The sequence below is a fragment of the Pseudophryne corroboree genome, chromosome 10, assembly GCF_028390025.1.
Source record: "Pseudophryne corroboree isolate aPseCor3 chromosome 10, aPseCor3.hap2, whole genome shotgun sequence".
In the NCBI taxonomy this organism is placed as follows: Eukaryota; Metazoa; Chordata; class Amphibia; order Anura; family Myobatrachidae; genus Pseudophryne; species Pseudophryne corroboree.
In genome coordinates this window covers 195392173-195968888 of record NC_086453.1, presented here as the reverse complement: position 1 = coordinate 195968888, position 576716 = coordinate 195392173, and the positions used below count along the sequence as shown (strand labels likewise).

General features: G+C 46.2%; 1 protein-coding gene, 1 long non-coding RNA gene and 1 pseudogene across 3 annotated transcripts; 1 reads left to right on the top strand and 2 right to left on the bottom strand.

The window, feature by feature from the left end:
- Window positions 1–6229: 6229 nt before the first annotated feature.
- On the bottom strand, window positions 6230–7654 carry LOC134965263 (WD repeat-containing protein 82-like; annotated as a pseudogene).
- Window positions 7655–276324: 268670 nt separating this feature from the next.
- Window positions 276325–576459, top strand: LOC134966347 (collagen alpha-1(XII) chain-like). 2 transcript variants are annotated; one of them, XM_063943018.1, is made up of 15 exons: window positions 276325–276412; window positions 276674–276918; window positions 407263–407829; window positions 431543–431821; window positions 489445–489720; window positions 490390–490662; window positions 520790–521065; window positions 521695–521967; window positions 541153–541428; window positions 542419–542691; window positions 545431–545703; window positions 553310–553579; window positions 554600–554872; window positions 560727–560996; window positions 574973–576459. In XM_063943018.1, the coding sequence occupies exons 2-15, from the start codon at window positions 276831–276833 to the stop codon at window positions 575011–575013; spliced, it is 3708 nt and encodes a 1235-aa protein (XP_063799088.1). In that variant the 5' UTR covers window positions 276325–276412; window positions 276674–276830; the 3' UTR covers window positions 575014–576459. The 2 variants fall into 2 exon arrangements, with proteins under 2 accessions (XP_063799088.1, XP_063799089.1); XM_063943019.1 differs by lacking the exon at window positions 276325–276412 and adding an exon at window positions 276448–276562.
- LOC134966348 (uncharacterized) lies at window positions 487687–562641 on the bottom strand. Its single transcript, XR_010188628.1, has 3 exons — window positions 562586–562641; window positions 506638–506729; window positions 487687–488446 (listed from the first exon to the last, which is right to left on the bottom strand). It is a non-coding gene; the product is annotated as an uncharacterized LOC134966348 (long non-coding RNA).
- Window positions 576460–576716: the final 257 nt, after the last annotated feature.

The following is a 576716-nucleotide window of genomic DNA, read 5'->3' as shown; positions in this document are numbered from 1 at the left end:
CCATAAAACCTACTATCCTACATATATAAATTGATTATGGAACACTAACTTGGCTCTAATGCCTGTTTTATAAAAGCATAGGACATGGATTTAGGTGAAATTGAGAATCTGGTGGTTTAGGTTAGTATGTGATGCAATGATGTTGGGAAGAATGTATGGCATGTATTAAAAAGCTGGTGGACAAAGAGACTTGTGAGGAAAAGCTGGTGGGCAGAGGGATACTGTATGTGAGGAAAAGCTGGTGAGCAAAGGGACATGTGAGGAAAAACTGATGTGCAGAGGGACATGTGAGGAAAAGCAGGGGGACATGAGGAAAAGCTGGTGGGAAGAGGGACATGTGAGGAAAAGCTGGTGGGCAGGGGGACATGTAAGGAAAAGCAGAGGGACATGTGGAAATAAGTTGGTGGGCAGAGGTACATGAGGGGAAAAGCAGAAGGATGTGAGGAAAAGCTGGTGGGCAAAGGGACATGTGGGAAAAAGCAGGTGGGCAGAGGGACGTGAGGAAAAGCAGAGGGACATTTGAGGAAAAGATGGTGAGCAGAAAGACATGTTAGGAAAAGCTGTAGAGTTAAGGGGCATGTGAGGAACAGCTGGTCGATAGAAGGGGTGTAGTACGGGTGACCGGCGGTCTCCTGACCGCCGGTCACCTTACCGACGCCGGGATCCCGGCAGCATACCGACGCCGGGATCCCGGCGGGGAGGGGCGAGTGCAGCAAGCCCCCTGCGGGCTCGGTGGCGACCTGCGGTCGCCACGGGTTCTATTCCCACTCTATGGGTGTCGTGGACACCCACGAGTGGAAATAGTCCCTGTTGGTCGGCATGCCGACCATCGGGATAGTGAGCCGTCGGGCTCACGGAGGAGGTCATGTGACTGTCGGTCAGCCGACCGGCGGTCACATGACTACCACCCCGATAGAAGGCATGTAAGTTTATGGCTACTCGTGCCTTTGACTATTCCAATCTCTAAATATACGACTTCCTTATTGAAACACTTGAACGATGCAGCTAAAGTACTCACACCATCCACTGAAAGTTAGTTTTTATTCTATTGATTAAGGAATGGTTCCATCAAATTCACTTTTATATGTAAATAGGTGATATACTTATATTAGTGACGGATAGATATTCAGGGAAAGGTTTTATGGTAAGACAGATCCAGGGAAAGGTTTTATGGTAAGAAAGATCCTGTAACTGTAGCTCATCACTAAACTGTACAGGTCTGGTGCTACCCTATCTCCCTGTTCCCACTTCATTAATCCTCTGATCCCTAGACCAGGATTTCCCAACCACGGTCCTCAAGGCACACCAACAGTGCCGGTTTTAGTGATATCCAGGCTGCAGCACAGATGGTTAAATCAAAATAACTGAGCTACTAATTTAAGTCACCTGTGTTCAAGCCTAGATATCACTAAAACCTGCACTGTTAGTGTGCCTTGAGGACCGTGGTTGGGAAATCCTGCCCTAGACCCTTGTCCTTTTCCCTTTCCTAATTCAGTGTCAGTACAATTTGTACCATTCAATCTTGTTTTTACTTATATCTTATTATACAATATATACTGTTTGGTTATGGTTTCATGTGTTTGTATACCATTAACTCTGTCATCATCAGCAGGGACGGATTGGGAGATAAAAGTGGCCCTGGAAAAATTTCTAGAAGTGGCCTTGTGGGTGGCACGAAATCAACTGTAGGCGGGGCCAATACCAAAGTAGGCGGGATTACTGCTTTAAAATGTAATGTAGGCGGAGTTTCACCAACAAAAGACAAAGCATGTCATAGTAGCTAAACCTAACACATTAAAAAGTTTAGATGGTATTGTGTTGTAGCAGAAGTAGTTAAGAAATTAAAACTGGGGTGACATTTACTCCTGTGCACACTCACTAAATACATTTTAAAGCAATTCTAGCTACTTCATGCTATACTCTATTACAGTGGTTCTCAAACTCGGTCCCCAGGACCCCAAACAGCTCACGTTATGCAGATAATCATGCATGTGAACAGGTACAGATGGAGCCACGCTCATCTAGGCTTCTCTGCTGCGCCTAGGTGCACCATGGTTTATTAGCATAAGCCTTTCATCTATTGTTCTCAGCTGCAATACAATACAGAGAGAACAATACAGCGGGGGATTAAGTCATTACAGCAGGTGATTAACTCCAACTGCCCTGGCTCAATTAATCCTGTTAAAGGCATAAATGAGGAGGGCTTCATCTGTATATTAATTACTCACTAAACACATTTTAAAAGATGAACAGGTGGAGCTAATTATTTCACTTGTGACTCTGCGAGGAGACCTGGAAAAGATGCACTGTTTGTTGTACTGAGGACCGAGTTTGACAACCTGTGCCCTAGGGTACCATGATAGAAAGTTTGGGAACCACTGTGTTAAGGCATTTTAAAGTGAAAGAGAGAGTGAGAGTGAATATGGGGGGTCATTCCGAGTTGATCGCTCGTTGCCACTTTTCGCAATGGAGCGTTTAAGGTGCGCAGTGCGCATGCACTAAGTATTTTAGCACAAAACTTAGTAGATTTACTCACGTCCGAACAAAGAATTTTCCTCATTGAAGTGATCGGAGTGTGATTGACAGGAAGTGGGTGTTTCTGGGCGGAAACTGTCCGTTTTCTGGGAGTGTGCGGGAAAAACGCAGGCGTGCCAGGATAAAATGCGGGAGTGTCTGGAGAAACGGGGGAGTGGCTGACCGAACGCAGGGCGTGTTTGTGACATCAAATCAGGAACGAAACGGCCTGAACTGATCGCAATCTGTGAGTAGGTCTGGAGCTACTCAGAAGTTAAGAAATTTTCTATTCGCAATTCTGCTAATCTTTCGCTCGCTATTCTGCTAAGCTAAGATACACTCCCAGAGGGCGGCGGCCTAGCGTGTTCAATGCTGCTAAAATCTGCTAGCGAGCGAACAACTCGGAATGACCCCCATGATTGGGAGAGAACGGACAGTCCTGATATATAGATGGCTATACCAGCCGGGATGATTGATAGGCAACCTTTGCTGGTGTCTTCTCTGCGGTGTTTGGCTTCCCTCTCCCACATTTGTGATACGGTGTGCAGTGGTCATGGTACAGCTCCTGCTGCATTTGCTCTGCCTGACTCTGCTGGGTGCTGGAATGCACTATGGAGCGCACAGTGGTTTCTACCGGCGCTCGGGGTCTCCGCAGTCTTAATTTGCTTTTACTAAGGTCATGTACTTAATTTGCGGACCATTATTAGGCGCTGCATTATTACATTTATTAGACGCTGCAGTCCTTGTTCCAGCAGCCCTTGTGAACTGCGAGACCCGGTACAGGTGTCTCTTTCAACCCCCATATTGCCGGGCCTCAAAATAGATCATCCCCTCCTTTAGAACTAAATAACTCCCCTCTCTTCAGACAGATCATCTCCTTAGCGTAGAATTGTCCCCTAGGACAGATCTTCTCTCCCTAGCACAGAATAACAAGTTAGATCATCTCCACTACAGAATATCCCTCATCATTGCCACCTTACACACACACACAGGTCAGTGCCAGCCTACACACACACACACACACATTGGTCAAAGTGGAAATTTTGAAGTGGGGGTATGAAAAAGTGAAGGTTGCAATTATGCGCGCCCCTTCGGAAAAGGGCCGTGGACACTCAAAAGGGGGCATCCTTTAGTGTAGTTTACCACACCATATACACATTATGCACCCCATAATACTATCATTATGCCTCTTTTACTATCTAGTACTGGTGCACCTTTCACATTATACCACACAGAATCAGCCGAAATTCACATTATGCCACACAGTAAGAGCCAAAATTCACATTATAGCACACGGTAAGAGCCAAAATTCACATTATATCACACAGAATGAGCCGAAATTCACATTATAGCACATGGTATGAGCCGAAAATTCACATTATAGCACACAGTATGAGCAGAAATTCACATTACACCACACGGTATGAGCCGAAATTCACATATGCCATGTGGTATGATCCACAATTCAGGGACAGGGAGAGTGACAGCAGGGACATAGGGACAGGGAGAGTGACAGAGACAGTGACAGAGTGGCAACAAGGACAGTGACAGAGAGAGTGACAGCAGGGACAGGAAGAGTGACAGGGACATAGGGAAGCAGGGTAAGAGTACATGAGCAGCGGAGGGGGGTGTAGTCTGCGGTGGTGCGGAGTTGTAGGCCCTGGGAAGTGGAGGAGGACGTGGGCGGCGGCTGTGAGGAGGACATGGGCAGCGGCGGCGGTGTGCAGGATGTGACCAGAGGCAGCGGTGAGCAGGACGTGGCCAGAGGTGGTAAGGGGAATGGCAAGCTGCAAGCGGTGCCGGCGTGCGTGATGACGTCATGAGGAGTGACGTACAGCAACCGGCTTCCTAGCTGAGAGACTGTCAGTACGGGCCTGGCAGCGGCGGTGTTCAGGCAGGTGTGTTTGAGACAGGCTCATGGAGTTGGTGGAGGTGTAGGCGTGACTGCGCTGCTTGGTGCCGTGGAGGAGCAGGTATGGATGCCAATGTGTCTCTATCATGTCAGTGGATGAGATAGGGATTCGGATGTACGGCTCTTCTTGATGTCACCCTATTGATGACCCCGTCGTGACGCCACTGATTAAAAACTTTCCACATTCAACTGGCAGATGAAACAACTTGCAGTCAGCCAAGGAGGGATAGCAGAAAGCTGATATTGAGGTGCGCAATCAAATTCAAGGCAGGTCCTCCCATTGCTCCCTGAAGTAACGGCAGCACTGAGCATAGCAGCTCTTTCTTTATCCTCCTCCCACTTCTCCCTCCCAGAGTCCCAGCAGTGCAAGCGGCAGCGTAATGACGTCACGGGACCGGCGTGCATGGATTACGTACGGACCCGGCTGCGGTGGAGTCTTCCAGCAGGGGTGGAGGGGGTGGGGTGATGTTTGAGTCAGCAGGGGGGAGGGATGCGATTATAACTGTGCCGCGGCGGATGGAATCTTCTTGTAGGCGGGGGTGTATGATTTTGAGTTGGCGGGGGTGCGATCGTAACTGTAGTGCCTGGTGCCGGACAGCAAAGAGAGCACTGCAGTTACGATCGCACCCCCGCCGACTCAAAATCATACACCCCCGCCTACAAGAAGATTCCATTTGCCGCGGCACAGTTACGATCACACCCAACCACCCCCAGCAGGTGCGAGTGCGCCGCGGCCGGGTCCGTGCTGTCTGACACATTGACAGTGTCAGTGACAGTGTCATGAAGGGGAGCAGCAGGTGCGAGGTGTGCGGCTCTTGTTTGGTGTCACCCCATTAAAGGGTGACACCAGGTGCGGGCCGCACCCGCCTCATGACGCCTCTGGATATTATTATGATTTGAGGATGAGACAGGACAATTTAACCAGTTTGCAGTTTCCTTTCTCTCATGATCCACTGAGCAGAGGCTGACAATGAGCGAGGAATGCAACATGCGGGATAGGTCACATTGTAGGAATGCCGCTCCAACCACCTTGTGGTTTACATTACGCAATGCATACATTTAATAAGACTCCCAGATATATTATACCTCACACCTCATACTCCCAGACATATTACACCTCACACTTTGAAATATTATATAACATCTCATACCCACAAACATATGACATCTCATACCCCCATACAGAATATTACACCTCATAACCCCAGACATAATTGTACACCTCACACCCGAAAACAACACTTTACACCTCATACCTCCAGACGTAACATTACACCTCATACCTCATATCTAGAATCAGGGGCAAGATAAAATCTCAGTTTGGCGCCCCTAGCTCCAGGCCACTTTAGACAGGTCTCTTGCACCTGTATGGAACTCTATGGAGCAGCTGGGAGTGGCCCCTTGTACACATTTCACCTGGTAGAGCCCGTTATACACATTATGCCAGGTAGAGCCCATTATACACATTATGCTAAGTGGAGCTCATTATACACATTACACCTGGTAGAGCCCATTATACACATTATGCCTGGTAGAGCCCATTATACACATTACGCCTAGTAGAGCCCATTACACATGTTACACATTACGCCTGATAGAGCCCATTACACATGTTACACATTACGCCTGGTAGAGCCCATTACATATGTTACACATTACACCTGGTAGAGCCCATTATACACATTACGCCTCGTAGAGCCCATTACACATTACGCCTGGTAGAGCCCATTACGCATATTACACATTACGCCAGATAGAGCCCATATATACATTACGCCTGGTAGAGCCCATTATACACATCTGCTAGTTAAGTGCCTCCTCCTCATTGTTCATCTCCCTTCTGCTTCCCCAATGCAATGCAAAGGTCATGAACTTGGGAATGAACTGTAAGCAGGTGATGGATCCGGTGTGCTTGACATCCAGTACGGACACTTTCATGCTGCTTTCTCCATTCCATACATGGATCTTGCCATCTTTCGACCCGATCATAATGAACTGAGAATCCAGGGTGAAAGAAGCTTCTAGTGTGACCGTTTTACTGTTGTTATAACCCCCAAAGGTGTGTAGCACGGCCCTTTAAACTCATCAACCAGCCTCAGGAAGCCGCCATTGGTAAAGAGAATTAATTTTCCATTGTTGATAAATTTGAGTGACGTCCATTCGCAGGTGCGGTCATAGGGGGTCATTCCGAGTTGTTCACTCGCTCGCAGTTTTTAGCAGCCGTGCAAATGCTAAGCCGCCGCCCATTGTGAGTGTATCTTAGCTTAGCAGAAGTACGGACAAATGCATCGCAGAGCGGCAGCAAAAAAAATTGTGCAGTTTCAGAGTAGCTCCAGAGCTACTCAGCGCTTGCGATCACTTCAGACCATTCAGTTCCAGATTTGACATTACAAACACGCCCTGCGTTCTCCCAGCCACGCCAGCGTTTTTGCGAACACTCCCTGAAAACGGTGAGTTGACACCCAGAAACGCCCCTTTCCTGTCAATCACTCTGCAGCGGCCATTGCGAGTGAAAAGCTTCGCTCGACCTTGTATGAAACTACATCAGCTGTTGTAAAAGTACTTTGCGCGTGCACATTGCGCCACATGCGCAGAAGTGCCATTTTTCCACTTAATCGCTGCGCTGCGAACATTTTTAGCTAGCGATCAACTCGGAATGACCCCCACAGTTCATCTTGAAGGTGGCAAACGGACCCTTATCAAAAGAGCGAAGATCATACAGATTCACCATCTTGGAATTAACTCCTGCAGCAAAAATAAGACCCTTTGGATCAAATGTGCACACTAGCTTCCCCTGTAAGTGCATCAGACCCTGACAGTTGGGAGACCGGAGGTCCCACAGGCGGATAGTTTTATCCAAGGACCCAGAAATAAATGCATCGTCCACCGGAGACATAGATAACGCAACGGCCCTTTTATTGTGGCCGGGAAATAACGCCTATATTTATTATCATGAAGAGAGCTGGTATCATCAATTTTGTTGGAGCTATAAACCACGGTATTTGCTGCATGTGTGTATCGGATGAGATCCACACAGTACTTCTTGCTGTACAGCGTCCTCTTGGCCATGCCCTCCTGGCAGTCGTACAGCACGATGGAGTCGTCGTCGCAGCTGGAAATGACTGTCTCCCCACCAGGACTGAAGTCAAAGCAGTTGATCTTATCGGAGTTCTTGCGGAAAATCTTTGCAACCCGGAAACTGTGCAGCATGTTGTCGGTCAGCTTCATGGCTGCCCCAGGGGTTAGGGTGATGCGCCCCGATGCAGAAGGGCCACAGAATATGGGGGTGCAGGCAGGGGTGGATTGGAATCTAAAACCAGCCCTAATAGGGGTGGGGTCTGTTGGGGGGGTGGAGTCTGTCAAGTGGGCAGGATCACTGCTCAGAAGGCCTGAATACAGGCATGTATGTAAAGTGCGCGCAGCAGGTGCGCTGCAAGATTTTAGGGGTGTGGCTTCGTGGGGAAGTGCGTGGCCACATAATAGTGCCAATTCACAATACACCACACAGTAGTGCTGCTTATACACATTGCACCAGGTAGAACCTCCTATACACACTGCACCAGGTAGAGCATGTTATACATATTGCGCCAGATAGAGCAAGTTCTACACTTTGCGCCAGGTAGAGCACGGTACACACTTTGCGCCAGGCAGAGCACGTTATACACATTGCACCAGGTAAAGCACATTATACTGTACACATTGCACCAGGAAGAGCATGTTATACACTTTGCGCCAAGCAGAGTCCTTTATACAATTTGCGCCAGGCAGATCACATTATACACAGGTAAAGCATATTATACACATTGCACTAGGTAGAGCACGTTATACACGTTGTGCCAGGCAGAGCACGTTATACATTTTGCGCCAGGCAGAGCTCGTTATACACTTTGCGCCAGGCAGAGCACATTATACACTTTGCGCCAGGCAGAGCACATTATTACACATTGCACCAGGTAAAGTACATTATACACATTGCACCAGGAAGAGCACATTGTACACTTTGCGCCAGGCAGAGCACATTATTACAGATTGCACCAGGTAAAGCACATTATACTGTACACATTGCACATTATATACATATTGCACCAGGCAGAGCACGTTATACACATTGCACCAGGTAAAGCATATTATACACATTGCACCAGGTAAAGCACGTTATACACATTGCACTAGGCAGAGCATGTTATACACATAGCACCAGGCAGAGCACGTTATACACATTGGACCAGGCAGAGCACATTATACACATTGCACCAGGCAGAGCACATTATACACATTGCACCAGGTAGAGCACATTATACATGTTGCACGTTAGTTATTATACATATTGCACCAGTTAATTGTACAGTACTTACTGACTGTCACACAACTGGTGTGTGACGCAGTCAGAATTTGCTGGTTGCTAGCTCCTGCTTTGCATGCTAGCTGCAGCAGCCACGAGTCCATTGTGCAGTGTGCTTGCTGTGATGGCCTGAGCTGGAGAGGAGGCTGAACACATGATGCGGCTGGAAGGGAGGCGGAGCCGTCAGTAGTGACCGACGGCTCAGAATACTATGCATTATGGGGAGGAGGGGTTGCTGCGCATGCGCAGAAGCTCACACGGCGGCAATTTTCAAAGTGCTTCACTGAGCTTCTGTGCATGCGCAGAAGCTTTCAGTGAACGCTGCCGTGATCGCGGCTGGCGGGCAGCCAATGAGGGGATGACCGAACGGCCAAACAGAATCCGGTCCGGCGTCCCGGCATGCCAATCCGCCGCTGGGAATAACTTTCCTGATACTGCAGCTCTCCCTGGCACCCAGCCCACACTGTAGAGTCAAGGTGCATACACACGGTGAGATTCGGGCTAACCCTGATTCTCACTGTGCGATAGGGACTAGGGGGGTCACTCCGACCTGATCGCATGCTGCAGTTTTTCGCAGCGCAGCGATCAGGTAACTACTGCGCATGCACCGCAATGCGCAGGCACATCGTACGGGTACAAAGTGGATCGTTGCTGAGCGATGGATTTAATGAAGAATCCGTTCGCACACCCAATCGCAAGGAGATTGACAGGAAGAAGGCGTATGTGGGTGTCAACTGACCGTTTTCTGGCAGTGGTTGGAAAAACGCAGGCGTGTCCAGGCGTTTGCAGGGCGGGTGTCTGACATCAATTCCGGGACCAGACAGGCTGAAGTGATCGCAAGGGCAGAGTAAGTTCATACCTACTCAGAAACTGCACAAAATGTTTTTGCAGAGCTCGGCTGCACAGGCGTTCGCACACTTGCAAAGCGAAAATATACTCCCCCGTGGGCGGCGACTATGCATTTGCACGGCTGCTAAAAACAGCTAGCGAGCAAGCAACTCGGAATGACCCCCCAGGTCGGTATCGCAAGCACATAATGAATGTGCTTGCGATACTGACTATGGGGGTCATTCCGAGTTGATCGTAGCTGTGCTAAATTTAGCACAGCTACGATCTTTAACTCAGACATGCGGGGGGACGCCCAGCACAGGGCTAGTCCACACCGCATGTCAGTGCTGCCCCCCCGCAGAAGAGCAAAGGCATCGCACAGCGGCGATGCCTTTGCACTTCAAGAGTAGCTCCCGACCAGCGCATCGGCATTGCATCAGGATCGCAAGGTGACTTTCACCTTGCGATCTGCACTAACTTTTCTTCCGATTTTGACTATACAGTCAAAACCGTAAGAAAATACCTCACCGTGTGTACACACCTTAAGACACAGATGAGCTAGAGTCACCGCCACTAACCTATACGCATGCTTCTGTCCGAGGATAAGGTTGCACCTCCATTTCCTGCAGGCTATTGGTTCCTTGTCCCCAATGGCTGTATGGCTCCAGGATGACCCCGTGCAATTAAATGGCTTATACGGCTCTGGACGCCTGGCCACTCAGTCAGTGCCCAGGCTGCCCCTGGTCATTACGTTGACGCAGTGGCGTAAGTTTGTCCCAGTTGCCCGGAGGCAAGAAAAATATTGGTGCCCCCCATACACTTATATATATATATATATATATATATATATATATATATAGGGGGTCATTCCGAGTTGTTCGCTCGCAAGCTGCTTTTAGCAGCTTTGCACACGCTAAGCCGCCGCCTACTGGGAGTGAATCTTAGCTTCTTAAAATTGCGAACGAAAGATTCGCAATATTGCGATAAGACATCTCTGTGCAGTTTCTGAGTAACTCGAGACTTACTCGGCATCTGCGATCAGTTCAGTGCTTGTCGTTCCTGGTTTGACGTCACAAACACACCCAGCGTTCGCCCAGACACTCCTCCGTTTCTCCAGCCACTCCCGCGTTTTTCCCAGAAACGGTAGCGTTTTTTCACACACTCCCATAAAACGGCCAGTTTCTGCCCAGAAACACCCACTTCCTGTCAATCACATTACGATCACCAGATCGAGGAAAGAACCGTGAGTAAAATTCCTAACTGCATAGCAAATTTACTTGGCGCAGTCGCAGTGCGAACATTGCGCATGCGCACTAAGCGGAAAATCGCTGCGATGCAAAGAAATTTACAGAGCGAACAACTCGGAATGACCCCCATAGAGAGAGAGAGAGAGAGAGAGAGAGACAACAGATCCGGCACTCATCAGTAAATAGCTGCTGGTATACGTGCTCCGGTGCCCTTCTTCCAGACCTTACGACTATATATGCAGTGGACATCAGTAGTGGCGGCAGTCAGGAGACGAATAACTACTTATTCATCTCCTGAGTGCCGCCACTACTGATCTCCACTATATATATATATATATATATATATATATATAGATCTATGTAGGGGTCCAGCCACACACTACATAGATCTGCTCAGTCCCTCACAATGCTGATTATTTCTCTGACAATTAATTTGCAAGTGACATATCCAGGATTAGAACCCACAACCTATTACACTGGAAACATGCACCTTACTGATGGAGATATCTGCTCTTGCATAGGAAGTATGAGAATTCTAACTACAGTATATGAAGTTACTTGTAATTGTCTGAGAAATAAATTCATATACTGTAGTTAGAATTCTCATGCTTCCTTTATAGGGGCAAATAGCTTCATCAGTAAGGTATCTGCTTCCAGTGTATCTATAATAAAGAGGGTGTGATTTGTAATGTGTAGTGACTAGTGGGGAAGTCGGCTACGGAAGAGATACCGGCTGCTGTCATTTAACTTAATTGATTAATGTCGCTGAACACATGTAACAGGAGGAGAGGTGCCCCCCTTCAAAGCAAGAGCCCGGCGGCAGCTGACTCTGTTGCCTCCCAGAGTTCTGCCTTTGCGTTGACGGCAGCACTCTTCATTGCTACTGTTCCGGCTTTAATTCCGCAACTCCGGCATCACGCTTCATTGCCATGGCTTCCTGCTAGCATGAGCTTCTGCGCATGTGCAAAAGCTCTGATCATGGCAGCAGCAGCCGCGTATATATGAACCGGCCAAAGTGTGGGGGGAGCACGGCCGCTGGAGTTAGCAGGGAGGGGGGGGCGGCCGACCAGTGGACTGTCCCGGCATCCCGGCGCCCCAATGCACCGCTGGGTGCAGGTATACAGGGGATAGAGGGGTGCACCTGAGGTAATGGGAGGGGGACCGAGGACGGGGGGTTATTGGTGCACGTGGGGGGAAGTGAAGGGGCACAGTGGGGGCAGGATATGGGGGCACAGGGAGAGAGGGGAGGTGTTGGGGCACAGGAAGAGGGAAAGTGTTTGGGCACAGAGAAAGGTGGAGGTACTGGGGCACAGAGAGAGGGGGGAATGTTGGGGTACAGATATGGGGGCGCAGGGAATGGCCTGAGCAGTAATAAGATTCTTCACACTGGCCCTTTCCTGGCTGTCAGGCACTGTGTGGTGACTGGTACGCACCCCTGGGGCCGATGGCTGGGGGTGACTGAGCTCGGGTTCCCGGAGGCCGGCACACGGGTACAGCAGTGACCAGCCAGCATCTCGAGTTGGCGCCTCCCGCCCGCGCTCAGACGCTGCAGGAACGAGGTGGGGGCGGAGCGCACGGGGAAGGCAGCTTTAGCACTGCCCGTTGTGTACAAGCAGTGCCGGACTCACCGCTGCTAATACAGCACGGGCAGCGCTGAAGCTGGTGGATGCGGGTCCGGGTGGACTGGATGGCGCCTCTCTCATGTTTTGGGGGGAGCGAGCTGCCCCCTTGCCCCCCCCCCCCATTCCGACGCCTCTGTCTAGAATATATCTCTCCTGACAGCGGCCACAGCGCTCACAATCAGCCTGGTGATGCGGAGGGGTGGTGGGCTGGCTCTCCTGATAGGCCACTTGAATCTAGCATCAACCCTCCTGATAGCGGCCAATGGCCGCGGCTCCCACAGGCAGCCTGGTGACACGAAGCGGAGGGGAGGGTGGGGGGAAGAAGGGCGGGCCGGCTCTCCTGATAGCGGCCAGTGGCCGCGTCTCTCACAAGGAGCAGGGTGACGCGAAGGAGGGGCGGTCCGCCTCTCTTGATAGCGGCCGCGGCGCTCAGAATGTATAAGCAGGTGAAGGGGGTGGGGCCGTAGAGGGCAGGCGGCCGCACACTACAATCTGCCCACCGGGATAATCCCCTGTAGCAGCCATTGCCAATCCGGGCCTGATCATCAGTATCTAAAATAAAGAAAATATTTTTAAAAAATATGGTTAATGGTGCTGCCAAGACTCACAGCTAAGTTACCACAACTGTGGTACTGAGACAGTTAACTGGAAACTCTGTACACGTATATCTGGAAAATAAGAGCAAATCATCAGCCAAGCATACAGCTGTTCAGGAATAAAAAAAAATACAATTGGCTTTCATTAAAAATAATGTGTTTTTCTCTGAATGTATAGATGCTTTGCTGTAGTGTAAATGCTGCTTGTAGTTGACCCTAAGCACACTCTTGGAAGTTGTGTTCTCCATCTAAAACAATGTGTAATTATAGCAATTGGCCAGCTCTCCTCTGCTGCCTTTATGGCTAATCCCAGATAAAGAAGCATGGTTCTTTCACAATTCTGCATTGTGGAGAAATGCACAGATCTCCCGTCTTGGCAGTTTCTTTTGTGGTGTTATCACTTTGAGAAAGGTTTTGCTGCTGAAAGACTTGGCATTTATATCAGTCTTTTACATCAGTTTCTCTACTGCAGCAAATAAGCAGTAAATACTTTCTACAGCCAGACCTTTAGAAGCATTACATGTAATCGCTGGATTCTGGCAGCATTTATTAGCATTTTACAAAGACTAGACTATGCTTAGAAGACAAATAAGTAGGATATCTGTAGCCTAGGCTGACTGTACATCTTATACATCCATATCTTCACTTGTTATTTTAGAGTAGTTAAAGATACCCCAAAGCCCAAGTGCAATGTTTATTGTAATGTAATGCGGGTAAGGCAGTGGCGGGGTATAAGTTTCTTCTGCCGTGTGTGCCCTTCTGCTGCCGAACCTCCCAGCAAATCATTAGTAATATTATGATTTAGTCATGAATTTCCTGACTATCTACAATTATTCTTCAAACTTGACAAATAATAATACTTAAGAAATAAATTGAAAGTTCTCATCTGGAGATTATGGTGGTGTATTATACTGGACATATGAAGGCAGAGATTAACATTAAGGTAATTAACAGCAACTGGTTAGAATTGAAGGACTCACCATCATGTGGCCTACGGCACCCTATGTCGGAGATCCCTGGCCAGTTACCACCCCCTAAACTGCGGCAACATGCCTCTTTTCATAAATGGAGACCATTGCCGCCACCAGACAGCAGTAGACTGTCAATTACTGACAGTTTACTGCCATCCTGCATTCTGTGTCGCAGGACCCATTTGCGGCACAGGGCACATCTCCAACCACATCTGAATAAGGCCCATTATGTCCAGGTGCGGTTAAATTGTTTGATGTTAATTACTGGCTATAAGACTGTGTAAATCCCAACTAACCTGCTGGACAGGTAAACCTAACCCTAATCTCTAAACCTACACCTAACCCTAACCCTATTGCTAAAGTTGACATTTTCAGTATGTCAACATTTCATATGCTGACATTCTGTCCGTGTTCACATTTTCCAGATGTTAACATGGTAGATGCACTGGCGTATTTATAATAGGTGCGGTGCACATGGGCCCCTGAGTCCGGGGGGGTGGGGGGGGGGCTGCAACCATTTTATTGAATACTCACCCCTCCGGAGTCCTGCACCGTTGTCAGCTGCGCTATTAAATCAAGGAGGCAGAGAGGAGGGGACCCAAACAGAGGAGGCTGCACACGGGCCTCCTCCTCTCTTAAAGCGCCCCTGGTTAAATGCCAACATTTTAGCCTTGTTGACGTCATAACTGTTAACATTCTTGTTGTAAGAGCAGTGCGTTACTGCACGGACTCCAGTCTTCCTGTTTTCCAGGGAGGCTTCAAGCCCTATGCCAATATGGCCACTGAGATCTCTACTAAGCATGTGCAGGAGCCATCTTGAGATTGTGTAGAATTACATGGTGGGAGACAGAAGTTTCCTAATTAGATCCAGAAAGATCTGTGATTACCTGCAATCCACAATGTTTTCCAGCATTCCTGCACCGCCCACTTCTTCTGGCTCCCTCAAGTACCATATCCCCAACCTTCTTTAAACATGCTAAACTAACCAATACTAAAGAAACCATCTCTTAAGCAATTCTCCCTCCTAGCCTCCTAAATATTTGAATGAATTGTGTACAACCTACTGTACCTCATTTTCTCTTCTCTTATTCCCTGCTCAACATATACAATCAAGCTCCCATTTCCAACATGCCAATGAGACTGACCACACAAAGGGATCAATGTACTACTTACAGCCTTAGGTGGTTATATAACAGAGCCCAAATTTACAGCAGGGACATGCGGTGAGACAATGGTTTAGGAGGCACTGTCTAGCACCAGAGCCAGATTTACACACAATATATGAGCCAAAGGGTACATCTGGGCATTAAACACAGGTTCAGCAGTATAAACTCCTGGAAATTTGATGAGTTTTGATCTGAGATGAGCGGAAAAGATGGACAGGTGAGGCACTGCCTCACCTGCCATAGACTTTTTACTCCAGAGTTTTGGCAATAAAAATTATTAAAATAATGCAATGAAGATATTTCAAACAAATTCTTTGTATTTTTCATATACTTTATACAGTACGGATGGTGTAATGGTTAGCATTACTGCCTCACAGAACTGAGGTCATGGGTTCGATTCACACCATGGCCCTAACTGTGTGGAGTTTATATATGCTCCCCGTTCTTGCGTGGGTTTCCTCTGGGTACTCTGGTTTCCTCTAGAGATGAGCGGGTTCGGTTCGTCGAGATCCGAACCCCCCCGAACTTCATGTGTTTTTCACGGGTCAGAGGCAGCCTCAGATCTTCACGCCTTGCTCGGTTAACCCGAACGAGGCCGAACGTCATCATCCCGCTGTCGGATTCTCGTGAGATTCGTATTCTATATAAAGAGCCGCGCGTCGCCGCCATTTTCACTCGTGCATTGGAGATTGAACAGAGAGGACGTGGCTACGTTCTCTGCCTGAAAAGCTCCATATCTGTGCTCAGTGTGCTGCTAATATCTGTGCTCAGTGTGCTGCAAATATCTACGTTCTCTGCCTGAAAAGCTCCATATCTGTGCTCAGTGTGCTGCAAATTGCTGTGCTCAGTGTGCTGCATTTTGGTGACCAACAGTATATAGTTGTACAGTACAGTAGGCCATTGCTGTATCTTGCAGCTCTGTGTCACTGCAACTGCAAGTATCCATTCCATATCTGTGCTGCATTTTTGTGAGCAGTATATATAGTAGTACAGTGCAGCATTTTGGTGACCAACAGTATATAGTTGTACAGTACAGTAGGCCATTGCCGTATTTTGCAGCTCTGTGTCACTGCAAGTATCCATTCCATATCTGTGCTGCATTTTTGTGAGCAGTATATATAGTAGTACAGTGCAGCATTTTGGTGACCAACAGTATATAGTTGTACAGTACAGTAGTCCATTGCTGTATCCTGCAGCTCCGTGTCACTACAAGTATCCATTCCATATCTGTGCTGCATTTTTGTGAGCAGTATATATAGTAGTACAGTGCAGCATTTTGGTGACCAACAGTATATAGTTGTACAGTACAGTAGGTCATTGCTATTGATATAATAATATTACTGGAATATAATTTCACACATCAAAAAATGGAGAACAAAAATGTGGAGGGTGAAATAGGGAAAGATCAAGATCCACTTTCACATAGTGCTGAAGCTGCTGCCACTAGTCATGGCAGAGACGATTCAATGCCATCAACGTCGTCTTCCAAGGCCGATGCCCAATGTCATAGTAGAGAGCATGTAAAATCCAAAAAACAAAAAGTTCAGTAAAATGACCCAAAAATCTAAATTAAAAGCGTCTGAGGAGAAGCGTAAACTTGCCAATATGCCATTTACGACACGGAGTGGCAAGGAACAGCTGAGGCCCTGGCCTATGTTCATGGCTAATGGTTCAGCTTCACATGAGCATGGAAGCACTCATCCTCCCGCTAGAAAACTGAAAAGAGTTCAGATGGCAAAAGCACAGCAAAGAACTGTGCGTTCTTCTAAATCACAAATCCCCAAGGAGAGTCCAATTGTGTCGGTTGCGATGCCTGACCTTCCCAACACTGGATGGGAAGAGGTGGCTCCTTCCACCATTTGCACGCCCCCTGGAAGTGCTGGAAGGAGCACCCGCAGTCCAGTTCCTGATAGTCAAATTGAAGATGTCACTGTTGAAGTACACCAGGATGAGGATATGAGTCTTGCTGGCGCTGAGGAGGAAATTGACAAGGAGGATTCTGATGGTGAGGTGGTTTGTTTAAGTCAGGAACCCGGGGAGACACCTCTTGTCCATGGGATGAATATGGCCATTGACATGCCTGGTCAAATTACAATAAAAATCACCTCCTTCAGTGTGGAATTATTTTAACAGAAATGCAGACAACAGGTGTCAAGCCGTGTGTTGCCTTTATCAAGCTGTAATAAGTAGGAGTAAGGACATTAACCACCCAGGAACATCCTCCCTTATACGTCACCTGGAGCGCATTCATCAGGAGTCATTGACAAGTTCAAAACTTTGGGTGACAGCGGAAGCAGTCCACTGACAACTAAATCCCTTCCTCTTTTACCCAAGCTCCTGCAAACCACACCACCAACTCCCTCAGTGTCAATTTCCTCCGTAGACAGGAACGCCAATAGTCCTGCAGGCCATGTCACTGGCAAGTCTGACGAGTCCTCTCCTGACTGGGATTCCTCCGATGGATCATTGAGTGTAACGCCTATTGCTGCTGGCGCTGCTGTTGTTGCTGCTGGGAGTCGATTGTCATCCCAGAGGGGAAGTCGGAAGACCACTTGTACTACTTCCAGTAAGCAATTGACTGTCCAACAGTCCTTTGCGAGGAAGATGAAATATCACAGCAGTCATCCTGTTGTAAAGCGGATAACTCAGGCCTTGGCAGCTGTGTTGGTGTTAGACGTGCGTCCGGTATCCAGCGTTAGTTCACAGGAACTTAGAGAATTTCTTGAGGTAGTGTGTCCCCAGTACCAAATACCATCGAGGTTCCACTTCTCTAGGCAGGCGATACAGAGAATGTACACAGACGTCAGAAACAGACTCACCAGTGTCCTAAAAAATGCAGTTGTACCCAATGTCCACTTAACCACGTATATGTGGACAAGTGGAGCAGGGCAGACTCAGGACTATATGACTGTGACAGCCCACTGGGTAGATGTATTGCCTCGCGCAGCAGGAACAGCAGCAGCGGAACCAGTAGCCGCATCTTGTAAATGCCAACTCGTTCCTAGGCAGGCTACGCTTTGTATTACCACTTTCCATAAGAGGCACACAGCTGACAACCTCTAACGGAAACTGAGGAACATCATCGCAGATTGGCTTACCCCAATTGGATTCTCCTGAGGATTTGTGACATCAGACAACGCCACCAAAATTGTGCGTGCATTACATGTGGGCATATTCCAGCACGTTCCATGTTTTGCACATACATTGAATTTGGTGGTGCAGAATTTTTTTTCAAAATGATGGGCGTGCAAGAGATGCTGTCGGTGGCCCGAAGAATTGCGGGCCACTTTCGGAATTCAGCCACCACGTGCCGAAGACTGGAGTACCAGCTAACACTCCTGAACCTGCCCCGCCATCATCTGAAGCAAGAGGTGGTAACGAGGTGGAATTCAACCCTCTATATGCTTCAGAGGATGGAGGAGCAGCAAAAGGCCATTCATCTGCCTACGATATAGGCAAAGGAGGGGGAATGCACCTGACTCAAGCGCAGTGGAGAATGATTTCAACGTTGTGCAAGGTTCTGCAACCCTTTGAACTTGCCACACGTGAAGTCAGTTCAGACACTGCCAGCCTGAGTCAGGTCATTCGCCTCATCAGGCTTTTGTAGAATCAGCTGGAGAGATTGAAGGAGGAGCTAAAACGGAGCGATTCCGCTAGGCATGTGGGACTTGTGGATGGAGCCCTTCATTCGCTTAACCAGGATTCACGGGTGATCAATCTGTTGAAATCAGAGCACTACATTTTGGCCACCGTGCTCGATCCTAGGTTTAAAGCCTACGTTGTATCTCTCTTTCCGGCAGACACAAGTCTGCAGAGGTTCAAAGACCTGCTGGTGAGACACTTGTGAAGTCAAGCGGAACGTGACCCGTCAACAGCTCCTCCTTCACATTCTCCCGCAACTGGGGCTGCGAGGAAAAGGCTAAGAATTCTGAGCCCACCCACTGGTGGTGATGCAGGGCAGTCTGGAGCGAGTGCTGACATCTGGTTCGGACAGAAGGACCAGCCAACAATTATTGACATGTCGTCTACTGTCACTGCATATGATTCTGTCACCATTGAAAGAATGGTGGAGGATTATATGAGTGAAAGCATCCAAGTAGGCACGTCAGACAGTCCGTACGTATACTGGCAGGAAAAAGAGGCAATTTGGAGGCCCTTGCACAAACTGGCTTTAATTTACCTAAGTTGCCCCCCCTCCAGTGTGTACTCCGAAAGAGTGTTTAGTGCAGCCGGTCACCTTGTCAGCGATCGGCGTACGAGGTTACTTCCACAAAATGTGGAGAAGATGATGTTCATCAAAATTAGAGATGTGCACTGGAAATTTTTCGGGTTTTGTGTTTTGGTTTTGGATTCGGTTCCGCGGCCGTGTTTTGGATTCGGACACGTTTTGGCAAAACCTCCCTGAAAAATTTTTGTTGGATTCGGGTGTGTTTTGGATTCGGGTGTTATTTTCCAAAACCCCTCAAAAACAGCTTAAATCATAGAATTTGGGGGTAATTGTGATCCTATAGTATTATTAACCTCAATAACCACAATTTCCACTCATTTCCAGTCTATTCTAAACACCTCACACCTCACAATACTATTTTTAGTCCTAAAATTTACACCAAGGTCGCTGGATGACTAAGCAAAGCGACCCAAGATAGCGGCACAAACACCTGGCCCATCTAGGAGTGGCACTGCAGTGTCAGACAGGATGGCACTTAAAAAATTAGCCCCACACAGCACATGATGCAAAGAAAAGAGAAAGAGAGGTGCACTGTGGTCGCTGGATGGCTAAGCTAAGCGACACAAACACCTCAATATCACAGGAATTATTTGTTCTAATCAATGGTATTATTGGTCCAAATCACTGGAAGAAAATGACAAAATCACTGGAGTTATTCGTCTAATCAATGTTATTATTGGTCCAAATCACTGGAAGAAAATGACAAAATCACTGGAATTATTCGTTCTAATCAATGGTATTATTGGTCCAAATCACTGGAAGAAAATGACAAAATCACTGGAATTATTCGTTCTAATCAATGGTATTATTGGTCCAAATCACTGGAAGAAAATGACAAAATCACTGGAATTATTCGTTCTAATCAATGGTATTATTGGTCCAAATCACTGGAAGAAAATGACAAAATCAATGGAATTATTTGTAAACATTTGTAGAAAGTCGCTGCTTTCTGATTACAGAAATGCTCAGATATTCCTGCGAATCCACAATCCCTTCCCAGAGGAAAAAGAAATTGAGAAACCGTTGTTTGAGAACGTTTGTTCTCTTTCCCTTACAAAGGAACAAACCACTTTCCAAGAAGACTGACGTTTTTGGGATTATGGAGACATAATGTTTTTGAATATAAATCCTAAAGCAGGTGGTGTATTAGAGCAAAAGAGTGCAAGAGACCAGCCATGCAGTTTCTGAAATATTATGACAAAATGTTACTGTATTTCATAAGCACTCATTCTTAACTCTGCTAAGTATTGTTTGGTACACTGTATCTGGCGTCCATGAGGTAGTTGTCCATTATTTCAGCTTCCATTGACCTTTTTGAAAGCGGTAGAAGTTCTAGATTCTTTTTTTTTTTTCCCTATTTTTAATTTTCTCCTGCACAGCCCAGTAAAATGTTGCAATGTTAAGTACTGACTTGTGCCTTCTGGGGGTCCACTTCTTCACCAAACCCAGCCAAATCTCATCCTAACGCTCTGTTCCACGTTCTCTATGTACCCCATCTGTGTCACCCATGTCTGTCTACCCCTCCCCTTTAGATTGTAAGCTCTCACGAGCAGGGCCCTCTTCCCTCATGTGCTTATACTTTGTCTTACTTTAATAATCTTCAACTGTACCACATCCAGCAGTCTTCTGCCACCTGCTACTTATTCCAGTGTCATCTGCTGATGTAACTATGTTTATTTACCCTGTACTTGTCCTATACTGTCATCAATTGTAAATTGCTGTTTTCCTGTTTGATTATTTATGTACTCTGTAATAGGGCGCTGCGGAACCCTTGTGGCACCATATAAATAAAGGATAATAATAATAATAATATAGGGTGAATAATCCCCAGGTGTATCTCACACATCACACAGTACAGTATATAGGGTGTATAATCCCCAGGTGTATCTCACACATCACACAGTACAGTATGTAGGGTGTATAATCCCAAGGTGTATCTCACACATCGCTCAGTACAGTATACAGGGTGTATAATCATCAGGTGTATCTCACACATCACACAGTACAGTATATAGGGTGTATAATCCCCAGGTGTATCTCACACATCGCTCAGTACAGATTACAGGATGTATAATCACCAGGTGTATAACACACATCGCACAGTACAGTATACATACTGGTCACAATAATGCAGCAGATATTGAGCACTGATCAGAATACTAGACGTGACACAGAGCTGCAAGATACAGCAATGGCCTACTGTACTGTACTATGTGTATACTGCTGGTCACCAAAATGCTGCACTGTCCTACTATATACTGCTCACAATAAAGCAGCACAGAGATAGTATACTTGACACAGAGCTGCAAGATACAGCAATAGCCTACTGTACTATATATGTATACCGCTGGTCACCAAAATGCTGCACTGTCCTACTATATACTGCTCACAATAATGCAGCACAGAGATAGTATACTTGACACAAAGCTGCAAGATACAGCAATGGCCTACTGTAATGTACTATATATGTATACTGCTGGTCACCAAAATGCTGCACTGTCCTACTATATATTGCTCACAATAATGCAGCACAGAGATAGTATACTTGACACAGAGCTGAGCACAGATATTTGCAGCACACTGAGCACAGATATAGAGCGTTTTCAGGCAGAGAACGTAGATATTTTCAGCACACTGAGCACAGATATTTGCAGCACACTGAGCACAGATATTTGCAGCACACTGAGCACAGATTACAGAGCTTTTCAGGGAGAGAACGCAGCCACGTCCTCTCCGTTCAATCTCCAATGCACGAGTGAAAATGGCGGCGACGCGCGACTCTTTGTATAGAATACGAATCTCGCAAGAATCCGACAGAGGGATGATGACGTTCAGGCGCGTTCGGGTTAACCAAGCAAGGCGGAAAGATCCGCGGCTGCCTCGGAACCGTGTAAAATAGGTGAAGTTCGGGGGGGGGGGGGGGGGGTTCGGATCTCGAAGAACCGAACCCGCTCATCTCTAATCAAAATTAATTATAATCAATTCCTCCGTGTAGACATTCACCATCAATTGCCTCCAGAAAGTACACAGGGACCTGAGATGGTTGATTCCAGTGGGTACGAATTAATACTCTGTGAGGAGGGGGATGTACACAGTGAAAGGGTTGAAGAATCAGAGGATGATGATGAGGTGGACGTCTTGCCTCTGTAGGACCTCGGTGCAAATTTTAGGACTAAAAAGAATATTGTGAGGTGTGAGGTGTTCATAATAGACTGGAAATTAGTGGAAATTATGGTTATTGAGGTTAATAATACTATAGGATCAAAATTACCCCCAAATTATATGATTTAAGCTGTTTTTGAGGGGTTTTTGGAAAAAAAACACCTGAATCCAAAACACACCTGAATCCGACAAAAAAATTTCAGGGAGGTTTTGCCAAAACGCGTCCGAATCCAAAACACGGCCGCGGAACCGAATCCAAAACCAAAACACAAAACCCGAAAAATTTCCGGTGCACATTTCTAGTTTCCTCCCACAATCCAAAAATATACTGGTAGGTTAATTGGCTCCCAACAAAATTAACCTTAGTGTGAATGTGTGTGCGTGTACATGTGATAGGGAATATAGATTGTAAGCTCCACTGGGGCAGGGACTGATGTGAATGGGCAAATATTCTCTGTAAAGCGCTGCGGAATATGTGTGCACTATATAAATAACTAGTGATGTGCACCGGAAATTTTTCGGGTTTTGTGTTTTGGTTTTGGATTCGGTTCCGCGGCCGTGTTTTGGATTCGGATGCGTTTTGGCAAAACCTCCCTGAAATTTTTTTGTCGGATTCGGGTGTGTTTTGGGTTCGGGTGTTTTTTAACAAAAAACCCTCAAAAACAGCTTAAATCATAGAATTTGGGGGTCATTTTGATCCCATAGTATTATTAACCTCAATAACCATAATTTACACTCATTTTCAGTCTATTCTGAACACCTCACACCTCACAATATTATTTTGGGTCCTAAAATTTGCACCGAGGTCGCTGGATGGCTAAGCTAAGCGACACAAGTGGCCGACACAAACACCTGGCCCATCTAGGAGTGGCACTGCAGTGTCAGACAGGATGGCACTTCAAAAAAATAGTCCCCAAACAGCACATGATGCAAAGAAAAAAAGAGGCGCAATGAGGTAGCTGTGTGACTAAGCTAAGCAACCCAAGTGGCCGACACAAACACCTGGCCCATCTAGGAGTGGCACTGCAGTGTCGGACAGGATGGCACTTCAAAAAAATAGTCCCCAAACAGCACATGATGCAAAGAAAAAACGAGGCGCACCAAGGTCGCTGTGTGACTAAGCTAAGCGACACAAGTGGCCGACACAAACACCTGGCCCATCTAAGAGTGGCACTGCAGTGTCAGACAGGATGGCACTTCAAAAAATAGTCCCCAAACAGCACATGATGCAAAGAAAAAAAGAGGCGCACCAAGGTCGCTGTGTGACTAAGCTAAGCGACACAAGTGGCCGACACAAACACCTGGCCCATCTAGGAGTGGCACTGCAGTGTCAGACAGGATGGCACTTCAAAAAAATAGTCCCCAAACAGCACATGATGCAAAGAAAAAAAGAGGCGCAATGAGGTAGCTGTGTGACTAAGCTAAGCGACCCAAGTGGCCGACACAAACACCTGGCCCATCTAGGAGTGGCACTGCAGTGTCAGGCAGGATGGCACTTCAAAAAAATAGTCCCCAAACAGCACATGATGCAAAGAAAAAAAGAGGCGCACCAAGGCCGCTGTGTGACTAAGCTAAGCGATACAAGTGGCCGACACAAACACCTGGCCCATCTAGGAGTGGAAAAGAGATTACTCTGCGCCAAGAGACACTAAATCGAACCACAGTGTGCAGTCTGTCATGTGTAGTAATTGACTCAGTAAGACTTCAGATATATGTAACCACTTTTATATTTGATTTATTAAAAATAACAAAATTGGACACACAAATAACATATACTTTGTAACAATTGGCTATTCTCTATGAAAGCAATGTAAATAGTATACAATATGTTTAAAACTAACTTGTTGGCTCTGTTTGGTTTAAATTATATTACTTAACACTGGCGTTCCAGTGTCAAATTGAGTGAAAAAGTCCCGCAATGTAATAACGCAGTCTCTTGATAAATAGCTTACAGAAATTGCAGTGTATAATTACCCATGTGCTGGTTCCTGGAATAATTAAATGCAGGGTCCGTTTTGTAGAATGATGCTCATATGCAGGTAATCAGTATGGTATGGAATTACCGTTCCAAAAGGCAAAGCACACACTGGTTGTTTAATTTATCAGGAAGCCTCTAGGGTTATTTCCACGTCGCGGGTAATAGACCTCACAGCGGAGGACAATGGCATATACCCGATGTAAGCAGGTGGAATCCTGGATGTAATTGAGGCAACTGTAGGCAGCCGTGAGCGGTGATCAGCGGATGCCCGCCGGCTTTGATGATGGTAGAAAGCCGTAGACGGTAGACGCAGCGGGAGACCGCCGGCTGGAAACACATGCAGGAAGCCGTAAGCGGTGATGTCAGCGGGTAGTCGCCGGCTGGAGCGCCCGGCGTGCAGCGTGTAGAGGTGTGCTGAGACTATAAGGAGCCGTGAATAGGCTCGATGGGCAGGTTGGACCAAATAGAAAAACAACGTGGAGTGGGCGTCAACGCGTTTCATCTCCTAGCAACTGGAGACTTCCTCAAGATGGAATCTAGGAGTGGCACTGCAGTGTCAGGCAGGATGGCACTTTAAAAAAATAGTCCCCAAACTGCACATGATGCAAAGAATAAAAGAGGCGCTCCAAGGTCGCTGTGTGACTAAGCTAAGCGACACAAGTGGCCGACACAAACACCTGGCCCATCTAGGAGTGGCACTGCAGTGTCAGACAGGATGGCACTTCAAAAAAATAGTCCCCAAACAGCACATGATGCAAAGAAAAAAAGAGGCGCAATGAGGTAGCTGTGTGACTAAGCTAAGCGACCCAAGTGGCCGACACAAACATCTGGCCCATCTAGGAGTGGCACTGCAGTGTCAGACAGGATGGCACTTCAAAAAATAGTCCCCAAACAGCACATGATGCAAAGAAAAAAAGAGGCGCGCCAAGGTCGCTGTGTGACTAAGCTAAGCGACACAAGTGGCCGACACAAACACCTGGCCCATCTAGGAGTGGCACTGCAGTGTCAGACAGGATGGCACTTCAAAAAATAGTCCCCAAACAGCACATGATGCAAAGAAAAAAAGAGGCGCACCAAGGTCGCTGTGTGACTAAGCTAAGCGACACAAGTGGCCGACACAAACACCTGGCCCATCTAGGAGTGGCACTGCAGTGTCAGGCAGGATGGCACTTCAAAATAATAGTCCCCAAACAGCACATGATGCAAAGAAAAAAAGAGGCGCACCAAGGTCGCTGTGTGACTAAGCTAAGCGATACAAGTGGCAGACACAAACACCTGGCCCATCTAGGAGTGGAAAAGAGATTACTCTGCGCCAAGAGACACTAAATCGAACCACAGTGTGCAGTCTGTCATGTGTAGTAATTGACTCAGTAAGACTTCAGATATATGTAACCACTTTTATATTTGATTTGTTAAAAATAACAAAATTGGACACACAAATAACATATACTTTGTAACAATTGGCTATTCTCTATGAAAGCAATGTAAATAGTATACAATATGTTTAAAACTAACTTGTTGGCTCTGTTTGGTTTAAATTATATTACTTAACACTGGCGTCCCAGTGTCAAATTGAGTGAAAAAGTCCCGCAATGTAATAACGCAGTCTCTTGATAAATAGCTTACAGAAATTGCAGTGTATAATTACCCATGTGCTGGTTCCTGGAATAATTAAATGCAGGGTCCGTTTTGTAGAATGATGCACATATGCAGGTAATCAGTATGGTATGAAATTACCGTTCCAAAAGGCAAAGCACACACTGGTTGTTTAATTTATCAGGAAGCCTCTAGGGTTATTTCCACGTCGCGGGTAATAGACCTCACAGCGGAGGACAATGGCATATACCCGATGTAAGCAGGTGGAATCCAGGATGTAATTAAGGCAACTGTAGGCAGCCGTGAGCGGTGATCAAAAAAAAAGTCCCCAAACAGCACATGATGCAAAGAAAAAAGGAGGCGCACCAAGGTCGCTGTGTGACTAAGCTAAGCGACACAAGTGGCCGACACAAACACCTGGCCCATCTAGGAGTGGCACTGTAGTTTTCTAGCGAGAGGATGAGTGCTTTCATCCTCATGTGAATTTGAACCACTAGCCATGAACATAGGCCAGGGCCTCAGCCGTTCCTTGCCATTCCGTGCCGTAAATGGCATATTGGCAAGTTTACGCTTCTCATCAGACGCTTTCAATTTTGATTTTTGGGTCATTTTACTGAACTTTTGTTTTTTGGATTTTACATGCTCTCTACTATGACATTGGGCATCGGCCTTGGCAGACGACGTTGATGGCATTTCATCGTCTCGGCCATGACTAGTGGCAGCAGCTTCAGCACGAGGTGGAAGTGGATCTTGATCTTTCCCTATTTTAACCTCCACATTTTTGTTCTCCATTTTTTAATGTGTGGAATAATATGCCAGTATCAATAGCAATGGCCTACTACTATATATACTGCGCACAACTGAAATGCACAACAGGTATGGATGGATAGTATACTTGACGACACAGAGGTAGGTAGAGCAGTGGCCTTCCGTACCGTACTGCTATATATAGTATACTGGTGGTCACTGTGTCAGCAAACTGCAAAACTAAAATGCACCACAGGTATAGAATCTAGATGGATAGTATACTTGACGACACAGAGGTAGGTAGAGCAGTGGCCTTCCATACCGTACTGCTATATATACTGGTGGTCACTGTCAGCAAACTGCAAAACTAAAATGCACCACAGGTATAGAATCTAGATGGATAGTATACTTGACGACACAGAGGTAGGTAGAGCAGTGGCCTTCCGTACCGTACTGCTATATATACTGGTGGTCACTGTCAGCAAACTGCAAAACTAAAATGCACCACAGGTATAGAATCTAGATGGACAGTATACTTGACGACACAGAGGTAGGTAGAGCAGTGGCCTTCCGTACCGTACTGCTATATATACTGGTGGTCACTGTCAGCAAACTGCAAAACTAAAATGCACCACAGGTATAGAATCTAGATGGATAGTATACTTGACGACACAGAGGTAGGTAGAGCAGTGGCCTTTCGTACCGTACTGCTATATATGCTGGTGGTCACAGTCAGCAAACTGCAAAACTAAAATGCACCACAGGTATAGAATCTAGATGGATAGTATACTTGACGACACAGAGGTAGGTAGAGCAGTGGCCTTCCGTACCGTACTGCTATATATACTGGTGGTCACTGTCAGCAAACTGCAAAACTTAAATGCACCACAGGTATAGAATCTAGATGGATAGTATACTTGACAACACAGAGGTAGGTAGAGCAGTGGCCTTCCGTACCGTACTGCTATATATACTGGTGGTCACTGTCAGCAAACTGCAAAACTAAAATGCACCACAAGTATAGAATGTAGATGGATAGTATACTTGACGACACAGAGGTAGGTAGAGCAGTGGCCTTCCATACCGTACTGCTATATATACTGGTGGTCACTGTCAGCAAACTGCAAAACTAAAATGCACCACAGGTATAGAATCTAGATGGATAGTATACTTGACGACACAGAGGTAGGTAGAGCAGTGGCCTTCCGTACCGTACTGCTATATATACTGGTGGTCACTGTCAGCAAACTGCAAAACTAAAATGCACCACAGGTATAGAATCTAGATGGATAGTATACTTGACGACACAGAGGTAGGTAGAGCAGTGGCCTTCCGTACCGTACTGCTATATATACTGGTGGTCACTGTCAGCAAACTGCAAAACTAAAATGCACCACAGGTATAGAATCTAGATGGATAGTATACTTGACGACACAGAGGTAGGTAGAGCAGTGGCCTTCCGTACCGTACTGCTATATATACTGGTGGTCACTGTCAGCAAAACTCTGCACTGTACTCCTCCTATATAATACTGCTGGTCCCCAGTCCCCACAATAAAGCAGTGTGAGCACAGATATATGCAGCACACTGAGCACAGATATGGAGCGTTTTTCAGGCAGACAACGTATAATACTGGTGGTCACTGGTCAGCAAAACTCTGCACTGTACTCCTCCTATATAATACTGCTGGTCCCCAGTCCCCACAATAAAGCAGTGTGAGCACAGATATATGCAGCACACTGAGCACAGATATGGAGCGTTTTTCAGGCAGACAACGTATAATACTGGTGGTCACTGGTCAGCAAAACTCTGCACTGTACTCCTCCTATATAATACTGCTGGTCCCCAGTCCCCACAATAAAGCAGTGTGAGCACAGATATATGCAGCACACTGAGCACAGATATGGAGCGTTTTTCAGACAGAGAACGGATAAAACTGGTGGTCACTGATAAGCAAAACTCTGCACTGTACTCCTCCTATATAATACAGCTGCTCCCCAGTCCCCACAATTAAGCAATAAGCACAAATATTTGCATCAACATTAATAAACGGAGAGGACGCCAGCCACGTCCTCTGCCTAACATTTCCAATGCACGAGTGAAAATGGCGGCGACGCGCGGCTGCTTATATAGAATCCGAATCTCGCGAGAATCCGACAGCGGGATGATGACGTTCGGGCGCGCTCGGGTTAACCGAGCCATACGGGAGAATCCGAGTATGCCTCGGACCCGTGTAAAATGGGTGAAGTTCAGGGGGGTTCGGTTTCCGAGGAACCGAACCCGCTCATCACTATAAATAACTGGTAGTAATAATAATACAGTCAAAACACTGGCACAAAAATTAGTATGACAGGAAAGGCTCTGCCTCATCTGCCTCATCCCACCGCACGTCACTGATTTACAGTAATAGATTCCAACACTAATTTAAAGTGGCAATCAGTTATTGAGATTTATAACTGATTGTCGGTTTAATCCCGCAGGTTTCATAAAATCAGCACCTATTACTGTACATAACAAGCCAAGTGTCACTTCTCCATATTTATATTCCTGGACATCTATACTACTTCCACATACCTCCCAACATGACCCTCTCCAGGAGGTTCAAATTGCTCTGCTCCTGGATTTCCCTCTTAATGTGTGATTGCCATCACCTCTGCTGAAACGCCTTTCTTATCCATTAACCTATTCAACACAGTCCGGAAGCAGAGCATTTTGTCCCTCCTGGAGAGGGTCATATTGGGAGGTATGCTACCAACAACATTGATCACAACTCTTCTCCTCCACACCATTACCTGTGGGTGCCTCTGCCCCACCCTCTGCCCTTACACATGTGTGCCTCTGCCCCATCCCATGTGTGCCTCTGCCCCTATCTGTGGTAGACTCTGCCCCTACCCGTGTGTGCCTCTATCCTTACCTGTGGGTGCTTCTGCCCTTACACGTGGGTGCCTCTATCCCTACCCATGTGTGCCTCTGCCCCTACCTGTGGGTGCCGCTGCACTTACACGTGGGTGCCTCTGCCCCTAGCCATGTGTGCCTCTGTGTAAATTGCTCCAGCCATTCGAGTTATGCCGAAAACTATGGATTTGAACATGTCACCTCCTTCCCACCCCCACCCCTAGGGGTGCTAGGGGTGTCTTACCCCCAAAGTATTTTTTTCAGATTGTAAGTCATATGTTTACAAAGTTTGGTGTAAATGGCTCCAGGCATTTCAGAGTTATGCTGGAACATATATACATACATACATACGTTTTTATATACTGTAGATATAGATATAGATAGATAGATAGATAGATAGATAGATAGATAGATAGATAGATAGATAGATAGATAGATAGATATCCATTCTCGCCACCACCATCACCCAGACACACATGTCCATCTCGCATCTGCAGAAGGTTATTATATAGCAAAATTGGTAATACTAAGCTTGACATGTAATCAGAAAGAATAGCTGCATCTACTGAAGAATGCTAGACTGTAATGTGATTATTTCAGCACACAAATAAGCAATTATAACTAATGTACAAATGGCTCAAAGAGAAATCACAAATCTCATTTAATGGGACATGATTGACTAGTCACTGAATATTTATGCTCATGAGATAATTTACAGAACAAATGAGACCATGGACTTGCACAAATATTTCCCATTTGTTTTAGGACTTTAATAATTGTACTTAAAAAAAGGAGATGATGCTGTCCATTCAGAAACTGTACAAAGCTATTACTGTTGTAATTTGTCACAGCGCTTTCATCGAGCATCGCATAAAATGTGAATAAGAAATACATAGTTTAGAAACCAGACATTCCTGTAGTATAGAGCCACCATGTGAGATGATCTTAGGAAATAAACCACAGAAAACATTCCTTCAATGCGTCAGGCATCCTTTAAATGTTTTCAACTTGTTTTTCCTGTAAACAATAAAAAATATATGAGGATGACATTATTTGTTGTAGTATAATTATTTAAGAAGATATCAATATGTAATAAAAAAAATTTTGCTCTGTTTATGATTAGTTATTCTGTTTTGCATTCTACCATGGTCGTGTCTGACCGGCAACATGAAGTGAATTTACAATAGATACGTCCAACGACTCAACAGATAAGTTATTTTTAAGTATAATTGCGTTTTTTTAATCATGGGTGCATGGGGGCCCACAGCGCACACACTGCACCCATGTTGTTTTAATACTTACCTTTCCGGAGTCCCGCGACGGACACTGCACCTGCTGCAGCCACAACAGCCGTGACAAAAATCACACCAAAAATGGCTGCCGCACATGCGCAGTACAAAATTTGTCTCTGGACCGTGGCAGGCACCATGTTTCCAGAGACCTGCGCATGCGCAGTTGGCTCCAGCACAGTGCCAGAGCTTGCGGAACTGTGGAGGAGAGGGAACCCACCCAGAGTCTGCACACAGGGCCCCTCCTGTCTCATAATGCCCTTATATAAACAATTAAATAAAAGTAATTAAAGGTAATGATATAAAGGAGAGATGAGCGCACAAATTTACCCAATCCGAGTAGAACTGGGCCGGGATTTGGACCTCACCACCATGTCGGATACTGAAACGAGGCAAAATGTTATCTTCCCGCTGTCGGATCTCACAGGTTTTAGATTCAGGAATTTCATGGGCTGACCGCTGATTGGCTGAAAGAGCCATTCTCATGACTCTCAGCCAATAGGTTGCCTGTATTCTCACCCACCCAGAGACTGCTGCAGCCACAGTCCACACACAAGCCAGCCATGGCAGGCACTGGGAGAGCGCTGTGTACATTGCAGCTCCCGGACCATCATCATCCTCACAGACACCACTGGAAGCATTTACCATCGGGAGGCCCCCTCCTGCCTGCTGTCTCAGTAAGTGCACTTTTACATGGCTACAGCTGGCATGTCTACCCACAATGTTATCCAACCTGCACTGTATCCAAACCACACTTTATCCGATATACACTGTATCTGACCCACACTGTATCCAACCTGCACTGTATCCAAACTGCACTGTATATGACCCACACTGTATCCAAACTGCACTGTATCCAACCCTCACTGTAACCTGCACTGTATCTGACCCGCACTGTAGCCAACCCGCACTGCAACCTGCAATGTATATGACCCACACTGTATCAGACCCACACTGTAACCCACACTACATCAAACCCACACTGTATACGACTCGCACTGTATCTGACCAGTACTGTATAAAACTTGCACTGTATGTGATCCACACTGTATCTGATCCGCACTGTGACATGCACTGTATTTCACACTGTATCCAACCTACATTGTAACCTGAACTGTATCCAACCTACACTGTATCCAACCTGCACTGTGACCCACACAGTATCCATCCTGCAAGTCTTCCACGCTGTATCCAACCTACACTGAAATCTGCACTATATCAGACCCACACTGTATCCGACCTGCACTGTATTCACCCTGCACTGTGACCCACACAGTATCCATCCCGCAAGTCTTCCACGCTGTATCCAACCTACACTGAAATCTGCACTATACCAGACCCACACTGTATCCGACCCGCACTGTATTCAACCTGCACTGTGACCCACACAGTATCCATCCCGCAAGTCTTCCACGCTGTATCCAACCTACACTGAAATCTGCACTATACCAGACCCACACTGTATCCGACCTGCACTGTATTCACCCTGCACTGTGACCCACACAGTATCCATCCCGCAAGTCTTCCACGCTGTATCCAACCTACACTGAAATCTGCACTATATCAGACCCACACTGTATCCGACCTGCACTGTATTCACCCTGCACTGTGACCCACACAGTATCCATCCTGCAAGTCTTCCACGCTGTATCCAACCTACACTGAAATCTGCACTATACCAGACCCACACTGTATCCGACCTGCACTGTATTCACCCTGCACTGTGACCCACACAGTATCCATCCCGCAAGTCTTCCACGCTGTATCCAACATACACTGAAATCTGCACTATACCAGACCCACACTGTATCCGACCTGCACTGTATTCACCCTGCACTGTGACCCACACAGTATCCATCCCGCAAGTCTTCCACGCTGTATCCAACCTACACTGAAATCTGCACTATACCAGACCCACACTGTATCCGACCTGCACTGTATTCACCCTGCACTGTGACCCACACAGTATCCATCCCGCAAGTCTTCCACGCTGTATCCAACATACACTGAAATCTGCACTATACCAGACCCACACTGTATCCGACCTGCACTGTATTCACCCTGCACTGTGAGCTCATTCAGGTGCGGTTGTTTTTGCTGCTGCTGTTGCTATCTTTTAAAGTCCCATTTGCGATTATATGATAATATGGGCAGAAAATAACCTGAGCATGGGGAAACCCACTGCAACTGCATAATTTCTGTCCAACTACATACTGTACAACTGCTCATACATCAGTACCATTGTCGCAAATCTGAGTGCCCCTAAAGATGTGCAGGCTGAGTTACTCTCCTGGGATGCTGAGGGCTCTCCAGTAGCAAGTAAGATCGCAACTGCTAATTTATGCACTCCCAAAAAACGACATCTAAACAGCCATGACACACCTGCGTTTGGCTGACCACCCGCTGTTACCACCCCCCAAACGCTGTCTTCCTGTCACTAAATTTATGACTAATTCCTTGTTACCACCATTATAGCAATTTAAACGCAGCGTGCGCACTGTGGCTCAGACACACACACGCTAAGAAAACACGACCAATGTTCATACAATAGGAGCTTTGTGACCGCGCCTGAATGAGCCTCTGTGTGTCCCGCTTTGTAGCCTGCTAAAGACTTTACTGTTTGTCCCAAAGCATTCTGCACTATACTCCACACTGTATCTCACAGGTACGGAACACTGTTTTTATGGTACGGGACATTTGGGGGAGCTGCTCAACAAAAAGGCTCATCAGTGGCCCAGGGACCCCAGAAAATAAGGTACAGATTGGGCACTGAGAATAGGCATGTGCTGGGGGCATGTGCACTTGTGAAGGGGGCATCCACGTCTGCTGTTGATATTTTACACATGGTTTATTGTTCTTTCCTTTGCTGTTTAACTACTACTATTTTTGAGCAATGATATTCCACACACGATTCTTAGTAAAGTTCTGTGTTGTATTGTTTTCTATTGAAACTACTTGTGACTATTTGATTGATTATTGCATGATTGGTATGGGATTGCGGCGGTCAGGAGATTGGCGCCAGGAACCTGACACCTAGTGTCTCCTCGAGGGCTTGCTGCACGCACCACGCTTCAGGCCTAGTGGTGGCCTTAGGTCGCCACTCTTTTATATTCCCCCTCGGGTGGTGGCGTGGACCACCTCCCGAGTGAGAAAACCGGGCCTTGGTCTGGATTCTGACCGTCTGCATTTCCCTGACTGTCAGGATTTCGGCAACAGTATCCTGACCACCAGGATCCCGACAGCCAGTAATTTAACCGCATACCGCTAATGCTAATACATTACTAATTTACAGAAGATTTTTAAACAGAAATTACTGCCGTGTGTTTGTGCCGCTGCTCTGTTGCTTAGTTTACCCAGCCAGGCTTTGGCCTAAGTTGATGAACAATATTGTGAGCTGTGAGTTGGTCAAAATTGACTGTAAATTACTTGAAATGAATGTTATTGAGGTTAATAATACTGTAATAGGGCCCAGGTTTTATGATTTTAGCCATTTTATAAGTTTTGAAAAAAAAAGACAGATCCAATACCAAACCCAAAACACTTGAAGGCGGTTTTGGCAAAACCTATACCAAAACCCAAGACGAATTAGAACCAAAAGCAAAACATGGGGGTTGTGCAGATCTCTAATATAAAGGTGATTTAGGGAATGTGCATAGGAGCACTTTTTATCTACTTGGGGATGCAACTTAACTGTTACTTAATTGGATTAATTAAATGAATACAAAGAACAAGCTGACTGTACACAGGAGTAGTTATGGCCATTTGATTTGCATGTATTGTCCAGGATCATCAAGAGATTAAAGGCTCCCAATACTAGGCCAGGACCAAATCAATTAATTTATGGTCAAAATTATAGGAAAAACCAGTGCTAGTGGCTACCAATCATACAACATGTGGACGATCAGAAGCACAATTGTACACCACCACATAACTAACCCTAAGGATAACAGATCAGCACAATGTACTTTTTTAATAAATGTATTAATAAAAAACTTTTTCCCTAGGGGTGCCATGAAAAAAAATGGTGATACTCTAGGGCATCGTGATTCAAGTAAGTTTGGGAACCACTGATATACTGTATATCCTTACTATTTCTGGACCATGACTAAGTAATTACCACAATGTCATATACATGATTACATTATCTAATTATAAAAAGAATAAAGACTTTTCTCCATCCTCTTAACAGGAGGTACGGGTTGTTAATATTTAAAACAAAACAGCGGAGAAACTGTCAGACCTCCACTATTTCACTTTGCGCTGTGCAAATAGTGTGTGGAAGTGGTAGCAAACAGTGGGGTCTGGGCAATTACTCAATTTAGAGAAGAAACAATAATTTAGCAATGCTGGAAAGTACCCTTAACACCAAAGGTATCAAAAAGGGTACAAATGGAGTGGGCGCAGAAAAGTTCTTAAACCACACACCATGGAAACACCGGCATACAGCAGTCCAACCCTGAATCAGGACGAATGTCCTGACCGCGGGACAGTCCTTCTAAACTGTCACTGTTCCACAAAATCACTATGAGGGTTCCTAGGTGCAGTATTCATAAAAATGAATTAAGCAAATATATTTTTTGCAGATCTGTTGTTACCGTGGAACAATTGGAAAGAGGCAATTACTGTATATTCAATTGATCACTTTCTTTGGATATTCCTGAAATGAGCCACCAACAAAAGTTTGCAAAACTTGAGTATTTTCCAAGACACTATAGAATAGAAATCTCAACCTCCAGCAATTCTGTTACTATCACTAATACACTGACCTGATCACAAAACGAATGTCATAATGTTTACACTTAATTTCCCATTAGCATAAACTGTACTCCTACAATCCCCTTTCCTGCGAGTCAGCTGTGAGCAGTAGAAAACTGTATAATTAATTGTCACAGCGGTTTCAAAGGGGATGGAGCTGAAGTTTCATCTAATCTCACTGACGCTTGATCTGAGGTTTTAGTTAGGTCAGGAATAATTGCTGATTTCTTGCTAATGGCCCCTGGGTTACATAAAGCAGTTAAATCGGACAGACTCTATGCTTCAAGTGCAAGCTGATTAATGACTGACCCCTGGGGACACAGCCACAGGTAAAGACTTTTACTGTGATTTATACACTGAACAGCACATTAAATACGATATTCTAACTCTGGCAATTAAGGTTACAAACCCAATGTGATAAAGTTATGCCTTCAATATACATTTTTTATAAAATTAAACAAATGCAAAAAGGTTATTTATATACCAATAATTATATCAATGAAAGAGCATATATCAGTATTTTCTGAGTGTGTAATGTGTGCTGCTGTGCACTGTTTTGAACGCTTCCTGGGGCCGATTCAGACCTGAGCGCTAGGCTGCTTTTCTTACAGCTTGCGATCAGATCTGAACTGCGCATGCGTATGCACCACAATACGCAGGCATGACGGACCGCAGCAATGGGGATCCCCGGCCAGCGACGGGATGGTGTGAGATTTCCGAACGCATGGGCGCCCGCAAGGAGATTGACAGGAAGAGGGCGTTTGTGGGTGGCAACTGACCGTTTTCTGGGAGTGTTTGGAAAAACGCAGGCGTGTCCAAGTGTTTGCAGGGAGGGTTCCTAACGTCAATTCCGTCCCAGACAGGCTGATGTGATCGCAGCGGCTGAGTAAGTCCTGGGCTGTACAGAGACTGCACAAAATCAGTTTGTGCAGCTCTGCTACACATGTGATCGCACACTTGCACAGCTAAAATACACTCCCCCTGTAGGTGGCGACTATCTGATCGCAGCAGTGCAAAAATCGCTGCCCAGCAGTCAGGTCTGAATAACCCCCATCCCCTCCCTGTTAGCAGGTCAGACCAGTAGAAATCCGACAAAAATACAATTTAAGAGTACTGAATAGTACTGAGCCATGACTTAAATATTCGCACCATGAATGGTTCTGGTAACCAGGGGCAGATTTAGGGGTGAGGGCACCCCTAGGCACAACAGTAATGGCCTCCCCACACCTGCCTAATGTTATTATGTTTATCTATATATAGAAATGTGAAAGCATGCATGCATGCACTCACTCACTCACTGACTCATCACTAATTCTCTTACTTCCCGATATGTTAGGAAGCTGAAATTTAACATACTGTAGGTATTCTTCAGGTGGGGAATAGGAAAACTGCTTAATTAGAATTTTAATAAACCTCCCCTAAGGGGACGAAAATGGTATTGACATATTGACATCGATACCGATTTGGATTGCACATCCTGTGGATAGAGGGCTTAATTCAGACCTGGTCGCAGCAGCAAATCTGTTCTCTAATGGGCAAAACCATGTGCACTGCAGGGGAGGCAGATATAACATGTGCAGAGAGAGTTAGATTTGGGTGGGTTATATTGTTTCTGTGCAGGGTAAATACTGGCTGCTTTATTTTTACACTGCAATTTAGATTTCAGTTTGAACACACCCCACCCAAATCTAACTCTCTCTGCACATGTTATATTTGCCCCACCTGCACTGCACATGGTTTTGCCCATTATAGAACAATTTTGCTGATGCAATCAGGTCTGAATTAGGCCCAGAATGTCATAAACTACAAAAATGGTCTTGTCACTTTTTACCGTATCTGCTACGGGTGCTCCTCAGGTAACGCCAAGAAACATGGATTAACATATACTTACATTAAGACGTCTCAATTTTACATCTCTAAAGATTTACCAATTTTTTAACATTTATATTTATAACCGTGAAAATCAGAAACTTCTGTGTGAAGAACGGATAGAACAGCTAGTTGGTTATAAGCCCTCATTTAATGATAGCCAATCTAACAGAATAATAAAAAAAACTACGACATTTTATTTATTTTGAATTATGTATACATATATACAGGGGTGTATCTAGGGGTCCGAGCGCCCCAGGCAAAGTAAGGGGCTGGTGCCCCCCTCCTATACACATTTGGAATAAGGTGTGAGTATTGGAAATGGGGCATGGTCTTGTGGGGGAAGGGCGTGGACACAATAGTACTTCCAATTCAAATTATGCCACACAGTAGTGTCCCTTATTCACATTACACCGCACAGTAGTGTCTCGTATTCATGTTACACCATCCCTCCCACCTAACCCACCTTTCCCACAGCCTGACCCTAACCCGCCCCCCTCCAGCCTCTCCAGTGGTGCCTAACCCTAACCCACCCTTCCTAATCTCCCTCCCTGCAGCCTAACCCTAACCCTCCCGCCCTCGCAGCCTAACCCTAACCCTCCCAAGTGGCTTGTCAGTGGAGACTTTGGCACCAAGTCGATCCGGATTTTGGCATTCTGCATCGCTATCTATGTTGGGATGCCAGCATCAGCATTCCGAGCAGTTTCGGGATGCTGGCGTCAGCTTTCCGACCGCCGGGATGCCAAACGCCGGCATCTTGACTGCATCCTGAATGAAATGCTAATGAGATGCTGTGAGATGAGCCTTAAATGGACCCAGCCATTAACCAAACACCATTAGTTGGATGGTAGAAGTGCTTCCTGTTAGAAAAAACATCAGGGTGCCATCACTTCCAAGATAAAATGATCAATTATACAATTAACTGATATACATTTCCTTGAATCTGGCCTTGAAATAGGTAAGATTTGTATTTTCTTTATTACACTCAACAAGTTAAAGTTTTCGCTTACCGGGAGCTCCCAGCAACAAAGGCTGCTGGGAGCTGTAGTTTATTTTGAGTCTGATTACAAGTGCGGTACTGTCAGACCCCAGCGCCGCTCCAGCAGTAACAGACTCTCACTAGGTACAGTCTGACAGTACTGCTTTTCTATCCTTTGGCTGCGGGTGGCACAGCTAGGAGGCGGTCCCTCCTTGCCTGGCGCCCCTGGCAAGTGCCATCCTGGCAAATAGGTAGATACACCCCTGCATATATACATACCTCCCAACTTCTGTGACAGTTGAGGAGGGACACCAACGCACGCCTAAGGTCCTCCCATCAATTGACTGCCCCCGAAATGAGTGTTCTCAGTAAAGGACTTTTGTTTGTGCCTACTGTGTGATTGAATGGCTTACAGTGGTAGGTAGAGAATGTATTATTTATTTATTAACAGTTTCTTATATAGCGCAGCAAATTCCGTTGTGCTTTACAATTGGAAATAACAATGATATAACAAAACTGGGAAATAACAAATAGTCATAGAGGTAGGAAGACCCTGCCCGCAAGCTTACAATCTATAACTAGTTGTCCACCAGATTCCAAAGGTTCTTGGTAAGCTGTATAATATGGTCACACAGCAATGATGAACCGGGGTCTGGAGTAAGGGAAAGTGAAGAATGAGAAGACATGTGAGGATATGTGTGGACTGTGCAGAGTGGATGTAATTTGATAGGACAGTTTCTGAAAGTTATGTGAATTTGATACACTTGCCTGAAGAGGTGAGTTTTCAGGGAACGCTTGAAGGTTTGGAAACTAGAGTAGAGTCTTATTGTGCATGGTAGGACATTCCACAGATTGGGTGCAGCCCAAAGTAAGTCCTGCAATCGTGAGTGGGAACGAGTAATGAGTGGATGAGAAACGCAGATCTTGTGAAGAGCGAAGAGGTCGGGTTGGTAGATATTTTGAGTATAAGCGAAGTGATGTACATTGGTGTACTTTGGTTAATGGCCTTGTGTATGAGTAAAAGTATTTTATATTGAATACAGTAGAATACAGGTAACCTATGGAGGGGCTGAGAGAGTGGCTCTGCAGACAATAAACGTCTAACGAGGAAGATTAGCCACGCAGCTGCATTCAGAATGGATTGTAGTGGTGAGAATCTCGTTTTGGGAAGACCAGTTAGGAGACTATTGCAAAATGTGGAAGATAATGAGAGCATGGATTAGAGTTTTAGCAGTGTCTTGTGTAAGGTATGGTCATATTTTGGATATGTTTTTTAGATGCATGTAACATGATTTCGAGACCGATTGTGGGGAACAAAGGATAGTTCAGAGTCAAGTATGACACCTAGGCAGCGAGCTTGCGGGGTAGGGTTGGTTGTCGAGTTTTCAACAGTGATAGAGATATCAGGTTGGTAGCTACTATTGGCCGGTGGAAATATAATTAACTCTGTTTTTTAAATATTAAGTTTAAGATGGTGAGATATCATCCAGGATGAAATGGCAGAGAGGCATTCAGTGACACGGCCCAGTACAGATAGAGACAAATCAAGGGAGGATAGGTAGATTTGAGTATTATCTGCGTACAGATGATACGGAAATCCAAAAGAGCTGATTATTTTACCAAGAGATGAGGTATAGATTGAGAAAAGCAGAGGACCTAAGACTGAGCCTTGCAGTACTCCAACTGAAAGAGGTAGCGAAGAGGAGGTAGATTCAGAGAAGCGAACACTGAAGGAGCAATTAGAAAGTAGGATAGGAACCAAGAAAAGGCTATGTCTTTAAGATCTAGGGATTGTAGTGTTTGTATGAGAAGAGAGAGATCAACAGTGTCAAAAGCAGCAGATAGTATAATTGAATAGGCAATTAAAACTGCTTGAATATTTTCAAGACCCTAGAGGCAATGTTTATGTACAAGGTGACGTACAGTGTGATACAGGTATGCCACCTCAAGTAAGGAAATTGCACCAAATATCTAGATTTAACCCATTATCTAATAATGTGGCTATAAAGACATTTAATAGACTATTGTATTGTAGTGTATCTACTGAAGTATCAACTCGGGTATCTACAGTAAATCTAAAATGTACAATAATTTGAGTGATGAGGAATTTTATGTTCTGTGTGATTTGTCTCAATACTCTGAAATTGTTATACGCCCTGCCGATAAGGACGAGGCAATAGTTATTCAGGACCTGTCTGACTATAGACAGGAAATGAAATGTCAATTGAGTGACCTGGAAGTATATTGTTTATTAGAAGGTGATACCACACTAATTTTTTATAAACGATTGAGGGATAGACTACAGCTTGCCGTCATTGATGGGCACACTACTATGGAATTGATGTTAGCACTAATACAGGACCACCCAGTGGTACCTGTACTGTATTGCTTGCCCAAAATACATACAGTAAATCATCTAGTAATCCTCATTGCAGCAAGAAAATAAGAATTTACTTACCGATAATTCTATTACTCATAGTCCGTAGTGGATGCTGGGGACTCCGTCAGGACCATGGGGAATAGCGGCTCCGCAGGAGACAGGGCACAAAAAGTAAGCTTTTAGGATCACATGGTGTGTACTGGCTCCTCCCCCTTTGACCCTCCTCCAAGCCTCAGTTAGGTACTGTGCCCGGACGAGCGTACACAATAAGGAAGGATCTTGAATCCCGGGTAAGACTCATACCAGCCACACCAATCACACCGTACAACTTGTGATTTGAACCCAGTTAACAGTATGATATCAACGAAGAAGCCTCTGAAAAGATGGCTCACAACAATAATAACCCGATTTTTGTAACAATAACTATGTACAAGTATTGCAGACAATCCGCACTTGGGATGGGCGCCCAGCATCCACTACGGACTATGAGAAATAGAATTATCGGTAAGTAAATTCTTATTTTCTCTAACGTCCTAGTGGATGCTGGGGACTCCGTCAGGACCATGGGGATTATACCAAAGCTCCCAAATGGGCGGGAGAGTGCGGATGACTCTGCAGCACCGAATGAGAGAACTCCAGGTCCTCCTTAGCCAGAGTATCAAATTTGTAAAATTTTACAAACGTGTTCTCCCCTGACCACGTAGCTGCTCGGCAAAGTTGTAATGCCGAGACCCCTCGGGCAGCCGCCCAAGATGAGCCCACCTTCCTTGTGGAGTGGGCATTTACAGATTTAGGCTGTGGCAGGCCTGCCACAGAATGTGCAAGTTGGATTGTGCTACAGATCCAACGAGCAATCGTCTGCTTAGACGCAGGAGCACCCATCTTGTTGGGTGCATACAGGATAAACAGCGAGTCAGATTTTCTGACTCCAGCCGTCCTTGAAATATATATTTTCAATGCTCTGACAACGTCCAGCAACTTGGAGTCCTCCACGTCGCTAGTAGCCGCAGGCACCACAATAGGCTGGTTCAAGTGAAAAGCCGAAACCACCTTAGGCAGAAACTGAGGACGCGTCCGCAGTTCTGCCCTGTCCGAATGGAAAATCAGATATGGGCTTTTGTACGATAAAGCCGCCAACTCTGATACTCTCCTGGCTGAAGCCAGGGCCAGTAGCATGGTTACTTTCCATGTAAGATACTTCAAATCTACCGATTTGAGCGGCTCAAACCAATGGGATTTGAGAAAATCCAAAACTACGTTGAGATCCCACGGTGCCACTGGAGGCACAATCGGGGGCTGTATATGTAGTACACCTTTGACAAAGGTTTGTACTTCAGGCACTGAAGCCAATTCTTTCTGGAAGAAAATCGATAAGGCCGAAATTTGAACCTTAATAGACCCCAATTTGAGGCCCATAGACAATCCTGCCTGCAGGAAATGTAGGAATCGACCCAATTGAAATTCCTCCGTTGGGGCCTTCTTGGCCTCACACCACGCAACATATTTTCTCCAAATGCGGTGATAATGTTGTGCGGTCACTTCCTTCCTGGCTTTAATCAAGGTAGGAATAACTTCCTCTGGAATGCCCTTTTCTTTTAGAATCCGGTGTTCAACCGCCATGCCGTCAAACGCAGTCGCGGTAAGTCTTGGAACATACAAGGTCCCTGCTGAAGCAGATCCCTTCTTAACGGTAGAGGCCACGGCTCTTCCGTGAGCATCTCTTGAAGTTCCGGGTACCAAGTCCTTCTCGGCCAATCCGGAGCCACGAGTATTGTTCTTACTCCCCGTAGCCGTATAATTCTCAGTACCTTTGGTATGAGAGGCAGAGGAGGAAACACATACACGGACTGGTACACCCACGGTGTTACCAGAGCGTCCACAGCTATTGCCTGAGGGTCTCTTGACCTGGCGCAATATCTGTCCAGTTTCTTGTTGAGGCGGGACGCCATCATGTCCACCTTTGGTTTTTCCCAACGGTTCACAATCATGTGGAAGACTTCTGGATGAAGTCCCCACTCTCCCGGGTGGAGGTCGTGTCTGCTGAGGAAGTCTGCTTCCCAGTTGTCCTCTCCCGGAATGAACACTGCTGACAGTGCTATGACATGATTTTCCGCCCAGCGAAGAATCCTTGCAGCTTCTGTCATTGCTCTTCTGCTTCTCGTGCCGCCCTGTCTGTTTACGTGGGCGCCTGCCGTGATGTTGTCCGACTGGATCAACACCGGCTGACCCTGAAGCAGCGGTTTTGCCAGGCTTAGAGCATTGTAAATCGCTCTTAGCTCCAGTATATTTATGTGAAGAGACGTCTCCAGGTTCGACCACACGCCCTGGAAATTTCTTCCCTGTGTGACTGCTCCCCAGCCTCGTAGGCTGGCATCCGTAGTCACCAGGACCCAGTCCTGTATGCCGAATCTGCGGCCCTCTAACAGATGGGCACTCTGCAACCACCACAGAAGAGACACCCTTGTTCTTGGTGACAGTGTTATCCGCTGATGCATGTGCAGATGCGATCCGGACCATTACCTTGGTAAAGACCCGAGGTGCCATGGACAAACCAAACGGCAGCGTTTGAAACTGATAATGACAGTTTTGTATCACGAACCTGAGATACCCTTGGTGTGAAGGGTAAATTGGGACATGCAGATAAGCATCTTTTATGTCCAGGGACACCATGAAGTCCCCTTCTTCCAGATTCGCTATCACTGCTCTGAGTGACTCCATCTTGAACTTGAATTTCTGTATGTACAGGTTCAAGGATTTCAGATTTAGAATAGGTCTTACCGAACCGTCCGGCTTCGGTACCACAAATAGTGTGGAATAATACCCCTTTCCCTGTTGTAGGAGGGGTACCTTGACTATCACCTGCTGAGAATACAGCTTGTGAATGGCTTCCAATACCGTCGCCCTTTCTGAGGGAGACGTTGATAAAGCAGACTTTAGGAACCGGCGAGGGGGAGACTTTTCGAATTCCAACTTGTAACCCTGAGATACTACCTGCAGGATCCAAGGGTCCACCTGTGAGCGCGCCCTATGTGTGCTGAAAATCTTTAGTCGACCCCCCACCGCCCCTGAGTCCGCTTGCACAGCCCCAGCGTCATGCTGAGGGCTTTGTAGAAGCCGGGGAGGGCTTCTGTTCGTGGGAAGTAGTTGCTTGCTGCACCCTCTTACCCCTTCCTTTGCCTCTGGGCAAATATGACTGTCCTTTTGCCCGCTTGTTCTTATAGGAACGAAAGGACTGCGGCTGAAAAGACGGTGTCTTTTTCTGTTGGGAGGTGACCTGAGGTAAAAAAGTGGATTTTCCGGCTGTTGCCGTGGCCACCAGATCCGATAGACCGACCCCAAATAATTCCTCTCCTTTATACGGCAATACTTCCATATGCCGTTTGGAATCTGCATCACCTGACCACTGTCGCGTCCATAAACTTCTTCTGGCAGATATGGACATCGCACTTACTCTCGATGCCAGAGTGCAAATATCCCTCTGAGCATCTCGCATATAAAGAAAAGCATCCTTTAATTGCTCTATAGTCAATAAAATACTGTCCCTATCCAGGGTATCAATATTTTCAGTCAGGGAATCCGACCACACCACCCCAGCACTGCACATCCAGGCTGAGGCTATTGCTGGTCGCAGTATAACACCAGTATGTGTGTATATACTCTTCAGGGTAGTTTCCAGCCTCCTATCAGCTGGATCCTTGAGGGCGGCCGTATCAGGAGACGGTAACGCCACTTGTTTTGATAAGCGTGTGAGCGCCTTATCCACCCTAGGGGGTGTTTCCCAGCGCGCCCTAACCTCTGGTGGGAAAGGGTATAATGCCAATAACTTCTTTGAAATTAGCAGTTTTCTATCGGGGTTAACCCACGCTTCATCACACACGTCATTCAATTCCTCTGATTCTGGAAAAGCTACAGGTAGTTTTTTCACACCCCACATAATACCCCCCTTTGAGGTACCTGCAGTATCAGAGATATGCAAAGCCTCCTTCATTGCCGTGATCATATAACGTGTGGCCCTATTGGAAAATACGTTTCTTTCTTCACCGTCGACACTAGATTCATCTGTGTCGGTACCTGTGTCGACTGACTGAGGTAAGGGACGTTTTACAGCCCCTGACGGTGCCTGAGACGCCTGGACAGGTACTAACTGGTTTTCCGGCCGTCTCATGACGTCAACTGACTTTTGCAGCGTGCTAACATTATCACGTAATTCCATAATTAAAGCCATCCATTCCGGTGTCGACTCCCTAGGGGGTGACATCACCATTACCGGCAATTGCTCCGCCTCCACACCAACATCGTCCTCATACATGTCGACACACACGTACCGACACACAGCAGACACACAGGGAATGCTCTTATCGAAGACAGGACCCCACTAGCCCTTTGGGGAGACAGAGGGAGAGTTTGCCAGCACACACCAAAGCGCTATAAAAATGTATATAAACAACCCTAAAAGGTGTTGTTTCTGTTATATGCGCTTAATATATAAAAATATCGCCAAAATATGCCCCCCTTCTCTGTTTTACCCTGTTTCTGTAGTGCAGTGCAGGGGAGAGTCCTGGGAGCCTTCCTCACAGCGGAGCTGAGCAGGAAAATGGCGCTGTGTGCTGAGGAGAATAGGCCCCGCCCCCTAAAACGGCGGGCTCTTCTCCCGGAGTTTGCGATATATGGCAGGGGTTAAATACATCCATATAGCCTCAAGGGCTATATGTGATGTATTTTAGCCATAGAAAAAGGTATTATACATTGCTGCCCAGGGCGCCCCCCCCAGCGCCCTGCACCCTCAGTGACCGCTGGTGTGAAGTGTGCCGACAACAATGGCGCACAGCTGCAGTGCTGTGCGCTACCTTATGAAGACTGAAAAGTCTTCTGCCGCCTGTTTCCGGACCTCTGGACCTCTTCAACTTCGGCATCTGCAAGGGGGGTCGGCGGCACGGCTCCGGGACCGGACTCCATGGCTGGGCCTGTGTTCGATCCCTCTGGAGCTAATGGTGTCCAGTAGCCTAAGAAGCAAATCCATCCTGCACGCAGGTGAGTTCACTTCTCTCCCCTAAGTCCCTCGTAGCAGTGAGCCTGTTGCCAGCAGGACTCACTGAAAATAAGAAACCTAAAAAACTTTTTCTAAGCAGCTCTTTATGAGAGCCACCTAGATTGCACCCTGCTCGGACGGGCACAAAAACCTAACTGAGGCTTGGAGGAGGGTCATAGGGGGAGGAGCCAGTACACACCATGTGATCCTAAAAGCTTACTTTTTGTGCCCTGTCTCCTGCGGAGCCGCTATTCCCCATGGTCCTGACGGAGTCCCCAGCATCCACTAGGACGTTAGAGAAATAGTATTTTTCATCCTGTGGCTTCTTACAGTATTTAGATGCAGTTTTACAGTCTGTGATTGTAAACCATCCAAAATATTTACTTGATACTACATCTTTTCTTAACTAACTTGGAGATATTGGCGAGTTACCTTTTGATAGCTTTTTATGCAGTATTGACATACCGAGCCTTAACACTGGATTACCTAATTCTACAGGGTTAGTGGTAGTACTCAAATTAATCTGTGATAATCCACTATATTTGGGACCTAATGTGGATCTATTTTTAGATCTATTGGAAATGGTACTTACATGTAATTTATTTTTATTCAATGGAAAAACAATTTCCTACAAGTGTCCGGCTGTGCGATGGGCTCGAATGTGTCCCATCATACGCCAATGCTTATATGTTTATGGAGGAGCAGGACATTTTCTTTGACAACCACCTGTTTGCTGATAATATCAGCTTCTATGTGTGATACATTGATGACCTGTTTGTAATTTGGTTAACAGCAGGCATATGTTTGTTTCTCTCATTGAGGCACACAACACTTCAGAACATCCTGTCAAATTTACATTCACCATAGATGCACATACAGTATGGTGAACTTTTTAGCCGTCCGGGTAACCATTAACCAGGTTAGGATTAGTGCAGATCTATATCACAAACCCACAGATCGCAATACATTTTTACATGCTTAGAGTTGTTATCCAAGAAACATGAAATTTGGATTGCCTTACTCGCAGTTCCTATGGGCTGTGCGGATTTGTAAGGATATTATTAAAGCAAATTAACATATTAATGACATGATTGTTAAGTTCAGGGCAATAACCTTCAGTTATTATTGTGAGCTAAAGAAAAAAAACATTAAAGACACTTAGAGCACAATTGCTTTAAAAAAAGACAGGTAATGTGATCATCCCCCATTTACCATGGGTGAAACACTTTAATGTAGCGAGTGATGGCATTAGACAGGCGGCAAAGAAATGGTGGCCTTTAATAGCTACTGATGTTTACCTTAATTTATCTAACCACACTATTATGCCATGCTATACATGTGGAAAGAACATTAGGGCTGGGTGCTGAGTACTGACATCATGGGTATCCATTTAAAACAAAGGGGTATATTCAATAACTGTCGGAAGCTGCCGTCTTGTCGGAAAGACACAGCTTCCAACAGTTTTAGGCCGGAAGGGGTTCCGACCTATTCATTACAGCCCCGTTTATTCCGACAAGTCGGGAAACCCGACTTGTCAGAATGCACATTGATCGGCTGCTTCAGCCGCCGATCAGCGTGCATTGTCGGAAGTGGGGCCAAACCCGACAGGATTTAGCCCCGTTTCCGACAATCTCCATCCAACTTTAAGAAAAGTCGGATTGAGATAAGTGAGCTGAGACCAGGAGACGGGGGAGCAGCGGGGAGAGCAGGGACCCAGCGGCAGCATCCACCTAGCTCCAGCAAGCGACATCCCGCTTGATGGAGGCGGGTGGACGCAGCCGTGAGCCTCCGCTGCTGCAGCTGCTGCTCCCCCGTCTCCTCCTGCCCTCCGCCGTCTGCACCATCTCCCCCGGGTGGCTGCTTTCAACTCCACCCGCCAGCCCGCCTTTACCTCCCCCCAGGGGTGCCAACAACAACTTCTCCCGGCTGGCCGGCCTCATCTCCTCCCAGCTGTCTGTCAACCGCTCCTCCCGGCGGGATGTCCGGCCCTCCTCCAGGCGGCCCGTTAGCACCTCCTCCCGGCGCGCCGTTAGCACCTCCTTTCGGTGGCCTGATAGCACCTCCCCCCGATGGCCCGACAGCACCTCCCCCCGACGGCCCGACAGCACATCCTCCCAACGGTCCGTCAACACCCCCTGGCTCCGCAGACAGCTCCCTCCCCCAGGCACCGCTGACAGCAGTAGCGGACCATGACAATGGGAGCGCCCAAATCCGACAGTCGGATTTGGCCGCTCTTTTGAATAGAGGTTGCCGGGTCCATTCCGACAACTGCATGTCGGAATGGACCCGACTCTTATTGAATATACCCCATAGTCGTTTTGACTATTTATCTGGGCGCACCACCAACCTAGTGCCAGAAAGTATATATTTCCCACACATGGCCTTTATGTTGGTTATCAGTATTATCCATTGAACTATATGTGTAATAAGTCCTGTGCGATTTCAAAATACCTCTGTTTGCTCCATCTTTTATTAGCTGTAAGGGTCCATTCATCAAATGCAGCAACAACAAAAAATTGTCCCTTACTTATTTACTAGATGACTTTTCATTTGATTTTCAGGGCACAAATCACATCTGTGTTTCATATGTCTGTCAGGGTGGAAGGTAAATCAACATACCTTTCAGCAATCAATAACTGTCTTAAAAACTGTGATATAAAAATGTTGATTGCCAGTCCATCTAAGGCTGTAATTCCCACTAAAGTTACATCTAGTGATATATTTTCTGAAGGCCCAAAATAATAGGAATTTAATTATTTAATAGGTGGTAGACCATCATCAATATTCATTTGACATGACCTTGGTATGACTATGGTCTCTGTTGGTCATACTTTTATGTTTTGCAGTTATGCAAATCTTTTGTAGAACCACCCGAGGTTTTTAAAATAGCACTGCAAGTATTGTATTTTCCTGTTTGATTATCAAGCTGTCAAAAATTAAACCAAATAGACATCTCACAAGTATCTTTTTTATGATCAAGATACAAAGTTGGCTTTATTGTGATGTTGAACAGAGAAAGGAGAGATAGAAACTCTCTTTTTTGGGGGGACACTCTTGTCTAAGGATAAATTGGAATTAGTTAAAGCTTTACTTTTATTGGTAATAATTAGAATAGATATATAATTGCCTCTCAGGTAAATTTCACATGAGGCATAATAACACTAGAAGTTTCTAGGGTTGGTGACAATATTAGGAATAATAATGAGAAATTTGAGTTCAATTACTCGATTCAATACATATAGGCAGTCTTATATAAATACATTGACAGTCAAATACTGTTATAAAACTGTCCGGAACCTGAAAAATAGGTAATACTGGCCAGTATGTTTCGATATAAAGAATTTAATCAATTATAGGTCAGAGCAGATTCTGCAATCCAAAAAACACAATGTGCATAACATATGCAGTCAGTGACAAAACACATGAGAGTGGTCTATGCAGTCCGTCTCTGAAACTAGGATGCTAATGGTTAACAGATTCCATCTGTGCGGTAGCATTCAAAGATGTGTTACTGAACTAGGTAGTAATGTGTCACTGTGAAAACATGATCTGATACAATACTGCTATGGAGAGGGGATGATAAACAATTCAGAATCATTCTCATGGATGGATATAATGTATTTCCTTATGTGTCCATATAAGTAAACTTAGCAGTGAAAAAATGTTGCTGATGAGTTTGGAATTAGAGATATATCCACCATATTATAAAATATAATAAATAGTATAATTAATAAATAAATAAATAAATATAATAAATAGTGCAATACATTATTGCTTATTATTTAAGATTCATATGTATCTGCCACAATATGACCTTGCATAGGTACACTCTGGGGTGACAGGAAAGAGTCACACTATGTATAGGCTCCATAGAGCAGCTGCTGCTCTGTCATGTGCCAAAATAGCACTGGTGACTGAGTGAGCACTGCGCAGTGCGCACCCTAGTGTGAGTATCTAGGTGCTGGGTGGTGGTTAAGATGAGATCAGGCTCTGGGTGGCTGCCTAGATGATAGTGTGGGGACTCTCTTGTGCACAAACGAGTGCCCCAGGGTCAGAGGCATATGCTTCACCTGTTGCTTCTTCCGACTGAAGATATACTGATAAAAAAAGGAGATTAGCTATTATACACTTATTTACATCCTTAAATAAGATATACATTATGCTAATAATAGAGAGCTTCAAATACTAAATGATAGAAAACCTTATTAGCTCCCCTGTATTGACAAAATGATAGAGCAGATGACAACCAATTGAAATTGAGGGTGCGGTATATAAACCTGGAATGGCTGACAATGGGGTAGATGCCTTGAAAAAGCAGCTTGATGTGAAACGTATGTAGGTGTTTCCAGAAGCTGCTGCATACTTATATCATCTAAAAATGCAAATATATATCTTTATCTTTATACCTTAGATGTGTGCCATATCTTATTAGCAGATACAGTGTAAGCAGGGATGCACATACCATAAAATACAGGTATGACTGGGTGTCAGAATTAGCAGCCTTGCTTCATATGACCTCAGACTGAAGTTAAGAGCCAGAGACGGAGGGAGCTGGCGGCATACCTGTTATTTTTGCAAACTAGCCACTACCATGTTACACAACATAGATGGTGTCTAGAGTGTGAGAAGTGTTTCTCCAATAACATTTGAAAATGTATGATTGAGCACAAATATTACTTGCAATCAGTGATGTGCGGTAAGGTGAGGCAGAGCCTTTCCTGTGAAAATCCAGTATACGCCAGAGTTTTGACTATATAAAGTATAGAGAAAAATACAAAGAATACAATAGAAATATCTTCTTTGCTTTATTCTAATAATTTTTATAGTTAAAGCTCTGGAGTAAAAAGTCTATGGCAGGGGAGGCACTGCCCATATTTTCCGTACATCTCTGATCAAAACTCACTAAATTTCCAGCAGTATATACTGCTGTACATGTGTATAAAGCCCTCATGAACCATTTGGCGTGTATATTGTGTGTAAATCTGGCTCTGGTACCTCCTGAGCCAATGACTTCACCTCACGTTTCAGCTTGCAATACACTTGGGAGTGCACATTTGTGTGTATACATTCTATTGAGCAGCTGGCAAGGATGAACTGGCAGAGTATATGGACCCGACGCATGCCAGTATTAGTAGAATGAAGAGCTAGCACTAATTAATAAGTAAAAACATTTTAAAACACTCCACACAATTATATCAGACCCTTGCATGTGTAACATAAAGATATAAAATAATGTGAAAAATCCCTTTTTTAATGTTAGGCTCAGATTGACACACCTGCTGCTTGCAATCCACATCATATGTCTGAATGTATGTGAAATCATTGCTATTACGCTACCAGGCTCAGATTGACACACATGCTGCTTGCAATCCACATCATATGTCTGACTGTATGTGAAATCATTGCTACTGTATTACGCTACCAGGCTCAGATTGACACACATGCTGCTTGCAATCCACATCATATGTTTGAATATATGTGATGTGTTTCTTGTCATTTCCTATGTATGTGATTGAATTTATTGTGGATAGTTAGAATAGATTTTGTCTGTCATTTCAATCAGGTGACCAAATGTTCAGAGGTAGGCCTGTTCTTAATCAGAGACAGTATTTCTTTAGATTCAGTTAAGGGGTCAGCTTGCTGGGGGTAGCTTGCGTGGAATTTAATAAGTGTGGAATTAAGAAGTGTGTTATCCGAACAGTTAAAAAAAAACAGTTCAACAAACATTGAGCAACATCAAGGAAAGGTAACTTACTTTAACAACTTATTCCTACACCACTTAACCCAAAATTATCTCACAAACGACCACAGCATGTTCATCAAACTACTATTTCTTATTAGAGATGAGCGTGTTCGGTTTCTCTGAATCCGAACCCGCCAGAACTTCATGTTTTTTTTCACGGGTCCGAGCGACTCGGATCTTCCCGCCTTGCTCGGTTAACCCGAGCGCGCCCGAACGTCATCATGACGCTGTCGGATTCTCGCGAGGCTCGGATTCTATCGCGAGACTCGGATTCTATATAAGGAGCCGCGCGTCGCCGCCATTTTCACACGTGCATTGAGATTGATAGGGAGAGGACGTGGCTGGCGTCCTCTCCGTTTAGAATAGATTAGAGAGACACTTGATTTACTAATTTTGGGGAGCATTAGGAGTACTCAGTACAGTGCAGAGTTTTGCTGATAGTGACCAGTGACCACCAGTTTTATTTATAATCCGTTCTCTGCCTGAAAAAAAGCGATACACAGCACACAGTGACTCAGTCACATACCATATCTGTGTGCACTGCTCAGGCTCAGGCCAGTGTGCTGCATCATCTATTATCTATATATAATATTATATATATCTGTCTGACTGCTCAGCTCACACAGCTTATAATTGTGGGGGAGACTGGGGAGCACTACTGCAGTGCCAGTTATAGGTTATAGCAGGAGCCAGGAGTACATAATATATTATATAGTGAGTGACCACCAGACACACAGTGCAGTTTATTTAATATATCCGTTCTCTGCCTGAAAAAAGCGATACACACAGTGACTCAGTCAGTCACATACCATATCTGTGTGCACTGCTCAGGCTCAGGCCAGTGTGCTGCATCATCTATATATATTATATATCTGTCTGACTGCTCAGCTCACACAGCTTATAATTGTGGGGGAGACTGGGGAGCACTACTGCAGTGCCAGTTATAGGTTATAGCAGGAGCCAGGAGTACATAATATTATATTAAAATTAAACAGTGCACACTTTTGCTGCAGGAGTGCCACTGCCAGTGTGACTAGTGACCAGTGACCTGACCACCAGTATATATAATATTAGTAGTATACTATCTCTTTATCAACCAGTCTATATTAGCAGCAGACACAGTACAGTGCGGTAGTTCACGGCTGTGGCTACCTCTGTGTCGGCACTCGGCAGCCCGTCCATAATTGTATATACCACCTAACCGTGGTTTTTTTTTCTTTCTTTATACATACATACTAGTTACGAGTATACTATCTCTTTATCAACCAGTCTATATATTAGCAGCAGACACAGTACAGTGCGGTAGTTCACGGCTGTGGCTACCTCTGTGTCGGCACTCGGCAGCCCGTCCATAATTGTATATACCACCTAACCGTGCTTTTTTTTTCTTTCTTTATACATACATACTAGTTACGAGTATACTATCTCTTTATCAACCAGTCTATATATTAGCAGCAGACACAGTACAGTGCGGTAGTTCACGGCTGTGGCTACCTCTGTGTCGGCACTCGGCAGCCCGTCCATAATTGTATATACCACCTAACCGTGGTTTTTTTTTCTTTCTTTATACATACATACTAGTTACGAGTATACTATCTCTTTATCAACCAGTCTATATATTAGCAGCAGACACAGTACAGTGCGGTAGTTCACGGCTGTGGCTACCTCTGTGTCGGCACTCGGCAGCCAGTCCATAATTGTATATACCACCTAACCGTGGTTTTTTTTTCTTTCTTTATACATACATACTAGTTACGAGTATACTATCTCTTTATCAACCAGTCTATATATTAGCAGCAGACACAGTACAGTGCGGTAGTTCACGGCTGTGGCTACCTCTGTGTCGGCACTCGGCAGCCCGTCCATAATTGTATATACCACCTAACCGTGGTTTTTTTTTCTTTCTTTATACATACATACTAGTTACGAGTATACTATCTCTTTATCAACCAGTCTATATATTAGCAGCAGACACAGTACAGTGCGGTAGTTCACGGCTGTGGCTACCTCTGTGTCGGCACTCGGCAGCCTGTCCATAATTGTATATACCACCTAACCGTGGTTTTTTTTTCTTTCTTTATACATACATACTAGTTACGAGTATACTATCTCTTTATCAACCAGTCTATATATTAGCAGCAGACACAGTACAGTGCGGTAGTTCACGGCTGTGGCTACCTCTGTGTCGGCACTCGGCAGCCCGTCCATAATTGTATATACCACCTAACCGTGGTTTTTTTTTCTTTCTTTATACATACATACTAGTTACGAGTATACTATCTCTTTATCAACCAGTCTATATATTAGCAGCAGACACAGTACAGTGCGGTAGTTCACGGCTGTGGCTACCTCTGTGTCGGCACTCGGCAGCCCGTCCATAATTGTATATACCACCTAACCGTGGTTTTTTTTTCTTTCTTTATACATACATACTAGTTACGAGTATACTATCTCTTTATCAACCAGTCTATATATTAGCAGCAGACACAGTACAGTGCGGTAGTTCACGGCTGTGGCTACCTCTGTGTCGGCACTCGGCAGCCCGTCCATAATTGTATATACCACCTAACCGTGGTTTTTTTTTCTTTCTTTATACATACATACTAGTTACGAGTATACTATCTCTTTATCAACCAGTCTATATTAGCAGCAGACACAGTACAGTGCGGTAGTTCACGGCTGTGGCTACCTCTGTGTCGGCACTCGGCAGCCCGTCCATAATTGTATATACCACCTAACCGTGGTTTTTTTTTCTTTCTTTATACATACATACTAGTTACGAGTATACTATCTCTTTATCAACCAGTCTATATATTAGCAGCAGACACAGTACAGTGCGGTAGTTCACGGCTGTGGCTACCTCTGTGTCGGCACTCGGCAGCCCGTCCATAATTGTATATACCACCTAACCGTGGTTTTTTTTTCTTTCTTTATACATACATACTAGTTACGAGTATACTATCTCTTTATCAACCAGTCTATATATTAGCAGCAGACACAGTACAGTGCGGTAGTTCACGGCTGTGGCTACCTCTGTGTCGGCACTCGGCAGCCTGTCCATAATTGTATACTAGTATCCAATCCATCCATCTCCATTGTTTACCTGAGGTGCCTTTTAGTTGTGCCTATTAAAATATGGAGAACAAAAATGTTGAGGTTCCAAAATTAGGGAAAGATCAAGATCCACTTCCACCTCGTGCTGAAGCTGCTGCCACTAGTCATGGCCGAGACGATGAAATGCCAGCAACGTCGTCTGCCAAGGCCGATGCCCAATGTCATAGTACAGAGCATGTCAAATCCAAAACACCAAATATCAGTAAAAAAAGGACTCCAAAACCTAAAATAAAATTGTCGGAGGAGAAGCGTAAACTTGCCAATATGCCATTTACCACACGGAGTGGCAAGGAACGGCTGAGGCCCTGGCCTATGTTCATGGCTAGTGGTTCAGCTTCACATGAGGATGGAAGCACTCAGCCTCTCGCTAGAAAAATGAAAAGACTCAAGCTGGCAAAAGCAGCACAGCAAAGAACTGTGCATTCTTCGAAATCCCAAATCCACAAGGAGAGTCCAATTGTGTCGGTTGCGATGCCTGACCTTCCCAACACTGGACGTGAAGAGCATGCGCCTTCCACCATTTGCACGCCCCCTGCAAGTGCTGGAAGGAGCACCCGCAGTCCAGTTCCTGATAGTCAGATTGAAGATGTCAGTGTTGAAGTACACCAGGATGAGGAGGATATGGGTGTTGCTGGCGCTGGGGAGGAAATTGACCAGGAGGATTCTGATGGTGAGGTGGTTTGTTTAAGTCAGGCACCCGGGGAGACACCTGTTGTCCGTGGGAGGAATATGGCCGTTGACATGCCAGGTTAAAATACCAAAAAAATCAGCTCTTCGGTGTGGAGGTATTTCACCAGAAATGCGGACAACAGGTGTCAAGCCGTGTGTTCCCTTTGTCAAGCTGTAATAAGTAGGGGTAAGGACGTTAACCACCTCGGAACATCCTCCCTTATACGTCACCTGCAGCGCATTCATAATAAGTCAGTGACAAGTTCAAAAACTTTGGGTGACAGCGGAAGCAGTCCACTGACCAGTAAATCCCTTCCTCTTGTAACCAAGCTCACGCAAACCACCCCACCAACTCCCTCAGTGTCAATTTCCTCCTTCCCCAGGAATGCCAATAGTCCTGCAGGCCATGTCACTGGCAATTCTGACGAGTCCTCTCCTGCCTGGGATTCCTCCGATGCATCCTTGCGTGTAACGCCTACTGCTGCTGGCGCTGCTGTTGTTGCCGCTGGGAGTCGATGGTCATCCCAGAGGGGAAGTCGTAAGCCCACTTGTACTACTTCCAGTAAGCAATTGACTGTTCAACAGTCCTTTGCGAGGAAGATGAAATATCACAGCAGTCATCCTACTGCAAAGCGGATAACTGAGTCCTTGACAACTATGTTGGTGTTAGACGTGCGTCCGGTATCCGCCGTTAGTTCACAGGGAACTAGACAATTTATTGAGGCAGTGTGCCCCCATTACCAAATACCATCTAGGTTCCACTTCTCTAGGCAGGCGATACCGAGAATGTACACGGACGTCAGAAAAAGACTCACCAGTGTCCTAAAAAATGCAGTTGTACCCAATGTCCACTTAACCACGGACATGTGGACAAGTGGAGCAGGGCAGGGTCAGGACTATATGACTGTGACAGCCCACTGGGTAGATGTATGGACTCCCGCCGCAAGAACAGCAGCGGCAGCACCAGTAGCAGCATCTCGCAAACGCCAACTCTTTCCTAGGCAGGCTACGCTTTGTATCACCGCTTTCCAGAATACGCACACAGCTGAAAACCTCTTACGGCAACTGAGGAAGATCATCGCGGAATGGCTTACCCCAATTGGACTCTCCTGTGGATTTGTGGCATCGGACAACGCCAGCAATATTGTGTGTGCATTAAATATGGGCAAATTCCAGCACGTCCCATGTTTTGCACATACCTTGAATTTGGTGGTGCAGAATTTTTTAAAAAACGACAGGGGCGTGCAAGAGATGCTGTCGGTGGCCAGAAAAATTGCGGGACACTTTCGGCGTACAGGCACCACGTACAGAAGACTGGAGCACCACCAAAAACTACTGAACCTGCCCTGCCATCATCTGAAGCAAGAAGTGGTAACGAGGTGGAATTCAACCCTCTATATGCTTCAGAGGTTGGAGGAGCAGCAAAAGGCCATTCAAGCCTATACAATTGAGCACGATATAGTAGGTGGAATGCACCTGTCTCAAGTGCAGTGGAGAATGATTTCAACGTTGTGCAAGGTTCTGATGCCCTTTGAACTTGCCACACGTGAAGTCAGTTCAGACACTGCCAGCCTGAGTCAGGTCATTCCCCTCATCAGGCTTTTGCAGAAGAAGCTGGAGGCATTGAAGAAGGAGCTAAAAGGGAGCGATTCCGCTAGGCATGTGGGACTTGTGGATGCAGCCCTTAATTCGCTTAAAAAGGATTCACGGGTGGTCAATCTGTTGAAATCAGAGCACTACATTTTGGCCACCGTGCTCGATCCTAGATTTAAAGCCTACCTTGGATCTCTCTTTCCGGCAGACACAGGTCTGCTGGGGTTGAAAGACCTGCTGGTGACAAAATTGTCAAGTCAAGCGGAACGCGACCTGTCAACATCTCCTCCTTCACATTCTCCCGCAACTGGGGGTGCGAGGAAAAGGCTCAGAATTCCGAGCCCACCCGCTGGCGGTGATGCAGGGCAGTCTGGAGCGACTGCTGATGCTGACATCTGGTCCGGACTGAAGGACCTGACAACGATTACGGACATGTCGTCTACTGTCACTGCATATGATTCTCTCAACATTGATAGAATGGTGGAGGATTATATGAGTGACCGCATCCAAGTAGGCACGTCACACAGTCCGTACTTATACTGGCAGGAAAAAGAGGCAATTTGGAGGCCCTTGCACAAACTGGCTTTATTCTACCTAAGTTGCCCTCCCACAAGTGTGTACTCCGAAAGAGTGTTTAGTGCCGCCGCTCACCTTGTCAGCAATCGGCGTACGAGGTTACATCCAGAAAATGTGGAGAAGATGATGTTCATTAAAATGAATTATAATCAATTCCTCCGCGGAGACATTGACCAGCAGCAATTGCCTCCACAAAGTACACAGGGAGCTGAGATGGTGGATTCCAGTGGGGACGAATTGATAATCTGTGAGGAGGGGGATGTACACGGTGATATATCGGAGGGTGAAGATGAGGTGGACATCTTGCCTCTGTAGAGCCAGTTTGTGCAAGGAGAGATTAATTGCTTCTTTTTTGGGGGGGGTCCAAACCAACCCGTCATATCAGTCACAGTCGTGTGGCAGACCCTGTCACTGAAATGATGGGTTGGTTAAAGTGTGCATGTCCTGTTTTGTTTATACAACATAAGGGTGGGTGGGAGGGCCCAAGGACAATTCCATCTTGCACCTCTTTTTTCTTTTCTTTTTCTTTGCATCATGTGCTGATTGGGGAGGGTTTTTTGGAAGGGACATCCTGCGTGACACTGCAGTGCCACTCCTAGATGGGCCCGGTGTTTGTGTCGGCCACTAGGGTCGCTAATCTTACTCACACAGTCAGCTACCTCATTGCGCCTCTTTTTTTCTTTGCGTCATGTGCTGTTTGGGGAGGGTTTTTTGGAAGGGACATCCTGCGTGACACTGCAGTGCCACTCCTAGATGGGCCCGGTGTTTGTGTCGGCCACTAGGGTCGCTAATCTTACTCACACAGCTACCTCATTGCGCCTCTTTTTTTCTTTGCGTCATGTGCTGTTTGGGGAGGGTTTTTTGGAAGGGACATCCTGCGTGACACTGCAGTGCCACTCCTAGATGGGCCCGGTGTTTGTGTCGGCCACTAGGGTCGCTAATCTTACTCACACAGCTACCTCATTGCGCCTCTTTTTTTCTTTGCGTCATGTGCTGTTTGGGGAGGGTTTTTTGGAAGGGCCATCCTGCGTGACACTGCAGTGCCACTCCTAGATGGGCCCGGTGTTTGTGTCGGCCACTAGGGTCGCTAATCTTACTCACACAGCTACCTCATTGCGCCTCTTTTTTTCTTTGCGTCATGTGCTGTTTGGGGAGGGTTTTTTGGAAGGGACATCCTGCGTGACACTGCAGTGCCACTCCTAGATGGGCCCGGTGTTTGTGTCGGCCACTAGGGTCGCTAATCTTACTCACACAGCTACCTCATTGCGCCTCTTTTTTTCTTTGCGTCATGTGCTGTTTGGGGAGGGTTTTTTGGAAGGGCCATCCTGCGTGACACTGCAGTGCCACTCCTAGATGGGCCCGGTGTTTGTGTCGGCCACTAGGGTCGCTAATCTTACTCACACAGCTACCTCATTGCGCCTCTTTTTTTCTTTGCGTCATGTGCTGTTTGGGGAGGGTTTTTTGGAAGGGCCATCCTGCGTGACACTGCAGTGCCACTCCTAGATGGGCCCGGTGTTTGTGTCGGCCACTAGGGTCGCTAATCTTACTCACACAGCTACCTCATTGCGCCTCTTTTTTTCTTTGCGTCATGTGCTGTTTGGGGAGGGTTTTTTGGAAGGGACATCCTGCGTGACACTGCAGTGCCACTCCTAGATGGGCCCGGTGTTTGTGTCGGCCACTAGGGTCGCTTATCTTACTCACACAGCGACCTCGGTGCAAATTTTAGGACTAAAAATAATATTGTGAGGTGTGAGGTATTCAGAATAGACTGAAAATGAGTGTAAATTATGGTTTTTGAGGTTAATAATACTTTGGGATCAAAATGACCCCCAAATTCTATGATTTAAGCTGTTTTTTAGTGTTTTTTGAAAAAAACACCCGAATCCAAAACACACCCGAATCCGACAAAAAAAATTTGGTGAGGTTTTGCCAAAACGCGTTCGAACCCAAAACACGGCCGCGGAACCGAACCCAAAACCAAAACACAAAACCCGAAAAATTTCAGGCGCTCATCTCTATTTCTTATTTCAATTCATGGAATTCTCACCAAATTTAACACATTCTACACTCACCCTAAAAGTCACCCCTCTGTGCACATTACATCTTCTATTCTCCACTCCCCTCTTCTAACCACTCATGAGCTTTATACTTATTTCTCTGCAAGTCCTTTGACAACCACAATTGGCCACCAGAATAAACACTCGCAAACATCCACCAATATTTATCTCACTCTTCTGCTGTTATTAGCTGGTGACATATCTCCAAATCCAGGCCCCAACCACCTGTCCCACTCACACTCAGCTGTCTCAAAACAACATAGAAATCCATCTAACCTCATAAATATCACGTGTCTCCCACCCCCCTCCAAGTTACTAAAATGTGCCTTATTGAATTCACGCTCTGTTTGTAACAAATTAACATCCATCCATGACCTCTTCATATCTCACAACTTTAATCTGCTGGCTATTACAGAAACATGGCTCACACAATCAGACACTGCCTCCCCTGCAGCACTGTCACACGGTGGTTTCCACTTCACACACACATATAGGCCTAATAATAGTAAAGGTGGTGGGGTTGGAATCTTACTGTCACAATTTTTCACATACACTGTTCTACCTTAGGTTCCATCACTCGCATTCACATCATTTGAAGTGCACTCTATCAGGATTTTCACCCCCTTCTCTCTGCATGTTTCAGCTATCTATCGCCCTACTGGGCAACCCAAACACTAATTTCTAGAAGATTTTTCTGCCTGTCTCCCACTCTTCTTATCCTCTGACATCTCCACCATCATTATGGGCGATTTCAATATAGCTCTTGACAGTCCACAATCTGTTCATGCCTCCAAACTTCTCTCTCTAACCTCCTCTCTTGGCCTCACCCAATGGTCCGACTCCTCTACTCAGCAGGAGGGCAACTGCATTGATCTTGTGTTCACCAGGCTCTGCTCAGTTTCTGAATTCATTAACACTCCTTTCCTTCTCTCTGATCACAACCTGATCACCTTCACAATCTCTTCTATTACTTTAAGGTCTATTACACTAAAACCAAGCAAGCCTCCTTTAACCCGCAGAAATATTAACAATATAAATTTTCAACAACTTTCCACTTCTCTGCAACAACTTCTCTCACCAATCTCTACATTTACCACACCTGACACTGCTGTATCCCACCTGCACCAGACCTGAGAGAGTGCCCTTGATGAAGTGGCTCCAGCTACCCATCACACTCCACGTAGGCTTAGATGCCAACCATGGCACTCTAAATCAACAAGACACCTACAAAAACTGTCACATAAAGTAGAACACCAGTGGTGTAAATCTCAGAATCCAAGTGACTTTCTCACATATAAGACTACCCACCACTCCTATTGTCAGGCCTTGGACACTGCCAAATAAACATATTTCCATTCTCTCATCTCTTATTATGCCACCAACCCCAAGCGACTTTTTAATACATTTAAATCACTTCTTTACCATCCTTCACCTCCCCCACTAGCTACTATCAGTGTACAAGAACTTGCTTCCTACTTCAAGGATAAGATTGATAAAATCCAAGATGAAATGGTATGCTCTAACTCAGCCAGTGACCTGCTCAATTCCCTACCTGAACCCTCTGGCACTTTCTCTTCATTTGATCCCACAAGTGAAGATGAAGTATCAACACTCTTTTCATCCTCCTACACCACTACCTCTTCTCTTGATCCTATACCCTCAAAGGTCAGTAAAACTTTGTCTCCTGTGCTTATCCCAACCTTAACAAAAATCTGTAATCTCTCTCTCTCTCTCTCTTTACTGGTATCTTTCCCTCTCTGTTTAAACATGCAGTGATTACTCCCATTCAAAAAAAACACAACTTTGACGCAAACACACTCTCTAACTACCGTCCCATTTCTCAGCTACCAGGTCCCTCCAAGCTACTTGAGAGACTTGCCTATACTTGCCTTACACACTTTCTTAACTCCCACAACTTATTAGACCCACTTCAGTCAAGCTTTTGTGCCCAACACTCCACAGAGACGGTACTGACCAAAGTAGGGAATGACCTAGTCACTGCTACAGTAGATCAAAAGGCCATTACACACTACTTATTCTTCTAGATCTCTCTGCTGCTTTTGATACTGTTGACCACTCTCTTCTCATACAAACACTACAATCCCTAGGTCTTCAGGACACAGCGCTCACTTGGTTCTCATCCTACCTATCTAATAGCTCTTTCAGTGTTCCCTTCTCTGATTCTACCTCCTCTTCTCTACCTCTATCAGTTGGAGTACCGCAGAAGGCTCAGACTTAGGTCCTCTGCTGTTCTCAATCTATACCTCCTCTCTTGGTAAACTAATAAGCTCCTTCGGATTTCAGTATCATTTGTACGCTGATGATACTCAAATCTACCTATCCTCCCCAGATTTATCACCATCTGTATTGGATCATGTCACTGGATGCCTGTCTGCCATTTCATCTTGGATGTCATCTCGCCACCTCAAACTCAACATTTCCAAAACAGAATTAATTATTTTCCCACTAGCCAAGAGTAGTTACCAACCTGATATCTCCATAACTGTTGACAATGCAACTATCCACCCTACACCACAAGCTTGCTGTCTAGGTGTCACCCTTGACTCTGAACTGTCCTTTGTTCCACACATTCAATCTGTCTCTAAATCATATTACATGCACCTTAAAAACATATCCAAAATACGTCCTTATCTTACACAAGACACTGCAAAAACTCTAATCCATGCACTCATCTCCCGCATTGATTATTTTAATAGTCTCCTTACTGGTCTTCCCAACATATGCTCTCACCACTACAATCCATTTTGAATGCAGCTGTGAGGCTAATCTTCCTCGCCAGACGTTCTTCGTCTGCTGAGCCGCTCTGTCAATCCCTCCATTGGTTACCGGTATTCTACCGTGTTAAATATAAAATACTTTTACTTGCATACAAGGCTATTAACCAAACTGCACCATCATACATCTCCTCACTCATCTCAAAATATCTCCCTACCAGACCTCTCCACTCTGCACAAGATCTGCGTCTCTCATCCACATGTATTACCTGTTCCCACTCAAAATTACAGGACTTTACCCGGGCTTCACCCACTCTGTGGAATGCCCTCTCACGCACAATAAGATTCTCCTCTAGTCTCCAAACCTTTAAACGTTCCCTGAAAACTCATCTCTTCAGACAAGCCTACCAAATTCCAGACCCACCCACATAACCTTCAATGCTTCCCTATCCAGTTACATCCTCTCTGTACAGTCCACATAACCTCACATTTTGTCTTCCAACATTGCTGGGTGATCATATCATACAACTCATTAAGAACCTAGCAATCTGGGGGACCATTATGTAACAACAGGTAGCATCTATCCTTGTGTATCAATGCCTATTTCCCTATAGTTTATAAGCTTGCGAGCAGGGCTCTCCGACCTCTATGTCTGTCTGTCTTTGCCTAGTTTTGTTCTATAACTGTTGTTCTAATTGTAAAGCGCAACAGAATATGCTGCGCTATATAAGAAACTGCTAATAAATCATAAATAAATAATATTAGGTGATAATCTTAACAGGGATTAACTAATATGTCTGCTCCTATTGATATCAGGACCTAAGGATATTTTTTTCAAAATAACAGTGGTATAAGGTCCTAGAAAATAATGATGATGATAAGAAGAAGAAGAACACTACCTTAAATTGATAGTGCCAAATCATTATTCCAAACTTTGCCACTGATATGAACTCATCCTATAACATAAAATGCTAACGCTACTACTCACCTCTATGGGAGGGAATTCAAGTGTTTTGTGTGCTGGCGGCTATTAGATGGCGCCCAAGTAGCAATTCACATATTGCTCTGTTCAGGCGCGCACAGCCACCAGCGCTGACATTACTGTTATGTTGTTGTGTCACGGACTGGTAACTAGTTGACTATAATAGAATATTCATTTGAAACCGTTCTGATACAAAAGGCTGACTGAACAACCACATTTATTTGATACATTTAAGCACTGTGTGTAATTTTTATTACAATGTTGTAATACAAAAGAGCTATGATCTAATCGAGCAATAATCTAATGTGTCTCACCGAGAGTGAGAAAAACAGACAAAAGTCAATTCTGTGAATACAAATTTATTAAGTTGCTCACAAGATATTTATTAAGTTGCTCAAAATATATTTTGATACGAGAATTACAAGGCATATAAAAATGAATTTGCATTCATACAAAGACTATTATGTCTTTATTGTTAAATTAATATAGTAATAAGAATTCAGCCTCAGTAGATTGAGAAGATTTTTAATAGACATTTCTGTTTCTTTATCACTCTTCATTTTAATACATTTAACCTTTGGCTGATATATTATATATATAATTTTAATACATATCAATAAAGTTATCATTTTTAATAATATTGTTATTTGAGTAAGGTTATACGTTTTAATATTTTTTAATACAAACAATTTATTTTAAGACGTTATTATAACTGTATTAAATAGTGAACTTTCTATTCCTCCCTGTCATAATAAAAAATGAAATATTTGAATGATACAGTAGTTTCATGTTGTAAAGTGAATTATATCATCACAATTATCTCAAATCCATAGCGGGGAAAGTCTGAATATCTCCCAAAGCAGACATTGCCCACACTGCTCTCTATTATTCTCTGTTTTATCTGTGATGGGATCTTGTAAGAGAGCGTGCTAAGAAAACGTGTCTCACTGAGAGAGCAGGTGCTGGCAACCTGAAATCTGGATAATATTTGTTCAAAGTCCCTGAATTCCTTCATTTAATGTAAAAGTTATTCCTTACAAAGCAGGGAGAGAGTGAAAATGCAGACAAATAGAACTCAGGGATCAAAAGATTGTGCAGTCAGGGTAATAAAGGACCACAACAACAGCACACAGGTTAACCAAAAGCACAAGAATATTATAGACTTCAAGAGAACTGTCCCGGATTTAAAAAAAATTCACTTCATTATTCTACAAAATATATAGGCAGTAGTTCAAAGCATGGAGGAGCAATATTAGTTTATCTACTGTTATAGGGCAGAATAGAGTTGGATACAAGTGGAAAACGCAGACTGATATTGCAGAAACATGCACACTTACTGTGCTATCAAAAGCAATCACTGACTGTACATACATCGGCCCATGCATTCACACATGGACAGCGACTGCAAGTGTGTACAGATTGATTTGTCTGTTGTCTAGACAACTGTTAAGCTCATTTGTAGCATGCAAGATGGGATGCCTATTTCAAACATGTATTTTGCACCCAGCATTGGTGCAAAAGGCATTTTATAACAACACAGCCAGGGCCAGACTGCCTATCTGGCACTTTTGGCAAATGCCACTAGGGCCAATGTCCTGATGGGCTGGTACAGCCGCACAGAGGTATGTACTGTCCAAGCAGTGCAACCTCCCGGTGCTCTTCTCGGCTGTCCGGCACCTGGAGACAAGAGCTGGCTAAGCATCTCCGCCTACCTGTGCTCTGCTCGGCTGCCCGACATACACAAACATGGGGATGTGCCGCGATGCCATGCCCTGTGAGCCACAGCCACACCCCCTTTCGATCGCCACTATGCCAGGGTCCTTGAACAGCCTTAATCCATCCCTGAATACAGCTAGGTAGTGCTTGGCATTGAAATAGTTGCATTTAAGTACGATCAGAGGTGGCCTGAGACATCGGTGGCATCGAGTAGGCAGCCACCTAGTGTCCCGATCCTCAGGGGATTTCGCCTGTCACAGCTGTATTATGAGGGTTGGGCACATGCCCCATGCCTCCAATTCACAGAGTCCTCTGTATCTAGTTGTCTCACTGGATTGATCAACTACAAGACTCATCGCTACTCACTGAGCCATAGCCAACCAGTGCAGGCTCATTGTACAGAGACTGGCCTTGCCATTTACAGAGAAGAGGGTTTTTCCACTAAAGAGCACAAACCACAATAGTATTGCAGACACTGAGAGACTGAAAATGTGAGTAATTTAAAAAGTGACCACAGAGCAGTATATTTTATACACATTGTAGTGGTAGTTACATATGTATTGTAGCAATCATAATGGATATGGAAATGGAAAATGAGCATTTGTTACACATTGTGGGGGTTATATATGTATGTTTCACTAATAGTTATATACCTGGTCCTGGGTACTGGATTTATACTAAGGGAACAATGGAAAAGGTGATGAGACTCACAGACTGGTATCCTTGTGCCATTCAGAATTAAAACTGCCTTCCTGTGCAATTATAACAATTCCTTTGCTACAATCCAAAGTACATAGTAAACTATATGCAAACTAAGTTGCAAAATTGATGAAATAGCGCACAGCATGGGAATTGCGCCAAACATCTCACGCCATAAGGTGCAAAAAGGACATGTATAGGAACACATCTGTAATTTCCTTTCTAAATTCTAAAGCATGCTACCTGGGAGGACATTCTTTAAAGCTATTTATTCCTCCATTTTAACCATTACTTTGCCAGAGCACAAAAAATTCCATATTAATAACAAACACCAATTTATCTCAACTGGAATTTAAAAAAAAATTCTCAAAAAAATATAGTGGCTTCTGAGTACAGTCATAGGCAAGCGACTGAAGCAGTGTTACTGATTTAAGCCATTCAAGACATTCACCAATGTAGGGATCTTCTGATAATAAACCACCAATCATCATGGTAGGTTCTACCCAATCGGTATGAAAGAAGCCATCATACCCAGCAAATGTAAGTCCATACAGTTTATTATTGTGTTTGGTGGCAGAGAGATAAGTAGAGAATGCTCCTTGTCCATTACGGTACAACAGGACATAATCATAATGGCCCCCCTGGTGCATCCTCCTCCTGCCTCTCGGTCAACATGCACGGCTATGAACTATGTGTCTGTAAGTATTTTGCCCATGGAAATGTAAAATTTGGCCAGCAGATGACCCCCGGCCCTCTTCTGCCTAGCTCCCATCACTGCATATTACTCCTAGGCCAAGGGGTGGATTCAATCAGCGTCGAAGAACCCTCAGAACTTCTTACCATAATGTAATGCAAACAAAAACAAGCAAGGTTTTCCTACCATAATAACCTCCTATGCTGCTACACCCCCTTCCTTTTCATCTTTTCCATTCATAAGGAGGTGCAAGTGCCATATATGGGCAAGTCTGCTTTGGCACATATGTGTCTGTCTCTTTGTGAAGAACTTGGATGTCTTTTAAACCATGACTGTTAGGGTGCCCTATGGACCAAGTTTTCTGGGTTACACTGAAACTAGATCGCAAGGCGTCCAAAAGTTATGGGTGTTAAGATAAGTGTCACGGTCCAGCGGATCAGGTTCCGGGCGTCCCGGTACTTACCCGTTCGGATGCTCTGGAGCGGTCCCTCCGGAGGGGGTGCAGGCTACTGGTAGTGGTCTCAGCTTGCAGGGAGGTCTGGGAGGTCAGGAGGCAGAGGCAGCAGCATGTGTGAGTGCAGCTTCCAGCTGCAGAGTTGTGGTATGGGCACTGCCATCTTGGAAGGGTCACCTGACCCAAATCGTCCAGTGACCAGCCAGACTTGCAAAATCAATGAGAAACAGCCTGCAGGTATAACCCTGTGCCTTTCTGGGCCAGAAATCGCCATTGCAATGTCTCTCACACAGCCTTGTGTGTGCTAGCTAATCTGAACTCCACAGCCTTGCTTCTATAGCATTCCGATCCTGGAATTTTTCCAGTTCTCTGGATTTCCTGGTCACTTCGGCACACTAGCTGATCCTCTGGTTACCTCCGCTCCCTGCGAACCTCAGCTCCTTCCGGTCATCAGCCGACCTACCTTCGGGGTCCTGCCAGGTGTTCATGCTCGGGCAGCCGGGATCTGCCAAACCATTTGCTTAAACGGAATATCTAGTTACAGGTGCAGCAGTACTTTCATAGGAGACATATGAAAAAGACCTTTATTCAGCCTGCCTGGCTTATCCTGTTAAAGGTTAAACCTAGTCTGAAGCTGCAACTCCGACTTCCCAAAACGCAAGTCCCTTGACAATAAGTGAGGATTAAATAATAGACAAAGCATTCAAGAAGTAGAAGTTAACCTCAGAATGATAAACCAGATTTTAAGATTCAGTGTGAACCATGAATGCTTAAAAGAAGATACAATGACATAAGACACAGAGGAATTGAAAATGTATGTTGGCACAATGATCAATGCAGAAGCTAATGGCTTTACTAATGAGAAGAGATTGGGATACATAGTCAATGGTAGTGAAGATAGACGTTTCGGAAAGAAGAAATCAGGTTTATGCAGAGTGCGATGGACAGAGATTCTGTTTGTAAATGTGAGTTTACCTTGTCAATAACATACAGTAGGCCCTCATTCTGAGTTGATCGCTCGCTAGCTGCTTTTAGCAGCAGTGCAAACGCTAGGCCGCCGCCCTCTGGGAGTGTATATAAGCTTAGCAGAAGTGCGAACGAAAGGTTAGCAGAACAGTGCTGACATTTTTTCAAGTACTTTCAGAGTAGCTGCAGACCTACTCCTTCCTTGCGATCACTTCAGTCTGTTTAGTTCCTGCTTTGACATCACAAACACACCCTGCGTTCGGCAAGCCACTCCCCCGTTTCCCCAGGCACGCCTGCGTTTTTAGCTGACACGCCTGCGTTTTTTAGCACACTCCCGGAAAACGGTCAGTCACCACCCAGAAACACCCACTTTCTGTCAATCACTCACCGATCAACAGAGCGTCAGAAAAGCGTTGCTCGACCTTGTGTGAAACTGCATATTTTTTGTGTGAAAGTATGTCGCGCGTGCGCACTGCGGCGCGTATGCATGCGCAGAAATGCCGATTTTTAGCATGATCACTACGCTGCGAATAATGGCAGCTAGCGATCAACTCAGAATGACCCCCATAGTTAGCAAAGGGCTGGCTGCTGACTGGCTAACAGACAGCCCACTCAGGCAATTAGTGGCCTATTACCATGGTAGTATAGAATAGAACAGAAGTGACTTAACTCAAGTGGGTTCCTTTGCTTGCTGGAGAAGAACTATATGTATACAGTTACACATATAGCTCTTCACAGTCCAGATGGATCGGGAATGCATTTTTTTATTTATTTTTACAGCCATGTGGATGCTACTGGAGAGTACTGGAGAGGACTGACTGTCGCCTTGGACTTCTACTGGACAAGGGGACCGACTGGTGCCAGGGACAAGGTAAGTACTGTATGTATACTGTGTATGAGTGTGTGTGTAATAAAGTGCTACTGCAGTTGGAGTTTGTTTGTGTGTGTGTGTGTGTGTGTGTGTGTGTGTGTGTGTGTGTGTGTGTGTGTGTGTGTGTGTGTAATGTAGTTATTCTAATATTTATTATATATGGGGACTATAGGTACCAGCGGGCCCTTAATGCCCATCATGCTGGCACTTGTTATTCTTCCAGTCTGGGAGCGGCTTGCTGAGACCTGTAGTCCCCCTGTAAAGGACAGTATTAGTTTTCATCTAACTTTTACTGACTGCTATAAACCCTGCACCCACAGCCCATGGGTGCAGGGGGTAACCCGTAGCTTCAGCCCCGGCCTGGGGTAGACTCGAGAAGGGAGACTCCTTTATTTGGGTACCCGCTTCCAGAGGAATCCCTGGCCTGGGCTAACTACAGTAGTTGGTGTAGGGAGGGGGGGTTTAATGCTTTGGCTGAGGTGACCCCATCAAGCTGTGGAATTGCCTCCCTGCTACTCAAGCCTGGTGCTGGTTCTAAAAGTACAGGGGACTCCTACCCAATTTTTTCCCTTTTTTTTAGGACCGGCCAGATCTGAGAGCCCAGTGCTGGTTCAATAAATATGGAGGGACCCCATCACATTTGTTTTCCTGTATTTTTTGAACCAAAGCCTGTTTTTTAGAGCCTTGGGCTAGTTATGTTTGTAGGGGGACCCATGCATGTTGTTTTCAGTTTTTTCTAATGGTTTGTACACACGGTGAGATTTTTTCTTTAGATTTTGACTATATAGTCAAAATCGCAAGAAAAGATAGTGCAAATCGCATGGTGTTATGCCACTTGCGATCCCGATTCGATTCCGATGCGCGGTCCCGCCAGGTCGGAATCGCAAAAAAAGACAGACTGTGCAGGCAAGTCAATCCTTGCTAGATCAGTGTACTATCTACTTCAACTCACATGTCAATTAAATCTCACATAAACCAAAATCTCACATAAGCCAAAATCATAAGCACACATAGGCCCTCATTCAGAGTTTTCCGCTCTGTAATTTTCTTCGCATCGCAGCGATTTTCCGCTAATTGCGCATGCGCAATGTTCGCACTGCGACTGCGCCAAGTAAATTTGCTAAGAAGTTTGGTATTTTACTCACGGAATTACGAGGTTTTTTCATCGTTCTGGTGATCGTAGTGTGATTGACAGGAAGTGGGTGTTTCTGGGCGGAAACTGGCCGTTTTATGGGAGTGTGTGAAAAAACGCTGCCGTTTCTGGAAAAAACGCGGGAGTGGCTGGAGAAACGGGGGAGTGTCTGGGCGAACACTGAGTGTGTTTGTGACGTCAAACCAGGAACGACAAGCACTGAACTGATCGCACTGGAAGAGTAAGTGTCGAGCTACTCAGAAACTGCTAAGAAATTTCTATTCGCAATTTTGAGAATCTTTAGTTCGCAATTTTGCTAAGCTAAGATTCACTCCCAGTAGGCGGCGGCTTAGCGTGTGCAATGCTGCTAAAAGCAGCTTGCGAGCGAACAACTCGGAATGAGGGCCATAGTCCATATCTCAAGAAAAGTTAGTCAAAATCGGTGGTGCTGGGGTCCAGGAAGTTCAGGGGAAATCGCAAAGTGAAAATCGGGCATAGCAAGTATCTCACCGTGTACACACCAGGGCCCTCATTCCGAGTTGATCGCTCGCAAGGCGATTTTAGCAGAGTTACACACGCTAAGCCGCCGCCTACTGGGAGTGAATCTTAGCTTCTTAAAATTGCGACCGATGTATTCGCAATATTGCGATTACTAACTACTTAGCAGTTTCAGAGTAGCTTCAGACTTACTCTGCCTGTGCGATCAGTTCAGTGCTTGTCGTTCCTGTTTTGACGTCACAAACACACCCAGCGTTCGCCCAGACACTCCCCCGTTTCCCCGGCCACTCCTGCGTTTTTTCCGGAAACGGTAGCGTTTTTTCCCGCACGCCCATAAAACGGCCTGTTTCCGCCCAGTAACACCCATTTCCTGTCAATCACATTACGATCGCCGGAGCGATGAAAAAGCCGTGAGTAAAAATACTATCTCCATTGTAAAATTACTTGGCGCAGTCGCAGTGCGAATATTGCGCATGCGTACTAAGCGGAATTTCACTGCGATGCGATGAAAAATACCGAGCGATCAACTCGGAATGAGGGCCCATAAGTCTTTCTTTACTTTTATACAGAGAAGCAATGCACAGATTACACTGATCTGTGCAAGCTTCTCAAAACAAACTGCTCAGGTGGACATCTATTGGAAAAGTGTATTTTGTCTTGGGTTTGCTCCGTGTTTATAAACATGATTCTTAGTAACATTTCTGTGTTGTATTTTTTTCTATTGCAAGTACTTGCGAGTTTGCACTATGATTGACCTCTATTTGCATATTCTCTCGTGTTTTACTTCAAATTGTGATTTTACTCCTTAAGTAAATCTCTGAGTTTGAAAAAAAAGCTAAACACCCCTGAGAATGCAATCTTGGGGCAAACAGGAATCATAGTAATGCTGAGAGAGAATCAGAGTACGAGTGGACTGGGAGTGTGAGGGAGAGCTCGAGTGAACTGGGACCGAGTGTGAGGGAGCGTTCGAGTGGACTAGAAGTGTGAGGGAGAGTTCGAGTGGACTGGGAGTGTGAGGAAGAGTTCAAGTGGACTGGGAGTGTGAGGGAGAGTTCGAGTGCACTGGGAGTGTGAGGGAGAGTTCGAGTGCACTGGGAGTGTGAGGGAGAGTTCATGTGGACTGGGAGTGTGAGGGTCCTGGGGACAGTTGTAATAGACTTTCTTGCTGTTGCATGCTTGCAGCAGCACTTTAACAGAAGGGGGTATTTTTACTAAGGTACCGATTTTGGCCGAGATTTTTTTTTTTTTTTCAAAGAGTCATCTCGAGAATTTACTAAACACAAATCTTGTCAGTGATGAGAGCATTTGTATTTGTTTTACCGGCAGAGTTCACAAATACGAATGAATACACCATCGGTCAAACACGCCTGTTATTTTATACAGGTCAAACACGCCTGTTATTTTATACAACTCAATAATTTACTAAGAATTCATATTCACAATCACTGCCGGTAAATGTTCGAATTTGTAAAAAAAAACAGTTTTCAAATAGACCTGCTTTTTGGATACGTATTCTGATAGGCATGCACGGACCAGTGAGATCCATGGGGGGTCATTCCGAGTTGTTCGCTCGGTAAAAATCTTCGCATCGCAGCGATTTTCCGCTTAATGCGCATGCGCAATGTCCGCACTGCGACTGCGCCAAGTAAATTTGCTATGCAGGTAGGAATTTTACTCACGGCATTTTCATCGTTCTGGCGATCGTAATGTGATTGACAGGAAATGGGTGTTACTGGGCGGAAACAGGCCGTTTTATGGGCGTGTGGGAAAAAACGCTACCGTTTCCGGAAAAAACGCAGGAGTGGCCGGAGAAACGGGGGAGTGTCTGGGCGAACGCTGGGTGTGTTTGTGACGTCAAACCAGGAACGACAAGCACTGAAATGATCGCAGATGCTGAGTAAGTCTGGAGCTACTCAGAAACTGCTACGAGGTGTGTAATCGCAATATTGCGAATACATCGTTTGCAATTTTAAGATGCTAAGATTCACTCCCAGTAGGCGGCGGCTTAGCATGAGCAAATCTGCTAAAATCCGCTTGCGAGCGAACAACTCGGAATGACCCCCCATGCATGCTTATCTGTGGGAAGGGGTGTGAAAGTGTTAAAAATCACAGAAAAAAATTGCGTGGGGTCCCCCCTCCTAAGCATAACCAGCCTCGGGCTCTTTGAGCCGCTCCTGGTTGTGAAAATAAAGGGGGAAAAATGCGTAGGGTCCCCCTCATATTTAAACAACCAGCACCGGGCTCTGCGTCCGGTCCTGGTTCAAAAAATACAGGGGACAAAAGATGTAGGGGTCCCCCGTATTTTTTAAACCAGCACCGGGCTCCATTAGCCAGAGAGATAATGCCACTGCCGGGGGACCCCTAAATCCCCCCTCTTCCCCCTCCAGGCACCCAAGGACCAGGGGTGAAGCCCTAGGCTGTCCCCCCATCCGTGGGCAGTGGCTGGGAGGCTGATAGCCTTTGTGTAAAAATAAAGAATATTGTTTTTTGTAGTAGAACTACAAGTCCAAGCAAGTCTCCCTCGCAGCTGGTACTTGGAGAACCACAAGTACCAGCATGCGGGGAAATAACGGGCCCGCTGGTACCTGTAGTTCTACTACAAAACAAAAACAAAAAAACACAAGACACACACCGTGAAAGTAAAATTTAATTACACACACTTACACACTCACGTACTTACCTACATCCAACGCTGCGATTCCTGTCCACTTGTCCAGTAGAATCCACGGGGTACCTTGAAAAATAAAATTATACTTACTACCAATCCAGTGTAGATCTGTCCTCTTCTTTCTCGACGTAATCCACGGACTTGTTTAAAATAATACACTGAAAAACCCGATCCACGCAACTAAAGGGGTTCCATGTCAGAGGCGCAACTAGGGCTTTTGGAGCCCAGGGCAAGATTAATTATGGCGCGCCCCCCCCCCCCCCCCCCCCCCCTGAAAAAAAAACCTACAAAGGAAAGTATGTGCACACGCCACTGGCACGCACTGAAAAAAAAATGGCCAACATGACATTCCAGCTGTTTCATGTCATACTGGGAACATACTTTTCAATTCTACATGCACCTTACCATCATCATTTCTTGCACAAATAGGTGTCACTGTATATAAAGATGTCAGGTGTGTATGTATAGATGTAGGTGCAGTGGTTGAAGTGTAATTTTTGAAGTGGGGGTATAGAAAAGTGAAGGGAAAAGGAGGCGTGGCCACTCAAAAGGGGACGTGTCATTCAGTGCTATAAGTTCACATTATAGCACATAGAATAAGCCGAAATTCACATTATAGCACACAGAATGAGCTGAAATTCACATTATAGCATACAGAATGAGCCGAAATTTACATTATAGCACACTGAATGAGCCGAAATTCACATTATAGCACACAGAAAGAGCCGAAATTCACGTTATAGCACAAAGAATGGGGTGGTCTTCTGTATGCCGGCGGCCGGGCTCCCGACGTCCAGCATCCCGGCGCCGGAATCCCGACCGCCGGCATACTGACATTTATTCTCCCTATTGGGGGTCCACGACCCCCCTGGAGGGAGAATAAATAGCGTGGCGCGCGTAGCGCGCCACCGTGCCCGCAGCGTGGCAAGCACAGCAAGCCCGCAAGGGGCTCATTTGCGCTCGCCCAGCTGTCGGTATGCCGGCGGTCGGGATTCCGGCGCCAGTATGCTGGTCGCCGGGAGCCCGGCCGCCGGTATACACTACTACACCCAAAGAATGAGCCGAAATTTACATTATAGCACACAGAATGAGCCGAAATTTACATTATAGCACACAGAATGAGCCGAAATTTACATTATAGCACACAGAATGAGCTGAAATTCACATTATAGCATACAGAATGAGCCGAAATTTACATTATAGCACACAGAATGAGCAGAAATTTACATTATAGCACACAGAATGAGCCGAAATTTACATTATAGCACACAGAATGAGCCGAAATTTACAGTATAGCACAAAGAATGAGCCAAAATTCACGTTATAGCACAAAGAATGAGCCGAAATTCACGTTATAGCACAAAGAATGAGCTGCAATTTACATTATAGCACACAGATTGAGCTGAAATTCACATTATAGCATACAGAATGAGCCGAAATTTACATTATAGCACACATAATGAGCCGAAATTTACATTATAGCACACAGAATGAGCCGAAATTTACAGTATAGCACAAAGAATGAGCCGAAATTCACGTTATAGCACAAAGAATGAGCTGAAATTCACGTTATAGCACAAAGAATGAGCTGAAATTTACATTATAGCACACAGAATGAGCTGAAATTCACATTATAGCATACATAATGAGACGAAATTTACATTATAGCACACATAATGAGCCGAAATTTACGTTATAGCACACAGAATGAGCCGAAATTTACAGTATAGCACAAAGAATGAGCCGAAATTCACGTTATAGCACAAAGAATGAGCCGAAATTCACGTTATAGCACAAAGAATGAGCTGAAATTTACATTATAGCACACAGAATGAGCTGAAATTCACATTATAGTATACAGAATGAGCCGAAATTTACATTATAGCACACAGAATGAGCAGAAATTTGCCGAAATTTACATTATAGCACACAGAATGAGCCGAAATTTACAGTATAGCACAAAGAATGAGCCGAAATTCACGTTATAGCACAAAGAATGAGCCGAAATTCACGTTATAGCACAAAGAATGAGCTGAAATTTACATTATAGCACACAGAATGAGCTGAAATTTACATTATAGCACTCAGAATGAGCCGAAATTTACATTATAGTACACAGAATGAACCGAAAATTAAAAGGGAAAGTGACAGCAGGGACATAGGGACAGGGAGAGTGACAGAGAGAGGAGTGGGGAGGGAGGCAGGGGGGTGTAATGTTTGGGGAGGCAGGGGGGGTGTAATGGGTGGGGAGAGAGGCAGGGGGGTGTAATGGGTGGGGAGGGAGGCAGGGGGGTGTAATGGGTGGGGAGAGAGGCAGGGGGTGTAATGTGTGGGGAGGGAGGCAGGGGGGGTGTAATGTGTGGGGAGGGAGGCAGGGGGGTGTAATGTGTGGGTAGGGAGGCATGGGGGTGTAATGGGTGGGGAGAGAGGCAGGGGGTGCAATGTGTGGGGAGGGAGGCGGGGGGGTGTAATGTGTGGGGAGGGAGGCAGGGGGGTGTAATGTTTGGGGAGGTAGGGGGGTGTAATGTGTGGGGAGGGAGGCAGGGGGTGTAATGTGTGGGCAGGGAGGCAGGGGGGTGTAATGGGTGGGGAGAGAGGCAGGGGGTGTAATGTGTGGGGAAGACGCAGTTGTTGGTGCTGCACTACATCACTACATCCCCCCCATATGCTGAACTACATCACTACACTATATCCCCCTAACTATACAATCCACTACACTAAATCACTGCAGTACACTACAGAGTAACATTAAAATTATCCCTGCAGGATAACTTCCCAGCTCCTCAGCCCTCTGGAGCTCCAAAAGGGTAGAACGAGGGGATCTGGTCAAGATCCCGGCAGTTGGGATGCCGGCTGTCAAAATTGCAATGCCGGAATCCCAACACTTGTCAGAATGTTGGCGCCGTCATACCGATCACATTTGGGCCAGGGGAGGGGCAGGGGGAGGTTAGGTTTAGGATGTAGGGGGAGGGTTAGGCTGCGGGAACGGGTGGTTTCATATTGGCTGCGAGGAGGGGGGTTTAGGCTGCGGGAAAGGGGGGGAGGTAGGTATTCTATACAGTGGGATGCCGCCGTCGGTATTCTCACCACCAGAATTTCAGCCCCAACCCAGAATGAGGGCGCAAGGAGGTTTGAGTAGAAGGAGGGGGAGCAAATTAGAATTGGGGTGACAGAATGAAGGAGAAGGAACAGGAGGGATCAGTTTAGAATAGAGTGGCAGGTGAACATTCTCCTTAGCAAACAGACACAAGGCAGCGTCCACTCATAGAGCAAAGAACTCAGGGTCACTCACTTGCAGGTGACTCCACCTCCGGCATTATACACCGGGGGCCGGGGAGAGCTGCGACACCATAAGGAACGGGCTCCTTCCTCTCCTGGCGGCTGCTATGATGCTGTTGTAAGAGAGGCTGCGGTGCGTGTGGTGGTGCCTGCTGCCGTACAGGTGTAGTTTTGGTACTCACCAGGCGCCGCTCTCTCTCACCTTCAGGTACCGGAACCTTCAACGGACCTGAAGAATCTTTCGCCGGACCCGGACACGATGACCTAGGAGGAAGGAGATTGCTGAGTACCGTCCTCCTAACCGTGGACCGAAACGCCCTCCGGAGCCAAGGAAAATAGTGCTTTCGGGCTAGGTGAGGGTCATCCCAGGCGTCCGCCTCAGAGCCCGAATTTCACCTATTGGCACTCTCGCACCAGGTGTGCAAGGCTCACCGTTCGCCCTGAAGGAAGGGAGACAGATAGGGACACACAGAAGGAACACACAGACCGATGTTACTCACCGTCCTACGTCTTGTACTCCGATCATCTCCACTTACAGGTCCCTGTAGGGAGGCAAAGAGAGAAACAGCCGTGCAGGGCCTAACTCTAATCTAGAGTGCGTCCGCTACACTAACTGCATAACAAAGCCCTCAAACTGGCTCAAGTGAAAGTGGTGCAACACAAACTATGCACAAACTCTATAACAACATTTTGCCCTGCACGGTAACAACACACACATCGGAGTACAACATAAAACGGTGCTGTCCCTTTAAATCCCTACCGCTGGAAAGGGGGTGGGCTCCACACAGCCTGCCCACCTCCTGTGCACTTCCTTCTTATAGGCTCAGGTCAAACGGACCGGTCTACCTACCACCTCAGCGTGGCCTGGGCCTAGTGCCCGGTGCCACCTTTATTCACCCCGGGGCAATTATTCACTGGGCCTAGCGCCCCCTATTTGCGCACGGACCCGAGGCCCGACTGTACCCACGGGCCTAATGCCCGCCTAACTCGTCCCTCGTGGGGTGACCTGGGCCTGGTGCCAAGGGTCACCTTATATTCCCCAACTGGCCAAAATACCCTAGGGCCTAATGCCCTCTAACGTCTCACAGGCCTATTGCCTGATGTGCCCCCGGGCCTAGTGCCCGCCTACTGCGCTGGGAGAGGGTGGCTTGGGCCTAACGCCCGAACTCCCTAATTAATGTGGTCGGGTCTGGGTGCTTGGGCCACGGGCCGGGGGGAACCCCGACTGCGCGTGGCCTTGGACCCAGAGAGCCCGACTCACTTGTGCCCACGGGCCGGGAGGGCCCGACTGTATGCCCACAGGCCACGGGCCTAATGCCCAAACACCTGGTGGTCTAGGGAGGATGCGGCCTATAGGAGGGTGGTACAGGCCCAAGGCCGCTTACCCGGATCGTTGGGAGAGGCTGCAGAGGGGAGCTTCGTCAGCTCTTTTGCTTCCCTCTCTCTGCAGCACTCTCCGCCGATACTCTGCTGCTGGGCCGCCGGCTCCGCCTCTTCGTCCTGCCCCGTCCCGTCTTCTATCTTCTTCCTCCGTCCCGTGGTCAGTCTTCTCCGGCGCCGCTTCTTCCGCCGCCGCTGTTCCTCTCTGGGCATATTCTGGAGCTCTTCTCTGCTCCGGCTCCGGCGCGCAACTGACTCCCCCCACCGCCCAGTGCCTGATATAAGCCGCTGGGAGGAGGCGGAGCCATGACGCCGCGGACTCCTATTGGTCCGCCGCGACGAGAAATGATTGGCCCGCCGCGGCGACTCCTCATTGGGCGCCAAGCCGCGAGCAGCGATTGGCTCGCGTCCGGCGCCCATTTCAAATCCGGAGGCGCTGATTGGAGGAACTTGGATCCTCTCGGATCCTCGTTCCTCCATACCCCGGCCCGATCGCCGCGCCGCCGCTCGCCTCACACTGTCATGGCAACCGCAGTGCGCCAGATGACCACGTTCCCGGGAAGAGGGGGAGAACCAGTGGGGGGGGGTTTGTCCCCTCGCCTCCTCCCCTCCCACAGCCGTCTCTCGCCTCGCTGCCTGCAGCCCCCACAAGACGTCTTTATTTGCAGATGCTGGAAAGCAGCACAGCCGCCACGCTCCTGCATGACTGACACGCACGGATCTGTGTCAGGCCAGCAGGTAATGTCCTCCTATTCTACCTGATGCCGTGCTTCCGTGCGGAACAGAGGGTGAGGGAAGGAGGGAGATCACACTATAGTCTTCATGGTCTCCTCCCCTTCCTCTGCAGTTGGGCAAGGAGGGTGATTGACAGCACAGGAGAGCGCTGCTGATTGGTCAGAGCGCGTCCTGATGAACCCAGCATTTTTTTTATTTTCGGGTCCCCACCATCGCTTATGGGGTGAAATATGCTTCGTCTTCCCGTAAAACACTGCCCAACAATACGAATAGCATCAACATCGGAAAACACGAATTACTTCAACTTGGAAGCTTAGTAAATTACATGAACAAAATTCAAAAAGTTGTAAAAAAACCACGACCGATACTAATCGAGATGAAACTCCCACCAAATCGCAACAAATACGAACCTTAGTAAATATACCCCCTGGACTCATCAGGACAGGAGTTGTAAAAAAAAAAAAAAATCACACTGACATTGCCAGGGACTGAGGCAGTCTTTGTATTAGAAAAATGAAAAACCAGCTTACCACAAAAGAATTGTATTGAATTTGCATTGTGGTGCACTGAGTGACTAAATAGAAAAATAATATATAAAAAAAGAGCTATTATATCTACATATCTACAGTTTGTATATTATAATAATTGTTATTATTATTATTATTATTATTATTATTATCAAACGTTTTTCATTTGAACTTCAAGGCGGCACTAGTACCATTGTGATGTTGCCTTGTGCTTAACAGCAGCAAATCAAGATAAAAAATAATAGATGTTAAACTGTCTCTCTGGTATCTTAGTAATACCATTCAATATTACTATAGACTCTACCTATGAACTATAATCATAATAACTGTGTGTAAAAAAAACACATCAAACAAACTTTTTCTTGCATACAGCATTTCATAGTGTGGCAATAGTACAATTGTGGAAATGTATAAGTGGACTTAGGGGATAATTCAGATCTGATCGCTGGGCAGTGATTTTTGCAGTCCTGCGATCAGATAGTCACCGCCTACAGGGGAAGTGTATTTTCGCTGTGCAACTGTGCGATCGCATGTGTAGCAGAGCTGCACAAAGTGATTCTGTGCAGTCTCTGTGCAGCCCAGGACTTACTCTTCCTGTACGATGGAATCCTGCTGATCGGGGCCGGAGCTGACATCACACGACCCTCCTTGAAAACACCTGAGTCCGCCTTCGTTTTTCTGGACACTCCCTGAAAACGGTCAGTTGCCACCCACAAACAGCCTCTTCCTGTCAATCTCCTTGAGAACGCCTGTGCAAATAGATCCTGTGCATCATCCCGTCGCAGGGCACCGATGCCTGTTCCAGTTGTGCAACGCGCCGGTGCAGTGCGGTGCATACGCACAGCAGCGATCAGATCTGAATGACCCCCTTGGAGCACTGTTGTCTGGGGCTTAATAGTAGCAAATAAATATAACAAATAAAACATAAACTACAACACCTACACAAGACTAAGAGAGTGATTGTGTGGGTACACTTAACTTTCCAACACAAATTTATATGCTGAAATAAAAAAAATAATGATGCATTATTTTGTAAATTGATGTGAATAGCAAGAATTTGACCGATAGTTTGAGTCACTTAAAGATGAATCAGGGAAATGGACTGGAGGAGATTAGCAGAACTGACCTTAACATGCAAGTGAGATCTTGTTAAAATCCTGAAACAAAACTAAATAGTACTGTATTTGCTCTACTGATATCAGAGACAGATTACTTAAAGTGGGAGGTGGTCAAGATCCTGCTGGACAGGATCCCGGCGGTCGAAATACCGATGCCGGAATCCTGACCAGCACAATCCCGACTTATTCTCCCTCCGTGGGTGTCCACGACCGCAAGGGGCCGTGTTCCGCTCGCCACCCCTGTCGGGACTGTGTGGTCGGGATTCCGGCGTCGGTATTTCGACCGCCGGGTTCCGTCCAGCGGGATTTAGTACTGATCCCCTTAAAGTAGCCCTGGAAAAAACTCTGAAAGTGGCATCATACAGGTGACACCAAATAAACTGTAGGGTGGAGGGGAGGGAGAGTATCCCAAACATAGGCGGGGCAAGCAAATCTGAAGCCCTGGCCACAATACAATACAGAGACTGCAAAACAATAAATACATCATCCACATGACCGCCATGGCGTTGTCAGGTTCTGAGCTTGTAACGTACCCAGAGTTTGGGCAGCATGGCAGGGCTGGGTATTACTAGAATGAATGAAACAAGGAGGTTGAATGATACTTTGCCTCATTAAGTTACTGTATACCAATATGGAAATGGTAGATGCTAGAATCAAGTGGGCTATGGGACCTTTTCCGTCTAGGGGAGGAGTCACAACACAAGGGGGAGGAGCAAGGCCAGCGGGATAGTTACTCTACTATCCACGCCACCAACTATTACCTTTAGTAATCAGGTGGCGAGCGAAGCGAGCCACCGAGCCCGAAGCGTGGCGAGCGTACTTTTCGGGTACCCTGTTCACCCGTAGCTCCTCCCCCTGGTGACGTGTCTCCTCCCCTAGATACGTCAGAAGGTCCCTTCTCCCACTCCGAAATAGAATCAACCATATGGAAATGTTGCACAGGTATACAGTATCTGCAGGATGCAGACAGCACACTGGTGCTGATAGAAGCAATGATTACAACAGAAGCAGGTGGTAATTGTAGCTGCAGAATGGTGAGTGCCAATGCGGGCTGAAACCACAGAAATGGGAGCACAGGTAGATAATGAAGATAACTTTTACAGAGACTGGAGCTCAGGAACTGAAAACTGCTTCTGCCACCGGGGACCTGGAGCCCTAGAAGACTTGTTTTCGTGACAAAATACAGATTGCAGGGAGCAGCTTAATTAGGGAGCTCTCGCAATTGAATGCATGTGTAAATCATGTGCAGTATAGGAATGCTATGGATTGCTGGAAGTACTCTGCTGACCTTAAGCACAATTGCACTGCCCTTCTGCGCTGGACCACAGCTACAGGAGACTCTTGACATGACCGTCCAGCTGATATGCACAAGTTAGTGAATTGGAAGCGCCTGATAGGGCAAGAGGTTTTAATTTAAATTTAATTTGTTACAGCAGTACAGACATCATCCCACTGGCTGCCAAACAGTACAGAGTGCATATCAGTGACTGTCATACAGTACACAGAGCACCTACATGACCTTGATACAGCAAGGTCAAAGCATGGGATAATGGATGGACAGGCAGAATTGCATTGTGCCAAAAATTTACTTCTGGTCTTATTCCACTGGTAATTTCATGTACCCAGAGAAACTCCAAAGGAAAAAAATAATTTACTAGGTATCAGGTAAAACAGTGAGGGATGTCAAAATCTGATGTAACCATTAGGACAGTCAAATATAGACATCAGTTCATTGACCAAAATAGGGATGATTATATTACAAAATGCATGGGCTATATTTACTATATGGAGCATTTCACAGCTGCTACAGTACGTCTTTGACGATTACAGCTGCTGAGCTTAAAGGGACTGTTATATACTGTATACACAAATCACACCTGGTTATGTACTGTATTAAACCATACTTGCCTACTCTCCTGGAATGGCCGGGAGGCTCCCGAAAATCGGGTGACCCTCCCGGCCCCCCGGAAGAGCAGGCAAGTCTCACGATTTGAGGGGTCCCCCCTGCCCGTCCGCCCACTTTGTGTGTAAAGTGGGAGGTCCGGGCAGTCGATGACGCGATTCTTGCTGAATCGCGCCATCATAGCCATGCCCCCTGCAGTGTAATGCCGGTGATCGCGGCATTACAGAGCGGGGGCGTGGCTTAAAGGAGGCATCACCGTAACCCCGCCCCATCCCACCCTTGTTCCGCTCCCATCCCGCCTCCGGCCGACCCCCTCCTTACGTCACAGCGCTCCCCGGCACGCCTGTTGAGCCAACCTGGCTGCTCTCTCCCGCAGAGAGCAGCCAGAATGTCGGTAAGTATGTATTAAACATAATTGCATCTTTAAACCAAGTGGTCAAAACTGCTGAAGAAACAACAACTTTAAAAAGCGCTGCATAGTAGATTTAACCCTAGTGTGACTAAAAACGAAAAACTTTGGATTTGACAAGAATAGAAATGAAAATGAAGGTGACCTCAAAGCAAATGACTTGTAGCAAAGGTCTAGTGGTGCATACACACGGTGTGATGCACTCAATGCCCAACACTGACTATGCAATGTGGCCAGAACCCGGAGCCACCGACATAGTCGATGTTGGGCTGCCTGCACAGTCTATTTTTTCTTGAGATACCGATCCTTCGGGACTGTGCATCGGCATCGCAAGTTGTGTACACACGGGGGGTCATTCCGACCCGATCGCACGCTGCACTTCTTTGCAGCCGTGCGATCGGGTCGGAACTGCGCATGCACGGCGGCTGCATTGCGCATGCGCGTTGTTGCCCAGCGACGGCCATAGGACAGACATGAACTTATATAGGTGCCCCCCTGCCGGGGGTATTGGACTTGAGCAGACTGGAACCACAATGACACAGAGTGACAGGGAGTTCAGCTGTGACTTCTGAAGAAGCGACATTGTACTGGCAATTTCGTATTTACAGGAAGCCATCTTTACAGCACTGAGTAGGAGTTTATTTGATGCAGCGGTCAGCTGATCTTGGAGCGGCATCTGTATTGGCTTAAGGAATCAGCTGACTGAACCTAACATGGCCATCTCCAGATTTGGCTTGGGCCCAAAGCACGAGGAAGCAGGGCCATCCTAACAGCAATGCACTGGGGCCCCTACCCATCCTCCAGCAGTAGGGGTGAGGGGTGCTATCAGCGGCACCTTTGATGTTCCGCAGGCGGTAGGGGGTGTTCTATCTTTCGCTCAGCATGTAGGACCTGGAGCAGTAATTTCTGCTAATTACTCCTTCACTGCACAGATGGGGTGAGAGGGACAACTCTAAACTGTAGAATGGGGAACTAGGCTGAATGAAGGGGACCCTGGTACATGACTTCCAGGATGGTACGGGGTGTTTAATACGTAGGGGAGGGGTGGATAGTGGAGTGGGCTTAATAGTCATCATTTTCCAGTGGGAGGGCAGCTTGTTTGACTGCAAATATCTCCAGTCCCTGGAAATAGATTTCTTAGCTTCGAATAGGATTAAAAAAAAACTAGAGAGGTACTAGGTACTACTTTCAGGAGGTACTAGGGACTTGAGGATCAGAGTTCAGGAGCCAGAGCAATCCACCAACAAAAGTATAAAACAGCAGAGTGTGGAGATGGAGCTGGGACCACCTGCTTGTAGACTGATATCTCTGGTTCTGGGCATAGTAAAGACAAGCTGCCTGTGTCCACCAAAAGGGGAGAGTCCCAGCTTTTGTAGAATATCCTCAAAAAGACTCTACGTGTGATGTTAGTGTATTAGAATGCTTAATATTTGTAGACACTCCCTTACTAACATGTGTAAGCCTGAATCTTCAGTGATGGTCCCTGGGACCAGGGGGATGCTGGGAAGTGGGTGGTCCAGTGTGCAGTGTGCCTGGAGTTGGTGATAGAATAAACAGCACAGCAGTGAACTCACATGTCTCTATGTACTGATGACTGGATTTACAAACATATGAACAAAACATGGTGTCAGAAGAATTTTAACTTGGACTGCTAGTGCTCTCAGAGTGTGAAAGAATCTTGCAGAAGTCTGTAAGGCTGTGATACTCAGTGTCTGCAAAGCCTGCCGTGTGCTGCTATCTTCAAACAGTGAGTAACCATGGATAAACTAGCTCCTCCAACTGGCATGCTGATGTCTGGTAACTTGTCTGAAAACTGGAAAAGATTTAAGCAAAAGTTTAATATATATCTTGCTGCATGTGGAGCTGATTCAGAGGCTGACAAAACAAAGGCATCCATTTTCCTCCATGTGATAGGAGAGGATGTGCTGGACATTTATAAAAGTTTTCAGTTTGCTGAGGGGCAGAATATGGTACTATCTTCTATAATGCAAAAGTTTGAAGATTACTTTGTGCCAAGGAAAAATGTGACATATGAAAGATATAAGTTTTTCACATGTGATCAGAAGTCTGTAGATGGATTTGATCAGTATGTTACAGAGCTGCAATCACTCAGTAAAACCTGTGAGTTTGGTGATTTAAAGTATTCACTGATTAGAGATCGTGTTGTCTGTGGAATACCTGATAATGGACTCAGAGAGAGACTGCTGAGAGAGCAAGACCTAACACTAGACAAGGCAGTGACTACGTGTAGATCTGCAGAAATAACTAGATTTCAAGTCAAAATGTTACACAAGGAAGTTGATGCTAATGTCCATGTAGTGCAGAAAACAGAGCCATGCAAACCTCCATTCTCAAGAATGAAGCAGTCTAAGCCACAGTCTAATAAGGAAATGTGTAGTAGATGTGGAAATGCTCACAATCCTAAAATGTGCCCTGCTTATGGTAAAACCTGCATGAAATGTGGTAGACTTAATCACTTTGCCAAATGCTGTAAAATGAAAAGTAAAACAACCAACGTGCATGCTGTTAAACAAACAGATGAATTCTTTGTGGATTGCATTGAACTTTGCAGTGCAGATAAGAAAGAATGGATTGTCCCTTTAACTGTGAACGAGATTGTCATTCCCTTTAAGCTTGATACTGGCGCGCAGGTGAATTTAATATAATTTCAAGACTATAAGACTTTTAGAGTAAAACCTAAAATTCATCCAGCCAAAGTGAAAGTTACAGGGTACACTGGGGAGGAAATTCCTGTGAAAGGTACATGCTTAGTGACACTGAAATATAAGGGACAACAGTTTAAAACATCTCTAATGATTGTGGATAAAAATGTGCAACCGATTCTAGGATTAAGTTCCTGTGAGAAACTAAGCTTGCTAAAGAAAGTTTTTATGGTGACATCACAAGTAGAAGATGACTGCAAATCGATGTTTACAGAATACAGAGACTTGTTTGAAGGTCTAGGTTGTTTGCCTGGAGAGCATAAAATAAATATAGACACGCAAGTTTCTTCAGTGATACACCCCTGTAGAAAAGTGCCGTTTGCGCTGAGAGAAAAACTGAAACAAGAGTTAAATCACATGGAAGCCTTGGGTGTGATACAGAAAGTTGATGAGCCTACTGAATGGGTAAGCTCCTTAGTAATTGTTGAAAAGAAAAATGGACAACTCAGAATATGTCTAGATCCCAGAGATTTAAACAAAGCTATTAAACGAGAACATTTCAAACTACCAACCAGAGATGAAATCATGTTGCAACTTGCGGGAGCAAAATGGTTCAGTAAATTGGACGCATCTTCAGGATTCTGGCAAATGAAGCTAGATGAGGCCAGCTCAAAGCTTTGTACATTTAATACACCAGAAGGTCGATACAGATTTCTTAGACTACCATATGGAATTTTGTCTGCTCCAGAAGTATATCACTGTTAGGATCTCCTGCTCTGTGCTGCCACGTCGCCATGGCAACCGGGAGGCAAGTGTTAGCGAAGTAACCTGAGCGCAGCTGATACTCCAGTCAGGGATTTACTGTGTAGTGGTTACAGGCTCTGTGCACGGCAGGGAATCCGGCGCTGGTTTTGTGCTCACAGTCTGTGAGGTCTGAGTGGGGCGTGGACAGCACCTGCTATATAAACCATCCTCTCAGGCTAGGCAAATGCTGCTGAATCTTTGTTTGTTAGTCAGTTCCAGAGAGTTAGCTAGTACTGTGTGACTTTGTATTTACTTGTTGCTTACTGCGAATAGGCCTTGGGATTCGGTACTTCATTCTGCCAATCCGGACCTAGCAGTAAGACTGGAGTCAGTTGTTTGACCTGCTGGGGTTCTTTTGCTATTCTGTGAACCCAGCAGGTTTGCGGCTGTACTCTCAGACCTGCTTGCTTAATCCTCCCTCACTGTGCAGGGCGTCCAGGTGTCAGTTTAGTGGCAGTAAGCTGAACCTGTGCCCTGCAAGTGGGGGTTAGGATTGTGGATACTCTCCTTGTGTCTATATTTCTATCTCTGACCAAGGAGTTTATTCCCACACCCGTTGGTAACCCTTTGGGGTTTTTTCTGTTGCTCTTAGCAACATCATTTCAGGTGCTCCACGTGTTAAATCACTACACATCGCTTCATTGTCCGCTCTATTCCATCTGAGCATTCCTGACACTAGGGAGACACCCAATTCCTGAGCCTTTGGGCTTCTCCGTTCACTTTGTGTTTATTAGTTATTCCATCACCTCCTGTGTATGTTATGTTATACTGTCTGTGAGTTCGTTTGCTTCGCTTCCCTCTCTGTTCATACACCGGTATACTCCTGTTAGCACTGGTGTGCGTAACATATTCAGCAGCCCTACTCCTGTTGAAATTTTGTGGGAATATGGAGCATACCCCTCAAAATACTTTGCAACAGGTGGTCGATCAGGTGCAGGTCCTGACTCGACAATTTAATGAGATGTCCATTAAAATGAACACCCCGCAGGCCGCTAGCGGAGCTCCCGCAGCAGCAGCGGGAAGTTCAGGGGTTAAGGAGCCGAAAGTAAATCTCCCGGATCGTTTTTCTGGAGATCGCTCGCAGTTCTTTTGTTTCAAGGAGAGCTGTAAGCTATATTTCAGGCTTAGGCCCCAGTCTTACTACAAGGAGACCCACAGGTCTGGGCATATGGGTTACAGCCTGACTGTCCGTCGCTTAAAAGTGTTGATGCTTTTTTTACGGCACTGGGCATTTTGTATGATGACCCTGACAAGATGGCTTCAGCCGAGGCTCAGATTACGGTTCTTAAGCAAGGGCGACGGCCAGCTGAGGTTTATAGTACGGAGTTTCGGAGGTTGGCTCATGATACCCAGTGGAATGACCCAGCCCTGAGAAACCAGTACCGAAGGGGCCTTTCTGACCAGATAAAGGACCAACTGGTACAATATCCCTCGCTTGATAGCTTAGATCAGCTCATGCAGTTATCCATCCGGGTGGATAGACGGCTGAGAGAGCGTAGGCTTGAAAGGGAGACCACAGTTTCCTTTTTTCCCAAGGGAACCTCAGACTCTGAGGAATATTCAGAGGAGCCTATGCAGATTGGGGCTACTCGCCTCTCCTCGCGTGAGAAGACGCGGAGGAGACAGCAGGGTTTGTGTTTGTACTGTGGGAATAAAGGTCATGTTGTAGTATCATGCCCAGAAAAACCGGAAAACTTCAGGGCCTGAGGGTGATGGGAAATATCCTGTCAGGCCAGAAGTCAGAATTTCCTAAAAAGACTTTTCTCATTCCGGTGACTTTGGAGATCCTCGGTCAAACTGTCAAGACTGAGGCCTTTGTTGACAGTGGGGCCGATGGGGTTTTCATGGACCGTCAATTCGCCCTGGAACACTCTGTTCCCTCAGTACCTTTGGCATCAGAGATTGAGATCTGTGGGTTAAACGGGGAACCATTGTCCCAGGGTAAAATTACCTCCTGCACCAGCCAAATTCCTTTGTTTATTGGAGCCACACACTCTGAAAAATTGTCTTTTTATGTGACTGTCTGTGGTTTTGGGGTTACCCTGGTTAAGGGCCCATAACCCTCAATTTGACTGGGTCTCTGGGGAGATTCTTAGTTGGGGTAGTGATTGTTTCAGGAGTTGCTTGAGCCTTCCAGTCAGGCTCTCGCAGCTAAGTTTGCCAGAATTGCCAGGATGTTATGCAAATTTTGCGGATGTGTTCTCCAAAAAAGTTGCGGAGGTACTACCTCCCCATCGCCCCTATGACTGTGCCATTGATTTGTTGCTGGATGCTAAGCTTCTCAAGAGCAGGTTGTACTCCCTGTCATGTCCTGAGACTCAGGCTATGGCAGAGTACATTCAGGAGAACTTGGCTAAGGGATTTATCAGACCCTCACAGTCCCCAGTTGGGTCGGGGTTCTTTTTCGTGGGTAAAAAGGACGGTTCGTTGCGACCCTGCATCGACTTCAGGGAATTGAACCATATCACGATTAAAAACTCGTACCCACTGCCTCTCATTTCGGTTTTGTTTGACCAGCTTCGTACTGCCACCATTTTTTCTAAGATTGACCTACGCGGTGCTTACAATCTAATCCGAATAAGAGAGGGGGATGAATGGAAGACTGCCTTTAATACCCACTCAGGGCACTATGAATATTTGGTGATGCCTTTTGGGCTCTCTAATGCCCCGGCAGTCTTCCAGGAATTCATGAACTATGTGCTCAGGGAATATTTGGATAGATTCTTAGTTGTTTATCTAGATGACATCCTAATCTTCTCTCATTCCCTGGAGGAACATCGGAAGCATGTACGCTTAGTCCTCCAGAAACTCAGAGACCACCAGCTTGGGGCGAAGCTGGAGAAGTGCGAGTTTGAAGTCCAGCAAATCGCATTTCTAGGGTATATTATCTCCTCAGAAGGTTTCCAAATGGAGGGTTCTAAGGTACAGGCAGTCCTGGATTGGGTGCAGCCCACTAGTTTGAAGGCGCTTCAGCGTTTTCTGGGCTTTGCGAATTTTTATAGACGGTTTATCGCTGGATTTTCGTCTATAGTGGCGCCCTTGGTGGCACTCACTAAGAAAGGGGCGGATGTTGCTCACTGGTCTTGTGAGGCCAAAGCGGCCTTTGCCCGTCTCAAAAGGGTATTTGTCTCAGCCAAGGTGCTGCGACACCCAGATCCAGAGCGTCCTTTTGTGGTAGAAGTGGATGCCTCTGAGATAGGTATTGGGGCAGTGCTCTCTCAGGTGGGGGTGTCTGATAATCGCCTTCATCCCTGTGCTTACTTTTCCCGTAAATTTTCGTCTGCCGAGATGAATTATGATGTGGGTAACCGGGAATTGCTGGCTATAAAGGATGCACTCGGGGAGTGGAGACACTGGCTTGAGGGGGCTAAGTTTGTGGTCTCAATTCTCACCGACCATAAGAATCTGGCATATTTAGAGTCAGCGAAGCGGCTCAATGCCAGGCAGGCACGATGGGCTTTGTTTTTTGCTCGCTTTAATTTTTTGATAACATATCGCCCTGGGTCAAAAAACATCAAGGCTGATGCGCTCTCGCTGAGTTTTGCTCCAGTTCAAGAGACCACCGAGGAGCCATTGCCCATTGTGTCCCCATCATGTATTAAAGTGGGCATTACCCAGGACCTCTTGTCATTAGTCCTTAGAGCACAGGAGCAGGCTCCTCCAGACCTTCCGGTAGGTCTCTTGTTTGTGCCTCCTAGGTTAAGACAGCGAGTGTTCCTGGAATTCCATGCCAAGAGGTCGGCAGGGCATCCGGGTATTGCCAGAACTCTGGAGTTGCTGTCTGGGGCGGTGTGGTGGCCCTCGGTGGCTAGGGATGTGGATCAGTGGGTTCGGGCATGTGACGTTTGTGCCCGAAATAAAACTCCTAGAGGGGTTCCTGTCGGCCCATTACATCCACTCTCTATTACGTCTAAGCCATGGACCCACATTTCCATGGATTTTGTGGTGGACTTGCCCAAATACTCGGGGATGACAGCCATTTGGGTTGTCGTTGACAGGTTTTCGAAGATGGCGCATTTCGTTCCACTGGTTGGGTTGCCATCGGCCAGACGCCTGTCTGAGTTATTTATGCAGCATGTTGTGCGCCTCCACGGGTTGCCACTTGATGTGGTCTCTGACCGTGGATCCCAGTTTGTGGCCAAATTCTGGAGGGCATTTTGTTCTGATCTCCAGATTTCTGTGAGCTTGTCGTCAGGCTACCATCCACAGTCTAATGGGCAGACTGAGAGGGTGAACCAGTCCTTGGAGCAGTTCCTCAGGTGTTATGTCTCCAAGTGTCATACTGACTGGGTTGCTCATCTGTCCATGGCGGAGTTTGCCTATAACAACGCGGCTCACTCTGCTACAGGGATCTCTCCCTTCCTTTGTGTGTATGGGCATCATCCTAAGGCCAATTCTTTTGACCCCCTGGATTCCACGTCTGGTGGTTCCTCTGTTGTTTCGGTCCTTAGGGGTATTTGGAGGAAAGTGAAGAAAGCCCTTGTGTCTGTGTCATTAGTGACCAAAAGGGTTTTTGATAAGCGGAGAAGACCCTGCAGCTTCAAATTAGGAGACTTCGTCTGGTTGTCCACCAAGAATTTGAAGTTGAGACAGCCATCTCATAAGTTTGGCCCCCGGTTCATCGGCCCTTATAAGATCACCAGGGTTATCAATCCGGTGGCATTTCAGTTAGATCTGCCCCGTTCATTGGGTATCAATAAAACATTTCATTGTTCCCTTTTAAAACTGGCGGTTAGTAATCCTTCTTCCAGTGGAAGACCTTCTCCTCTTCTGATACGGGGTCAGAGGGAGTTTGTGGTTGAAAGGGTTCTTGACTCTAAGATGGTTCATGGTCGGCTGTCATTTTTGGTGCACTGGAAGGGGTATGGCCCGGAGGAGCGGTCGTGGGTGCGCAGTTGTGATCTTCATGCCCCCAGACTGATACGCTCTTTCTTCTCGCAGTTCCCCGATAAACCCGGTGGTACGGGTTCTTTGACCCCTCGTCAGAGGGGGGGTACTGTTAGGATCTCCTGCTCTGTGCTGCCACGTCGCCATGGCAACCGGGAGGCAAGTGTTAGCGAAGTAACCTGAGCGCAGCTGATACTCTGGTCCGGGTTTTTACTGTGTAGTGGTTACAGGCTCTGTGCACGGCAGGGAATCCGGCGCTGGTTTTGTGCTCACAGTCTGTGAGGTCTGAGTGGGGCGTGGACAGCACCTGCTATATTAACCATCCTCTCAGGCTAGGCAAATGCTGCTGAATCTTTGTTTGTTAGTCAGTTCCAATGAGTTAGCTAGTACTGTGTGACTTTGTATTTACTTGTTGCTTACTGCGAATAGGCCTTGGGATTCGGTACTTCATTCTGCCAATCTGGACCTAGCAGTAAGACTGGAGTCAGTTGTTTGACCTGCTGGGGTTCTTTTGCTATTCTGTGAACCCAGCAGGTTTGCGGCTGTACTCTCAGACCTGCTTGCTTAATCCTCCCTCACTGTGCAGGGCGTCCAGGTGTCAGTTTAGTGTCAGTAAGCTGAACCTGTGCCCTGCAAGTGGGGGTTAGGATTGTGGATACTCTCATTGTGTCTATATTTCTATCTCTGACCAAGGAGTTTATTCCCACACCCGTTGGTAACCCTTTGGGGTTTTTTCTGTTGCTCTTAGCAACATCATTTCAGGTGCTCCACATGATAAATCACTACACATCACTTCATTGTCCGCTCTATTCCATCTGAGCATTCCTGACACTAGGGAGACACCCAATTCCTGAGCCTTTGGGCTTCTCCGTTCACTTTGTGTTTATTAGTTATTCCATCACCTCCTGTGTATGTTATGTTATACTGTCTGTGAGTTCATTTGCTTCGCTTCCCTCTCTGTTCATACACCGGTATACTCCTGTTAGCACTGGTGTGCGTAACAATCACAAAAAGATACACATGATTTTTGAACATATTCCAGGTGTTGAAACAATGATGGATGACATTATTGTCTGGGGATCTACAAAGGAAGAACATGATTCTAGATTGAGACAAGTAATGGAACTTGTCAAGAAAGTGAATCTAAAGCTAAACAAGGACAAATGTGAATTTGGCGTGAATATACTTACCTTTATGGGCGACGTGGTCTCGGATCAAGTTGTAAAACCAGACCCAAGGAAAATATCAGCCATAGTGAACATGGAACGTCCCAACAACAAAGACGACGTCAGAAGATTCCTAGGAATGATTACTTACTTAGGAAAGTTTATTTCTCAACTCTCTGAATGAACAGCCTCTCTTAGATGGTTGTTGGACAAAGATAACGAGTGGATGTGGTCACATGAACAAGAAGAAAGTTGGCAAAACTTGAAACAGATCATTACAGAGCAACCAGTGCTAAAATTCTTTGATCCTGCGAAAAGAATAAGAATTTCAGCAGATGCTTCGCAATTTGGCCTAGGCTCAGTGCTGTTACAAGAACATGAGGATACATGGCAACCAGTAATCTATGTATCAAGAGCACTGACAAGTGCTGAAACAAGGTATGCTCAGATACAGTGCCGGCGCTAGCCGCTCAGCAAAGCCTGCAAAGCAGGGAGGCGCTGCACTCATGAGGCGCTCTCCCTGCTCTGCTACTACCCTTTGCTGCTAGCTGGTGCTGCCCGCGCCTGTCACACTGACAGGCAGCAGCGGCGCCGGCAGCATATACGGAAGCTCTTCATTGTTTTACGTATCACGGAGCTCACCTCTTCCCTCTTGTCCGGCTCCTCCCCGCACCTTCTGTAAAGCTGAATAACAGGCCGGCAGCAGTGTCACCCCCACCCCCTTCCCTCCCCTTGTCAGTATAGACACAGCAGTCTGTCTCCGCAGTGCCCGCCCCCTCCCTTATCCCCCTTCTCTCCCCTCCCATCAATGTAATTTTTGTGGCCCGGGCACTTTTAATTTGCAGCCATATACTATACTGTGTGCTCAGCCTCATAGCAGACCTGGGCAGCCACCTCCCGACGCTGAGCCTGCTTCCTGACATTGGGCAGGAACAGGATGTCATGTGGTGCACATATGACTGCACGACTCGAGGAGCCTTCAGACGTGAGAGGAGCAGCCCAGCCCATCTAGCAGCCAGCCATGCCATACAGAGAAGCAGAGACTCAGGTATACTCTGCAGCTGACACACTGTGTGTGGGGGTGGGGGGGGGGGGTATATAAGTGTGCTGGGGAGGTGGATGTGGATATAAGTGTGTCCTGGGGAGGGGGAGGTGGATATAAGTGTGTGCTGGGGAGGGGGAGGTGGATATAAGTGTGTGCTGGGGAGGGGGAGGTGGATATAAGTGTGTGCTGGGGAGGGGGAGGTGGATATTATTGTGTGCTGGGAAAGGGGGGTATATTAGTGTGTGCTGGGGAGGGGGAGGTGGATATTATTGTGTGCTGGGGAGGGGTGGTATATTAGTGTGTGCTGGGGAGGGGGAGGTGGATATTATTGTGTGCTGGGGAGGGGGGTATATTAGTGTGTGCTGGGGAGGGGGAGGTGGATATTATTGTGTGCTGGGGAGAGGTGGTATATTAGTGTGTGCTGGGGAGGGGGAGGTGGTATATTAGTGTGTGCTGGGGGGTATATTATTGTGTGCTGGGGAGGGGGGGGTATAATAGTGTGTGGTGGGGAGGGGGAGGTGGTATATTAGTGTGTGCTGGGGGGTATATTATTGTGTGCTGGGGAGGGGTGATGGTATAATAGTGTGTGCTGGGGAGGGGGAGGTGGTATATTAGTGTGTGCTGCCCGTGGGTGTGCATGCATCTGTGATCCCTAGGATCGCATGGTGTGTACACTCCCTCAAACAGGACGCAGCTTACGATGTGGCCACATCTGTATTTGTAGGAGGGTGCCAAATTTATAGTTTGCAGGAGGGCGCCGAACACCTTAGCACCGGCCCTGCTCAGATAGAAAAAGAACTTCTAGCGATCACATATGCATGTGAGCGATTTCATCAGTTTGTATATGGTCAAACATTTACAGTGGAAACTGACCACAAGCCATAGGTAGCTATCATGACTAAATCATTGCATGACTGTCCCATGAGAATTCAACGAATGCTTATCAGACTACAGAAATATGATGTACACTTGCTGTACTGTCCCGGCAAATACATGTACATTGCTGATACACTTTCTCGTACTGTGGACAAAAGTGAAGGTTCCAAAAGTCTGATGGATGAAGAGATAGAAACCTATGTTAATTTGATCGTAGCTTCTCTACCAGTGTCTCTTGCAAGACAAGAACAGATTAGGAAAGAAACTGAGACAGATGACACAATGAAAGTGTTGAAAGATATCATTCTGAAAGGTTGGCCAGCAGAAAAACATGCGTGCCCGCTGTCTATCCATGATTATTGGATGTACCGCAGTGACCTTACAGTTGTCGATGGTATTATTTACAAAGGCAATAGGTTTGTCATACCTGTACGACTAAGAAAAACTATGCTGTTCAAGACACATGAAGGCCACTTAGGAGAAGAAAAATGTTAGCGGAGAGCGCGTGAAGTTATGTATTGGCCAAGAATGAACCAAGACATAGCACAGACTACAGCTACATGTGAATTATGTCTTACGTATAGACCAAAACAACAAGTCGAGCCACTGAGTCCTCACGCAGTGCCAGAGAGACCGTACCAGAAAGTTGGCGCAGATTTGTTTGATTGTAATGGGAAAACATACATTGTCGTGACTGATTATTACTCTAACTACCCTGAGGTGAAGACACTACATACAACTACTAGTAAAGCCGTAATCAATTGCATGAAGTCAGTCTTTGCAAGGCATGGTGTTCCTATGGAAGTGTTCACTGACAATGGTCCTCAGTTTTCCAGTGCTGAATTTAGACAATTTGCTGATGAGTGGGAATTTGTCCATACTACGTCAAGTCCCCACTATCCATGCTCAAATGGGTTGGTGGAACGTTCAGTAAAAACTGTAAAAAGTCTCATGAAAAAAGCTCAAGAAGGTAAAGAAGTTTTCTACAAAAGTCTTTTAATCTACCGCAGTACACCTTTACAGAATGGACTTTCTCCTGCACAAATGCTGATGGGAAGGAGGATTAGAGCAAATCTCCCGATACATGATGAACTGCTTAATACACATAACTCAGCGTTGGTCAGACTGAGTAAGGAACGTCAACAGGCGAAACAGAAACTGTTCCATGACAGGCTAGCAAAAAGCTTATCTGATCTAAAATCGGGTGACCAAGTCCGTCTCAGAGATCACGAGACAGGTATTTGGGTGCAGAAAGGTATTGTGCAAGCACAAGTAGCACCAAGATCTTATACTATACGTACAGAGCGTGGAACGGAAGTAAGAAGAAATCGGGTGGATTTAAGATCTCAACCTAACCATAATGAAGACAACATGACTGAAGAATACCCTTCATCTGACATGTATGATGATCCTGATGGTGAACAAACCACGATTCTAGAAAGGTCCAATATGGTCGATGAAACGCAGACTGTGTATGAAAGACCCAAAAGGGATATATGCAGACCTGAGAGACTCATTGAAACGTGTTAGATGATGTTCTTAATATGACGTTGTTAATTGTTGCATTGAAGTGTACAGGGCTTATCTTTAAAGAAAAGAGGATGTGATGTTAGTGTATTAGAATGCTTAATATTTGTAGACACTCCTTTACTAACATGTGTAAGCCTGAATCTTCAGTGATGGTCCCTGGGACCAGGGGGATGCTGGGAAGTGGGTGGTCCAGTGTGCAGTGTGCCTGGAGTTGGTGATAGAATAAACAGCACAGCAGTGAACTCACATGTCTCTGTGTCCTGATGACTGGATTTACAAACATATGAACAAAACACTATGTCAGACAGAACCCTATACAGTATATCTGGCTTTAAAGAGCAATTAACAGGCTATGATGCGGACCACTGCTTTGAAGTCGGATATCTAGGGTTCTCCATGGACGATTTAAAAAAATCTGGTACCTCTGGAAAGATGGGACCATCACCTATCAGCCTCGGGCACTTATACACCTGGGGCCCTTGGACGAGTGCCCATTGAACCCATACAAAAAGATGGCCCTACCCAAACACGCCCATCTGACTGCCAAACAGAGAAGCGTGATTCATCACTCCACAGAACGTTTCCACTGCTCCACAGTCCAGTGTCTGTGTGCTTTACATCACTCCATTGTACGCTTGGTATTAGACTTGGTGATGTGAGGCTTGCATGCAGATGCTCAGCCATGGAAACCCATTTAATTAAGCTCTCGCTGCACACAGTTGTGCTTACATTAATGCCAGTGGAAGTTCAGAACTCTTCAGCTCTGTAATCAGTAGTTTGTTGGCGATGTTTACACTCCATGCCCCTTAGCAGTCGCTGACACTACTCTGTGATTTTACGTTGTCTTCTGCTTCATGGCTGAGTTGCCCTGAACTCTTTCACTTTCTAATAATATCACTAACAGTTGACCATGGAATATCCAGCAGGGATGAAATTTCATGAACCATCTTATTGCAAAGGTGGCATCCTATCACAGTACCACGCTTGAAGTTACAAATGTTTGCAAATGAAGATTGTGTGGCTACAGTAGGTGCTTCATTTTATACACCTATGGCAACAGTTCTGATTGAAACACCTGAATTCAATAATTAGCAGGTGTGGCCAAATATACTTTTGTCCATATAGTGTACAGTATATATATTGTGGTGAGAGCTGTTGTCTCTCACCTGAATTACCCACATTCCTGTGGGAACAGCTCCCTCCAAATTAAGATAAAGTAAAAAATGTGCAGTCTGCACTAGCAGTAGACGTTTGGAATTCTGTGTTTTCCAAGCTGCACAGCTACACAGATCCAGTCTAACTCCTCAATGAGAGATAGGGAGATTTAAAACTCTCATACAGCCAGTGTTATGTGCACTGATGCTACACAGCAGTCAGTATGTAGGCTAGAGTCTCCTTAGTGCCAGGGACTGATGATATTGGCTGTGCCAGAGGAGCATAGGAGAATGTGGTAGCAGACTGGTCATTAAGCACTGTAGTGCTGGGACATTTACCTTTCACCTGTTTGTTTGTTTGTTTGTTTGTTTGTTTGTTTGTTTGTTTGTTTGATTGATTGTTTAATATGCCTGTTTGCCTAGGCTAAGGCTGCGGCCACACATAGTGGCCAAGCGGGTCCCGCTGCTTGGCCACAAGTAGACTGCATATGGGCTCCTATGCAGGCACCCACACATGTGAGGCAGTCCCGCCACCGGCATCTCCGACAGCAGCATGCTGCGGTTGGGCGGGATGACAGGACGGCAGGATTTCACAGTGAACACATATATTTCAGTATATGTGTTCCCACAGTGTGGCTGTGCCACACTGAATCCTGTGTGTCACTGGTCGTATCCTGTTCTGCGGGATCCCACAGAACAGGATCCGTGTGCACACAAACCCCCCCTCCCGGTAAAGCGGGTCCCATTCAGCGGGACCCGCGTGGCCGCTATGTGTGGCCCAGTACTTATATCTATGCATGTTAAAGTGCAGTGTCTGCTGCTATCAGGGCCATAACTACGTGTGGTGTCAGGTGTGCCTGGCACACAACGCAGCCACCCTGAGGGTGCAACTGCCCGCATCCCAATTCATGGGGCCCAGAGTCTACGGCATTGTAATGAGTCAGACTGACTCATTACAAGCCGCCGGACGGCGCGAGCATTCAAAGGGGAGATGTTGTTTTCCGGCAGTGTGCCTGACTCCTGAGTCCTGACCCCCGCTGTCTGCTTCCGCCTCCTGACCCCCCACTGCCTGGCTCCTGCCCTTACACGCCGGCTGCCTGGCTCTTGCTTTATAACCCCGGATCCCGCAGCCCCTCTCTGTCGGCCCTTCTCCCGCCTCCTGATGCGCCGGCTCCCGCACACAGAGGCAGGCTGCCCGGCTCCTGCTTTGTGATGCCTCGGGTGCACGGATCCCGCAGCCCCTCTCCCACCTCCTGACGCGCTGGCTCACGCACGCAGAGGCAAGCTGCCCAGCTCCTGCTTTGTGATGCCTCGGCTGCACCGATCCCGCAGCCCCTCTCCCACCTCCTGATGCGCCGGCTCCCGCACACAGAGGCAGGCTGCCCAGCTCCTGCTTTATGATTTCTCGGTGCATGGATCCTGCACCCACACTTCGGCTCCCGCCTCCTGACACACTGGTTCCTGCAGGTCCAGCAGCATGAAGAGCCACTGGTGAGAACAGAGGGAACTGACAGGGGAGAGTGCCAGGGCAGGGATAGAGTAGAGTATGTATGTGGCTGTGTGTATCTTTGTGTATATATGAGTACATGTGGCTGTGTTTATATGTGGCTGTGTGTGTGTGTGTGTGTGTGTGTGTGTGTGTGTGTGTGTGTGTGTGTGTGTGTGTGTGTATATACATACATGCATATGTATGTGTGAGTGTATATATACACATATGTATGTGTGTGTATATATATGTGACTGTGTGCACTGTGCATATATGTGGTTGTGTGTGTATATATGTGGCAGTGTGTATATGTATATATGTGGCAGTGTGCGGGGGAGGGCGGCACCTTTGTCTCTTTCGCCTCTGGGCATCTGATATGTACTAACGCCCCTGGCCTGCCGTAATGTGTAAAAAGGAGACTCTGCCTGACGTAATGTGTAAAAAGGAGGACTCTGTCTGTCGTAATGTGTAAAAGGAGTATTCAGCCATCCGTAAAGTGTGTAAAAAAGGGACTCTGCCTGCCATAATGTGTTAAAAATAGACTCTGCCTGCTATAATGTGTAAAAGAGGGACTCTGCCTGCCGTAACATATAAAAGGGGATCCTGCCTGCTATAATGTGTAAAAAAGGTACTCTGCCTGCCGTAATGTGTAAAAAGGAACTCTGTTGCCGTAATGTGTAAAAAAGGTACTCTGCCTGCCATAATGTGTAAAAAGGGGACTCTACCTGGTGTAGTGGCACTACTGTGTGGTTTAATTTGAATAATGGGGACTACAGTGCAGCGTAATATGAATTGGTATTATTTTGTGGCCAAACCCCTTTCCCATAAAGCTATACCCCTATATATTTATTATATGTAAGGGGGGGGGGGGGCGCGCTGATGCTGTTTCTTGCACACAGCGCTAAAATGTCTAGTTACGGCTCTGGCTGCTATTATAGACACTCCTTCACCATGAACCTGCTTGCCTTGAGTCCTCAATTCTACAATTCTAGCCACCTCCCAGTCGCCACCCGGGAACACATTTCAAGTACGTTTCTGATACCATCCATCTCAATAGCAGCAGCTCGTTTGTGAATACAAATTGTGTAACACATGTACCGTAGGGGATTTTAGGCACACGCAGTAGGAGAAAATAGCTGATCTCCGTGTATATCGGTATTGTGTCATACTCAGAATCAGGCTCAATGGCTGCGGCCCTTAAATATCTGAATAAAAGCAAAACTACAGATGTAGCCACACTGATAATGGTTATCTCTAAGATGTGCACGTGCTACATTTGCACTGAATGGGGCAACTATGGGGGTCATTCCGAGTTGTTCGCTCGCTAGCAGATTTTAGCAGCATTGCACACGCTAGGCTGCCGCCCTCTGGGAGTGTATCTTAGCTTAGCAGAATTGCGAATGAAATATTAGCAGAATTGCGAATAGAAAATTCTTAGCAGTTTCTGAGTAGCTCGAGACTTACTCCTTCACTGCGATCAGCTCAGCCCATTTCATTCCTGGTTTGACGTCACAGCCACTCCCCCGTTTCTCCAGACACTTCCGCGTTTTATTCTGGCACGCCTGCGTTTTTCCGCACACTCCCAGAAAACGGTCAGTTTCCGCCCAGAAACCCCCACTTCCTGTCAATCACACTCCGATCACTTCAACGATGAAAATTCTTTGTTCGGACGTGAGTAAATCTACTAAGTTTTGTGCTACAATACTTAGCGCATGCGCACTGCGTACCATGCGCATGCGCATTTTTGCCTTAATCGCTCTGTTGCGAAAATCGGCAGCGAGCAAACAACTCGGAATGACCCCCTATATACGCAGCCCCAATACGCAGATCAAGAGGACCTGATGAGCATGGCTACATCTGTACGAGTATGAGCAGAGGGCGTAATTCCAAGTTGATCGCAGCAGGATTTTTTATAGCAATTGGGCAAAACCATGTGCACTGCAGGGGAGGCAGATATAACATGTGCAGAAAGAGTTAGATTTGGGTGGGTTATTTTGTTTCTGTGCAGGGTAAATACTGGCTGCTTTATTTTTACACTGCAAATTAGATTGCAGATTGAACACACCCCACCCAAATCTAACTCTCTGAGCAAAGTAAAGGCCTGTAATCCCCAATCAGTGCACATTCTCTCAGGGACACCATTACAGTACATCTGGCAAAATCACCTAGATTTATAATTCTTAGTTGCAGGAAAGTTGGTAGAAACTTGATTTAATATGCATAGTTAGTTACATCATCATATTATACCATGGGGAATTGAGAAGACTTTCTAGTGAATATATTACTATTACTTTTTGTTTTATCTGCATTTCCCACTAGACATGATCTTGTGGTCTCTGAATTAAAACAGGCAATAGAGAGATGTATGAAACTGACGGGATGAGGCATCCAAGTGACTGGCTAATTAGAAGGTAGTTATAAAGGACTGTCATTTACAAAAATGAAAGGCTTCTGCTGATTATATTTCCCACGGTTTTCCTTACAAAACAGCTAATCTAACAACTGCAGGAGAATAAGAAAATAAAGTGAGAAAGCTGTATTGTTACTCAGTTCTATGGCTGTATTGTGGCCTGGCTATTATGCATACCTCTCGCTAATGGAGTATAAAACAGGGTAATTATAAAATATCACTTTTCATTCCTAGCTGGAACACCATGAAAGGGAACTGCTCATAAAATTGGTGAACTTGTGCACTACACATCAAGCCTTTTGGATTTGCCTGCTTATCCTGTAGCAGTGCTTATTTTCAACTGTTGTTAAGAATGGATACACAGAAACAGAAATAACCAATCGAATTGGAAGGGGCGCTCAAGCTGTGGCTCCAATTAATAGGTGTTTAGCAGCTGTCTAGATAGGCTAGTCACACCTATATCATCATACAAACAAGAATAACCAAAAAATAAGACAGCGCTGACTGAGATGGATTGTCAAAAAATTACAGTGTTATTTAATGATTAAAATTACAATAAAATAGCAAATAAAAATAAATAAATAATCTCACTGCACTGATGAGCTCATAGTCACCATACATATGATGTTGTTCACTTGCCGCTCGGTCTGTGTCACCTTCACTGGATATCTACCACCGCTTGGACCTCTAAGGACTCCGCAAAATAGCGCTATTTGCACCCATATCCACTAACAAGGACCGAATACTATGACTACCACGCATTACTGGTGAGGACCTTTCTGTTGTATTGCCACACTACTGGGACAGTTATTCCTCCAGCGTTGTTATTACTAATCCTTCGTCCCGGGGATTGTGCTACAACCCCAGGATAAGGGACATTTGAATGTGCGGATCCTATAAGGACATTTGACCGAGCGGCAAGTGAACAACATCATATGTATGGTGACTATGAGCTCATCAGTGCAGTGAGATTATTTATTTATTTTTATTTGCTATTTTATTGTAATTTTAATCATTAAATAACACTGTAATTTTTTGACAATCCATCTCAGTCAGCGCTGTCTTATTTTTTGGTTATTCTTGTTTGTAAGAATGGATACACACCTGAAAGCTATATCTGCAGATGGTGGTTGTTCATACACACTACCAATCATCATTGCCATCTAAAGATATGCCCGTTCATGTGAGCAGAGGCATACTATACCAATAGGGGCCCCACAGCACAAACTGGGATGCTAAGACAACCGCCACATTGTGCAGCTGTACCTCATAGTTTTTAAAAATTCCTTCCCTGCTGTATACTGTATAGAATAAGTTGTATATATGCCTCGGTTACACCAGGAGAGAACAGTAGTACAGGTGAAACTCAGAAAATTAGAATATCGTGTAAAAGTTCATTTATTTCAGTAATTCAACTTAAAAGGGGAAACTAATATATTATATAGATTTATTACATGCAAAGTGAGATATTTCAAGCCTTTATTTGTTATAATTTTGATGATTGTGGCTTACAGCTTAAAATAACCCCAAATCCAAAATCTCAGAAAATTAGAATATTACATGAAATCAATAAAAAAAGGATGTTAAATACAGAAATGTCGGCCCCCTGAAAAGTATAATCATTCATATGTACTCAGTACTTGGTTTAGGCCCCTTTTGCATGATTTACTGCTTCAGTAGTGGCGTGGCATGGATTCTATCAGCCTGTGGCACTGCTGAGGTGTTATGGAAGACCAGGATGCTTCAATAGCGGCCTTCAGCTCTTCTGCATTGTTCTGTCTCATGTCTCTCATCTTTCTCTTAAAAAGATAAATGTTAAAAGTTAAATGTTTAGTACAATCTGCTTCTTCTAGAGAAAACATACAGATGTGTCCACACTTGTTTGCCTGTGGTGCATTCGCATCACAGGCTGGTGGTCCCGGCACAGCATAATGTAGCTCCCGCGACTTAGTACAGGGAAAAGGCGCATTGTGGCCACAGGCAGCGGGGGAGCAATGCTTCTGCTGCCCGCTGCAACAGGGGGGTCAGCGGCACTCAAAAGGGATGGGCAGCTGTGCTCTCGCAACCCATTCCTATAATTAATTTTTAGTAAGCGGCATATATACGGGAGCATGCATACACACCCGCGAAAATTAGCAGGACAATAGATTGCTGCCGGTACACTAGATTGCGGCAATGCCATGCCAAGCATAGGCATTGGAACAGGGGGGCAAGGGGGCAGCATGCACCCACCAAACAAGATGCAGGCGCGGGTTAGGAGAAGAGCTTACCCCCGGATCCCTGTGGACGACTCCTCCTGTAAAATCAATGTGCTGCCGCTGCCTGCTATGCCCCATGTCCTCCTAGCTGGCTCTTCACTGATGCATTACTGGGAGGGAGGCGTGGCCATGCTGAGCCTGCTGGGACATCCCCAGTTCCTCCCAGTAATGCATCAGTGAAGAGCCGGCTAGGAGGACATGGAGCATAGCAGGCAGCGGCAGCACATTGATTTTACAGCAGGAGTCGCCCTGAGGTAAGCGCCACTCACCCGCACTGGGGGAATGGGGAGGTTTGGGGGGGAGTGGCAAAAAGTTATTTTTACTACGCCCCCCCAACCTCAAAACATTCCAGCGCCCCTGATGCCAAGTAGCAATTTATTGCAAAGATGTATGAGGACACATCTGTAGGCAATCTATGGCAAAGCAGCATCTATGGGACTACATGTCTTGACATGCCCTGACAGCTTTTATTCTTGTTAATTGTTTTCCTGGCTCTCAAATATATATATATATATATATATATATATACATACACAGTATATATATATTTTATATATATATATATATATATATTATTTTTAATTGAAGCAAAAACACTGTATATAATTTTGCAAGACGCAGGCATATATTTTAAGCATAATGAACATTACACATAGTGAAAGGCAACATACAGTACAACAAAACATCTCCAAGCCCACTTCCAGGGGCATCCATTAACAATATATAGGCATTCATATAGCTCAAGAGTTGTGTAAAATACAAACACGTGCATTATGCTTGGATATAAATGTAAATGAGACACAATGAAAAACAAAGGTAAAAGAAAAGTGTGTCTGGCACTCATCTGTCAGGCAATGTAGTGGGAAGGTTTCAGTGTCATACCACTGGGTCAGACGCATGCTATGATAGATCTGGAATTGCATTGAGGTTGGCAAAGTTGCAATAAAACTTTTAAATTTTACAAGAACAGGAGGTGGATGTTACGCACACCAGTGCTAACAGGAGTATACCGGTGTATGAACAGAGAGGGAAGCGAAGCAAACAAACTCACAGACAGTATAACATAACATACACAGGAGGTGATGGAATAACTAATAAACACAAAGTGAACGGAGAAGCCCAAAGGCTCAGGAATTGGGTGTCTCCCTAGTGTCAGGAATGCTCAGATGGAATAGAGCGGACAATGAAGCGATGTGTAGTGATTTAACATGTGGAGCACCTGAAATGATGTTGCTAAAAGCAACAGAAAAAACCCCAAGGGTTACCAACGGGTGTGGGAATAAACTCCTTGGTCAGAGATAGAAATGTAGACACAAGAAGAGTATCCACAATCCTAACCCCCACTTGCATGGTACAGGTTCAGCTTACTGCCACTAAACTGACACCTGGACGCCCTGCACAGTGAGGGAGGATTAAGCAAGCAGGTCTGAGAGTACAGCCGCAAACCTGCTGGGTTCACAGAATAGCAAAAGAACCCCAGCAGGTCAAACAACTGACTCCAGTCTTACTGCTAGGTCCGGATTGGCAGAATGAAGTACCGAATCCCAAGGCCTATTCGCAGTAAGCAACAAGTAAATACAAAGTCACACAGTACTAGCTAACTCTCTGGAACTGACTAACAAACAAAGATTCAGCAGCATTTGCCTAGCCTGAGAGGATGGTTTATATAGCAGGTGCTGTCCACGCCCCACTCAGACCTCACAGACTGTGAGCACAAAACCAGCGCCGGATTCCCTGCCGTGCACAGAGCCTGTAACCACTACACAGTAAAAACCCGGACCGGAGTATCAGCTGCGCTCAGGTTACTTCGCTAACACTTGCCTCCCGGTTGCCATGGCGACGTGGCAGCACTGAGCAGGAGATCCTAACAGTACCCCCCCTCTGACGAGGGGTCAAAGAACCCCTACCACCGGGTTTATCGGGGAACTGCGAGAAGAAAGAGCGTATCAGTCTGGGGGCATGAAGATCACAACTGCGCACCCACGACCACTCCTCCGGGCCATACCCCTTCCAGTGCACCAAAAATGACAGCCGACCCCGAACCATCTTGGAGTCAAGAACCCTTTCAACCACAAACTCCCTCTGACCCCGTATCAGAAGAGGAGAAGGTCTTCCACTGGAAGAAGGATTAATAACCGCCAGTTTTAAAAGGGAACAATTAAATGTTTTATTGATACCCAATGAACGGGGCAGATCTAACTGAAATGCCACCGGATTGATAACCCTGGTGATCTTATAAGGGCCGATGAACCGGGGGCCTAACTTATGAGATGGCTGTCTCAACTTCAAATTCTTGGTGGACAACCAGACGAAGTCTCCTAATTTGAAGCTGCAGGGTCTTCTCCGCTTATCAAAAACCCTTTTGGTCACTAATGACACAGACACAAGGGCTTTCTTCACTTTCCTCCAAATACCCCTAAGGACCGAAACAACAGAGGAACCACCAGGCGTGGAATCCAGGGGGTCAAAAGAATTGGCCTTAGGATGATGCCCATACACACAAAGGAAGGGAGAGATCCCTGTAGCAGAGTGAGCAGCGTTGTTATAGGCAAACTCCGCCATGGACAGATGAGCAACCCAGTCAGTATGACACTTGGAGACATAACACTTGAGGAACTGCTCCAAGGACTGGTTCACCCTCTCAGTCTGCCCATTAGACTGTGGATGGTAGCCTGACGACAAGCTCACAGAAATCTGGAGATCAGAACAAAATGCCCTCCAGAATTTGGCCACAAACTGGGATCCACGGTCAGAGACCACATCAAGTGGCAACCCGTGGAGGCGCACAACATGCTGCATAAATAACTCAGACAGGCGTCTGGCCGATGGCAACCCAACCAGTGGAACGAAATGCGCCATCTTCGAAAACCTGTCAACGACAACCCAAGTGGCTGTCATCCCCGAGGATTTGGGCAAGTCCACCACAAAATCCATGGAAATGTGGGTCCATGGCTTAGACGGAATAGAGAGTGGATGTAATGGGCCGACAGGAACCCCTCTAGGAGTTTTATCTCGGGCACAAACGTCACATGCCCGAACCCACTGATCCACATCCCTAGCCACCGAGGGCCACCACACCGCCCTAGACAGCAACTCCCGATTTCTGGCAATACCCGGATGCCCTGCCGACCTCTTGGCATGGAATTCCAGGAACACTCGCTGTCTTAACCTAGGAGGCACAAACAAGAGACCTACCAGAAGGTCTGGAGGAGCCTGCTCCTGTGCTCTAAGGACTAATGACAAGAGGTCCTGGGTAATGCCCACTTTAATACATGATGGGGACACAATGGGCAATGGCTCCTCGGTGGTCTCTTGAACTGGAGCAAAACTCCGTGAGAGCGCATCAGCCTTGATGTTTTTTGACCCAGGGCGATATGTTATCAAAAAATTAAAGCGAGCAAAAAACAAAGCCCATCGTGCCTGCCTGGCATTGAGCCGTTTCGCTGACTCTAAATATGCCAGATTCTTATGGTCGGTGAGAATTGAGACCACAAACGAAGCCCCCTCAAGCCAGTGTCTCCACTCCCCGAGTGCATCCTTTATAGCCAACAATTCCCGGTTACCCACATCATAATTCATCTCGGCAGACGAAAATTTACGGGAAAAGTAAGCACAGGGATGAAGGCGATTATCAGACACCCCCATCTGAGAGAGCACTGCCCCAATACCTATCTCAGAGGCATCCACTTCTACCACAAAAGGACGCTCTGGATCTGGGTGTCGCAGCACCTTGGCCGAGACAAATGCCCTTTTGAGACGGGCAAAGGCCGCTTTGGCCTCACAAGACCAGTGAGCAACATCCGCCCCTTTCTTAGTGAGTGCCACCAAGGGGGCCACTATAGACGAAAATCCAGCGATAAACCGTCTATAAAAATTCGCAAAGCCCAGAAAACGCTGAAGCGCCTTCAAACTAGTGGGCTGCACCCAATCCAGGACTGCCTGTACCTTAGAACCCTCCATTGGGAAACCTTCTGAGGAGATAATATACCCTAGAAATGCGATTTGCTGGACTTCAAACTCGCACTTCTCCAGCTTCGCCCCAAGCTGGTGGTCTCTGAGTTTCTGGAGAACTAAGCGTACATGCTTCCGATGTTCCTCCAGGGAATGAGAGAAGATTAGGATGTCATCTAGATAAACAACTAAGAATCTATCCAAATATTCCCTGAGCACATCGTTCATGAATTCCTGGAAGACTGCCGGGGCATTAGAGAGCCCAAAAGGCATCACCAAATATTCATAATGCCCTGAGTGGGTATTAAAGGCAGTCTTCCATTCATCCCCCTCTCTTATTCGGATTAGATTGTAAGCACCGCGTAGGTCAATCTTAGAAAAAATGGTGGCAGTACGAAGCTGGTCAAACAAAACCGAAATGAGAGGCAGTGGGTACGAGTTTTTAATCGTGATATGGTTCAATTCCCTGAAGTCGATGCAGGGTCGCAACGAACCGTCCTTTTTACCCACGAAAAAGAACCCCGACCCAACTGGGGACTGTGAGGGTCTGATAAATCCCTTAGCCAAGTTCTCCTGAATGTACTCTGCCATAGCCTGAGTCTCAGGACGTGACAGGGAGTACAACCTGCTCTTGGGAAGCTTAGCATCCGGCAACAAATCAATGGCACAGTCATAGGGGCGATGGGGAGGTAGTACCTCCGCAACTTTTTTGGAGAACACATCCGCAAAATCTGCATAACATACTGGCAATCCTGGCAAACTTAGCTGCGAGAGCCTGACTGGAAGGCTCAAGCAACTCCTGAAACAATCACTACCCCAACTAAGAATCTCCCCAGAGACCCAGTCAAATTGAGGGTTATGGGCCCTTAACCAGGGTAACCCCAAAACCACAGACAGTCACATAAAAAGACAATTTTTCAGAGTGTGTGGCTCCAATAAACAAAGGAATTTGGCTGGTGCAGGAGGTAATTTTACCCTGGGACAATGGTTCCCCGTTTAACCCACAGATCTCAATCTCTGATGCCAAAGGTACTGAGGGAACAGAGTGTTCCAGGGCGAATTGACGGTCCATGAAAACCCCATCGGCCCCACTGTCAACAAAGGCCTCAGTCTTGACAGTTTGACCGAGGATCTCCAAAGTCACCGGAATGAGAAAAGTCTTTTTAGGAAATTCTGACTTCTGGCCTGACAGGATATTTCCCATCACCCTCAGGCCCTGAAGTTTTCCGGTTTTTCTGGGCATGATACTACAACATGACCTTTATTCCCACAGTACAAACACAAACCCTGCTGTCTCCTCCGCGTCTTCTCACGCGAGGAGAGGCGGGTAGCCCCAATCTGCATAGGCTCCTCGGAATATTCCTCAGAGTCTGAGGTTCCCTTGGGAAAAAAGGAAACTGCGGTCTCCCTTTTAAGCCTACGCTCTCTCAGCCGTCTATCCACCCGGATGGATAACTGCATGAGCTGATCTAAGCTATCAGGCGAGGGATATTGTACCAGTTGGTCCTTTATCTGGTCAGAAAGGCCCCTTCGGTACTGGTTTCTCAGGGCTTTGTCATTCCACTGGGTATCATGAGCCAACCTCCGAAACTCCATACTATAAACCTCAGCTGGCCGTCGCCCTTGCTTAAGAACCGTAATCTGAGCCTCAGCTGAAGCCATCTTGTCAGGGTCATCATACAAAATGCCCAGTGCCGTAAAAAAAGCATCAACACTTTTAAGCGACGGACAGTCAGGCTGTAACCCATATGCCCAGACCTGTGGGTCTCCTTGTAGCAAGGAAATCACCATGCCCACCCGCTGAATCTCCGACCCAGAAGACTGGGGCCTAAGCCTGAAATATAGCTTACAGCTCTCCTTGAAACAAAAGAACTGCGAGCGATCTCCAGAAAAACGATCCGGGAGATTTACTTTCGGCTCCTTAACCCCTGAACTTGCTGCTGCTGCTGCGGGAGCTCCGCTAGCGGCCTGCGGGGTGTTCATTTTAATGGACATCTCATTAAATTGTCGAGTCAGGACCTGCACCTGATCGACCAACTGTTGCAAAGTATTTTGAGGGGTATGCTCCATATTCCCACAAAATTTCAACAGGAGTAAGGCTGCTGAATATGTTACGCACACCAGTGCTAACAGGAGTACGGTGTATGAACAGAGAGGGAAGCGAAGCAAACGAACTCACAGACAGTATAACATAACATACACAGGAGGTGATGGAATAACTAATAAACACAAAGTGAACGGAGAAGCCCAAAGGCTCAGGAATTGGGTGTCTCCCTAGTGTCAGGAATGCTCAGATGGAATAGAGCGGACAATGAAGCGATGTGTAGTGATTTAACATGTGGAGCACCTGAAATGATGTTGCTAAGAGCAACAGAAAAACCCCAAAGGGTTACCAACGGGTGTGGGAATAAACTCCTTGGTCAGAGATAGAAATATAGACACAAGGAGAGTATCCACAATCCTAACCCCCACTTGCAGGGCACAGGTTCAGCTTACTGCCACTAAACTGACACCTGGACGCCCTGCACAGTGAGGGAGGATTAAGCAAGCAGGTCTGAGAGTACAGCCGCAAACCTGCTGGGTTCACAGAATAGCAAAAGAACCCCAGCAGGTCAAACAACTGACTCCAGTCTTACTGCTAGGTCCGGATTGCCAGAATGAAGTACCGAATCCCAAGGCCTATTCGCAGTAAGCAACAAGTAAATACAAAGTCACACAGTACTAGCTAACTCTCTGGAACTGACTAACAAACAAAGATTCAGCAGCATTTGCCTAGCCTGAGAGGATGGTTTATATAGCAGGTGCTGTCCACGCCCCACTCAGACCTCACAGACTGTGAGCACAAAACCAGCGCCGGATTCCCTGCCGTGCACAGAGCCTGTAACCACTACACAGTAAAAACCCGGACCAGAGTATCAGCTGCGCTCAGGTTACTTCGCTAACACTTGCCTCCCGGTTGCCATGGCGACGTGGCAGCACAGAGCAGGAGATCCTAACAGTGGATCGATTTATGAGCATTAAGGTAAGATTTGTGGCGCAGAATGTGGCAGAGATGTCTAACTGTCCTTAGTAGGGGATTGTCACAAATCTCTAGCAGGACATCCTGAATCATGGATCACACTGTAGGTAGAAACTGCAATTCAAGGGGTCTGTTAGCATAAACATCTTCATCTTGGAACCAACTGGGCAAGAATCTCATCAGGGAGACATAATTATAAACAAGAATATTGGGAAATGTATCCCCCCATTAAATTTAGGTTGATACAGCTTTCTGAGGCTAACACAAGCCCTGCCGCCTTGCCATAGAAATATGTGGTGAGGTGAATAGGTAGGGCATGCAGCTTGTAGAGGAGATGGGGAGATTGAGGGGAGGAAGGGGAAGAGTCATCATCTTGATAAGGACAGCCCTGAAAAGATATGAGAGGGTCAAGTGTTTCCAACCTCTGAGCTCCTCAGCAATACTTATGGTCTTCTGAGAAACATTCATTTCATATAATAGTGCCAAGTTCTTATGTAAAAGAAAATCCCAATATTCTAGATGTGAGATGGCCCAGGAGAATGACAGAATGACAAAAGGATAAGCCCCAGGAAGGAGTGATAATGGTGGGATGGAGAAACCAAAATAACATTTCTATTGCAGTTCTCCACCTATCTTATATAGATGTGTTTCTATATCTACTTGTAGAACTTTCCATGCCTAGAGTGTTGTTGTTTTTGTCTTTGTCCCAGCGGCTCCATACAAAGATGCAGCTTCGGTTGAAGATCAGTTTATCAAACTTCCGAGTAGCACTATGTTCTAACAGCAAAAGTGCAGGAAGTAAGACTCCGGAGCCATAGCAGCTGCGATTGCAGTCACAGGCTCAGACACAACCTGCCACCCTCCCCATAACCACCCCAAATGGTCCCTGACTGTCTGTGAATAATTGTGTAAATAAATCCTCTCTGCGACCACCATGGCAAGACCACAGTGGTACATGCATGTGCATTTGACTAATAATTGCTAAAAATCTGGTTTCCAAACTTGATCTCTGAATCAGGCCCACAATTCACTAACAGTCCTGCCTGGTTTTGGACTTGTATTCTTCCTGCATTTGGACTGGTGTTTTAAGAAAGCTAACAGATCTATCTCTCCTGATTCTTTAAAAAAATGTTGACTGCATTTAAATTATTTAGATACTGTAATTAATTTGGTTGGGGCACTGAGTCTCAGGGGTATATTAAAACCTTTGCATATTAGCCCCTAAAAGTGTTATCGCCTAGTGTTGCATAATGGAGCAATAAGCAATGACTCCAGGATGGCCAATCCCAGGATCGATGGGATACTGGAATTTTGGCCTAAAATTGTCCAGGATTGAATCCCAGGATTGGAGCTTCCAATACCTGGATTTCGGGAGTAGCCACCGCCTTTGTTTTGTTTTTTAATGCTGGGCAGCGTTGAGCTTCTTCAGCGGTTATTTTAGTTCAATGATTTATGGTTATTTCAGTCAGTTATTTCTGGTAATTGAATTATTGCTATTTCTGTCAGTTGTTACAGTTAACTAAAGTTTTCATCCAAATCCAACCAGTGGAAAACCCAGAACAGGCTCCCTGTATCAAAGTTCTGCCCAGCATACAACAATGGGAGGTCTGACTGGGATCCCAACCCTCTAGTAGTTCCTCTAGGATCCAGGTTCAAAGTTCTGCGCGGCAAATTCTGCAGTGAGGTCCAACCGACACCAACCCCATAGTATGTCTTCTGGGGTCCAAGGTTATTATTCTGTGAATTTTTTTTCCAAATCCATCGAGTGGCAGGTGCAGAACTAGGCTCCCTGGGTCAAAGTTCTGGCCAGCATACAAAGTGGGCGGTCTGACTGGGACCCCAACCCCCTAGTATGTTTTGTGGAATACAATATTACCATTCTGTGAAATTTTCTTCCAAATCCATCCAGTAGCAGGCCCAGAACAGGCTACCTGGGTCACAGTTCTGCTCGGCACATTCCGACTGGGACCCCAACCCCCCTAAAACCTTGCCAGGATCCATCTGGACCCGGAAAGGGTATTAATAAGGTTATTACTAGTGATGTGCACCGGACATTTTTCGGGTTTTGTGTTTTGGTTTTGGATTCGGTTCCGCGGCCGTGTTTTGGATTCGGACGCATTTTGGCAAAACCTCCCTGAAATTTGTCGGATTCGGGTGTGTTTTGGATTCGGTTTTTTTTTTTACAAAAAACCCTCAAAAACAGCTTAAATCATAGAATTTGGGGGTCATTTTGATCCCATAGTCTTATTAACCTCAATAACCATAATTTACACTCATTTTCAGTCTATTCTGAACACCTCACAATATTATTTTTAGTCCTAAAATTTGCACCGAGGTCGCTGGATGGCTAAGCTAAGCGACACAAGTGGCCGACACAAACACCTGGCCCATCTAGGAGTGGCACTGCAGTGTCAGGCAGGATGGCACTTCAACAAAATTGTCCTCAAACAGCACATGATGCAAAGAAAAAAAGAGGCGCAATGAGGTAGCTGTATGACAAAGCTAAGCGACCCAAGTGGCCGACACAAACACCTGGCCCATTTAGGAGTGGCACTGCAGTGTCAGACAGGATGGCAGATTAAAAAAATAGTCCCCAAACAGCACATGATGCAAAGAAAAAAAGAGGCGCAATGAGGTAGCTGTGTGACTAAGCTAAGCAACCCAAGTGGCCGACACAAACACCTGGCCCATCTAGTCCCACGGACAACAGTTGTCTCCCCGGGTGCCTGACTTAAACAAACCACCTCACCATCAGAATCCTCCTTGTCAATTTCCTCCCCAGCGCCAGCAACACCCATATCCTCATCCTGGTGTACTTCAACAGTGACATCTTCAATTTGACTATCAGGAACTGAACTGCGGGTGCTCCTTCCAGCACTTGCAGGGGGCGTGCAAATGGTGGAAGGTCAGGCATCGCAGCCGACACAATTAGACTCTCCTTGGAGATTTGTGATTTAGAAGAACGCACAGTTCTTTGCTGTGCTTTTGCCAGCTTAAGTCTTTTCATTTTTCTAGCGAGAGGATGAGTGCTTCCATCCTCATGTGAATCTGAACCACTAGCCATGAACATAGGCCAGGGCCTCAGCCGTTCCTTGCCACTCCGTGTCGTAAATGGCATATTGGCAAGTTTACGCTTCTCCTCAGACGCTTTCAATTTTGATTTTTGGGTCATTTTACTGAACTTTTGTTTTTTGGATTTTACATGCTCTCTACTATGACATTGGGCATCGGCCTTGGCAGACGACGTTGATGGCATTTCATCGTCTCGGCCATGTCTAGTGGCAGCAGCTTCAGCACGAGGTGGAAGTGGATCTTGTTCTTTCCCTATTTTAACCTCCACATTTTTGTTCTCCATTTTTTAATGTGTGGAATTATATGCCAGTATCAATAGCAATGGCCTACTACTATACTACTATATATACTGCGCACAACTGAAATGCACCACAGGTATGGATGGATAGTATACTTGACGACACAGAGGTAGGTACAGCAGTGGCCTACTGTACCGTACTGCTATATATTATATACTGGTGGTCAGCAAACTGTGCAAAACTGAAATGCACCACAGGTATGGATGGATAATATACTTGACGACACAGAGGTAGGTACAGCAGTGGCCTACTGTACCGTACTGCTATATATTATATACTGGTGGTCAGCAAACTGTGCAAAAATGAAATGCACCACAGGTATGGATGGATAGTATACTTGACGACACAGAGGTAGGTACAGCAGTGGCCTACTGTACCGTACTGCTATATATTATATACTGGTGGTCAGCAAACTGTGCAAAAATGAAATGCACCACAGGTATGAATGGACAGTATACTTGACGACACAGAGGTAGGTACAGCAGTGGCCTACTGTACCGTACTGCTATATATTATATACTGGTGGTCAGCAAACTGTGCAAAACTGAAATGCACCACTGGTATGGATGGATAATATACTTGACGACACAGAGGTAGGTACAGCAGTGGCCTTCTGTACCGTTCTCCTATATATTATATACTGGTGGTCAGCAAAATTATGCACTGTACTCCTACTATATACTGTCTACAATGCAGCACAGATATGGAGTGTTTTTCAGGCAGACAACGTATACTGGTGGTCACTGGTCAGCAAAACTCTGCACTGTACTCCTCCTATATAATATTATACTGGTGGTCCCCAATCCCCACAATAAAGCAGCACACTGAGCACAGATATGGAGTGTTTTTCAGGTAGACAACGTATACTGGTGGTCACTGTCAGCAAAACTCTGCACTGTACTCCTGCTATATAATACAGCTGCTCCCCAGTCCCCACAATTAAGCAGTGTGAGCACAGATATATGCAGCACACTGAGCACAGATATGGAGCGTTTTTTTCAGGCAGAGAACGGATAAAACTGGTGGTCACTGATCAGCAAAACTCTGCACTGTACTCCTATATTATACAGCTGCTCCCCAGTCCTCCCCACAATTAAGCAATAAAGCACAATCAAGTTCAACAATAAACGGAGAGGACACCAGCCACGTCCTCTCCCTAACATTTCCAATGCACGAGTGAAAATGGCGGCGACGCGCGGCTGCTTATATAGAATCCGAATCTCGCGAGAATCCGACAGCGGGATGATGACGTTCGGGCGCGCTCGGGTTAACCGAGCCATACGGGAGAATCCGAGTATGCCTCGGACCCGTGTAAAATGGGGGAAGTTCGGGGGGGTTCGGTTTCCGAGGAACCGAACCCGCTCATCACTAGTTATTACTAAAGGTATTGCCAAAACACTAACAACAATTATGGGTCATCAATGCTACATATAGTTAATGATGTTCCTAGCATAAGAGGAAATACTTACCTTAATTGTCTGTATGTAAATGCCAGAAGCCTTACAGGGAAAAAGGGTGAACTAGAAGTCCTTGCAGTAAACAAACAGTATGATATTATAGGAATTACTGAAACTTGATGGGATGAATCTCATGATTGGACAATCAATCTGGAGGGTTATATGCTGTTCAGGAGAGACAGAATAAATAAATGGGGTGGAGGGGCATGTCTTTACGTAAAGCCGTTTTTAAAACCTGATATACGGGAAGATATTCACGAGGGGACTGCAAATACTGTTGAGACTTTATGTGTAGAAATTGCATGCGGGGTAAATGGAACTAGATACTATTAGGGCTTTGCTACGAGCCGCCTGATATTAATTTGTCTGATGAGGAATTGTTACTGATACAAATTGAAAAAGCGGCAAGATTAGGAGACGTAATAGTGATGGGAGATTTTAAATATATGGAGATTAACTGGATAAATGTTTCATGTGATACTGCTAGGGGTAATAGGTTTTTAAACACACTAAATGATCACTACTTACTTCAACTAATTGAGGAACCGACTAGGTACAAAGCAATCTTAAACCTGGTATTAACATACAATGGGAAATTGATATCAAATATTATAGTAGGGAAGCCCATGGGAAACAGCGTCCACAATATGGTCACATTCAATATCAGTTTTCATAAGCAGCCTTACATAGGCTCAACTAAGACTCTAAACTTTAGCAAAGCCAACTTTGACATGATGAGGGAAGCTTTAAGGGACACTGAATGGGAAATTCTGTTTCAAGAAAAGAATACTACGGATGAATGGGAGGTATTAAAAACGCTGCTCGCTAACTATACTCGTCAATTCATTCCCTTGGGCAGCAAACGAAGGAGTAGTAATACTAAACCAATGTGGCTTAACAAAAAGATTAAAGAACTAATGGGCAAAACAGAGGCAAGCATTCAAAAATATAAATCAGATGGGAAAGTGGAGTCATTCCAGTGCTATAAGGATTGCAACAAAATATGCAAAAACGAAATACGAGCGGCTAAAATAGTAATTGAAAAGCAAGTAAATCATACCCCATAAAGTTTTTTTAAATACATCAACAGCAAAAGATTGAAGAAGGAAAAGTGTAGGCCCTTCAAAGGACAAGTTAGGCGTCTTAATCAAAGACGATAATGACATAGCGGAAAAATTAAATGCATTTTTCTCATCTGTATTCACAAGGGAGGACCAGATGGCGGGATTAGCACATAACCTCAGCAATGATAATGTACCACTGCTAAGTGCTTATTTAAGTGAGGAAGTAGTCTGCAACCGATTAAACATTTTTAAGATTAATAAGTCACCTGGTAACGACGGAATTCACCCAAGGGTTCTCATGGAACTACCCTCCGAACTAGCAAGTCCGCTATCTTTGATTTTCTATTGACTCATCAGGCATGGTTCCCAAAGACTAGCGTATAGCGGAAGTTGTGCCGATATTCAAAAAGGGAAAATTATAGACCAGTAAGTCTTATATTTATAGTGGGGAAAGTACTGGAAGGTATTTTAAAGGATAGTATACAGAATTTCCTGGAAGCCAATAAGGTTATTTTTTTTTTATGTATTTATTCAAATTTTTCAAATATAGAAACACATACAAAAAGAAAACCATACAAGCATATAATGTGTACAGCATATAAAAGAAGCTAAAATAATAAAGTGTCCAGAAATAGTGTTATATTCAACACTGTAAAGGAATGAGAGAACGTATCAATTCTTCGTCAAACTCCCAGTGGTGTCAATATGGGACACTTTGGTATAAATACTTGCAACCGGGGAAGAAAAACCTCCAATCTAAATCGTAAGCAAGACAAGACAAACCAAAACAAGACAAGACGATGGCAGGAAAGAAGGGTAGGGTAGGGAACGGGTGCAACTCTGGAAAATGATGTCTGGCTAGTCCGCTGTACATATTGATGCCAACAAGCTATATAATACCACATGAGTTAAAATTTATTCCGGCAATATCAGTATACAACCTGCACTAGGGGTAGTTTTATATTGATAATATATGCGAATGTGTATGAGTATCAAGCACTTCTATAAACAATGACCATTTTTGTGAAAATTTCTGCATGCCTGAATGCATATCCAACCGTGCATATTTTCTGTCAAAATACAAAATGTCAGGAACTGGTGCAGAATCCGAAATTTGGGATCAGGTACCAAGTGGTTGATGTTACCCAGAACAGAGGCGCGGAGTCTAACACGCCGGGAGGTTTTCACCAGGGAACCCCACAAGGGGATATGGGCTTCGCGGCTCTCGACGTGCAGGTCGCGGACCCCTGTCTGGGTTACCTGATACCTGAACTGGACTACAGTTATGGTAGAGGTGTTGTATGATAGTCCAGATCTATATGACAAACCACAGGGGTACGCATGAACAAACAGGAACTGGAGAAGGTGGCAGGGTGCACACGGCCATATGGTACACTGGGGCCGTGGAGATGGAACAACAGCAGGAACTCTAGGAGAGACACAGGAGGAAGCGGCACACGGACGGACTGGGGTGCAGACACTTGGAGACAGGGTAACGGTAGTAAGCAGACTAAGTTCGTCAGCAAGATGGTGAAGCTGGAATTCAATGCAGGAACAAGGTAAACCCACTGGACAGCTGAACTGAGACCAGAGAGGAACCAGAGAGCAGAACACCATATGGAGTAGCTATAACTGGCAGGCCTCTTGGGATTGAGAGGCTTAAAAGAACAGGCTGGACCAATCAGCTGTGAGCACCAGACAGGCCCCCAGTAATTGATATATCATGCAGGCTGACAAGCTGAATAGTAGGTTTCAGGTAACCAGCTGTAGTTACAGAATCCAGACACCTGTGGAGTCAGTTGCTGAATGCAGGAGCTGATGCACTGGGAGACAACTATGCAGAAGCTAGCTGTGACCTGTAGTTCCACAAACTAAGGCAACGGTAAATCATAAGAATAAAATGAGTAATATGCACAGGATTATAACAGCACCCCCCCCCCCCCCCCCTAGAACCAGGACTATCTGGAAATTCATAGAAGAAAGACCTCTTCTGTCTGGGTGCATGACGAAACCTCTCTGGTACCCAAGTTCTCTCTTCTGGACCGTAACCCTTCCAATGTACTAGGAAATGAACTTGACCCCTCCTGAACTTGGAATCCAGAATCTTTTCCACAACAAACTCCTGGTGACCTTGAACCAACACAGCGGCAGGCCTTCTGGAAGGAGATCTTCTAAATCTCTGGGACACAAATGCTGGTTTCAACAAGGAACAGTGGATAGTGTTATTGATCTTAAGTTATTTTGGTAAAAGGAGTTGAAAGGCTACTGGATTAATGTGTCTAATAATCCGGAATGGACCAATGCAACAAGGCCCAAATTTTTGAGAGGGCTGGCGTAACTTGATGTTTCGAGTGGACAGCCACATCATGTCACCCACTTTAAAAGTACAAGGTCTTCGTCGTCTGTCAGCAAATTTTTTGGAACGAACAGAGACTTGGTTGAGTGCTAGACGTACTCTCCTCCAAATTTTCCTCAGACGAGCTACAGGATCAAGTGAAGGAGGCTGTTGCTGCAGGATGTCAAAAGCGTTAGACCTAGGATGGAAACCCGAGAGACAAAAGAAGGGTGACATGGATGAAGAAGAGTGACTGGAATTATTATATGCAAATTCAGCAAATGCCAGATGGTCAACCCAATCGTTATGGTACTTGGAAACATAACAACGGAGATACTGTTCAAGATACTGGTTCACTCGCTCAGTCTGTCCATTGGATTGTGGATGATAACCAGAGGACAGACTAAGATTAATATCCAAGGCTGAACAGAAAGCTCGCCAGAATCGAGCAATAAACTGAGTTCCTCTGTCGGAGACGATGTCCTGTGGTAATCCATGTTTCTCTGACGTCCTAAGTGGATGCTGGGCCTCCGTAAGGACCATGGGGATTAGCGGCTCCGCGGGGGACTGGGCACAACTAAAGAAAGCTTTAGGACTACCTGGTGTGCACAGGCTCCTCCCACTAAGACCCTCCTCCAGACCTCAGTTAGATTCTTGTGCCCGGCTGAGCTGGATGCACACTAGGGGCTCTCCTGAGCTCCTAGAAAGAAAGTATATTTTAGGTTTTTTATTTTACAGTGAGATCTGCTGGCAACAGACTCACTGCAGCGAGGGACTAAGGGGAGAAGAAGTGAACCTACCTAACTGGTGGTAGCTTGGGCTTCTTAGGCTACTGGACACCATTAGCTCCAGAGGAATCGACCGCATGGAACCGGCCATTGATGTTCGGTCCCGGAGCCGCTTCCGGCCCCCTTACAGAGCCAGAAGCAAGAAGTGTTCCGGAAAATCGGCGGCAGAAGACTTCAGTCTTCACCAAGGTAGCGCACAGCACTGCAGCTGTGCGCCATTGCTCCTCATGCACACCTCACACTCCGGTCACTGATGGGTGCAGGGCGTTGGGGGGGGGGGGGCGCCCTGAGCAGCAATATAAACACCTTGCCTGGCAAAATCATCACAATATATAGCCCCAGAGGCTATAAATGTGATAAAAACCCCTGCCAGAATCCATAAAAAAGCGGGAGAAAAGTCTGCGAAAAAGGGGCGGAGCTATCTCCCTCAGCACACTGGCGCCATTTTCTCTTCACAGTGCAGCTGGAAGACAGCTCCCCAGGCTCTCCCCTGTAGTTTTCAGGCTCAAAGGGTTAAAAAGAGAGGGGGGGCACTAAATTTAGGCGCAATATTGTTTATACAAGCAGCTATTGGGGGAAAAATCACTCAGTTATAGTGTTAATCCCTGCATTATATAGCGCTCTGGTGTGTGCTGGCATACTCTCTCTCTGTCTCCCCAAAGGACTTTGTGGGGTCCTGTCCTCAGTCAGAGCATTCCCTGTGTGTGTGCTCTGTGTCGGTACGGCTGTGTCGACATGTGGGATGAGGAAGGTTACGTGGAGGTGGAGCAAAGGCCAATAATGGGATGTCGCCCCCTGTGGGGCCGACACCAGAGTGGATGGATAGGTGGAAGGTATTAACCGACAATGTCAACTCCTTACATAGAAGGCTGGATGACGTAAAACAGCTGTGGGACAGCCGGCTTCTCAGCCCGCGCCTGCCCAGGCGTCTCAAAGGCCATCAGGGGCTCAAAAAAAGCGCCCGTTACCTCAGATGGCAGACACAGATGTCGACACGGAGTCTGACTCCAGTGTCGACGAGGTTGAGACATATACACAATCCACTAGGAACATCCGTTACATGATCTCGGCAATGAAAAATGTGTTACGCATTTCTGACATGAACCCAAGTACCACATAAAAGGGGTTTTATTTTTGGGGAGAAAAAGCAGCCAGTGTTTTGTTCCCCCATCAGATGAATGAATGAAGTGTGTAAAGTAGCGTGGGTTCCCCCGATAAGAAACTGGTAATTTCTAAAAAGTTACTGATGGCGTACCCTTTCCGGCCAGAGGATAGGTCACGTTGGGAGATATCCCTTAGGGTGGATAAGGCGCTCACACGTTTGTCAAAAAAGGTGGCACTGCCGTCTTAGGATACGGCCACCTTGAAGGAGCCTGCTGATAAAAAGCAGGAGGCTATCCTGAAGTCTGTATATACACACTCAGGTTATATACTGAGACCTGCAATTGCCTCAGCATAAATAGTGCTGCTGCAGCGTGGTCTGATACCCAGTCAGATAATATTAATACTCTAAGACAGGGATAATAGTTTGCTAACATAGAGCATATTAAAGACGTCGTCTTAGATATAAAGGATGCACAGAGGGATATTTGCCGGCTGGCATCCAGAATTAATGCAATGTCCATTCTGCCAGGAGGGTATTAGAAACCCGGCAGTGGACAGGTGATGCTGCCTATAAAAGGCACATGGAGATTCTGCCTTATAAGGGAGAGGAATTGTTTGGGGATGGTCTCTGGGACCTCGTATCCACAGCAACAGCTGGGAAGAAAATTTTTTACCTCAGGTTTCCTCACAGCCTAAGAAAGCACTGTATTTTCAGGTACAGTCCTTTCGGCTTCAGAAAAGCAAGCGGGTCAAAGGCGCTTCCTTTCTGCACAGAGACAAGGGAAGAAGGAAAAAGCTGCACCAGCAGCAAGTTCCCAGGATCAAAAATCTTCCCCCGCTTCCTCTAAGTCCACCGCATGACGTTGGGGCTCCACAGGTGGAGACAGGTGCGGTAGGGGCGCGTCTCGGGAACTTCAGGGACCAGTGGGCTTGCCCACAGGTGGATCCCTAGGTTCTGCAAATAGTATCACAGGGATACAGGCTGGAGTTCGAGGCGACTCCCATTCGCCTTTACCTCACATCAGCTGCCTGCTGCCCTCGGAGAAAGGTAGTACTGGCGGCAATTCACAAGCTATACTTCCAGCAGGTGAAATCAAGGTACCCCTCCTTCAACAAGGCCGGGGTTACTATTCCAAAATGTTGTGGTACCGAAACCAGACGGTTCGGTGAGACCCATTCTAAAATTGAAAGCCTTGAACACTTATATACGAAGGTTCAAGTTCAAAATGGAATCGCTCAGGGCGATTATTGCAAGCCTGGAGAATTTCATGGTATCACTGGACATCAAGGATGCTTACCTGCATGTCCCTACTTACCCTCTTCACCAGGAATACCTCAAAATTGTGGTACAGGATTGTCATTACCAATTCCAGACATTGCCGTTGGTCTGTCCCCAGCACCGAGGTATTTACCAAGGTAATGGCCGAAATAATTATCCCGTACTTGGACGATCTCCTTATAAAGGCGAGGTCCAGGGAGCAGTTGTTCGGCGGAGTAGCACTATCTCGGGAAGTGCTACAACAGCACGGCTGGATTCTGAATATTCCAAAGTCGCAGCTGGTTCCTACGACGCGTCTACTGTTCCTGGGTATGGTTCTGGACACAGAACAGGATAAAAAGGGTTTGTCCCGGAGGAGAAGTCCAAGGAGTTGTCGTCTCTAGACAGAGACCTCCTAATACGTATACAGGTGTCGGTGCATCAATGCACGCGAGCCCTGGGAAGGATGGTAGCTTCTTACGAAGAAATTCCATTCGCCAGGTCCCACGCAAGGATTTTCCAGTGGGATCTGTTGGACAAGTGGTCCGGGTCGCATCTTCAGATGCATCGGCGGATAACCCTGTCTCCAAGGGCCAGGGTGTCGCTGTTGTGGTGGCTGCAGAGTGCTCATCTTCTAGGGGGCCGCAGATTCGGCATACAGGACTGGGTCCTGGTGACCACGGATGCCAGCCTTCGAGGCTGGGGGGCAGTCACACAGGGAAGAAACTTCCAAGGCTATGGAAAAGTCAGGAGACTTCCCTACACATAAATATTCTGGAACTAAGGGCCATTTACAATGCCCTAAGTCAGGCTAGACCCCTGCTTAAACACCGGCCGGTGCTGATCCAGTCAGACAACATCACGGCGGTCGCTCATGTAAACCGACAGGGCGGCACAAGAAGCAGGATGGCGATGGCAGAAGCCACAAGGATTCTCCGATGGGCGGAAAATCATGTGTTAGCACTGTCAGCAGTGTTCATTCCCGGAGGGGACAACTGAGAAGCAGACTTTCTCAGAAGACACGACCTCCACCCGGGAGAGTGGGGACTTCATCCAGAAGTTTTCCAAATGATTGTACACCGTTGGGAAAGGCCACAGGTGGACATGATGGCGTCCCGCCTCAACAAAAAGCTACAAAGATATTGCGCCAGGTCAAGGGACCCTCAGGCGATAGCTGTGGACGCTCTGGTAACACCGTGGGTGTACCAGTCGGTGTATGTGTTCCCTTCTCTGCCTCTCTTACCCAGGGTAATGAGAATAATAAGAAGGAGAGGAGTAAGAACTATACTCATTGTTCCGGGTTGGCCAAGAAGAGCTTGGTAACCAGAACTCCAAGAAATGATCTCAGAGGACCCATGGCCTCTGCCGCTCAGACAGGACCTGCTGCAGCAGGGGGCCTGTCTGTTCCAAGACGTACCGCGGCTGTGTTTGACGGCATGGCGGTTGAACGCCGGATCCTGAAGGAAAAGGGCATTCCGGAGGAAGTTATCCCTACGCTATTTAAAGCTAGGAAAGAAGTGAACGCAAACCATTATCACCGCATATGGTGGAAATATGTTGCGTGCTGTGAGGCCAGGAAGGCCCCAAAGGAGAAATTTCAGCTAGGTCGATTTCTGCACTTCCTACAGTCAGAGGTGACTATGGGCCTAAAATTGGGTTCCATGAAGGTCCAGATTTCGGCTCTATCGATTTTCTTCCAAAATAGAACTGGCTTCACTGCCTGAAGTTCGGACTTTTGTTAAGGGAGTGCTGCATAGTCAGCCCCCGTTTGTGCCTCAAGTGGCACCGTGGGATCTCAACGTGGTGTTGGATTTCCTGAAGTTGCATTGGGTTGAGCCACTTAAATCCGTGGAGCTACAATACCTCACGTGGAAAGTGGTCATGCTGTGGGCCGTGCCGTCGGCCAGGCGTGTATCAGAATTGGCGGCTTTGTCATACAAAAGCCCTTATCTGTATTTTATATGGATAAGGCGGAATTGAGGACTCGTTCCCAATTCCTTCCTAAGGTGGTATCAGTTTTTCATGTGAACCAACCTATTGTGGTGCCTGCGGCTACTTGGGACTTGGAGGATTCCAAGTTACTGGACGTAGTCAGGGCCCTGAAAAGTATATGTTTCCAGGACGGCTGGAGTCAGGAAAACTGACTCGCTATTTATCCTGTATGCACCCAACAAGCTGGGTGCTCCTGCTTCTAAGCAGACTATTGCTCGCTGGATCTGTAGCACGATTCAACTTGCACATGCTGCGGCTGGACTGCCGCACCCTAAATCTGTAAAAGCCCATTCCACGAGGAAAGTGGGCTCTTCTTGGGCGGCTGCCCGAGGGGTCTCAGCTTTACAACTTTGCCGAGCTGTTACTTGGTCGGGTTCAAACATTTTTGCAACAGTCTACAAGTTTGATACCCTGGCTGAGGAGGACCTAGAGTTTGCTCATTCGGTGCTGCAGAGTCATCCGCACTCTCCCGCCCGTTTGGGAGCTTTGGTATAATCCCCATGGTCCTTACGGAGTCCCAGCATCCACTTAGGACGTCAGAGAAAATAAGATTTTACTCACCGGTAAATCTATTTCTCGTAGTCCGTAGTGGATGCTGGGCGCCCATCCCAAGTGCGGATTGTCTGCAATACTTTATTGCCTAACTAAAGGGTTATTGTTGAGCCATATGTTGAGAGGCTCAGTTATATTTCATACTGTTAACTGGGTATAGTATCAGTAGCGGATCTTGCCACGGGCAAGCAGTACTTTTGCCCGGGGCGCCGCCTTCCGGAGGGCGCTGGCGCCATCCGGAGGGCGCCGCACCATGGCAAGATCCGCCACTGCTGTGCCCTCCGCTGCCCGCTGTGTCCCCCCGGCTCCTGCGGCTCTGGTCCCGTGAAGGGAACTAGACGCGTAGCGTCTAGTTTCCCTTCGCAAAGAGGACCATTACTGAGCGGTGCGCGATGACGTCATCACGCACCGCACAGCAAAGGTCCTCTCCGCGAAGGGAACTAGACACTATGCGTCTAGTTTCCCTTCGCGGAGAGGACCTTTTGCTGTGCGGTGCGCGATGACGTCATCGCGCACCGCTCAGCATTTAAGCGGCGCTTCTGCTGTACAGGGGGCGTGACTGACCACGCCCCCTGTAGTAAGCCACGCCCCCATTCCCTGCCCGGGGCGCCGAGGGCATTCGAACCGGCCCTGTATAGTATCACGAGTTATACGGTGTGATTGGTGTGGCTGGTATGAGTCTTACCCGGGATTCAAAATCCTTCCTATTTGTGTCAGCTCTTCTGGGCACAGTATCCTAACTGAGGTCTGGAGGAGGGTCTTAGTGGGAGGAGCCAGTGCACACCAGGTAGTCCTAAAGCTTTCTTTAGTTGTGCCCAGTCTCCTGCGGAGCCGCTAATCCCCATGGTCCTTACGGAGGCCCAGCATCCACTACGGACTACGAGAAATAGATTTACCGGTGAGTAAAATCTTATTAATTTAAAGATATGTTGGATAAACAAGGTTGCCAATTCACTGGCACTGGGGAGCTTGCGAAGAGGAACAAAGTGAGCCATCTTACTTAATCGGTCTACCACAACCCAAATGGTATTGTACCCTGATGATTTAGGAAGATCAACCACAAAGTCCATAGAAATGTGGGACCAAGGTCTTGAGGGAACCGCAAGAGGCAGAAGATGTCCCATGGGAGCTTTACGAGGCATTTTATGTTGAGCACAGATCTCACAAGCAAGAATGAACTCTCTAACGTCTTGGCACATAGAAGGCCACCAAACTGAACGAGACAATAAATCCAGAGTCTTAGAAATCCTTGGATGCTCAGAGACTCATTTTACATGAAATTCAGATAAAACTGCTGTCCTGTACTCTTTAGGGACAAAGAGGAGTCCTGAGGGAGTCTCCATGGGTGCAAGAGACTGTTTGGCTTGAATCTGGGAGACTAAATCTTGAGCAAGACCAGCATGGATATTGGAAACAATAATAATTGGTTCCGAAGAGCAGGACGAATTTTGAATTGTAAGGAAGCTTCGTGACAAGGCATCTGCTTTAAGATTCTTTGATCCTGGCCGATAGGAGATCACATAGTTGAATCTAGTGAAGAATAACGCCTATCGTGCCTGTCTTGGATTCAGTCTCTTGGCTGATTCAATATAGGATAGGTTTTTATGGTCAGTGAGGATTGTAATCACGTGTCTCGCAACTTCCAACCAATGCCTCCATTCATCTAGAGCCCACTTGATAGCAAGCAGTCCACGATTTCCAACATCGTAGTTGGCTTCGGCAGGAGAGAACTTTCTGGACAGAAAAGAGCACGGGTGAAGTTTAGAATCCTCGGGCTCTTTCTGCGATAGGACTGCTCCCACTCCCACTTCAGAGGCATCCACTTCCATATCAAAAGGCAGGTCAGGATTTGCAGGTGCGCAAATAAAGGCTTTTTTTAACTTGAGAAAAGCTTGTAGAGCTGAAGGTGACCAATGTGATGGATCCGCACCTTTCTTGGTCAAAGCAACAATAAGTGCAACAATGTCTGAAAATGAACGAATAAATCTCCTGTAATAATTAGCGATCCCCAGAAAGCATTGTATAGCTTTAAGGTTAGTAGGTTGTGCCCAATCTTGAATTGCTTGAAGCTTACTGGGATCCATGGAGAACCCCTTGGGAGAGATGATGTAGCCTAGGAAAGCGACTTCCTTCACTTCGAATTCACATTTTTCTAACTTGGCATATAGATGGTGCTCCCAGAGCTTTTGCAATACCATCTGGACATGGACTCGATGCTGCTCAAGTGACCATGAATATATCAGGATATCATCCAAGTAGACCACAACAAATTTTCAGAGGAATTTTCGAAGCACATCATTGATAAAATCTTGGAATACGGTAGGAACATTTGACAATCCAGATGGCATAACAAGATATTCATAATGCCCAGAATGTTAAAGGCCGTCTTCCACTCGTCATCCAGCCTTAATTCATATGAGGTTATATTCCCCCCGAAGATATCAATTTTAGAGAAGATTTCCGCCATCCGGAGTTGATCAAACAACACGGAAATTAAAGGCAAAGGATAAGAGTTCTTAACAGTGATCTTGTTGAGTCCTCTATAATCAATGCATGGATGTAAGGAGCCGTCCTTCTTTGCTACAAAGAAGAATCCTGTTCCTACTGGTAATTTTGAGGGACGAATAAACCCTTTGCTTAGGTTCTCCCGAATATAATCCTCCATAGCTTTGGTTTTCGGCAAAGAAAGAGCATATAATCTACCCTTAGGTTATTTATCTTCAGATACCAGTCTGGTGGCACAGTCATAAGGTCAATGTGGGGGAAGAGTATCCACCTCTTTCTTGGAGAAGACATCCGCAAATGAATGATATGGAGTCGGTAACCCCTCTGGTATAAATTGAGAGCATTGCTCTGGCAAGGACAGACACCTTCCTGTACATTCTGTTCCCCACTGTAAGAGTTCTCCTGTCTTCCAGCAGATGGATGGATTATGGGATTTCAACCATGGAAGCCCTAAGACTATGGAAGCCATGGGGCAATTGACCAGGAGGAAACTAATCTTCTCCGAATGCAGAAGACCGGTAGTTAAATGAACAGGAGGAGTTTGCTGAGACACTTGCCCACTGAGGAGGGGGTTACCGTCAAGGTCACAAATAGTCACAGGAGGCTTCATCCTTAGTATAGGATTGTTCCAGGACTGGGCGAAAGAGATATCCATGAAGTTGGCAGCTGCACCACAATCAACGAAAGCCTTGACTGCCACTTGCTGAGTAGGTAGACTAATTTGAACTGGAAGCAACACTGAATTTTTAGGAGAGATTCCAGCCAGACCCAGGAGTAACTCCCCTTTTATTCCTGGGTCTTTTCTTTTCTGACTTCAGGGTGCAAACATTAGCAAAATTACCCTTTGCACCACAATATAAGTATAGGCCCATCGATCGCCTACAGGATTTTTCCTGAGCAGAAAGACGAAAGGCCCCAATCTGCATGGGTTCACTGGAGTCTTCTGCTTCTACCAAGGCTACAGCTGAGGGAGATGATGACCCTTTTCCTTTCTCCATTCTCCGTTCCCTGATCCGACGATCTACTCGAATTGCTAACTGCATGAGCTTGTCCAGGGTTTCAGGAGTAGGATACTGGACAAGGTAGTCTTTAATTTGCTCCGTAAGGCCCAAGCGGAACTGACTTCAGAGGGCTGGATCATTCCAACCACTATTACCTGCCCATCTGCGAAACTCAGTGCAGTATACCTCGGCCGTATTTTTCCCTTGTCTCAGGGCTCGTAACAGTGAGCCTCTGCAGAAGCTGCTCGGTCCGGGTCATCATAAAGAATTCCAAGGGCGCTGAAAAAGGCATCCACTGTGTGCAAGGCGGGATTCTCAGTTTTTAATCCGAACACCCAGGACTGGGGTTCCCCCTGCAGGAGGAAGATATTGATACCCACTCGCTGAGCCTCAGAACCAGATGATAATGGCCGGAGACTAAAATATAGCTTGCAGCTATCACAAAAATTCTGGAACTGTTTCCGGTCATCTGTGAACCGATCGGGAAGATGCTCAGAGCTTTAGATCTTGTAGTTGCTGCGTCAAATTTTGTATTTGACCAGCCAAGATTTGAGCCGGATTTTGCTGTGACAGATCCATGCCCAGGAAGTGGTAGGCCAGTTATAATGTCAGGAACTGGTGCAGAATCCAAAATTTGGGATCAGGTACCAAGTGGTTGACGTTACCCAGAACAGAGGCACGGAGTCTAACACTCCAGGAGGTTTTCACCGGGGAACCCCGCAAGGGGATATGGGCTTCGCGGCTCCCGACGTGCAGGTCGCAGCCCCCTGTCTGGGTCACCTGATACCTGAACTGGACTACAGTTATGGTAGAGGTGTTGTATGATAGTCCAGACGTATATGACAAACCACAGGGGTACGCAGGAACAAACAGGAACTGGAGAAGGTGGCAGGGTGCACACGGACAGATGGTACACTGGGGCCGTGGAGATGGAACAACAGCAGGAACTCTAGGAGAGACACAGAAGGAAGTGGCACACGGACGGACTGGGGTGCAGACACTTGGAGACAGGGTAACGGTAGTTGGCAGACTAAGTTCGTCAACAAGATGGTGAAGCTGGAATTCAATGCAGGAACAAGGCAAACCCACTGGACAGATGAACTGAGACCAGAAAGGAACCAGAGAGCGTATGGAGTAGCTATAACTGGCAGGCCTCTTGGGATTGAGAGGCTTAAAAGAACAGGCTGGACCAATCAGCTGTAAGCACCAGACAGGCCCCCAGTAATTGATATATCATGCAGCTGCAGTGCAGACTGAGCAGGCTGACAAGCTGAATAGTAGGTTTCAGGTAACCAGCTGTAATTACAGAATCCAGACACCTGTGGAGTCAGTTGCTGAATGCAGGAGCTGAGACACTGGGAGACAACTATGCAGGAGCTAGCTGTAACCTGTAGTTCCACAAACTGAGGCAAAGGTAAATCATAAGACTAACATGAGTAATATGCACAGGATTATAACACAAAATCTGTAAAAGTTTTTGCTTCACTTCCGCCAGTTGCGGAGCTGACTATTTGGTCCAGTGTATCAAAATACATTTTCTAGCAACCATCAGGATCGTAATAAGGAGTGGAAACGCAGGTTTCTTGACAGTCTTTAGCGACCAGGCATGAAAATTTAAACCCGTACAAGCTAACGGTTCAGGCATTATATCTGGGTATGAAAAATAGAGTTAATAAAAGAAACTACTTTACACCAAAACCGTCTCAGTTTAAAGCAATCCCACATGCAATGAGAAAAATCAGCGGTTACTTTTCCACATTTGAGACAGCTGCCATCTTCTTCAGTAGACATATGACGTCTCTGATGAAGAGTAATGTAAGCCCTATGAAGTGTACGTATGGAGACCTCCTGCAGATAGCTAGATTGTAAGGCTTTCAGGGAAGAAGACTGATAACAGACTATCTAGGGAATTCAATTTAAATCGATAACGTCTTAAGACCCGTTAACTTGCGGTCACGTGATCATTTTTCCGGGTGAAATATTATCGGTATATTCATTTACGTGTTTATCGGGTGATATGTGTATTTTCGTTTTTGCTTTCACCCGTAACCGATTTTCAATGGTTAAAAATAGGTTTATCGCGGAATGGTATTCAATTTTTCGAAACCGATTTTTTTCGGTCGTTTTGACGGGTACTTATCGCCATTTTACTTCACCTACTGCTGAGTAGGTGAAATATATTTTAATGTTATTTTTTTTGCTGCAAAAAAGCAATAGTTTAGTTGTTTTGTTTTTTTAAAGTGTGCCCATGATTTTTTTTTAATTTCTCTTTTTTTATACTTTTAAAAGCATTTTTAAATTATTTTTTTGGTTATTGTAATATTAATCCCCATGATGCAATGCAAAAGTCTCCAGGATGCATTGCTCCTGTTTTGACAGGAATCTGTCACTCCTCTCTTGGGACTTCAAGGAGAAACACAGCAATTGTGCAGTCTGCTGTTGGATACGTTTTTTGCGGTTAGTTTGCGGATTTATTACTTGACAACTTTTTAGCTCTGTCTACAATCATGGAGCCATTCACTGATACAGTTTGGATGTTCATGATCCAGGCTGCTGTTGTGACACAGGAGGACAGGACAGATGAGGAAGGTGATCAGTCAATTGCTCCAGGTGGTGAGGTAGAGCGCGTTTCAATTCCACGCCCACGTAACTATCGTTGTAGGCGTGTGCTGGCAGACTTCTCCGAGGTGGATGTGATTAAGAACTTTCGCTTATCCTCTCGTTCAATCCATATGCTGTATGACTTGATGGAGCCGGACCTTGAACCACGGGTGCCCACTAATCATGCAGTCAGTGGTATGTCTAAACTGCTGGCTGCATTACATTTTTTTGCGTCTGGCACTTTCCAGACAGTTTTGTCCCAAACAGTCGGTGTTTCCCAGCCCACATTTTCGCGTATTTTAACTCAGGTCTGTATAGCTTTCCGTAAATTAACGACCCAGTTTATTTATTTTCCAAGCACTGTCAGCAAATGGAGGGAGGTCAAATTGGAATTTTTTGAGAAATCACGCTTTCCCAATGTTCTGGGCGCGATAGATTGCACTCATGTGGCAATTGCACCACCAAGGCAAATGGAAGAGTGTTTTCGTAATAGAAAATCTTTCCATTCCTTGAATGTACAGATGGAGTGTGATGCCAAATTAAAAATCACCAATCTTTTTGTGGGCTTCCCTGGGTCGGCCCACGACTCCTTTATTTTGAGCCAGTCATCCGTGTTCCGTGATTTTGAAGAATGCAACATGCCGGATGGGTGGCTGTTGGGTGAGGTTTTTTTTTCTTTCAGATGTTTAATTAATTTTTTAATTGTGGTTTATTATTTATGTTTTTTTCCCACCATTTATTTCTTTAAGGTGATGGTGGATACCCTAACAAGAGTTGGCTTCTTACCCCATTGTCCAATCCCGTTAGTGATGCTGAGCATATGTACCAAAAAGCACACATTACATCGAGGGGTGTAATTGAAAGGACCTTCGGTGTGCTTAAATCCCGGTTTCGCTGTTTAGACAGGTCCGGGGGTATGCTGTTATATTCTCCGGATAAAGTTTGCAATATAGTTAATGTTTGTTGCATTTTACATAACATCTGTGTTGCAAACCGATATCCGGAGAATATAGATCCAGGTGTTTGGCGGGATTCGGACATTTGCTCAGCATCACTTGAGGGTATGAATGATGGAGGTGATACTCGTCGAACACTAATTGATGGATTCTTCACAGGTGAGTTTTTTTTATTGCCTTTTTATTTGTTTGTGCTTGTTAGATACTGATCCTACTAATGTTTTTTCTTTTTTTTTTATTTGCAGAAGAATGTGCATGAGATTTTCTTCCGAGTTTGGCCCCTGTTGTTTAAAATATGGCCATTTGGTTTTTCTTGTTTGCTTTTTGAAGCGCAGTTGTTTATTTATCAATTTACTTGTTGGGGGGAAAATACAGGGGGCCCATGTGGCCACATGGTAGGTTCAAATGGGCGGGCGGGGGTCGGGCCCCCGGGGGGCCACATGGCACAGGAAGGAAAATACAGGGGGCCCATGTGGCCACATGGCAGGTTCGGATGGGCAAGCGGGGGTCGGGGCCCACGGGGTCCACATGGCACAGGGGGGAAAATACAGGGGGCCCATGTGGCCACATGGCAGGTTCGGATGGGCGGGCGGGGGACGGACAACACAGATTGGGCAATTTACCAATCTACTCCACCAAACAGGGCAAGAAAAATATGCTTCTTCTAACTGGCTGGCTTCTAGGCTAGCTTCTGGCTGGCTTCTAGATAGCTTGTAGCTGGCTTCTTGGCTGGCTTCGATTCTTGGCTGACTTCTGGCACTTGCAGTACTGCCACATTAAACATACAGGTATGCTATACACCGTGGAGGCTGAACTATGGCGGGAAAAACAAGCTTATATATAGCGATATTTGACACCACCCCATATACGGCCGATTGGACAGTTAACGGTTGAAGTGGGCGTTAAGTCGTTGCTAATTGGATACCTGCGCAAAGACGAAACCGAAAGTAATATTTTTCGACCGAATGCACCGAAAACACATTTCACCCGAAAACGTGTGGCGCAGTTCGATAAATTGAATATACCCCTATATCATCTAATTGCGTTAAAGTCGGAATATCCCCCTTCCATTTATTGAACAATAAGTCCCATTGCGGGTGATTTCCATAACATGACCTCATGAGTAGTGAGTAGAAAAACTGAAGTTTATATTTTTTTATTCCGCAAGTAATACAGGTTGAGTCTCCCTTATCCAAAATGCTTGGGACCAGAGGTATTTTGGATATGGGATTTTTCCGTATTTTGGAATAATTGCATACCATAATGACATATCATGGTGATGGGACCTAAATCTAAGCACAGAATGCATTTATGACACATATACACCATATACACACAGCCTGAAGGTAATTTTAGCCAATATTTTTTATAACTTTGTGCATTAAACAAAGTGTGTCTACATTCACACAATTCATTTATGTTTCATATACACCTTATACACACAGCCTGAAGGTCATTTAATACAATATTTTTAATAACTTTGTGTATTAAACAAAGTTTGTGTACATTGAGCCATCAAAAAACAAAGGTTTCACTATCTCACTCTCACTCAAAAAAGTCCGTATTTCGGAATATTTGGATATGGGATACTCAACCTGTATAGTAGGTTATCAATAGAAGTAATATGTGACATAGTGATAGACGAAGGGATGTTAATCATGCTACGTGCTTTAATGGTGGTTAGGTAATGTCTCATTTGAAAATACATAAATCTATGCGTATATAGGGTAATTAATACTGGTGGGTGAGATCATGAAAATCAAATATAATCAATCCTGGATCAAAAACCTTATGTGAGGAATGTAACCCTTTACTTTTCCAAAGATAGAATAGAGAATTTGTCATTGATGGTATTAAAGAGGTATTACCCCAGAGAGGAATATAATGAGATAGGTGAGGACTCCTGCTACATCTTTTATTGATATAGATCCACGAGGAGTACGTGTCCTTGAACAAAATGTGCATTTTTATCCGTGCTGGTATATTAGATTGGGTAGTCTGAAGCAAAGCCCCAGGGGCAAATGGGTGGAAAATGGCTTGGTCTAAGTCAGAATCAGTGTATATAGCCTTATTTAATATCCAGTCACTTATGTATCTGAAAAATATGGATGACGAGTAAGTCTCCAAATCTGGACATCCTAATCCACCCATCACTTTAGGAGTTTTCATTTTAGCTTTAGCAATCCGTGGCCGTTTGTTGTGCCAAATAAATTTTGAGAATAGAGTATCTAATTTAGCTATATCTGTCCTCTGTAGGGCAATAGGCAGCATCTGCATAAAATATAAGATTTTCGGGAATATAATTGATTGAATAATTTAAATTCTCCCCAATAGCGACATAGGAAGATTTGACCAGGCCTCCAATTTAGTGGCTATTTTTGCTATTACCTTTGAAAAATTTTATGCATAAAGGTGTGATAAATTAGAACATATTTGGATGCCTAGATATGTAAATGAGGGGGATGCTATGGTAAGCGGTATATGGAGATTCTCCAGAAAATCAGATGTAGTATTTTTAAGAAGTAATATCTCTGATTTTGACAAATTAACCTTATACCCCGAGAGCAATCCGAATGATTCAATGAGCCGTAATAGAGCAGGTAACGAATGAGTAGGGTTAGAGAGAAATATGAGGGTATCATCTGCAAATAGAGCAATTTTTAATTCTTCAGAATTAATAGTTATCCCTTGAATGGTAGGAGAGGTACGCACTGCAACGGCAAGAGGCTCTATGGCGATTGCAAAAAGAAGGGGTGATAGCAGGCAACCTTGACGCGTCCCTCTACCCAAAACAAAAGGGGAAGAAAGGATACCATTACAGGCGATTTGCGATTTGGGGGACGAGTATAATGTACGGATTATATGTATAAAGTGGGGAGGGAAGCCAAAAATGTTTTAAAGTTTTAAAAAGATGGGGCCACATTACTAAATCAAAAGCCTTTTCCGCTTCTAATGTGAGCACCATGTTAGAGGGGGAGTTAGGAAGAAAAAAGGTAGAGTAAACATGCTGTATAGCTGCTAGTACCCGCCGAATGTTGACAACCGAATGCCTTCCAGAAATTAAACCCGTCTGGTCTTTATGAATAATCAAAGGCAAAATGGGCTTCAATCTCTCTGCCAATATTTTCGTAAATATTTTATAATCAATATTGAGAAGAGAGATCGGCCTATATGAACCCGGTAATGCATGGTTTCATCCAGGCTTTGGTAAAACTTTTATTATAGCATCTGAAAAATACATCGGCAGCAACCATGATTTATAATAAAATTAAAACACTCTGTCAGTGGTTGTTCAATTTGAGGGGCCATTAGTTTATAAAATTCATCAGAGAATCCATCTGGGCCCGGTGCTTTAGACAATGTCAATTTCCCTATAGCCCAGGACACCTCTTTAGGAGTAATGGGTTCAATTAAACGGTGAGCCATTAATTCAGGTACTTGAGGTAAAGATAGCGAATCCCAGTAAGACAGGGGTTGGAGAGAGGGAGGAGACAAAGTAGGAGTAGCAGTACGAGATTAATCATTCGGGTTAACCTGTGGAGTAAAGATTTTCATAAAAATCTCTCATAACATCTACAATTTGGGCATCAGTGTCTCTCAGTAGCCCATTTTGCGTTAAAAGAGGGTGCACCGTAATTTGCTGCCTAGGGCCCCGCAGAAGATTAGTGAGCAATTTTCCTGTCTTGTTTCCAAATTTGTAAAACTTGGAATAGACGTTAAACAGATATTTATCTCCATTTAGCTGGAGAAATTCATTATAAAGCAAATTGGCCTTCTGATAATTAATTTTCGTTTCAGTCGAGGGGGACAATTTATACATTTGAAAGGTGTCCGTCAGCTGACTCTGTAAATCAAGGTAATTATGCTTTTGTTGCTTCTTGGTATGTGAAATAAATGACATCAATTCACCTCTAAGGACTGCTTTCGCAGCCTGCCAATAAATGGGAGGGTTAGAAACAGCAACAGCTGCATTCGAGGAGCTATAAGCATTCCACACCGACAAAAGTTTATCACGTAAAGCTGTTGACTGGGATAAATGTGAGGGAAATTTCCACTGGGGTCTAATATGACTAGATCTTCTAAAATCTAAAAAAATACATATATCAGTCCATGATCAGATAACACTGGAGGCTCAATGGAGGCTGAAACAGTTGTAGGGAAAAAAGGCTCTGGAATGAGAATATAATCTATTCTAGACCACGTATTATGTGTTAAAGATAAGCAGGTAAACTCCTTTTCAGTAGGATTGAGAGCCCGCCATGTATTTACCAAATTAAAGGATTTTGCAAGGTAAGACACACCTATTTTTGGTAAAGGCACCATATATTTCGGTGCAGGGGATCTGTCCATGAACTGAGATGTTATTAAGTTAAGGTCTCCACATACGATTAAGGAAGAGGAATCACACATATGCAATTTCGTCATCAATTCAATGAAAAAAGACTTCTTATACTGAGTAGGTGCATATACGTTACATATAGTGAATATACGACTCGCAACAGTTATACCCACAATCACGTATCTACCTTGGAAATCTGTATACGTTGAAGATACCTGAACATTTAAAGATTTTTTCGCCAATATTGCTACTCCACAAGATTTGGTATTCAAAGAAGCAGAACCTAATAGAAACCAATGCATCATTTGTAATTTTTGCACCTCATTTTGCATTAGGTGCATCTCTTGTAGACAAATGGTGGCCACATCACGTTTATTAAGATACGTTAATAACTTCCTACATTTAACCGGCGTATGGATAATCCTAACATTGAGGGAACCTATTTTAAGAGACATTGGAATAGCACAGAGAGTGATACATAAATGCGGACTGCAGAACACCTAGAAAAGGAAACAGGGGGGGGGGGACATGAGGGAGGGAATGGACGAGGACACACATAAAAACATAGAATGAGCAGAAAAACCATAGTTAAACAAGAACTCCCAGTTATAGTCTAGTATCTGCACCACCTTGAGTGCAAACACCAGGCAGAATGTAAAAACCCACATAACAATAGCAGATCGGCAAGGTTCCAACACCCCACCCCGACCCACTATAATAAGAACAGTAATATCGTTATCAAAACTCACGACTACTTATATTCCGATAGTCATAAAAAGTATCAGTTTAAACACCATCAAGTACGGAACAAAAAACAACTCTGAATTTTGTTAGCAACAATACCCTAACGCAGCAACTTAGTAAAGCAGCCACCCTTAACTAATAAACAAGTAGCACAGAAAGATAGGCTGAGGCATGAGAAATGGCAAACAAGAAAAAGACGGTAGTGAAAACAGCAAACCACTTCTTTATATGTCACATCTTTGAGGGAATGGAGACAGCGATCATCCCAAAGAAGAGTCTGTAATGTCCTCAGAGCCACATCCATCAATCTCTTCTTTCATATAGGCTTCAGCATCAGCAGCAGTAGGAAAGTCATGAAATCCAGAATCAGTAAAAATTCTGTCTTGCAGGAAACATCATATAGAATTTGCATTTTGCTTGGACCAATGCGGTGCACACTGTTGAAAAAGAACGTCTAGCCCTTGAAAGTTCAACCGAAAAATCTTGGAATATGCGTAGGGAACAGCCGTCCCACTGAAGATTAATTTTTCTGGAAGCAGACCAAATGGCTTGTTTATTTAAAAAGTTCAAGGTTTTAAATATCACCACTCTTGGTCTCTGTGGTGATTGTGGTTTCAGGTTACCAATTCTATGGACTCTTTCTATCACCATGTCTGCGCAAACTGATTCAATATGGAGCAGTTTGGGGAGCGTGTTATATACAAATGATCCAGCTGTTGTCCCTTATGGTCTCTGGCAACCCAGTAAGCCTTAAGTTATTTCTCCTTGTTCTATTTTCAATATTGTCCAGTTTCTCAGATAAACGCCTGTTATCAAGTTCTAATGTGTGTACTGATTTCTGTAGAGCATGTATATTATCCATATCGTCCCCTATATGTGCCTCCGCCACTTTCACACTATTAGTTAGGTGACTGATCTGCGCAGTGATGTCTGTGACTGCTTTCTGAAGCAATGGTGACATAGTAGTTTCTATTGATCAAACCAAGTCCTCATAAGATAGTGAGGAAATACCTGTACAAGCGTTATCTCTGGGGGGAGAACCGTCAGGGTCTGAGATCGGTTTCTTTGCCGCTGGCGTCCCCTGGGCATTGTCCGAGCCCGGCGCCAATGTTGTGGTCTCCTCGGCGCTTTTCCTGGCGCTGCTGCTGCGGGGCAGGGGGCTGCTTAATTGAAGTTTGTACTGCTACAAACTTGTCCATCACCGCGTCCGGGCGGCGGGGGGATCGGGAGCAGTGAGTACATGAGGCTGACAGGGTGAAAAGACACGTGGGTCAGCGTGGGGAACGGAGCCGCGAGGAGAAGCTGCTCACTCTCCCATGCCGGAACCGGAAGTCCAATAAGGTTATTAATAGGAACAACATGGATTTGTGAAGGATAGATCATGTCAAACAAACTTATTAGACTTTTATGAGACAGTTAGCGCTAACCTAGATCAGGGTAATGAGGTGGATGCAATCTTTTTAGACTTTGCTAAAGCTTTCGATACAGTACCGCACATGAGAGTTATCTATAAGTTACAAGAACTAGGGCTAGGGAGCACAATATGCACTTGGGTTAGAAATTGGTTGGATAATAGGGAGCAGCAAGTAGTGGTAAATGAAACTTTTTCAAAATGGACTGAAGTACTAAATGGCGTGCCACAGGGATCTGTACTTGGACCACTATTGTTCAACATTTTCATAAATGATCTAGAAGTAGATCTAGAGAGCATGGTATAAATTTTTGCAGATGATACCAAACTGTGTAAGGTTATAAATTCAGAGGGGGATGCTGAGTCTCTTTAGTACAACTTATTTAAACTAGAAGCATGGGCTGCAAAATGGAGAATGAGGTTCAATATAGACAAGTGTAAGGTAGTGCACTTTGGTAGCAAGAACGAAAATACTACCTACATACTAAATGGGGAAAAACTAGGGGATTCTATAGTGGAAAAAGATTTAGGTGTTCACATAGATAACAAACTCAGCAGTAGTGCCCAAAGTTGGATTGCAGCAAATAAGGCAAACAAGGTATTAGCATGCAAAAAGCGGGGAATTGATGCAAGGGATGACAGTGTTATAGTCCCGTTTTATAAATCACTTGTGAGGCCACATCTCGAATACTGTGCACAATTTTGGGCACCATACTACAAAAAGGATATCCTGGAACAAGAAAACGTTCAGAGACGGGTGACCAAATTGATTAAGGGGATGGAGACGCTAAAATACGAGGAAAATTCAAAATGGACAAGAATATACAGGGTTATGGTGGGTAGATCATGCACTATAGCTAAAAAGAAAAAAGAGGAATAAACATAACGGCCAACATTCATAACAGATAAAATTGTCCTAAAAATAATACATTGTAGGAGACCACTAATAGGTTGAACTTGATGGACAAATTGTCTTTTTTCAACCTCAGAAACTATGTTACTATGTATGTTCTCATTGGTTTCATCCCAATCAGTGCAGGGGTGTCTGAATGCATAACAAAAAATTAAAATTCTGCACAGCTCTGCAACATTATTCTGTATCTAACGTACCTTGGCTGCTAGCACTGATCACTGCAGTAGGCACTGAATCAGAGAATGCTGTTTAGTCTTGGACAGACCCACCTCTGAGCTTCTTGGCACTCTGTGATATTTTAGTGTTGCACAACCCAGAACTTGTAGCTTGCAGGGAGCTCAGCTGGGTGCGTGATGTTGCAGTTCAACTAGACTGTATGGTAGGCAGCAAGCTGAGTCCCCCGTCATCCTCTATGGAAGTCTGTGTAAGACTCCATGGTTACCTGCTGCAGCAGGCCCCTGTGTTCCGCACTTGGGACCAGACACATTGTGCAGAATAAAGTTAGCACACTGGGACTAGATAGGCGCTGGTTGTCCAGCGTGGGGTCGCTCCCACTGCACCCCACTCTGCCTACCTCACTGATGAGGTGATAGAGGGAGCGTATCTGTATCTGCTGCAGATGCTCCTTCTGCCCTCATCCACATCTTATGCATCCTGTAATAAACCATTCACACTCCCAGGCAGCGCCAGGACTTCAGCCGCACTGGGCCTGGGGTCATGTTGCATAAACATGAAGCATATAGTGGCCTGTAGCTTCATAAAGCTATTGGCCCAAACGCATTAAAGGAGGTCCGGCCTGGGGGGGGGGGGGGGGGGGGCATACAGTATTCCAGTGACGTGCAGTGAGGAGAGACAGGTGAGGCAGACTCTTTCCTGTCATACTAACATTTACTTCACCACATGTCCCTGCAGTATTCCCCACTGCCCCCTAGCCCAGCTGATCTCACAGAATGTATACTTGTTTAGCTGATAAGCTTCTTATTGTGTTATGGATATTTCAGAAATAAAAGAGATAATCTGCATACATGGATTATTTTTATGGCCATAGATATGAATATCTGGTACTTTGCCTAGGCACCAGTTGCCATTGTAATGTGCCCCACCGAGAGAATCATTGTTCCAATAAATAAAGAACATTTAGATCCTGAAGCAAGAATATTGTTTTGCTAGGCTTTATAGGCTACAAATCAGTTGTGACAAAACTGAAGAGGATGGTGATAGTTAAAGGATGATACTTTATGCTTCTATCTCTTACAGCGATACAATAATTGGTAGTGTTAATAGGTGCCCGAGAGAGCTATTAGTTGTAATGCAAATGGCAGTGAGTGTTGCGGGCGCCCATTACTCATCACACACAAAAGCACTGAGCTTTGATGCTCCAACAGCCATCTTTTTCGCAGATTTCTGCTCGCCACCTCAAAAGGCTGCAAGCAGAAATCATGCAGTCATGTTCAATTTGCAAAACAATTGAATAGTTCCATTGGATGCCAATAACTTATTGGCACCCAAAAAACAATTGTATTTCTCCCAGTGAATATCTCTCTCTCTCTCTCTCTCTCTATATATATATATATATATATATATATATATGTATATATGCAGTATATATATTCTTTATATCTATCATTTAGATAGATAGATAGATAGATAGATAGATAGATAGATAGATAGATAGATAGATAGATAGATACAATTTTCTATTTCTTTTTTGTTTAAAACACACATTCTGGGGGTTATTCAGAGTCCCTAGCAGTTTTTGCTAAATTAGCAAATAAAATTAGCAAAAATTAGCAAAAACTGTTAAGGATCAAATTACTTGCTGGGGGCCGCCCAGCACAAGGCAAGGTCACCCAGCATGTATGGTGCCGCCCCGCGATGCGATCGCAATTCAATTACAATCACATAGCAGAATTCAGAATTAAGGTTGATCCCTGCTGCGTAGGCAGGCACACAAACACCATTTTTCCGATCACAGGAAACACAGGCAATGTCATGGGGCCACCCTGAAAATGTCCATGACATGCCTGCGTTTTCTGCTCCACCCTCCCAATGCCATGTTGCCTGTCAATAATAATGCGATCGCATCCTTCCTTCCATTTCACATAATGAAAGCACACGCAATGTGTTAGGATATGGTGCACTTTGTACCTGTCTCCTTCTGTGTATCAGTCTATGGGTGCATCCCCTAGTGTTAGACCTCAAGTGCCAGAAGTCACTGGGATGCGGAGTTATATGATGTAGTTCCTGTTCCTCCATCTTAGAGAGAGTAAGGAGAGTGTGACACACACAGAGACTGAGACACAAGTGTAAAAGTGTGCAGAGCTGAGACTGGGAGTGGATCTCAGCTACAGAGACTCACAGTGCATGCATCATCTTCTCTACAGTAGGAATCAGACTGCACAGCTGTGCAGTCCTCCATGCTTCACCACCACAGACATCTCCTGATAAGTACCACTACCTAATGCTGTTACCTTGTGTGATATATGGGCTCCTGGTTACTGATATCAGTGTTACATCTGAGTTATCTGTGTACACTAAATAAACCTGCATTACTGTTTAAGTCACTAAGTGTGTGGACTGATGTCACTTGCACCAGATAATCCAGTACACTCTGCCAACACAATGCCACCACGGCATGGCAACAGATGGCCGAAAAGCGTCCGTTTGCAAATTTCTCAACACTGAGACCATCTCTGAATAGCCCCCACTGTACATACACACATTTATATTTAAATACAGTACTGTTCACTCATCCATATCAGTAGCAATCCTCACACACTGGTCACACCTCTGTACAGTGCTGTAACTAGACATTTTAGCGCTGTGTGCAAGAAACATCATTGGCGCCCCCCCCCCATGCAAGATAGGGTCAGTGCGCGCCGTAGGCATGTGAAAAATATACAATGGGGCGTGGCTTCATGGGGAAGGGGTGTGGCCACAAAATAATACCAATTCATACTACGGTGCACAGTTTTCAATATTCAAATTACGCCGCACAGTAGCGCCACGACACCAGGTAGAGCCCCTTTTGCACATTACGGCAGCCAGTCCCCCTTTTTACACATTACGGCAGCCAGTCCCCCTTTTTACACATTACGGCAGACAGCGTCTCCTTTTTACACATTACGGCAGACAGCGTCCCCCTTTTTACACATTACGGCAGACAGCGTCCCCCTTTTCACACATTACGGCAGACAGCATCCCCCTTTTTACACATTACGGCAAACAGAATAGATAGAGAGACAGACAGATGAATAGATAGATAGATAGATAGATAGATAGATAGATAGATAGATAGATAGATAGACAGACAGACAGACAGACAGACAGATAGATACTTACCATCTCTCCCCGCTGGCTCAGGCTCCTCGGTGCAGGCATCACGCAGCAGATCCCTGGCAGGGGAGTAGGAGGAGGAGGGAGGGGGACTGGAGCCGCAGCAGCGCTATGCAATTGGTAGAGGCGCCGCTGCAGCAGTCCCTCTCCTTCCGCATTGGCTGGCTGACGCCGCTGTGAATGCTGGGATGAGGGAAGCGCATCCCAGCATTCACAGCAGCGCCGGGCAGCCAATGGAGAGAGGGACAGCTGCAGTGCCGCCACTACCAATTACATAGCGCTGCTGCGGATCCAGTCCCCCTCCCTTCCCCTCCTCCCCTGCCTACGGCGCTGCTGCTCTCCTCTTCTCCGGCCGCCGTGCACACAGCACAGCACAGGCAGCTTCTAATGAGTCAATTTGACTAATTACAAGCCACTGGCCATTGCGCCCTCAGGCGACTGCACTGTGTGCCAGGCACACCTGGCACACACGTAGTTACGGCTCTGCCTCTGTACACAATAGGGCCTTCATACATTTTAGCTACAGGCCCATGAGGCCCTTAATCTGGCACTGTTTGTTTGTTTGTTTGTTTGTTTGTTTGTCTTTTCAGGTATGCAAGTGGACAGCCCTGAACTGATTGGGATGAAAACAACTCAAGGTGGTCGAGTTTTATCCTGGCCAGGTTTTAGGGGTGTTTGGGACATGGTTGGACCTCACGGCAGAATGTGCCAGGCAGAATTTTGACCCAGGGAGCCTGTTCTGGGCCTTCCACTAGATGGATTTGGTTGGAAACTTACCAGAATTGTAGCATTGGGTCCCAGAAGACATTCTAGGGGGTTGGGATCCCAGTCGGACCTCACGGCGGAATGCACAGGGCAGAAATTTGACATGGGAAGCCTGTTTTGGGCCTGCCACTAGATGGATTTGGATGGAAACTTACCAGAATTGTGACATTGGATCCCAGAAGACATTTTAGGGGGTTGGGATCCCAGTTGGACCTCCCATTGGTGTACGCTGGCTATAACTTTGACCTGGGGAGCCTGTTCTGGGCCTTCCACTGGATGGATTTGGATGAAAATTTTAATTAACTGTAATAGCTAACAGAAGTAAACATAATTCAATGACCCGAAATAACTGACTGAAATAACCATAAATCAATCAACTATAATAACTGAAAGAAGTGCAGTTGGGAAGGCAAAAATTTTGTGTATCCATAAGCCTTTGAATAGCAACATTGATAACAGAAGGAAAACTTTAAACCCATCTCGCAATGGGGTGCAGGAATAAACACAAATCTGTATATATAAATAAGAAAGCCCTCACTCACTCACTCACTCACTGACTCATCACTAATTATCTTACTTCCCGATATGTTAGGAAGCTAAAATTCAACATAGGTATTCTACAGGTGGGAAATAGGAAATTTTAACAAACCTACCCTAAGGGGATGAAAAGGGGGTTCGTCATCACAGATGCGTGGCATGCCTTGCATGAACGATAACGCCCAAACGGACAGTCAAATCAAAATTTGGACTGCACCTCCAGTGTGTAGAATTTAATAAACTGCAAAAATGCAAAAGCCCTCACTCACTCACTCACTCACTAATTCTCTTACTTCACAATATTTTAGGAAGATTAAATTTAAGGTGGGAAATAGGAAAACTACATAATTATAATTTTAGTAAACCACCTTTCATAAGGTGATGAAAAGGGGGTTGACATAATGATGTCATGACCGATGCGTGGCCTGCGTTTTGTGAACGATAGCGCCCAAATGGACAATCGGATCAAAATTTGGATTGCACCTCCAGTGTGTAGAATTTATTAAACTACAAAATGGTCCTGTCACTTTTTACCGTATCTGTTATGGGTGCTCCTCAGGTAACGCCAAGAACCATGGATTAACATTTACTTACATTAAGACGTCTCAAATTTACAGCTCTATTTATTTATTTATTAACAGTTTCTTATATAGCGCAGCAAATTCCATTGCACTTTACAATTGGACAATGATAAGGCAAAACTGAGTAATAACAAACAGTCATAGAGGTAGGAAGGTCCTGCTCACAAGCTTACATTCTATAGGGAAATAGGCATTTATACACAATGATAGGTGTTATCTCTTGCATAGTTGTCCACCGGATTGCAAAGGTTCTAGGTGGGCTGCATGATATCACATCACAGCAATGATGAACCAGAATCAGAAGGAAGAGAAAGTGAAGAAAGAGAAAATATGTGTAGATAGTGGGATGTAATTGGGTAGGAAAGCTTATGAAGGTTGAGTGAGCGGTTCTGGAATGTGATTAGTTAGCCTGAAGAGGTGAGTTTTCCGGGAACACTTGAAGGTTTGTAGACTAGGGGAGAGTCTTATTGTGTGTGGTAGGGCATTCCATAGAGTGGGTGCAGCCGGAAGAAAGTCCTGCAATCGTGCATGGGAGCAAGTAATGACATAGATCTTGTGAAGAACGGAGAGTCGGGTTGGGAGATATTTTGAGATAAGCGAAGATATGTATATTGGTGTAGTTTGGTTAATGGCCTTATGTGTGAGTAAAAGTATTTTATATTGAATACGGTAGAATATAGGTAACCAATGGAGGGACTGATAAAGTGAATCTGCAGCCAATGAACGTCTAGCAAGGAAGATTAGCCTCGCAGCTGCATTCAGAATGGATTGTAGTTGTGAGAGTCTTTTTGGTAAGACCAGCAAGAAGACTATTGTAATGATAAATGCAGGAGATAATGAGAACATGGATTAGAGTTTTTGCAGTGTCTTGTGTAAGGTATGGTCGTATTTTGGATATAGTAACATTAATGTAATATAGTAACATAGTTGGTGAGCTTGAAAAAAGACCAGTAGTCCACCGAGTTCATCCCTATTCTATTCTGGTTAAAGGCTATATCCTTGTATATCTTTTTCCGTTAGAAATTTATGTAACACATTTTTAAACGCATTGACTGAGTCTGCCATTACAACCTTCTCTGGCAGTGAATTCCATATTTGTATTGCCCTTCCAGTAAAGAATTCCATCCTGCGCTGAGTACGAAATTTCCTCTCCTCAAGCCTTAGCGGGTGTCTGCGCGTTTTGTGTAGAGGTCTCTTAATAAACAAATCACCTGATAATTCCGCATATTGCCCCTTTAAATATTTGTAAATATTAATCATAACTCCTCTGAGTCGTCTCATTTCTAGTGTAAACATATCTAACCTAGAAAGCCTCTCCACATAGTCCAGTTGTTAGGCGCCGAGGGTCCGCCCGTCAGTGCGGCCCGGCGCCTAGCAACTAGGGACGCCGCAGGCACACAGCCGCCGGCTCCCTAGCAACGCTAGACGCTGGGCGCACGGAGCCGCTCAGACCATAGCAACGGGGACGCCACTGTCGGACCGCGTTCCCCGTTGCTAGGTCTAATTAATCAGTTCATTTGTATCCTGGCCGTGCAGCATGCAGCTGCACGGCATGATATTATTACCCTGTCTGGATCCTGATTGGAGGGTTCCCAAATAAAAGCACTCTCAGGACTTCTCACAGACGCCGGTAATAGCTTCCTGTTTGCTGTGTCAGTTACAGAGAGTTTCCAGTCCTGCTCAATCCGGTTGTTCCTGTCCTCAGTGATCCTGTACTCGGAATTTGTCATCTATTCCTGGAGTCCGACCGAGCACCTTTAACATCCTGTGGTGTTTGTGAGTCGCGGCGTAGCCGTGTGTTGCGGCTTGACCGCTTACTGTTTATTATTTAGTTTCATTGTGTTCCGGAGCTTTTGCGGAGGATTCCGCTCCCACAAATCCACTCTGGTATCCATCGGTGCTGGATAGGAGTAACGGATCAGTGGATTTTTGGTTGTCCTTTTCCCTGGCGGTTTGTCCGCACATACTTTTGGTTTAAGTTAGATAGCTTGTAGCCCCTGGCCTGGTTGCTTAGTCAGAGGGCCCCTTGTTATCACCCTGTCTCGGATTTCCCTTTGTCTCCCATTAAGACCTGAGGGGGCATCGGGGTTGGGCAGACATAATCCGCCCTTCGAACGCGGCTGCCATGGGCTCAAGCAACCATAGTCTCGCAGGGGATTTCTGATAACACGGGCGAGACAACGGAGTTAGGGCGCCAGGGGTTACTAGGCTTTCCTGCTCCCGTAACCAGCATATCTTTCCAGTACTCAGACCTCTGCCATAAGATCTCCTCTGGTCTGGAGTACGGGAATCATAACATTATTACCGGCCAGACTAAATTTAAAATTAAACAGGATTTAATTTTTTCCCTTATTCAGTTGGAAGATTTGTCGGCCTCATGAATCCCACCGGTGTTGGGCCAAATCCTGGCCAGCTTCTAGTTAGCCAGATTCAGGAACTTACTCAGATGGTTCAGGATCTGTCCCTTCGGGTGAGGTCACAGGAAGATCTGTTACGGACTTCCCCGAGGGTCATTCCTGAACCAAAAATGCATTTGCCTGACCGTTTTTCTGGGGATAGAAAGCAGTTTTTTAATTTTAAAGAGTCTTGTAAACTTTATTTTCGTTTAAGACCAGTCTCCTCAGGTACGGAATCTCAGCGGGTTGGAATTATTATTTCTTTACTTCAGGGGGATCCCCAGACCTGGGCTTTTGGTTTAAGAACAGACGATCCGGCATTATTGTCTGTAGACGCCTTTCTGGGGTCTTTAGGGCTATTGTATGACGACCCTGATAGAGAGGCATCCGCCGAGAGTCAGTTGCGTGCTCTCAGACAGGGTAGGAATCCCGCAGAGATTTATTGTACGGAGTTTCGCCGTTGGTCGAACGACTGTGGATGGAATGACCCAGCCCTGCGCAGTCAGTTTCGCCTCGGCTTATCCGAGTCTATAAAAGACAGTCTTCTTCAGTATCCCGCTCCTGAGACTCTCGATAAACTCATGGAGCTCTCTATTAAGATTGATCGTCGTCTCAGAGAGCGGAGGGCTGAAAAAGGAGCATCTGTTGGGTCTACTCCTTGTGTTTTTTCCATTCCTGTGGACACAGAGGAGCCCATGCAGATAGGCCTCTCCAAACTGTCTCCTGAAGAAAGAACCAGAAGGCAAAATTCTGGTCTTTGTTTATACTGTGGAGGTAAGGGACATTTTGCCCGTAATTGTCCGAACAAGTCGGGAAACGCCTCGACCAAGTGATTTGTGAGGGGGTTCACTTTGGTCTGCAGCTTATCTCCTCAAATAATTCACTGTTAGTCCCAGCTAAAGTTTCCTTTGGCAGCCTCTGTTCCTCGGTCTCGGCTTTTGTGGACAGTGGAGCTGCAGGGAACTTTATGGACTTAACATGGGCCAAGGCATTAGGTATACCTCAGTTAGCCTTGGGTAGGTGTATCACCATGCATGGTTTAGATGGGAGTCCCTTGTCCAATGGGGTTATTTCTCTCTGTACACCCCCTGTTCTACTTTCGGTAGGAGCTCTGCATTCTGAAAAGATTGAGTTTTTCCTTACCCATTGCCTAGCAGTTCCAGTGGTTCTGGGTCACCCTTGGCTGGCCTTTCATAATCCCATCATTGATTGGCAGTCGGGGGAGATCTCACAATGGGGTACCATCTGTAGTAAGGAATGTATTACGTTTCCCATCAGAATAGCTGCTGTCATTCCCGCACCCATTCCTGTGGAATACCAGGATTTTGTTGATGTATTTTCCAAAGGCAATGCGGACATTCTGCCTCCCCATCGCCCTTATGATTGTGCTATTGAGCTAATTCCTGGTGCCACTTTGCCTAAGGGAAGGTTATATGCATTGTCCGGACCAGAAACTGTGGCCATGAATGAGTATGTTAAAGAAAGCCTAGGGAAAGGATTTATCAGGCCATCTAAATCCCCTTTAAGTGCAGGCTTCTTCTTCGTGGAGAAGAAGGATGGTTCACTCAGACCTTGCATTGACTTTAGAGCCTTGAATAAGATCTCAGTAAAAAATACTTACCCTTTGCCGCTGATTTCTGTCCTCTTTGATCAGCTACGTTCGGCTGTGATTTTTTCTAAGATTGACCTGAGAGGAGCATATAACCTCATCCGAATCAAGTCAGGGGATGAGTGGAAGACGGCATTCAGTACTCAGTCGGGTCACTATGAGTATCTGGTTATGCCATTCGGCCTGTCTAACGCTCCGGCAGTTTTCCAGGATCTCATTAACGATGTGCTCCGTGAATTTCTGGGAAGATTCGTTGTAGTCTACTTAGACGATATCTTGATATTTTCTGACTCTATAGAACAACATGTTACCCAGGTGCGTCAGGTTCTAAAAAAATTACGTGAAAATCACCTATATGCCAAGCTGGAGAAGTGTGAATTTCATGTCACGGAGGTATCCTTTTTAGGGTACATCATTTCCCCTCAGGGATTCTGTATGGAACCAAAGAAGCTCCAAGCCATCCTTAGTTGGGCGCAACCCACCAACTTAAAAGCAATTCAGCGCTTTTTAGGGTTTGCGAATTACTATAGAAGATTTATTCACTCTTTCTCCGACCTAGTTGCTCCCATTGTGGCACTGACTAAGAAGGGAGCAGATCCAACCAACTGGTCACGTGAAGCTGAGTTATCTTTTCAGGCCTTGAAACAAGCCTTTGTCTCAGCCCCAGTCCTCAGACATCCCAACCCAGAATTGCCTTTCATTGTTGAGGTTGATGCCTCGGAGGTTGGAGTAGGGGCTATCCTATCTCAGAAGGATCCGGATTCTCCTGAACTACATCCTTGTGCCTTTATGTCCAGGAAATTCTCATCTGCTGAATCCAACTACGATGTTGGTAACCGGGAATTACTGGCTATTAAATGGGCTTTCGAGGAGTGGAGGCATTGGCTTGAAGGAGCCACTCATACCATTTCTGTTTTGACTGATCACAAAAATCTTCAATACATTGAATCAGCTAAACGGCTGAATGCCCGGCAAGCTCGTTGGGCTTTATTTTTTACTCGTTTCAAGTTCATTATCACCTTCAGGCCAGGTTCCAAGAATACCAAGGCAGATGCCCTGTCACGCAGTTTTCTTCCAGTTCAAGATAACAGTCCTGTTACTCCCATACTTCCGTCTTCAGTCATTCGGGCAGGCCTCACTCAAGATTTATTTACCCAGTTAAAGCAGCTTCAACATCAAGCTCCTGGAAATACTCCTGCTGGTCGTCTTTATGTCCCTGAGTTTTTGAGAGCAACTGTTTTGACGGAGTTTCATGATAGCAAAGTTGCCGGGCATCCGGGGATCGCTAAGACTTTGGAATTAGTTTCCCGCTCAGTATGGTGGCCTGGTCTTTCCAAAGACATTAAGGAGTTTGTTTTTTCTTGTCAGGTCTGTGCACAGCATAAAGTTCCCCGTTCCTTGCCTATCGGTCAACTTATGCCCTTGAATGTTCCTCTTAGGCCATGGTCTCATATTTCCATGGATTTTGTGGTGGACCTCCCTCTGTCAGCCGGATGCCGAGTCATATGGGTGGTAGTGGACCGTTTTAGCAAAATGGCCCATTTCATTGCTCTTCCCCGATTGCCATCTGCCCAGGGATTGGCAGTCTTGTTCCTCCGCCATGTTTTCAGACTCCATGGGTTACCCACTGATATTGTTTCTGATCGGGGTCCACAATTCATTGCACAATTTTGGAAGTCTTTTTGTGCCTCATTAAAGATGAAATTATCTTTAACGTCTGGCTACCATCCCCAATCCAACGGGCAGACTGAGCGAGTTAATCAATCATTAAAACAATATTTGCGTTTGTACTCGGCCAAACTCCAAAATGACTGGTCTGAGTTTCTTCCGTTGGCGGAGTTTGCTTATAACAATGCCTGTCATTCCTCCACCAATGTGTCTCCATTTTTTGCAGTTTTTGGTTTTCACCCCAGAGCTAATTCCTTTTTTCAACATTCCTCTGTCTCCTCGCTGACCTTGACCTCTCATCTCAGACTCATTTGGAGAAAAGTGCACCTTGCTCTCAGAAAAGCGGCATTTCGGGAGAAAAAAATTTCTGACAGGCTCCGGCGGCCGTGCACTTTTAAAGTAGGAGATAGGGTATGGTTGTCGACTCGCAACATTAAACTTCGACAAACCTCAGCCAGATTGGGCCCTAAATTTATTGGACCATTCCATATTATAAAAAAAGTCAATCCAGTTGCTTTCCGGTTACGTTTACCAAAAACTTTACGGATCGGAAATACCTTCCATTGCTCCTTGTTGAAACCATATGTTTCGTCCAGTAGATTTCCTCGCAAGATCTCTCAGGGGAAATCACCAATAGATGTACAGGGTCAGCAGGAGTTCTTGGTGGAGAAGGTTCTCGATTCCAGGTTGTCCCGGGGAAGGCTTTATTTTTTGGTACATTGGAGAGGTTATGGTCCAGAAGAAAGGTCTTGGGTCCTGGATGAGGATCTCCTTGCCCCAAGGCTTAAAAAGGCATTTTTTCGAGAATTTCCTCAGAAACCTGGCCTTAGGGGTTCCTTGACCCCTCCTCAAGGGGGGGGTACTGTTAGGCGCCGAGGGTCCGCCCGTCAGTGCGGCCCGGCGCCTAGCAACTAGGGACGCCGCAGGCACACAGCCGCCGGCTCCCTAGCAACGCTAGACGCCGGGCGCACGGAGCCGCTCAGACCATAGCAACGGGGACGCCACTGTCGGACCGCGTTCCCCGTTGCTAGGTCTAATTAATCAGTTCATTTGTATCCTGGCCGTGCAGCATGCAGCTGCACGGCATGATATTATTACCCTGTCTGGATCCTGATTGGAGGGTTCCCAAATAAAAGCACTCTCAGGACTTCTCACAGACGCCGGTAATAGCTTCCTGTTTGCTGTGTCAGTTACAGAGAGTTTCCAGTCCTGCTCAATCCGGTTGTTCCTGTCCTCAGTGATCCTGTACTCGGAATTTGTCATCTATTCCTGGAGTCCGACCGAGCACCTTTAACATCCTGTGGTGTTCGTGAGTCGCGGCGTAGCCGTGTGTTGCGGCTTGACCGCTTACTGTTTATTATTTAGTTTCATTGTGTTCCGGAGCTTTTGCGGAGGATTCCGCTCCCACAAATCCACTCTGGTATCCATCGGTGCTGGATAGGAGTAACGGATCAGTGGATTTTTGGTTGTCCTTTTCCCTGGCGGTTTGTCCGCACATACTTTTGGTTTAAGTTAGATAGCTTGTAGCCCCTGGCCTGGTTGCTTAGTCAGAGGGCCCCTTGTTATCACCCTGTCTCGGATTTCCCTTTGTCTCCCATTAAGACCTGAGGGGGCATCGGGGTTGGGCAGACATAATCCGCCCTTCGAACGCGGCTGCCATGGGCTCAAGCAACCATAGTCTCGCAGGGGATTTCTGATAACACGGGCGAGACAACGGAGTTAGGGCGCCAGGGGTTACTAGGCTTTCCTGCTCCCGTAACCAGCATATCTTTCCAGTACTCAGACCTCTGCCATAAGATCTCCTCTGGTCTGGAGTACGGGAATCATAACACCAGTGTCTCCAACCCCTTAATCAATTTGATCGCTCGCCTCTGAACCTTTTCAAGTTCGGATATGCCTCTTTTATAGTGTGGTGCCCAGAACTGTACAAATACTCAAGATGTGGCCGTAGCAATGATTTGTACAGTGGCAGGATTACGCTCTCATCCCTTGTCTCAATTCTCCCTATAGTGCATGCTAATACCTTATTTGCCTTTGTAGCTGCACTTTGACATTGTGTACTGATGCTAAATCAACTAATACAGTTTCCCATATTTTCCCCATCTAATTGATAGGTTGCATGTTTATTCTTAGTCCCAAAGTGCATAACATTACATTTTTCAACATTAAAATGCTTAATTTCGTTGCCCAAAATTCAAGTTTAATTAAATCTGTCCAAAGAGACTCCACATCCACATCTGACTTGATTACCCATCATATTTTAGTATCATCTGCAAAAATTGACACTGTACTTTCTAGTCCTTCTCCTAGATCATTTATGAATATGTTAAACAATAGTGGCCCCAGCACAGAACCCTGCAGTATTCCACTGATTACTTTAGCCCAGGTGGAAAACTTCCCACTAACCACCACTCGCTGTTCCCTGTTATCAAGCCAATTACTCACCCATGTACATATAGTGTCTCCTATACCGAGCTCCCTTAACTTGAAAATCAGTTGAACGCTCGCTAGCTACTTATAGCAGCCGTACAAATGCATAGCTGCCACCAACGGGAGAGTGTATTTTCGCTTTGCAGGAGTGCAAACGCCTGCGCAGCCGAGCGGCAACAAACACATTTTGTGCAGAACAAGACCAGCCCTGTAGTTACTTTTTCTGTGCTATGATTGCTGCGACGAAGGTCCCGGTATTGATGTCAGAAGCCCGGACATGCCTGAGTTTTTCCAAACAGTCCCAGAAAACGGTCAGTTGACACCCAGATACTCCCACTTCCTGTCAATCTCCTTGCGTCCGCCAGTGCGACTGGAAGCGTCGCTAGAACCTGTGCAAAACCACAAAGCTCTTTGTACTTGTATGACGCGCCTGCGCATTGCGGTGCATACGCATGTGCAGATTAGACCCGTTCTGCCATAATCGCTGCGCTGCGAAAATCCGTAGTGAGCGATCAACTCGGAATGGCCCTCAATGTGTCAAAATCTTTTGCAAAATCCAGATAGACCACATCTACTGCGTTGCTCTGGTCAAGATTGTCACTTACTTTTTCATAGAACCTAACAAGATATGATTTTTAGATACATGTAACATGATTTTGAGACAGATTGAATGTGGGGAACAAAGGACAGTTCAGAGTCAAGTATGGCACCTAGGCAGTGAGTTTGTGGGATAGGATTGATTATTGAGTTCTCAACAATGATAGAAATATCAGGTTGGTATTTTAACTACTATTGGCCAGTGGAAAATAAGATTTTACTTACCGATAAATCTATTTCTCGTAGTCCGTAGTGGATGCTGGGACTCCGTAAGGACCATGGGGAATAGCGGCTCCGCAGGAGACAGGGCACAAAATAAAAGCTTAAGGATCAGGTGGTGTGCACTGGCTCCTCCCCCTATGACCCTCCTCCAAGCCTCAGTTAGGATACTGTGCCCGGACGAGCGTACATAATAAGGAAGGATCTTGAATCCCGGGTAAGACTCATACCAGCCACACCAATCACACCGTACAACTCGTGATCTGAACCCAGTTAACAGTATGATAAATGCAAAGGAGCCTCTGAAAAGATGGCTCAAACAATAATAACCCGAATTTTTGTAACAATAACTATATACAAGTATTGCAGACAATCCGCACTAGGGATGGGCGCCCAGCATCCACTACGGACTACGAGAAATAGATTTATCGGTAAGTAAAATCTTATTTTCTCTGACGTCCTAGTGGATGCTGGGACTCCGTAAGGACCATGGGGATTATACCAAAGCTCCCAAACGGGCGGGAGAGTGCGGATGACTCTGCAGCACCGAATGAGAGAACTCCAGGTCCTCCTCAGCCAGGGTATCAAATTTGTAGAATTTAGCAAACGTGTTTGCCCCTGACCAAGTAGCTGCTCGGCAAAGTTGTAAAGCCGAGACCCCTCGGGCAGCCGCCCAAGATGAGCCCACTTTCCTTGTGGAATGGGCTTTTACTGATTTCGGCTGTGGCAATCCTGCCACGGAATGTGCAAGCTGAATTGTACTACAAATCCAACGAGCAATCGTCTGCTTTGAAGCAGGAGCACCCAGCTTGTTGGGTGCATACAGGATAAACAGCGAGTCAGTTTTCCTGACTCCAGCCGTCCTGGAAACATATATTTTCAGGGCCCTGACAACGTCTAGCAACTTGGAGTCCTCCAAGTCCCTAGTAGCCGCAGGCACCACAATAGGTTGGTTCATGTGAAATGCAGAAACCACCTTAGGTAGAAATTGAGGACGAGTCCTCAATTCCGCCCTGTCAGAATGAAAAATTAAGTAAGGGCTTTTATATGATAAAGCCGCCAATTCTGACACCCGCCTGGCTGAAGCCAAGGCTAACAGCATCGACACCTTCCACGTGAGATATTTTAAGTCCACAGTGGAAAGTGGTTCAAACCAATGTGATTTTAGAAAACTCAATACAACATTGAGATCCCAAGGTGCCACTGGAGGCACAAAAGGAGGCTGTATGTGCAGCACCCCTTTCACAAATGTCTGAACTTCAGGTACTGAAGCCAGTTCTTTCTGGAAGAAAATTGACAAGGCCGAAATTTGAACCTTAATGGACCCTAATTTTAGGCCCATAGACAGTCCTGTTTGCAGGAAATGCAGGAAACGACCCAGTTGAAATTCCTCTGTAGGGGCCTTCTTGGCCTCACACCACGCAACATATTTACGCCAAATGCGGTGATAATGTTTTGCGGTTACTTCCTTCCTGGCTTTGACCTGAGTAGGGATGACTTCTTCTGGAATGCCCTTTTCCTTTAGGATCCGGCATTCAACCGCCATGCCGTCAAACGCAGCCGCGGTAAGTCTTGGAACAGACAAGGCCCCTGCAGTAGCAGGTCCTTTCTCAGAGGTAGAGGCCACGGTTCGTCCGTGAGCATCTCTTGAAGTTCCGGGTACCAAGTCCTTCTTGGCCAATCCGGAACCACGAGTATAGTTCTTACTCCTCTCCTTCTTATGATTCTCAATACTTTTGGTATGAGAGGCAGAGGAGGGAACACATACACTGACTGGTACACCCACGGCGTTACCAGAGCGTCCACTGCTATTGCCTGAGGGTCCCTTGACCTGGCGCAATATCTGTCCAGTTTTTTGTTTAGACGTGACGCCATCATGTCCACCTTTGGTTTTTCCCAACGGTTTACAATCAGGTGGAAGACTTCCGGGTGAAGTCCCCACTCTCCCGGGTGAAGGTCGTGTCTGCTGAGGAAGTCTGCTTCCCAGTTGTCCACTCCCGGAATGAACACTGCTGACAGTGCTATCACATGATTTTCCGCCCAGCGAAGAATCCTTGCAGCTTCTGTCATTGCCCTCCTGCTTCTCGTGCCGCCCTGTCTGTTTACGTGGGCGACTGACGTGATGTTGTCCGATTGGATCAACACCGCCTGACCCTGAAGCAGAGGTTTTGCTTGACTTAAGGCATTGTAAATGGCCCTTAGTTCCAGAATGTTTATATGAAGAGATGTTTCCATGCTTGACCACAAGCCCTGGAAATTCCTTCCCTGTGTGACTGCTCCCCAGCCTCTCAGGCTGGCATCCGTGGTTACCAGGATCCAATCCTGAATGCCAAATCTGCGGCCCTCTAGAAGATGAGCACTCTGCAGCCACCACAGGAGAGACACCCTTGTCCTTGGCGACAGGGTTATCCGCTGATGCATCTGAAGATGCGATCCGGACCATTTGTCCAGTAGATCCCACTGAAACGTTCTTGCATGGAATCTTCCGAATGGAATCGCTTCGTAAGAAGCCACCATTTTTCCCAGGACCCTCGTGCACTGATGTACTGAGACCTGTCCTGGTTTTAGGAGGTTCCTGACTAGCTCGGATAACTCCCTGGCCTTCTCCTCCGGGAGAAACACCTTCTTCTGGACTGTGTCCAGAATCATTCCTAGGAACAGTAGACGTGTCGTTGGAATCAGCTGCGATTTTGGAATATTTAGAATCCACCCGTGCTGACGTAACACTACCTGAGATAGTGCCACTCCGACTTCTAACTGTTCCCTGGTTCTTGCCCTTATCAGGAGATCGTCCAAGTAAGGGATAATTAAGATGCCTTTTCTTCGTAGAAGAATCATCATTTCGGCCATTACCTTGGTAAAGACCCGAGGTGCCGTGGACAATCCAAACGGCAGCGTCTGAAACTGATAATGACAGTTTTGTACTACAAACCTGAGGTACCCTTGGTGAGAAGGGTATATTGGGACGTGGAGATAAGCATCTTTGATGTCCAGAGACACCATATAGTCCCCTTTTTCCAGGTTCGCTATCACTGCTCTGAGTGACTCCATCTTGAATTTGAACCTTTTTATGTAAGTGTTCAAAGATTTCAGATTTAAGATTGGTCTCACCGAGCCGTCCGGCTTCGGTACCACAAACAGCGTGGAATAATACCCCTTTCCCTGTTGTAAGAGGGGTACCTTGATTATCACCTGCTGGGAATACAGCTTGTGAATGGCTTCCAAAACTGCCTCCCTGTCGGAGGGAGACTTTGGTAAAGCAGACTTCAGGAACCGATGAGGGGGAAACGCCTCGAATTCCAGTTTGTACCCCTGTGATACTACCTGTAGAATCCAGGGATCCACTTGCGAGTGAGCCCACTGCGCGTTGAAATTCTTGAGACGGGCCCCCACCATATCTGAGTCTGCTTGTAAAGCCCCAGCGTCATGCTGAAGACTTGGCAGAAGCAGAGGAGGGCTTCTGCTCCTGGGAAGCGGCTGCATGGTGCAGTCTTTTTCCCCTTCCTCTGCCCCGGGGCAGAAAAGAGTGGCCTTTTGCTCGCTTGTATTTATGGGAACGAAAGGACTGAGTTTGAAAAGACGGTGTCTTTTTCTGTTGATGTGAAGTGACCTGGGGTAAAAAGGTGGATTTTCCAGCCGTTGCCGTGGCCACCAGGTCCGATAGACCAGCCCCAAATAACTCCTCCCCTTTATACGGCAATACTTCCATGTGCCGTTTGGAATCTGCATCCCCTGACCACTGTCGCGTCCATAACGCTCTTCTGGCAGAGATGGACATAGCACTGACTCTTGATGCCAGGGTGCAAATATCCCTCTGTGCATCACGCATATATAGCAATGCATCCTTTAAATGCTCTATAGTTAACAAAATACTGTCCCTATCCAGGGTATCAATATTCTCAGTCAGGGAATCCGACCATGCGACTCCAGCACTACACATCCAGGCTGAGGCGATTGCTGGTCGCAGTATAACACCAGTATGTGTGTATATACTCTTTAGGATATTTTCCAGTCTTCTATCAGCCGGTTCTTTGAGGGTGGCCGTATCAGGGGACGGTAACGCTACTTGTTTAGATAAACGTGTGAGCGCCTTATCTACCCTAGGGGGTGTTTCCCAGCGCGTCCTAACCTCTGGCGGGAAAGGATATAGTGCTAATAATTTATTAGAAATTAGCTGTTTTTTATCGGGGAAAACCCACGCTTTATCACACACCTCATTTATTTCATCTGACTCAGGAAAAACTATTGGTAGTTTTTTCACCCCCCACATAATACCCTTCTTTGTGGTACTTGTAGTGTCAGAAAGGTTCAATGCCTCTTTCATTGCTGTGATCATGTAACGTGTGGCCCTGCTGGACATCACGTTTGTCTCGTCACCGTCGACACTAGACTCAGTATCTGTGTCTGGGTCTGTGTCGACCCACTGAGGTAACGGGCGTTTTAGGGCCCCTGACGGTGTCTGAGACGCCTGGACAGGCACTAATTGATTTGCCGGCTGTCTCATGTCGTCAACAGTTTTTTGCAAATTGCTGACATTATCACTTAATTGTTTAAATACAATCATCCAGTCAGGTGTCGACTCCCTAGGGGGTGACATCACTAACACAGGCAACTGCTCCGCTTCCACCTCATTTTCCTCCTCATACATGTCGACACACGCGTACCGACACACAGCACACACACCGGGAATGCTCTGATAGAGGACAGGACCCCACTTAGCCCTTTGGAGAGACAGAGGGAGAGTCTGCCAGCACACACCCAGCGCTATATATATATATACAGGGATAACCTTATATAAGTGTTACTCCCTTATAGCTGCTGTTAATATATTTATTTGCTGCCAAACGTGCCCCCCCTTCTCTTTTTTACCCTGATTCTGAAGCAGGACTGCAGAGGAGAGTCAGGGAGCCGTCCTTCCAGCGGAGCTGTGAGGGAAAATGGCGCTTGTGTGCTGAGGAGATAGGCTCCGCCCCTTCATGACGTCCTTATCTCCCGCTTTTTCTGTGTAAAATGGCAGGGGTAAAATACATCCATATAGCCCAGGAGCTATATGTGATGTTTTCTTTTTAGCCACCTAAGGTATATACTGTAATATTGCGTCTCAGGGCGCTCCCCCCCCAGCGCCCTGCACCCTCAGTGACCGGAGTGTGAAGTGTGCTGAGAGCAATGGCGCACAGCTGCGGTGCTGTGCGCTACCTTAGTCTGAAGACAGGATCGTCTTCTGCCGCCGATTTCACCGGACCTCTTCGTCTCTTCTAGCACTGTAAGGGGGACGGCGGCGCGGCTCCGGTGACCCATCCAGGCTGAACCTGTGATCGTCCCTCTGGAGCTAATGTCCAGTAGCCTAAGAAACCCGATCCACTCTGCACTCAGGTGAGTCCGTTTCTTCTCCCCTTAGTCCCACGATGCAGTGAGCCTGTTGCCAGCAGGACTCACTGAAAATAAAAAATCCTAAACTAAACTTTTATTCTAAGCAGCTCAGGAGAGCCACCTAGATTGCACCCTTCTCGGCCGGGCACAAAAATCTAACTGAGGCTTGGAGGAGGGTCATAGGGGGAGGAGCCAGTGCACACCACCTGATCCTTAAGCTTTTATTTTGTGCCCTGTCTCCTGCGGAGCCGCTATTCCCCATGGTCCTTACGGAGTCCCAGCATCCACTAGGACGTCAGAGAAATATAATTAACTCTGTTTTGGAAATATTAAGTTTGAGGTGGCGAGATGACAACCAAGATAAAACGGCAGAAAGGCATTCAGTGACACAGACCAACACAGATGGTAACAAATCTCGGGAGGATAAGTAGATTTGAGTATCATCTGCGTACAGATGATACTGAAATAAAAAAAAAATGACTAATTTACCAAGAGTTGAGGTATAGATTGAGATAAGCAGAGGACCTAAGACCAAGACTTGCGGTACCCCAACTGAAAGAAGTAGAGAAGAGGAGGTGGATTCAGAGAAGGGTAAACTGAAGGAGCAATTAGATAGGTAGGAAAGGAACCACGAGAGGGCTGTGTCTTGAAGACCTAGGGATTGCAGTGTTTGTATGAGAAGAGAATAGTTAACAGTGTCAAAAGCAGCAGAGATCTTGAAAAATAAGAAGTGAGTATTGGCCTTTGGACTTCACAGTGACTAGATCATTCACTACTTTAGTCAGAGCAGTGGAGTGTTGGGAACGAAAGCCTGACTGAAGTGGGTCCAATAAGTTGTGTGAATTAAGAAAGTGTGTGAGGCGAGTGTAGGCAAGTCTCTCAAGTAGCTTGGAGAGGCATGGGAGTTAAGAGATGGGAAGTCATTTGGGGTGAGAGGCTTGAGCAGTGATAAGAGTTTGGAAATGTGTTTGTTTGGCAGTGTCTAGGGCATTACGATAAGAGTGGTAGACAGTCTTATATGTGAGGAAGTCACATGGAATACGGGATTTACGCTACTGACATTCAATTTTCCGTAAGAGTTTTTGTAGGTGTCTTGTTAATTTAGAGTGCCACGGTTGATATCTAGGCCTACTTGGAGTGTGATAGTAGCTGGAGCCACTTGGTCAAGGGCTCTTTCTAGAGTCTGGTTCAGGTGTGATACAGCAATCTCAGGAGAAGTAAATGCAGAAACAGGGGAGAGCAGTTGTTGCAGAGAGGTGGACAGTTCTTGAAAATTAATTGCATTAATATTTCTACAGGTTTAAAGAGGATTGGAGGACCTCAATGACTCTTAGTTTGAAGTAATAGTGGAGAGCATGCAGGTGATAAGGTTGTTATCTGAGAGAGGGAAAGGAGTGTTAGTGAATTCCAAGCCACTTCCACATACAATGCATCCCTTACTTCTGCTCTTGACTCTGTTTCTCCACCAACCAATATTCACCCTCGCAAATTAACACCTCAACCCTGGCACACCAAATGCACCAGATATCTGCAAAAATGCTCACGTACTGCTGAGCGACACTGGAGGAAATCACGCTCTAAGGCAGACTTCCTCCATTTCAAACTTATGCTCTCATCCTTCAGTGCTGCCCTTTCTCTTGCTAAACAGTCATACTTCAAGAACCTCATCTCCTCCCAGTCTTCCAACCCCCGGCGCCTCTTTGCCACTCTCAACTCACTCCTCTGCCCACCTCCACCTCGTCTCCCTTCCTCACTCTCTGCTCTTGACTTTGCCACTTACTTCACATCCAAAATTGACTCCATACGTCAGGACATCACATCACACCAGACCATCAGTAACCAGCTTTCTCCCATCCCTTATCAACCCTCCCTATCCCTCGCAGCTACTCTGACATCTTTCTCCCATGCATCTGGAGAGGAAGTCATGGCCCTCATTCGTTCCTGTCCCCTCACCACCTCCCCACTTGACCCTATCCCCTCCCACCTCCTCTGCTACCTCTCTCCTTCTGCTTGTTCCCATCTTTTCCACCTTCTCAATCTGTCCCTCTCATCAGGCACTGTCCCCTCTGCCTTCAAGCATGCACTCATCTCTCCTATTCTTAAAAAACCTACACTTGATCCAAACACTCTCTCCAACTACCGACCCATCTCTCTCCTCCCTTTTGCCTCCAAACTCCTTGAGCATATTGTCTACAACCGCCTTACTTCCTTTCTTTCCTCACACTCACTGCTTGACCCATTCCAGTCTGGCTTCCGTCCTCTCCACTCCACTGAAACTGCCCTTACAAAAGTATGCAATGACCTCCATGCTGCTAAATTTAAGGGACACTACTCTATACTTATTCTACTTGATCTCTCTGCTGCTTTTGACACTGTGGACCATCCTCTCCTACTGCAAATTCTTCACTCCATTGGTCTGCATGACACTGCCCTCTCTTGGCTGTCCTCCTACCTTTCTGACCGTTCTTTCTCTGTCTCCTCTCATGACTCCACCTCCCCCTCACTTCCACTAACTGTAGGGGTACCCCAAGGTTCTGTCCTTGGTCCTCTTCTCTTCTCTCTCTATACGTCCTCACTAGGTAAGCTCATTAGTTCTTTTGGTTTCCAATACCATCTCTATGCTGATGACACCCAAATCTATCTTTCCTCTCCAGACCTCTCCCCTGCTCTCCTCACTCGTATCTCCAACTGTCTCTCTGCTACCTCTTCCTGGATGTCCCAGCGCTTTCTTAAACTTAACATGTCTAAGACAGAGCTGATCATCTTTCCTCCCTCCCGCATAACCTCACCTCCTACAATCGCATTATCTATTGATGGCACTACTATCTCCTCTAGCCCCCAAGTGCGCTGTATTGGAGTAATCCTTGACTCCTCCCTCTCCTTCAAACCACACATTCAGCACCTCTCACAAACCTGCCATTTTCATCTAAAAAATATTTCCAGGATCAGACCCTTTCTGACCCAGGACGCTACTAAGACTGTAATCCACTCACTGGTCACCTCCAGACTGGACTACTGTAATCTGCTCCTGACTGGCATTCCTGACAAACACCTCTCTCCACTCCAATCTATCCTCAATGCTGCTGCCCGGCTCATCTTCCTCACCAAACGCACTACGTCCACCTCTCCTCTCTTACTAGACCTTGACTGGCTCCCCTTCCCTTTCAGAATCCATTTCAAGCTTCTCACACTCGCTTACAAAGCCCTCACCCACTCCTCTCCCATCTACATCTCTGACCTTATCTACCTTTACACTCCCACCCGTCCTCTTCGCTCTGCTAATGCACGCCGACTCTCCTGCCTACGGATTACTTCCTCCCACTCCTACCTCCAAGATTTTTCACGTGCTGCACCACTTCTTTGGAATTCCCTACCTCTCCCCCTCAGACTCTCCACCTCTCTACAAAACTTCAAACGATCTCTCAAGACCCACTTCTTCACCAAACCCAGCAAATCTCATCCTAACCCTCTGTTCTACGCTCCCTATGTACCCCATCTGTGTCACCCCTGTCTGTCTACCCCTCCCCTTCAGAATGTAAGCTCTCACGAGCAGGGCCCTCTTCCCTCATGTGCTTATCCTTTCTTACTTTAATAATCTTCAACTGCACCACATCCAGCAGTCTTCTGCCACCTGATACTTATTCCAGTGTCATCTGCTGATGTAACTATGTTTATTTACCCTGTACTTGTCCTATACTGTCATCAACTGTAAGTTGCTGTTTTCCTGTTTGATTATTTGTTTATGTATTCTGTAATTGGGCGCTGCGGAACCCTTGTGGCGCCATATAATTAAAGGATGATAATAATAATAATAATAATAATAATAATAATAATTCAGAAACTGAGCATAGTCTGGTTAATACTAGATCAAGGCAGTGGCCCTCCTGATGAGTAGAGAAGTCAGTCCATTGGGAGAGGCCAAGAGAGGAGGTTAGAGAGAGAGGTTTGGAGGCATGAGCAGCACAGCAGATTTTGGACTATCAATAGCAATATTGAAATCGCCCATGATGATGGTAGAGATGTCATAGGTTAGGAAGTGAGGGAGCCAGGCAGAAAAATCTTCCAGAAATTGTTTGGGTTGCCCATGTGGGCGATAGATTGCTGGAACACGCAGAGAAAAAGGAGTATAAATTCTGATGGAATGTACTTCAAATGATATGAATGTGAGTGATAGAACCTGTGATAGAACTGGGTTCAGTATGATTTACAGACGGTCGGGATGCCGGCCGTTAATATACCAACAATGGCATACTGGCCAGTATACTGGCAGCGGGTATCGTGCACACCCACAAGTGAGAATAGCCCTTGTGAGCCGAGACTCCGGCTGTCGGTATTGTCAGCAGTCGGGATTCCAGCGTCTGTGTTCTGACTGTCGGGATCTCGACTGCTGCCACATTAACTGCATCCCATAGAACTGTATATGCGAAAAATTGTGAAAATAATATTCCAAACTCACTTCCTTTACTGTTACCAGGCATGGAGGTGTGTGTGAAGTGCAGACCACCATGTGACAGTGCTGCAGGGGATTTTGTGAGCCATGTTTTTGTTATAGCCAGCACATTGAAGTTGTTAGATATAAAGAGGTCAGGTATGGATGTTAATTTGTTACAAACAGAGCGTGCATTCCATAAGGCACATTTTAGTGATTTGGAGGGTGCAGGGAGTTGTGATGTTTGTGAGGTTGGCTGGGTTTCTATATTGCTGCGCATCAGGTGGATGTGAATGGGGCAAGTGGTTGGGTCCCGGATTCGGTGAAATGTCACCAGCTAATAGAAGCAGGAGAGAGAGCTAAATACAGTTGTTGGAGTTTTGTGAATGTTTCTATGGTGATTTATTACATTTTTAACACTCATTTATATTTACAACTGTGAAAATTAGAAACTCCAGTTCGAAGAACAGGTAGTATTACAGCTAGTGCCCCGAACTTCACCCATTTTACACGGGTCCGAGGCATACTCGGATTCTCCCGTATGGCTCGGTTAACCCGAGCGCGCCCGAATGTCATCATCCCGCTGTCGGATTCTCGCGAGATTCGGATTCTATATAAGCAGCCGCACGTCGCCGACATTTTCACTCGTGCATTGGAAATGTTAGGGAGAGGACGTGGCTGGCGTCCTCTCCGTTTATTCATTGTTGAGTTGATGCAAATATTTGTGCTTGCTTATATCATTGTGGGGACAGGGGAGCAGCTTTATATTAATATAGGAGTACAGTGCAGAGTTTTACCACCAGTTTTATCCGTTCTCTGCCTGAAAAAAACGCTCCTTATCTGTGCTCAGTGTGCTGCATATATCTGTGCTCACACTGCTTAATTGTGGGGACTGGGGAACAGCTATATTATATAGCAGGAGTACAGTGCAGAGTTTTGCTGACAGTGACCACCACCAGTATACGTTGTCTGCCTGAAAAACACTCCATATCTGTGCTCAGTGTGCTGCTTTATTGTGGGGACTGGGGACCACCAGTATAATATTATATAGGAGGAGTACAGTGCAGTTTTGCTGACCAGTGACCACCAGTATATAATATATAGCATTACGGTACAGTAGGCCACTGCTGTACCTACCTCTGTGTCGTCAAGTATACTATCCATCTACATTCTATACCTTTGGTGAATTTTAGTTTTGCAGTTTGCTGACACAGTGACCACCAGTATATATAGCAGTACGGTACGGAAGGCCACTGCTGTACCTACCTCTGTGTCGTCAAGTATACTATCCATCTACATTCTATACCTGTGGTGCATTTTAGTTTTGCAGTTTGCTGACACAGTGACCACCAGTATATATAGCAGTACGGTACGGAAGGCCACTGCTGTACCTACCTCTGTGTCGTCAAGTATACTATCCATCTACATTCTATACCTGTGGTGCATTTTAGTTTTGCAGTTAGCTGACACAGTGACCACCAGTATATATAGCAGTACGGTACGGAAGGCCACTGCTGTACCTACCTCTATGTCATCAAGTATACTATCCATCTACATTCTATACCTGTGGTGCATTTCAGTTGTGCAGTTTGCTGACACAGTGACCACCAGTATATATAGCAGTACGGTACGGAAGGCCACTGCTGTACCTACCTCTGTGTCGTCAAGTATACTATCCATCTACATTCTATACCTGTGGTGCATTTCAGTTGTGCAGTTTGCTGACACAGTGACCACCAGTATATATAGCAGTACGGTACGGATGGCCACTGCTGTACCTACCTCTGTGTCATCATTAAGTATACTATCCATCTACATTCTATACCTGTGGTGCATTTCAGTTGTGCAGTTTGCTGACACAGTGACCACCAGTACATATAGCTGTACGGTACGGAAGGCCACTGCTGTACCTACCTCTGTGTCGTCATTAAGTATACTATCCATCTACATTCTATACCTGTGGTGCGTTTTAGTTTTGCAGTTTGCTGACACAGTGACCACCAGTATATATAGCAGTACGGTACGGAAGGCCACTGCTGTACCTACCTCTGTGTCGTCATTAAGTATACTATCCATCTACATTCTATACCTGTGATGCATTTTAGTTTTGCAGTTTGCTGACACAGTGACCACCAGTATATATAGCAGTACGGTACGTAAGGCCACTGCTGTACCTACCTCTGTGTCATCATTAAGTATACTATCCATCTACATTCTATACCTGTGGTGCATTTCAGTTGTGCAGTTTGCTGACACAGTGACCACCAGTACATATAGCTGTACGGTACGGAAGGCCACTGCTGTACCTACCTCTGTGTCGTCATTAAGTATACTATCCATCTACATTCTATACCTGTGGTGCGTTTTAGTTTTGCAGTTTGCTGACACAGTGACCACCAGTATATATAGCAGTACGGTACGGAAGGCCACTGCTGTACCTACCTCTGTGTCGTCATTAAGTATACTATCCATCTACATTCTATACCTGTGATGCATTTTAGTTTTGCAGTTTGCTGACACAGTGACCACCAGTATATATAGCAGTACGGTACGGAAGGCCACTGCTGTACCTATCTCTGTGTCGTCATTAAGTATACTATCCATCTACATTCTATACCTGTGGTGCATTTTAGTTTTGCAGTTTGCTGACACAGTGACCACCAGTATATATAGCAGTACGGTACGGAAGGCCACTGCTGTACCTACCTCTGTGTCGTCATTAAGTATACTATCCATCTACATTCTATACATGTGGTGCATTTTAGTTTTGCAGTTTGCTGACACAGTGACCACCAATATATATAGCAGTACGATACGGAAGGCTACTGCTGTACCTACCTCTGTGTCGTCAAGTATACTATCCATCTACATTCTATACCTATGGTGCATTTTAGTTGTGCGCAGTATATATAGTAGTAGGCCATTGCTATTGATACTGGCATATAATTCCACACATTAAAAAATGGAGAACAAAAATGTGGAGGTTAAAATAGGGAAAGATCAAGATCCACTTCCACCTCGTGCTGAAGCTGCTGCCACTAGTCATGGCCGAGACGATGAAATGCCATCAACGTCGTCTGCCAAGGCCGATGCCCAATGTCATAGTAGAGAGCATGTAAAATCCAAAAAACAAAAGTTCAGTAAAATGACCCAAAAATCAAAATTAAAAGCATCTGAGGAGAAGCGTAAACTTGCCAATATGCCATTTACGACACGGAGTGGCAAGGAACGGCTGAGGCCCTGGCCTATGTTCATGGCTAGTGGTTCAGCTTCACATGAGGATGGAAGCACTCATCCTCTCGCTAGAAAACTGCAGTGCCACTCCTAGATGGGCCAGGTGTTTGTGTCGGCCACTTGGGTCGTTTAGCTTAGTCACACAGCTACCTCATTGCGCCTATTTTTTTCTTTGCATCATGTGCTGTTTGGGGACTATTTTTTTGAAGTGCCATCCTGTCTGACACTGCAGTGCCACTCCTAGATGGGCCAGGTGTTTGTGTCGGCCACTTGGGTCGCTTAGCTTAGTCACACAGCTACCTAATTGCGCCTATTTTTTTCTTTGCATCATGTGCTGTTTGGGGACAATTTTTTTGAAGTGCCATCTTGTCTGACACTGCAGTGCCACTCCTAGATGGGCCAGGTGTTTGTGTCGGCCACTTGTGTCGCTTAGCTTAGTCACACAGCGACCTTGGTGCGCCTCTTCTTTTCTTTGCATCATGTGCTGTTTGGGGACTATTTTTTTGAAGTGCCATCCTGTCTGACACTGCAGTGCCACTCCTAGATGGGCCAGGTGTTTGTGTCGGCCACTTGGGTCGCTTAGCTTAGTCACACAGCTACCTAATTGCGCCTATTTTTTTCTTTGCATCATGTGCTGTTTGGGGACAATTTTTTTGAAGTGCCATCTTGTCTGACACTGCAGTGCCACTCCTAGATGGGCCAGGTGTTTGTGTCGGCCACTTGTGTCGCTTAGCTTAGTCACACAGCGACCTTGGTGCGCCTTTTTTTTTCTTTGCATCATGTGCTGTTTGGGGACTATTTTTTTGAAGTGCCATCCTGTCTGACACAGCAGTGCCACTCCTAGATGGGCCAGGTGTTTGTGTCGGCCACTTGTGTTGCTTAGCTTAGTCACACAGCGACCTTGGTGCGCCTCTTCTTTTCTTTGCATCATGTGCTGTTTGGGGACTATTTTTTTGAAGTGCCATCCTGTCTGACACTGCAGTGCCACTCCTAGATGGGCCAGGTGTTTGTGTCGGCCACTTGTGTCGCTTAGCTTAGTCACACAGCGACCTTGGTGCGCCTTTTTTTTTCTTTGCATCATGTGCTGTTTGGGGACTATTTTTTTGAAGTGCCATCCTGTCTGACACTGCAGTGCCACTCCTAGATGGGCCAGGTGTTTGTGTCGGCCACTTGTGTCGCTTATCTTAGTCACACAGCGACCTTGGTGCGCCTCTTTTTTTCTTTGCATCATGTGCTGTTTGGGGACTATTTTTTTGAAGTGCCATCCTGCCTGACACTGCAGTGCCACTCCTAGATGGGCCAGGTGTTTGTGTCGGCCACTTGTGTCGCTTAGCTTAGCCATCCAGCGACCTCGGTGCAAATTTTAGGACTAAAAATAATATTGTGAGGTGTGAGGTGTTCAGAAAAGACTGGAAATGAGTGGAAATTATGGTTATTGAGGTTAATAATACTATGGGATCAAAATGACCCCCAAATTCTATGATTTAAGCTGTTTTTTATGGTTTTTTTGAAAAAAACACCCGAATCCAAAACACACCCGAATCCGACAAAAAAATTTCGGTGAGGTTTTGCCAAAACGCGTCCGAATCCAAAACACGGCCGCGGAACCGAATCCAAAACCAAAACACAAAACCCGAAAAATGTCCGGTGCACATCACTACTGGTAACTAGTAGTGAATAATGGGTACTGCTGTGTGCTGTGACGTAATGTAACTATGGGGCACTACTACGCAGTGTAAAATAAGATTTTACTCACCGGTAAATCTATTTCTCGTAGTCCGTAGTGGATGCTGGGAACTCCGTAAGGACCATGGGGAATAGACGGGCTCCGCAGGAGACTGGGCACTCTAAAAGAAAGATTAGGTACTATCTGGTGTGCACTGGCTCCTCCCACTATGACCCTCCTCCAGACCTCAGTTAGGATACTGTGCCCGGAAGAGCTGACACAATAAGGAAGGATTTTGAATCCCGGGTAAGACTCATACCAGCCACACCAATCACACCGTATAACTCGTGATAATACTAGAGATGAGCGCCTGAAATTTTTCGGGTTTTGTGTTTTGGTTTTGGGTTCGGTTCCGCGGCCGTGTTTTGGGTTCGAACGCGTTTTGGCAAAACCTCACCGAATTTTTTTTGTCGGATTCGGGTGTGTTTTGGATTCGGGTGTTTTTTTCAAAAAACACTAAAAAACAGCTTAAATCATAGAATTTGGGGGTCATTTTGATCCCAAAGTATTATTAACCTCAAAAACCATAATTTACACTCATTTTCAGTCTATTCTGAATACCTCACACCTCACAATATTATTTTTAGTCCTAAAATTTGCACCGAGGTCGCTGTGTGAGTAAGATAAGCGACCCTAGTGGCCGACACAAACACCGGGCCCATCTAGGAGTGGCACTGCAGTGTCACGCAGGATGTCCCTTCCAAAAAACCCTCCCCAAACAGCACATGACGCAAAGAAAAAAAGAGGCGCAATGAGGTAGCTGTGTGAGTAAGATTAGCGACCCTAGTGGCCGACACAAACACCGGGCCCATCTAGGAGTGGCACTGCAGTGTCACGCAGGATGGCCCTTCCAAAAAACCCTCCCCAAACAGCACATGACGCAAAGAAAAAAAGAGGCGCAATGAGGTAGCTGTGTGAGTAAGATTAGCGACCCTAGTGGCCGACACAAACACCGGGCCCATCTAGGAGTGGCACTGCAGTGTCACGCAGGATGTCCCTTCCAAAAAACCCTCCCCAAACAGCACATGACGCAAAGAAAAAAAGAGGCGCAATGAGGTAGCTGTGTGAGTAAGATTAGCGACCCTAGTGGCCGACACAAACACCGGGCCCATCTAGGAGTGGCACTGCAGTGTCACGCAGGATGTCCCTTCCAAAAAACCCTCCCCAATCAGCACATGATGCAAAGAAAAAGAAAAGAAAAAAGAGGTGCAAGATGGAATTGTCCTTGGGCCCTCCCACCCACCCTTATGTTGTATAAACAAAACAGGACATGCACACTTTAACCAACCCATCATTTCAGTGACAGGGTCTGCCACACGACTGTGACTGATATGACGGGTTGGTTTGGACCCCCCCCAAAAAAGAAGCAATTAATCTCTCCTTGCACAAACTGGCTCTACAGAGGCAAGATGTCCACCTCATCTTCACCCTCCGATATATCACCGTGTACATCCCCCTCCTCACAGATTATCAATTCGTCCCCACTGGAATCCACCATCTCAGCTCCCTGTGTACTTTGTGGAGGCAATTGCTGCTGGTCAATGTCTCCGCGGAGGAATTGATTATAATTCATTTTAATGAACATCATCTTCTCCACATTTTCTGGATGTAACCTCGTACGCCGATTGCTGACAAGGTGAGCGGCGGCACTAAACACTCTTTCGGAGTACACACAGAGCCATATTAACAGCAGTGTGGGCCCCTGGGCACAGCAATGCACTGGGGCCCCTACCCACCCATCAGTGGTAGGGGTGGAGGGTGCATTCAGCGGCAGCTTTGATGTCCCGCGGGCGGTAGGGGGGGTTCTATCTTTTGCTCAGCATGTAGAACCTGGAGCAGTAATTTCTGCTAATTACTCCTTTACTGCACAGATGGGGCGGGAAGGAGAACACTAAACTGTAGAAGGGGACATTGGGCTGAAATAAGGGGCCCTGGTACATGACTTCCAGGGTGGTAGGGGGTGTTTAATGCGTAGGGGAGGGGTCAATAGTAGTGTGGGCCATAGTTGCCTACCCTCCCTCATTCTGCAGGAGACTCCCTGAAATAGAAGCAATCTCCCTCACTCCCTGAATAGTCCATCAATCTCCCTGATTGCACGTTATCCTCATTGTAGCTATTACATTCTTGGGGGGAAAAAGAAAAAAGAGATAAATACATTCAAATGGGAACATCAGTGCCATTTCCCTACATTGGAACCTCTTGTAAATCACAATACACAAACAAATCCTGAAAAATGTCAGTGTCTTTTCTTCAGCAAATAAATCTTACTAAATTTGGGGCTCATTTACATTTGGATCTAAGTAATTTTCATAACACGCCTACCCGATGTAGCAGTACGCGTCCGCGCTTTTAGTTGTTACTTTCACAATCTCCCTGAAATGCTTTTTCAAAAGTAGGCAAGTATGGTGTGGGCTTATAATTCATAATTTTAAGGTGGGAGGCCAGCTTGCTTGTCTGTAGATATCTCCAGTTCCTGGAAATAGATTTCTTAGCTTTAATGGGATTTTTTTTAAAAACACTAGAAAGTCCCACATTTCAGGAGATACTGGGGACTTGGGTATCAGATTTCAGAAGCCAGAGCAATCCACCAACAAAAATATAAAACTGCACATTAGGCATGTGGAGCTGGAGCAGGGACCAGCTGCTTGAAGGCTGATATCTCTGGTTCTGGGCATAGTAGAGACAAGCTGTGAGTGTCCACCGAAAGGGGAGAGTCCAATCTTTTGGAACATACCCTCAGAAAAACTCTAAGTTAGACAGAACCTGAGATATCTGGCTGGGAAAAGCAATTAACAGGCTTGGATGGGGACCACTGCTTTGAAGTCAAATATCTCTGGTTCCCCAAGGCCGATTTTCAAAAATCTGGTACCCCTGGAAAGAGGGGACCCTCAGCTATCAGCCTAGGGCCCTTTTACTCCTGGGGCCCTTGGGCAAGAGCCCATTGAGCCCATACGAAAAGACGGCCCTGAGTACACACTTGTGGGAGGGCAACTTAGGTAGAATAAAGCCAGTTTGTGCAAGGGCCTCCAAATTGCCTCTTTTTCCTGCCAGTATAAGTACGGACTGTGTGACGTGCCTACTTGGATGCGGTCACTCATATAATCCTCCACCATTCTATCAATGTTGAGAGAATCATATGCAGTGACAGTAGACGACATGTCCGTAATCGTTGTCAGGTCCTTCAGTCCGGACCAGATGTCAGCATCAGCAGTCGCTCCAGACTGCCCTGCATCACCGCCAGTGGGTGGGCTCGGAATTCTGAGCCTTTTCCTCGCACCCCCAGTTGCGGGAGAATGTGAAGGAGGAGATGTTGACAGGTCGCGTTCCGCTTGACTTGACAATTTTGTCACCAGCAGGTCTTTCAACCCCAGCAGACCTGTGTCTGCCGGAAAGAGAGATCCAAGGTAGGCTTTAAATCTAGGATCGAGCACGGTGGCCAAAATGTAGTGCTCTGATTTCAACAGATTGACCACCCGTGAATCCTTGTTAAGCGAATTAAGGGCTGCATCAACAAGTCCCACATGCCTAGCGGAATCGCTCCCTTTTAGCTCCTTCTTCAATGCCTCCAGCTTCTTCTGCAAAAGCCTGATGAGGGGAATGACCTGACTCAGGCTGGCAGTGTCTGAACTGACTTCACGTGTGGCAAGTTCAAAGGGCATCAGAACCTTGCACAACGTTGAAATCATTCTCCACTGCACTTGAGACAGGTGCATTCCACCTCCTATATCGTGCTCAATTGTATAGGCTTGAATGGCCTTTTGCTGCTCCTCCAACCTCTGAAGCATATAGAGGGTTGAATTCCACCTCGTTACCACTTCTTGCTTCAGATGATGGCAGGGCAGGTTCAGTAGTTTTTGGTGGTGCTCCAGTCTTCTGTACGTGGTGCCTGTACGCCGAAAGTGTCCCGCAATTTTTCTGGCCACCGACAGCATCTCTTGCACGCCCCTGTCGTTTTTTAAAAAATTCTGCACCACCAAATTCAAGGTATGTGCAAAACATGGGACGTGCTGGAATTTGCCCATATTTAATGCACACACAATATTGCTGGCGTTGTCCGATGCCACAAATCCACAGGAGAGTCCAATTGGGGTAAGCCATTCCGCGATGATCTTCCTCAGTTGCCGTAAGAGGTTTTCAGCTGTGTGCGTATTCTGGAAAGCGGTGATACAAAGCGTAGCCTGCCTAGGAAAGAGTTGGCGTTTGCGAGATGCTGCTACTGGTGCCGCCGCTGCTGTTCTTGCGGCGGGAGTCCATACATCTACCCAGTGGGCTGTCACAGTCATATAGTCCTGACCCTGCCCTGCTCCACTTGTCCACATGTCCGTGGTTAAGTGGACATTGGGTACAACTGCATTTTTTAGGACACTGGTGAGTCTTTTTCTGACGTCCGTGTACATTCTCGGTATCGCCTGCCTAGAGAAGTGGAACCTAGATGGTATTTGGTAACGGGGGCACACTGCCTCAATAAATTGTCTAGTTCCCTGTGAACTAACGGCGGATACCGGACGCACGTCTAACACCAACATAGTTGTCAAGGACTCAGTTATCCGCTTTGCAGTAGGATGACTGCTGTGATATTTCATCTTCCTCGCAAAGGACTGTTGAACAGTCAATTGCTTACTGGAAGTAGTACAAGTGGGCTTACGACTTCCCCTCTGGGATGACCATCGACTCCCAGCGGCAACAACAGCAGCGCCAGCAGCAGTAGGCGTTACACGCAAGGATGCATCGGAGGAATCCCAGGCAGGAGAGGACTCGTCAGAATTGCCAGTGACATGGCCTGCAGGACTATTGGCATTCCTGGGGAAGGAGGAAATTGACACTGAGGGAGTTGGTGGGGTGGTTTGCGTGAGCTTGGTTACAAGAGGAAGGGATTTACTGGTCAGTGGACTGCTTCCGCTGTCACCCAAAGTTTTTGAACTTGTCACTGACTTATTATGAATGCGCTGCAGGTGACGTATAAGGGAGGATGTTCCGAGGTGGTTAACGTCCTTACCCCTACTTATTACAGCTTGACAAAGGGAACACACGGCTTGACACCTGTTGTCCGCATTTCTGGTGAAATACCTCCACACCGAAGAGCTGATTTTTTTGGTATTTTCACCTGGCATGTCAACGGCCATATTCCTCCCACGGACAACAGGTGTCTCCCCGGGTGCCTGACTTAAACAAACCACCTCACCATCAGAATCCTCCTGGTCAATTTCCTCCCCAGCGCCAGCAACACCCATATCCTCCTCATCCTGGTGTACTTCAACACTGACATCTTCAATCTGACTATCAGGAACTGGACTGCGGGTGCTCCTTCCAGCACTTGCAGGGGGCGTGCAAATGGTGGAAGGCGCATGCTCTTCACGTCCAGTGTTGGGAAGGTCAGGCATCGCAACCGACACAATTGGACTCTCCTTGTGGATTTGGGATTTCGAAGAATGCACAGTTCTTTGCTGTGCTGCTTTTGCCAGCTTGAGTCTTTTCATTTTTCTAGCGAGAGGCTGAGTGCTTCCATCCTCATGTGAAGCTGAACCACTAGCCATGAACATAGGCCAGGGCCTCAGCCGTTCCTTGCCACTCCGTGTGGTAAATGGCATATTGGCAAGTTTACGCTTCTCCTCCGACAATTTTATTTTAGGTTTTGGAGTCCTTTTTTTACTGATATTTGGTGTTTTGGATTTGACATGCTCTGTACTATGACATTGGGCATCGGCCTTGGCAGACGACGTTGCTGGCATTTCATCGTCTCGGCCATGACTAGTGGCAGCAGCTTCAGCACGAGGTGGAAGTGGATCTTGATCTTTCCCTAATTTTGGAACCTCAACATTTTTGTTCTCCATATTTTAATAGGCACAACTAAAAGGCACCTCAGGTAAACAATGGAGATGGATGGATTGGATACTAGTATACAATTATGGACGGGCTGCCGAGTGCCGACACAGAGGTAGCCACAGCCGTGAACTACCGCACTGTACTGTGTCTGCTGCTAATATATAGACTGGTTGATAAAGAGATAGTATACTCGTAACTAGTATGTATGTATAAAGAAAGAAAAAAAAACCACGGTTAGGTGGTATATACAATTATGGACGGGCTGCCGAGTGCCGACACAGAGGTAGCCACAGCCGTGAACTACCGCACTGTACTGTGTCTGCTGCTAATATAGACTGGTTGATAAAGAGATAGTATACTCGTAACTAGTATGTATGTATAAAGAAAGAAAAAAAAACCACGGTTAGGTGGTATATACAATTATGGACGGGCTGCCGAGTGCCGACACAGAGGTAGCCACAGCCATGAACTACCGCACTGTACTGTGTCTGCTGCTAATATATAGACTGGTTGATAAAGAGATAGTATACTCGTAACTAGTATGTATGTATAAAGAAAGAAAAAAAAACCACGGTTAGGTGGTATATACAATTATGGACGGGCTGCCGAGTGCCGACACAGAGGTAGCCACAGCCGTGAACTACCGCACTGTACTGTGTCTGCTGCTAATATATAGACTGGTTGATAAAGAGATAGTATACTCGTAACTAGTATGTATGTATAAAGAAAGAAAAAAAAACCACGGTTAGGTGGTATATACAATTATGGACGGGCTGCCGAGTGCCGACACAGAGGTAGCCACAGCCGTGAACTACCGCACTGTACTGTGTCTGCTGCTAATATATAGACTGGTTGATAAAGAGATAGTATACTCGTAACTAGTATGTATGTATAAAGAAAGAAAGAAAAACCACGGTTAGGTGGTATATACAATTATGGACGGGCTGCCGAGTGCCGACACAGAGGTAGCCACAGCCGTGAACTACCGCACTGTACTGTGTCTGCTGCTAATATATAGACTGGTTGATAAAGAGATAGTATACTCGTAACTAGTATGTATGTATAAAGAAAGAAAAAAAAACCACGGTTAGGTGGTATATACAATTATGGACGGGCTGCCGAGTGCCGACACAGAGGTAGCCACAGCCGTGAACTACCGCACTGTACTGTGTCTGCTGCTAATATATAGACTGGTTGATAAAGAGATAGTATACTCGTAACTAGTATGTATGTATAAAGAAAGAAAGAAAAACCACGGTTAGGTGGTATATACAATTATGGACGGGCTGCCGAGTGCCGACACAGAGGTAGCCACAGCCGTGAACTACCGCACTGTACTGTGTCTGCTGCTAATATATAGACTGGTTGATAAAGAGATAGTATACTCGTAACTAGTATGTATGTATAAAGAAAGAAAGAAAAACCACGGTTAGGTGGTATATACAATTATGGACGGGCTGCCGAGTGCCGACACAGAGGTAGCCACAGCCGTGAACTACCGCACTGTACTGTGTCTGCTGCTAATATATAGACTGGTTGATAAAGAGATAGTATACTCGTAACTAGTATGTATTTATAAAGAAAGAAAAAAAAACCACGGTTAGGTGGTATATACAATTATGGACGGGCTGCCGAGTGCCGACACAGAGGTAGCCACAGCCGTGAACTACCGCACTGTACTGTGTCTGCTGCTAATATATAGACTGGTTGATAAAGAGATAGTATACTCGTAACTAGTATGTATGTATAAAGAAAGAAAGAAAAACCACGGTTAGGTGGTATATACAATTATGGACGGGCTGCCGAGTGCCGACACAGAGGTAGCCACAGCCGTGAACTACCGCACTGTACTGTGTCTGCTGCTAATATATAGACTGGTTGATAAAGAGATAGTATACTCGTAACTAGTATGTATGTATAAAGAAAGAAAAAAAAACCACGGTTAGGTGGTATATACAATTATGGACGGGCTGCCGAGTGCCGACACAGAGGTAGCCACAGCCGTGAACTACCGCACTGTACTGTGTCTGCTGCTAATATATAGACTGGTTGATAAAGAGATAGTATACTCGTAACTAGTATGTATGTATAAAGAAAGAAAGAAAAACCACGGTTAGGTGGTATATACAATTATGGACGGGCTGCCGAGTGCCGACACAGAGGTAGCCACAGCCGTGAACTACCGCACTGTACTGTGTCTGCTGCTAATATATAGACTGGTTGATAAAGAGATAGTATACTCGTAACTAGTATGTATGTATAAAGAAAGAAAAAAAAACCACGGTTAGGTGGTATATACAATTATGGACGGGCTGCCGAGTGCCGACACAGAGGTAGCCACAGCCGTGAACTACCGCACTGTACTGTGTCTGCTGCTAATATAGACTGGTTGATAAAGAGATAGTATACTCATAACTAGTATGTATGTATAAAGAAAGAAAAAAAAACCACGGTTAGGTGGTATATACAATTATGGACGGGCTGCCGAGTGCCGACACAGAGGTAGCCACAGCCGTGAACTACCGCACTGTACTGTGTCTGCTGCTAATATATAGACTGGTTGATAAAGAGATAGTATACTCGTAACTAGTATGTATGTATAAAGAAAGAAAAAAAAACCACGGTTAGGTGGTATATACAATTATGGACGGGCTGCCGAGTGCCGACACAGAGGTAGCCACAGCCGTGAACTACCGCACTGTACTGTGTCTGCTGCTAATATAGACTGGTTGATAAAGAGATAGTATACTCGTAACTAGTATGTATGTATAAAGAAAGAAAAAAAAAACACGGTTAGGTGGTATATACAATTATGGACGGGCTGCCGAGTGCCGACACAGAGGTAGCCACAGCCGTGAACTACCGCACTGTACTGTGTCTGCTGCTAATATAGACTGGTTGTTGATAAAGAGATAGTATACTACTAATATTATATATACTGGTGGTCAGGTCACTGGTCACTAGTCACACTGGCAGTGGCACTCCTGCAGCAAAAGTGTGCACTGTTTAATTTTAATATAATATTATGTACTCCTGGCTCCTGCTATAACCTATAACTGGCACTGCAGTAGTGCTCCCCAGTCTCCCCCACAATTATAAGCTGTGTGAGCTGAGCAGTCAGACAGATATATAATATATATAGATGATGCAGCACACTGGCCTGAGCCTGAGCAGTGCACACAGATATGGTATGTGACTGACTGAGTCACTGTGTGTATCGCTTTTTTCAGGCAGAGAACGGATATATTAAATAAACTGCACTGTGTGTCTGGTGGTCACTCACTATATAATATATTATGTACTCCTGGCTCCTGCTATAACCTATAACTGGCACTGCAGTAGTGCTCCCCAGTCTCCCCCACAATTATAAGCTGTGTGAGCTGAGCAGTCAGACAGATATATATAATATTATATATAGATAATAGATGATGCAGCACACTGGCCTGAGCCTGAGCAGTGCACACAGATATGGTATGTGACTGAGTCACTGTGTGCTGTGTATCGCTTTTTTCAGGCAGAGAACGGATTATAAAGTAAACTGCACTGTCCTCACTAGTAAACTCTCTCCACTCAGTCTCTACACTTCTACAGTAACAGTACTCCTCCTAGTCAGCTCCAGTAAATCTCTCTCAGTCTCTTATAATCTAAATGGAGAGGACGCCAGCCACGTCCTCTCCCTATCAATCTCAATGCACGTGTGAAAATGGCGGCGACGCGCGGCTCCTTATATAGAATCCGAGTCTCGCGATAGAATCCGAGCCTCGCGAGAATCCGACAGCGTCATGATGACGTTCGGGCGCGCTCGGGTTAACCGAGCAAGGCGGGAAGATCCGAGTCGCTCGGACCCATGAAAAAAAACATGAAGTTCGGGCGGGTTCGGATTCAGAGGAACCGAACCCGCTCATCTCTAGATAATACTCCCAGTTAACAGTATGAAATATAACTGAGCCTCTCAACAGATGGCTCAACAATAACCCTTAGTTAGGCAATAACTACATACAAGTATTGCAGACAATCCGCACTTGGGATGGGCGCCCAGCATCCACTACGGACTACGAGAAATAGATTTACCGGTGAGTAAAATCTTATTTTCTCTGACGTCCTAGTGGATGCTGGGAACTCCGTAAGGACCATGGGGATTATACCAAAGCTCCCAAACGGGCGGGAGAGTGCGGATGACTCTGCAGCACCGAATGAGAGAACTCAAGGTCCTCCTCAGCCAGGGAATCAATTTTGTAGAATTTAGCAAACGTGTTTGCCCCTGACCAAGTTGCAGCTCGGCAAAATTGTAAAGCCGAGACCCCACGGGTAGCCGCCCAAGATGAGCCCACTTTCCTAGTGGAATGGGCTTTTACTGATTTAGGATGCGGCAATCCAGCCGCAGAATGCTCCAGCTGAATTGTGCTACAAATTCAGCAAGCAATAGTCTGCTTAGAAGCAGGAGCATCTATTTTGTTGGGTGCCTACAGGATAAAAAGCGAGTCAGTTTTCCTGACTCCAGCCGTCCTGGAAATATAAATTTTTAAGGCCCTGAATACGTCCAGTAACTTGGAATCTTCCAAGTCCCTAGTAGCCGCAGGCACTACAATAGGTTGGTTCAAGTGAAAAGCTGATACCACCTTAGGGAGAAACTGGGGACGAGTCCTCAATTCTGCCCTATCCATATGGAAAATCAGATAAGGGCTTTTACATGACAAAGCCGCCAATTCTGACACACGCCTGGCCGTAGCCAAGGCCAATAACATGACTACTTTCCACGTGAGATATTTTAAATCCACAGTTTTAAGTGGCTCAAACCAATGTGATTTTAAGAAACTCAACACCACGTTGAGATCCCAAGGTGCCTGAATATGTAGCACTCCCTTTACAAATGTCTGAACTCCAGGCAGTGAAGCCAGTTCTTTCTGGAAGAAAATCGACAGAGCCGAAATCTGGACCTTAATGGAACCCAATTTTAGGCCCATAGTCACCCCTGACTGTAGGAAGTGCAGAAAACGACCCAGCTGAAATTCCTCTGTCTTCCTGGCCTCACACCACGCAACATATTTTCGCCAAATACGGTGATAATGGTTTGCGGTTACTTCTTTCCTGGCTTTTATCAGCGTAGGAATGACTTCTTCCGGAATGCCCTTTTCCTTTAGGATCCGGAATTCAACCGCCATGCCGTCAAACGCAGCCACGGTAAGTCTTGGAACAGACAGGGCCCCTGCTGTAGCAGATCCTGTCTGAGCGGTAGAGGCCATGGGTCCTCGAATATCGTTTCTTGAAGTTCTGGGTACCAAGCTCTTCTTGGCCCATCCGGAACCACGAGTATCATTCTTACTCCTCGTTTTCTTATTATTCTCAGTACCTTTGGTATGAGAGGCAGAGGAGGGAATACATAAACCGACTGGTACACCCACGGTGTCACTAGAGCGTCCACAGCTATTGCCTGAGGGTCCCTTGACCTGGCGCAATATCTAGTTTTTTGTTTAGGCGGGACGCCATCATGTCCACCTGTGGCCTTTCCCAACGGTTTACCAACAGTTGGAAGACTTCTGGATGAAGTCCCCACTCTCCCGGGTGTAGGTCGTGTCTGCTGAGGAAGTCTGCTTCCCAGTTGTCCACTCCCGGAATGAACACTGCTGACAATGCTAAGACGTGATTTTCCGCCCATCGGAGAATCCTTGTGGCTTCTGCCATCGCCATCCTGCTTCTTGTGCCGCCCTGTCGGTTTACATGGGCGACTGCCGTGATGTTGTCTGATTGGATCAGTACCGGCTGGTTTTGAAGCAGAGGCCTTGCCAGACTTAGGGCATTGTAAATGGCCCTCAGTTCCAGAATATTTATGTGTAGGGACGACTCCTGACTTGAACAAAGTCCTTGGAAATTTCTTCCCTGTGTGACTGCCCCCCAGCCTCGAAGGCTGGCATCCGTGGTTACCAGGACCCAGTCCTGTATGCCGAATCTGCGGCCCTCTTGAAGATGAGCACTCTGCAGCCACCACAGTAGAGATACCCTGGTCCTTGGAGACAGGGTTATCAGCCGATGCATCTGAAGATGCGATCCCGACCACTTGTCCAAGAGGTCCCACTGAAAGGTTCTTGCATGGAACCTGCCGAATGGAATTTTGCTTCGTAAGAAGCTACCATTTTTCCCAGGACTCGTGTGCAGTGATGCACCGATACCTGTTTTGGTTTCAGGAGGTCTCTGACTAGAGATGACAGCTCCTTGGCTTTCTCCTGTGGGAGAAACACTTTTTTCTGTTCTGTGTCCAGAACCATCCCCAGGAACAGTAGGCGTGTGGTAGGAACCAGCTGTGACTTTGGAATGTATAGAATCCATCCGTGCTGTTGTAGCACTTCCCGAGATAGTGCTACTCCGACCAACAACTGCTCCTTGGACCTCGCCTTTATAAGGAGATCGTCCAAGTACGGGATAATTAAAACTCCCTTTTTTCGAAGGAGTATCATAATTTCTGCCATTACCTTGGTAAAGACCCTCGGTGCCGTGGACAGTCCAAACGGCAGTGTTTGGAATTGGTAATGGCAATCCTGTACCACAAATCTGAGGTACTCCTGGTGAGGATGGTAAATGGGGACATGTAGGTAAGCATCCTTGATGTCCAGGGATACCATGTAATCCCCCTCCTCCAGGCTTGCAATAACCGCCCTGAGCGATTCCATCTTGAACTTGAATTTTTTTATGTATGTGTTCAAGGATTTCAAATTTAAAATGGGTCTCACCGAACCGTCCAGTTTCGGTACCACAAACAGTGTGGAATAGTAACCCCGTCCTTGTTGAAGTAGGGGCACCTTGACTATCACTTGCTGGGAATACAGCTTGTGAATTGCCTCTAGCACAGCCTCCCTGCCTGAGGGAGTTGTTGGCAAGGCAGATTTGAGGAAACGGCGGGGGGGAGACGCCTCGAATTGCAGCTTGTACCCCTGAGATACTACTTGAAGGATCCAGGGATCCACCTGTGAGCGAGCCCACTGATCGCTGAAATTTTTGAGGCGGCCCCCCACCGTACCTGGCTACGCCTGTGGAGCCCCCGTGTCATGCGGTGGACTCAGAGGAAGCGGGGGAAGAATTTTGATTCTGGGAACTGGCTGACTGGTGCAGCTTTTTCACTCTTCCCTCGTCTCTGTGCAGAAAGGAAGCGCCTTTGACCCGCCTGCTTTTCTGAAGCCGAAAGGACTGTACCTGATAATACAGTGCTTTCTTAGGCTGTGAGGAAGCCTGAGGTAAAAAAAATTCTTCCCAGCTGTTGCTGTGGATACGAGGTCCCAGAGACCATCCCCAAACAATTCCTCACCCTTATAAGGCTCTATGTGCCTTTTAAAGCCAGCATCACCTGTCCAGTGTTGGGTCTCTAATACCCTCCTGACAGAATGGACATTGCATTAATTCTGGATGCCAGCCGGCAAAATATCCCTCTGTGCATCCCTCATATATAAGACGACGTCTTATGTTCGCAAAATAGTATCCCTGTTTGACAAGGTTACAGACCACGCTGCAGCAGCACTATCTGCAGGTCTCAGTCTAGTACCTGAGTGTGTAAATACAGACTTCAGGATAGCCTCCTGCTTTTTATCAGCAGGTACCTTCAAAGTGGCCGTATCCTAAGACGGCAGTGCCACCTTTTTTGACAAACGTGTGAGCGCCTTATCCACCCTAGGGGATATCTCCCAGCGTAACTTATCCTCTGGCGGGAAAGGGTACGCCATCAGTAACTTTTTAGAAATTACCAGTTTCTTATCGGGGGAACCCACGCTTTTTCACACTTCATTCACTCATTTGATGGGGGAACAAAACACTGCCTGCTTTTTCTCCCCAAACATAAAACCCTTTTTTAGTGGTACTTGGGTTAATGTCAGAAATGTGTAACACATTTTTTATTGCCGGGATCATGTAACGGATGTTCCTAGTGGATTGTGTATATGTCTCAACCTCGTCGACACTGGAGTCAGACTCCGTGTCGACATCTGTGTCTGCCATCTGAGGGAGCGGGCGTTTTTGAGCCCCTGATGGCCTTTGAGACGCCTGGGCAGGCGCGGACTGAGAAGCCGGCTGTCCCATAGCTGTTACGTCTAGAGATGAGCGGGTTCGGTTTCTCTGAATCCGAACCCGCCAGAACTTCATGTTTTTTTTCACGGGTCCGAGCGACTCGGATCTTCCCGCCTTGCTCGGTTAACCCGAGCGCGCCCGAACGTCATCATGACGCTGTCGGATTCTCGCGAGGCTCGGATTCTATCGCGAGACTCGGATTCTATATAAGGAGCCGCGCGTCGCCGCCATTTTCACACGTGCATTGAGATTGATAGGGAGAGGACGTGGCTGGCGTCCTCTCCATTTAGATTATAAGAGACTGAGAGAGATTTACTGGAGCTGACTAGGAGGAGTACTGTTACTGTAGAAGTGTAGAGACTGAGTGGAGAGAGTTTACTAGTGAGGACAGTGCAGTTTACTTTATAATCCGTTCTCTGCCTGAAAAAAGCGATACACAGCACACAGTGACTCAGTCACATACCATATCTGTGTGCACTGCTCAGGCTCAGGCCAGTGTGCTGCATCATCTATTATCTATCTATATATAATATTATATATATCTGTCTGACTGCTCAGCTCACACAGCTTATAATTGTGGGGGAGACTGGGGAGCACTACTGCAGTGCCAGTTATAGGTTATAGCAGGAGCCAGGAGTACATAATATATTATATAGTGAGTGACCACCAGACACACAGTGCAGTTTATTTAATATATCCGTTCTCTGCCTGAAAAAAGCGATACACACAGTGACTCAGTCAGTCACATACCATATCTGTGTGCACTGCTCAGGCTCAGGCCAGTGTGCTGCATCATCTATATATATTATATATCTGTCTGACTGCTCAGCTCACACAGCTTATAATTGTGGGGGAGACTGGGGAGCACTACTGCAGTGCCAGTTATAGGTTATAGCAGGAGCCAGGAGTACATAATATTATATTAAAATTAAACAGTGCACACTTTTGCTGCAGGAGTGCCACTGCCAGTGTGACTAGTGACCAGTGACCTGACCACCAGTATATATAATATTAGTAGTATACTATCTCTTTATCAACAACCAGTCTATATTAGCAGCAGACACAGTACAGTGCGGTAGTTCACGGCTGTGGCTACCTCTGTGTCGGCACTCGGCAGCCCGTCCATAATTGTATATACCACCTAACCGTGGTTTTTTTTTCTTTCTTTATACATACATACTAGTTACGAGTATACTATCTCTTTATCAACCAGTCTATATATTAGCAGCAGACACAGTACAGTGCGGTAGTTCACGGCTGTGGCTACCTCTGTGTCGGCACTCGGCAGCCCGTCCATAATTGTATATACCACCTAACCGTGGTTTTTTTTTCTTTCTTTATAGTCATACTAGTTACGAGTATACTATCTCTTTATCAACCAGTCTATATTAGCAGCAGACACAGTACAGTGCGGTAGTTCACGGCTGTGGCTACCTCTGTGTCGGCACTCGGCAGCCCGTCCATAATTGTATATACCACCTAACCGTGGTTTTTTTTTTCTTTCTTTATACATACATACTAGTTACGAGTATACTATCTCTTTATCAACCAGTCTATATATTAGCAGCAGACACAGTACAGTGCGGTAGTTCACGGCTGTGGCTACCTCTGTGTCGGCACTCGGCAGCCCGTCCATAATTGTATATACCACCTAACCGTGGTTTTTTTTTCTTTCTTTATACATACATACTAGTTACGAGTATACTATCTCTTTATCAACCAGTCTATATTAGCAGCAGACACAGTACAGTGCGGTAGTTCACGGCTGTGGCTACCTCTGTGTCGGCACTCGGCAGCCCGTCCATAATTGTATATACCACCTAACCGTGGTTTTTTTTTCTTTCTTTATACATACATACTAGTTACGAGTATACTATCTCTTTATCAACCAGTCTATATTAGCAGCAGACACAGTACAGTGCGGTAGTTCACGGCTGTGGCTACCTCTGTGTCGGCACTCGGCAGCCCGTCCATAATTGTATATACCACCTAACCGTGTTTTTTTTTTCTTTCTTTATACATACATACTAGTTACGAGTATACTATCTCTTTATCAACCAGTCTATATATTAGCAGCAGACACAGTACAGTGCGGTAGTTCACGGCTGTGGCTACCTCTGTGTCGGCACTCGGCAGCCCGTCCATAATTGTATATACCACCTAACCGTGGTTTTTTTTTCTTTCTTTATAGTCATACTAGTTACGAGTATACTATCTCTTTATCAACCAGTCTATATTAGCAGCAGACACAGTACAGTGCGGTAGTTCACGGCTGTGGCTACCTCTGTGTCGGCACTCGGCAGCCCGTCCATAATTGTATATACCACCTAACCGTGGTTTTTTTTTCTTTCTTTATACATACATACTAGTTACGAGTATACTATCTCTTTATCAACCAGTCTATATTAGCAGCAGACACAGTACAGTGCGGTAGTTCACGGCTGTGGCTACCTCTGTGTCGGCACTCGGCAGCCAGTCCATAATTGTATATACCACCTAACCGTGGTTTTTTTTTCTTTCTTTATACATACATACTAGTTACGAGTATACTATCTCTTTATCAACCAGTCTATATATTAGCAGCAGACACAGTACAGTGCGGTAGTTCACGGCTGTGGCTACCTCTGTGTCGGCACTCGGCAGCCCGTCCATAATTGTATATACCACCTAACCGTGGTTTTTTTTTCTTTCTTTATACATACATACTAGTTACGAGTATACTATCTCTTTATCAACCAGTCTATATTAGCAGCAGACACAGTACAGTGCGGTAGTTCACGGCTGTGGCTACCTCTGTGTCGGCACTCGGCAGCCCGTCCATAATTGTATATACCACCTAACCGTGGTTTTTTTTTCTTTCTTTATACATACATACTAGTTACGAGTATACTATCTCTTTATCAACCAGTCTATATTAGCAGCAGACACAGTACAGTGCGGTAGTTCACGGCTGTGGCTACCTCTGTGTCGGCACTCGGCAGCCAGTCCATAATTGTATATACCACCTAACCGTGGTTTTTTTTTCTTTCTTTATACATACATACTAGTTACGAGTATACTATCTCTTTATCAACCAGTCTATATATTAGCAGCAGACACAGTACAGTGCGGTAGTTCACGGCTGTGGCTACCTCTGTGTCGGCACTCGGCAGCCCGTCCATAATTGTATACTAGTATCCAATCCATCCATCTCCATTGTTTACCTGAGGTGCCTTTTAGTTGTGCCTATTAAAATATGGAGAACAAAAATGTTGAGGTTCCAAAATTAGGGAAAGATCAAGATCCACTTCCACCTCGTGCTGAAGCTGCTGCCACTAGTCATGGCCGAGACGATGAAATGCCAGCAACGTCGTCTGCCAAGGCCGATGCCCAATGTCATAGTACAGAGCATGTCAAATCCAAAACACCAAATATCAGTAAAAAAAGGACTCCAAAACCTAAAATAAAATTGTCGGAGGAGAAGCGTAAACTTGCCAATATGCCATTTACCACACGGAGTGGCAAGGAACGGCTGAGGCCCTGGCCTATGTTCATGGCTAGTGGTTCAGCTTCACATGAGGATGGAAGCACTCAGCCTCTCGCTAGAAAAATGAAAAGACTCAAGCTGGCAAAAGCAGCACAGCAAAGAACTGTGCATTCTTCGAAATCCCAAATCCACAAGGAGAGTCCAATTGTGTCGGTTGCGATGCCTGACCTTCCCAACACTGGACGTGAAGAGCATGCGCCTTCCACCATTTGCACGCCCCCTGCAAGTGCTGGAAGGAGCACCCGCAGTCCAGTTCCTGATAGTCAGTGTTGAAGTACACCAGGATGAGGAGGATATGGGTGTTGCTGGCGCTGGGGAGGAAATTGACCAGGAGGATTCTGATGGTGAGGTGGTTTGTTTAAGTCAGGCACCCGGGGAGACACCTGTTGTCCGTGGGAGGAATATGGCCGTTGACATGCCAGGTGAAAATACCAAAAAAATCAGCTCTTCGGTGTGGAGGTATTTCACCAGAAATGCGGACAACAGGTGTCAAGCCGTGTGTTCCCTTTGTCAAGCTGTAATAAGTAGGGGTAAGGACGTTAACCACCTCGGAACATCCTCCCTTATACGTCACCTGCAGCGCATTCATAATAAGTCAGTGACAAGTTCAAAAACTTTGGGTGACAGCGGAAGCAGTCCACTGACCAGTAAATCCCTTCCTCTTGTAACCAAGCTCACGCAAACCACCCCACCAACTCCCTCAGTGTCAATTTCCTCCTTCCCCAGGAATGCCAATAGTCCTGCAGGCCATGTCACTGGCAATTCTGACGAGTCCTCTCCTGCCTGGGATTCCTCCGATGCATCCTTGCGTGTAACGCCTACTGCTGCTGGCGCTGCTGTTGTTGCCGCTGGGAGTCGATGGTCATCCCAGAGGGGAAGTCGTAAGCCCACTTGTACTACTTCCAGTAAGCAATTGACTGTTCAACAGTCCTTTGCGAGGAAGATGAAATATCACAGCAGTCATCCTACTGCAAAGCGGATAACTGAGGCCTTGGCATCCTGGGTGGTGAGAAACGTGGTTCCGGTATCCATCATTACTGCAGAGCCAACTAGAGACTTGTTGGAGGTACTGTGTCCCCGGTACCAAATACCATCTAGGTTCCATTTCTCTAGGCAGGCGATACCGAAAATGTACACAGACCTCAGAAAAAGAGTCACCAGTGTCCTAAAAAATGCAGCTGTACCCAATGTCCACTTAACCACGGACATGTGGACAAGTGGAGCAGGGCAGGGTCAGGACTATATGACTGTGACAGCCCACTGGGTAGATGTATGGACTCCCGCCGCAAGAACAGCAGCGGCGGCACCAGTAGCAGCATCTCGCAAACGCCAACTCTTTCCTAGGCAGGCTACGCTTTGTATCACCGGTTTCCAGAATACGCACACAGCTGAAAACCTCTTACGGCAACTGAGGAAGATCATCGCGAAATGGCTTACCCCAATTGGACTCTCCTGTGGATTTGTGGCATCGGACAACGCCAGCAATATTGTGTGTGCATTAAATATGGGCAAATTCCAGCACGTCCCATGTTTTGCACATACCTTGAATTTGGTGGTGCAGAATTTTTTAAAAAACGACAGGGGCGTGCAAGAGATGCTGTCGGTGGCCAGAAAAATTGCGGGACACTTTCGGCGTACAGGCACCACGTACAGAAGACTGGAGCACCACCAAAAACTACTGAACCTGCCCTGCCATCATCTGAAGCAAGAAGTGGTAACGAGGTGGAATTCAACCCTCTATATGCTTCAGAGGTTGGAGGAGCAGCAAAAGGCCATTCAAGCCTATACAATTGAGCACGATATAGGAGGTGGAATGCACCTGTCTCAAGTGCAGTGGAGAATGATTTCAACGTTGTGCAAGGTTCTGATGCCCTTTGAACTTGCCACACGTGAAGTCAGTTCAGACACTGCCAGCCTGAGTCAGGTCATTCCCCTCATCAGGCTTTTGCAGAAGAAGCTGGAGGCATTGAAGAAGGAGCTAAAAGGGAGCGATTCCGCTAGGCATGTGGGACTTGTGGATGCAGCCCTTAATTCGCTTAACAAGGATTCACGGGTGGTCAATTTGTTGAAATCAGAGCACTACATTTTGGCCACCGTGCTCGATCCTAGATTTAAAGCCTACCTTGGATCTCTCTTTCCGGCAGACACAAGTCTGCTGGGGTGCAAAGACCTGCTGGTGACAAAATTGTCAAGTCAAGCGGAACGCGACCTGTCAACATCTCCTCCTTCACATTCTCCTGCAACTGGGGGTGCGAGGAAAAGGCTCAGAATTCCGAGCCCACCCGCTGGCGGTGATGCAGGGCAGTCTGGAGCGACTGCTGATGCTGACATCTGGTCCGGACTGAAGGACCTGACAACGATTACGGACATGTCGTCTACTGTCACTGCATATGATTCTCTCAACATTGATAGAATGGTGGAGGATTATATGAGTGACCGCATCCAAGTAGGCACGTCACACAGTCCGTACTTATACTGGCAGGAAAAAGAGGCAATTTGGAGGCCCTTGCACAAACTGGCTTTATTCTACCTAAGTTGCCCTCCCACAAGTGTGTACTCCGAAAGAGTGTTTAGTGCCGCCGCTCACCTTGTCAGCAATCGGCGTACGAGGTTACATCCAGAAAATGTGGAGAAGATGATGTTCATTAAAATGAATTATAATCAATTCCTCCGCGGAGACATTGACCAGCAGCAATTGCCTCCACAAAGTACACAGGGAGCTGAGATGGTGGATTCCAGTGGGGACGAATTGATAATCTGTGAGGAGGGGGATGTACACGGTGATATATCGGAGGGTGAAGATGAGGTGGACATCTTGCCTCTGTAGAGCCAGTTTGTGCAAGGAGAGATTAATTGCTTCTTTTTTGGGGGGGGTCCAAACCAACCCGTCATATCAGTCACAGTCGTGTGGCAGACCCTGTCACTGAAATGATGGGTTGGTTAAAGTGTGCATGTCCTGTTTTGTTTATACAACATAAGGGTGGGTGGGAGGGCCCAAGGACAATTCCATCTTGCACCTCTTTTTTCTTTTCTTTTTCTTTGCATCATGTGCTGATTGGGGAGGGTTTTTTGGAAGGGACATCCTGCGTGACACTGCAGTGCCACTCCTAGATGGGCCCGGTGTTTGTGTCGGCCACTAGGGTCGCTAATCTTACTCACACAGTCAGCTACCTCATTGCGCCTCTTTTTTTCTTTGCGTCATGTGCTGTTTGGGGAGGGTTTTTTGGAAGGGACATCCTGCGTGACACTGCAATGCCACTCCTAGATGGGCCCGGTGTTTGTGTCGGCCACTAGGGTCGCTAATCTTACTCACACAGCTACCTCATTGCGCCTCTTTTTTTCTTTGCGTCATGTGCTGTTTGGGGAGGGTTTTTTGGAAGGGCCATCCTGCGTGACACTGCAGTGCCACTCCTAGATGGGCCCGGTGTTTGTGTCGGCCACTAGGGTCGCTAATCTTACTCACACAGCTACCTCATTGCGCCTCTTTTTTTCTTTGCGTCATGTGCTGTTTGGGGAGGGTTTTTTGGAAGGGACATCCTGCGTGACACTGCAGTGCCACTCCTAGATGGGCCCGGTGTTTGTGTCGGCCACTAGGGTCGCTTATCTTACTCACACAGCGACCTCGGTGCAAATTTTAGGACTAAAAATAATATTGTGAGGTGTGAGGTATTCAGAATAGACTGAAAATGAGTGTAAATTATGGTTTTTGAGGTTAATAATACTTTGGGATCAAAATGACCCCCAAATTCTATGATTTAAGCTGTTTTTTAGTGTTTTTTGAAAAAAACACCCGAATCCAAAACACACCCGAATCCGACAAAAAAAATTCGGTGAGGTTTTGCCAAAACGCGTTCGAACCCAAAACACGGCCGCGGAACCGAACCCAAAACCAAAACACAAAACCCGAAAAATTTCAGGCGCTCATCTCTAGTTACGTCATCCAGCCTTTTATGTAAGGAGTTGACACTGTCGGTTTATACCTTCCACCTATCCGTCCACTCTGGTGTCGGCCCCACAGGGGGCGACATCACATTTATCGGCATCTGCTCTACCATCACATAAGCCTCCTCATCAAACGTGTCGACACAGCTGTACCGACACACCGCACACACACACAGGGAATGCTCTGACTGAGGACAGGACCCCACACAGCCCTTTGGGGAGACAGAGAGAGAGTATGCCAGCACACACCAGAGCGCTATATAATTTTGGGATTAACACTATATTGAGTGAATTTTTCCCAATAACTGCTTGTATATACAATATTGCGCCTAAATTTTGTGCCCCCCCCCCCCTCTCTTTTTAACCCTTTGAGCCTGAAAACTACAGGGGAGAGCCTGGGGAGCTGTCTTCCAGCTGCACTGTGAAGAGAAAATGGCGCCAGTGTGCTGAGGGAGAAGCCCCGCCCCTTTTTCAACTGACTTTCTCCCGCTTTTTCTGGAATACTGGCAGGGGTAATTTTACATCTATATAGCCTCTAGGACTATATATGATGTAGATTTGCCAGCCAAGGTGTCATATATTGCCCTCAGGGTGCCCCCCCCAGCGCCCTGCACCCTCAGTGACCGGAGTGTGAAGTGTGCATGAGGAGCAATGGCGCACAGCTTCAGTGCTGTGCGCTACCTTGGTGAAGTCCGAAGTCTTCTGCCGCCGATTTTCCGGACCTCTTCATGCTTCTGGCTCTGTAAGGGGGACGGCGGCGCGGCTCCGGGAACGAACACCAAGGTCAGTTCAATGCGGTCGATCCCTCTGGAGCTAATGGTGTCCAGTAGCCTAAGAAGCCCAAGTTAGCTGCAAGCAGGTAGGTTCGCTTCTTCTCCCCTTAGTCCCTCGATGCAGTGAGCCTGTTGCCAGCAGGTCTCACTGTAAAATAAAAAACCTAAAATAAACTTTCTTTCTAGGAGCTCAGGAGAGCCCCTAGTGTGCATCCAGCTCAGCCGGGCATAGAAATCTAACTGAGGTCTGGAGGAGGGTCATAGTGGGAGGAGCCAGTGCACACCAGATAGTACCTAATCTTTCTTTTAGAGTGCCCAGTCTCCTGCGGAGCCCGTCTATTCCCCATGGTCCTTACGGAGTTCCCAGCATCCACTAGGACGTCAGAGAAAATAAATTAGGTGTACTATGTGAGGTGTAATAAGAATAAGATTGTGCTACTGTATGGTGTAATTTGAATTGGGGGTACTATTGTGTGGCAATGTCCCTTCCTTATGAGACCACACCCCTTTTTGCACCTCACGTTTTCTGCATGCATTTTTCCTTTAGAATATTTGGAAGGTAGGGAACACATTTATAGTTTGCTGGGGGGCACTGAACACCCTAGCTCCACCCAATGGGAGGGGGTAGGTGGTGGGGGCAATGAGTTCCACCACCTCTACAGGACCACTTTAAGCCCTGGTTTGGAAATTATTTCGACTCTGTGTCACTTGCATATTCTCAGCATCAGAAATTGCACAGTGTGGAAGCACACAAGATACACTCCACCAACAGGCATACTTTCAACTCGGCATCAGGCCCTAAAACTGTTTAATGAATACAAAAATTCAAATGACAATACATTACAACATATTGCTATAACAATGGTGTGGATATTATCAAACAGAAATGTAGTAAAGGGTTGCAGTTATGTGACCAGTGGTCAGGACACTGCTGGTCACAACACCTCCCTCTCAGAGCCGGCTCCAGGCCTACCAGTACCCTGAGCGAGAACATGTAGAAGCGCCCCCCCCCCCCCCCCTATGCGCGCGCCAAAGGCGCGCGTGCTCCAGGAAAAGTGGGTGTGGCCTCTGGAAATGTGGGCTTGGTCTCATAACTTCATATTATTAGACTATAAATAAATATATTTTCACACCCCCTCTACGCACACAATTAGCAGCCTTACACATAACAGCCACAGTAGGGTTCCTTACACACAATGTCTCCAGTATAGTGTCAGATACACAATGTGCAGTGCCAGCTACACATGACATGCCCCCCAGCAGTGCCAGCTACACACAATATGCCCCCCAGCAGTGCCAGCTACACATGATAGTGTTCACTTTTTAGGGCAGGGTGCTGATCACAGGGAGGGCACATTTTTAAGTTAGGAGGGCAAAATGATGTACATACTGTAATGCTTGGTGCTCATCTACCTACATGGTAAAGAATGGACAGTGCGCGCCGTAGGCGCGCAGCAAAAATTTAGGGGCGTTCAGTGGCAAACGCAGGATTTGCATGGGGGGGTTTCCAGAACTGGGCGGAGCCAATCACGGGGGTGGGGACTGAGGTGACCCAGTATATGCTGGGTCCGTAAAATTAGTGTGTCTGTGTGTGTGTGTGTGTGTGTGTGTGTGTGTGTGTGTGTGTGTGTATATATATATATATATATATATCTACACATATATATATATATACATATATCTACACACACATATATATATATATATATATATACATACACACACACATACATATACACGGGTGGTCTTCAGTATGCCGGCGGTCGGGCTCCCGGCGACCAGCATACCGGCGCCGGGAGCCTGACCGCCGGCATACCGACACTTATTCTCCCTCGTGGGGGTCCACGACCCCCCTGGAGGGAGAATAGAATAGTGTGGCGCGCGTAGCGTGGCGAGCGCAGCGAGCCCGCAAGGGGCTCATTTGCGCTCGCCACACTGTTGGTAAGCCGGCGGCCGGCCTCCCGGCGCCGGTATGCTGGTCGCCGGGAGGCCGGCCGCCGGGAGATCGTAGTGAACCCATATACACATATACATAGCATATTAAACATGCATACATATATATATATATATATATATATATACACACACACACACATACAGTACACATATATATATACATGTATATATATATATATATCATATGTGTGTGTGTGATTATATGTATGTATGTATGTATATACATGTGTATATATGTAGGCACATGGATATATATGTACTATAATTAAAATAAAGTAAACTTTTATTGCACTTGCAAGTGCCTCCAGGAAGACAGCAGGCTGCAGAGGACGCTAGACAGTCATTAATAATACTCATGCAGCTAAAAAAAAAAAAAAAAAAAAAAATTTTTTTTTTTTTTTTTAGTGGAGGGGGGTTTCTGGGTACTCGGAAACCCCCCCTGGGTGCGCCACTGGCGTTGCTTCGTGGGAAAGGTGCGTGGCCACATAATAGTGGCAATTCGCATTACACCACACAGTAGTGCAGTTAATACACACTGCACCAGGTAGAACCTCCTAGACACTTTGCGCCAGGCAGAGCACGTTAGACACTTTGCGCCAGGCAGAGCACGTTAGACACTTTGCGTCAGGCAGCGCACATTAGACACTTTGCGCCAGGCAGAGCACGTTAGACACTTTGCGCCAGGCAGAGCACGTTAGACACTTTGCGCCAGGCAGAGCACGTTAGACACTTTGCGCCAGGCAGAGCACGTTAGACACTTTGCGCCAGGCAGAGCACTGAGACTCATTGCCTAGCCACAGACGCCTAGCAGGAACACTACATGATATGCTCCCCAGCCGTGCCAGCTACACATGACATGCCCCCTAGCAGTGCCAGATATGTCCCCACAGTTCCAGATACATAAATGCCCCTACAGTGCCAGATACAGATATGCCCCCACAGTGCCAGATAAATTCCCCCACAGTGCAGATATGCCCCCACAGTGCAGATAAATGCCCCCACAGTGCCAGATATGCCCCCACAGTGCCAGATATGCCCCCACAGTGCCAGAAATGCCCCCACAGTGCCAGAAACAGAAATGCCCCTACCGTGCCAGATATGCCCCCACAGTGCCAGAAATGCCCCCAGTGTGCCAGAAATGCCCCCACAGTGCCAGATACAGAAATGCCCCCACAGTGCCAGATATGCCCCTACAGTGCCAGATATGCCCCCACAGTGCCAGATATGCCCCCAAAGTGCCAGATATGCCCCCAGTGTGCCAGAAATGCCCCCACAGTGCCAGATACATAAATGCCCCCACCGTGCCAGATATGCCCCCACAGTGCCAGATATGCCCCCACAGTGCCAGAAATGCCCCCAGTGTGCCAGAAATGCCCCCACAGTGCCAGATACAGAAATGCCCCCACAGTGCCAGATATGCCCCTACAGTGCCAGATGTGCCACCACAGTGCCAGATATGCCCCTACAGTGCCAGATATGCCCCCACAGTGCCAGATACATAAATGCCCCCACAGTGCCAGAAATGCCCCCACAGTGCCAGATACATAAACGCCCCTACAGTGCCAGATACAGAAATGCCCCAACAGTGCCAGATACAGAAATGCCCCCACAGTGCCAGATAAATGCCCCCACAGTGCAGATATGCCCCCACAGTGCCAGATAAATGCCCCCACAGTGCAGATATGCCCCCACAGTGCTAGATAAATGCCCCCACAGTGCAGATATGCCCCCACAGTGCCAGATAAATGCCCCCACAGTGCCAGATAAATGCCCCCACAGTGCAGATGTGGCCCCACAGTGCCAGATAAATGCCCCCACAGTGCCATCCATAAATGTGCCCCCCCCCCAAAATACCTGCGGCGCTGAGAGGGGGAGGAGCACTGGTGTCCGAGTGCGGGCGGGAGGGCGGCCGGGCGAGTGCGGGTCCGAATCCGGGTCCAGGTGCGGGCAGGCGCTTGTGTGCGCTATGCTTGCAACGTGGCCCCGGCGTCTGACGTTAGACACCGGCGCCGCGCAGCGCGCATAGCGCACACAAGAGGTCACGCGGCCGGGCCAATGCTGCACAGGGTCGGCTCCAGCTTCGAATATGGAGGCGCCAGCGCGGGGCGCCCATTAAGGGTGGGGCCCTGCGCGGCCGCTCTATTCGAACATGCCTGGAGCCGGCCCTGCTCCCTCTACATCCCGCCCCCTCACTATCCCTATGCTCGGCAGGTTGACCAACATGGACTATACAGCACGAATCAGCAGTGATGATGAAAGGTGATGGTGAAGAGGGCACAGGAGGAGTTGTGTGTATAAGGGGAGAAGGTGGATGCTCCTTCCCCCTGTATAAGTTATCATATATTTTGTTTAAAAATGATTTCTTCCAGCAATGGACAGAGAAACATTAATCATTAAACATTCCATAACATCTTATTTTAGCATCCAAAGATTCCCCATCCCACACAGTCCTTAAATGTTTTATTTTTGTACCAGTCATGGATTGAATTGGAGGAACCACCTTTCAGACAGACATGCTGAAACAGCTATGCAAGCAAACACTACCCACACCCAGATAAATTAATTCAGGCACAGTCAGGCTGAAACACAAACAAGGGAAGGTAGTAATCCAGGACACATAAAGGTTCCTCGAGGTAGGCAAACAGAGGTGTGAAAACACACACACAGATATACATTCACATAGATGAACTACTTCCCCAAGAGTGGAATTCCAGGCAAGAGCAGGACTGCAGCTTGAAAAAATGTATTAGACACACAGCAATAAACAAACCAGCCAGACTAATCCGTATGCTGAGCTGCCAGCCTTACAGTATATAATAAAGGGAGCAACATGGTAATTATATAAGGCGCCCATAACTTTATTGTGATTACATAAACCTTTGTTAAACTAGCTTATCACTAAAATAAAACGACACAGACACGGTAGCTGGAGTTAAAGGTCAGACGATATTTATTGATCGCTGACCAACTCTTTAAACTATAATTGTAATTGAATTAGAATTAATTTAGATTGTAAAGTTACATTTAGATTGGAGGATGGCAAAGGAAAAGTCGCTACCAGACACCAGCTCCAGTCACTTAGATGAAAACCAACAAACCAAGGAGGGAAGTACCCAAACCCCGCCTCCTTCCTGCATAACCCGCATTGTGCTGGCCTCACCACTCTTTTCTCTGGCAAACGTTCGGTTCCCGCAGGGGAACGTCTAAATGTCCAACCGCAAGAGAAGGACACACCTGCCGTCCTTCTAAAGAGGGTGCCCCACAATGACCACTTATGCCTGTTTGACCGCTGGTTGGTAGCGACTTCCCGCCACCAAAGGTTTACAAAACCGCCACCGCCATCCGAACAAACAAATAAGAACAAACTAAGAACAAACTAAAGAGCCCTAACGAAAAGGACCAAAAACATCATCCAGGAAAACCTGCACTCCGTCCGGAGAAAGATGAACCCCATCCTCCTTGTAGAACTGCCGATTACGCAGCACAAGTAAAGGATGCCTGACAGCTACTCCCCCTATGGCCCTAACAAACAGAGACACCGCCGAATTCACCTTCTTGCGAGCCATCTCCAGAGCTGAGAAACGCACCGTACCCCGCCAATGAAAACGCGGAACTATCTCCGACCACACAATACGGACTCCTGGCCAGTGACAACGAATCGCCACCAAATCCGCCTTAATGGACAAAATTAAATCTATGCCCTTAACTCGGCCCAAATCATTGCCACCTAAATGCAGGACGATACAACTGGGGCGACCCCAGCGGCGCTCACGGTGAAAAAGGAGCTGCAACAAATTACCCCAAAGCATGCCCCTCACACCTACCCAACGCAACTCCCTAGACCCAAAAACATCAGCCGCCCTAAGTGCCATGGGATGCCTCGCAGCCCAAAAAATATAAGAATGGCCAACCAGCCACACATGCTCCCCAATATCGACGACAGCTGAAAAAGAAAACACCCTAACATCAGAAATTTGAACACAAAACATAGATAATGCAATAAACAGAAATAACCCAAGTGAAGGAGAAAACTAAAAAAAAAAAACACGTGGACATTAAGAGAACAGCCAATTGAAATTAGGCCCCCTCGGAGGAAAATGTAAAAATTCACTTCACACCCTCGATTCCTGAACGGTAAGCGTTCAAAAACCGACGAGTAAACAAGTTTTTGGGTTAGCGCAACAGGCGCCCCTACATCTTATCAAAACGGACATAAGACTTATAGGAGGCAGACTTCCAAAGGCCTAGCTCCCGAATAGCCGCCGGGGATGAGCCCGTAGCCACTGCATGGGTAGCCGCCCCAATCCGAAAGGAATGGGTACCGAAGTCCGCTCCGCGCAAGCCTAGCGCCTCCAAACATTTCCTAAACACTGCAGCAAATTGAAACTTCGTCAGTGACCCAGCGTGCGCATGCACCAGCAACTGGTAACCCCCCGAAGGCCTCAACCAGAGATACTCCTGCGCCAACCACAGCGGGCAAACACTCGCTTCCTCCTGGGCCTCCAAGGACACCCAGCGACCCCGACCTGTTTGATCTGTCTTGGACCGCACAATCCTACATAGCAACAGGCCATCCTGCAGGCGCACATTCCCGTAAAGCATACCGGATTCACGAGATGCCTTACTGCACACCACTAACTCGCTCACTTGGAAAGCCCCAAAGAAAGCTAGGGCAAAAGCACATCTAAATAGAGCCACCTCGAACTCCGAGGTTGCAATTTGAGGCAGCATACGCAGCAACTCCGTTAGAAGCTGCAACGTCACGGGTCTACGGGAGTCCGCGGGCACCGGGCGCATCCTAGCCCATCCTTTAAGCGCTCTGGAAAGGACAAAAGACCCGGTGGGATCCGTCATCCCGCGGAGCCGAGAGTGAAAAGCAATGCCCGCAAGGGCAGAAGACATGGCTGCTGTTGACCTACCCCTTTGATAATGTTCCCAAACAAAGGCCAGCAAAACGTCAGCCGGGGACTCACCTGCCACACCGTACCTACTTTGAAAGGCCGACCAATCACGCCAGGCCGCATCATACGCCCTGAGCGTGGAAGGAGCCAACGCACACCTGGCCAGAGCAGCTAACCCGACTCGACAATCTGCCAGACAGAAGGCGGGCACGGTAAACCCTCCGCCGCCGCTCCCGGAACCAACGTCCGGAATCTATCAAACTGGGACCGAGACAACGCATGCGTAATTCCGTTGTCGATACCGGGAACGTGACGGGCCCTGAAATTAATAATGCGCCGCAAGCAAACTAACACCAGATGACGCAACAGCCGCAAAGCCTGTGGAGAGGAAGAACGCTGGTTATTGATAGCGTGCACCACCCCCAAGTTGTCGCAACGGAACGAAATGTCCCGATTCGAGAACTGGCCGGCCCACAACTCAAGGGCAACTATGATCGGGAACAACTCCAGCAAAAGGAGGTTCTTGGTGAAACCCCGTGCCACCCAAGAGGACGGCCAAGCAGCAGCACACCATGCCCCGGCAAAAAATGCCCCAAAGCCCTGACTGCCCAAAGCATCAGTGAACAACTGGAGCCAACTGTTGGAACAACAAGGGGGAGGCCACAAAACCTCCCTGATACCAGGAAAGAAGCCCAAATCCGCAAATCATCCCTGATCTCGCAGGAAAGGTACACGGTGTGATGCTGCCGGACCGTCCCCGCCGTGGCCCGTTCAAGTTTGCGACAGAAAACCCTACCCATGGGGATAATCCGACATGCAAAGTTGAAAGAACCCAGTAAAGATTGTACCTGCTTAAGCTGAACCCTGCGCTTGCCTAAACAATCGTGAATTAAACCCAACAGCTTCCACACTTTATCATCGGGGAGGCGACAGCAACCCACCACCGTGTCTATTTCGATTCCCAAATAGCTAAGACAACTGCAGGGGCCCTCACACTTGTCCTGCGCGACGGGAACTCCCAAACTTTCGAACAAGGACCTAGCCACCGACAGAATATCGCCACAGACCGAACTTCCCCCTGGGCCCATAAAGAGAAAATCGTCCAGGTAATGAGCCACCCCGGCTTGCCCGGAGGCGGCTTGGACGCACCAGTGCAAAAACGTGCTAAATCTCTCAAAATAGGCGCAGGAGACCGAACACCCCATGGGGAGACACCGATCCACGTAAAACTCGTCCCCCAATTTGAAACCCAGGAACCGCAGGGAATCCGGGTGGAGGGGAAGGATCCGAAAAGCCGATTCCACGTCTAATTTCGCCAACAGGCCCCCCGGACCACAGTCCCGCACCAAGCGCAGAGCGTCATCAAAAGACTGATAACGCACCCTGCACACGGCCTCGGGAATGGAGTCATTAACCGAAACGCCAGGAGGATGCGACAAGTGCTGTATCAGGCGCAACTTACCCGGGGCCTTCTTGGGCACCACCCCCACAGGAGAAATGCACAAGGAGGGCATAGGGGGAAAGGCGTAGGGCCCACACATGCGCCCCAAGCCGATCTCCGCGTCCACTTTCCGCCGGACCTCATGCGGGAATTCGCGAGCCGACTTCAAATTCTGGCACGCCACCACGTGCACCGAATCCGAAATGGGCAGGCGAAAACCCTGCTGAAAACCCTCCAAAAGGAACAACGCTGCCGACTTGTCGGGGTATAAACTAAGCCAGCGCCGCAATTCGGGAACTCAAATAGGGGAGGGGGCCTTACTTATCAACTCCCCCGGCCTCGGACGGAGCGGAGGGCTTACCGCTCGCCGCCGAGGTGCAGTCTTTGGCCGGGTGACCGGCCCCGCACAACTTACATGAGTGTCGAAAACGACAATTTACGCCCCTAGTGCATTTCCCTTCGTTGTAGGCAAAACACTTGCCTTTCCCCGATGACCGGGAACCTGAAACACCGGCCGCCGCGGGCTTCTTGACCGCGGCGTCCGGAGCGGGCTTGACTGTTGTGTGACCTCCAACCACACCTCGACATCCTTAAACCCCGCGGGCAGAATGGGGTTGCCATCCTGATTACGACGGAATTTCTCGTCGTAATCCCGCCAAGATTTTTGACCAAATTGGGATACTCTGCGAGCCGCAATTCGGTGTAGCAAGCCAAAAAAAACAAGAAACCCCGCAACCACTGGTGAAAATTACGGAAAGCACTCTCACCAATACCCCCCGGTTTCTTAGCTGCCTCAAAAGCCTGCCGCATCTCATCCGTAAGGGTGAAGATGTCAACATACTTTCCTTTCCTGATTTTTTCCCGCATTCGCTTGCGCACCCCCCGAGTAACGGTCGTGTTGGCGCAATGCACCATCTCCGTATAACGGGGGGGGTCAGCGGTAACCGCCGCCGCCGGCGCTGTCGCCTTACGTGATTCCTTAGCCACGCGCCGCGCGATAAGTCTAGCTTGTTTACGCGGGCGCCGCGGAGAACCAGAAGAAACACTGCTAGATGAGGTGGAAGAAGTGCTAGAAGAACAATGGGAAGTAATAGCGTGCTCACCAGCGCCTGAAGGACCTGGAACAGCCTCGTCCATTGCACCCGACTCCGGTGGCGGCGGAACATCTCCCGTCGGTGCCGCGGCCCTCCCCAACCTCCGGCCCCTCCGCGAAGACGACCCAGAACCAGCCAGCACCTGAGAGGAGGAAAAAGAAGGGACAACAGGCGCAGAAGAAACCAGCGCATCAACGGAAATGGGGGTAACAGGCGGGAGGGGGGCCAGCGGGCAGCGGCGGGAGAGGACCCACCAGGGAGGGGGACGAAACGGCGTGGGGGAAGGCGGACCCGACCCCCGCCGCGCCACCAATGGTGTAGGCAGGAAGCCACGCGGGAGGCGGCAAGCGCACGGCCGACCCGGAAAATGCAGACGAAACAGGTTGGAACGAAGTAGGAGCAGGGAGTGGCTGCCAAAACTGTGCCAACAGATTCGCCCCAGCCGGGGAGGACCCGACATACGAGCTCGCAAAGGCAGGGGGGGATCGCAATCCGGGGGCCACTGGCCGACCACGTGGGTTGGACGTCAGCGGCCGAACTTGCAACATACGGGTAAAAGTGCGGTGAGGACAAAACCGGCGGGCCTGTTAAAGGCGCTCCGGAGGCCGCGGTCAAAGCCTGCGCAACTGGCCAGGGAAAGCCACCGGGAAAAAACTGTCCCCCGGCAAACTCGTGAGGCGTGGAAAACGCCAGAGGAGGGCCAGGCAGGTGGAACGCAGCCGCAATGGATGACTGCGTCGCCACCAGCTGCACCGCCCCCACCGGCCCGGGGGGAGAGCCTGGAGCCCGACGCCCGGGGATGCCGACGCGCCAATATAACCAGCGGGTGACCGGGAGCCCAATGAAAACGCCCCCGCTGCAAGCGCCCCCGCCTGGGACCACAACACCGAAACTGCGCGGGGGGCCCCGGCCGCGGCAATCCGCGAAAACTCCACCCCCCTCAATGCACTGGGGCCCGTCCTAACCACCCCATCCCCAACCATATATGCGGGGGGAAGCGGCCCCCCCACAGGGGGGAGCCCCTCCACAGCCGCAGCAGCCCACGTAATTGAGGGCGCAGGAGCTCCCTGCAACCCCCCAAAATCTGTGCCCCCCGGCAGTGAGTGCTCTCCCCCACCCCCCGCAGCCCGCCCGCGGATGCCAGGCACCACTTGGGCGCCCGCGCCGCTGGCCGCAGCCGCCGGCGGGAGGGGAAGGGAAGACGCGCCGCAGCTAGACGCGCCGGGCGAGGGAGCCGCACGGTGCACGGAGGCCTCCGGGGCGCACGGAGGCCTCCGGGGACGCCAACGGCCGGGGCCCAGCCGAGACGTCCTCCGCAGTAGCACGGCCCGAGCGGCCGCCGGCCGCACCACCACCGCTGGCTGGGGCGCGGGCCGCAGTGGCCCGACCCCGCCGCGATACAACCGCCGCCGGGACCAACCTGCGGGGGGCCGCACTCCGTGATCGCGGGCGAAAGGTGCCCGCGGCTTCCACGAGGCGGCGGGAGGGGGGGGCGGATCGGCGGGGACGCGCATTGCAGGGACGTGCAGTGAGCTAAAAGGCTAAGGCGGCACTAGCTAGCACCAGAGCCAAATTTACACACAAAATATGAGCCAAAGGGTACATCTGGGCATTATACACAGGTGCAGCAGTATAAACTCCTGGAAATTTGGTGAGTTTTGATCAGAGATGTGCTGAAAAGATACACAGGTGAGGCACTGCCTCTACTGCCATATACTTTTTACTCCAGAGATTTGGCTATAAAAATGATTAGAATAATGCAAAAAAAGATATTTCAAACATATTCTTTGTATTTTTCATATACTTTATACAATCAAAACTCTGGTACAAATGTAAGTATGACAGGAAAGGCTCTGCCTCACCTGCCTCACCCCACTGCACGTCACTGGCGCATTGTAAGGAAACAGGACCAAGGAACAGCACAGGGGATTGAATTACAGGGATGCCTAAACAAGGGAAGCAGTAACAATAAAACAAAGGGGAGCAAATAAAGAACAAAGCACAATGTATGAGAGGAAAATATACTCAGCTGTCCTGGGCCATACAATAAATGGCAAGAGGAAGTCTGAGGCACATGACCCTGCCCTATATACTATCCTGAGACCAACCCCTTAAAGCTTGACGGACAACCCTCTGATCCTATAGGAAAAAAACACGGAAACATGATCTGCCTAGCAACTGCTTAGTCATAAAACAACCAATCACCAAAAGTTGGGCTCTTATATGGCCTCAAGCTTATGCAGCCTTCAGCTAATCAATACTTTACATTACAATACAATTCTAAACAAACAGCTTGCTGTTTACACAGGGGCGTTTTAAGAGAGGAGGAGGCCAGTGTGCAGCCTTCTGCTTCAGGGGCCCCCTCCTCTCTGACTGATGCACAGGTATTTTAATACTTACCTCTCCGGAGTCCCCCGGCGGTGCCATCCCTCTCCGCAGCGCAATAGAGTCTGAGAACAGACTCTATTGCGCATGTGCAAACCTCCGGGAACACGGCGCGGCGGCCATTTTCCCGAAGATTTTGCTAATGCGCATGCGCGAAACTCCGGAAAAATGGCCGCCGTGCCATCTTTCCGCAGTTTTCAGCAAGCGCAATAGAGTTTGTTCCCCCTAGTGTTCAAACTCTATTACGCTGCTGAGAAGGGATGGCTCCGACGGGGGACTCCAGAGAGGTAAGTATTAAATAAATGGGTGCAGTGTGTGCGGGGTGGGCCCTCCTGGACCCTGGGGGCCCGTGTGCCTTGTACACACTGCACCCATTATAGATACGCCAATGTGTTTTCAGCTATTTAAAATAGAGATGAGCGGGTTTGGTTCTCAGAGAACCGAACCCCCCCGAACTTCACCACCTGAGCCCGGATCCGAGCCCGGCTCTGGTTTTCCCGCCTGACTCAGAAACCAGAATGAGGCAAAACGTCATCATCCCGCTGTTGTATTCTCACAGGGTTTGGATTCCATATAAGGAGCCACGTGTCCCCGCCATTTTTACTCCAGCATTGTAGAGTGCAGAGAGAGGACGTGTCTCCGTCCTCAGTGTCCTCAGTGGTAGTGTCTTGTGCTGCATCTGTCCTGTCACAGTGGTTGTGTCCACTGCTGCCATATGTCCAGTGCTGCTGTGTAAGTCCAGTGCAGTGGTGCTGTGTTGTGCTGCATCAGTTCAGTGGTAGTGTCTTGTGCTGCATCAGTCACAGTGGTGGTGTCCTCTGCTGCCATATTTCCAGTGCTGCTGTATAAGTCCAGTCCATTGCAGTGGTGCTGTGTTGTCCTGCATCAGTCCAGTGGCGGTGTCCCTGTGCTGCTGTATAAGTCCAGTGATACTGCGGTATATGTCCAGTGATACTGCCGTATATGTCCATTGATATTGCCGTATATATCCAGCCAGGGGCAGATTGGGATACAAAACCAGCCCGGGAAATTTCTGGAAGCTGCCCTAAATAGGGCTGCGGGGTCAGGGCAGTGGAGAGTGGATATGGATTGATGTACTGGTGGGGTGTAGCAAAATATGGAGAGGCATGGCCACCCCCTTAACAAAAATTACTATTCATCTGACCCCCTCTGCAACTAACACGGGCCACTACTGTATGTGCAAGGGGACAGTGCCGTAACTAGGCATTTTAGCGCTGTGTGCAAGAAATGGCATTGGCGCCCCCCTCAGGCAAAACACGGGCAGTGCGCGCCTTAGGCGCGCGCAAAGTTTTTAGGGGTGTCGCTTCATGGGAAAGGGGTGTGACCACAAAATAATACCAATTCATACTACGGTGCACAGTAGTCTACATTATTCAAATTACGCCGCACAGTAGCGCCACTACACCAGGTAGAGCCCCTTCTACACATTACAGCAGACAGCATCCCCCTTTTTACACATTACAGCAGCCAGCGTCCCCCTTTTTACACATTACGGCAGACAGCGTCTCTTTTTACACATTACGGCAGACAGCGTCCCCTTTTTACATATTATGGCAGACAGCATCCCCTTTTTACACATTACAGCAGACAGCATCTCCTTTTTACACATTACGGTAGACAGTGTTCCCCTTTGTCAAAGTCAGAAAAATATCCCCATGCACGTTGCCATATTTGCACCGCACACTGGTCCGTGCTGCGCATGCGTACGCTCTCCCGTGAAGGCGCATACCCGCAATAGCGTGCACTCGCAGGCGCGGTATGCGTATTTACGGTAGAGTTTATGTAGTCGTAGCGTGCGACTCATTCGTTACATATTTTCACAATTAATGTAGTTTATAGATCATGATCCCTTTGATAGTTTCTGAAAGTTTGGTTAATATAGAAGGTCCCTGTTTAAAGTAATCCCTCTTTGTATTGTACGAAGGGTCTAACAGGAATCATACAGCAGTGTTTGGTACCCATCGGAAGAGTATTTAATTAGCAATATTCCGGTGTTGGTTTGGAGCGTATTAATCGCTCGTGCGAATAGTTATGGACATAAGAAGTTTATGTCCATTTCTACTATTTACTCATACTCAGGTATGCGGCGGGAAACCTAGTTCCCCACCCACCTGAGCTGTTTGAAATCGTCACAGCCCACCTGTATGAATCAACCTATGACCTTTTGTTGTGATACAGGGTCGAATTCCTTCATCCAATGGACAATGGGATTGTAGGGACTATGAGATTGCATTGTGTGTGGGGCATAAATAGGCAGGCCGACCACATCCAGCTCTCACTCTTCAACGGTTCTCATTGCTGAAAATCGGGTGCTGGATGTCCAGGCGCATGCGATCGTTTACCCTTGTGCGTAAGTTTCTCTCCGTAATCATTGTCTTACTGCGAGCCAATTTCTCTCATCTCTCTCCGTCTCTCTCTCTCTCTCTCTTTCCCTTCTCTTTCTCTCGTATCTCCCCTAGACTAGTATTGTATTGTATTAGATAGTATTGTATTTTGGTTAGGAAGTCTTTGTTATATTGTAGTGTATCATTTGTACTGTTATCCCCTTTTTACAAGTATACTAGATATAATACAGTTAATAGGCTTTGGACCCTAAACCAGTATCTGTGTATTTCCTATAGTGTTAAGTGTTCACTTGAGCGTCGGTGACGCTCAAGCAGCTTTGTAGTTAGTCAGGTTACACAAGGTTGCACTTACACCCTGTATTCACATTAAGGTATTCCGTGTATTTCATTGGTATAAGGTTTAGACATAAAGGTATAGCGTTGTGAGCGTCTGCGCCGCTGGTGATCTCCTCGTGGTCTCGAGCGTCCGCTACGCCATAGCGAATCATTACTCTAGTCATAGCCAATAACGTGTCCTGTGATCACTGGGCCGTGAGCGAACGTGACGCTTGAGCGTCTCGCCTACGGCTGAGCGATCGTTACGCAACTAGCGTACCATTACGGTACTTCTTAAGTAAACAGCGTACAGTGTTCTTAGACTTCATAAAGGGTTGTTTATACGACAAGGGAATTTAGCATTGTCAATTGGGGACTCGTCCTATCCTTCTCATATCTGCACTAGGTAGATCAGCAGACATTATCCCCCCAGCAAAGGGTGGGAGGTTGTCTCGCAGTGCTGACGGGATAAGCGTCTGCTTCGCTTAGATAAAGAGTGCTGAAGGAATCCGGGAACCGGAAGTAAGAACAAAACGCTTGTGTCTTTTAAAACTGTTTTATTTCTCTTCTGTCTTGCGTATACACGCACGCATACATATATATCTGCATTTCTTTTTTTCAATTTCGTATATCACTATTCCTGTTTGCCAAGTTTTATAGTTGATAGAAAGTGCTAAAAGAGATTTGCTGTTATTTCATAGTAGAGGTAATAGTTAAAGTATAGACCAACACACGGCTTGTCTGGGAGATAAGGCAGTCAGTGTGGTGTGCGGTAGATGATCAGGGATCATCTACATTGATAAAGGTAGAAATTGTGTTACGGTGGATCTTTGTTTTGCGTACACGTGTCCCTAACAAAAGACTTGCGTACGCAATCCAAAGGCAGACGCACGCAGCGTACGTTACGCAACGTAGCGTCTGGTTACGCCCACGTAGCTCAAGTCACGAAAAGTTGAATTAGCGCAAAGGCGATAAGTAACGCACAGCGGTAAATAACGCGACGCGGTAAATAACGCAAATCTATTTTTGGAAAAATCTGAAATTTAGTTTAACAGATCCTGCTCCTAATTGGTAACACAGTTGGACTGAAGACAATTTCTGCGCAGAAATAGATATAGAAACAAAGTGTACATGTGTTGAGTGAGTGTGTTTTTATTACATAAGTTTATATAACTTAAGAGGTTGAACCAAAAGGAAAGTCGGGTACTCGTCAAGGGACACACGTGTAAGTGACATATACGGTGGCTAGGGAGGCATCCTTGGTTAAATAATATTTGAGCATTAGAGTATAGCGGACCATAAGGTAACAGACCAGGAGGTCATAAGGTAACAGACCAGGAGGTCATAAGGTAACAGACCAGGAGGTCATTAACAGACGGTAACAGACCAGGAGGTCATAAGGTAACAGGTAAAATAGACAAAGAGGTCCGCTATAAAGGTACAAGAGGCACAACGCCTGGGGTGTTGGTGCAGAACCCATATAGGCCATAAGCTCTTGCTGAAGGAATCGCGGCCGGAAACATCGATTCCATTGATCTTTCAGTACATGACAAGTAGTGCTTATGTACTGAACGATTGGACCGCACGTAATTGTGTGCAGTAGTTAGTAATCTGACCTAATACCATTAGAGTAAAGTGGTCACAAACGCTATCTGTACATTCTGACGTGATTTGTGTAATGTTTTATTTTTAAAGGGAAGTTCGCTGGTCACTCAGGAACTATCTAACAACCCCACCTTTACTGGAAAGAGTAAGTGTCCTTCGGGTAACCCTCATATGTTCCAGTAAACAGGAGGTTCACAGGGGCCCTGGGTTGGGTACAGCAGCTCTGGTTACAGTTATTGCAGTACTGGCCAACGTGGGCGAGAAGTAAGTGGGGTACTTGGTAAACCGCCACCGCCGGCCTGCCCAGGACATCTTGGTTTGTTTGTAAGGGTTCGCTGAAAACCTTGATATAAAGATCCAAGGAGGAATAAGCAACACCTGCAGAATTATGGGGGCCAGTTGTTCAGGTAGGGGGCGATCAACCTCGGTTCGGGTTGATTCAGAGAACCGACCCGTTGGGTCGGCAAGGTACATCATGTGTGAAAAATACGGAAGTCACACAGAATCTTTATGTGATGAATGGGAGAGAATGACTGTACAAGACAGGGACAAATTCCCAAGAATAGGTAGCTTCAGTCCAGACGTGTTACAAAATTTAAGGAGGAGGATATGTCTCGTAAAATCAACAAAGAGACGAATTCAGCATCATGATTATTTACAGTTATGGCACCAGGAAGGTGAGATACAGAGAGGTTTGGCTCTGGCGGCAGGATCTGGGGCAGTCAGTAAGCTGATAGCCACAGCCCCTCCTCCACCATACATTGCAGGAGAGAAGTTGATTGCGGAGAGAAACGCACTGGGTTGTAAAACACAAACACTTAGTAACCCTGTAAATGTAAATGATGTTAACCAAGTAACTCATGCTATTATTAACCCGTGCAAGTTGTACCCTGTTTTGAACCTTCCTCAGGAGTGTGATCAAGAAGAAGATTCGGCAACAATTTCAGCTCTCTCTCTTGCGGCCACCATAGCAGAGACCACAGTAGGCACAGCAACACCCACGAGATTAGCGAAAGCCCCTAGCGGAGGGATAGGTGAGGTCGTGTCAACGGGTAAGTACGGCACCATGCACTACACTGAAACAATTGTACCACAAGTTGTAGAATCTACGCAGAATGAGGCTGTTAGAATTGCTCCTGTAAGGGTGATAGCAGTTCCCAATGGAAAAACAGATGTGTCTGGAGCCACTCCCATAAGGAACATTGCCATGTACACTCCATTTTCCCGAATGGAATTAAGAACAATAGTGTCCGAATTTCCTGACCCCAGGAAAGACTTAGTTGCTAGCCAAAAATACATCAGGGATCTAGGTAACACTGTAGAACCCAACAACAAGGATTGGCAGATACTGCTAAGAGCTTGTTTACCTTCCAATGTCGATGCAACTCAATTTTTAGTTGACTGCGCCTTGGATAAAGATGTACCGCTTACAGACGTGTACAACAAGGATAATGTAAAAAGGATAAATTTACAGCTAAAAGAGTATTTCCCAGCCGTTGTTAAATGGAATAAAATATTTTCCATTAAGCAAAAGGAGTCCGAAACGGCAACAGAATATTTTCACCGGGCACTATTAGAAATGGCAAAGTACACTGGTATAGAAGACATTAAGACCAACCCAAACCATCGAGAAGTAGCAGTATCTGTACTGATGGATGGTTTGAAAGAAACATTAAAAGCTAGGGTACAGACCACACAACCATGTTGGCGAGGTCTGTCAGTGTCCACATTGAGAGAGGCTGCTATTGATCACGACAGAAACATCACTAGGCACAGGGAGTCGCAAAGTGATAAGTTGATGTCCGTAAGTATACAGGCGCTGACCACAAGGCAGCCTGCGTATGTACCACCGAATCCTGTGGGTAAGGCAAGTGTAATAACATGTTTTTCTTGTAACAGACCGGGACACTATGCACGAGAATGTAGAACAAAGAGTGTACAAAGATCTTTTCAACCCCCTAGACAACGACACGACACACGACATTGGGAGCAGGGTCCACAGAGGCGGAGTTTCGAGCCACATACAGGGGAAACAAAAAGATATCCCCCGAACAGAGATTGGCATGCCTCTGGTAGTTCCCAGCTAACCCCCTCACAAGTAGTCGCTGCCAGCGGGATACAGGGAGGTCAGCATACCCACTAGGGGTGTGGCCATACCTGTAATCTGCAGCCAGTTAAGTTGATTGCCAGTCTTGGAAGTGAACCAGAGATTGCAATCAATGTAGCTGGTAAAACTTTAAACTTTCTTGTAGACACAGGGGCGGCCAAGTCAGTGATAAATTCGACAGTGGGCATGAGAACCACTGGTAGGACAATTCCAGCCATGGGAGTAACAGGAGTAGTCCAGCACTACCCTGTTAGCAAACCAGCCGAGATTACAATAGGGCCTTTGCATACCAAGCATTCCTTTTTGCTGGCTGCATCGGCACCAACTAATCTCCTGGGTAGAGACTTACTATGTAAAATGGGTTGCGTCATTTATTGTACTCCTGAAGGTGTATTCTTGGACATACCTGAGAATCACGCTCAGGAGGTACGAGACATGTTAGACTCCCCATCAAAATTAATGTCACATTCCATTATGACAAATAGGAATCCATCCCAAGTAGAAGAGATGACATCTCAGATACCAGAGTCACTTTGGACAAAAGATGGACAGGACACTGGATTAATGGCAAACGTAGCTCCAGTAATTGTACAAGTAAAAGATGGTAGGATAGCTCCAAAAATCCCACAGTATCCTCTGAAGCCAGAGGTGGAGTTAGGAGTTTTCCCAGTAATAGAACGCTTGCTGCAACAGGGCATTCTGGTAAGAACGTCCAGCACAGCCAATAGTCCCATCTTCCCTGTTAAAAAGAGTGGGGGGAGGGGTTACAGGCTAGTGCAGGATCTAAGGGGGATTAACAAAATAGTTGAAAGCCAGTTCCCCGTAGTGCCTAATCCAGCTGTCATCCTAATGCAAATTCCTCCCACTGCCAAATTTTTCACTGTTATTGACCTCTGCTCCGCTTTCTTTTCGGTACCTCTGCACCCTGACAGCCAATATTTGTTTGCATTCACATACAGAGGAGTCCAATACACGTGGACTCGGTTACCCCAAGGTTTCATAGATAATCCAAGTATATTTTCTCAGGCTTTGCATGATTGTTTACAGTCTTTCCAACCAGAGAGTGGATCAGTATTGATACAGTATGTGGATGATTTACTGCTGTGTTCAGATTCACTGGAAGCTTCCCTGAAGGATACGAAACAGCTCCTGTTTCATCTTTCAGACACAGGTCACAAGGTTTCCAAAGACAAGTTACAATTATGCCAAACTAAGGTAAAATATTTGGGACACTGTCTAACACAAGGACTGAGACACCTGACCGCTGATAGAATCCAAGCCATTAGAGACATGACACTGCCACAAACCCAGCAACAGATCAGGACGTTTTTAGGAATGTGTGGGTATTGCCGTAATTGGATCCCAGGGTTTTCCATATTGGCGTTACCTTTGCAGGAAATGGTCTCTTCAAACAAACCTGATCGGATTTCGCATACAGACGAATCCGAAACAGCATTTGAGAGACTCAAGCAATGCCTAACGCAGGCACCAGCACTAGGTATGCCAGACTATGGGAAACCCTTTGAACTATACGGAACAGAAAGTGCTGGGTGCGCAGCAGGTGTACTAACACAAAAACACGGTGACGCCAGCAGGCCAGTAGCATACTACAGCGCCCAGCTAGACACGGTAGCGCGATCCCTCCCCACATGCTTGCGTAGCGTTGCGGCGATAGCATTGCTAGTGACAAAAAGCGAAGATGTCGTGCTAGGCCACAACCTCACAATCCATACACCGCATGCGGTATCTGCCTTATTGAATTCTGCCCAAACCAGACACGTCTCATCAGCAAGGTTTACAAGATGGGAATTGGCATTAATGGCCCCAGTAAACATCACCATAAGGAGATGCAGTGCATTAAATCCTGCAACATTTCTCCCAGGTGTGCCTGATCAGACACAAAGGGTGGAAGGTGAGAGTGATGGGGAAGGAGGATTTAATGCAAAGGGAGATACACATGATTGTATGGAATATTTGACCCAAAATTTTACCGCAAGGCCTGACATCAGTGACAACCCACTGGAAGATGCAGAACTCACGTTCTACACGGACGGTAGTTGTCATAGACAGTCAGACTCGGGAGACTTGTGTACTGGATACGCAGTCGTAGATGACCAAGACACCATAGAAGCGGAACCGCTAGGCCCACCTCACTCAGCCCAGGTTGCTGAACTGGTCGCCCTAACCAGAGCATGTGAATTGGCTAAGGGCAAGTCAGCCAATATCTACACCGATTCTAGATACGCCTTCGGGGTAGTACATGATTTCGGAGCGCTATGGCGTCTCAGAAATTTCATGACGGCAGCTGGTACACCAATAGCGCATGCAGCGTATATAAAAAGGCTTCTAACAGCGATACAGGAACCCGACAGAGTGGCTGTTATCAAATGTAAAGCACATACATATAGCCAAGACCCAGTATCCCTTGGTAACAGCCGAGCAGACGAAGCCGCAAAGCTTGCAGCTGCTACCCCCATACAGACAGACACCACACAACTGATGGTATTTAATACCATCAACACACAAAAGTTGTGTGAGATGCAGAATTTGTGTTCCACACAGGAAAGAGCAGTCTGGAAGGCAAAGGGATATGGCCAGGAGTCCTCAGGGCTCTGGACGGATGGACATGGTAAACCAGTGGCCCCCAGGGCATACCTTCCATGTCTGGCTGAAGCAGCTCACGGGCTGACTCATCTAGGCAAGGAGGGGATGTGCAAATTGGTAAGAGCATACTGGTGCGCCCCAGGATTCTCCTCTCATGCGAGTAAAAGAGCAATGTCATGCCTTACCTGTCTGAGAAAGAATATTGGAAAAGCAATACCTACAGAACCATCCCATATCCCACCTGCCGGCGGCCCTTTCCAGGTAATACAAATTGACTTCATTCAATTGCCCCCATGTCGAAATTTGAAATATGTACTTGTCTGTATAGATGTTTTCTCGAATTGGGTCGAAGCTTTTCCAGCAGCTACAAATACCGCTATGTTTACAGCTAAGAAAATTGTGCAGGAATTTGTATGTAGATATGGTATCCCTAGAATCATTGAAAGTGATAGGGGTACCCATTTTACCGGTGATGTCTTTCAAGGAATGTGTAAGTTGATGGGAATTGATAGTAAGCTGCACACTCCGTACCGTCCACAGGCGAGTGCGAAGGTCGAAAGAGTGAACAGCACTATTAAAAATAAATTGAGTAAAGTAATGGCAGAGACAGGATTGACGTGGCCAGAAGCTTTACCCATTGTTTTGTATAGCATCAGAACCACTCCCAGGTCCCCTCTTAATCTGTCTCCTTTTGAAATTCTGTTTGGTCGACAACCGCATGTCATGATTAACCCTCAGGAAGATTTGAAATGTAACAATGAAGTAACTGTAAAGTACTTGATTAACATGAGTAAGCAGTTGAGGAATCAAAATGATAATCTGAAGTTGGTGATTCCTGATTTACCAGATAGTAATTGTCATGACATTGAACCTGGGGATTATGTAATGATACGAAATTTTCTACGCTCAGGTTGTCTTATTGATAGATGGGAAGGACCATACCAGGTCTTATTGACTAGCACCACAGCATTGAAGGTGGCTGAGAGAGAGACTTGGGTCCATTCATCCCACTGCAAAAAGGTTGCTGATCCAGAGAAGTCCCGTGATAAGGAACAGACGGTAGAGGTTGTATCACTGGAGTGTCTGTTCCAGGAGGACTGAGGCGGCACCTGAGCCTTGAAGACCGAAAGCAGTTGTCGACTCCCCTCTCCCTTTTATTGTTTTTCTCCACTTCCCATCCCCTCTTCCTTGAAATTTCTTTTTTTTCCCCTTCTCATTCTTCTCTATTTTCTCCTCAAAGATGGACTTGCCCCAAGAGACTGTGATCCGGATTTTGATGTTAACCGTGATGTTGACCAGAGCAGTCTGTTCCGGCGAGAGTACCATAGAGGTCGAGAGAGGATCTGGAATGGGTTCCGATTATGATGATGGAGGCGTAGTTTTCCAAGATCAACCAAACCAACAAGCAAAGGCGAGTATCAGAAAACGATCCGATAGAAGAAATTGTGATGGATTGTTAGCTGAAGAAAATTGTATCTGTAGGCTCTGTGATAATCTGGTTGAAGATGGATGCATAAAGAAATGCCAATCCAGTTTTAATATCCATATGGACCGGCATCCATTGAGTGACTATCACTCTTTAGTGGGTAATGTGTTAAACAAAACAGATTGTTGGGTATGCTCTCAAGTACCTCAGGGTCATAGCAAATCAGGGCTAGTACCATTTCCTTTAACGTTAGGGGAGGTACTTGAGCTAAGTGGTGGGAGACCGGTGGACCGGAGATTTAACATCTCCAGCCCTCCTAGTTTGAAGCTCCACCAATACCATGTGGATAGGTCCCTCTTATGTTTCAACATCTCCAATCCCAGAAAACCGGGAAATTGGGAAGTGTCATGGAGCAACCTTACCATGACCTTTTCACACAGAGCAGATAGAATGCCTACAGATACAGAGCTGGTACGCCACATAGCCAGTAGAGGAAAATCTTTCCGGTATCGATATACCTTAGGAAATAGGATTACTAGAGTTGGAGAGGTATCACCAGGATACTGTGCACATATCGTACAAACTGATACGTGCATTAAGCAGATGGAAGAATTAGGGTCAGGAGATTTCACCTGGAAGGTTTGTAACATGGTAATGTCCTTCTCCGTCCCATATGTTCTCCCCGATGACGCACATTTCATATGCGGGAGAAAGGCGTACAAGTGGCTTGCCCCAAACTCTGAAGGATTGTGTTATATTGGAAAAGTATTGCCTGAAGTGATGACTGTAACACATGACAAAATGAAAGACATACACCGTGGTGCCCAAGCTCCTTATACTCACACTCATTACGAGCACCGAGTTAAAAGACAACTGTCAGAAAGGTTAGAGCATCCGGCCTCTGATCTTATCCATGAATCCACCGGGATTCAGGTTCTGGTAGCGTTAGATTTCACTCGCACCGCTCGAGGAGTGATGAATTATAGATACATTTCCGCACTCGCCAATTTGTTAGATAATATCACTGAAATGTATGATGACACGTTTAGATACACTGGAAGAGAACTTCAAGCTTATAAAACAGAACTAGTTCAGCATAGGATGGTTCTTAATTATCTTACAGCAGTAACAGGCGGATATTGTGTTACATTGGCAACACAGTACGGCATAAAGTGTTGCACTTATATCACGAATAGCACCGAGGATCCGGTAGAGGTCATAGACCAAAAGATGGACGATATTCTGCAATTAAAGTGGGAATTTCGTCGAAAACACAATCTCACCCTTGCTGCTGTAGGTAATGAGCTGACTGGTTGGGTGTCATGGTTGAACCCGCGAAATTGGTTCTCCGGTTTAGGAGACTGGGCTCAAGGAGTCATAATGGATGTTGGAAAGTTTCTACTATGTATCTTGGGTGTCGTTATATCGATTGGATTGATATTTAGATGCGGGCAGGCTTTAATGAGGTGCAAACAAAGTACAAAAGTGATGAGCATGAGGAGTGAGGAAACTGTAATTAACCTGGATTTGATTTATGACCCAATAATAGAAACCCGAATGTGATGAAAATGCGATTATACGGTCCGTTTCTTTCACCTGTTTTTTCTGCTTTTCTCCAAGATACAAAGACCCCCTTGGACGAGGAAGTTGACGAGACGCTATACAGACAACAGACAAGCACCAAAGATGAAGTTTTGACCACTTGAGAAATGGACACTTGATGAACTTTGCCATGGATCCCCAGTTTCCCTAGTACATTTAAACTCACGCTAGCCCAACATTTTTTTTGTAAATCCGATGGCTCTGACAAAGCTATTTGCTCATGCCCAAGGAGCAATACAGCGCAAAGAAGACGACTCTCAACAGATACCGAACACAACTTCGACGACAGATGTACATTTCCCTGACATAGAATATCATTGCATTTTCCATAAGTGTTCTTTATCTTCATCTCTACAACCCTCAGGTAATGACACACATAGACGATAGGGAATACAGGCACAGATATCAGCAACCACATACCTCCCCCATTCATGTATCATCAACTAAAATGTGCTCCCCATTTTGTTCAAAATCCGAAAAGAGCTCGGTAAAGTTTGACAGCCCATCCACAGACCTGTACCACAGGATAAGAAGGAATTCAAATGTATACTTCGCAATACCTCGAAGCTTGATTTACAACACGTACGGCACGATGATACATGACCCTCCAAACATGGACTCATACACACATGCTTCTGCTATCACACTAGGTCATACCCTCTTCACACCTACTCCTCTCTCCTCCCTCACCCAACCATGGAAATGAATTAACCCCTGACATATATTTTTCTCCTTTTGAAATGTTTTAGAAGGTGGCAGTTATTATTGACTGCCAAAGGGTGGACTGTCAAAGTCAGAAAAATATCCCCATGCACGTTGCCATATTTGCACCGCACACTGGTCCGTGCTGCGCATGCGTACGCTCTCCCGTGAAGGCGCATACCCGCAATAGCGTGCACTCGCAGGCGCGGTATGCGTATTTACGGTAGAGTTTATGTAGTCGTAGCGTGCGACTCATTCGTTACATATTTTCACAATTAATGTAGTTTATAGATCATGATCCCTTTGATAGTTTCTGAAAGTTTGGTTAATATAGAAGGTCCCTGTTTAAAGTAATCCCTCTTTGTATTGTACGAAGGGTCTAACAGGAATCATACAGCAGTGTTTGGTACCCATCGGAAGAGTATTTAATTAGCAATATTCCGGTGTTGGTTTGGAGCGTATTAATCGCTCGTGCGAATAGTTATGGACATAAGAAGTTTATGTCCATTTCTACTATTTACTCATACTCAGGTATGCGGCGGGAAACCTAGTTCCCCACCCACCTGAGCTGTTTGAAATCGTCACAGCCCACCTGTATGAATCAACCTATGACCTTTTGTTGTGATACAGGGTCGAATTCCTTCATCCAATGGACAATGGGATTGTAGGGACTATGAGATTGCATTGTGTGTGGGGCATAAATAGGCAGGCCGACCACATCCAGCTCTCACTCTTCAACGGTTCTCATTGCTGAAAATCGGGTGCTGGATGTCCAGGCGCATGCGATCGTTTACCCTTGTGCGTAAGTTTCTCTCCGTAATCATTGTCTTACTGCGAGCCAATTTCTCTCATCTCTCTCCGTCTCTCTCTCTCTCTCTCTTTCCCTTCTCTTTCTCTCGTATCTCCCCTAGACTAGTATTGTATTGTATTAGATAGTATTGTATTTTGGTTAGGAAGTCTTTGTTATATTGTAGTGTATCATTTGTACTGTTATCCCCTTTTTACAAGTATACTAGATATAATACAGTTAATAGGCTTTGGACCCTAAACCAGTATCTGTGTATTTCCTATAGTGTTAAGTGTTCACTTGAGCGTCGGTGACGCTCAAGCAGCTTTGTAGTTAGTCAGGTTACACAAGGTTGCACTTACACCCTGTATTCACATTAAGGTACTCCGTGTATTTCATTGGTATAAGGTTTAGACATAAAGGTATAGCGTTGTGAGCGTCTGCGCCGCTGGTGATCTCCTCGTGGTCTCGAGCGTCCGCTACGCCATAGCGAATCATTACTCTAGTCATAGCCAATAACGTGTCCTGTGATCACTGGGCCGTGAGCGAACGTGACGCTTGAGCGTCTCGCCTACGGCTGAGCGATCGTTACGCAACTAGCGTACCATTACGGTACTTCTTAAGTAAACAGCGTACAGTGTTCTTAGACTTCATAAAGGGTTGTTTATACGACAAGGGAATTTAGCATTGTCACCTTTTTCACACATTATGGCAGACAGCGTCCCCTTTTTACACATTACGGCAGACAGTGTCCCCCTTTTTCACACATTATGGCAGACAGCGCCCCCTTTTTACACATTACGGCAGACAGCGTCCCCTTTTTACACATTACGGCAGACAGCGTGCCCCTTTTTACACATTACAGCAGACAGCGTCCCACTTTGTGTGAGGAGGGTAGGGCTGTGTGTGGGCATCTGAGGAGCTGTGTATTTACCTTTAGTTGAAGGGCTGAGGCAGCCAGGCAGATACCGGCTGCGCTTCTCTCCCTGGGGCCCTCCTCTATTTTCCTACATGCAGCACAGGCAGACAGACACTAAGCCTGCGCTGCAGTGAGACGCCGCAGCCCGGTCCTCGCCTGTGAGTGCAGAGAGGGACGGGAGCCGGGAGGTAGCGCGGCACATCACAAACTTCAGCTTCTGCGCATGCGCGGTCTCCCGATCGCGGCAGCCGGCCCAGCACAGGTCAGTGAAGGCCACTGAGGGGACGTCGGGACCGGCTAATCGGAAACTGATCCGGCGTCCCAATCCTCCCATGTATCCAGCGGTACTGCCGTATAAATCCAGTGATCCTGCCGTATAATTCCAATGATCCTGCCGTATAATTCCAGTGGTACTGGGGTATAGGTCCAGTGATCCTGCCATATAATTCCAGTGGTACTGGCATATATGTCCAGTGATACTGTCAAATATGTCCATTGACACTGCCGTATATGTCCAGCGGTACTGCCGTATAAATCCAGTGATCCTGACGTATAATTCCAGTGATCCTGCCGTATACTTCCAGTGGTACTGGCATATAAGTCCAGACCAGTGATACTGCCGTATATGTCCAGTGATACTGCCATGTATGTCCATTGATACTGCCATATATGTCCAGCGGTACTGCCGTATATGTCCAGCGGTACTGCCGTATAAATTCAGTGATCCTGCCATATAATTCCAGTGGTGCTGGCGTATAAGTCCATTCCAGTGATCCTGCATTATATGTCCAGTGGTACTGCCATATAATTCCAGTGATTCTGCCGAATATATATACCCTGTTGCAAAGCAGATTACTGAGGCCATAACTACTATGCTGGTGTTAGACGTGCGTCCGGTATCTGCCATTAGTGCAGTGGGACTGCAGTGCCAACCCTAGATGGGCCAGGTGTTTGTGCCGCTACCTCATTGCCCTCTTTTACTTCTTGGCATGATGTGCTGTTTGGGTACTATTTTTTTTAAGTGCCATCCTATCTGACACTGCAATGCCACTCCTAGATGGGCCAATTGTTTGTGTCGCTTAGCTTAATCATACAGCTACCTCATTGCACCACTTTTTCATCTTTGCATGATATGCTGTTTGGGGCCTTTTTTTTATATCTGCTCTCCTGTCTGGCACTGCAGTGCCACTCCTAGATGGGCCAATTGTTTGTGTCACTTAGCTTAGTCATTCAGTTACCTCATTGCACCTCTTTTTCTTCTTTGCATGATGTGCTGTTTGGGGCCTAATTTTTTTTTTAAGTGCCATACTGTCTGCCCCTGCAGTGCTACTCCTAGATGGGCTAGGTATTTGTGCCGCACACTTGTGTCACTTAGCTTAGTCATACAGCAACCTTGGTGCACCTCTTTTTCATATTTGCATCATGTGCTGTTTGGGGCACGGTTTTTTAAAGTGCCATCCTGTCTGACACTGCCGTATAAGTCCAGGGGTCCTGCTGTATTAGTCCAGGGGCACTGTCGTATAAGTCCACCAATTGCAGAATTTTTGAAAAATGACAGGGGAGTGCAGGAGATGCTGTCAGTGGACTGAAAAATTGCGGGCCAATTCGACATTCAGCCACTGCATGCCACTACTAGATGGTCCAGGTGGTTGTGTCGCTTAGCTTAGTCATACAGCAACCTCGGTGCACTTCTTTTTCTTCTTTGCATCATGTGCTGTTTGGGGACTAGTTTTATAAAGTGCCATCCTGTCTGACACTGCAGTGCCACTCCTGGATGGGCCAATTGTTTGTGTTGCTTAGCTTAGTCATACAGCTACCTCATTGCACTTCTTTTACATCTTTGCATGATGTGCTGTTTGAGACATTTTTTTTATATCTGCCATCCTGTCTGCCACTGCAGTGCCACTCCTAGATGGGCCAGGTGTTTGTGCCGCACACTTGTGTCTCTTAGCTTAGTCATACAGCAACCTCATTGCAATTCTTTTTCTTCTTTGCATGATGTGTTGTTTGGGGCCTATTTTTTAAATCTGCCATCCTGTCTGCCACTGCAGTGCCACTCCTAGAGGGGCCAGGTGTCTGTGCCGCACACTTGTGTTGCTTAGCTTAGTCGTACAGCAACCTCATTGTAATTCTTTTTCTTCTTTGCATGATGTGCTGTTTGGGGCCTATTTTTTAAATCAGCCATCCTGTCTGCCACTGCAGTGCCACTCCTAGATGGGCCAGGTGTTTGTGCTGCACACTTGTGTCACTTAGCTCAGTCATACAGCCACCTCAGTACAACCTTTTGGCCTAAAAACAATATTGTGAGGTGTGAGGTGTTCAGAATAGACTGGAAATGAGTGGAAATGAATGTTATTGAGGTTAATAATACCATAGGATCAAAATTACCCCCAAATTCTGTGATTTTAGCCGTTTTTATGTTGTTGTTTTTTAAATCATCCAGATCCAAAACCAAAACATGAAAGGGTGGTTTTGGCAAAACAAATCCAAAACCAAAACACGAGCGGGGAATTAGAACCAAAACTCAAAACACGAAAAGTGCCAACCGCACATCTCTAATTTAATAGAAGAATTAAATAAATAAAGGGGGAGTTTAATCGTTTCTCAAGACTGTAGCTCCCGTCTAACGTGACCATAAGTTTTTGGACATCCATCACTTATTGCAGATTTCACACCAGCTTGAGGTGCAAGCAAATATACGACTGGGCTTTTGGGCGGCTTAACTGCAGGACACCCGACTTTTGGGGGCCTTAACTGTCACTGACAAGGCCATATTTTCATGGAGCAATCGGGGTGATCGCCCCAGGGTAGGGATGGCCCTTGGTGGGTTATCCATCCATGGTCACCATCGCTGGTACCATTTATGGATAACCGCGATGGTGGGAAACCATCTGTAAGGAAATCATCTGTAAGGGAACCATCGATAATTTCACCCATAGACGGTCACCACCTACTTTAGTACTGAGCGAGCCGCGGGCTAATAGGGCCCAGGGGCAAAATATATTTGGTTATGCCATGCCATTGATGGTGGGAAACCATCTGGGTTCCCCCATTAATGAAAAAAATATTCTACATCGGCCAAAAACTATTGATGATTAGGAATCATCGATGATCGATTGCCAGACTCTCCTCTAGTCTCCAAACCTTTAAACGTTCCCTGAAACTCATTTCTTCAGACAAGCCTACCAAATTCCAGACCCACCCACATAACCTTCAATGCTTCCCTATCCAGTTACATCCTCTCTGTACAGTCCACATAACCTCACATTTTGTCTTCCAACATTGCTGGGTGATCATATCATACAACCCAATAAGAACCTAGCAATCTGGTGGACTATTATGCAATAGGTAGCAACTATCCTTGTGTATCAATGCCTATTTCCCTATAGATTGTAAGCTTGCGAGCAGGGCCTTCCTACCTCTATGTCTGTCTGTCTTTGCCCAGTTTTGTTCTATAATTTGTTCTAATTGTAAAGCGCAATGGAATATGCTGCGCTATATAAGAAACTGCTAATAAATAATAAATAAATAATAAAATAAATAATCCCTACCCCAGGGCCCGCACACAAAGTAATCCTGCAGGTACCGCCACAGCTGCCGCCACTGCCAGCAGAAACAATGAGATTGGCGGAGAGGCGTCCGCTGACGGGCAGGAGAGGTAATCCGGAGTGTTAGCTGCTGCAGAGTGCAGAGTGGGGGAACAATGGGGATCCTGCTGCTGGGGAGTACCGAGGTGATAGCTGGGTCGGAGGCTCCATAGCTGACGCTGCTGAGTTAGGCAACACCTCCAGTAGGGACTGTCGATTGTTGGAAATTACATATATACATTAAGACTGTAAGATCCACAGTGGGGCTTCATTTCTGAGAACCTGTACCCCTGGAGTGTGAATTGACATGATTTAATACATTTTTAAATTGTATTAATTGTGTTTATAATGTATGTAAGGCTAAAAGCCTGTTTTTTTATCAGGTGCTAATAGATATAACAGAATAAGTATCAATTAACTAGCCCCCGGGCACATTAGACAGGCACTGTGGGAGTGAGAAACAACTGAATTCCCCTATGACTGTTTTGCATCTGAGTTGTACTAAGTATTAATTATTATTATTATTATTATTATTATTATTATTATTATTATTATCAGTAGCAGTAGTAGTAGTAGTAGTAGTAGTAGTAGTAGTAGTAGTATTATAGTTTATTTCTATAAAGGTAACAGGGTGCATAGAAAAATGCAGCAGTGTTGGGACTGTGTCTTGAGTCTTGTCAGCCACTGGGAATTTATATACAGCTGAAGAAGCCCAGGTGTTTTAGGAGAACCGCTAAGTCTAAAGGTGGGTACACACTAGTAGATATATCTGCAGATCAACTGATCTGCAGATATATCTATGGACGGATCGGGGAGTGTGCTGTGCATACACACTGCCCGATCCATCGGGGACTGACGTCATGAACTGGGCGGGCGTGTACACACGCCCGCCCAGTTCAGCTGTCAATCACCGCCGGCCGCCACAGCATGTGTACGGGCGGGCGGCCGACCGCCCCGTACACACACAGCGACGCACCAATATATCGGTAGTTCACAATATATCGGAGTTCACAGACGTATCGGCCGTACACACTGGCCGACGGTCCCGCGATATATCGGCCGTTCAAGAGAACGGACGATATATCGACCAGTGTGCACGGGCCTTAAGATAGAATATGATTGCTCAGATGGTGTAACCGATGTGCGTCTGATGTTCCCACTTATATACGTGAGCGGCAGATGTGATATGACAGCAGTCAGAGCCGGCCCTAGGCATAGGCAAATGCCTAGGGCATTTGGAGTGCCTAGGGGCACAAGCAGCATCTGCTGATTAAAGTGATATGCAGCATACCTATATTCTGTGTGTGACTGTGACTGCAGCTGTATCTGCATATGAAATGCTACATTACAGTGTATTCCTGGAAATCACTGTAATGTAGCTGCTTGGCGTATTGAGGCAAGATGTATGAGGACACATCTGTATCCAAACAGAGGCAGAGGTCACAGTGTGAGCAGCCATGTAAGTGCTGTGTGCGTGTGGGTTGGTTGTGAAGTAGTGTGCAGCATATGTGTAAGGGACATTATGTGTATAAGGGTATTAATCATGTTTGGCATATGTGTAAGGGATATTTTGTGTGTCATTATGTGTATAAGGGCATTAATAAAGTGCAGCGTATGTGTAAGGGACATTATGTGTATAAGGGCATTAATAAAGGTTGGCATAATGTGTAAGGCACATTATGTTTATAAGGACATCAATAATGTGTGTCATGTGTTAGGGGCATTACTGTGTAGTATAAAGTGTATAAAGGCATTACTAATGTGTGGCATTATGTTTATAAAGTTCTCTACTGTGTGGATGAACATATAGAAAGGACAATACTGTGTGGTCTAATGTGAATAAAGAGCAATATGGTGAGGTGTAATGTGAATAAGGGGCAATTCAGTGTGATGTAACGTGAATAAGGAACAATATTGCATGATATAATGTGAATAAAGTTGCACTATCAGGTGGCGTAATTTGAATGGGGGGTACTATTTTGTGGCCATGCCCCTTTCCAGCAAGAATATGCCCCTTTTTGGGCTGCACACCAAATGTGCGCACTGTTCCTATTTAAAATATAGGGGGTAGAAGCACCAAAATTAGAACTTCTATGGGTGAGGGGTGATGGTACTGGGAAAGGGGAGCAGGGTCAGAGGCGGAACTAGCGGTGGTGCTAGGGGGCACCAGCCAAAATTTTTGCGTAGGGCATCATATTGGTTAGGGCCGGCTCTGCTGACAGTGGTCGTCTTTGAGCACAAGAAAGGCAGCTGAGCCATTAGCATATTTCTACAAGTACCCCACAACTGCATACACCTCTGAATCAGGCCCTTTGTGTAAGGTCACACCACTTCTCTAGCAACGGAGCCGACCAGATGTCTCGTCAGACATGCCTATAGGTAAGTATGTATTTTGACAGATTAATATTTTTCGAGAGCCAATAATCGATAATATTATATATATCAAGCAAGACAAATTCTCATTTTGAAATGTTTTAGAATCATCTAGTGACTCTTTTGTATGGTTAGTGTCACCGTTAAGGATCCTATTCCAGTCATTTATTTTATTTTAAACAAATACTGTTGCCAAAAGCCTGTGACCTGAGCTGAATTTGAGGTAAACTGTGCAATTACAGGGGGTCATTCCGAGATGTTCGCTAGCTGCTTTCGTTTGCTGCGCAGCGATCAGGCAAAAAACCAGCACTTCTAAGCATGCGTATGCGGCGCAATTTGCACGCGCGTCGTACTATTACAACGAACAATGTCGTTTCACACAAGGTCTAGGGAAGCTTTTCAGTCGCACTGCTGGTCGCAGAGTGATTGACAGGAAGAGGGCGTTTCTGGGTGTCAACTGACCGTTTTCAGGGAGTGTTCGAAAAAAACGTAGGCGTGGCTGGGCGAATGCAGGGCGTGTTCGTGACGTGAAAACAGGAACTGAACAGTCTGAAGTAATCGCAAGCGCTGAGTAGGTCTGAAGCTACTATGAAACTGCACAAAATTATTTTGCCGCCGCTCTGAGATCCTTTTGTTCGCACTTATGCAAAGCTAAAATACACTCCCAGTGGGAGGCGGCATAGCGTTTGCACGGCTGCTAAAAACTGCTAGCAAGCGAACAACTCGGAATGACCACCACACAACAAAGTATGTGGTAAGCGGTTACATTTGTTGATGTCATGTGTACAATGCGACGCACCTGTTCTTTAGAATTGGCTTTAATAAACCGTAGTGCAAACCACGTGCAAAGTTACTGTACATCTGAAGGCAATTAATAACCCTTTCTCACATAACCTATATACAGTACACAGATATTTTGTCCGGTGCATGCGCATTGATCCGGGACTTGGCTATGCGTGAACAGAAATTGCCCTGGTCGGAGTCCTGGATACTACATATAAGGTGCGGATTGGTGGCACAGCGGCGCTTGGAAATATCATCCAAGAGTCCAGTGCCTGATGGAAGACTAAGGCCACTGAAAGACTCGATCTAGTGTGAACAGCGAGGACCCAGGAATAATCCGGGTCCAATCACATTATGTAAAAGAGGACCTCAGGCTGAGTCCCGGGTTGAAGCCGGGTTTACAGACCTGGGTTGAAGCTGGGTTAATAGACCCAAGTTGGAGTCTAGAAATTCCCGGCTCATACTGTATATGTGAAAGGGGTACAATAAAGCTACAAGAAATACCATTGTACACAGTCTTACGCCTCTTGACAAAGGGGAAGCAAACTGAAAAATTAGATCTGCCCTCTCTAACCCCATTCACTATCCAAGATCCCCAAGCCTCACAGAATACAGACCTTCTCCCTTAGGGTGACCTCTGCCCAGGATCGGTTGAAGGGCCATATGCGCCTGGTGCTGAAAATGTTTTATAGGCTTACAATGAGAAGGGGAGGAGTAGTGACCAGTGCTATGTGGGTGTGGTCAGTGACATGTGGGTGTGTACACCCTTACACTATCAGACCCACAATCTCACAAAATACATAAAAATAGAAAAAATGCAGAATGTTGTGAGAAAACTAGAAATACTATTTCAATACTTATGCTTTATGGTCGATCGTGTGGCCAGCTAGGTGGCTGATCACAGGAACGGATTTACCCCAAGGCAACCTAGGCGCCTGCTTAGGGCCTGGCGCGTCCCAAGAGGCCAAAGGCAGGGCCCCACGAAATCTACCCCATACATTCTGTAGACAGGAAATATTTTTCCTGTTACAGCAGTCAGTCAGCAGACATACCACTGAAGCCCTGTCCACTACCCCTCCCCTGCAGTTCAAATATGTGGGGCATACAATGTGACACACGCTGGTGCCCACTGGACAGAACTCATCCATGGCCCACTTCCCTCTGCTCCCTCTTTTACCCACCTCTTTCATCGATTTCCTCCCTTGAGTCCCCCATTCATCAGCTCCCATTCATCTTCTCTGTGTTTCCCCTCAGGGCTCCATATAACCCTCCCCCCCATTGCAGTACCCCGATCCCCCCATCACGGGAATCCCTGACCCTCTCAATCGTGGGAAGCCTGACCCCCTGATGATCATGGCAAGCCCTGGCCCCGACACCATTGCTGGACCCTGACTCCCCCATCGCGGCAAGCTCTGCCCCCCCCCATTGCGGGTCCCCAGAACTAACCCCCATCATGGGATCCCTGACCCCCCATCGCAGGTCCCCCAATCTCCCCCATTGCGGGACCCCCAACCCCCCCCCCCCCCATCGCAGCACCCCCCGACCCACCATCGCCGCAAGCGGAAGGCAGGAAGCACTGCAGGCTGCTGAAGGAGTGGGGTGTTCATACAGGATGTAATCACATCACCGGAGGTTGGGATCCCGCCAGACAGTATACCGACACCGGAATACCAACCACTACAAATGCCGACAGTCAGCATGCCGACTAACAGGGACTATTCTAACTTGTTGGTGTCCATGACACCCATATAGTGTGAATATTGCCTGTGGTGAACGTAGCGAGTCACCGAGCCCGCTGCATGGCGAGCGTAGCAAGCCGACAAGGGGCTTAGTTTCACTGCCCCCCACCGGCATTCTGGAAGCCAGGATCCCAGGTGCCAGCTAAGCATACCCAAACCATTCATTCAATGGTTGGGACCTGAGCAAAGATGCAGGACACACAGTGCTTTCTTTGCCTTTCTTTTGGTAGGTGATGGCTTTGGGGATCAAATTAAAGTACAGTGATAGGCTCTTCCCTGGTGGTTGGTTCCTTTATTCTTGAAGAAGAGGGATGGGGCAATGGCATAGACTGGTGGACCCAGTAGCAGATTTACCACTATCTCCTAGGGATTTATCGCGGTTGCTTATTGCCTGGCGGGGCCCGCTATCAGGGCAAAATCTGTTAGTGGGCACTGCACCACACTATACTGTTCATTCAAACTCAAATATGTGTAGAAGCAGCATAACTACAGTGGGCATTGTGTGTGTAAGCAGCACAACTACAGTGGTCATTGTGTATGTAAGGGGCATAACTACAGTGGGCATTATGTGTAGAAGCAGCACAACTACTGTGGTCATTATGTGTAGAAGCGGCACAACTACAGTGGGCACTGTGTAAGGGGCATAATTACAGTGGGCATCATTTATAGAAGCAGCACAACTACAGTGGGCATTATGTGTCTAAGCAGCACAATTTCAGTGGCCATTTTGTGTGTAAGGGGCACAACTACTGTGAACTCATGGCCATAAAAGATTATTTCTGCTGCGGGGTACACTGGGCTCCGCAAGTCTGGACAATGGGGTGTAGAGTAGGATCTTGATCCGAGGCACCAACAGGCTCAAAGCTTTGATTGTTCCCAAAATGCATAGCGCCGTCTCCTATATCACCCCGCCTCCCAGCACAGGAGCTCAGTTTGTCAGTTGGTGCTGCAGTAAGCAGGCACTTAACAGAGGGGCTGCTCCAAGCAGCCCTGAGAAAAGCTTTTTATGAGGTTTCCCTATATCTGATTTATCACCGTGACCGGGCGGTTCTTAGGACTCGTCCCGGATATTTACCTAAGGTGGTTTCTTCGTTCCACCTTAATCAGGAGATTGTGGTCGGCCCAACGTGGTGCAACCCTTGATCAATTGTGCAAGGCTGCTACGTGGTCCTCCGGGAACACGTTCATAAGGTTCTATGCCTTCGATACTGCCGCTTCCCAGGATGCTTCCTTTGGACGCCGGGTTCTTGTGCCCGCTACAGTGCGTCCCCTCCCATAAGGAACTGCTTTAGGACATCCCCATTGTCCAGACTTGTGGAGCCCAGTGTACCCCTCAGCAGAAAACGAGTTTTATGGTAAGAACTTACCCTTGTTAAAACTCTTTCTGCGAGGTACACTGGGCTCCACAAGGTGCCCACCCTGACGCACTTAGCTTCTTTGGGTTGATATGGCATTAGCCGCTGACACTTCTCTTGTCGTGAGAGTGTGGTGTATGTGGCTACTAACCGTTGTCGTCTCTTTTCCTGCTACTGCATTGGGCTGGTTAACTAAACTGAGCTCCTGTGCTGGGAGGCGGGGTGATATAGGAGACGGCGCTGTGCATTCTGGGAACAGTCAAAGCTTTGAACCTGTTGGTGCCTCGGATCAAGATCCTACTCTACACCCCATTGTCCAGACTTGTGGAGCCCAGTGTACCTCGCAGAAAGAGTTTTAACAAGGGTAAGTTCTTACCATAAAACTCGTTTTTAGGAAGTTAGGGACTGCTCTGGAGCAGGTGGTAACCACTGTAACTTTTCGGAAGTATTGCCAGTACACAGAGGTGAAGACAGAACTCAATGTTTGGCTAAGGACATGGTGCAATGAGGAGAGATTTGGATTTCTAATCCATAGTCACACCATCTGCCAAGATAGGAGCGCTTACAAAAGAGACGGCCTGCACCCATCTTCAAGAGAATACTAAATGAACAGTTTGGATGCTTCATCAAGAACTATTTAAACAAACGAAAAGGGGGCAGTGAACCAAATAGGAATAAAGCAATCTGCTCCCCCAACACAGATGTACTGTTTCTGCAGGCAAAGGGAATAGGAAGCATATCCACCAGAAAATTCAGATCAAACCCAAATAAACATAAGCAGAGAGAAGAACATAGCTAGGAACTGAAAAAGCACAAACAAAACTCTAAAAGCTATGTGTGCAAATGCTAGGAGTTTAGGAAATAAAATCCCAGAACTAATTGCAATAATGACAAGAGATGATCTAGATATTGTGGCAATTACAGAGTCATGGCGCAATGAAAATCATGACTGGGACATAGCTATACCGGGATATACTTTATTTAGGAAGGACAGAATTGGAAAAATCAGAGGAGGGGTAGCAATGCATGTAAAAAGAAGCATAAATACTACCTTAATACAAAGTATTAAAGAAAAAACTGAGGCCCTTTGGGTGACCATAGAAACAGGGGAGAAGTCGATTATTCATATTGGCGGGATATACAGGCCACCAGGTCAGGAAGAGGAACTGGACAAGAACCTATTGCAGGACATAACTAAAATGGCATTAAAAGGAGAGGTAATAATCATGGGAGACTTTAATCTTCCTGATGTAAACTGGGAGGGGTCTGTTGCTAGTTCCACTAGAAGTAGGGACATTTTAAATTCCCTTCAGGGAGCATCCCTCCACCAATTTGAGGGAGCCCTCTCGGAAAGATGCAATATTAGACCTAATACTTACAAATGGAGACAGAATATCAGATGTAAAAGTGGGTGAAAACCTGAGATCCAGTGATCATCAAGCAGTATGGTTCAGCATAAAGACAGAGACTGACTCATCCCACACAAAAACAAAGGTGTTGGATTTTAGGAAGGCTGATTTTGTAGGTATGGGAAAATATGTAAGCGATTCTTTGGCAGAGTGGAGGAACTTGGAAGCAGTGCAGGAGAGGTGGGAAACATTAAAAAGTGCAATATAAAAGGCAACAGACCTTTGTATCAAAAGTGTAAGGAAAAACACAAGGAATAGGAAGCCAGTGCGGTTTGCGAAAGAAGTAGCAAATATTGTGAAAGCAAAAAAGATGACTTTTAGGAAATATAAGCAGACACAAAATAATGAAGACAAAGAGATATACAATATCTTGTTAGACAGAAGGAGACTAAGAAGGTAATCAGATGTGCAAAGGCACAAGCTGAGGAGAAATGGCCCAGTCAGTGGGTAAAGGAGGCAAAACTTTTTATGTATATAAGCGAAAGGACAAAAACAAAGGCTGAATAATAAAACTAAAGACAGAGCATGGGAGTCTTGTTGAGAGAGACAATGGGGGTAATTCCGAGTTGATTGCAGCAGGAACTTTGTTAGCAGTTGGGCAAAACCATGTGCACTACAGGGGAGGCAGATATAACATGTGCAGAGAGAGTTAGATTTGGGTGGGTTATTTTGTTTCTGTTCAGGGTAAATACTGGCTGCTTTATTTGTACACTGCAATTTAGATTGCAGATTGAACACACCACACCCAAATCTATCTCTCTCTGCACGTTATATCTGCCTCCCCTGTAGTGCACATGGGCCCTCATTCCGAGTTGTTCGCTCGCTAGCTGCTTTTAGCAGCATTGCACACGCTAAGCCGCTGCCCTCTGAAAGGTGTATCTTAGCTTAGCAGAATTGCGAACGAAAGATTTGCAGAATTGCGATTAGAAATTTCTTAGCAGTTTCTGAGTAGCTCGAGACTTACTCCTACACTGCGATCATTTCAGTCAGTTTCGTTCCTGGTTTGACGTCACAAACACACCCAGCATTCGCGCAGACACTCCTCCGTTTCTACAGACACTCCCACGTTTTTCCCAGAAACGCAAGCGTTTTTTCGCACACGCCCAGAAAACTGCCAGTTACCGCCCAGAAACACCCACTTCCTGTCAATCACAGTACGATCACCAGAACGATGAAAAATCCTCGTTATGCCGTGAGTAAAATACCTAACTTTTGAGTAAAATAACTAAGCGCATGCGCTCTGCGAACCTTGCGCATGCACAGTAAGCGACTAATCGCAATATAGCGAAAATCGTCAACGAGCGAACAACTCGGAATGACCACCATGGTTTTGCCCAATTGCTAACAAAGTTCCTGCTGCGATCAACTCAGAATTACCCCCACTGTAATAGCAGATCATCTTAATTATTTTTGCTCAGTATTCACTTCTGAAAGAGAGGGGAAGCTGCCACAGGAAAATGAAACAAGTACATTTACAGAGGAGAAGGTCCTAACAGAACTCTCAAAGTTGAAAGTGGAGAAATCTATAGGGCCAGATGAGATACATCCAAGGAAACTAAAATAACTTAAAGAGGTGCTGGTAGCACCATTGACAGAATTATTCAAACAGTTATTAGCTAGGGGAGTAATTCCAGAGGACTGCAAAAGAGTGAATGTAGTCCCACTACACAAAAGTGGAAGCAAAGAAGAGGCAAACAACTACAGACCAGTGAGTCAGTAGTAGGGAAATTGATGGAAGCACTTTTAAAAGAATGAGTTGTAGACTATCTCAAATCCAGCAATTTATAGGGTCCCAAACAGCATGGATTCACTGGGGAGAGATCATGTCAAACACATCTTATTGACTTTTTTGACTGTGCGACTAAAATGATGGATAAAGGTGGAGGCGTGGATATAGCTTATCTAGACTTTGGTAAGGATTTTGACACTGTCCTTAAAATCTTGGGATTGGATACTAGGATTATTGAACGGATAAGATCTTGGTTGCAGGATAGAAAACAGATAGATGTGGTAAATGGAGTGCATTCACAGAAGGAAAATATTACAAGTGGAGTACACCATGGATTTGTATTTGGACCAGTGCTTTTTAATATCTCTTTTGGTGGCATTGCAAATGGCATTAAAGGGAAAGTATGCCTTTTTGCAGATGACACAAAGGTATGCAACAGGTTAGACACACCAGGTGGGGTAAAATAAATGATTGAGGCTCTAGGTAGACTAGAGGAATGGTCAAGAGTGTGGCAATTACAGTTTAATGCCAAAAAATGCTAAATTATTCACTTGGGTCTCAAAAATCCAAAGGCTAAATATAGTATTAATGGCACTATACTGGGAACTACTGAGGACGAAAGGGATCTAGGAGTCACTATTTCAGGTGACTTAAAGGCAGGTAAGCAATGTAACAAAGCAATGAGGAAGGCTAGTCAGATGCTTGGCTGCATTGGGAGAAGAATCAGCAGCAGAAAGAAAGAAGTAATAATTATTTTATTATTACCAGTTGTATAGCGCACACATATTCCGCAGCGCTTTACAGAGAATATTTGTCCATTCACATCAGTCCCTGCCCCAGTGGAGCTTACAATCTATATTCCCTAGCACATGTACACAAACAAACATTCATATTAGAGTTAATTTTGTCACAAGCCAATTAACCTACCAGTATATTTTTGGATTGTGGGAAAAAAACGGAGTACCCGGAGGAAACCCACGCAAGTACGGGGAGAATATACAAACTCCACACAGTTAGGGCCATGGTGGGAATCGAACCCATGACCTCAGTGCTGTGAGGCAGTAATGCTACCCATTACACCATCCATACTGCCCATAATGCCACTGTATAGGTCATTTGTACGGCCTCATCTAGAATACTGCATTCAGTTCTGGAGGCCGTATCTTCAGAAGGATATTAATGCATTAGAGAAAGTACAAAGAAGGAAAACTAAAATGGTGCATGGCTTACATCACAAAACATACCCAGAAAGACTATGAAATCTCAATATGTATGGTTTGGAGCAGAGAAGGGAAAGGGGGGACATGATAGAAACTTTCAAATATATCAAGGGTTTTAACAAAGTCCAGGCGGGAAATATTCTCCAAATGAAGTGAGGCAATAGGACACAAAGACATGGGACTGGAGGGGGAAGGGAGGTTCAGGGGAAATTTGACTTCACAGAAAGGGTAGTGGACAAGTGGAATAGCCTCCCATCAGAGGTGGTAGAGGCTAAGACAGTAGAGCAATTTAAACATGTATGGGATAGACATAAGGATATCCTTACAAAGAAATAAGGATCAACTAAGGTTTGAGATAAAAAAAAAGTAAAAAAAAAAAAAGGGGGGGGTAGACTAGATGAGCCTAGTGGTTCTTATCTGCTGTCAAATTCTATGTTTCTATGTTACTGTTGGCGTTATCTGAATAAGCAGCCCAACTACAGTGGGCATTGTGTGTGTAAGGGGCATAACTACAGTGGACATTATGTGTATAAGTAGGGGTGTATCTAGTGGTCCGAGCGCCCCTGGCAAAGTAAGGGCTGGTGTCCCCACATATTTGAAATAAGGAGGGTGTATCAAAAAAGGGCATGGCCTTGTGGGGAAGGGGCGTGGCCACACAATAGTACTTCCAATTCAAATTATGCCACACAGTAGCATATTACACCACGCAGTTGTGTCTCTTATTCACGTTATGCCACACAGTAGTACCCCTATATGAAACACTGTCTATAGAAGGCATATGGGGATTGCAAATAGAAAATAGAAATGTGGACCAGTGCTAGTAAATATATTTCTATTTTTATAAGTGGAATGCGGTCAAACCACATTCAGGGATGTGACTGCAATATCTCTGTTCTCAGCGCTCCGTCGATTGGATCACATCGGCTGTAAACTGATTGACAGGCGGAGGCATTAACGGGGAGGGAGGGGGGCAGTGATGGACCATTGCGGGGGCGGCACGGGGAAAATGGGGTTGGGCCGTCTGCATTTTCGGGGCGGTTGATTAACATCACGCGCAGCCACCCAAATGTGAAAAATGGTGGCGGGCCACCTGTATATGCAGACTAGCTGCAGCTGCAGGGGGTCTTCCACAGTTGCTGTGACCACAATTAAATTGCAGTCGCAGTGCAGGCCATTTAGTATGCTGGACGGCCTTGTCCTGCAATGGATGAGCATCCCCCAGCATGCAATAGAAAGGATTGCAGAGTCTGCTTTTTAGCAGAATCTGCAATCCTTACCAAATATCCCCCACTGCCATTAGTACATCTGATCCCTCCCATAGGCACACACATATACACTTACATACATACTGTCACACACAAAACACATACAGTACATATGATATATAGTACAGTCACACATGCAGTATATACAAATAGTTACACACATGCATACATACTGTATATAGAGTCACATACATACATACATACATACATACATACATACATAGTTAGTGTTACACACTTATTCACATACATAGTCATACATTAATACACACAAATACAGTAGATACTTATACACACAAACATACATACACATATAGTCACATACATAAATGCAGTCACAGACACACATACAGACAGACTATATAGTGTTTACCCCCCCTCACTTCATAGACAGGGTACACTCAATGCATGCACTTTAGTAGCTCCTTGTCCTCTCCCCCTCTCCTCCATGCTGCTGGGTTGCCTGGCACTGACTAAGTGCTGTGTAGCCCCGCCCCCCTACTTCCACTCCGTCCACTTCCCGAAGGTCAATGCCGTGCAGTGCAGTCTTGTGCCACCCCGCCCCACACTTAATCTGGATTGTACCTTGTGACTGTCTATTACTGTCGTTGCCGGTGGGCAACGGCACAGCACTGCACTAATGATCAATGAGACTCAAAATAAACTACAGCTCCTGGAGCTCCCGGCAACAAGGGATGCTGTGAGCTGTAGTTTATGTTGAGTCTGATTACAAGTGAGGTGCAGTGTGATGCCGCCTGACGCTGGCACTAACAGACAGTCCGCAAGTATGGCAGTACTACTGGATTATACCCCCTGGCCGTGGATGGCACTGCCAAGCGGCGCACCCTCCTTGCCTGGCTCCCCTGGCGAGTGCCACCGTGGTACCCACGTGTGGGATAACCCTACTGTCCCCCTACTAGTAGTAATAACAGCCAGCGCTGCCTGCAGGGACCTGTCAGCTACACAGGCACTGACAGGGTCGAGATCCCCTGCCCCAGTTGCCCAGCAACAACATACGGGAAGAGCCGTGATGGAGGGCACCAGGACCCAGGAGAGCCGTACTGCTGGTCTGCCCAAGTGCGGGAACCCGGTGTGCCAGGATTGGACGGGAAGCTGCGCGCCAGGAAGAGGAGGAGGGGAGAGAGTGATCCGGCGCGCACGGGAGCAGAGCCACCGTGTGTGCAGAGGAAGCCGCCTCAGAGAGAGAGAGAGAGATGGACAGGAACTGCTGCCGATGAGATAGAGACCCGCCGGAGGGGAGAGAGGGAGAAGCTGCCGCGGAGTACAGCAGGTGTGTGCGGCGGTGTGAAGATAGAGAGACGCTTCTCTGTGGACGGGCAGGAGAGGAATCCACGTGACTGCAGGGAGCCGCGGCTAGCGGGAGCGCAGTGCAGCCGGCTACCACTGCACCATCATAGAGCACCAAGCCCTACAGCCGTCCAAGAAGAGGGGACAGACGCCGCTGTGAGGAGAAACCAAGGAGAACGGAGCCCAGCAGTGTGTGCACAGCCACAGCAGTTAGCATTCAGGAGAGGATTCTGTTGCACCCACCATTACAGGTACCCAATTACGTCTACCCCCAACAGCTATACATGTGGTGGGTCCTGTCATGAGCAGTGTCCTCTGAGTGAGGAAGGGGATGCCCCTGACCCGAGATGTTATAGTCAGAGACTCTAATTTCACTGATAAAGAACGGGACTTACTCCATCAGGATAGGAAGCAACCCCAGCCCCATTAGTATACTGCAGGGATACAAGGACGATATCCCAGCCCTATCGTGAGGTAGTGCCCCGCATCGGCAGCCTACAGTTTGTGCCTGGCCTGCCCGTCTACTTACCATTCTGTGGATACCAATACGGTCAGTACCGTTAACCATTGCTGCTGTGTTGTATTACAAACAGGTAGTTCGGCACACCTTCCTACAGATACTTACCTTACGTCCACCGACGTCTTCCCAGGAATTCACTGTTAGAGTGCAGGTGGTCTGTTAAAGACGGCCCCTGAGATGCAGTAACTGAAAATTAGTGCCCGGCATGTAACGCCATCTTGTGGACAGTTTAGGAAGCGCTTCCACATTACTGCCAGGACATTTGTTACCCTAAGATAACGTTACCTTCCAAATGATTGTTCGTACATGTAATGTATCTGATTGTTTGATCCAGCCGTGGTTATGCCTTTGAGATATTTAAACTGTGAACACTGTTATAGACAGGGAAAGAAGCAGGATGGTAATGATGTTCAACCTATGCAATCGCCACAGATGAGAATTGAGTTATAGCGGTGACTGATATTTTCAGTGCAATAAATGATTGTCACCACCCCCATGCATAGTGGTCATTGAGTATATTGTGTTTGGGGTTGTCCTTCCGGGGTTCTCCTGGTCCTTCTGTCCCAGCCTTACAGGTGATGGGAAGAATAGTCGCTGGCCTCGACATCGTTGAAGAGTGGATACGGCCGACCACGAAAACGACAGAGCTTCAGGTACGAACCCACTTTGTAGCGATATTACACTTGGCATCCACGAACAGGATCGTTTCAAGATGTCAAACCCAGAAATTCCTGAGTCGTCCTCGGGACAGGGACAACCACCAGCGGCACCCGGAAACTCACCAGGAACAACTGCATCACCTATCACCATGCCATACTACTTTGGGGCCCCTTGGTTGCCGACATACGCAGGAAAACAAGTCCCTGGCTCAAGTACTTCCAAGGCATTCAGAGACAAAATTCTCTCCATGTTTCGCCTATATACACTCACGGAAGAACAAAAAGTAGAGATCCTGAAGGGACATTTAACAGGCCCAGCACTGAGGGAAGTAGAAGCATGGGAGGATAATGAGAAGAGTGCAGATTGTATACTCCAGAAATTAAGGAACATATTTGAATGCAAAACGGTAGCAGAACTAAAGAGCCGTCTGTACACGAGAAAGCAACGGCCAGGTGAATCTTTACGGGAATTTGCGCTAGGCCTACAGGAAGCCTTGAGGGCTGTACGAGCGCTGGACCCACTGGATGTCGGACTGACAGATGACACCCTAATTAATTTCTTCATTGAAGGAGCGCAAGGCGAAGCAATTCGATCACAATTACGAATGTGGAGACGCCAAAATCCAGACAGACCTTTCTCTGCGTTCTAAGAAGATGTTCTACAAATATTAGGATTGAATCAGGGCGACGGGACTGAAGACGACGAGGCACCAAGGAAAGTGGATGAAGAAAACCTCCAGAGCACCCCTCCGTACAAAAATGTAGATGCCGCCACCCGAGCGGGGGCAGTCCTTCAGCAGGCACAGGCCCCACCAGGGCCAGACCCTATCGAAGCCCTGAATCGACAGATGTCAGAAGTGACACTCAACCTGTCCCGGATGAGCCAGAGGCTAGAAGAACTCAGCAAAGAACCAAGTGGAAGCCGACGCAGGGAATGGCGTCAAGAACATGGTGGAAGAAGCCACCCTCGATGGGAGGTCACGAGAGAGTCAGGCCGACGGCCTACCGATCGGTTTGATCCATAGGGTCGACCGATTTGTAGGGGATGTCACCAGGGCGGACACATCGAATGGAACTGCCCGCTTGACCCTTTAAACGGGGGGACCCCGAGGCGAGGGACCAACCCTCGGGAGGAGAACTACTGACAGGTCCGCCGTCACGAGATTAGTGGCCCCAGTATGTAGGAGAGTGCCCTCACCTGAACATCCGCATCAATGGAATTAAGATACCGGCTCTCTTGGATACGGGCTCACAAGTCTACAATCCGATTTACGGAGTTCCTTCAACACTGGGACAAAGCCACCATTGTGTCCCCACCTGCTAGCCAGCAATGGACAACCCATCACCTTCCAAGGCTACTGGGAAGCCGATGTGGAAGTAGGGAATGCCACCTTGACCCGCCAAGGATGCCTCATCACCACCGCGCCCAGCGCGCACTTGCCACCCGTGATCCTGGGCATGAACATTCTGAGAAATTGTCCAGAAGAGCTAGTAGAAGCCCTACGGCACAAGATTAAGACCGCGGCCCCTATGGAACGAAAAGCCCTGCAACAGACCGTCAAAATGCTAGAAGGCCAAAGGAAATTCGTTAATGGTCAGGGTGAGATTGGGAAGGCCCGAATCAACGACCGCCAACCTGTTCTGCTGAGACCGAACTCCGAGCAAGAGGTGTGGTGCAAAACACGAATTGGTCCGGGGGGAGAGACTACGAGGCTCTGGTGGAACCCTGTGACTGGGATGGGCAACAGCCGTTCGCTGTGGCGAGGACACTAGCCAAAGTGGTACACGGGAAGGTACCAGTCCATCTTCTGAACCCACACTCATATGCCATCAGACTCTACAAGTACTGCCCCGTGGCAAAGGTCAGTTGGATCGACTTCCAAGACATCGTGGGGCAAGGTGTAACCGCAGCTCAATCAGGGGCGGCAGACAAAGAAACGCCGGCAACTGAGGAAGAACCCCCATGGTGGGCCGAGGTCCAGATCGGTGATGTCGACACCCCCACTGATAAAAGAGACGGAGTATTACAGATTGTGTGGTGCAACGCTGCTGCATTCAGCCAACACCCTTCTGATTTTTGGCAAGCGGACGAAGTGTATCATCACATCCCCACGGGGACAACCCCTCCTATCAAGGAACAACACCGACCCCACCCTCCAGCCATGTACCAGCCAGTGAGGAACATGATCACGGAGATGAAAGAGGCTGGGGTCATCCGTGAAAGCCACAGCCCATGGGCCGCTCCACTGGTGATAGTTAAGAAGAAAGACGGTAGTCTGCGCTTCTGCGTAAATTATCGCAGGCTCAATGCTGCAACTCACAAGGACGCCTATCCGCTTCCCCGAATTGAAGAATCTCTGGCGGCCTTAAAGACGGCAGCATATTTCTCCACACTGGACCTCACCAGCGGCTACTGGCAGGTCCAAATGGCCCCTGAAGGCATCGAGAAGATGGCTTTCACTACGCCAGTGGGCTTATTCGAGTTTATGAGGATGCCATTCGGGCTCTGCACGCTCCGGCCACCGTCCAGCGCGTCATGGAGCACTGTCTCGGACACCGCAACTTCGAGATGGTCCTGTTGTACCTCGACGATGTAATAATCTTCTCAAGAAACTACGAGGACCATCTGCGACATTTGGAGGAAGTGTTCCAACAATTGACCAACTGCGGCCTGAAGCTTAAACCGAGCAAATGTCACCTGCTCAAACTCAAAGTCCAGTATCTTGGACATGTCGTCAGCGCCGAGGGCGTGATGCCTGATCTGGAGAAGATCAGAGTCGTTCAGGACTGGCCAGTCCCCAAGATCATCTGAGAAGTCCGAAGTTATTTTGGATTCGTGGGCTACTATAGGCACTTCATTGAACAATTTGCTGCAGTGGCGGCCCCGCTGCATGAATTACTCAGAGGCCAATCGGGTCATGAGCGAAGATGGTCGTCCTTGGTATGTTGGGGAGAGGAACAGCAGCGAGCCTTTCACCAGTTGAAGACATCCTTAATCGAAGCCACGTTATTGGCCTATCCCGATTATGAACAACCGTTTCAAGTGTATACAGACGCCAGTCACCGGGGACTAGGAGCCGTACTCTCCCAGGTGCAGGACGGGCGTGAAAGAGTGATTGCATACGCCAGCCGGGGATCCGCAAGACTGAGCGGAACTGTGAGAATTACAGCGCTTTTAAGCTGGAGTTGCTCGCCCTCATCTGGGCTGTCACCGAGAAATGTAAACACTATCTGGCCGCCACGCCGTTCATCATCATGACAGATAATAACCCGCTGGCACATCTGTCTACTGTTAAGCTCGGAGCTCTTGAACAGAGGTGGGTATCCCGACTAGCAAATGTCCGGTACACCATATCCTACCGAAGTGGGAAGTCCAACGGGAACGCTGACGCCCTCTCCCGATTACCCACTGTAGATGTTGCGGAAGAAGATAGAGATGTGGATGAGGATGTCGAAACCCCAGTGTTTAAAGTCTCTCAAAAGGGAAGAACGGTCACGTCGGACCCCCTATCCGTCACCGGACCTCCACGGGTGGAAAGCGCCCTATTGGATGCTCCCACAGTCGATTGGCGTGAGAAGCAGCGGAAGAGTCCAGTGCTGAGGGAACTTGTGGCCTTGTTGCACCAGCGACGCCAGTTGACCTGGATCCAACGAGCCAAAGCTGACCAGGAATTGATCAAGTTACTACGGCATAGGGACCGCATTCACCTGGAGGAGGGGATCCTAGTGCGTACCAGCATAGATCCGAGTACTCACCAACCAGTCACTCAGGTGGTTGTCTCTAAAGATCAAGCCACTCTTCTGCTCACGGCCTACCATGACAAATCCCGACACTTCGGCACTCAAAAGACTGAAGCCATCCTACGCACACGGTATTTCTGGGTGGGCATGCAAGAAGATGTGGAAAGATGGTGCCGTGACTGTGTTCCATGCACAAGGAAAAGGCAGGCCGACGCTACCCAAAGGGACCCTCTGCATCCCATTAGGAGCCAACATCCATTACAAATCGTTGCCTTGGACCATGTGAAATTGGAGCCGAGCACCAATGGATATCTGTATGCCCTTACAATAACGGACCATTACAGTAAATTCCTAGTAGCCGTCCCGGCCAAAGACCTCACTGCTAAAACCACTGCCGAACTGTTTTTGAAGCATTTTGCCAGGCCCTATGGGTATCCAGACTGCATCGTGACCGACCAAGGCCCTGCCTTTGAGTCGCAGTTGTTTCACGAACTGTGGGGGTCATTCCGAGTTGTTCGCTCGCAAGCTGCTTTTAGCAGCTTTGCACACGCTAAGCCGCCGCCTACTGGGAGTGAATCTTAGCTTATCAAAATTGCGAACGAAAGATTAGCAGAATTGCGAATAGACACTTCTTAGCAGTTTCTGAGTAGCTCCAGACTTACTCGGCATCTGCGATCAGTTCAGTGCTTGTCGTTCCTGGTTTGATGTCACAAACACACCCAGCGTTCGCCCAGACACTCCTCCGTTTCTCCAGCCACTCTCGCGTTTTTCCCAGAAACAGTAGCGTTTTATCACACACTCCCATAAAACGGCCAGTTTCCGCCCAGAAACACCCACTTCCTGTCAATCACACTCCGATCACCAGAACGAAGAAAAAACCTCGTAATGCCGTGAGTAAAATTCCTAACTGCATAGCAAATTTACTTGGCGCAGTCGCACTGCGGACATTGCGCATGCGCATTAGCGACTAATCGCTCCGTTGCGGAAAAAAAAAACGAGCGAACAACTGGGAATGACCCCCTGTGTTCCTACTACGGCTGTCGAAAAAGCTCGGACAATACCCTATCACCCGCAGGGGAATGGATTGTGTGCACGAGCTAACCAGACCCTCATCGGGATGCTCCGGAGCCTGGTGTCACCATCCGGGTATCTGGACGCCATTACTTGCCTTTTAGATGCCTCCAGAAGCTGGCCCAGCGTTCCAGGGCCGGATCTCATCTGTGTTTCTGATGTCCACATTCTGCATATCCCTCCTGTCACTCTGAGACGCTGTCACAGCGGCGCCATGTTTGAATCTAGTGTGGCGTCTCCCGTCCTCCGCGGCCTCCGCCGCCGCTACTGTGTTCCAGTATGCAGGTTGTCAGAGTGGTGCCCCATGCCTGCCGCGGTCTCCGCTGTCATCCATGTGTCTCAGTGTGCAGTTGTCAGTTTGGCGTCTCCTGTCCTCCGCGGCCGGCGCCGCCATTGCTGCTATGTTTCCACATGGTTTTCCAAACCAACTTTCCCTCCAAGTACTAACATGGGCGCAGCCATGTTTGTTCCAGTCACATGTTCAGTCTCCACCAATCTGCTGCACTGTGAATCTGCATGATTGGCCAGCCAATGCCTGCCCTGCAGCAGGTATAAGTATCCTGTACCTGAACCAGGAAATGGTCAGTGCTTTGAATGTCAAACCTTGTTCCTGTCTTTCTCTCCTGTGGTTGTTTCTCCAGATTCCAGCTCCTGTCTCCAGCATCCACTACGAGACCCGCGCCTGCCTTCCATCCTGCGGTGCAGCCTGACTCTGCAGCCCTCTGTGGCTATTCCAGCTTCCAGCTATTAACCCATCTGCTTCCAGCGGTCAGCTTCCAGCAGTATCCAGTTTCTTTAAAGTGCCGGTGTTATTCCAGCGGATCGTTACTTACCAGCAGTATCCACTACCACCGGTAACCTCTTTTCAACTCTTCTGTTACTACGCTCCCTAGCATCTTACAGTATCTACTCCGTGTCTTCATCACCTGACTGGTTCCATCCAACATCCACTCCGTGTCTTTATCACCTGGCTGGTTCCATCCAGCATCCACTCCGTGTCTTCATCACCTGGCTGGTTCCATCCAGCGTCCACTCCGTGTCTTCATCACCTGGCTGGTTCCATCCAGCATCCACTCCATGTCTTCATCATCTGGCTGATTCCATTCAGCATCCACTCCGTGTCTCTACCACCAGGCTGGTTCCATCCAGTATCTACAACAGTCTGTTCAAGTTACCAACTACATCTATACTTCTACTGGCGTGTTCCTCGGCTATCTTCACTACTACAGCCAGGCCTGGTAAGGTTATTCCATCAAAGGACTTTAACATCTATTCCTCAACCTACCAGTGCTCTGTGATACCTCCCATGGTTATAGTGATCCAGGAACTGTATTATTTGCCATTTGCTTTTATCAACTGTGAATACTGTTGTTTATACACGGAGTCTGTTAATAAAACCTTTTATTGACTTTTAACCTGGTTGTCATGGTCACGCCTTCGGGTAATCCTTCTACACTTACATGTCCAGGGGTCTGATTAAACCTCCCAAGATTAACTTCATTTCAGCCCCTACAACTGAGGCTTCCTCCTGTCAGCCTAAACCCTCAGTTGTGACCGTAAACACTGACCATATGAATCCAGTCGGAGACCAGGATCAAACGGCCAGGCCGATGCAAGAACTGGCAGCCAGACTCTAACATCAGGAGGCTGCACAAGGCCACATCATCCGCTGTCTCCAGGATCTCTCTACCCGACTGGATGGGATTCAAACGACCCTCCGTGGACCTGGCACGTCCGGTGCATCCATCACAGTGACACCAGCTGTAACCCCACCCACCTTACCCATTTCTACTCCACGTCTTCATCTTCCAACGCCAGCAAAATTTGACGGATCTCCAAGATTCTGCAGGGGATTTCTCAACCAATGTGAAATCCATTTTGAGCTACAACCTGACAATTTCCCCAGTGACCGTACTAAAATTGCCTATATTATTTCCCTTCTCAGTGGCTCAGCCCTTGAGTGGGCATCACCTTTATGGGAGAAGTCTGATACCCTGTTGTCTTCCTATACTGATTTTATAGCTACATTCAGGCACATCTTCGACGAGCCAGGCCGGGTAATCTCTGCTTCATCTGAGATTCTCCGTTTACGCCAGGGAACACGTGCTGTGGGACAGTATCTCATACAGTTCAAAATCCTGGCATCCGAACTGGCATGGAACGACGAGGCCCTGTATGCTGCATTCTGGCATGGCTTATCAGAACGCATCAAGGATGAATTAGCTACCAGAGACTTGCCTTCTAAGTTGGATGAGCTAATTTCACTATGCACAAAGGTTGATCTTCGTTTTAGAGAAAGAGCAACTGAGCGAGGAAGATCATCTATTCCAAAGTCTTCTGCTCCTCCTCCTCGTCAACCGTCTCCATCCAAAGATGAGCCCATGCAAATTGGCCGTTCCCGTCTATCTCCCGCTGAGCGCCGAAGACGTCTCTCTGAGTCTCTCTGTCTCTACTGTGCAGCTCCGTCTCACGCTATCAATGCTTGTCCCAAATGTCCGGGAAACTCCAAATCCTAGCTCGCCAAGGAGAGGGCCGGCTAGGAGTAATGATCTCCTCTCCATCTCCTCATGATTGTAATCTCCCAGTCTCGCTTCAAATTGCTCAACGTTATTGGAACGTCATTGCCCTCCTTGATTCCGGAGCAGCTGGGAATTTCATAACCGAAGCTTATGTTAAACGGTGGTCCCTACCCACCGAGAGACTTCCTACGTCTATTTCCTTGACTGCCGTGGATGGCAGTAAGATTTAAGACGCAGTTATTTCTTTAAGGACTCTACCAGTTCGTCTGAGAGTAGGAGTTCTTCATTCAGAATTTATTTCCTTTTTAGTGATTCCAAGAGCCACACATCCAGTGGTTTTGGGCCTTCCATGGCTCCGTCTTCACAATCCATCGATTTACTGGACGACTACGCAGATACTAGCATGGGGTCCCTCCTGTGCTGAGACCTGTTTGTCCAAAGTGCTTCCTGTTTGTTCTTCCTCCCCCAGGTCGTCTGATGTTCCACCTCCTCCATATCAAGACTACACAGATGTGTTCAGTAAAGCCTCCGCTGATATCCTTCCTCCTCATAGAGAATGGGACTGTCCAATTGATCTCATCCCAGGGAAGGTTCCACCTCGAGGCCGAACTTATCCGTTGTCCCTTCCAGAGACGCATTCCATGGAGGAGTACATCAAGGAGAACCTGGCGAAGGGTTTTATTCGACCTTCCTCTTCTCCAGCTGGCGCAGGCTTCTTTTTCGTTAAGAAGAAAGACGGTGGCCTGCGGCCGTGCATCGACTACAGAGGTTTGAACGACATTACCGTTAAGAACCGTTATCCTTTACCCTTGATTACAGAGCTCTTCGATAGAGTTAGCGGAGCAACCATCTTTACAAAGTTGGATTTGAGGGGTGCCTACAATCTCATCCGGATCCGTGAGGGTGACGAGTGGAAAACCGCCTTTAACACCCGGGATGGACATTATGAGTACCTCGTCATGCCCTTCGGATTGAGCAACGCTCAAGCTGTTTTCCAGCATTTCGTAAATGAAATCTTCAGAGACATCCTGTACCGCCATGTCGTGGTTTATCTAGATGATATCCTTATCTTTGCCAATAATCTAGATGAACATCGCTTCTGGGTAAAGGAGGTTCTGTCCCATCTCCGTGTCAATCATCTCTATTGCAAATTAGAGAAATGTGTTTTTGAAGTCAAATCCATTCCGTTTCTAGGTTACATTGTGTTCGGTTCCGGACTAGAGATGGATCCTGAGAAACTACAAGCAATCCAGAATTGGCCGATACCCCTAACCCTCAAAGGGGTCCAGAGGTTCTTAGGGTTCGCCAATTACTACAGAAAGTTTATACGAGACTTTTCCACCATTGTGGCGCCTATCACTGCTTTAACCAAGAAGGGTGCTAACCAGTCCAAGTGGTCTGAAGAAGCTACGCAAGCTTTTCATCTATTAAAGCAACGGTTCATCTCTGCACCAGTTCTGAAACAGCCCGACATCGACTCTCCTTTCATCCTTGAGGTGAATGCCTCCTCCGTTGGAGTAGGAGCGGTGTTATCCCAGAGGGCTAAAGATGGTCATCTACATCCTTCCAGTTTCTTCTCCCGGAAGTTCTCCCCAGCTGAGCGCAACTATGCCATTGGCGACCAGGAGTTGCTAGCCATCAAGCTCGCTCTAGAAGAGTGGAGATATCTGTTGGAGGGAGCTTCCCATTCAGTCACTATACTTACCGACCACAAGAATCTTTTATATCTGAAAAGCTCACAATGTCTTAACCCTCGTCAAGTCAAATGGGCACTTTTCTTTTTCAGGTTCGACTTTAAACTCCAGTTTTGTCCGGGTTCTCAGAATCGCAAGGCCGATGCCCTTTCCCGCTCATGGGAACAAGAAAATGAGTCAGAGTCTTCGGACAAGCATCCTATTATTAATCCGTTGGCATTCTCCACGGTAGGGATGGACTCTACGCCTCCACCAGGGAAAAGTTTTGTGAAGCCGGTGCTAAGGAAGAAGCTCATGCATTGGGCCCATGCTTCCCGTTTTGCCGGACATAAAGGCATCCAGAAAACCCTTGAGTTTATCTCTAGGTCCTATTGGTGGCCAACTCTGAAGAAGGACGTCATGGAGTTTATTGCCTCTTGCCCAAAGTGTGCCCAACACAAAGTCTCCCGTCAGTCGCCTGCTGGGCAATTGGTTCCATTATCTGTTCCCCGTCGACTGTGGACCCATTTGTCGATGGACTTCGTTACAGACCTGCCTATGTGCAACAAGTTTAATACCATCTGGGTGGTAGTTGACCGGTTCACCAAGATGGCACATTTCATACCTCTCACCGGTCTTCCGTCAGCTTCCAAGCTGGCTCAAGTGTTTATTCAAGAGATCTTCCGACTTCACGGTCTTCCTGAAGAGATCATCTCTGATCGTGGTGTACAATTTGTAGCCAAGTTTTGGCGAAGTTTATGTCAAGCCCTCCAAGTCAAGTTAAAGTTTTCCATAGCTTATCATCCTCAGACCAATGGTCAAACCGAGAGGGTGAATCAGGACTTGGAGGCCTTCCTCCACATTTATGTGTCTTCCTCTCAAGATGACTGGGTTCAACTCCTTCCTTGGGCCGAGTTCAGCAACAACTATCAATACCATTCCTCATCTTCTTCAACACCATTCTTCATCAACTATGGATTCCACCCTAAAGTTCCAGAATTCCAACCACTTCCAGCAACTTCTGTTCCAGCAGTGGATGTCACCTTGCGTCAGTTTTCTAACAACTGGAAGAGTGTGCGAGCGGCCCTGCTCAAAGCCTCGTTCAGGTGCAAGAAGTTTGCTGATAGAAAGCGTAGAGCGGTTCCTGCTCTCAAGGTGGGTGATCGTGTGTGGTTGTCCACGAAGAATTTGAGGTTGAGAGTTCCCAGCATGAAGTTTGCACCTCGTTACAGCGGTCCTTTCAAAATTGAACAAGTCATCAATCCTGTTGCTTACAAACTCCAGTTACCTCCCTTCCTGAAGATACCCAGGACATTCCATGTTTCCCTGTTGAAACCGCTGATCCTGAATCGGTTTCATTCTGCACTTCCTCCGGCTCCGAAAGTTCAAACTCAACGGGGAGTTGAGTATGAAGTTGCCAAGATTCTGGATTCACGTTTCCGTTACGGTCAATTGCAGTATCTTATTGACTGGAAGGGCTATGGTCCTGAAGAACGCTCTTGGACCAATGCTTCAGATGTCCATGCTCCTGCCTTGGTCCGGAATTTCCACTCTAAGTTTCCTCAAAAGCCGAAGAAGTGTCCTGGGGCCACTCCTAAAGGGGAGGGTGCTGTCACGATCCGGGTATCTGGACGCCATTACTTGCCTTTTAGATGCCTCCAGAAGCTGGCTCAGCGTTCCAGGACCGGATCTCATCTGTGTTTCTGATGTCCACATTCTGCATATCCCTCCTGTCACTCTGAGACGCTGTTACAGCGGCGCCATGTTTGAATCTAGTGTGGCGTCTCCCGTCCTCCGCGGCCTCCGCCGCCGCTACTGTGTTCCAGTATGCAGGTTGTCAGAGTGGTGCCCCATGCCTGCCGCGGTCTCCGCTGTCATCCATGTGTCTCAGTGTGCAGTTGTCAGTTTGGCGTCTCCTGTCCTCCGCGGCCGGCGCCGCCATTGCTGCTATGTTTCCACATGGTTTTCCAAACCAACTTTCCCTCCAAGTACTAACATGGGCGCAGCCATGTTTGTTCCAGTCACATGTTCAGTCTCCACCAATCTGCTGCACTGTGAATCTGCATGATTGGCCAGCCAATGCCTGCCCTGCAGCAGGTATAAGTATCCTGTACCTGAACCAGGAAATGGTCAGTGCTTTGAATGTCAAACCTTGTTCCAGTCTCTCTCTCCTGTGGTTGTTTCTCCAGGTTCCAGCTCCTGTCTCCAGCATCCACTACGAGACCCGCACCTGCCTTCCATCCTGCGGTGCAGCCTGACTCTGCAGCCCTCCGTGGCTATTCCAGCTTCCAGCTATTAACCCATCTGCTTCCAGCGGTCAGCTTCCAGCAGTATCCAGTTTCTTTAAAGTGCCGGTGTTATTCCAGCGGATCCTTACTTACCAGCAGTATCCACTACCACCGGTAACCTCTTTTCAACTCTTCTGTTTCTACGCTCCCTAGCATCTTACAGTATCTACTCCGTGTCTTCATCACCTGACTGGTTCCATCCAGCATCCACTCTGTGTCTTCATCACCTGGCTGGTTCCATCCAGCATCCACTCCGTGTCATCATCACCTGGTTGGTTCCATCCAGCATCCACTCCGTGTCTTCATCACCTGGCTGGTTCCATCCAGCATCCACTCCATGTCTTCATTACCTGGCTGATTCCATTCAGCGTCCACTCCGTGTCTCTACCACCAGGCTGGTTCCATCCAGTATCTACAACAGTCTGTTCAAGTTACCAACTACATCTTTACTTCTACTGGCGTGTTCCTCGGCTATCTTCACTACTACAGCCAGGCCTGGTAAGGTTATTCCATCAAAGGACTTTAACATCTATTCCTCAACCTACCAGTGCTCTGTGATACCTCCCATGGTTATAGTGATCCAGGAACTGTATTATTTGCCATTTGCTTTTATCAACTGTGAATACTGTTGTTTATACACGGAGTCTGTTAATAAAACCTTTTATTGACTTTTAACCTGGTTGTCATGGTCACGCCTTCGGGTAATCCTTCTACACTTACATGTCCAGGGGTCTGATTAAACCTCCCAAGTTTAACTTCATTTCAGCCCCTACAACTGAGGCTTCCTCCTGTCAGCCTAAACCCTCAGTTGTGACCGTAAACACTGACCATATGAATCCAGTCGGAGACCAGGATCAAACGGCCAGGCCGATGCAAGAACTGGCAGCCAGACTCTAACATCAGGAGGCTGCACAAGGCCACATCATCCGCTGTCTCCAGGATCTCTCTACCCGACTGGATGGGATTCAAACGACCCTCCGTGGACCTGGCACGTCCGGTGCGTCCATCACAGTGACACCAGCTGTAACCCCACCCACCTTACCCATTTCTACTCCACGTCTTCATCTTCCAACGCCAGCAAAATTTGACGGATCTCCAAGATTCTGCAGGGGATTTCTCAACCAATGTGAAATCCATTTTGAGTTACAACCTGACAATTTCCCCAGTGACCGTACTAAAATTGCCTATATTATTTCCCTTCTCAGTGGCTCAGCCCTTGACTGGGCATCACCTTTATGGGAGAAGTCTGATACCCTGTTGTCTTCCTATACTGATTTTATAGCTACATTCAGGCGCATCTTCGACGAGCCAGGCCGGGTAATCTCTGCTTCATCTGAGATTCTCCGTTTACGCCAGGGAACACGTGCTGTGGGACAGTATCTCATACAGTTCAAAATCCTGGCATCCAAACTGGCATGGAACGACGAGGCCCTGTATGCTGCATTCTGGCATGGCTTATCAGAACGCATCAAGGATGAATTAGCTACCAGAGACTTGCCTTCTAAGTTAGATGAGCTAATTTCACTATGCACAAAGGTTGATCTTCGTTTTAGAGAAAGAGCAACTGAGCGAGGAAGATCATCTATTCCAAAGTCTTCTGCTCCTCCTCCTCGTCAACCGTCTCCATCCAAAGATGAGCCCATGCAAATTGGCCGTTCCCGTCTATCTCCCGCTGAGCGCCGAAGACGTCTCTCTGAGTCTCTCTGTCTCTACTGTGCAGCTCCGTCTCACGCTATCAATGCTTGTCCCAAATGTCCGGGAAACTCCAAATCCTAGCTCGCCAAGGAGAGGGCCGGCTAGGAGTAATGATCTCCTCTCCATCTCCTCATGATTGTAATCTCCCAGTCTCGCTTCAAATTGCTCAACGTTATTGGAACGTCATTGCCCTCCTTGATTCCGGAGCAGCTGGGAATTTCATAACCGAAGCTTATGTTAAACGGTGGTCCCTACCCACCGAGAGACTTCCTACGTCTATTTCCTTGACTGCCGTGGATGGCAGTAAGATTTAAGACGCAGTTATTTCTTTAAGGACTCTACCAGTTCGTCTGAGAGTAGGAGTTCTTCATTCAGAATTTATTTCCTTTTTAGTGATTCCAAGAGCCACACATCCAGTGGTTTTGGGCCTTCCATGGCTCCGTCTTCACAATCCATCGATTTACTGGACGACTACGCAGATACTAGCATGGGGTCCCTCCTGTGCTGAGACCTGTTTGTCCAAAGTGCTTCCTGTTTGTTCTTCCTCCCCCAGGTCGTCTGATGTTCCACCTCCTCCATATCAAGACTACACAGATGTGTTCAGTAAAGCCTCCGCTGATATCCTTCCTCCTCATAGAGAATGGGACTGTCCAATTGATCTCATCCCAGGGAAGGTTCCACCTCGAGGCCGAACTTATCCGTTGTCCCTTCCAGAGACGCATTCCATGGAGGAGTACATCAAGGAGAACCTGGCGAAGGGCTTTATTCAACCTTCCTCTTCTCCAGCTGGCGCAGGCTTCTTTTTTGTTAAGAAGAAAGATGGTGGCCTGCGGCCGTGCATCGACTACAGAGGTTTGAACGACATTACCGTTAAGAACCGTTATCCTTTACCCTTGATTACAGAGCTCTTCGATAGAGTTAGCGGAGCAACCATCTTTACAAAGTTGGATTTGAGGGGTGCCTACAATCTCATCCGACCCCGTGAGGGTGACGAGTGGAAGACCGCCTTTAACACCTGGGATGGACATTATGAGTACCTCGTCATGCCCTTCGGATTGAGCAACGCTCAAGCTGTTTTCCAGCATTTCGTAAATGAAATCTTCAGAGACATCCTGTACCGCCATGTCGTGGTTTATCTAGATGATATCCTTATCTTTGCCAATAATCTAGATGAACATCGCTTCTGGGTAAAGGAGGTTCTGTCCCATCTCCGTGTCAATCATCTCTATTGCAAATTAGAGAAATGTGTTTTTGAAGTCAAATCCATTCCGTTTCTAGGTTACATTGTGTTCGGTTCCGGACTAGAGATGGATCCTGAGAAACTACAAGCAATCCAGAATTGGCCGATACCCCTAACCCTCAAAGGGGTCCAGAGGTTCTTAGGGTTCGCCAATTACTACAGAAAGTTTATACGAGACTTTTCCACCATTGTGGCGCCTATCACTGCTTTAACCAAGAAGGGTGCTAACCAGTCCAAGTGGTCTGAAGAAGCTACGCAAGCTTTTCATCTATTAAAGCAACGGTTCATCTCTGCACCAGTTCTGAAACAGCCCGACATCGACTCTCCTTTCATCCTTGAGGTGAATGCCTCCTCCGTTGGAGTAGGAGCGGTGTTATCCCAGAGGGCTAAAGATGGTCATCTACATCCTTGCAGTTTCTTCTCCCGGAAGTTCTCCCCAGCTGAGCGCAACTATGCCATTGGCGACCAGGAGTTGCTAGCCATCAAGCTCGCTCTAGAAGAGTGGAGATATCTGTTGGTGGGAGCTTCCCATTCAGTCACTATACTTACCGACCACAAGAATCTTTTATATCTGAAAAGCGCACAATGTCTTAACCCTCGTCAAGCCAAATGGGCACTTTTCTTTTCCAGGTTCGACTTTAAACTCCAGTTTTGTCCGGGTTCTCAGAATCGCAAGGCCGATGCCCTTTCCCGCTCATGGAAGCAAGAAAATGAGTCAGAGTCTTCGGACAAGCATCCTATTATTAATCCGTTGGCATTCTCCACGGTAGGTATGGACTCTACGCCTCCACAAGGGAAAAGTTTTGTGAAGCCGGTGCTAAGGAAGAAGCTCATGCATTGGGCCCATGCTTCCCGTTTTGCCGGACATACAGGCATCCAGAAAACCCTTGAGTTTATCTCTAGGTCCTATTGGTGGCCAACTCTGAAGAAGGACGTCATGGAGTTTATTGCCTCTTGCCCAAAGTGTGCCCAACACAAAGTCTCCCGTCAGTCGCCTGCTGGGCAATTGGTTCCATTATCTGTTCCCCGTCGACCGTGGACCCATTTGTCGATGGACTTCGTTACAGACCTGCCTATGTGCAACAAGTTTAATACCATCTGGGTGGTAGTTGACCGGTTCACCAAGATGGCACATTTCATACCTCTCACCGGTCTTCCGTCAGCTTCCAAGCTGGCTCAAGTGTTTATTCAAGAGATCTTCCGACTTCACGGTCTTCCTGAAGAGATCATCTCTGATCGTGGTGTACAATTTGTAGCCAAGTTTTGGCGAAGTTTATGTCAAGCCCTCCAAGTCAAGTTAAAGTTTTCCATAGCTTATCATCCTCAGACCAATGGTCAAACCGAGAGGGTGAATCAGGACTTGGAGGCCTTCCTCCGCATTTATGTGTCTTCCTCTCAAGATGACTGGGTTCAACTCCTTCCTTGGGCCGAGTTCAGCCACAACAATCAATACCATTCCTCATCTTCTTCAACACCATTCTTCATCAACTATGGATTCCACCCTAAAGTTCCAGAATTCCAACCACTTCCAGCAACTTCTGTTCCAGCAGTGGATGTCACCTTGCGTCAGTTTTCTAACAACTGGAAGAGTGTGCGAGCGGCCCTGCTCAAAGCCTCGTTCAGGTACAAGAAGTTTGCTGATAGAAAGCGTAGAGCGGTTCCTGCTCTCAAGGTGGGTGATCGTGTGTGGTTGTCCATGAAGAATTTGAGGTTGAGAGTTCCCAGCATGAAGTTTGCACCTCGTTACAGCGGTCCTTTCAAAATTGAACAAGTCATCAATCCTGTTGCTTACAAACTCCAGTTACCTCCCTTCCTGAAGATACCCAGGACATTCCATGTTTTCCTGTTGAAACCGCTGATCCTGAATCGGTTTCATTCTGCACTTCCTCCGGCTCCGAATGTTCAAACTCAACGGGGAGTTGAGTATGAAGTTGCCAAGATTCTGGATTCACGTTTCCGTTACGGTCAATTGCAGTATCTTATTGACTGGAAGGGCTATGGTCCTGAAGAACGCTCTTGGACCAATGCTTCAGATGTCCATGCTCCTGCCTTGGTCCGGAATTTCCACTCTAAGTTTCCTCAAAAGCCGAAGAAGTGTCCTGGGGCCACTCCTAAAGGGGGGGGTGCTGTCACGATCCGGGTATCTGGACGCCATTACTTGCCTTTTAGATGCCTCCAGAAGCTGGCTCAGCGTTCCAGGGCCGGATCTCATCTGTGTTTCTGATGTCCACATTTTGCATATCCCTCCTGTCACTCTGAGACGCTGTCACAGCGGCGCCATGTTTGAATCTAGTGTGGCGTCTCCCATCCTCCGCGGCCTCCGCCGCCGCTCCTGTGTTCCAGTATGCAGGTTGTCAGAGTGGTGCCCCATGCCTGCCGCGGTCTCCGCTGTCATCCATGTGTCTCAGTGTGCAGTAGTCAGTTTGGCGTCTCCTGTCCTCCGCGGCCGGCGCCGCCATTGCTGCTATGTTTCCACATGGTTTTCCAAACCAACTTTCCCTCCAAGTACTAACATGGGCGCAGTAATGTTTGTTCCAGTTACATGTTCAGTCTCCACCAATCTGCTGCACTGTGAATCTGCATGATTGGCCAGCCAATGCCTGCCCTGCAGCAGGTATAAGTATCCTGTGCCTGAACCAGGAAATGGTCAGTGCTTTGAATGTCAAACCTTGTTCCAGTCTCTCTCTCCTGTGGTTGTTTCTCCAGGTTCCAGCTCCTGTCTCCAGCATCCACTACGAGACCCGCACCTGCCTTCCATCCTGCGGTGCAGCCTGACTCTGCAGCCCTCCGTGGCTATTCCAGCTTCCAGCTATTAACCCATCTGCTTCCAGCGGTCAGCTTCCAGCAGTATCCAGTTTCTTTAAAGTGCCGGTGTTATTCCAGCGGATCCTTACTTACCAGCAGTATCCACTACCACCAGTAACCTCTTTTCAACTCTTCTGTTTCTACGCTCCCTAGCATCTTACAGTATCTACTCCGTGTCTTCATCACCTGACTGGTTCCATCCAGCATCCACTCCGTGTCTTCATCACCTGGCTGGTTTCATCCAGCATTCACTCCGTGTCTTCATCACCTGGCTGGTTCCATCCAGCATTCACTCCGTGTCTTCATCACCTGGCTGGTTCCATCCAGCGTCCACTCCGTGTCTTCATCACCTGACTGGTTCCATCCAGCATCCACTCCGTGTCTTCATCACCTGGCTGGTTCCATCCAGCATTCACTCCGTGTCTTCATCACCTGGCTGGTTCCATCCAGCGTCCACTCCGTGTCTCTACCACCAGGCTGGTTCCATCCAGTATCTACAACAGTCTGTTCAAGTTACCAACTACATCTATACTTCTACTGGCGTGTTCCTCGGCTATCTTCACTACTACAGCCAGGCCTGGTAAGGTTATTCCATCAAAGGACTTTAACATCTATTCCTCAACCTACCAGTGCTCTGTGATACCTCCCATGGTTATAGTGATCCAGGAACTGTATTATTTGCCATTTGCTTTTATCAACTGTGAATACTGTTGTTTATACACGGAGTCTGTTAATAAAACCTTTTATTGACTTTTAACCTGGTTGTCATGGTCACGCCTTCAGGTAATACTTCTACACTTACATGTCCAGGGGTCTGATTAAACCTCCCAAGTTTAACTTCATTTCAGCCCCTACAACTGAGGCTTCCTCCTGTCAGCCTAAACCCTCAGTTGTGACACCTGGCAGCAGAAGATCGCACCAAGTGGCCGATCGTACTCCCCGAATTAACCTATCTCTACAACAACACTGAACATTGCTCTACCGGCTTCACGCCATACTACCTTATGTTTGGCCGACGAGGTATATTGCCCCAGGATCTGGAATTGGCCCCTGCAGTAGTCCCTCCCGTCGACCCAAGGACCGACTGGGTTCGTGAGCACCAGCGGAGAATAGAAGCTGCCCGAAAAATTGTAACAAAAAGAGTGTTACATGCCCAGCATCGCCAGGAGACGAACTACAATGCCCACATCCGACCGGAGGCATTGAAGACTGGAGACCTTGTCTGGAAGAAACGAAATCACTGCACCAGCAAACTTGACACTATGTGGGAGAGTTGCCCGTACGTCGTGTTCCTGAGGGCGAATGATATACCTACAAGATCCGTAAGGGCCTGGAAGGTCCAGTCAGTGTTGTACCGAGAGACCAACTTAAGCTCTGTACCGTAGAGTTACCAACGAGGAGCGCAGATCCACCTGTGGCAGAGGGACGGGAGACCCTGGGGGGCATACCCTTACACGATCCCATGGAGCTCTTAGTGTTTATGGGTGGCCTACCACCACCGCATTCAGCCCCACCTGTAGTTCCAGACCCGGTGTTTGACAGGCCTGTTTAAAGCCTGGATCGGCCTAACCTAGTTACCGCTCCTAGCGAGAGCGACCTTCCCATAGTTGAGGCCTGAAGGTCTGGACGTAGCACACAAGGCGTCCCGACTTTAAGGTATAGAGAGTAAACTGTTAACTGTTTCTTTGTATGTTTATACCTGATTCGTTTGCACTTGTTGATGTTGTTTTGGACTTGAGAGACTCATGTTAGGGACTCTGGCTCCCTGATCCATGCGTGAGGACACGCATCCTTCCACCAGGGGCACATGTGGTACCCACGTGTGGGATACCCCTACTGTCCCCAAACTAGTATTAATAACAGCCAGCGCTGCCTGCAGGGACCTGTCAGCTACACAGGCACTGACAGGGTCGAGATCCCCTGCCCCAGTTGCCCAGCAACAACATACGTGAAGAGTCGTGATGGAGGGCACCAAGACCCAGGAGAGCCGTACTGCTGGTCTGCCCAAGCGTGGGAACCCGGTGTGCCAGGATTGGACGGGAAGCTGCGCGCCAGGAAGAGGAGGAGGGGAGAGAGTGATCCGGCGCGCGGGGGAGCAGAGCCGCCGTGTGTGCAGAGGAAGCCGCCTCAGAGAGAGAGAGAGAGCCGGACGGGAACCGCTGCCGCTGAGATAGAAACCCGCCGGAGCGGAAAGAGGGAGAAGCAGCCGCGGAGTACAGCAGGTGTGTGCGGCGGTGTGAAGATAGAGAGACGCTTCTCTGTGGACGGGCAGGAGAGGAATCCACGTGACTGCAGGGAGCTGCGGCTCGCGGGAATGTAGTGCAGCCGGCTACCACTGCACCATCATAGAGCACCAAGCCCTACAGCCGTCCAGGAAGAGGGGACAGACGCCGCTGTGAGGAGAAACCAAGGAGAACGGAGCCCAGCAGTGTGTGCACAGCCACAGCAGCCAGCATTCAGGAGAGGATTCTGCTGGACCCACCATTACAGGTACCCGATTACCTCTACCCCCAACAGCTATACATGTGGTGGGTCCTGTCATGAGCAGTGTCCTCTGAGTGAGGAAGGGGACGCCCCTGACCCGAGATGTTATTGTCAGAGACTCTAATTTAACTGATAAAGAACGGGACTTAATCCATCAGGATAGGAAGCAACCCCAGCCCCATTAGTATACTGCAGGGACACAAGGACGATATCCCAGCCCTATCGTGAGGTAGTGCCCCGCATCGGCAGCCTACAGTTTGTGCCTGGCCTGCCCGTCTACTTACCTTTCTGTGGATACCAATACGGTCAGTACAGTTAACCATTGCTGCTGTGTTGTATTACAAACAGGTAGTTCGGCACACCTTCCTACAGATACTTACCTTACGTCCACCGACGTCTTCCCAGGAATTCACTGTTAGAGTGCAGGTGGTCTGTTAAAGATTCAGTGACCGCAGACGGCCCCTGAGGCGCAGGAACTGAACATTAGTGCCCGGTGTGTAACGCCATCTTGTGGACAGTTTAGGAACCGCTTCCACGTTACTGCCAGGACAATTGTTACCCTAAGATAACGTCACCTTCCAAATGATTGTTCGTACATGTAATGTATCTGATTGTTTGATCCAGCCGTGGTTATGCCTTTGAGATATCTAAACTGTGAACACTGTTATAGACAGGGAAAGAAGCAGGATGGTAATGATGTTCAACCTATGCAATCGCCACAGATGAGAATTGAGTTATAGCGGTGACTGATATTTTCAGTGCAATAAATTTGTCACCGCCCCCATGCGTAGTGGTCATTGAGTATATTGTGTTTGGGGTTGTCCTTCCGGGGTTCTCCTGGTCCTTCTGTCCCAGCCTTACAGGTGACGGGAAGAATAGTCACCGGCCTCAACATCGTTGAAAAGTGGATACGGCCGACCACGAAAACGACAGAGCTTCAAGTACGAACCCACTTTGTAGCGATATTACATATAAGCAGCACAACTACAGTGGGCATTGTGTGTGTGTAAGGGGCACAACTACTGTTGGCATTATGTGAATAAGCAGCACAACTACAGTGGGCATTGTTTCTGTAAGTGGCACAACTAGACTGGGCGTCTTGTGTTTAAGGGGCACAACTACTGTGGGCATGTAAGCAGCACAACTATTGATTGTTGGCATACATTGACTGACTGAGGGGATTGTTTGAGGAAGGGTGGGCCCCAAATCAGTGCCTTGCTTAGGGCCCCATGAGGTCTGAATCCACCCCTGGCTGGACTCAATCATGCTGTCATGATTTTTATGTGGAGGCCTGGAGCTGGAGCTCCATCCATCCCATTGTTAATCTAGCCCAGTCTCTACCCACCAACTTATTTCCTTATTGCTTGTTATATTCTACACTATTATACTGGATACTGTTTACTTATTTATACACTGGATTGTGTTGGGGGGATTTTTTTGTGCTACAATGTTGTAACTTTGCTCTTAGTAATACAATATTTGTTTGAAGAATCTCTACAGTATTCTTACACTTGCTTTTTTGTACTTGAAATGTATAGCCATTTTTTGCAGCATTACTTATTGGTGCTTTGTGTGCTTATTATTTTATGCCTTTACACTAGTTTTTAGCTTTACAGTTACTATAGTTTCTTGCCATCTCTAAGGATTCTATTTATTAAGACTCATGTTGCAGCCCTGAAAATTAGCATTCCTTATCACCATATATCATTGCCAGAAACATATAACGTAAGCATACGTGTACTGAATTGTATCCCAAGGACCAATGCTACAGCACTATTAGACAAGCTAAGGCTGTCTCCTAGAGCACCAGTATTTCAGGGACGCCTAATACACAGAGTAACTGACATCATCTGACTTCTTTCGTTTTCCACCAACCTCACCATAAGCTCTGTCGTCTCTGGTGATTTATACTAACCACTTCAGACATTGGGTTAGAAGGAGTGTATTTTTTATTAATATTAACTTGAGAGCATGCTGTACACTTTCTGCCTTATGATAGGCTGAGAGCATGTTACTGTGCTCTGAATATATACTGTATACCCATTCTCAGCATGTCACACACACAAAGGAATAGCCAGCAGCATGTATGACATGTTACTGTACTTCACCCAAGGTAAAAGGCAGGGGACATGTGCAGCACCACCTGATGTGGGGCGGGAGAAGCTACTGTGGGTGGTGCGTCTGAGTGTACCCAAACATACTTTCCACAGATGTGGCATGGTGGCAGAGTTGCTAACTGCAAGGAGTTAGCCATTTTGTCTAGTGCATCACTGATCTTCACCAGTCACAAAACATTATTTTTCAGCAACCGCAGTGGTGCATACTAAACATACACAACTTTAAAGAACTTCACTGTGACTGAAAATTATTGCATGTTAACTTTTTTAAATGGAATTGCATGCTCATTCCACTGGGGTCCCCTCCATAAGCTTTGAATTTCAGTGTGGCATCTCTTGAATGAAGAAAGCTGACTGGATGGCTGTCACATAATCCAGCCAATGTTCCATTAAAACAAGAAAACTGTGAGGTATTGGTATTCACAGTTCTCCTGCTTTCTAGCTAGCTAAATGACAAATCACAGAGCCATCAACTGGGTGAACATCAGATGAATGGTGGAAATCCAAAAGTCTGGACCTTCACAACTTTGCTACTTAGGGGAGGGTGACATCACTAATAGTGGGTCAGTGTTGGCTTTTTCTAATATGGAACATACTGACATTTCCAGCTGAAAATGACCTTTGTTTTTATAGAATGTTATAGATCTTAAATGTCAATATAAATGAAAAGATTATTTCACTGCCTTGGATGGAGAAAAGTTGCATTTTAGTTATGAAAGCTTTCATGAGCGTTGTTCTGTACTGATATTTGTAGCAATATAAAAGCACTCTGTGATGAGCTGTTTAGAATGGCTATAAATACAGTAAAATGTCATGTCCATGGAGGAGAAATAATCACCGGACCCTTTTTGAAATTGCAATATTGTTATGAACTGTCACTTTATGAATCGTTTTAGGGAGTGTAAGAGCAACATGCAATAAATAGATATATATTTTTTTTAAGGGAGAACTAATGTATTGCATACGACATGTGGTATTTACAACCACAGTGCAGGGATGTTTGGTGAAGTAAGTGGCTCAAGAGGCATTAGCTAGTACTAGAGTCAGATTTACATACAATATACAGTATGAGCCATAGGGTTAATGTGGGCATTATACACAGGTGATGCAGTATATACTGGGAATTTGTTGAGTTTTGATCAGAGATGTGCAACACTGCCTCACCTATCATAGAGTTTGACTATAAAAATGATTAGAATAAAACAAAGAAGATATGTCTAATATATTATTTGTATTTTTCATATACTTTATATAGTCAAAATTCTGGCATATATGTTAGTATGACAGGAAAGGCTCTGTCTCTCCTCACCGCATGTCAATGCCACAGTGATCCCTTAGCCAAAGGCTCTTGAGAGTGGTGAAAAATGTGTTTGCACGTGTTTGTTTCCACAAATAGAGCTCAGAATGAGTTACTAGTTATTCATTATAGTAAGATATCCCATAGTAAGAGACAGTAAGTGGATTAATATCATCCTTTCACCACTCATAAGGGAAAATGTATTAAATGACCCGGACAGTAACATTGAGCATAAAAAAAAATCATTATATTGAGACTAGAGAAGTGCACCGGAAATTCTTCGGGTTTTGTGTTTTGGTTTTGGATTCGGTTCCCTGGCCATGTTTTGGATTCGGACGCGTTTTGGCAATACCTCCCTGAAATTTTTTTGTTGGATTCTGGAGTTTTTTAACCCCTCAAAAACAGCTTAAATCATAGAATTTGCCCCCCCCCCCCCCCCACCCTTATGTTGTATAAACAGGACATGCACACTTTAACAAACCCATCATTTCAGCCACAGGGTCTGCCACACGACTGTGGCTGAAATGACTGGTTGGTTTGGGCCCCCACCAAAAAAACAAGCAACCAATCTCTCCTTGCTCAAACTGGCTCTACAGAGGCAAGATTCCACCTCATCATCATCCTCCGATTCCTCACCCCTTTCACTGTGTACATCCCCCTCCTCACTGAGTATTAATTCGTCCCCACTAGAGTCCACCATCTCAGGTCCCTGTGTACTTTCTGGAGGCAATTGATGGTGAATGTCTCCACGGAGGAATTGATTATAATTCATTTTGATAAACATCATCTTCTCCACATTTTGTGGAAGTAACTTCGTACGCCGATCGCTGACAAGGTGACCGGCTGCACTAAACACTCTTTCGGAGTACACACTGGAGGAGGGGCAACTCAGGTAAAATAAAGCCAGTTTGTGCAAGGGCCTCCAAATTGCCTCTTTTTCCTGCCAGTATACGTACGGACTGTCTGACGTGCCTACTTGGATGCGGTCACTCATATAATCCTCCACCATTCTTTCAAGGGTGACAGAATCATGTGCAGTGACAGTAGACGACATGTCAGTAATTGTTGGCAGGTCCTTCAGTCCGGACCAGATGTCAGCACTCGCTCCAGACTGCCCTGCATCACTGCCAGCGGGTGGGCTCGGAATTCTTAGCCTTTTCCTCGCAGCCCCAGTTGCGGGAGAATGTGAAGGAGGAGCTGTTGACGGGTCACGTTCCACTTCAGTTGAAAAGTGTCTCACCAGCTGGTCTTTGAACATGTGCAGACTTGTGTCTGCTGGAAAAAGAGATACAACGTAGGCTTTAAACCTAGGATCGAGCACGGTGGCCAAAAGGTAGTGCTCTGATTTCAACAGATTGACCACCCGTGAATCCTGGTTAAGCGAATTAAGGGCTCCATCCACAAGTCTCACATGCCTAGTGGAATCGCTCCATTTTAGCTCCTCCTTCAATCTCTCCAGCTGCTTCTGCAAAAGCCTGATGAGGGGAATGACCTGACTCAGGCTGGCAGTGTCTGAACTGACTTCACGTGTGGCAAGTTCAAAGGGTTGCAGAACCTACGTTGAAATCATTCTCCACTGCGCTTGAGTCAGATGCATTCACCCTCCTTTGCCTATATCGTAGGCAGATGTATAGGCTTGAATGGCCTTTTGCTGCTCCTCCATCCTCTGAAGCATATAGAGGGTTGAATTCCACCTCGTTACCACCTCTTGCTTCAGATGATGGCGAGGCAGGTTCACGAGTGTTTGCTGGTACTCCAGTCTTCGGCACGCGGTGGCTGAATGCCGAAAGTGGCCCGCAATTCTTCGGGCCACCGACAGCATCTCTTGCACGCCACTGTCGTTCTTTAAAAAAAATCTGCACCACCAAATTTCTGCACCACCAAATTCAATGTATGTGCAAAACATAGGACGTGCTGGAATTTTCCCACATGTAATGCGTGCACAATATTGGTGGCGTTGTCCGATGTCACAAATCCCCAGGAGAGTCCAATTGGGGTAAGCCATTCTGTGATGATGTTCCTCAGTTTCCATAAGAGGTTGTGTGCCTCTTATGGAAAGCGGTGATACAAAGCGTAGCCTGCCTAGGAACGAGTTGGCGTTTGCGAGATGCTGCTACTGGTGCCGCCACTGCTGTTCTTGCTGGGGGAGGCAATACATCTACCCAGTGGGCTGTCACAGTCATATAGTCCTGCTCCACTTGTCCGTGGTTAAGTGGACATTGGGTACAACTGCTTTTTTTAGGACACTGGTGACTCTTTTTCTGATGTCTGTGTACATTCTCGGTATCGGGTATTTGGTACGGGGACACACTACCTCAAGAAATTCTCTAATTCCCTGTGAATTAACGGTGGATACCGGACACACGTTTAACACCAACACAACTGCCAAGGCCTGAGTTATCCACTTTACAGCAGGATGACTGCTGTGATATTTCATCTTCCTCGCAAAGGACTGTTGGACAGTCAATTGCTTACTGGAAGTAGTACAAGTGGTCTTCCGAATTCCCCTTTGGGATGACAATCGATTCCCAGCAGCAACAACAGTAGCGCCAGCAGCAGTAGGCGTTACACTCAAGGATCCATCGGAGGAATCCCAGTTAGGAGAGGACTCGTCAGACTTGCCAGTGACATGGCCTGCAGGACTACTGGCGTTCCTGTCTAAGGAGAAAATTGACACTGAGGGAGTTGGTGGTGTGGTTTGCAGGAGCTTGGGTAAAAGAGGAAGGGATTTAGTTGTCAGTGGACTGCTTCTGCTGTCACCCAAGGTTTTTGAACTTGTCAATGACTTCTGATGAATGCGCTGCAGGTGACGTATAAGGGAGGATGTTCCTAGGTGGTTAACGTCCTTACCCCTACTTATTACAGCTTGACAAAGGCAACACATGGCTTGACACCTGTTGTCCGCATTTCTGTTAAAATAATTCAACACCGAAGAGGTGATTTTTTTTTTGTAATTTGACCAGGCATGTCAATGGCCATATTCATCCCATGGACAACAGGTGTCTCCCCGGGTGCCTGACTTAAACAAAGCACCTCACCATCAGATTCCTACTTGTCAATTTCCTCCTCAGTGCCAGCAACACCCATATCCTCATCCTGGTGTACTTCAACAGTGACATCTTCAATTTGACTATCAGGAACTGGACTGTGGGTGCTCCTTCCAGCACTTGCAGGGGGCGTGCAAATGGTGGAAGGCGCCACCTCTTCCCGTCCAGTGTTGGGAAGGTCAGGCATCGCAACCGACACAATTGGACACTCCTTGGGGATTTGTGATTTAGAAGAACGCACAGTTCTTTGCTGTGCTTTTGCCAGCTTAAGTCTTTTCATTTTTCTAGCGGAATGATGAGTGCTTCCATCCTCATGTGAAGCTGAACCACTAGCCATGAACATAGGCCAGGGCCTCAGCCGTTCCTTGCCAATCCGTGTCGTAAATGGCATATTGGCAAGTGTACGCTTCTCCTCAGACACTTTTAATTTTGATTTTTGGGTCATTTTACTAAACCTTAGTTTTTTGGATTTTACATGCTCTCTACTATGACATTGGGCATCGGCCTTGGCACACGACATTGATGGCATTTCATCGTCTTGGCCATGACTAGTGGCAGCAGCTTCAGCACGAGGTGGCAGTGGATCTTGATCTTTCCCTATTTTACCCTCCACATTTTTGTTCTCCATTTTTTAATGTGTGGAATTATATGCCAGTAATATATCAATAGCAATGGTCTACTGTACTCTCTGTACTACTACTGCTGGTCACCAAAATGCTGCACTGTCCTACTATATACTGCTCACAACAATGCAGCACAGATATGGATACTTGAAGTGATAAGGAGGTGCAAGATACAGCAATGGTCTACTGTACTGTACTACTGTATATGTATACTGGTGGTCACCACAATGCTGCACTGTCTTACTATATACTGCTCACAACAACAATGCAGCACAGATATGGATAGTATACTTGACACAGAGCTGCAAGATACAGCAATGGCCTACTGTACTGTACTATATGTATACTGCTGGTCACCATAATGCTGCACTGTCCTACTATATACTGCTCACAATAATGCAGCACAGATATGGATAGTGTACTTGACACAGAGCTGCAAGATACAGCAATGGCCTACTGTACTATATGTATACTGCTGGTCACCAAAATGTTGCATTGTCCTACTATATACTGCTCACAATAATGCAGCACAGATATGGATACTAGTATACTTGACTTAGAGCTGCAAGATACAGCAATGGCCTACTGTACTGTACTATATGTATACTGCTGGTCACCAAAATGCTGCACTGTCCTACTATATACTGCTCACAATAATGCAGCACAGATATGGATACTAGTATACTTGACACAGAGCAGAAAAGATACAGCAATGGCCTACTGTACTGTACTGTACTATATGTATACTGCTGGTCACCAAAATGCTGCACTGTCCTACGATATACTGCTCACAATAATGCAGCACAGATATGGATAGTATACTTGAAACAGAGCTGCAAGATACAGCAATGGCCTACTGTACTGTACTATATGTATACTGCTGGTCACCAAAATGCTGCACTGTCCCACGATATACTGCTCACAATAATGCAGCACAGATATGGATAGTATACTTGACACAGAGCTGCAAGATACAGCAATGGCCTACTGTACTATACTACTATAATTATATTATTTACTGGTGGTCCCCACAATGCAGCACACTGAGCACAGATATTTGCAGCACACTGAGCACAGATATGGAGCGTTTTCAGGCAGAGAACGTAGATATTTGCAGCACACTGAGCACAGATATTTGCAGCACACTGAGCACAGATACGGAGCTTTTCAGGGAGAGAACGCAGCCACGTCCTCTCCGTTCAATCTCCAATGCACAAGTGAAAATGGCGGTGACGCGAGGCTCTTTATATAGAATACGAATCTCGCGAGAATCCAATAGCGGGATGATGACGTTCGGGCGCGTTCGGGTTAACCGAGCAAGGCAGGAAGATCCGAGGCTGCCTCGGAACTGTGTAAAATAGGTGAAGTTCGGGGGGGTACGGATCTCGGAGAACCGAACCCGCTCATCTCTAATTGAGACAGATTTATAATTGTACACAAGGGTGTAGCTACCATAGGTGCAAGGAGCTGAGAGATGCCTACTTTCCCTGTCAAAGTTACATGTATTGTATACATTTTGCACCAATTGGTTGTACACTGTAGATCAAAATCTTTTGCTTTTTGGTCTACAATAGATCTAGTTACGCCCCTGGACCTGCTCATTGTAATGTGGTATAACATGAACTGGAAGACATTATAATGTTAAATAAAGAATGTAGTGGGTCACTGTAATGTGTTATTGAACTTCAGCACAATTATATAAGATCCCTAGAGCCACCAAAAGGGTTATCTGGCTACAACAGCCGCCTGTTGTTCCTTTAGTGTATTGCCACACATCAGTATTTAGGATGCTACCAGGTCTTCGACCTCAAGCAGTAGAGACTTACACAATTTACTGGAGACCGCAGGATGATTGGCTGAAGTAATGTACAACAAACAACACAGATAAGAACTGAAGCACAGCGGGTTAACCGGTATGGCAGCAAGTGGGACAATGTGTGAGTTGGTAATGCAGAACACAGTGCAGCTGAACACTTGCAGGCTGAGCTGTGGGATAGAACAATAGAAAACAAAGCCAGGAGTTACTGATGGCATGTTCAACAATCAGGCAAGATTCAGGCATGACTAGCAGACAGAGTATACACAGAGTATAGGAAACCGGGACACAGACCAGCAACTTACACTGAAGCATAAGCTATAACCGGAGCAAGCCTGACTGCCTTATAACAGGGAGTGGAACCAATCAGAGCGACAGGAACAAGAAGGCCTACAACATTTAATAAGTCCTGTAGCTGCAGTGCAGCACGTACCCCTGGCGTCCTGAGCTCTATGCAACTAGAGGTGCCATAGCTGTCCAGCACCACGGTTGCCTGAGGTCCAGCAGGACTGTCACACCTTGCCATCGAATTATGCGGTGTCCCAGATGCCTAGCAACAACAGGGACCCATCGCGGAATTGTAACAGTATCCCCACCTTGAGGAGGAGTTAAGAAACCCCTAGAACCAGGCTTTTCTGGAAATTCTCTAAAGAAAGATCTTTTAAGATCGGGTGCATGGAGAAATCTTCCAGACACCCATGCTCTCTCTTCAGGCATATAGCCCTTGCAGTGAACCAAGGAATGGACCCGCTCTCATACAAACGTGGAATCCAGTATCTTTTCCACAATATTTTCTTGATTAACCCGGCCCAGAATTGGAGATGGCTTTCTGGGAAGGCAAACTCTGAATTTTGTAGAAAAGAATGCTGGCTTTAAGAGAGAGCAATGAAAAGTATTATTAATACTTTTGAGACAAAAAGCTACAGAGTTTATTTGTTTACTAATCTGGAAGGGCCAAATGTATCTTGGTCCTTACTTCTTTGAAGGCTGCCGACATTTAATATTCCTGGCGGACAACCACTTTCAATGTGCAGGGTCTGCAATGTTTGTCAGCAAAACATTTTGAGTGGAATGACGTTTTAATGAGAGCATGGTGTACCTTCTTCCAGATTATTTTGAGGCAAGAAAGGAGTTTGGCATAGGGATCAAATTAATTAATTCTTGGGTTATATCCAAATACGCAAACAAAAAGAGACATCATAGTAGATGAGTGACAAAAATTGTTGTGAGCGAATTCTGCTAAAGGAAAATACTCAGCCCAGTCATTGTGACCCTTAGGGCCTGATTTAGCTTGGATCACAAAAGCAAAATCTTTCTCTATTGAGCAAAACCATGTGCACTGCAGGTGGGGCATATTACCATTTGCAAAGAGAGTTAGAGTTGGGTAGGGTTTGTTCAAAGTGAAATCTAAATTGCAGTGTAACTATTAAGTAATCAGTATTTACCCTGCGCAGAAACAAAATAACCCACCCAAATCTAAATCTATCTGCACATGTTAAATTTGCCCATTAGAGAATGATTTTGCTTTTGCAATCCATGCTGATCCAGGACCTTACACATGCAGCAGCAGAGGATTGGTTGACACATTCAGTCTGATCATTTGATTGCGGATGACATCCTGAAGACTGAGATTGATATTTAAAGTGGAGCAGAATGATCTCCATAACTGGGTAATGAACTGGGTACCTCTATCCAACACAATATCCTGTGGCAAACCATGCAATTTAAGACATGTTGGATGAGGCCAGACCTTTAGCACTGGGTAGTGTGGTCAAAGGAATAAATTGAGTCATCTTATTAAAATGGTCAACTATCACCCAGTATTATATTTGGAATATAAGGGAAGATGCAGAATAAAATACATGAAGATATGTGACCATGGTTTAGAAGTCACAGACAGAGGTAAGAGATGTCTGGCAGGTGACACACAAGGAATTTTATTCTTGGCACAGATTTTGCAGGATTTCACAAACTCCTTGACATCCTGAGTAACCTAATGTCACCCTATAAACCAGGACAATAACTCAAGCGTTCTGGATATGCCTGGATGACCTGAGGCTTTATTGACATAAAAATAAGACAATACTGCTCCTCTGAGTTTTTCAGAAAGGAACAGGAGGCCTGATGGGGTTTCTGGAGGTGCTAGTGCCTGCATAGACTATACTCGGAAGGCAAGATCTTGAGCAAGACAGGCATGGATACATGTGGATGGAATTACACGTATAGTGCCCAGCATGCCTCTGTAGTGTTTAGCCTTTTGGCTGTCTCAATGTAAGATACATTTTTATGGGCACTGAATACTGTGGAGGTATGCTTTGCTCCCTCCAACCAGTGCCTCAAATCTTCAAATGCCCACTTGATGGTAAGACATTACCAATTTCCAACATCATAGTTGACTTCAACAGAAGAAAGGTTCCGGACAAGAAGGCACATGGATGAATCTCTTCCTTTTCATTCAGGCCTTATCTTTTCCCACTTTCAAGGGACAGGAGTTAGCAAGGTGACCCCTGCCACTGAAATAGAGACATAACACTAGAGTCCACCTCCTGGTTTTCTCTTTGACTGAAAGTTGAAATGCCGCTATCTGCATCAGCTCTATAAGATCTTCCACTGATTCTGAAACTACAGCACATGAGGACAATGGCAGCAGTTACTTTTCCATCCTCCACTCCCTAATACGCCTGTCAATCTTGATGGCCACTTGGATTAAGCTAGTAAGGGTCTCCAGACCAGGATATTGGATAAGGAAGTCCTTTATCTGTTTCAAGAGCCCTATATGGAATTGGCCTCATAGAGCAGGATCATTCCAGCCACTATTGTTGGCCCATCGTCTGAACTGAGTGCAGTATACTTCGACAGAGTTCCGACGTTTGATAAGTGAACGTAAATGGACCTCTGCTGACACTGCACTGTCAGGGTCATCGTACTGAATTCCAGGGGCAGAGAAGGCATCGATGGACTGTAGAGCTGTATGTTCAAGCCTTAATCCAAAGGCCCAAGCCTGTGGAACTCATTTTATGAGAGAGATGACAACTTCCACGTGCCGATCCTCTGACCTAGATGTTTCAGGCCTGAGTTTAAAGTACAGTTAACAACTTTCATGGAAGTTAAAAAAAAAATGTTTACGCTCACCGGAGAACCAATCTGGAAGGTTGAGCCTAGGTTGCTTTAAGGCTTAATGAGCAGACCTATTACTCTGTTCCTGAGAGAAGACCCATAGAGTCAGTACCTGCACTTTCTAGGTTAAACTCTACATCACATTAATACAGTATTTTCTTTATAGAATGTAAAGTTTTTGTTTCTTTGAGTTGATTAATTTTATTCTATTTAGCTTGGTGGTAAGATGCGCTCCTCAAAACCTAGACTGTAATGGCTGAGTTTAGGAAACTCAGATTTATGCCATTATACTTGGAATTATTGGTAAATAGGCTTACCATATTGTCCCTTTATAAACCTCATATAGTCTGAGGATTGTCTGTAACATAAACCATAACATCTTAACACTTAATTATAATAAATAAAGACACGGAGACTTGAATTTGGCAGAAAATGTTAGCTATTTATTTAAGTGAACCATTAACTGTGAATAATTAAACTAAAGTATGGTGGCCAGAAAGAACGTCTAAACAACCCTATCCCATAAACAAACTATCTTATAAAAAAAGAACTGACGTAAACCTTCCAACAAACAATAGGTATCCGCTCAACCTCCATCCTGACTACCCACCCGTGAAGGTGATGAGGCTGCCACCCGAGAAGGCAGTCCAGCAGATGTAAAATCAGTCAGCGAAGGAGAGCACACCTAAAAATCAACCACCAAACGACCTCCAATCCACTCTTTAATACAACAAATGTTAACTTGCCATTCTTTCCCGCCACAACCAAACCGTGACAACCCACATCACGAAAATAGCCAACGCAACAGCATAAAACAAACACCACCAGTAGGGAGGGAGGGTGGGACGACAAAAGCAGAAGAGGCTGACCCAGCCCCTTTCCCAGGCTTAAGAACCCATTCCACCTACCCCCAACATTCATTCCTATTGGCTAACCATAAAACTCCCATAATGCCTTACCCTCCTGCCCCCAGACTAGCTGAGGTTTAACTTACTCCTCTCCTATTCTGTCAATTCGTTCTCCTAAACCTCATATAGTCTGAGGATTGTCCGTAACATAAACCATACCATCTTAACACTTAATTATAATAAAGTAAGACACGGAGACTTGAATTTGGCAGAAAATGTTAGCTATTTATTTAAGTGAAACCACCACCCACAGAAGGCGGAGAAATGCGTCAGGTGACTAAAGAACGTTAGGTGGAACGCAGGTGGAACGCACCGGAAGCTCCGACCAACATGGAAGCCGCGGCATGCAGCCGAGCGCTCCCTGCTTCACCACACGCCTTGAGCGTGTCACCGCTCAGCTGGCTACAGCGGTACGCCTCTAGTGTGATCTAGCCCAGCCGGAGACACCAGAACCGCCACAGAGTAGGAGGGTAAGCACTACCCATATGAGTGTCCCGACGGGGGATTAATTGATCACCTAATTTATCAGCATTGCATCTTTGACCAATGTGAGCTGGTATTACATCAAATTTTCTGAGCAAAGCAGTTATATACCAATAAACTGTGTTATAAACTTCCATCAAGGGACTGTGTTTCTTTTCAAAGAGTGTGAATTAATCAACACTAACACTACTAATACAAAATTCCCTGGAGGGAGAAAACAGGTTCTAATTAATAAGACTGCATTTAAGGACTGTGCTTCGTTACAACCAACTACTAACCAATTTGGCATGCATGCAAACTACTAATTATTCACAAAGTATAACTGGCCAGAGCTGGGTATATATTATCTTTACATTGTGATTTCCATTGTGATGTTCCATTTTATTTAGTAATGTCTATTTAGTCTGTTGTTTTTAAATAAAGGAATTTTTTATTAAACCAGCAGCCTTCTAATTATCCAAAACTTATAATTATATGTTCGCTCACACTTTTAATTATATTTCCTAGGTGCAGTGTCTCCTTATTTGGGGGGGATATCCAGATCCTCCTTGAGTGAGCAGCCATTCATTATTAGTTAATTTAATTAATTTCTAGCGCCCACTTTATATAATTTTTATTTTCTAAATAATAAACAAAACAATAAAAACAACCCAAATGATTATTTCTCTTTTATATTGTCTGTTAATACTTAAGTTCAATTTATTTTGCACAGTATAGTGTTCTTTTAATCTGCAAATATGGGGCATATTTAATGAAGAGTGATATTCTTGCTATCATTCGTTACAAAATTTTAGATGCTGCTCCAACTAATAAGCTCCAAGCTATCATTTTTCAAAAACATGACAGCTGGTAGCTGATTGGTTGGAGCACTATTTAAGATTAGTAACGAGAGATAACAAGGATATCACTCGTTATTAAATATGCCCGATAAAGCCCTCTGAGTCTTATGGAGAGCACTGCAAGTCTTATTGGGAGAAAAGTATCTCCTTCTCTTTTTTCTTCTCCTTCTTCTTTTACCTCCAGCAGCATTCGGCTCCCTGCTGTGCTGCTCCGGGTAGTAGGTGCGTGCTTATGTATGCTCCCGCTGCCGTGATACATTCAAAACCTACGGCTTCCTGATACCCTTACTTACTGACCTCTGCTGGCTCAGACTTGGATTTGTGGGTGGCAGGATCATCGCTCCCCTGCTACATGCTCCGTCTTCTGTGGTGTTTTATTTCCGGATAGAGGGAGCATGCATAGGCATGCTCCCGTTACAGCATGCTATGCCGGGACTTACAGGCCGTGATGTGGATGCATTGCAGGCAACAATATAAGTGGACACATCTGTAGCATGAGAAAATTTAGTTGATTTCCCATTGCAACCATGCTTGTTATTATTTACAGTAACTACTTATGGGCTGTTTCAGAATTGGTGGCAAAGCAAATCCATGTAGCGCTGGCGACTAGGCAAATTTAAAATGTGCAGAGAGATTTATGGAGGTCATTCCGAGTTGTTCGCTCGTTGCCGATTTTCGCTATGCTGCGATTTGCTGGTAAATGCGCATGCGCATGGTACACAGCGCGCATGCGCTAAGTTATTTAACTAAAAACTTAGAAGATTTGCTGGTGTTCATATGACGCTTTTCAGTCGCACTGTTGTTCGGTAAATGATTGACAGGAAAGGGGCGTTTCTGGGCGGCAACTCAGCGTTTTCACGGCATTGGCTAAAAAACGCAGGTGTGTCAGGGAAAAACGCGGAAGTGTCTGGAGAAACGGAGGAGTGGCTGGCCGAACGCAGGGCGTGTTTGTGACATCAAACCAGGAACTAAACGGACTGAGCTGATCGCAATCTGTGAGTAGGTCCGGAGCTACTCAGAAACTGCTAAGAATTATTTAGTAGCAGTTCTGCTAATCTTTCGTTCGCAATTCTGCTATGCTAAGATACACTCCCAGAGGGTGGCGGCCTAGCGTGTGCAATGCTGCTAAAAGCAGCTAGAGAGCGAACAACTCGGAATTACCCCCTAGGGTGGGTATTCAATTGTTTGAATAGTCAGTTGGGTGTCTGTTTTTTCCTATCTAATAGACACGAAAAAACACCCAACTGACTTTTCAAACAATTGAATTCATAGAAACATAGAAACATAGAATTTGACGGCAAATAAGAACCACTTGGCCCATCTAGTCTGCCCTTTTTTTTATCCTTTAGGTAATCTCAACCATTTTTGAACCTTAATTCTTTGTAAAGATATTCATATGCCTATCCCAAGCATGTTTAAATTGCTCTACAGTCTTAGCCTCTACCATCTCTGATGGGAGGCTATTCCACTTATCCACTACCCTTTCTATTAAGTAATTTTTCCTTAAATTTCCCCTGAACCTGTCTCCCTCCAGTCTCAGTGTATGTCCTCGAGTTCAAATACTTCTCTTCCTTTGAAGAATGTTTACCTCCTGAACTTTGTTAAAACCCTTGGTATATTTGAAAGTTTCTATCATGTCCCCCCCTTTTCCTTCTCTCCTCCAAACTATACATGTTAAGATCTTTAAGCATTTCCGGGTAAGTTTTGTGATGTAGGCCACGCACCATTTTAGTTGCCCTTCTTTGTACACTCTCTAATGTATTTATATCCTTCTCCAGATATGGTCTCCAGAACTGGACACAGTATTCCAGATGAGGCCGTACCAATGACCTATACAGTGGCATTATTACTAATTTTTTCCTGCTACTGATTCCTCTCGCTATGCAACCAAGCATCTGAATTGCCTTCCTCATTGCTTTGTTGCACTGCTTTCCTGCCTTTAAGTCACTTGAAATAGTGACTCCTACATTCTTTTCCTCCTCAGTAGTTTCGATTATAGTACCCTTGTTACTATATTTAGGATTTGGGTTTTTGAGACCCAAGTGCATGATTTTGCATTTTTTAGCATTAAACTGTAGTTGCCACATTCTTGACCATTTCTCAAGCCTAGCTAGGTCATCAATCATTTGTTTTACCCCTCCCGGTGTGTCTACCCTGTTGCAAATCTTTGTATCATCTGCAAAAAGGTATACTTTCCCTTCAATACCATTTGTAATGTCACCAACAAAGATATTAAAGGGAACTGGTCCAAGTACAGATCCCTGGGGTACACTACTGGTAACATTTCCCTCCATAGATTGCACTCCATTTACTACAACTGTCTATTTCCTATACTGCAACCAGGTTCTTATCCATTTAACTGTTTTATAATCCACCCCCACGCTTTCAAGTTTATTTAGCAGTCTGAAATGTGGGACAGTGTCAAATGCCTCAATAAAGTCTAGATATGCTACATCCTCAGCTCCCCCTTAATCTATTATTTTCATCACAGAGTCAAAAAAGTCAATAAGATTTGTTTGGCATGATCTCCCACCAGTAAATCCATGCTGTTTTGGATCCTGTAAGTTGTTTGATTTAAGGTATTCCACAACTCTTTCTTTTAATAGTGTTTCCATTACTTTCCCTACTACTGATGTAAGGCTTACTGGTCTGTAGTTACTTGCTTCTTCCTTGCTTCCACTTTTGTACAGTGGAACTACATTCGCTCTTTTCCAGTCCTCTGGAATGGCACCTGTATTTAGTGACTGGTTAAATAATTCTGTTAATGGTGCCACCAGCACATCTTTTAGCTCTTTTAGTATCCTTGGGTGTATCCCATCTGGCCCCATTGATTTATCCACTTTTAGTTTTGAAAGTTCTGCTAGGACCTTCTCCTCTGTAAATGTAGTTTCATCTACCTTATTTTTATGAATGACCTTGCAACTTAACTGTGGCCCCTTCCATTCTCCTTCTGTAGTAAATACTGAGCAAAAATAATTATTTAGGTGATCTGCTATTGCCTTGTCTCCTTCCACCAAATTCTCATTCTCTGTCTTAAGTCTTATGACTATTTGATTTTCTCCTTTCTTTTATATACTTAAAAAAAGTTTTGACCCCTTTATCTACTGACTGGGCCATTTTCTCCTCAGCTTCTGCCTTTGCATGTCTGATCACTTTCTTAGCATCCTTCCATCTGTCAAGATACACCTCTTTGTCGTTATTATTTTGAGTCTGTTTGTATTTCCTAAAAGCCATCTTTTTTGCTTTCACACTAGTTGATATTTCTTTAGTGAATCATACTGTCTTCCTTTTCCTGGTGCTTTTCCTAACCCTTTTGATACAAAGGTCTGTTGCCCTTAGTATTGCACTTGTCAGTTTTTCCCACCTCTCCTGCACTCCTTCCAAGTTCCTCCATTCCACCAATGAAAACCTCTCCCCATTTTTGCAAAGTCAGCATTTCTAAAATCCAACATCTTTGTTTTTGTGCGACAGGAGTTGGATCCTGTCTTTATACTAAACCATACTGCTTGATGATCACTGGATCCCAGGTGCTCACCCACATATATGTCTGATATCTTGTCACCATTTGTAAGAATTAAATCTAATATTGAGTCTTTGTGAGTGGGCTCCCTCACCAATTGCTTGAGACATGCTCCCTGTAAGGTATTTAGAAATTTGCCACTTGTAGCTGAACTTGCAAAAAACCCCTTCCAATTTACATCAGGTAAATTAAAGTCTCCGATGACTGACTTCTCCCTTTAAAGCCATTTTAGTGATGTCCAACAATAGGTTCCTGTCCAATTCCTGCCCCTGGCCTGGTGGCCTATAGATCACCTCAATGCGAATAACGCCCTTCTCCCCAGTTTCTGTGGTGACCCAAAGGGCCTCAGTTTTAACTTCAATATTTTGTATTAAAGTAGCATTTATGGGTTTTTTCACATACATTGCTACTCCTCCTATTCTTCCGATTCTATCCTTCCTAAATAAATTGTATCCTGGTATAGCTATGTCCCAGTGATGATTCTCATTGCACCATGACGCCTCACTTACCGTTGAGAAGTTCATGTCCTATCTTTGCAGTTCAAAAATTAAGATGCCCAGTATTTAAGGGTTACTTGCAGCCAGAATTTACCCAACTTGCAAATAAAAAATAAATATACCTCTTGCATTCCAACATGGTTTATCCAGTGCAAACTTACTCCTTTTGGTGTGTTTTTTCTTCTTTTACTCCCAATTCTGAATTGGTACCTTAATTTTTGTTCTGTTGACATTATTAACATCCCACTCAAGTTGTCATGACTGTGGTTTTTGTGAACCCCGGCGTGTATGTGAAGTCTGTGTAGGTAACTGGAGGATTAAGTGTATATTTGGCTGGTCTGTGGGAATCAGTGAGATGAAGTAGTAAAGATCAATCCCTGACCAGAGGTCAAACCTGGGCCTCAGCAGAGGGAGCCATATCCTGACCACTGGATCACCAGGGACTTGGTGTTGATAGCAGGATGGTGAATGTATTGGTGAGAATGAACTGGATATACTGTCACAAGAGTAGGTGTTTGTGTACTCAAGGTTACTATGAAATAGGTTCTCTTGAGTTGCAAAGAACTGGGAGGAGAGCTTATGACGTTGAACCAGACTGGTTACCGGTGAAATTACAATAATGTATACATACATGTGTACACAGGGAGCGCTAAATATTCATAATTATCTAATTTATTTAGACAATAAAAAATAGAATGACAATGCACAATTTAATAATAATAAGATATATCAATTAAAAAAATAAAAACCATATCAAATGGACATCTCTCGTGGAAATAAACTCAGTTGCTGGTGTTAAAGGGTCCAGATTAGGCTATTTAGCCAATAATTACTGAGCAAGTCCAGAATCCTAGTGCATCGTTAATGTCACCAGCAAGTAGCTTTTAACTGTTAAAAGATGTACTGTAGTAGTCCAATGCCACTTAAATTTAAGCTCACCGCTGTTGGAAGTATTTCCAAACTCCCATCTATTGCTGTTCAGCGGTGTCCCCGTCTCCCCTACAGGCTTACCAGTGTGCGCTGATGAACCGTGGCCGCACAGCCGGACGTCTCCGGCAGTGATGTGGAGCCTGATTTGCAGACTGGGGGAGAGAGCTGGATGCAGGCAGCACGGAGCAAAGTGGTGACGGATAGATATAAGTAGATTTCCACAGAGAAATTGTAGGTTCCTTGACGCGTTTCTCCGCTATAAGTAGAGTAGCGGTTTCATCAGAAGGTACCTGATACCTTCTGATGAAACCGCTACTCTACCTATAGCAGAGAAACGCGTAAAGGAACCTAAAATCAACTGGCCAGGAGTGCCTCCCAGAAAAGTGGCAAGTCTCTAGCAAGTTGCTTGCACCCCCCACAGTCTCTGTTACGAGGGAAAGTGGGAGAGGTGATTGTAGCTCCGCCCCCCACTTTGCAATGTCGGTAATGCGGGCATTGTATAGCAAAGGCCGTGGCCCAGATGACGCGATCGCGTCTCCATACCCCTGGACCACCCTCAGATACTGAGCTCTGCCCCCTGATAAGCCAATTTGGGAGGGGGCACCCAAAATGTCGGCAAGTATTATTTAATGTCCTGGACCTGGGAGTCCTGTGCGTGCCCCTTAAAAGAGGGCATGGCCATAGCAAAAGGGGGCGTTGCTTAGCAGGAATGCCTCAGCCGCGAGTCCTACCCCTGTTTCCGTCACTGTGAGGGCATGCCCAGTGCTCCAGGAGCTGCTGGCATGCCCACAGTCCCTCTCTCCTGGTGTGAATAGATGCTGTGCGCATGTGCACAGCATCTATTCACCACTACTCTGCAGAGTAGTGAGTTGCAGAGGTTTAACAACTGTACTCCCCACCCATCGTGAGACACAGTAGCCAATGGTTTGGACATCGGGACAGTGCCAGAAAAACATGATTTAACTATCTGTGATCATGCATGGATATCCTTAGACCATGGACTGTTAGTGTGCCTAGAGGACCACATTTATGAAGCACTGCTCTATAAGTAAACCCTTTGTAAGTATTTATTGCTGATTTCACTGCTGATTTTGAAGACAATTTTTAACAGACTCAAGCAGAACATGCATCATTTTGCAGCAGAAGAGGGAACCCCCCCCCCCCCCCACACACACACACACCATACCATACTTACCTACTCTCCCGGATTCTGCGGGAGACACCCGGTTTTTCGAGTAGTCCCCCGCAGCCCCGGAAGAGTGGGCACACCTCCCGCATTCTGCCCACTTCCTAGTGAAGTGGGCAGAATGTGGAGAAAGATAGAGCAAAATCGCAGACTGGTGGAGGGGGCGGAGCCTAATGACGCGATTATATGATAATCGCGTCATTTAGCTCCGCCCCCTATGCAAATATTAACCTACTGTGGGCTTTTCCTGGCGAGTAGCCGGGCTTAATGATGTAATTATCTCAGCCCCACCCTAGTCGCCGCCCACCTGCTTCTCCTCTCCGGGCATCTCCCGGAGAGGAGATTTCAGATGTCGGTAAGTATGACACACACATACACATACACAGTTACACACACACACGCAAGTTCCATGGACCATCTCCTGGAGTGGATCAGCAAAAAGTGGGTAAGTCATAGTTGCCTACCCTCCCTCATTCTGCAGGAGACTCTCTGAAATAGTAGCGATCTCCCTGACTAGCCTGTCAATCTCCCTGATTGCACCTTATCCCCATTATGTAGCTGTTACATTTTTAGGGGGGGGGGGGGGGAATCAGAGATATATACATTCAAATGGGATCATCAGCGCCATTTCCCTGCATTGGTATAAGGCACAATGGGGCAGATGTATTAACCTGGAGAAGGCATAAGGAAGTGATAAACCAGTTATCAGTGCAAGGTGATAAACGCACCAGCCCATCAGCTCCATTATGTAAATGAACAGTTAGGAGCTGATTGGCTGGTGAGTTTATCACCTCGCACTTAACACTGGTTTATCACTTCCTTATTCCTTCTCCAGATTAATACATCTGCCCCAATATTGGGGCAGATGTATTAAGCCAGTAGAAGTGATAAAGCAGTGATAAGTGCAAGGTGATACAGTTAGGAGCTGATTGGCTGGTGCGTTATCACCTTGCACTTATCACTTCTTTATCACTTCTCCAGGCTTATTAATACATCTGCCCCGATCCCTATGGTTACATGCATTTTAAATAAGGTTTCTTGTGGCCACTTACAGTATATGGAAGCTTGTGTAAAACACAATATAGAAACAAATCCTGCAAAGTATCAGTGCCTTTTCTTCAGCGCCGTAACTAGGTGTGTGTTAGTGGTGCCTTGCACACAGCGCAGATGCGCTGGAGGCACAGGACCACTAGCAACACCCGCCTGGCCGCTCCGCCGCCGCTATCGCCGCCACATTGAGGTGTCCTGGCCGCGTCTCCCTGCCTGTCACCGTCCGGTGCCCCCAGCTGCATTGGCCGGCTACCGCTCACATAGGTAGCCGGGCAGCGCTACAGCTCCCCCTCCGCTCCCCCCGTGTGCTGGGAGAGATGATGTCTCTCCCAGCCCGCCCCCAGCCCATTCAAAATGCCCTGCGCTGCCAAGAGCAGAGCGCAGCGCAGGAAGACAGAAGAGGTGTGGAGAGGAGAGGCGCATCTATCATGCCGGCTCATCACAGGTGGTGAGTATAACTCTCTCTCTCTCCTTCCTTTCTCTCCCCACCCATAATGTGTAAAAAGGGGGACTGCCTGCAGTAATACAGTATGTAAAAAAAGGGGGACTGCCTGCAGTAATACAGTATGTAAAAAAGGGGGACTGCCTGCAGTAATATGTAAAAAGGGGGACTGCCTGCAGTAATACAGTATGTAAAAAAGGGGGACTGCCTGCAGTAATATGTAAAAAGGGGGACTGCCTGCAGTAATACAGTATGTAAAAAAGGGGAACTGCCTGCAGTAATATGTAAAAAAGGGGGACTGCCTGCAGTAATACAGTATGTAAAAAAGGGGGACTGCCTGCAGTAATATGTAAAAAAGGGGGACTGCCTGCAGCAATACAGTATGTAAAAAAGGGGGACTGCCTGCAGTAATATGTAAAAAAGTGGGACTGCCTGCAGTAATACAGTATGTAAAAAAGAGGGACTGCCTGCAGTAATATGCAAAAAAAGGGGGACTGCCTGCAGTAATACAGTATGTAAAAAGGGGGGACTGCCTGCAGTAATATGTAAAAAAGGGGGACTGCCTGCAGTAATACAGTATGTAAAAAAGGGGGACTGCCTGCAGTAATATGTAAAAAATGGGGACTGCCTGCAGTAATGCGTAAAAAACGGGGACTGCCTGCAGTAATGCGTAAAAAGGGGGGACTGCCTGCAGTAATGCGTAAAAAAGGGGTACTGCCTGCCGTAATGCGTAAAAAAGGGGGACTGCCTGCTATAATGTGTAAAAAAAAAGGGGGACTGACTGCCGTAATGTGTAAAAAAGGAGGGCTCTCTTGCTGTATGTGTGAAAAAGGGTGACTTTGTTGTCGTAATGTGTAAAAAGGGAGCTGTGCTGCCGTAATGTGTAAAAAAGGGGGTTTCTGTTGCTGTAACGCGTAAAAAGGGGACTGCTTTGTATACGGGGGGGAGGGGCGCAGATGCTGTTTCTTGCGCATAGCGTTAAAATGCCCAGTTACGGCACTGCTTTTCTTCAACAGGTAGATCTTACTACCTTTGGGGTTCACTCACATTTGGATGTATGTCATTTGCATGACACGCCTCTCAGATGTAGCAGGACACGTCCGTCCGCACTGATAGGTGTTATTTTCACAATCTCCCTGAAATGCTTTTTCAAAAGTAGGCAAGTATGAGGTAAGTATGATGTACGATGTTCAGTATCTATCCTCAACAAGCCACAAATAAAAGAACATAGTGTAAATCATTTTTCACATCCTGTTTTTTTCTGTCCAGTTCTTTACAGTCTTGAGCATCTGATACAGCAGTAACGTTTTTCCAGCTATTGATACAGTAGATGAATTGCTTAATTGTCAAAACAACTTCCCAAAAAGTACATGTTCCTTCTTACACTGTTGCTGAAACATAAAGCCCAGACTACAGTGAACACAGTGTTTTGTTTTTGTTAACAATCTCTTAACGTTCTGCCTAGTTTGTGCAAGTTTTGTTCACTTGTATCCAGCTGTTTCAGCATGAAATCACAATGTACTGCATACACAATAGGACTGGCAGTAGGACCCCGCAGGATCCCAGCTCTCCCCAGTGTCTGAGTCCACAGAGGGTGTGTAGAGATTGAGAATTAAACTTTTTTCTTTTTCCTTACTCAGTAGTGTAACACGTCCGGGCAGAATAAGCCACTACTTTGAATGAGTTCACAGCTTGTTACTGCAGAAACTCCCCTGCCATAGTTACTGGGGGACCTGCTTCCCAAGTATTATTATTATTATTATCTTTTATACTAGTACATTCCTCTCCTGCAAATGCTGGCAGCACTGAAGAAATCTTCTTATTACAACTAATTATTGCAATTTTCTACTGGCAGCCACAGCTCCTGGGCAGGAGGTGGAATCACTGACACTGAGGAAATAAGCCTGGAAGACCCCCCAAAGATGCGAAAATCAGAAGACGGAGACTCTGATGTCCCCTACTAATGAATATGCCTGATCTGAAGACGTTTTGGTTCTAGAAATAAGTTCCCCATGCTGCACTCTGATATGTTTGTCTTCCTAGTACTCTATCTGCACTCTCTTCCATTGCCTGCCTCAGGACAGACTATACCCAAAACAGGTAAGTGCCCTTATTAACTGACAGCGTACTAACCCACTGACACATTTTACAGGGTGGAATTTCATCTGTCTCACTCGTGTAATTGTCCAGTGGGAAATTTAAGTTGTGGGATACAGGTGAATTATTTCATCATGACTTTACACAAATATTAATTCTAGCAATAACACATGTATTCACGTTATTTGTAACTGTATACCTTAATATATGTAGTAGGAACAGTAATGCGATATTTGATGGCATGAATAACCAACCTTTGCATTAGCAGACATGCTGAGACTTGTAGTTCCATAACTGTTGTACAGCTACATATTGCTTATCTTTATAGGTGCTTTCCAGTAACTTATAGAAAGAGTGTTAATAGTACTGCACTTAGTTTATTACTACTAATACAAAATGAAGTCAAACAGTACAACGGTTACCATGGAAAGTGGGGACCACAAAAAAAACTTTAGAGAGCTGCAGGTGGCCCCTGAGCAGCTAGTAGGAAAGCCTTGATCTACAGTTGTTCATATTGTGTTGTGGATGAAGGATTTAGTAACCTGGAATGGGGAAGTGGGTGCAACCAATAAAACCTAGAAATGCACATAAAAAAGCAGACATATGTTTAGTCATATGGAATTGAAGATGTGTCCAGTAGCATTTGCACCAGATGTACATCAGATGTACAAGAGTGTATAAGATAGTGTAGAACATAGGTTCTCAAACTTGGTCCTCAGGACCCCACACGGTGCAAGTTTTCCAGGTCTCCTCACAGAATCGCAAGTGAAATAATAAGATCCACCTGTGGACCTTTTAAAATGTGTCAGTGAGTAATTAATACACCTGTGCACATGCTGGGTTACCTGCAAAACATGCACTGTGTGGGGTCCTGAGGACCGAGTTTGAGAACCTGTGGTGTAGAATAAGGTTTTCAATACCAAACCACAACAGGACATGTTTTGAGGACTCTTTAATTATGCACAAGTGAGTTCATTTATTGTGCTTAGTCAGTAATTATCCCACTTGTTGCCAAGATAGACGGAAATCGTGACCTGTTGGGGTACAAAATTATTGGAATTGAAATCCCTTGTAGAGATGTCATATTAGCAAGGCATTATAATGTTACCAGCTGAATACCCGTGCTTCGCTACGAGATGAGGATGGTAAATTAGAATTATAGTTATTCGTTAATTGACGTTGGTTGGAGATATAGTATATAGTAGCGATGTGCACCGGAAATTTTTCGGGTTTTGGTTTTGGATTCGGTTCCGCGGCCGTGTTTTGGATTCGGACGCGTTTTGGCAAAACCTCCCTGAAATTTTTTTGTCGGATTCCGGTGTGTTTTGGATTCGGGTGTTTTTTTACAAAAACCCCTCAAAAACAGCTTAAATCATAGAATTTGGGGGTCATTTTGATCCCATAGTATTATTAACCTCAATAACCATAATTTCCACTCATTTCCAGTCTATTCTGAACACCTCACACCTCACAATATTATTTTTAGTCCTAAAATTTGCACCGAGGTCGCTGGATGACTATGCTAAGCGACCCAAGTGGCCGACACAAACACCTGGCCCATCTAGGAGTGGTACTGCAGTGTCAGACAGGATGGCCGATTTAAAAAATAGTCCCCAAACAGCACATGATGCAAAGAAAAATGAGGTGCACCAAGGTCGCTGGATGGCTAAGCTAAGCGACCCAAGTGGCCGACACAAACACCTGGCCCATCTAGGAGTGGCACTGCAGTTTTCTAGCGAGAGGATGAGTACTTCCATCCTCATGTGAATCTAAACCACCAGCCATGAACATTGGCCAGGGCCTCAGCCGTTCCTTGCCACTCCGTATCGTAAATGGCATATTGGCAAGTTTACGCTTCTCATCAGACGCTTTTAATTTTGATTTTTGGGTCATTTTACTGAACTTTTGTAGTATACTTGACGACACAGAGGTAAAGCAGTGGACTACTGTACCGTACTGCTATATATTATATACTGGTGGTCAGCAAAATTCTGCACTGTCCTCCTACTATATATACTGCGCACACCTAAAATGCACCACAGGTATGGATGGATAGTATACTTGACGACACAGAGGTAGGTAGAGCAGTGGCCTACTGTACCGTACTGCTATATATTATATACTGGTGGTCAGCAAAATTCTGCACTGTCCTCATACTATATATACTGCGCACAACAACTAAAATGCACCACAGGTATGGATGGATAGTATACTTGACGACACAGAGGTAGGTAGAGCAGTGGCCTACTGTACCATACTGCTATATATTATATACTGGTGGTCAGCAAAATTCTGCATTGTCCTCCTATTAGATATACTGCGCACACCTAAAATGCACCACAGGTATGGATGGATAGTATACTTGACGACACAGAGATAGGTAGAGCAGTGGCCTACTGTACCGTACTGCTATATATTATATACTGGTGGTCAGCAAAATTCTGCACTGTCCTCCTATTAGATATACTGTGCACACCTAAAATGCACCACAGGTATGGATGGATAGTATACTTGACGACACAGAGGTAGGTAGAGCAGTGGCCTACTGTACCGTACTGCTATATATTATATACTGGTGGTCAGCAAAATTCTGCACTGTCCTCCTACTATATATACTGCGCACACCTAAAATGCACCACAGGTATGGATCGATAGTATACTTGACGACACAGAGGTAGGTAGAGCAGTGGACTACTGTACCGTACTGATATAATACTGGTGGTCACTGGTCAGCAAAATTCTGCACTGTCCTCCTACTATATACTACAATGCAGCACAGATATGGAGCGTTTTTCAGGCAGAGAACGTAGATATTTTCAGCACACTGAGCACAGATATTTGCAAGCACACTGAGCACAGATATTTGCAGCACACTGAGCACAGATATTTGCAGCACACTGAACACAACTGAGAGAACGCTGCACGTCCTCTCCCTATCATCTCTAATGCACGAGTGAAAATGGCGGCGACGCGCGGCTCCTTATATAGAATACGAATCTCGCGAGAATCCGACAGAGGGATGATGACGTTCGGGCGTGCTCGGGTTAACCGAGCAAGGCGGGAGGATCCGAGGCTGCCTCGGAACTATGTAAAATGGGTGAAGTTCGGGGGGGTTCGGATTCCGAGGAACCGAACCCGCTCATCACTAGTATATAGGCATATCTTACTTCCCTGACCCAATTTGTTTAGTAGCTGGACCCCTTTTTGGTCCCCCAAGGGACCCTGCTCTTCCCACTATATAACTCTCAGTGTGTGGGATCGTGCTACCTCCATTCCCCTCCTGACATCATGTCACTGCCCCTGTCACATGCAGCCCTGTCCTGCCTGACATATCATGCATCTCCTAATATACTCTGTGCTGCAGGGGATCCTGCTCCTCCCACTATATAACTCTCAGCGTGTGGTATCCTGCTACCTCCATTCCCCTCCTCACATCATGTCACTGCCACTGTCACATGAAGCCCTGTCGTCACTTACATATCATGCATATCCTGATATAGTATGTGCTGCTGGCCCACCCCTAGGGGTGTGTTACCCCCACAGTGTTTGTTCCCAGATGGAAGTCATATGTGTACCAAGTTTGGTGTAAATTGCTTCAGGCATTCCAGGGTTATGCTCTCTACTGAAATACTCTGTGCTGCTGCATCACCTTTAGGGATCCTAGGGGTGCCTTACCCCCACAGTATTTGTTCCCAGATTTAAGTCATACGTGTTCCAAGTGTGGTGTAAATTGGTCCAGGAATTCCGGAGTTATGCTGTATCCTGATATATTCTGTGCTGCTGTCCCACCCCTAGGGGTGCTAGGGGTGTCTTATCCCCACAGTGTTTGTTCCAAGATTGTAAGTCATATGTGTACCAAGTTTGGTGTAAATGGCTCCAGACATTCCAGAGTTATGTTGTATGCTGAAATACTCCGTGCTGCTGCCTCATCCCTAGGGGTGCTAGGGGTATGTTAGCCCTACAGTGTTTGTTCCCAGATTATCATATGTGTACCAAATTTGGTGTAAATTGCTGCAGGCATTCCATTCCGGAGTTATGCTGGAACATACATATACACATACATACATACATACATACATACATACATACATACACACATCCATTTTTGGCGTTTTCCGTGGATGACCAGTGACATTTGTAAAACTGGTTCTTAGCAAGCACCTGAGACCTAAGGAAAAGCTACCTGCCAAGTTTCAAGACTGTAGGCCTTGTGGTTTTATGAGATTTCGTTATGAGTCAATCAGTGAGTCAATCTCCTTTTTTTGCCTTTATATATATATATATATATATATATATATATATATATATTAATAGATTAGTGAGTGCTAAAGTATCATTACTCTACTTGTTCTCAGTATAATAAGTGTCTTATGCAGAAGAAATAATATTGCCGTCAGTCATTGATAAATACAAAAGCTTCATTTTCAATACAAAATGCAATTGAATAGCCTCGAAAATACAAATTAATAGAAATGTAAATATCTGTTGTTTTCCCTTTACACGTCAAATGGGAAATATATTTCCTGCAGCAGTCTAAGGGGCCTATTTCTTTTTCATCCACTAGGGGTCACTGGAGTACTCTTGGGATATGGACAGTTCCACTGGAACTAGGCACTGAACAGTTAAACTTTGACTATACCTCCCCTCCATATCCCAGAGTACCTCACAGAGCAACTAGGCTTGTGGAAGTGGATCCACAATTATTGATTTTTCTCTTTGATTATTTTTGAAAACATCCCTTTCCCCCTTCCAAGAAGGCGAGGGTTTGGGATAGTGAAAGCTGCTCATGCAGCTGTGGGTGTCGGACCTCTCTAGAAGAGCACCCTCATTTCCACGTGCAGGACACCTGCAGTAAAATGCTGACAGTGCTTGCAGAGAAGCCCCGTCATTGCCCTCACCACAGGGTCCAGGTATGTGTTTGGGGCGGTCAGCTCATGCTGCCGCCCCGCTGTGTGGGATTACTGTGTCTGTGTATTATGCCGTGCGCTGCCCGCAGCCGCCCGCCGTCGCTTTCAGCGCCGCTGTGAACACCTCTCCCGCCGCGCTCAGCATCGCTGGTGCATAGACGCTCCACGGCTCCATGCGGCATATCGTCTGGCACTTCCGGAGTCATAGCAGCGGTCTCCGGATACAGAGTAGCGGTACATGGAGCACGGGTGAGAGAGGGAGGCACACACTTTTTTATCCAGGGTGTATGGTCTAACACAGAGCCAGCAGCGCTGTATAGATAAGTAACAGGATGGCATATATACATTTAAGTATAATCTGCTGCATATGTTAAATGTTTGCACTTTGTGATATTCTGTGAGCATGGGGACATATTAAACCATGCTTCCTGTTTTTCCTGTTTCTCTCCAGATTTTCCTGTAATACATCTCTCCACCATTGAAGGCGCAGGGGTGTTAGGGGGATTTTGGGATCAGGATATTACTGGCACACTTGGCCAGATATATAGAGACACCTTAGTACTATTTACTGAGTCCCACAGGTTTTCTCTCTCTTGTCTTTGTATTTATATTGTTTTTTTTTATTTTATTATTATTATTATTATTATTATTATTATTTACATAATGAGTAAGACACCAGCAAAGTCTAAGAAGCAGTTTTTCTGCAATGTCTGTAAGGGTGTATTACCTGACGGATTTACCACATGTAAAGTATGTGTGGTAAATTCCGAAACAAATACAACTCCTGCTCCGGTTCCAAATCCAGTTTCTACCCCGGACCCGCCATGGGCTATATTAACAGATGTTTTAGCTGGTTTGCAATCAGAGTTGGCCGCCTCTCGGCAGGAGCGAGAGGCGGCAAGATCTGAATCTAGGGTGAGACTGCTAGAACTTCCTGAGGGGTCTCAGCCTTACCAAAGGTCTAGATCCTCTTTGACTAAAGGGGATAAGTTTCATTTTTCTTATAAACTACCGGTTTCTGCTATGTTACTGTCTGATGATTCTTCACCAGACCTCACTGTACAAGATGTGGGTGAGGAGGGCGAAGTAGACCAGCAGTCAGATGGTGACGATTTTGACAGGCCGGGTATTGATAATCTCATCAGAGCAGTGCGTCAGTCTCTGAATTTTACAGAAACAGAGGAGCCTCTGACAAATGATGAGGTCGTTTTTACTAAATGACAGAGAATTCCAATTTGTTTTCCTGTGTCAGAATCTCTTAATAAAATGTTACTAGAAACAAGGAAGAATCCGGATAAACGGTTTTCTGTACCTCACAGATTTAGGTCTAGCTATCTGTTTCCAGATTCTATGACAGCTACATGGGAGAATCCGCCGTTGGTGGATTCATCTGTGTCTAAACTTACAAAGAAATTAACCATACCAGTACCAGCTGCAACTACACTCAAGGACCCTTCGGACCGTAAAATAGAGGTTTTGCTGAAGTCCATGTATACAGCGGCAGGAGTGCTGCTTAGACCTGGGTTGAGTGGCATTTGGGTAACTAAAGCTCTAATGGTATGGATAACAGAACTCAGATCTGCCTTAACTGATGATCATCTTATACTTCTCGCTGATCAAATCTGGGAAGCGGCTGACTATTTATGTACAGCTTTCTACTGACGTCTGTCAGCTCACTTCTCGCCTTTCATCATCACTAGTCACAGCACGACGTGCGCTCTGGCTACGTTCTTGGCGAGCGGAGACAGAGGTCAAAAAAGGAATAGAAGCATTACCTTATGAGGGCGAGAAGTTATTCGGTCCTGAATTGGACATATGGATTTCTGAGGCCACGGGAGGGAAGTCGGTTTTCTTACCATTTCCTCCAACAGTGCCTAGAAAAAGATATTCTGGACCGGCGTTCAAATCTTTTACACCTCAGTCCTTTCGCGGGCGTGGCAGGGGAACGGCCACACCAGGTAGACGAGGTTGGGGACGTAGTTTCCAACGAGCCAATACCACTCGTCAGGATACTAAAGTCACCGGTAAGCAAGTGGCATGACGGGCTCCCAGCCCATCTCGGTTCTCCTATTGTAGGAGCACGTCTTCAGTCATTCCAGTTGGCGTGGCTTCAGACGTCCACAGATGGGTGGATCCGCAATCTAGTTTTAACAGGTTACAAAATAGAGTTCGACTGTCTCCCGCCAATGCGGTTTTTCAGGACAGGACTGCCTCTGTTGGACGACAAGAGGGCGATTCTGCAGACTGCCATTCAGTCTCTGGTGGACGCAGCAGTTTTGGTTTCGGTCCCTGTGCACCAACAGGGTCAGGGTTATTATTCCAGTCTGTTTGTGGTACCGAAGCCGGATGGCTCGGTCAGGCCAATATTGAACTTAAAGGGCCTCAACCAGTACGTCACTTACTACAGATTCAAAATGGAATCTCTACGATCAGTAATTGCAGGTCTAGAGCCACAGGAGTTTATGATTGCGCTGGATCTCAAGGATGCGTACTTACACATTCCGATTTGGCCTCCTCATCAAAGGTTTTTGCGGTTTGCAATACGACAGAACCATTACCAGTTTCAGGCTCTACCGTTTGGCCTCTCGTCAGCGCCTCGGGTATTCACCAAGGTGATGTCTGTGATGATAGCTCATCTCAGATCTCTAGGAGTGATAATAGTTCCATACTTGGACGATCTACTCATCAAAGCTCCGTCTCAACAAATCCTCCTTCAACAGGCATTGCTGACATACAATGTACTGGTTCACCACGGTTGGATTGTCAACTTCAAGAAATCACATCTAGTTCCGTCCCAACGACTTCAATTCCTAGGTATGATTCTCGATACGGTAGACCAATGGATCTACCTACCCGAACAGAAAGTACAGGTCATTCGTCATCTGGTACAATTAGTGCTCAAGCCACGCACAGTCTCGGTTCATTTGTGCATTCGCCTCTTAGGCACAATGGTGGCGGCTTTCGAAGCACTTCAGTTCGGAAGGTTTCACACGTCCTTTTCAACTGGATGTGCTCGCACAGTGGTCGGGCTCGCACTTACAGATTCACCACAGGGTAAGGTTGTCTCCAATGACGAGAGTGTCTCTACTCTGGTGGCTCAGGGTACAGAATCTAACCGCAGGAAAACAGTGCAGCACCTGGAATTGGATAATTCTCACGGCAGACGCAAGTCTCAGAGGTTGGGGAGCTGTAGTTCAGAATCTTCAGCTCCAGGGTCTCTGGGCGGATCACGAAAGATTGCTGTCTATAAATGTCCTGGAACTCCGGGCAATTTACATTGCGTTACGACAGGCAGTGCACATGCTGCAGGCTCAGGCAGTCCAGGTGCAATCAGACAATGCGACGGCGGTCGCATACATCAACAAACAAGGCGGAACGAGAAGCTGCATGGCAATGCGGGAAGTAGCTCGAATCCTCAATTGGGCAGAATACCACCAGGTCATATTGTCGGCAGTATTCATTCCGGGAGTGGACAACTGGGAGGCGGATTATCTCAGTCGTCTGGATTTTCATCCAGGAGAATGGGCATTAAATCCAGACGTATTTCTCATGCTGGTCCAGAGGTGGGGTTACCCGCAGGTGGACTTGATGGCATCTCGCCACAATCATCAAACGCCCCAGTATGTATCCAGAACGAGAGATCCAGAGGCAGTGGCGGTGGATGCTCTCACAGTCAGGTGGCCATACAGTCTAGTATATCTGTTTCCACCGTTTCCGCTGCTCCCTCTATTGCTAAAACGGATCAAAAGAGAGTTCGTCACAGTCATACTAGTGGCGCCTCATTGGCCACGGAGAGCTTGGTTTTCGGATCTTCGCGGATTACTCACAGACGATCCTTGGCCGCTCCCACTACGTCCGGACCTGTTACAACAGGGTCCGTTTCTTTACCCCGATTTAGCGCGGCTGCGTTTGACGGGGTGGCTGTTGAGACCGCCCTCTTAAGAAGAGAGGGCATTCCAGAATCGGTCATTCCAACCATGTTACGAGCTAGGAAGCCGGTTACGGCAGCTCATTATTATAGAATTTGGCATGCCTATATAGGTTGGTGTGAAGCTAGGAAGTTTACAACTTCATCTTTCAAGTTATCCCGTCTTTTGTTATTTCTACAGATGGGATTAGATGGAGGTCTACGTTTATCCACACTAAAAGCGCAGATATCTGCTTTGTCAATTTACTTTCAAAGACGATTGGCTCTTTTGCCATCAGTACACACCTTTATGCAGGGTGTCCTCAGAGTACAGCCTCCATTCATTCCACCTACAGCGCCATGGGACTTGATTCTGGTTTTAGATTTCTTACAGTCTTTTCATTTTGAACCCTTACAACAGGTGGATATTAAATTTCTCACTTGGAAAACAATTTTTCTTCTAGCCTTGGCTTCGGCAAGGCGAGTTTCAGATTTGGGTGCCTTGTCATGCAAGCCACCATATTTGGTGTTTCATGATGACAGAGCGGAACTTCGGACGAATCCCGCTTTCTTACCAAAAGTAGTGTCATCTTTTCACATCAACCAACCAATAGTAGTTCCTGTGTTATTAGGACATTCTGAAACTCTGGATGTGGTACGCGCTTTACGCGTTTATGTGTCTCGAACGTCTACACTTCGTAAGACGGATACGTTGTTTGTTCTCTATGATGCTGCCAAGAGGGGTTGGCCAGCCTCTAAGCAGACCCTATCCAGATGGATAAAACTGACCATACGTCAGGCTTATCTTCAGGCTAGATTACAGCCGCCTACATCGGTAACAGCTCATTCCACACGTTCTGTTGGAACTTCATCGGCAGCTGGTCGTGGAGCCTCTACGACACAGCTTTGCCGGGCGGCTACATGGTCATCAGTGCACACGTTTGTGCGCTTTTATAAGTTTGATACTTTTGCGGCATCAGCATCTAGCTTTGGCCGTTTAGTGTTACAAGTGCCAAATAGCTCTCCCGCCCACGGGGGAAACTTTGGTACGTCCCAAGAGTACTCCAGTGACCCCTAGTGGATGAAAAAGAAAATAGGATTTTGGTACTTACCAGATAAATCCTTTTCTTTGAATCCATAGGGGGCACTGGACGCCCACCCAGAGCAGTTATTACCTGGTTGTGGTAAGTGCAGGGAATATTATGGTAACACACTCTTACCGACTGTTTCAAATTAGAAATTCTGTCGGGTTGGTGTCAACTGTTAGTTGTCATTTTTTGTTGGTGTCAACTTTATTGTTGTCCAGTTTTGTTATATGTATTTCTCCATTGTCAACCTCTATAGCTCCAGTTCGGCTCAGTAAAAAACACTGAGGTACTCTGGGATATGGAGGGGAGGTATAGTCAAAGTTTAACTGTTCAGTGCCTAGTTCCAGTGGAACCGTCCATATCCCAAGAGTACTCCAGTGCCCCCTATGGATTCAAAGAAAAGGATTTATCTGGTAAGTACCAAAATCCTATTTTATCACCATCCGCATCCAGGATGTTGATGACAGATGATAGTCGCCCAAACTCGCACTGCGATAACTGATTACATCGCAGGGATGTATCAATTATCGCATGTAGGGACAGAGCTTGCGGTCAAGCTCTGTCCCTGCAATGACACTCCGCAGCATCATCGGGATATTTTTTGTAAAAAATACCACGATGTCCTGCGGTGCATGTGCCGCCCCCGCTGACATCGCCACTAATGCCTCCACCCGGTCGACCCCGTCACGACTGCCCCCGCGCACCGCAGACCCCCCCATCCCCACCCCAGCAGATCAATAAACTTACCAGTCCAGGGAGCCAGTCCGCGCTGCTTCTGCTGGGCTGCAGGATCCTGTGTACTGTGGTGATCCCTGGTGCTGTAAAGTGCGCTGCCGCTTTGCAGCGTCAGTTTACTGCACCGGGATCACATTGCAGCACATTGGGGACCCGGCGCCCGACAATGCTCAGCGGAGCAGCGGGCACTGGCTCCCTGGACTGGTAAGTATATTTTTGGGGTTTTATTTACTTTTTTTTTTTTTTTTTTTATTTACACTTTGATCAGCTTGTGTGTCCATCGGACACACATAGCTGATCACTGAAGCCGGGTCCCACATAGCTTTCTCTGCCAGGAGCAGAGAAAGCTGGGCAAAAGGGTGCACATCGCAGTGCTGCCCTGTGATCTCGCCAACCTGAGCTGGCAAGATTATCACAGGGCACACTGCAGTATCTTTTCACATTTATTTTTTAGTAAATTTGCATACCCTCCAACTGTACCTTTTTTGCAGGTACAGTACCTTTTTTTTATGGTCTGTACCAATTTTTTCCCCCCAAAGTTCCATTGAAAGTATAGGAAAGGGGCGTGGCCCTTTACCCATGGACACGCCCTCTTTTCTAATTTGTACCGATTTTTATGTGTAAAATGTTGGAGGGTATGAATTTGGCCACATCACATTTCCTATTATAAGTATGGGGAATGCGATGTGACTTACTAGAAAAAAGTGAATTAAAGGGTTTGGAGCAGTTTTTCATGAAATGCCCTTTAAAACATTCAGGTGATACTAAAATAATGTGAAAAGGGAGTAAAAACAGAAAACACCCTTTTTCACATTGTTTTAGTAAAATTAATGTTAATAAATAGACCTGTAATGAGAATGTCTCTTCAGTAATGCGAATGGACGACCACAACACTAATGATTTAAGTACTATCAAATGTAGAGGTCAATAGGCAATGGGCCAAACTGACGCGTCAATGTAGTGATGCTGGCAGTCATCAGCATTCCGGATCATTGCAGCAGCACTTTGGCATCAACAAGTCCTTCTTAAAGGTGTAACTGCGCATGCATCCAAATGAGCACCAAACCACATGGTCCTACTTGTCATAGCATCACGCTCACTTTTCAGCAAGTCATTTAGTTGAAGAATGATGCTCTGGTGTCTGTGAAAAAGCCCTGGCTACAGAGTGTCATACATACATAATACACCTCATATATTCTTATACACAGGGTCACAATTGTTATGATTCACAGATGTAAAGAGACGGAGTTTGTCCAAACACTTTGCTGCTTAACGTGAAACGAAACCAACTACATTTATTTACACAGGAAGTAGAGTTTTGCATTGAATTACACTCCTTGCAATGCTGAGTAATCGGGTAACATGATAATAGTGATTTGCCAAAGACTAGTAAGACAGTAAAACTGTTTATAAAGCAAAGTGTGAAAAAACAGCTGCATGTGTCTGACCTTGCAGGTGGATTATGTTTAGACAAGTGGCAGTAGTTAGCTTAGCGCTTGGAAAAATGAAGTGAATGCACTGTACCATGAGGTATTCGCACTGATAACTAGCAGTAAGTGGTATGCATGTATGGTGTTGCTATAGGTCATAGTTGCCTACCCTCCCTCATTCTGCAGGAGACTCCCTGAAATAGCAGCAATCTCCCTCACTCCCTGAATGGTCCCTCAATCTCCCTGAAAAAAAAAGAAATCATAGATACATACATTTAAATGGTATCATCAGTGCCATTTCCATATATTGGTTATAAGGCACAATGATCCCCATGGCTACATGCATTTTTAAGGTTTCTTGTGGCCACTTACAGTATATGGAACCTCCTGTAAAACACAATACACAAACAAATCTTGCAAAATATAGGAGTCTTTTAGTAGATCTTACTAACTTTGGGGCTCATTTCATTTGGATGTAAGTCATTTTCATTACACACCTCTCAGGTGTAGCAGAACATGTCCGCACTGATAGGTGTCACTTTCACAATCTCCCTGAAATGCTTTTTCAAAAGTAGGCAAGTATGCTATAGGTAGGCAGCGTGACTGGCACTGTGTGGAGCAGATACCAGATCTAAACTAAGGGCATGGATTTTCTTTTCTATTTGGAAATTATCTTTAAAAAAATATTTGAGTACGTTGTAGAGGAAAATAAGCTGTGACATGGATTTTCTTAAATATCAGAGCAGCTGTTTACAACAAGCTGAGCTCTGCCGTGTGTCTATTATTCCAGTGTATTCCCCATCCCGTCACTAAATACCAGTGGCTATAAACCTCATGCAAGGCACTTCAGAGCTGTGTGCTCATATATACTGTACTTCCATGCCCTCCAACTTTTTACTCAGAAAAATCGGTACAAATTAGGAAAAGGGGCGTGACCACGGGAAAAGGGGGTGTGGTCAGATACCTTTTTCTATACTTTCAATGGAAGTTTGGAGAGCCAAAAATCGGTACAGACCATAAAAAAAAAGGTACTGTACCTAGCAGAAAGGTACAGTTGGAGGGTATGTACTTCTCATTAGAGATGGCCATCGGTCTGTTTACCATTGATGGTTGACAACAATGGTAAAACTGCGAGTGGACATTGATGGTCACCAACTATGCTATGGGCGACCATCGTTGGGTTTCACCCATCGATGGCCATCCCTGTTCTCTCAGTGAATGGCCGCGGGCCAATCACAGCTGGAGGCGGGGCTTTGTTGGTGTCGGGGGGAAGCTAAGCACAGTGTCCCAGAACCTTGCAAAAAAATTTTTTTTATGTTGTGCCATCGATGGAGGGAAACCATCTGGTTCTTTCCCATCGATGGCAAAATCATTTGACATTGGCCATAAACCATCGATGATTATGACTCATCAATGGTCGATCATGGCCATCCCTACTCTTCACCAAGCTAGACTTACAAGGGTGATATGCTTTTATGCACCTGTCTCTTAGAGCTGAACCTGCCCATCTGTCTTACAGTATCTTAAAGCAAACTCACTATGGGGGTAATTCAGACCTGATCGCTAGGCTGCGTTTTCTCATAGCCTGCGATCAGGTCTGAACTGCGCATACATACAGTATGCACTGCAATGCGCAGGCGCGACGGACCGCAGCAACGGGGATCGATGCATAGCGATGGAATGGTGCGAAAAATGTGATCACAGCGGCTGAGTAAGTCCTGGGCTGCGCAGAGACTGCACAAAATCAGTTCACACACTTGCGCAGCTCAAATACCCTCCCCCTGTGGGCCGCGACTATCTGATTGCAGGGCTGAAAAAATCACTGCCCAGCAATCAGTTTCATTTAAGTACTATTTACATGCAAGCCGTTTAGCTGCCCCATTGTAAAAGACACACATCCAGTGCAAATTATTTCCAGCATAATAACCATACTTGCCTACTCTCCCATAATGGCTGGGAGGCTCCCAAATTGTATGGCGCTCTTGGCCTCCCGGAAAAAGTGGGCAGGCCTCCCTGAGCCTGCTGTTGCCGCTAGATAACCACATACTTACTGAGTGAAGTGGACGGTACAGCAGCCAGTGGTGCAATTTGTGCTGAATCGTGTTATCGTAGCCATGGCCCCCAGTAACGTTGGCATTGTATAATGGGGACGTGGCCAACATGATGCGATTGTGGCCACCACACTCTGTACTGCCCCTTATGCTTTGTCCCTTTCCCTATGACACGAGATGCTGTCCCCCTGCTGTGACGACCTGCTCTCCTCGAGGGGGCAGCCAGAAAGTTGGCACTCATGACCATAACCTTTCATTGCCCTCAAAATGGAAAATATATAAAACCTTCCTACAGAGTGAACAAGTGGAGAAGTTGCCAATACCAACCAATCAACTTCTACCTATAATTTTATAAAATGTCCTTACCAAAATGTTATCTAGAAGCTCATTGGTTGCCATGGCCAGCTTTTCCATTTTTCCACTCTTTAGAGGGTTTGATATATTTTCTGCAAAATGAGCAACAGCAGCTGAGAGGTCAGGGCTTGCACAGTAATGCCCCATTCTGAAACCTAAAGGGCTTCTCGCTGACTTGACACTGGCTGAACTCAGCTGTTGGTCAGCAACCAACTCGCAGCCAGTCTGCCTGCTGCTGCAGCCCAGCTCGTGGCCCCTCCCTGCTCCACTGACACACTGAGCACAGAGCCACCTGGCCAGATTTGGCAGGCTGCCTGCAGCAGTGAGCCACTTGCCAGCCCCGCCATACGCAGAGGGAATGGGCAAACATTCCATGAAAGAAACCATCATACCATGGATGATTTTGGCTGTTTTAACCAGCTATGGCAACCATCGTTGGCAATCACTAGCAAAGGGCCCTACACACTACCCGATCCCCGCCGACGCCGATATTGGCAGCAGTGGGGACCAGGTGGGGGGACCGGTATGCACACTTGCCGATGCAGCCAGGACAGGCAGCGACGGCGGGGGTGCAGCAGGGGGAACGACAGCCATGCTGCAGATGCAGGACTTCCCTCGTCTGTACATGTTAACGACATTTAGTGTACACACTGGACGAGATTGTGAAAGATTTCGTTCAGATCGGCCATTCTGAGCAAGATCTTTCAAAATCTCGTCTAGTGTGTATGGGGATTTAAAAGAAGCCTCCTGCATGGTGTCTGAGTTGCAAGTGCTCTAACTGTGGTGTAAGTATAATGATGACTGCAAATGATTGGTCACACACAATGAAAACATACCCATTTATGCAAAACACCTAAAACTGCTGCAACCCTTTTTTAAAGTAATTTTGCACTACTGAGCACACTTGTTTTACACAAAGGGGGTGATTCAGACCTGAAAGCTGCTGTGCATTTTCGTACAGCGGATGATCAGGTAGTAACTGCGCATGCATATGCACCACAATGCGCACGCACGTCAGCCAACAACAAAGGGCATCGCCGGTCAGATGTGAAAAATCCAATCGCACGGGCGTTCGCAAGGTGATTGACAGGAGGAGGTCGCTTGTGGGTGGTAACTGATTATCGGGAGTGTCTGGAAAAACGCAGGCGTGTCCACTGTCCAGGTATTTTCAGGGAGGGTGTGTGACTTCAGCTCTGGCCCCAATCAGCCTCTTCTGATCGCACTGTAGGAGTAAGTCCTGGGCTGTGCAGAGACTGCACAAAGTGGATTTTGCAGCTGTTTACACAAGTGATCGCACATTTGCACAGCGAATTTACACTCCCCCTGGAGGTGGTGACTATCCAAATGCAGGACAGCAAAGTTTGCAGCCCAGCGATCAGGTCTGCATCACCCCCAGAGAACGCTTCTTATTCAGTTGGGAATACAGCACATATATTTATACAGCACAGCATTTATACAGCACATATATTTATTTATTTATTTATTATTTAAAATGCAAGAGTAGCAGATGCAAATAGGAAGCTTTATTTCTTTTGATTTAACACATATATTTATGTGTTAAATCAAAAGAAATAAAGCTTCCTATTTGCATCTGCTACTCTTGCATTTTATATGCTCCAATCCACTTGGGTACACAATAACTGCTCATTATCTACCCTATCTGGCCATTATCTGTAATGTGTGTACTGCCATTTTTAGCAATTTTTTAAACTTAGGAGCAGAGCATTCTGTCCCTCACGGAGAGGGTCATGTTGGGAGGTATGTTATAGTGAAACCATACCCCAGCAAAATCTAGCCGGATCAGACACAAGTACGACAAGGGGAGGCAGGGCCTGATGAAGGCTGGTGGGGGCCCGGGGCAACTAAATTGCTTGCTGCCAAACACCCCTGAGCCCCCCCCCCCCCCTAAAACCTTGTGAGCTCACCCATTAAAAAAATACACACACACACGGCTGTTTCTAGCAAATATGGCTCCCTGTGCAAAAGTGCCCCCCCCCCCCAGACATAAACAATATATATATCTTGCATGCGCACCCAGCGAGGGGGCGAGGCCTCATTAAAATGGACATGGTCTCGCTAAAATGGGTGTGGCCTCACTGGAAAAGACTACCTTACACCACAGTTTTTGACCCTGCACCAACAGACCTTGGCCAGCACTGGAAAGAAAAAATTTCCACCACTGTAAGCCCCACATAGTAATGCCTCCTGCACCATATTATGCCACACACTGCAGTGCCTGTGATACATTATGTCCCACAGTAAGGCTTCTAATTAATTTTAAATTACCTGCTTGTTGCCAGGGGTTTCATGCTCTGGGTTTCATGTTCGTTGCCAAGGGTTTCATGCTCTGGCTATCATGCTCGTTGCCAGGGGTGTGTAATGCTCATTGCCAGGGGTTTCATGCTCTGGCTGTGATGTTCATTGCCATTGGTGTGTAATGCTCGTTGCCAGGGGTTTCATGCTCTGGATACACACACATTACCTGAACATCATGGAGCAGCACAGCGCGCTGGAGAAGCAGACACGAGCGGCTTAGTGGTCTCTCGGGACTGACTGTACATGGAGGAGCTCCAGTTGGCGGCCACTGTTAATGAACAGCTGAGCTGCTGCAGGTGGACTGCTCCAATTAAAATAGCAGTCTGGAGGGGCAGGGCCCCTAATGTGTAGGGGCACCAGGACGACTGCTCCTGTGCCCCTCTTTTAATCCGACTTTGAGGGGAGGGAACCATAGCCAGGGGGAGGGAATCACAGCTGGAAACTTGCATATGTGACAGATTCTGAATAGGTTGCTAGAACAAAGGAAAGCTTATTATACTGAGGATTTATTTTATTTGTGTGAGCATATTTGCATAGCACATTTTTATTTTAAATGACTTTGTGCTGTCCTTTTTGATAGGGAATACATCCTGTTTAATGAAGTAACCAGAGATTGCATGCTAAATTAGATGTACTTCTCGGCACTGCAGTTTAATGAGGCATTTTATAGTGTCAGCCTGAGAAAATCCAGGCAATATTATTATTATTATTATTATTATTATTATTATTATTATTATTATTATTAACAGTTACTTTTATACTGCCTGTATATCCCACTGTGCTTTACACCACTTTAAATCTAGTTAACATTTTGAGAGCATAGGGTGGAATCCATTTTCTTTCCTGATACTAGCATGAAAATCAAACAGAAAATCTTAGGCGATACAAGATAAATTAGTATAAACCTGAATGGTCCAATACCTACACTAGCATATCTGGCTGTGGTACTGATCTTACAGTGCAGCCCAATTTGATAGACAAACCTGGCATGAGTACATGGTGTCTAGTATTACCTGAAATGTGCATGGTTTCAGGGCCAGTTCTAGACCTTGTTGCACCCAGGGCGAATGTTTCATTTGTCCGCTCCACATCGAAAACAGGGACACTGTGCGCATGACAAAAATATAGGGGCCTGTCCACAGAATAGTACCTATTACACTGTACAGTAGTGTCCATCAGTCACATTACACAGAGTAGTACCCCTTATACACATTATGCAATGTTAGAGCCCCTTATACACATTACGCCAGGTAGAGCCCCTTATACACGTTCCATCAGGTAGAGCCCCTTACAAACATTCCACCAGGTAGAGCCTCATATATACTTTGTGCCACGTAAAGCCCCTCTATAGAGAGTGAGTGTGTGTGTGTGTGTGTGTGTGTGTGTGTGTGTGTGTGTGTGTGTGTATGTCCCGTCACTCACCAGCCGCAGCAGCAGCATACCTCCCAACTGTCCCTCTCTCACCCACTGCAGAGCGGTAATGAACAGACTGTTCACCAGGAGAGAGGGACACGGGGCATGTCAGCAGCTCACAGATCGCTCGGCATGCTTCCCACAGCAGCGTGTACTTTGCAGCACTTCCCATGAGGTCACATTCCCTACCCGCAAGGTCATGTCCCCTAATTAAGAGTATTGGGAGGGTGCCATCGTGGGGCGAGCAGCGGGCGGGTGTAAGGTGACTACGGACGCACCCTCAGGCAGCAGCGCCCCGGTTGGCCAGCCTGCTAGCCTGCACCTTAAACCGCCAGTGCGTGGTTTGTGTGTGTCTGGCTTAGTTTGTGAAGAAATGAACATGGTTTCCACCAATTTGGTTCGTGGTCTATTTTTGATAAATAAGATGCAATGGGGCCCATTTACGCTATAGAATTACCACAAGATTCCCTAGAAATGACCAATCCGGGCTCGCATAGGGCCTAATTCAGATCTGATCGCAGGAGCAAATTTGTTAGCTAATGGGCAAAACCATGTGTACTGCGGGTGGGGGGGAGGGGCAGATATAACATGTGCAGAGAGAGTTAGATTTGGATGGGGTGTGTACAAACTGAAATCTAAATTGCAGTGTAAAAATAAACAGTAATTAATAATATAAATAAATAACAGTATTTACCCTGCATAGAAACAAAATAATCCCCCCCCCCTAAAATCTATCTCTCTCTGCAAATGTTATATCTGCCCCACCTGCAGTGCACATGGTTTTGTCCATTAGCTAACAAAATCTGCTGCTGCGATCAGATCTTAATTGCCCCCATTGTTATTAGAATTGCCTCTCATTTCAAGTTATAATTGGGATATTTAAAGCAGTAGCCTGTGGCCTAGACTTTTTCCATTCAAATTCAGTGCTAAATGACATAAATGAGCTTTGCGGTAAGCAGGCCCGGATTTGCCACAATGCAACCTAGGCACCCACCTAGAGCCCGGCTGGTCCCAAGGGGCTCTGTGGCCAGGCCCCACAAAATCTGGCCCGTCCATGACCCATCACAAAGCCTGGCTTTTAGTTAAATGTTTTACAATGGCTCAGTAATAGGACTTAGACCAGCATTAATATCACTAATACTGGCATTGAGCTCCGTTACTGTGCCTCTGCAAAACGTTCCAAGGGTGTATATTGTCACCAAGCTCTTGTCCCGCTCTGCCTGAGACCTCTGGTTCCCCCAGAATGGGCACAAGGAGCTTTCACAGACCGGAATCTTGCCTAGGGTCCCATGAGATCTAAATCCAGCTCTGGTAATGAGCATTGTCATACCTACCTTTTGAAAGAGGACTCCAGTTTTCCTGTTCTCCAGGGAGGCTTCATGCCCTATTGCAAGATGGCCAACGAGAGCATTATAGAGCATATGCCAGACTGTGTTAGAGTATCACAGTGGAAGACACATGTCTTCCACTTAGCTCCAGAAAGAGCAGTGATAACCTAAAATCCACGATTGCAGTGTTCTACATATACTTGCTGACTGGTGAGCTGTATGATGATAACCCCGTAAATTGAAATTTTGACCAGTGTGTAACAGTGAGTACAACTGTACCTGCTAACTATAAATAAACCAACACCCCTGGATAAGTAACCGGGTGGTTCATAGTTTAAGTCAACTGCTAGTGTGTGTCTATATAACTCCTGCACACACATTATTTCCAACACTACCAAGTCCCATCTTTTTGCATCCTAAAAGTGGTGGTTGTTGTTGTTGTTGTTGTTGTTGTTGCTTATTTAAATGATTATGGTTTTGATGCATTGGGTTTTGTTTGGATAAAATGGAGGTGTGGCCTTTTCCAGCCTTATTTACCAATCAATATGTTATACAGAAATACTGTATAACCTGTGCACAGGGCCAGATTAAGCCCTCGGGGGGCCCAGGGCACCCAAGACAGGAGGGCCCCCTGTCCCCTCCGCCCCTGCCGACTAGTAGCACCCCCCCCCCCCCCCCCCCCCCGGCTGCACACGCTGCTCACCACCTCAGAGACAATGGGAGCCGCGCTGCAGCAGGGAGAGAAGACACCAGGCTGCCGGGGCAGGAGGGATCCACGCTGCTGGGGGAGGAGTGCAGCTGTGTATGCGGCTTCCTCCCCCCTCCTCTCTGGCAGCACGGTCGGGACCTGAGTCAAGCAATCTCCAGCCTTCGCTGCTGCCAGGAGAGATGCTGCTGGTAGCAGAGGCTGGAGATTGCTTGACTCAGTCCCCGACCGTGCTGCCCGAGAGGAGGGGGGAGGAAGCCGCATGCACAGCCGCTTTCCTCCCCGGCAGCGTGGATTCCTCCTGCCCCGACAACCTGAAGAATTTTGACAGAGCGGTGCAGAGCTCTGGCCAGGGGGTCCTTTAAGACAGGGGGGCCTGGGGTACTGACACCCTGGGCACCCCCCTTATTCTGGCTCTGCCTGTGCATTTTGGTAGGGTTTAATCTGGTTTATTGCAAAGTGCCTGCAACATGACTGGCTGCATACTGTAAATCGAAACACTTGGGATTAGGAACTTACCTTTTCAAAAATGTATCTATGTTCTACAGGTGATGTTATACAATTGTGACTGTTTTAGATCATGTATGCAAAAAACGTGTGTAAAGGTCAACCTGATTACTTGAGCTCATCTTATACTGTAGCTCATGGTATTGTATATTGAACCACTACAGCTCGTGGCTTTTTTTTTTATAACAGTATTTTTAATAATAAAACTCCCTCATCTACTTCCATTAGCTCCAATGCACCAATGTAAATCTCTGTTCATGACAAAGTTGACTCTTATTTGCCAAGTTATTCCCCTAATGTCAGTAGACTCAAGCTGCCAGTGTTAATAGAGGTTCATGTTGATGGTGTAGTTCCCTGCCGTAACCGTGGGCGGAAGCATCATTTGTAGATCTTGATTGTTGTCTAAGACCAGTTTCATATAAAGGTCTCTCCTACTCTGACGTTTTTTTACAGGTAAATTAAGACGTGGAAAAACACATGCCCACTGATCATTGATCTCTATGGGGTAGGGGAAGTTTTGTGCATTTACAGTAAGTGGATGAAAGAATGTGTTTTATTTCACTATCCCTACTCTATCCCCCTATTCCTGTTCTATCGCCATCCTACATAAAACACCTGTGTGCACCGTCAGTATCTCTCAGTAGGGCTCAATGATCCCTAAGTTTACACTCCAATAACCTTGTCAAAAACCCATATAGGGGACACAGATATAAAAGCAACTTTACGTTTGATTAGCTTAGGCTTGATGCATTGTTGGATGCAACTCAGTAGCAACTGCTATATAACTACTGCTCTATTATGCTAGTGCTGCAGCAGGCATGTTGTGTAGATAGACACCTCCTACACGCCTGGGTGGTCACCTGCAGCCCTCAGATCACTTGTGTGAACATCAGGCATCTGAGTAACACCGCTCCCCCACCCCCGCTACACACACACCACCATTATAATCTGCAATGAGGATTACTTTATATTCCAGACTTGTGAACCATGAAATCTGGCCTCAGCATGCCTACAAGCTGGTTGCGGCTTGTCAATCATTCTGCAGCTACTAGTTGTGTTTAGACCGCCGGGCCCTTAGTTATGGGTGCCCATCGGTACTTGGAACTGTAAAGTAATCAAGTTGAAAAAATGAAATACCACACCTTGGAGCAACAGTAGTTCTAGGTTTTGGCTGGAGCAGCTTTTCTGACAGTTTATTCACATTTTTATGTTTATAAGCTTTCATTACGTACCTAAGGTCTGATGGTTATCTTAATCGTTCACTATCAAAACAAAGACATAAATAATTTCCTGTTTGTGATGTGATAGGGCTGCCAGGGAGCTACTGCTTATATTACAGCGTTCTCAGCTGATCAGTTGATGGAACTTATAAAGCTTGAAGTAAACAAGCTTCAAGAGATATACTGCATGAAAAGACGGTTTGTGTACCAGTGATAGCCTGATCTCCAGGAATTTTATTTTTATGTACCATGATATTTACACAATTTAACAAGCCAGAACAGATATTTATTTGAAACTATTATTGCTCCAAAAGGTGTAACGGCATGTGCGAGGACTATGGGGCCCAGAGGAACACACACACACACACACACACACACACACACACACACACACAATTACTTGCCTGCTTTGTGGCTCTTCTCTCTGGGAAATCCAGTAGGGGATAGCTTGAGTCAAACAATAATACAGTTTGCATTATAATAGCTCCTTCCCACACTGCACAATGTCCTTATTCACATCATCACATAGTAGGGGTCATTCCCTGGTCTGTACAGAGCTGGTCTGGCCTGGAGTACTGTATAGGTGCAGTCTAATCGTGGTGCATGATCAAACCCCCTGTACCCCCCTCAAAAATTAAACAATTGTATGCTCAGCACCATGAAGTGTCACCATGCACCCCTGTTCCCTTCAGCCAGTGGCAGATTTAGGGACACACACAAGTGCAATCATTTACCCCCCTTACACATCATGCAGGCAGCAGCCTCCCTGGACTTACAGCAGTGTGTGCTGGGCTGGGGAGAGAGGCTGCTGCTGGCAGGTAAAGTAAGAAGGGGAGGGGACTGGGCAGGCCCCTCCAACATACCTGGTCCCGGTTAATTAATACCTGCTACCCCTCCCCTCTTGGCGCCCCTGGGCATTCCATGATGTGTGTTACAAAAATCATGCTGCCAAGGCCACCCTCAGTTATCTAGTGAATCCATTATAGTGGCTTCCTCTCCTGTGAATCACCAAAATTCATTAGTCTCCTGGTGCAAAAAAAAAAGGGCTTAGTCACGGTATGCGGTTAGTATACCAATCGTCGGGATCCCGGCAGTCACAATACAGACACTGGGATCCCGACGAGGGCACCATCCAGCCGCCGGTATTCCGGCGAGGTAGGTGTTTCCCCCTCTATGGGTGTCCACGACATGCACCACCGAGCCCACGGCATGGCAAGCGTAGTGAGCCCGCAAGGGGCTTCATTGCGCTCGGCATCCTGCCGGCATTCCACCGCTTGGGATGCCGATGTCGGGATAGTGGCATTCAGCATCCCGCGCGGTGGTCACGCATAGCGAACCCTTAGTCACACGTCAATGTGGCGTGGTCACTGGGCCTCATAACCAGCACATTCAATGTGCTGGACCACCCCTCCCCACCCATTAGTTTACATACGGTATAACTGCCTTTTAAATGCTGTGCACAACATAACCGAGCTGCAAAGGCAATTTCTCTCCATACCTCCAACATTTAGGTATCAAATTGGAGCCGCTCTGTCCAAGTCAGTACACTGGAGGCTTTCAAACTATATACTAGAACACAGTGATCATAGATATAGTGTTGTAAATATGCGTGCAGGCCTACATGAGGTGGTATGGCAGAGGTATGTACACACCAACGGAATGTATTGTCCCAATTAGCAGTCCAGTGACTTAACCAATAGTGTGGTTTATTGAGGATATTAGGTACAGCCGTACTCGCTGTAATAACACTAATTAATGAATGAAGCAGAGTTACAGCAGCTCACCAGCCGGTGTCTGTACATGCAGTCAGTAGCAGTGAAGCATAGGTGTTTCTATAATGGGTGCAGTGTGGGCGTTGCACACAGGCCCCCTAGGTCTGCACACACTGCACCCATAGAATATAGTTACCTCTCCAGAGTCGTGCGACGGCGGCTCTGCAGTACGGGCACAAATCACTTGGAAAATGGTCACCACAGGCATTTCCGAGTGATTTGCGCATGCACACTGGAGGTGTCCCCCATGAACAAGGCGCAGGCGTGTACCCCCTTTTGCCATCTGTTACCCTGTGCCATCCATGCTATGTATTACCTTTTGCCATCTGTTGCCCCACTGAGCCCATTACTGTACTGCTTGCCGAGTTGATGGGCTATATATATAGCGTGGTAGTTGGAGTAAATCTGGCTCTTATATTAGTCAGTGCCTCCCCAGCCATTGACCTCACCGCATGTCACTGGTTAGAAGTGAAATTGAACAGTAAGTGAGTGAGAGCTATTCCATCCACTCCGCTTGCTTCACTCCCCTCATCCTGGGCGGGATGTACTAATGTACTATCCCCCGGCTGCCAGGTCAGCGCTGCGGCGGGGTTTGCCAGCTTTAGCTGGCGATAGTCCATAGAAGCCTATGGGCTTCTCTCCGCAGGGCTGTGTGAGGGATCCGATCGGATCCCTCCCAGAATGCCTTGCGCCCGCCCCCGTCACCCTGCGCATGCGCAGACTGACTCCCGGGGGCCGAATCCCGGAAGTCAGGCTGCCACTGTGCATCGCAGAGGACAGTTCTTATCGGAATAGCTGTCCTCAGCAATGCTGATCGTATATGCAATCAGTATCACGGCGATGTACATTAGTACATCCCACCCCTATGAGAAAGCAAAGACAGCCCTATGAGACACTTTTGGAGAAGGAAAGTCAGTGAATTGTGGGGATACACAAGCACTCACCACCCGCTGGAAGGATTCAAACCATATCCTCTCACAGGGAGGTGGATCCCTGGTAGCACACCCTCTAAGGGTGGTGATCAAGTATGACATATGTGCCATGAAAGCCATGGACTGAGACCCATATGTAAATTACACAGGACATGGGGGAGAGAACTGCACAGTCACACAATGCATAGACCTGGTGAATGACAGGGCAAACATATCACCGTTACATTCACATCATGACACATCCAGTTGGGTAGCCATAGAAAATACATAGGCGTGGGCAGCTCAGATTTACTGCACAATGTGGATAGGGAACTGCCCATGGTTCCATGTTGAAGTGTTGGTCTCTGAGTTACAAGACAATATAATTGGAATGAACATACTGAAAGGGCATTCCATAGACCGCTAATCCAGCACTTATATGTCTAGTTTCTCTGTAAAAGCCTTCACATCCTCTGCAGTGACACTGATGGATGGTATGTAATTTGGGAATCAGTTTACATACCCCCGCCAGCAGGACCAGTGAATCTGAAGCAGTGCTGCATCCACGGTGGTCATGAAGAAATAACGCACGGACGGTGTAATGGTTAGCATTACTGCCTCACAGCACTGAGGTCATAGGTTAGATTCCCACCATGGCCCTGTGTGGAGTTTGTATATTCTCCCCGTGCTTGCGTGGGTTTTCTCCGGGTACTTCGGTTTCCTCCCACAATCCAAAAATATACTGGTAGGTTAATTGGCTCCCAACAAAATTAACCCTAGTGTGAATGTGTGTGCGTGTACATGTGGTAGGGAATATAGATTGGAAGCTCCACTGGGGCAGGGACTGAGGTGAATGGCCAAATATTCTCTGTAAAGCGCTGCGGAATATGTGTGCGCTATATAAATAACTGGTAAAAAATAAACGCAGACCACAGAAGAGATCATCTAACTGAAAGACGCATGCAGCACCCTTTACAATGTGACCAAAAAGAAATCTGAATTTCTGTGGACAACTGAACAGGAAGATGAAGTTCCTGGACGTAACTGACAGTAACGGACTATAAACAATAACCTTCACCCTTAGTTCTAAACCCTAACACTAATACAGTCACCCTTAGTTCCAAATGTATTAAGCCTTATCTATTCATAAAGCAGTGAAAAGAGTGGAGAAACAGACTAGTGGAGAAGTTGCCCATGGCAATTAACCAGCATCTCCCTTAGATTTTATAGAATGTACTTGATAAAGACTTCCTTCAAAGCTGATTGGTTTCTATGGGAAACTTCTCCACTGGCCTTTTTCTCCACTCTTTTCACTGCTTCATGAATAGTCCCCAAAAAATGATAAATGTCCAGCCAACCAGATCCTAATTGTCATTTTTCAAACACAGCCTGTGAGATGGCAGTTGGAAGCTGATTGGCTGGTTATTTATCACTATTTATCCGTCTCCCCTTTATCTCTTGTTAAGGCTTAATACATTTGGGCCTTAATACTACTATGTCAACACTACCACCCCAACCTTTATCCTTAATTCGTACTCTGACCCTAATACTCTAACTAAACCCCTAATCCAGCTCTTACTCCTAACCCTAATAACCTGACCCTAAAAGGCAGACTAGACGGGACATTTGGTTCTAATCTGCCGTCAAATTGTATGTTTCATAAGACCTATCTTATGGCCAAAAGGAAAAATAAGAATTTACTCACCGGTAATTCTATTTCTCGTAGTCCGTAGTGGATGCTGGGAACTCCGTAAGGACCATAGGGAATAGAGGGGCTCCGCAGGAGACTGGGCACTCTAAAGAAAGATTTAGGACTATCTGGTGTGCACTGGCTCCTCCCCCTATGACCCTCCTCCAAGCCTCAGTTAGGACACTGTGCCCGGAAGAGCTGACACAATAAGGAAGGATTTTGAATCCCGGGTAAGACTCATACCAGCCACACCAATCACACCATATAACTCGTGATAGGAACCCCGGTTAACAGTATGATAACAGTGGAGCCTCTGAATAGATGGCTCGCACAACAACCCAATTTTTGTAACAATAACTATTTACAAGTATTGCAGACAATCCGCACTTGGGATGGGCGCCCAGCATCCACTACGGACTACGAGAAATAGAATTACCGGTGAGTAAATTCTTATTTTCTCTGACATCCTAGTGGATGCTGGGAACTCCGTAAGGACCATGGGGATTATACCAAAGCTCCCAAACGGGCGGGAGAGTGTGGATGACTCTGCAGCACCGAATGAGAGAACTCCAGGTCCTCCTCAGTCAGAGTATCAAATTTATAAAATTTTGCAAACGTGTTTGCCCCTGACCAAGTAGCAGCTCGGCAAAGTTGTAAAGCCGAGACCCCTCGGGCAGCTGCCCAAGATGAGCCCACCTTCCTCGTGGAATGGGCCTTAACAGATTTAGGCTGCGGAAGTCCCACCGCAGAATGCGCCAGCTGAATAGTGCTACAAATCCAGCGCGCGATAGTCTGCTTAGAAGCAGGAGCACCTAGCTTGTTGGGTGCATAGAGAATAAACAGCGAGTCAGTTTTCCTGACTCCAGCCGTCCTAGAAACATAAAGTTTCAGGGCCCTGACTACGTCCATTAACTTGGAATCCTCCAAATCCCTAGTAGCCGCAGGCACCACAATAGGTTGGTTCAAGTGAAAAGCTGATACCACCTTCGGGAGAAACTGAGGACGAGTCCTCAACTCTGCCCTATCCATATGGAAAATCAGATAAGGGCTTGTACAGGACAAAGCCGCCAATTCTGACACACGTCTGGCCGAAGCCAGAGCCAACAGCATAACCACTTTCCACGTGAGATATTTCAAATCCACCGTCTTAAGTGGCTCAAACCAATGTGATTCCACGAACTCCAGAACCACATTGAGATCCCAAGGTGCCACTGGGGCACAAAAGGAGGCTGAATATGCAGAACTCCCTTGACAAAAGTCTGAACTTCAGGCAGTGAAGCCAGTTCTTTCTGGAAGAAAATCGACAGGGCCGAGATCTGGACCGTAATGGACCCCAATTTGAGGCCCAACGACACCCCTGCTTGCAGGAAATGCAGGAATCGACCCAGGTGAAATTCCTCCGTTGGGGCCTTCTTGGCCTCACACCAAGCAACATACTTCCGCCAAATGCGGTGATAATGTTTTGCGGTGACATCCTTCCTGGCTTTGATCAGGGTAGGGATGACTTCCTCCGGAATGCCCTTTTCCTTTAGGATCCGGTGTTCAAACCGCCATGCCGTCAAACGTAGCCACGGTAAGTCTTGGAACAGACAGGGTCCCTGCTGCAGCAGGTCTTGTCTGAGCGGCAGAAGCCAAGGGTCTTCTGCAAGTATCTCTTGAAGTTCCGGGTACCAAGCTCTTCTTGGCCAATCCGGAACCACGAGTATAGTTTTCACTCCTCGCCTTTTTATTATTCTCAGTACCTTGGGTATGAGAGGCAGAGGAGGAAACACATAAACCGACTGGTACACCCACGGTGTCACTATAGCGTCCACAGCGATCGCCTGAGGGTCCCTTGACCTGGCGCAATATTGTATTAGCTTTGAGGCGGGACGCCATCATCCACCTGTGGTCTTTCCCAACGGTTTACCAGCATTTGGAAGACTTCTGGAGGAAGACTCCATTCTCCCGGGTGGAGGTCGCTTCTGCTGAGGAAGTCTGCTTCCCAGTTGACCACTCCCGGAATGAACACTGCTGTCAGTGCTAACACATGATTCTCTGCCCATCGGAGAATCCTTGTGGCTTCTGCCATTGCCCTCCTGCTTCTTGTGCCGCCCTGTCTGTTTACATGGGCGACCGCCGTGATGTTGTCTGATTGGATCAGTACCGGCCGGTTCTGAAGCAGGGGCCTGGCTTGGCTTAGGGCATTGTAAATGGCCCTTAGCTCCAGAATATTTATGTGAAGCGAAATTTCCTGATTTGACCACAGTCCTTGGAAATTTCTTCCCTGTGTGACTGCACCCCAGCCCCGAAGGCTGGCATCCGTGGTCACCAGGACCCAGTCCTGAATTCCGAATTTGCGGCCCTCTAGTAGATGAGCCCTCTGCAGCCACCACAGCAGCGACACCCTTGTTCTTGCCGACAGGGTTATCCGCTGTTGCATCTGGAGATGGGACCCGGACCATTTGTCCAACAGGTCCCACTGGAAAGTCCTTGCGTGGAACCTTCCGAATGGAATTGCTTCGTATGAAGCTACCATTTTTCCCAGGACTCGTGTGCATTGATGTATCGACACCTGTCCCGGTTTTAGGATGTCTCTGACTAGAGATGACAATTCCTCGGCTTTTTCCACTGGAAGAAACACTCTTTTCTGGTCTGTGTCCAGAATCATTCCCAGGAACAGAAGACGTGTCGTCGGGACCAGCTGTGACTTTGGAATATTGAGAATCCAGCCGTGCTGTTGTAGCACTTCCCGAGAAAGTGCTACCCCCACTACCAACTGTTCCTTGGACCTCGCCTTTATCAGGAGATCGTCCAAGTACGGGATAATTAAAACTCCCTTCTTGCGAAGGAGTATCATCATTTCGGTCATTACCCTGGTAAAGACCCTCGGTGCCGTGGATAAACCAACGGCAGAGTCTGGAACTGATAGTGACAGTCCTGTACCACAACTCTGAGGTACTCCTGGTGAGGAGGGTAAATGGGGACATGCAGGTAAGCATCCTTGATGTCCCGAGAGACCCTGTAATCCCCCTCATCCAGGTTCGCAATAATCGCCCTGAGCGATTCCATCTTGAACTTGAATCTTTTGTTATATGTGTTCAAGGATTGTAAATTTAAGATGGGTCTCACCGAACCGGCCAGTTTCGGTACCACAAACATTGTGGAATAGTAACCCTTTTCCTGTTGAAGGAGGGGTACCTTGATAATCACTTGCAGTGAATACAGTTTTTGGATAGCCACCAACACTGCCTCCCTGGCATAGGGAGTTGCCGGTAAGGCAGATTTTAGGAAACGGCAGGGGGGAGACGTCTCGAATTCCAGCCTGTACCTCTGAGATACTGTTTGAAGAACCCAGGGATCCACCTGTGAGAGAGCCCACTGTGCGCTGAAATTTCTGAGACGGGCCCCCACCCTACCCGGGTCCGCCTGAGCAGCCCCAGCGTCATGCTGTGGACTTACCGGACGCAGGGGAGGACTTCTGCTCCTGGGAACTAGCTGTGTGCTGCAGCTTTTTCCCTCTACCTTTTCCTCTTGGCAGAAAAGATGAGCCTCTAGCCCTCTATTTTTCTGGGGCCGAAGGGACTGTACCTGATAATACAGTGCTTACTTTTGCTGTGGGGTAGCTTGTGGCAAAAGTTTTGATTTCCCAGCCGTAGCTGTGGAAACGAGGTCTGAAAGACCATCCCCAAACAGTTCCACCCCCTTCTAGGGCAAACTGCCATGTGCCGTTTTGAACCGGCATCGCCCGACCATTGCCGAGTCCATAACCCCCGTCTGGCGGCAATGGTTTTACATAGCGCTTATTAGTGATGCCAGTCGGCAAATATTCCTCTGTGCATCACGCATGTATAAGACAGCGTCTTTTATATGTTCTATTTTCAGCAAAATATTGTCCCTATCTATAGTATAAATATTATCCGACAGGGAATCTGACCACGCAGCTGCCGCACTGCACATCCATGCCGAGGCAATAGCAGGTCTCAATATAATGCCCGTGTGTGTGTATATAGCTTTAAGGGTAGTTTTCTGCTTTCTATCAGCAGGTCCTTCAGGGCGGCCGTATCCGTGACGGTAGTGCCACCTTTTTTAATAAGTGTGTAACCGCTTTATCTACCCTAGGGGTTATTTCCCAACGTGACCTATCCTCTGGCGGGAAAGGGTACGCTGCTTAGAAATTATCAATTTCTTATCGGGGGAAGTCCACGCTTCCTCACACACCTCATATCAATTCCTCAGATGCAGGAAAAGTACTGGTAGTTTTCTGTCACCAAACATAATACCCTTTTTTGTGGTATCTGGGGTATTATCAGAAATGTGTAATACATTTTTCATTGCCTCAATCATGTAACGGGTGGCCCTATTGGAAGGTACACTAGTCTCATCGTCGTCGACACTGGAGTCGGTATCCGTGTCAACATCTGTGTCTGCCATCTGAGGTAGCGGGCGTTTTAGAGCCCCTGATGACATGTGAGACGCTCGGACAGGCACAAGCTGAGCAGCCGGCTGTCCTACGTCGTCAAACCTTTTATGTAAGGAGTTGACACTGTCACGTAATTCCTTCCATAAGTCCATCCACACCGGTGTCGACCCCGCAGGGGGTGACATCCCATTCACAGGCATTTGCTCCGCCTCCACATCATTATCCTCCTCATACATGTCGACACAGCAGTACCGACACACAGCACACACACAGGGAATGCTCTGACAGAGGACAGGACCCCACAAAGCCCTTTGGGGAGACAGAGGGAGAGTATGCCAGCACACACCAGAGCGCTATATATATCACAGGGATATCACCTATAGAGAGTGTTTTCCCTTATAGCTGCATAATATATTTATATACTGCGCCTAATTTGTGCCCCCCCTCTCTTTTTAACCCTTTTCTGTAGTGCAGGACTGCAGGGGAGAGCCAGGGAGCGATCCCTCCAGCAGAGCTGTGAGGGAAAATGGCGCCAGTGTGCTGAGGGAGATGGCTCCGCCCCTTTTTCGGCGGGCTTTCTCCCGCTATTGTAAAAGTTCTGGCAGGGGTTAATAAACACCTATATAGCCCCTGGGGCTATATATGGTGTCAGTTCGCCAGCCAAGGTGTTAATATTGCTGCTCAGGGCGCCCCCCCAGCGCCCTGCACCCATCAGTGACCGCAGTGTGTGGTGTGCATGAGGAGCAATGGCGCACAGCTGCAGTGCTGTGCGCTACCTTGGAGAAGACAGAAGTCTTCAGCCGCCGATTTTCCGGACCACCTTCTTGCTTCTGGCTCTGTAAGGGGGACGGCGGCGCGGCTCCGGGAACGGACGACGAGGTCGGGTCCTGTGTTCGATCCCTCTGGAGCTAATGGTGTCCAGTAGCCTAAGAAGCCCAAGCTACCACCACTTAGGTAGGTTCGCTTCTTCTCCCCTTAGTCCCTCGGTGCAGTGAGCCTGTTGCCAGCAGGTCTCACTGAAAATAAAAAACCTAACATATACTTTCTTCCTAGGAGCTCAGGAGAGCCCCTAGTGTGCATCCAGCTCAGCCGGGCACAGAAATCTAACTGAGGCTTGGAGGAGGGTCATAGGGGGAGGAGCCAGTGCACACCAGATAGTCCTAAATCTTTCTTTAGAGTGCCCAGTCTCCTGCGGAGCCCCTCTATTCCCCATGGTCCTTACGGAGTTCCCAGCATCCACTAGGACGTCAGAGAAATAAAGGTTAAACATCCATAGTCCTGATATGTACTAATGTCAGTGAAGCACATACAATCAGGAAAAGCAGATACAATGGCCCTCATTCCGAGTTGTTCGCTCGGAGATTTTCATCGCATCGCAGTGAGAATTCTCTTAGTGCGCATGCGCAATGTTCGCACTGCGACTGCGCCAAGTAACTTTACTATGAAGAAAGTAAGTTTACTCACGGCTTTTTCATCGCTCCGACGTTCGCATTGTGATTGACAGGAAATGGGTGTTACTGGGCGGATGCACGGCGTTTTAGGGGCGTGTGGCTGGAAACGCTACCGTTTCCGGAGAAAACGCAGGAGTGGCCGGGGAAACGGTGGGTGTGCCTGGGCGAACGCTGGGTGTGTTTATGACGTCAGCCAGGACCGAAAAGCACTGAACTGATCGCACAGGCAGAGTAAGTCTGAAGCTACTCAAAAACTGCTAACTCGTTTGTAATCGCAATATTGCGCATACATCGGTCGCACATTTAAGAAGCTAAGATTCACTCCCAGTAGGCGGCGGCTTAGCGTGTGTAACTCTGCTACATTCGCCTTGCGAGCGATCAACTCGGAATGAGGGCCTATGTGACTTCTCTGCAAATTAAATTTGCCCATATTGAAGGAACAAGTGGCAATTAAAAGGTAAAAATCATCAAAGCTGATGAAAAAAAGAATCTTTCAGCTATAGGGCTTCTTTTTCACAGTACCCTACATATGAAAAAGGCAGTAACACAGCTGTCATAGCATCACAGGCAGTACCACAGCTGTCACAGTACCACCGGCAGTAACAGCTCTCACAGTATCACAGGCAGTAACACAGCTGTGACAGTATCACAGGCAGTAACACAGCTGTCACAGTATCACCGGCAGTAACAGCTGTCACAGTATCACAGGCAGTAACACAACTGTGACAGTATCACAGGCAGTAACACAGCTGTGACAGTATCACAGGCAGTAACCCAGCTGTCACAGTATCACAGCAGCCACAGTATCACAGGCAGTAACACAGCTGTCACAGTACCACAGGCAGTAACACAGCACCACAGGCAGTAACACAGCTGTCACAGTACCACAGGCAGTAACACAGCAGTGACAGTATCACAGGCAGCAACACAGCAGTCACACAGCAGTCACAGTATCACTGGCAGTAACACAGCTGTCACAGTATCACAGGCAGTAACACGACAGTCACAGAATCACAGGCAGTAACACAGCTGTCACAGTATCACAGGCAGTAACACAGCTGTCACAGTATCACAGGCAGTAACACAGCTGTCACAGTACCACAGGCAGTAACACAGCTGTCACAGTACCACAGGCAGTAACACAGCAGTGACAGTATCACAGGCAGCAACACAGCAGTCACAGTATCACTGGCAGTAACACAGCTGTCACAGTATCACAGGCAGTAAAACGACAGTAACAGAATCACAGGCAGTAACACAGCTGTCACAGTATCACAGGCAGTAATACAGCTGTCACAGTATCACCGGCAGTAACACAGCCGTCACTGGGATTAGCGCTGACAGCTAGAGCTTCACTCAGGCTTTTGTATGGGTAGGCCTATTTAATAAGTGTTGCTGTGATACCCGAACTATCACGATACCTATTCTGGGCTTCTTGTTCCTCTGTGCAGACACATCCGGCTCACACATGCCTGCCCATACATGCAGAGACTGCCATATTGGATTGGTAAATGACTGGTCTCTCTGCGTGGCTGGACTGGCCCATCAGGCCATCGGCCATAAACATCTTAGTGATATTTGGTGGACCCCTTTCTTTGAAAGTAAAGCATTCATAACCTAGAACCAGAAATAACGACACTGAGACTTGAATTTTGGCAGAAAATTGCTAGCTATTTATTTGTCCCTATCCATTAGGAAACCTGTAATAAAGAAATTAATTTAATATGCCGCTCCAGCTGGCATATGGTGGCGGCCCAAAAGAACGGCTCAATTAATCTGAATTAACTTTAAATAACTAACCCTATAAATTTACTAAAACTTACTATAAACCGGTAATAGGTGACAACTCAACCCCCACAGTGACTACCCACCGCTCCTGGGTGCCCTGCCGCTGCCTTCCCGGACGGGTGGTCAAGCGGCCATAAGTCGATGGAGGTGAGTGCACCTAAACCACAACAAACTGTAAAAACACTACAGTTTTCCCTACAATACAAAACTGCCGTTCTTTTCCGCCAATAAATAGCCAACGAAAACAGCCAACAACTTAAAGCCAAAGCCCACGTGCCACAAATTCTTAATACCAGGGCGGGAGGGTGGGAAAGCAAATCACCAAGAGACTTAAGATGGCCTCTCCTTCCCTATATATAGCAAACCCTCCCCCTAAAGATGGCTGTACTTTCCTCACAGCTAGGTCCACCCCTCCCCAGATGTTTAACTCTTTCCTCTCCTATGCAGTCAATACTCTCTCCTAAACATCTTAGTGATATTTGGTGGACCCCTTTCTTTGAAAGTAAAGCATTCATAACCTAGAACCAGAAATAACGACACTGAGACTTGAATTTTGGCAGAAAATTGCTAGCTATTTATTTGTCCCTATCCATTAGGAAACCTGTAATAAAGAAATTAATTTAATATGCCGCTCCAGCTGGCATATGGTGGCGGCCCAAAAGAACGGCTCAATTAATCTGAATTAACTTTAAATAACTAACCCTATAAATTTACTAAAACTTACTATAAACCGGTAATAGGTGACAACTCAACCCCCACAGTGACTACCCACCGCTCCTGGGTGCCCTGCCGCTGCCTTCCCGGACGGGTGGTCAAGCGGCCATAAGTCGATGGAGGTGAGTGCACCTAAACCACAACAAACTGTAAAAACACTACAGTTTTCCCTACAATACAAAACTGCCGTTCTTTTCCGCCAACAGCGAAAGACTCATCCCCAAAGTCTTTCGCACCGCCACCATAAACCTACCCTAACTCCTGCAAAGCGAAACCTAGATCCTCCAGAAAAAACATCATCCCCTCATTGGATAGATGTACTCCATCGCGCCGGAAAAGGTGGCTGTCTCTGAACCGTATCCTCGGGTGGCGAACCACCCTCCCACCGTGGGACAGCACCCACTTTGCCACCGCTCCGTTCACCTTTTTCCGGGCCTCATCAATCTGGCGACCATCCGCCACACCCCTCCAACACAATCTTGGCACCATCATGGAAAAAACCAACACACAATTGGTCCATGCCGCGGTCACACTTGCCAGATCCTGTATCATGGCCCACCGCAGATCCAAGGATGTCCTCTTCCCCAGGTCGTTGCCACCTAGATGGACAACCAAAACCCTAGGGACTCCATGCTTGCTGGCCTGACTCACTAACCTACTCCTCAGCTCACCCCACATCATTCCTCGCCAGCCAAGCCATCTGACACCCTGTGTTCCTAGCAATGCCTGAGACCCTTCCGAGGCCACAAACCTGGCCGCCCAGTAAATGTAAGAGTGGCCAACCACCCAAATGGGCAAATAGTCTCCGAACCATCCTGAAGGGAAAAAGAGGGGTAGAATTGATTACTAAGAGGCTTATTAATTGTTTATACTGAAGGATCTGCCAAAAAAGAAAACTTTAGATCTCGCCATTGCAGCAGTCACGGCCTAGCCGACTGCACCATGTTCCGTTGCCAATTTAAAGCGCAATTAAAGACACAAAGGGGAAGGATCAAATAAAACAAACGAAATAAAAAAGGGGGGGGGGGTATAAAATGGGAAACACATGTAATAACTCAGCTGGAGGTGAAACGTAAAGACCTGCTGAGGGACTCTGATTAGACCAAATTAGCCGAATTATAGATTAGAATTCAGTCCGTCAAGTCAGGCAAAAAATCGCAAATAACTCCAGACCCCCGCTGCCGACTCATGCCAGCAACGGCGAGTAGCTAATCCCTGAGTAGGATAAAAAAGGGGGAACACCAACAGACGCACAACACCATAAAATCACAGAACTGGAACAACGTAACGCCATTTAAACAAAGCCCCAAGCGCAAACCGACCTCTCATGTGACGGGGCGAATATATCGTCTGTAACTTGACGACTTCCATCGCCCCACCGCTTGGATTTCAGTTCTGGAGCAACCCGCCGCAGCAGCCGACGTCGCTGCGCCTATGCGAAAGGAATGGGTACCGAAAGCAGTGGGTGGGAGGCCCAAGCCCGCCAAACAACGACTCAGCATCCAACGAAACTGGTATTTCGTGACTGCCAGCCCATCATAATGCAACAGCCAAGACCCCTCCTTAACGGGTCGCACCACCACATATTGCCTTGCCAGCCAACTGGGCAAACGCTCTCCTCTAGCGCTGGAACCATTGTAACCCAGCGCCCTCTCCCCACTTGATCCGTCTTGGAGCGTCGCAACCTGCACAGCAAGGACCTCTCACCCACTACCACGTCCCCGACCAGCATGCGCGAATCTGCTCTCTTGGAAGGCGCTACCAACTCAGAAACTCGAAAGGCCCCGTGGTAAGCCATTGAGAACGCCAAACTAAACAAAAGCGTCTCAAAACTGGACGACGCGACTCGCCCTACCGCCTCGATGACGGCTGGCAACAAAGCCGCATCGATGGGCCGCCTCCTATCCGGTGGCGACGGCGCAACTCGCGCCCACCCTTTCATTGCCTTCCGCAGAACCTCGCTTTTCGTTACGTCAGGGACGCCTCGCAGCTTGCAGAAAAATGAGATTCCTGCCAAATACCGCGATACCACTGCTCGTGACCTACCGGAGACGTAAAGCTGCCACATAAAAGAAAGCATCAGCCTATGCCTACTCTTACCTTGATGCTGACGCCCTTGGACAAACTCCTCCCATTCACTCCAAGCTGGTTCGTAAGCCTTGAGCGTGGCTGGCGCTACTGACCGCAACGCTAGACCCTCCAGTCCGGCCCGATCACCTGCCAAACCTAACCGGGACAATGAAAACCTTGCTCGTTGGCCTCAGGTGCCAACAACCAACACCTCTCCCACTGTCCTCGCGACAAAGCGTCGACAATCCCATTCTCCAAACCGGGCACATGTTGCGCGCGGAACCACAGGTTCCTACGCAAGCATGTCAAAAGCAATTGCCCTAGCACCCGCATAACCACCAACGACTTTGCCCTCTGGTTATTAATCGCATGCACCACGCCCAGATAATCGCATCTAAACAAAATGCTGCGATTAGCCAGCCGATCGCCCCAGACCTCCAACGCCACCATAATGGGAAAAACTCCAGAAGCAAAAGGTCCTTCGTGAAACCCCCGCGATGCCATTCTGCCGGCCACGAGGCCGCGCACCAAGATCCCTCCAGATGGCAACCGAATCCAGAGGCGCCCGCTGCGTCGGTGAACAGCTGCAACCTAGCGCTGTCCGCCATTGGGGCCTGCCATATACACACCCCGTTGAAGTCCTCGAGGAACGAGGCCCATATTGCCAAATCCCTCTTAATCTCTGAGGACAAACGCACGAAATGGTGCGTTCTGGCACACCCCGCAGTCGCCCTTCACAGCTTCCGGCAGTACACACCTAAAAGCGAACTCAAATGAGCCGGAAGGCGCCTGGAGCCTTCTTAGGAACCACCCCCACTGGAGAGATGACCAAGTCATCCCCCGAAGGAACACGCCGCGTTGTTAAACGTGAAACATTTTCCTTTTGTGGTGGCACGCCCCCCTGCGCGGACTGCCGACCTACCTGACTTGGCCAATCCGCCGTCCGCGCCGAACCACTGGGAGGACGACCCTGCGTGGTGCCCGTCCGCCCCCGGCTTCCGGGGCTCCTCCGCCTGTAGCGAAGCCCGGGTGACCTTGAGCCCAACCTCAACGTCCTTGAACCCGAAGTCCATGACCTGCAAACCTTCCTGTTGTTCCCTGAATTCCTGATCGTACCTGCGCCACTCCGATCCCGAAGACGTGCGCTGCATGTCATGTACGAGATGCAGGTACCTAATTATATTCGTGTGCTCTGCCGGCCTGTCCTCCAGGTAAGATGCCGCGAAGACCCAGAACCCGGCCAGGCAATTATCGAAGGTACGGAATGCCTCAGCCCCGATGCCCTTCTTTGCGCCGCCACCTTATACTCTTTCTTCGCGACCTTCGTCAATACGAACACATCCACGAAGTCCCCCCTCCAAATCTTCTTGCGGCAGCTATCTCGCAGCCCCCGCAGTACAGCAGTATAGACGAATCGCACGACACCGGGCAAATTGCGAGCTTCTTGGCCCTACGCGCTTCCTCGCTAAGCCGCTTGCGCCTGTTCCGCTGCCCTCTTGGCGAATTTATGCCCGCTTCTTTGCCCTAGTTGTGCTACTGACTTCGGACGCCTGTGACGACATTGAAGATGAGGAAGAGGAAGAACTACGCGAACTAGAGCTCGTGGAGGAACCCGAATACCGACTGCACCACCTTACCTGATGCCGCCGACTGCCCCGACATGGAATCTTCCGGCGCGTCCAAATCGTTGCCTTCCTCCTCGAAATCTGCCATCGCCTCATCCCCGAGCTCCCTTGAAAAAGAGGAAGAAGCGGAGGACCCCTCCAGCACTCGCGGCACATGCCGCGGCCTCAGTGCTGGGGGCGTTGCGGCCGTGAGCTCCCCCGCGTCCTGCCCTGGACCCTGTTGTAATTCTGCGGCGACCGTCCCGAGCTCACGGCAGGCGCGTGCCACCCGCTGCGCCACCATAGCCCGCAGCCCGCCGGAACGAACAGCCGTTCTAGGGGAGGCAGCTGCGGCTAGCGGCCCTAACACCTTCACCGCTGTGGCCAGGGCCGAGCCAGCGCTCCGGAGGGGTCGTGACTGCCCCAAAACGCGGTCCAGGGTCCTTAGCCGGGGCCCGCGTGCGACCACGCACTCGCCGCCCGACATGCGTGTGCCGGGCATCCGACGCACGCTGCCCTTGCGGGAAAGCGGAGGCACCGCTGTCGACGCCCGCACTGCCCTCGCCTCCGAATTTGTCCCCTCTTCCCGTGTATCGGAACTATCCGATGCCGCAGAGGGGGGGGTGGGACCGCCGCGAGCTCCTGCGGCGCGTGCAGCAGCCCCGCGGCCACTAACCCATTCCCTGTCCCCCCTCCTCCCCCGCAGGCCGCTAGATTCCGGCCCTGGGGGAGTGATCTGAAAAGACCGGGAACCCCGCGGCGCAGCAGAGCGCGTGCGCACTGCTCCGCTTTCAGTGGACACGGGCTCGCGCACCCGGTGACCTCTTGCTGCCGCACCCCTTCTCCTTGGTATCGCACTGCCCTGCCAGTGATCATAATTGCCCTGTCTCCCCTCTCCCCCCGGCTCCCGCCGGACTCCGGCTGCCTGGGAGATAGCAGGGGAGACAGCAGGGCCGGCGGCGCTGCTGCGCACACACGTGCGCGGCTAGCGGCGCCAGAGGCACGCGTGGGCGCGCGCGCACCTCGGCGCGCGCCCCACTGCTCTCTGTCACCACAAGGCCTCTTGTCTGGGCTCCTGCATTAGCCTGGTTAACCTGGTTGATCACTGCCTCTCCCCCTCCCTCCCCGCTCCACACTGTGTTCCGGCTGCGGGGGAGAGGGCTGAGGAGACAAGGAGGAAAGCTGCGCCGCTGCGCGCACACGTGCGCGAGCGGCGCCGCCGGAGCCGCGCGTGTCCCACCGCTTCCGGTCTGTGCTCTCTCAGCCGAAGCGTTTGGGGATGACGCCTCGCTCGGCTGGCCACCGTCCCCCGCCCAGTGCCCTCCCCCCGCCTGGAACCACTAGCCGGCCCCGGCAAGGGGGAAGAGCTGGGCATCGAACTCAGTCTCCGGTCCCTAAATGAGCGCCTGGCGCGGCGCGCTCCCGCGGGCACCCGGCACTGGGGCTTCCCCGGCCATGCCCGGAGGCAAGGGCTGCTGCCCGCCCACCTCCGGGCGGCCTGACTCCCTCTCTGATCCTCCTCGTCGGCCGCTCCCGCCAGTCACATCCGGCCCGGCTTCCGCCAGATCCCTCGAGGAGGCCCTAGGGGACGGGACGCCGTCCCCAGGGCCAGCCAGCTCGCCCCCGGAACCAGCCCCCACCGCCCGATGAGCGGTAACGGGCTGGGGTCCCGGCGGACCGTCGTGGGCGAGTGGCAGCCAGAGCACTGATGTGTGACCTAAATGCAGGGAGCTGACAATAGAGATGGCTACTGACTCTCTGTCTCAACACAGTGACTCGAATCATCAGGAAGTGTGAATGACTCGAGTCACTCACTGTTTCATGAGTGGAGACAGCAGCAGCTTCTCTCAGACAGAGGGAGGAAACTCTGTGTCCTTCAGTCAGTGTGTTCTGCTGTCTTTAGCTGTGATTGGCCAGAGGCTATACCAGGTGACACCCAGTGGGAGGGGGGAGGGAGCAGTCACGACTCACCAGTCAGTGAGTGCTCTGCTGCTGTGCCTGATCCATGTCATGAATCATGATTCATCCTGAGTCTGCCAGTGAGTGAGACAGTTGTACACTGTGTAGACTCAGTGACTCAGTGGATGGATCTCATTCCTCCTGAGTCTGCCAGTGAGTGAGACAGTTGTACACTGTGTAGACTCAGTGAATGAATCTGATTCATGCAGCAGGAGGTGGAGCCCCTGTGGTACAGGGCTCTCTGCTCAGTGCTCACTGATCCTGCTCAGTGTGATTGTGGGTGGCAAACTCCCTGGAGGCTAGATAGTGGATAATATAATAAATCCAAGGCCACCTAAAATCATCCAATCAGCAAAGTATGCAAGATAAAAATAAAATAAAATAAAAAAAAAAACGTTTTTATTTGGTTTAGTTACAGAATGAATGATGTGTTTCATGGCTGTTAAGCTTTCTCTCCTCAGCCAAAAGTAATGTCATATTCTATAACTAGTATGCAATAAGTGGTTATTAATAATATATCAACATAACAGTAAATCTATGTTAATATATTATTAACAATCAGGGCATAAGCAGCTGCCTCCCCCAGATACACTGTACAATCACTGCAGCTGAATAACTCCATGAGTCCAGCACTGATCCTCCAGCACTGGCAACTCACTGATTCATGTGCAGTCTCTGCAACACATTCCACTACAGATGAGTCATGACTCATGTGCCGAGACACTGACTCCAGACACTTCACTGAACTGAGTCATGTGTCTCAGCTCAGTTCAGTGAATCACTTTGCCCATGACTAGCTGACAAAACACTGAAATGTATAAATCCGAAAAAGAAAATGGGGGGATTCTGCAGAAGCAGCACTCACCCCAAAGCAAATCACCAAGAGACTTAAGATGGCCTCTCCTTCCCTATATATAGCAAACCCTCCCCCTAAAGAAGGCTGTACTTTCCTCACAGCTAGGTCCACCCCTCCCCAGATGTTTAACTCTTTCCTCTCCTATGCAGTCAATACTCTCTCCTTCTGGCATTTGCCATAAGTGTCAGTTGGGTAGCTCGCCACAAGACAGACACAAGTTTAATGTGAAAGGCAATGTATGTGGTGTGGTGTGAAAAAATGTAACACGTGTTGATCCAGTATTTATTTTACGATCTCTGACCCGGTATTTGTGTGTGAAAGGGGTATTATTGTATAACATAACCTTGCTTGAAATGGAAAATAATTCTGGAATGAAACTCCATTCTCCCTTCTCTGACGGTAAACAATACAACAAATATTATTATTACTAACCGTTCCAGTATTGTCTTTTTGGAAGCTTGGGTGTTATTACATAAAACCGCACTTACCAGGATTTAATAAAATCAAGACAAAGAATCATTGAAACTTATTGAGAACAATAACTCTCAACTTTACCCTAAACTAATTTTGCAGATTTTTTCCCAGTAGTTAGTAGTTAATATATTTTTGTGGTTTTTAATCACCCACATGATGCAATTAGCCATTACAATCAAGTACACTACATTCGTTGTTTGGATGCAGAACAGTAGTATCGTTCACTCACTGATCCATAGCCCAGTTAAGAATGCAGACGGAACGAGTAGAATGTTTCCTCTTGTCTCTTGTTGGCTAAGACACGAGACGACAATTAGCTAATATCTGTCTTTTGTTTGCAAGTTAATTATGAATGATGTTATCACACATGTATATATTCAGTAGATATGTCTGAACCCTGGCAATAGGCTGTAAAGTAAGTAAATATATAATGGGAATATCTAAAGTGGAGTACACACAAGAGCAATGTCGGCACGATATGCCGTTTTATAACGACATAATGCTTACATCACTCAGTGTGTACGGGGAATTACGCGCTCCTACGTTTGTTAGCTAGCGACAAAGCTTGCGTCCTGTAGTATGTTAATGAAGGACGGAACATGTTTGTTCCGACCTTCATTAGCATCATCCCAGTGTGTACAAATGACCTGGCTGGTGAGGAGTCGTTCTAGTGTGTACCTGGTATAAGCATCATAAACTCTATTAAAAATATACATACATATTTTAAAAATGTAAAATGTCCTGCTTACAATTGTATGAAACCTATTTCCTAAATACAACAGCTTACATTTCTCCTTCTCACCTGTCTCTGAATTTTGGGGTTCTGGGGCTCATACAACAATCCAGCATCAGATTAGCCCATAGGGCATATCCCCGGTGGGCTGCCGGCTCAGTCCCTGCACATCCTGCTTCTCGCTTCTCCCCTGCCCTCCCCAGCAATCTAGGCTGGTGACCTGCAGTGCAGTCTGCAGCTTTACTCTTCTGAATCTGTTCTGGTTGTTACAGTACACTACACATTGCTGATCGCAGCTCTGCCTCTCCCACAGCGCTTACCCTACACATGTACAGTGCATAGTAGTGGGAGACTCGGGAGGAAGGCAGTTTTTCAGCATTATAAGGAAGGAACCATGTGGAGAATTTTACATTTCATAACTCAGTTTATATATTCACATACACAAATTTAGAGAGATGCTACAACACTGCTCTGCCTCCAATACTGATGACAGGTGGGCGGGGCTGCCATCAAAAATTGTGGGGCCTAGGACTGACGTAATAGGCACCTGACACAATATTAAGTTCCCACAGTAATGCCCCACACCATATTATGCCCCCAATTTTATGCCCCGCCACCATATTATACCCCGCACAGTAATGCCCCTGACACCATACTATACCCCCACAGTTATGCCCCTGTCACCAACATATTATGCCCACAAATTAAAAATTCCCCAATGCACAGTACCTGCTCTCAGGGGTTTTTCTCATTGTCAGGGTATCCCCTCCCCAGCCGCTGATACCGCGGTCCCGGCGGGGGCCACTGTACACACCTGCCCCATTTAACCTTTTGAAAATTTCTCTTTCAAAATGGCCGCTGCCTCCTCTAGCATTTAAAATATCTGTCTCCTCTGAGGCGGCATGCATTTTTGGAGGGACATTTTCAAAAGATTAAAGGGGACAGGCGTGTACATTATATATCTGTAATATCACTAGAAAATAGTGAAGATAAAGCATGAATGGAATGACCCTTACTTGCCTTTCCACTTTCAGTGCCATCAGTGGTTATTTCCCTGTATGTGACTACTCTCATTTGTACCGAATATTTCTGTCAACTAGTAGACTTCTGTAGTGTTGAGTGGGAAAACATGGAGAAACTGTGCATTTTAAAGACTACAAAATTGGTTTGACTGATTTAATATAATTTGAAATGTACACAATATTTATAAAACCACCCTGGTATTATAAAGCAACATATTTATTTATTAAATGGCACTGATATTATGAAACAATACACAATAGGTAGATACATCCTGTAAAGAAATAGCGCTTTCCTCTTTTATTTTTACATAAAAGGAGATTTATGGTAAGAACTTACCGTTGTTAAATCTCTTTCTGCGGGGATTCCACAGGGAATTGCATTGGGGTGTAGAGTTGGATCTTGATCCGAGGCACCAACAGGCTAAAAGCTTGGACTGTTCCCAGGATGCATAGCGCCGCCTCCTCTATATCCCAGCCTCCAGGCACTGGAGCTCAGTTTTGTTAACCAGTCCAATGCAGTAGCAAGTAAGAGAGACAACAACAGTTAGTAGCCACTGCGAACCACTTTCTCACGACAGGAGAAGGTACCAGCGGCTAATGCCATACAAACCCAAAGAAGCTAAGTGCGTCAGGGTGGGCGCCCTGTGGAATCCAGTGTACCTCGCAGAAAGAGATTTAACAACGGTAAGTTATTTCCATAAATCACCTTTTCTGCAGCGGGGTACACTGTGATTCCACTGGGAATTACATCGGGGATGTCCTAAAGCAGTTCCTCATGGGAGGGGACGCACTGTAGCGGGCACAAGAACCTGGCGTCCAAAGGAGGCATCTTGGGAGGCGGAAGTATCGAAGGCATAGAACTTTATGAACGTGTTCACTGAGGACCACGTAGCCACCTTGCACAATTGTTCAAGGGTCGCACCACGGTGGGCCGCCCGAGAAGGTCCAACAGTCCGAGTAGAATGGGCTTTGATGGTAGCAGGAGCTGGAAGGCCAGCCTGTACATAAGCATGTGCAATCACCATTCTAATCCATCTGGCCAAGGTCTGTTTATTAGCAGGCCAGACACATTTATGAAAACCAAAAAGAACAAAGAGAGAATCAGATCTCCTAAGTGAAGCTGTTCTCTTCACATATACGGAGAGCCCGTACCACATCCAACGACCCCTCTTTGGAGGATAAACCAGGAGAGATAAAGGCCGGAACCACAATCTCTTGGTTAAGGTGGAAAGATGACACCTTAGGCAGATAACCAGGGCGAGTTCTAAGAACCGCCCGGTCACGGTGAAAAAAAATCAGAAAGGGTGACAGACGGAATAAGGCACCCAAGTCTTAAACCCATCTAGCCGAAGCAATAGCCAGCAAAAACAAAACCTTAAGAGAAAGCCACTTAAGGTCCACAGACTCAAGAGGTTCGAATGGAGACTCTTGTAGGGCATTCAGGACAACTGACAAATCCCAAGGAGCCACAGGAGGAACATAGGGAGGTTGAATCCGTAAAACACCCTGAGTGAAAGTATGAACAATTTTTCTCTGAAACCACACCAACAAGGCCGAAATATGAAACTTGAGGGAGGCCTGCCGAAGGCCTAAGTCCAGGCCCTGTTGTAGAAAAGCCAAAAGTATGGCAGTACTGAACTTATACACATCATAATTCTTAGACGCACACCAGGTGAAGTAAGAATTCCAGACCCTATAATAAATCTGAGCCGAAGCCGATTTACGGGCTTTCAACATAGTTTGAATGACCGCCTCAGAGAATCCCTTGGCCCTCAGAACTGAAGCTTCAAGAGCCACGCCGTCAAAGCCAGTCGGGCCAGATCCTGGTAGACACAAGGGACCTGAGCGATGAGGTCTGGGCGTTGCGTAAGTAGAAGAGGACGCTTTATCGAGAGACCCTGCAGGTCTGAGAACCAATGCCGTCTGGGCCACGCTTGAGCGATCAGAAGTAGTATTCTTCCTACTTGCTTGAACTTCCTTATTACCCTGGGCAGAAGTGACACTGGAGGGAACACGTATGGTAGCCGAAAGTTCCATGGAATTTCCAGGGCATCCACAAACGCTGCTTGAGGATCCCTTGTCCTTGCTCCGAAGACTGGAACCTTCTGATTGTGTCGAGACGCCATCAGGTCTGCATCTGGTAGGCCCCACTTGTCCATTAGGAGTTGAAATACTTCTGGATGAAGGCTCCACTCTCTGGCGTGTACGTCCTGACGACTGAGGAAGTCCGCTTCCCAGTTGAGGACCCCTGGAATGAACACTGCCGATATGGCTGGCAGATGGCATTCGGCCCATAGAAGAATCTTTGACACTTCCATCATTGCCATGCGGCTTCGATTGCCGCCTTGATGATTTATGTATGCCACTGTGGTGGTGTTGTCCGACTATACTTGAACAGGCCTGTTCTGTACCAGAGGCAGGGCCAGTTTCAAAGCATTGAACACTGCCCGCAACTCCAGAATGTTTATCAGGAGGAGAGATTCCTCCCTGGTCCATCAACCCTGAAGAGAGCGTTGCTCGAACACCGTGCCCCAACCCCGCAGACTGGCATCCGTTGTTAGAAGGACCCAGTTGGAGATCCAGAAGGGACGACCCCTGCTCAGTTGCAGGTCAATGACAGGCGAACCTCCGGAGTCAAGGAGATCATGTGAGTCCTGAACCGGTGTGGCAGGCCATCCCATTTGGAAAGGATTAACCTCTGTAGAGGGTGGGAATGAAATTGAGCGTACGCCACCATGTCGAAAGCCGACACCATGAGGCCTAGTACTTGCATCGTCGATTGTGTATCGACGCACGTGGGCGAGATAGGAAGCATCTTATCTTTTCCTGAAGTTTCAGGACTTTCTCTGGAGACAAGAACAACCGCTGATTGTGGGTGTCCAATAATCCCCCAGGTGCACCATGCTCTGAGCAGGGACCAGTGAGGATTTCTTCCAGTTGATGAGCCACCCGTGGGCTTGCAGGAATTGGACTATCAGTTCCAGATGACGGAGGAGAACCTCTGAAGAGTTTGCCAGTATCAACAAGTCGTCCAGATACAGTAGGATCCTGATACCCTGACGGCGGAGCATAGCCGTCATGACCGCCATGACCTTGGTGAAGATTCTCGGAGCCATGGTCAGACCAAAAGGTAAGGCCTAGAATTGAAAATGTAGGTTGCCAATAGCAAACCGCAGGTATTGCTGATGCGACATGGCAATAGGAATATGCAGGTAAGCATGCTGTATGTCCAGGGATACAATATAGTCTATGGGCTCCAAAGTCAGAACAATAGAGCGAAGAGTTTCCATACGGAATTTGGAAACTATCACAAATTTGTTCAATGACTTGAGATTGGGAATGGGCCGGGAAGACCCATTTGGTTTTGGAACTAGTAACAGCATTGAATAGTACCCCCTGCCTCTCTGAGCCAGAGGCACCGGCACTATCACCCGTGTCTAGGAGGGACTGTACCACCAAATGGAGAGTTTTTGCTTTTACTGGATATGAAGGGATGTTTGTTGAGCAAAACTGGTGAGGGGGACGTTTCTTGAAAGAGTTGGCGTATCCGTGAGTGACGACTTCCTGTACTCAGACGTCCGAAGTGGTCTGTAACCATACCGGAGCAAACCACAGAACTCGGCCTTCCACCCTGGGGTCACCCAGGAGGAGGCCGGCCCCGTCATGCAGCAGGCTTGTCTGTTTTGGAAGCAAGCTGACGGGAAGCCCAGGAACGTTTAGGTTTGGGCTTAGTGGATTTGGAAGTGCGAGCCTGTTTCGGGTACGCCTCACCCTTTGCTTTACTTGGAGGTCGAAAGGAGCGAAAGGAAGAAGTACTTTTAGCCTTCGGAACCGAAGGATTAGTACTAGGCAGACACCTCCAAGGTCTTTTTAGAGTCCAGATCTACAGACCAGGGCCGCAACCAGAGAATCCGGTGAGCCAGAATGGACGTAGTAGACGCTTTGGCCGCCAGGACACCAGCATCAGATGCCGCCTCCTGAATATAATGAGAGGCTGTAATAATATATGAAAGACACTGTCTAGCATTATCAGGAAAATCAGACGGTAGTTCCGCTTCACTTCCTGAACCCAGGCTTCATTAGCTTTTGCAGCCCAAGAAGCCGCAATAGTGGGCCTATGCACAGCTCCTGCAAGAGTGTAAATAGACTTCAAGCAACCCTCCACACGCTTATCCGTTGGTTTCTTCAGAGAGGTGATGGTAGTGACAGGCAGAGCAGATGACACCACCAGACGCACGACCTGTGAGTCCACTGGCGGCGATGTTTTCCAATTTTTACTTAACTCTGCAGTGAGGGGATAACGAGCTAGCATCTTCTTAGACAGAGAGAATTTTTTTCCTGGAAACTCCCAGGATTCCTGACGTATGTCAACCAAATGGTCAGAATGGGGTAAAACTAATTTAGTAACCTTCTGACGCTTGAGTTTATCAGGTTTCTTAGAGGTATCTGGAAGCTCTACTTCATCATCAATTTGAAGGATCAGTCTAATAGCCTCCAAGAGGTCAGGAACATCCACCTGTGTAATAGATTCCCCATCACAAGCATCTGCATCAATGTCTAAGGGGTCAGTATATGCGCCATCTTCATCGGTTGAAGTATCCAAAACATGTGTGGATTGTGAGGATGCAATGGCCCGCTTAGAGGACCCCTTAGGTGGGTGAGGGTTAGGTTTTTGTTTTGCCAAAGACTGATTTAATTGCTGTAACTGAGAGGACAGATTATCTGCCCATGGCGGATTAACTGCAGGGACAATATGTGGCTGTAATGGCACAAGAGGTCCCACAGGGGGCGCAAGTCTAGTTACTAGCGTAGTCAGTAAATTAGAAAAGGCAGCCCAAGGTGGGTCATGGTGTGCCCCAGGTGATGCAGACTGACTGAGGGGTATAGAACCCCCAGTACCTGAACCCTCAGCTGCTATGTTTTCCTCTGAGCAATCTGTGGCGTCAGCACTGCACGGTGCAGGATCAGCCATGGATCTACCACCCTGTTTAGCAAACAATGGGGATCATTCCGAGTTGATCGTAGCTGTGCTACATTTAGAACAGCTACGATCAGGCACTCAGACATGCGGGGGGACGCCCAACACAGGGCTAGTCCGCCCCGCATGTCAGAGCTACCCCCTCCGCAGAAGTGCAAAAACATTGCACAGCATTTGAGGAGTAACTCCCGGCCAGTGCAGCTCCTGCGGCTGGCCGGGAGAACCTCTTTGCTGCCCCTGGTCATGCATCCGCTGCGCCCCCCCCCGCACAGTCCAGCCACGCCTGCGTTGGCCGGACCACACCCCTAAAACGGCAGCCAAACGCTGCCGTGCTGCCCCCTACCGCCCAGCGTCCGTTTCTGCCTGTCAATCAGGCAGAGGCGATCGCTAGGGAATGACGGCCTACAGCTGTCCGGCATGCGCCGGTGCACTGTGCATGTGCAGTTCCGACCTGATCGTTGCGCTGCGATGAACTGCAGCGAGCGATCGGGTCGGAATGACCCCTCTTATTTGTGAGCGTAACCTTAGGGTGTAATAGTACAAAAAAAGCAGACAGAATACCTGACAAAATCTCCCTGTATAGTGTGACTGCGAAGCAGAGCACAAACAGAGAATCTAAGTGGTATATGGTGACTGAAACACACAGAGAAAAATACCAAAGTAGTATATCCTGTGAGACACGATATAAATAGCAATATGTGTGAAATACCCACAGCAGCTATTGGCACACACAGTCACATGTACAATGCAGAAATTATTACAAACAATAAAACTGCACTGGACTACTAAGTAAAGCTATGTATACAGTAGAGATGAGCGGGTTCGGTTCCTCGGAATCCGAACCCGCCCGAACTTCAGCTTTTTTTACACGGATCCGAGCGACTCGGATCTTCCCGCCTTGCTCGGTTAACCCGAGCGCGCCCGAACGTCATCATGACGCTGTCGGATTCTCGCGAGGCTCGGATTCTATCGCGAGACTCGGATTCTATATAAGGAGCCGCGCGTCGCCGCCATTTTCACACGTGCATTGAGATTGATAGGGAGAGGACGTGGCTGGCGTCCTCTCCATTTAGATTATAAGAGAGAGAGATTTACTGGAGCTTAGGACTAGGAGGAGTACTGTAGAAGTGTAGAGAGTGCAGAGAGTTTACTAGTGAGTGACCACCAGACAGTGCAGTTTATTTAATATATCCGTTCTCTGCCTGAAAAAAGCGATACACACAGTGACTCAGTCACATACCATATCTGTGTGCACTGCTCAGGCTCAGCCCAGTGTGCTGCATCATCTATATATATTATATATCTGTCTGACTGCTCAGCTCACACAGCTTATAATTGTGGGGGAGACTGGGGAGCACTGCAGTGCCAGTTATAGGTTATAGCAGGAGCCAGGAGTACATAATATTATATAGTGAGTGACCACCAGACAGTGCACTTTATTTAATATATCCGTTCTCTGCCTGAAAAAAGCGATACACACAGTGACTCAGTCACATACCATATCTGTGTGCACTGCTCAGGCTCAGCCCAGTGTGCTGCATCATCTATATATATTATATATCTGTCTGACTGCTCAGCTCACACAGCTTATAATTGTGGGGGAGACTGGGGAGCACTGCAGTGCCAGTTATAGGTTATAGCAGGAGCCAGGAGTACATAATATTATATTAAAATTAAACAGTGCACACTTTTGCTGCAGGAGTGCCACTGCCAGTGTGACTGACCAGTGACCTGACCACACTGACCACCAGTATAGTTAGTAGTATACTTATATTGTGATTGCCTGAAAAAGTTAAACACTCGTCGTGTGACTTCACTTGTGTGTTGTTGTTTTTTTTATTCTATAAAAATAAAACTCATTCTGCTGACAGACAGTGTCCAGCAGGTCCGTCATTATATAATATATAATATATACCTGTCCGGCTGCAGTAGTGATATATATATATTTTTTATATCATTTATCATCCAGTCGCAGCAGACACAGTACGGTAGTTCACGGCTGTGGCTACCTCTGTGTCTGCACTCGGCAGGCAGTCCGTCCATAATTGTATACCACCTAACCGTGGTTTTTTTTTCTTCTTTATACATACATACTACTACGACATCTCTTTATCAACCAGTCTATATTAGCAGCAGACACAGTACAGTACGGTAGTTCACGGCTGTGGCTAGTGTGTCTGCACTCGGCAGGCAGTCCGTCCATAATTGTATACCACCTAACCGTGGTTTTTTTTTCTTTCTTCTTTATACATACATAGTTACATAGACATCTCTTTATCAACCAGTCTATATTAGCAGCAGACACAGTACAGTACGGTAGTTCACGGCTGTGGCTACCTCTGTGTCTGCACTCGGCAGGCAGTCCGTCCATAATTGTATACCACCTAACCGTGGTTTTTTTTTCTTTCTTCTTTATACATACATAGTTACATAGACATCTCTTTATCAACCAGTCTATATTAGCAGCAGACACAGTACAGTACGGTAGTTCACGGCTGTGGCTACCTCTGTGTCTGCACTCGGCAGGCAGTCCGTCCATAATTGTATACCACCTAACCGTGGTTTTTTTTTCTTTCTTCTTTATACATACATAGTTACATAGACATCTCTTTATCAACCAGTCTATATTAGCAGCAGACACAGTACAGTACGGTAGTTCACGGCTGTGGCTACCTCTGTGTCTGCACTCGGCAGGCAGTCCGTCCATAATTGTATACCACCTAACCGTGGTTTTTTTTTCTTTCTTCTTTATACATACATAGTTACATAGACATCTCTTTATCAACCAGTCTATATTAGCAGCAGACACAGTACAGTACGGTAGTTCACGGCTGTGGCTACCTCTGTGTCTGCACTCGGCAGGCAGTCCGTCCATAATTGTATACCACCTAACCGTGGTTTTTTTTTCTTTCTTCTTTATACATACATACTACTACGACATCTCTTTATCAACCAGTCTATATTATTAGCAGCAGACACAGTACAGTACGGAGGTTCACGGCTGTGGCTACCTCTGTGTCTGCACTCGGCAGGCAGTCCGTCCATAATTGTATACCACCTAACCATGGTTTTTTTTTCTTTCTTCTTTATACATACATAGTTACATAGACATCTCTTTATCAACCAGTCTATATTAGCAGCAGACACAGTACAGTACGGTAGTTCACGGCTGTGGCTACCTCTGTGTCTGCACTCGGCAGGCAGTCCATAATTGTATACTAGTATCCATCTCCATTGTTTACCTGAGGTGCCTTTTAGTTGTGCCTATTAAAATATGGAGAACAAAAATGTTGAGGTTCCAAAATTAGGGAAAGATCAAGATCCACTTCCACCTCGTGCTGAAGCTGCTGCCACTAGTCATGGCCGAGACGATAAAATGCCAGCAACGTCGTCTGCCAAGGCCGATGCCCAATGTCATAGTACAGAGCATGTCAAATCCAAAACACCAAATATCAGTAAAAAAAGGACTCCAAAACCTAAAATAAAATTGTCGGAGGAGAAGCGTAAACTTGCCAATATGCCATTTACCACACGGAGTGGCAAGGAACGGCTGAGGCCCTGGCCTATGTTCATGGCTAGTGGTTCAGCTTCACATGAGGATGGAAGCACTCAGCCTCTCGCTAGAAAACTGAAAAGACTCAAGCTGGCAAAAGCACCGCAAAGAACTGTGCGTTCTTCGAAATCCCAAATCCACAAGGAGAGTCCAATTGTGTCGGTTGCGATGCCTGACCTTCCCAACACTGGACGTGAAGAGCATGCGCCTTCCACCATTTGCACGCCCCCTGCAAGTGCTGGAAGGAGCACCCGCAGTCCAGTTCCTGATAGTCAGATTGAAGATGAAGATGTTGAAGTACACCAGGATGAGGAGGATATGGGTGTTGCTGGCGCTGGGGAGGAAATTGACCAGGAGGATTCTGATGGTGAGGTGGTTTGTTTAAGTCAGGCACCCGGGGAGACACCTGTTGTCCGTGGGAGGAATATGGCCGTTGACATGCCTGGTGAAAATACCAAAAAAATCAGCTCTTCAGTGTGGAGGTATTTCAACAGAAAAGCGGACAACAGGTGTCAAGCCGTGTGTTGCCTTTGTCAAGCTGTAATAAGTAGGGGTAAGGACGTTAACCACCTCGGAACATCCTCCCTTATACGTCACCTGCAGCGCATTCATAATAAGTCAGTGACAAGTTCAAAAACTTTGGGCGACAGCGGAAGCAGTCCACTGACCAGTAAATCCCTTCCTCTTGTAACCAAGCTCACGCAAACCACCCCACCAACTCCCTCAGTGTCAATTTCCTCCTTCCCCAGGAATGCCAATAGTCCTGCAGGCCATGTCACTGGCAATTCTGACGAGTCCTCTCCTGCCTGGGATTCCTCCGATGCATCCTTGCGTGTAACGCCTACTGCTGCTGGCGCTGCTGTTGTTGCTGCTGGGAGTCGATGGTCATCCCAGAGGGGAAGTCGGAAGACCACTTGTACTACTTCCAGTAAGCAATTGACTGTCCAACAGTCCTTTGCGAGGAAGATGAAATATCACAGCAGTCATCCTACTGCAAAGCGGATAACTGAGTCCTTGACAACTATGTTGGTGTTAGACGTGCGTCCGGTATCCGCCGTTAGTTCACAGGGAACTAGACAATTTATTGAGGCAGTGTGCCCCCGTTACCAAATACCATCTAGGTTCCACTTCTCTAGGCAGGCGATACCGAGAATGTACACGGACGTCAGAAAAAGACTCACCAGTGTCCTAAAAAATGCAGTTGTACCCAATGTCCACTTAACCACGGACATGTGGACAAGTGGAGCAGGGCAGGGTCAGGACTATATGACTGTGACAGCCCACTGGGTAGATGTATGGACTCCCGCCGCAAGAACAGCAGCGGCGGCACCAGTAGCAGCATCTCGCAAACGCCAACTCTTTCCTAGGCAGGCTACGCTTTGTATCACCGCTTTCCAGAATACGCACACAGCTGAAAACCTCTTACGGCAACTGAGGAAGATCATCGCGGAATGGCTTACCCCAATTGGACTCTCCTGTGGATTTGTGGCATCGGACAACGCCAGCAATATTGTGTGTGCATTAAATATGGGCAAATTCCAGCACGTCCCATGTTTTGCACATACCTTGAATTTGGTGGTGCAGAATTTTTAAAAAAACGACAGGGGCGTGCAAGAGATGCTGTCGGTGGCCAGAAGAATTGCGGGACACTTTCGGCGTACAGGCACCACGTACAGAAGACTGGAGCACCACCAAAAACTACTGAACCTGCCCTGCCATCATCTGAAGCAAGAAGTGGTAACGAGGTGGAATTCAACCCTCTATATGCTTCAGAGGTTGGAGGAGCAGCAAAAGGCCATTCAAGCCTATACAATTGAGCACGATATAGTAGGTGGAATGCACCTGTCTCAAGCGCAGTGGAGAATGATTTCAACGTTGTGCAAGGTTCTGATGCCCTTTGAACTTGCCACACGTGAAGTCAGTTCAGACACTGCCAGCCTGAGTCAGGTCATTCCCCTCATCAGGCTTTTGCAGAAGAAGCTGGAGACATTGAAGGAGGAGCTAAAACGGAGCGATTCCGCTAGGCATGTGGGACTTGTGGATGGAGCCCTTAATTCGCTTAACAAGGATTCACGGGTGGTCAATCTGTTGAAATCAGAGCACTACATTTTGGCCACCGTGCTCGATCCTAGATTTAAAGCCTACCTTGGATCTCTCTTTCCGGCAGACACAAGTCTGCTGGGGTTGAAAGACCTGCTGGTGACAAAATTGTCAAGTCAAGCGGAACGCGACCTGTCAACATCTCCTCCTTCACATTCTCCCGCAACTGGGGGTGCGAGGAAAAGGCTCAGAATTCCGAGCCCACCCGCTGGCGGTGATGCAGGGCAGTCTGGAGCGACTGCTGATGCTGACATCTGGTCCGGACTGAAGGACCTGACAACGATTACGGACATGTCGTCTACTGTCACTGCATATGATTCTTTCAACATTGATAGAATGGTGGAGGATTATATGAGTGACCGCATCCAAGTAGGCACGTCACACAGTCCGTACTTATACTGGCAGGAAAAAGAGGCAATTTGGAGGCCCTTGCACAAACTGGCTTTATTCTACCTAAGTTGCCCTCCCACAAGTGTGTACTCCGAAAGAGTGTTTAGTGCCGCCGCTCACCTTGTCAGCAATCGGCGTACGAGGTTACATCCAGAAAATGTGGAGAAGATGATGTTCATTAAAATGAATTATAATCAATTCCTCCGCGGAGACATTGACCAGCAGCAATTGCCTCCACAAAGTACACAGGGAGCTGAGATGGTGGATTCCAGTGGGGACGAATTGATAATCTGTGAGGAGGGGGATGTACACGGTGATATATCGGAGGGTGATGATGAGGTGGACATCTTGCCTCTGTAGAGCCAGTTTGTGCAAGGAGAGATTAATTGCTTCTTTTTTGGGGGGGGTCCAAACCAACCCGTCATATCAGTCACAGTCGTGTGGCAGACCCTGTCACTGAAATGATGGGTTGGTTAAAGTGTGCATGTCCTGTTTTGTTTATACAACATAAGGGTGGGTGGGAGGGCCCAAGGACAATTCCATCTTGCACCTCTTTTTTCTTTTCTTTTTCTTTGCATCATGTGCTGATTGGGGAGGGTTTTTTGGAAGGGACATCCTGCGTGACACTGCAGTGCCACTCCTAAATGGGCCCGGTGTTTGTGTCGGCCACTAGGGTCGCTAATCTTACTCACACAGTCAGCTACCTCATTGCGCCTCTTTTTTTCTTTGCGTCATGTGCTGTTTGGGGAGGGTTTTTTGGAAGGGACATCCTGCGTGACACTGCAGTGCCACTCCTAGATGGGCCCGGTGTTTGTGTCGGCCACTAGGGTCGCTAATCTTACTCACACAGCTACCTCATTGCGCCTCTTTTTTTCTTTGCGTCATGTGCTGTTTGGGGAGGGTTTTTTGGAAGGGACATCCTGCGTGACACTGCAGTGCCACTCCTAGATGGGCCCTGTGTTTGTGTCGGCCACTAGGGTCGCTAATCTTACTCACACAGCTACCTCATTGCGCCTCTTTTTTTCTTTGCGTCATGTGCTGTTTGGGGAGGGTTTTTTGGAAGGGCCATCCTGCGTGACACTGCAGTGCCACTCCTAGATGGGCCCGGTGTTTGTGTCGGCCACTAGGGTCGCTAATCTTACTCACACAGCTACCTCATTGCGCCTCTTTTTTTCTTTGCGTCATGTGCTGTTTGGGGAGGGTTTTTTGGAAGGGACATCCTGCGTGACACTGCAGTGCCACTCCTAGATGGGCCCGGTGTTTGTGTCGGCCACTAGGGTCGCTTATCTTACTCACACAGCGACCTCGGTGCAAATTTTAGGACTAAAAATAATATTGTGAGGTGTGAGGTATTCAGAATAGACTGAAAATGAGTGTAAATTATGGTTTTTGAGGTTAATAATACTTTGGGATCAAAATGACCCCCAAATTCTATGATTTAAGCTGTTTTTTAGTGTTTTTTGAAAAAAACACCCGAATCCAAAACGCACCCGAATCCGACAAAAAAAATTCGGTGAGGTTTTGCCAAAACGCGTTCGAACCCAAAACACGGCCGCGGAACCGAACCCAAAACCAAAACACAAAACCCGAAAAATTTCAGGCGCTCATCTCTAGTATACAGTATACACAGATATAACAATACACAGTAAAGACTGGATGTATATCACAGGGTACTTGTACTAAATAACCCTGAAGTTATGCACTTGTTCTTAACTAACACTGTCTAAATGACATGTACAGTAGAATACTTAGTGTCCTGTAAATGCACAGCGCTGATGATGCAGGCGGCTTTACAGAGGAGACATTGCCCAGCAGTCCCAGAATCAGCTCAGCTTGTGTAATGGCGTCCAAATGCTGACAGGGAGTGAGGGAGAGAGAGATATGTAGCTCCAGGGCGGGAACATTTGCAGTAAATGGCGCCTGGGACTAGGGGAGGGGCTACAGGTCAGAGCCTTATCCCTTTGCTGGACTTCACCACCGGGTACTGCGGGGCCTATTTGAAACGGATAGTAATAAATCCGACCTGTGCCCCTTGCCCTGGTGGTCTAGTGGGGTCCCTGTACGGCCACAGTGTCCATGCCAGTGCGCGCGGTCCGTCTCCTAAAGACATCGCCGGATCACAATTTCAGTGGGTCCCGCCTAGGGGACCCTCTTACCTCCTCCCTTGTAGATGCGGCCACGCAATCCAGGAGAGCAGTGAGTGTGTGCCTGATGAGCCCGGAGCCCTCGTGCTGTAAGTACCCGGCAACCAGGGCGCGGGAGTATACAGCGCCGCTGGGGGAGGTGAGGGAGCCGCAGCATGATAGGTCAGACTGACATATAGCACTTCTAAGGGCCTGTGCTGCGCCCTTGAAGTCTTCTTTCTTCAAAAAGCTCTTTTCAGGGCTGCTCAGCACAGCCCTCCCTGTTAGCTTACCAACTTACAAACTGAGCTCCAGTGCCTGGAGGCAGGGATATAGAGGAGGTGGCACTATGCATCCTGGGAACAGTCAAAGCTTTTAGCCTGTTGGTGCCTCGGATCAAGATCCAACTCTACACCCCGATGTAATTCCCTGTGTTATCACAGTGTACCCAGCTGCAGAAATTGTTGTTACAGCACAGTGCAGATTAAGCTTGGTATACACTAGGCCAATATATCCCGAGCCCTTCAGCGGATGTGTACCCCAGTATGTTGATGAATGACATTGTTTACAGACATATCGCATTGGCTGGGCAGCAGTATCTGGTTGGGTGTACGCATGGAACTGCCCATACACTTGCTACGAAGGAGTTTAGGTCACAGCTGTGTCCTGACCAACTTGTTGAGCGGCTGATCGATAAGTGTATATTCGTACAGTACCTGGATTGGCCGACGTGTCGGTCAGGTATGTACCCAGCCAGATTCATTTGTGTTATGGGATTATCAGAGGGAACTGCCATCTAGATTACTCTGCCAATGCCCCCTTCCTATTAAAACATCAAATTCTCACTGAAAATGGAATGTTAGCCCATTCTGGTTCACCCAGTTGCTTAGCAGGCAAATTCATTAAATTGGTATGCAACTATATAACCTAGGTCTGGGACCCCCTAAACCTCTGGGCCCCATAGCAATGTCGCCCCCTACACCCACTATAGTTATTCCCATGCTCCAATAGGAATTAGTATAACCATGTCATGTTTCCTATAACTATATGCATAAAAATATATCCTGTTTTGTGGAAGTAATGTTATATCATTGATATGTGCCAGAAAGGAGTTATAGCATATTTTGAATAACCTATTACTATAATTTTTATTTGACAAAAGGGCAATAAATTGCCTGAAACACAGATTATGTTATTAGCACACCTCTATCTTTCAGTTGGAGTGATTGGGACAAGAGAGGATAATGTTTTAAAAGTGGGTGTGACATATATTTTGGGGGTTTTAGACATACTGTACCAGGTAGTTATTTTGTTCAATAATCCTTTCACACACACATCACATACTGTATGTCCAGCTGGGTCTTTTGGTGTGAAGTGAAGGGCTCAGATGTTACACCCGATGAATGCATTTTCCACTGATTTAGAGACTTATTGCATAAAAGTGATATTTTCTTTCTGCTGAGATATAGGATTCTTCTAAATCTGTGTCAAAGCCATGATATTAAAATAAAACTTACAGTACACGTTGTTTTAATTTTGGATTTATATGGCCATTGCCTCTTAGCAACACCCGCTTCTGTTTATATATGTTGAATACTGTAATGTCTGAGCTGGGTTTGGCAGAAACCAGGTTCCATATGGTAAATAAGTGCAAATGTGACGTAAGTGATAGGTCAGCCTAGGTTGCCAATATCTATGTGATCAGTCTAGCTAACTTCAGTACTGTATATTTTTACATGTGAGATAATGCTATTATTGAAGAATGGTGCCCTGTATGTCTTATACTGTATTTAGTGAAGTTTCTATGGTGCTATGCACAAGCAAATGAACAGCATTACTGATACACACTAAAATATAAAGCATGAGAAATAACAGTACTACACTAAATATATTTAGTGTGGTGTATATATATAGAATAGAATAGAATACACTGTATGTTGTGACAGAGTAGGGGGGTACAGGTACCATCACCTGTGGCAGATGGCAGGATGCAGAAGCTGAGAATTCACTGTTGGTTCACTGCAACTGGCCTCAACCAGTTTTATTGTGCAAGAAACGGTGTCCGGTGCTAACTGTACACAGGATAATCCTAACTCACTAAAAAATAATACAAGAAGATTTTACCAGGCACAGCTCACTGGATTTCAAGAGCAGGTTTCTCTCACAGGAACTCCATAGGGCTGTAACACACTACCCGGTTTACAGCGGATGGCAAAAAGCAGGACAAACTTTGTCCGGCATTTTACCATCCGGCAGGGTCTTTCACACACAACGGCTTTGAGCCGTGTTTAATGCTGGGTGCATGTGCAGCAGCAGACACGGCTTGAAAAAAACCCGTTGTGTGTGAAAGCTCCCCTTCACACACACGGTTCTCTGCCTTCAAAGACGGCGCGGCCCCAGCCCAGCAGCCGGACCTTCCAGTGGATATTTCCAGCAGCAACCCGACAGCCGTGCCGGGGCCGTGCCGTGTGAAAGGATCCTATCCCTTACACTGTTAATTACAATACCGGCACCCGCCCAGCAAAAGCCGGCGCGTGTGTTACAGCCCTAAGGGCTGTAACACACGCGCCGGATTCTCCCGGATGGCAAAAAGCCGGACAAACTTTGTCCGGCTTTTTGCCATCTGGGAGAAACCGGCAGAGTCTCTCACACAGGACGGCTTTGAGCAGTGTGTGATGCTATGCGCATGCGCAGCATTAGACACGGCTTGGGAAAAAAAACGTTGTGTGTGAAAGCTCCCCTTCACACACACGGTTTACTGGCTGCAAAGATAGCCCGGCGCCGGCCCGGCACCTGGTCCTTCCAGTGGATAGTTCCGGCTGCAACCCGGCAGCCGGGCCGGGACCGTGCCGCGTGTAAGGACACATTGCGCTCAATGTGTCTTTGCATCACAGCAGCGGTAAAAAGCCGGCCGGGTTTTTGCCGGGCGGCGCCAGCCGGGTAGTGTGTTTCAGCGCTAACTCTCCTTTTCTCCAAGCAGAGTGAGAGAGCAATGGTCAAGACTGACAGCTTTTTAACACATCCATACAGCTGAAAACCCTAATTAGCCTTCTGTGAGGCTAATTAGGACCCAAAGGCCCAAACTGGACCAAAATGGATGGATAACCTGCTCTCTTTTCTGACATCCAACCACAGGACCCTAATCTGGTTCTTACCAAAAGCCTAAAACTCTTAGCAGAACCAAAACAATATTCCTGCAGTTTTAAAAAACATAGGTAAGAAACCTGGGGCAAATATACCTACCTTCCAGCACTATTCCAGTGATCTAGTCAGACAGCATAAACAGACAAAACGTGTTGAGGAAGACTATCTGATTCCTTTTGGAATATTGAGAATATCAGATAAGATATCAATGTTCTTTTTAAATTTACAGGCATTTATTTTTTTATGTAAATAAATTGTGTACATTGTGTTACACTATTGTGCCTGTTCTCTTTCTCTCCTACTGTATATAAGTTTTGCATATTGGAGGTGAGTAGAGAATATTTAAAAAAAAATCACCCAGGTTGATAAATATGCTGGTTGGAGTCTTTCCCCAAATCCGACACCTGCTGCTATACAAGTGGCTGTTACCACTATTTACAGCACACCTTGATTTTAATGGTAATTAAACCCGTGGTGGGACTGTTACACTATTGTGACCCTATTGCACAAGGAGACGCTGTTCTCATCTTTTTTTCTGAACAACGACCATTGTGTCAGCGTCCGGAGTCTTACCGGTAAGCTGGGGCCGCGGGGCTGGCTTCCTTGGCGATGTGCGGGCAGCGGCGGAGGTGGGCTGCTGCTCCAAATCCGTGGGCAGCAGTAGCGGCGGTGAGGGGGTACGCTCGTGTTGGCGGGACGCCGCTACAGTGGGTCGCTCTTGCTGAGCCGTTGCTAGGAGACCGGGGGCAGTGCGCAATGTGGCTTTGCAAAAAGGTCTGCATTACTGGGCGCCGCCATGTTAGAGACCAAGTTTTGAGCATAGTTCCTGTTTCCTGTTTCTTCCAGCCAATCCAGGGGAAGCTCTCCCTATAAAAGGGGGCTGGTTTAGGACAGGGATGCCAGTGCTTCAAGTTACAAGGATTGTGCTCCCAGGATTCCTGCTGTATTCTGGTTCCTCCTGATCCTGCTTGGTCGGTTCTCTGTTGCTGCTGCAGCCCTGCCGTTTCTACCCTGCTACTGCCTGTGGAAGCGCCCCTGGAAAACCCGGTCCAGTAAGACTCTTTGGGCACAGTCGGCCCCGGGTCTTCTGCCTCGTCTTTCAAGCTACACTCCACAGATCTCCTTCACCAGCCACGCCTCTGTACCACCGACCACCGCCTGCAGATTATTATCTTCAGCCTCGTTTTCCAAACCACAGTCCACAGTCCTTGTCTCCAGCCACGTCTTCAACCATCATCCACAGTTCCACAGTTCATCTACAGTCTCGTCTTTCAAATCACAGTCCACAGTTCTTTGCCTCCAGCCACTTCTTAACCATTGTGCTCCAGCCTCGGTACTCTACCTCAGCCCTGTACATAATAAATACTTTCCATTGACTCTCAAACCCCGCCTACGTTCTTCATTGCTCCGTGTCCCATGCGAAGGAACTATATCCAGCCCCCTCATCTGGTTCATTCACAGCCTGCTACCTCCAAGGGCAAATCTCAGCTGCCGGATCCTCAAACTCTGCTAGACGTGACACATTGGAGCTAAGCAGCCACCCTTTTATTGAAGGGGAGTGTGAAAGTGACTTTTCTAGTGGTGAACTGGTACACCCTAGTTTAACTGTGCATAAAAGTGTTCTTTGTTAGAGACTTTTCATTTATTTGACCCTTGTGTTTGTGGGTTAGCACCTGGTACCACTCCATGGATGAATATACATATATATATATATATATATATATATATATATATATATATATATATATATATATATAGTGTGGACACTGGTGTCATCCATCCAGAATATAATTAACAAACTATGACACCTGCTGGAGTCTGAACCTTTACATTTTTTTTTTCATCATGAGCAATTAAATAAGCTTACCTTAAATACCATCTACCGATGTAGAATCTGTCTCCCGCTGCACCGGACTTCCGCTGACGTGCGTGATGCACCCAGGTGGGTGTACTACAGGTAGCTGGCTGTCGGGATCCCGGCGCTCAGCATACCGCGCCGGGATCCAGGCAGCCAGAATGCCAGTAGCGGGGTGAGCGTTAAAGAGCCCCTTGCGGGCTCGCCGCACTCGCCACGCTGTGGACATAGTGGCGCATATTTATTCTCCCTCCAGAGGTGTCGTGGACACCCCAAGAGGGAGATTAGTTGTCGGTGTACCGGCTGTTGGGATCCTGGCGCAGGTATGCTGAGCTCCGGGATCCCGACAGCCGGTATATCGAGTGCGTCCCCACCCAGACATGACTAAAGTGATGTCAGCTGCCGGCTATGCAGGTTGCTAAGTGATAGATCAACAAACCCATCACCGAAAAAAGAAAGGACAGACATAATGATACAAAGCCTTAACATTTCATTTAAATTGACCCTAATCTAGATCTTGCACATAATACATCTATAGTACAATTAGGGCAAATAGCTAAGGAAACAGTTCAAATTACTGTAAGATGTTCATTGAGTCCGCATAGATCCATCTTGCCTCTTTTTACAGTAAAATCTTGGCCCTATCTCCACCACATTGGCACTCTGGCACATGGTCTATCATTTTATATCTTAAAGTGATTCATCCATATTTCTGCACTCTAAAATGTTTAACCTACGGCTGATCTGATGGTTTGCCTTGTAATGCCAAACATATGGCTCTCCAATGCAATGCCATGCTTTCTTTAAATTTACGGGATGTCGTTCTACATTTGGTAATGCAAGCATCATTTCAATATCCTATATTCAGAAAAATCACATTTTCCATGAGAATAGTTCACACCCATATTATATACAAAATCTTTTTTCAATCTGCAAGTTGAAAATGAAGCTTGCTCGTTAGCAGAACATCCTCATACTTGCTGCTCATGAATGTCAGGGTTCCTGGCAGAAAAGAAGTGTTGTCTGCCAGTCATTGTGCCACTGGTGGGACAACAGTCCTTTGTATTCTGGGCCTGCCAGCACAAGAAATGACTGTAGGCTACTTTTCACTTGTAATGGAAAAAATGCTGCTGGCGTTTGCCAGAATGCAGTGGATGCCATATATTTTCAGAGAGTAAGCCTTTAGAATCCCAGATTAGGGCTTTCCGCTTAGTTGCTGAACACTCCCCGGACAGACTGACTGTGCCATCGGTTTTCTCATTCATCATATAATACAACAGAGACATTTTTCAGCAAAGGTTCCATTGATATTATTTAGTCATTCTCAAAGTTTACTGTGATTATTACAGAGCCATGTTCCTGAAGTCATGGCTTCCTCCAGTATTGGAGTGCAGGGGCTTTTATCCTTGACTTCTTTATATCTTTCAGCAGTGTTAAGATTAAGACTACTGTAACATTTGGAAAGTAACGGGGACAATGATCAGAAATAATCTATTCTGTGTGGGATTTACTGTCTGAAAAACTACAAATCATTTTGTAAACTCCAGAAAGAAATGATGTACTGGACAAACCTTTTATTCCTGAAAGTATTATCCCCCTTAGAATGTAAGCTCTCATGAGTAGGGCCCTCTTCCCTCATGTGCTTATACTTTTCTTACTTTAATAATCCTCAACTGCCCAAATCACGCAGTTTTTTTGGCCACCTGGAATTTATCTCTATGTTGTTTACTGGCGTAGTTATGCTTAGTTACCCTGTACTTGTCCTATATTGTCTTCAACTGTAAGTCACTGTTTTCCTGTTTTGATTATGTGCACATGTACTCTGTAATTGTGAGCTGCGGAACCCTTGTGGCACCATATAAATAAAGGATAATAATAATAATAATAATCAATAATAATAATAATAATAGAAAAACAGTAGTAGTTGTCCATGTAAAGTGCATTTATCCATTTGAAATGGATGTATTTCTTCTATGACTTCAGCCTGTAGAGGCCGTTTTTTTTCTTTGGCTAAACTGTCAACTGTCCCGATTTTGCCGGAACAGACTTGTTTTTCACGTTCTGTACCACTGCCCCACCCACGGGTAGCAGTATCCCATGGTGGGAGGGGGGGGGGGGCAGCTGGGAGATCCTCCCTGTCACTTGCTGCTCTAAGCAAAGCGGCATGTGCATAGCTTCTACTCACCAGCAGAAAGGGGAGGGGGGGTGAGAGGGGGGCATGGCCAGTAGCTCACTGAGCGCTGTTCATGCCCCCATAGTGACGAATACAGGGGGCATGGTTAGGGACTGTGACGCTTGCTGCGAGGCCATGATCCTGCTCAGAGACCACGCCCCCTAATTCCGGCCCTCTTCATGGGACAAAGAAGTTGGGAGGTATGGCTAAATGGTAAGTATTCAGTAAGCTGTAATAAGGTTTGGGGTCAAATGTAATACAATGCTGGATTTTGGAAGTCCAGAGATTTCGTCAAGATAGCAGATAAATAAGGCGCCAATGTTTAGTAATACAAAACCCAGTTTTCCTAACGTGTGACTCTGTACCTTGCACTTTATTTAGGGGGTTATTCAGAGTTGTTAGCAAACCAAAAAAGGTTGTCAGTTGGGCAAATCCATGTGCACTGCAGGTGGGGCAGATGTAACATGTGCAGAGAGAGTTAGATTTGGGTGGGTTATATTGTTTCTGTGCAGGGTAAATACTGGCTGCTTCATTTCTATACTGCAATTTAGTTTTCAGTTTGAACACACCCCACCCAAATCTAATAGGCCCTACACACTGGGTGATATTTCTCAAAGATATGAACGATTTCCTTCATTAATGAACGAGACACCATTCATATCTTTTAGTGTGGAGGCACCAGCGATAAACGATGCGTGGCCCCGCGCTCGTTCATCCCTGGTGCCCCGTTGGCTGTGCATGCAGGCCAATATGGACAATCTCGTCCATATTTGCCTGCACTTCTATGGAGCTGTGTGAGGGGGGGAGTGAAGAGACTTCACTCCCTCCGTCACTGCCCCCCCCCCCCGCCATCGGGTCGGCCGTATCCGCCGTCGGGCAGCTCGGCGGCGGATCGTTAAATGTGTAGGGCCCTTTACTCTCTCAGCACATGTTATATCTGCCCCACCTGCAGTCCAGAATGGTTTTACCCATTAGTGTGATTTATTGGTTTGCTGAATAATCTCTTCCCAAAACTTCCCTATTGAGAAAATCTATATAAAAACATTAAATCAGACAATCATGCTTCCCCTGCTATCTTCAGGTTCCATAATTTGATGTTGAACACGGTGGTGCTTGCCCATGTTGCTTGGGATTAGCAGGCACCACCACTGGTTCTGCCTGTCTCATCGAGCATAGAGGGAAGACAAGGGGAGAAAGGAGCAAGTAGGATGTGGATCACATATGAGGAAAATGAAGTATAATAGATGCTATGAGGGGACAGTGGGAGAGAAAAAGCACAAAGAGGACAAGATAGAAAGTGACAGGTACCCTACCTGGGGGAGGGGTGGGTACCCATACTAAGGAGCCCTGTGGGCGTGTGAGTGATTCATACATAGTAAGGGGGGCAGAGAGGAACACATGGGTAGACTGGTGTTTTTATATATATATATATATATATATATATATAAAATGTAAGACTGCTTAATACACAGGGGATAAGACAGGCATAGGAGCAGTGGTCTTGAGGGGGGGGAGGGGGGGGGAGGGTACTAATTCCCAGGCTCGTTCCCCCTTACCTGGCAACGGCAGCTACAGCTCTTCTCCTCAGCCCAGCACACACTGCTGTGTTTTGGGCTGCAGTGTGGCCAGGGAGGCGCTTAACATAAAACATTTTACAGTATTGTTTTCTAAGGGTGCATGGTCATGCTGCCTCTTGTGATTAGACCATGCCCAGAAAAGTACTGGGCCCAGCCAGGCACTCTACTGCCCTGCATTGGAGTGGGAATGGGGTCAGGGGTAGGAAAGGGAGGAGAACAGACACTATAAAAGAAATCCTGTAAATAATATATGCTGTCATCATCTTTGCTAACATGATACCCAGCATTTAATAATTTAATTTCAAAATCAACATTGTTAGAGCCTGGTCTGTCTCCATTAAGTCCTGGTTTTCCCACCCCATGTCCTCCTTGTAAATAATCGATTACATTCAGTCCTAAATCAGCTCTAATAACATTATCCCCTTTTGACTCTCTCTCTCTCTCTCTCTCTCTCTCTCTCTCTCTCTCTCTCTCTCCTCTCTCTCTCTCTCTCTCTCTCTCTCTCTCTCTCGCTCTAGGTTCTCCTCCCTCTTCATTATTTTTCCAATATCTCCATAGTTTCCTGTCTCCTAAACCTTTGTTTTCACCTGTGTCTCATCGGGCGGACACATGTATCTGCAACTGCAGACTCATAGGCAAATCTGGGGGGTGTAGGGGGGGTTCTGGTTGCCCCCTCATCTTGGCAAGGCTCAAATTATGACAACAATAGCAATGGTATGTAATATGATTACTAATGCTGCTGCCACATCATGCAGTTTAAGGGACGGAAGAGCTGTCCTTTGCTAAAATCTTCATGCATACGTTGTTAATAAATAGCGATATGTGGGATGCATTGAATTCAAAATGCGATGCTTGCATCCGGGATCCAGTCTGAAGATCGACAGTGTCTAGGTCGACAATGTTTAGATCGACCACTATAGGTCAACAGTCACTAGGTCGACATGTTTTCAAGGTCAACTGGATTTCTAGGTCGACATGTTCTAGGTAGACAGGTCAAAAGGTCGACATGAGCTTTTCCCATTTTTGGAGATTTACTGCACTTCCCGTACGCACCAACCCCCGGCCACTGAGTCTCCGATGAAGTATGGCGCTACTCGAGAGAAGCCCATGGGCTTCTCCCCGGATCAGATGCTGTCAGAGGGATCGGATTGGATCACTCCCAGTATGCCCATAGAATGTGCAAATGGACTACCCATTCATAAACCCGAAAGTACAGGGAAGGGAGTACATCACAAAGGACAGGTCTTATCGGAAGATACCAAGCGCATATATTAGTGCATATGCAATTGGTATCAGTGCGATGTCTGGCGATGTGTGGCGAGATGTACACTGCAAGGGTAGTACATCCTGTGCTGTGTTTGAAAAAATAACAGTTAGGAGCTGACTGGTTGGTAGTTTATCTTTCTCTACTTTATCACTCTCCGAGATTTAGTACATCCTTCCCTATATATAAGATTAGTTTCTAAATGTTACTGAGCTGAAATCACAGTATGTGTGGTCCCAAAATCCACGCTCTGTACGTATAGTATAAGATCTTGGTGCTACTTGTGCTTGCAGAATACTTTTCTGCACCCAAATACCTTTCTCGTGATCTCTGAGACTGACTTGGTCACCCGATTTTAGATCAGATAAGCTTTTTGTTTGCCTGTCATGAAACAGTTTCTGTTTTGCCTGTTCACGTTCCTTACTCAGTCTGACCAACGCTGAGTTATGTGTATTAAGCAGTTCATCATGTATCGGGAGATTTGCTCTAATCCTCCTTCCCATCAGCATTTGTGCAGGGGAAAGTCCATTCTGTAAAGGTGTACTGCGGTAGATTAAAAGACTTTTGTAGAAATCTTCTTTACCTTCTTGAGCTTTTTTCATGAGACTCTTTACAGTTTTTACTGAACTTTCCACCAACCCATTTGAGCGTGGATAGTGGGGACTTGACGTAGTATGGACAAATTCCAACTCATCAGCAAATTGTCTAAATTCAGCACTGGAAAACTGAGGACCATAGGAACACCATGCCTTGCAAAGATTGACTTCATGCAATTGATTACGGCTTTACTAGTAGTTGTATGTAGTGTCTTCACCTCAGGGTAGTTAGAGTAATAATCAGTTACAACAATGTACGTTTTCCCATTACAATCAAACATATCTGCGCCAACTTTCTGGTACGGTCTCTCTGGCACTGCGTGAGGACTCAGTGGCTCGACTTGTTGTTTCGGTCTATACGTAAGACATAATTCATATGTAGCTGTAGTCTGTGCTATGGGGGTAATTCCAAGTTGATCGCAGCAGGAAATTTTTTAGCAGTTGGGCAAAACCATGTGCACTGCAGGGGGGGCAGATATAACATGTGCAGAGAGAGATAGATTTGGGTGTGGTGAGTTCAATCTGCAATCTAAATTGCAGTGTAAAAATAAAGCAGCCAGTATTTACCCTGCATAGAAACAAAATAACCCACCCAAATCTAACTCTCTCTGCAAATGTTATATCTGCCTCCCCTGCAGTGCACATGGTTTTGCCCAACTGCTAAAAAAATTTCCTGCTGCGATCAACTTGGAATTACCCCCTATTTCTTGGTTCATTCTTGGCCAATACATAACTTCACGCGCTCTCCGCTTACATTTTTCTTCGCCTTCATGTATCTTGCACAGCATAGTTTTTCTTAGTCGTGCAGGTATTACAAACCTATTGCCTTTGTAAATAATACCATCAACAACTGTAAGGTCACTGCGGTACATCCAATAATCATGGATAGACAGCGGGCACGCATGTTTTTCTGCTGGCCAACCTTTCAGAATGATACCTTTCAACACTTTCATTGTGTCATCTGTCTCAGTTTCTTTCCTAATCTGTTCTTGTCTTGCAAGAAACACTGGTAGAGAAGCTACAATCAAATTAACATAGGCTTCTATCTCTTCATCCATCAGACTTTTGATACCTTCACTTTTGTCCACAGCACGAGAAAGTGTATCAGCAATGTACATGTATTTGCCGGGACAGTACAGCAAGTGTACATCATATTTCTGTAGTCTGATAAGCATTCGTTGAATTCTCATGGGACAGTCATGTAATGATTTAGTCATGATAGCTATCAATGGCTTGTGGTCAGTTTTCACTGTAAATGTTTGACCATACACAAACTGATGAAATCGCTCACATGCATATGTGATCGCTAGAAGTTCTTTTTCTATCTGAGCATACCTTGTTTCAACACTTGTCAGTGCTGTTGATGCATAGATTACTGGTTGCCATGTATCCTCATGTTCTTGTAACAGCACTGAGCCTAGGCCAAATTGCGAAAGCATCTGCTGAAATTCTTATTCTTTTCGCAGGATCAAAGAATTTTAGCACTGGTTGCTCTGTAATGATCTGTTTCAAGTTTTGCCAACTTTCTTCTTGTTCATGTGACCACATCCCCTCGTTATCTTTGTCCAACAACCATCTAAGAGAGGCTGTTCGTTCAGAGAGTTGAGAAATAAACTTTCCTAAGTAAGTAATCATTCCTAGGAATCGTCTGACGTCGTCTTTGTTGTTAGGACATTCCATGTTCACTATGGCTGATATTTTCCTTGGGTCTGGTTTTACACCTTGATCCGAGACCACATCGCCCATAAAGGTAAGTGTATACTATTCACGCCGAATTCACATTTGTCCTTGTTTAGCTTTAGATTCACTTTCTTGACAAGTTCCATTACTTGTCTCAATCTAGAATCATGTTCTTCCTTTGTAGATCCCCAGACAATAATGTCATCCATCATTGTTTCAACACCTGGAATATGTTCAAAAATCATGTGTATCTTTTTGTGATATACTTCTGTAGCAGACAATATTCCATATGGTAGTCGAAGAAATCTGTATCTTCTGGTGTATTAAATGTACAAAGCTTTGAGCTGGCCTCATCTAGCTTAATTTGCCAGAATCCTGATGATGCGTCCAATTTACTGAACCATTTTGCTCCCGCAAATTGTGACATGATTTCATCTCTGGTTGGTAGTTTGAAATGTTCTCGTTAAATAGCTTTGTTTAAATCTCTGGGGTCTAGACATATTCTGAGTTGTCAATTTTTCTTTTCAACAATTACTAAGGAGCTTACCCATTCTGTAGGCTCATCAACTTTCTGTATCACACCCAAGGCTTCCATGCGATTTAACTCTTGTTTCAGTTTTTCTCTCAGCGCAAACGGCACTTTTCTGCAGAGGTGTATCACTGAAGAAACTTGCGTGTCTATATTTATTTTATGCTCTCCAGGCAAACAACCTAGACCTTCAAACAAGTCTCTGTATTCTGTAAACATCGATTTGCAGTCATCTTCTACTTGTGATGTCACCATAAAAACTTTCTTTAGCAAGCTTAGTTTCTCACAGGAACTTAATTCTAGAATCGTTTGCAAATTTTTATCCACAATCAGTAGAGATGTTTTAAACTGTTGTCCCTTATATTTCAGTGCCACTAAGCATGTACCTTTCACAGGAATTTCCTCCCCAGTGTACCTTGTAACTTTCACTTTGGCTGGATGAATTTTAGGTTTTACTCTAAAAGTTTTATAGTCTTGAAATGATATTAGATTCACCTGCGCGCCAGTATCAAGCTTAAAGGGAATGACAATCTCGTTCTCAGTTAAAGGGACAAAGTTCAATGCAATCCACAAAGAATTCCTCTGTTTGTTTAATAGCATGCACTTTGGTTTCACTTTTCATTTTACAGCATTTGGCAAAGTGATTAAGTCTACCACATTTCATGTAGGTTTTACCATAAGCAAGGCACATTTTAGGATTGTGAGCATTTCCACATCTACTACACATTTCCTTGTTAGACTGTGGCTTAGGCTGCTTCATTCTTGAGAATGGAGGTTTGCTTGGCTCTATTTTCTGCACCACATGTACGTGCTGTACATCAGCTTCCTTGTGTAACTTTTTGGCTTGAAATCTAGTTATTTCTGCAGATCTACACATAGTCACTGCCTTTTCTAGTGTTAGGTCTTGCTCTCTCAGCAGTCTCTCTCTGAGTCCATTATCAGGTATTCCACAGACAATACGATCTCTAATCAGTGAATCCTTTAAATCACTAAACTCACAGGTTTTACTGAGTGATTGCAGCTCTGTAACATACTGATCAAATCCATCTCCAGACTTCTGATCACATGTGAAAAACTTATATCTTTCATATGTCACATATTTCCTTGGCACAAAGTAATCTTCAAACTTTTGCATTGTAGAAGATAGCACCGTATTCTGCCCCTCATCAAACTGAAAACTATTATAAATGTCCAGCACATCCTCTCCTATCACATGGAGGAAAATGGATGCCTTAGTTTTGTCAGCCTCTGTATCAGCTCCACATGCAGCAAGATCTATATTAAACCTTTGCTTAAATCTTTTCCAGTTTTCAGACAAGTTACCAGACATCAGCATGCCGGTTGGAGGAGCCAGTTTATCCATGGTTACTCACTGTTTGAAGAGAGGAGCACACGGCAGGCTTTGCAGACACTGAGTATCACAGCCTGACAGACTGCTGTAGGATTCTTTCACACTCAGAGAGCACTAGCAGTCCAAGTTAAACTTCTTCTGACACTATGTTTTGTTCATATGTTTGTAAATCCAGTCATAAGGACACAGAGACATGTGAGTTCACTGCTGTGCTGTTTTATTCCATCACCAACTCCAGGCACACTGCACACTGGACCACCCACTTCCCAGCATCCCCCTGGTTCCAGGGACCATCACTGAAGATTCAGGCTTACACATATTACTAAGGGAGTGGCTACAAATATTAAGCATTCTAATACACTAACATCACACCAGGATTTCTGTCTAGGCATTTCAACCCTGCAAAGTAGCAGGGTTGTTCCCAGGATCATCCCGGATTACTGGCCGGTGTAAACGGTGCAGGGGCATGTCTCACCTTCCCGGGTTTCCTCTGCTTATGCTGATTGGATATGCTGTGGAGCTTCCTGGTGATGTCATTTTTCAGAGCCCCACAGAGCCATCACACAGCGCAGAGGCAGATACACATTGCAGCTCTGTGGCACAACAAACCCCAGAACCATTTTTAACCAGAAGGGCCAGTGGGCCTGTCCCTCAGAGAGCCGGGAAGGCCATGCGCAGCACAGCCTTCAGCACTCTGGTTGAGCTGCCCCCACCGGTCTCCATGGAAATTATTATAAGTATTAGTATATACTGTATCACAGGCAGGGTAAGCCATATATACACTGTAGTATTATTATTATTATTATTATTAATAATATTATTATATACAGGGCCGGTTCTAGACCTTGTGGAGCTCATGGCAAAAGTTTCCTTTCCCATATTTAAAACTGGGACAGTGCACGCCTAAGATGAGCGCCAAAATATAGGGCCGTAGCCACAGAATAGAACAATTCATATTACACCACACAGTAGTGTCCGTTATTCACATTACACCACATGTTAGTACCCCTTTACATGTTACACCACACATTAGAGCTGCTTATACCCATTACACTATAGTACAGCCGATTATATATGTTACACCAAAGTAGAGCCGCTTAGACACATTATGCCATGGTAGAGCCCCTTATACATGTTACACTGCACAGTAGGGCTGCTATGGAAGTAGCTGTGAGATGAGGACAATATAGAGAGAGAGGTGAGGACGAGAGAAAGAGAGAGGGTTGAGGACAAGAGAGAGAGAAAGAGAGAGCAGTGGGGACAAGAGTGAGAGAAAGAGAGAAGTGAGGATGAGAGACAGGTGATAGAGAGTCAGCCAGAGCAAGTATACACCCGCACTTAACCTGGCAGGGGGGCTGACACACAGATCTCCTTTACCCCGGATGTTAGTGGGCTCTTCCAGGCTTCTCCTTTATCCCTGCATTGCTGATGTTGCAGCTGACCCTGTGCTGTCCTGCTGCTGGGGCCGGGATCCAGGACTGCCTGGGTGACGGGACTATTCCTCAGGGCTAGGTGCTGAGGCAGACAGGCTGCAGTCAGTCTGCACATTGGGTGCTTGAGGGCGGGAGGGTGGCCATGTGTAGTACCGTGCTGCAGCTCCTCTATCTTCTTTCCCTGGCAGCTGCGATGACTGTCTCTGCACTTCTTGCAGGAGGTGCGGCCGCCCTTGGTTTACTCTGCCCAGTAGAAGGCATTGGCCATGGCTGGGTACGAGGAGAGGAACCTTCAGAGACCAGGAGCAGCGTGTAGTACACACGGAACTGCCGCTACACAACAGACCAGGCCAAAACTACCACCCACCAAACCCTGTGTTGCACTTCTCACATGCACAGGCCGATCTGTGATGGATTACTTTGGCTTAGAGTGAGACTTGGGGCTGGTGGGCAAAGCGGAGGAGAAGCAGACGCCGGTAGCAGCATGCATCGAACACAGAGGCGTTGCTACAAGAGGGTCACTGATGGACAGCAGAAGCCGCGGATGAGACACACAAGTAAGGGAAGCCTTACTCTGCAGATCGGCGGCAGGACACAGCGCCCTTGGAGCTTGGCGCTCTACTCTGCTGCATAACTTGTGTTATTGGCTGGCCTGCCCTGCAAGTATTGCGGAACACAGGGTTACAGCACTGGTCACAGCTCCTCCCCTTCTCAGTATATAGGCAGTGGTGAATTTTCCATGAGGCACTTGAGGCATGTGCCTAGGGGCGGCACTTGGATGCTAATGTTGGTACTATCAGTCCGAAATGTACCAGTAACTGCAAAATATGTCCACTGTATTGTACCATATACCATCTTGATCGGAGTATAAATGGGTAGGATATGCAGAGAAAGCTGCCTTACGTAGTAAATAACTAAATATGTCTACATACAGTAATAAAATGTCATCAAATGAGAGCATATAACCAATCAATGAAAATAATAACATCAAAGGGGGGGACGGGACATTTCGATAGTTCTCAATGGGGACAGCAATATATTGCTATTTAACAAATTCTGAAGTATGCTTAGCTTTCCCTCCACACCCACTTCGCAAACATTTATATCTGAGGCTGTGAAAGATATCACTATGTTATTATCCCTTGCTGGAAGAGTATATTGTTGGTTGCGATATCACAACTGGGGCATTTGGTAAATTGATGAATCCTTATAAGTTATAACCATACATAACTTCAATAAGGAACAGAGCCGTAACTAGACTTTTTGATGCCCTGTGCCAGAAAGAGAATTAGCGCCACCCTTGCCCCCCCCCTGCATTTTTCTAATAGGGACATAAGGCGCTTGCCTCGGGTAGAAGTGGCATGACAAAAGTTATCCCATGATAGCCCATGCTATGATGCCCCTTCCAACATCTATATATATATATATATATATACAGGTTGAGTATCCCATATCCAAATATTCCGAAATACGGAATATTCTGAAATACAGACTTTTTTGAGTGAGAGTGAGATAGTGAAACCTTTGTTTTTTGATGGCTCAATGTACACAAACTTTGTTTAAAACACAAAGTTATTAAAAATATTGTATTAAATTACCTTCAGGCTGTGTGTATAAGGTGTATATGAAACATAAATGAATTGTGTGAATGTAGACACACTTTGTTTAATGCACAAAGTTATAAAAAATATTAGCTAAAATTACCTTCCGGCTGTGTGTATAAGGTGTATATGAAACATAAATGCATTCTGTGCTTATATTTAGGTCCCATCACCATGATATCTCATTATGGTATGCAATTATTCCAAAATACGGAAAAATCCCATATCCAAAATACCTCTGGTCCCAAGCATTTTGGATAAGGGATACTCAACCTGTATATGTTAATGTGAAAGCCCTCACTCACTGACTCACTCACTCACTGACTGACCGACTTGTCACTGATTCTCTTACTTCCCGATATGTTAGAAAGCTGAAATTTAACATACTGTAGTTATTCTTCTGGTGGGAAATAGGAGCACTATGTAATTGGAATTTTAATAAACCTCCCCTAAGGGGCTGAAAAGGGGGTTGACATAATTATGTAATTACCGATGCGTGGCTTGCGTTACGTGAACGATAACGCCCAAATGGACAATCGGATCAAAATTTGGATTGCACCTCCAGTGTGTAGAATTGAATAAACTACAAAAATGGTCAGTATATATATATATATATATATATATATATATATCTATATATATATATATCTATATTAGACACACACGTTTATAGAACACTGCAAGAAAATGGATTTGGACACAAATCCTCTTCATACCACATTTATGCACTCAACCCGAGAGCTTGCTACCGTTCAGCCACAATACCCCTCATTAAATAACACGTTTCAATATACCGCCACACCCGGGACTCAAACCCAGAACCTGCTGCATCTCAGCCAACCCCCCCCCCCCCCCAGGGCCGTCTTAACAGCAGTGTAGGACCCTGAACACAGCAATGCACTGGGCCCTCTACACATCCTCCAGCGGTAGGGGTGGGGGGTGCTATCAGCGGCAGCTTTGATGTCCTGCGGGCGGTAGGGGGTGTTCTATCTTCCGCTCAGCATGTAGGATCTGGAGCACTAATTTCTGCTAATTACTCCTTTACTGCTCAGATGGGGCTAAACTGTAGAAGGGGGCATTAGGCTGAATGAAGAAGTCCTGGTACATGACTTCCAGGGTGGTAGTGGGTGTTTAATACGTAGGGGAGGGGTGGATAGTGGAGTGGGCTTAATATTTATCATTTTCCGGTGGGAGGGCAGCTTGCTTGACTGCAGATATCTCAAGTTCCTGAAAATATACTTCTTAACTTTGAATGGGACAAAAAAAACTAGAGAGTCCCACCTTTCAGGAGGTGCTGGGGACTTGGGGATCAGAGTTCAGGAGCCAGAGCAATTCACCAATGAAAATCTAAAACTGCATATTAGGCGTGTGGAGCTGGAGCAGGGTCCAGCTGCCTGAAGGCTGATATCTCTGGTTCTGGGCATAGTAGAGACAAGCTATAAGTGTCCACCAAAAGAGGAGAGTCCCAGCTTTTGGAATATACCCCCAGAAAAATTCAGAGTCGGACAGTACCTGAGATATCTGGCTGGGAAGAGAAATTAACAGGTTTGGATGGGGGGCCACTGCTTTCAAGTCAGATATCTCCGGTTCCCCATGTCCGATTTTCAAACATCTGGTACCCCTGGAAAGAGGGGACCCTCAGCTATCAGCCTACGGCCCTTATACTCCTGGGGCCCTTGGGCAAGAGCCCATTGAGCCCATACAAAAAGATGGCCCTGCCCCCCCACCAAGCCACTTGATCCCACATAAAAACAATGAGCTTTCTAACTATGTGAAGCTACCATTATCCCGTAAAAAATTGCCAGCACCATAATCGAGCAGATCCATGCAGTGTGCAGCCACACATCCAATCCCTTGTAGCTACACTCTATATAGATCTGCACAGCCATAACGCTGATCACTCCTTCACAAAATACAAGGTAAGCTTTGAATAGTTAAAACTCTCCAGCTTGGAATTCTTTAGCTTCCTATGCAAGGGCAGAGAGCTCAATTTATAGAGTGTCCGACTGTAATGTCATGGGCAAAGGGTTCAAATCCGGGCACATCAGCCAAAATGTAATAAAAGACAGTGCGTCTGAACAACAAAGAGCCAAGTCCATGAATGCTGTATAGGTATTAGCAACAAAAAGGGTTGGCAAATGCTGCCAACAGCGTCCCCTACCCCGCACACACCTAGTTACGGCCCTGATAAGGAATGATATTTAAAGAGGAAAACGTGTTAAAATAGTAATTAGCTATATGAAAACTAAATATTTACCTGTGCTCTACTTTCTATTTTGCTCTGTTGCTCTGCTTTTGTGCTTAGTTATTAATCAAATCCATTAACTCAATTAGTGCTTGTATGCATACTACAATTGGACATGTAACGAAATCTGCTGCTGAGTTTAGGCAGAACAAATGAAAACTGTAAAGCTGCATACACACTATAAGATATTGCATGCAATATTGCTGATATTGGGGGTAATTCTGAGTTGTTCGCAGCAGGATTTTTGTTAGCAGTTGGGCAAAACCATGGCCCTCATTCCGAGTTGTTCGCTCGTTATTTTTCTTCGCATCGGTGCGATCAGTCGCAAACTGCGCATGTGCAACATTCGCAGTGCGCCTGCGCCACGTAAATTTGCTAAAAAATTTGGTATTTTACTCATGGCTTAACGAATAAATTTCTTTGTTCTGGTGATCGGAGTGTGATTGACAGGAAGTGGGTGTTTCTGGGCGGAAACTGGCCGTTTTATGGGTGTGTGCGAAAAAACGCTGCCGTTTCTGGGAAAAACGCGGGAGTGTCTGAAGAAACGGGGGAGTGTCTGGGGGAACGCTGGGTGTGTTTGTGACGTCAAACCAGGAACGAAACTGACTGAACTGGTCGCAGTGGCAGAGTAAGTGTCGAGCTACTCAGAAACTGCTAAGAAATTTCTACTCGCAATTATGCTAATTTTTCGTTCGCAATTCTGCAAAGCTAAGATTCACTCCCAGAGGGCGGCGGCTTAGCGTGTGCAATGCTGCTAAAAGCAGCTAGCGAGCGAACAACTCGGAATGAGGGCCCATGTGCACTGCAGGGGCGGCAGATATAACATGTGCAGAGAGAGTTAGATTTGGGTGTGGTGTGTTCAATCTGCAATCTAAATTGCAGTGTAAAAATAAAGCAGCCAGTATTTACTCTGCACAGAAACAAAATAACCCACTCAAATCTAACTCTCTCTGCAAATGTTATATCTGCCCCCCCTGCAGTGCACATGGTTTTGCCCAACTGCTAAAAAATTTCCTGCTGCGATCAACTTGGAATTACCCCCATTGTATGATTCCATACAACATCGCATAGTGTGTACATACGATTTATCATATGATGCGTGCTTCCGTGGACATTCAACATCTGACCTGCATGCAACCTTGATGGTGCAATATCATGGGCTTTTTTGTAGCGTGTGCATAAAACCATACGATTTTAGGGCGTTGACGTCAGCCTGGATCGTCCTCCTCCTTCTTGTGCTTGTGCTCCCTTAAAAACAACTCCAGCCCCATAAGATATCATTTCATCTTATCTTATTGTTTCATTGTATAGTGTGTATGCTCAATATCGTATGTCACATGGGACGCACATCGTACTAGTGTGTACACCATACTTACCTACTTTTCTTCTCTCCTCTCCGGGAGATACTCGGGGAGGAGAAGCAGGTGGGCGGAGACGGAGGCGGGACCAGGCCAATGACGTCATTAGACCCCACCCACTGCGCAAGCAAATACCGCGATTGGGCGGTATTTGCATACGGGCAGAGCTTCAATGACGCGATTAGCATATAATCGCGTCGTTAAGCCCCGCCCCCTCCGCCGGGTCATCGATTCAGCACTATTTAGCTCCCCATTCTGCCCACTTTCCTAGGAAGTGGGCAGAATGCGGGAGGGGTGCCCACTCTTCCGGGGCTGCGGGGGACTACCCGAGAAACCGGGTGTCTCCCGCAGAATCCAGGAGAGTAGGCAAGTCTGGTGTACACAGCACTTACTAGAATCAGGAAGTAACACAAGGACTGATATTCATATCTGAAATTAATTTCTGATCAGGGATTCTTCTGACAGCAAGTTTTTTATTTGTTTGTTTTTAATAAATACATATTTGGTGATTACATATCTGCTTGGTAAATATTTTTTTTCCAACAATCACCTGGAAATATGTTTCTCCTGCCTAGCATCACAATGTTTTAGAGATCTTTGCTGACAAATAGAGAGAGAGATGCGGCCAGGCTGTTTTGTAACACCATCATAACACATTTGAAAGTCTAGCTCAATTTAGGGAAATTAGGTCACAGACATGTAAAATTACACCTATTAAGAAGACTGAAATAAATCGGTGTTTATTTGGGTCAGTTTGACATTGTGATTCCTGCTACTGACTTGTTTTGCTGATTTTCCAAATGTTCCTGGGTTCTGCATGTTAGGAGGAACAAGTAGTCTTCTAAGCAGTGCTTCCATCTAACTCTATTGCAGAGATGCATAATAGGCAGTTGTTCTCAAATTCAGCACTCAAGTACCCACAACAGGTCATGTTTTCTGAATTCCTTTCTGTGGTAACATGCCATAATTACTGACCCAGAACCTTGATATATGGGATAAGGGTGGAAAACACTGTTAATATTTGCTTTATAAGTCTACTCTTATCTGATGTAGAGATGAGCGCCTGAAATTTTTCGGGTTTTGTGTTTTGGTTTTGGGTTCGGTTCCGCGGCCGTGTTTTGGGTTCGACCGCGTTTTGGCAAAACCTCACCGAATTTTTTTTGTCGGATTCGGGTGTGTTTTGGATTCGGGTGTTTTTTTCAAAAAACACTAAAAAACAGCTTAAATCATAGAATTTGGGGGTCATTTTGATCCCAAAGTATTATTAACCTCAAAAACCATAATTTACACTCATTTTCAGTCTATTCTGAATACCTCACACCTCACAATATTATTTTTAGTCCTAAAATTTGCACCGAGGTCGCTGTGTGAGTAAGATAAGCGACCCTAGTGGCCGACACAAACACCGGGCCCATCTAGGAGTGGCACTGCAGTGTCACGCAGGATGTCCCTTCCAAAAAACCCTCCCCAAACAGCACATGACGCAAAGAAAAAAAGAGGCGCAATGAGGTAGCTGTGTGAGTAAGATTAGCGACCCTAGTGGCCGACACAAACACCGGGCCCATCTAGGAGTGGCACTGCAGTGTCACGCAGGATGGCCCTTCCAAAAAACCCTCCCCAAACAGCACATGACGCAAAGAAAAAAAGAGGCGCAATGAGGTAGCTGTGTGAGTAAGATTAGCGACCCTAGTGGCCGACACAAACACCGGGCCCATCTAGGAGTGGCACTGCAGTGTCACGCAGGATGGCCCTTCCAAAAAACCCTCCCCAAACAGCACATGACGCAAAGAAAAAAAGAGGCGCAATGAGGTAGCTGTGTGAGTAAGATTAGCGACCCTAGTGGCCGACACAAACACCGGGCCCATCTAGGAGTGGCACTGCAGTGTCACGCAGGATGTCCCTTCCAAAAAACCCTCCCCAAACAGCACATGACGCAAAGAAAAAAAGAGGCGCAATGAGGTAGCTGTGTGAGTAAGATTAGCGACCCTAGTGGCCGACACAAACACCGGGCCCATCTAGGAGTGGCACTGCAGTGTCACGCAGGATGTCCCTTCCAAAAAACCCTCCCCAAACAGCACATGACGCAAAGAAAAAAAGAGGCGCAATGAGGTAGCTGACTGTGTGAGTAAGATTAGCGACCCTAGTGGCCGACACAAACACCGGGCCCATCTAGGAGTGGCACTGCAGTGTCACGCAGGATGTCCCTTCCAAAAAACCCTCCCCAAACAGCACATGACGCAAAGAAAAAAAGAGGCGCAATGAGGTAGCTGACTGTGTGAGTAAGATTAGCGACCCTAGTGGCCGACACAAACACCGGGCCCATCTAGGAGTGGCACTGCAGTGTCACGCAGGATGTCCCTTCCAAAAAACCCTCCCCAATCAGCACATGATGCAAAGAAAAAGAAAAGAAAAAAGAGGTGCAAGATGGAATTGTCCTTGGGCCCTCCCACCCACCCTTATGTTGTGTAAACAAAACAGGACATGCACACTTTAACCAACCCATCATTTCAGTGACAGGGTCTGCCACACGACTGTGACTGATATGACGGGTTGGTTTGGACCCCCCCCAAAAAAGAAGCAATTAATCTCTCCTTGCACAAACTGGCTCTACAGAGGCAAGATGTCCACCTCATCTTCACCCTCCGATATATCACCGTGTACATCCCCCTCCTCACAGATTATCAATTCGTCCCCACTGGAATCCACCATCTCAGCTCCCTGTGTACTTTGTGGAGGCAATTGCTGCTGGTCAATGTCTCCGCGGAGGAATTGATTATAATTCATTTTAATGAACATCATCTTCTCCACATTTTCTGGATGTAACCTCGTACGCCGATTGCTGACAAGGTGAGCGGCGGCACTAAACACTCTTTCGGAGTACACACTTGTGGGAGGGCAACTTAGGTAGAATAAAGCCAGTTTGTGCAAGGGCCTCCAAATTGCCTCTTTTTCCTGCCAGTATAAGTACGGACTGTGTGACGTGCCTACTTGGATGCGGTCACTCATATAATCCTCCACCATTCTATCAATGTTGAGAGAATCATATGCAGTGACAGTAGACGACATGTCCGTAATCGTTGTCAGGTCCTTCAGTCCGGACCAGATGTCAGCATCAGCAGTCGCTCCAGACTGCCCTGCATCACCGCCAGCGGGTGGGCTCGGAATTCTGAGCCTTTTCCTCGCACCCCCAGTTGCGGGAGAATGTGAAGGAGGAGATGTTGACAGGTCGCGTTCCGCTTGACTTGACAATTTTGTCACCAGCAGGTCTTTCAACCCCAGCAGACCTGTGTCTGCCGGAAAGAGAGATCCAAGGTAGGCTTTAAATCTAGGATCGAGCACGGTGGCCAAAATGTAGTGCTCTGATTTCAACAGATTGACCACCCGTGAATCCTTGTTAAGCGAATTAAGGGCTGCATCCACAAGTCCCACATGCCTAGCGGAATCGCTCCCTTTTAGCTCCTTCTTCAATGCCTCCAGCTTCTTCTGCAAAAGCCTGATGAGGGGAATGACCTGACTCAGGCTGGCAGTGTCTGAACTGACTTCACGTGTGGCAAGTTCAAAGGGCATCAGAACCTTGCACAACGTTGAAATCATTCTCCACTGCACTTGAGACAGGTGCATTCCACCTACTATATCGTGCTCAATTGTATAGGCTTGAATGGCCTTTTGCTGCTCCTCCAACCTCTGAAGCATATAGAGGGTTGAATTCCACCTCGTTACCACTTCTTGCTTCAGATGATGGCAGGGCAGGTTCAGTAGTTTTTGGTGGTGCTCCAGTCTTCTGTACGTGGTGCCTGTATGCCGAAAGTGTCCCGCAATTTTTCTGGCCACCGACAGCATCTCTTGCACGCCCCTGTCGTTTTTTTAAAAATTCTGCACCACCAAATTCAAGGTATGTGCAAAACATGGGACGTGCTGGAATTTGCCCATATTTAATGCACACACAATATTGCTGGCGTTGTCCGATGCCACAAATCCACAGGAGAGTCCAATTGGGGTAAGCCATTCCGCGATGATCTTCCTCAGTTGCCGTAAGAGGTTTTCAGCTGTGTGCGTATTCTGGAAAGCGGTGATACAAAGCGTAGCCTGCCTAGGAAAGAGTTGGCGTTTGCGAGATGCTGCTACTGGTGCCGCCGCTGCTGTTCTTGCGGCGGGAGTCCATACATCTACCCAGTGGGCTGTCACAGTCATATAGTCCTGACCCTGCCCTGCTCCACTTGTCCACATGTCCGTGGTTAAGTGGACATTGGGTACAACTGCATTTTTTAGGACACTGGTGAGTCTTTTTCTGACGTCCGTGTACATTCTCGGTATCGCCTGCCTAGAGAAGTGGAACCTAGATGGTATTTGGTAACGGGGGCACACTGCCTCAATAAATTGTCTAGTTCCCTGTGAACTAACGGCGGATACCGGACGCACGTCTAACACCAACATAGTTGTCAAGGACTCAGTTATCCGCTTTGCAGTAGGATGACTGCTGTGATATTTCATCTTCCTCGCAAAGGACTGTTGAACAGTCAATTGCTTACTGGAAGTAGTACAAGTGGGCTTACGACTTCCCCTCTGGGATGACCATCGACTCTCAGCGGCAACAACAGCAGCGCCAGCAGCAGTAGGCGTTACACGCAAGGATGCATCGGAGGAATCCCAGGCAGGAGAGGACTCGTCAGAATTGCCAGTGACATGGCCTGCAGGACTATTGGCATTCCTGGGGAAGGAGGAAATTGACACTGAGGGAGTTGGTGGGGTGGTTTGCGTGAGCTTGGTTACAAGAGGAAGGGATTTACTGGTCAGTGGACTGCTTCCGCTGTCACCCAAAGTTTTTGAACTTGTCACTGACTTATTATGAATGCGCTGCAGGTGACGTATAAGGGAGGATGTTCCGAGGTGGTTAACGTCCTTACCCCTACTTATTACAGCTTGACAAAGGGAACACACGGCTTGACACCTGTTGTCCGCATTTCTGGTGAAATACCTCCACACCGAAGAGCTGATTTTTTTGGTATTTTCACCTGGCATGTCAACGGCCATATTCCTCCCACGGACAACAGGTGTCTCCCCGGGTGCCTGACTTAAACAAACCACCTCACCATCAGAATCCTCCTGGTCAATTTCCTCCCCAGCGCCAGCAACACCCATATCCTCCTCATCCTGGTGTACTTCAACACTGACATCTTCAATCTGACTATCAGGAACTGGACTGCGGGTGCTCCTTCCAGCACTTGCAGGGGGCGTGCAAATGGTGGAAGGCGCATGCTCTTCACGTCCAGTGTTGGGAAGGTCAGGCATCGCAACCGACACAATTGGACTCTCCTTGTGGATTTGGGATTTCAAAGAACGCACAGTTCTTTGCGGTGCTTTTGCCAGCTTGAGTCTTTTCAGTTTTCTAGCGAGAGGCTGAGTGCTTCCATCCTCATGTGAAGCTGAACCACTAGCCATGAACATAGGCCAGGGCCTCAGCCGTTCCTTGCCACTCCGTGTGGTAAATGGCATATTGGCAAGTTTACGCTTCTCCTCCGACAATTTTATTTTAGGTTTTGGAGTCCTTTTTTTACTGATATTTGGTGTTTTGGTTTTGACATGCTCTGTACTATGCCATTGGGCATCGGCCTTGGCAGACGACGTTGCTGGCATTTCATCGTCTCGGCCATGACTAGTGGCAGCAGCTTCAGCACGAGGTGGAAGTGGATCTTGATCTTTCCCTAATTTTGGAACCTCAACATTTTTGTTCTCCATATTTTAATAGGCACAACTAAAAGGCACCTCAGGTAAACAATGGAGATGGATGGATTGGATACTAGTATACAATTATGGACGGGCTGCCGAGTGCCGACACAGAGGTAGCCACAGCCGTGAACTACCGCACTGTACTGTGTCTGCTGCTAATATATAGACTGGTTGATAAAGAGATAGTATACTCGTAACTAGTATGTATGTATAAAGAAAGAAAAAAAAACCACGGTTAGGTGGTATATACAATTATGGACGGGCTGCCGAGTGCCGACACAGAGGTAGCCACAGCCGTGAACTACCGCACTGTACTGTGTCTGCTGCTAATATATAGACTGGTTGATAAAGAGATAGTATACTCGTAACTAGTATGTATGTATAAAGAAAGAAAAAAAAACCACGGTTAGGTGGTATATACAATTATGGACGGGCTGCCGAGTGCCGACACAGAGGTAGCCACAGCCGTGAACTACCGCACTGTACTGTGTCTGCTGCTAATATATAGACTGGTTGATAAAGAGATAGTATACTCGTAACTAGTATGTATGTATAAAGAAAGAAAAAAAAACCACGGTTAGGTGGTATATACAATTATGGACGGGCTGCCGAGTGCCGACACAGAGGTAGCCACAGCCGTGAACTACCGCACTGTACTGTGTCTGCTGCTAATATATAGACTGGTTGATAAAGAGATAGTATACTCGTAACTAGTATGTATGTATAAAGAAAGAAAAAAAAACCACGGTTAGGTGGTATATACAATTATGGACGGGCTGCCGAGTGCCGACACAGAGGTAGCCACAGCCGTGAACTACCGCACTGTACTGTGTCTGCTGCTAATATAGACTGGTTGATAAAGAGATAGTATACTCGTAACTAGTATGTATGTATGTATAAAGAAAGAAAAAAAAACCACGGTTAGGTGGTATATACAATTATGGACGGGCTGCCGAGTGCCGACACAGAGGTAGCCACAGCCGTGAACTACCGCACTGTACTGTGTCTGCTGCTAATATATAGACTGGTTGATAAAGAGATAGTATACTCGTAACTAGTATGTATGTATAAAGAAAGAAAAAAAAACCACGGTTAGGTGGTATATACAATTATGGACGGGCTGCCGAGTGCCGACACAGAGGTAGCCACAGCCGTGAACTACCGCACTGTACTGTGTCTGCTGCTAATATATAGACTGGTTGATAAAGAGATAGTATACTCGTAACTAGTATGTATGTATAAAGAAAGAAAAAAAAACCACGGTTAGGTGGTATATACAATTATGGACGGGCTGCCGAGTGCCGACACAGAGGTAGCCACAGCCGTGAACTACCGCACTGTACTGTGTCTGCTGCTAATATATAGACTGGTTGATAAAGAGATAGTATACTCGTAACTAGTATGTATGTATAAAGAAAGAAAAAAAAACCACGGTTAGGTGGTATATACAATTATGGACGGGCTGCCGAGTGCCGACACAGAGGTAGCCACAGCCGTGAACTACCGCACTGTACTGTGTCTGCTGCTAATATATAGACTGGTTGATAAAGAGATAGTATACTCGTAACTAGTATGTATGTATAAAGAAAGAAAAAAAAACCACGGTTAGGTGGTATATACAATTATGGACGGGCTGCCGAGTGCCGACACAGAGGTAGCCACAGCCGTGAACTACCGCACTGTACTGTGTCTGCTGCTAATATATAGACTGGTTGATAAAGAGATAGTATACTCGTAACTAGTATGTATGTATAAAGAAAGAAAAAAAAACCACGGTTAGGTGGTATATACAATTATGGACGGGCTGCCGAGTGCCGACACAGAGGTAGCCACAGCCGTGAACTACCGCACTGTACTGTGTCTGCTGCTAATATATAGACTGGTTGATAAAGAGATAGTATACTCGTAACTAGTATGTATGTATAAAGAAAGAAAAAAAAACCACGGTTAGGTGGTATATACAATTATGGACGGGCTGCCGAGTGCCGACACAGAGGTAGCCACAGCCGTGAACTACCGCACTGTACTGTGTCTGCTGCTAATATATAGACTGGTTGATAAAGAGATAGTATACTCGTAACTAGTATGTATGTATAAAGAAAGAAAAAAAAACCACGGTTAGGTGGTATATACAATTATGGACGGGCTGCCGAGTGCCGACACAGAGGTAGCCACAGCCGTGAACTACCGCACTGTACTGTGTCTGCTGCTAATATAGACTGGTTGATAAAGAGATAGTATACTACTAATATTATATATACTGGTGGTCAGGTCACTGGTCACTAGTCACACTGGCAGTGGCACTCCTGCAGCAAAAGTGTGCACTGTTTAATTTTAATATAATATTATGTACTCCTGGCTCCTGCTATAACCTATAACTGGCACTGCAGTAGTGCTCCCCAGTCTCCCCCACAATTATAAGCTGTGTGAGCTGAGCAGTCAGACAGATATATAATATAATAGATGATGCAGCACACTGGCCTGAGCCTGAGCAGTGCACACAGATATGGTATGTGACTGACTGAGTCACTGTGTGTATCGCTTTTTTCAGGCAGAGAACGGATATATTAAATAAACTGCACTGTGTGTCTGGTGGTCACTCACTATATAATATATTATGTACTCCTGGCTCCTGCTATAACCTATAACTGGCACTGCAGTAGTGCTCCCCAGTCTCCCCCACAATTATAAGCTGTGTGAGCTGAGCAGTCAGACAGATATATATAATATTATATATAGATAATAGATGATGCAGCACACTGGCCTGAGCCTGAGCAGTGCACACAGATATGGTATGTGACTGAGTCACTGTGTGCTGTGTATCGCTTTTTTCAGGCAGAGAACGGATTATAAATAAAACTGGTGGTCACTGGTCACTATCAGCAAAACTCTGCACTGTACACTACTGAGTACTCCTAATGCTCCCCAAAATTAGTAAATCAAGTGTCTCTCTAATCTATTCTAAACGGAGAGGACGCCAGCCACGTCCTCTCCCTATCAATCTCAATGCACGTGTGAAAATGGCGGCGACGCGCGGCTCCTTATATAGAATCCGAGTCTCGCGATAGAATCCGAGCCTCGCGAGAATCCGACAGCGTCATGATGACGTTCGGGCGCGCTCGGGTTAACCGAGCAAGGCGGGAAGATCCGAGTCGCTCGGACCCGTGAAAAAAAACATGAAGTTCTGGCGGGTTCGGATTCAGAGAAACCGAACCCGCTCATCTCTAATCTGATGTGCATGTTTGCCTTATATAAGTGCTAAGGCAGGGCCATTAGGCAGCTTTAAGCAGCGGCTTAGGGTACCAAGATGTAGGAGGCACCAATGAGGCTTCCTATTACTAATAAGTAGTGATGTGCACTGGACATTTTTCGGGTTTTGTGTTTTGGTTTTGGATTCGGTTCCGCGGCCGTGTTTTGGATTCAGACGCGTTTTGGTAAAACCTCCCTGAAATTTTTTTGTCGGATTCGGGTGTGTTTTGGATTCGGGTGTTTTTTTTTACAAAAAAACCTCAAAAACAGCTTAAATCATAGAATTTGGGGGTCATTTTGATCCCATAGTATTCTTAACCTCAATAACCATAATTTCCACTAATTTCCAGTCTATTCTGAACACCTCACACCTCACAATATTATTTTTAGTCCTAAAATTTGCACCGAGGTCGCTGGATGACTAAGCTAAGCGACCCAAGTGGCCGGCACAAACACCTGGCCCATCTAGGAGTGGCACTGCAGTGTCAGACAGGATGGCACTTAAAAAAAATAGTCCCCAAACAGCACATGATGCAAAGAAAAAAAGAGGTGCACCAAGGTCACTGTGTGACTAAGATAAGCGACCCAAGTGGCCGACACAAACACCTGGCCCATCTAGGAGTGGCACTGCAGTGTCAGACAGGATGGCAGATTTAAAAAATAGTCCCCAAACAGCACATGATGCAAAGAAAAAATGAGGTGCACCAAGGTCGCTGTGTGACTAAGCTAAGCGACCCAAGTGGCCGGCACAAACACCTGACCCATCTAGGAGTGGCACTGCAGTGTCAGACAGGATGGCAGATTTAAAAAATAGTCCCCAAACAGCACATGATGCAAAGAAAAAAAGAGGTGCAATGAGGTAGCTGTTTGACTAAGCTAAGCGACCCAAGTGGCCGACACAAACACCTGGCCCATCTAGGAGTGGCACTGCACTGTCAGACCAGACAGGATGGCAGATTTAAAAAATAGTCCCCAAACAGCACATGATGCAAAGAAAAAAAGAGGTGCAATGTGGTAGCTGTGTGACTAAACTAAGCGACCCAAGTGGCCGACACAAACACCTGGCCCATCTAGGAGTGGCACTGCAGTTTTCTAGCGAGAGGATGATTGCTTCCATCCTCATGTGAATCTGAACCACTAGCCATGAACATAGGCCAGGGCCTCAGCCGTTCGTTGCCACTCCGTGTCGTAAATGGCATATTGGCAAGTTTACGCTTCTCCTCAGACGCTTTTAATTTAGATTTTTGGGTCATTTTACTGAACTTTTGTAGTATACTTGACGACACAGCGGTAGAGCAGTGGACTACTGTACCGTACTGCTATATATTATATACTGGTGGTCAGCAAAATTATGCACTGTCCTACTACTATATATACTGCGCAAAACTTAAATGCACAACAGGTATGGATGGATAGTATACTTGACGACACAGAGGTAGGTAGAGCAGTGGACTACTGTACCGTACTGCTATATATTATATACTGGTGGTCAGCAAAATTATGCACTGTCCTCCTACTATATATACTGCGCAAAACTTAAATGCACCACAGGTATGGATGGATAGTATACTTGACGACACAGAGGTAGGTAGAGCAGTGGACTACTGTTCCGTACTGCTATATATTATATACTGGTGGTCAGCAAAATTATGCACTGTCCTCCTACTATATATACTGCGCACAACAACTAAAATGCACCACAGGTATGGATGGATAGTATACTTGACGACACAGAGGTAGGTAGAGCAGTGGACTACTGTACCGTACTGCTATATATTATATACTGGTGGTCAGCAAAATTATGCACTGTCCTCCTACTATATATACTGCGCACAACAACTAAAATGCACCACAGGTATAGATGGAAAGTATACTTGATGACACAGAGGTAGGTAGAGCAGTGGACTACTGTACCGTACTGATATAATACTGGTGGTCACTGGTCAGCAAAATTCTGCACTGTCCTCCTACTATATACTACAATGCAGCACAGATATGGAGCGTTTTTCAGGCAGAGAACATATAATACTGGTGGTCACTGGTCAGCAAAACTCTGCACTGTCCTCCTACTATATAATACTGGTGGTCCCCAGTCCCCACAATAAAGCACACTGAGCACAGATATTTGCAGCACACGGAGCACAGATATGGAGCGTTTTTCAGGCAGAGAACGTAGATATTTTCAGCACACTGAGCACAGATATTTGCACACTGAGCACAGATATTTGCAGCACACTGAGCACAGATATTTGCAGCACACTGAAAACAACTGAGAGAACGCTGCACACGTCCTCTCCCTATCATCTCCAATGCACGAGTGAAAATGGCGGCGACGCACGGCTCCTTATATAGAATACGAATCTCGCGAGAATCCGACAGCGGGATGATGACGTTCGGGCACGCTCGGGTTAACCGAGCAAGGCGGGAAGATTCGAGTCCGCCTCGGAACCGTGTAAAATGGGTGAAGTTTGGGGGGGTTCGGATTCCGAGGAACCGAACCCGCTCATCACTACTAATAAGTAATTGTCTCTGTAAGATGACATATGCTGTAAACTGCTGCAGCCAGGGCCGGTGCAAGGATTCTCGGCACCCTAGGCAAAACTTCTGCCTAATGCCGCCCCCCCCCCCCCCCCCCCTCACACTACCCACACCCACCCGCCCCGCAGGTAAATGTGTGGCAGTGGCTTCTTAGAAGTTCCACAGCTGTCAAAAAGAGACCTTCCCCTAAAAAAAAACTACGTAAAAAAAAAGTTTACTGACACAGATTCCGCTGACACAAACACACTGACACAGATAGACTACCACTACTTACTGACACAGACATCACTTGTTGGCACATACATACTTACTGACAGACACCCCCTAATTGACATAGACACTAGTTACTGGCAGATACCTCTTACTCTTACTGACACAGATGCTCCTTACTGACAAATACCCCTGACATAGACACCAGTTATTGGCACATACATACCCAGACATACCTTACTGACACAGATACTTACTGACATATACCCTTTACTGACACACACACTACTTACAGATATACAGTACACCCCTTACTGACGCCACTTACTGGCATGTACATAGACACCCCTTGCTGACAAAGATACATCTTACTGACACACATTACACAGACACCACTTACCGACACAAACACACTACTAACTGACACACACACAGCACTTACTGACACAAACACACACACCACTTACTGACACAAATGCACATACTACACAGAAACCACTTACTGACACACACACAAACACCACTTACTGACATAAATGTCACAAGACACCACTTACTGACACACACAAACACACACACACACACACACACACACACACACCACTTACTGACACATTTACCACATAGGTGAGACTAAGCGCTGTGTTAGTGTAGTGATGAATAAATAAATGAAAAAATTATGATATAATATAAATGAAAAGAATGAACAAAATAGAAAAAATATGGTGGTAAATAATGATGATAAAAGATAATAATAATAAAAAAATGATGAAAAAAAATTGTGGCTTGCGGCAATGAATAGGAAAAAAGAGGAGAGTGCAGTGGGTGCAGCAGGAGAAGAAAGGAGAAAGATTGGAAAGAGGACACTAGGAATAATTTTTAAAAATAAATAAATAAATAATAAAATATAAAAACAATGGTCTAGTGGCCCGATGTTTACAGGCTCTTCTACGTGATTTGATTTGGTGTGGAGCTGGTTAGAGAAAATTATAGTCCCGCTTTGAACGCTTGGTGGACACTGTCCCTGGCTTACCCTAAGTCAAGTCCCGCTTTGTGCGCTATGCGCTGTGACCTGAAGTTCGGGTCTCGGCTTCCGGTGATGGCAGACGCTGGCGGCGGTGCTTTCTCCTTCTCTTGTGTCTGCTCCCACGCTATATCCAATGCATTTGAGCGGGACCTGACAAAAGGTAAGCCCTTTTTTCCTATTCATTGCCGCAAGCCACAATTTTTTTTCATCATTTTTTTATTATTATTATTATTATTATTATTATTATTATTATTATTTTTTATCATTATTATTTACCACCATATTTTTTCTATTTTGTTCTTTCTTTTCATTTATATTATATCATCATTTTTTCATTTATTTATTCATCACTGTGCCAGACATACACTAACACAGCGCTTAATCTCGCCTCCAAAAACGGATTCCCTGATCTATAAATTGAGCAGCTCACATCAAGCACAGCAAACTATTAGCATGCCGACTGTCTGGATTCTCAAGGGGGCGGGATGTAGGGGGATGTGTCAGGAGACCGCCGGTCACATAACTACATCCCCTATTCAACATCTCACATAATTGAATTTCCCCCATTTTTTTATTTATACTTTTGTCACTTTTGCCCATGGGGGTAATTCAGACCTGATTGCTGACCTGATTGCTGCGATCTCGGAGGTGGCAGGCCGGCGGCATTTGCCTGCTGTTTAGGGGGCGCGGTCCGGGCAACGCAGCTGTGCCTGGGCCGTTGGGGGTCGGGCAGCGGCGGCTGCGTGACATCACACACAGCCGCTGCGACCCCCACAGCGACGGGTAGCTCCCTGCCAGTGCGCAGGAGCTGCGCTGGTGGGGAGCTACTTTTCAAGTACAAAAACATCGCCGCCGTGCGATGCTTTTGTACTTGTGTGACAGAGTAGGGCCTGACATGCGGGGCGGGCTAGTCCTGTGCTGGGTATCCCCCGGCATGTCAGGGAAGCTGATCGTAGATGTGCTAAATTTAGCACATCTACGATCAGGTCTGAATCACCCCCCATGTCTGAGCTAAATTCCACTGTGTTTGTGTAAATCAGCAAAGCCAGGTCATGCATGCACATATGCAATTTAGTTGATAATTAAATGACATTTGAATAGTGAAGTATGTGTGTGAGCAGCTGGGGTGAGGCTATAGGGGAAGCAGGGACAGTAGGGAGACGTCTTGTCTAGGGTGCCTAAAAACCTTGTAGCGGTCATGTGCTGAGGTCATGATCAACTTTCACTTTGGAATAGATCCACGCCAAGATCTCTAGCTGTGTGAAGCTTCAGAATCATCATAGTTATTGTATCCCTTTACACAGTGCCAATCACCGATTGCATACAGCTTCCTCATTTGTGCCAGTTATGTCTGAAACAGCATCATTATTTCTGTGAATCAGTTAAACAGAAATGTATTGGTGCCACTCATCTTTAGCCAGGAAACACATAATACTATCTGTTTGCAAATCAATGATTCATCTATAAATATTGACTGAAGTAAAAAAAAAAAAACCTTAAATGCAGCATCATGTTATATTTCAGCCAACATTCCTGATTCCAAAATCATGCCAGAGTTGTCACCCCCTAGTTGGCCAGATCACAACAAACCATGTAGATTTTTCAATGTCTGTCATGGCCCCAAAAATCTGGATCTTGACAGGTGTGAACAAAAGTGTTAGCAGCTATAACATTAGTATCGATATTTACTCCATGCACGTTTCCCCCCACCCCTTTTGTCAGTTGTTTCTTGCTTGTTTTTAGTAGTTCTACTTCTAAGTGCACAGTATTCCTTGGAGACCAAGATACTGGTGAAGACATTTATGAAACTCATTTTCCTACACTATCCAAACAGCACTATACAACATATTAACCTACATATGGCCCTCCCCTCTAGGAGGAGAAGTTCAGGGGCAAAGTCCAGTACAGGGCAGAGGGATGGCATCATCACCTGCTGCAAACTGCACAATAACATAATTCACAACATCTCCCATTGAGTAGAGCATTACATCTGCCATAAGAAGCGTGTGTGTGTATATATATGTATATGTGTGTGTATGTATGTATATATATATATATATATATATATATATATATATATATATACACTGGTGTGTATGTATATATATATATATATATATATATATATAATCTGTGATACCCCCAGGCAGACACTTTCATATACTAGAGAACATAGCCCATCAGACACTTTCATATACTAGAGAACATAGCCCATCAGTTTTTCTATTCCTGACATAATTTCTTCCATAGCCAATGTATGAGAGCCTGTAATAACATCAATAAAAACACATGACCTGTCTCCTTCATTCAACTTTTACTTGCACATTTTTAATGTTGCCATAACTTGACACTATTTCCGTAGCTGTAGTGAAACATTCCTGATTTATTAGTCTGTGTGTGTTATGAAAGCAAAATGTTCAATAATTTGTACTCTGTTCCCCCGCGCTTGTCTGCAGCGCTTTGAGTAGTCATTATTCTAATCTATTGACTGAAATAGCTCTTGAATAGGAATACAGATTGGAATTGGACATATAACAGAATCTGCCATTGAGTTCAGACAGAGCACAATGAAAGATGTTCCAATTTATACAATCAGAGAGCAGCAGATAGATTGATGCTTCTGTCTCATGTACTGAGAGATGACTAGAATGACAAGCTGCTATATACTTTAGAGTGAACACTACCAATGTACATGTGGGGTTCACTTTACTGCAGGCAAATGTGCTTTGTGGATTCATAAGGATTCATTCCAGATTCTGCATTATCTTAAGACAGATCTTGGAGTCGTTTTTCTATAAATAGCTTGGAATCAGTGATGTGCGGTGCGGTCAGTAGCTGGGGAGGCACTGTATGAGTCACCACACCCCTATGTATATGAAAAAGATAAATAAATATGGGGTTCCCCATACTTGACCATAGCCAGCACCAGACTGAATCAGCCACGGGAGGGGGGGTATTAATGCAATAGCAGGGAGACCTCTGCCATCACATTAACCACCCACAAACCAGTCAGACCAGGGCTGGAATTCCTCAGAAAGTGGGGACCCCAGACAAAATAAATGGGGTCCCCCCTCCCGAGCAACAACCATATCCCGCACCCCTGGTGGCTGTGGGTGCGGGGTTCATGTTAAAATATTGTTCTTTACAGGTGGCCTACAGGTCCCAGCAAGCGTGCCCCGGCACTTGGAGAACCACAAGTGCCTGCATGCCAAGACATTCAGGGCACACTGGCACCTATAGTCCTCCTGTAAAGAAAATATTAATATAAACACAACACACATTTATTTTAAAAAGTTTATTGTACAGCGTCTTCACGTGGGGGGCGGCTGCCTTTGGGTAGCTTTTTTCCATGGCCGCCACCTCCCCAGGACTTCTGGAGTCTTCTGTCTTCACCTGAGGGGCTGCCACCTCCCCAGGTCTTTCCAGCGTCTTCTGTCTTCACCTGGGTGGGCGGCAGCCTTTGGGCAGCTCTTTTCCATGGCCTCCGCCTCCCCAGGGCTTCCTGTCGTCTTCTGTCTTCACCTGGGTGGGCGGCAGCCTTTGGGCAGCTCTTTTCCATGGCCTCAGCCTCCCCAGGGCTTCCGGCACCTTCTGTCTTCACCTGGGTGGGCGGCAGCCTTTGGGCAGCTCTTTCCCATGGCCGCCACCTCCCAGGGCTTCCAGGCATCTTCTGTCTACGGGAGCTCTTGCACGCTCCCTCCCTGCCGGCGGACTGACAGACACTCCCTCGTGCTGGCTTCTATAAGCCAGCCCCAAGGGGCGGGGGGATGACACGGCGTGCTGTGATTGGCTCATGGCGGCCATCTTAGATTTAAAAAATGACGCTAACATCACCATTTTTTAAATTGGAAGTGCTCCACTCAGCTGTCGAACTCTGTAAAATTACAGGCATGGACTGGATCCTCTTGGATCCAGGCCTGCTGTCACACCAGCTATCCTCGCCAGGTCTCGCCGCTGCTAACGCCCGCACCTCCGCCGCATCCCCGCCGCACATCCCGTTGCCCTCCCAGTGATGACAGCAGATCCATCACTGGACAGCTGTATCCAGTGACAGATCCGCTGTCCAATCACATCTGCGTGATTGACAGGGGCGTGCTTTCATGTGCAGTGAAAGTACACCCCTGTTACCAAGGCACTTATACAAGTTTTTTCAATGTTATTTTCAATGAGCTTTTAATGCCCACGGCTTGGCCCTGCAAAGTTTGGGTGGTGGCAAGCTGCGCTCAGCTCTTTCTAGGTATTGGATACAAAGTAGCTGCTATTGGAAATATAGGGTTGTCAGGGGTACTACTTCCCCTAAATGGTTTGTGCACCAAAATTATAGACAATCCCACACAGAAGTATATCCCAATTTAAAGACCAAAAGAGATTCCAGAGAGACTAGAGAAGAAAGGACCAAGCACGGAGCTTATGCAACATTAAACCAATTTTAACAAAGAACTAATTAATCAACGGATAATAAGTACACACTGTGGAGAACAATGAACCAATTATCTAAGACAGCAGTGTCAATCAAGGACGGATCACATCAGAGATAAAAAGCAGCCCTGCAATGCAATCGACCATCCTGACGAAGCCTGTAAGGCGAAACGCGTAGATCATAGAGAGCACGGACCACCGCTGAGCCCGCAAATCCTCGCCTGACACCGGACACCAAAAATGGGGAACCCAGGACCAAGGAGGAGGACGACGCGGTAAGCGAAAGTAAAAGTCTGCAGGCAGACTTAAACTTATTGCATTGCGGAACAGCAAATGAGACTTTGAACTGATACTTTAACTATCACGGGACGCTTTTCCAGAACCTGCCTATAAATAGACCGTTAATTAGGATATCAACACCAAATAAACCAGCAACAATGGTCCCAAACAACTGACAATTGGAAGCTGGATACATTCTTAATAATACAGGGGAGTAGAGTAAACCGCTACAAAGTGTGTCAACTCCCTCTGAATCAGAAACAGTTACCAGTGATGGATACATGTGTCTAAATGTTTGTATGTGTATATGTATTGTCTATGTGGGTTAAATAGATGTACTGATATTTTTACAAAGTATTTATAAAGTATTTTACAAAATATTTAAACAAATGCTTTCTTGTGATCACAAGCACAATTTTAAAACCATTTTTATTTGTTAAAGTGTTTATAATTTGTGACAACAATAAAAGAAATATATTTATAAATCTGTTTATAACAAAAAGTTTATTGGGTTCATACAAAGAAAAGCGCTGGAAATTTTCTTCTTTTTATAGTGCACAAACCGTTTAGGGGAAGGAGTACCCCTGACAACCCTATATTTCCAATAGCAGCTACTTTGTATCCAATACCTAGAAAGAGCTGAGCACAGCTTGCCACCACCCAAACTTTGCTGTCCTTTTCACCAAAAAACACTCCAGGCAAGCAGCAGCTAACTCACTATTTTGCTTACTGTTTATATAAACATACTATTGTAAATATAAAAATAAACATACAAATTAAACAAAGATGAATAGGGAAGAAAGGCTCAGAAATCTGGGGACCCTTTTCAGTGGGGAGGGAATACAAGATACACCAAATATGATCAATCCAATTGAAGACAATTTCTGTGATTTATATCTAAGATATGAAAAACTAGAAGTGTTAGAAAAAAAAAAACAATGGTGGGAAAGTGCGACCCTATCAAAATATATAGAAAATAAAATTATCCCAAGAGGTCTAAGGATCATAAAGAAACCGTCATTTAGCAGTAGAAACAAAGACTTTCTAGCCCAATGGAATGAAACACTGGACTCTTGCTCTTTTAAATTAATGGCCATGATCATAAAAGATAGAGAGAACTCAGAAAGAGAAAGGAAACAGGAAATAGAACGAATCAAGAAGACTTTCAAACCGTTGGAACATTTAGAAGATTATAAAAACCTACAGAGCTGGACCTAAAGTAAACTAAGAAAGATAGAAGAAGATGTGGTAGAACAAAAAAAGAAAAAATACCACAGGGATATGGTAGATTACAAAAATGACTACAGGAACTGGCAACAAATAAAAACTCAAAATAACCCAAGGAGAGAAAGAACGTGGCAAGATAGAAAGCCAGAAAGGGAACAAAGAAGATTCGAAGATAACAGAACAAAAAGATATGAATCTAGAGATGACTTCAGAAACCAAAATTATAGACAATCCCACACAGAAGTATATCTCAATTTAAAGACCAAAAGAGATTCCAGAGAGACTAGAGAAGAAAGGAATAAATACTCCACATCAGAAGGACGACCTGAAAGAAACAGAAATTCGGAGAAAAGAAGACCCCTGGATGAGGATAGAATTAGAGAGATCTACAAACAAGGCCAAGAATACAGTCAAAGCCAAATGGATGTATCTGCTAGAACACTGATGGAACGTATAAAAGACAAAGCAGAAAAAGAAAAACAAAGAATGATACCAATTAAATCAGATACAGAAATTGACGACGCAGATGACTATTTGGATGCTTTTTTAGAGTTAGTACAGAAAAATTGCTCCTTTACCAATACAGGGGCCATTCCGAAGAAATCATCAAGCCTAATGGAAAACCAGGAAAAGAAGAAAAGAAGAAGAAAAGGAAGCACAACCAGCGAGGAACACGAGGAGGCACAAAAACCAAATCAAAAAAAGAAAAGGAAAGGAGGAAAGAAGTAATACCACCAGGAATATACAACCTTAGTCAACACAAATTGACGGATGCAGAAATAAAAATCCTCACAAAAGGCCTGAAATTTGCACCAACCAATGACCTAAAAGAATTTGAAACATTCATTGATCTGGAAAAATTCATGAGGAAATTAACCTTAAAAAAATTCTTCCATAGAAAAGAGAAGGAGAGAGCTGGGATAGATATACCTCAAAAGATTTTGGAAGAAGATATTTTTGAACATACCAATCTAAAGTAAAAATCTACCTTCTACCCCCAACATCTAAAAGGATCTCAACTGGTGACATTTCAAAAATTAGTTGAAAGAGACCTGAAAAAGATGAAAGAAGCAAAGATCCACACACATAAACAAAAATGCAAGACCGTGAAAAATAACCTAACTGCTGAGGAGAAAAAGGCACACTAACAAAAAATAAAGAAATTGTCATAAAACAAGCCGACAAAGGCGGTGGAATGTGCATCATGGATAAGGAAAAATACATTGCAGAAGGCAAAAAATTACTGAGTGATCCATTAACCTACAAAATACTGAAAAAAGACCCCACTAACCAATATAAGTTGGAATTGGTTGAACTGTTGAAAACCGGTTTGGAAAAAAAGATCTTGACGAATAGTGAATATGAATATCTATATCCAAAATATTCAAAGATTCCGGTATTTTACCACCTTCCGAAGCTGCATAAGAACCAACAAGAACCACCGGGAAGACCGATAGTAGCCGGAATTGGATCCTTGACGGCTAAACTATCAGGATACATAGACCAGCTATTACAACCAATTGTAGTACAACAACGCGGTCACCTCAAAGATACTACACAGGTGTTAAATATACTTCAGAAACTAGAGTGGAAAAATACTTACTGTATGGCAACATGTGACATAAAATCTCTTTATACATGCATCGAACACCAACAAGGATGCGACAATATCAAAAAGATCCTGGAAGAAGATTCAAAAATACATCATGAACAAATAGAATTTATAGTGAGCGGAATAAGATTTATCCTGAAACACAATTACTTCTGGTTTGAAGAGAATTACTACAGCCAAGAGAGGGGAACCGCCATGGGCACGAAATTCGCTCCGGCGTATGCAAATTTGTTTTTGTCGCAATGGGAGAAAGAACGGATATGGAAAAATAACAACTATGAGAAAAATCTAGTACTGTGGGCCAGATATATTGATGACGTGATGATCATTTGGGACGGTGATTCAAAAAACTTAGAAGATTTCATCAACACTCTAAATATTAACAAAGAGAACCTGGAATTTACCAGTGAAATCAGTAGAAACACCATCAATTTCCTAGATCTCACTATCTATATAGAAGAAGGAAAGATAGAAACCAAAAATTACACCAAACCAGTGGATTGCAATAATTATTTGGACATGAGGAGTAACCATCATCCCAACTGGTTGTCAAATATCCCCAGAGGCCAACTACGCCGAATAAAGAGGAACTGCTCCAAAAAAAACGAATATGAAAAACAATCCAACATCTTAATAAAAAATTTTGAAGAAAAACATTATGACAAAGAGAAAATCAAGAAAGATAAACATTACATAGATACTTTAAAAAGAGATCAACTCCTAGAATATAATACTGGAAGAAAAAAAGAAGAAGCAGGAGAACAGAACATAAATTTCATAACCGAATATTCCGGACAGAGCAAATCTCTAGAAGCCATCCTGAAAAAGCACTGGCACATTCTCCAGACCGATGAAGATTTAAAAGATATATTACCAAAAAAGCCAAGGATTATATACAGAAGACCCCCGACAATATGAACAAATCTGGTAAGAAGCCATATTTCGAATTCGAATAAGGAAAGGAAAACAGGGACCTGGTTGAATGACAACGCAAGAGGCTTTTACCACTGCAGAACATGTGCAGCATGCAAAAAAGTAGGCACCAAATCCAACAAAGCAATAACAACAATTACGGCTTATTCAAATAAAAGAATTTACAAGATCAGAGATAAAATCACATGTCACACCAAAGGGGTAGTCTATATATTATTCTGTCCATGTGGCCTCCAATATATAGGGAAGACCTCAAGAAAACTAACCACAAGAATAAACGAACATCTGTGCAACATTTAAAACAAAAAAGAAGACCACAGTGTCCCGGCACATTTTTTTAAATATCATGGAGGAGACCCTACACAAATACAATTTGTAGGACTAAAACAGATCAAGCAACCATGGAGGGGAGGAAGTTTAGAAGATCTCCTGTCAAAAGAAGAAACCAAACTTATCTATGAACTGGGCACATTAAGCCCAAATGGACTCTACTTGGATTTTGAATTGAAACCTTTTCTCAAAGATTGAGACAATTCCCAAAAGATCGAGGCATTACTGTAGAATTTATTCCTTAAAAGATTAATAATATAAAAAAATAAATCTATTATTAAGTATTATTTATTATTACTTATTATTTATTTATTATTACTTTTTATTTTTTATTATTTGTGATTGAGATATTACTATAATAAAAAAAAATTTTTACAACACACAAATTACCCCACTGTATTTTCATACCAAATCATATACGAATGAATAACGAACAAAACCTGACCTATGTCAAATGTATATCTATGTTATATGTGTGTCTATATGTTGTCATTTCTTTATAATAATTTTTACAACAATAACTTTTATTAAGGTAACTTTTAATATGGTGATTTTATTATAGTAACTGTATTAATACTTTTCTATCACAATTGCATGTCTATCGAATCCTCCACACTAAATTAATCTAATTTATAGAATAAATCAACTAATTAACCATTCCCGAAACACCTACGGGATACTTTGCCGAATATTTAAACATCGAAGGCACTGATGGGGACCAAGCACGGAGCTTATGCAACATTAAACCAATTTTAACAAAGAACTAATTAATCAACGGATAATAAGTACACACTGTGGAGAAAAATGAACCAATTATATAAGACAGCAGTGTCAATCAAGGACGGATCACATCAGAGATAAAAAGCAGCCCCGCAATGCAATCGACCATCCTGACGAAGCCTGTAAGGCGAAACGCGTAGATCGTAGAGAGCACGGACCACCGCTGAGCCCGCAAATCCTCGCCTGACACCGGACACCAAAAACGGGGAACCCAGGACCAAGGAGGAGGACGACGCGGTAAGCGAAAGTAAAAGTCTGCCGGCAGACTAAAACTAATTGCATTGCGGAACAGCAAATGAGACTTTGAACTGATACTTTAACTATCACGGGACGCTTTTCCAGAACCTGCCTATAAATAGACCGTTAATTAGGATATCAACACCAAATAAACCAGCAACAATGGTCCCAAACAACTGACAATTGGAAGCTGGATATATTCTTAATAATACAGGGGAGTAGAGTAAACCGCTACAAAGTGTGTCAACTCCCTCTGAATCAGAAACAGTTACCAGTGATGGATACATGTGTCTAAATGTTTGTATGTGTATATGTATTGTCTATGTGGGTTAAATAGATGTACTGATATTTTTACAAACTATTTATAAAGTATTTTACAAAATATTTAAACAAATGCTTTCTTGTGATCACAAGCACAATTTTAAAACCGTGTTTATTTGTTAAAGTGTTTATAATTTGTGACAACAATAAAAGAAATATATTTATAAATCTGTTTATAACAAAAAGTTTATTGGGTTCACACAAAGAAAAGCGCTGGAAATTTTCTTCTTTTCTTCTTTTTATAGTCCACGGCTTGGCCCTGCCTCCGCCCCCCCCCCCCCCCCCCCCCCCGCGCTCCCGCAGCTCTCCTTTTGTCACCGGGACGCACCGCTATCGGTGCCTCCCAAATCTACTTTTAATGTATAATTTGACAGTATAATACAAAGCAAATACTTATGGCACAGAATATGTGCCATAAGTATCTTCTTTCTATTATTTTAACCACTAATGACAAGGGAGGCACTGCCTCCCCTGACTGCACGTCCCTGCTTGGAATATATGAGAGTTAAATGCAATGAAGAAACTGTTTCTCACCTTTTATATAAGTGATGTTTATCTAATATTTATTTTTCTAAAAATATTCCATATACACTACACAAACCAACTCCCTATCCCGACTTAAGCAGGTCAGTTCAAATTTTCAGAGACTGTCCCACCAAGCGCAAATTTATACCGACTCGCCGGAAGATGAAAGTATGTCTCCAATCACTGTGATATGTGGGTGCATTGTGCACTAGTCAGATGGCAGCAACTTTGGTGCATGTAAGCAATTCAACTGTGTTTTTAGGAAATGGTGCTGACGCTGCTTGGCACACATCGCATATACCCTGTGGGTAGAGAATTAGCCGTATCCATCTGCGATCGCTAGCTGCAGCACTGCCCACTGTAATGTATGTAGCGGTGCACCCAGCTCTTTCTTTGCCAGTTCCACCGCTACATATATTACAACTAACATTGCTGCAGCTGCCGATCTGTGTGCTCTGCCCCTCCATCTAATTATTGCTCTAATTTATCAATAAGTGATAAATTTCACTGAGAGTGATAAATTGCACCAGCCAATCAGCTCCTAACTGCAATGTTACAGACTGTTGCCCTTATTTATCAATGAGTGATGAATTTCACTGTGAGTGATAAACTGCACCAGCCAATCCACTCCAAACTGTCATTTTTCAAACCCAGTATGTGACATGGAAGTTAGGAGCTGATTGGCTGGTGCAATTTATCACTCACAGCATGTCTCCTGTTTTTTGGGACTGTCCTGCTGTCCCACCCACGGGCAGCAGTGTCCCGCGGTGGGGGTGGGGGTAGTTGGGAGGCTCCTGTCACTGCTGCTATGCAGCGGTGAAAGCGTCTATTTACAGGTGACAGAGGGAGAGGGGGGCATGCCAGCAGCTCACATAGTGCTGGGCATGCCCCCTCAGTGACGAAAATGGGAGCGACCGTGAAGCCACGCCCCCTTTCTGGTAGGCATCACCCCCTTTTCAGGCGGAACGCGTGAAGATGTCCCTCCTTCCGATGCCCAAATGTTGGGAGGTATGCTCACAGTGAAATGTATCACTCATTGATAAATAAGGGCATATGTTTCTGATGAACACTGCCTGGGAGTGAGATCGTATGAGACCCAAAGCCCGGTCACGCACAGCAAAGGGACTTATGGAACCACACTAGTACAACAAACATGATCCCACCGGAATATGGAACCTACTACCAGGAGGACATCGGGGACTGATCTCTCTATTTACAGTAGGCACAAATACCTTCCAGCACTCCCGACGCACGGTAGAGAGCAGGAAGTCAATGCATTTGAGACTACATTGGGGGTGAGTAGAAAGGGATGCCGCACCCCTGATACCCACAATTCTGTTTCTGGCACAGGGCACCAAAATGTCTTTACGGCACTGGTGAACAGTATTTCTCATGTTTGTATATTTGTGCCTATTGTCATGCAAAGGAGCTGTAAATATAACCAGGATCTAGTGTCCATATTTCTATTTTAGACTTTATAATTTTGAAAATCACATGTGGTACAGTGCAGCCAATCAGAATCATTTCTCTATTGTTGCACTTGTTCTTTGTCCTGAAGAAGAATTTCATCACTTTAGTAAGCCTCAAACCAACATTGTATTTTGTTTTATAAGCCATTATAGTTGTCAATATTTTTAAATGATTTCCGGGATCATGTCACTGTGTAGCATATAAACACATGGCACACAGTACAGTAATAGTGATCCTTAAGGGATAAATACTATATGTTGACGGTTAGCATGTTGACACATAGTACGTCAACTACATACTTTTGACATACTCATGTCAATGTGCATAATGTCAAACAGCACATTATTCACGATATCGTTCACAATGACAGCCTCTAACCCTAACCCCTAAACCATTGTTTCCCAACCTCGGTCCTCAAGGCACACTAACAGTCCTGGTTTTAGTGATATGCAGGCTTGAACACAGGTTACTTAATTAGTACCTCAGTTATTTTGATTTAACCATCTGTGCTGAAGCCTGGATATCACTGAAACCTGCACTGTTGGTGTGCCTGGAGGACCGCATTTGGGAATGCCTGCCCTAAACTTTAAAACTAACGCTATTGTCATCATTTTCACTGTGTTAACATTTTCGACATGTCAAGATGTCGACATCATAACATTCGCAATGTAGTGTTGACATGTATCATAAATGCTTGCAGATTCTTATTGCTTACAACCCTCATATTAAAATATGTTTACAAACAGTTACACTGTAATCACATTTGTGCTCAAATTAAATAAATATTAATTAATAAAAAATAAAAAACCGGTAAATAACAGCATGAAATTTGCGCATTTTTATATACATAAGAATTACATTGTGCGTGTGCGAAAAAACGCTGGCGTTTCTGGGAAAAACGCGGGAGTGTCTGAAGAAACGGGGGAGTGTCTGGGCGAACGCTGGGTGTGTTTGTGATGTCAAACCAGGAACGAAACTGACTGAACTGATCGCAATGGCTGAGTAAGTCTGGAGTTACTCAGAAAAGCAGCTAGCGAGCGAACAACTTGGAATGAGGGCCCATGTGTCATTTTCCTTTCATCATTTGCAGAAATATAAAATTTAATTATTAGTTGACCTTTTTAAAAGGAGATATTGTAGAGAAACCCCGTTTGACCAGACGAGGAAGGATATCTGCTGGGGCCCATCCGCTCATGGGCCCTCATTCCGAGTTGTTCGCTCGCTAGCCGCTTTTCGCAGCAGTGCACACGCTAAGCCGCCGCCCTCTGGGAGTGAATCTTAGCTTAGCAAAATTGCGAACGAAAGATTTGCAAAATTGCGAATAGAAATTTCTTAGCAATTTCTGAGTAGCTCGAGACTTACTCTGCCACTGCGATCAGTTCAGTCAGTTTCGTTCCTGGTTTGACGTCACAAACACACCCAGTGTTCGCCCAGGCACTACCTCGTTTCTCCAGCCACTCCCGCGTTTTTCTTAGAAACGGCAGCGTTTTTTTAACACACACCCATAAAACGTCCAGTTTCCGCCCATAAACACCCACTTCCTGTCAATCACACTCCGATCACCAGTACGAAGAAAAAACCTCGTAATGCCGTGAGTAAAATACCAAACTTCTTAGCAAATTTACTTGATGCAGCCGCAGTGCGAACATTGCGCATGCGCAGTTAGCGGAAAATCGCACCGATGGAAGGAAAATAACGAGCGAGCAACTCGGAATGAGGGCCATAGTTAGGGGAAGGGATTTTCTGGTTGCTATTTTGCTAAAAGTCCCTCTAGAAAAGGTTAAATGCTCCTTTGTTATTTTAGCTAAATAATGACCATGAACTGCAAGAGAACAAGAAAACAGACAAAAGTACAGGGGAAACACAGACAACAAATCTGCAAACTTCTATTATTCTGACCTTTTCAAGTGGACAAGACGAAATAAACAATGTGATATTTAGAAAATAGAAAGAAAGAAAGAATGATAAATGTTTGTATATTTTTTCAGAGAAAGCCACATTGTTTTCCCTGGAAATGCTGACATCACTGCTGAACCTCTCTCATTACATAGTCCCGATGCAGCTCTGCACTTTAGAATAAGATAAGCACTACGCTGCGGGCTTGGTGGCTCGTTGCACTCGCTACGGGTTCTATTTCCACTCTGTGGACACCCACGAGTGGGAATAGCCCTGTTGCGCTGGTATTCCAGCTGCCAGCATTGCCAGCTGTCGGGATTCCGGCATTGGTAACCTGAATGCCTGGATCACAACAACCAGCAAATTAAATGTATACCCACTCACCAATGGCATGCAGTGTCCTTCCAGCTAATGTGCCCACTTGGACACTATAAGATAGACCAGAGCTGTAATTAGATGTTCCAGAAAGAGAATTGGTGCCCCCCCCCCCCCCCATATTTAAAATAGGACAGTGTGTGCCGAAAATATAGGGGTTTGGCTTCACAGGGAAGGGGCGTGGCCATATAATAGTGCCAATTCACATTACACAGCACAGTAGTGCCGTTATTCAAATTGTACCGCACAGTAGGAGTCCCACATACATGTTGCAGCACAGTTAGAGCCCCTCATACACATTACACCACAGTAAGAGCTCCTTATATACACTGCTCAAAAAAATAAAGGGAACACTAAAATAACACATCCTAGATCTGAATGAATGAAATATTCTTATTAAATACTTTGTTCTTTACATAGTTGAATGTGCTGACAACAAAATCACACAAAAATTATCAATGGAAATCAAATTTATTAACCCATGGAGGTCTGGATTTGGAGTCACCCTCAAAATTAAAGTGGAAAAACACACTACAGGCTGATCCAACTTTGATGTAATGTCCTTAAAACAAGTCAAAATGAGGCTCAATAGTGTGTGTGGCCTCCACGTGCCTATATGACCTCCCTACAACGCCTCGGCATGCTCCTGATGAGGTGGCGGATGGTCTCCTGGGGGATCTTCTCCCAGACCTGGACTAAAGCATCCGCCAACTCCTGGACAGTCTGTGGTGCAACTGTTGGTGGATGGAGCGAGACATGATGTCCCAGATGTGCTCAATTGAATTCAGGTCTGGGGAACGGGCGGACCAGTCCATAGCATCAATGTCTTCGTCTTGCAGGAACTGCTGACACACTCCAGCCACATGAGGTCTAGCATTGTATTGCATTAGGAGGAACCCAGGGCCAACTGCACCAGCATATGGTCTCACAAGGGGTCTGAGGATCTCATCTCGGTACCTAATGGCAGTCAGGCTACCTCTGGCGAGCACATGGAGGGCTGTGCGGCCTCCACAGAAATGCCACCCCACACCATTACTGACCCACTGCCAAACCGGTCATGCTGGAGGATGTTGCAGGCAGCAGAACGTTCTCCTTGGCGTCTCCAGACTCTGTCACGTCTGTCACATGTGCTCAGTGAGAACCTGCTTTCATCTGTGAAGAGCACAGGGCGCCAGTGGCGAATTTGCCAATCTTGGTGTTCTCTGGCAAATGCCAAACGTCCTGCATGGTGTTGGGCTGTAAGCACAACCCCCACCTGTGGACGTCGGGCCCTCATACCACCCTCATGAAGTCTGTTTCTGATCGTTTTAGTAGACACATGCACATTTTGCTGGAGGTCATTTTGCAGGGCTCTGGCAGTGCTCCTCCTGTTCCTCCTTGCACAAAGGCGGAGGTAGCAGTCCTGCTGCTGGGTTGTTGCCCTCCTACGGCCTCCTCCACGTCTCCTGATGTACTGGCCTGTCTCCTGGTAGCTCCTCCATGCTCTGGACACTACGCTGACAGACACAGCAAACCTTCTTGCCACAGCTCGCATTGATGTGCCATCCTGGATGAGCTGCACTACCTGAGCCACTTGTGTGGGTTGTAGGGAGGTCATACAGGCACGTGGAGGTCAAACACACTACTGAGCCTCATTTTGACTTGTTTTAAGGACATTACATCAAAGTTGGATCAGCCCGTAGTGTGTTTTTCCACTTTAATTTTGAGTGTGACTCCAAATCCAGACCTCAATGGGTTAATAAATTTGATTTCCATTGATAATTTTTGTGTAATTTTGTTGTCAGCACATTCAACTATGTAAAGAACAAAGTATTTAATAAGAATATTTCATTAATTCAGATCTAGGATGTGTTATTTTAGTGTTCCCTTTATTTTTTTGAGCAGTGTACATTACACCACAGTAAGAGCCCCTTCAAGCTTTTAATTAAGGGAGTGTTCAACTCAAGCAGGGTGTTGTAGTATTTGTAATGCACCAGGTTAAGTTAGGCAGTCTACGCAATCAATGAGCTTTAAATATTTTAACAAGGGGAGCCTATCCCCTAAATAAATACTTAAACAATGTGAGCAGGGGCTTAGGCAGAATTTTGTGGGCCCCATAGCAACATATTGAAGGGGCCCCAGTCCCAGTACATTTAGAGAGACACTTCTCTATAGTAGTTATTAATTTTATGCCCCATAATAGTGCCCTAGTTTATTTTCTGAACCATAGTAGTGTTCTAGTTTACATTATGTCACATTGTAAGGTTGCCAGTACACATTATGCCACACAGTAAACCCAGTCCCCATTATGACAGTGTCCCCATTTCATATTGTGCTATATTACAGTGCAACACTTCATAGTATGTAACATTTTAATACCCTCCAGTTCATTTCATACCACATTACAATGAGTAGGTCCAGGAGCATAACTAGATATGTTTTACCCAAGGCAATAGTTTACCACCCAATGGTGAAAGATGCGTATAATACATATAACTTTGATAGGGTAGGTGGGCCCCTCTCAGCTCTGGGCCCCATAGCAGCTGCACTCCCTGCACCTATGGAAGCTACTCCCTTGGTTGGTTATATTGTTTCTGTACATTTACATTATGACAGTGTCCCCAGTTTATATTTTGTCATATTACAGTGCCCCTAGTTCATATTATGTCATACTATAATGCTCCATTTCATATTGTGACACATTACAGTACCCCAGTTCATATTATGTAACATTATATAATGCCCTTCTGCTTATTTATATACCACATTACAATGAGCAGGTACAAGACATAACATTTGTAAAGGCCTCTATGTGCCTCACAATAGTGAAAAATGTACATAATATGTGTAGCTACGCCCTTGAATGTGAGCACTATTGGAACAAGGAGAGCCTACCCCCGTATTAACTTATAAAAAGCCTCAGCGAAAGAGCAGCCAGCCCCCTATATAACTTTTTACTGGAGCACAGGGTAACACCAACCCCCCCTCCCCCGGTTGGTTTAGCCTTACAGGACAGGGCGTGCAGCAGAAGGGCATAATAAAACAAAACAAAAAAACAACAACAGTGTCTCTCACTACCTTGCGTTGCGGCTCTTCTGCCACCCTATCGAACTCCTGAATAAACAGACCCGGGATGTATAACACCTCACCGGGGCTGCTCCTGCTGCGCAGAGGGACCTCGCCAATCCTGACTGGCAGCTTGCTCAATTCCTCCGGTCCTGAGTCCCACCATAGTGCTCCTTTCTCGCCCTTTTTCCAGGGTCCTCTGTAGAGGGACCTTTAGGCCGAGCACTTACTGTGGGGGTCCTGACGGGGTCTTGAAGCTGGTTCAGCTGTCTTCCGAGGTGCCTGCACGCCCTTGTCTACAGTGCCGGGTATTCTGTGGCCACAAGAAGAAGGGGCTCCTGAGCGACTTGATTCTTCTCCTGGGCGACGTCCATCCAGGCAGGTACTCCCAAAGACATCCCTGCAGCAGATAGGGGTCTTCTCTGGCTTCTCTGGTGCAGTCACCTCCTGGGTCCTCAGTGCTGCTGATCCACCACGCCGGCTGTGTTTTTGGAAGATAAAGTGGTGCTCTAATAAATACTATTGCATGTTATGTAGTGTGTAATGTAGGGATATTCAACATTTGACCATCCAGCTGCTGCGTATCTACACATCCCAGCATGCCCTGCCACTGTTTCAGCATGCCCTAATAGCAAAACTGTGTAGGGCATTCTGGGATTTGTAGTTCAACAGCCTAAGGAGCATTTTAAACATTGTATGATTAGCAATTAGCCAACAGTCTTTGGGGCATATTTATTAACATTATTTAAAAAAAAAATCACTCCCTTTTCTCTAACATCCTAGAGGATGCTGGGACTCCGTAAGGACCATGGGGATAGACGGGCTCCGCAGGAGACATGGGCACTTTAAGAAAGACTTTGGATTTGGGTGTGCACTGGCTCCTCCCTCCATGCCCCTCCTCCAGACCTCAGTTTGATACTGTGCCCAGTGGAGACTGGGTGCTTTCAGGGAGCTCTCCTGAGTTTCCTGTAAAAGAAAGTATTTTAGTTAGGTTTTTTATTTTCAGGGAGCCTGCTGGCAACAGACTCCCTGCATCGAGGGACTGAGGAGAGAGAAACAGACCCACTTCTCTGAGTTTCAGGGCCCTGTTTCTTAGGCTACTGGACACCATTAGCTCCAGAGGGATCGGTACGCAGGTCTCACCCTCGCCGTCCGTCCCAGAGCCGCGCCGCCGTCCTCCTCGCAGAGCCGGAAGAAAGAAGCCGGGTGAGTATGTGAGGAAAAGACTTCAGAAGCGTCAGAAGACATGATCTTCATAAGAGGTAACGCACAGCAGTGAAGCGGTGCGCCATTGCTCCCATTCACCTCACACACTCCGGTCACTGTAAGGGTGCAGGGTACAGGGGAGGCGCCCTGGGCAGCAATAAACACCTCAGGTGGCAAATACACATATATACATGTACAGCTGGGCACTGTACATGTATAAAAAGAGCCCCCGCCATGTTATTAGTAAATTTGAGCGGGACAGAAGCCCGCCGCCGTGGGGGCAGGGCTTCTCCCTCAGCACTCACCAGCGCCATTTTTTCTCCATAGCACCACTGAGAGGAAGCTCACCGGACTCTCCCCTGCTTGACACACGGTGAAAGAGGGTTTTAAAGTAGAGGGGGGGCACATAATTGGTGCATATACATTATACATAAGCGCTACTGGGTAAACATTCTGTGTTTTTTCAAGGGTCATATAGCGCTGGGGTGTGTGCTGGCATACTCTCTCTCTGTCTCTCCAAAGGGCCTGGTGGGGAACCTGTCTTCAGAAAAGAGCTTCCCTGTGTGTGTGTGGTGTGTCGGTACGCGTGTGTCGACATGTCTGAGGTTGAAGGCTCACCTAAGGAGGAGTGTATGAATATTAGGTCTCCGTCGGCAGCACCGACACCTGGCTGGATGGATATGTGGAATGTTTTAAGTGCTAATGTTAATTTATTGCACAAAAGATTAGACAAAGCTGAAGCTAGGGTACAGTCCGGGAGTCGACCCATGTCTGTCCCTATGTCGCCGGGACCTTCGGGGTCTCAGAAGCGCCCACTATCCCAAATAGTTGACACAGATACCGACACGGATTCAGACTCCAGTGTCGACTACGATGATGCAAAATTGCAGCCAAGGGTGGCTAAATGTATTCGATATATGATTATCGCAATTAAAGATGTTTTGCATATTACTGAGGTACCCCCTGTCCCTGACACGAGGGTACACATGTATAAGGGAAAGAAACCTGAGATCACCTTTCCCTCCTCACATGAGCTGAATGAATTATGCGAAAAAGCATGGGAAACTCCAGACAAAAAACTGCAGATTCCCAAAAGGATTCTAACAGCGTATCCTTTCCCGTCACAGGACAGAATACGGTGGGAATCCTCCCCTAGGGTAGACAAAGCTTTGACACGCTTATCAAAAAAGATAGCGCTCCCGTCCCAAGATACGGCTACCCTCAAGGATCCTGCTGACCGCAAGCAGAAGGTTACCTTGAAGACAATTTACACTCATTCTGGTACGTTGCTTAGGCCGGCAATTGCGTCGGCCTGGGTTTGTAGTGCTGTAGCAGCATGGTCAGATTCTTTATCAGCAGATATTGAGACCCTTGATAAGGATACCATTTTAATGACCCTAGGGCATATAAAAGATGCTGTCTTATATATGAGGGATGCTCAAAGAGACATTAGTTTACTGGGTTCCAGAATAAACGCTATGTCCATTTCTGCTAGGCGAGTCTTATAGACCCGACAGTGGACGGGGGATGCCGACTCAAGAGGCATATGGAGTTTTTGCCGTACAAGGGTGAGGAATTGTTTGGAGAGGGCCTCTCGGACCTCGTCTCCACAGCTACGGCAGGTAAATCTAATTTTTTGCCTTATGTTCCCTCACAATCTAAGAAAGCGCCTCATTATCAAATGCAGTCCTTTCGTTCAAATAAAAGCAAAAGAGTACGTGGATCGTCCTTTCTTGCCAGGGGTAAGGGCAGAGGAAAAAAGCTGCACAACACAGCTAGTTCCCAGGAACAGAAGTCCTCCCCGGCCTCTGCAAAATCCACCGCATGACGCTGGGGCTCCCCTGATGGAGTCCGCTCCAGTGGGGGCACGTCTTCGACTTTTCAGCCAAATTGTTTCCTAGGGATACAGGCTGGAATTCTAAGAGATGCCTCCTCGCCGGTTTTTCAAATCGGCGCTACCAACTTCTCCCCTGGAAAGGGAGATAGTGTTATAGGTGATTAAAAAATTGTGACTTCAACAAGTAGTGGCCGAGGTTCCCCTGCTTCAGAGGGGGAAGGGGTACTACTCAACCCTGTTTGTGGTCCCGAAACCGGACGGTTCGGTCAGACCCATTTTGAATTTTAAAATCCCTGAACCTTTACTTAAAACGGTTCAAGTTCAAGATGGAATCGCTCAGAGCGGTCATCGCCAGCCTGGAAGGGTTTTTTTTTATGGTATCGCTGGACATAAAGGATGCATACCTGCATGTTCCCATATATCCTCCTCATCAGGCGTACCTGAGATTTGCGAAACAGGATTGTCATTACCAATTTCAGACGTTGCCGTTTGGGCTTTCCACGGCCCCGAGAATTTTCACCAAGGTAATGGCGGAAATGATGGTGCGCCTGCAAAAGCAGGGTGTCACAATTATCCCGTACTTGGACGATCTCCTCATAAAAGCGAGATCACGGGAGAAGTTGCAGAACAGCATATCCCTTTCACTGAAGGTGTTACAGCGACACGGCTGGAGTCTCAATATTCCACAGTCGCAGCTGGATCCTACGACTCGCCTGTCCTTCTTGGGCATGATTCTGGACACAGACCAGAAAAGGGTTTTTCTTCCGGAAGAAAAAGCGCAGGAACTCATGACTCTAGTCAAGAACCTGTTGAAGCCGAAACAAGTGTCAGTGCATCATTGCACTCAAGTCCTGGGAAAAATAGTGGCGACATACGAAGCCATTCCCTTCGGCAGGTTCCATGCAAGGACTTTCCAGTGGGACCTATTGGACAAATGGTCCGGGTCACATCTGCACATGCATCAGCGGATCACTCTGTCCCCCAGGGCCAGGGTTTCTCTCCTGTGGTGGCTGCAGAGTGCTCACCTTCTAGAGGGCCGCAGGTTCGGCATTCAGGATTGGATCCTGGTGACCACGGACGCGAGCCTCCGCGGTTGGGGAGCAGTCACACAGGGAAGAAATTTCCAAGGCCTTTGGTCAAGTCAAGAGACTTGTCTTCGCATCAACATCCTGGAACTGAGGGCCATATTCAACGCCCTACGTCAAGCGAAGACCTTACTTCGCGACAGACCGGTGCTGATTCAGTCGGACAACGTCACCGCAGTAGCTCATGTAAACCGCCAAGGCGGCACAAGGAGCAGAGTGGCGATGGCGGAAGTCACCAGAATTCTTCGCTGGGCGGAGAATCATGTAAGTGCACTGTCAGCAGTGTTCATTCCGGGACTGGACAACTGGGAAGCAGACTTCCTCAGCCGACACGACCTGCATCCAGGAGAGTGGGGACTTCATCAGGAAGTCTTCGCACAGATTGCAAGTCGGTGGGGATTTCCCCAAATAGACATGATGGCGTCCCGTCTCAACAAAAAGCTACACAGGTATTGCACCAGGTCAAGAGATCCTCAGGCGGTAGCTGTGGACGCCCTAGTGACACCGTGGGTGTTCCAGTCGGTCTATGTATTTCCTCCTCTTCCTCTCATACCCAAGGTGTTGAGAATAATAAGAAAAAGAGGAGTGAGAACAATACTCATTGTTTCGGATTGGCCACGAAGGACCTGGTATCCGGATCTGCAGGAAATGCTCACAGAAGATCCGTGGCCTCTTCCTCTAAGACAGGACCTGTTGCAACAGGGTCCCTGTCTGTTCCAAGACTTACCGGGACTGCGTTTGACGGCATGGCGGTTGAACGCCGGATCCTAGAGGAAAAAGGTATTCCGGATGAGGTCATTCCTACGCTAATACAGGCTAGGAAGGGTGTGACATCTAAACATTATCACCGGATATGGCGAAAATATGTTTCTTGGTGCGAGGCCAGGAATGCTCCTACGGAAGAATTCCATCTAGGCCGTTTTCTTCACTTCTTACAGACTGGAGTGAATTTGGGCCTAAAGTTAGGCTCCATTAAAGTTCAGATTTCGGCCTTATCCATTTTCTTTCAAAAGGAATTGGCCTCTCTGCCTGAAGTACAGACTTTTGTGAAGGGAGTACTGCATATTCAGCCTCCTTTTGTGCCTTCGGTGGCGCCTTGGGACCTTAACGTTGTGTTAAGTTTTCTTAAGTCACATTGGTTTGAACCACTTCAAACAGTGGAGTTGAAATATCTCACTTGGAAGGTGGTCATGTTGTTAGCCTTGGCTTCGGCTAGGCGAGTTTCGGAATTGGCGGCTTTATCACATAAAAGCCCCTATCTGGTTTTCCATATGGATAGAGCGGAATTGCGGACCCGTCCTCAATTCCTACCTAAGGTGGTCTCATCCTTTCATATGAACCAACCTATTGTCATGCCTGTGGCTACACGGGACTTGGAGGATTCCGAGTCCCTTGATGTGGTCAGGGCTTTGAAGATTTACGTGGCCAGAACAGCTAGGATCAGAAAAACAGCACTGTTTGTCCTATATGCAGCCAACAAGGTTGGCGGCCCTGCTTCAAAGCAGACTATTGCTCGCTGGATCTGCAACTCGATTCAGCAGGCGTATTCTACGGCAGGATTGCCGTTACCAAAATCGGTTAAGGTCCATTCACCTAGGAAGGTGGGCTCGTCTTGGGCGGCTGCCCGAGGGGTCTCGGCACTACAGCTGTGCCGAGCTGCTACTTGGTCGGGGTCAAACACCTTTGCAAAGTTCTATAAGTTTGATACCCTGGCTGAGGAGGACCTCCTGTTTGCTCATTCGGTGCTGCAGAGTCATCCGCACTCTCCCGCCCGTTTGGGAGCTTTGGTATAATCCCCATGGTCCTTACGGAGTCCCAGCATCCTCTAGGAAGTTAGAGAAAATAAGATTTTAAACCTACTGGTAAATCTTTTTCTCGTAGTCCGTAGAGGATGCTGGGCGCCCGTCCCAAGTGCGGACTATTTCTGCAAGACTTGTATATAGTTGTTGCTTTCATAAGGGTTATGTTATAGTTTCGTCGGTTATGGACCGATGATATGTTGTTGTTCATACTGTTAACTAGATTGTATATCACAGGTTATACGGTGTGATTGGTGTGGCTGGTATGAATCTTGCCCTTAGATTAACTAAAATCCTCTCCTCATACTGTCCGTCTCCTCTGGGCACAGTTTCTCTAACTGAGGTCTGGAGGAGGGGCATAGAGGGAGGAGCCAGTGCACACCCAGATCCAAAGTCTTTCTTAAAGTGTCCATGTCTCCTGCGGAGCCCGTCTATCCCCATGGTCCTTACGGAGTCCCAGCATCCTCTACGGACTACGAGAAAAAGATTTACCGGTAGGTTTAAAATCTTATTTTTACATTATTTTAATATCACTCTATTGTATTAAATGGCTTTTGAAGCAGTTTTCATGAAAAACTGCTCCAAACCCTTTAATTCACCTTTTTTTTAGTAACCCAAATCGCATTTCCCATTCTTATAATGGGAAATGCGATCTGATCAGATTTACAACAAAAAAAAGTCAAAAAATACTGCAGTGTGCCCAGCTTCAGCTGGCGTTATCACAGCGCAGCACTGCAATATGCTGCCTTCTGCACAGCGGCAGAGAAAGCTGTGCGGGAGCCGGCAGTGTGTTCAGCTCTAAGCTGATCACCTTTAAAAAGAAAAAAGTTTTATTTAGAAAAAAAAAAAACATACTTACCTATCCAGGAACCGGTGATCGGTGCTTCAGTGAGCGCTGCCGGGAACCGGGACTTCCTGCTGCTGTGCTGTGACCAGAGCCGGCCCTAACCAATATGATGCCCTAGGCAAGATTTTGGCTGGTGCCCCCTTGCATCACCACTGGTTCCGCCTCTGACCTTGCACCTCTTTCCCAGCACCATCACCCCTCACCCGTAGCAGTCCTTATTCTGGTGTTTGTACCCCCTATATTTTAAATAGGAACAGTTCGCACATTTGGCGCAGAGCCCAAAAAGGGGTGTGTTTTTGCTGGCAAGGGGCATGTCCACACAATAACCCCAATTCCAATTATGCCACACAGTACTGCAACTTTATTCACATTTGATCATGTGATATTGTCCATAATTCATATTACATCCCACAGTAGTATCACTTTACTTTATAAAATGTTACTCCTCACAGTAGAGCCTCTTATTCACATTACATCACACTGAATTGCTGCTTATTCACATTACACCACACCCTATTGCTCTTTATTCACATTAGACAACAAGTAGTGCCCTTTCTATACGCAACGCCACATAGTAGAGCATCTTATACACATAATGCCACACATTAGTAATGCATTTATACTCATTCCACACAGTAATGCCACTTACACATATGAGACACCTTATTAATGTCCTTATAAACATAATGCGCCTTACATATTATGACCTTTATTAATGCCCTTTTACACATAATGTCCCTTACACATATGCCACACATTATTAATGCCCTTATACACATAATGACACACATAGTGCCCCCTACATACTTGCTGCACATTATTAGTGCCCCTATACACATAATGACACACACAGTGCCCCTTAGACATATGTTGCACATTATTAATGCATTTTTACATGACACACATAATGCTTCTTACACATACTCCAAATACTACTGCACAACCAACCCACTGACATGCTCACTAACACTGTGACCTCTGCCTCTGCTTGGATACAGATGTGTCCTCCTAAATCTTGCCTCAATGCTAACGTTTAATGAAAATTATTTGCATTGCTATGTGGCTAGGATGCACAAGCAGCTTCTGATTAAAATTATATGCGGCATGCCTATACACTGTGTGAGACGGTGGCTGTATCTGCATATGAAATGCTACACACAGAATATAGGCATGCCGCATATCATTTTAATCATCAGAAGCTGCTGATGCCCCTAGGCATATCAAATGCCCTAGGCAATTGTCTAGTTTGCCTATGCCTATGGCCGGCTCTGGCTGTGACCCCTGTGCAGTAAAGTGATGGGCAGCAGGACATCAGGGGAATTTTTTTCTTTCAAATACCCCAATAATACTGTGGAGGGCATTCGCAGGGACAGAGCTTTCTTACAAGCTCTTATTCTGCATGCGATAATTGATACTCAATATACTCAATTATTGCATTGTGAGTTTGGCCAAATTTATCACAGCACATCCGCATCTAATTCATTTCCTTTGTGTATGAGTAAAATTGCTGTCAGTCTGTGTCTGAGTACTTATGATCAGCTAATGGCCCTCATTCCGAGTTGTTCTTTTGCTAGCTGCTTTTAGCAGCATTGCACACGCTAAGCCGCCGCCCTCTGGGAGTGTATCTTAGCTTAGCAGAATTGCGAACGAAAGATTAGCAGAATTGCGATTAGAAATTTCTTAGTAGTTTCTGAGTAGCTCCAGACCGCCTACACTGCGATCAGTTCAGTCAGTTTCGTTCCTGGTTTGACGTCACAAACACACCCAGCGTTCGCCCAGACACTCCCGCGTTTTTCCCAGAAACACCAGCGTTTGTCCGCACACTCCCATAAAACGGCAAGTATCCGCCCAGAAACACCCACTTCCTGTCAATCACACTCCGATCACCAGAACGATGAAAAATCCTCGTTAGGCCGTGAGTAAAATACCTAACTTTTGTGCTAATTTACTTGGCGCAGGCGCACTGCGAACATTGCACATGCGCAGTTTGCGACTAATCGCTCCGTAGCGAAAAAAAATAACGAGCGAACAACTCGGAATGACCCCCAATATCAAAGAGCATCAGGAATAATTTGATGTGTTATCAATATGAATGCAGTTGCTTCAAATAATAATACAAATGTCTTGTACACTAGCAGTCTCTGGGGGGAATTCAGTTAGCTGCGGAGTTTACTTATCATGGGCTTACCCTAGGCTGCTAATTGAATAGCTCCGGACACTTTACCAGGGAGCTGAGTCCATGCAGTAAAGCTGAAGGCTAATTGAATTCTCCCCTCTGAGTCTGTTTATGTATTCCTGAGTTGTGCCAACATTCTGTGATCAATAAATATGTATGTATTATCTGAAGAGGCATCTTGAATTCAATAACAAGTTGCAGAAGCAGGAAAAAAAATCAAATAATGTCAGAAATCAATAGAATAATAATAAATTGAATAATATTACATATATATATATATATATATAATAATAATAATAATATTGAATACTTATCCAGAGAAGCTACCAAAAATCTTCTATTAATGTATAACTTAGGTGTGTACCAGGTGTGTACATATAGGATAGAGGGGGTACTCAGTATATACTCCTGAGAGGCAGAGGAACGCGTTTAGCAAGTTTGTACATGTGGACTCTGTACCTTATATGGGCAGTAGAGCTCTCTGCAGGGTATCCTGATATAACGGAGCAGCGGTACAGTGGACAGACTCCAAAAAGGGAATGCAATTGTTGAGATCTACCTAACCCCATGTGGAGGTCCATTTGCTTAACAGTACCTAATATCAAGGGTGGAAGTTTAAACAGAGCTGATGACTTTCTAAACTCCTAATAGGAGGGGAAATGTGTGACTGTGCTTTTAATATGACTTATTAATACAGCATAATGCAGTAAAAGTGGATTCTAAATGGACAGTGCAATGACTGCATATTATTATTAACTACTAACCATTTGCTTGACTATCGACTGTATTAATTGAATTACTAACAACAACAATAGTTGATCATTACTAATAACTGGATACAAAATCTTTAAGACTCTAACCAAGTTTGTTGCAAATGAGTTGCTAAATGAACTAAAGGTCTGAAGGTATAAGGTAAAAAGGAGGAAGTGTGCTGTACTGATGCATGACTACTGTATTCACATAGGCATGCAGAAAACACATGCGTTGTTTACTTGCAGCATGTGTAATATATTTGTGCAGTTACATGAGGCTGATCTGTAACTAGCGATACTAGTGATAATACAGTGACGTGAACAGCAGACAGTGAACCAATTTGAAGCAATAGCTAACACTCCTGTGTCTGCCAGCCTGACACTTCCACAGTTCTCTTCAGGCCATAATGTTTTTAATCTCTGACAGGATGTGTCTGTTATTCCAGAGTTCCTGGGTGTGTCGGGATTATAGGCACACTTTTGGCGTGGAATTTGCTCTTGTTCCATTTAACTCTATCAATAGCCTAGGCCAAGGTGTGGTTCTATGTCTGTTTTTTAAACACTGTCATAATTCCCCAGTCAGTGCTCTGTACTGGTATGAACCCCAGTTAGGGCTCTGTTCTGGTTTGAAAATAATACCACGCACAATAAGACTCTCCTCTAGTCTCCAAATCTTCAAGCGTTCCCTAAAAACTCACCTCTTCAGGCAAGCTTATCAAATTCTGGAACAGCCTACATAACTTTCATAAACTTTCTTATCCAAATGCATTCCCATAGTATATCCAATTGCATCCCCACTGTACAGTCTACACATATACTCACATGTTTTCCCTCTCTTCACTTTCACATCCTCGAGAACCCTGGCCAACATTGCTGTGTGACCATATCATACAGCCCACCAAGAACCTTTTCACTCTGGTGGACCATTATACACTGAATATCACCTATCATTGTGTATCAATGCCTATTTCCCTATAGATTGTAAGCTTGCGAGCAGGGCCTTTCTACCTCTATGAATGTCTGTTATTACCCAGTTTGTTTTAACAGTGTTGTTTCCAATTGTAAAGCGCAATGGAATTTGCTGTGCTATATAAGAAACTAATAAATTAATAAATAAATAAATAATTAAATAAAAAAATTAAAAAAATTATACTACAGACCATCAGTAGTAGAGAAAGTAATGGAAACAGTATTAAAAGAAAGAGTAGTGGAATATCTTAAATCAAACAACTTTTATATGATCCAAAACAGTATGGATTTACTTGGGGAGATTATGCCAAGCAATTTTTTTTGACTCTGTGACTAAAATAATAGATCAAGGGGGAGCTGTAGATGTAGCATATCTAGACATTAGTAAGGCATTTGACACTGTCCCACATTGCAGACTGCTAAATAAACTCAAAAGCGTGGGATTGGAATATAAAACAATTAAATGGATAAGAACCTGGTTGCAGGATAGGGAACAGACAGTTGTAGTAAATGGAGTGCATTCTATGGAGGGAAATGTTATCAGTGGAGTACCCCAGGGATCTGTACTTGGTCTTGGACCAGTGCTCTTTAATATCTTTGTTAGTGACATTGCAAATGGTATTGAAGGGAAAGTATACCTTTTTGCAGATTACACAAATATATGCAATAGGATAGATGCAGCGGGAGGGGTAAAAAAATATGATTGATGATCTAGGTAGATTTGAGAAATGGTCAAGAATGTGGCAATTACAGTTTAGTGCTAAAAAAATGCTAAATCATGCACTTGTGTCTAAAAAACCCAATGGCTAAATATAGTGTCAAGGGTACTATAATGGAAACTACTGAGGAGGAAAGGGATTTAGGAGTCACTATTTTAAGTGATTTAAAGGCAGGAAAGCAATGCAACAAAGCAATGAGGAAGGCAAGTCAGATGCTTAGTTGCATAGGGAGAGGAATCAGCAGCAGAAAGAAATAAGTAATAATGCCACTGTATAGGTCATTGGTACGGCCCCATCTGGAATACTGTGTCCAGTTCTGGAGACCATATCTCCAGAAGGATATAAATACATTAGAGAGCGTACTAAGAAGGGCAACTAAAATGGTGCATGGCCTACATCATAAAACGTACCTGGAAAGACTAAAAGATCTTAACATGTATAGTTTGGAGCAGAGAAGGGAAAGGTGGGACATGATAGAAACTTTCAAATATACCAAGGGTTTTAACAAAGTACAGCAGGGAAACATTCTTCAAAGGAAGAGAAGTATTAGAACTCGAGGACAAGCAGTGAAACTGGAGGGAGACAGGTTCAGGGAAAATGTAAGGAAAAATTACTTCACAGAAAGGGTAGTGGATAAGTGGAATAGACTCCCGTCAGAGGTGGTAGAGGCTATTCTCGGTCATTCCGAGTTGATCGCTCGCTGCCGTTTTTTGCAGCGCATCGATCGGGTCACTACTGCGCATGCGTATGCACCGCAATGTGCAGGCACGTCGTACGGGTACAAAGCGGATCATTGCTGGGCGATGGATTTAATGAAGAATCCGTTCGTACAGCGGATCGCAAGGAGATTGACAGGAAGAGGGCGTTTATGGGTGTCAACTGACCGTTTTCTGGGAGTGTTTGGGAAAACGCAGGTGTGTCCAAGTGTTTGCTGGGTGGGTGTCTAACGTCAATTCCGGCACCAAAAAGACTGAAGTGATCGCAAGGGCTGAGTTAGTTTAGAGCTACTCAGAAACTGCACAAAATGTTTTTGCAGAGCTCGGCTGCACAGGCGTTCTCACACTTGCAAAGTGAAAATACACTCCCCTGTGGGCGGCAACTATGCGTTTGTACCGCTGCAAAAAATAGTTAGCGAGCGATCAACTCGGAATGAGGGCCTAAGACATTAGAGCAATTTAAACTTGCTTGGGATAGGCATTGGAATATCCTTATAAAGAACTAAGGTTCAAAAGGGTTTGAGATTGCCTAAAGGGTTTCTCTGTAATTCTGCACCTTATTATCAGGCATCATCTAGTGGCATACATAGTTATGGAGCTGCAATACCACTATAATAGCCTCTACAAAGCCTAGAAGTCGTAGACACCCATGAGTGGGAAAGCCAGTCAGTGGTCGTTATTCCGGCGTCGGTATCATGACCACAGGGATCCCGACTGCTGGCAATGTAACCACATCCCTTAAGTACTTTGCAGTGCTTCAAGTGCAAGAACAGATTAAATCAGTGAACCCCTCAGATATTCTGTACATTGTTACAATTGTTTTGTTAAAGTTTGACTGATACTGATACATCTGTGCTACTGCACATGTTAGAACTAGAGACCCGCTGCGGGCACTTTCATGTTTTGGTTCTAATTCCATTTTCGAGTTTTGGTTTTGGCTTGTTTTTGCCAAAACCACCCTTTTGTGTTTTGGTTTTGGATCTGGATGATTTTTGGAAAAAACATAAAAACAGCTAAAATCACAGAATTTGGGGGTAATTTTGCTCCAACAGTATTATTAACCTCAATAACAATAATTTCCACTCATTTCCAGTCTATTCTAAACACCTCACATCTCACAATATTGTTTTTAGGCCTAAAAGTTGCACCGAGGTGGCTGTATGACTAAGCTAAGTGACACAAGTGTGCGGCACAAACACCTGGCCCATCTAGGAGTGGCACTGCAGTTACAGACAGGATGGCAGATTTAAAAAAAAATAGTCCCCAAACAGCACATGATGCAAAGAAGAAAAAGAGGTGCAATGAGGTAGCTGTATGACTAAGCTAAGCGGCACAAACACCTGGCCCATCTAGGAGTGGCATTGCAGTGGCAGACAGAATGGCAGATTAAAAAAATAGGTCCCAAACAGCACATGGACATATAGAAACAAACAGCAGTGGACATATAGCAGCAGTGTATATCGTCACTGGAATTACTGATGACACAGGACACTACCACTGGTCTGATGTAGCACAACACGTTGTTGTTGTTATAATTATTATACTGCAGCAGTGGACATATAGCAGCAGCGCATATCGTCACTGGAATTACTGATGACACAGGACACTACCACTGATGCAGCACAACATGTAGCACAACACATTGTTGTTATAATTATTATACTGCAGCAGTGGACATATAGCAGCAGCGTATATCGTTACTGGAATTACTGATGACACAGGACACTACCACTGGTCTGCACAACACAGCACCACTTTATACAGCTACACTGGATATATGGCAGCAGAGAACACCAACACTGTGAATGGCTGGACTGATACAGCACAATACACTGACTACACTGGACTGGTCTGCACAACACACAGGCCCGGCGACAGGGGGGGGTCAAAGGGGACTCCCGTACCGGGCCCCGAGGTTAAGAGGGGCCCCAAGAATCTGGCGCAGCCGCTTTCACTGACTGCATGGTGTCCACCATATCCGGGAGGAAGGAAGGCAGGAGGAACCTGAGCGGCACGCTGACTGAGCAAGCCAGTGCTGTAGTGCGGGCTACCAGCACCTGTCACGGAAGGACACCAGGGGGGAAAAGCTCTATAGGAGATCCGCGCTTCCACACAGCAGACCAGCGCTGTGCATTTGGGGCTCTCCACACTCTGCAATCAGCAGCTTTAGATCTCTGTGAGCGCTGCCCTGTGCTCTATGGATCCGGGCACTGCTAGTAGGGAAAGGTAGGGAAAGCTGCCTGCAGCACATGGTATTTTCCCCGCATATTGACAGTGAAGCACCTGCCAACTCTTCCTAAAGTACCTTTACATAGTGTGTGTGTGTGTGTGTGTGTGTGTGTGTGATTTATGATATTTTATGTGTCTGTTTCATGCTGCTGTTTAGATATACCTTATTTTAGCACCACTTCATATTGATATTAAAACTGCTTCATATTCTAGGGAGAGCGCTAGTTTATATTGTTTGACAAGAGGAGTGTGTATGCAGCCGGTACACTGTGTTTACGGTAGTGTGTGCATGTGATGCTGTTACCTTTGCACTCCGCCTCCTCCTCCCATATACTTGGAGTCAGTAACACACCTACTGTGGCATAACGTGTATAAGGGGTAGAATTGTGTGGTGTAGCGTGAATAACGGACACTACTGTGTGGGGTAATGTTAATAAGGTGTACTACTGTGCGGTGTAATAATGTGTGTAGTAATTTTATATGGGGGGGGGGGCATGTCAAGATAACAACAACACTAGTTTCGACCCTGATGTAGTGGTGATGTTTATAGCATAAGTCACATAGCTGTCAGAAGCATATACAGTATTATACTGTATCCTATGTATTCCATAATGGCCATATATGGGGGATGGGGGGCCCAGAGATAGCCGTGTACCGGGCCCCAAGATTTCTGTTGCCGGCCCTGACAACACAGCACCACTTATACAGCTACACTGGATATATGGCAGCAGAGAACACCAACACTGTGACTGCCTGGACTGATACAGCACAATACACCGACTACACTGGACTGGTCTGCACAACACAGCACCACTTTACAGCTACACTGGATATATGGCAGCAGAGAATACCAACACTGTGACTGCCTGGACTGATGCAGCACGATACACTGAGTGACTACACTGGACTGGACTGAGCAGCACAACACTTGCCACCCCACTTTCCCGCCCCAGCACACAGACACTGAACACTGAGGATACATCCTCTCTATACACTCTCTGAGAGTGGAGTGAAAATGGCGGGGATGCGCGGCTCCTTATATGGAATCCAAATCCTGCGAGAAACCGACAGCGGGATGATGACGTTTTGCCGCGTTCGGGTTTCCGAGTCAAGAGGGAAAATCCGAGCCTGGCTCGGATCCGGACTCGGAAGGCAAAGTTCATCTCTAGTTAGAACTACACATATTGAATGTGCAGCTCTAACAGAATGCTAGCAACAACTTCCATAGTCTATGTAATTAAAATAATAGTGGGCCTACAGGAATTCATGTTTGTACTCAATGCTGATGTTTACACAACTGAGTGATTATCAGCAGACTGCACGTGCAAGGTACTGTGTGATGCCACACGTAGTGATATTTCTAATATAGTGTGATTGGCAGGAAGTGACTGGGGGAGGTAACGGGGAATGGCGGGAAAAAACGCAGACATATTACACCCGTTTTTTGGGGAACGTATTTGCCTTCAGCTGCTATTATGTACGTAGAGAAACATAGCGCCAGCATCACTACTGCCACATCAGGTCTGCAGGACCATAGACTTACTTGAGGAGACGATGTTCCTCATTATGGTCTGGGGCTGTGTATGTGGTCGCTAATGACTTTGTGATGGCTCCGGTGGGCACCTTTCTGTGCGGCTTTTCTTTCCTTTCTGTGCGGCTGCTTCACTTGCGATGATTAGCAATTCCGTTGCCCTTAAAATTCTCAGTTGCGTAAGCATGTACATACAGACATGAATTAAACCCAGTGCTCATTCAGTGTGCCCCCACCCAGCTTCTTCATAATGACACCTGGCTGTAAAATAATCTGGGGATTACACTGGACCATGATAGAAGAAATGAAGTTACTGCTAGGCAACATTGCAGAATATCCTTTTGACAAGTTATGTACATCATATGTGTTTGTATTTACTACCTTGCTTCTGGACGATACAGACTACAGCAGTGCTTCCCAACCTCGATCATCCAGGCACACGCACAGTACAGATTTTAGTGAGATCCATGCTTGAGCACAGATGGTTAAATAAAAATAAAGTACAGGTTGAGTATCCCATATCCAAATATTCCGAAATACGGAATATTCCGAAATACAGACTTTTTAGAGTGAGATAGTGAAACCTTTGTTTTTTGATGACTCAATGTACACATACTTATTTTAAAACACAAGTTATTAAAAATATTGTATTAAATGGCCTTCAGGCTGTGTGTATAAGGTGTATATGAAACATAAATGAATTGTGTGAATATAGACACACTTTGTTTAATGCACAAATTTGTAAAAAATATTGGCTAAAATGACATTCAGGCTGTGTGTATGAGGTATATATGAAACATAAATGTCTTCTGTGCTTAGACTTGGGTCCCATCACCATGATATCTCATTATGGTATGCAATTATTCCAAAATACGGAAAAATCCGATATCCAAAATACCTCTGGTCCCAAGCATTTTGGATAAGGGAGACTCAACCTGTACTATATGTCACCTATGCTCAAGTATGGGTATCCTTAAAACCTGTACTGTTAGTGTACCTCGGGGACTGTGATTGGCAACCTCTGAAGTAGAAGTAGGAAAGGAGATGGGCAGAGCTACATTTCAACTGTAAGCTGGAGTTTCACTAATGACTTTTACTTCCAGGTTTACATATAGGAAGAGCATAAGAATCAACTCACCTCACACATGTCATAGTAAAGAATGTTCCTCCCCCTCCCCATATTCCATGCTGCTTGAGTAATAGTATATTAAGTTTTTTAGGTCAAAGGCCAGTTATATTGGATTTACATGTCATTTTATGATCCGTGGAATTCCTATAGGATGAGGTAAGCATTTATCTTGAGATGTATGTCTGCAATGTAACCTGTCAGAACAGTGCACATCGCTAATCTGAGACGCTTGATATATTGACTTGATAGTATCTGTAGAGTGTTTGAAGAACAGGTGTTTTCATTTATATTCAACAGTCTGTTGTACTTTGCTTTCACTACAGATACTCTTAGCTGAGGTCTGACTTACCTCACTGTAGGTATCGTTTCAGATCATTAACTCAACTTTAATTTGGTGACTTGTGCATACGTGCTTGAAATTTTTGTTAGATACCCTTCTTGTCTTCCTTAACACCCAGCGCAGAAAGTAAAAGTACAGCAGAATTGTGTCACATCCCAAGGTAATAGGAATAAAGACACTTACAGTACCTTACCTGATTTTATAAATGTATAACTTAAAAGCAGAGGGAGAAACAGGAATAAATCAATTTGTATTTAATAAAATAATGCAGGGAATATGTGCAAGGTAGTAAATGAACAATTGGATGGTAGAATGAAACTACCTTCATGGTAACTAGTTATCAGCTTTTGATCAGTATACCGAGTGTTGGTATTTAGTTAACCAGTTTGTCATGCAGGATAAACAGATAAATGTTAGTTCTTCTTAATGGGATGATATAAGGCTGGTACCAGTATCTTTGACATAGTAACATTTGAACCACTAAAATTAAATGGCTTTAAAGCCCCATAAAGATTATCATAGAAACCTATTGAGTTTGCACATATATAGGCAGGGCTAGCTCTTCCATTCCATTCCAGCAGCTTAAGGCATCTGCCTAAGGGCACCAGGACCAGAGGAGGCAGCCCACTGAGGCTGCTTGTGAAAAAATAAAGGATGTCTCTCAGCCCCAACACTCGGCTGAGAGTGGAGTAAAGTGTCAGTGACTCTCTGTACAAGCTGGGCTGAGCCGCACACTGCCCTTAGTGTCTTACTTATATTTTCTTGTGACTGCATGTATTTTGAAGTGACAGGCGACACTTCCTTTCCATTTTTGAGACCAGAGGGCAGCCAATTTGGCGCACGGTATTTTATTCAAATATTCTTGCTCTTACTTATCTGTCCACTGTGAGGTACTTCTTCGGCATACCCACTGTATGGCTTCATCTTGCTCCGTCTGGATGGCTGCTCCTTGGTGATCCATCCCGATCTTGGCGAGGAATGGGTTAATAACTACCGAGTGGGTGAATTGATTGATGAATTATTGAGACAAATGGGTTAACGGCTGCTAGTGGTAAATGGATAAATGGGTTCCCGGTGGAGAGATGTTAATGGGCGCTGATAGTAATGATGAATGTGCTAATGGGCCCTGGGAGGGGAAATTTATTAATGAATTCATGGAGAGGAAAGGGTTAATGGGTGTTGGATGGACGATGTTATTAGATGCTGGGGGGGTGAATTTGTAAATGGTATTGATGACGGTAAATGCGAATGGGTACATTGGGTGCTCTGGTTCTGCAACAAAGTGTAATACATTGTAATACATTGAGAGACAGGATGTGCATATGAAAAATGACTCACCCCATTGTTGTAGACTTTACTAAACATGCAAGTGTGGTTTTATATAAATGGTTAAAGGAGTGTATTAGGGAATTAGAGGTGGTAATGTGAAGGTTTGCCTAGGGTACTTAGAAACCTTTGAGGAAGCACCTGTGTGCGAAACGCGTTAGGGAATTGCCTTTCACCCTGCCAAGTGATCAGCGACATTGTTTGGGATCAACCCTGCCGGATTGGGAGCTAAGGACAACCAACGAGACCTCCTACACACCTGCCGCTCCAGCTGAACTGCAATCAAAGGAGACGCGGCTAGCAAGGTGGAGAGTCTATTCTGAAAATTGTCCACATACAAGCGGCCCCACTCACGTTGAGGGTTAGAAACCATCCAGCACCGCTACCACCACGGAGGACGGACGGGGAGAAGGAAAGCAAACCAGCATCGCTGTGCACGGCGAGGATCTCCCCATCACGTCTGCATCCACGGACACGGTGGTAAGCGGCTCAATTTAGAAACTGTCAGTCCATGGACTTTGCAATTATATGAATGAGAACTGTGGTCCTATGCTAAAGACTGAGTTCTAATACAACGAAGATAAGCAATATTCAATGTTGTGGAAACTGTGTCTTTAAACAGAGAACTGAGTTTTCACCTTGGAAAATCACCGTTTAAACGTTGTGGATACATAAATTATGTTGCATTTTAATCCAGGAGTGTAACTATTAATTGTCTCTGATAGATTTGAGCACTGGATGTCTAAAACAGAGAAATATCATCATTTTTATTATTATAAAATAATTTTTTAGAATGTGCCCCTAATGAGTATGCATACTTAATTTTTTATTATATTGTTGTATGAGATATAACGTTTGTACTAAAATAAACACCAGAGAAGTGAAAAACACGTGTTTTTATTCATATACGCACCTGGAGAAATAGCGCAATCAGTCACTTTTCTTCTTTTTTCTTGTGTAGCTTCTTGATCAGTGTTTTGATCAAGTTTTAGCTGTACGTACACAGGTACAGCTGGACAAAGATTGCAGCTCTAAATTTATAAATCTCAAATTAAGAGTAAATAATACAATTAACAAATTAGCGCCTGGATCAGGGTTGTTTTTTCTACTTAGAAACCTTGCATTGGTCTTGAATATAAGGCATACATACCTACTCTCCCAGAAGATGTGGGTAACACTGATTTTTTTGGGTAGTCCCCTACTCCCTAGGTAGAGTGGGTGGATCTCCTGCATGGCCACATCCCACACACCTCATAGTGAAGTGGGCAGGATGGGGAGATAATACCAGAAGCAGGTCAGTATGGAGGCTAATTTATTAACTGAAACATTTATATATTTCTCCTAAAACATTGCATGGTGAGCTTCATTCAGCCACCACTAGGTTTTATTATTCCACTATACTTAACTAAACTAAATTAATAAAGACTGAGATGCAGATGTTTTTTAAAAAAATTAGGGTCACATACAAATTTATTGACCTTATTATTAATAAATAATTAATTAATTAAGTATGGTGGCAGGAAAGTGTGCTACCTCAGTCACAACTGACTAATAATATTGAAATAAATGGTGTGGAGTTCCACCCCAGGGCAAATTGTATTAGGTAGTACTACCTTTCCCATAATACCACCTTTCCCACTGGTCCCTCCCCTGAGCCACTCTAAAAAGAGAATCTCACCCAAGCACTTTTGCGCCAAAATGAGCCTATGAGGAACACTGATTTCCGCTAAGTTGTGCCTCCCCTATAGGAAGGAAACTACAAGGCAAATGCAGTGCAACAGGTTGGGGGAATTACAAACAGGAAAGAGGAAAATGGATCCATTCTATTTATATGGCATCTAAATCCCACCCCTTTAAGACCCTAATTGCCTAGTTAAAATAGTTTGACATCTAACTGCCCTAATTCAAATATTTAACCCTTAACCAACCCAAACCAGTAAGAATTACATAAAGAATGGATGTTTATCGCCCCAAATTCATGTAAAATATTTTTTATATCTTAAATTCCTCAGTGAGAGGGCTGTTTTTATCACGTTTCATTTTCATATGTTTTTATGGCATTGGCGGAACTGTGTCTGTAATTGTTCTTTCCTCTATAAATTGCACCAATAAGATAAAAAGATCTTGTTTTTGCATATAGGCCCTCATTCCGAGTTGTTCGTTTGCTAGCAGATTTTAGCAGCATTGCACACGCTAGGCCGCCGCCCTCTGTGAGTGTATCTTTGCATAGCAGAATTGCAAACGAAAGATTAGCAGAATTGCGAATAGAAAAGTCTTAGCAGTTTCTGAGTAGCTCGAGACTTACTCCTACACTGCGATCAGCTCAGCCCATTTCGTTGTTGGTTTGACGTCACAAACACGCCCTGCGTTCAGCCAGCCACTCCCCCCGTTTCTCCAGACACTCCTGCGTTTTATCCTGGCACGCCTGCGTTTTTCCGCACACTCCGAGAAAACGGTAAGTTTCCGCCCAGAAACACCCACTTCCTGTCAATCGCACTCCGATCACTTCAACGATGAAAATTTTTCGTTCAGCCGTGAGTAAATCTACCAAGTTTTGTGCTAAAATACTTAGCACATGCGCACTGTGTACCATGCGCATGCCATTTTTGCCTTAATCGCTCCGTTGCGAAAATCGGCAACGAGCGAACAACTCGGAATGACCCCCATGGACTTAATACAGGTTGAGTATCCCTTATACAAAATGCTTGGGACCAGAAGTATTTTAGATATCAGATTTTTCCGTATTTTGGAATAATTGCATACCATGATGAGATATCATGGTGATGGAACCCAAGTCTAAGCACAGAATGCATTTATGTTTCATATACACCTTATACACACAGCCTGAAGGTAATTTTAGCAAATATGTTTAATAACTTGTGTATTTACCAAAGTTTGTGTACATTGAGCCGTCAGAAACAAAGGTTTCACTATCTCACTCTTACTTAAAAAATTATGTATTTCGGAATATTCTGTATTTCGGAATATTTGGATATGGGATATTCAACCTGTATAAGTTCTTCAAGTGTGCCTAGCCTGAAAGATGGCTGATGAGAAACTGCTATAGCCCTGTAAATAGGCTTACCATATCATCCCTTTAAACTAAGATGCTCATGGATTACACAGGTTCTGTGGCTGGTGAAATGCAGGCATGAAGTTGCGGCATGGTGTTAGGGATAAGGCGAGAAACCCATGACTTGGGGGAGGGGTTGTTGCACAGCCCTTGCCCTGAGCCTAGCTTTCTGCACCTGGTCCTTGTTTTATGACATTGCGTGCATCAGGGTAGTAGGGTTCCGAACAAGGCACTGACAGCAAAATCAACATCATATCACAGTGCAATATTGTACATTTGCATGGCTTTGGTGCATCAACATTAGGGCAAAGATTAGTGACAATCACAAATCCCCCTCCACCTACCCCCAAAACAATAGAAACAAATAACCACTGTTTGACCTGATGCTTCCATTTTGCTGGTTCCATAGCTACATGGTAACATGGTTATACTGTATTTCCAAAAAAATACACAGTAATGTTTATGTTAAGAGTTTAAAATAATATTCTTGGTAGAGAAAAGTGGCTACCTGATATCTAAAGAGAATGCATTAGATCTGCTTTCCACTATTATAGCAAAATCTTAGTTATATATTATATAGTGAGCAGTACAGCAAGAACCTGTGGGATAACAAGACTTTGGTCCACCTTACAACACTTTTTGCCATTTGTAATACATTTGTTTGACACGTGAAGATTGGTGTGAGTGTTTGTACAGTATGTGTTGTGTTTATTTGTGCAATACTTTCTTTTAAGTACATACAGTACAGTATATACTGTATCTATTCAAAAATGTATTGCATTTTCACTTTGGTTTTTTTACCCTCTCTGATAAGAAAAAATATAATTACAGTGAGCATTACAGGGAAGATGGAGAGAATAAAACACAGAGTAAAAGAATAACATTTACAGAGGAATATAATTGTTTATAGAGCTGGTATTAAAAAGTTTGTCAGGCTGATGAAGAGCTGTTATTAAATGTTAACAACTATTATCGCAAGGTTTTGACACATAATAATTTAACATCACGTCTTGCTAAAAACAAACTTAAAAATCACACTTTTTTCTTCTCCTCAGATCATTCCAACTTTGTCCCAGACTCTGAAGGTGACCTGCTCTTTCTACTGGACAGTTCAGGAAGTATCACTTATGATGAGTTTTCCAAAGTCAAGGAGTTTATTGGGGACCTCCTCCACCCATTCAAATTTGGTCCACATGACGTACAAGCTAGTGTTGTGCAGATCAGCACAAACCCTACTTTGGAATTTCCCCTCAATCAATATAGGTCCAGTAACGATGTCCAAAAGGCTATTCAGAACATAAAACAGAATATGGGGGATACAAACACAGGCAAAGCACTTGAGTATGCGAAAAAGAACCTAAATACCGAAAAGTTTGGTTCTAGGGCTGATGTCCCAAAAGTCTTGGTGTGGATGACTGATGGACTATCTACTGATGACATATCCCGGCCGATTCAGCTTCTCAAGGACATGGGTGTTTCAGTATTTATTGTTTGCACAACAGGTCGAGGAAACTACCAGGTTCTATCCACAGCTGCCAGTCAACCAGATGAGAAATACCTAAAGTTTGTAGACAAGGATGACCTTGGCCTCATTACAAAGGATCTACGGGACTCTATAATTGGTATGTGTATACATTGTGCATTGTATAACTGCTTTTAGGAGCAGTGTATATATACATATAGTGTTTCTCAAACTGTCTCTTCAATACTTACTAGCTGCAGGGAAGGGCTACAAGAGCAGTCTACAAGACCACAGATAAATCTATTTAAAATAATTCTTCATCTTGGGACACGCATTGAGAGTTGGGGCCTGTATCCAACTTTTGTCAACTGAACTAGTTCAGGCTTGGCATTTCTCTAATGCTTAGGGCAGGCACCGAGTAATTGACCATAGCAAGTAAATGGCCAAAGCTTGTACAGCAGAGAGACATGTTTAAACAGGATGTTGCGATAAATGCTTTGCTTCTTGAAGCACTAAGGCTGTTGTGAGGAATTGTACCATATATTGACCCACTGTCGTAGTCCCTGGAGCTGTAAAATACTAGACAAGGCCAGGGTCATAGAAGATGCTGCAATAAAAGTCTTCAGGAAGCGAGCACAGTTACAAAGCAATGGGCCATTACTCTGCAAGGGGGAGAGGCCCAGGACTGATTTTTCAGTGCTCTTATCGGTTATCGGTTCCATGCACGAGTTTAGCATGAAATACCTACAATCAAAATACCGACAGTCAAAATGCCAACAACAATTGACTGACCATCAAAATACCGACAAGGTCAAAATACCAACATTTAAAATGTCCACAGGTCAAAAAGTCGACATGAGTTTTTCATTGGTTTTGGGGGGGTGTATGTCGACATGGCCACCGTATAAGTGTACTGCATCCCTTCGCATGGCTCGCTGCGCTCGCAATATTTCGGGCACAGTGCCTCACTGTGGTCGGTACACTATTATATTCCCCCTCCAGGTCCACTGGGATGGTAAAGTATGAACAAGTCGGTTTCAATGAAAAAATCATGAAAAACTCATGTCGACTTTTTTTTTTATATATAGTTACAGAGTTAGTGAGGTTGAAAAGAGGCAAAATGCCCATCGGGTTCAAACTGTATTCTGTGTTAAGCTGTGCATATTATAATGCATCTGCTGAAGTAATGGTTTAGTACCAATTGACAACTGTGATTCAGTTTTTAAGTGCATTTACAGAGTCCGACATTATTACCTCCTCCGGCAGTGAGTTCCAAATCTTTATTGCCCTTACCGTGAAGCACCCTTTCCTACATTGTGTATGGAATTTTCTCTCCACTAGCCTCAGCAAGTGCCCACGTGTCCTATACAGAGTTCTTTTAATAAACAAATCCCCTGCTAACTCCTTGTAATGACCCTTTACATATTTGAAGATATTAATAATGTCTCCTCTTAGACGTCTCTTTTCTAGTGTATACATATTTAACCTAGTAAGCCTTTACTCGTACTCCAGTGTTTCTAACCCTTTAATGAATTTAGTAGCTTGCCTTTGAACTCTTTTTAGTTCCCCGATATCTTTTTTATAATATGGTGTCCAAAACTGAACACAATATTCCAGGTTCGGATCTTACCAATGATTTGTACAGCGGCAGGATTACATCCTCGTCCCTTGTCCAAATGCCCCGTTTTATGCACGCAAGCACTTTACTTGCCTTCTTTGTTGCTTTTGACATTGTGTACTGTTATTAAGCCTATTATCTATGAGCACCCCAAAATCTTTTTCCACCACAATTACTCCTATATTTTCCCCATTTAGAGTGTAGGATGCAAGTGTGTTTTTTTGTCCCAAAATGCATAACCTTGCATTTTTCTATATTGAACTTCATTCTCCATTTAGACGCCCAGGTTTCAAGTTTAAATAAGTCATTCTGAAGAGACTCCACATCGCTTTCTGAATGAATTACCTTACACAGTTTAGTATCATCTGCAAAGATTGAACTGTGCATACCAGGCCTATTCCTAGATCATTGATAAATATATTGAACAGTAGCGGGCCAAGGGGGTAATTCAGAGTTGATAGCAGCAGCAAATTTGTTAGCAGTTGAGCAAAACCATGTGCACTGCAGGGTGGGGGGGTGGGGGTAGATGTAACATTTGCAGAGAGAGTTAGATTTGAGTGGGGTGTGTTCAATCTGAAATCTAAATTGCAGTGTAAATATAAAGCAGCCAGCATTTACCCTGCACAGAAACAATATAACCCACCCAAATCTAACTCTCTTTGCAGATGTTATATCTGCTCCACCTGCAGTGCACATGGTTTTGCCCAACTGCTAACAGATTTGCTGCTGCGAGCAACTCTGAATTAGGCCCCAAGTACGAACCCTTGCGGTTTTCCGTTGACTGCTGGTGCCCAGCTGGAGAACATCCTATTGAACACTACTCGTTGTACTCTGTTATCCAGCCAATTACTTATCCATGTACAAATAGTATATCCTAGGCCAAGTTCCCTTAATTTGATTTTCAGTCTCCTGTGCGGCACTGTATTGAAGGCTTTTGCAAAATCTAAATAGACCACATCCACTGCTTTTCCCTGGTCAAGATTCTCGCTCACTTCCTCGTAGAAGCTAATTAAGTTAGTTTGACATGATCTGTCCCTTACAAACCCGTGCTGACTTTAGCTAATAATCTTAGAAGCCTGCAGATAATATTCTATGCTATCCCTCAAAATTCCTTCCAGTATTTTACCCACTATAGAGGTTAAACTAACTGGTCTATAGTTACCAGGATTATTTTTAGTTCCAATTTTAAATAAAGGCACTACCTCAGCTATGCGCAAATCTTTTGGTACCATGCATGATCTAACTGAACTATAGAATATCAAGTATAGGGGTTTTGCTAATTGTGACCTAATCTCCATAATAACCCTAGGATAAAAGCCATCTGGGCCTGGACTACTTCCTCACTTAAACAAGCATCAAGCCAAGAGTCATTACCATCACTGTCGTTATGCACTACTCTCACCATCTGATCCTCCCTGGTGAATACTGAGGGAAAAAATTGTTCAGTATTTCCGCTTTTATTTTGTCATCATTTATCAAACTTCGAAAATCATCTTTTAATGGGCCTACATTCTCCTTCTTTAACCTTTTACTGTTTATGTATTTACAGTTTAAAACTTTTTTGGATTGGTTTTACTCTCTATATCGATTTGCTTTTCGTTTACAATTTTAGCTGCTCATTACTTTTTTGCATCTTTTATTGCATTCCTTATAATACTGGAATGACTCCTCCCCTCCATTAGATTTAAATGTTTTGAAAGCAAGTCTCTTTTTAGCCATTGCTTCTTTGACCTCCTTATTAAGCCACATTGGTTTCTGTTTAGTACTCCTGCGTTTACTGCTCATGGGAATCAATTTGTGAATATTGCTATCAAGCAACCCTTTTAAAGCATCCCACATTTCCGTGGTGTCTTTACCATGAAACAAAACTTCCCAGTCAATGTCGTTTCATGCCCGTCTCAGCATATTGAAGTTAGCTTTTCTAAAGTTAAATGTTTTAGTTCCCTTATAGCAATGTTTCTTGAAACTGATGTCGAATGTGATCATATAGTGATCACTGTTTCCCAAGGTCTCCCCAACCTTAGTATTTCATATAATGTCCACATTATTGGTAATAATTACGTCTAGAATAGTTTTACCTCTAGTTGGGGCCTCAACTAATTGAGTCAAGTATTGATCCTTTAATGTATTTAAGAACCTGCTGCTCCTAGGTTTTACACATGAATCGTTACTCCAATTTATAACAGGATAGTTAAAATCTCCTAACATTAGGATGTCCCCCATTCCCGCAGCTTTTTCAATTTGCTGTAAGAGATGTTCCTCCTCATGTATGCTAATATCTGGTTTCTTGTAGCACGTGCCAATGATTGATCTCTTTGCTTCAGTGCCCCCACTAGTGATCTCAACCCACAGCGACTCCACGTTATCTCCAGTCCCCTCGTAAATAACATCTATTAAGTTTGATTTTAGAGATGGTTTAACAAAGAGACATACCCCTCCACCCTTTTTGGTAGCCCTATCCCTCCTGAAAAGAGAATATTCCTCAAAATTTGCAACCCAGTCGTGAGAGTTGTCCCACCATGTTTCCGTAATACCTATAATATCATACTGAGACTTTGATACAAGCCATACCAAGTGCCCCATTTTACCTGATAGGCTTCTTGCGTTTGCAAGCATACATTTTAGCTTAGTATTTCCCTTGCCCGTTTGGTTTAATGGTATCATATCTATATTTACAAGTGCTTTTCTAGAATTACCCTTACCAACTGTTATTCTCCTCCCTCCCTTTCCACCCCCATCATACACCCCTGATGTTAGTATCTTCCCTTATGCTATGGACATAAATTTCTATATACCGTATTGTTGAGCCATAATCGTTATTAGGTAATAAATTGGAAATATCTTGGGCAATACCTGTGTCAGTAATTCCTGTGTCAGTACCCATGCAAATACCCTTGCCCTTGCCGGCTGATCTTTCGCTTCCCCTTCTCCACCCCCAAACTGTTCACTACCCCCATCCTTACTGTTCTCACTGTTTGACCCGTAGCTTCTAGCTAAACCCTCCCTTCATGCTCCTAGTTTAAAAGCTCCTCCAACCTTCTAACCATCCTGCCCCCTCCAGCACCGCAGCCCCCTCCTCATTCAGGTGCAATCCATCGCCACAAAAAAGATGGTGCCTGACTGAGAAGTCCGCCCAGTGTTCCAAGAATACAAACCCCTACTTCCTACTAGAGATGAGCGGGTTCGGTTTCTCTGAATCCGAACCCGCCCGAACTTCATGGTTTTTTTCACGGGTCCGAGCAGACTCGGATCCTCCCGCCTTGCTCGGTTAACCCGAGCGCGCCCGAACGTCATCATGACGCTGTCGGATTCTCGCGAGACTCGGATTCTATATAAGGAGCCGCGCGTCGCCGCCATTTTCACACGTGCATTGAGATTGATAGGGAGAGGACGTGGCTGGCGTCCTCTCCATTTAGATTAGAAGAGAGAGAGAGAGAGATTGACCTGATTTACTGGAGCTTATGAGTACTGTAGAAGTGTAGAGAGTGCAGAGTTTACTAGTGACTGACCACAGTGACCACCAGACAGTGCAGTTTTATTTAATATATCCGTTCTCTGCCTGAAAAAAACGATACACACAGTGACTCAGTCACATACCATATCTGTGTGCACTGCTCAGCCCAGTGTGCTGCATCATCTATGTATATATATCTGACTGTGCTCAGCTCACACAGCTTATAATTGTGGGGGAGACTGGGGAGCACTGCAGTGCCAGTTATAGGTTATAGCAGGAGCCAGGAGTACATATTATATTAAAATTAAACAGTGCACACTTTTGCTGCAGGAGTGCCACTGCCAGTGTGACTGACCAGTGACCTGACCACACTGACCACCAGTATAGTTAGTAGTATACTATATTGTGATTGCCTGAAAAAGTTAAACACTCGTCGTGTGACTTCACTTGTGTGGTGTTTTTTTTTTTATTCTATAAAAAACTCATTCTGCTGACAGACAGTGTCCAGCAGGTCCGTCATTATATAATATATACCTGTCCGGCTGCAGTAGTGATATATATATATTTTTTATATCATTATTTATCATCCAGTCGCAGCAGACACAGTACGGTAGTTCACGGCTGTAGCTACCTCTGTGTCGGCACTCGGCAGTCCATCCATAATTGTATACCACCTACCCGTGGTTTTTTTTTCTTTCTTCTTTATACATACATACTACTACATCTCTTTATCAACCAGTCTATATTAGCAGCAGACACATTACAGTACGGTAGTTCACGGCTGTAGCTACCTCTGTGTCGGCACTCGGCAGTCCGTCCATAATTGTATACCACCTACCCGTGGTTTTTTTTTCTTTCTTCTTTATACATACATACTACTACATCTCTTTATCAACCAGTCTATATTAGCAGCAGACACAGTACAGTACGGTAGTCCACGGCTGTAGCTACCTCTGTGTCGGCACTCGGCAGTCCGTCCATAATTGTATACCACCTACCCGTGGTTTTTTTTTCTTTCTTCTTTATACATACATACTACTACATCTCTTTATCAACCAGTCTATATTAGCAGCAGACACAGTACAGTACGGTAGTTCACGGCTGTAGCTACCTCTGTGTCGGCACTCGGCAGTCCGTCCATAATTGTATACCACCTACCCGAGGTTTTTTTTTCTTTCTTCTTTATACATACATACTACTACATCTCTTTATCAACCAGTCTATATTAGCAGCAGACACAGTACAGTACGGTAGTCCACGGCTGTAGCTACCTCTGTGTCGGCACTCGGCAGTCCGTCCATAATTGTATACCACCTACCCGTGGTTTTTTTTTCTTTCTTCTTTATACATACATACTACTACATCTCTTTATCAACCAGTCTATATTAGCAGCAGACACAGTACAGTACGGTAGTTCACGGCTGTAGCTACCTCTGTGTCGGCACTCGGCAGTCCGTCCATAATTGTATACCACCTACCCGTGGTTTTTTTTTCTTTCTTCTTTATACATACATACATACTACTACATCTCTTTATCAACCAGTCTATATTAGCAGCAGACACAGTACAGTACGGTAGTTCACGGCTGTAGCTACCTCTGTGTCGGCACTCGGCAGTCCGTCCATAATTGTATACCACCTACCCGAGGTTTTTTTTTCTTTCTTCTTTATACATACATACTACTACATCTCTTTATCAACCAGTCTATATTAGCAGCAGACACAGTACAGTACGGTAGTCCACGGCTGTAGCTACCTCTGTGTCGGCACTCGGCAGTCCGTCCATAATTGTATACCACCTACCCGAGGTTTTTTTTTCTTTCTTCTTTATACATACATACATACTACTACATCTCTTTATCAACCAGTCTATATTAGCAGCAGACACAGTACAGTACGGTAGTTCACGGCTGTAGCTACCTCTGTGTCGGCACTCGGCAGTCCGTCCATAATTGTATACCACCTACCCGTGGTTTTTTTTTCTTTCTTCTTTATACATACATACTACTACATCTCTTTATCAACCAGTCTATATTAGCAGCAGACACAGTACAGTACGGTAGTCCACGGCTGTAGCTACCTCTGTGTCGGCACTCGGCAGTCCGTCCATAATTGTATACTAGTATCCATCCATCTCCATTGTTTACCTGAGGTGCCTTTTAGTTGTGCCTATTAAAATATGGAGAACAAAAATGTTGAGGTTCCAAAATTAGGGAAAGATCAAGATCCACTTCCACCTCGTGCTGACGCTGCTGCCACTAGTCATGGCCGAGACGATGAAATGCCAGCAACGTCGTCTGCCAAGGCCGATGCCCAATGTCATAGTACAGAGCATGTCAAATCCAAAACACCAAATATCAGTAAAAAAAGGACTCCAAAACCTAAAATAAAATTGTCGGAGGAGAAGCGTAAACTTGCCAATATGCCATTTACCACACGGAGTGGCAAGGAACGGCTGAGGCCCTGGCCTATGTTCATGGCTAGTGGTTCAGCTTCACATGAGGATTGAGGCACTCAGCCTCTCGCTAGAAAAATGAAAAGACTCAAGCTGGCAAAAGCAGTAGCACCGCAAAGAACTGTGCGTTCTTCGAAATCCCAAATCCACAAGGAGAGTCCAATTGTGTCGGTTGCGATGCCTGACCTTCCCAACACTGGACGTGAAGAGCATGCGCCTTCCACCATTTGCACGCCCCCTGCAAGTGCTGGAAGGAGCACCCGCAGTCCAGTTCCTGATAGTCAGATTGAAGATGTCAGTGTTGAAGTACACCAGGATGAGGAGGATATGGGTGTTGCTGGCGCTGGGGAGGAAATTGACCAGGAGGATTCTGATGGTGAGGTGGTTTGTTTAAGTCAGGCACCCGGGGAGACACCTGTTGTCCGTGGGAGGAATATGGCCGTTGACATGCCTGGTGAAAATACCAAAAAAATCAGCTCTTCGGTGTGGAGGTATTTCAACAGAAATGCGGACAACAGGTGTCAAGCCGTGTGTTCCCTTTGTCAAGCTGTAATAAGTAGGGGTAAGGACGTTAACCACCTCGGAACATCCTCCCTTATACGTCGCCTGCAGCGCATTCATAATAAGTCAGTGACAAGTTCAAAAACTTTGGGTGACAGCGGAAGCAGTCCACTGACCAGTAAATCCCTTCCTCTTGTAACCAAGCTCACGCAAACCACCCCACCAACTCCCTCAGTGTCAATTTCCTCCTTCCCCAGGAATGCCAATAGTCCTGCAGGCCATGTCACTGGCAATTCTGATGATTCCTCTCCTGCCTGGGATTCCTCCGATGCATCCTTGCGTGTAACGCCTACTGCTGCTGGCGCTGCTGTTGTTGCTGCTGGGAGTCGATGGTCATCCCAGAGGGGAAGTCGTAAGACCACTTTTACTACTTCCACCAAGCAATTGACTGTCCAACAGTCCTTTGCGAGGAAGATGAAATATCACAGCAGTCATCCTACTGCAAAGCGGATAACTGAGGCCTTGGCATCCTGGGTGGTGAGAAACGTGGTTCCGGTATCCATCATTACTGCAGAGCCAACTAGAGACTTGTTGGAGGTACTGTGTCCCCGGTACCAAATACCATCTAGGTTCCATTTCTCTAGGCAGGCGATACCGAAAATGTATACAGACCTCAGAAAAAGAGTCACCAGTGTCCTAAAAAATGCAGCTGTACCCAATGTCCACTTAACCACGGACATGTGGACAAGTGGAGCAGGGCAGGGTCAGGACTATATGACTGTGACAGCCCACTGGGTAGATGTATGGACTCCCGCCGCAAGAACAGCAGCGGCGGCACCAGTAGCAGCATCTCGCAAACGCCAACTCTTTCCTAGGCAGGCTACGCTTTGTATCACCGCTTTCCAGAATACGCACACAGCTGAAAACCTCTTACGGCAACTGAGGAAGATCATCGCGGAATGGCTTACCCCAATTGGACTCTCCTGTGGATTTGTGGCATCGGACAACGCCAGCAATATTGTGTGTGCATTAAATATGGGCAAATTCCAGCACGTCCCATGTTTTGCACATACCTTGAATTTGGTGGTGCAGAATTTTTTAAAAAACGACAGGGGCGTGCAAGAGATGCTGTCGGTGGCCAGAAGAATTGCGGGACACTTTCGGCGTACAGGCACCATGTACAGAAGACTGGAGCACCACCAAAAACTACTGAACCTGCCCTGCCATCATCTGAAGCAAGAAGTGGTAACGAGGTGGAATTCAACCCTCTATATGCTTCAGAGGTTGGAGGAGCAGCAAAAGGCCATTCAAGCCTATACAATTGAGCATGATATAGGAGGTGGAATGCACCTGTCTCAAGCGCAGTGGAGAATGATTTCAACGTTGTGCAAGGTTCTGCTGCCCTTTGAACTTGCCACACGTGAAGTCAGTTCAGACACTGCCAGCCTGAGTCAGGTCATTCCCCTCATCAGGCTTTTGCAGAAGAAGCTGGAGACATTGAAGGAGGAGCTAACACGGAGCGATTCCGCTAGGCATGTGGGACTTGTGGATGGAGCCCTTAATTCGCTTAACAAGGATTCACGGGTGGTCAATCTGTTGAAATCAGAGCACTACATTTTGGCCACCATGCTCGATCCTAGATTTAAAGCCTACCTTGGATCTCTCTTTCCGGCAGACACAAGTCTGCTGGGGTTGAAAGACCTGCTGGTGAGAAAATTGTCAAGTCAAGCGGAACGCGACCTGTCAACATCTCCTCCTTCACATTCTCCCGCAACTGGGGGTGCGAGGAAAAGGCTCAGAATTCCGAGCCCACCCGCTGGCGGTGATGCAGGGCAGTCTGGAGCGACTGCTGATGCTGACATCTGGTCCGGACTGAAGGACCTGACAACGATTACGGACATGTCGTCTACTGTCACTGCATATGATTCTCTCCCCATTGAAAGAATGGTGGAGGATTATATGAGTGACCGCATCCAAGTAGGCACGTCACACAGTCCATACTTATACTGGCAGGAAAAAGAGGCAATTTGGAGGCCCTTGCACAAACTGGCTTTATTCTACCTAAGTTGCCCTCCCACAAGTGTGTACTCCGAAAGAGTGTTTAGTGCCGCCGCTCACCTTGTCAGCAATCGGCGTACGAGGTTACATCCAGAAAATGTGGAGAAGATGATGTTCATTAAAATGAATTATAATCAATTCCTCCGCGGAGACATTGACCAGCAGCAATTGCCTCCACAAAGTACACAGGGAGCTGAGATGGTGGATTCCAGTGGGGACGAATTGATAATCTGTGAGGAGGGGGATGTACACGGTGATATATCGGAGGATGATGATAAGGTGGACATCTTGCCTCTGTAGAGCCAGTTTGTGCAAGGAGAGATTAATTGCTTCTTTTTTTGGGGGGGTCCAAACCAACCCGTCATATCAGTCACAGTCGTGTGGCAGACCCTGTCACTGAAATGATGGGTTGGTTAAAGTGTGCATGTCCTGTTTTGTTTATACAACATAAGGGTGGGTGGGAGGGCCCAAGGACAATTCCATCTTGCACCACTTTTTTCTTTTATTTTTCTTTGCGTCATGTGCTGTTTGGGGAGGGTTTTTTGGAAGGGACATCCTGCGTGACACTGCAGTGCCACTCCTAAATGGGCCCGGTGTTTGTGTGGGCCACTAGGGTCGCTTATCTTACTCACACAGTCAGCTACCTCATTGCGCCTCTTTTTTTCTTTGCGTCATGTGCTGTTTGGGGAGGGTTTTTTGGAAGGGCCATCCTGCGTGACACTGCAGTGCCACTCCTAGATGGGCCCGGTGTTTGTGTCGGCCACTAGGGTCGCTAATCTTACTCACACAGCTACCTCATTGCGCCTCTTTTTTTCTTTGCGTCATGTGCTGTTTGGGGAGGGTTTTTTGGAAGGGACATCCTGCGTGACACTGCAGTGCCACTCCTAAATGGGCCCGGTGTTTGTGTCGGCCACTGCGGTCGCTAATCTTACTCACACAGCTACCTCATTGCGCCTCTTTTTTTCTTTGCGTCATGTGCTGTTTGGGGAGGGTTTTTTGGAAGGGACATCCTGCGTGACACTGCAGTGCCACTCCTAGATGGGCCCGGTGTTTGTGTCGGCCACTAGGGTCGCTAATCTTACTCACACAGCTACCTCATTGCGCCTCTTTTTTTCTTTGCGTCATGTGCTGTTTGGGGAGGGTTTTTTGGAAGGGACATCCTGCGTGACACTGCAGTGCCACTCCTAAATGGGCCCGGTGTTTGTGTCGGCCACTAGGGTCGCTAATCTTACTCACACAGCTACCTCATTGCGCCTCTTTTTTTCTTTGCGTCATGTGCGGTTTGGGGAGGGTTTTTTGGAAGGGACATCCTGCGTGACACTGCAGTGCCACTCCTAGATGGGCCAGGTGTTTGTGTCGGCCACTAGGGTCGCTTAGCTTAGTCATCCAGCGACCTCGGTGCAAATTTTAGGACTAAAAATAATATTGTGAGGTGTGAGGTATTCAGAATAGACTGAAAATGAGTGGAAATTATGGTTTTTGAGGTTAATAATAATATGGGATCAAAATGACCCCCAAATTCTATGATTTAAGCTGTTTTTTAGGGTTTTTTGAAAAAAACACCCGAATCCAAAACACACCCGAATCCGACAAAAAAAATTCGGTGAGGTTTTGCCAAAACGCGGTCGAACCCAAAACACGGCCGCGGAACCGAACCCAAAACCAAAACCCGAAAAATTTCAGGCGCTCATCACTACTTCCTACACCAGTCTCTAAGCCACACATTTACCTCCCTAATCTCCATCTGCCTCCCTGGGCTAGCGCGTGGCACTGGTAATATTTCGGAGACTATTACCCTAGATTTCCTTGCCTTAAGTTTCTTACCTAATTCCCTATAGTCTTTCTTAAGGACATCCCACCTATCACTAATTTTGTCATTGGTGCCAACATGCACCAAGACCGCCAGGTCTTTTTCAGCCCCTCGCAACAATCTATCTACCCGATCCACGATGTGCCGTACCCGAGCACACGGAAGACAACAGACTGTACGACGATCACGGTCCCAGTAGAAGATTGCCTTGTCTGTCCTCCTGATAATAGAATCCCCTGCCACCACAATCTGACTAGGTACCTCACTACATTTTTTCCCATCTGTACCGGTGGAACCGCTCCTCTGGTTGCTATAGGGAACAGTCTCCTCCGGTTCCGTAATTTTCTCACTGCCATCCTCAGAATCTTTGTCCAATCGAGCGAATTTGTTGGGGTTTGGCAGATCGGAGATGTCATGTCTCCCCCTCCCTCTCTTCTTTCTTCTAACCGTGACCCAGCTGTCTACCTGATCATCCTCGTCTATCAGTGTTCCCCCCTGCAACTCCTCCACCGTTCTATCTAAAATTTGCTCGAGATTGTGAATACTCCTCAGTCGCGAAAACGGTCTGCTCTAGATCATCACCTGGGCTTCCAGGGCAGCCGTTCGCTCACATCTCGCACAGATGTACCCGCACTCGGACTGTTGTTACAGGTGCGCATACATCAGGCACTATACGCACTGAGTGAGAATCTCAATCTCGGCCCCACCCATTTTTAATAAATGTTAACTCCCTGTTACCTTCAGAAAAACAAAAGAGAGGGACGATATATATATATATATATATATATATATATATATATATATATATATAAAGGACAATATATAAGGGACAATAAAGGACAATACATAAATAAATAAAGGACAAATAAAGGATAAATTAAGTAAGGACAATATATAAGGGACAATACATAAATAAATAAATACATAAATAAATAAAGGACAAATAAAGGATAAATTAAGTACAAATTAAGTACAATAAAATATAGTAATGGACAAAGGGAGACAATCGATTATACAACAAAGTAGGAAAAGTTAATACTTATCTGCTCCCTGCTCCTCCGATCAGCACTCAGATGCTGTGGCTCAGGCAGTGGCTCAGGCTGCTCAGGCTGCAGGATGCCCGCTTCCCGCTCAGTTCCGCTTCACTCCACTCTCCCCCTCCGTCGGTCACCTTGCTCCCCTGGCTCCCCCGGCACTTGTACCTTGCAGCTGGTGCGTCTGCTCCATCCCGCTCTGTCCTGCGTGTGCGCGCGCTACTGCTCCCGAATCGTCACTTCCGCTTGCGGTCTCTAGCAGACCTGTCGACATTTTAAATGTTGGTATTTTGGCCTTGTCAGCATTTTAAATGTCGGTATTTTGATCATGATTTTGACCTTGTCGGGATTTTGACCATCGGTCACTGGTTGTCTGTATTTTGACCGTCGGGACTTTAATTGTAGGTAAATTAACCGCATCCCCCATCCACAGCTGTTCCCTTGTGCACTACACCAACTGCATTGCCAGCACCATTCTTCTCTTCTTATAGGGGGCGTATGGCACTTCTGTAGATTAATGTGGCTATGTGACCTATGGGATTATGGAGACAGGCAATTTAAACAAGGCTTCCCTATTTATGCATCAAGCTACCAGTATTAGATTCACTACCTTGCTACAGCTACTTTTTTTTTAACTCTAATTGTATGCTCCAGTGTATGACCCGGCTTGTTACAGACTGCTCTGTGTTATATCCTTGTGGGTTATCCGAGGCCTCCCAGTGTCCAGGGTTGGACTGGCCCACAGGGGTACAGGGGAAACCACCAGTGGGCCCTACTGTCTGGGGGCCCACCCTCTCCTCTATGGATCAGGTTCTAGACTGTGCTGTTACTAATCTAGTACATTATCATGCACGCACTACAGTATTTACTGTATATATTTATCTAGGGGACCAACCAGTGCAAAATGGTTATGCAAACCAATGTGGCGGCTGGGCATACCCCCTCTAGAGACCGGTCACACCCCTAAACATGGGCCTCTACCACTGTATTCCCCCGGTGGGCCCTACATGCTGCAGTCCGACACTGCCAGTGTCCCTTGGCTTTGTTCATGACTTTCCTTTGCATCATCCCTGGGGCTTTTCAATGACTTCCAGTGTACCAGGCCTAGTTTTGCTGACTCTCCTTTCTGCAATCCACTACCAGCTAATCATACCAGGAACCAGTGCACAGGACTACAAGCTGCATACAAGATGCAGCAGAGCCTATGCTCCTTGTGGGGGGTCCCTGGTGAAAGCTAACAGTGTCTATGTCTCTAGTCACACAAATACTAGCGAATAGCTTTAGAACCCAGAGTCCTCCGCAGGTTTGTGACAGGAAGTTACCAGTAAACCATTCAGATTGCATATTCTGGTCATTGAGGAACCCATGATAAGGCATGCAGTCACATCATATTTGGCAGATGCATGAAGACTCGATGCAGCTGCTAGTGTATCATCTGAAGCTGGATTAGACAGTGAGTTCTGAAGGGTATACATCCGGGCTGAGATACATCCGGGCTGAGAGCCCTTGCAGAAATTATATCACCTGCTGTGCAGTACCTCATAGTAAGCACAGATGAAAAACCGTCCCACTACCGCCTCCAGGGGAGAAGCAGTCCAGAATATCTGAGATGTTTGCCACTCCACTGTATTTACCTTCAGAGTGAAATTGCGCCAAGCCACTACAACGTATTATGCATCTAGGAGTTGGCTTGTGCTGAGTAGTAAAACCAGAGAAATCTCTGTATGCGTGTGTGATAGCCAGGCCTGGGAAGAAAACCAGTGTTTTATAACCAGACCCAGAAAGAGATTGATGCTTTCGTATTTATGATAAGGAGACAGTGTTGTGTATCTTTCTGTACTTACGTTCTGTTGCTTTATAAATCATTATAAATAATTACATAAAAGATAAATTTAATGAAATATCCAAAACTAGACAGAAAAGTTGAAAAGGAGTTATGGTACATAAACAGATTACCCTCTTTATCACTTAGTGGTGTATTCCGAATTGTTCTGTTTTAACAGATTTATTAATCCTAGTGGTCAATATTATGATGGCAAATTAAAAGCTGTCTGAACCTAAAAAGATTAAGTGCCAGCAAGAAATATTCCAGCAGCAAATATTCAGGGCCGTGGGAACCTGGGATTTGTCTAGATTTTATCACACTAGAAGTATCCAAAACATTTCAGGAAGCGACAGCACACAGGAAAGTTTTATTCTTTGTATTTGCTAGCTGTGACATGCTTTGTGAGGAGATAGTATACTCACATTTATTACTACAGACCTTGGGCCTAAATCAGACCTGATGGCTAGGGTGCATTTTTTGCTTCCCTGCGATCAGGTAGTTGCCGCTTACAGGGGGAGTGGGAATCGCTGTGCAAGGGTGCAATTGCATGTGCAGGAGAGCTGCACAAACACAGCCCAGGACTTACTCTTCCAGTGCGATGATCGGGGACGGCGCTGACATCAGAATCCCTCCCTTCAAACACCTGGTCCCGCCTGCGTTTCTCTGGACACTCCTTAAAAACGGTCAGTTGCCACCCACAAACGGCCTCTTCCTGTCAGCCACCTTGCGATCGCCCGCGCGATCGCTTTTCTCGGACATCCCATTGCTGCCCACCGATCCACGTCGCTGCGGACCGACGTGCCTGCACATTGCGCATGCACAGTTCAGACCTGATCGCAGGCTGTACGAAAACGCAGCTGAGCGATCAGGTCTGAAATAGCACCCTTGTTACATTGTGTCCATTGCAGGAATATATATATATATATATATAGTGCTATATACCATGATATCATCCTTTTGCTTTTGTTTTTGTGGAGTTTGCATTCTCATGAGGCACTGAGAAAGGATTATGGCCATTATTTAGAGATGGACGCATCCACTGCGGAAGGATGCGACCGCATGGTGATTGACAGGCAACGGGCATCTGGGGGCGGTGACGTGTGATGGGGGGAGATCGGGAAACGCAGACGCGTCATGGCCATTTTGGGGGCCGGACATCACCTGCATTTCCTGCGATAGTAAACATGGCTGCGGTACCCCTGTTTAAACAGCCAGGCTGCCTGGTTTTGGTTTGTAAATGACTGCCACTTTAAAACTATGGGCATTCTTGCCCGAAGTCCCGCACTTCTGGCAACTTGAACCGTATTATATTTACCCCCAGAGTTGTATAAAGAAGCATCTGTAGGAATCTCATCTTATGTTCCAGTCTGTTATATGGAACAGTAATGAAAGATTTTACAAAATCCAAATAAATAAATTGTACTGCCAACATTCCGTTTAAAACTTATCTCCTCATAAAAACGTATCATGTTTTGTTAGGTGTGACTGGTCCCTCCATGAAACCATACTGAAGTGTAACCAAAAAAAAATGTCTACAATATATTTTATACTTGCACCCCTCAGAGTTCCTTCACATACATCATGGGTTGTGGTACAGCATGATAGAAGTTCGGTTCACAGTCTATAAGTTAATATTTCTGATATTGTTCCCTTTTCACTTAATGATTCCTTTTTTCCCTAATTGTGTTGCACTAACCCAGTTATGAAAGGACTTCACAAGGAAAATAAATAATTGTCTATCAACTTAGTTTCTTTAGTTCATGTGGGTGGATGGATGGCACCTGGGCAATTTGCTTAGTTTCATAATCTTATTTAGGCAGAATCGGTTATGTATGTTAGCAGTAGTGATGTGCACCGGAAATTTTTCTGGTTTTGTGTTTTGGTTTTGGATTCGGACGCGTTTTGGCAAAACCTCCCTGAAAATTTTTTGTCGGATTCGGGTGTGTTTTGGATTCGGGTGTTTTTTTTACAAAAACCCCTCAAAAACAGCTTAAATCATAGAATTTGGGGGTCATTTTGATCCCATAGTATTATTAACCTCAATAACCATAATTTCCACTCATTTCCAGTCTATTCTGAACACCTCACACCTCACAATATTATTTTTAGTCCTAAAATTTGCACCGAGGTCGCTGGATGGCTAAGCTAAGCGACCCAAGTGGCCGACACAAACACCTGGCCCATCTAGGAGTGGCACTGCAGTGTCGGACAGGATGGCAGATTTAAAAAATAGTCTCCAAACAGCACATGATGCAAAGAAAAAAAGAGGAGCAATGAGGTAGCTGTGTGACAAAGCTAAGCGACCCAAGTGGCCGACACAAACACCTGGCCCATCTAGGAGTGGCACTGCAGTATCAGACAGGATGGCAGATTTAAAAAGAAGTCCCCAAACAGCACATGATGCAAAGAAAAAAAGAGGAGCAATGAGGTAGCTGTGTGACAAAGCTAAGCGACCCAAGTGGCCGACACAAACACCTGGCCCATCTAGGAGTGGCACTGCAGTATCAGACAGGATGGCAGATTTAAAAAGAAGTCCCCAAACAGCACATGATGCAAAGAAAAAAAGAGGTGCACCAAGGTCGCTGGATGGCTAAGCTAAGCGACCCAAGTGGCTGACACAAACACCTGGCCCACCTTGGAGTGGCACTGCAGTTTTCTAGCGAGAGGATGAGTGCTTCCATCCTCATGTGAATCTGAACAACTAGCCATGAACATAGGCCAGGGCCTCAGCCGTTCCTTGCCACTCCGTGTCGTAATTGGCATATTGGCAAGTTTGATTTTTGGATCATTTTACTGAACTTTTGTAGTATACTTGACGACACAGAGGTAGAGCAATGGACTACTGTACCGTACTGCTATATATATATACTGGTGGTCAGCAAAATTCTGCACTGTCCTCCTACTATATAATACTGCGCACAACTAAAATGCAGCACAGGTATGGATGGATAGTATACTTGACGACACAGAGGTAAGTAGAGCAGTGGACTACTGTACCGTACTGCTATATATATATATACTGGTGGTCAGCAAAATTCTGCACTGTCCTCCTACTATATATACTGCGCACAACTAAAATGCACCACAGGTATGGATGGATAGTATACTTGACAAAACAGAGGAGGTAGAGCAGTGGCCTGCTGTACCGTACTGCTATATATTATATACTGGTGGTCAGCAAAATTCTGCACTGTCCTCCTACTATATATACTGCGCACAACTAAAATGCACCACAGGTATGGATGGATAGTATACTTGATGACACAGAGGTAGGTAGAGCAGTGGCCTACTGTACCGTACTGCTATATATTATATACTGGTGGTCAGCAAAATTCTGCACTGTCCTCCTATTATATATACTGTGCACAACAAAAATTCACCACAGGTATGGATGGATAGTATACTTGACGACACAGAGGTAGGTAGAGCAGTGGCCTACTGTACCGTACTGCTATATATTATATACTGGTGGTCAGCAAAATTCTGCACTGTCCTCCTACTATATATACTGCGCACAACTAAAATGCACCACAGGTATGGATGGATAGTATACTTGACGACACAGAGGTAGGTAGAGCAGTGGCCTACTGTACCGTACTGCTATATATTATATACTGGTGGTCAGCAAAATTCTGCACTGTCCTCCTACTATATATACTGCGCACAACAAAAATGCACCACAGGTATGGATGGATAGTATACTTGACGACACAGAGGTAGGTAGAGCAGTGGCCTACTGTACCGTACTGCTATATATTATATACTGGTGGTCAGCAAAATTCTGCACTGTCCTCCTACTATATATACTGCGCACAACTAAAATGCACCACAGGTATGGATGGATAGTATACTTGACGACACAGAGGTAGGTAGAGCAGTGGCCTACTGTACCGTACTGCTATATATTATATACTGGTGGTCAGCAAAATTCTGCACTGTCCTCCTACTATATATACTGCGCACAACAAAAATGCACCACAGGTATGGATGGATAGTATACTTGACGACACAGAGGTAGGTAGAGCAGTGGCTTACTGTACCGTACTGCTATATATTATATACTGGTGGTCAGCAAAATTCTGCACTGTCCTCCTACTATATATACTGCGCACAACTAAAATGCACCACAGGTATGGATGGATAGTATACTTGACGACACAGAGGTAGGTAGAGCAGTGGCCTACTGTACCGTACTGCTATATATTATATACTGGTGGTCAGCAAAATTCTGCACTGTCCTCCTACTATATATACTGCGCACAACTAAAATGCACCACAGGTATGGATGGATAGTATACTTGATGACACAGAGGTAGGTAGAGCAGTGGACTACTGTACCGTACTGCTATATATTATATACTGGTGGTCAGCAAAATTCTGCACTGTCCTCCTACTATATATACTGCGCACAACTAAAATGCACCACAGGTATGGATGGATAGTATACTTGACAACACAGAGGTAGGTAGAGCAGTGGACTACTGTACCGTACTGCTATATAATTCTGGTGGTCACTGGTCTGCAAAATTCTGCACTGTCCTCCTACTATATACTACAATGCAGCACAGATATGGAGCGTTTTTCAGGCAGAGAACGTAGATATTTTCAGCACACTGAGCACAGATATTTGCAGCACACTCAGCACAGATATTTGCAGCACACTGAACACAGAAACTGAGAGAACGCTGCACTCCAATCATCTTCAATGCACGAGTGAAAATGGCAGCGACCAACGAGGTGACCAGCCCTGCTGCTGATTCTTACAACTGAGCTGAGCTGTGACACTTCTTAAACCCACAGGCCACACCCAGCCAGCTGCATGCCTGCTCCTCCCAGTCCCTTCCCACCTCCCGGACCTTGCTAATTCTGAAGAGGCCATCCAGAGCCGGCTTCAGAGATTGATGAGATGATTATATCATCTCGCGAGATCCTAGCAGTGGTGCGGCAGGTGGAAGTGGTTGTGAGGGACATCCATGATAATGAACAAACAGCTAGGTGACACACATATACATCCCCCCTCCCGCGACACGACCAGCTGCTCGCACACCAGCCCATTGATTTATAATACAGAAAAAAAAGATTATCCCACCAAAAAAAAGGCTACTGGTGTGCTCTAGTCTGGGCCACCTGTCATGCCTGGGCCTGAGTAATATGTACCCCCTCCCCCCCTCTCTCGACATCACTGTATGTTAGACAAGTGACAAATCCATTTCCTACCATAATTTTTCCCTTTGTGAATAGAGACAAAAAAAAAAACATTTAAAAGATTGTTTTTCCCTTAATCTCTTCATTTTATTTATTGTTTTTGAATATTTTTTATATATTTATTTTTACCATCTGACATTATTAGGATCACATGACTGGGGTTGGCTGCTTTGGGAAAAGTGGTTGTTCTCAGGGCACAGTTCCATAACCAGATAAGTTACAGCTTACCTAAATAAAAGGGTTTCATGGTGGTGTGAACGGTTAACCCGGGTCATCCGACCCAGGTCCCATTTATAGTATAGGGAGAGGCGGATTCCCAACGCTCAGAGGTGATCTCCGAGTGCTGACAGAACATTTAACACTACCCCTGTGTGCGGTGTAAATGGTGTTGACCTGGGGAGCTGCAGTCTGAAAGGGGTCTGTCCCAGGTCAGACCTGGGATTTTGGTGTGAAAGGGGTGTGTGTGAAGGACCCTTTCACACAGAGCTGCGACCTGGGTCAACCTGGCAATAACCCGGGTTGAAGCGGTGCTGTGATAGGGGTACTATTCTGAAAAGTAAACATCTAGAACAACTGGACAGTGTAGGTTGTAAATGACAATGTTCTATTTCCTAGAGGAAGAACAGTCTAAAGGCCCATACACACTAGCCGATTTTGAACTCAAAGTAGCTCACTTTTGGTGTTTTGAGCTACTTTGAGCTCAAACTCGGCGGGTGTGTATGGGCGGGCGATGAGCGGTGAGCGCTGATGTGTGCTCCCGCATCATCGCCAGCCGCCGTCCATAGGGCTGTTTGAACAGCCGAGTGAAGCACTTTCCACAGTCTCCTACTGTGGAAAGCTTCACCCCCCCGCCCCCCCCCGTCCCCGTCCCCCTGAACATCGCTGGGCACAGGGAAAATAGCTCAGTGTGTATGCACTGAGCTATTCTCCTGCCAGCGATGTTCATGGTCATCGCTGTGCATACACACTGCGCAAAAAATGCCCAGTGTGCATGCACTTTATCTCTTTGTATATGGTTCCCTTAAATAACATGTAATCCGCATACAAGCAAGTGATACACCAGGGCCGAAACTAGGATTTTCGTCACCCGGTGCAAGGCAATAGTTTGCGCCCCCCCATAGGAAAAAAAAGCGAGAGAAAAAAACCAAGAGTATATAGCAAACTCTGTCAGACTAAAATATCAGATTACCAGGAAATTTGAAAAAAGGGGATATTATTGGACAATATTCCTCTATGTGCCTCATATGCCCTACAGTATGCGTCACATGCCCTACCAGTGGGTTCAACTACATGATCCACTGTGTGTCCCCATACATTGCACTATATCATAACACTTCGTCACTGCACTACATTCCCCTATCCACTGCACTAGATCACTATACTACATCCCCTACATGCTGAACTACATCACTACACTACATGCCCCTATGCACTGCACTACATACCCTATATGCTACACTACATCACTACACTACATCCCCTTATATGCTACACCACATTAGTGCACTACATGCCCCTATATACTGAAATACATTACTACACTACATACCCTATATGGTACACTACATCACTACACTACATACCCTATATGGTACACTACATCACTACACTACATACCCCTATAAGCTACACCAAATCCCCCCATCTGGGAGGCAAAACGGAGCTTGATACTGCTAGCTGAGAGCACAGTGAGCTTCTATAGCTTGTACAGTGTACCACACGCTAGTTGCAGCACTGCGTGGCAAAGAAGAGAGTTTAAGACAGTAGCTGGCATAGGAGAGATCCCAGGTACTAGAGCTCACCCGCACAGCATTGGAGCCAGCTGTGGGCAGACAGGTGGGTCAGAGTCATTGCCAAGGGTGCTGTCTGCTGCCTCACTGCCAGTAAAAAAACAAAGAGCAAAAAAAACCACCTGTTCCTCTGTAACTCCTTGGCGCCCCCTCAAATCATGCACCCGGTGCACATGCCCCCAAGGTCCCCCCCCTAGTTACGGCCCTGGATACACACTGCAAATGAGGCACATGCTGTATACTTATTTTCCAAAATGTCATATTAATGCAATGTTTTCAGTGCCTTATCTGTAATGTGTGGCAAATCTGGAAGAAATGCTTCATCTTCCTAATTTCCAGCACTCGTGCTTCTTGTTAGTTGCACATTAGTAAAAAATAATTAAATACACTACACAAAATAATCATTTCAGGGTCTTCAACGGAGTTGTATGCATCTCAGCAGTATGTTGGGCTGGGTGACAGTAAAGCATTACTGAAATGAGGGTGTGTTAAAGGCATGTACATGGAATTGTAGATAGATATTAAATTCATACATTATGATATCATCAATAGAATGAAACTGAGTGAAAGGCTTTCTGATACATAGGCAAATAATTGCAAATGTCTATAAAACAGTACAAATATTTAAAAATGTAAAAAAAAGAAAAAAAAGAAAGGCAAACGCAAATGAAAAGCTTCGGGCATGCAATAATACCCTGACAAAATGCAATTTCCCTTTGCAGATTCTGTTGCTTTTTTTGTGTGGTTGTTTTGTTTTATATTTTAGATCAAATCTAATAGTATAAATTTAATTGACTCAATATCATGGAGAAAAGGTTTGCGTTTTATTTGTAAGGAACTGAGTTATCTGCCCCAAAGAAATGAGTAAAGTGGAACTAAATTTAGCCTGTTAAACTAAAATCGATACTGCCATCTTGTGTCCACTTTGATGTAATGCATAGCTTTTCAATATTTGAAAATAATTTCAAGGAACTCTACTGCTGAGCCAATGCTGTTCCTCTATTACCTGCTGTGCCTCAGATTAGACAACACTGTCTCTGGTGACCTTGGAGCACTGCAATCTCATCATGTTATGTTTGCTGAATATGATAATATTATATTGGAGAATACCAGGTTTATGTGTGCCTTATTTGTCTGCTGTGAGGTCAGAGCACCTTGTAAAAGACAAATGGATTGTAGCAGCACACTTCTTTGTTGTTTAGTCTTGAGGATTTGTCCTTTACCAATGTGTTAGGGAATGACTGCCTGTCACCCACTCCATGGGAACAGCAGGATCACTGATCCACGGATAGATCTGGGTGGAGCAGACTGCAGGAGATGGATGTAAGATATCTCCACTACTGAACACTCGTACCGACTGTATACATCAGAACATACTTGCCTACCTGACCCTCTCCATGAGGGAGAAAATGCTCTGTTCCTGGACTTTCCTGGTATGCCATCACCTGTGGTGAAACACCTTTCTTATCAATTACCTAGCTCACCACAGGTGATGGCAATCATACATTACCAGGATAGTCCAGGAACAGAGCATTTTCTCCCTCATGGAGAAGGTCATGTAGGCAAGTATGCATCAGAATTGTGCAGCCCGCCTGAGACCTGGCCGAAGCCAGTCTCTTAATATAGAACACCCAACAAATCTCGTCCTTCCCCTTTAGGTAATAAGACCATGATCCAAGCCCTGACACAGCTTATATCAATCTCTTACAGGTGCAGGCACTCATTAGCCTGCTCTCAGGCTAAAGGCCTGCAACACAAAATTGACTTTATGGATGCAGCCCCCCCCCCCCCCTTCTCTCTCACACCCATACCCTCAGGACCCCTTATCATTCTAATCAAGTTCAGAACAAACAGACATTTCTTGGGGATTTAAATATATATAGTAGGTCAGAAACTTGGGACATACATACCTCCCATTTATCACTTTACCAGTGCTATCACATATCCTTTGATAAATGTTACCCTTTAAAGCCTAAAGATTAAGCATACACACTAAGAATTGCACATAATATACAGAAGGCTAGGTATTAAATTGTGCAAGGCTGCAAGAACAGGAATACATCTAACATATAACAATACAATTTATTTAGCATTTATTATAAATGGCATTTTTTATCTTCGCAGAATTGATCCAAGCAAAAAGACTACAGGCTCTGGATATAACACATACAAGTTTTCGGTTGACCTGGCCAAGGCTACTATCCAGAGATACAGGACATTATGTATTGGAATATGCACCTGTAGCCGATCCAAGGATGAAGTTACAGCACACCTTGCTGGGAGATGAAACCAGTTTTGTTCTCAGGGACTTGACTTCAAATACCACTTATCAGGTTACATTGGTCCCTGAATCTAATATTGACTATGTCCACCCTCAGACCATCAATGTCTCTACTCTTCAAGGTAAAGGTCACCTTATAACAAGCATTTAAAGGTATTCCAAATTCTGGGTTGTTGTGGACAGATGCAGTGTAATGCTCATAGTTATAGAAAGTTATGGTAAGAGATGCTTTTTGTATTAATAGTCATTTAGAGAAATCATCTTATGGGGAAGAGGTATAAATCCTTAGTGAGAGATGAGGTGGAGAAGTTGTCCAAAGCAACCTATCAACTTCTAACTGTCATTTCAAAGATTGTGCTAAATAAATGACAGTTACAGCTGATTGGTTACTTTGGGCAACCGCTTCAGTTTATGTCTCTCCAAGTCTTGATACACTTCCCTATTATGCTTTAGACACAAGTAATGTTCTTATGGGGCGGAGACTTCACTTTAAAAGTAAAGGAAAAGATTTCCTGCAATAGGGGAGTACAGCAGGCACATGCAGTCAGGGGAGGCAGAGCCTCACCTGTCATGCTCCCTGTCAGACCAAACCGTTTTGACTATAAAAATTATTAGAATAATCCAAAGTAGATAATTATAATTTATAAACATCTTCTTTTTACTATTCTACTATTTTTCATAGTCATATGTCACCAAATACGCTGTTCTGCAGGGAAAGGAGGCAGGGAGAGGTAGTGACCAGCGCCTTCCCTCCGAATGTCAGACAGTGCCTGGAGCTGGGGGCGGGTAGGGTGGGGGGGAGTTGCTGTCAATAATGCTGCATAGAAAATGGACCCAATGAGGCTCTATCATCTCTGCCTCAGGAGGGTGTCATGCCCAGTGCTCACACTACCCTGCCTGGCTGCATAGTCTCGGCAGCCTCTCTCCCCAGTGCTCTCCACCCCCTGACAATTCTGTAGATGGAAGAACAGGCCCTGTGGACACTGGACATCCTAGCACCATAGTCAGTGGAGAGGGGAGGGGGAGGACCCAGCAGCAGCAGCAGCTGAAGTCCTGCCACAATCCAGTGACAGTAGGCATCAGTGTGTGCTCCTGGCTCTCCCAGTTCTCCTGTATGTTGTCAACCAGCAGCTTACTACCACCAGGTACTGTGCCTGTCCTTCTCCTCCTCCTGTCTCTCTGTATAGTCCCCTGGCAGTGCCCCCCTATGCAATGTGTTACCTTGTCGTCGTCCCTCGTTCTATTTATAATCCTGTGCCCAACTTTGTCATGTGTTACCCTGTGCCCTCTGTGCTATATATTACCTTGTGCCATTTGTTACTTTGTGCCCCTCTGTTCTAGGTATTACATACCTCCCAACATTCTGAGAGCTCAAAGAGGGACTCCTGCGCGCGCGTAGCGCGCGCCCGAAAAGGGTGTGTGGCCTAACCAAAAGGGGGCGTGGTCTCACGGCACTGCCTTGATCGCAAGTCATGCCCCCGTTTTTCATCACTAAAGGAGGCATGACCAGCGCTCTGTGAGCCGCTGGCATGCCCCCTCTCCCTGTCTTCACTGAATAGACGCTGTGCGCATGCACACAGAGTCTATTCACCGCTGCTCTGCAGCGATGACAGGAGCCTCCCAACTTCCCCTTCCACACCGCGGGACACTGCGGCCCGCGGGTGGGACAGCGGGACAGTCCCAAAAAAACGGGACTGTCCCGCGAAAATCAGGACAGTTGGGAGGTATGGTATTACCCTGTGCCATGTGTTACCCTGTGGTATGTATTACTATTCGCCTGGTGTTACCCCACTGTCATACCTCCCAACTTTAGGGCTGGAGAAAGAAGGACTTTGACAAGGCGCAGTCGCGCCCGGCCGGGAAAAGGGGCGTGACCTGAGCAAAGGGGGCATGGCCTTGTGGGAGTGCCGCGATTGCGAGCCACGTCCTCATTTTCATCACTGAGGGGGCATGCCTAGCGCTCTGTGAGCTGCTGGCATGCCCCTTCTCCCTCTGTCTCCAGCGAATAATTGCTGTGCGCATGCGAATGACAGAGACTCCCAACTGGCCACCCCCCCCCACCACGGGACAATGTGGCCCGCGGGTGGGACGGCGAGACAGTCCCAAAAAAATGGGACTGTCCTGCGAAAATCGGGACAGTTGGGAGGTATGTACTGTGCCATAGGTTACCGTGTGCCATGTTTTACACTTTTCTATGTGTTACCTGTGCTCTATGTGCTATATATTAGCTTGCACCCCTTGTGCCATGTTTTACACTGTACTCCATGTGCCATGTGTTTCTTTGTGCCCCCATGTACTATGTATTAATCTACACAATGTGTTGACATGTGCCCTCCTGTGCAATGTATTATCCTGTGCACCCTGTGCCATGTGTTACCCTGTGCTATGCATTACCCTGTACCCCTGTGCAATCTGTTACCTTGTGCTCCCCTGGGCTATGTATTGCCTTGTGCCATATGTTCCCGTGTGCCCCCTGTTACATCTGTTATGTTGTGCCTCACTGTGCCATGTGTTACCCTATGCCCACCTTTGCCATGTGTTGTCCTACTGTGCCATGTTTTACCATGTACCCCCTCTGTGCTATGTATTATCAAGTGGAACACTGCGGAGGCAGTGTGATCTGTGAGGAGGGGAGCTGTGTGAAGGCAGTGTGATCTGTGAGGAGGGGAGCTGTGTGGAGGCAGTGTGATCTGTGAGGAGGGGAGCTGTGTGGAGGCAGTGTGATCTGTGAGGAGGGGAGCTGTGTGGAGGCAGTGTGATCTGTGAGGAGAGGGGCTGTCTGGAGGCAGTGTGATCTGTGGGGAGGGGAGCTGTGTGGAGGCAGTGTGATCTGTGAGGAGGGGAGCTGTGTGGAGGCAGTGTGATCTGTGAGGAGGGGAGCTGTGTGGAGGCAGTGTGATCTGTGGGGAGGGGAGCTGTGTGGAGGCAGTGTGATCTGTGAGTAGGGAAGCTGTCTGGAGGCAGTGTGATCTGTGAGGAGGGGAGCTGTGTGGAGGCAGTGTGATCTGTGAGGAGGGGGCTGTGTGGAGGCAGTGTGATGTGTGAGGAGGGGGGGATGTGTGGAGGCAGTGTGATCTGTGAGGAGAGGAGTTGTGCGGAGGCAGTGTGATCTGTGAGGAGGGGAGCTGTGTGGAGGCAGTGTGATCTGTGAGGAGGGGGGCTGTGTGGAGGCAGTGTGATCTGTGAGGAGGGGAGCTGTGTGGAGGCAGTGTGATCTGTGAGGAGGGAAGCTGTCTGGAGGCAGTGTGATCTGTGAGGAGGGGAGCTGTGTGGAGGCAGTGTGATCAGTGAGGAGGGGAGCTGTGTGGAGGCAGTGTGATCTGTGAGGAGGGGAGCTGTGTGAAGCAGTGTGATCTGTGAGGAGGGGAGCTGTGTGGAGCCAGTGTGATCTGTGAGGAGGGGGGGTCTGTGTGGAGGCAGTGTGATGTGTGAGGAGGGTGGCTGTGTGGAGGCAGTGTGATCTGTGAGGAGGGGAGCTGTGTGGAGGCAGTGTGATCTGTGAGGAGGGGAGCTGTGTGGAGGCAGTGTGATCTATGAGGAGGGGAGCTGTGTGGAGGCAGTGTGATCTGTAAGGAGGGGGGCTGTGTGGAGGCAGTGTGATCAGTGAGGACGGGTCTGTGTGGAGGCAGTGTGATGTGTGAGGAGGGGGGGCTGTGTGGAGGCAGTGTGATGTGTGAGGAGGGGGGGCTGTGTGGAGGCAGTGTGATCTGTGAGGAGGGGGGCTATGTGGAGGCAGTGTGATCTGTGAGGAGAGGGGCTGTGTGGAGGCAGTGTGATCTGTGAGGAGGGGAGATGTGCGGAGGCAGTGTGATCTGTGAGGAAAGGGGCTGTGTGGAGGCAGTGTGATCTGTGAGGAGGAGGGCTGTGTGGAGGCAGTGTGATCTGTGAGGAGGGGAGCTGTGCGGAGGCAGTGTGATCAGTGAGGAGTCATGTAATGTCATTTCAGAACTGTACACCTAAAAGGCTATGATTGCTGCTTGCAGTCATGTAATGTCATTTCAGAACTGTACACCTAAAAGGCTATGATTGCTGCTTGCAGAGGGGATTGGCTGTATATGGGGTGGTATGTACGTATCTATGGCTCCTATACAAGCCAGTGCCTCGCTACCCATTTACCTCATCGTACATCACTGGAGTACAAGATGGATTGCGAATTTAAAGTGGCCCCAGAAGTGGACTTATGTAGGCAGGTCATTACAGTTGTTGGAGGGGCTAGCGCCAACAAACACTTCGTTAAAAGCACTGTGACTGCCGTACAATACCATTTTATCTCTATACATTGAAGCCTTGGTATTCTGTAGCGAGTTGGTGGACTCCTAGGTTGACAGCCACTACGATATTAAATAGTATCACAGACTGGGTGACCTTTTTTTGTTTTTTTCAGTAGCAAAAGAGAGCAGAGCAGAGTTCACATGCAGACAAAGGTGTAAATACTTGCTGAGTGTAAGGGTTATCGGGCCTAATTCAGACCTGATCGGTGCTGTGCATTTTCGCACAGCAGCCGATCAGGTTTAAACTGCGCATGCGACGGCGCCGCAGTGCTCTGGCACATGCCAGACAGCCGTCAGCAGTCTCAGTCCTGTGATCTGCCTGTCAGTCAGGCAGAGACGTACGCTGGGCGGGAGGGGTTGGGCCGGCGGCGTTTGGCTGCCGTTTTAGGAACGCAGTCCGGGCAATGCAGGCGTGCTAGGACCATTTGGGGTGCAGGCCGCGGTGGCTGCGTGACATCCCATGCAGCCACTGTGACCCGCACAGCGACGGGTAGCTCCCTGCCAGCGCGCAGGAGCTGCGCTGGTGGGGAGCTACTCTTCAAGTACAAAATCATCTCCGACGTGAGGGTCTGCACTAAACCCTCATTCTGTGTTGTGAAACCGGTCATGAGCTCTGCTCTGATCTGCACCCTCACTCTGGCTCTGTAACCAGTCATGAGCTCTGCTCTGATCTGCACCCTCACTCAGTGCTCTGTAACCGAGTCCCAGCTCTGCACCCTCAGATTAATTAATATACATCATTACATCACCCCCCTCCGTGTTTGTCCCATCCTCGGTCTATGGGGGTCATTCCGAGTTGTTCGCTCGTTGCCGATTTTCGCAGCGGAGCGATTAAGGCAAAAATGCGCATGCGCATGGTACGCAAAACTTAGTAGATTTACTCATGTCCGAACTAAGAATTTTCATTGTTGAAGTGATCGGAGTGTGATTGACAGGAAGTGGGTGTTTCTGGGCGGAAACTGACTGTTTTCTGGGAGTGTGCGGAAAAACGCAGGCGTACCAGGATAAAACACAGGAGTGTCTGGAAAAACGGGGGAGTGGCTGGCCGAACGGAGGGCGTATTTGTGACGTCAAAACAGGAACGAAATGGGCTGACCTGATCGCAGTGTAGGAGTAAGTCTCGAGCTACTCAGAAACTGCTAAGAATTTTCTATTCGCAATTCTGCTAATCTTTCATTTGCAATTCTGCTAAGCTAAGATACACTCCCAGAGGGCGGCGGCCTAGCGTGTGCAATGCGGTTAAAAGCAGCTAGCGAGCGAACAACTCGGAATGAGGGCCATTGTTTCTCCATCTCCCTATGTGCCTGTCACCAACCGTTCTGTTACCAACCTGTATAAGCCGTGTATCTGTACTCTGCATGGGTACCTGTCCCTGTGTCCCCCTTTATGTGTATGTCTTCATTGTTTCCCCATCCAATATGTTCCTCTCATTTTCTCCCATCTGCTTCCTGAAACCAATGTCCACTTACCTCTCGTCTTCTCAGAGCCGGCCCTAACCTATATGATGCCCTAGGCAAGATTTTGGCTGGTGCCCCCTAACACCACCACTGGTTCCTCCTCTGACAGTGCACCCATTACCCAGCACCATCACCCCTCACCCATAACAGTCCCTATTTTGGTGTTTGTAGCCCCTATATTTTAAATAGGAACAGTTTGCACATTTGGCGCACAGCCCAAAAAGGGGTGTGTTTTTGCTGGCAAGGGGCATGGCCACACAATAGTACCCCCAATTCCAATTATGCCACACAGTAGTGCAACTTTATTCACATTTGATCATGCAATAGTGTCCATAATTCACATTACATCCCACAGTAGTATCACTTTACCTTATAAACGTTACTCCTCACAGTAGAGCTCCTTATTCACATTACATCACACTGAATTGCTCCTTATTTACATTACACCACACCCTATTGCTCTTTATTCACATTAGACGACACAGTAATGCCCTTTCTATACGCAACGCCACATAGTAGAGCACCTTATACACAAAATGCCACACATTAGTAATGCATTTATACACATAATGCCACACAGTAATGCCCCTTACACATGAGACACATTAATGTCCTTATAAACATAATGCGCCTTACACATTATGACAACCTTTATTAATGCCCTTATACACATAATGTCCCTTACACATATGCCGCACATTATTAATGCCCTTATACACATGACACACATAGCGCCCCCTACACATTTGCTGCACATTATTAGTGCCCCTATACACATAATGACACGCATACAGTAGTACCGTTACACATATGACGCACATTATTAATGCCCTTATACACATAATGACACATAGTGCCCCTTACACATATGTTGCACATTATTAATGCATTTTTACATGACACACATAATGCTCCTTACACATATTCCGAACACTACTGCACAACCAACCCACTCACATGCACACAGCACTCACACTGCCACTAACACTGTGACCTCTGCCTCTGCTTGGATACAGATGTATCCTCATAAATCTTGCCTCAATGCCAATGTCGGGCACCTTTTTTCTTTATTAAAATGCATCTTATTTGCATTGCCATGTAGCTAGGATGCACAAGCAGCTTCTGCTGATAAAAATGATATGCAGCATGCCTATATACTGTGTGAGACTGTGGCTGTATCTGCATATGAAATGCTACACACAGAATATAGGCATGCCGCATATCATTTTAATCAGCAGAAGCTACTGATGCCCCTAGGCATATCAAATGCCCTAGGCAATTGCCTAGTTTGCCTATGCCTGTGGCCGGCTCTGCGTCTTCTCCTACATAATGTTCCACTTATCTCTTCTTTATGCCGTTCAGGGTAAATCAGCACAGTTTACTGTTGGAAGAGGGTGATAGATTAATAAGGACAAATGTTTTTTTTCTTTTTAAGCGGCTGAACATTTGAGGCTCAACTGGTGACAGGAATGGGAATATTAAAGAAAAAATCTAAAATTTATTTCACACTATTAGCTGCCCTATATTTTCTAGGGAGCTGGGTGGCCCCTAGGTCCCTGTCCGTTTACTGAAAACTCCATGCCCCTAGGTCCCTGTCCGTTTACTGAAAACTCCATGCCCCTAGGTCCCTGTCCGTTTACTGAAAACGCCATGCCCCTAGGTCCCTGTCCGTTTACTGAAAATTCCATTAAACAACAGTGTTAATGTGAAAGTACAGTACTCATTGCTGTTATAATGTTTTGCCTTGCCTCAGGCTTCCCTAATTTGTGAGTATTTATCTGAATAAAAATGAAAGTGTTTTAAAGGACATTTTTCAAGGGGCTCCATTTTTTTTATTTTTTATTTGCACTGGGTATCGTCAACCCTAGTTATGCCTCTGTAACTAATTAATTGCCATGCTGTTTGTGATTACATAAAAGTTGCTGGTGGAAGTAAGACTGCAGTATATCATACTTGCCTGCTCTCCCGGATTCTTTGGGAGACACCCGGTATCTCAGGCAATCCCCCGCAGCCCCGGAAGGGTGGGCAACCCTCCCGCATTCTGCCCACTTCCTAGGGCAGAACAGGGAAATAAATACTAACAAACCGCGGGACCGGCAGAGAGGGTGGGGCCTAATGACGCAATTATATGCTAATTGTGTCATTTTAGCCCCACCCCTATGCAGATATTGGCTAATCACGGCATTTTCCCCATGAGGGGGTGGGTCCCGCACCCATCGCTGCCCACCTTCTCCCCTTCAGGCATCTCCCGGAGAGGAGATTACTAATGTAGGCAAGTATGCAATATATTGAAATAAGTGAAAAAAATACACATGGAGAGTGGCTAAGCCCATAGTGTAATACTGTGGAGAATGTTCACATGACATTGGGTTGACTTGCTGGCAAGGGTTTGGTAATGGGAAAATAGGATTTTAATTACCTACCGGTAAATCCTTTTCTCGTAGTCCGTAGAGGATACTGGGGTCCACATTAGTACTATGGGGTATAGTCGGGTCCACTAGAAACTGTGCCCGAGGAGACAGACATATCCTGAGGAAGGATGTAACAGAACAGTGGTGAGATTCGAACCAGCACACACAACCAAGGTGAAAGCCATACTAAACAACTGGAACTGGAACAGAAACAGCTGAACCAACAACATATGTGCAGGAAAAACGAAGCACTGGGCGAGCTCCCAGTATCCTCTACGAACTACGAGAAAAGGATTTACCAGTAGGTAATAAAAAATAAGATTTTAAACCTACCGGTAAATCTTTTTCTCCTAGTCCGTAGAGGATGTTGGGGACTCCGTAAGGACCATGGGGTATAGACGGGCTCCGCAGGAGACATGGGCACTATAAAGAACTTTTAGTATGGGTGTGCACTGGCTCCTCCCTCTATGCCCCTCCTCCAGACCTCAGTTAGAAAACTGTGCCCAGAGGAGATGGACAATATGAGGAAAGTATTTTGTAAATCTAAGGGCAAGATTCATACCAGCCCACACCAATCATACCATATAACTTGGAATATACACAACCAGTCAACAGTATGAACAAAAAACAGCATCAGTCAAAGACCGATCCCAACTGCAACATAACCCTTATGAAAGCAACACCTATATACAAGTCTTGCTGATTTAGTCCGCACTGGGACTACGGACTAGGAGAAAAAGATTTACTGGTAAGTTTAAAATCTTATTTTCTCTTACGTCCTAGAGGATGCTGGGGACTCCGTAAGGACCATGGGGTTTATACCAAAGTCCAAACCGGGCGGGAGAGTGCGGATGACTCTGCAGCACCGACTGAGCAAACGCAAGGTCCTCCTCAGCCAGGGTATCAAACTTGTAGAATTTTGCAAAAGTGTTTGAACCCGACCAAGTTGCTGCTCGGCAAAGCTGTAATGCCAAGACGCCTCGGGCAGCCGCCCAAGAAGAGCCCACCTTCCTAGTGGAATGGGCCTTTACGGAATTTGGTAACGGCAATCCAGCCGTAGAATGAGCCTGTTGAATTGTGTTACAGATCCAGCGAGCAATAGTCTGCTTAGAAGCAGGAGCGCCAACCTTGTTGGCTGCATACAGGACAAACAGAGCCGTCCTGGCTACATAAATCTTTAAGGCCCTGACTACATCCAGGGACTTGGAGTCCTCCCAGTCCCCCGTAGCCACAGGCACCACAATAGGTTGGTTCATATGAAAAGAAGAAACCACCTTAGGCAAAAATTGAGGACGCGTCCTCAACTCAGCTCTATCCACATGTAAAATCAAATAGGGGCTCTTGTGGGACAAGGCCGCCAATTCTGACACCCGCCTTGCAGATGCCAAGGCCAATAACATGACCACCTTCCACGTGAGAAATTTTAATTCAACTGTTTGAAGAGGTTCAAACCAGTGAGAACTCAGGAATTTTAAGACCACGTTAAGGTCCCACGGTGCCACTGGGGGCACAAAGGGGGGCTGGATGTGCAGCACTCCCTTCACAAACGTCTGGACTGCTGGGAGAGAAGCCAATTCCTTCTGAAAGAATATAGATAGGGCCGAAATCTGTACCTTAATGGAGCCTAACTTCAGGCACATATCCACTCCTGTCTGTAGAAAGTGGAGAAATCGGCCCAAATGGAAATCTTCCGTAGGAGCCTTCTTGGCTTCACACCAAGATACATACTTCCTCCAGATACGGTGATAATGCTTAGCCGTCACCTCCTTCTTAGCCTTGATGAGAGTAGGGATGACTTCCTCTGGAATACCTTTCTCAGCTAGTATTCGGCGTTCAACCGCCATGCCGTCAAAAGTAACCGCGGTAAGTTTTGGAACACACATGGCCCCTGCTGCAACAGGTCCTCCCTGAGAGGAAGAGGCCACGGGTCTTCTGTGAGCATTTCCTTAAGATCTGAGTACCAGGCCCTTCGAGGCCAATCTGGGACAATGAGTATTGCCTGCACTCTCTTTAGTCTTATGAGTCTCAATATCTTTGAGATGAGAGGAAGAGGAGGAAACACATAGACCGACGAAACACCCATGGTGTCACTAAGGCATCTACTGCTACTGCCTGAGGGTCCCGTGACCTGGCACAATACTTCCGAAGCTTCTTGTTGAGGCGTGACGCCATCATGTCTATTTGAGGAATTCCCCAAAGACCTGTTATCTCTGCAAAAACTTCTTGATGAAGTCCCCACTCTCCTGGATGGAGATCGTGTCTGCTGAGGAAGTCTGCTTCCCAGTTGTCCACTCCCAGAATGAAGACAGCTGACAGAGCGCTTACGTGATTTTCCTCCCAGCGAAGAATCCTGGTGGCTTCCGCCATCGCCACTCTGCTCCTTGTCCCGCCTTGGCGGTTTACATGAGCCACGGCTGTGACGTTGTCTGATTGAATCAGAACCGGGAGGCCCCGAAGAAGAGTCTCCGCTTGTTGCAGGCCGTTGTATATATCCCTCAATTCCAGTATGTTGATGTGTAGGCAAGCCTCCTGGCTTGACCATAATCGTTGAAAATGTCTTCCTTGTGTGACTGCTCCCCATCCTCGGAGGCTCGCGTCCGTGGTCACCAGAACCCAGTCTTGAATTCCGAACCTGCAACTCTCTAGAAGGTGAGCACTCTGCAGCCACCACAGGAGAGACACCCTGGCCCTGGGGGACAGGGTTATTTTCTGATGTATTTGTAGATGAGACCCGGACCACTTGTCCAGAAGGTCCCACTGAAAAGTCCTCGCATGAAACCTGCCGAAGGGGATGGCCTCGTAGGCTGCCACCATTTTTCCCAGAACTCTAGTGCATTGATGAACCGACACTCTTTTTGGTTTTAGCAGGTCTCTGACCATGTTCTGGAGATCCTGGGCTTTTGTTCCGTGTCCAGAATCATGCTAGGAAGGATAGCCGAGTCGTTGGACCCAATCAGAGCCGGCCCTAGCCAATTTGATGCCCTAGGCAAGATTTTGTCTGGTGCCCCCTAGCACAAGCGCTAGTTCCGCCTATTACCCAGCACCTCTCTCCCAGCACAGTTTCGCATCCCCATACCTGAGAGGAAGCGGGGATACAGAAAGCAAGGGAATGGCGGTGCCGCCTCCTCCACTCTCAGCAGCTGCAGCCCTTAGACCCCTATCGCAGCTATCGCTGCCCGTACTGTACACCATGCCTGTAGCACTGTTTGCGTGTAATGCTGTCACGCCAGACGTACTGTACACCATCATATGACCGTCCTGACTGCTTCCTTCTCCAGTAAAGCGTGAATGTGTGCATGTGTGTACCATCAATTAGTGGGGGCCCCTACAAGCCTTACCCTGGCCCACAGTACAGAGGTGACAAGGGCAGGACAGAGGGGACTGAACAAAGGTGAAAGACACAGAATAACAGTGACAGGGCCAGGGCAGAGTTGAAAGGGACAGAATAAGGACAATTGGGACAGGACAGAAGGGCTAGGATAATGGTGACAGGTCCAGGAGGAACTGGGCCAGGACAGGGGTGACAAGGCCAGTACTGAGATGAAAGGGACAGGACAGAGGGGCAGGACAGAGTGACAGGACAAGAAAAGGACAGGGGTGACGTTCCCGGGACAGAACAAAAGGTAAAGGAGAGATGGGCGACAGGGCCAGGACAGGAGTGATGGGGCCAGGGTAGGGGCAACAGGGCCAGGACAGAAATGACAGGGCCAGGACAGAAATGACAGGGCCAAGACAGGAGTGACAGGGCCAGAACAGGAGTGACAGGGCCAGAACAGGAGTGACAGGGCCAGGATAGGGGTGACAAGGCCAGGACAGGGGTGACAGGGCCAGGATAGGGATGACAGAGCCAGGATACAGGTGATGGGACCAGGACAGGGGTGACAGTGCCATGACAGAAAAGAGGGCATTAGGGACAAAACAGTTGTGACAGTGACAGATATATGTGTATTACCAGAGTCACTGCTGCTGGCTGCTGCTGTCCCACTACAACCTGGGGGGACCCGATGCTGCTGCTGGAGACTGGGCTGGACTGACTTTCACAGGCTAGAGTCCTGGAGTTCCGTTCAAACACCGTTCACGGCTCCTCAGTCCTCGCGGCTGTAGGGCACTGTGGTAGTGGCATACCTTGGAGTGAACTGGGAGAGACGTCTCTCGCAGGAGATGCTGCAGCCGGAGTGGGTATTTGGGAGGGGACGGAGCATGCAGGCAGACTTCTGCAGCGCTGCCTGCCGGCGAAATGAATGGTGCGAGAAGGAGCTGGGCGCACCTCACTGCGGGCAGCGCTGCAGCTAGCGGTGTGGCTGCCGGGGCTGGAGCATGAAAGAGGCGTACCGTATGGGACCTGCACAGCGACAGGTGCCCAACACAACTGCCACTGCCCCAGGTTGAGCCGGCTCTAGGCTTGGCATGCATGCCCCATGGCATGTCAAATGCCCTAGGCAATTGCATAGTTTGCCTATGCCTAGGGCCGGCTCTGGACCCAATTGTGACTTTGGCAGATTGAGAATCTAACCGTGCTGTTGCAGCACTTTCAAGGAGAGCGACACGCTCTCCAGCAATTTGTCCCTCGATCTCGCCTTTATCAGGAGATCGTCCAAGTATGGGATAATTGTGACTCCCTGCCTGCGCAGGAGCACCATCATCTCTGCCATTACCTTGGTGAAAATCTTCGGGGCCGTGGAAAGCCCAAACGGCAACGTCTGAAACTGGTAATGACAGTCCTGTACAGCGAATCTCAGGTACTCCTGATGAGGAGGGTATATGGGGACATGAAGGTATACATCCTTTATGTCTAGTGACACCATAAAATCCCCCCATTCCAGGCTGGATATGACCGCTCGGAGCGATTCCATCTTGAATTTGAACTTTTTTAAGTACAGGTTTAGGGATTTCAGATTTAAAATGGGTCTGACCGAACCTTCCGGCTTCGGGACCACAAACAGGGTTGAATAATACCCTTTTCCCTGTTGAACCAGGGGAACCTTGACCACCACTTGCTGTTGACACAGCTTTTGAATTGCAGCTAACACCACCTCCCTTTCCGGTGGCAAAGCTGGCAAGGCCGACTTGAAAAATCGGCGGGGGGGCACCTCTTCGAATTCCAGCTTGTAACCCTGAGAAACAATTTCGATTGCCCAAGGATCCACTTCTGAAAGAACCCAGATTTGTCTGAAAAGACGAAGACGTGCCCCCACCGGTGCGGACTCCCTTAGGGGAGCCCCAGCATCATGCAGTGGATTTTGTAGAAGCCGGGGAGGACTTTTGCTCCTGGGAGCTAGCCAACGCAGGTGTTCTTTTCCCTTTCCCCTTACCTCTGGCAAGGATAGAGGAGCCCCGACCTCTTCTGGCCTTATGCGACCGAAAGGAATCCATCTGATACTGTGGAGTTTTCTTTTGCTGTTGGGGAACAAAAAGTAAAAATGTAGATTTACCCGCGGTAGCTGTGGCAACCAGGTCCGCGAGCCCCTCCCCAAACAACACTTCACCAGTGTAAGGTAAAACCTCCATATGTTTCTTGGAGTCTGCGTCACCCGTCCATTGGCGGGTCCATAGAGCTCGCCTCGCAGAAATAGCCATCGCATTGGCTCTGGAACCCAGCAGCCCAACGTCTCTTTGAGCATCCCTCATAAATAAGACTGCGTCTTTAATGTGGGCTAATGTTAATAAAATGGTATCCCTGCCTAGGGTATCAAGGCCCTCTGACAAGGTATCTGTCCATGCTGCAACTGCGCTACATACCCATGCCGATGCTATTGCTGGTCTGAGCAAAACACCTGTATGCGCATAAATAGACTTTAAAGTAGTCTCCTGTCTGCGATCAGCAGTATCCTTGAGGGCTGCCGTGTCCGGAGACGGTAGCGCCACCTTCTTGGACAGGCGCGTCAAAGCCTTGTCCACCCTGGGAGAGGATTCCCAACGGACCCTGCCCTGAGCAGGGAAAGGATATGCCATAAGAATCCTTTTGGGAATCTGCAGTTTTTTATCCGGAGTTTCCCAAGCTTTTTCAAACAACTCGTTCAGCTCATGAGAAGGGGGAAAGGTTACCTCAGGTTTCTTCTCCTTATACATGCGCACCCTCGTGTCAGGGACAGAGGGGTCATCTGTGATATGCAAAACCTCTTTCACTGCAATAATCATACACTGAATACCCTTTGCCACCCTTGGGTGCAATCTTGCATCATCGTAATCGACACTGGAATCAGAATCCGTGTCGGTATCAGTGTCAGTTATTTGGGATAGGGGACGTTTTTGAGACCCCGACGGGCCCTGTGACCCAGCCCAATCCGTGGATTGACCCCCAGCTTTTTCCCTGGACTCTGCCAGGTCCAGTCTCTTGTGTAATGAGGCCACACTTGCATTTAACATATGCCACATGTCCATCCATTCATGAGTCGGCGTTGCCGACGGAGACACACCACTCATTCGCTCCACCTCCTCCTTGGATGAGCCTTCCGCCTCAGACATGCCGACACGCACGTACCGACACCCCCACACACACAGGGATATATCTGTAAGGGGACAATTCCCCAACAAGGCCCTTTGGAGAGACAGGTAGAGAGTATGCCAGCACACACCCAGCGGCCTACAGATACTGGAAAATAACCCAGATAGCGCTTTTATTACCAATCAATGTGTAATACACTCACTGCGCCTTGAAAATGCCCCCCCCCCCCCTCTTTTCCAGCCCTCTGTCACCGAGTTCAGCAGGGGAGAGTCCGGGGAGCCAGCTTCTCTGCAGCGTTCTGTGGAGAAAATGGCGCTGTTAGGGCTGAGGGATCAAGCTCCGCCCCCTCCAGCGGCGGGCTTCGGTCCCGCTTCAATATATAAAAAATGGCGGGGGATTTCTCCATTTACTGCCTCTGCAGCCTAATGCCTCCTGATATGCCATACCCGAGGTTTATTGCTGCCCAGGGCGCCCCCCCCCCTGCGCGCTGCACCCATTAGTGCCTTACTGTGTGTGTAGTGTGTGGTAGCAATGGCGCGCCTTGAAGTCTTCTTTTCTTCTTATACTCACCCGGTTTCTATCTTCTGGCTCTGCAAGGAGGACGGTGGCGCGGCTCCGGGACGAACGGCGGGGTGAAACCAGCGTTCCGACTCCCTCTGGAGCTAATGGTGTCCAGTATCCTAAGAAGCAGAGCCTATCACTTAAGTAGGTCTGCTTCTCTCTCCTCAGTCCCACGATGCAGGGAGCCTGTTGCCAGCAGTGGTCCCTGAAAATAAAAAACCTAACAAAATTCTTTTATCAGAGAAACTCAGTAGAGCTCCCCTGTAGTGCACCCATTCTCCTCTGGGCACAGAATCTAACTGAGGTCTGGAGGAGGGGCATAGAGGGAGGAGCCAGTGCACGCCCATACTAAAAGTTCTTTATAGTGCCCATGTCTCCTGCGGAGCCCGTCTATACCCCATGGTCCTTACGGAGTCCCCAGCACCCTCTAGGACGTAAGAGAAATCCTATTTTCTCTTACGTCCTAGAGGATACTGGGGTCCACATTATTACCATGGGGTGAAGCTTCCAAACCGGGTGGGAGAGTGCTGAGGTTCCTGCAGAACTGATTGACTAAACTGAAGGTCCTCAGAGGCCAAAGTATCGAACTTGTAGAACTTAGCAAACGTGTTCGAACCCGACCAAGTAGCTGCTCGGCAGAGTTGTAGAGCCGAGACACCCCGGGCAGTCACCCAGGAAGAACCCACCGACCGAGTAGAATGGGTATGAACAGATTTAGGAACTGCCAATCCTGCCGATGAATAAGCATGCTGGATAGTAAGCCTAATCCAGTGAGCAATAGATCGCTTTGAAGCAGGACACCCAAGTTTCTTTGGATCATAGAGAACAAACAGCGAGTCAGATTTCCTGTGACGAGCTGTCCGCTTCACATAGTTATTCAAAGCCCTCACAACATCCAAGGACTTTGAGGTAGCAGAGGTGTCAATAAGCACCGCAACCACAATAGGTTGGTTGATATGAAATGCAGACACCACCTTAGGAAGAAATTGCTGACAAGTTCTGAGTTCAGCTCTATCTTCATGAAAAATCAGATAGGGGCTTTTGTGAGACAACGCCCCCAACTCCGACACACGCCTTGCAGAAGCCAAGGCCAACAGTGTGACGGCCTTCCACGTCAGAAACTTTACGTCAACATCCTGTAAAGACTCAAACCATTCCAATTATAGGAACTGCAACACCACGTTGAGATTCCAAGGTGCCATAGGAGGCACAAAGGGCGGTTGGATGTGCAGAACCCCCTTCAAAAATGTCTGAACTTCAGGTAGAGAAGCCAATTGTTTTTGGAAGAAAATGGATAAGGCTGAAATCTGGACTTTCAAGGAGCCCAAATGTAGGCCCACATCCACACCTGACTGTAGAAAAAGGAGAAAACATCCCAGTTGAAATTCCACTGCAGGAAATTTCTTGTTTTCACACCACAAGACATATTTTTTCCAAATACGGTGGTAATGTCTAGACGTTACCCTCCTTTTCTGGCTTGGATCAGGGTTGGAATAACTTTGTTCGGAATGCCTTTCCGGGCTAAAATTTGACGCTCAACTTCCATGCCGTCAAACGTAGCTGTGGTAAGCCTTGATAGACGAACGGCCCCTGTTGTAGAAGATCCTCTCGAAGAGGTAGAGGCCACAGGTCCTCTAGGAGCATCTCCAGTAGATCTGCGTACCAGGCCCTTCTTTGCCGGAGCAATGGCAGTTGCTTGAACCTTTTCCCTTTTTATTCTTTTGAGAGTTCTTGGGATCAGTGGTAGAGGTGGAAACACGTTAACCATTTGGTAGACCCATGGAGTCACCAGAGCGTCCACCACCACTGCTTGCGGGTCCCTCGACCTGGAACAAAACCGCTTCAGCTTCTTGTTGAGACGAGAGGCCATCATGTCTATCTGTGGAATTCCCCACCGACGTGTTAAGTGTTTGCTGAGGAAGTCCGCTTCCCAGTTGTCTACTCCCGGAATGAAGATTGCCGACAGCACCAATGCGTGTCTTTCTGCCCAGAGGAGAATTCTTGTTATCTCTGACATTGCTGCTCTGCTCTTCGTTTCACCATGACGGTTTATGTACGTTACTGCCGTCACATTGTCCGACTGAACCTGAATTGCATGATTTTGAAGAAGATGCGATGCAAGTAACAGGGTGTTGTATATGGCCCTTAGTTCCAGAATGTTGATCAGAAGAATGGTGTCCTGACTTGACCATATTCCGGATCATTTGTCCAGCAGATCCAGCTGGAAGGGCCTCGCATGAAACATTCCGTACTGCAAAGCTTTGTAAGAGGTGACCATCTTCCCCAGAAGGCGAATGCATAAATGCACCAATATCCGTGCTGGTTTTAGGACATCCCGCACCATCGACTGTATTATCAATGCTTTTTCCAACGGAAGGAATACATTCTGTTCCTCCGTATCCAGTATCATCCCCAGAAACGGAAGCCTCTGTGTTGGTTCCAGGTGGGAATTTGGTAGGTTCAGAATCCATCCGTGATCCTGAATTAGCTGGGTTGAGGGGGCAATGCTGTCCAACAACCTCTCCCTGGAAGGTGCTTTTATCAGCAGGTCGTCCAGGTACGGTATTATGTTCACTCCCTGCTTGCGAAGGAGAAAGATCATCTCTGCCATTATCTTGGTGAATACCCTCGGTGACGTGGAGAGGCCAAATAGCAGGGCCTGAAACTGGTAGTGACAGTCCTATAGTGCAAACCTTAGATAAGCCTGATGAGGCAGCCAAATCGGAATATGAAGGTACGCATCCTTGATGTCCAGAGATACCAGGAATTCCCCCTCCTCCAGACCTGAGTTGTCCGCTCTCAGAGACTCCATCTTGAACACCCTTAAATACGGGTTCAGTGATTTGAGGTTTAAAATGGGCCTTACCGAACCGTCCGGTTTCGGTACCACAAACAGGTTGGAGTAATAACCCTTGTTTTGTAGTTGAAGTGGAACTGGGACAATGACCTGAGTCTGTACCAGTTTTTGAATTGCTGCCTGTAAAGTCATACTTGCTTCCGGAGAAGCTGGTAAGCCTGATTTAAAGAATCTGTGAGGTGGGAGTCCCTGAAACTCCAGTCTGTATCCCTGGGTGATAAGGTCTGTGACCCAGGGATCCTGGCAAGATGTTGCCCAAACGTGACTGAAATAATGTAACTGAGCTCCCACCTGCCTGTCTTCCAGGCAGTGCGGACCACCGTCATGCTGAAGGCTTTGAGGAAGCAGACCCGGAGGTCTGTTCCTGAGAACCCGCAGCTGCTGGTTTTCTGGATTTACTTCTATTACCTTTGAAGGCTGTAGAAGAACCTTTGGATTTGCCTTTGAATTTCTCTATCCGAAAGGACTGCAGAGTTGAAGCAGAGTAGGTTTTCCTAGCTGGGGGTGCTGCAGAAGGAATATACGTAGACTTACCTGCCGTAGCCTTGGATATCCACTTATCCAGTTCATCTCCAAAAAGGGCCTCACCTGTGAATGGTAGGTTTTCAACGCCTTTTCTGGAAACCGCATCCGCAGTCCACTGGCGTAGCCACGAGCCCCTGCATGCTGACACTGCCATGGCAGTGGTGCGTGCGTTAAGCAAACCAATTTCCTTTATGGCCTCCACCATAAAGTTAGCAGAGTCTTGAATATGCTGCAGGAGTAAAACTATCTCCCCCCTGGGTAAGGTATCCAATCCGTCAATTAGGTTATCTGACCACTTTGCAATTGCTTTAGTGATCCATGCACAAGCAATAGTGGGACTATGGGCCACCCCAGCAGCAGTGTATAACGATTTGAGAGAGTTCTCAATCTTGCGGTCAGCTGTGTCCTTTAAGGATGCTGCCCCAGGAACAGGTAAGACTATCTTACGTGACAACCTAGATACCGATGTGTCCACAATCGGTGGGTTTTCCCATTTCTTTCTATCTTCCAGAGGAAAGGGAAAGAATGTAATTAATCTTTTAGGGATCTGAATTTTTTTGTCAGGGTTAGCCCAAGTTTCTTCAAACAGGGCATTCAATTCCTTTGATGCAGGAAAAGTAGCGGAGGATTTCTATTTTACATTAAAATAAGATTCCTCCTCTACCTCCGCCGTTTTGTCAGGAATTTGCAGGACATTTCTGATGACCTCTATCAGGACCTGTATTCCTTGTGACAGGACCGCATCCCCCACACTCGCATCCACTTCACCCTCCCCTGGATCTGGTGTATCGGCATCAGTATCATCCTGCATGAGCTGGGCCAGAGTACGCTTTTGTGGGCAAATGGCGGGGGTTAGAGACGCTGGTATGGGAACTGAATCTCTATTCATCAGGTCATCCATAGACTGTCTTAAAATCTGCGTCTCTTTCTCATTATGGTATAATATAGTAGAAATATTAGATATCATCCCTTTAATGGAAGCTAACCATGGGGGTTCTGCCCCACTAGCTTGAGAATGTGCACTATCCTGAGTACAGGGTAGTGAGTCTCCAGGGGGAAAAAGACACTCAGCGGTGCAGGGAACACAGTCCCTGGACATGGTAACTTGAAGGGACACACACCCACACCCACAGACAGAAGGTGAAAACACAGTTTAACCCACACAGAACCCTGAGGGAGACACAGAAATTGGAGCCAGCCACACAGCACCCCTGTATCCAAGTAAAACTTAGCTGGGTTGCCACACTAAGGGGGTCATTCCGAGTTGATCGCTAGCTGTCGTTATTCGCAGCACAGCGATCAGGCTAAAAATCAGCATTTATGCGCATGCGTATGCACCGCAATGCGCAGGCACATCGTACGGGTACAATGAGCATTGTGGGTTTGCATAGAGTTTAATGAAGATTCCAGACGCACGGCCGAACGCAGGAAGATTGACATGTGGGCGTTTCTGGGTGGCAACTGACCATTTTCAGGGAGTGCTTAGAAAAATGCAGGCGTGCCTGGAAAAACGCAGGCGTGGCTGAGCGAACGCTGGGTGGGTGGGTGACGTCAAAAGCCGTCCCTCCATTGTTAGAATCAACGCACACGAAGAGTAACTACAGGGCTGGTCTTGTTGTGCACAAAAAGATTTTGCAGGCGCTCTGCTGCACAAGCGCTCGCAATTCTGCAAAGCGAAAATGCACTCCCCAGTGGGCGGTGACAATGCGTTTGCACGGTTGCTAAAAACTGCTAGCGAGCGATCAACTTGGAATGACCCCCTAAGTCCCTTAATAGGGCTTAGACCCCCTGGTACAGCTGTGGTGACATGGAGTCTTTGTGGAGGAGCTGCGCTTCCCTGTGATTCCTGTCAGTGTAAGCTGCAGAGGGAAAATGGCGCTGGTGAGCTGCTGGATCCACTCATAGTGAAGCCCCGCTCCCTTAATGACACTCGGCTTCCCGCTTCTTTATACTGGCCTGAGGTCATTTTTATGCTTAACAGAGGGTTAAAACCCTTGTTAGGTATGTAGCCAGTGTGGGTATACATTGGTGGCTCAGCACGCCCCTCACAGCGGGACACACGTCTGTGTATGTCCTCTGAGCCCCCTGGAGTGCAGCCTGCACTCAGAGCTGCGCTCCTACCTTTGTGCCGCCATTCCCGCCGGCGACCCGCTAACCGGGGCGCCGGCGCTGTACTCACCACTCTTCTATCTGGCTCTGTTAGGGGTGGCGGCGTGCTGCGGGAAGGTACGCTCGCCGTGGTGGGGCTTACGAATGACTCCCTTAGGAACTCAGTGTCCTGTCAGCGAAGAAACGGGACAATTAACTCTTTAGGAAGTTGGGCCGTTCTCCCCCCTAAGTCCCACGAAGCAGGAAGTCTGGTGCCAATCAGACCTGCCTGAAAATAACAAACAGAAAATAAATGCAGAAAACTCTTCAGGAGCTCCCTAAGCGTGACCGGCTCCTTCGGGGACATTTTCTAAACTGAGTCTGGTAGGAGGGACATAGAGGGAGGAGCCAGTGCACACTATTGATATCTTAACTTGCCCAAGGCTCCTAGTGGACCCGACTATACCCCATGGTACTAATGTGTACCCCAGTATCCTCTTGGACATAAGAGAAATAAGTTTTGCCAACTGTAAAATCACTATGTGCATCACCTTAATATGTATTTATGAGATAAGATTTGCATGGAAAAGTGAAATAGCTCAACAGTCTATTCACCAACATCAGACAGTCCAGCAATAGGACTTTTGTAAAGTCAGCAGCTACTGCTAGTTAGCAGCATAGCTACAGACTTTATGATGTCAGCCTTTACTAATGGGTAGCCCAGCAATTCTGCCTTTGTGATGTCAGCAGTTACTGTTGTGTAGGGTATGGGTCATTAGGTCGACCACACTTAGGTCGACAGTTATTAGGTCGACCACTATTGATCGACATGCATTAGGTCGACATGGTCATTAGGTTGGCATGTACTAGGTCAACATGGAAAAAGGTCGACATGAGTTTTTTTGTTGTAGTTTTTTTGGTGTCGTTTTCTTCGTAAAGTGATGGGGAACCCCAATTAGTGCACCGTGTCCCCTTGCATGGCTCACTTCGCTCGCCATGCTTTGGGTTACTATTCCGAATCGTAGTCCACGTGGACCGTAAAGTATGAAAAAGTTCGAAAAATGCAAAAAAAATTGAAAAACTCATGTCGACCTAATGACCACGTCAACCTAGTGACCATGTTGACCTAATGCATGTCAACCAATAGTGGTCGACCTAATGACTGTCGACCTAAGTGCCGTTGACCTAATGACCGTATCCCGTTGTGTAGTCCAGCACTACTGCCTTTATGATGTCAGCAGTTACTGATGTGTAGTGCAGCTAGTGCCTTTGTGATGTCAGCAGTTACTGCTGGGTAGTCCTTCAATTCTGTCTTTCTGATGTCAGGAGTTACTTTAGATTAGTCCAGCATTACTGTCTTTGTATGGTCACCAGTTACTGATGTGTAGTCCAGCAATAGAACCTGTGTGATGTCACTGCAGTGTAGTTCAGCAATACTGCCTTTGTGTTGTCAGCAGTTACTACTAGCATAGGCGTGTGCAGCTAATTTTATTACAGGGTGCACCACCGGAGGGGCATGTCTAGCACTATTTTACATTATCTCAGTAAAATCACATGGCTTAATGTCATTTCTCCCTAGTTCCTAATAATAAAGTAGATATAATATACGCCAGAGAATTGAAATGAAACATAATGGTGCGACCACTGGCCGGTACTGACTGTTCGCTATGGCATATCCCTGAGTCCTAGCTGCTGCTGCACCCTATTGCTGTTTACACTTCCCCAGCCTATCCCTGGCCCAGTTGCGGAACTAGAGAGTGGTGGACCTAGGTGCATATGCATCTCCCCCAACACACACACCCCTTTCACCCCCCAGCACCATACTTGCCTACTTTGGAAAACTAGTTTCAGGGAGATTTTAGCTGGTAGTAAAATGTGCAGCGCTGCTGAGTGGGCGCGTCATGGTCCGCCCAAAGGGCATGTCTAACTCCACCTATGGGCGTATCTATCATCCCTAAGGGGTGTGTCCTGCAGTGGCAGGTAATAACTAAAGTACTAAGGGATCTAATCATGAAGCAGTGATAGGAGTGGAGAAGTGAGACGGAGGAGAAGTTGCCCATGGCAACCAATCAGCATTGAAGTAACATTTGTAATTTGCATACTATAAAATTAGAGAGAGCAGTTGATTGGTTGCAACTTCTCCACTGCTTCACGAATAGACCCTCATGTGCAGCATGCTGCCAGAGGTGGTTTGTGTAAGGGTGTCTCTCCAGACATGAGATTCCACAACTCATCCACATCAGAAATCTGTGATTTATCCGGAAATAGCTGTGGCTGAGCTTAGTAACATTCTGTGCTTGACCTATCGATGGACATTGCTACATTCATTCAAGTACCTGTTGCTGGAATTGCTGGAGCAATGATATGAAAATGCTAGTATCAGCCTACCCCTTGTGTACTAGTGTTTGTCTCAATGTGCAAGCCCTGTGATTGCCACTTTCTGCGCCCCTGCCTGCTGTCACCCCACCCAGTGGCTCTAGACAGTCCACTAGCAGCACACCGTAGTGTCTATTTATGGTAGGTGCCGTGTGAAAACATGGACCCAGTGGAAGCAATACCACAGGCAGCTTGCAGTGGCCATCATAATGGTAACACACAAGGGACTAATTCAAGGTTGATCGCAAAAGCAAAATCTTCCTCTAATGCATACCTCCCAACTGTCCCGATTTTCGCGGGACAGTCCCGTTTTTTGGGGTCTGTCCCACCCGCGGGCCGCAGTGTCCCGCGGTGGGGGGGGACAGTTGGGAGGCTCAGTCTCTCGCTGCCCTGCTTAGCAGAGCAGCGGTGAATAGACGCTGTGCGCATGCGCACAGCGTCTATTCATTGTAGACAGAGGGAGAGGGGGCATGCCAGCGGCTCACGGATCGCTGGGCATGCCCCCTCAGTGATGAAATCGGGGGGCGTGGCTCGCGACCGCGGGTCTTCCCGCGAAGCCACGCCCCCTTTTCATAGGTCACGCCCCCTTTTCGGGAGCGCGCGCGGCAAAGCCGCGCGCGTGTGTCCCTCTTTCAAGGCAGCCAAAGTTGGGAGGTATGCTCTAATGGGGAAAACCATGTGCACTGCAGGGGAGGCAGATGTAACATGTGCAGAGAGAGTTAGATTTGGGTGGGGTGTGTTCAAACTAAAATCTAAATTGTAGTGTAAAAATAAAGCAGCCAGTATTTACCCTGCACAGAAACAATATAACCCTCCCAAATCTAACTCTCTCTGCACATGTTACATCTGCCCCACCTGCAGTGCACATGGTTTTGCCCATTAGAGGAAGATTTTGCTTTTACGATCAAGTAAGAATTAGGCCCTATGTGCAATGCGGGAGTGATTCCATAGGTGCCCAGTTTTCATTCTCAGACACCATTGGGGTTTTACCTATATTGTTAGATATGAGAATGACAGGCGGTGTGCAATATCTGTGTATATAAAAAAGAACTTACTTTTTTGGTTAAATGGAGTCGTTTCTGTCTAATGAGGAATGACTCTTCTCTGTCCAATACATTGAGAGGACATGGCGCAGTGTGCTTTTGGAGTGTGTGAGGAAACTGAAGTACCTGGAAGAAACCCCTAGAATATGTGGAGAACATACAAACTCCACACAAATGATAACCAAACATCCTACACAACCATTCTATTTGAAAGTACTGCATATAACCAAAAAGACACAAACATATCTTCAATTGACTTTACAAATATTGTATTTACTCTACATGTGTAGGTTGCTTAATATTACTGGGTTGCAGGTTTATCACTGAGACACCCGTTCCATAAATTACATGTGGGGATGCATGGCAGGTTGTAGTGTTTTATTCATTTATTATTTAAAAGGTCAATTTGTTAAATTTGATTTGATTAGGCTCCATTCTGTCAACCTTTCACCGTCCCAGTGCAATTTTTTTTGTGCAAGTCCCCACACAAGTGTGATAGGCCCTACACACTGGCCGATCCGCCGCCGAGCTGCCCGACGGCGGATACGGCCGACCCGTTGGCGGAGGGGCAGTGACGGGGGGAGTGACGGGGGGAGGAGGGAGGGGGGGGGAGGAGGGAGAGGGGAGGGGGGGGAGGGGAGGAGGGGGGGGGAGGGGAAGGGGAGGAGAGGAGGGGGGGGGGGAAGGGGAGGAGAGGAGGGGGGGGGGGGGGGGGGGGGGGAAGGGGAGGAGAGGAGGGGGGGGGGGGAAAGGGGAGGAGAGGAGGGGGGGGGGGAAAGGGGAGGAGAGGAGGGGGGGGGGGGGGGGGGGGGGAGGGGAGGAGAGGAGGGGGGGGAGGAGAGGAGGAGGGGGGGGGGGGAGGAGAGGAGGAGGGGGGGAGGAGAGGAGGGGGGGAGGAGAGGAGGGGAGGGGGGGAGGAGAGGAGGGGAGGGGGGGAGGAGAGGAGGGGGGGGAGGGGAGGAGAGGAGGGGGGGGGGGGGGAGGAGAGGAGGGGGGGGGGGGGGAGGAGAGGAGGGGGGGGGGGGGGAGGAGAGGAGGGGGGGGGGGGGGAGGAGAGGAGGGGAGGGGTGATATTGCACACACCAATAACCAGGGAGTTTACTTATGTGGATTCTGCCCATGTTAATTTTTTCTAGAACTAAATAAAAAAGAAGCTAGTTAAGTAGCAGCAGCAGGTGGGAAGCCTTTCAGACAGGGGGTTCCGTGGCACATGCCCATGAGGTCCCCTCACCAAGCCTGCTCTGTCTATTAAATGAAGTGTTTTAGCCTCCCTGTGATGTTAAACTGTGAGGGGAGGAGGTGCTTCCAATGGGCCCAGTGAGATCACCAAGGGCTCGGAGGAGTGGGAGTTCTGCAGGACAGGAGGAGTTGAAAGTGAAACTCAGGCTGACAGCAGCAGCATCAATCAGTGTGAGGTAGGAGAAGAGGGGGAAAGTCCGTAGCTCTGCTGAGTTCCCAGCCCGTGTCCCTGCACCTCTTACCTTCTCCTTCCTGGTCGTCTGTCTATGTGCTTCCTCCTTGCTGACGTCCTTGGTCGGTCACAGCTCTGCTCCACTACTGGTGTGCCAGACACCCCTGCGCAGCCCTGTCACTCCAGCCGCAGCATCATGACCCCGATAATCAGCTGCTGCAGCTCCAGCTGGCTTCCACTCAATGGTGCTGCAGCACAGATGCCGGGAGGAGGATCATCACAGTGCTGGAGCCGCCGGGTTACAACTTCCGCCCACTGCTACCCATACATCCGCACTTCGCAGTGGCCGGCCCCTTGTGTCCTGTTGTCACATCTTTAGTTCTGGGCAGTGGGGAATCCGGGAGGTTTATGTAACTTCCCGGGGCAGCGGGAGACTCTGCATACAACCGGGAGTCTCCCGCGAAATGCGGGAGGGTAGGCAAGTATGCCCAGCACCTACACCCTGAGTTTAAGCAGGCCACTCTTAAAAGGGGTGTAGTACTGCTGACCGGCGGTCAGGAGACCGCCGGTCAGCTTACAGACGCCGGGATCCCAGCGGGGAGGGGCAAGTGCAGCAAGCCCCTTGCGGGCTACTGCGCTCGCCGTGCTGCGGGCTCAGTGGCGACCTGCGCTCGCCACGAGTTCTGTTCCCACTCTATGGGTGTTGTGGACACCCACAAGTGGAAATAGTCCCTGTTGGTCGGCAGGCCGACCATCGGGATAGTGACCCGTTGGGCTGGTGGAGGAGGTCATGTGACTGTCGGTCAGCAGACCGGCGGTCACATGAATACCACCCCTTAAAAGTACGGGAGATTTAAGGGGCCGAACATTTGATTTTTAATAAAACAGAAGTAAAAGTTTAAAATGTACACATGTGCCATCAGAGCAACATCTGCCTCTTTCCATGCCATCAAACTCCTCCTCTGCAGGATGCCAGCATTTGTCACACATGTCCCTATGTTCACCAGCTACTGACAGTAATGCCCATTATTCATTATGCCACACAGTATGAGCCAAAATTCACATTATGCCATACAGTTTTTAGAGATGTGCACTTGAAATTTTTCGGGTTTTGTGTTTTGGTTTTGGGTTCGGTTCCGCGGCCGTGTTTTGGGTTCGACCGCGTTTTGGCAAAACCTCACCGAATTTTTTTTGTCGGATTCGGGTGTGTTTTGGATTCGGGTGTTTTTTTTTAAAAACACTAAAAAACAGCTTAAATCATAGAATTTGGGGGTCATTTTGATCCCAAAGTATTATTAACCTCAAAAACCATAATTTCCACTCATTTTCAGTCTATTCTGAATACCTCACACCTCACAATATTTTTTTTAGTCCTAAAATTTGCACCTAGGTCGCTGGATGACTAAGCTAAGCGACCCTAGTGGCCGACACAAACACCGTGCCCATCTAGGAGTGGCACTGCAGTGTCACGCAGGATGGCCCTTCCAAAAAACCCTCCCCAAACAGCACATGACGCAAAGAAAAAAAGAGGCGCAATGAGGTAGCTGTGTGAGTAAGATAAGCGACCCTAGTGGCCGACACAAACACCGGGCCCATCTAGGAGTGGCACTGCAGTGTCACGCAGGATGGCCCTTCCAAAAAACCCTCCCCAAACAGCACATGACGCAAAGAAAAAAAGAGGCGCAATGAGGTAGCTGTGTGAGTAAGATAAGCGACCCTAGTGGCCGACACAAACACCGGGCCCATCTAGGAGTGGCACTGCAGTGTCACGCAGGATGGCCCTTCCAAAAAACACTCCCCAAACAGCACATGACGCAAAGAAAAAAAGAGGCGCAATGAGGTAGCTGTGTGAGTAAGATAAGCGACCCTAGTGGCCGACACAAACACCGTGCCCATCTAGGAGTGGCACTGCAGTGTCACGCAGGATGGCCCTTCCAAAAAACCCTCCCCAAACAGCACATGACGCAAAGAAAAAAAGAGGCGCAATGAGGTAGCTGTGTGAGTAAGATAAGCGACCCCAGTGGCCGACACAAACACCGTGCCCATCTAGGAGTGGCACTGCAGTGTCACGCAGGATGGCCCTTCCAAAAAACCCTCCCCAAACAGCACATGACGCAAAGAAAAAAAGAGGCGCAATGAGGTAGCTGTGTGAGTAAGATAAGCGACCCTAGTGGCCGACACAAACACCGGGCCCATCTAGGAGTGGCACTGCAGTGTCACACAGGATGGCCCTTCCAAAAAACATTCCACAAACAGCACATGACGCAAAGAAAAATTAAAGAAAAAAGAGGTGCAAGATGGAATTGTCCTTGGGCCCTCCCACCCACCCTTATGTTGTATAAACAGGACATGCACACTTTAACCAACCCATCATTTCAGTGACAGGGTCTGCCACACGACTGTGACTGAAATGACGGGTTGGTTTGGACCCCCACCAAAAAAGAAGCAATTAATCTCTCCTTGCACAAACTGGCTCTACAGAGGCAAGATGTCCACCTCATCATCATCCTCCGATATATCACCGTGTAAATCCCCCTCCTCACAGATTATCAATTCGTCCCCACTGGAATCCACCATCTCAGCTCCCTGTGTACTTTGTGGAGGCAATTGCTGCTGGTCAATGTCTCCACGGAGGAATTGATTATAATTCATTTTAATGAACATCATCTTCTCCACATTTTCTGGATGTAACCTCGTACGCCGATTGCTGACAAGGTGAGCGGCGGCACTAAACACTCTTTCGGAGTACACACTTGTGGGAGGGCAACTTAGGTAGAATAAAGCCAGTTTGTGCAAGGGCCTCCAAATTGCCTCTTTTTCCTGCCAGTATAAGTACGGACTGTGTGACGTGCCTACTTGGATGCGGTCACTCATATAATCCTCCACCATTCTTTCAATGGGGAGAGAATCATATGCAGTGACAGTAGACGACATGTCCGTAATCGTTGTCAGGTCCTTCAGTCCGGACCAGATGTCAGCATCAGCAGTCGCTCCAGACTGCCCTGCATCACCGCCAGCGGGTGGGCTCGGAATTCTGAGCCTTTTCCTCGCACCCCCAGTTGCGGGAGAATGTGAAGGAGGAGATGTTGACAGGTCGCGTTCCGCTTGACTTGACAATTTTGTCACCAGCAGGTCTTTCAACCCCAGCAGACTTGTGTCTGCCGGAAAGAGAGATCCAAGGTAGGCTTTAAATCTAGGATCGAGCACGGTGGCCAAAATGTAGTGCTCTGATTTCAACAGATTGACCACCCGTGAATCCTTGTTAAGCGAATTAAGGGCTCCATCCACAAGTCCCACATGCCTAGCGGAATCGCTCCGTGTTAGCTCCTCCTTCAATGTCTCCAGCTTCTTCTGCAAAAGCCTGATGAGGGGAATGACCTGACTCAGGCTGGCAGTGTCTGAACTGACTTCACGTGTGGCAAGTTCAAAGGGCATCAGAACCTTGCACAACGTTGAAATCATTCTCCACTGCGCTTGAGACAGGTGCATTCCACCTCCTATATCGTGCTCAATTGTATAGGCTTGAATGGCCTTTTGCTGCTCCTCCAACCTCTGAAGCATATAGAGGGTTGAATTCCACCTCGTTACCACTTCTTGCTTCAGATGATGGCAGGGCAGGTTCAGTAGTTTTTGGTGGTGCTCCAGTCTTCTGTACGTGGTGCCTGTACGCCGAAAGTGTCCCGCAATTCTTCTGGCCACCGACAGCATCTCTTGCACGCCCCTGTCGTTTTTTAAAAAATTCTGCACCACCAAATTCAAGGTATGTGCAAAACATGGGACGTGCTGGAATTTGCCCATATTTAATGCACACACAATATTGCTGGCGTTGTCCGATGCCACAAATCCACAGGAGAGTCCAATTGGGGTAAGCCATTCCGCGATGATCTTCCTCAGTTGCCGTAAGAGGTTTTCAGCTGTGTGCGTATTCTGGAAAGCGGTGATACAAAGCGTAGCCTGCCTAGGAAAGAGTTGGCGTTTGCGAGATGCTGCTACTGGTGCCGCCGCTGCTGTTCTTGCGGCGGGAGTCCATACATCTACCCAGTGGGCTGTCACAGTCATATAGTCCTGACCCTGCCCTGCTCCACTTGTCCACATGTCCGTGGTTAAGTGGACATTGGGTACAACTGCATTTTTTAGGACACTGGTGAGTCTTTTTCTGACGTCCGTGTACATTCTCGGTATCGCCTGCCTAGAGAAGTGGAACCTAGATGGTATTTGGTAACGGGGGCACACTGCCTCAATAAATTGTCTAGTTCCCTGTGAACTAACGGCGGATACCGGACGCACGTCTAACACCAACATAGTTGTCAAGGCCTCAGTTATCCGCTTTGCAGCAGGATGACTGCTGTGATATTTTATCTTCCTCGCAAAGGACTGTTGGACAGTCAATTGCTTACTGGAAGTAGTACAAGTGGGCTTACGACTTCCCCTCTGGGATGACCATCGACTCCCAGCAGCAACAACAGCAGCGCCAGCAGCAGTAGGCGTTACACGCAAGGATGCATCGGAGGAATCCCAGGCAGGAGAGGACTCGTCAGAATTGCCAGTGACATGGCCTGCAGGACTATTGGCATTCCTGGGGAAGGAGGAAATTGACACTGAGGGAGTTGGTGGGGTGGTTTGCGTGAGCTTGGTTACAAGAGGAAGGGATTTACTGGTCAGTGGACTGCTTCCGCTGTCGCCCAAAGTTTTTGAACTTGTCACTGACTTATGATGAATGCGCTGCAGGTGACGTATAAGGGAGGATGTTCCGAGGTGGTTAACGTCCTTCCCCCTACTTATTACAGCTTGACAAAGGCAACACACGGCTTGACACCTGTTGTCCGCTTTTCTGTTGAAATACCTCCACACTGAAGAGCTGATTTTTTTGGTATTTTCACCAGGCATGTCAACGGCCATATTCCTCCCACGGACAACAGGTGTCTCCCCGGGTGCCTGACTTAAACAAACCACCTCACCATCAGAATCCTCCTTGTCAATTTCCTCCCCAGCGCCAGCAACACCCATATCCTCCTCATCCTGGTGTACTTCAACACTGACATCTTCAATCTGACTATCAGGAACTGGACTGCGGGTGCTCCTTCCAGCACTTGCAGGGGGCGTGCAAATGGTGGAAGGCGCATGCTCTTCACGTCCAGTGTTAAGAAGGTCAGGCATCGCAACCGACACAATTGGACTCTCCTTGTGGATTTGGGATTTCGAAGAACGCACAGTTCTTTGCGGTGCTTTTGCCAGCTTGAGTCTTTTCAGTTTTCTAGCGAGAGGCTGAGTGCTTCCATCCTCATGTGAAGCTGAACCACTAGCCATGAACATAGGCCAGGGCCTCAGCCGTTCCTTGCCACTCCGTGTGGTAAATGGCATATTGGCAAGTTTACGCTTCTCCTCCGACAATTTTATTTTAGGTTTTGGAGTCCTTTTTTTACTGATATTTGGTGTTTTGGATTTGACATGCTCTGTACTATGACATTGGGCATCGGCCTTGGCAGACGACGTTGCTGGCATTTCATCGTCTCGGCCATGACTAGTGGCAGCAGCTTCAGCACGAGGTGGAAGTGGATCTTGATCTTTCCCTAATTTTGGAACCTCAACATTTTTGTTCTCCATATTTTAATAGGCACAACTAAAAGGCACCTCAGGTAAACAATGGAGATGGATGGATACTAGTATACTTATGGATGGACTGCCGAGTGCCGACACAGAGGTAGCTACAGCCGTGGACTACCGTACTGTGTCTGCTGCTAATATAGACTGGATGATAATGAGATGAAATCAATATATATATATATGTATGTATATATAATATCACTAGTACTGCAGCCGGACAGGTAGAGAATATATTTATTAGGTAATGATGACTGATGACGGACCTGCTGGACACTGTCAGCTCAGCTGCACCGCAGACTGCTACAGTAAGCTACTATACTATAGTAGTATGTACAAAGAAGAAAGAAAAAAAAACCCACGGGTAGGTGGTATACAATTATGGATGGACTGCCGAGTGCCGACACAGAGGTAGCTACAGCCGTGGACTAACGTACTGTGTCTGCTGCTAATATAGACTGGATGATTGATAATGAGATGAAATCAATATATATATATGTATGTATATATAATATCACTAGTACTGCAGCCGGACAGGTAGATAATATATTTATTAGGTAATGATGACTGATGACGGACCTGCTGGACACTGTCAGCTCAGCAGCACCGCAGACTGCTACAGTAAGCTACTATACTATAGTAGTATGTACAAAGAAGAAAGAAAAGAAAAAAACCACGGGTAGGTGGTATACAATTATGGATGGACTGCCGAGTGCCGACACAGAGGTAGCTACAGCCGTGGACTAACGTACTGTGTCTGCTGCTAATATAGACTGGATGATTGATAATGAGATGAAATCAATATATATATATATGTATGTATATATAATATCACTAGTACTGCAGCCGGACAGGTAGATAATATATTTATTAGGTAATGATGACTGATGACGGACCTGCTGGACACTGTCAGCTCAGCAGCACCGCAGACTGCTACAGTAAGCTACTATACTATAGTAGTATGTACAAAGAAGAAAGAAAAAAAAAACCACGGGTAGGTGGTATACAATTATGGATGGACTGCCGAGTGCCGACACAGAGGTAGCTACAGCCGTGGACTAACGTACTGTGTCTGCTGCTAATATAGACTGGATGATTGATAATGAGATGAAATCAATATATATATATGTATGTATATATAATATCACTAGTACTGCAGCCGGACAGGTAGATAATATATTTATTAGGTAATGATGACTGATGACGGACCTGCTGGACACTGTCAGCTCAGCAGCACCGCAGACTGCTACAGTAAGCTACTATACTATAGTAGTATGTACAAAGAAGAAAGAAAAGAAAAAAACCACGGGTAGGTGGTATACAATTATGGATGGACTGCCGAGTGCCGACACAGAGGTAGCTACAGCCGTGGACTAACGTACTGTGTCTGCTGCTAATATAGACTGGATGATTGATAATGAGATGAAATCAATATATATATATATGTATGTATATATAATATCACTAGTACTGCAGCCGGACAGGTAGATAATATATTTATTAGGTAATGATGACTGATGACGGACCTGCTGGACACTGTCAGCTCAGCAGCACCGCAGACTGCTACAGTAAGCTACTATACTATAGTAGTATGTACAAAGAAGAAAGAAAAAAAAAACCACGGGTAGGTGGTATACAATTATGGATGGACTGCCGAGTGCCGACACAGAGGTAGCTACAGCCGTGGACTAACGTACTGTGTCTGCTGCTAATATAGACTGGATGATTGATAATGAGATGAAATCAATATATATATATGTATGTATATATAATATCACTAGTACTGCAGCCGGACAGGTAGATAATATATTTATTAGGTAATGATGACTGATGACGGACCTGCTGGACACTGTCAGCTCAGCAGCACCGCAGACTGCTACAGTAAGCTACTATACTATAGTAGTATGTACAAAGAAGAAAGAAAAAAAAAAAAACCACGGGTAGGTGGTATACAATTATGGATGGACTGCCGAGTGCCGACACAGAGGTAGCTACAGCCGTGGACTAACGTACTGTGTCTGCTGCTAATATAGACTGGATGATTGATAATGAGATGAAATCAATATATATATATGTATGTATATATAATATCACTAGTACTGCAGCCGGACAGGTAGATAATATATTTATTAGGTAATGATGACTGATGACGGACCTGCTAGACACTGTCAGCTCAGCAGCACCGCAGACTGCTACAGTAAGCTACTATACTATAGTAGTATGTACAAAGAAGAAAGAAAAGAAAAAAACCACGGGTAGGTGGTATACAATTATGGATGGACTGCCGAGTGCCGACACAGAGGTAGCTACAGCCGTGGACTAACGTACTGTGTCTGCTGCTAATATAGACTGGATGATTGATAATGAGATGAAATCAATATATATATATGTATGTATATATAATATCACTAGTACTGCAGCCGGACAGGTAGATAATATATTTATTAGGTAATGATGACTGATGACGGACCTGCTGGACACTGTCAGCTCAGCAGCACCGCAGACTGCTACAGTAAGCTACTATACTCTATAGTAGTATGTACAAAGAAGAAAGAAAAAAAAAAACCACGGGTAGGTGGTATACAATTATGGATGGACTGCCGAGTGCCGACACAGAGGTAGCTACAGCCGTGGACTAACGTACTGTGTCTGCTGCTAATATAGAGTCTAGACTGGATGATAAATTATTGATAATGAGATGAAATCAATATAATATCACTAGTACTGCAGCCGGACAGGTACTATATATATTTATTATGTAATGACTGATGACGGACCTGCTGGACACTGTCAGGTCAGCACAGCACCGCAGACTGCTACAGTAAGCTACTATAGTAGTATGTATAAAGAAGAATGAAAAAAAAACCACGGGTAGGTGGTATACAATATTATATATATATATATATATATATATATATATATATATATATATATTATATACAATTATATATATATATATATATATATATATTAAACTGGTGGTGATTGATTATTAAACTGGTGGTCACTTCAGATCACGTTGCAACTTGCAACTAGTACTCCGAGGCCTAAGCAGACAATCACAAAATATATTATTATACTGGTGGTCAGTGTGGTCACAACAATGGCAGTGTGGCACTGACTCTGGCAGCAAAAGTGTGCACTGTACGTTATATGTACTCCTGAGTCCTGCTCTCAGACTCTAACTACTCCCCACTGTCAGTGTCTCCCCCACAAGTCAGATAATACACTTACAGTCACACTATCTATTATCTAATCTAGTATAAAATATCACTTCAGCAGCAAGTAGTATAGTAGTATACAGTATAGTAGTACTCCTCCTAATAATGCTCCCCAAAATACTGTGTCTCTCTCTTCTCTAAACGGAGAGGACGCCAGCCACGTCCTCTCCCTATGACTCTCAATGCACATGTGAAAATGGCGGCGACGCGCGGCTCCTTATATAGAATCCGAGCCTCGCGAGAATCCGACAGCGTGATGATGACGTTCGGGCGCGCTCGGGTTAGCCGAGCAAGGCGGGAAGATCCGAGCCTGCTCGGACCCGTGTAAAAAACCTGAAGTTCGGGCGGGTTCGGATTCAGAGGAACCGAACCCGCTCATCTCTAACAGTTTTCCCCCAGCAGTGCCAGATACAAATAATACACCCAGCAGTGCCAGATGCAAATGATACCCCCAGCAGTGCCAGATACACGTAATGCTCCCAGTAGTGCCAGATACACATAATACCCTCAGCAGTGCCAGATACATGTAATCAGTGCTGTTCTTGTAGGAAAATAGGTTCAGGAACTGTGGGCGAGGCAGAGGTGGGCAGCGATGTGGGTGGATGTACCAAAGGGGGCGGGTCATCAATTGGTGCATAAACTTTTTTTATTAAACCCATAATGCCCCCAGTAATGCCATATATACACATAATGCCCCCAGTTGTGCCATATATACACATAATGACCCCAGTAGTGCATATTTACACAATGTCCCCAGTAGTGCTATATAGTCACAATGCCCCCAGTATGGTGTCAGTAACACAATGTCCCCAGTAGTATCAGATACACGTAATCAGTGCTGATCTTGAAGGAAAATAGGTTCAGGAACTGTGGGCGGGGCAGAGGTGGGCAGTGATGTGGGTGGAGATACCAAAGGGGGCGGGGCATTAATTGGTGTATACACTTTTTTTTTAAAACCCATAATACCCCCAGTAGTGCCATATATACATATAATGATCCCCGTAGTGCATATATACACAATGCTCCCAGTAGTGCTATATAGTCACAATGCCCCCAGTATGGCGCAATTACACAATGCCCCCAATTAAAGTGCCAGTTACACAATGCCCCCAGTAGTGCCAGATACACAATGCCACCAGAGTAGTGTCAGATACACAATGCCCCCAGAGTAGTGCTAGATACACAATGCCCCAGAGTAGTGCCAGTTACACAATGCCCCCAGAGTAGTGCCAGATACACAATGCCCCCAGAATAGTGCGTTACACAATGCCCCAGTGTAGTGCCAGATACCCAATGCCCCCAGTGTAGTGCCAGTTACACAATGCCCCCAGTGTATTGACAGATACACAATGCTCCCAGAGTAGTGCCAGATACATAATGCCCCCAGAGTAGTGACAGCTACACATAGTACTCATCCTATGGCTGCTGTGCTTCTGCTTCCGCCACCGCCGTCCAAGTCTCTCGTACCCTTCAGTGTGTCTCGACTCCTGTCTGGCCATTTGAAATATGGCACCGGTTTGTGAGCCAATCAAAGCTTGGGGTGGTCCGGCAGCCAATCATGAGGCACAGCTGCCAATCCACAAGCTCTGGCCGGCCGCATCAGTGGGATCGTTGCAGCAGCAGGCGTGTGTGTGGGGTGTGCCAGACATTAGGGGCTGCCAGGCGTGCGCACGCCTATGACTGCTAGATAGCCCAGTGTTAAGGCCTTTGTAGTGTCAGCAGCAACTTCTGTGTAGTCCAGACTTTGTGATGTCAGCAGTTACTGCTGTGTAGCCTCTGTGATTTCAGCAGTTACTTCTGGGTAGTCCAGCCATTGTGATGTCAGCAGTTACTGCTGGGTAGTCCAGCAATACTGCATTTGTGATGTCAGCAGTTAATGCTGTGTAGTCCAGCGATAGTGCTTTTGTGATATCATCAGTTAGTGGATTTAGGAGTGAATGGCGACAACAGCAGGTTTTTCTGTGTTATGAGTAGAAGTGACAGAGAAACTTCTACCTACAGAATTTCAGAACATATATTGCAGTGTCCTCATCTTTTTCCTACTTCCTAATGTCATAGCTAACCTCATCTACAGTTAGTGGACACTTTCATAGAAACATTTACCAAAGATACAGTTGCTCCCTTATTTTTCCTCAAAACAGCGTGAACATGTCAGATCATGATATTAAAAACATGTACAAAAGTACAGTGAACGTGGCCAACCATTGGGTGGGGTCATCAACTTGAGAGGCGTGGCCATCTCACAAAGGACACAACATAATATTAAGCTGCCTCAGATTGCAGACACAGCACTGTGTCCCTTTTAAGGCGGGTACATACTAGGTGACAAGGAATTGCCGGCGATGGACAACTATATAGCTGAAAAATATAGCGTTCAATGATATAGTGCGTACACACTGAACGTTATCGTTCAACGGCCCTCATTCCGAGTTGTTCGCTCGCAAGCTGCTTTTAGCAGCTTTACACACGCTAAGCCGCCGCCTACTGGGAGTGAATCTTAGCATAGTAAAATTGCGAACGAAAGATTCTCAAAATTGCGATTACACACCTCTTAGCAGTTTCTGAGTAGCTTCAAACTTACTCGGCATCTGCGATCAGTTCAGTGCTTGTCGTTCCTGGTTTGACGTCACAAACACACCCAGCGTTCGCCCAGACACTCCTCCGTTTCTCCAGCCACTCCCGCGTTTTTCCCAGAAACGGTAGCGTTTTTTCGCACACACCCATAAAACGGCCAGTTTCCGCCCAGAAACACCCACTTCCTGTCAATCACATTACGATCACCAGAACGAAGAAAAAACCGTGAGTAAAATTCCTAACTGCATAGTAAATTTACTTGGTGCAGTCGCACTGCAGACATTGCGCATGCGCATTCGCGACTAATCGCTCCGTTGCGAGAAAAAAATAACGAGCGAACAACTCGGAATGACCCCCACTGAACGTTATCGTTCAACGATAACGTTCAGTGATGTCACCGCAGGCGTTCCCGAACATGCAGATCAGTCCGACATTGATGGGTTGAGCTGCATGTCAATCTCAATATTGGTGATCGCTGAAAGGCGTGCGGAAGCGCGCATCGTTCTTCAGTCACCAGTATTGCCCCCATACACACTGGACAATATAAACCTAGAAATAAACAATAACGACATTTATGTCATAATCGTTTATTTTTTAGGTTAAAATCGCCTAGTGTGTACCCCCCCATAGTCTAATCTGTTTATCTGTACAACCTTCAGTGTAATAAATATAATCATCATCCATTTAGTATACTGCTAATATGTGCTTCATTTAGTCTAATAATAATCTGTGTGCCCCCTTTAGTAGAATTATGATAGTAATCATTTGAGTCCCTTTTAGTTTAAATCACTTAGGGGCATAGCCAGATTAAGGGGGGGGTTTGCAGGGCATACAGTACTCCGGGCCCCCCTTTGTTTGGGGGCCCTCCAGCCAGAACACACCAACATCACTAGCTTTGCCTCTCACGCAGTAGCAGATCCAGAGAGCCAGAATGCCAGCAGGGCAATATGCATTGCAGCAGAGTATCAGGTTTTATGAGCTACCGATTGAGCTTTCCGACCAGAGGAGAGATAGGAGGTTGGAGAGAGCTGTAAGTGGCACAGGGATCCCATCTTCTCCTCCTCCCTGCCTTAGTGTCTGGGTCCTATGTAACATGTTATTTAATGAGGGTCTAGAGAGAGAAACACACATGCAGAGTCCTCCTGAATCCTGTACCAGTGTGTACGTAGTATAGAAGCTGCTGCTGCTATTCTTGCATGTGACAAGATAAATTATAGATTTTTTTTCTATGTGCATTCTAAGGTTGTTTAAGTTGTCTTTGTTCCACTACAAGAAAACTTTATACAATAGTTGTCTCTCAATTAGGTGGAGTTATAAACTGTACCCAGGCATTATTCAACTATTAGTTTAAATCTAATATACCCCATTGGATTAAATTTAATATACACAATCCATACATCCTAACATGACCCAGTCCTGGAGGGATAACATGCTGTCTTAAATTATGATTGCATTCACCTGTGTTTAAACACCTTTCTTATCTATTAAATAGTTCAACACAGGTGACACCAATCATATATTAAGAAGAAATTCCAGGTAGAGAACATTTTGTCCCTCCTAGAATGGGTCATGTTGGGGGGGTATTCACAATTTAAAATACACTCCCCCGCCTTCCAACGGGGGTCCCCTTGTCTTAAGCGCCCCGGGCACCCCCAAGGCTTAATCCAGCTCTGCTTAGGGGCAGATTTGACAATGAGTGATATTCTTGTTATCACTCATTTTGACGTATTCATTAATGACCTAGGAGTGGGCCTAGAAAACACAGTGGCAATTTTCGCAGACAATACTAAACTATGTAGGGTAATTAATTCAGACAAAGATGTTGACTCTCTACAGAATGACTTATCTAGACTTCAGGTCTGGGTGGATAAATGGAGAATGAGGTTCAATATAGACAAATGGAAAGTTATGCACTTTGGGACTAAGAACAATTGAACAGCATATAACTAAATGGGGAAAATGTAGGGATAATGGTAGTTTAAAAAGATTTGGGAGTGCTCATCGTTAATAAACTTAGTAGCAATACGCAATGTCAAAATTCAGCAACTAAAGCAAATAAGGTGTTAACAAGCATAAAACGGGGAATGGAGACAAGGGATGAGAGTGTAATCCTGCCGCTGTATAAATCATTGGTGCGGCCACACCTGGAATATTGTGTACAGTTCTGGGCACCTCACTATAAAAAGATATCTTGGTACTCGAAAGGGTTCAGAGGTGAGCCACTAAACTGGTTAAGTGGTAAGAGGCACTGAATTATAAAGAAAGACTCAAAAGGTTAGATTTGTTTACACTGGAAAAGAGGCGATTGAGAGGGGACATTATTAATATTTATAAATACATAAAGGGACAATACAAGGATTTATCAAACGATTTGTTTATCAAAAAAACGCTACATAGGACACGAAGACACCCCCTGAAGTTAGAAGAAAAAAAAACATTTCATACACAACGGAGAAAAGGGTTCTTCACAGTAAGAGCAGTAAAGATTTGGAATTCTCTGCCAGAGAAGGTATTAATGGTGGATTCAATCAATAAGTTTGAAAATGGATTAGATAAATGCCTAGCTGAAAGAAATATCCAAGGATACAGCACTTAATTAATATAAAATGTATAATACAGGTTGAACTCAATGGACATTTGTCTTTTTTCAACCTCAACAACTATGTTACTATGTAATTACAAGTGCTAAATGCTACACCAGCCAATTAGCTCCTAGCTGTCATTTTTCAATATTTATCATAGTCTGTTTTTTCAATATTTATCACAATCTGTATCACAGATGTGGATGGGATGTGCAATAATTGAATACATTGCAAGGATGTATCAATTATCGCATGCAGGGACAAAATACAGTGATATGTATCTACTCCTGCCTAAGCCCGGCTCTCCTGTTAACACTGCTGGAACCTACCCCTGCCCTGCAGCGTCCGCCTCATACTCTGCCCTAGCCCCTCTGCCCACGTATTTGTGAAAAAAAAAAATGTATATGCTCCAGAGGGGGATTACATATGATTTGCCGGCGGACAGGATGCCGGCTGTCAGTATCCCAACAGCGGCATCCCGTCCGTCAGAATGCTGGCAGCGGAACAAGCGCTAAGAGTCACCTTGCGGCCTCGCTGTGCTCACTGCGCTGCCGCGCTCACCACATGATCTATTCCCACTCTGTGGGTGTTGTGGACACCCATGAGTGGGAATAGCCTTGATACCGGCTGTCGGCATTGTCTGATGTCTGTATCCCATACTTACCTACCTGCCCCTCTCTATGATGGAGAAAATGCTCTGTTCCTGGACTTTCCTGGTAATGTATGATTGCCATCACCTGTGGTGAGCTAGTTAATTGATAAGAAAGGTGTTTCACCACAGGTGATGGCAATCATACATTACCAGGAGAGTCCAGGAACAGAGCATTTTCTCCCTCATGGAGAGGGTCAGGTAGGCAGGTATGCTGTATCCTGACCGCCGACAAATTAACCACATCCCCCAGAGGGGCTGAGCAGTGTTCTCATCCTGATGTCAGCTGTGTGCAGTCATTCGGGATGCAGCCTCAGCTGTTCTGCTGGTGAGGAGATGATCGCTCAGCCCGCTCTGGTGCACACAAGTTTATCTTTCATTTTTTTTTTATAAATACGGGTGCATGGGGGCTAGGGCAGAGGTGGAGTTGGCGGCTGCGACTGGGGAGGGGGGTTCGGGCAGTGGGGGCAGGAGACCAGGGCAGCGGGGAAAGGATAGTCTGAAAGCAGCCTGCACAAATTCTCTATAAATTCTCCTCCAACTGCCCTTTAGTACATTTAAGTGATTCTAAAATGTGAAAAGGGAGTGAAAACACCATTTTTTTACACTATATTAGTAAAAATAATGTTGATAAATATGCCCTAACACTGGCGTTTCTATAATGGGTGCAATGGGTGCGGTGCACACGGGCCCCTGGGTCCAGGGGGGCCCACACCGCATCCATTGCACCCATTTTAATACTTACCTTTCCGGAGTCCAGCGCCGGGAGCTGCAATTGCGGCGAAAATCGCCGCCAAAATGGCCACCGCGCATGTGCGGTAGCCAAATTGGTCTCCGGATCATGGCGGGCGCCATGTTTCCGGAGATCTGCACATGCGCAGTATACTCCGGCACAGTGCTGGAGTCTACTACGCTGTCTACAGCGCCGTGCAGTGGAGGGGGCCCACCCGGAGGTGCACACAGGCCCCCTCCTCTGTAGAAACGCCCCTGTGCCCTAACGTGTATTCCCATCAGCAGAAAATATAATAATAATAATAATAATAATAATAATGTCCTCTTTATTTCTAATATATCATTTGTGCCACTTTTATTTTTTAATATTGTCACCTTCATTATAATAAACATTTCTCCAATATTTTCTGTAGCGTAGTGATCTCCTTTCCAGACCCAACTCCTGTAGGCCCTGCATGCCACTACACTATGTATCACACAAATTAATGTGTTTTAGGCTACAAGCTGACTTAAGCTTGGTACACACTATACGACGTATGTACCAAGCTGAGCCGATGGGACTCGGCCCGTGGCAAGTGCATATACACTTGCCGATGTCGGGCTCAATGGGGGGAGCCACGTGGCATTCTGCATTCTGAAGCATGTCATCGCTAGCAACATCCCCCATCGGCCCCAGGACCCACAGGGGATGTCGCTAGCAACTTGCGGGAGCACGCATATCATGGGTACACACTAAACAATGTATACAATATGTTGCTCCACTGGATAGGGTGACATATCTTCTATGAAGTATCCCAGAAGTAGACTGAGGAAACTGGTGATTACGCAGCTCTAGGAACCACAGTGAGACACAGCTGCAGAATAGGTGGTGTAATGGCAGGCAGAATGTCTCTGGAGTAGCTGCAGCCCCTGATGGGATAGCAGAACAGACTGATAGTGGTAACATAGGTTATCCCTAGGCTGGACTGTCTTATAATGTAGTAAGGCAAAATCACATAAGAGTCTGGATGATGCTGGTAGAGTAGTCAGGTACTTAGCAGTTAATAACCACAATCAGGAGTAAGAGGTAACATGCAGCTGCACTGACATCACTTGGTGAGAACACAGTCAGCACATGAGACTGAATACTGAAACAGCAGAACTAGATGAACTTGAAGCACAAATAGTCCAGGAGTCTGTATGTAACACTTGATAGGACTAATATAAGTATAGGAAGAATGTGTTTGTGCCTCAGAAATCCAGAATAAAATATAGCAGGAATTGACAGGAATTTGGAGCATACGATACGCACAAGAATACTGGATGTTGCTAAGCACCACTGGTTAACATAAGGTGATTATTAGGAGACCCTAAAGAAGTATAGCAGGAACTTGGAGTATTCAAGTTATGCACAGGAGACACAGAATAGAGCTCAGCAATACTGGCTGGAGAACACACAGCAGCTTGGTGGAATTCACTATGGAGCCACTATGGACTATGGAGCCAAACTCTAAGTACTGCAGACTAGAACTAGTAGGCAGGAAACAGCAAAAGTTGTACTTGCAATGAGTGGTGGCTAGGGAGAAACTTATACAGGGCTCCCTGGCTGCTGATTGGACATAGGAGTAATTTGCTGGACTGTACTGGAATTGGCTGAATAGAGCAATTCAAGTGTTGCGCCTTTCAGGCTGGGTACACACTAGACGATTTGTGTGCCCAGCAGATCCAACACACTGGCCGATGTCGGGTCCGACGAGGATGAGCCACAAACCATTCTGCAGCATGTCATCGCTAGCAACAACCCCCATCTACCCTGCTGCAGGGCCAATGAGGAATGTTGCTAGCAACCCACAGAAGCACGCATATCATGGTTCCACAATAAACGATGTACCCGATATGTCAATCCGATCTGCTGGATCAGGAGCGACATATCGTCTAGTGTGTGTACCCAGCTAAGTTTGTTGTTTGCTTGCTGAATGTAGGCTAGGTGAATTCATGTGGTTTTTTTGTGCAAGAGCAAAACAAGGTTTTCACAGGATGAATAGTAATATTGGTTTATTTAAATGGAGTGGGGGAAAAAATATAAGCAGAACACAGTGCACAGTCACTTCTTACTAGAGATGAGCGCCGGAAATTTTTCGGGTTTTGTGTTTTGGTTTTGGGTTCGGTTCCGCGGCCGTGTTTTGGGTTCGACCGCGTTTTGGCAAAACCTCACCGAATTTTTTTTGTCGGATTCGGGTGTGTTTTGGATTCGGGTGTTTTTTTCCAAAAAACCTAAAAAACAGCTTAAATCATAGAATTTGGCGGTCATTTTGATCCCAAAGTATTATTAACCTCAAAAACCATAATTTCCACTCATTTTCAGTCTATTCTGAATACCTCACAATATTATTTTTAGTCCTAAAATTTGCACCGAGGTCGCTGTGTGAGTAAGATAAGCGACCCTAGTGGCCGACACAAACACCGGGCCCATCTAGGAGTGGCACTGCAGTGTCACGCAGGATGTCCCTTCCAAAAAACCCTCCCCAAACAGCACATGACGCAAAGAAAAAAAGAGGCGCAATGAGGTAGCTGTGTGAGTAAGATAAGCGACCCTAGTGGCCGACACAAACACCGGGCCCATCTAGGAGTGGCACTGCAGTGTCACGCAGGATGTCCCTTCCAAAAAACCCTCCCCAAACAGCACATGACGCAAAGAAAAAAAGAGGCGCAATGAGGTAGCTGTGTGAGTAAGATAAGCGACCCTAGTGGCCGACACAAACACCGGGCCCATCTAGGAGTGGCACTGCAGTGTCACGCAGGATGTCCCTTCCAAAAAACCCTCCCCAAACAGCACATGACGCAAAGAAAAAGAAAAGAAAAAAGAGGTGCAAGATGGAATTGTCCTTGGGCCCTCCCACCCACCCTTATGTTGTATAAACAGGACATGCACACTTTAACCAACCCATCATTTCAGTGACAGGGTCTGCCACACGACTGTGACTGATATGACGGGTTGGTTTGGACCCCCACCAAAAAAGAAGCAATTAATCTCTCCTTGCACAAACTGGCTCTACAGAGGCAAGATGTCCACCTCATCATCATCCTCCGATATATCACCGTGTACATCCCCCTCCTCACAGATTATCAATTCGTCCCCACTGGAATCCACCATCTCAGCTCCCTGTGTACTTTGTGGAGGCAATTGCTGCTGGTCAATGTCTCCACGGAGGAATTGATTATAATTCATTTTAATGAACATCATCTTCTCCACATTTTCTGGATGTAACCTCGTACGCCGATTGCTGACAAGGTGAGCGGCGGCACTAAACACTCTTTCGGAGTACACACTTGTGGGAGGGCAACTTAGGTAGAATAAAGCCAGTTTGTGCAAGGGCCTCCAAATTGCCTCTTTTTCCTGCCAGTATAAGTACGGACTGTGTGACGTGCCTACTTGGATGCGGTCACTCATATAATCCTCCACCATTCTTTCAATGGGGAGAGAATCATATGCAGTGACAGTAGACGACATGTCCGTAATCGTTGTCAGGTCCTTCAGTCCGGACCAGATGTCAGCATCAGCAGTCGCTCCAGACTGCCCTGCATCACCGCCAGCGGGTGGGCTCGGAATTCTGAGCCTTTTCCTCGCACCCCCAGTTGCGGGAGAATGTGAAGGAGGAGATGTTGTTGACAGGTCGCGTTCCGCTTGACTTGACAATTTACTCACCAGCAGGTGTTTGAACCCCAGCAGACTTGTGTCTGCCGGAAAGAGAGATCCAAGGTAGGCTTTAAATCTAGGATCGAGCACGGTGGCCAAAATGTAGTGCTCTGATTTCAACAGATTGACCACCCGTGAATCCTTGCTAAGCGAATTAAGGGCTCCATCCACAAGTCCCACATGCCTAGCGGAATCGCTCCGTGTTAGCTCCTCCTTCAATGTCTCCAGCTTCTTCTGCAAAAGCCTGATGAGGGGAATGACCTGACTCAGGCTGGCAGTGTCTGAACTGACTTCACGTGTGGCAAGTTCAAAGGGCATCAGAACCTTGCACAACGTTGAAATCATTCTCCACTGCGCTTGAGACAGGTGCATCCCACCTCCTATATCGTGCTCAATTGTATAGGCTTGAATGGCCTTTTGCTGCTCCTCCAACCTCTGAAGCATATACAGGGTTGAATTCCACCTCGTTACCACTTCTTGCTTCAGATGATGGCAGGGCAGGTTCAGTAGTTTTTGGTGGTGCTCCAGTTTTCTGTACGTGGTGCCTGTACGCCGAAAGTGTCCCGCAATTCTTCTGGCCACCGACAGCATCTCTTGCATGCCCCTGTCGTTTTTTAAAAAATTCTGCACCACCAAATTCAAGGTATGTGCAAAACATGGGACGTGCTGGAATTGGCCCAGATTTAATGCACACACAATATTGCTGGCGTTGTCCGATGCCACAAATCCACAGGAGAGTCCAATTGGGGTAAGCCATTCCGCGATGATCTTCCTCAGTTGCCGTAAGAGGTTTTCAGCTGTGTGCGTATTCTGGAAAGCGGTGATACAAAGCGTAGCCTGCCTAGGAAAGAGTTGGCGTTTGCGAGATGCTGCTACTGGTGCCGCCGCTGCTGTTCTTGCGGCGGGAGTCCATACATCTACCCAGTGGGCTGTCACAGTCATATAGTCCTGACCCTGCCCTGCTCCACTTGTCCACATGTCCGTGGTTAAGTGGACATTGGGTACAGCTGCATTTTTTAGGACACTGGTGACTCTTTTTCTGAGGTCTGTGTACATTTTCGGTATCGCCTGCCTAGAGAAATGGAACCTAGATGGTATTTGGTACCGGGGACACAGTACCTCCAACAAGTCTCTAGTTGGCTCTGCAGTAATGATGGATACCGGAACCACGTTTCTCACCACCCAGGATGTCAAGGCCTCAGTTATCCGCTTTGCAGTAGGATGACTGCTGTGATATTTCATCTTCCTCGCAAAGGACTGTTGGACAGTCAATTGCTTGGTGGAAGTAGTAAAAGTGGTCTTACGACTTCCCCTCTGGGATGACCATCGACTCCCAGCAGCAACAACAGCAGCGCCAGCAGCAGTAGGCGTTACACGCAAGGATGCATCGGAGGAATCCCAGGCAGGAGAGGAATCGTCAGAATTGCCAGTGACATGGCCTGCAGGACTATTGGCATTCCTGGGGAAGGAGGAAATTGACACTGAGGGAGTTGGTGGGGTGGTTTGCGTGAGCTTGGTTACAAGAGGAAGGGATTTACTGGTCAGTGGACTGCTTCCGCTGTCGGCCCAAGTTTTTGAACTTGTCACTGACTTATTATGAATGCGCTGCAGGTGACGTATAAGTGAGGATGTTCCGAGGTGGTTAACGTCCTTACCCCTACTTATTACAGCTTGACAAAGGGAACACACGGCTTGACACCTGTTGTCCGCATTTCTGGTGAAATACTTCCACACCGAAGAGCTGATTTTTTTGGTATTTTCACCAGGCATGTCAACGGCCATATTCCTACCACGGACAACAGGTGTCTCCCCGGGTGCCTGACTTAAACAAACCACCTCACCATCAGAATCCTCCTGGTCAATTTCCTCCCCAGCGCCAGCAACACCCATATCCTCCTCATCCTGGTGTACTTCAACACTGACATCTTCAATCTGACTATCAGGAACTGGACTGCGGGTGCTCCTTCCATCACTTGCAGGGGGCGTGCAAATGGTGGAAGGCGCATGCTCTTCACGTCCAGTGTTGGGAAGGTCAGGCATTGCAACCGACACAATTGGAGTCGGACTCTCCTTGTGGATTTGGGATTTCGAAGAACGCACAGTTCTTTGCGGTGCTACTGCTTTTGCCAGCTTTAGTCTTTTCATTTTTCTAGCGAGAGGCTGAGTGCTTCCATCCTCATGTGAAGCTGAACCACTAGCCATGAACATAGGCCAGGGCCTCAGCCGTTCCTTGCCACTCCGTGTGGTAAATGGCATATTGGCAAGTTTACGCTTCTCCTCCGACAATTTTATTTTAGGTTTTGGAGTCCTTTTTTTACTGATATTTGGTGTTTTGGATTTGACATGCTCTGTACTATGACATTGGGCATCGGCCTTGGCAGACGACGTTGCTGGCATTTCATCGTCTCGGCCATGACTAGTGGCAGCAGCTTCAGCACGAGGTGGAAGTGGATCTTGATCTTTCCCTAATTTTGGAACCTCAACATTTTTGTTCTCCATATTTTAATAGGCACAACTAAAAGGCACCTCAGGTAAACAATGGAGATGGATGGATTGGATACTAGTATACAATTATGGACGGGCTGCCGAGTGCCGACACAGAGGTAGCCACAGCCGTGAACTACCGCACTGTACTGTGTCTGCTGCTAATATATAGACTGGTTGATAAAGAGATAGTATACTCGTAACTAGTATGTATGTATAAAGAAAGAAAAAAAAACCACGGTTAGGTGGTATATACAATTATGGACGGGCTGCCGAGTGCCGACACAGAGGTAGCCACAGCCGTGAACTACCGCACTGTACTGTGTCTGCTGCTAATATAGACTGGTTGATAAAGAGATAGTATACTCGTAACTAGTATGACTATAAAGAAAGAAAAAAAAACCACGATTAGGTGGTATATACAATTATGGACGGGCTGCCGAGTGCCGACACAGAGGTAGCCACAGCCGTGAACTACCGCACTGTACTGTGTCTGCTGCTAATATAGACTGGTTGATAAAGAGATAGTATACTCTAATATTATATATACTGGTGGTCAGGTCACTGGTCACTAGTCACACTGGCAGTGGCACTCCTGCAGCAAAAGTGTGCACTGTTTAATTTTAATATAATATTATGTACTCCTGGCTCCTGCTATAACCTATAACTGGCACTGCAGTGCTCCCCAGTCTCCCCCACAATTATAAGCTGTGTGAGCTGAGCACAGTCAGATATATATATACATTGATGCAGCACACTGGGCTGAGCAGTGCACACAGATATGGTATGTGACTGAGTCACTGTGTGTATCGTTTTTTTCAGGCAGAGAACGGATATATTAAATAAAACAAACAACTGCACTGTCTGGTGGTCACTGTGGTCGTCAGTCACTAAACTCTGCACTCTCTTCTACAGTATCACAGCCTCAGGTCAATCTCTCTCTCTCTCTCTCAACCCTAATCTAAATGGAGAGGACGCCAGCCACGTCCTCTCCCTATCAATCTCAATGCACGTGTGAAAATGGCGGCGACGCGCGGCTCCTTATATAGAATCCGAGTCTCGCGAGAATCCGACAGCGTCATGATGACGTTCGGGCGCGCTCGGGTTAACCGAGCAAGGCGGGAGGATCCGAGTCTGCTCGGACCCGTGAAAAAAACATGAAGTTCGTGCGTGTTCGGATTCAGAGAAACCGAACCCGCTCATCTCTACTTCTTACCAGCAGGGCTGGCGAATATATTCTAAGTGAGTGCCCAGCACTGTAATAGGATAGTCTCTGGTGGTATAGTTATAACAGAAGCCTATGAATAATAGTTCAGATGATGACACTTAGAGCAATAGATATATTAGTACAATGAAGTAAGCCTGGGGTACCAGGATGGATGCAAGTCTTAGGCCAGTGCTCACAGCAGGGAGCGCTCTGGAGATCTGGTATGAATTATCAGACAGCAATGTCAGTGCAGCCACCATTACTGTTATGTTGTTCCGTCATTTTGACGGGCTGGTAACTAGTGTTTTATAAGAAGGCTCATATTCTGTCCTATTGACTCTTGCTTTAGAAACTCTGACAAACATAACAGTAGCATAATACAAATAAAGAGGTCTTCCAGTGAAAAAGGTGCAGTGGATAGTTACCAAATTCTATAGAACTGTGACCAAACAGTTCTAAACCAGCATGTGGTTTTTTTTCAGGGAATCCCGGAAATCCCTTCACCACATCACGCTGGAGCAGAAGGATATCTTTCTCTGTCCCTTTCTCTGGAGTCCTGTGTATTCACCGATGCGTTTCACCTCCCACGCTGGGGTCTTTTTCAAGGTGAAAAATGTGGATAGTTTGTATTCTGCTCCTGAACTCATATTTAAATCAATTCATAGCCAATCCGTACGCTTACACGCAGCTGGACCCAGGGGTGTACCGAGGGTGGCTCTTGTGGAGCACGAGCTCAGGGTGCTGGAAAAGTTAGAGGGTGCGTCACGGCTCCACCCACTATACAGTCAGCCGGAGGAGGAGAAGCAGAGGGAGTACATACTGACTCGGAGACTAGGTAGGGAACATGGCAGGCCAGAGGCGAGAGCAGGAGACACTGACAGCCAGCACATTCTGGAGCTCTGCCTGCCCTCTCACTGTCTGTTTGTAGCTGTGCAGCAGGGTTACTTCTGTCCTGCAGCACCACTCTCTGCCCCCACTGCTGCAGAACCTCTTTCTGCCTCGGCTGCTACAACACCTCTCTCTGCCTCAGCTGCTGTAGCAACACTAATACAAATATCCTCAATCAAAAAGGAAAAAATCAAGCGTTCCTAATTGTGCAATATTACTATATAAGTATACATACACCTTTAAATGTGCAACAGCTGCTCTCAAAGGGTGCTCTGAACACCTAATAAAACAAAACTAATATTGTCTGAAATTTATCAACCATAAAAGAGAGCGCATAAATAATACAATGACAATTTATTGTTAAATAGAACACTTAAAATGCAATATTGCTAATCATTAAAAAAATGAATGAAACCGCACTATTAGAAACCACTGAACTGATCGATCATATATATTTGTGTTTTCCAAATGATTATGGGAAGAAAAAGTTCTCAATTGCGCTGAGGAATGTAAATGTGCAATGTCCCACCAAAAGGATTAAAGATGGTAAAAAGAACACTAGAACCATGGCAGGTCCACTTGATCCTCTTATGAAAGTTGCAACATTTGTATAGATGAAGTATGATGCAGTAGATTCCTCCCACAGCACGTAGGTAAGGCTACAACCCCCCACCGCAGTCCGACAGTATAGTATCTCACCGCTGCAGATGTAAGAAGAGACCCGCTTCCAGAGCTCCTGGGCAGTGCGGTGCTCGTCGGTGCGGCAGTCAGAAGCGGAAGACGTCCCAGCAAGGGAGAGGGGGGGAACCACACACCACGGCTGTATATAGCAGCTTGAAATGATGATCAAAGTGCTGGATCAGCGCTACGGCTGTAAAGTGCAGTGGTCAGGATTCACAATAATGCGGTTAAAATCCCTTATCCTTAACACGTTTCTCCGACATAGGGCAAGTCGGTTTCATCAAAAGGTAGTTTTGAAGCTCAGAATGTTGCACTATTTAAGGTGAAGTTAGCCAATCAGCATTTCTTCCACATTAATTGCAATTGGTGTAACAGGTGTGTATCAGGTGTGTATAATTATTGCGATTTCAATCATGCTTATTCTTACACATGCACAAGAAAATCAAGTAGTTGATTTAAAAATAAGAACATACAACAGACTTATCAAAGTCTGAATAAACACATAGAGTGTATTTAATATACTATAACACAGAAATATTCCTCAATATGGCATCACAGAGAAATGAATGATTTATATAAACGAGACATAGATAAATGTAAATGTAAAGTATACCATCCAGCGTATTAGCTTTAACAATAATCCGTGTGGCTCACCACACTAAGGCTAGAAGGCAGTGGAGACCCGGGTTCGAGTCCCATTCAACCACCAATTATTTTACCATAGATTAATAACAATAAGAAAATTTTCTTTATACAGGTTGAGTATCCCATATCCAAATATTCCGAAATACGGAATATTCCGAAATACAGAATTTTTTTAGTGAGAGAGAAATCGCGAAACCTTTGTTTTCCGATGGCTCAATGTATAAAAACTTTGTTTAATACACAAATTATTAAAAATATTGTATTAAATGACCTTCAGGCTGTGTGTATAAGGTGTATATGAAACATAAATGCATTCTGTGCTTAGACTTAGGTCCCATCGCCATGATATCTCATTATGGTATGCAATTATTCCAAAATATGGAATAATCCGATATCCAAAATACTCCTGGTCCCAAGCATTTTGGATAAGGGATACTCAACCTGTATTAATTCACAGTGTATATAATACGAATAAATAATATATAAATTAAATAAATTAAAAAGTATATATAGAATCCAATGAAAAGAGAATAAAAAGGGAGTTATGTGTCAAAGATACTAAATCCCATAATAAATGCATACTAAACATAATATAAATAATAAAAATAAGAGTAGCTAGACGGAGATAGCTTCATTAGCACAATTGTAGCGGGTACCATAGGTGCTTCATTCATTTTTTAATGATTAGCAATATTGCATTTTAAGTGTTATATTTAACAATAAATTGTCATTGTATTATTTATGCGCTCTCTTTTATTGTGGTTAAATTTCAGACAATATTAGTTTTGCTGTAGCAACACTCTCTGCCCCAGCTGCTGCAGCACCTCTCTCTGCCCCGGCTGCTGCAGCACCTCTCTCTGACTCAGCTGTTGCAGCACCTCTCTCTGCCTCAACTGCTGCAGCACCTCTCTCTACATTGATGCTGCAGCACCTCTCTGCCCCAGCTGCTGTTGCAGCACCTCTATCTGCATTAGAAGCTGCAGAGTAACATGTATACATGGGTCTACTGTGGCATAACATATATAAGCGGCTCTACTGTGGCGTAATGTGTATAAACAACTCTACTGTGGTGTAATGTGTATAAGCGGCTCTACTGTGTTGTGTAACTTGTATAAGAGGCTCTACTGTGTGACGTAAGGTGTATAAGGGGCTCTACTGTGTGGCATAAGGTGTATAAGGGGCTCTACTGTGTGGCGTAAGGTGTATAAGGGTTACTACTATGTGGTGTAATGTGAATAATGGACACTACTGTGGTGTAATGTGAATATTAATAATGGACAATACTGTGCGGTGTAATCTGAATTGAACTATTTGGTGGCCATGCTACTTCCCTGTGAAGCCACACCCCTACATTTTTTGTTGTTGTATGCCTTCGGTGCGCACTATCCCTATTTTAAACATGGAAAGGAAACAGGAATCCACAGGGTCTAGAACTGGCCCTGTCACCAATTTAGGATTTTTTATATATATGTTTTCTTTTCAAATGTAACACACGCCCAATTCAGTACAGGAGAGGGGTGCCAAAACATACCCTTGCTCCAGGCACCATGGCACCTAGCTACACCTCTGGCTGGACCCTATACAGTAATCTCCTACCATGTCCCATGGTAGGAGGGAAAGTGTACCTTTTGGGAAGTGGTCAATATCAAGCTGCTCCAGTTCACACAGTGCGCAGATTTCTTTATCTGTCTATTCTCGCCTTATTCAGTGAGTGTTTGTGCCTCACAGGAGCTCCTGGCCCATCTAGTGCTACAGTGCAATGGAAAGCTGATGCAATGCAAGATCACTGAAACTCTGTTCTTCTAACACCGCAAGGTTTTGCGATACCCATACGCAGCCCCTACATTGTACAATTATTAAGGAGAAAACATTTACAAAATAAAGGAAAAGAACCCCGTACAACAAATGCGCATCTTGTAAATAATCCCAAAATGTGGAACATTAATAAATAAAAATTAAGGTTGACTAATTGGAGCTATTAGATTGAGTACCTAACATGAAATAATTGAGAAGAACCTCTCTAATGCTGGGTACACACTAGAAGATATATCTACTAGAGATGAGCAGATTCACTTTATTGGAAAACACTACGTCAAACTTAGAATTTCCATTTTATATTTTACAGCATGCAGGACAGGGCCACAGCATTCCTTTATTTTTACAACACCCCTGTATTTTTACAGCATACAGGACAGGGCCACAGCGTTCCTTTATTTTTACAGCACCCAACAGAGCCACAGCGTTCCTTTATTTTACAACACCCCTATATTTTTACAGCATACAGGACAGGGCCACAGAATTTCTTCATTTTTACAGCACCCCTATATTTTTACAGCATACAGGACAGGCCACAGCGTTCCTTTAATTTAACAGCATCTCACAAGGCCACAGCATCCCATTATTTTTAGAGCACACAGGACAGTGCCCTTTTATTTTTACAGTACACAGGACAGCTCCCCTAACAACACAGGACAGCACCCCTGTACAGCAAAGTACAGCAGCACCCCTGTACAGCACCCCTAACAGCACAGGACAGCATCCGAGTACAGCACCCCTGTACAGCACAGGACTGCAACACCCCTGTACAGCACCCCTAACAGCACAGGGCACCCCATGACAGCACTCCTAACAGCACAAGACACCACAGGACAGCACCCCTGTACAGCACCCCTAACAGCACACAGGACAGCACCCCTAAAGAGCACATACTGACCCCACGCGGCTCCTTATATGGAATCCAAAACCCGTGAGAATCCGACAGCGGGATGATGATGTTTTGCCTCATTCTGGGATCCGAGTCTGGTGGGAAGTCCTGAGCCAGACTTTGATTCGGGTTTGGATCCTGAAGCCCAGGAGGGTTCGGATTGCTGAGATCCGAACCTGCTCATCCCTAGTATCAAGGGATGCTGCGTCAGCCATAGTGTGACCTCAGGGGGCTCAGGCTCTAAGAAAGTTGGTGTCCCATCTGGGAAAAGAGTAATGTGGAACTTCTGAAGGTCACCGAGTAACTTTGGTTGTTCCTTCCTGTCAATTGCAGTATTCCCTCAATACCATGAAGCGTACGGCATGTTAATTTCCTCTTTTTTGGTACATTTTTTCAAGCCAACTTACAAATTGTCCGTTCCTCGCAGGTTGATCATGTGTACAAGTGGGAATTGCCTCCCTCGGTTGCTGCTGCCGTGGTGTTTTTAGCTAATAACACAGCTATTCCTGTTCAGATATTGCCGTCCTTTAAAAATCCGCTACATTATGAAATTGGAACAGTTGTCTCAAATCCATTTTCATGGTCTTTATGGTCACTATCTGAACTTATTTTTAAGTAGCCTCCCCATGGGTGGTTTAACCTATGACAACTTGGGAGGACTCGTCACCGGACTTCACAGTCATTAGTCAAGGATGCCCTGCTTCACTTGTCTAAACAGCTTTGCGGTGCATCTGAATATGTGGATGTGGCCAGGCAGAAGGGTGCTCAGGTGGCTTCCAGGTTCCATTTGCAGCTGTCTCAGTTCAGAGGGCCCTTTGTATCCATCCATACTAGGTATTCACACTCATTTTCGGAATGTGGTGTTTTAACATGGCATTGGCCAAGCTAACCTTTCTCACAGCCCTTGATCAGGAACTGGGGTTTTACTCCAACTCGTTCCTTGTTTGAAAGCCAAATGGCAGCCAACATTGTATCTTCACTCCTGGTTTATTGGGCTGTGCGTGGATCATTTTTGCCTTACTGTTGTGGGTTATTCTCTTAAAATAGAATCTCTCCAATCGGTGAACCACAGCATAGAGACCGTCATTATTTTGCCATCACTGGACATCAGAAAATCTTATATTCTTGTTCTGTTTTGCAGTAGAATCTGATTATTGCCAAATGATTTCTGGTGTTTTCACCAAAATCTTGTCAGTGATGGTGAGCCCACTGCGCTATGCAGGTCCTCGATCATACAATCCATTTTAAAAGATGATTTTATTTCACGGTTTTAAAAGCACGTGGTTCACACGGTGCAGGTGCTTCAAAATCACAGCTAGATCATGATTTACAGAAGTCAGGATCATGAAAATATCTTGTCAAAGCAAACCCTACTGACCTTAATCATGATAGTGCTATTAGTACCTCGTCAATCGATCTTGTTGTGCAAAATGTTTTTGGTCACGATCATCACCTTAACAACCATTCCATAATCCAGGTGCCACTAAATGGTATTTCAGTGAAAAATTCTCCAAAACTTCTTTCAGCTAACTCATTCTGTCCAACAGCTCCTTTAGTGGTTGTTTTCCGGTCGTCTTCTCAGACAATCCTTCGTCATTCCAATTTATTAACACAAGGCTCCTAGCATATTTTACCATGACATTGTATATTCAGCTCCAACGCATCTAGTCACCATCGGAGCTGGCTCAAGCTCACAGACATCTTTCTGACTCTCTTGGAAGCCCAGTCCATCCTGGCTGGCCAGCCAGTTCATATTAAGTCAGAAAACACTAAGGTGGTGGTGGTGGTGTATATACAATTTAAAGCACAAAAAGTGTGACAGTGATGGTTGAGGCCAAATCCTTTCCTAAGTAGAGACCTTTGTACCGGCACTCTTCATACTAGCAGTTGATACTCATGGGAGGAGAGGTCCCTCATTCCAGGAAACTTCTAACAATCGGTTCAGAAGTGGGGACATCTCATGAACTTTTGAAACAACTTAAAAGTCCCACAATTTTATGTGGAATCTAGGGACGCACTCCCTTTTGCAGTGACTACCATGACAGTTCCTTGAGTTTCTCATCTAGCTTATCTGTTTCAACCGAACCCAATGTTGCCTATTGTAATCCTAGAGGCTCCAGACTGACTATGCAGTTTCTGATATTCTCAAAAAGTAGGTAGATCCCAAGTGGTGGCCTCACTACAACCAGTCCTACTGCAACAGGGTCCTTTTGTACACAAGGACCTTCCTCTGTTGCCTTTAATGGCCTGGTTTTTTAAACAAAGTTTGTAAAAGCTAAGAGTTTTTCCTTTTTCGGTACTCCATGCTATGCCGCGAATCGAAAAACGGTTTCATCACCAATTTACCATAGAGTATACATCTGGTGGTGTGTACAAGAAGGTGTTCATACCTCCAAGTTTCAACTTTCTAATTTCTTGGCCTTCCCTCAGAGGGGTTAATTGCTGTTTTCTGGTTTAGTTCTTTGAAAATATAGATTTCGGTCCTGTCACTTTCATTTCCAGTGACGATTATCCCTCCTTATGGAGGTTCGTACCTTTTTACACGGCCTTGTACAGATTCAACCGCCTAGTTGTCCGCTGGTAGCATCGTTGAATATTAGACTGGTCCTTTCATTTCTCCAACAGGCTCTATTTCAGCTTTTCACTTCAGCAAATCTTCAGTTTGTTACTTTGAAACTAGTCTTCCCTATGGCTGTTCCCTAAGGCTCAGCCTGGCATGTTTCTAAAGGTGGGTACACACTTGTAGATATATCTGCCGATCAATTGATCGGCAGATATATCTATGGACGGATCGGGCAGTGTGTTGAGCATACACACTGCCCGATCCGTCGGGGACTGACGTCATGAACTGGGCGGGCGTGTACACACGCCCGCCCAGTTCAGCTGTCAATCACCGCCGGCCACCGCAGCATGTGTACGGGTGGTCGGCCGTGCAGCGGGGCCGACGCTATACATCTGTGAACGACGGAGTTCACAGATATATCGGCCGTACTCACTGGCCGACGAACCCGCGATATATCGACCAGTGTGTACCCACCTTAAGTTGATGGTTTTGTCTTGCAAGCCTCCTTTTCTTGTCTTCCAGTTAGAGCATTCCTCAGTACTATTCCAACGTTCCAGCTGAAGCCTGTTTCAGTTTTTTACACTGTAGCCAGGAAATTGTATTTCAGGCTTTTCCTCCTTAGGAGACTTTCCCGGAACAGAGATAACCTGGCTTTACTAGATGTAGTTTGAGCTTTGTGGATTTACTTGGACAAGATTTCTGTCTGCCGCACAGATACTGAGCTGTGTTTTTTTGTTTTTGTTTTTTACAACATGCATTAATGTGGTTGGCTGGCTAGAAAGCAAACCATTGCGTGTTTAATTTGTTCGGTCATCACTCAAACCTATTCTAGTGCAAGGCGACTGACACCAGAATGGGTGTCCGCGCATTCCACTAGGGTTGTGGCAACCTCCTGAGCAGTTCGAAACAGGGCTTCGGCAGGACAGGTCTGTTGTGAAACTACCTGGTCCTCTGTCCACAGGTTTACTCATTTTTAGGTTTGTTCTCCTGGCTGTGCACACTTTGGGCGTACAGTTTTCCGGTCAGGCAGGCTGAGCGTTCCCTCTCCTGGAGGAGGCTTTTGGATGTTCCATGGTCCAGTGTTCCCCAGCCTTGCTGCAAGAGAAAATAAGATTTTTGGTCACAGGGGGACAATGTATTCCGTCCATCATGCTCAGTCGTGCAAGTTATTGGTTCTTGAGCATCTTTTCCCTACTGGTTTTTTTTTTTTTTTTTTTAGTTCTATTGCTACTCCTTTCCGTACTCTTTTAAAGAAGTACTGTCATGATGGGGCTGCAGGGGGGAGGAACTTATATTTAGAGCTACAGTTTACATTAAGTGCAATCTCCAGCCCCAGCCTGCAATCCCATGGTTCAGTGTCCCCCAGCCTGCTTAAGAGAAAAGGATTCAAGTAAGTGACTAAAGATCCTATTATATGCCCGTACAGGCGATATCAACTTCAGGCACCTGAGGACTGATGCAAATGCATGCTAAAGATGACTGTCATCGGTACTGCCTAACCTTTTGTGATAGATGGCGTACTAATTAATCTTTGAAGCTGGCAAACCAATTGGTAAAAAAACAATATTCCTCAAATACTGCTGCATATGAGCATAAATGTAAAGCTCTGTTGAGTGTAAATTTTATTCAACCGAGCATCAGGACCAGTATTACAGGCCCCCAGGCTCTGGCCAGTCACTTCAATTTCAATTCCACAACAATGTGTTTGCGTGTAGTATTCATTCTTGTTATATTGATGATTTGCCCTGATTTTGCATATCAAGATAAATATTCACCATCAACCCTAGTTAATAATACTAAATTATACAAACCCTGGTGAGTGGAAAGGTCTGGATTAATTATAGTCTTTTTTTTTTTTTTGTTTACTGAAGGAGTAAAAAAACTTGTGTAACAATTTCCCAGCATGCATAAATTGGGATAGTCGCAGGTTGGTTTTAAGTCATTCATAAAAACAAAATAACAGATATGATTGGCCAGCTGGTTTTGTGTCTGCTGTCTCTAGTCTAGGGCTATACAAATGAACCTGCCCTGCAAAGGGAAGGCCATACCAAGCCTGGCACAAATGGTTATGCAAGCCTTAATTTCCATTTCAGATCTAAAGGAAGAAAGAAGTCTGGAGGTTTTCGATATAACAACTACAGGTTTTCAGCTGGCTTGGTCTAGGCTGTCTGGAGATACCGGGAATTATGTTTTGGAGTACACACCTGTGTCTGATCCAACAGGAAAGTTGCTGAAGACGTTGTCTAGAGATGAGACCAGTGTGGTACTCAGTGCTTTAACTCCGAACACCACCTACCAGGTCATACTTATCTCTGACTCCAATGATCCGTATGTCCAACCTGAAATAATTCAGGTTTCCACCCTCCCTGGTAAGATCAATTGTTTATTTACTCATGTTTTTGTATTTTTTCTATTTTTATCTTTATACAGTATACTGCAAAGAGTATCCAATAAGACTTTGTATAACAGAAGGTGTTAAAGTGGTCAAAAGTTGTTTATGTGAAATGGGATTTTAGCATAAAACCAGGCAATGAATTTGTAGTCTATAATCCTGTTTGAATAATTTGTAAACACTTGTAAACACTTCATTTAGTGGTCCCAACCAGTGCTGAATGAGAAGTGGCCATGACATTATTTAGGACTGCTGGTAATGTGAGAGATGGCTGTCCCCTTGCCATCTTCTGAATAAGGCAGTGATGGCTAACCTTGACACTCCAGCTGTTGTTGAACTACACATCCCAGCATGCCCTGCTACAGTTTTGCTACTTGGCCATGCTAAAACTGATGCAAGGCATGCTGGGATGTGTAGTTCAACAACAGCTGGAGTGTCAAGGTTAGCCATCACTGGAATAAGGTGTAGACCCTGTCTTGTGTGGTATCACACTAGGGTCTCCAGAGATTACACTAATCTAAACCCAGGGATCACAAAATTTGTAGCATCCTTACAGAAACTAGCAACAATATATTCAGTTTTCTATATTCTTGCAAATATTTGTACAAAACGTTCCAGTTTAATAGTCTCTATCTTTATTTCACAGATCTGATCCAAGCAAGAAATCTGCAGGTTCTGAATATTACGGCAACAAGTTTTAATGTAACCTGGTTAAAGTTAACAGGAGACACAGGGCGCTACTTCCTGGATTATGCTCCAGTATCAGATCCATGGAGAAAGCTAAGGAAGACTTTTTATGGAGATCAGAATAATGGGATTAGCGGATTGACACCAAATACAGCCTATCAGGTCACATTTATCCCAGAATCCAGTTTGCAATCAATACAGTCACAGACTATACAGGTCTCCACGCTACCAGGTAAACTGCATATTACTGTGTGTAACTGAAACATTTGTACCAGGTGAACCACATATTCTGTACGCGTACTTGATAAATTTTGTGTACTACTATCAGTAACTTATTTGTTCCACCTTATTGTTCCATTAGGGACTTACCTTTGCAACACACAACAACTTCTTCCAAAAAATAAGATTTTAAACCTACCGGTAAATCTTTTTCTCCTAGTCCGTAGAGGATGCTGGGGACTCCATAAGGACCATGGGGAATAGACGGGCTCCACAGGAGACATGGGCACTAAAAAAGAACTTTAGCTATGGGTGTGCACTGGCTCCTCCCTCTATGCCCCTCCCCCAGACCCCAGTTAGAGAAACTGTGCCCAGAGGAGACGGACAGTACGAGGAAAGGATTTTGTTAATCCAAGGGAAAGATTCATACCAGCCCACACCATCCACACCGTATAACCTGGAATATACGAACCAGTCAACAGTATGAAAAAAACAGCATCAGTCAAAGACCGATCAACTGTTACATAACCCTTATGCAAGCAATAACTATATACAAGTCTTGCAGAATGTTGTCCGCACTGGGACGGGCGCCCAGCATCCTCTACGGACTAGGAGAAAAAGATTTACCGGTAGGTTTAAAATCTTATTTTCTCTTACGTCCTAGAGGATGCTGGGGACTCCGTAAGGACCATGGGGATTATACCAAAGCTCCAAAACGGGCGAGAGAGTGCGGATGACTCTGCAGCACCGATTGAGCAAACATGAGGTCCTCATCAGCCAGGGTATCAAACTTGTAAAATTTTGCAAAGGTGTTTGAACCCGACCAAGTCGCCGCTCGGCAAAGCTGTAATGCCGAGACACCTCGGGCAGCCGCCCAAGAAGAGCCCACCTTCCTAGTGGAATGGGCCTTTACCGAATTTGGTAACGGCAATCCAGCCGTAGAAGAAGCCTGCTGAATCGTGTTACAGATCCAGCGAGCAATAGTCTGCTTAGAAGCAGGAGCACCAACCTTGTTGGCTGCATACAGGACAAATAGTGCCTCTGTTTTCCTAACCCGAGCCGTTCTGGCTACATAAATTTTCAATGCCCTGACCACATCAAGGGACTCGGAATCCTCCAAGTCCCGCATAGCCACAGGCACCACAATATGAAAAGAGGAAACCACCTTAGGCAAAAATTGAGGGCGAGTACGCAACTCAGCTCTCTCCACATGGAAAATCAGATAGCGGCTTTGTCTCACAAAAGCCCCTAACTCAGATACTCGCCTTGCAGATGCCAAGGCCAACAACATGACCACCTTCCAAGTGAGATACTTTAAGTCCACCGTTTGAAGTGGCTCAAACCAGTGAGACTTAAGGAACCGCAACACCACGTTAAGGTCCCATGGTGCCACTGGAGGCACAAAAGGAGGCTGGATATGCAGCACTCCCTTCACAAAAGTCTGGACTTCTGGGAGAGAAGCCAATTCCTTCTGAAAGAAAATGGATAGGGCCTAAATCTAAACTTTAATGGAGCCTAATTTTAGGCACAAATTCACTCCAGTCTGTAGGAAATGAAGAAAACGGCCCAGATGGAATTCTTCCGGAAGAGCATTCTTGGACTCACACCAAGACACATACTTCATCCATATACGGTGATAATGTTTTGCTGTCACCACCAACCTAGCCTTTATCAGAGTAGGGATGACCTCATCCGGAATACCCTTTTCAGCTAAGATCCGGCGTTCAACCGCCAAGCCGTCAAACGCAGCCGCGGTAAGTCTTGGAATAGACAGGGCCCCTGTTGCAACAGGTCCTCTCTGAGAGGAAGAGGCCACGGATCTTCTGTGAGCATTTCCTGAAGATCCGGATACCAGGCCCTTCGAGGCCAATCTGGAACAATGAGAATTGTCTGTACTCCTCTTCGTCTTATGATTCTCAAAATCTTTGAGATGAGAGGAAGAGGGAACACATAGACCGACTGAAACACCCACGGTGTCACCAGGGCGTCCACTGCTACCGCCTGAGGGTCCCTTGACCTGGCGCAATACCTCGGAAGCTTCTTGTTGAGGCGTGACGCCATCATGTCTATTTGAGGCAGTCCCCACTGACTTGTAATCTCTGCAAAGACTTCCTGATGAAGTCCCCACTCTCCTGGATGTAGATCGTGTCTGCTGAGGCAGTCTGCTTCCCAGTTGTCCACTCACGGAATGAAGACTGCTGTCAGAGCGCTTACATGATTTTCCGCCCAGCGAAGAATCCTGGTGGCTTCTGCCATTGCCACTCTGCTCTTTGTTCTGCCTTGGCGGTTTACATGAGCCACTGCGGTGATGTTGTCTGACTGGATCAGAACCGGTAGGTCGCGAAGCAAATTCTCCGCTTGACAAAGGCCATTGTATATGGCCCTCAATTCCAGTACGTTGATGTGTAGACAAGCCTCCTGGCTTGACCACAGACCTTGGAAGTTTCTTCCCTGTGTGACTGTTCCCCATCCTCTGAGGCTCGCGTCCGTGGTTACCAGAACCCAGTCCTGAATGCCGAACCTGCGACCCTCTAGAACACAGGTTCTCAAACTCGGTCCTCAGGACCCCACACAGTGCATGTTTTGCAGGTCTCCTCACAGAATCACAAGTGACATAATTAGCTCCACCTGTAGACCTTTTAAAATGTGTCAGTGAGTAATTAATACACCTGTTCACCTGCTGGGTGACCTGCAAAACATGCACTGTGTGGGGTCCTGAGGACCGAGTTTGAGAACCTATGCTCTAGAACAGGGGTGGGCAATTATTTCAGCTGGGGGGCCGCTTAACACTTCCAGCGAATATTCGAGGGCCACACACAAAATACACATTACAGTAGACAGTGCCCCCGTTTTTACACATTACGGCAGACATTGTCCCCCTTTTTACACATTACAGCAGACAGCGCCCCCGTTTTTACACATTACGGCAGACATCGTCCCCTTTTTACACATTACAGTAGACAGCGCCCCCGTTTTTACACATTACGGCAGACATTGTCCCCCTTTTTACACATTACGGCAGACTGCGTCCACTTTTTACACATTACGGCAGACTGCGTCCCCTTTTTACACATTACGGCAGACATCGTCCCCCTTTTTACACATTACAGCAGACAGTGCCCCCGTTTTTACACATTACGGCAGACATTGTCCCCCTTTTTACACATTACGGCAGACTGCGTCCACTTTTTACACATTACGGCAGACTGCGTCCCCTTTTTACACATTACGGCAGACATCGTCCCCCTTTTTACACATTACAGCAGACAGTGCCCCCGTTTTTACACATTACGGCAGACATTGTCTCCCTTTTTACACATCACAGCAGACAGTGCCTCCGTTTTTACACATTACGGCAGACATCGTCCCCCTTTTTACACATTACGGCAGACAGCATCACCCTTTTTTACACATTACGGCAGACAGTCCCTACCCCCCTATCCTCTCCCTCCCCTAAACCCATATTGTAGTTTTTAACTCAGCTGCCTCCCCACCCCTAAACCTATATGGCAGCTTAAGCAGTGATCCAGGGTCTGGCAGGACAGGGGGTTTACCTGTTCGTCACAGTGGCAGACGATCCCCGCTGTCCGATGATGCCGCCTGGAGTCACTGCTGATGTGGCCTCTCTTGCTCCCACTCGCTGGCCGCTGCTTCTTCTCCTCGCTCCTGCTTACTGCAGTGCCCGCCCCCCGTGCCGCCCAGCGCGCTTGGTAACAGAGGAAATCCTGGTCAGCTGACCCTGTGACGTGACCGGGATTTCCTCAGCGGCGCCTCGTCTGAGAGCAGTGCAATGACAAGCGGCCTGTCGGGCCGCTTGTCATTGCACTCTAATGGGGCACAGCGGGCCAGGTACGATCGGTCCACGGGCCGCATCCGGCCCGCGGGCCGCCTGTTGCCCACCCCTACTCTAGAAGGTGAGCACTCTGCAGCCACCACGGGAGAGATACCCTGGCCCTGGGGGACAGGCTGATCATCTGATGAATATGTAGATGTGACCCGGACCACTTGTTCAGAAGGTCCCACTGAAAAGTCCTCGCATGGAACCTGCCGAATGGAATGGCCTCGTAAGACGCCACCATCTTCCCCAGAACTCGAGTGCATTGATGCACCGACACCCTTTTCGGCTTTAACAGGTCTCTGACCATTTTCTGGAGTTCCTGGGTCTTTTCCCTCGGGAGAAAAACCCTTTTCTGCTTTGTATCCAGAATCATGCCTAAGAAAGGCAAACGGGTCGTTGGAACTTTGGGAGATTGAGAATCCAGCCATGCTGCTGCAACACCCTCAGAGAGAGTGACACACTGTTCAGCAACTGCTCTCTTGCTCTCGCTTTTATTAGGAGATCATCCAAATACGGGATAATTGTGACTCCCTGCTTGCACAGGAGCACCATCATTTCCACCATCACCTTGGTGAAAACCCTCGGGCCGTGGAAAGCCCAAACGGCAACGTCTGAAATTGGTAATGACAATCCTGTACAGCAAATCTCAGGAACGCCTGATGAGGAGGATATATGGGGACATGAAGGTAAGCATCCTTTATGTCCAGGGACACCATATAATTCCCCCCCCCCCTCCAGGCTGGCGATGACCGCTCTGAGCGATTCCATCTTGAACTTGAACCTTTTTAAGTATAGGTTTAAGGATTTTAAATTCAGAATGGGTCTGACCGAGGGACCACAAACAGGGTTGAGTAATAGCCCATCCCCTGCTGAAGCAGGGGAACTTTGACCACCACTTGTTGAAGACACAATTTTTGAATTGCATTTAAAACTATCCCCCTCTCTGGGGAAGACGCCGGTATGGCCGATTTGAAAAACCGTCGAGGAGGCACCTCTTCGAATTCCAGCTTGTAACCCTGGGAAACAATGTCTATTGCCCAGGGATCCACCTGTGATTGAACCCAGATGTGGCTGAAAAGTCGAAGACTGGGGCGGACTCCCTCAGCGGAGCCCCAGCGTCATGCGGTGGATTTTGTAGAAGCCGGGGAGGACTTCTGCTCCTGGGAACTAGCTGTAGTTGGTAGCTTTTTCCCCCTGCCCTTACCTCTGGCAAGAAAGGAAGATCCCCATACTCTCTTGGATTTATGCGACCGAAAGGACTGCATCTGATAATGAGGCGTTTTCTTAGGCTGTGAGGAAACATAAGGCAAAAAAGTTGATTTACCTGCAGTAGCTGTGGAAACCAGGTCCGTGGGACCTTCCCCAAATAAGTCCTCACCCTTGTAAGGCAAAACCTCCATATGCCTCTTCGAGTCGGCATCACCCGTCCATTGTCGGGTCCATAGGGCTCGCCTAGCAGAAATTGCCATAGCGTTGGCTCTGGAACCCAGTAGGCCAACGTCTCTCTGAGCATCTCTCATATATAGGACCGCATCCTTAATATGACCCAGGGTCAATAAAATGGTTTCCTTATCTAGCGTATCCATATCAGCAGATAAGGTATCTGTCCATGCTGCAACAGCGCTACAAACCCAAGCCGACGCTATCGCTGGTCTGAGTAACGTACCAGTATGTGTGTAAATTGACTTCAAGGTAGTCTCCTGCCTGCGATCAGCAGGATCCTTGAGGATTGCGGTATCTTGAGATAGCAGCGCTAGTTTTTTGGATAAGCGTATCAACGCTTTGTCCACCCTTGGGGAGGATTCCCACCGTATCCTGTCCTTAGCCGGGAAAGGATAGGCCATAAGAATCCTTTTGGGAATCTGCAGTTTTTTGTCTGGGGTTTCCCAAGCCCTTTCAAACAACTCGTTTAGCTCATGTGAAGGGGGAAAAGTAACCTCAGGCTTCTTTTCTTTAAACGCTGGACCCTCGTGTCAGGTACAGAGGGGTCATCTGTTATATGCAACACATCTTTTATTGCAATAATCATATAATGAATACTTTTTGCCAACCTTGGCTGCAACTTCGCATCATCGTAGTCGACACTGGAGTCAGAATCCGTGTCGGTATCAGTGTCTACTATTTGGGATAGTGGGCGCTTTTGAGACCCAGACTGTCCCTGTGACATAGTGAAAGGCAGGGCTTGACTCCCTGTACATTCCCTGGACTCCGCTTTGTCCAGCCTTTTGTGTAATAAATTCACATTTGCATTTAAAACATTCCACATATCCAACCAGCCAGGTGTCGGCGTTGCCGACGGAGACACCACTCATTTGCTCCACCTCCTCCCTAGAAGAGCCTTCCGCTTCAGACATGCCGACACACGCGTACCGACACCCCACACACTCATGGAAATCTCTAATCTGGAGACAATTCCCCAACAAGGCCCTTTGGAAAGACAGAGAGAGAGTATGCCAGCACACCCCCAGCGCCACTAACCCTGGAAAAAATTCCCAGATATATAGAGCGCTTTTTATATATATAACAACTGCGCCAAATTATGTGCCCCCCCCCTTCTTTAAAACCCTCTGTCACCGTGTTCAGCAGGGGAGAGTCCGGGGAGCTAGCTTCTCAGCGGTGTGCTGTCGAGAAAATGGCGCTGGTTAGTGCTGAGGGATCAAGCTCCGCCCCCTCAGCGGCGGGCTTCGGTCCCGCTCGATTTCTTTAAAAACTGGCGGGGGTTCTCTATATACAGCCCTCAGAGCCTATATATAACGTCTGGCCAGTCCTAGAGGTTTAAAATTGCTGCCCAGGGCGCCCCCCCCCCCCCCCCTGCGCCCTGCACCCATCAGTGCCTGCCGTGTGTGTTGTGTGGGAGCAATGGCGCGCAGCGTTACCGCTGCGCGTTACCTCAGCGAAGATCTGAAATCTTCTGCCGCCTCTGAAGTCTTCTATCGTCTTATACTCACCCGGCTTCTATCTTCCGGCTCTGTGAGGAGGACGGCGGCGAGGCTCCGGGACGAACGGCGAGAGGAGACCTGCGTTCCGACTCCCTCTGGAGCTAATGATGTCCAGTAGCCTAAGAAGCAGAGCCTAGCAGTTAAGTAGGTCTGCTTCTCTCTCCTCAGTCCCACGATGCAGGGAGCCTGTTGCCAGCAGGGCTCCCTGAAAATAAAAAACCTAACAAAATTCTTACTTTCAGAGAAACTCAGGAGAGCTCCCTGTAGTGCACCCAGTCTCCTCTGGGCACAGTATCAAACTGGGGTCTGGGGGAGGGGCATAGAGGGAGGAGCCAGTGCACACCCATAGCTAAAGTTCTTTTTTAGTGCCCATGTCTCCTGCGGAGCCCGTCTATTCCCCATGGTCCTTACGGAGTCCCCAGAATCCTCTAGGACGTAAGAGAAATTATATTTGTAAGTTGCAACACACAAGACAATTTGTTGTATTATGACCCATGTCCTATACAGGACTGAATTGCACAAGAGGGCATGAACTACTATAGTTGCACAGACTATTTGGCATATTTGGAAGACCTCCACAACATTGATGAAACCAAGGAATGGGGGGGACCAGGTGCAAAATGTATCCTCCCACCACTTTCTCTCTATGTTTATTCTTCTGTCTCTTGCAGTACTCTTGTATTCAGACAAGCAGACTAGTGACTCCTATATAAAGCAGTATTGTGGTAACATACCATACATACATGATAATTAACAAAATAAAAAGAAGCAGCTCTGCATACATAGTTTTCTATCACCGCAGTATTACTGTACTATTTCCTTCTTACTGGTAAAAAAACATTCCCTTACAAGTACTGTGCTAGGATGGCATTGCCCTAGTGCAAATGGAGCAGGATTTGCAGATCCGCCTGCTGTTTGTTCTATTTTCTCCCTTTTAAAATTTGCCATGTGGCGGGATGGGGGTGGGGGAGCAGCTTGGCCAGCTAAGGGAGAAGTGTGCTGTGTGAGCTCTGCTGGTTTAGCCCTACAAAGTGTCTTTTGGTTCTTACTTTGGCCAATCTGATACTCGGGCGTGCCTCATTAGCCCTGCCTTGCCACCCTGTGTTGGGGTGACGTGCTGCGGAGCCGGGGGAGACTTACATTATCCCTGCGGGTTGTGGCCTTCCCTCTTAAGCCGAGACCTGGCTTTAGCTGCCTGCCGACGGGGACGTCTGGATTGGAAACACCTAAACCACCTATATTGCCTGCATGCAGCTGCACTCCCCTATACCACAGACGACCTGCATACAGGTACCCGGTCGCCTGACTCTGCTACCTTGCCGGCTGCTGTATGTCCTGAAGCCCAGCAGAGGACACTGTCAGAGTGCTCCTCACCTGACCTACGAGCCGCAGGCATCTTGTCTGTAGTCGACTGGAGACCTCAGCATTACTCTCCTGCGTTGCGGCTTCTGAGGTGGACCGTGACCGGCGCCTCCCGACCCTGTATCATCTGGGGTTTGCAGCATTCTGGATGACAGGTGGGGAGTCACAGTGAACAGACGCCATATCCTTGCTCTCCTACCTCCTCCTGCCCCAGGTTAATTAATTAATTAATTAGCTGACTGCTCCTTGGTGCTGAGAGCTTGTCAATTCCTCCCTTCTCTTTAGCTTCCTTTAGTTATCCGACACATACTCGGCTCCCCCACTATATAAAAGGTATTACAATAATGTAGTTTGGGCTGTTGCTCATCTTTACTACAGCTATTCATTCATTACACATTGACTCCCTCTAGTGGCTACTCATAATTATCTTGCTCTATATTGCCTAACTCTCTCAAACTCAGCTCACCTGTATTCCCACTATATTCTTGCTACAAGTGTGACCCTGTGTGTCCTACTGACATATCGTACATTTAATATAATGGTGAATCTGGGCACTTGATTAGCACACCTCTATTATACAATTGCCTCTGTGAGTCTTCTCAACATACTCCCAGTGCAAAGGTGCATTATATCAGGACAATGTGATCCTGATAACATGTATTTACAGCTGTCTGTGCTGTCCATTACTCTTTAAAGTAGTCCACTGGACTCTATTACCAGGTGATTTACCTCACAAATATCCGGTTTCCCGTCACATTTTTGTATCTGGAAATTCCTGTTATGAGTGACGCCTGCTATGACCTTATGCTGAACTGATAACACCCTCCATGGGTCATCGATCTTCTGTTGTACCAAAGGGCTCTGTAGTCATAATCCCTTTCATTTATATTCACCTATTCACTGTACTCTTATTCTCATCATGTCAAACAAGACGAAGAAAAACACAAATACCATGACACCAGCTATGTTTACTCCTAAAACTAAACTTCCTCACAATTGTCTGATAAATAAGGCTCATCTCCTCCCGCTTCTTCACCAGAGATGGATATTGATCCGACCATACACGCTGTTCTCGCTTTCCTGGTTGAGGGAATCAAAGTGACCTTTGAACAGGAACTTAAGAAGACAGCAGATAACTTCAAATCTGACCTCAACTCTATTGGTACATGCACGACTGCACTAGCATCTAATACCGACGATCTGTGCAGATATCAGGGTGTAGTCGATACAGAACTCTCCTTACTTCGCTCCGAAATCCAAGAACTCAAAGAGAGGCAAGAGGACTTGTAGAACAGATCAAGGAGGAATAATTTGAGACTTAGAAATGTTCCGGAGTCGGTCACTCCCTCCAACCAACTTTCCTTTGTGATTGCCGACTTTCCTTCATGATTTCTTTAAGCACATCCTTCTGGACCTGACAGATGACAAGCTGCTTATAGATAGAGCTCACCGTGCTCTCTGGGCGAAACCTCCCCTGGGTCAACAACCCAAGTGTTATGTTCTACGTACTTGGAACCCATGAGAGTGGGTGGCAACAGAAGAGTTCCAAGTACAGATGCGTGGAGCTGCAGCAGAACTGAGATACGCAGCTTCCCCTAACAAAACCCCTGACTCCGTTGTACTTCCCAGTGGTCGATTAACGTCTGCAAGACTATGGTTTCTTGTGCCCATGGCAGCCACGTTTGAATGGGTGAATTAGGTCCGCCCAGACTCCGATGCCCCCTGGTCTTAATTGGAGACAAGGTGTTAACCAAGACCAAGGAGAACAAGGGGAAAACTAACTAAGACTGACGCGACTAAAACAAAGAAGGATGCAAAAAAATAACAAAGTAGTTTATGTGCGGCGCTGCCTCCTGGAACAACAGCAAATCCAGTAATGCAACTTAACTGCCAAATACGAACCCGTCGTAATAAGGCAAAACAGCAATGCAGAAACCTCCACAAAAATGACACAACCAAAAATAGATAAAGACAATACGGCTTCAGCCATAAAGTGCAGCATAACCGCTACTCATGACACCACAACAGGTGTGCGCAGGAAACGACCAGAACCCAGAAGCTTTGGATACCAGACCACTTTACTGGAAGGCAACTCGGAGGACAGCAGGAAACGATCCCTTCGACAGGACTCAGAAAACTGGACACAGGACACTGGAGTACACAAGCTGGACGCAGGAACACACCAGAGGCAGGAAGATAGGCTCCACAGGAAGCTGCTGACAGGGACCAGGAACAAGCTTGCAGGAAGCTAACCAAGAACTGGAACATACAGGTACAACAACACACTTCTATCACCGGCGCTGGACTGCAGGGCTAGCTGGGTAATAAGGGAAGCACGCCCCAATCAGGATGGCTGGAAGCCAGGCACAAGGTAATGGGCAAAATACTGGCTGGTGAGGCTGCACAGACAAGAGCCAGACTGCAGTACACAGACTCACCACATATTGACCAAATTATCTGACAGGTGAGGCTTAACACATAGAAAACAGGCTGCAGTTACACAGACTCACCACAGGCGGCCAACAAGAGTCTTCTAAACAGTACAAGAGAAATCCTGGTATGCAAACAGAAATATAGCATAAAATTCATGAGCAGAAAGCAAACAGGAATGAACCACTGCTTGAGGTTCATAACACCTGGGGGGTTCACTACGATCTGCCGGAGGCCGGCCTCCCGGCGACCAGCATACCGGCGCCGGGAGGCCGGCCGCCGGCTTACCGACAGTGTGGCGAGCGCAAATGAGCCCCTTGCGGGCTCGCTGCGCTCACCACGCTACGGGCACGGTGGCGCGCCACACTATTTTATTCTCCCTCCAGGGGGGACGTGGACCCCCACGAGGGAGAATAAGTGTCGGTATGCCAGTTGTCGGGCTCCCGGCGCCGGAATGCTGGTCGCCGGGAGCCCGACCGCCGGCATACTGAAGACCACCCCACCAGGGATATTATCACGAGACTTCATTATTATCGCACCAAAGAAAAGCTGATTGGTGCTACTAGAGACACCCCAAATATCACCTACTGGGATATGTCTGTCCAAATATTCCAGGATGTTGCTCCCCTCACCATTCAGAAGCGGAGGGATCTACAGCTCATCACTAAAGCTATGCGTCAGCACAATGTGAGATAAAAATCTTGGCACAAGGCCAAAAACTGCTTGAGGACTTAGACATACTACCAGATCCTTCTCCTGCAGGTTCTTCTCAGGATCCTTCTCGTCCTCAATGACATCACCCCCACAGGCCCAATGGACACGGGTGCGAAGAGGCAGAGAAGATGACACTGCCCCTCCCTGAAGTGTGGTTTTGAGTTTCACTGTGAAGTATTTACTACTTGATATGGTCTCTCTTTCGCTTACTACTGGTTTATGTCTATCTGTTGTTCAGTAGATAGGGTTGTTAGATTTTATCATATTGCCTTTTATGACTATCCACCTTGTGCTCTCTCTCTCACCTAGTTCCGTTACGGGAGATACCCTTTCTAAACTGTCTTCAGTCTGTAATTATTAAATGTTTAGACAGGTTTAGTTTAATTTGACATGTTTATTTTTATGCGGCTACTTTAAGTTACATATTTTCCCATCCTGTCGTGCTGTGGTGGGGCAGATATGTGACTTTCCCTCTTTTTCACATTCCTACATGCAATTGAGGGCCTCTGGCCCACTTACTATTCTAGCTTTGTAGCCCCCCCCCCCTCCCCTTGCCCCTATTCTCACATATACCTTTCCATAAATGTGAATGGTCTAAATTCCCCTAGACGTCGCACTTTAGTCTTATGGGCTTGCAGACGTGAAAATGCAGATATAATTTTGCTAAAGGAGACGCACCTACCTGGAGACCACACTCAATTGAAAAGCAAACGTTTTCCTCAAACTTTTTTTGCCTCGGCCTCATGTAAAGAGAGAGGAGTGGCGATTTTGTTTTTGAAACGGGAGCCGTTTGTTCTTTCAAAGATGGTAGCTGACCCTGATGGCAGATTTCTTATTTTGTTGGGCTCCATAGGGATAGAACAGATAAACCTAGTAAATTTGTACGCTCCCAATACCGGCCAAAGCTCCTTCTTTTCTAAATTAAGTTAATTGAGAAATTTGCCCAAGGTCACTTGATATTAGGTGGAGACTTTATTGCAGTTTTAGATCCCGCCCTTGATAAAACCGCCCCTTACCACTTAACACATTCCCTGGAGGTGTTACTTGTGTCTCAATTTCTCACCCAGGAATTAAATAAACTTTCTGTTTTGGATTCTTGGCATCTTAAAAATTCGACAGCCAGGGATTATACACACTACTCTGGCCCACACCAGCTTTACTCTCATATTGATATGTTATTTACATTTTGGACCTTTGCCTCCACGGTCATGGCAGCAGGTATCACACCTTTCTCGTGGCCTGATTGTGCGGGCCCCTGTATGCTACTTGATTTTTGTGCTTTTCATCATAAATCCCACACATGGCGGCTAGATGATGCTTTGTTATTAGACCCCTCTCTTTTTCAGGATATCAAACCTGCCATTGCTGAGTATTTTGAATTTAACAGGTCCGATGAGATTGCTAAAGGTATTATATGGGAAGCCCATAAGGCAACGATCAGAGGTAAACACATTGGCACAGCATCTTTCTGCCATAAACAGGCCCAGATGGAGATATCTAATTTAGAAAAAGAAATATCTTTATTTCTTGATAAACATAAGCGATACCCTACATTGGCCCTGTTGATTCAAATTAACTCTCATAAAGGCAACCTCAACACTATCCTTTCTCGTAAGTCGGCTAATATATTAAAAAGACTTCGACAAAAGTTTTATGACAAAGCAGACAAAGCTGATTCAGTACTAGCAAGTAAACTCACACAAAAACAGATGTCTGGTTTGATACACAAAATTAGAGGACGTGAGTCGGGTGTGATTTCTTATGATCCCGCACAAATTATTTCAGAGATTCATTCGTATTTTAAGAAATTATATCATTTAAATGACTCGGTCCATTAAACTGTACCACACGAGATTCCTTCTTTGTCTTCTTACTTCTCCGGCACTATGCTACCTCGCCTTAGTGAGCAATGGGTGCAGAACCTGAACGCAGACATTTCAGAGGAGGAAATTTTAACTGTCATTAAAGATCTTAAATCTTCAGCACTGGGCCCTGATGGGTTTAAACCCCCCCCCCCCCCTCAATATTACAAGAAATTTGCGTCGTTCCTCCCTCCCTTTTTAAAAGTCTTCTTTAGTGAACTACTCAACGGTGGCTGCCTAGACACTCTCACCTCTTTGGCCAGCATAGTTGTCATACCGAAACCAGGATGTGACCCTGACTTGGTTTCTAATTATCGCCCTATTTCATTATTGAATGTGGACATTAAGATATATGCAAAGGTGTTAGCAAACAGATTAAGAAGACCATTACTTCCTTTGCTAATTCACCCGGACCAAGTCGGTTTCATTACCGGCCATCAAGCTTTTGATAATACACGTCGCACGGTCGATTTTATCCATGCTTTTCATACCCAGAAAACGCCAGCCGTGGTCACGGGGTTAGATGCTGAAAAGGCATTTGATTGGATTCAATGGCCCTTTATGTTTTATACTCTTCAGACAGTAGGTTTAGACAGTTAGTTTCCTCAGGGAATCGCTGCTCTTTATGACAAACTTAGGGCATCTGTGCTGGCCAACGGGGTAGCCTCCCCTCCTTTTTCTATATCTAATGGGACACATCAGGGATGTCCTCTATCCCCTCTTATCTTCGCCCTTACTATTGAGCCACTCGCTGTGCGTATTCGCGCCATTCCTAACATTAAAGGTATAAAGATTGGCTCCTCTAAACATAAAATTGCCCTATATGCAGCTGGTGTTTTGCTTACGATCTCCGACCCAGTCCACTCCCTTCCACACTTGTTTAGAGAGATTGAGGAATATGGGCCACTCTTAGGGTATAAGATTAATACACAAAAGACTGAGGTCCTCGACTTTTATATCCCACACACGGTCAAGGATTTTCTTGAACAGTCTTACCATTTTTGTTGGAATAAATGTAATTTAGCTTACTTAGGGGTGTCTATTACTAAAAACTATTGGCATCTTTACCAAGCTAATTATCTGAAACTGTTAGTTCGGTCTCAGATCTTGAGGAATGGGGAGGTTATCACATATCTTGGATTGGTCGTGTCAGTGCCATAAAAATGAACCTTTTGTCGAGATTACTCTATCTTTTTCAAACCCTTCCGATTCGAGTACCTCCCTGTGTCTTCAAGCACCTTCAGCATAATATCATGAAATTTATTTGGTCTAAAAAAAAGCCTAGGGTGAAACACTCGCTCATCCAAAGACACACAACTGAAGGTGGCTTGGGTGTTCCGAATTTTAAATCCTATTACTTGGTGGCTAGACTGGTGCAATGGACAGTATTTTGTGGAATAGACCTAAATCTGAAAGAATATGGGTAGAGATAAAATCGAATACCCTGAAAATGCACTCTGTTTCTACTTTACTGTGGCTCCAAAGATCGGCCCGCCCAAAGATAGTCACTTTACTATATCCCACACTTTAGATGTTTGGGACTCAGCCAACAAACAGTTTAACTTAGCACCTTATCCCAGCCCTCTGGTTCCACTGTTTGACAACCCTAGTTTTCGCCCGGGATGCTCTCCTGCTGCTTTTTCTTGTTGGCCACAACAATGAAATCAGACTGCTTAATGAGATCACTCAAACCCCATCTTTTCCGACATTTGCAGATATACAGGCTAAATTCTCAATTCCACACAAATATTTTTGTTCAATGTTTACAAATTAGACATGTTCACACGTCATTTGCAGTGAGACTTGGCTCTAGACCTTTTACATCCATTGAGAATTTAGTGTTCTGGAATGTGTCCACCAAAGGGCTTATCTCTACTCTATACCCATTGCTCATATACCATACCCTGGATACTAGAGGTTCATACGAGAGGGCTTGGGAATCAGATTTGGGTGAGACTTTAGATTCAGCAGACTGGTCTGAAATCTATACTAATATTGCTTCTAGTTCTATTTGTGTTCATCTGAAAGAAAATGCGTATAAGCTATTCTATAGATGGTATTATGTCCCTACAAGATTAACAAGATGCACCCAGAGAGCTCCCCTTTCCGCTGGCAATGTAAACATGCAGATGGTACATTTCTCCACATCTAGTGGGACTGCCTGAAGTTATCTTTGCTATGGCGCGAAGTGGCGCCCTAGCTAGTTCAATTTTGTCTATATTTATGTTCCTCTAAATCCCAAATATTTTCTTCTTTCTATGAGCTTTCCTGAAGCATCCCATCATCAAAATAAACGGTTTACCCATATTGTTCTCGTGATAAGGTGCTGCATAGCGGGACTAAGGAAGACCACTGAACCCCCTACATTGGCTGACATTATCGCCAAGATTTGGTATATCCACTCCATGGAACATATTACTAGTACACTCCGTGGTTCTAGTACACTCTGTGGTTGCTATTTTATTATTGTCTTGTTATTGTAATTCATAATGTCATTCTGGTGTAGCTTATCTTATGATCTCTGCGTAGTTCAGCCTTTCGTTTATGTGTATCATCTCGCCAATAAAATTTTCTTAAAAAAAAAAATTTGCCATGTGGCAAACCTCTGACCAATAAGGGGTCCTGCTGAATTGGTGATGCGTACTTCTATCCCTGCTCTATAATGTAAACATCACTGCTAAAAGAATGTGCTATTTTATTAAGGTCAATTAGGTGTTTTGGGTACTAGAGGGGGCAATCAATAAGGCATGGTACAGAAGCAAGACAATGTGGGCACTCTTGAGGTATAATTAAATAATGAAAGACAAGAAAAGACATGTACAGTACATAGGAGTACATTTTACCTGGGTGTTTTGTTTGTGTTTTAGTCATTATATTAATTTTCAACAAGGACCAGGTTCCATTTGCTACTGATGCTTTAATCCAGGGATCCAGCCTGTAGTGGAAGAAAAGTAAAACAATGATACAACAAGAACATGCATAGTATACTACATATAAAGAGAGTTATATTGTCCAGGAGTTGATTTTTGTATGAATACTTTGTCTTTTATTCAAAACTGTGATCCCTGATGGCTCAGTGGTATTATTTGTTTCGTACACCAAAATCTAATTAAACTGTATCACCACAAAGAAGGAGATAAGGTGTGAAAACAGTTACAGTACATATTAATCTATACCTTTGGGTACCACGCTAAATAGGACGCTGAATATATATGTACTGGGATGCCATAGTTAGTTAAACTTACCCTATTTAGAGCTGTCTGTAGCTTGATCTAACAACCAGCATGTCCCCAACTTTGGATGAGATTACTATTAAAAATTAACGAGGTCATAATCATACATGTTTCTAAGAGCAGCCTGAGTTTGTGGACATTTTCTGATGAAACAGGCCACAATGAGACCAGAAGAGACCAGGCTTAGCCCAGTGTGCCAAAAAGCCAAACCTCATCCAATTTTGGCAATTCACGTGGATTGTTGTGTGTATGTTAGAGATGAGCGCCTGAAATTTTTCGGGTTTTGTGTTTTGGTTTTGGGTTCGGTTCCGCGGCCGTGTTTTGGGTTCGACCGCGTTTTGGCAAAACCTCACCGAATTTTTTTTGTCGGATTCGGGTGTGTTTTGGATTCGGGTGTTTTTTTCAAAAAACCCTAAAAAACAGCTTAAATCATAGAATTTGGGGGTAATTTTGATCCCAAAGTATTATTAACCTCAAAAAACATAATTTACACTCATTTTCAGCCTATTCTGAACACATCACACCTCACAATATTATTTTTAGTCCTAAAATTTGCACCGAGGTCGCTGTGTGAGTAAGATAAGCGACCCTAGTGGCCGACACAAACACCGGGCCCATCTAGGAGTGGCACTGCAGTGTCACGCAGGATGTCCCTTCCAAAAAACCCTCCCCAAACAGCACATGACGCAAAGAAAAAAAGAGGCGCAATGAGGTAGCTGACTGTGTGAGAAAGATAAGCGACCCTAGTAGCCGACACAAACACCGGGCCCATCTAGGAGTGGCACTGCAGTGTCACGCAGGATGTCCCTTCCAAAAAACCCTCCCCAATCAGCACATGATGCAAAGAAAAAGAAAAGAAAAAAGAGGTGCAAGATGGAATTATCCTTGGGCCCTCCCACCCACCCTTATGTTGTATAAACAAAACAGGACATGCACACTTTAACCAACCCATCATTTCAGTGACAGGGTCTGCCACACGACTGTGACTGATATGACGGGTTGGTTTGGACCCCCCCCAAAAAAGAAGCAATTAATCTCTCCTTGCACAAACTGGCTCTACAGAGGCAAGATGTCCACCTCATCTTCACCCTCCGATATATCACCGTGTACATCCCCCTCCTCACAGATTATCAATTCGTCCCCACTGGAATCCACCATCTCAGCTCCCTGTGTACTTTGTGGAGGCAATTGCTGCTGGTCAATGTCTCCGCGGAGGAATTGATTATAATTCATTTTAATGAACATCATCTTCTCCACATTTTCTGGATGTAACCTCGTACGCCGATTGCTGACAAGGTGAGCGGCGGCACTAAACACTCTTTCGGAGTACACACTTGTGGGAGGGCAACTTAGGTAGAATAAAGCCAGTTTGTGCAAGGGCCTCCAAATTGCCTCTTTTTCCTGCCAGTATAAGTACGGACTGTGTGACGTGCCTACTTGGATGCGGTCACTCATATAATCCTCCACCATTCTATCAATGTTGAGAGAATCATATGCAGTGACAGTAGACGACATGTCCGTAATCGTTGTCAGGTCCTTCAGTCCGGACCAGATGTCAGCATCAGCAGTCGCTCCAGACTGCCCTGCATCACCGCCAGCGGGTGGGCTCGGAATTCTGAGCCTTTTCCTCGCACCCCCAGTTGCGGGAGAATGTGAAGGAGGAGATGTTGACAGGTCGCGTTCCGCTTGACTTGACAATTTTGTCACCAGCAGGTCTTTCAACCCCAGCAGACCTGTGTCTGCCGGAAAGAGATCCAAGGTAGGCTTTAAATCTAGGATCGAGCACGGTGGCCAAAATGTAGTGCTCTGATTTCAACAGATTGACCACCCGTGAATCCTTGTTAAGCGAATTAAGGGCTGCATCCACAAGTCCCACATGCCTAGCGGAATCGCTCCCTTTTAGCTCCTTCTTCAATGCCTCCAGCTTCTTCTGCAAAAGCCTGATGAGGGGAATGACCTGACTCAGGCTGGCAGTGTCTGAACTGACTTCACGTGTGGCAAGTTCAAAGGGCATCAGAACCTTGCACAACGTTGAAATCATTCTCCACTGCACTTGAGACAGGTGCATTCCATCTCCTATATCGTGCTCAATTGTATAGGCTTGAATGGCCTTTTGCTGCTCCTCCAACCTCTGAAGCATATAGAGGGTTGAATTCCACCTCGTTACCACTTCTTGCTTCAGATGATGGCAGGGCAGGTTCAGTAGTTTTTGGTGGTGCTCCAGTCTTCTGTACGTGGTGCCTGTACGCCGAAAGTGTCCCGCAATTTTTCTGGCCACCGACAGCATCTCTTGCACGCCCCTGTCGTTTTTTAAAAAATTCTGCACCACCAAATTCAAGGTATGTGCAAAACATGGGACGTGCTGGAATTTGCCCATATTTAATGCACACACAATATTGCTGGCGTTGTCCGATGCCACAAATCCACAGGAGAGTCCAATTGGGGTAAGCCATTCCGCGATGATCTTCCTCAGTTGCCGTAAGAGGTTTTCAGCTGTGTGCGTATTCTGGAAAGCGGTGATACAAAGCGTAGCCTGCCTAGGAAAGAGTTGGCGTTTGCGAGATGCTGCTACTGGTGCCGCCGCTGCTGTTCTTGCGGCGGGTGTCCATACATCTACCCAGTGGGCTGTCACAGTCATATAGTCCTGACCCTGCCCTGCTCCACTTGTCCACATGTCCGTGGTTAAGTGGACATTGGGTACAACTGCATTTTTTAGGACACTGGTGAGTCTTTTTCTGACGTCCGTGTACATTCTCGGTATCGCCTGCCTAGAGAAGTGGAACCTAGATGGTATTTGGTAACGGGGGCACACTGCCTCAATAAATTGTCTAGTTCCCTGTGAACTAACGGCGGATACCGGACGCACGTCTAACACCAACATAGTTGTCAAGGACTCAGTTATCCGCTTTGCAGTAGGATGACTGCTGTGATATTTCATCTTCCTCGCAAAGGACTGTGGAACAGTCAATTGCTTACTGGAAGTAGTACAAGTGGGCTTACGACTTCCCCTCTGGGATGACCATCGACTCCCAGCGGCAACAACAGCAGCGCCAGCAGCAGTAGGCGTTACACGCAAGGATGCATCGGAGGAATCACAGGCAGGAGAGGACTCGTCAGACTTGCCAGTGACATGGCCTGCAGGACTATTGGCATTCCTGGGGAAGGAGGAAATTGACACTGAGGGAGTTGGTGGGGTGGTTTGCGTGAGCTTGGTTACAAGAGGAAGGGATTTACTGGTCAGTGGACTGCTTCCGCTGTCACCCAAAGTTTTTGAACTTGTCACTGACTTATTATGAATGCGCTGCAGGTGACGTATAAGGGAGGATGTTCCGAGGTGGTTAACGTCCTTACCCCTACTTATTACAGCTTGACAAAGGGAACACACGGCTTGACACCTGTTGTCCGCATTTCTGGTGAAATACCTCCACACCGAAGAGCTGATTTTTTTGGTATTTTCACCTGGCATGTCAACGGCCATATTCCTCCCACGGACAACAGGTGTCTCCCCGGGTGCCTGACTTAAACAAACCACCTCACCATCAGAATCCTCCTGGTCAATTTCCTCCCCAGCGCCAGCAACACCCATATCCTCCTCATCCTGGTGTACTTCAACACTGACATCTTCAATCTGACTATCAGGAACTGGACTGCGGGTGCTCCTTCCAGCACTTGCAGGGGGCATGCAAATAGTGGAAGGCGCATGCTCTTCACGTCCAGTGTTGGGAAGGTCAGGCATCGCAAACGACACAATTGGACTCTCCTTGTGGATTTGGGATTTCAAAGAACGCACAGTTCTTTGCGGTGCTTTTGCCAGCTTGAGTCTTTTCAGTTTTCTAGCGAGAGGCTGAGTGCTTCCATCCTCATGTGAAGCTGAACCACTAGCCATGAACATAGGCCAGGGCCTCAGCCGTTCCTTGCCACTCCGTGTGGTAAATGGCATATTGGCAAGTTTACGCTTCTCCTCCGACAATTTTATTTTAGGTTTTGGAGTCCTTTTTTTTCTGATATTTGGTGTTTTGGATTTGACATGCTCTGTACTATGACATTGGGCATCGGCCTTGGCAGACGACGTTGCTGGCATTTCATCGTCTCGGCCATGACTAGTGGCAGCAGCTTCAGCACGAGGTGGAAGTGGATCTTGATCTTTCCCTAATTTTGGAACCTCAACTTTTTTGTTCTCCATATTTTATAGGCAGAACTAAAAGGCACCTCAGGTAAACAATGGAGATGGATGGATTGGATACTAGTATACAATTATGGACGGACTGCCACGGTTAGGTGGTATAAAAAAACCACGGTTAGGTGGTATATATTATAATAATAATACAATTATGGATGGACGGACTGCCTGCCGACTGCCGACACAGAGGTAGCCACAGCCGTGAACTACCGCACTGTACACTGGTTGATAAAGAGATAGTAGTATACTCGTAACAACTAGTATGACACTATGACGACGGTATAAAGAATGAAAAAAAAACCACGGTTAGGTGGTATATATTATAATAATAATACAATTATGGATGGACGGACTGCCTGCCGACTGCCGACACAGAGGTAGCCACAGCCGTGAACTACCGCACTGTACACTGGTTGATAAAGAGATAGTAGTATACTCGTAACAACTAGTATGACACTATGACGACGGTATAAAGAATGAAAAAAAAACCACGGTTAGGTGGTATATATTATAATAATAATACAATTATGGATGGACGGACTGCCTGCCGACTGCCGACACAGAGGTAGCCACAGCCGTGAACTACCGCACTGTACACTGGTTGATAAAGAGATAGTAGTATACTCGTAACAACTAGTATGACACTATGACGACGGTATAAAGAAAGAAAAAAAAATACCACAGTTAGGTGGTATATATTATAATAATAATACAATTATGGATGGACGGACTGCCTGCCGACTGCCGACACAGAGGTAGCCACAGCCGTGAACTACCGCACTGTACACTGGTTGATAAAGAGATAGTAGTATACTCGTAACAACTAGTATGACACTATGACGACGGTATAAAGAATGAAAAAAAAACCACGGTTAGGTGGTATATATTATAATAATAATACAATTATGGATGGACGGACTGCCTGCCGACTGCCGACACAGAGGTAGCCACAGCCGTGAACTACCGCACTGTACACTGGTTGATAAAGAGATAGTAGTATACTCGTAACAACTAGTATGACACTATGACGACGGTATAAAGAAAGAAAAAAAAATACCACAGTTAGGTGGTATATATTATAATAATAATACAATTATGGATGGACGGACTGCCTGCCGACTGCCGACACAGAGGTAGCCACAGCCGTGAACTACCGCACTGTACACTGGTTGATAAAGAGATAGTAGTATACTCGTAACAACTAGTATGACACTATGACGACGGTATAAAGAATGAAAAAAAAACCACGGTTAGGTGGTATATATTATAATAATAATACAATTATGGATGGACGGACTGCCTGCCGACTGCCGACACAGAGGTAGCCACAGCCGTGAACTACCGCACTGTACACTGGTTGATAAAGAGATAGTAGTATACTCGTAACAACTAGTATGACACTATGACGACGGTATAAAGAATGAAAAAAAAACCACGGTTAGGTGGTATATATTATAATAATAATACAATTATGGATGGACGGACTGCCTGCCGACTGCCGACACAGAGGTAGCCACAGCCGTGAACTACCGCACTGTACACTGGTTGATAAAGAGATAGTAGTATACTCGTAACAACTAGTATGACACTATGACGGTATAAAGAATGAAAAAAAAAACACGGTTAGGTGGTATATATTATAATAATAATACAATTATGGATGGACGGACTGCCTGCCGACTGCCGACACAGAGGTAGCCACAGCCGTGAACTACCGCACTGTACACTGGTTGATAAAGAGATAGTAGTATACTCGTAACAACTAGTATGACACTATGACGACGGTATAAAGAAAGAAAAAAAAATACCACGGTTAGGTGGTATATATTGTAATACAATTATGGATGGACGGACTGCCTGCCGAGTTCCGACTGCCGACACAGAGGTAGCCACAGCCGTGAACTACCGCACTGTACTGTGTCTGCTGCTAATATAGACTGGTTGATAAAGAGATAGTATACAATACATACAACAATATACTACTATACTGGTGGTCAGGCACTGGTCACCACTAGTCACACTGGCAGTGGCACTCCTGCAGCAAAAGTGTGCACTGTTTAATTTTAAATTAATATAATATTATGTACTCCTGGGGGCTCCTGCTATAACAACCTGCAGTGCTCCCCAGTCTCCCCCACAATTATTATAAGCTTTGCCTTTTATACATTGATGTGCAGCACACTGGGCTGAGCTGAGTGCACACAGACTGAGTCACACTGTGTGACTGGCTGCTGCTGTGTATCGTTTTTTTTCAGGCAGAGAACGGATATAGCAGAGAACGGATATATTATATTAAAATAAATAAAAGTTAACTAACAACAACTGCACTGGTCACTGTGGTAAACTCTGTCTGACTCTGCACAATCTCTCTCTCTCTTCTAATCTAATTTCTAATGGAGAGGACGCCAGCCACGTCCTCTCCCTATCAATCTCAATGCACGTGTGAAAATGGCGGCGACGCGCGGCTCCTTATATAGAATCCGAGTCTCGCGAGAATCCGACAGCGTCATGATGACGTTCGGGCGCGCTCGGGTTAACCGAGCAAGGCGGGAGGATCCGAGTCTGCTCGGACCCGTAAAAAAAACATGAAGTTCGTGCGGGTTCGGTTTCAGAGAAACCGAACCCGCTCATCTCTAGTGTATGTGTGACATCAAATAGCAACACCTCCAAATTCACACTCAGTTGTTGTACATACTAGAACAGTGGTGCCCAATCTGCTCATCACCACTAGTCACTTGTAGCAAACAACCGTTATATTAGGCACATAGAGAACAGCCTTATACATTCATTGTAAGCATGAGACTGTTCTACTAGAGTGCCAGGTAAGAAAAAATAAGATTTTACTCACCGGTAAATCTATTTCTCGTAGTCCATAGTGGATGCTGGGAACTCCGAAAGGACCATGGGGAATAGCGGCTCCGCAGGAGACTGGGCACAACTAAAAGAAAGCTTTTAGACTACCTGGTGTGCACTGGCTCCTCCCACTATGACCCTCCTCCAAGCTTCAGTTAGGATACTGTGCCCGGAAGAACTGACACAATAAGGAAGGATTTTGAATCCCAGGTAAGACTCATACCAGCCACACCAATCACACCGTATAACTCGTGATACCATATCCAGTTAACAGTATGAAACATAACTGAGCCTCTCAACAGATGGCTCATAACAATAACCCTTTAGTTAACAATAACTATGTACAAGTATTGCAGACAATCCGCACTTGGGATGGGCGCCCAGCATCCACTACGGACTACGAGAAATAGATTTACCGGTGAGTAAAATCTTATTTTCTCTAACGTCCTAGTGGATGCTGGGAACTCCGAAAGGACCATGGGGATTATACCAAAGCTCCCAAACGGGCGGGAGAGTGCGGATGACTCTGCAGCACCGAATGAGAGAACTCAAGGTCCTCCTCAGCCAGGGTATCAAATTTGTAGAATTTTGCAAACGTGTTTGCCCCTGACCAAGTAGCAGCTCGGCAAAGTTGTTAAGCCGAGACCCCTCGGGCAGCCGCCCAAGATGAGCCCACCTTCCTTGTAGAATGGGCTTTAACTGATTTAGGATGCGGCAGTCCAGCCGCAGAATGCGCCAGCTGAATTGTGCTACAAATCCAGCGAGCAATAGTCTGCTTAGAAGCAGGAGCACCCAGTTTGTTGGGTGCATACAGGATAAATAACGAGTCAGTTTTCCTGACTCCAGCCGTCCTGGAAACATAAATTTTCAAGGCCCTGACTACGTCCAGTAACTTGGAATCCTCCAAGTCGCTAGTAGCCGCAGGCACTGCAATAGGTTGGTTCAAGTGAAAAGCAGATACCACCTTAGGGAGAAACTGGGGACGATTCCTCAATTCTGCCCTATCCATATGGAAAATCAGATAAGGGCTTTTAAATGACAAAGCCGCCAATTCTGATACACGCCTGGCCGAAGCCAAGGCCAATAACATGACCACTTTCCACGTGAGATATTTTAGATCCACGGTCTTTAGTGGCTCAAACCAATGTGATTTTAGGAAACTCAACACCACGTTGAGATCCCAAGGTGCCACTGGAGGCACAAAAGGGGGCTGAATATGCAGCACTCCTTTTACAAATGTCTGAACTTCAGGTAGTGAAGCTAGTTCTTTTTGGAAGAAAATCGACAGAGCCGATATCTGTACCTTAATGGAGCCTAATTTTAGGCCCATAGTCACTCCTGCCTGTAGGAAGTGCAGAAATCGACCCAGCTGAAATTCCTCTGTTGGGGCCTTTCTGGCCTCACACCAAGCAACATATTTCCGCCATATGCGGTGATAATGTTTTACAGTTACATCTTTCCTGGCTTTAATCAGCGTAGGAATGACATCCTCCGGAATGCCCTTTTCCTTTAGGATCCGGCGTTCAACCGCCATGCCGTCAAACGCAGCCGCGGTAAGTCTTGGAACAGACAGGGCCCCTGCTGAAGCAGGTCCTGTCTGAGCGGCAGAGGCCATGGGTCCTCTGAGATCATCTCTTGAAGTTCCGGGTACCACGCTCTGCTTGGCCAATCCGGAACCACGAGTATTGTCCTTACTCCTCGTTTTCTTATTATTCTCAGTACCTTTGGTATGAGTGGCAGAGGAGGGAACACATAAACTGACTGGTACACCCACGGTGTCACTAGAGCGTCCACCGCTATCGCCTGAGGGTCCCTTGACCTGGCGCAATATCTCTCTAGTTTTTTGATTAGGCGGGACGCCATCATGTCCACCTGTGGCCGTTCCCAAAGATTTACAATCAGTGTGAAGACTTCTGGATGAAGTCCCCACTCTCCCGGGTGGAGGACGTGCCTGCTGAGGAAGTCTGCTTCCCAGTTGTCCACTCCCGGAATGAACACTGCTGACAGTGCTAGTACGTGATTTTCCGCCCATCGGAGAATCCTTGTGGCTTCTGCCATTGCCATCCTGCTTCTTGTGCCGCCCTGTCGGTTTACATGGGCGACCGCCGTGATGTTGTCTGACTGGATCAGTACCGGCTGGTGTAGAAGCAGGGGTTTTGCCTGACTTAGGGCATTGTAAATGGCCCTTAGTTCTAGAATATTTATGTGCAGGGAAGTCTCCTGACTCGACCATAGTCTTTGGAAGTTTCTTCCCTGTGTGACTGCCCCCCAGCCTCGAAGGCTGGCATCCGTGGTCACCAGGACCCAGTCCTGTATGCCGAATCTGCGGCCCTCTAGAAGATGAGCACTCTGCAGCCACCACAGCAGAGACACCCTGGTTCTTGGAGACAGGGTTATTAGCCGATGCATCTGAAGATGCGATCCGGACCATTGGTCCAACAGGTCCCACTGAAAGATTCTGGCATGGAACCTGCCGAAAGGAATTGCTTCGTAAGAAGCCACCATCTTTCCCAGGACTCGCGTGCAGTGATGCACCGACACCTGTTTTGGTTTCAGGAGGTCTCTGACTAGAGATGACAGCTCCTTGGCTTTCTCCTCTGGGAGAAACACTTTTTTCTGGACTGTGTCCAGAATCATTCCCAGGAACAGTAGACGTGTAGTCGGAACCAGCTGTGACTTTGGAATATTCAGAATCCAACCGTGCTGGTGTAGCACCTCCTGAGATAGTGCTACTCCTACCAACAACTGATCCCTGGATCTCGCCTTTATTAGGAGATCGTCCAAGTACGGGATAATTAAAACTCACTTTTTTCGAAGGAGTATCATCATTTCCGCCATTACCTTGGTAAACACCCTCGGTGCCGTGGACAGTCCAAACGGCAGCATCTGGAATTGGTAATGGCAATTCTGTACCGCAAATCTGAGGTACTCCTGGTGAGGATGATAAATGGGGACATGCAGGTAAGCATCCTTGATGTCCAGGGATACCATGTAATCCCCCTCGTCCTGGCTTGCAATAACCGCCCTGAGCGATTCCATCTTGAACTTGAATTTTTTTATGTATGTGTTCAAGGATTTCAAATTTAAAATGGGTCTCACCGAACCGTCCGGTTTCGGTACCACAAACAGTGTGGAATAGTAACCCCTTCCTTGTTGAAGTAGGGGCACCTTGACTATCACCTGCTGGGAATACAGCTTGTGAATTGCCTCTAGCACAGCCTCCCTGCCCGAGGGAGTTGTTGGCAAGGCAGATTTGAGGAAACGGCGGGGGGGAGACGCCTCGAATTCCAGCTTGTACCCCTGAGATACTACTTGAAAGATCCAGGGATCCACCTGTGAGCGAGCCCACTGATCACTGAAATTTTTGAGGCGGCACCCCACCGTACCTGGCTCCGCCTGTGGAGCCCCACCGTCATGCGGCGGACTTGGAAGAAGCGGGGGAGGACTTTTGCTCCTGGGAACCTGCTGTTTGTTGCAGCCTTTTTCCCCTACCTCTGCCTCTGGACAGAAAAGACCCGCCTTTTCCTCGCCTGTTTTTCTGGGTCCGAAAGGACTGTACCTGATAAAACGGCGCTTTCTTAGGCTGTGAGGGAACATGGGGTAAAAATGCTGACTTCCCAGCTGTTGCTGTGGAAACTAGGTCCGAGAGACCATCCCCGAATAACTCCTCACCCTTAGAAGGCAAAACTTCCATGTGCCTTTTGGAATCTGCATCCCCTGTCCACTGCCGAGTCCATAAGCCTCTCCTAGCAGAAATGGACAATGCACTTATTTTAGATGCCAGCCGGCAGATCTCCCTTTGTGCATCTCTCATGTATAAGACTGAGTCTTTTATATGCTCTATGGTTAGCAGAATAGTGTCCCTGTCTAGGGTGTCAATATTTTCTGACAGGGAATCTGACCATGCAGCGGCAGCACTGCACATCCATGCTGACGCAATAGCTGGTCTAAGTATAATGTCTGAGTGTGTATATACAGACTTCAGGATCGCCTCCTGCTTTCTATCCGCAGGGTCCTTCAGGGCGGCCGTATCCGGAGATGGAAGTGCCACCTTTTTAGACAAACGTGTGAGCGCTTTATCCACCCTAGGAGGTGTTTCCCAACGTGCCCTATCCTCTGGCGGGAAAGGGAACGCCATTAGTAACTTTTTAGAGATTACCAATCTTTTAATCGGGGAAAGCCCACGCTTCTTCACACACTTCATTTAATTCTTCAGATGGGGGAAAAACTACGGGTAGTTTTTTCTCCCCAAACATAATACCCTTTTTAGTGGTACCTGGGTTTATATCCGAAATGTGTAACACCTCTTTCATTGCCTCAATCATGCAACGAATGGCCCTAGTGGACATTAGATTAGACTCATCGTCGTCGACACTGGTATCAGTATCCGTGTCGACATCTGCGTCTGCCATCTGAGGTAGCGGGCGTTTTAGAGCCCCTGATGGCCTTTGAGACACCTAGGCAGGCACGAGCTGAGAAGCCGGCTGTCCCGCATTTGGCATGTCGTCAAATTTTTTGTGTAAGGAGTCGACACTTGCACGTAATTCCTTCCATAAAACCATCCACTCAGGTGTCTGCCCCGCAGGGGGTGACATCACTTCTATAGGCATCTGCTCCGCCTCCACATAATTTTCCTCATCAAACATGTCGACACAGCCGTACCAACACACCGCACACACACCGGGAATGCTCTAACAGAGGACAGGACCCCACAGAAGCCCTTTGGGGAGACAGAGAGAGAGTATGCCAGCACACACCAGAGCGCTATATAATTCAGGGACTAACTGAATTATGTCCCCTTTAGCTGCTGTAATATTTACTGCGCCTAAATTTAGTGCCCCCCCCTCTCTTTTTTACCCTTTCTGTAGTGTAGACTGCAGGGGAGAGCCAGGGAGCTTCCTTCCAGCGGAGCTGTGAGGGAAAAATGGCGCCAGTGTGCTGAGGGAGATAGCTCCGCCCCTTTTTCGCTGACTTTTCTCCCGCTTTTTTAAGGATTCTGGCAGGGGTAATTATCACATATATAGCCTCTGGGGCTATATATTGTGATTGTTTTGCCAGCCAAGGTGTTTTTATTGCTGCTCAAGGCGCCCCCCCCCAGCGCCCTGCACCCTCAGTGACCGGAGTGTGAAGTGTGTATGAGGAGCAATGGCGCACAGCTGCAGTGCTGTGCGCTACCTTGGTGAAGACAGAAGTCTTCATGCCGCCGATTTTCCGGACTTCTTCTTGCTTCTGGCTCTGTAAGGGGGACAGCGGCGCGGCTCCGGGAACGAACACCAAGGCCAGTTCCATGGGGTCGATCCCTCTGGAGCTAATGGTGTCCAGTAGCCTAAGAAGCCCAAGCTAGCTGCAAGCAGGTAGGTTCGCTTCTTCTCCCCTTAGTCCCTCGTTGCAGTGAACCTGTTGCCAGCAGGTCTCACTGTAAAATAAAAAAACTAAAATATACTTTCTTTCTAGGAGCTCAGGAGAGCCCCTAGTGTGCATCCAGCTCGGCCGGGCACAAAAATCTAACTGAGGCTTGGAGGAGGGTCATAGTGGGAGGAGCCAGTGCACACCGGGTAGTCTAAAAGCTTTCTTTTAGTTGTTCCCAGTCTCCTGCGGAGCCGCTATTCCCCATGGTCCTTTCGGAGTTCCCAGCATCCACTAGGACGTTAGAGAAAAATGTGCTAAATAATTGTACATCATTTTGCAATAACATTTACTCACACACACAGGCAGATCTTGCTAATTGCCAACAACTGGAATCCTTTCCAGTTTGGTCCCTGAAGTGGGCAGCCAAGTCAGACAGATCTGCTCGAATCACATTGGTGCTATAATAAGACTTGTAAATGGGATGTGGTCAGGATCCTGGCGGTCAGGATCCTGATAGAATGCTGACAGCAGCGCCCTGATGGTCAAAATCCCGATGGTAAGTACTGTGGTTAGGGTTAGGCTGCGGGGGCGGTGGAGGGTAGGATTAGGTTGCAGAAGGGGATGCTTAGGTTTAGGCTGTGGGAGCGGTGGGTTATGGGTAATGTTAAAATACTTCCAGGATCCATCGGGATGACGCTGTCGGCATTCTGACTGCCAGGATTCAGATACCATCCCCTGTAAATGACTGTGCCCACGAGCTGACATTTACCGATGAGCATTGGAGAAACATTGCTCTGTAGAGGCATCATGCTTACTTGAATGAGCCTGTTGAAGGATGGTATGAAAGAAAAGTGAAGCCTGCAGCAAGGTAAGTAGTATTGGTAAACCTCTTTATTCATATGTAACATACTCCTTTGTGAATGCATTTTATTTTAGGAACAAATTGTATTTTATCGCTGCACTACTTTGGCCTTTTCTTCAGACCATGCAAGAAACAATGATCTGGTATTGATTGCCACACTGCTAACTCAGCAACAGGAACAGGATCTGCCATAGGTGTCAGGTCCTGATGATGAACTCTGACAAATCCACAAATTTAGACAGAGTCAGACTACAGCAGACATCTCAATAGATTGTAAGCTTGCGAGCAGGGCCTTCCTAGATCTATGTCTGTCTATTTTTACCCAGTTTTGTTCTATTCTAATTGTAAAGCGCAATATGCTGCGCTATATAAGAAACTGCTAATAAATAATAAATAAATAATAATCACAAACACGTGATCAGTGTCACGGTACATGGCTATAATCCCAGAGATATCAGTGCTGCAGTACGTCTTATTGTGTTACAGAACATTGCCATAAATTCATTTTCTTTTTGCAGATCTGACCCAAACAAGAAATCTTCAGGTTGTGAATATTACAGAAACAAGTTTTAATTTAACCTGGTTAAAGGTAACCGGAGATACTGGGCGCTACTTCCTGGTTTACGCTTCAGTATCTGATCCAAGGACAGAGTTCAGAAAGACATTGTATGGAGATCAGACCAGTGTGGGGATTAGCAACCTAAAACCAAATACCACCTATCTGGTCACATTCAACCCTGAATCCAGTTTGCAGTCTACACAGTCACAGAGTATCCGGGTGTCTACCCTACCAGGTAATCTGCGTGTTTCCTGACATTCTTATGTTTTGTATATTACCATTATCCTGCCACTTACAGAAAATGACTGCTAGTGCACGACTGATGTTTTTAGAAAGGGTGATGCAACTTTTATTTTCTAATGATTCTTAAAAGATTTTACACTAAAACACCATTCGCCATTCAAGTTGATGATGGTGACTGGTCATGGGGTGTTTTAAACTTCTCTTCGTGCACTAATCGTTATATGTTTACTTTGAATTGCAGGCAATGGGGCTAATTCTGAGTTAGAAGCAAATCAAAAAAGCAAGCAGCTGTGCACCTGGACAAACCGTGCTGCACTGTAAGAAGTGAAAATACATTTATTATGTTTGCATGCAGGGTAAATATTGAATGCTTTTGCATGCAGCCCACTGATGCTGCATTGCTTTATTTTTACACTGCAATTTTGATTTGAATTTAGACACGCCCTTCTCATATCTAACTCTCTCTGCACATGTTATATCTGCCCCACCTGCAATGCAACATGGTTTTATCCAGGTGCAAAGTTACTTGCTTTTTTTATTTTCCAAATTTATTATGTCAAATTATAGTATATCCTAATTTCTGTGTCTTGCAAATATTTTACTATTCTTTCTATTTAACAGATTTGATCCAAGCAAGAAATCTGCAGTTTCTGAATATTACGGCAACAAGTTTTAATTTAACCTGGTTAAAGTTAACAGGAGACACAGGGCGCTACTTCATGGATTATGCTCCAGTATCAGATCCATGGAGAAAGCTAAGGAAGACTTTTTATGGAGATCAGAGTAATGGGATTAGCGGATTGACACCAAATACAGCCTATCAGGTCACATTTATCCCAGAATCCAGTTTGCAATTTATACAGTCACAGACTATACAGGTCTCCACGATAACAGGTAAACTGCATATTCCTCTGTGTAATTGATATATTTGTGTACTACCATCAATAACTTATTTGTTCCACTGTATCATTCCATTAGGGACAAACCTCTGCAATACACAACACGTTCTTAAACAATTATATTTGTAAGTTACAACCAGTGTCGGACTGGGGCATGAAGGGCCCACCAGCGGAATGGAGTGATAGGGGCCCATACTTAGGGGTGTGGCCAGCCTACAAAGAGGGTGTGGCCAGCCTCCACAGAGGCTTGAAATACACAATAGTCTAGTGCAGTGTAATGCAACATATCTACCATGTATAATACAAGTGCACAGTGTGGAACCTGCTCCCTAGAGGAAGGAGTGGGCCCTCAGGCAGTGGGGCCTACCGGTGGTATCCCTGGTACCCCTTAGCGCACCACCGTGCCCGCAGCGTGGTGAGCGCAGCGAGCCCACAAGGGGCTCATTTGCGCTAGCCACGCTGTCGGTATGCCGGCGGTCGGGCTTCCGGTGCCGGTATGCTGGTCGCCGGGAGCCCGGCCGCCGCCATACCATACCACACCACACACCCCCGTGGGCCAGTCCGACCCTGGTTACAACACACCAGGCAAGTTGTTGAGTTTTTGTATTGTTATGTATTATATGTCCTTTTCAGGATTTATTTGAAAAGTAAGACAGGAACTATATTACCAGAGTTACACAGACTATTTGGCAAATTATGGAGTTTGCATTATTGCTGATATAAAAATGTTGCCTTATTAGTATAATACTGGGTTGGCATTACCCTAGTGCAGATGGAGCAAAGTCTTACTAGAACTATATACTTGGGGTGGGGGGGGGGGGATTCAATTAGTCCCAGCAACTTTCAGGGTTGAAAACAGGAGTGTTTCGCAGTTTATTTCCTGTTCATTTCAATTAACCCCCCATGTTTTTTGCACCAGAAAATGTTTACATTTTAGGGCAAAAACACAGAGGATCCATGATAAATCTGCGGATTTATGTGTTTGTTGCGATTGCGCCCGGGCTGATATTGAAGATTTTTTTGGTCTTTTAAATCACTGATGAGTGCTGGTGTGCTGGCATTTCGGGGCTAATTGGATACCCCCCCCCAGGGATCATTTAAATTACCGCGGCTGATTGAATTCCCCCCTAAATCTTTCTAAGACAGAAATAGCAGTAACATATGCAAACAACTGAATGTCCATTATAAACTATTTAGATGTAGTCCCAAATATTAGTAATTTGTTCACACAATACAATGTCAGTAGAATTATTAGGCTATTTGCATAATATAGCAGTGTAAGCATGTTAAAATTAAATGGTTATTATTATACAGTACATGTTTCTATAAGCAGCATTAGTTTATGGACATTCTGATCATACTAGCAGGCAGTAGTGAAACCAGAAGAAACCAAGCTATGCCTAGTGTGCCAAAAAGCCAACCTCACCCAATATTGGTCATTCACATGGATTGTCCTGTTTATGTGTGACATCTGGATTGTGGGAGGAAACTGGAGTACCCAGAGGAAACCCATGTAAGCATGGGAAGAATATACAAACGCCACACATTTAGGGCTATGGTCGGAACTGAACCCATGACCTCAGTGCTGTGAGGCAGTAATGCTAACCATTACACTGCCCAAACTAGAACAGTAGTGCTTAACCTGCTCACCACTAGTCACTTGTGGTAAATGAAAGTTACATTAAGACGAGCAGAAAAGCCTCACTGTAAGCATGAGACATCATTTCAACATTACACCAACATTAAACCGAAGGAAAACAGAAGAACATTCTACCCAAAATATGTACACTGATGAACAAATGTGAGTCTACTTACTGTACACATCAGACAACTCCAGTCTGAGTTGGGAATGCTGCAAGACCTTTCCATGTCATCTGCAACTACTCTTATTTATTTTTTTAGTTTACCACAAACATCTGAATTCTCACTTTCTCAGCTGTACCAATGTAACTTTGCATTTACATATTTCTGATAGTCCTGTCTGAAATACCATTGCTTTTTCTACTCTCACAACCTCTCTCAATGCTAAAGGCCCATAAAAACTTGACGATAAAATGAGCAACGTCGCTCATTTTCCCCCTCCCTGTGCGACGTCGCTCATTTTATCGGCAAGTGTGTATGCCGCCAGCGACGACCGATGCGCGGCCACGCGGACGGCAACGATCGTCGCTGTCAGCAGTGCATGCATGCAGGATCTGGACTGTCATCCACGACCTGCATGCAGGGCTGGCGGAGGCGTGACGTCACTGAGCGATATGAGCGGTCATATCACTCAGTGTGTACAGTCGGCCACCGACTGGCCGGCCCGGGAGGGGAAACATTAGACGACGTCGCTCACAGAGGGCCTGAGCTGACGGAAGGCAGCCTCAGTTGTAGGGGCTGAGATGTACCGGAACCTGGGAGGTTGTATCAGACCCCTGGACATGTAAGTAACATGAAGAGAAACCGCCCGAAGGCGTGACCACGACAACTTGAGTAAAAGTCAATGATATTTATTTATGACAAACTCCATGCATCACAGAAGCAGTAAAAAGTAACATAAAAATCAGCAGAGAAATAATAATACAGTTCCTGGGTACTACAGGGTGGCAGGGGCCACAGAGCTCTGGTGGTATGAGACAGTTCTTATTATCTGCAAGTTGGAAAGTCCTTACCAGGCTCAACTGTAGCAATGAGGAAAGCCCAGGGTCGTACCAGCTGGTGTTCCAGGGAAAGCTGGACTGCTGTAGATAAAATGCTGCTGTGGGTACTGGTTAGAACCAGACAGGTGTCGGCACGGAGTGGATACTGGCTGGAACCAGTTAAATAATAAATAAAGCTTGAGAGCGATGCAATGTAGAATTTGAGAGCGGAGAAATAATAATACCGGTGGAGAGTGGTAAACTGCAGAAAGGACACCGGTCCTTTAAGAGAAGCTGTACACTGCTGGAAGCTAAGCTGGAAGCAGGTGATGTTGTAGCTGGAAACAGGTGAGTCCAGAATGGATCGGAGAGTCAGGCTACACCGCAGATGGAATGCTGGTGCGGGTCTCTATAGCAGAAGTCTGGAGACAGGAGCTGGGACCTGGAAGACATTCACAGAAGAGAGACAAACTGGAACTAGGTTTGACAACCAAAGCACTGACGCCTTCCTTGCTCAGGCACAACCTATTTATACCTGCAGCAAGGAAGGCATTGGCTAGGCAATTATGCAAATTAATAATACTGACAACGGATTGGTAGGAATGATCAGCTGACAGAATCCAAGATGGCTGCGCCCATGCAGACACTTGGAGGGAAGTTTGGATTGTAATCCATGTGGTCTGGAAAACAGTAATGGCGGCGCCGGCCACCGGAGACAGGAGACGCCAGGCTGACAGATGCACATCCGACCACGCGGACACAGCGGAGGCCGTGGCTGACGTAATCGCCACTCTGAATGCAGAAGCTCAGGGACGGCGGCGGAGGCCGCGGGAGACGCCATGCCAGATGTATAAGGCGTTACTGTGACTGCGTCCAGAGAGACAGGAGAGGATGCGGGAATGTGCACATCAGGATAACAGATGGGATCCGGTCCTGGAGCGCTGAGCCAGCCTTAGGAGGCATCTGATAGGTAAGAAATGGCGTCCAGATACCCGGATCGTGACAGCACCCCCCCCTTTAGGAGTGGCCCCAGGACACTTCTTTGGCTTTTGAGGAAACTTGGAATGGAATCTCCGGACCAAGGCAGGAGCATGGACATCAGAAGCATTGGTCCATGAACGTTCCTCAGGGCCATAAGCCTTCCAGTCAATAAGATACTGAAGTTGACCGTAACGGTGACGTGAGTCCAGGATCTTGGCTACTTCATACTCAACGCCTCGTTGAGTTTGGACTTTCGGAGTTGGAGGAAGTGAGGAATGAAACCGATTCAAGATTAGCGGTTTCAACAGGGAAACATGGAATGTCCTGGGTATCTTTAAGAAGGGAGGCAACTGGAGTCTGTAAGCAACAGGATTGATGACTTGATCAATTTTAAAAGGACCGATGTAGCGAGGTGCAAACTTCATACTGGGAACTCTTAACCTCAAATTCTTCGTGGATAACCATACCCGATCACCCACCTTGAGAGCAGGAACTGCTCGACGCTTCTTATCCGCAAACTTCTTGTACCTGAACGATGCCTTGAGCAGAGCTGATCGTACGCTCTTCCAGATATTGGCAAACTGATGCAAGGTGATATCCACTGCGGGAACAGAAGTTGCTGGAAGCGGTTGGAACTCAGGGACTTTAGGGTGGAATCCAAAGTTGGTGAAGAATGGTGTTGAAGAAGATGAAGAATGATACTGGTTGTTATGACAGAACTCGGCCCAGGGAAGTAATTGAACCCAGTCATCTTGAGAGGAGGACACATAGATGCGGAGGAAGGACTCCAAGTCCTGATTCACCCTCTCAGTTTGACCATTGGTCTGAGGATGGTAAGCCGTGGAAAACTTTAGCTTGACTTGGAGGGCTTGACATAAACTTCGCCAGAATTTGGCTGTGAATTGAACTCCTCGATCTGAGATAATTTCTTCTGGAAGACCGTGGAGTCGAAAGATCTCTTGTATGAATACTTGAGCCAACTTGGAAGCTGACGGAAGACCGGTGAGAGGAATGAAGTGTGCCATCTTGGTGAACCGGTCAACTACCACCCAGATGGTATTAAACTTGTTGCACATGGGCAAATCTGTAATAAAATCCATCGACAAATGGGTCCATGGTCGACGGGGAACAGATAGTGGAACCAGTTGCCCCGCAGGCGACTGGCGGGATACTTTATGTTGAGCACACTTTGGGCAAGATGCAATAAACTCCAAAACGTCCTTTTTCAGAGTTGGCCACCAATAAGACCTAGAGATAAACTCCAGGGTTTTTTGGATACCTGTATGTCCGGCAAAGCGGGAAGCATGGGCCCAATGCATGAGCTTCTTCCTTAGTGTCGGCTTCACAAGACTTTTCCCTGATGGGGGCGTAGAGTCCATCCCTACCGTGGAGAATGCCAACGGATTTATAATAGGATGCTTGTCTGAAGACTCTGACTCATTTTCTTGCTCCCATGAGCGGGAAAGGGCATCGGCCTTGCGATTCTGAGAGCCCGGACAGAACTGGAGTTTAAAGTCGAACCTGGAAAAGAAAAGTGCCCATCTGGCCTGACGAGGGTTGAGACATTGTGCGCCTTTCAGATATAGAAGGTTCTTGTGGTCTGTAAGGATGGTGATTGAATGAGAAGCTCCCTCCAACAGATATCTCCACTCCTCTAGAGCGAGCTTGATGGCTAGCAACTCCTGGTCGCCAATGGCATAGTTGCGCTCCGCTGGGGAGAACTTCCGTGAGAAGAAACTGCAAGGATGTAAATGGCCATCTTTAGCCCTCTGAGATAACACCGCTCCTACTCCAACGGAGGAGGCATCCACCTCTAGGATGAAAGGAGAGTCGATGTCAGGCTGTTTCAGGACAGGCGCAGAGATGAACCTCTGTTTTAAAAGATGAAAAGCTTGCATGGCTTCTTCAGACCACTTGGACGGGTTAGCAACCTTCTTGGTGAAAGCAGTAATAGGCGCCACAATGGTGGAAAAGTCTCGTATAAACTTTCGGTAATAATTGGCGAACCCTAAGAACCTCTGGACCCCTTTGAGGGTTAAGGGTACCGGCCAATTCTGGATTGCTTGTAGTTTCTCAGGATCCATCTCTAGTCCGGAACCGGACACAATGTACCCTAGAAACGGAATGGACTTGACTTCAAAGACGCATTTCTCTAATTTGCAATAGAGATGATTGACACGGAGACGGGACAGAACCTCCTTTACCCAAAAACGATGTTCCTCTAAATTGTTGCCAAAAATGAGGATATCGTCTAGATAGACCACGACATGACGGTATAGAATTAGAGATGAGCGGGTTCGGTTTCTTTGAATCCGAACCCGCACGAACTTCACTTTTTTTTTCACGGGTCCGAGCGACTCGGATCTTCCCGCCTTGCTCGGTTAACCCGAGCGCGCCCGAACGTCATCATGACGCTGTCGGATTCTCGCGAGGCTCGGATTCTATCGCGAGACTCGGATTCTATATAAGGAGCCGCACGTCACCGCCATTTTCACACGTGCATTGAGATTGATAGGGAGAGGACGTGGCTGGCGTCCTCTCCATTTAGATTAGATTTAGAAGAGAGAGAGAGAGAGAGAGAGAGAGATTGCTGTGATTCTGTAGATTAGAAGAGAGTGCAGAGTGCAGACAGAGTTTAGTGACTGACGACCACAGTGACCAGTGACCACCAGAGACAGTGCAGTTGTTTGTTTTATTTAATATATCCGTTCTCTGCCTGAAAAAAACGATACACAGTCACACAGTGACTCAGTCTGTGTGCACTGCTCAGCCCAGTGTGCTGCACATCAATGTATTGTATATAAAGCTTATAATTGTGGGGGAGACTGGGGAGCACTGCAGGTTGTTATAGCAGGAGCCAGGAGTACATGATAAATAATATTATATTAAAATTAAACAGTGCACACTTTTGCTGCAGGAGTGCCACTGCCAGTGTGACTAGTGGTGACCAGTGCCTGACCACCAGTATATTAGTAGTATTGTATACTATCTCTTTATCAACCAGTCTATATTAGCAGCAGACACAGTACAGTGCGGTAGTTCACGGCTGTGGCTACCTCTGTGTCGGCACTCGGCAGGCAGTCCGTCCATCCATAATTGTATTATAATATATACCACCTAACCGTGGTTTTTTTTCCGTTCTTTATACCGTCGTCATACTAGTTGTTACGAGTATACTACTATCTCTTTATCAACCAGTGTACAGTGCGGTAGTTCACGGCTGTGGCTACCTCTGTGTCGGAACTCGGCAGGCAGTCCGTCCATCCATAATTGTATTATAATATATACCACCTAACCGTGGTTTTTTTTTCGTTCTTTATACCGTCGTCATACTAGTTGTTAGTAGTATACTACTATCTCTTTATCAACCAGTGTACAGTGCGGTAGTTCACGGCTGTGGCTACCTCTGTGTCGGCACTCGGCAGGCAGTCCGTCCAACCATAATTGTATTATATACCACCTAACCGTGGTTTTTTTTTCATTCTTTATACCGTCGTCATACTAGTTGTTACGAGTATACTACTATCTCTTTATCAACCAGTGTACAGTGCGGTAGTTCACGGCTGTGGCTACCTCTGTGTCGGCACTCGGCAGGCAGTCCGTCCAACCATAATTGTATTATATACCACCTAACCGTGGTTTTTTTTTCATTCTTTATACCGTCGTCATACTAGTTGTTACGAGTATACTACTATCTCTTTATCAACCAGTGTACAGTGCGGTAGTTCACGGCTGTGGCTACCTCTGTGTCGGCACTCGGCAGCCCGTCCATAATTGTATATACCAGTGACCTAACCGTGGTTTTTTTTTTTCTTTCTTTATACATACATACTAGTTACGAGTATACTATCTCTTTATCAACCAGTCTATATATTAGCAGCAGACACAGTACAGTGCGGTAGTTCACGGCTGTGGCTACCTCTGTGTCGGCACTCGGCAGCCCGTCCATAATTGTATATACCACCTAACCGTGGTTTTTTTTTCCTTTCTTTATACATACATACTAGTTACGAGTATACTATCTCTTTATCAACCAGTCTATATATTAGCAGCAGACACAGTACAGTGCGGTAGTTCACGGCTGTGGCTACCTCTGTGTCGGCACTCGGCAGCCCGTCCATAATTGTATATACCAGTGACCTAACCGTGGTTTTTTTTTCTTTCTTTATACATACATACTAGTTACGAGTATACTATCTCTTTATCAACCAGTCTATATATTAGCAGCAGACACAGTACAGTGCGGTAGTTCACGGCTGTGGCTACCTCTGTGTCGGCACTCGGCAGCCCGTCCATAATTGTATATACCAGTGACCTAACCGTGGTTTTTTTTTCTTTCTTTATACATACATACTAGTTACGAGTATACTATCTCTTTATCAACCAGTCTATATATTAGCAGCAGACACAGTACAGTGCGGTAGTTCACGGCTGTGGCTACCTCTGTGTCGGCACTCGGCAGCCCGTCCATAATTGTATATACCAGTGACCTAACCGTGGTTTTTTTTTCTTTCTTTATACATACATACTAGTTACGAGTATACTATCTCTTTATCAACCAGTCTATATATTAGCAGCAGACACAGTACAGTGCGGTAGTTCACGGCTGTGGCTACCTCTGTGTCGGCACTCGGCAGCCCGTCCATAATTGTATACTAGTATCCAATCCATCCATCTGCATTGTTTACCTGAGGTGCCTTTTAGTTGTGCCTATTAAAATATGGAGAACAAAAATGTTGAGGTTCCAAAATTAGGGAAAGATCAAGATCCACTTCCACCTCGTGCTGAAGCTGCTGCCACTAGTCATGGCCGAGACGATGAAATGCCAGCAACGTCGTCTGCCAAGGCCGATGCCCAATGGCATAGTACAGAGCATGTCAAAACCAAAACACCAAATATCAGTAAAAAAAGGACTCCAAAACCTAAAATAAAATTGTCGGAGGAGAAGCGTAAACTTGCCAATATGCCATTTACCACACGGAGTGGCAAGGAACGGCTGAGGCCCTGGCCTATGTTCATGGCTAGTGGTTCAGCTTCACATGAGGATGGAAGCACTCAGCCTCTCGCTAGAAAACTGAAAAGACTCAAGCTGGCAAAAGCACCGCAAAGAACTGTGCGTTCTTTGAAATCCCAAATCCACAAGGAGAGTCCAATTGTGTCGGTTGCGATGCCTGACCTTCCCAACACTGGACGTGAAGAGCATGCGCCTTCCACCATTTGCACGCCCCCTGCAAGTGCTGGAAGGAGCACCCGCAGTCCAGTTCCTGATAGTCAGATTGAAGATGTCAGTGTTGAAGTACACCAGGATGAGGAGGATATGGGTGTTGCTGGCGCTGGGGAGGAAATTGACCAGGAGGATTCTGATGGTGAGGTGGTTTGTTTAAGTCAGGCACCCGGGGAGACACCTGTTGTCCGTGGGAGGAATATGGCCGTTGACATGCCAGGTGAAAATACCAAAAAAAATCAGCTCTTCGGTGTGGAGGTATTTCACCAGAAATGCGGACAACAGGTGTCAAGCCGTGTGTTCCCTTTGTCAAGCTGTAATAAGTAGGGGTAAGGACGTTAACCACCTCGGAACATCCTCCCTTATACGTCACCTGCAGCGCATTCATAATAAGTCAGTGACAAGTTCAAAAACTTTGGGTGACAGCGGAAGCAGTCCACTGACCAGTAAATCCCTTCCTCTTGTAACCAAGCTCACGCAAACCACCCCACCAACTCCCTCAGTGTCAATTTCCTCCTTCCCCAGGAATGCCAATAGTCCTGCAGGCCATGTCACTGGCAAGTCTGACGAGTCCTCTCCTGCCTGGGATTCCTCCGATGCATCCTTGCGTGTAACGCCTACTGCTGCTGGCGCTGCTGTTGTTGCCGCTGGGAGTCGATGGTCATCCCAGAGGGGAAGTCGTAAGCCCACTTGTACTACTTCCAGTAAGCAATTGACTGTTCAACAGTCCTTTGCGAGGAAGATGAAATATCACAGCAGTCATCCTACTGCAAAGCGGATAACTGAGTCCTTGACAACTATGTTGGTGTTAGACGTGCGTCCGGTATCCGCCGTTAGTTCACAGGGAACTAGACAATTTATTGAGGCAGTGTGCCCCCGTTACCAAATACCATCTAGGTTCCACTTCTCTAGGCAGGCGATACCGAGAATGTACACGGACGTCAGAAAAAGACTCACCAGTCTCCTAAAAAATGCAGTTGTACCCAATGTCCACTTAACCACGGACATGTGGACAAGTGGAGCAGGGCAGGGTCAGGACTATATGACTGTGACAGCCCACTGGGTAGATGTATGGACTCCCGCCGCAAGAACAGCAGCGGCGGCACCAGTAGCAGCATCTCGCAAACGCCAACTCTTTCCTAGGCAGGCTACGCTTTGTATCACCGCTTTCCAGAATACGCACACAGCTGAAAACCTCTTACGGCAACTGAGGAAGATCATCGCGGAATGGCTTACCCCAATTGGACTCTCCTGTGGATTTGTGGCATCGGACAACGCCAGCAATATTGTGTGTGCATTAAATATGGGCAAATTCCAGCACGTCCCATGTTTTGCACATACCTTGAATTTGGTGGTGCAGAATTTTTTTAAAAACGACAGGGGCGTGCAAGAGATGCTGTCGGTGGCCAGAAAAATTGCGGGACACTTTCGGCGTACAGGCACCACGTACAGAAGACTGGAGCACCACCAAAAACTACTGAACCTGCCCTGCCATCATCTGAAGCAAGAAGTGGTAACGAGGTGGAATTCAACCCTCTATATGCTTCAGAGGTTGGAGGAGCAGCAAAAGGCCATTCAAGCCTATACAATTGAGCACGATATAGGAGATGGAATGCACCTGTCTCAAGTGCAGTGGAGAATGATTTCAACGTTGTGCAAGGTTCTGATGCCCTTTGAACTTGCCACACGTGAAGTCAGTTCAGACACTGCCAGCCTGAGTCAGGTCATTCCCCTCATCAGGCTTTTGCAGAAGAAGCTGGAGGCATTGAAGAAGGAGCTAAAAGGGAGCGATTCCGCTAGGCATGTGGGACTTGTGGATGCAGCCCTTAATTCGCTTAACAAGGATTCACGGGTGGTCAATCTGTTGAAATCAGAGCACTACATTTTGGCCACCGTGCTCGATCCTAGATTTAAAGCCTACCTTGGATCTCTCTTTCCGGCAGACACAGGTCTGCTGGGGTTGAAAGACCTGCTGGTGACAAAATTGTCAAGTCAAGCGGAACGCGACCTGTCAACATCTCCTCCTTCACATTCTCCCGCAACTGGGGGTGCGAGGAAAAGGCTCAGAATTCCGAGCCCACCCGCTGGCGGTGATGCAGGGCAGTCTGGAGCGACTGCTGATGCTGACATCTGGTCCGGACTGAAGGACCTGACAACGAGTACGGACATGTCGTCTACTGTCACTGCATATGATTCTCTCAACATTGATAGAATGGTGGAGGATTATATGAGTGACCGCATCCAAGTAGGCACGTCACACAGTCCGTACTTATACTGGCAGGAAAAAGAGGCAATTTGGAGGCCCTTGCACAAACTGGCTTTATTCTACCTAAGTTGCCCTCCCACAAGTGTGTACTCCGAAAGAGTGTTTAGTGCCGCCGCTCACCTTGTCAGCAATCGGCGTACGAGGTTACATCCAGAAAATGTGGAGAAGATGATGTTCATTAAAATGAATTATAATCAATTCCTCCGCGGAGACATTGACCAGCAGCAATTGCCTCCACAAAGTACACAGGGAGCTGAGATGGTGGATTCCAGTGGGGACGAATTGATAATCTGTGAGGAGGGGGATGTACACGGTGATATATCGGAGGGTGAAGATGAGGTGGACATCTTGCCTCTGTAGAGCCAGTTTGTGCAAGGAGAGATTAATTGCTTCTTTTTTGGGGGGGGTCCAAACCAACCCGTCATATCAGTCACAGTCGTGTGGCAGACCCTGTCACTGAAATGATGGGTTGGTTAAAGTGTGCATGTCCTGTTTTGTTTATACAACATAAGGGTGGGTGGGAGGGCCCAAGGATAATTCCATCTTGCACCTCTTTTTTCTTTTCTTTTTCTTTGCATCATGTGCTGATTGGGGAGGGTTTTTTGGAAGGGACATCCTGCGTGACACTGCAGTGCCACTCCTAAATGGGCCCGGTGTTTGTGTCGGCCACTAGGGTCGCTAATCTTACTCACACAGTCAGCTACCTCATTGCGCCTCTTTTTTTCTTTGCGTCATGTGCTGTTTGGGGAGGGTTTTTTGGAAGGGACATCCTGCGTGACACTGCAGTGACACTCCTAGATGGGCCCGGTGTTTGTGTCGGCCACTAGGGTCGCTAATCTTACTCACACAGCTACCTCATTGCGCCTCTTTTTTTCTTTGCGTCATGTGCTGTTTGGGGAGGGTTTTTTGGAAGGGACATCCTGCGTGACACTGCAGTGCCACTCCTAGATGGGCCCGGTGTTTGTGTCGGCCACTAGGGTCGCTAATCTTACTCACACAGTCAGCTACCTCATTGCGCCTCTTTTTTTCTTTGCGTCATGTGCTGTTTGGGGAGGGTTTTTTGGAAGGGCCATCCTGCGTGACACTGCAGTGCCACTCCTAGATGGGCCCGGTGTTTGTGTCGGCCACTAGGGTCGCTAATCTTACTCACACAGTCAGCTACCTCATTGCGCCTCTTTTTTTCCTTTGCGTCATGTGCTGTTTGGGGAGGGTTTTTTGGAAGGGCCATCCTGCGTGACACTGCAGTGCCACTCCTAGATGGGCCCGGTGTTTGTGTCGGCCACTAGGGTCGCTAATCTTACTCACACAGCTACCTCATTGCGCCTCTTTTTTTCTTTGCGTCATGTGCTGTTTGGGGAGGGTTTTTTGGAAGGGACATCCTGCGTGACACTGCAGTGCCACTCCTAGATGGGCCCGGTGTTTGTGTCGGCCACTAGGGTCGCTTATCTTACTCACACAGCGACCTCGGTGCAAATTTTAGGACTAAAAATAATATTGTGAGGTGTGAGGTATTCAGAATAGACTGAAAATGAGTGTAAATTATGGTTTTTGAGGTTAATAATACTTTGGGATCAAAATGACCCCCAAATTCTATGATTTAAGCTGTTTTTTAGTGTTTTTGGAAAAAAAAACACCCGAATCCAAAACACACCCGAATCCGACAAAAATAATTCGGTGAGGTTTTGCCAAAACGCGTTCGAACCCAAAACACGGCCGCGGAACCGAACCCAAAACCAAAACACAAAACCCGAAAAATTTCAGGCGCTCATCTCTATATAGAATGTCTCTGAAGATCTCATTGACGAAATGCTGGAAGACAGCTGGAGCATTGCTCAATCCGAAGGGCATGACGAGGTACTCATAATGACCGTCACGGGTGTTAAATGCGGTCTTCCACTCGTCACCCTCACGGATCCGGATGATATTGTATGCACCTCTCAAGTCCAGCTTTGTAAAGATGGTAGCTCCGCTAACTCTGTCAAAGAGCTCAGTAATCAGGGGTAAAGGATAGCGGTTCCTAATGGTAATGTCGTTCAAACCTCTGTAGTCGATGCACGGCCGCAGACCACCATCTTTCTTTTTTACAAAAAAGAAGCCTGCGCCGGCTGGAGAAGAAGAAGGTCGAATGAACCCCTTTGCTAGGTTCTCTTTAATGTATTCCTCCATAGAATGCGTCTCGGGCAGAGACAACGGATAAGTTCGGCCTCGAGGTGGAACCTTCCCTGGAACGAGATCAATCGGGCAGTCCCATTCTCTATGAGGAGGAAGGATATCAGCAGAAGCTTTACTGAACACATCCGTGAAATCTTGATATGGAGGAGGTGGAACATCAGACGACCTGGGGGAGGAAGAACAGACAGGCAACACTTTAAACAAACATGTCTCAGCACAGGAGGGACCCCATGCCAGGATTTGCGTAGTCGTCTAATCAATTGTAGGATTGTGAAGACGGAGCCATGGAAGGCCCAGGACCACAGGATGTGTGGCTCTTGGAATCACTAAAAGTGAAATAAGTTCGGAATGAAGAACTCCCACTCTCAGACGAACTGGTAGAGTCCTTAGAGCAATAACTGTATCAAAAATTTTACTGCCATCCACGGCAGTTAAGGAAAAGGAGGAAGGAAGTCTCTCGGTGGGTAGGGACCACCGTTTAACATAGGCTTCGGTAATAAAGTTCCCAGCTGCTCCGGAATCCAGGAGGGCAATGACGTTCTGATAACGTTGAGCAACTTGAAGCGAGACTGGGAGATTACAATCTTGAGGAGATGGAGAGGAGATCATTACTCCTAGCCGGCCCTCTCCTTGACGAGCTAGGACTTGGAGTCCCGGACGTTTGGGACAGGCATTAATGGTGTGAGACGGAGCTGCACAATAAAGACAGAGAGACTCGGAGAGACGTCTTCGGCGCTCAGCAGGAGTTAAACGGGAACGGCCAATTTGCATGGGTTCCTCTTTAGTTGGTGACAGTTGGCGAGGAGGAGGAGCAGAAGATTTTGGAGCAGATGATCTTCCACGCTCAGTTGCTCTCTCTCTGAAACGTAAGTCAACTTTTGTACAAAGTGAGATTAGCTCATCTAACTTGGAGGGTAAGTCTCTGGTAGCTAACTCATCTTTAATACGCTCAGATAAACCATGCCAGAATGCAGCATACAGGGCCTCGTCGTTCCATGCCAGTTCAGATGCCAGGATCTGGAACTGTATAAGATATTGTCCTACAGTATGTGATCCCTGGCGTAAACGGAGAATCTCAGAAGAAGCTGAAGTTACCCGGCCTGGCTCGTCGAAGATGCGCCTGAATGTTGACACGAATGCAGTGTAAGAAGATAGCAGGGTGTCGGACCTCTCCCATAACGGTGATGCCCAGTCAAGGGCTGAGCCACTGAGAAGTGAGATGATGTAGGCAATTTTTGTACGGTCACTGGGAAAATTGCCAGGTTGTAGCTCAAACTGAATCTCACACTGGTTGAGAAATCCCCTGCAGAATCTTGGAGATCCGTCAAATTTTGCTGGCGTTGGAAGATGAAGACGTGGAGCAGAAATGGGTAAGGTGGGTGGGGTTATAACTGGAGTCACTGTGGTTGACGCACCAGAAGCGCCTGATCCACGGAGAGTTGTCTGAATCCCATCCAGCCGAGTAGAGAGATCCTGGAGACAGCGGATGATGTGGCCCTGTGCAGCCTCCTGATGTTCTAGTCGGGCTGCCAGTTCTTGCATCGGCCTGGCCGCTTGATCCTGGTCTCCGGCTGGATTCATTAGGTCAGTGCTTACTGTCACAACTGAGGGCCTGAGCTGACGGAAGGCAGCCTCAGTTGTAGGGGCTGAGATGTACCGGAACCTGGGAGGTTGTATCAGACCCCTGGACATGTAAGTAACATGAAGAGAAACCGCCCGAAGGCGTGACCATGACAACTTGAGTAAAAGTCAATGATATTTATTTATGACAAACTCCATGCATCACAGAAGCAGTAAAAAGTAACATAAAAATCAGCAGAGAAATAATAATACAGTTCCTGGGTACTACAGGGTGGCAGGGGCCACAGAGCTCTGGTGGTATGAGACAGTTCTTATTATCTGCAAGTTGGAAAGTCCTTACCAGGCTCAACTGTAGCAATGAGGAAAGCCCAGGGTCGTACCAGCTGGTGTTCCAGGGAAAGCTGGACTGCTGTAGATAAAATGCTGCTGTGGGTACTGGTTAGAACCAGACAGGTGTTGGCACGGAGTGGATACTGGCTGGAACCAGTTAAATAATAAATAAAGCTTAAGAGCGATGCAATGTAGATGAAATGTAGAATTTGAGAGCGGAGAAATAATAATACCGGTGGAGAGTGGTAAACTGCAGAAAGGACACCGGCCCTTTAAGAGAAGCTGTACACTGCTGGAAGCTAAGCTGGAAGCAGGTGATGTTGTAGCTGGAAACAGGTGAGTCCAGAATGGATCGGAGAGTCAGGCTACACCGCAGATGGAATGCTGGTGCGGGTCTCTATAGCAGAAGTCTGGAGACAGGAGCTGGGACCTGGAAGACATTCACAGAAGAGAGACAAACTGGAACTAGGTTTGACAACCAGCCAATGCCTTCCTTGCTCAGGCACAACCTATTTATACCTGCAGCAAGGAAGGCATTGGCTAGGCAATTATGCAAATTAATAATACTGACAACGGATTGGTAGGAATGATCAGCTGACAGAATCCAAGATGGCTGCGCCCATGCAGACACTTGGAGGGAAGTTTGGATTGTAATCCATGTGGTCTGGAAAACAGTAATGGCGGCGCCGGCCACAGGAGACGCCAGGCTGACAGATGCACATCCGACCACGCGGACACAGCGGAGGCCGTGGCTGACGTAATCGCCACTCTGAATGCAGAAGCTCAGGGACGGCGGCGGAGGCCGCGGGAGACGCCATCCCAGATGTATAAGGCGTTACTGTGACTGCGTCCAGAGAGACAGGAGAGGATGCGGGAATGTGCATTGTGCACATCAGGATAACAGATGGGATCCGGTCCTGGAGCGCTGAGCCAGCCTTAGGAGGCATCTGATAGGTAAGAAATGGCGTCCAGATACCCGGATCGTGACAGTACGGACCTTAACAGTCTACTTTAAAACTCAGTTTATGCAGTCTTATAATCTTCAGTTTAAATTTAGCTTGAAACTTTCTTATTGTCATTGAACATACACACTTACCAACGCTGTACTTTTACTTGCATTCCTGCAATTCTACTGTTCTTTCTCTATTCTACAGTCTCCACTCCTTTTTAAAAAAAAAATTAACACCCATTTACCTCATCCATACTATGTCCAGGTTTTCATCAACCCTCCCCATCACTCCTTGTCTATCTAATCCTTTATTTTGCACCATCTTCCAACCTCTATCCTTCCCCCTAGTCTCCTACTCTCCCCCTCTCCTTTGTTTCCCATCCACCTCTCTGCTTCCCTTCCGCTCTTACCTTTCTCTTAAACCACTTTTAGTCACTTCTGCCCCACCATGGGCAAACTACCCCAACCCTCAGCCCACTCTCTTCCCCCCTTTCCCTGTCATTTCACCTGACCTCCATCTGTATCACACTGCAGTTCCTCTCTGACCTCCTTGTGCAGTTTCCCCTCCTAGTTCAGCAGCCTGCACCAACACTACGCCCGCTTTATCCCTACCATCCAAATTAATCTCATCTCAATGTTACAGCAGCCCTGATAATCTCATTCACATCCCTCCCACAAACTCGCACGACCTATGGAATGGCAAATTTGTTTGTAACAAACTGGTCCCCACCAATGACCCTTTCATCTCCAACTCCCAGCATCTCCTGGCCCGGTGGTTCTAAAAAACGGTGTGGCGTGGCACCCTGGGGTGCCTCAGGGCACTTGCAGGGGTGCCTTGGATTGGTAGTCCAGGACCAGTTCAAATTATATTTAGTCAACGTAATAGGCAAAACTAGTGCTGCCGGCTGTCAATCACAGAAGCAAATCTTGTCTCTCACACACAATTGAACCTAAGGATGACCTCTAAACAAAATTTACTTAATGTAATAGGTATTTCTAAATTTCTCAATAAGAAACTTTTTCCTAGTTGTGCCACGAAAAAAAGTCTGATGCTCTAGGGCACCGTGATTCTAAAAAGTTTGGGAACCACTATCCTAGCCATTACTGAAACCTGGATTACCCCCTCTGACACCACTTCTCCCGCTGCTCTTTCTGCTAATGGGCCTCACATTCTCACACACCCACCCAACCTGGGAATCGCCAAGGAGGTGGTGTTGGGGCCCTTTTATCCTCTCCTACAACTCATAATTGTCTCTTAAATTCTCTACATTTGAGGTCCATGCTATATGCCTCTTCCAACCTGTTCATCTTCAGTTGTAATTTTTTTGTCCCCCTGGCATTTCCTTCAAATTCCTTGATAACTTCCTGGCTTCCTCACTTCCTCTCGTCTGACATTCCCTTCATTACATTAGGTGGTTTCAACATCCCAATTCTCTCTTCTATACTGTCGCTCTGAACAAGCCACTTCCCTACACAATGCATCCCTTACTTCTGCTCTTGACTCTGTCGCTCCACTGACCACTATTCACCCTCGCAGATCAATACATTATCCCTGGCACATCAAATGCACCAGATATCTGCAAAAATGCTCACGTACTCCCAAGTGACAGTGGGGGAAATCACGCTCTAAGGCAGACTTTCTCCATTTCAAACTTATGCTCACATCCTTCAGTGCTGCCCTTTCCCTCACTAAACAGCCATACTTTAAGAACCTCATCTCCTCCCAGTCTTTGAACCCCCAGCACCTTTTTACCACTCTCTACTCCCTCCTCTGCCAACTCCCACCTCATCTCCCCCCCTCACTTCTGCTTTTGACTTTTCCACTTACAACACATCTAAAATTGACTCCATACATCAGGACTTCACGTCCGACCAAACCATCAGCAACCAGCCACCTCCTTTACCTTAACACCCCTCTCCATGACATCTTTCTCCCATGTATCTGGTGAGGAAGTCATGGCCCTTATCCATTCCCCGACTCCACCTCACCACTTGACCCTATCCCCTCCTGCCTCCTCTGCTACCTCTCTCTTCCTTCCTGTTCCCATCTTCCCCACCTCCTTAATCTCACCCTCTCATTAGGCACTGTCCCCTCTACCTTCAAGCATGCACTTGTCTCCCCTATTTTAAAAAAAACCTACCCTTGATACACACACTCTCTCCAAATACCGACCCATATCTCTCCTCCCTTTTGCCTTCAAACTCCTTGAGCATATTGTCTACAACATCCTTACTGCCTTTTTTCTACCCACTCACTGCTTGACCATTTCCAGTCTGGCCTCCGTCCTCGCCACTCCACTGAAACTGCCCTCACAAAAGTCCGCAATGACCTCCTTTCTGCAAAATCCAAGGGCTACTCTGCTTAATCTCCTTAGCCTCTCTGCTGCTTTTGTCACTGTGAACTACCCTCTCTTTCTGCAAATCCATCACTCCTATGGTCTACGTGATACTGCACTCTCATGGCTATACCCCTACCTCTCTGACCGTTCCTTCTCTGTCTCCTCTCATGACTCCACCTCTCCTCCACTTCCACTAATTGTAGATGTCCCCCAAGGTTCGGTTCTTGGTCCGTTTCTTTTCTTTCTGTATACGTCCTCTTTAGATGGCCTCATTAGCTCTTTTGACTTACAATATCATCTCTATGCTGATGATTCTACCTTTCTTCCCCTGACCTCTCCCCGGCTCTTGTCACTCATTTCTCCAACTGTCTCTCTGCTATCTCTTCTTGGATGTCCCAGTGCTTTCTTAAACTTAACATGTCTAAGACTAAGCTGATCATCTCCCCACCCTCCCGCACAACCTCACCTCCGACAATTTCATTATCTATTGATACCACTAATATCTCCTCTGGCCCTCAAGTACGCTGTCTTGGAGTAATCCTTGACTTCTCCCTCTCCGTCAAACCACACTTTCAGTACCTCTCACAAAAACAGCTGGGATCACAAGCGCATGATCAAGGTCAAGGGAAAAGACCCAGACTCAGAGATACAGTATTAGTGCTGCAGTACGTCTTATTGTGTACAGAACATTGCCATAAATTCATTTTCTTTTTGCAGATCTGACCCAAACAAGAAATCTTCAGGTTGTGAATATTACAGAAACAAGTTTTAATTTAACCTGGTTAAAGGTAACCGGAGATACTGGGCGCTACTTCCTGGTTTACGCTTCAGTATCTGATCCAAGGACAGAGTTCAGAAAGACATTGTATGGAGATCAGACCAGTGTGGGGATTAGCAACCTAAAACCAAATACCACCTATCTGGTCACATTTAACCCTGAATCCAGTTTGCAGTCTACACAGTCACAGAGTATCCGGGTGTCTACCCTACCAGGTAATCTGCGTGTTTCCTGACATTCTTATGTTTTGTATATTACCATTATCCTGCCACTTAAATGAGTGCTAGTGCTCACATGATGTTTTTAGAAAGGGTGATGCAACATTTTTTAAATGATTTCTGAAAGGCTTTTTTTTACACAAAAACACCATTTGTCAAAAAGTTGATGATGATGACGACGACGACGACCAGTGTCTTATCATGTGTACTTTAAACTTCTTCTAAGACGTTGTTTACTGTTTATTTTGAATTGCAGATAAGATGTGCAACACAGAATAAACATGTAAAATACACTTTCTTTATGGAATGTACAGTATTTTAAAACTATGCTTTTTACTAAGAGACCTCCAAATCTAAATAAGTTCCACAGTGTCTCCCTAGGTATAAACTCTGACATGCACATTTGTCATTGGTACAAGCGTGGAACACATGGAACTTGAGGTATAATTACTCTTTAGACCTATGTTAGTCTCTGATTATGGTTACCTATTTATTAAACAATATTTGCGGGATGTCCCCCGAAAACGCCAATTTTCTGTATGAACCTGCAAATATTAAATATTCCCTAAATATATCATTGAAAGATCACAGCAAATATCGCAGGTAGATTTCTATGGTGGCTGCTAAACTGTCAGCTTAGCAGCAGCAGCTAATGCCATCTGGAGATGGTGTTAGCTGCTGTAGCCTTTTTGTTACACTTGTGTAGTAGCTTCACATGGTCTCAAAAGAGGAATGAAATGATCGCATTAGCGGTCGCAGGGATGGGCTCTTTTCAGTTCCCATGTCCCTGCATGTGTGTTTTAGTACATTTGGTTGAAACTTAATTTCTTATTGCCACAAATAGCGGTGATAAGAAATTACAATTATTGGCCCAAAACTGGATAATTGATAAAACACCTATGTGTGATCTGTTCTTTTCCCTCTTTATTGTAGTACATTCTGTTTTCTATATCTTCCAAATAATTTGCTTTTCTTTCTGTTTAACAGACCTGATCCAATCAAGAAATCTTCATGTTCTGAATATAACCACAAGGAGTTTCCACATAGCCTGGTCACCATTATCAGGAGATACAGGACGTTATACTCTGAATTTCGTATTTGCTTATAAACCAGGGGTAGTATCACAGATGACGTTGTATGGTGAGACCAGTGCGGTGATTGGAAACTTAACACCGAATACCACCTACCAGATCACTTTTACCCCTGAATCCAATCTGCAGCTTATTCAGTCACAGACTACCCAGATCTCTACCCTCCCAGGTGAGCTAGAACTATGATGTGTCTGGAACTGACCCATTACCCTTTGCCTATAGTATGATTGTGGATCTAACTGGGAATTAACATCGGGGAAAATCGTAAAAATAACACTTTCAGGTTTTGCCTACAACCACTTTAGGATCACCTTAGCTTGAGGGCCACAAAGCAGGGGGTTCTAATTACCTGGGCCAGACTATCAGCAGTAGCAGCTTCTTTCACCAGTTCAGCTGCAGTGAGGCCAGAGAGGCTGCAGCCGCTGAGCAGCAGCATAAGTCTCTTCCTGTGATGGCGGGTGGGAGCGATCACACTGAAACCCCCCTCCCCCGCCCCCCTTCCCTCTGGATTTGTCCTTCACTGAGTGGCTCAATGTGCACCTCTGCTCATTGCAAATACTTTTTTTTCTTTTCTTTTTCCAAATTGGGCATGGACATGCTTACTGCAATTAGGCCATGCCCCAAAATTTTACCCGGGACCGGCAGTGCTCTGCAGCACTGCTTACCTTTTTATGAACTTATTTTTTTATCTCCTTAAATATTTCTCATTGCTGTCTCATTTATTTATCAAATTATGAGAGGGAAGTTCAGCCCCCAACATTTAGGGGCATATTTATCAGTAAAAATATTTGTGGGTTATTCCCCAGAAAACAGTTGTTTTCAGAGGTACCGGTAAATATTTAGGGGGACATTTACTAAGCAGTGATAAAAGTTGAGAAGTGAGCCAGTGGAGAAGTTGCCCATGGCAACCAATCAGCATTGACGTGACACTTATAATGTGCATACTATAACAGTATACAGAGCAGCTGATTGGTTGACATGGGCAACTTCTCCATTGGCTCACTTCTCCACTTTTATCACTGCTTAGTACATGTCCCCCTTAGTATCCCATAGATGTAGCAGTTATCTGCTGCGGCCACTCCATTTCTGACAGCATCTGCAGCCTTCATAAGTTCTATGGGGGCTGCAAAGCTGAGGGATTTATCGATTTCCAGATACTTCAATAAGATAACGCCATCTCCAGATGGCATCACCCTTTAGTAGTCTATGGGCTACTAATTCACAATTTGTTCAGAGAAGGAGTCCTGCAAGAGTAATTTAATAAATCTGCATGATACTGTTCATTTCAACTTTGTGAATTTATGCAAAAAATATCACATCCAAATTAAAAATGCTTATTGTGATAAATATACCCCTTAGGCAAAGTGAATATTAATATGGGCATGTCCGAAGGGGTCCCAGTGTGGGTGTATCCACTCCCTATGGCTAGTCTGCCATTTACCCCTGTCCACTTGCTCCCAACCACCCTTTCACTGAGATCCAGGCGGCACCTGTTCACCGCTGCTGTGCACAGCAACAAGGCCTGGGACAAACCCATACCTCCCAAATGTCCTGATTTTCGGGGAGGGGGGGGGGCAGTTGGGAGGCTCCTGGCACACATTAAGCTGTGAACAGATGCGAACAGTGTCTTTTCACTGGAGGCAGAGAGGCTGGAGGCATGGGCAGCAGCTCACAGGGCGCTGGGGATGCCCCCATTGTGATGAAAATGAGGGGTGTGGCTCACGATCGCGAGCATTCCTGTGAAGCCCTGCCCATTTTCCTAAGGCCACACCCCCTTTTTGCAGGCGCACCTTCAGTGCGCAGAAGTTTCCCTATTTGGCCGTGGATGATGTTAGGAGGTACGTAAACCTCCCCAGCTGGTGCCCCACATGAGACAGTGTATGCGGGACTGGGGAGAGGATATTGGGATAGTCTTTTTATTACACATGCCAGTGTCATTTTGTCTGTTTCAGTACTCTAATACTCCTTTTACACCACCAGCATATAACACGGGTTATTGCACATAAACATGCATAACTGTGTTGTAGGTTGGAGTAAAAGGGCAGAGTTGGAATAATCCGGGTTGAATGACCCGGTATTCCAACATGGGTAGTTTGCAGGGTTGAACACGGGTTCAACCCGCCAAACTGTGCAGTGTAAACGGTAGCCGGGTCGCATCGACCCGGCTTCCCGTTTACAGAGAATTTACGGTTGGTGCTTGGAGATCATGTGATCTCCAAGCACCGCCTCTGCCGCATCATCGGCTACATCACCAGCCCGGCAATATGCCGGGTTGGAGGCGGCAGTGGGAAAGGGGCCTGATGCGGGTCGCAGCCGGGTAGCATCATGCCCTCCAACATTTTACACATAAAAATCGGTACAAATTAGAAAAGGGGGCATGGCCACGGGTAAAGGGGGCGCGGCCACGCCCCCTTTCCTATACTTTTAATGGAGTAACGCCTCCGTTTCCCGGCGCCGGCCCAAAAATTTACTATCGCCACAAACGCCTCTGACTGTCTATTAGGCAGAGGCGTTCGCAGTTAATGCGGGCAGACCGCATTAACTGCACGCGCAGGACAGCTCTTCCATCAGGGGCTCTGCCTTCAGGGCCATTTTAGCAAAAACCAATGCATAAATCATAAACCTGTGATATGAGGACTAAAATGGGATTCTAGTGATTATTTTCTCTTTTTCATCACAAACTACAAAAACCTATACAACAATGACATCAGCTGCTGCTAGTAATCTAAAAGGAGAAGCTAGGGTAGCAGGCTCAGCTGGTCATTTCCAGAATTGCAACCGCTCCTATGAACAATGCCTTATCATTTACTTTGATTTTAGCAGCTTTATGCTGCCCCTCCTTTTGCATTGTGATGCTGCTTAGTCCTGGCTCCTTGTCTGTTATCTTATTGACCTTCCTCTATCATAGAACCCATCCAAGGAAGAAATTTGCAGGCTCAGGATATAACAAGTACAAGTTTTCTTCTAACCTGGTCAAGGTTGCCTACAGACGAAGGGCTTTATGTTTTGGAATATGTGCCCATTTCTGATCCAAGGGCAGAACAGAGGACTTTGTATGGAGATGAAACCAATTTGATTATAAGCGGCTTAAGATCAAACACCACCTATCAGGTCACGCTGTTCCCACAATACAGTACGCAGCATGTTCAACCTGAAGTCCTCCATGTGTCCACTGTGACGGGTAGGTTTAAGCTTTTTTAAATGTGACAAATATGTAAATATTTCTAAAATGCATCAATTGTTTTCACATGTAGCACTACAGCAAACATGGCAGTAATCCTAGGGGGCCGTCATCCACTGGTAGACTCATATGTTGGACGAGGCTGTGTGTAAATAAGTGTTTCATTTGTACAAATTGTCAGTGTACTATAGGGGAGATGTATAGGCAGTGGACACAAAATATACAAACACTTGGGTAACTGAGGGATGCTAGCACGTTCAAAGCAACAGCTTTCATGCAAGTGCGGCTCATGTTAATTAAGCCGGTCACGTCTTCTGGACTTCCTTGGTTACACATAATTATGGCTGCAAGAAGAGACCTCAGGGACAGAGTGGTGATTATTGGGGTCCATTTGGCAGAGCTTAAATGACCGTACAGCTGAACTTTTATGTTTCACAAGCATGAACTCTGAGAGAACATCATCCGTAAAGGGTAACAGAGGACAGAAGTGCAAGTTCCAGGACTGTGTTATTTGTACTTATATACGAATCAGAAATCAAAATAAGCAAGAATCTGCAGTTCATCTTACTGTTATTTCTGTCTTAAGTTTATCTATGTTCTCCATCCATGTAAAACTAGAGTAGCTTCAATGTATTTATAGTATACCCATAGTGGAGACACACACACACACACACACACAACATAGATCATTATGTATACAGGAAAAGGATCCATATTCAGAGCTGTAGCTAGACTTTTGGTGCCCTGTGCCAGAGAGAGGATTGGCATCACACTGAGATATTGTGTACACTATATTTCGTTTCTTTTATCCTTCCATTTCTTTCCAAGGGTGGCTTCTTCATTCCATTTCAAAGAAGACATTGTGATTCCACTCTTTTTAACCTTCTCAGTGTAATGAGCTGGAAGTCAACTGAAATACCTTGGGGATGTTTTCAGAAATAAATATCAAGTACAGAACAGTTTAGATTCACAGAGACCATTCATCCTCCACAATACTTTTACAAGAGGACAACAAGCAACTGCTAGAACCTTGAGCCTTTAAACTGCGAAGGCTACTCCTGTTGCCTACGTCGAACAAGTTGATTCACTACGGTTTAATGGTGCATCCTCCCAGAGAGAGAGCAAGCTCTTGTGCTTCAAAAAAGTTAGTAGCTGCAGAATCAATGTGCTAAGCACATTCTGATAGTAGCATGGGCAGCTCAATTTGGAGACAAATAGTGACCATTCCAATTTATTTTTATATGGTTTGCTATACTGTTTTTAATGCTGGGATGGATGATCAGTAAGCAGGAGTTAAGCAAGACTATCTGTCATCCAGGGCAAACAATCAGCACACCCAACCCTGCCATTACCTCCCTTCCCCTGGCACATTTGTTCATACAAGGTGTAAAGGGTGGTGACACATGACACAGGAAGTAGCAGTATAACAGCTGATGGGAAAGTGCAGATCGCTATGATTAGGCAGCAGCATTATCAGCCTCCAATAATAGATATTAAAGCAGTCACTGGCAACCGGTACTGTATTTCTGTGCAAGCACACACAGAGTTGTAACTAACTTAGTAAGCATTCTAATGCTCTGGGTAAGAAACAGCATCGGGAACCCCTCACACACATACATAGAATCTCAATAACCACTATACAGCACACAGAGCATTGCAGGTGACCACCATACAGTACACAGAGCATTGCAGTGACCATCTTACAGTACACAGAGCTTTGCAGTGACCACCATTCAATACAGAGAGCATCAAAGTCACCGCCACATAATACAGAGAGCCTGTGACCGCTTTACAATAATAAGAATTTACTCACCGGTAATTCTATTTCTCGTAGTCCGTAGTGGATGCTGGGTACTCCGTAAGGACCATGGGGAATAGACGGGCTCCGCAGGAGACTGGGCACTCTTTAAAGAAAGATTAGGTACTACATCTGGTGTGCACTGGCTCCACCCTCTATGCCCCTCCTCCAGACCTCAGTTAGGGAAACTGTGCCCGGAAGAGCTGACATTACTAGGAAAGGATTTGGAATCCAGGGTAAGACTCATACCAGCACACCGTACAACTTGTGATAACTATACCCAGTTAACAGTATGAATAACAGCTGAGCCTCATTCAACAGATGGCTCAGAACAATAACCCTATAGTTAAGCAATAACTATATACAAGTATTGCAGAAGTCCGCACTTGGGACGGGCTCCCAGCATCCACTACGGACTACGAGAAATAGAATTACCGGTGAGTAAATTCTTATTTTCTCTGACGTCCTAGTGGATGCTGGGTACTCCGTAAGGACCATGGGGATTATACCAAAGCTCCCAAACGGGCGGGAGAGTGCGGATGACTCTGCAGCACCGAATGAGCAAACTCAAGGTCCTCCTCAGCCAGGGTATCAAACTTGTAGAATTTTGCAAACGTGTTTGATCCCGACCAGGTAGCAGTTCGGCAAAGTTGTAAAGCCGAGACCCCTCGGGCAGCCGCCCAAGAAGAGCCCACCTTCCTCGTGGAATGGGCTTTTACTGATTTAGGATGCGGCAGTCCAGCCGCAGAATGAGCCTGCTGAATCGTGCTACAGATCCAGCGAGCAATAGTCTGCTTAGAAGCAGGAGCACCCAGCTTGTTGGGTGCATGCAGGATAAACAGCGAGTCAGTTTTTCTGACTCTAGCCATCCTGGAAACATAAATTTTCAGGGCCCGTACTACGTCCAGCAACTTGGAATCCTCCAAGTCCCGAGTAGCCGCAGGCATCACAATAGGTTGGTTCAAATGAAACGCTGATAGCACCTTAGGGAGAAATTGGGGACGAGTCCTCAATTCTGCCCTGTCCATATGGAAGATCAGATAGGGGCTTTTACATGACAAAGCCGCCAATTCTGACACACGCCTAGCCGAAGCTAAGGCCAATAGCATGACCACTTTCCACGTGAGATATTTTAGCTCCACGGTCTGAAGTGGCTCAAACCAATGTGATTTTAGGAAATCCAACACAACGTTGAGATCCCAAGGTGCCACTGGAGGCACAAAAGGGGGCTGAATATGCAGCACTCCCTTGACAAACGTCTGAACTTCAGGCAGTGAAGCCAGTTCTTTTTGAAAGAAAATAGACAGGGCCAAATCTGGACTTTTATGGATCCCAATTTTAGGCCCATAGTCACTCCTGACTGTAGGAAGTGCAGAAATCGACCCAGCTGAAATTCCTCTGTTGGGGCCTTTATAGCCTCACACCAAGCAACATATTTTCGCCATATGCGGTGATAATGTTTTGCTGTCACATCCTTCCTAGCTTTTATCAGCGTAGGAATGACTTCAACCGAAATGCCCTTTTCCATCAGGATCCGGCGTTCAACCGCCATGCCGTCAAACGTAGCCGCGGTAAGTCTTGGAACAGACAGGGCCCCTGCTGCAGCAGGTCCTGTCGGAGCGGCAGAGGCCAAGGGTCCTCTGAGATCATTTATTGTAGTTCCGGGTACCAAGTTCTTCTTGGCCAATCCGGAACGATGAGTATAGTTCTTACTCCTCTCTTTCTTATTATCCTCAGTACCTTTGGTATGAGAGGAAGAGGAGGGAACACATAAACCGATTGGTACACCCACGGTGTCACTAGAGCGTCCACAGCTATCGCCTGAGGGTCCATTGACCTGGCGCAATATCTTTTTAGCTTTTTGTTGAGGCGGGACGCCATCATGTCCACCTGTGGCCTTTCCCAACGATTAACAATCAGCTGGAAGACTTCTGGATGAAGTCCCCACTCTCCCGGGTGGAGGTCGTGCCTGCTGAGGAAGTCTGCTTCCCAGTTGTCCACTCCCGGAATGAACACTGCTGACAGTGCTATCACGTGATTCTCCGTCCATCGGAGAAACCTTGTGGCTTCTGCCATTGCCATCCTGCTTCTTGTGCCGCCCTGTCGGTTTACATGGGCGACCGCCGTGATGTTGTCCGGCTGGTTTTGAAGCAGGGGTTTTGCTTGACTTAGGGCATTGTAAATGGCCCTTAGTTCCAGAATATTTATGTGTAGGGAAGTCTCCTGACTCGACCATTGTCCTTGGAAGTTTCTTCCCTGAATGACTGCCCCCCAACCTCGGAGGCTTGCATCCGTGGTCACCAGGACCCAGTCCTGTATGCCGAATCTGCGGCCCTCGAGAAGATGGGCACTCTGCAGCCACCACAGCAGAGACACCCTGGCCCTCGGGGACAGGGTGATCAGCCGATGCATCTGAAGATGCGATCCGGACCACTTGTCTAACAGATCCCACTGAAAGATCCTTGCATGGAACCTGCCGAAGGGAATTGCTTCGTAAGAAGCTACCATCTTTCCCAGGACTCGCGTGCAGTGATGCACCGACACCTGTTTTGGCTTCAGGAGGTCTCTGACCAGAGATGACAACTCCTTGGCCTTCTCCTCCGGGAGAAACACCTTCTTCTGTTCTGTGTCCAGAATCATACCCAAGAACAGCAGACGCGTCGTAGGAACCAGCTGCGACTTTGGGATATTCAGAACCCAGCCGTGCTGTTGTAGCACTTCCTGAGATAGTGCTACTCCGACCAACAACTGCTCCATGGACCTCGCCTTTATAAGGAGATCGTCCAAGTACGGGATAATTATAACTCCCTTCTTTCGAAGGAGTATCATCATTTCGGCCATTACCTTGGTAAATACCCTCGGTGCCGTGGACAGACCAAACGGCAACGTCTGGAATTGGTAATGGCAGTCCTGTACCACAAATCGGAGGTACTCCTGGTGAGGTGGGTAAATGGGGACATGTAGGTAAGCATCCTTGATGTCCAGTGATACCATATAATCCCCCTCTTCCAGGCTTGCAATAACCGCCCTGAGCGATTCCATTTTGAACTTGAACTTCCTTATATAAGTGTTCAAGGATTTCAAATTTAGAATGGGTCTCACCGAACCGTCTGGTTTCGGTACCACAAACATTGTGGAATAGTAACCCCGTCCCTGTTGAAGGAGGGGAACTTTGATTATCACCTGCTGGAGGTACAGCTTGTGAATTGCCGCCAGTACTACCTCCCTGTGCTTGGGAGTAGCTGGCAAGGCTGATTTGAGGTAATGGCGAGGGGGAGACGTCTCGAACTCCAGCTTGTATCCCTGAGATACCACTTGTAGAACCCAGAGATCCACCTGTGAGCGAACCCACTGGTCGCTGAAGTTCCGGAGACGGGCCCCCACCGCACCTGGCTCCACCTGTGGAGCCCCAGCGTCATGCGGTGGACTTAGTGGAAGCAGGGGAGGATTTTTGTTCCTGGGAACTGGCTGTCTGGTGCAGCTTTTTCCCTCTACCCCTGCCTCTGGGCAGAAAGGACGCGCCTCTGACCCGCTTGCCTTTCTGAGGCCGAAAGGACTGTACTTGATAATACGGTGCTTTCTTAGGCTGTGAGGGAACCTGAGGTAAAAAAGTCGACTTCCCAGCTGTTGCTGTGGATACGAGGTCCGAGAGACCGTCCCCAAACAATTCCTCACCCTTATAAGGCAAAACCTCCATGTGCCTTTTAGAATCAGCATCACCAGTCCACTGCCGAGTCCATAATACTCTCCTGGCAGAAATGGACATTGCATTAATTCTAGATGCCAGCCGGCAAATGTCCCTCTGTGCATCCCTCATATATAAGACTACGTCTTTAATATGCTCTATGGTTAGTAAAATAGTGTCCCTGTCAAGGGAATCAATGTTATCAGACAGGGAATCAGACCCTGCTGCTGCAGCACTACACATCCATGCTGAAGCAATAGCAGGTCTCAGTATAGTACCTGAGTGTGCATACACAGACTTCAGGATAGCCTCCTGCTTTCTATCTGCAGGCTCCTTTAAGGCGGCCGTATCCTGAGACGGCAGTGCCACCTTTTTTGATAAGCGTGTGAGTGCCTTGTCCACCCTAGGGGATGTCTCCCAGCGTAACCTATCCGTTGGCGGGAAAGGGTACGCCATTAGTAACCGCTTAGAAATCACTAGTTTCTTATCTGGGGAGCCCCACGCTTCTTCACACAATTCATTTAACTCATCAGATGGGGGTAAAGTCACTGGCTGCTTTTTCTCCCCAAACATAATACCCTTTTTTGTGGTAACCGGGTTAATGTCAGAAATGTGCAACACATTTTTCATTGCCGTAATCATGCATCGGATGGCCCTTGTGGATTGTACATTTGTCTCATCCTCGTCGACACTGGAGTCAGACTCCGTGTCGACATCTGTGTCTGCCATCTGAGGTAGCGGGCGTTTTTGAGCCCCTGATGGCCTCTGAGATGCCTGGGCAGGCGCGGGCTGAGATGCCGGCTGTCCCAAAGCTGCGTCATCGAACCTTTTATGCAAGGAGTTGACACTGTCGGTTAATACCTTCCACATATCCATCCACTCTGGTGTCGGCCCGCAGGGGGCGACATCACACTTATCGGCACCTGCTCCGCCTCCACGTAAGCGTCCTCATCAAACATGTCGACACAGCCGTACCGACACACCGCACACACACACACACACACACAGGGAATGCTCTGACTGAGGACAGGACCCCACAAAGTCCTTTGGGGAGACAGAGAGAGAGTATGCCAGCACACACCAGAGCGCTATATAACAGAGGGATTTACACTATACACAAAGTGAATTTTCCCCCAATAGCTGCTTATATCACAATTTGCGCCTAAATTTATGTGCCCCCCCTCTCTCTTTTACCCTTTCCGTAGTGTATACTGCAGGGGAGAGCCTGGGGAGCATCCTTCCAGTGGAGCTGTGGAGAGAAAATGGCGCTGGCTGTGCTGAGGAAGATAGCCCCGCCCCTTCAGCGGCGGGCTTCTCCCGCTTTTTTAATAATAATTATGGCGGGGGATTAGGCACATATACAGTTTAGAACTGTATTATGTGCATTTTGCCACTTAAGGTATACTAATTGCAGCCCAGGGCGCCCCCCCCCCCCCAAGCGCCCTGCACCCACCAGTGACCGGAGCGTGTGGTGTGCTGTGGGAGCAATGGCGCACAGCTGCAGTGCTGTGCGCTACCTTATTGAAGACCGGAGTCTTCAGCCACCGATTTTCTCCGGAATCTTCCGTCTTCTGGCTCTGCAAGGGGGACGGCGGCGCGGCTCCGGGAACGGACGATCGAGGTCGGGCCCTGTGTTCGATCCCTCTGGAGCTAATGGTGTCCAGTAGCCTTAGAAGCACAAGCTAGCTGCAAGCAGGTAGGTTTGCTTCTCTCCCCTAAGTCCCACGTAGCAGTGAGTCTGTTGCCAGCAGATCTCACTGAAAACAAAAAACCTAACAAATACTTTCTTTTTAGTGAACTCAGGAGAGCCCACTAAGTGCATCCAGCTCTGGCCGGGCACAGATTCTAACTGAGGTCTGGAGGAGGGGCATAGAGGGAGGAGCCAGTGCACACCAGATGTAGTACCTAATCTTTCTTTAAAGAGTGCCCAGTCTCCTGCGGAGCCCGTCTATTCCCCATGGTCCTTACGGAGTACCCAGCATCCACTAGGACGTCAGAGAAATAATACAGGTTTATATGTTTGAAAACATTTTGAGATGCAACACAATTTCAAACCTTAAATTGTGTATAGTTTTATAGATATTTATTATATTTTGTACCTTAATCTCCGTTCATTTTCACAGAACGACAGCAAACAAGAAATGTACATGTTCGGGACAGAACGGCTACAAGCTTCCAGCTGGCCTGGGTGAGGCTGCTGGGAGATAAAGGACCTTATATTTTAGAGTTTGCAAAGGTTTCTGATCCAAACCGGAAGCATAGAAAGTCTGTGGATCAGACTAGTATGATACTTAGCAATTTAAACCCAAATACTCAATACCAGGCCACAGTATTTTCTGAGTCCAATGTCCAATATGTTCCACCACAGACCATCCAGATCTCAACACTTCCAGGTAAATAGTCTGATGACAAATATTGGGGCAGAGCATATTTAATTAAACCAGTAGTTATAGAAATATACTCCCTCCACCTGATACAGAGGTTGGTATATAAACATGCCATCCAACAGGATTTATGTAAATTTTGTGCATATTACAAATAGTAGTTAATAAGCCCATATGAATCGTTACCATTGTTCTTGCAATAAGACATTCTGCTATATGTAGTGGGTGCCAAGAATTCCAACCCCAGATCTCTCTCTCTCTCTCTCTCTCTCTCTCTCTCTCTCTCTCTCTTTCCTACTCCCATTTTACAGAAGTAGGTAGAAGTACAAGCTTATGTTGTAGATGGGAGGAGGGAGAGAAGATTTTGATTAAGCAGTAGGGGTCACCAGGGACCACTCACGTCTGGTGTGTCTAAAGAAACTCACTATCTCCTATAGAAGTATCACACTGCAGAGATGCAGCATAAAACAGACATTTTTCCACATTTACTCTCCTGCACACAATACTAAGGCGTATACTTATTTAAGGGATTTTGTGGGAAGCAGCTTTTTTTGGGGGATACCTGCAAAAATGAAGCATCCCTGGATGGAATACAATACACTATTTAGCTGTCAAGATCCCGACAGCAGCATTCCGCCTGTCAGAATGCTGGTAGCGGGGCAGGCACTAAGAGTCCCCTTGCGGGCTTCCTGCGCTCGACACATGTTCTATTCTCACTCTATGGGTGTCATGGATACCCACGAGTGGGAATAGCCCCTGAGCGCCGGTATTCCGGCGGAGGGAATTGTCGGCTGTCGGGATTCCGGTGATGATATCCTGACCAACGGGATCCCGACAGCCGGCAAATTGATTGCATCCCCCCTGGATGTATGAAGAGGGTGTCACAGCAGATATCAGATCTATCTGTCTATCTGTCTATCTATCTGTCTATCTGTCTATCTATCTGTCTATCTATCAAACTTAGCAGGCCATGTAAATATTAACTTGCCGTATTGGATTCATATAAAAGTTTTATCTTTTGTTTTGTAGAACAAATTTGGCCAGCTCAGATTTTGATATCTGACCCAAGTGCGCACAGTTTCCGCGTGACATGGGGTCCCAGCCTTGACAGTATTGCCGGTTATGAAATTCAGTATGGACCAATCCCCAGCAATGCAGTACAGAACATACAAGTTGATGGCAGAGTGAATAGCACTGTTCTGGAAGATCTGAAATCCAATACAACGTACTTGGTTACAGTGGCTGCCATATTTAAATCTGGTGGGGAAAAAGCATTGTCAGCCATAGCATGCACAGGAAATAGTAAGTGTTTGCATCAAGCACAGAACAGATTATTAATACATGTTGAATGCAGCCATTTTCCTTGCATCTTTCATTAGTCTAGTAAGATGTTGTGTTCATGTACGTTCAGTCTGATCGCATCACATGCTGCTAGTAAAGTTTAGTGACTATTTTTGAAAATCCATTGAGTCCAATTCCAATGACACTAATAACTGATGGCCATAAGAGTCTCCCTGACCTCTTTGGGCAAACTAGTGACAGAAGAAATGGATTACTTGTTATATTATTTTATAACACTCACATGTTGCAAATGCAGATATAAAATGTAAACATGATCCTGAATTTTATTTATGATGTTGTACCATTTACTTTTTAAATGTATGGTGACTTGTATAGCCAATGTTATTATACATGAATGTATGTATATGTATATGTATATATATATATATATATATATATATATATATAAATAGCGTGTAGGACCGGCACTCACCTCTCTTAAAAAGACTTGCTCCGGTGCCCTCTGGAAACAATTGATACTCCAAACTCATCTAACAAGCAGCGGCACTCAGAGATTTCAATAAGTGAAAAAATGTGAAAGTTTTTAATCCATGTTAAAACATGTTAAGGCCAACGTTTCGGGGCACACCCGCCCCTTTGTCAAAAACAAAGGGGCGGGTGTGCCCCGAAACGTTGGCCTTAACATGGATTAAAAACTTTCACATTTTTTCACTTATTGAAATCTCTGAGTGCCGCTGCTTGTTAGATGAGTTTGGAGTATATATATATATATATATATATATATATATATATATATATATATATATATATATATATATTTTGTTATTGGCTAGGGCAGTGGTTCCCAAACTTTCTTGAATCACGGCGCCCTAAAGTATCAGCATTTTTCAAGGCAGCCTTAGTCCAAAAGTTTCTTAATGATGAATAACAAATATATATATTAAGTAAACTGTGCTTACCTGTCACTCTTAGACCAGATAGTTTATTTTCCTTTCCCTTGTATCACTGTCACTCTTAGGTTCAGTTATATGGACATAGTTGTGGTTATAATTGGCCATATATTTTTTGATTGGCAGCCACCAGCACTGGTTTTGCCTATCACCATGACCATAAATAATTTGTTTTGGTCCTGGACCATCAAGCCGAGGCACCCTTGCAAGAGCCTCACAGGACACCCCAGGGTGCCTAGCATACACGTTGGGAATCACTGGGCTAGGTCCATGCTATTTTTTTTATTTTATTTTATAAATATCTATGTCACCTATTTTTGAAGTGGGCTTGGATAGAATAACATGTTCCAATCTGTCATCAGAATGTTTCATGCAGCAGAGTATTTAAGGAGATGAGTGGGTGAATATGTCCACCTGTGTGATTGTGTAAGCGCGAACTGGGCTGCATGTGAAAGGGATAGTACAGGTACACTACCGATAATCCGGCACCCTCGGTTCCAGCACTGTGCCTTATTATTGATTTTGCCGGATTATTGGTAGTATCATTTACGGTGGTGTCAACAGCATCCTGACCCCCCCTCTGCAGCCTAATTCTATCCAGTGTGTCCCCTAAAGCCTAATTTCGGCCACGCAGCCTGATTTCCCACCTGCAGCCCGTCTCCCCGTCGCAGCCCGACTATCCGCCCGCAGCATGACTCCCCCACCCACAGCTGAACTAAGCCTCCCGCTGCTAATATAAGACCTCCCTCAGCCTAACTAAGGGGGTAATTCAGAGTTGATCGCAACAGCAAATTTGTTAGCAGTTGGGCAAACCATGGGGGTAATTCTGAGTTGATCGCAGCAGGAATTTTGTTAGCAGTTGGGCAAAACCATGGCCCTCATTCCGAGTTGTTCGCTCGCTAGCTGCTTTTAGCAGCATCGCACACGCTAAGCAGCCGCCCTCTGGGAGTGTATCTCAGCATAGCAGAATTGCGAACGAAAGATTAGCAGAATTGCGAATAGAAATTTCTTAGCAGTTTCTGAGTAGCTTGAGACTTACTCAGCCATTGCGATCAGTTCAGTCAGTTTCGTTCCTGGTTTGACGTCACAAACACACCCAGCGTTCGCCCAGACACTCCCCCGTTTCTTCAGACACTCCTGCGTTTTTCCCAGAAACGCCAGCGTTTTTTCGCGCACGCCCAGAAAACGGCAAGTTTCCACCCAGAAACACCCACTTCCTGTCAATCACAGTACGATCACCAGAACGATGAAAAATCCTCGTTATGCCGTGAGTAAAATACCTAACTTTTGTGTAAAATAACTAAGTGCATGCGCTCTGCGAACCTTGCGCATGCGCAGTAAGCGACTAATCGCAATATAGTGAAAATCGGCAACGAGCGAACAACTCGGAATTACCCCCCCATGTGCACTGCAGGGGAGGCAGATTTAACGTGCAGAGAGAGTTAGATTTGGGTGTGGTGTGTTCAATCTGCAATCTAAATTGCAGTGTAAAAATAAAGCAGCCAGTATTTACCTTGCACAGAAATAAAATAACCCACCCAAATCTAACTCTCTCTGTACATGTTATATCTGCCTCCCCTGCAGTGCATATGGTTTTGCCCAACTGCTAACAAAATTCCTGCTGCGATCAACTCAGAATTACCCCCCATGTGCACTGCAGGGGGGGGGCAGATGTAACATGAGCAGAGAGAGTTAGATTTGGGTGGGGTGTGTTTAAATTGAAATCTAAATTGCAGTGTAAAAATAAAGCAGCCAGTATTTACCCTGCACAGAAACAAAATAACCCACACAAATCTAACTCTCTCTGTACATGTTATATCTGCCACACCTGCAGTGCACATGGGGGTCATTCCGACCAGATTGCACACTGCGCTTTGTCACAGCCGTGCAATCGGTCCGGAACTTTGCATGCGCTGCGGCCGCATTGCGCAGGTGCGTCGTTACCCGGCGATAGGCAGAGACGCCGCTAGCGAAGAAAGTGGTCGCAGCGGCGACCGCAAGAAGATTGACAGGAGGAAGGAGTTCTGGGGTGTCAACTGACCGTTTTCTGGGAGTGGTGTGGCGAACGCAGGCGTGTCCAGGCATTTGGAGGGCAGATATCTGACGTAAATTCCTAGACCATCAACGCTGGATTCATCGCACAGGGTAAGTAACTCATACACTGGTCTTGTTCTGCACAAAACTTTTTTTGCATAGCAGGGCTGCACAAGCAATCGCAGCCTTGCTATGCAAAAAAACACTCCCCCATGGGCGGCGTCTATTTGATCGCACAGGCTGCAAAAAGTTGCAGCGTGCGATCAACTCGGAATAACCACCATGGTTTTGCCCAACTGCTAACAAATTTGCTGCTGCGATCAACTCTGAATTACCCCATAAATCTCCTGCTGCTAATCTAAGACTTCCAGAATCCTTACTCCCACCCACAGCATAACTTCCCACGGCACCTGATGTGATTAAAAGGGGTGTAGGACTATCAGGTGCCGGATAATCGGTGGTGTACCTGTATCATGGTGTAAGGCAAGGATTTAAGGCATGCAGGAAGCCCCAAACTGAGTTATATACTGGAAGGAACAGGTTCACTAACCTAAGACAGTAGTGATGTTAACCTGCTCAGAGTCGGAAATAGGGCGTTTATAGTGCCGGGCGAGCCGTGCAATTGCACCTGTGGCCAGTTTCTCTGCGCCAGTATTCGATACTTTTTTCTTTTTCCATTGGGTTTAAAATTTGCCATTACACACCATTGTTACAGATCACATGAAAGCAGAATGAGCTATTGTAGCAAGGTTGCTGTAGGGCCTTTTCCTTCTTTTCAGCTATAAAATACAGGTGTTGGAATACAAAAAATAGTTTAACATTAAAATTAAAAAACAAAACAATAATTGTAAAAAAAACAATAACCATAAACGTGTTATAACCATCTGTCTGAGGGGATTATTTAGAGTTGTTAGCAAACCAGAAATGTTAGCACCTGGGCAAAACCATGCTGCACTGCCAGGGCCATCTTAACAGCAGTGTGGGCCCCTGGGCAAAGCAATGCACTGGAGCCCCTACCCATCCTTCGGCGGTAGACGTGGGGGGTGCTATCAGCGGCAGCTTTGATGTCCCGCGGGCAGTAGAGGGTGTTTTAGCTACCTCTCAGCATGTAGGACCTGGAGCAGTAATTTCTGCTAATTACTTCTATACTACAAAGATGGTGGGAGATCGGGCGGGAGGGAGAACACTAAACTGTAGCAGGGGGCATTGGGCTGAATGAAGGGGCACTGGCACAGGATGTCCAGGGTGGTAGGGGATGTTTAATACACTGGGGAGGGGTGGATAGTGGAGTGGACTTGGGGGGTCATTCAGATCTGATCGCTGTTGTGCGTTTTTGCACAGCGGGTGATCAGATCCTAACTGCACATGCGTATGCACCGCAGTGCGCAGGTGCGTCGGGCAACAGCAACATGCATCGCCGGCCAGCAACGGGATGGTGCGAAATAGCCAATCGCACGGGCATTCACAAGGTGATTGACAGGAAAGGCCATTTGTGGGTGGCAACTGACCGTTTACAGGGAGTGTCCGGAAAAATGCAGACAGACTCAAGTAGTTTCAGGGAGGGTGTGTGACCTCAGCTCCGGCCCCGATCAGCAGGAATCCATCGCATTGGAAGAGTAAGTCCTGGGCTGCACAGAGACTGCACAAACTGATTTTTAGCAGCTCTGCTCCACATAGGAACGCACACTTGCATGGTGAAAATACACTTCCCCTGTAGGTGGCGACTATCTGATCACAGGACAGCAAAAAACGCAGCACAGCGATCAGATCTGAATGACCTCCTTAATATTCAACATTTTCTGGTAGGAGGCCAGCTTGGTTGACTGCAGATATCTCCAGTTCCTGGTAATATATTTATAAGCTTTCAATGGCATAAAAAAACAAGAGAGTACCACATTTCAGTAGGTACTGGGGATTTGGGGATCAGTGTTCAGGAGGCAGAGCTATCCACTTACGGAAATATAAACTGCATACCAGGCATGTGGAGCTGGAGCAGGGACTAGCTGCTTGAAGGCTGATATCTCTGGTTCTGGGCATAGTAGAGACAAGCTGTCAGTGTCCACCAAAAATGGAGAATCCCATCTTTTGGAGAGTACCCTCAGAAAAACTCTAAGTCAGACAGAACCTGAGATATCTGTCTGGGTAGGGCAATTAACAGGCTTGGATGGGGACCGCTGCTTTGAAGTCGGATATCTCCGGTAGCCCAGGGCCGATTTTCAAAAATCTCATACCCTTGGAAAAAAGAGGACCTTCAGTTATCTGTCTAAGGCCCTTATACTCCTGGGGCCCTTGGACAACTACCCAATGAGCCCATATGAAAAGACGACAAAAACAGGTTTTTAACATAATGCGGGAACAGTTGTGTATAGCAGATGAGACTGTTGTGTGCCTACCATTCTGTTCTTATAAACCTGTGCCCTGCAGGGATAATGCTACTAATAATAACACACTACGGACACACACAACAATTTGTTTGACACAGCACTAAAAAGTGTCCTAAATGTAATATACGAGTTGCTCTATGTAGAAGTGATAACATTCAGATATATACAGATGTGATGCTGCAGTCATGGATCCCTTTCTGGTGTCCCTGGTCCCATATATGATACTTAGTGGTGGGGTTGTTGCAATATGGCAGGAGAGAGTAGCAAGGACAGCAAGCAGGAGTGCAAGAGAAGAGGCATCAAACTGGAGAGAACATGCTTGAGCAACTAATTGTTATGATGGTTTTTATTTATTTCTGAAGTGTCACTCACTTGTTAAGCTTTTTAGGCTGTTAATATCAATGTCTGTATGCCCATTTATTCTACTGCTCCTGGAGGAATGAAAGTAATTGCATTCACAATACAATGATATCCTTCTTTTGATAGATGACACAAAAGTGAAGTACCTTAGTTTTGAAGATCTAGGTGCGAGCAGCCTGAAGGCCACTTGGGCCTCTGCAGATGGAGAAGTACAGGGCTACAGAGTAAGGTGCCGAAGACAAGCAGGCCGTTCCTCAGTAATCAGTGTGGCTCCACAAACTCACAGTATACATTTGACAGATATACAAGAAGGGACCACAAACAAGATCTGTGTTAAGCCAATTTATCAGAATGGCACTGGGAGAAGTCTCTGCAGAACCGTACAGAAACAGCCAGGTATGTGACGGAACTGACTGCCTAAGTACAAAAACTTGCTGGGAACTCAGACACTAGTCAGCCAGAACTGTAAAGGGCTCAATTCGGAGTAATATGGTTATAATGTGAAAAGGGACTCAGAATGTAACATTCATTGCACATCCATTTTACATACCCTATATGGTATAATTCAGCCATATGCCCACACATCACATTTTTCTTGCACCCCGGTTCCAGATTATGTAAACCAATCTGAGTTATCTGGTTCCCCAGGTATACATTACTTGCTATGCTTAGAAGAGGCCCTCTCTGTCTGTATAAGCTTATACATCCCAACTGATCCAATTTCAGTGGGGCAGACAATATTTGAGGGTTCTGCCCCACTGTCATGAACAGGGCTGAATCCCATTGGGGAGGTATGACCGTTCACTGTTGCTCTGCCTAGACTTGGTACTAGCCACTTCTGACAACAATGACAGCAGCAGATCTTCAGGTCTTAATTCAAAATGTAATTTCCTAAGAACACCTGGTATAGAGAGGAGAAATTGTTTGGTGTGAAGATTATTGTAAAGAACCCCAGATAAGATCATAACTATATTTTATGAATTATGCATAACTTTGGTTTTGTGTGTGTTCCCTTTATATGGGTATAATGCATTACAGACACCCGCTTATTTTTGGCTATATACATGTCTTTCTGCCTAACCACTAAATTGTTAAAAATGAGAATTTCTCAGTGAAAGGAGTCTGGCTTCTTAGATGTGCTAGAATAAAACCAATAATAAGAATGACTGAACCCAGCTTAGAAGGTGAACGTTTCTCAAGCCGTTCTCTGTATGAAATTATGCATTGTCCTTGGAAATGGAATACAGCATGAATGCAGTAAGCAATTACACTCAGTGTTCAATATGATTAGGGATCAAGCAATATCCTTGACAAATGCTGAAGGTTCATGCTATGAAATTGTATCTTAGCATTTAGCTAAATAGAATCCTCCAGCTTTGTCCAAAGATGATTTAACTCCAAATTTAGCAGACATTATAACCTGATCACAAATGGTTCTTCACAGCCGTCTGCGGATTATAAATGAGACTTCAATTCTATAAAATGCATAGTAAATCAAACAATTAGGTAGTAGCTTGTGTGCAAAGATATATTAAAATTAAGAGCGGATTGGTTGGTACTTTATCTCTCTCCACTGTATTTCACTCCAACCTTTGATAAATCTCACTCTTACAGTTTTATTCTATTATGCATGTAATGTTGATAATATTGATTGCAAGGTTCTACTGTCACGCTTCCTGCGGGCAGCAATAACAAAGTTTTGAAATGATGGAGTGCCATATATATATATATATATATATATATATATATATATATATATATATATAAATAGTATTTGTATTCGGCACTCATGAAGTAAGGATCACAGTCAGCTTGCCCGGTGCCCTCTAAATCAACTTTGCAGGTTGAAGATATAAGCACAATGAAGCTGCACTCCAGGACTTAATTCAAATAAACAGGTCCAGTCTCCCGATTTTGATGTGCAACGTTTCGGTTATAATCACAAACCTTTATCAGACATATACAAACAACAGAAAAAGTCTTACCTATATAACAAATGAAATCACCAGGTGCAGTGCAGTCCAGGAAGCCCCAGAGTTAGACTTCTGCTGATGTCATGCAGCATGGACTAATTATGTAACAAGAGAGTGTTAACCCTTCACCACACTACAGACATGGAAATGAATGAAAGACATTTAATATTCAAATGATACTTTGTAAATACAATGATCATCCACAGGATAAAATGCAACAAGTTATATCAAAGATTATATACGAGTATAGCAATCAGGGCGATTATACATCACCACATCACAATTTACTTAAATGGTTAACCTGGGGGAACAATTAGATCAATGATTGAAAACAACATGTAGAATTGAAGAAAAACATCACAGAAAACTGCTGTAAGAAAGTGTTTCATTTAACCCCTTAGGTGTTACAGTGTTGAGGTACATGTGAAACAATGTTGCAGTTTGATTCGTTTGCCAGAATGCGGATGTACTATAGTGTCTCCTGTTTCTAAGTATGTGAAAGTGGTACACCCTAAACATTTATAATTACCCGTTTTTTTGGTAAGAAAATGTTGAGGTGCCTGGGAGTCAAAATCAGAAATGTCACTGTGCACAATCATGTCACGAATACTACATCCTCGTTTATAACAAGGCATTATCCATTTCTTGGATAAAGATGGTAGGTCAGGGTCAGTTTGAACAATAGGCCAAATACCCTTCGCCTTTGACATTAATCTAGTACTGGCAGTTGTATACTGATTCACATAAATCATAGTATTTGTCATGCGGCTCTGACTAGAAATGTCTGGTTCTTTAACCTTCGGCGCTGCGAGCGCCTTAAGCCTAGCACTGGTCAGTGCATTGTTGGAATATCCCCTTTCTAGGAACTTAGTGGTCATAATATCAAGCTGCTTACATTCATCATCAAAATTACTACAGATGCGATGTACTCTCAAGAACTGAGAGTATGGTAGACCCTTTTTAAGTGGAGCAGGATGATGGCTTGAAGCTAATAATAAGAATTTACTTACCGATAATTCTATTTCTCGTAGTCCGTAGTGGATGCTGGGGACTCCGTAAGGACCATGGGGAATAGCGGCTCCGCAGGAGACTGGGCACAAAAGTAAAGCTTTAGGACTACCTGGTGTGCACTGGCTCCTCCCCCTATGACCCTCCTCCAAGCCTCAGTTAGGATACTGTGCCCGGACGAGCGTACACAATAAGGAAGGATTTTGAATCCCGGGTAAGACTCATACCAGCCACACCAATCACACCGTATAACTTGTGATCTAAACCCAGTTAACAGCATGATAACAGAGGAGCCTCTAGAAAAGATGGCTCACTACAGCAATAACCCGATTTTTGGTAACAATAACTATGTACAAGTATTGCAGACAATCCGCACTTGGGATGGGCGCCCAGCATCCACTACGGACTACGAGAAATAGAGTTATCGGTAAGTAAATTCTTATTTTCTCTGACGTCCTAGTGGATGCTGGGGACTCCGTAAGGACCATGGGGATTATACCAAAGCTCCCAAACGGGCGGGAGAGTGCGGATGACTCTGCAGCACCAAATGAGAGAACTCCAGGTCCTCCTCAGCCAGGGTATCAAATTTGTAGAATTTTACAAACGTATTTGCTCCTGACCAAGTAGCTGCTCGGCAAAGTTGTAAAGCCGAGACCCCTCGGGCAGCCGCCCAAGATGAGCCCACCTTCCTTGTGGAGTGGGCATTTACAGATTTTGGCTGTGCAAGCTGAATTGTACTACAAATCCAACGAGCAATAGTCTGCTTAGAAGCAGGAGCACCCAGCTTGTTGGGTGCATACAGGATAAACAGCGAGTCAGATTTTCTGACTCCAGCCGTCCTGGAAACATATATTTTCAGGGCCCTGACAACGTCTAGCAACTTGGAGTCCTCCAAGTCCCTAGTAGCCGCAGGCACCACAATAGGTTGGTTCAGGTGAAACGCTGAAACCACCTTAGGGAGAAACTGAGGACGAGTCCTCAATTCCGCCCTGTCCGAATGGAAAATCAGATAAGGGCTTTTACAGGATAAAGCCGCCAATTCTGACACGCGCCTGGCCCAGGCCAGGGCCAACAGCATGACCACTTCCCATGTGAGATATTTTAACTCCACAGATTTAAGTGGTTCAAACCAATGTGACTTTTGGAACCCAAAAACTACATTGAGATCCCAAGGTGCCACTGGAGGCACAAAAGGAGGCTGTATATGCAGTACCCCTTTTACAAACCTCTGAACTTCAGGGACTGAAGCTAGTTCTTTTTGGAAGAAAATTGACAGGGCCGAAATTTGAACCTTAATGGACCCCAATTTCAGGCCCATAGACACTCCTGTTTGCAGGAAATGTAGGAATCGACCCAGTTGAATTTCCTCCGTCGGGCCTTACTGGCCTCGCACCACGCAACATATTTTCGCCAAATGCGGTGATAATGTTTTGCGGTTACATCCTTCCTGGCTTTGATCAGGATAGGGATGACTTCATCCGGAATGCCTTTTTCCTTCAGGATCCGGCGTTCAACCGCCATGCCGTCAAACGCAGCCGCGGTAAGTCTTGGAACAGACAGGGTCCTTGCTGGAGCAGGTCCCTTCTTAGAGGTAGAGGCCACGGATCCTACGTGAGCATCTCTTGAAGTTCCGGTTACCAAGTCCTTCTTGGCCAATCCGGAGCCACGAATATAGTGCTTACTCCTCTCCATCTTATAATTCTCAGTACCTTGGGTATGAGAGGCAGAGGAGGGAACACATACACTGACTGGTACACCCACGGTGTTACCAGAGCGTCTACAGCTATTGCCTGAGGGTCCCTTGACCTGGCGCAATACCTGTCGAGTTTTTCCCAACGGTTTATAATCATGTGGAAGACTTCTGGGTGAAGTCCCCACTCTCCCGGGTGGAGGTCGTGTCTGCTGAGGAAGTCTGCTTCCCAGTTGTCCACTCCCGGAATGAATACTGCTGACAGTGCTATCACATGATTTTCCGCCCAGCGAAGAATCCTTGCAGCTTCTGCCATTGCCCTCCTGCTTCTTGTGCCACCCTGTCTGTTTACGTGGGTGACTGCCGTGATGTTGTCCGACTGGATCAACACCGGCTGACCTTGAAGCAGAGGTCTTGCTAAGCTTAGAGCATTGTAAATGGCCCTTAGCTTCAGGATATTTATGTGAAGTGATGTCTCCAGGCTTGACCATAAGCCCTGGAAATTCCTTCCCTGTGTGACTGCTCCCCAGCCTCGCAGGCTGGCATCCGTGGTCACCAGGACCCAGTCCTGAATGCTGAATCTGCGGCCCTCTAGAAGATGAGCACTCTGCAACCACCACAGGAGGGACACCCTTGTCCTTGGTGACAGGGTTATCCGCTGATGCATCTGAAGATGCGACCCGGACCATTTGTCCAGCAGGTCCCACTGGAAAATTCTTGCGTGGAATCTGCCGAATGGGATTGCTTCGTAGGAAGCCACCATTTTTCCCAGAACCCTTGTGCATTGATGCACTGAGACTTGGCTCGGTTTTAGGAGGTTCCTGACTAGCTCTGATAACTCCCTGGCTTTCTCCTCCGGGAGAAACACCTTTTTCTGGACTGTGTCCAGGATCATCCCTAGGAACAGAAGACGAGTCGTCGGAACCAGCTGCGATTTTGGAATATTGAGAATCCAACCGTGCTGCCGCAACACTACCTGAGATAGTGCTACACCGACCTCCTACTGTTCTCTGGATCTTACCCTTATCAGGAGATCGTCCAAGTAAGGGATAACTAAAACTCCCTTCCTTCGAAGGAGTATCATCATTTCGGCCATTACCTTGGTAAAGACCCGGGGTGCCGTGGACCATCCAAACGGCAGCGTCTGAAACTGATAGTGACAGTTCTGTACCACAAACCTGAGGTACCCTTGGTGAGAAGGGTAAATTGGGACATGAAGGTAAGCATCCTTGATGTCCCGAGACACCCATGTAGTCCCCTTCTTCCAGGTTCGCAATCACTGCTCTGAGAGACTCCATCTTGAATTTGAACTTCTGTATGTAAGTGTTCAAAGATTTTAGATTTAAAATCGGTCTCACCGAGCCGTCCGGCTTCGGTACCACAACAGTGTGGAATAATACCCCTTTCCCTGTTGCAGGAGGGGTACCTTGATTATCACCTGCTGGGAATACAGCTTGTGAATGGCTTCCAAAACTGCCTCCCTGTCGGAGGGAAACGTCGGTAAAGCCGACTTTAGGAAACGGCGAGGGGGAGACATCTCGAATTCCAATTTGTACCCCTGAGATACCACCTGAAGGATCCAGGGGTCTACTTGCGAGTGAGCCCACTGCGCGCTGAAATTCTTGAGACGGGCCCCCACCGTGCCTGAGTCCGCTTGTAAAGCCCCAGCGTCATGCTGAGGGCTTGGCAGAGGCGGGAGAGGGCTTCTGTTCCTGGGAACTGGCTGATTTCTGCAGCCTTTTTCCTCTCCCTCTGTCACGGGGCAGAAATGAGGAACCTTTTGCCCGCTTGTCCTCATGGGAACGAAAGGACTGCGCCTGATAATACGGCGTCTTCTTATGTTGAGAGGCGACCTGGGGTAAAAACGTGGATTTCCCAGCTGTTGCCGTGGCCACCAGGTCTGAAAGACCGACCCCAAATAACTCCTCCCCTTTATAAGGCAATACTTCCATATGCCGTTTGGAATCCGCATCACCTGACCACTGTCGTGTCCATAACCCTCTTCTGGCAGAAATGGACAACGCACTTACTCTTGATGCCAGTCGGCAAATATTCCGCTGTGCATCACGCATATATAGAAATGCATCTTTTAAATGCTCTATAGGCAATAATATACTGTCCCTATCTAGGGTATCAATATTTTCAGTCAGGGAATCCGACCACGCCAACCCAGCACTGCACATCCAGGCTGAGGCGATTGCTGGTCGCAGTATAACACCAGTATGTGTGTAAATACATTTTAGGATACCCTCCTGCTTTCTATCACCAGGATCCTTAAGGGCGGCCATCTCAGGAGAGGGTAGAGCCCTTGTTTTGACAAGCGTGTGAGTGCTTTATCCACCATAGGGGGTGTTTCCCAACGCACCCTAACCTCTGGCGGGAAAGGATATAATGCCAATAACTTTTTTATCGGGGGAAACCCACGCTTCATCACACACCTCATTTAATTTCTCAGATTCAGGAAAACTACAGGTAGTTTTTCCTCACCGAACATAATACCCCTTTTGGTGGTACTCGTATTATCAGAAATGTGTAAAACATTTTTCATTGCCTCAATCATGTAACGTGTGGCCCTACTGGAAGTCACATTTGTCTCTTCACCGTCGACACTGGAGTCAGTATCCGTGTCGGCGTCTGTATATGCCATCTGAGGTAACGGGCGCTTTAGAGCCCCTGACGGCCTATGAGACGTCTGGACAGGCACAAGCTGAGTAGCCGGCTGTCTCATGTCAACCACTGTCTTTTGTAAAGAGCTGACACTGTTAATTCCTTCCAACAGTTCACCCACTCAGGTGTCGACCCCCTAGGGGGTGACATCCCTATTACAGGCAATTTGCTCCGCCTCCACATCATTTTCCTCCTCATACATGTCGACACAAACGTACCGACACACAGCACACACACAGGGAATGCTCTGATAGAGGACAGGACCCCACTAGCCCTTTGGGGAGACAGAGGGAGAGTTTGCCAGCACACACCAGAGCGCTATATATATACAGGGATAACCTTATATAAGTGTTTTTCCCCTTATAGCTGCTGTATTGTTAATACTGCGCCTAATTAGTGCCCCCCTCTCTTTTTTAACCCTTTCTGTAGTGTAGTGACTGCAGGGGAGAGCCAGGGGAGCTTCCCTCCAACGGAGCTGTGAGGGAAAATGGCGCCAGTGTGCTGAGGAGATAGGCTCCGCCCCTTTTTCGCTGACTTTTCTCCTGCTTTTTTATGGATTCTGGCAGGGGTTAAAATTCATCCATATAGCCCTGGGGGCTATATGTGATGTATTTTCGCCAGCCAAGGTGTTTTTATTGCTGCTCAGGGCGCCCCCCCCCCTAGCGCCCTGCACCCTCAGTGACCGAAGTGTGAAGTGTGCTGAGGAGCAATGGCGCACAGCTGCAGTGCTGTGCGCTACCTTGGTGAAGACAGGATGTCTTCTGCCGCCGATTTTCCGGACCTCTTCTTGCTTCTGGCTCTGTAAGGGGGCCGGCGGCGCGGCTCTGGGACCGGACTCCATGGCTGGGCCTGTGTTCGATCCCTCTGGAGCTAATGGTGTCCAGTAGCCTAAGAAGCCCAATCCACTCTGCACGCAGGTGAGTTCGCTTCTTCTCCCCTTAGTCCCTCGATGCAGTGAGCCTGTTGCCAGCAGGTCTCACTGAAAATAAAAAACCTAAAACTAAACTTTTCACTAAGCAGCTCAGGAGAGCCACCTAGTGTGCACCCTTCTCGTTCGGGCACAAAAATCTAACTGAGGCTTGGAGAAGGGTCATAGGGGGAGGAGCCAGTGCACACCAGGTAGTCCTAAAGCTTTACTTTTGTGCCCAGTTTCCTGCGGAGCCGCTATTCCCCATGGTCCTTACGGAGTCCCCAGCATCCACTAGGACGTCAGAGAAAATAAATTGTTACAGTCAGTAGGCTTTGTGTAAAGAGAGGTACTTAACACCTCACCATCTCGACTCACAAGTACATCAAGAAAATGTATATCTTTCGCCTGAATATCAAAAGTGAATTTGATATTGTTATCTTGGGTATTAATGTCAGCCATCATGCTCAAAAACTCACACCTCGTGCCTCGCCAAAGGAGGAACACGTCATCTATGTACCTAGTGTAGAAAGTGATTTTGCTTGCATATTCAGGTTTACCAAAGAACAGATCATGTTCAACTTTGAACATAAAGGCATTGGCATAGGCCGGTGCGACCGGAGACCCCATGGCACAGCCAAGAGTTTGTAAGTAATATTCCTTGTTGAATAGGAAGTAGTTACGTGTGAGAACCAATTGTAGTAATTTCACAAACAGAGATTTATCTGGACCATTGTACAGTGTATTGTTACTAATCAAGCTCAACGGCTGTAATACCTTGGCTGTGTGGAATGTTAGTGTATAAACTTATAACATCAGCTGTACACAACCATGTCTCTGAAGTAATAGGGTCAAGATTATGCAGTTTACACAAAAAAGTTGACGTGTCCTTCAAATATGTCTGCTCATTCTGAATCACTGGTTGCAGGTAATGGTCTAAGTATCTTGCTACCTGGTAAAATATGGAATTACGAGCAGAAACAATTGGACGTCCCGGAGGCTTTGTCCGGTTTTTGTGCAATTTGGGCAGGGTATATAGCACAGGGATTGTTGGTTCAGGGATCCTTAATGCCTCCATAGTTGAGGCATCAATGATTACCTCATCAACTGCATACCTCAAACAGTCATTCAGTTCATGTTTATATAAATCAGTAGGATCTCTGTCAATTTCTGATAAACGGCTTTATCTGATAGCTGTGCATAAGCCTCAGCAAGATGGTCTTGTAAGTCCTGTACAACTATCCCTCCGCCTTTATCAGCCGGACGGATAGCTATATCAGTTCTTGTAGAGAGTGACTTCAATGCAGAACGTTCAGCTGCAGAAAGGTTGTTAACCTTACCTCCGACATCAATAGTTGTGGACTCGATTTCTTTCGTCATGGTGCGTGAAAAGGCACAAATTGTGGAATTCAGGGATAAAGGGTCAAAGTTAGATTTAGTCCGAACGGGACATGTAGATGTGGTGTCCTCAGTTGCTTTTGGTAAAGTATCCTTTTTGTCAAAGTATTCACTAAGACGTAACTGTCTGCTGAAGCGGGCTAGGTCAATCTTGCTGTCGAATTGCCGGTGAGTGTTCGTAGGGACGAAGCTGAGACCTCGTCGTAACGCTGCAGTCTCCGAAAGTGTAAGAGGACTAGAGGATAAATTGAAGATTATTTCTTTGGCTTTGAATTCTTTGCGCCTCTGCCTTTCACACTGGCGGCCTCGTCTGGTTCTTCTTCTATTGGTGCTCCTCTCTGAGCCCTGGTCTTGACGCCTAAAGGGATGTGCTTTGATCTCGCTGCTGCACGTGCTCCTTCAGACTCACTTTGGGAACTAGCACTAGAATTTTCTGAATCTTGGGAGGAGTTTTTCTGATTCCTAGCGTATCGTGGGCGGCATTGTTTCTGACCCCATTGTCGGCTAGATGTCCAGTCGTACACCCGGTTCTCCTCGTAATCTCGTGATACCGCGGTGTATTTCTTTGACTTGAAATTGATCAGTTCACTTCTGTATTTGTCAATCTGTACTTGTAATTGATCTATCCAATTAGCACTAGTGTCAGCCTTTAGTTCATCCAAGCAGGTAGATTCAAATGTCTTAATCTTCTCCCGTACCTCAGTCAGTTCTCGTGATGATTATTCAATGACGAGGAGAATAAGGTCAAAGGATGCTTTATTAAGGACAGCTACCCACTTCCGACAGAATGACGGATTGTAGCATCCAATTGTAGGATTATTGCGGATCCTGAATCCTCTTGGAATTTTGCGATCACGGTAGTAGTGCGACAAAGTTACTCTGTGTAGGTAAAAGTCAAATTCACATTTTTTTAATTTCAGCAAATGATTGAAACAGTGTTCATTAGTGTCCACTCCAGAAACTGTTATTACCTTGTCTTTAAACAGTATTCTATCCGAGTCCACATCAGACAAAGTTAACAGTTCACCCGGCGGTGAGAACGCATAGCCCAACACAGGAGCGCTATTAAATCCGCGCTTGAAGGCAAACCAGCCGAACAACCTGTTTCTAAACATTTTAAGTTACGAGGACACACTTTGTCTTCATTAAAATACAAAATGATAGACATGGTCCCAGAAAGCAGGAGACGTGGTGACAGATCTAGGCTCCTGCTACAAAGGGAAGCACAGTGGATTGACAGGCTCAACACTGTAACACATAAGGGGTTAAATGAAACACTTTCTTACAGCAGTTTTCTGTGATGTTTTTCTTCATTTCTACATGTTGTTTTCAATCATTGATCTAATTGATTCCCCCAGGTTAACCATTTAAGTCAATTGTGATGTGGTGATGTATAATCGCCCTGATTGCTATACTCGTATATAATCTTTGATATAACTTGTTGCATTTTATCCTGTGGATGATTATTGTATTTACAAAGTATCATTTGAATATTAAGGGCGGGATTCAATTCTTTTCACCCCTTTCCACACTCGTTCTGTTTCTGCCCTCAGGGACGTTGTATCATTACTTCAGCTCGCTACCCCCGGAGTAGTGAGGCACCCAACCCTTTACACAGTAAACCTGATTACTATGGGCGCAATATGCGCGATAACAGAGATCATTTTAGAAAGGAAATTGGGCGTGATATATCATTTGAATCTCACCCTAAATGTCTTTCATTAATTTCCATGTCTGTAGTGTGGTGAAGGGTTAACACTCTCTTGTTACGTAATTAGTCCATGCTGCATGACATCAGCAGAAGTCTAACTCTGAGGCTTCCTGGACTGCACTGCACCTGGTGATTTCATTTGTTATATAGGTAAGACTTTTTCTGTTGTATGTATATATCTGACGAAGGTTTGTGATTAAAACCGAAACGTTGCACATCAAAATCGGGAGACTGGACCCGTTTATTTGAATTAAGTCCTGGAGTGCCGCTTCATTGTGCATATATATATATATATATATATATATATATATATAAAATTACGGCACTCGCTGTCCTAGTTGCAGCCACCGGGGGGCCTTCCTCCACTGATACATACATGAAATGGTTCCCTGAGATGGATAGCTTCTCCACTCCTTCTATAGCAAGAACCAGGCAGCACTCCACGGATTTTGTAAGCATCCGTAGAAAGTGTATTCAAGGCATCAAAACAAACAGTGCAGACATAGTCATATGTCTGCACTGTTAGGGCTAAAACACACTGCCCGGCTTTTGCCGGCCGGGAAAAAGCCGGACGGCTTTTTCCCGTGCCGGCATTGTAGTTAACAGTGTGAGGGCTAGGGTCCCTTCACACTGCACGGCCCCGGCCCGGCTGCCGGGTTGCAGCCGGGTCTCACCACTGGAAGGTCCGGCGGCCGGGCGGCCGCCGGGCCGTCTTTGCAACCAGTGAACTGTGTGTGTGAAGGGGAGCTTTCACACACAACGTTTTTTTCTGAAGCCGTGTCTGATGCTGCGCATGCGCACAGCATTACACACTGCTCAAAGCCGTCCTGTGTGCGAGACTCTGCCTTTTTCTCCCGGATGGCAAAAAGCCGGACAAAGTTTGTCCGGCTTTTTGCCATCCGGGAGAAACCGGCCAGTGTGTTACAGCCCTTAGACATATAGACATATGTCTGCACTGTTTGTTTTAAACCCTTGAATACACTTTATACAGTTGCTTACAAAATCCGTGGAGTGCTGCCTGGTTCTTGCTACAGAAGGAGTGGAGAAGCTATCCATCTCAGGGAACCATTACATATGTGTATGTGTATATATATATATATATATATATATATATATATAAAATATGGTATAAAGACAGCGGCACTGGTGTACTCATCAAACCATTAAGGTTATTTAATCAGCGTTTTTGGGGTGTTAGCCCCTTCATCCTGATGAAGTGGGTAACATCCTGAAGCGTTGATTAAAGCACCTTAATGGTTTGATGAGTACACCAGTCCCCGAGTGCCGCTGTCTTTGTACCGCATAAATTGGGGGTGCTCTCCCCTAGCTGAAAGCACCTGGGCCAGTATATTTAGTATTCTAGCAGAGTGTCGGTTCCAGCTGTACTATAGCCGTAAATCAGACATTTGTATTAATTGTGTAACCTGCTAGAGCAAGGAAAACGAATTACTGATTACAGGGTTACTCGATTCAATTAAGCGTGAAGTTCCAACAGATCCTTGTGCAATGTGGTTGTGCAAACTGCAAGTGATTACCGGAGGAAGACCTGGCTTGTATTTGCTCACACCTTTATGGGGTACAAGTAAAAATGATCAATCTTTTGCTGCTTCTTATTAGCAGACAAGGTTCCTGTATTTTTTGCACAGCACAGGAAGTCCAGTCTGATAGCAATAACGTGGCTATGGCTGTAATCAATGTTGGGACTCTGGGCCTGAGTCAGAATTGTACGCATACCAGGCCGATGGCGGGGCATCTGTAAATGCACAGGACCCATTCTGCACAGGTGCACCCATTCTGCACGGGTTCTGATGCTCGCTTGGAGTGCTCCCAAGCCACAACATGAATGACATGGGTAGGCGCAGGACAGCATTTTTTAAAATGGGGACTTAGCATCCCAGTTTTGCAGGTGTGGCCAGGCCTGGTTCTGAGTCTGCTGATGCAGACTTTCTGGCCCCAGCTGAGCAGTTGTCAGTCATTCTGGGTAAGCTGAGGCTCACTCAGGTGCCCGAGGGCTGCAACCAATGGTGATGGTGATGCAATGCTGCGACTAAGGATGCAGAACTCGGATCGTAGATGCTGGCAAGAGGCTTCTTTTTCCTACAGACGCCTCCTGCAGCATTAGCATATTAGGTGTATGGTATTGCACCGTCACTTCCCTGCAGCTGTGCAGTACCGAACATCTCTGATTCAGGCCCTTTCTAAGTAAATATTACATACACAGGTTACATACACAGTTCAGGGTATTAGCCATGGATGGAGCTGGAAATAAATTGCTATCACAGAAAGGTGCATGTTCCACATATTTTCAGATGCCTACAAATTGGTAGGTACGTAGTGGATGTGAGCAAGGGGGTTGGTCTGCACGTTAACTCCAAACCAGTGTACAGGAGAAGATAAACAGCAGTCAGTATGAAAAGGCATCAATCCTCCTGTGCTAAGTACTGTACAGCCATACATCACTGTGACGCTTCAATAACACAGTGACAGGTTTGGGCACATGCAGACCTTTTTATAGAAGCAAGCAAACAACATGCACCTGCTGTCTAGACAATCTGACCTTTAAGTTGGTGAATAATATTTACTCCGTGTTATTGTGGCTCATGAGTCATGCAAAACAGCACTCAGTTAAGAGACAGTTTGTAGCATTTAACCATTTAGCTACATGTCAACAAAGACCTCTGTTGATATTATTCTGGCATTAAGCTGGAGTGGCCATGCTCAGTCCAAGCTACGACACAAACATTGATCTAGCCATATTTGTGGGCATTTATGAGTGAGGTGTGGTGCTTGGGTGTAGTAACCGAGTCACTTCCTGCTTCTATTGAGATGCGTCACCCACTGGATGATTGTAGTCACCTTCATATCTTGATGTTACCAGTCTCTATCTGATTATCTGGAGTCACACAAGCTCCATATTAAGTCTTTCATGGCAGACTTATGATAAAATCCAGCGCCTCTATACAATTTTGTTCAGTCATGAACTGATTGGAAATATGTATTTTTTTGTTTCCTCCCCAGGAACGTCTGCAAACCGTTATTTGACAATGCGGGCCCAGTAAAGACACTTTCTAAGAACACAGCAATGACCATCATGGCTAGAGTTCAGAGAAGAGCTAGATGACTGCAAACTCTTCTATAGAATAAGAAATGCTACTATGCCATTGGGACTTTTCTGTGAATGTGAGACAGCCGACATTGTAGAGACAACAGTGGAAAGAGAGCTTGAGCATAAGAACAGATGGACCCTAATAACCTGCAGCATACATGGCATTAGTGAAACACACTCCTGATGACTGCACTCAGCCTGTGTATTTTATTTATAACCACTAACATGACCATTCCATCTTCACACCGGATATAAAAAATGACTGGGTGTCAATGCAAAGATAATTAACTGCTAAATGGACATATGACACGGACAAAGAAAATGTTACAGTAGTTTGTGGTTCTAGAGAGAGCAATGAAACTAATGTTGTATATTTTAATTAATTCATTATATGAGGACGCAATCTGTTACAACAAAACAATCTCTCCTGTGTAAAATGAAATTCTTCACAGGAGGACAATAGTGAGAAAATCCCCCCAGAATGCGCAATAACTAGAAACACTCCATAGAGAGAATATGTAAATACACACATTTCTTTTTGTCATATCTGCAAACATAAAGGAAAACTACACAATTATATAATATTACAAAATAAAAAATAAATCCTGTATGATTTAATAAAAAGCTCTAAATGGAAACCCACACTGGCCCAGCACTAAGCATTCTGCCAGTCTGTCTTCACCTTGATAAAACTTGGAAAGGGGCAGAGTCTCTAAACTTCAAAGTCCCATGTTTTCCCTGCGTATCTCCCATGAGTAATTTACTACATCCTGACAGGGCTATGATACACAAAGAACACTTGCACCACCTCTACATTAAGTATTCTCTTACACATGTGTGTCAATGTATGCCTTTAGTGTTCTATGAATAATGACAAGTATGTTCTCACAACAGAACTATAATATGCTTGCTCTTTTGTCTTAACAGCGGTATATCTTTAGTTACATCAATTTTAGGCAAAAAGTTATCAGTATTACTTTTATTACTATTACTATTTTCTTACTACAATTATTTTGTAGTTTTGGCTTTTAGGGGTGGAACTAGCAGTTGTGCAGCAGATCCATTGCACAATGGCCTTTGGTGACTAAGGGGAAGATGTACTAAGCAGTGATAAAAGTGGAGAAGTGAGTCAGTGGAGTGCCCATGTCAACCAATCAGCATTGACGTAACATTTACAATTTGAATACTATAAAAGTATGCAGAGCAGCTGATTGGTTGCCATGGGCAACTTATCCACTGGCTCACTTCTCCACTTTTATCACTGCTTAGTACATCTCCCCCTAAGGATCAAGAGTTTTTCCCTAGCCCGTCACCTGACTATTTTAAGCAATGTCATATGACTGACCCAGCACATTGGGGGTAATTCTGAGTTGATCGCAGCAGGAACTTTGTTAGCAGTTGGGCAAAACCATGTGCACTGCAGGGGAGGCAGATATAACATGTGCAGAGAGAGTTCGATTTGGGTGTGGTGTGTTCAATCTGCAATCTAAAGTGCAGTGTAAAAATAAAGCAGCCAGTATTTACCCTGCACAGAAACAAAATAACCCACCCAAATCTAACTCTCTCTGCACATGTTATATCTGCCTCCCCTGCAGTGCACATGGTTTTGCCCAACTGCTAACAAAGTTCCTGCTGCGATCAACTTAGAATTACCCC

What these genes read in the sequence shown, in the direction of transcription:
- LOC134966347 (XM_063943018.1), top strand. Translation starts at nt 276,831, where the DNA reads ATGCTGCACTCTGATATGTTTGTCTTCCTAGTACTCTATCTGCACTCT. An exon ending in ACAGACTATACCCAAAACAG is followed by an intron (nt 276,919 to 407,262) that starts GTAAGTGCCCTT and finishes TCTTCTCCTCAG; the next exon opens with ATCATTCCAACTTTGTCCCA. An exon ending in CCAGATCTCAACACTTCCAG is followed by an intron (nt 553,580 to 554,599) that starts GTAAATAGTCTG and finishes TTTGTTTTGTAG; the next exon opens with AACAAATTTGGCCAGCTCAG.